We start from the raw sequence: 560,580 nt of genomic DNA on the forward strand, positions 1-560,580 counted from the left end.
TTTTTTTTTTTTTTTTTTTTTTCGCTCGCCTGTGTGCGACGAATTACCCGTTTGAGTTGGTCGTACAACTCTTCTGAAGGACCCCCCCCCCAGCAGGGGAAACTGAAAAAAAAAAAAAAAAAAAAAAAAAAAAAATGTAGCACATTGCTGACTGATTTATTTTCTAAACAAAATTTTAAAGCAATCCACTCTGTGGCATTATCAGGGGAGGCCACCATGCGCTTATTCATCACTCACTGCTGAGCGTGGCGGTGAAAAACTTCTCTCCCAGGTTGCACCGCAAGTGAGAAGAACTGTCTATCCAACTGTGTGCCCCGCTCACCGTCCTTTGTCCTCCATCTTTTGTCGTCCATTTTTTATTGTCCATTTTTTGTCGTCCATTTTTTATCGTCCATTTTTTATCGTCCATTTTTTATCGTCCATTATTCGTCTTCCAATATTCGTCATCCATCTTCTGTCGTCCATTTTTTATCGTCCATTGTTTTTCTTGTATGCCGCAGCAACATGTGGGAGGAGGTGCACACCTGCGCGCCGAGGGACTGCTCAACGGTGAGCATTAAACAAGAAAAAAAAAAAAAAAAAAAAAAAATTATTAAAATGAGTAAAAATATAATGATGCGAAGAAATAAATAAAGAAAAATATTATGAAGCAGAACAAAGTATATCTGTTTCATTGGGTCCCCTTTGTTTAGTTACTCCCCACACATTTTTTTTTTTTTTTTTTTTTTTTTTTCCGTTTTGTCTTTTCCCATTTTTGCGGAACGTTTTTTTCTCCTCTGCAGAAAAAGCGGGGCGTTCTTTTGGCGCCCTGCGGAAAGCGGCACAGCGGTCAAACGGTGTAGCAGCAAAAGCACGTTGCAATAAAACCACGTTGCAATAAAACCACGTTGCAATAAAACCACGTTGCAATAAAACAACGTTGCATTAGAACGACTTGGCTGGCAAAGCACATCACCCCCGCACCATTCGACATGAGAGCGCAGAGCGAAGAGGCCGAGCTGAAACGGCTACTGGACAGACTGAAAAATCAGGGGATGTTCGACGAGGTGCAAAAAAACACAGTGGACAAGAATATAGTGAAAAAAATAGCAATCCTGTACGACATTTTCAGGCGAATAAACGAGGGGAATGGAACCCTCATCGGAAATAGCAACTCCGACTTCGTATACACGAGTGACATTAAGTATGCATTAAAATACGACGACTTCGTTCGGGTGAGGTTTCACATCATCCCCGTGGAAAGAAAAAAAGGAATCCTCCGCTTAGGAGAACAGGAAAAAAATTACCACTTCATTGAAAATATGAACCACATCGTAAGTAACATATACAACCCCTCCAGTTATGATCAGTTCATAAATAATCGTATCAAGGAAGATACGGAAAAATTGAACTCCATGATCAAGTGCCTCAACGAAATTGAGTCGGCCTATATTTACAGGTACCGCAGTGACAACAACATTAAAATAACATTTGAAATATTTTGCCATAATTTTTATACCTTTCTATCATATGATTATAAAAAGAAATCATGCATACAAAACTTTTGCAAAAAATATTCCCAGGTGGAAGTTAGTAACCAATTCCAGTTGTCCACACCTCAGAATATTATTCACATAAATTCCATGGGAACTGTGATGCACCCCTCCGTTGATCAGTATGAAAGAGATACTTTGGAGAAACTCAAGCCCTTCATTTTCGAATCGTTTGAAATGGTGAAGGAGCTACACACCATGGGTCATAGGAGCAATCGTCCTTTTGGGGGGGCTCAACTGGACAACGATTTTTTCGTTAAAAATACCCATTATGAGGATGACATGAGGCACCTCATTCGCATGGAGCGGGCAGCCAACGAGTATAGGCGTTTGCGTGCCGGCTTGGCAAAGCGGTGAGCATTCAAAACGCTCAACCGGTTAAGCGATTTCGTAGCATTGCCGATTATCTGCTTTACCACGCTAGCTGAACAGAGGAATAACCTCCGGGGAAGAGTTACAGGAGGAAAGTCAACAAACCAACCAACGATGCCGCCAAATGTGTAGCTAATTTTTTTTTTTTTTTTTTTTTTTTTTTTTTTTTTTTTTTTTTCAACGCGACAGTTCAATCGCCCGTGCAATAAACGCCCAACACTGTTTTTGCACTCCTCTTCCCCGACTTCAACTTCTTCTCCATCCCCGGGAGGCTCCAACGTGAGTCGTTTGAAAGGAAATCAGCCACATCGCTTAAGTCCCTCCTCTGTCCCAGCCATAACCCATTTTTCTGTTGTTACTGAAGTGGGAGTACACATAAATTATGCCCCCACAAGGTTGATGCCCCGGTGCGCAGTACATGGGCCTCATCTGAGAGATGACGACATAGCCAAGCCAGTGGTCCACCCCCCTAAGCAAATATACCGGGCCATCGCGACACCCTTCACACGTATTTCTCCAAAAGATCACTCTCCATAGAAATGCATTCCAACGAACAGAGCACATCACACTACAGCAGAAGTGGGAGAACAACTTCACTCTTCTCCCACTGTTGACATGCTTCCAAAGTGTGCAGTTTATTATTTTATTTTTTTATATATATTTTTTTCTTGTTATTTTATTTGTTTAATTTATTTTATTTCGGGGGCCTTTTCCTAACAGCGGGAGAAACTTAGCAGAACGTAGGTATCTGCTACTGACCCTTCAGGATGGACCGCGCGCGGGGAGCCCTCTTCCAGGTGTCTGCTCGGCAGTGGGGCATGCTCTGGTTGGGCGGTGCACATTTTGCCATGCCCCCCATAGCTCCTCATCGCATGCGTAAGTATTGTGTTTCGTCCATCTCTCATGTCACAGTTGGGTGTGACCAATTGGGCCCGTGCCATGTCACACGTTCAACGTTTAACCATGTGAATATTCATCATGATTTGTTTTACTCCTTCCCATTACCCCCTTCCCATTACCCCCTTCCCATTATCCCCTTCCCATTACCCCCTTCCCCGTAACCTTCAGCGAGCCGAGACATGACGTACTACCCTTGCCGCAGACAGGAGGGACACAAAATAGTATGTTGAAAAAGAATATGTTGAAAAATAATATGTTGAAAAATAATATGTTGAAAAGTAGTATGTTGAAAAATAATATGTTGAAAAATAATATGTTGAAAAATAATATGTTGAAAAGTAGTATGTTGAAAAGTAGTATGTTGAAATATAGTATGTTGAAAAAAAGTTGCGGGGGCCAACACCTACACCCACATGCTACGTACCTGTTCACTCACATAGATCTACTTCCCCCCCCCTGCACTCAACCTCTCCACAGGAACTGATGTTAGGAAAGCACCGGAAGAGGAAAATCAACCCTCCCGTCTACCCAGTCCACCCAAACGAAGAAAAAAAAAAAAATCTTAACAACTTCATAACCTACAAGGACCTGAAAATACGATGGAGGAACACCTCAAAAAATTATAGGAAAAAAGTGACGATTGCCAGGAAGTGGAAGAATTTGCATTGCATCTTTCCGATGAACAAACATTCCTGCATTTTTATTTTTCACAAAAATTTGCCCTATACTCGTTTTAAAAGGAAGGAAGGGATTTGTGCTGAGGGGAGGAGCTATGCGTCCCCGCAGGGGAATAGTGCCACCGAGGATGGGGCCGTCAAACAGGTAATACAAATCAATGTGTAGATTTGTTCAAGTAGAGAAGAAGAAGTCGCGCCCACGTGCATGTACCAACATGTCTACATAGGTACACAATTATGTACCACTGTTCATGTAATTTTTTTTTTTTTTTTTTTTTTTTTTTTTTTTTTTTACCCCATCAGATATGTGATAATCGTGACGGAGCTGTTCCAAGTGTAGCTGCCACTGCGCAAAGTGCAAAAATGAATGGCACGGTAACCAGGGGGAGGAAGGCCAGAAATAGGAGTACGATACATATGCGCCAATTAGAGGGGGAGGCATGTAAGGTAGAGGAAGATCCAAGTCAACAGAATCATTCCTACGAGGTGGATTCGATCCCCCAAGAAGATTCAACAGTCGAGTTGAACTACCACGAGGTACCCCCCCCAGATGTGCAGCACCTGCTCCGCAAAGGAACAGAAGATCTCTTCTGCATTTTTAAGTCAAATTTTACAAGTGAGCATAAAGTAACAATTGGAGATATTGTACAGACAGAAAAAATACATCGAAGGAAAGCAGGCGATGTCGTATACTTTGGAACAGTTCTCCTTGTGGGTTCCAAAGATTTTACAATAATTGGGAAACCCACTGTGCCCTACTGCAGAGTGAAAGCCACAATAGAGCAGATAACTCTAAGCAAAGAAATCTTAAGCTTCCGATATAAAAAAGTTAGGAGGTCAAGTAGGTTCCTTAGAATCAAACACTGGATCACTATCCTAAAAATAGAAGATATTATTATCGACACAAAGCAGCCTATTAAGGATGAGCGGAGAAAACCCCTACAAATTTTGGACTTGTGGGCAAATAGATGGCTGTACGAAAGGGAATTGAATTTTATTAAGTTTAATGAAAATGGCACTGCTCCTTTGGCCGAACAGATTTATGATATAATTGAACACCAACCTAATACTTTACATCGCCGGGGACTTACCGACTGCTACCGATTTTACCCTGACCCCAAAACCCCGCAGAGGTATTAGGGATTCGCCAGTATAGCAGCGGAGGGTGCAGGCATAAAATTGTGTGACAAAATGCCCTTGCCGTTTCTCCTCCCGCAAGGGTGTGACAAGTGCGCTGATGTGATAAGCACGACGATGTGACCATTTGGGTGAGTGTATCAAGTATTATATCCATTGCGTGGTTGTATTTTCCGCGCCATTTTTTTTTTTTTTTTTTTTTTTCCGTCGCGCAATGCAGCTTCCACTTTTTTTTCTTTTTTTTTTTTCTCCCCGGGGTGCAATTATGTATACTCCGCCACCCAACCGGATGAAACACTCCCGATGAGGAATCTCTTTCCGCGAAATTTCCCCGCAGAAAAGGTCTCAATTGTTGCTTCAACTACGTTTAGTTCGCGTCCCACAGAAAAAAAAAAAAAAAAAAAAAAAGGAAAAAAAAAAAAAATACCAACAACCTGAATTGCATTTTGAGCACCATTCCGAATAACAATCCCAATCATATCCAACTGCACGATGTGAATGCAGAGAAACACCGAGCGGAACACTTGTGATAACCCCCTTCCCATTTGCATATAGGCCTCTACGGCGTAGCACACGTGGCGCATACTATGGGGGTGAAGTTCGAGTTCTTTAGATTTTTCAAGCTGAACTACTACGCCTTTTACGTAAAGAAGGAAAAGCTTTACACCTTCCTGCATACCACCACGGCATATTCCCTCGTGGGCGTGACCATTTATCTGGGTTAGATTTCCAACTCTACTGAGTTGCCAAAGGGCAGCTGTGATAATATACCCGCCTCAGTGTAGCCGCCATATTGTATTGGTTGGTCCACTCTCATACGCACTTTCCTCCCCCGCAGGATACTCCTTCTTTCACATGTGGAACGACGCAGTACATTACTCGTACAAGCACTACATGAGGAAGGAAGTAAGTGCGAGTGAAGCGTCAACAAAGCGCTGTTGCGTGCATTCCGAAAAGAAGTGGGAAGTGTGTGAATGCCACCGTAGTTTCCATTAACGCCTGCTAACAACAGGCCATATATTCATAAATATATGTTTAATTTCTTTTTTTTTCATCTACCTGTCGAAGAAACAACGCAAAGAACTGTACGACAAAATTAGGATGGCTCGGGAGAATGGTCTAATCCCGAAGAGCGAAGTAGATCTCTCCAGTTAATCAGCAGATTGGACAAGCGTCTAGCCAATATAAAAAACCACGATAAGTAGCCAATCAAATTAGTTAGCCAAAAAAAAAAAAAAAAAAAAAAAAAAAAAAAAGTTCACACATTTTGTGCGTGTCAAAAGGAACACTCTTCTAAGAAAAACAACCCATGAAGAGAGAACCCGTTAAAGGGGTTAAGGCGAATCTACACCACTATTTTGTACCACCCCCAGGGGATGCTTCCCCCAATAGTACAATCACATTTGTCGGATAAGTAAAACCAAGCAGGTTGCTCACACAGAAAATATTACCTGAACAGGTCAGCTTATTTGCATGAACAAGTAGAATAAAAAAAAAAAAAAAAAAAAAAAAAAAAAAAAGCGTATACAGCATTCCCCTCTCGTTATCAGGGATCTTATACAGTTGCACACAATCAAGCCAACGGAACAGGTTGACCCTTCCAAACAGATAGATACCACATAGAAGAATCACCTATCTGTGAAAAGACACAAAGAAGAAGAATAAACGTACCTTTACTTAAACGTGAAAATGAAGAGAAAAACACAAAACATATGGTGTCTGATTCTTCCCCTTTTTTACGCCCTCCTGCCGACACAAATTGAAAGCAGTTGTTGTCATAGCGCCAAAAGCAAAGATGGCTATCCAATGCCTATGTATTTTTCCAACAATATAAATATAAAGTTTTTATTTGATTTTTTGCAAGTAAAGGATGAGTACGAATTTGTCCTCTGCAACATTGTTTGTATTTTGTTGGGCTTCCTATGTGTGTACGTTAAAGTGTTGAAGAAAAAAGCTTTTATGAAAGATTCGAATGCATTGAAGACACGGATGGGCATGTTAAGTACCCTCTTTTTTTCCAGAAGTGCTGTGTACGGGTGGTTGTCTTTTCTCAATTACACAATTGATTTTTTGTTGATGCTTATTGTTATGACATTCAACGTGTTCATCTTTTTAAGTACCATTTTTGGGGTGGCCTGTGGTTACCTTTTTTACGGCCACCGGTTAGCTCTGTGAAGAGTAATACACCCCACTGTAGTTTTTTTTTTTTTTTTTTTTTTTTTTCTTAACTTATTGTTAAACAACCTCAGTGCTCGACTCTTTATAAAAAACCCTATATTGTCATCCTTAAAAAGGGAAAATAGAAATTTCCCCTGGAGTGCGACTTCACCCCTGTTTTCGGAAAGAAGAAAAAAATATATATTAATTTGGAAATGAAGGGGAATACATTAATTGTGTAATTTCCCCGTGTACCGCACTTTTAACGAGCTCTTTTTTTTTTTTTTTTTTTTTTTTTTTTACCATTTTAACAAGAACGTAATTCCCTTTTTAAGCGTGAAGTAGGGCAAAACACATTCATCCGAAAAAGTGCATACCACACCACGTATCATGTTGTTGTATCTGATTTTTGCGCAAAAGGTTTTTTTACAGATTGCCTACTTGTTACTGTAATTTGGAACATAGTGTTCCCTTTTTTTTTTTTTTTTTTTTTTTTTTTGCAGATTTTGAATTTCCGTTGTTATTCTGCATTTCTAGGACGCGTCACATTTTTTGTTTTCATTGTACGTAAAGTTGGTTATTTTATTTTTTTTTTTTTTTCCAGGGGGAAGACAAATTTATATTGCTAGTGTTGTTCCGAGTTTTCCCCTCATTATTAAATTGTCATCTGGAATTATCCAGCTGTAGGGTGACACCGTTGCCTTGTCGCCACTGTTCCGCTTGAGAAAAAAAAATGGACTCAACAAATATTAAACAGGGGCTAAGCAACGAGAACAGCGACGCAACGCTGAAAACGGGAGGCGGTGCACACAGTGCCGAGATGAAAGGAGAAGTGACACCGACTGAAGGGCAGGCCGAACTGCACATGGGGGGGATGAACACGGATGTCGATACGGTTGAGGGTGGCACTGCTAAAGACGCGCGATCTGTGCAGAGACAAAAGGGATACAAAGGGGATACCCAAGGGGATACCCAAGGGGATACCCAAGGGGATTCCCAAGGAGGGGGCGATAGCAGAGAGGGTAACTTCAAAAAGGAGAAGGACCTCATGGATGGTCATTCAACCGACCGGAAGAAGAGCGAAGAACAGAGAGAGGACCCCACAATCAGAAGCGACGTTGAATTTCACAAGCTTTACGAAAGTGACGAAAACAATTTTGTATCCCCCCGACACAGCTCCACTAGCGAGTCCGTAAAAAAAGAGGAGCTAGACAAAGAAAAAAAAAAAAAAAAAAACAACAACATGATGCTTAACACAACAATGCTGCAGTCATATATCCACAGAAGCTACGACAAAGTATCGAGCGCTTTTATTAAAACTTCAAAATCACTCTTGAAGAAGACCAGCAACATTGCCTACTGGGAGGAAGCGGAAATGGCCCACAGATGGGAGGCACGTCCAAAAGGGGAAAGCTCCGACGGGTTCAATGAGGGAAGGAAAATTACAAGTGCCAGGGCAAGGCTCCTGAGAAATTTCCTTATTGAACCAAGAAATGGAATGGAAAGTAAAACAGCAATTACATCGAATTACCTCTCGGCCGATCATCAGCCAGACGGTGAGCGGGACGGTGAGCGGGACGGTGAGAGGGACGATGAGCGGGACGATGAGCAAGACGAAGATACCTTCTTCAGATTAAACTTCGACATAATAAATAAAACGTTAAGGGAAGATAATAAGTGGGGGGAGGAGAATAAGGAGCGAATGATGTGGAAGTGCAGAAACCTACTAAATAGCAATGATACGACTCAGCTGTACAACGAAATTGACAACCTTTACGAAGAGAGGATCCTTCTCGTTAAATTTATTAACTACTACATGGATATAAGTGAGAAGAATCAACGTGAACTTCACAAGATTCAGACATCTTACGAGATTCTTCTGACAGAGAATGAACAGCTCAGTCAGAACAACATTACGTTGAAGAAGCACATTGATTTGTTGCGCACCGGGGACACACCCGCGCAGGAGTGATACCGAAGCCGAAGTTACAATGAACGTGGCGAACGGAGGAGGCGGCTCGTCTAACCCAAGGAACGAATCTCCAGTTGGTCCTCCAAAACGGCATGTCAAACCTCCTTTGCGTCTACACCTATTGGTACATGCGCATACATGCACGCTTAACCCGTAGTGCAAGTGAACAACATATCCTAAACCATACAACCCTCCTACACAAACACAGTTAGTTGATTGCTTTACCTACTCTATCCTTATTGCCTATCTGCCTCCAACACATGTGCACACACAGAAACGGTTTGTTCAATTCGGAGCAAAATTTAACAATTTTTTTTTTTTTTTTTTTTTTTTTTTTTATCGACTTTGCGACGGGGGCAATTCCCCAACGGAGGAAAACACCATCGCATGAAAAAATTGCGCAGGTGATGTACGTCATTCGAAACGGTGAAATGCACTACAAGTGACAATCCCCCCCTTTGCAGTTCGTCTACATAATAATGTGAAAAAATCGGGGAAATTTACGAAGAAAAAAAAATTAAGGGGGAAATAGGTACCTGCGCCCAGGATCCCACATATGCAGGATGTACCATCCCACGAAAAAACGCACAATTAATTTAAAAGTAATTGCTTCATGTAAAAAGACGCAGAAATGGATCAACAGAAAAATTTAAAAATGAAAAGATATTTAAACATCTTACTTATTTTTGTTTTTGCAAAATTAAAGAAAATAAAAAATGGCTAGACACTTTATTGCAGCTTTGCGCATCACAACATTCCTCGACTCATCTTCTTGTCATACCTGTGCGAGGAGGGGAAAGAAAAAAAAAAAGGAACACGTTGGTGAGGATCACTAGGTCATTCATATTAGGGTGGTGGATATCTCCCGAAAAATCTCCTCAGTTCGGAGGGCTAATTAGGAGATGTTGCACTTTTCCATTTCTCCTTCTTACTGTCGTCTGTGGGACTTCCCCTTGTTGGTCGTCTTCTTCATGTAGTATCGCTTGGTCCTGTTTGCTACGAGGGAGTAGGAGGAAATAAGGGCAAGGATAGTTATAGCGCACAGAAACCGGTGCACTGAAGAAGCAGATTTTTTTTTTTTTTTTTTATTACCTCCATCAGAACATCCGTCTCCCTTGGGCACATCCTCTGCACCGTCAGGAATCCTAGCGCCATGGTATTGCCTGGGTGGTCTGCCTCTCCTAAAGGTTCGTTCTCCCCGATTGGTATGCCCGCGGGGGTCACCAGCACCACGCCCACCGTCAGGACCACGTCGACCACCAAAACCGCCTCGATAAGAAAACCCCCCCCTATCAGTAAGACCACCCCGATCGGTAACACCACGTGGGGGAATCCCGTCACTGCCGCCGCTCCCATGTTCATCATTCTTCCTGTAAGACTTGCGGGGTAACACCTCATTATGAAAATCTTCCAACGAGCCATCTTCTGGGAATTCATCAGAACTACTGGACCTATCGAGCAGATCAAAAATTTTGTTTTTATTTTCTTCGTCCAAGTTATCATTGGTGTATCTGCCTTTGGTACTTTTCCTTCTGTGGAATTTTTCCATCCGCGTGCGTTCCCGAAGCACGTCCAGAATGTTCCTCTGCCTATGCTTTGTAGTCGCGCGTGGTTTGTCGCACTCAACGCGGTTGACCCAACGTACAGATCTCCGTCCATCATCCCCTCTTCGATCATCCCCACTCAGGCTACGACTACTCAGGCTACGGCTACTTAGGTTACCACTGCTTATGCCATCGCCACCTGTGTCATCGCTACCTGTGTCGTCGCCACCTGTGTCGTCGCCACCTGTGTCGTCGCTACCTGTGCCATCGCTACCTGTGCCATCGCTACCTATGTTCTGGATACTCGTTCCGGCTCCCATGCCTGTCGAGAGGATCTCCTCCACAGCCTTGCAAACGTCGAAGTTGTTCCTCCGCAGAACCTTCAGTACAACACCTTCGACCTTCAAATTCGTAATCTCCATGACGCGCTCGATCTCGTCCCGATATTTTTTCAGGCACATTTTCTTCACACCCTTTTTACCATTCACCTTTAGAAGTTCGTTTAGGTAGAAATAAAAATGTATATCAAGTGTATCCTTCAGGACAAGTGTTTGAAGAAATGTCCAGTTGCATAGATGCATGTCGTTTCGTAAAAAATACAACAGATTCATTTCTTCACTTTTTTGTTTTAACATATCGATAATAATGGAGACCACTACCAATTTGTTCTTTTCGTTCCCATGCAGAAGGATGTACTTGATCATCATGGTTAGTACTTGCGCGAAGAGGTGTCGCAGGTAGAGCAAGTCCTTGCGGATGGGCTCCTTGAGGCTGTCTTCGTACAGGTGATGAATCTGATATAACGAGGGGGGAAGATGAAACAAGTGAATTAGTGATGATAAGGATACATGTGCGGGGATGACGTTATCGCATGTTGGTATATAATGCATTGTCCAATTGAAGATGCCTCCTCTCCCCTTTGCCTACCATTTCGAAGTAAGTCTGCACCACCAAGTGGAGGAAGGAACTGCCACTGCAACCCTCCTCCCCTTTAAGAATCTCCGGCGCAGAAGTGGACAGAGAGAACGACCCCACGTCCACCCCCCGATAAAACATCAACCTCAAGAGGATTAAATCATTCGTCTGCTTATTTTCGTTACGATCGAAATAATTAAAAGGATGAAAAAATTTTATGAAACAGAACACAGCAACTATGAACTCGTTAATCTTGAATATGAGGTTCTGTACATTTCCCCTGTTATGTGCATAACGTCCAACCTGATCCTTCACAGACTTCACCTCCTCGTACAGGAATGAGAAATATTTATTTATGCTGAAGAAATTTATTTTGTTTAATCTGTATGCCTCCTTTAGCAAAATTTCTATTTCCTTTTTTCTCCTTTTCGATCGATGGAACATCATGATGATATCCATAAAAACGTGTATTTTTATGAAGGTAGATTTTATAGTACTCATTTCCCGCCTATCCCTGTTCAGGTAAATTCTGAACAATTTCATGTACAGTTTGAAAATGTGTCTATCGAATGGTAAGTACTCCTTCTCCTTTTGCTCCTCCGGTCGATCAAACGGCAAGTCGTAACTTCTATTCTGATTTAATAAATGTGAAAAGAAAAAGGAAGTCAAGGACCCGTTTCTCTTCACTGTCGCGATGATGTACTCATCGCTCTGTCGTAACAGATGGTCGAAGCATCTCTCCACAAACTGAAAATACAGTTGACGCTTTTCCTCCTCCACGCCTTTCGTTTCTACGTAGAGAAAGGGCTCCCTGAAATGGCCCTTCTGTTCCATTCTAAAGGGGGGATAAAAGCCAAAGAAAAAAAAAAAAAAAAAAAAAAAAAAAAAAAAAAAGGGGACCAAAATACTTAACAAGTATTGTCCAAAAGTATGGTTAGGAAAAAAAACCCGCAACTATTTCTGCCAAATGGCACGACACCAGACAATTATGATTAGATAGCCATGCCTCGGGTGCTCCTCCCGTTTAAATCCTTTATAAGGAGCTCGACTTGTCGTGCTCTCTCTTCAACTTGCTGGAGTTCATAACTTCGTCCAGTACGTTCATATTTGACACCTGCGGGTTATCTTTCGAACGATTTTTTATAAAGTAATCACACTCTAGATATCTCTGTGTGCAATTCCAGATGCACTTTTTGTTCGTGTTGCTCAGGCTTTTTTCTGAAAAAGGGTAAAACGGGAAAGATAATGTTACGTGGGGGAGTTGTCTTCTGTTCGGCTATATCAGGGTGTATTGGTATGTATTGTCACATTTTACCACTCTTTTTTTTATTTATTTTTTTTTTTAGTCTTACCTGGGTAGCTCACGCATTTATCGAAGCAGTAGGACGATATCTTGCAGGTCTCCTTGAAGGAGCTTATTATCTGCTCGATGAGGGGTGGGAGAAGGAGTACACGTTAAAGGGTGAATGGTTGAGGAAGGGTTCTTTTATAAACCTTTGGAAAGCGTCGTCCACTGGGGGGAAAACATCACTGTGATAAATCACGCACATCTATAGGTATTTTGACAACACTCACGTGTTCCATCGTGCGTCTATGCGGGGCACACCGACGTCGACATCACCAAAAAAAATGGTAGACATACCTTGTTTAGGGTGTTCAGTTGGGATAGAAAATTATTAACGTTGCCATCATCCTTGGTATCGTTATCCATTGTTTGGTAAAGGGGGGTGGTATGCACGGACGATGTAGTGTATTCTTCACTTTTGGTAGACCCGTTCTTCTCTTCCCCGTGTAATATCTTCTTATGTCTTCACAAGTTGTTGTAGGAAGCCCACGTTCACCTCCTTCAACCCGCGTGTACGTCTCGTTTCCTTTTTTAAATGCACTCCTTTACAAGAGATTGCTCGATTAAGGAACACGAAAAAATGGTAAAAAGGGTAAAACGACGTCTCGATGTTTTCTCACCATTTCAGGGCATGTGGTGCGAATGCGCACGATAGGCCATCTGTGTATGTTGCCTCGAGGGAGAGGTCCTTTACTAAGAAAGCGCGTGATACATAAAATACATGTATACACAGCGTGGTATCACCAAATTGATAAAGGCAGGAAAATGCAAAAAAAAAAAAAAAAAAAAAAAGAAAAAAAAGAAAAAAAAGAAAATAGAAAAAGAAAAAGAAAAAGAAAAGAAAAAGAACGTTTTGTAAAAAATAATGTTGTGAAAATTTTTTCAATTCTATTGTTCTTTATTAAGAATAATGACGTTCCCGTTTCGCACCCGTGACATTTGCCTCTTTCAAGTGGAATTCGTCCTTTTTTTTTTTTTTTTTTTTTTTTTTTTTTTTTAATTGGAGGCACTTTTAAGCGACAAGGAGAATTTTGCTTTTTTTATATGACTTGATTTTTTTTCCTACTTGAGAAATGAAAAATCATGGGAATGTACAACTGTCGATCGAACTGGCCATTCCCCCTCGCCCTTTTTCCTTTTCGCGATCCCCCCAGGAAAAAAAAAACTGGTAGGAAGTTCGTAAGTCAACACTATCGGGGGGAAAAATGAACGCGAACAATAGGCAACTAGTCAAGGATATCTACAAAATAGGTACTGTGTGCAACTGTGCGAATGTTGCGTTGTACGACATTTGCGCATGTTGGGATAGGCAACAGTTTGCAACGTGTGAAAGATGACCGAGGGAATATTTCAGAGACCACCCAACTGGTTAGGTCACTCCGATCACACAGCTGTACTCACCACGATCCTTCCGTTTTCTTCCCACGGCGTGTAGGACTAGACCACAAGGACTTCATTAACATAGAGAAACTGGAAGAAATATATGAAAAGAAAAAAAATGTAAAGCTACGGAGAAGCGAAATTGTGTACGCCCTGAACATCCTCGAAAATGCAAGAGCCTGCGCCATAAAAAATGAAAACAACACTATCATAACGAGGATGCGAAGTGAAGAAGTTACCAAGAAATTGAAAGAGCTGAGCGACATTGATTTTCTAATTTTTACCAAAGTGGAAAATAGCCAAAATAATGGAATTTGGACAGCTGACCTCAGGAAGCAAACCAAACTTCTAGTAAGATATATATATCCTACATACATATATAGTATATATATATATATTTCTTTTTCTTGCTTTTTACCTGACCTGGTCATAATTTTGGGAAAAAAAAAAAAAAAAAAAAAAAAAAAAAAAAAAAAACGCCTAGCCTCGTTTTCTGAACGGGACAGCTTGTGTGAACTACACCCTTTAGTTGTTCAAAATAGATCGCCCATGTTGTTCACACGCATGTAACGGGGGAGGACACACGCCCTCATTTTTATTCTGTTTCCTTTTTTTTTTTTTAAGATTCACCAAGTTCAGAAGGGCGTCAAACTCCTGTGCGAGTGTAAACTGATCAAGCAGGTGAGGCAGGAAAAAAAAAAAAAAAAAAAAAAAAAAAAAATATGAACCGTTCAGGCAAATTAGCGTATTTTTTATTTTTTTTTTTCCCCCTCTCGTTCAGGTAAATAACATTCACGTGAAAAATCGAAAAATGTACATATTGTACGATTTAGAAGCCTCAGAAAAGGTAATCGAATAGAGTGTGCATAGGAGGGGGTCCAACTAATCACCCGAAAAAACCCTATACATAACAACACAAGGAGTCCAACACGACCGTTTTTGGCCTTCTCTCTGTCACTATGCTCTTGGCTATCATTCTTTTCTGCCTCCATCCTACTTCACGGCGCAGGTCATAGGAGGATCCTTTTACACCGACGGGGAATTCAACAAAAAGGTGGTAGACTACATACGGGAGAACATTTGCTTTTACCTCTACAACAACAACAACTCGAATGTCCTGTCAGTCATTAATTACATAAAAAACCTGAACAGCAGCATCGGCTATTTCTCTGACAATGATATATATAGAGTAATAAAAACTTTGCTGTATGAGGAGCGAATAAAAATTTACAAAAATGGTAATGACGAGGAGATTATTTATTATTACAATAATGAGAAGAAAAACTACTTTAGCAACTTCCCCTGCTTCTCCTGTGACATTTTTAATAAGTGTAACTCGGACACGAAAACAGCCATTAATCCGAAGAACTGTGTCTACTTGAATTTTTACCTTAACCTGGAGGTAATTCGCGAATTTATGGCGACCGATTACCATGCTTCCATCACAAGGAGGGGAAATGTCGTTATCTCAGCGAGGTGATAAGGCGCCTCGTGTATCAGCCGACCCATGTTGACAGCTCCACAGGGTTACACATCCTTCTTCTTTCCCATTTCCTGCCCTTCCTACAGAATGAATAGCACCATCCCTTGGGAGAAGAAGAGATAAACGCGAGTTAAGCACCCGTCAGAGGATCAAGACAGGAATGCTTTGTCCCCTTTTTTGTACTCTTCTTCTTTTTTTTTTTTTTTTTTTTTTTTTTTTGTATGCTCTCTTTCGCCATATACATAACATATGCAGCGAAACGAAGCGTGGGTTAGTTTATATGTATTAAATTCTCTTTAAATTTGTTATACGATTGTCAATCTGTTTTTTTTTTTTTTTTTTTTTTTTTTTCTGTCCATTTTTGAAGACCCATCGTATAGGTGTGTCCTTTTTTTTTTTTTTTTTTTTTTTTTTCGAACTTGCGAGTGCATTTGTCAAATTGGAAGAAAAGACACCTCTGTACTTTATTAAATTTTTTTTTTTTTTTTTATTTCCAAACGAGTGGTGAATGAAGGGAGCAATTTAATCAATTGCGAATGAATTATTAACATAGGTACAAGCATAAGCAATGTTCCTAATGTAGTGTACCGCTTAACGTGGCATTGTGCATTTCCGCCCTCAACGGGTGACACCTTTGAAGGGGACAAAAAAAAAAAAGAACAACCCGCACCAGTATGAGTGGAAGAACAAAAAGGGGAAAGGATTACACCCGGATAAAGGAGCAAAAAATAGTGCAGTATGATTCGTAAAAGTGGAACCTTTTTTTTTCTTTTTTTTTTTTTTCTTTTACTACTGAGTAGTGATTCCATTTCATACGTTCCTCAACCTGCTCAGGAAAGAATGCGAAATAACGAGGAGTGACTGCGAGGAGTTTATTCGGCTCGTCAAAAGGTAAGGCGTTGACAGAAGGTTAAAAAATAAAAAAATAAAAAAATAAAATGGAAATGTCTTCCTAATTTGTACGGTGCATGCGACGTCACCCGTAGTGACAGTAGCGGATCAGATGGAAAAAAATCTAGTAGGACAAAAAAAAAAAAAAAAAAAAAAAAAAAAAAAAAAGAATACTTGATTGAAAATTTCCAGACCACTCCTCACCCTAACGTACAATTTCTTACCGCAAAAGGTTCGGCAAATCATTCACAGAAAAGGACTTAGCTGACTACTGCCGTTTAAATAACATCCCGATAAGCGAGTAAGCTCTGTGGAAATCTCCTCAGCGTCTTATTATATTTCAACTTCTGTCATAAGCGGATGCACTTTTGTTTGCTGATACCTTTAAAATGAACGCGCATTTATTCTACGAGCTTCTTGCACCCCTCGCAGACACACCATAGAATGCATGTTCGAGGAGTTCTTTCTGAACAAAAAAAATGAGAGGGAGTAAGTTCACGGGGAAGAAGTTATCCGTGTGGTTCCGCTTTGTTAACTCATTTTGTGAACGCTTTGTATGAACACTTTGTATGAACACTTTGTATGAACACTTTGTATGAACACTTTGTATGAACGCTTTGTATGAACGCATTGTATGAACGCTTTGTATGAACACTTTGTATGAACGCTTTGTATGAACACTTTGTATGAACGCTTTGTATGAACACTTTGTATGAACGCTTTGTATGAACACTTTGTATGAACGCTTTGTATGAACACTTTGTATGAACACTTTGTATGAACGCATTTTGTTAATATACCCCACTGCAGGAGCCGCGAAATCACCGCCGACGATCTGATATCCTTGACATCCAAAAAAACGAACAGATGCTTCTACGTGCCAGTTGTCGTATACATAGGTGATGCCACAGTGGGCACAACGAAAAACTGGGGATACAGTGAACCAAAGGAAGTTACTCCCTCTGTAGCCTGCGCAAGATCCACCTTCCACTTGTCTCCCCCCACAGGAAAGTGTAACCATATACGGAGCTACGAAGAAGGGCTCATAAAGGAAAAGGAAAAAAAAAAAAAAAATGAAAAAATCGAAAGAGACAATTTGAGAAGACAAATCCAAAGAGACAAGAAAAATAGGGAGAGAAATGAACGGATGAATTACGTTTGGGAAGATGAACTTTTCGGGAGATCCAAATGTTGCAATGAAGCCATGTCGATAGATCACGAGGGGAAACTCACCCTGGAGAGCACCAATGTGAAGGGAAGAAATAGTGACAGCGGGGAGGGGGGTCAAATTAGGGGATCCAACCCGGAAGGGGTCCAAAATGATGAACTTCTCAACGGAGAACCGAGACCCAGAGAAACGAACTGTCAAAACACAGAAGAGCCGCATGAACAGGTAGATTGTCCAAAGGAAGTCGAAGCAACTGAAAAAAAAAAAGGCAACCAAAGCATCCACAACAATGATAATAGAAATAACAGTGAGAAAATGAAAAAGGCCACGCCCGGACGAAAAGGAAAAAGCGCACCAGGAAGGAAGAGCACCGGCGCTCAACAGGAAAAGAAAACGAGTGAGATACCCCTCACGGAGGAATCAAAGCAACTCCCTCCGCAGGAGCAAAAGGCGAACAGGAAAATTTACTACGATTCCCTAATGCAGCGAGTGATAAATAATATAGAAAAAAAAAAGGAGAAAAAAAAAAAACACCTCACAACATTCAACTTTGTTACTTACTACAAACTGCATGAGCTGATATATATTTCTTTTCTGGTGGACAAGTATCAAGGCTACTACCAAGGTAGGCTAGGGAGGGGGAGGGAGATGATTACCAAAACAAAGATATAAGGGATAGCACCCTATGTGTCTGTGCCACTACATGTGTAAATGTGTGTGTCCCACTTGGTAATGCCTTTCCCTCCCGACAGGCAAAGAAGAGAGCGACTTGATCGAAATTTATATTGAGGAGCGGAAGAAAATCGATCGAAGTAAATGTAACAGAGAAGATGCCCCAGGAGAGACCACCATAAAAAGTGGCGAAGAAAATGTGCAAGGAAAAATCCACTCAACTGTAGAAGACATGAAAAAGATTACCCTCGAGGATGTTGTACAGAAATACAAAGGTGACAGGGAGAAGGAGGAAAAAAAAAAAAAAAAATTAAAAAAAAAAACACATAAGTATATACATAGTAAGCAGCTAGCCAATTATCAATTTGTCGGAAAAAATATAAAAGAAATAATGAACTGTGTTTTGTACAACTTAAACATATTTTTCAACGACAAACTATTAGATGTCGAGCGTGTGATGGAAGAGTACAGCACCGTGGTGCGCAACATTTGTGAGGACACACAAACCAGCCATGGAAATGTCTGCACACAGGTCGTTATACCAATTGATGCGGATAAAACGCAGAAAGAAATTCTCAATGGGAAAAACACCCTTTCTGAGGAGATAATCCAAGGGAATCAGAAGGTTTCCCTTATTGGTGAATCACCCCCGTTAAACGAAAGGGGCGAAGCAACAGTTATTATAAATTCGCCTACATGTGATAGTCTCTCCCGCTTGAAGAACAAGAAGAAATGGGTCCCAAATGTGGAAGTCGCTACTTTTGATGAACTAAGCGGAACAGGGGGGGAGGTGAAAAAGGAGATCACCAAAGGGGATGATAACCCAAAGTGCGCAGAGGGAGTAGCGGGCACAGGTGGAGACAAAGACGAAAAGGAAGGCAAAGCAGAGGGGGGAAATAAAAACATAATAAGAGGGCATAAGGGATGGCGCAAGAAACGAATGCACACTTTTAAGAGGCCCTCTGGTACATACCACTCCGAAAATGATGAAGAAGTGGATGCGGTGGCCGACGTCCAACTTGATAACGAAGAAACTGCATCCGATTATAACATAAGTTACGAGAATTTAAAATACAGCAAGGAAGAAATAAAGCAAACAAATTTCATTTACCATTTAACTCATGATATAAACAAAATTGAAACATTCAGAAGGAAATATTTTTACGACTTTTTTTTTATGTACATGGTAAGGAAGCTCTTCTGGAATGTGCTTTGTTTGTATTACTTGCACTGGAAGGAACGGCTAGCAGAGGATGCATCAATGCGGAGTGGGTCACCAGTGGATGCCTCCCCGTATGAATCAATGAAGAGCCACCCAAGCAGCCCAGGCCTGGATGATGACAACCTAATCCTGTACGAAAGCGATGTCAGCGTTAACAACACGAAGAAGAACAAGGCCATGCTCTACAACACTAACCAGAAGCTGTGCTACAACCTGGACCCCCTATTTAAATTAATTCGTAACGAAAAATTGCTCATTTACCTTCGATATGATCAAAATAAAAGAGTCAAATGTAAGAATAAAACTGAGTACGTGTACAGAGAAATATGGCAGTACCTTATTTTAACGAATTTAAAGAAGAAGTCGGAAGATGGGGCATATGGCCCTTTCAGTGAATTCGTCCTCTTTCACCAGGACTGAAAAAGGGGAAAAAAAATAAAAAATACGCTAATTTGCCTGAACGGTTCATATTTTTTTTTTTTTTTTTTTTTTTTTTTTTTTCTCCAAATGGCTAGTCGAAATGTTTTTTCCCAAAATGGGGATTTTTTTTCTCACTCGTATTTTGTATGTAGCAGCGTGTGAGAATGTATTTTCCCCACTTACGAGGGTGGGTGGGATGAGCGATAATGCCCTCTCTTGGAAAATGAAGAGAGCGTCCTTAGCACATGCAACGGCAACCTCGTACATATGTCTCGCCCATGCACGGTAGGCCATTCCGCCGTAAATTTTCCCTTCTCCTCCTGGTGGGTTTTAAAGGAAAATGCCAATATTAGTTTTGCCTCTCACCCTTGATGGGGCGTGCGCGCCAATTTGTGTCAGTTGATCTGGGGCGCAGAATTTTTTTTCATCCCAAGCCTAATATTCCCGTAGCACGCATACAAGAGAACATATAGGCATATATTTTATGCATAACAAATAAACGTTATTACGATATACCACATAAAAATGATGCATTTTTTTTTTTTTTCTTCCTTTTCTTTTTGGTACCCCGGTTGGACTTTTTCTCCGTCGGGGCAACATTTTCATAGGGATTATATAAATGCATCGCCAACTGTTGGAGAATGCACGCCTCTATACCACGATACCGCCCGCACTTATATTTCGTCACATTCTTGCTGCTTCTTCACCACATCACGGTTGACAAAAAAATCGGGGGCACCCTGACCCCTGTGTCAATCGCTTTGCAGCACGTATTTTCCCCACAGAAAAAATGACTCTCCACAGAGGGGAAGAGTCCATTCCTGAGGAAGCGAAAAAAAACCACTTACATCGCTTAGCAAAAGAGGAGGGGAGGGCCTTACTATTTCGGGAAGGCGAAGTGCATTAGTATCTTCGCGCACAACTTTTTTTTCCCGCAAAATGACTCCAAAAAAAAAAAAAGGAGGAAAAAAAGAAGAATATGTGGTACCCCCACTTTTCACGATTGATTGAATGAAAAAAAAAAAAAAAAAAAAAAAAAAAAAAGGAAAAAAGGAAAAAACATTTTAACCATTAACAACAAAAATAAAAAACATCAACTTGGCAACTATTTTGAGGAAACCTCATTTTCGCCAGTAACTTCTTTAACCTACCCGTAAAAAAGTACTTCATCATCTTAAATCCACCTTTCGCAAAAGTAAGCATTTGTTCACCTCCAAAAAAATGAAATGAGATTATACCATGTGAAATGCGCGTCATCCGCTGAGATGAAAAAGTGACCTGCCCGCTGAGAGGCCACTTTTATAGTGACCGAGGCTTGTCAAAAACTCGCCTGTTATATTTGGCGCTGCATTCCGTTCTATGTTTTCTTCTGCGCTTACACGTAGTTTCATTATTCCCCTTCCCACCACCCCCCTCTACACGTATTTCTTTCTTCCCAACTCTGCCCCTTTCTTTGCAGTGCCCCCTAAGGAGAGAAAAACGAAAGAGCAAATTGCGGCTGCCGCAGCGGCATCGGGAAGAAGCAAGAAAAAGGTAATGACTCCCCCTGCGCAGTGACCAATGCATGGGCACTGGGCATATGAGGTGCGGCTACGTGCTCACCGTTATCCGTTTGATGGAATTCCCCTTGGATATCCACGGTTCACGGGGTGATCGAGCAAAATGTTTCTCCGCCACCCCTTCCACTTTGCCCTTGTCACTTCGCTCTACTCACTTTTCTCCACCCAACTTACCTGCGCAGAAATGGGGAAAGGGAAAGAACAAGGAAAAACTGAACCACGCCGTGTTCATTGACAAAGCTTTGCAGTCAAAAATCCTGGAGAGTAAAAACCTGAAGGTCATCACCCCCTCCACCATTTCAGAAAAATACAAAGTCAACTTAAGTGTCGCCAGGTCCGTCATAAAATATCTATCGGAGCAAAATTTAATTAAGGAGGTTTGTATTCAGAGCCATAGTCAGAAACTATACACAAAGGTTGCATAGGAGAGGTTGATTAACGGAGAGGGGTAGTCTTGCCTCACCTGTCGGTTGTCCCTAAGGTGTGTGTGCATGTATGTATGCGTACGCGTATGCGTCGCTTACGGTTACCCCTGTAGTTGCACTTATGGTTATGCCTGTAGTTACGCAGAATGAACAGGTGTCCCAAACAACGGTAGAACTTTTTTTTTTTTTTTTTTTTTTTTTTTCTCCCTCATGTAACTTTCCCACCAAGTTTTTTATTCTATTGCACGCTTGACTCTTACCAAAGGGAAGGAACACCCCCTAAAAGGGAAAACACCCCAGATCATAAAACATACTGAAATATTTGGAGAGGTTATATGTGGCAAGGAACCTTCTCCCTGAACGAACCGAAGAGAGGGCCTCCCCCCCCCCCCCTTCCTACTCGGCATAGATAATACGATTTTGGCAAAACCAATCCTGCTCTTTTTCTCTCCCCCAGTTTGTGCCCCCACATGAATGGAACAAAATGATGACACAAAAAAAAAACTAAATAAAAGGTGACGCAATTTTGAAAAAGTGAATAAAAGATTTCTTCTTTTTATTCATTTTTTTTTTCAACTTTGCAAACGCATATGATCCGCATAACCTAGTCATAGTTACTCTGATTGTTTCGTCTGTGGCGCACAACGGTTTAGTGACCAGTCTTCAGGAGGAGAGGAAATGGACAGGAAAAAAAAAAAAAAAAAAAAAAAAAAAAAAAAAAAAAAAATTGCCGAACGCGACCGACATTGCCAATGTCGCATCCCTCCCCATTGGAGGATTCAAAAAAGGGATCATCATCACGCTGTTGCGGAAAGGTGTCTTCACAGTTTTACCTTTGCCAGACGTGAGGTGTACAAATGGGGGGGCTAATTCTCGTAATGCGTTTAAAATGGAGAAGCCCTGCTAAGATTCCCCGCAGTAGGTGGGAGATTGTTACAGGGAGTTGGGCTCCTCATAGGGGTATGTATGCGTCGAGTTTAAAAAAAAGGCAACCACGTATACAACCACAACAACCACTACACAACCAAGTACGCAACCAACACAACCAGCACAACCAAGTGCACGGAGATGTAGACAAGCAAACGAACCGTCATGCGCACGGCTAAATGTCGCCGAAGAAAAAAATGCCAATTTCCAGCCAACTCTGGGTGGAATAAATAATCTTTTCCCCCTCATCGTACAGATCGTTCAATTCCCCCGTACGTTCGTCGTCGGTCAAAGTCGAAATTTTGTTCGCGCTGCAATTGATGGTAGATTCCACATCGGTTGTGGCATCATTGCTCATGATAGCGCTGCCATTCGTGCTCTTAGTCAGTCCACCCTTCCTGCGCGCCAAAAACTCAATCTTGGCCGCTGCACACACGAGAGGCTTAATAATAATATTATGTTTCTCGCAGAAACTTATCAATAACTCGTTGTGACCAACGAGGATGGCGATATCTGAGTGGAGCATAGCATCTAGGTCTATGAGGCTGTCTCCAATGAAGGCGGATAGCTTGTGGTTAATGTTGTGAAGAATGGAACACACCCTTGTCTTGATTAATGTCTTGTCATAAAAAGAGCAGAGCGAAACCCTCTCAATCTCATCGGGAGATGTTTCACCATGAGGCTTTTCTCCTTGAAACATCTCACCCTGACCATCATTACCATTCTTCCTGGGCTGATACTCACTATGCTTAATTTTCAGTCGATTGTATTCGAATGCCCCCGTGTACTTTCGCTGAGCCTTGTCATATGTGTGTGTCTTGGAGTAGTAAACATGGAAGTACTTCTTAAACGTGTCGTAGTAGTCATCCTCGTTTTGAAAAACTCTCCTCTCTTCAGTGTGCCGTGGTGGAGGCACAGGGGAGAAGATACTTCCCTCTCCCCCCTTCAGCTTCAACAAATTGTTCCTTATAGTGTACAGGCAAATTTGCTTCTTCAAATTCAGTGTGATAATGTCGAAGTAGAAGGAGTCTCTGTTGTCCATCTTATAATTCAGTAGATGTAGGAAAACCTCCAAAAAGTAATCACTCAGTTCGAAGCGCTCGTAATGCTCACTGATAAGGTTGTTTAACACATCTACATCGACGCCTTTAAATACATCATAATAAGACAACAACATAGAATAAGTTACGTGAACCTTGTCCACTTGGTTCATGTAATAGTAGTATGACTGCGAATAGACGTGTTCTTTTTTTTCTTGATCCTTCTTTAACTCCTCTAATATTTCTAACTCCTTTATAACGAACCATTGTCCTAATTTATGTATGTACTGAATCTTCTCCTGTGTTGTAGGTTCTGGTTTGTTTTTCATTTTTTCTAAAGAGAAATTATCGAAAAAGTAAATGTCTTCCTCTGTGAGGGTGTCATTTCCTTTCGGGACACTCTGCTTAAAATAGTGTTTCTGCAAAATTTTAAAAAATGCTGAATAGGAATCTTTCTTTATTATTGTCTTGTCGAAATCAATACCGATGTAGAAGAACTGGTGGATACAAGGTAATATGGGGGGGTTTCTTTCTACATGGTTCACGTTACAGTTAGATATGGAGTCTTTGCTCTTTTCATCCTTCCCTTTAGTAGGGTTGTCAATTTGCTTCACACCGCTAGCAGCGAAGAATTCGCTCTGCAAAGCAGTTGCGTTTTTTAGTGAATTCAAATTATGGAGGATATCATCCCATGTGTAATTTCTACTCCCCTTCTGTGCCAATATCTCCCTCGATAGGAGAAATAACATTTTCTCGTTCAACTCCATGAAGTCTCCCTTGGCATACTGCTCGATGTACATTCGGTACATAGCAAAACGTTGCAAATGGTTGTTCAAGTTGCTTTCTGAAAATTCTTTTGGCATCCCTTTGACAGGGAGATGTTGTCCCACCTTAGCCCTACTAACAGATAGAGAGCTAAGATAGAAAACGTTCGAAAACACATAAATGAAGGCATATATCCCGTATAGCTTCTTTATGAGGGTGTCATGTCGACTTGTACCCTCGCCACTCTTCCCAAAGTGCTCATCCAAAAAGGGAAAATACTTCACTAAGCTATTAAGCAGATCGTGATTTTCTTCACCTACCACGAGTTGCACCTTTGTAATTTCTTTGTCCATCCCCTGCAAAGTACACAACTCTCTGTATACATCTAGAAGGATATCTCTGCATTGTTGAAGCAACTGGGCCAGGTTCTTATTTTCATTCTCCACCAAGAGAATCTCCACTTGCTTTATGCACTCAGCTAAAACACATAAATTGGCAGATAAAAAATTAAAAAAAAGGTTCTTCTCCAAAGAACTGTAAGTCAAGGATCGAACAAAATAGTTATGGACGCATTTCAGAAAATTAGGTTCGCATGTTTTCCTAACCAAGTAGGCATAGTAAAAGGACAAGAGATTCTCCCTGTCAGTTATTGCTTTTTTCAATTCGGGTTCTTGTATTCCTGAAAAATCAACAGGAGTGTATTTTAGAATCTCCTTGTAATGCTCACTGTGATCATAACAATTGATAACGTTTCTGTAGTAGCTCTGTTCAAACACAGTTTTCCTTCTTAAATTATTCATCTTTTTCCTAACGTAGTTGATGTGGCTATCAAGACTGTTCCTTTCAGTTGTTTTCTTTTCAGTCGCCACTAGGTTCTGTTCCTCCCCCTTGGGGGTGCCATCATTCAGCTTCTTTAAGTCCAAAAATATTTTCACCTCCTTCTCTAACTCCCTTTCTCGGTTTATTCGCACCTTCTCCAGGAGGAGCTTGATGTCCTTCATTTTTGGTTCTTGTCGTGTGAGTAACGGAGGAAAGCAGTTCACAGGGGATGGAACGCAGTTATTCTTCCCGTGGGATGAGGGGTAGTTACTCTTTTCGGGCGGGGGTTACTGTATGAGGCCACAAGTAGATCTTCCAGTTTCTTCGCAATTTATCTTCTCATTACTACATCACTTCACGACCACCACTGTCTGCGTCCTTAACAACGCACAGGGATCTATTCGCTCTTCTCCCTTAAGGTGGTGATTCCTGTTGACATGCGTTTCGGGTTCTATATAAAAATGCCAGGGCAATGCAGAGCGTGCGAACGTACCTGCAGCGCGTGGTCTATGGACAAACGATCATTCCTTCATTCGTAAACGGGGAGAAAAGCACAACCGGTGGAAGGACCATCCGTATGAATTATAATTTCCACGATTACAGTTAAAAAAAAAAAAACACCCCTCTGCTCCAATCAAATATATTTGTAAATCCCTCCTGGCAATGCTACGCAGCTGAGTCACTGCATCCCTCCCGGCTACTCCCTCCAGGCGCGGGACACAGAGAATCAACTGCTCGCGATGTAAACATGAAAAAAAATGTTATTCGTACATTCACGTGGCTATTTCTCCTCCTTCTCAGGAGATCCAATTGTGTATGTACGCCTACACGTACGGTAACGCGTGTGGTATTTTTTTCTTCTCTTGGATTAAACAAATCTCCATAAAAAAAATGGGGCGCCGCGGTTAACCCGCTATGCAGTTTACGCGGTTATGCATTTTACGCGGTTATGCAGTTACCCGGTTATGCAGTTTACGCGGTTATGCAGTTACCCGGTTATACTCTGTTCCGCGATGGCGCTTCCCTTGGTGTCGAGGATGAACAAGTTGCAAGGCGCAGGCGGGGGGTAGAAGTACTGCACGGAAGAAGGAGGTGCACGCAATTGTGCTCCTAGTCAAAAAAAAAACGCATGTACCAGTGGCAATCTCCCCGCACTTCTTGGCGCCCCTTTTCTCATACATAACTGTACATATATGCAGTTATGTAATTTTATATGTGTTCATAATTCCGCCGCGAGAATTAACTACTTATACGAAGGTGTTTTTTCTCTTTTTTATTTTATTTCCCCTTCCCCTTAGAGATACAAGCAAACGCGCTGGTGTTACTAACCTGCATACACTTGTTCACTGCGCCCTGCATGAAAAAACAGAAAAAAAAAAAAAACAAATACCAAAATTTTCAGTGTCCTTTTTTTTTTTTTTTTTTTTTTTCTGTTTTTTCATGCAGAGCGATCAGACAAGCGCCATTAAGGGGAAGGAGGGGCCCAGCAATGTGGCCACATGAATTTCCACAAAGAGGGAAAAGTGACAGACCAACATACATGTGACCACTAAACAGGTTGTGCAAAACGGAAAAAAGGATAGCGCATTCATCCCACCATGGCTCCACTGCATTCCTAACTGTGTATGTGCTCCCTTATTTTGAATAACAGTCTTTCCTACCCATCCATTACGGCTGCACCCACCGCGTCTGCTAACACACCTACGCAACTACCTATGCAACTACCTTGGTAAAGACCTTAGTAAAGACCTTAGTAAGGACCTTAGTAAGGACCTCCGTATCCACCTCCACAAGCGCTTACCCCAAGTGAAAGAAATCACAATGTCGAAAACGACGATTGTGTTTTACAACATAATTAATGACAAGGAGGACAAGAACTCGCAAAACGTTTTTTACATCCCCAAACCGATAAATTCGATAACCTTACAAGACATACGAAATGGGTTTCCCTTGGTTGGTACTTACCACTTCAGGTACATGCTCCCACCATTGATATTTACACAGATTAGAGAGAAATGCATATGTATGTCATCTACTGTTCAGGTGATTATACAGCTCCTTCCCACCGTTCCTCCCTCACCAACTTTTTTTTTTGCAGATTTAAAATAATCCATAACAACAACCCTGCTTGGGTAGACATTAGTGAAGAATCCTCGCCAATCCCCAGTTTGAATTCCTGTATCTACGCGAAGGTAAATTTCCCTGTTCCCTCCGCAATTTTCATGAGAAAAATGGAATGGCACAAGTGTACTGATTGCAAAGTGCAGTAGACGGTATCGCTAAACCCTGAACATATAGGGTGGTCATCCCAACGGTTTGGCAAAATGCAATTGAGAGAGAAAATTTTTTTTTTTTTTTTTTTTTTTTTCTTTTCTCCCCTCAAGTGTAACTACGCTTTGCAACATTGCAACATCGCAACTTCGCAACTTCGCAACTTTGCAACTTTGCAACTTTGCACATCCTTTACATGTCTCCCTTTTACACAACTGCTTGACTCGCCACACAGGTTTTACGCCTCAGCTGGATGGATCACAAGCAGACAAAGAAAGCTCATGACAGAAAACTTCTCGAAGAAGGTGTACCGAAATTGTGCAAAAATGAAAAAAATATCTTCGACATAAAAGAAAACAAACGAGATGATCATGTACAGATGAGTAAGACCAAGGGTAACATCGATATGCTACTATTTGAAAGCACTCCCAACAAGACTATGCACGTGGACGTGGGCAATCGGAAAGGTAAGGACAGTGAGCACGACCACAACTGAGTTGTTCCACCGAGCGGAGGGTACCTTCCCCCTGCATGGCCTTCCTCCTAGGAAGTGTGTGCAAGTGGGCGTACAGGTGGGCGTACAGGTGGGCGTACAGGTGGGCGTACAAATAGCTATACAAATGGACATACCAATGCGTGTTCAAATTCATGCACGTGTGAAGTGGTTAAGCTGGATCCATACGAACACAGACAGAAGCTCTTATTGGGTTATGTTACCACCTCCTTTTTTACCATTCCTGCAGATGGCGCCAAGGACCAAAATTACCTCGACTTGATGTTCAATTAGGCCTTTTGCGCCGGGGTGTTTTTTCCCCTCCTGACGCAACTGTATTCCTTTATGTAGCCATCCAACAGCATGTTAACTGTTTTTACCACCCGCTCAATCCTCTACTCACTGCGCTACCAACCTTTTTTTTTTTTTTCCGCCCTCCAAGTATGTGTAACTAAGCATGTAAACAAATGAATTCGCCTCTATGTGCAATCTCATACCAATTAATAACTTAACCTGATAATTTTTTTTTTTTTTTTTTTTTTTTTTTTTTTTTTTTTGCGCAAATGTTTATGTACATGTTCATACGAATGTGTGCTTGCGCGTTCGAGTTAAAACATCCTTCGTTGCTACATAACAATTTTTGCGTGTAAGGGAAAAGGGAAAAAAAAAAAAAAAAAAAGAATAAGGATAAGCTAGAAAGCGAACAGTTGAACATGTAACTGTGCTACATATGCTAAACATGCCACGGGAGTCTAAACAAAACGGCAATGATTAACAGCGTATTTTCTACGAAAGCCAAGGCATGTACTACGTGTGCGAAAGGAAACTGAAATAGTGGCGCTTGTGGCAGTCCAGGCACTGTTCCAAGTCGACAAAGGAAATTTCCGTGCCGACGGGAGGCTACCCTTTTGACAGTTGCCACTAAGCTTCCCATCAGTGTTCTCACCTTTACACAGGAGCATTTTTTTTTTTTTTTTTTTTTTTTTTTTTTTTTTTTCGCGTTTTAATAGTGTAGTAACTTCTTTTTTTTTTGTGTGTGTTTTTTTCCTCATTTTCACACGTCCAAACTTTCTTTACCACCCAGTCCGGACATACAGTCCGGTTCAGTGCTCAACGCAAAATGCCCCCATGCATGCCTTGAATTAACCTATTATAATTATATGTACCTTCTTCCAAGTGGGAATTAGTTTCTTGCTCCCCCCCCTGTTCATTCTGCTACCACACTCTGCACACACCCAGTTCGATAATGCGGGCATTTTGAGAAAGCCCAATTTGCTCTTTCATTGTATGTTTTAATTCGCATGATCAGTATATATGTGGACCTTAAACACGTATGCTTGTTCGTAGGTATGTTTTTTTTTTTTTTTTTTTCTCTCTGCACTCAAATTAAGTGATCTCCTACTACGCCCCAGAGTGTCCATTCTCCCACCAGCTGTCATTTCTTAGGACATATTCTTTTATTTGTGAGTATTCTGTAACGGGAGTCACCTGGTGCGTAGGGTAAAGTGACATACACTTTTCTTTCCTTCCCACCGAGCGAACATGAATGCGCTCATTCTAGTCGGGGGGTACGGCACGAGGTTAAGACCGCTCACCCTGACAACCCCCAAACCATTAATCAGCTTCTGCAACAAGCCAATACTAGAACACCAAATCTTTAATTTGGCACGATGTGGAATCAGAGAAATAATTTTGGCCATAGCTTATAAGCCCACAGACATAACGAACTTTGTGGATAACCTTGAAAAGAAATACAACGTTAAAATTATTTACTCTATTGAAGAGGAGCCCTTGGGCACGGGTGGGCCAATAAAATTGGCAGAGAAGTATTTGAGCAAGTACGACGATTTTTTTGTGTTCAACTCGGACATTATTTGCTCCTTCCCCCTTCTGGAGATGATGAGCTTTCACAAGCAGAGCAATGCGCCACTGACGATTTTGGTAAATCAAGAGAGGGGCGCAGTTCCTGTGCGTTTGCTGTGCGTTACTTGTCTATTTCTGAATTGATTGCAAAAAAGGGGTGTCGATTTATGTCCACACGTGGTGTGTGCATCACATATGTCTACAATTTCACCTGCATTGTTCAGGCAAAAAACTGTTTTTTTTTTTTTTTTTTTTTTTTTTTCCTTTTTCCCCCCCTTGTGCAGGTGAAAGAAGTGGAAGACCCCAGAGCGTTCGGAGTTGTCATAACGGAAGAAAACAGAATTACCAAATTTGAGGAGAAGCCGCAAGTCCCTAAGTCGAGCTTAATAAATGCAGGAATTTACATAATGAACAGAAAAGTTTTAAATCGCATTCCGATGAGGAATACATCGCTAGAGAAGGAAATATTTCCTCAGCTAGCCAATGAAAACATGTTGTATTTCTACGTATTAAATAAATTTTGGGCTGACATTGGGAAACCAATGGACTTCCTCAAGGGACAGGCGTTGTATATGGAGGACTTGAAGGAGAACAGGGGAAAAGGAATAGAAGAGAAAAGGGAAATAGACAAGGAAATAGATACTGCAAAGGTAAGCGCGACAAAACCCTTCAAGGAGGAGTCTATCCTGCGCGACCACTTCCTCATATGCTACGGCATAACGGACAAGGAAAATGGCGAAAAGAATGACAACAAGAAAAATCTATTTATAACATTTGAAAATATAAAGGAGCTGGAAGAATTCGCACATAGGAAAAGCCACCTCTTCGATGAAATCCTTGTGCACACAAAAGTCGAGGGAAATGTGTTGATTTCATCCAAGACGATCATAGAAAAAAATTGCGTCTTGGGAGATAATGTCGTTCTTGGAGAAAATGTCACCATTGGAGAGGGATGTCGTATCAAGAATTCTTGCGTCATGAGTAACTCCACCGTCAGTTCGTATTCCTACATTGAGAACTCCATCATTGGCTCCAAGTCGAGGGTTGGGAGGTGGTCGCGCATCGAAGGGCTGTGCGTGCTGGGCGAGAATGTCATTTTGAATCCAGAAATTTTTGTCAACAATGCCTTCATCTTACCCTTCAAGGAGGTCAGCAGTTCCATATATGAGAAGGGCGCGATTATCATGTAATGTGAAGGGCAGGAGCGGTAGGAGTCGCTGTGAGGGAAGAGAGAGAAGCAGAATATGGTGCTTGAACAGAGGTGGAGGAGGAAGGGTAAGCGAAAGGACGCAGTCCTAGTGTGAAGCTGCGCCCTTTTGCAAATCTACCACTTTTTTTCCATGTGTTAAAATTACGGGATAAATTTTTTTGTTTAGTTTTTTCTTTTTTTTTTTTTTTTTTTTTTTTTTTTTTTTTTTGTATCCTCCCCATCGTGCGTGAACGGTTCATCATTCGTTTGCGCGGTTCGCCACACTTGTGTGTGTGTACGTGTATGTCTTTTTTTTTTTTTTTTTTTTTTTTTTGCACCAAAGGGGGGAGTAAATTGCCTTTATAAACCTTATCTAAAGTGTAAAACATGTACAACATGGATTGCACGATGCCAATGGATCGAACAACTTGAACTTCCCACTGAATGGCCAAAATGCGCTTAACCGTTTAACAGCGTAACGGCGAACCGATCGTTCTTGTCCCCGTAATGTGCGAAAGAAAATGAAGGACTACCTAGAGGGGTGCAACAAATACTTGAAGTACGACAACTGTATACTTGTAGAGCATGAGGATGAAGAAAGCAAATGCGCAAAAGGAGAGAACTTCGTGAAAGATAAGAACATAGTCCGCGTCATACAAGAAATCCGAAAAAATTTGCGATCAAATGTGCTATACAAAAATGACAGAAAAAATGTTCTCTTCAATGAGCCCCTATATAATGTGTTTCCACTGAAGTGTCTAAAGGATAAGAAGATGGACCAAATTTCCTACGTGTGCAGAGTGACAAGCGAGGAAGACGCAAATTTTTGTTTGAAAAAAATACAGGACATCGTTTCGAAGATGTATGTGAAGAATATGCTAATCGACAAGGATTTTCTCGAAGATCTATTGTCCGTTTTTATGGAGCTCTGCAGACAGGTAAGTCTATATCTCTGCCTCATTCCCTCGTCATAATTCGAATTGGGCGAATGGCTATAGGGTAAATGTGGTGATATCCGTGTACCTTCCGCAACATGTGCAGGTTTCCGTAGCGTGCTTCCAAAGAGGATCCCTTCTCAGACAGTTATTTAATTACAACGTCATGCTCCTTTTCCACTACCAAAAATTAGTCAGGTGAGTTGGCTTTCCGCGAAGTTGTACATGTACCAGACCCCTCGTGGTGCTCTCCAGAAATATATCCAATGTGTTCTCCACGTGCTCGCCATTGCAGTGCATCTCCTTCTCCCCCATTTTAGATCATCTCTGTCTTTTAATTTAAAGAAGGAAATAAAAAGGAGAAACACGATGAGCGAGCTGCGCAAAGAAATAGACATTAAAAAGGAAACCATCAATTCTTTGAAGAGCGAAATTTTGGAGACAGATCAGCTGATCGGGGAGGAAAGGAAAAACGCGGAGCGAGAGATTTCCGAGGTATCGCAGTTGAGGAGAAGCCTCTACCTGTGCAGTGCTCTCTCCCCCCTTTTCTATTTCCCCATGCCTTACAACCCACGTATCATCTACCATGCCTTACAACCCACGTATCATCTACCATGCCTTACAACCCACGTATCATCTACCATGTACCACGTATCATCCACCATGTACCACGTATCATCCACCATGTACCACGTATCATCCACCATGTACCACGTATCATCTACCATGTACCACTTGTCGAACCTTGTACCCCCTCTCCCAGGTGAACATAAATTATCAGAACAAAATAGACAAGCTTAAAAAGAACAACCAGAGGAAGCGCGACGAGTTTACGCGACTTCTCCAGCTCTAAAGGGAAAAAAAAAAAAAAAAAAAAAAACGGTTTTTCATCCGAGGAGACACGCTTTTTCTCATATTAGGTGTGTACCGATTTACGTTACATCGTTGTCTTCATTTCATTTCGTTTCTTTTTTTAACTAAAAAGTCGAAGTATAAACAATTTGAAAAAAAAAAAAAAACTAAGAAAAAAGTAAAGCACCAAAATTGGGATTTATCATAAAAAAAAAAAAAAAAAAAAAAAAAAAAAAAAAAAAAACGAAGTGAAGTGAAGACTAAAGTAAAAACCAAGTAAAGGAGAAGTGAACGAATTAAACCAACGCTAGGGTTAATAAACTGGACAAATATACAAAGCAGGAAAATCTTAAAAAAAAGAAAAAAAAAATTAATAAAAGTGAAAAATCTTAAAGCTGCTAAATTTAAAAAAAAAGGGAAAAACTAAAAAGAAAAAAATTTTCTTCTATGTGAAAAACTAAATGCTACAACTGAGGATCATCTTTTTAATGAAGTAAGCATAACTATACATTAGGAATGATCAAAAATAAAAAAAAAGAAAAAGAAAAAAAGGAAACTGTCCAAAAGGGAACATGTTGTATTTCCTATAACTTTTCAAATTGACTATCAGAACAATGTACACATACAGATACACATGTGTGCATAACATAGGTATGGGCCTTCTTAAATGAAGAACTCCAGGGAGAGTATAGCCAGTATGGCTAGAAGTATTCTGCTCATGCCCTGGAAGAAGGATCCTCCATCATTACCCTTTTTCTCTGTGTCAGGACCCAATGGCGTTATGTCCGAGTCGCCTTTCACCACTGTCTCTCCTGTGGGTTTCTCCGTTGCCTCCTTTTCGCCGTCGCTGTCTTCTCCTTTGACTGGGACATCATTCTGTTCCTCCTTTGCAGGGCCTGTCACTTCTCCTGTGGTTGTATCATTATGACCTTCATCCCCGGAGGTAGAATCTGTGGAGCCCCCATCTGATTTTCCATCCTTTGGTGCACTATCCACCATTTTTGACGCTGACTGTTCCTCCGATTCATCGTCGTCATCATCATCCTCATCATCGTCTTCGTCGTCATCTGTTTTTTTTTTAGCTTCTTCCTTATCTCCATCCTTGCCAACTTTATCAGAGCCATCTTCTTTTTTACTTTCCGCATTTACATCGTCGGCTTCTTCACTTTTTGCCTCTTCGTCTGGAGTTTTCTTTCCATCCTCCTTACCGCTCTCGTGTCCTTCATCAGGGTAATCTACATCATCTTTGTTTTTTTTATTTTTTTCCTCTTCTTCCTTCTCATCATCCAAATTGCTTCTCTTTACCTCTTTTTCGTTTTCTTTTTCTTTTTCTTTTTCTTTTTCTTTTTCTTTTTCTTTTTCTTTCATTTTCGCTTCATCAGCCTCCGGCGCATCTTTGTTGCTTGTCGCGTCGTCCTTCTCACTTGGTCCTTGCCCCTCCTTGTACACGTCAAAGAAGGAGGCCTGGTTACCAAACACCTCTTCGGTGCTATCCTTGCCACTGCTGAGCACAGAGACCTTCTTCAACACCTTGTTGCTTTCGTTAAGCAGGTGGTGAAGATTGTACTCCTTGGCCTTATCATTAAGAGCAATATACTTTTCTGTCTTTTCATCTATTTCAAGTTCCTTCTCGTACGCCTGTTGATACCCCAGGTGTAGCAACACATGAAGCTTCTCCAGGATTCGCTTGTTCTTCGTCCAAACAGGGGGGCCATGATCCGCTCCACCGACCTCTTCACCGACCACCTCACCGACCGCCTCACCGACACCCAGTTCGGAGGAACTACCATCTGCGGGCGCGTCTGCCTGAACGCTCAACTTGTCCAGATACGTAACTATTTCCTCAACGGGATCGCTGATCTTCTTCCCTTTGAGGCCCTCGAAATTATTTTTCAGCACATTACTGAGCATCTCCTGGTTCAGTGGGTTCTTGTAGCAGTAGGACTTGATACAGCTAGCTAAATTCTTAAAAATTATATTTTTTTCATAATGCAACTTTTTCAAATTTTCCATAAGTCCATTCCTCATGTCGATGATAATCTTCTTCCTGTTGTGGTCATCAAGGTTATCAATTTCAACTAAGTCCTTGTATTCCTTCTTGGGAGCACTTTCCGTGTCATTTTCCTTGGTTTTGCTAAACTCCAGTGGCTTGACGGTTGGATTGTACTTAAAGAAGATATCGGCTGAAATCATTCCATTACCATGAGCGAAATCATCATAAGTTAATACGGGATCTACATCTTCGTCAAAGAGATCCTTCGCCTCTTTATCCTTTGCCTTATTATAAATGGAGAGATATTTCTTCCTTAACCTGCTTATGGTTTTCTCGACTTGATTAAGCTTTTCCATTTCTTCCTTCAACAGATTGGCTAGATTATCCTGAACAACTGTTACATTAACATCTTCCATTTTATTAATGTCTAATGTATCTAACAGGTAGATGTAATAGAGATCTTGGTCTGAACTTCTCTTCATTTCATTGTACCTGTCTTCTATTAGATCCTTCATCTCGGTTGGATCATACTTTTCGTGAAAAATTTTGGATACTTCCTCTCCTAATAATTTAAAAATAGCATTTTTCTTCACTATCTGTTCGTTCATTTCTGATAAAAGGATAGTCTTCGATTTTTTTACTTTGTCTGTGAAGCTTTCATTTCCGTTCATTATGAGGTCTACTTCATCATTTATTTTTTTCAGCTCATCATCTTCATTTGACGCTTCGGATTCGTTATCTCCATCTGCAATTTCCCCCTCTTGATTTCCCTCCAAATACTTTTCATCTTTTCCTTCTTCTGCTTCATCTATGTCATCATCACTTTTTTGATTTTGATTGGTTTCCTCAGGTAATTCTTCTCCCTCCTTTGTACATACAACACTCAGGGATACGTAGGAGTTGTTAATGTAGCACTGGTCCTTCTCATTAAGGGTATCCTTTTGTAACATATACGGATTGATAATGCACTCCTGGTTCTTATCGCATTGCCTTTTCAAAACTTCAGTCATATCTTTTAAATTAATTTTACAAAAAGGGGAATGCAAAATTGCGCTTTTGACATGTAGGTGTCCATCCTTACAGGTAATTGGTTCTTCATTTTTATTCTTAATAAAAAAAAAATATTGAATGTAGTTCTCGTCTAGGGTGAACGAATTGCTCAAGAGACAGGTCGTCGATGTCTTAATCTCGTTATTCTCTGACTCAACACACTCCTCCACTTCTATTTCGTTTGGGTTTCGCAGGTTCTGGGCTTTTATGCTCGCTACGTAGTCGAAGTAATACTTGCACTTGGCGTTGCCCATACATTTGGCCTCCACCTCATCTATGCAACTCCTATGGATGATACGATTCTGCGCGTTCATGCACTTCACTTCGCAGTGCAGGATGTAGAGGCTTCCCTCAGAGCACCTGTAGATAGTGTAAAGGTTGTATCAGCATTATGCGTATTTGCAGGGTGGTGTGTATTTTTTCCGCTGAAAGTACACTCGTTGTACACTCAGCCAAAACACAAACCATCCGTTTGGACTTACTTTAATGAATTCTGCTCTCCGAATTTAATGATATCGTTATTTACGTAGCATCTCGCTCGTGATGTCAGACATAGCACCAGCAGGGCCAGGGGGATGCGGCACAGGCGAGGGAGCTTCATTTTATATATTCTCAAGGAAAAGTAGGTGGCAAATTGGAACCAGAAAGGTACGCAAAAAAGAGGCAAACTAATGATTAAATAGACCAAATGGAGCAACGCTTAACCGAGGTTTGTGGTAGGTACGCGTGCTCTGGTACATAATTGCGGAGCCCTGGTGCAACCCCCCCGCTCGAACACAAATGTATGCAGGTGCACAAGGGTCTGTGTACACACGACCATTAATAAATGGCTCGAAATAATAATTTAATTAGAATGAACGGGCTAGGCCACTCTCACAGAAAGGGGGGGGAGGGGCAAATGGTATGAAGAACAAGTGGTAGTAGAAGATGCAGGATAGAAAAAAGGAAGAAAAGAGAGAAACAAAAGGATGAGAAAAACAAACACATAAACGAATATTAACACGAAAAATGAAGCCAAAAATAAAAGGCAGGTGAAAGAAAAAAACAAACAAACGTCGGGGCTGATCAAAAAAAAAAAAAAAAAAAAAAAAAAAAAACGACACAAGGAGTGTGCAAATTATTTTTAACAGTTGCTGCACAGGTGTTCACCGGAGTGCGCGTTGTACCAATGGCATAAATCAAAGTGGTTGCCTACTTCAGATCAACTCAAAAAAAATAAATAAATAAATAAAAAATAATAAAAGAAAAAAGAAAAAAAAAGGGAAACATCAAAGCGTACGGCTTGGACGTGGAGGGGTGAAGAAATAACAGAAAGAATAAGAAAGGGAAGAAAAAAAAAAAAACCTTTCTACTAATCAGAGGTACAAAAATATGTAGATGCACATGTAGTTGTGTGCATGTAAAAAAATATCCTCACGATGCCCACGTATGGAGATGCTCTCCTCGCGTGAGCCGATCAAAGTGAGACTTACACAAATAATCAGGGGTTACTACGAACCGTAAAATGATAACTCCCCCCAAGGACGGGCGGCGTACTCATATAATATACATGCCCTTTGTAATTACGTTAGAATTTCTGTCATCCTGAGCGCAGCTGCTTGAGGGGGTTCTTATCACATCCTTCGCAAACTCCCCAAACTTCAAAACGTAATATTGGCTCACAGTAGTAGGGTCATAATCCCGCGTATTACCAATGATGCTATTTGATAGCTGCGAAGAGACTAAAAAAAAAAAAAAAAACAAACAGAAACAAAAACAAAAAAAAAAAAAAAAAAAAAACTTATATTTGCCTCTTTACTTTTTTGTTGCGTCACCGTTTATTGCGCCATTGCTCATTTTCTATTTTTTTTTTTTTTTTTTTTTCGTGCATCTTTCCGTAACGCTACTGCTCACTTCTGCGCTTTTTTTTTTTTTTTTTTTTTTTTTTTTTAAATCCAAACAAGATCGTATGATGATGTGGCTTTCCCTATATGCGCATTCAGATGTTAGCGCGGCGCAATTAAAAAAAAAAAAAAAAAAAAAAAAAAAAAAAGGGGAAAAAAAGCAATAAGGCCACAGAAAGTGGCCCAACAGTATCTGTGGGCCTGCTACTATATATCGAAGGAATCCCATGGCGGACTTCCTCTATAAGTGGCCTTAAAAGGAACACCCTCCAAAATATCTGCTCTGCGTTGGAAGAAGAAAGAAAATTGGCAGTGGCCCAGAAAAGCGAGGAAGCAAAACCAACGAACGGAGATTAAAGGAAGCTGCCAAATTAATGCAAGACGACGAGACGGGAAAAACAAAAAAAAAAAAAAGAAAAAAAAAAAGAACAGTTCGTCGCGCAAATAGATATTTCCTTTCGTGCAATATCTCTTTGCAAGCAGAACGCAAATGGCCACTTTCGTTAAAGGGGAAAAACAGTTTTCCCGCTGTTTGCTATTCCCCTGATTTCCAACAATGTGATATATTTACGTTTAACTCCTTCCACAGAACGGGGGTAATGAATCGAAAAGGGAAAGAAAGAAAAAAAAAAAAAAAATGCGCGATCCAGCTCTCTACATGCACTTGGTCTTAGTGCGTCTACGGTTATGCTCGCATTTCTTTTTCCCTTTTTTTTTTTTTTTTTTTATAATTTCGCACCCTCGCCACACTGACCATATGCCTGACAAAGGGAAGCTCGAATGGGCCACTTGCACCATGCCAATTTTACCGGCATCGTGTTGGTGGCGCGTGTATTACTGGACACATGAGGGGAGAAGGTTATTTGCCCCCCTCCCAGTTTATTTTGCCATACGGATACACAGATCAGTGGCAGCGCGGTCTAACTAGTACATCCAAAAGGGATGGGGGGGAGGATGAACATTCACAGATGAATGGCCATTCCAAAGCGACAACCTTCTTCTCGAACCACTACCCATTTATTACGATATTAACCAAAGTGAAACGTATGTACACATAAAGAGAAGATCAATTCGATTGGGGGCATCACCCACTGTACTTGTTCTCCACCTTGGAAATAAGGTTACCTCTCTTTCTGTACCTCACCAAAATAAATTTCACGACATACTATGTCAATCCTCAACGATAGGTAAAAGGAGATTTCCCTAACGAACTTCACCATTTCGTGTTTGCGTTCCTCAAAAAAGGCGGAGGGTATCACTAGCTGACTAACCCTTCACCGGGAGTTTTATTCGATTCACCTGGAGGATTTTCTTCCCCCAGAACTGCAACACGCTTCTTTTGTAAGCCTTGCGTAAAGGCATAGATGTGTTCTGGTTTTCCGCAAGTGGGGGAACTTTCATTTGGATGGAATGCAGAAACGAAATGGAAAATGTGAAAAAGAAGGATCTCCTTAATTCTTTTTGAATGAATCTAAGTTAGCCATCCCTTCGATTAAGCGCATTATGTGTAAAAAAAAAAAATAAAAAATAATAAAAAATAAAAATAGCTAGCTAGCTGTATGAACCGTTCAGGTGAAAAAAAAAAAAAAAAAAAAAAAAAAAAAATACATATATTTCTTATCATTACAAGCGGGAGTGACAAAACGGGTTAGCTCCGCCGCACATATGTTTCGTTCCAACAGGAGAGGCCTCCTGAGAGCAGCGACGGGTAAGTGTATAGATAGGCTCTAAAGTAGCCGAACAGATAACCATCCTGATGAATGTTCTCTTTAACGGTTGATTCTAGGCCTAGGTGTAGGTGAGAAGGAAACTGACTTACACTATCCACCACGGCTATTTGAAAGGGTGCATGTATCCCTTAAGGAGGCAAAGATGAACGCAATGATGCATAAGCCTGGGGGAGGAAATAGCTCACCAGGGAACCATAAGTCGGATGAAGGAAAAGCATCACATGTTGGAAATCAATCAGAAGGATGGAAACAGTATAAGTATGAGTTTGTGGAATGCCTGTTGAACAAGAGTAATGAGCTTAACACTTGCGCGCTGGACATAGGAGGAACTTTGATAAAGGTTGCTTACCTAAGTGACCACTACATAAGTGATGAACGACCTGGCACGCGGAAGAATACCGAATTCTTAAGTATCAAGATTAGAGAAGGCCAAAATTTGTATGTACACTTTTTCAATATAAATGAACTTAATGAGGCGTTAACCTTTTTAAATGAAAATGGATTGGTGAGACAAAAAATATTTTTAACAGGTGGGGGGGCTCACAAGTTCTACTTTTACATAATTAACCAGATCATCAAACATGAAATTATTTCTCGGGGGATTGTCTCAGAGGAGTGTCCTCTGTGGGTTTCCAAGAGGTACCACTGCGAAAAGTTACGTACTCTGTCGGTGCAGCTGCAATTAAGGGGGAGTACTCATCCTGATGACCATAGCCACGAAGGGGTTCCCTTCGACAAATCCCTGTTGGACTCTTTCCCCACCTGCGAAACCGTTCGCGTATATTTGGTGCACCCAAACGGGGAAGAACAACCGAAGGGAGGTTCTATTTCCACACAGATAAATTACGAGCAGGTGGATAAAGCGAGGGATGAGGAATATAATTGCCCCGAAAAATTGTTCCAAGGGGATTTAATTCTACAGTGCAGTAGGAAAGACGAAATGCACTGCGTAATGAATGGGCTATACAAACTATTTGGTGTAAAAAAGAGTATCGTAAGATACGATTTATTTTTAAAAACGCAAGTTCCTGTTCAAGTGAAATGTCCCTATGAGCCATTCATTATTGCAAACATAGGATCGGGTATTTCCATTCTATTGTCCAATGGATTAAATAAGTATAAGAGGATCGGTGGAACAGCCATAGGGGGGGGGACCCTCCTGGGGCTGGCTCAAATTATTTTAGGGAAGGTATCGTTTGAAGAGCTTATTAACTTTGCAGCACCCTGGGAGGGGATATCCTCTCGATGGTTACAACCTCCCCAGTTCGATCTACACCTGAGGCATATGCGAAAAGACGCAGCGGGCACTGGTGCTCCTGCACATGGAGAAGACGCGTTGACAGCGAGCTTCGGATTCATGGGCAATATTGTAAAAACAAAAAATGCTGAAGACACGAAATCACTTGGACAGGCTGTAGCCAGGAGCCTCATCAACATGGTATCGTACAATATAGGCTACTTGGTTCATCTCCTTGCACGTATCCACGGTGTGCGAAGGTAAGACATTTCCCTTTTTTTTTTTTTTTTTTTTTTTTTTTTATTGTTATCTTAAAGATGGTGGTGGTGGTTACCATTGCGTTTTGTCCATAAGGTTGCTCCAAACTGGATTGAATCCCTCAATCAGCATTCATACATTGCTAATGGAGCAATATGTATTGTAAAACTGCAAATAATTTTATTTCACACCGACCTTGATTGTTATTTATTTTATTTTTTTTTTTTCTCTCCCCACTGTCTCTTCCTCGCAGAATATTATTTTCGGGAAAATACATAAGTAACCACGATTGTATCATGGAATCTCTTACCTTGGGGGTGTACTACTATTATATGTACTTCCATACCAACGGGGGGGGAGGAAACGATAGTTTTATGGGCAAGCCAATTGAAGAGGGAAGTGCTATTAGTGGAATACATAGCTCCTACGGGAAAAGTGGAACTCGTGTGAAACCCTCCTATCAGCAGTATCCTTTTCGGAAATTGGTAAGTTTTACCAAAGGGTAGGGGTATCAACTGATGGTTTGTGTCTGCTTGGTATACCTTCTTGAAGGGATCCTACGCGGGGTGTAATTTTCTCCTTCTGCGATTCTACATGCAGTCCGTTCCGCACACATATCCGATGCTGCCCGCGTGACTGCAATTTTTTTCACCTCACTTTGCACTTTTCCACCTGCTCACTTTTGCCCTTTTCACTTTCCCAATTTGCACATTGCACATTTTCGATTTGCACTTTTTTTTTTTTTTTTTTTTTTTTTTTTGAAGGAACGCAACTACGAAGAAGCTGCTCGCAGGGACACACTCCCCGAAGTTTTGTTCCTCAAGCACGACGGGTTTTTAGGAGCCATCGGGTGCTTTTTCTCCTAATCCAGCTCGCCCTCCGTTGGCGTTATTTTTGCGCATGACCTGTCCCGTCATTGGATCATCATTAGATCATCATTGGCTCCTCCCTTGTGTGATCGCTTTTTTTGGCACCCTTTTTTGTCCCCACTCCCCCCCCCCTTGGAGAAGACGAGTAGCCCGCCGCAACACCTTTCAAGGACCACAGGTTCACAGCAAAAGTGTGTGTGCTCAATGGCTACCTCCCATCGGGCCATGTGGACACCAGGAAAGAAAGCGCTGTCTTCACCGGCGCGGGGATGTACCCTTTTGGGAGTAGCCATCTGTGAAGCACGGAGAAAACATGATCAGCCCGACAGCGCTCTTCCTGTGCGTCTACCACATCGCCTTGGCAGTGTTGGGCTCCGTGTTTTTCGAAAACTTCTTGTTCAAGGACTTTGACAACAGTTTCAGTATCGTCAAAATAATTTTCTGTTGTTCCTTCGTGTTGTGTCTCTCCCTCCTATCCATGTTGCTCTTTGAAATTCTGGGCTTCCTCACGACAACATTGAAGCTCTTCATCTGGTACATAGACATCACCTCCTTGGTTTTGTTCATTTACTTGATTATCCCCATCAGTCTTATTTATACATATGTTACGTACGAAGATGAAGAGGCGGCAAATGGCCTTTTCAAGTTTAATTATTTTTACAATGCATTGACAAAAATGAAAAATAAAAAAAATATTTTACCTGAACATGTTAAGGCAAATTTTATGAGAAGATTACTTTACGTAAGTGAAGACTTAATGAAACGAATGGAAAACTACAACAGAAAAATCAGAAATAAAAACAAGCAGAAGATTTTTCAATTCATTATTGGTTGCTTGATCATATTACCACTTATCTGGTTCACTTTTTATAAAATTTCCATGATCACATTGAAAAATAATAACGATATATACGATGAGTCTTCAGACTTATATAACATTGGCAATGTTTTACAGGAAAAGTTCAATCTTATCAACAAGGAGTTTTCAGAAGACTATGATACAAATAATGAGAAAAATAAAAATTCTTTTTTTTTTAAAATCATGAAAAATTTACTAATTTATATGTCTGTTACTGGCATGACGTTGGTCAGTGCACTTTCTGCCTTCACCAGTTTGTACTCTCCCTACACCAACATCAGCCTCTTTTTCTTTTTTGTCACCGTTAAAAAGGTTAAAATTATCGAAAATAAAATTAAGTTCGTAACAAATGAGTTGTCCTTGAAGAAAAAGCTCCTTGTTTTGTATGACCACCCGCATTTAATGCAGACATTCTATTGCAGAAATACGGAGGAATCTTCCACCCTCGATGGGTCCCTCGCCAGAGGGGGAAGCCTCATCAGTGATCGCATCGGAAGTGCTGCTTTTGGTTTGGATATCCCCGCGGACCAGGGTGCTACCTCTTCCCTCCACTCATTGGACGGGAGCTTCCACCACAGCGCCACGGGACATACAGACTCGTGCAGCGGAAATGGTACAAGCACCCGTAGTAGGAATAGTGCGAATATGGATGGGGGGCTATCCGACCAGTTGGCCACCATAATGTGTGACGATTTGGTGGAGACCTCAACGGGGGAGGAGCCCCTCGGGGACAACCTTCACCAAATACGCAAGAGCACAGGGCACGACGAAGTCGAGTACATCGGATGTAAACCCTTTAAAAAGTGCAACCTCTACCTTGCTTCACACAAATCAATCTACAAGGACATATACGAGACTTTCATGAAAAAGGAAAATGACTTTGACTTGGGAGGGACGCTTCCTGGCGGGGATGACGACGAAGAGACCTGCATAGGGGAGGATATCCGGAAGGACCTGCCAACCTTTGGGGGGGAAGACAACCTGCCAAACTCGTCAAATTTGTCAAATTTGTCGAAGCGTTATAGCGCGCGCGAAATGGCAACCCTACACATGGGACAGTCCAGCCCCCGTTCCCCTTCAAGGGGGGAACAAACGGCAGCTGGAAGCCACACGCATAGAGAAAATGAAGAATGTAGTGACTACCATCCCAGGGAACAAGAACCTAACAGCATTTTTAGCACTGCACAGATGAACAAAATGGGAAGTGCCAGCTCCTTGTACAAGAGAAGTATCAAATTGGGGAACTCCATAGGGGAGAGGAAACATGTCTATTATACGGGACACTTCCTCTTCTTCAAAACAACTGAGGGGGATGAGAAGCATCTGCATTCGAGGCAGGACGAGGGGGAGAACGAAATGGTGGATTTGCAAATGCGAAGGGAAGTGGGTCCAGAAGCGACGGCCTCCGCGGGGGAGGAAAAGAAGAAGAAGAAGCAAAAAGAACAGACAAAGCAGACGAAGGGGGCGGCCTTCCTATCTCGGTTGAGGGGTATCTGCTCAGTTCGACGATTTTTCCAGCAAAGCGAGATGCTGACGCAGGGGGATACGATGCAAGATATTGCAAATGCTGATAAGGGCGCTAACCATGACGGCAGGGCCCCCAAGCAAAGGAGGCACATCTCCGAGTTTCTCTCCACGAGTATCGAACGGTCATACAGAACGCTGAAGAGCGTGAAGGATTTCTTCAAGCGAAATAAAGCAAACGCAAAAAAAAAAAAAAAAAAAGAAATCCTTATGCAGGATATTAAGTCACTAGAATATATGGCCAAAAATCTATACTTCCTCCTGGATGACGTCATAAAGGAACAGATCAGAATAAATCAAAGTTCTTCCTTCACTGGTATGTTACTCTACCTCCTGGGGATACTCATGTCAATATTATGCGTATATAAAATTACAAAAACCTGTTATATCATTTACATGGTAGAAATTTACTACAGATTTATCTGTACATACAGCAGTGGACATGTTCTCATGTTATTTTATGCAAAAAATATTAACATCGATTTTATCAATGACCTCAAGAAAGTTCTTCACATTGTTCACATCAACATAAATCTAGAAAATTACGTCGTCTCCATAACATCAGTTTTATTATTATGCTTTATTTTTACAAATCTTAAATCCTTTATGGAGAGAATAATTAAGCTGCGATATTCTGCCAAATCTTCCCTTTATTCAAATCTAGCCATTTTGCTCATGTGTGAAATTATGGACTTGTATTTTTCTGCTTACTGCATCCAGCTCTTTGATTACCTCCCTGCCAAGGAGAAGATGAAAATGCTTTACATTTTTTTTAATAACAATCTCTTGGATTTGTTCAAGCTTAAGTATCACTTTGATTTCGTCTACGTTATTTCTCTCTTCATTTCGCTCTTCCTCATTCGCCTCCACCATCAACACCGCTCCAGCCAGTTCCGCGAAATATGACACCCCTGTGGTACATCCTTGCGACAGAGCTATGCGATGTCGTCAGGGTGATATGCGTCTGCTTGCCCTTAAGACAAACTAACCAAGCGGATGTGCCTACTCGCGCTTCTCCAATGCACCCAAAAAAAAAGTGCTACAGAATATTCTCCTCCAACAGGGGTAGCCAAATTCGTAACCGTATCTTTTTTTTTTCTTTTTTACCTGAACGGTTCAGGCAGCCAGGTATTTATTTATTTATTTATTTATTTATTATTTTTTTTTTTTTTTTTTTTTTTTTCACCTGAACGGTTCATACAGCTAGCTAGCTATTTTTATTTTTTACCCCCATGAGATTTTCCATTTGGTATTTTTTTTAAATTCAAATTGGCGTTTTGTTAGGCGGTATGTGAAGTCACCCTTACCGTATAGCAATTTCTGTGGGGGGGGGGGGGGGGGGGGTTCCCTCCTGATGACACTCCCCCTAGGGATCTAAATTTTGCTGCGTGAAGAGGCCATACTGAGCAACGTAATCGGCCCAGGTCTTTTTCTGCCTAAGCAGGGAAGTCACAATTTCGACCAGATCTGAGAGGTCGATCCTGACCTGCAGCATGGAGTCTCGCTCACGAAGTGTGACTGTCTTATCCTTCAGTGTCTGGAAGTCGATGGTGACTGCAAAAGGGATTCCGATTTCGTCTGTCCGAGCGTACTTCTTTCCAATAGAGACACTAGAGTTATCAATTTTGGAGGAAATGCTAAATTCATTTAGTATCATTTGAACCTGCTTCACGAAAGGAATGAACGTTTTATGATTCGATATGGTTAACACGGAACATTTTATAGGTGCCAGTGTATAAGGTAGAGACAAGTAGTGTCTTTCCTCCTTGTCATCTGTAAAGGTGCGGGTTCTAAATGAATGCTCGATAATGCAAAAAATGAGTCGACCAATACCAAAGGAAGGCTCAATCACATTTGGAATAAAATTCCTTTCCTGCACTTTCTTTTTATATTTATCAAACTTGATCATATCTCTGGTTAATTCGAATGACATGGGGGTGGACGAAGCACCACTACCTTCTATGTTCACAACGTAGGAGTTCTTCCTGTTCAACTCCTCATCGATGGATAACAATTCCTCCTTTGTTCTCTCATTCAGCCATTGGTAGATAACATTTTGTTGGCTCTTAAACTTCATTCCCATCTTTGCCTTGTTTGGAGATATTTTTATATGTTCTTCCTCCACGGGGGTATCATACTTTTCGCAGGCATATAAGTTTGCTCCTGTAACCTTCATGTGATTCTTCAAGTCATATGCAGATCTGTCGGCGTGTCCCACCACCTCGATAAATCCGTAGGATGTCAAAATCTCTGCGTCCCAACAGTCATTCGCATAGTGAGCCATCTCAGTTGGTAGGTGTTGTCGAAAACGTAGACCATCTTTGTTAATGCCGCACTTTAGAAGGAATAGATAGGTCCTTGCAAGGAAGTACGCCAAGGCTTCATTAGCAATAATACCCTTGGTGACTGCTTCTTCTATCTCCATGTAGACTACACGACTGTGTTCTCCACTGGCCAGTTGTTCCTCTCGTGGGTACAGGGGAAGGATTAAATGTTTGAACAGGTGGTATTTTTCGTGGCATTTCTTTTCAGGGTTTACAAAGTATTCAATTTCTGCCATCTCAAACTCACGTACACGAAGAAGTCCATTTCTTGGAGATATTTCATTTCGAAAACCGAGTCCGATTTGCGCCCCTGCGAAGGGCATCTTTCCTCCGTTGTACTCTAGCAACTTTTTAAAATTTACAAAAATTCCTTGTGCAGTTTCTGGCCTCAGAAATGCAATGTTGTTCAGATGATTTGTTTCTGCATGTGTAGATGATTCATTTGATTTACCCCTCTGTGCATTGTTATTCTCTACGTCTTCCTTCGGGCCTATTCTTGTCTGAAACATGAGATTGAAGGGGAAGGGACCTACAAAGTCATTCTTGCCAGGAGACTTTATGTCGTACTGCTTCATAATGCCTTTTATTTCTTGCTCGTTCATTCCATCAAGTCTCCTTACGACAGCCATCATTTGTTCGGCATCATCCATTTGGTTATCCCTTTTATCCATCGACCCCTCATCCTGTTCTATCCTCTTCACCGTATTGTTTGGCTTCTTCTTCCCCTCCTCGACCCTATTTGTTAAGTACTCCGCTATATATTTATCCGCCCGATAAAAGTCCCCCGTAACCGCATCCCTGATCATAAGATCTGTGAATCGATCCACATGTCCAGATGTTTTCAAAACAGTGTAGGGGGTTATGCACGTTGCGGAGATTTCCAGCATCTCATCGTAAAAAATGAAATGATATCTCCATAGATTCTCTAGTTCTGATTTTAGGAGACAGCCAGAAGGACCGTAATCGATTAGCCCTGAAGAACCTCCATATATCTCAAAGGAGTTTGTGTAAAAGAGCTTCCTTTTGGCTAGGTTATCTATCTTTGTTCTGTTATTCACCAAATTTAGTGACTCACTCGGAACACTATACAGGAATTTCAATTTTCGTTTCTTCTCTTCCAACGACTTCTCATTCTCATCGTATTCCTTCTTAAACACTTCATCATTTATTCCTCTGATACATTCGTTCCTCTCGACAAGGGTTGATATTTCTTGGCTGCACCTTTCGATTTGCTCCTCTATAGGGGTAACTTCTGCGGCGCCTGAGCCGCTTGCTTCAACGTGACTTTGCTTCATACTTTCCAACGGAGCGCTCCTTAGGTGGGCACTCACCTTTCTGCTTACGAGGGAGTAGTACCTCGTTTTTCTCTCCCTAGGTACTAGTCTGTGTACGATGTATGTCGCCCTAGTAGGCCTCTTCGCGCGAACGGTACTGAGGGTCGCCCTCGGTAGTTTCGAGTTCACTCTGCTAAGAACGTCACTGCGCGCCTTCACTTGCAGGGGTACCAAAATTAGCAGCGTCCCCAGCAGTCTCATGTACCTTCCCTTCGTGCGCAGTCGTTGTGGGGTGAAACCAAAGCGATTGCCGAGATTGCCGCGATTGCCGCGATTGCCGCGATTGCCGCGATTGTCGCGATTTCCACGCAGTTGTCAAGCGTTTGCCGAAAGGTTCATGCAACTAGCAGGGGGTAGTAGAACGACTGGCAAATCTTCTCAGGGTGATCTCCGCACAGCATGAAAAAAAAAAAAAAAAAAAAAAAAAGAAACAGGCAAATGGAAAGGGATAATAATAGCCTCAAAAATAACGTCAAAAAGTGTGGGCAAATTTGCGAAGGTATGCAAATATATTTCGAGGCAATTTCCGGACGACGCGTGCAAGGTCAGCTGCCCAAATGTGGTCCCCATGCTGCAGCCAAGTAGTATCCATCTTAGCACTCCCATCCATCACGTGTAGCGGGTGACGCACCATCCAATTGGCAGATCTGCGAAAAGCGAGAAATAGCTTTCCTTCGTTATATGGCATCATTTAAAAAAAAAAAAAAAAAAAAAAAAAAAAAAAAATTTTTTTTTTTTTTCCCCACTCAACATTAGCTACATGAATAAATATGTACACTTGGGCACATCTTCATGTGAACGCATTCAGCGGAATGTCTTCTGTGACTCAACGTTTTTTCTGTTCAGGTTCATATCCTGCGTACATTATAATTAGAAAAAATTTTACCCATCCTGCTGGGAGGAGCTACTTCCCGCTCTGTTCCTTTTAAGAGCATATTTGGCAAAGCATATCAGTATCATGGCGGTGCGTCCACTGTTCACAAACTGGGGGTCCATACATGGCACACACCCCGACTGAGAGAAGATCACTGATGAGAACCCCCCCTCCCCTTCACCCTGAGCAACAACATATGGTAGGGGACCGCCTATATGTGGCCAACAACTTCACCTGGGTCGTTCCCTCTCCCAAGTTACCTCTCGTCCGAGGTAAGGACATAGAGAAAAGTTCATCCCACCGTTGTCAAAACTATATGTAGGGAAGCTGCTTGGGTTTTCCAACCTGGCATTTACACACACAGGAAAATTAGCATCTAAACGGAGGGGCTCTGTTTAACATGAGCATATTAAAGCGGAGGACCCCCCTGGGGGGCGAGTGAATAATCGACTTCCATTCTCCGACGAACTTAATATTTTAAGTTTTCTCATCATAAAAAAAAAAAAAAAAAAAAAAAAAAAAGAACAAAAAAAGAAAAAAAGAAAAAGTGATAATTATAATTATTTCGGACGTTGGTTTCATCCCCCAAAGGATTACACGTAGATACGGATGTGTGTGTACATGAGCACATTTATTATGTTATACCCATTTGCACCCATGAGTTCATGCACACATTATTTCGTACACACATGGGCGACTCACTTGTACGCATTGAGCAGATCATCAATTTCAAGCATGTTGTTGTAGGAAAACTTCCTAATCACGTTTTCCCCCTTCTGCTTTAGAATATCCTCGATGTTGGTCTTCCCATCCTGGAACCACCCCAGCTGGTCAGAAATTAAGTGGAGGTTCTCACAGGACGGGCAACGAATAATAACCACTCCGTTCTGGTATGCCTGCTTGGAAAACTTTTTCGCACTTTTCTTTTCGCATATTTTGCATGTAAACATGAGAACCATATACTCCTTCCTGATGTTATCACTTCCCTGTTCTGTTGCAACTTCATTTTTTATCGCATCGATGCTTGTTATTTTTGAGTCATCACCTGGAACGTCGTTACCATGTTCATTTAGTTTGATAATATTTGTAGCGGCTCCGTTCACATGGCCACTTTTCTCTTCAAGTGTTTTCCCGTTACATGCATTTTCATCATCTGATTTTTCTCTACACAAATTCGATACCACTGTGTCTGCCTCGTTCTGAAAGTTATATGCATCTCCCTTCCCCTTCTCTCCCCCTTTATTCACTGTCCCCAAATACACCTTCCTAAATGACGCGCTGTTGTTACAGTGACAGCCCTCATATAGGTTGTTCCTTCGGAGTGTGGACAACACAGATATGTTTTTAATTTTTTCCCCACAGATTTTTCCTCTGGGTGGAAAATAACCGGTAAGCGCATTGGTTGAAATTCTGCTCGTTGTGATTTGCGCCCTTCGTGTTGTGAAGCGAGTTATCACGTGTGCAACACCCTGTGCCATTGCATGCCCCACCGTGTGCCCCATCCTTTGCACCACCCTTTATACTATTTTTGTTGGGCACTTATTGTCTGCCGATTAAAAACACTTGTGACAGCACAAAGGGGGGAGGGAACCTTTCACTTTGGCTATCTTATGATATATTTTCTCATTTGCAGGCCTAAGTGCCCATGCGCCCGTATAGATGAAGAATTTTTTATTTTATAATATATATATATATATTTGTTTGTTGTTGTTTTCCCTGATGTTGCGCCTACGTTACGCCCACGTTGTGCAGTTGTCATTGCCGAGATGTTTGTGACACTACGCTGTGCCACAAGGGTGAGCAATTAGCGGTGAACGCCTGGGCGATAGCCCACTGCGCAGGAATGCTCCTGTATTGGGAGGACAACACTACTCTGGCGACTTGTTCGTGAAACCGTCAGGGCAACGGGTCGAACATCTTCGCGCTGCACGGGATGCGCAGCAACATGCGTAGAAACATGCGTGGAAATATGGGCGGAAATATGCGCGGAGTGAAAATAGCGAGGTACGGAAAAAAAAAAAAAAAAAAAAAAAAAAAAAACAAATTAACAAATTAACAAATTGACAAATTGACAAATTATCAATTTAACAAAATGACGAAAACAAATTGAGGCGAAAAAATGGGACAGTTCCGACATCCCACGCATGCATGTTTTCAGGAAAGCACGAAAAGTGAAAAATAATTTTTGCTGGACGGAGAGGGAAACCTTGCTCAGCAGGTTTAATGCACATCGAACGGGCGGGTCTGCCCAAGTTGGCTACAAAGTACCCCCAAGAAGAACGCAAGTCACTGGCAATTCCGAGAAGGGAGACTTCCTTGGCTAACACAGGCATAGCTCCCCTGGGAAGAAGGGAAGAACGCTATCCAGACGAAGGAACAAGGTTATCCCAGCCAAGGAAGAACGCTATCCAGACGAAAGAACAAGGTTATCCAGGCCAAGGAAGAACGCTATCCAGACGAAGGAACTGCTTTCACCTTTCCCAATGGACGCACCAAAGATTACCCGTGGCAGCGCCCAGTTGTTGGACGAAAGCAAAAGCGAGGGGAACGAACTGTTCCGGAGGAAGAAGTATGAAGAAGCTCTGGGCGTTTACCTGGGCGCTGTTGCGAAACTCTGCGGTGAGCCACTAGATTCTACGAACGTTAGAAGATTGGTTCAGTTTTTTCGAGAAAATGGAGGGAAAAAGGAGGTAGACATACCCGAGGGTAAGAGTGCAGATTCCCCCCACCTGAACCAACACGTCAAAGATCTCTTCACAAAGATATGCCACAATGTGTCCTTATGTTACTACTTCCTGGACCGACCGGAAGAGGCAATTGATTACTCCTCGTATGTAAGCGATATGGATAGCAAACACTACAAGAGCTACCACACCTTGGGTCTGTGCTACGAGAAGTTAAAAAATTACAAAAAGTGTATGGAGTCTTTTGAGCGTTGCAAGCTTGTCCTCTTGAAGGAAGGAAGTAACTGCAGTTCCGGAAACTCTTCTCCCCTTGTGAGTGCTGATGTGAAAAACGAAGTGAACCGAATTAACGAAAAGCTCAAGAGGCTAATCAGAGAAATGGAAGAAGCCAAACAACAGAAAGAGGGACTAGGCATCACCATCGATATGGCCAAAAAAACAATTCTCGATGATGCCAGCACGGAAGAGGAAAAAATTAAAATGATCCACAGCATTTGTAAGCATAAAATACATACCCTCTTGAGGGAAAATATTTTTTACTTCTTCTCCCAACTGTTAAATCATGGAGAAAACTCTCTATCCATTGAGAAGGCGTGTCTACATGTCATCTATAAACTAGTATCAAAAATGGAGAGAGATACAGAGGAAATTTCAAGGAACACCAAGGTTTGCATCAACAAGGTAAGTGACATGAAGCTGGAATATTACTATGATCTCCATTTTGTGAAAACGATTTTGTCCTTACATGAGTCCTTCGACGAACAGTGGATAAATAGCTATGTAAAGGAAAAGATGAAAAAAATGGAAACCCTCAAATTCGATAAGAAGAAAGATACCTACAAACTTGTGAAGGACATCCTCATCTTTATCATCCACATTGTTAAGTACATCCATGTAGTGACAAATGATAAAATTATAAGAATCATCAACACATATTTTCTCTCTAACGACGACGTAGACATAGCTACCAGTGCACTAGACGCAATAATTTTCCTCTGCAAAAAAAAAAAATTCTTTATACAGAAGAGAAATACAAAGGAGGGAAAAAATTCAATCACCCTTTTAAACACCTTATTGGAAGATTCAAACATAGATGTCAAACATTATCTGATTGATACCCACTTTGGAGACATCTGTAAGCATCCCCTCTGTGCAAATCTCGAAATTAAAACAACTATTCAGCAGTGCATTAGTATGCATGAAAATTTTCCCAGTGACGTGGAGTACGCCTTGATACTTATCCTATCCCTGTTGTATGATAAAAACAGACCCAGTGAAAAGGATACCGAAATGAATGATCTCATATATGAGTGCATAGATTTGTATTTCAAACCACAAGATATTGGAGTGGAGTGGTTTCTGTCTGTTAAATGTCTCTTTCTCGTGGACAAGAATATTGTTCTGAATTACCTAATCGGAAAAAATCAATACCTCTATGATATACTTACCTTTATTAACCAATCCGTGGGAAGGAAGCCAAAGAAAGATATCTCCCTTTTTATAGATGTTCTACTTCTACTTCTAAATATTTCAGAGCTTCGTTTCATGCTGAACACTTACATTGATGTGTACATTAACATTTTGAAGACCTTCCCCTATGACGAGAATTTTCTAAAGTTCCTCGTGGGTTCTTTCAAACTATATATGCACAGTAAAGAATTCAAGGAGGAAATTGTCAAGAGAGTCGATTTGTTTTCCTACGCTAAGGAGTTGTTGAAGCGCTTCCTATTGCGAAGCGAAGGACAGAAGAACAAGATATCCTCGGATGGTGGCCCCACCCAGAAGGACTCTCCAACCTCTTTGCAGAAGCGGGAGTTTCTTGAGTCAACGGAGCAGTCTTCACACAACGGAAGGAAGAACTGCGAATTGGTGAGCAAGATGATGAAGAAGCAAACGAAGATTTCCTCAAATGGCAATACAGACTATGACACACACGCGCTGAAGGATCTCATCGAAATGGTCTTCTACCTCAGCCTGCACATTGAATTTAAGAAGCAGCTCCTGGAGCAAGACAATCAGTACATCCTGTTCTTCCTGATCAAAGTCGGAGATGAAATTAACCAGAAGAAACTAGACAATACGTACAAGTACTTATACTGCAACACAATCAACAATTTAATATTAACAAGAAAAGATGAACAGGTCAGGCGAAGAGAAATTAACAAAGCCAATTTATCCAACTTTGATTCTGAACAAATTGAAGCATTAGAACAATTTTACGAAAAGTTACCAACAGCAGCCAAACCTAAGACCGACCCTCTGTATGACTATGGAGATGAAGATACGAGTAATCAGTTAATTAAATTATTGATGTATAATGAGAACTATGTATTGAAGGTAAAAGAAAATGCTGATGAGGAAATTATCCTACCAAAAGGGGGCAAGTACAAAAATGGGGCAATTGTTAACACCATATATAATTTTATTAATACCAATTTTTTTACTATCAACATAGCAGAAGCTGTGTGTGATATCATTTGCAAATTTGTTAAGGATACAAAAAATATTGGCCTTGTTCTTGTAAACAATGGATTGAAGGCACTACTCCTCGCGTCCAAACATATTGCTAATAGGAAAAACTGCGCCTTAGCTCTGAGCGAAATTTTCATTTACACCAACCCCAAGTTGGTTCATTTTTACGAGGCATATGATTCATTGCCATTGCTGATTCAACAATTGGATATCGAAGAAGAACTCCTGGTGTTCAAGTCCTTAATGGCCATAACGAATATATTGACCATTGACGAGAACGTAGCCATCAAGGCCATGCAACTGAATTTGTGGAACAAATGCTTCGACATCCTCGTATCTGAAAATGTCTCCATAAGGTCCGCCAGCTTAGAGTGCATATGCAACTTATGTTCTCAGCCATATGTCCATCAGTATGTGTATGATAAGTATAAAAAAATTGCCGGGGGGAATGGAAAAGATGAACAAATCAATTTCGTAGACATACAAATAATGTTTTCTTTTACCATGGAGAAGGAAAATTACAAGGCTGTTTATGCTGCTACTGGGGCACTTGGCATGTTGTCCTCTGATTTGCGCCTCCCTGTATTTTTAATACGCACAAAAGGTTTCCACCACGTTTTTAATGCGTTGAAAGAAACGGACGATGAGCAAATTTTACTCCGCATTTTAACCTTTTTCAACAACGTGATACTGGGAGAAAATGTCCCATCGGATGATGTGAAAAGGGTGAGAGATGCCGTTCGGGACAAGACGGGTCTGGATGGCGAAAATGCGCAAATTGCGCAGTTTATTCTACAGTGAGATTGTCTCCAAGTGTCGCGATCAGCAGATGACCGTTTCTCCGCCCATCAGGGTTGCTATCGTCCCTATTTTTTTTCTTCTTTTTTTTTTTTTTTTTTTTTTTGTACGCACGTGTGTGTGAATATGGACCTGCGGGAAAGCCAAAACCATTGGTCAGCCTCACTGCATATAGCTTGTAGCACGACTCGCGTGTTCACATTGCGTGTGCGGATGGTCAACGTACGCGCCTTCCTGCTTATGTGTCCAACAAACCGAGCAACTTTGCGAACAATTTTTAGTTACCTCTAAAGCTATTTATAAATTAGGAAAAAGCTACCCCCCAGGCAACCCCACCTGTTCGAGATTCCCAAGTAGCTAACTTCTTATCTCCTTCCCACTCGTGGTAGTTCTTAGTCGTGATGGAAAAAAAAAAAAAAGAAAAGAAAAGAAAGCTGTCCATAGATCGTCAGCATTTTTTTAATTTCCCAAATTTTGTTAAATTAGCTATAAAAAAAAAAAAAAAAAAAAAAAAAAAATGGAGGGGATTACAACTGTAGCTAGCCATTTAACTGTTTCGAAAAAGAAAAAAAAATATGAACCGTTCATAAAATTTTTGTTCTATACCTCTTTTTTTTTTTTTTTTTTTTTTTTTTTTTCGCAAGAATGTGCATAATGTTTTTTTCTATCGTAAGTAACTGTTCAGAAAGCTTTGCACACGCTCTGCGACACCTTGCCACTACAGCTGTTTTTTGCAAGCCATTTGGCTAGCACGCTTATTTCCGCATTTTGCCCCTTCATTTGTTCCTATCTTCCACCATTTTGCTAGTTCTTCCATGCCAATTTGTCTACCTGTGCGCATCAACTACAAACATTTTTCCAGTTGGAGTTCCCCAATTACTTCAAAACATTTTTCTCCCAATTTTCCCATAAAAGAATGCATTTGTTGTTATTGTTAATTTTCTCGTATGCAACAGAATGTGAACACTTGTGTATGCTCGGAAAATATTGAAAATTCTCAACGTGAGCCACTTTTCCTTTTAACCCGTTGTTCATTCGGCACTTGTGTGAGAGGGAGTAAGTTTACCCGTACGACTTAAGACAAACTCCGCGAATGTTATGTTTCTGTAAACGCGGGAAAGGAGGAAACTGTTAGCCTGTGTAGTAACAGTTGTTGTTTTCTTTTTTTTTTCCTCATTTTTTGCGCCGACCTTGTATCACCCTTGCCATATGGTAACGCGCAATTCAAAGCACAGTTTGTGGTTGCACTTCGCCCGCAACTTTAATTTACCTTTTTTAAATTGCAGTTTTCAAACACCACAGGGGGAACAAAAAATTTGAGGTCCAGCGTACATACATGTGTATGCGCATGCATGAGTATATATGTACATACAACCCGCATGGTTGATTCTGCACTTGTTCCGACCTGAAGAAAAAACAAAAAGAACGAAGCCTGTTTCCCTCTTGTTCTACCACATACATTTGTATACGCATCCAAGAAAATGAATGCGAGTTATTAATTATCGAATTAAAAATCGCTCCATGAGTTTTAAATCCGTCGAGCGAGTGGCACGAATGAATTGTGTACATACAGATTGCACCCTTTTAAGTACAGCGGCTCAGTCTTCTGCCGTTTACATTTCTCATGTGACACAGGAGCTTCGTGTAGTTTGTCCTGCTTTGGTGCGTATTATTATTCACCAAAGAGGGGGAGAAATTTTCTTCCATTTTTTACGACCCTCCTTTTTTCTTCATCCTGCTACCATTTTCCCCCTCCTTCACGCTCGTCTAGTTTTCATTTATAGAACTAACACTGTGCCTACTTATATTTTTATAAAAACCGCTTGCTCAGTATGTTGTATATGTAAAAGCTATAAATCAGATTTGAAGTTTCTACTGAACTGTTTACAGTTATGCACATGTTGTTCCTCATGAGAAATGCTAGTTTTGTCCTTTCTTAACTGCCTCCATTTCGTGCATTCTTTTTTCTTTGAAAGTTAAGAGATAGTTTGTGTATGCATATTGTAAAGTGTTTTATGGAAAAAAAAAAAAAAAAAAAAAAAGAAAGGAGAGCGAGGATTGTTACTGTACGTTTGAATTTCCCCACGTAGTGGTTGTCGTTTGTGCCATCCTTTTTTACACACCATTTTGTACTGCGCATGCATGTGCATACATACATGCGTACATTCCTGTTTATTGTTTTGTTTGGCTCGAACTGTAGAAGAGTTTTTTTTTTTTAGAGGCTAATACAAGTCAGCACTTTCAAGCGAAGTTGTCCATGTTTTTTTTTTTTTTTTTTTTTTTTTTTCCCTTATATATGTTAAGGCGATAAGTGCGCTCATGCATAGTGCGCCGGGATTCTTTTAAATATTACACGCACATATACACAAATTATAAAGGAGAAAAGATCCTCGTAGTTGTGCCTGGGGTAATGAGAGTGGTGCATAATTTGAGCAGCCAGTCATCTGCACTATTCAGTTGTTTCGTTCTTGTCATATCGTATCATATTGTGAGAATCGAAGTAGAGAGGGAGATTATCCCACTCATAAAAATAAGTGTGTGACTCCGAGGAAGAGAATACACACGGTATATTATAAAAATACATCTAAGTTAGTTACATCTAGAGAAGAACGGCAGAGGGGCTACCTGAGTAGGAGAAGTAATACCGACCCGTGGGTTATTCGCTCTATGAATTATTTGGAAAAGCATCCAACGAGGATGAAGAAGACAACTAAAAGGATCAACCAGAATACCATTATACCGCTGAAGCATCAAATGACAAAGGATGTGGACACTATTAGTGAAGCCATCAAAGGTAAGAGTAAAGAAAATGAAAAAGCAGGGATAGGAAAAAACAGTGAGCCAAACGATGAAGTAGAGAATTTCGACTACATTAAAAGTTACCTAACGGAAGTATTCGAACGGACAAAAACTAACGACTCGGTATCGTCAAAAGAGGATAGTAATATGGAGGATACCCACAGAAAAAGTAGAGAACATGGTGAAAACACTTCCCTCTTACACACAGAAAATAACAGCTTGAACGTTGAATGCGATTTGGACAACACGTACGAGTTTGAGACGATGGAGAGTGGGAGTTACCCAAATGGGGATGTACAGTTGGTAGAAGCAATAGGTGAGGTAGAGATGGCGCAGGATGTGGGAGTGGCCTCCGCAGGAGCATCTTTTAGCGGTGGAAGCTACGCACACCCCTTGAGGTTGAAGAAGGCACTCACTAGCGTGGACGAACAGAACTACAACATATTCGGAAGCAAGTCACTGTTCAACCATTTCGGAACCTTTAACAGGAGTGGCAACCCGGGAGTCTGGTTGACGGATAAAGAAGAAATATATAATGCTCCAAATGGGGAATGCAGGAAGATGGCCGAGGGGAATGTTGATCTTCTCATAGATGATGTTGTTAGGGGGAGTTGTCTAATAGAGCCGGGCGAAAACTTCGACCAGTTGGAGGAGGAAGCATTTAATATAGGTAGATGTTCAGAGGAGCAGGAAAGCAACGGTGTTAATGTGGAGCAACTGTTAGCGGAGGTGGGAGGTAGTAACGGACACGTGGACGGGTTAGAGACAGTCCAAAGGGAAAATCCACAAGAGATGAACAGTAATTTGTTCCAACTACTCAGTAGCAGCAATAGGGAGTTTGTTTGTAACTATATTAGGAGGTATCAAGAGATGGGAGAACGCGGCGAAGAGGGAGGTGTTGTCGAAGGGGCAGACGGAGAAGGACACATGGAAGGGCGAAATTCCCCTCCTGTTGATGGCTACGTGAAGGGGAAAAGCGTGTGTTTCGATCTCCCCACCACGGAGCATAGCATCATGTTGAACGATCACGACATCGGGACGTATGTGCAGAGCGACGGGGGGAACGAAGTAGACATTGGCTACAAATTGGAAAGTTCAAGATTAAAGGAGGAGAATATTTGTCCGTCGGGGAAAGGAACAGTCGAAATAATGGGTAACAACATAAATCAGGATAACCTAGTGAAGCACGACCTGGGCGGGATTGCCCACCTTGATCATAAGAATGTGGGGGGGTTTAAGAAGCACGGTTATGAGCACAACGATTCGAATGTCCCAAGTTTTTTTTTCATCCCCGAATGGGTTCGAAGCGATCAGGGAGAAACATGCATGAAAGGGACAAATCTCGACAAGGGAAATATTGAAAGGAAGAGAAGTATCTCCACTTTGCCTAACCACGTGGCACCTACAGATGAATGGGATGAAAAGACTCCTTCCGTTTCACCCCATATTAAGAAATGTACCACATCAGAACTATACAATAATTTATTGGAACTACTAAATGATGGATCTCAAAATGTTAAGGTGGATAGCATGAACCAGGAAATAGGGATGCACCTAGGGGGAGAGTTTGTTAGGGACGAAGCTGCCACGTACTACGATGGAGATATTCTCAAGCATGTGACACATGGGGGAGAGAGAGATTCCCATGTGGATGATCAGCAAAGTGGTGGTAATCATGCATTTATACGTCGAGCCAATTACGAGGTGGTCGAGAAATATGCAAAGGGGTTAAATGGGGTGGACAATGCTGAAAATATGAGCAAAGTGGAAAGAGGAATTACCATGGGGAATATCAACAGTGGGGCCTTACCAGTGAAGAGCTACTTAAAATATCAGACTACACCCTTTTCTATTTCACATGATAATGAACGGGATAGTTTCCAAAATAGAGGACAATCTACATATGGATCACCACCGCCCATAGTCACTAAAAAAAAAAATGTAATGTTCGAAGCGTTGAAGAATAAGATAGGGTTTCTTCTAGACAACGAAGATGACGACGTTTTTTTGAGTGAATATATTAAGGATGCTATAGATGACTATAACCGTAGCAAATGGGGAAGGGGCGCTAACGGTAGGGAAAGCATGCAAGCGGGTCGTTCGTCATTTGGGGAGGGTAAGGAATTAGTCTATAACCCAGTCAGGGGAGAGTCTGATATTGCCACTGAGACGGAAATACAAAATGGTATCCTTAAGAGTGAGACGATTAACTACAATTACAGTAGACCAACTGAGCATCTGAGCGAAGTGGACCTCCGTGATCAGAATCACAGTACAGTCAATTTGCATCTGGGAAGGGCTCACACAGACACGTATAATGAGGGATATTCACATGTGGATCGCATCAGAGGTGAATCTCCACCTCAAGGTGCAGGGTTGGAAATAATCCGTGAGGATCAATGGAGAGCGAAGAATTTCAATCGTGGCAGGGCTCACGTGAAGAACAGAACACACAAGAGCAACGTGGCCAGTCTGAAGTTGTTCCTACAGAACAGTATAATGGCTAACAACATCAGCAATTATAGCAGCGGCAATATCAGCGGATATACAGTCGGGCAACGTAGTAGTCTTGACAAGGGTATCCTCAGTGATGATTCTGCGTCTGGACCAAATGGGGATGACATGAAAGGGGGGTGGAATGGTGGGCCAGTTGTGTCTGACGTCCCGATGAAAACACTAGAAGAGAGAAAATCTCCAAACGTGGGTTCATCCCAATTGGGGGATTATTCCATCGAACGGGGAGATGCTATTCGTGGACATCTAAGAAAAGCTAACAAGGAAGAAGAGAGGGAAGAGCAACTTAAAAAAATATACGAAAATTTATTTTTTCTCAGTAGAAGGAATAATAGAAACCTTCCTTTCAGTAGTGTGTCTAGGGTGGAGCAGGAAGGGACGACAGCACAGGATGCCTCTACGGATGGTTACGTTTTACCATTACACGGGGAAAATAGCTCGATGAAAATCCACACAAGTGCCCACAGTGACGACAGCTTCGATGCCTTGTCTCAGAAGGGGGGGGATACCTCTTTCCTGAAAAGGGACCTGGCAAATCTGAAGGCGCATGGGACATTTGGTATCAGCGGCCGGGGGAATGACGCTCTCAGCGGTGTTGTGGGGTCCTTTGAAAAGGGGCATTTCGTAGACGAGGTGGGGTCGAACTGGTCTAACAGGAATTTTATGGGAAAGGACAAGGGCATCGGAGAGGGGAAAAAGAGGGAGGGCATCCTATTTGGAGGAAGGAGGGGAGATCCATCTTTGAGCAGAAGAGGAAAGGATGCGTTCGAAGAGGAGGGAGCTAATAATTCCTTGTGGAATAGGAACCTTGTCTCTGGCTCGTCGGCCATGCGCGCCACTTACAGCGCCTTCGTTAACCGTGTGAATGGAGGCGGTAGCGAGGTGGTCCATCGGGGCAGATACGCCCTCCTCCCCTCTCCCGGCAGCAGCATCCTAAGCGGAATCGATAGAAATAGTAACGATAGAAACGGAAACGGTCGAATGGATCGAGCGAAATCACAGGACAGGCGAGGGATATCCAACACGAGGGGAAAGAAGAAGTACATAGAAGCACGCAATCAACTATCCGTACCAGCCTTAAAGGCATATCTATCGAAAGAGGATAAGCAGGACTTGGAGCGTTTACTAGAGTCCCTTTACGCCGACAGGATAATTCCGCTGGTCATCAATTTAAAAGGGAGGGCAGACGAATATAACTTCAATGATGTGCTAAAAAATAATATCATAAATGCGTATGGACTATTCCCTGATAAGTACACGGTGAAGGAACACCATCCATCCTCCTCCGCTTCTTCTTCTTCGGCTCCCCATTCTGATGACAACTGTTTGGTTCATTTTTTACACAGAAAAGTAGACGATGATTATTTTTTCTCCATTAACGATACAGTAGACAGATACGATCCGAAGTTATGGAATGAATTTGAGAAATATTTGCTCGAAATAGCTAGCTCGGATGATCCCCAATTGTATTCATTTACAGGGGGAAGGTATGGCATGGCAAAGGAGCTGCAAAGAAGGAAACTTCCATTTTTCCAGGGGCTCTACTTAGGCCACCTGTGTCACATTGTTCACATCAGTGCCACTAGGAAAATCATTGCCTACGAAAATAACTTTATAAAGCCTATTTCTCAGTGTAGGAAGTATGAGGATGCGAAGATGGGTATAGTAAACACCCGAGGGGGTAATGCAAAAAATTACATTGCCTCCATGGACGAGTTAAAGTTCTATCTGGGTGCAATTCTCAAGTCACACAAGAGGGGCATTAACATCTCTACGTTGAAGGCCAAAATGCTGAGCAGCTATAACAAGCGCTTGTGTGAAAGCGTTTTCCACTGCGTAAAGCTGGTGGAGTTGTTACAAATGGAAGAACTGAAAGACATCTGCGTGGTGGATATGGAGTCCCGCGTGTTGCACGCTGTGCCTGCACCGTGAGGAGGAGCCAAACGTATAATCTATGAATGCGCATATGCCCCTGTCCCCCTTTCACCTAATTATAGACACTACCTCATTTTTTTTTTTTTTTTTTTTTTTTTTTTTTTTTTTTTTTTTTTTTTTCTTTTTTCTTTTTGCACGATGTGTCATCTACCAACTTGAACCGCGTAAGTGAAGCACCGGGGTTACCTCTAGGTTAGTCATCTGGGTGGTTAATCCGGGGACGATACATCACACACAGATGATTCAGTTAACCACCCCACGTAGCAAGCACTGACCCAAATGGAAGATTGTGTGCTCGTCTGATAATAATATTTTTCTTTCCTTTTTGACGTTACAACGGTGAATGCATCGAGTTCGCTGTTTTGTCCAGAAGGTGTGTGTGTGTGTGTGTGCATTGTGGGAAGTTTAAACGAAGACGGGAGCTCCAAAACGAGTTCGTGCGCATAACCACATGGGTGTGCACATGAGTGTATCCCCTCGGATTAATATTTCCTTTTTTATCCTTTTGAGTTGGCTCCAATGGGGAAAACATACACAGTTCAGGGGTTAATAAAATTACTATTACTATTACTATTACTATTTTTTATTTTTTTAAGCTTCTTCTAGGGGCAGGTCGCATTTTCCCGTGGAGGTTTGGCTATAGCACAACGGTGACCTCCTTTTCCGCACGTGCAGTGATTGGTTACTTTGTGCATAGTTGTTTTGTCGCCCCACCAGCGTATTATTTCCCCCGAACTCAGTTATTTCGCTGCAGGTGGTTTTCGTGGCGTTCAATATTTTCGAACCTGTGCAACATCACCCTTTTACCCTTTCCCTTGCTTTTTTTTTTTTTTTTTTTTTCTGCTGTATTTGCCTCCACGTGTGCCGCTTCTTCCGTTGCCACTTTCTCCGATTGTGCGTGAATTTCGGCGCTGGTAGTGGGTCTATCGTGTGAATACTTGTGAACCCTCTTTAGAATTTTCTCCACCAGTGTGGAAGGGTTCCTTCACACTGTATAGAAGCGTAGTGTTATTTAAAGGGGGGAAAATAAATAAATAAAAAGGAGAGAAAAAGTGGGACAGTGAAATGCCCTTTCGTTTTATCCACCGTAACTGAATACTTCTCATATAATGTCATGCCCCTTTCCCCCTTAACAAATATCTATCATATAGGTTATAAAATAAGCACAGGTATTTTTTTTTTTTTTTGTGTTTGCATATGCGCACGTATCCAGCGCTCCCAGTGAAAAAAGAAAAAAAAAAAAAAAAAAAAAAATGAATAATTGTTTAAACACCCCTGCCCCCCTTTTTTTTTTACGAAGTGATATTGTACAGTTTCCTCTTTTTTTTTTTTTAACCGAAAGAGGAAAAAAAAAAAAAAAAATAGGAGAAGTTATTGTTTTCTGAGGCTTCAAGTTTTATTTTGTTTTATTGTGTGTTTTTTTTTTTTTTTTTTTTTTTTTTCTCTGGGAACGGCTAAATTGTCCCTCTCTTCTATTTGTACCTTTTGCGCGACCAGCCCGCTTTGTGCGATCTGCTTCTTTTGCGCAATCTGCCGTTTGGTCCTCTTTTTTTTTTTTTTTTTTTTTTTTTTGTTTTTGTATGAACCTTACCGATACATAGCCAATCATCAATTGGGGTGTCCCCGCGTGTACTCACATGCATTTTATCTACTTGTGGTGGGGGCATATACCTAATACGCACACGTTTTCTCCCCTGAGCAACCTTACGCTCCCGCTTCTTACCACACCTATGCGTACGTAGCGTCCAAGCCCACGAATCTTCCCATATAAAAGAAAAAGAGAGTCCATTTATGAGTATCACTGTAGAATAGGAAAATCTTATAATGTTCGCTCCTCATAAGAGCCAGGAGATTAGTCAAATCTACGAACGAAACAATGAAGCGACACTCTATATAGGTAGGATGTCGGGGTAGCCAACTGTCCCGTTCACATTTCCTCATGTATTCAATTAACGCATATATATACTAATGTGTGCACTGTGTCCGCTCTCTCCCACCCCCGCCTGCAGCCAACTTAGACGCCCAAGTGGACGAAGAAATCCTGTGCGAGCTTTTTATGCAATGCGGTAACGTCAAGAATGTACACATACCACGGGATAAGATCAATGGGTTTCATGCAGGTAGGAGGTGTACCCTTGTGGGTGAAGCGCGCATCGTGTTGTATACATCTCCTGTTTGTACTTCACTCACTTATGTTTCATCACACACACATACACATACACACATATACACCTCAGGTTATGGCTTCGTGGAGTATGAATACGAATACGAGTGTGAGTACGCAGGGAAGGTGTTGAACATGACGAAACTATTCGGAAAGCCCCTGCGGTGCAACAAGGCGTCTCAAGATAAGAAATCCTTTGACGTAGGAGCGAATCTATTTATAGGAAACCTAGATGCAGAGGTGGATGAGAAAATGCTCTTCGATATTTTCTCCTCCTTTGGGCAAGTAGTAACCGTCAGGATAATTAGAAACGAAGATGATACATCTAGAGGACACGGATTTATCTCATACGATAACTTCGAATCCAGTGATATGGCCATCGAAAATATGAATAACCAATTTATATGCAACAAGAAGGTTCATATATCCTATGCATTTAAAAAGGATTCTAAAGGGGAGAGGCATGGAACAGCAGCTGAAAGATTCATTGCGGCTAATAAGGCTCTAAGTTTATTTTCAGGAAATGAAAACTCAAATAATCTAATGCCACATAATTTATCTAATGGAGAAAATACAACTAATACGAGGCGTGGTAAGAATAATGGTTCATTAAATGGAGAGAACAATCAATTTCTACGACCACCCTTAACATCTTCGAATGCTATCAACCCCCCATCGAGCAATTCCTTGCCGCCTGTTATGAATTCGTACTTTCCAGGAAATATGCCGCCCCCCATGGGGTCCAGTTTTCCCAATCAACCGATGAACATCAATAGCGCCATGCGCCCTAATGGCTCGTTCATGATGCCACAGAAAATCGGCAATCGGATGATGGGTAGTATGCCTCCCAACATGCCACCCATGAATATGCCTCCAGGAATGCCCCCCAACATGCCACCCATAAATATACCCCCGAATATGCCTCCTCCAAATATGCCTCTCAACATGCCACCCATGAATATACCCCCAAATATGCCTCCTCCAAATATCCCTCTCAACATGCCCATGAACATGCCACCTAACATGCCCCTCAACATGCCGATGAATATGCCCCCCAATTTCCCCCCCAACTTCCCACCGAATTTCCCTCCTTCCTTTGCCCCGAATTTTCCACCCAACATGCCCCCGAACTTTCCACCGAATTTCCCCCCCAATTTACCTCCCACGCCCCCGACCAACATGCAACTCAGCGGCTCCTTAAACGCATCATCAACTGCGGAACCGAATCCGAGTGGCCCAAATGAGCAAAATGAAGTTGCGGGCACTTAGCCCCAGGAGGCAAGGAGAAACGTGAAGAGGTGCATATTTTTACCAGACAAACGGAACAGTCTCATTTTATTACTGTGCCTTTTACACTGCGTTTTTGTAATGTACTTTTTTTTTTTTTTTTTTTTTTTTTTTTTTTTTTTTTCTGCCATCTTTGGAAGAGAGATAGGGACGTCCAGGGGCGCTCTTTCCTTGTCCCCCCCCTCCATTTGAAATGCACATGCGCCTACAGGGGAAAGGAGCATTTCCCCCTTTTTTTCTTTTTTTTTTTTTCTTTTTTTCATATAATATGCGCATTTTGCCCCTTTTAAACGACTTCCACTACTTCCATTTTATTTACTTTTCTGTTCATTTATTCTGCTACTCATTTTTTTTAACCAAGCGAATTATTACATAATTTTAAAAAGGATGTTTGAATCAAAAGACTCCTTAAGAATAACGGGAGCGTGCTTTCCTTTGATTGGGACAAGAGATTTAGGTTGTATTCTGATGATTTGTCGCTCCACCTGCTCATCTTCCTCTGCCGAGTAGTCTCTACCAAACAGCCCCTAAAGAGTAGTCTCTACGAAACAGTCCCTAAGGAATAGTTTCTACCTTGTGGAGCGGTAGTTTCGCCCCACCCCCGGCAGAGTGTAAGGCACGGCCAAAATTCCATATCCTTCCCCCGCTACTTCCCTCCTGAGTCGAAATAGTCCTCTTTCCAGGCGGCAACACTAATTGTGCTCTAGGAAACACGACAATTTTTTTTCTTTTTTTAAAATGAAAAAGCACCACGCGGAGAAATGTCAATGAGAGATATGCCAAGTTAACTGTGCAAATGATACATTGAATTGGAAAAAAAAAAAAAAAAAAAAAAAAAAAATACGCAAGGTGGAGGAACTCCGCTCCTCTAAAAATATACCCTGCTCTCGTTGCACGCTTCCAATGCCCATTCCCGGTGTAATTGAAGTAGCATTCGAAGGAGGGCCTAGTGTTCGCAATGGGCAACAGTAAGCAGCGAGGCTAAGGCATGCATGCAATAATGTGGGCCATGTACATGGACCCACGACATGCACTGTGGATAACACTCTAATTATTCCTCGAAGAGAACAACCTCCAAGCGAGCAAAACTCTACGTGGAACATTAAGGCAATTTGTGAGTATCTCCTTAGTTCTTCTACGGTGCAACGCTGTATGCGTGTAGTCTCCCATCCAGGCGCTTGATCGAACTGGTTCACGCAGGTGAGAAAGGGAGGAAGGTCATCAAGGAGAGGCCCCTCAAAGGAAACTCCTTATCAAAGTAAAATCTTTATCAAAGAAAACTCCTTATCAAAGGAGCCCATCCTTCACAAGTAGAATGATCACCCGGAAGAAAATATCCAAGACCAGGGGGAGGAGGAACCTCTTCCAACTCTACCTGAGTATGCAGGAGGAGAAATGTCAGAGTGAGGGGAGAGACCAAGACGATGTCTATGTGGATTCTCCACACGGGATTCATTCAAACCACCAAACTGCTGTCCACTCAAGAGAAAACGCCCACATTATGCACCTAGAAAAACAAGTCAAAATAAAATTGGAAGAGCAATCTAGCTTACTCTCCATCAAGGGGATTGACAGAGTGGATATCCAACAGAAGAAAGGAAAACATTCAATCATATGTATTCATTATATAAAAAACATGTGCATGAAAAATTTGTTTTGTAATTATTTACATCAATTAATTTATGCAAAAATACCAGCCTGTAAAAATTTCCTGAAAAATAATTACTGCGCTGATAAGGTACGAGGTTCTTGTATGTTTCGACATACCCAGGACAATGTCAACTCAGGAGGTTTTGGAGAAAGTAAGGATGAGCATCTGGATGATGTATTGAAGTTATTGTATGATAAAAATATTTGTGTGAACTATTTGTTGGGCTTTTGTAACCTAGGTTATAACTGCAAGAGGGTGCACAAATGTAAAAGTAGGAAATTCATTAACCTTATAAGTATCCTTCCGAAGTTTTATTTGGATAATATTTTAGTCAACCATAGTTTGTATGGGCAACTCTATAGCAACCAAAGAAAGCTTTCCTCAGATATGAACAAATTGAAGGATGCCTTAATTATCCTTAGTGGAGAGAAGTACCAAGAAAAGACACCTTTGTCTGCAACATCGAGTAATCTAAAAAACGATAAGGAAATATTTCCGACAGATGATACATCTTTGAGGAATTCAGATCATCAGCACCTACAGCAACACCAACGGGGAATCAACAGTGATACGCAGAGATACCGCGGTGGAGGTTTATCTCTTCAAAAAGACGACCAGAACGATAGACCTGAGGGAGGTGGGAGTTATCCAAATGGTTCAAATGCACAGAGCAACGCCAGGTATTACCATTCCAAAGTGGGGGGGAGTGGTGGTACTGACAATTTTGAAGATTATGTCCACCCTGGTGATAAAATCACAATGGCTAGTCGAGACAACGAAAAGGGATTCACAAACAACAGGGTGGGTACAAACGCTGAGAAGAGGAACCAAGAAAATGTGATGACCATCCCAAATATATACGACATAAACAATAATATTATCCCAAGTGAAAAAATAAAAATTTTTATAATCAAGTGTAATCAAATTTCCCACTTGTACTTATCCATTTTGTATGGAGTATGGGCCACGGGAAAAAACAACACAAGGAAATTTATCAACCTCTTTAAGGAAAATTACACCATCGTATTTCTTTTTTCCGTTAATGAAAGTGGAGGGTTTCAAGGTTATGCAAAGATGGTAACTGTACCGATTAAAAATCTGTATGAAAATTTATGGGGACCCATATCAAATAGATTGGGGGGAAATTTTCGCATCCAGTGGATAAAAATTGCCAAAATTGATTTTGATGCATTTAGGAATATGAGGAATCCGTGTAACGATAATTTGCCTCTGAAAAAAAGTAGAGATGGAACTGAGTTGCCTCTAAATTTGGCCTCCATCATATGCAATAGGATCTATGCTTTACCAAGTGAAGACTTCCTCGCAGGCACCATTTATGAGTACAAGCGCAGGATAAACCATGCCGCCTTTTTTCTGAATTTGCACAAACAGGGTTTGCTCAACAGCAACACCGTTTGGGACATGCGCATATATTGCCTCAACAAGCAATCCGACTGCGAACGGATTACCTTCATCGATGGCACGGAACAAGCCATTGGGTAGGAGCCAATCCGCGGTCAAACTACAACGCGACAACGATGCGCTTTTCCTTCGAGGAAGAGTAACATCACACGCGCGAAAAACAATTTGTTCCTTATGAAGAGTAAAAGAAATAAATCTTTGCGCGTGATAACCGTGCGCATTCCCCATTACTTTACTCCAAATGTAGGGATTATCATAAAAAATAAAAATAAAAATAAATAAATAAATAACAAAAGGAAATACAAAAAAGAGCAATTTTCCTTCCGACAGAGCAAAAAAAAAAAAAAAAAAAAGGATACTATATAAGAAACAAATTCAACTGAGTAGGTGTGTTTTCATATAGGACGGGGCGTGTTTAAAAAATAAAAAACGGGCACCGCTCTTGCCCGTCCTCTTACTGCAAAAATGTTTTCAATAAAACGTCAACCATTTTTTTTGTGCGTCACATAGCGAAGGGATAAGAAGCCAGTTGGAAAGAAATTGCTTATTCCATGAGAGAACAATCGATATTTGGAAAAAGAAGAGAAAACTTCCCAAGTCGTTGTTTAGGGACTTATAAGTATACCATTATCAATTTTTAATGATAAAGGGAAAAAAAAAAAAAAAAAAAAAGGTTACCTTCTTAAGTGAAAGGGAGAGCAAACCTTACCACAAATCCTGCAGACGAACAAACGTACCCATTTATACATTTACACGGAAATGTATTTGCGTGTAAAAATTCCCTTTCCAGCTAGCGAAAACGTGTTCTTATGAAAACGACGCCCCTCGGATCCCTGCTAATTTTAAATAGGTATTGTAGCAATTTTGAACGAAAAAATTTGTATAATATTATTTTCCCCTTTGCCCATTTCAAGCCCTTACTTTTTTTTTTTTTTTTTTTTTTTTTTTTCACCTCTCTACATACCTCGCAAGTCAGTTCCTTTTAATGTTCTTCACTTCATCCTTATGTATAGTAATGTATGTACCATTACGTGTGGCATCTCACTTTTTTTTTTCCGGTTCACTGTATTGTCACTCTTTACACCTTTTTTTTTTTCGCGTGACAGCGTGTACGTACCTCCCTGTGCGAAATTTTCCACCCCTACATGAAAACTGTTCACCATTACCCACGTGTAACTTCATAATTGCAACGTAGAAGCGTGGCAACGTGGCAACGTGTCGACGTGGCAATTGCTTAACCTCTTAACTTTGCAACTTGCCTCCCCCCCCCTTGACAAAATATGCGCCAACTCAGTTATTTTCACTTTCTTTTGTTTTTCGCCCTTTTGAACCGGTCGATAAAATTAACAAGGAGCTTCAGCTTCTACCACAACTTGGAGCACTCGAGCGCCCCCACGTACCTGAAGAAGAAACCCAACATGGTTTACGACCTCATAGTCATTGGAGGCGGAAGTGGTGGCATGGCCGCGGCTAGGCGAGCAGCCAGGTGGGTTCTCACAGAGGCGAAGCCCTCGTAAACAAACGAAAGGGTTCACTTCCGTTTGCATACACGTTATAATATTCGCCAACATATTTATCATAATGAAAATTTCCACGCACACACTTGTACACACACTTATATACACACTTATACACACACTCACATTCCAGGAACAAGGCGAAAGTTGCGCTCGTGGAAAAATCCTACTTGGGAGGCACCTGCGTGAATGTGGGCTGCGTGCCAAAGAAGGTAGAGGCTGTGAAAACCGGTGGAGATGAATCTTCCCTCTGTTTCAGATCTACCCAAATGTGGGGATAGCATTTATCTGTAGTGGAGAGCAAATGTGCTACTAGGTAGTATACATCCTTCCCCCATTTCTCATGGCCCTTTTTTTTTTGTCATTTCGGTTTTCCTTTTCCTCCCCGTCCCACCAGATAATGTTTAATGCTGCGTCCATTCACGACATCCTAGAAAATTCGAGGCACTACGGATTCGATACACAGTTCTCCTTCAACCTGCCGCTCTTGGTGGAAAGGAGAGACAAGTACATACGCAGGTTGAACGATATATATCGGCAAAATTTGAAGAAGGACAACGTGGAGTATTTTGAAGGCAAGGCCAGTCTGTTAAGCGAAAATAAAGTTTTAATAAAAAAGGTAAAACAACAAGGCCATCATTATGATGATCAGGAGGATGATGAAGAACATTATTATGAAGAAGATGATGAGGGTGATGATGAGGGTCAAGTGATCGAAGGGAAGAATATTCTCATAGCAGTAGGTAATAAACCAATCTTCCCAAATGTGAAAGGAATAGAAAATACTATTTCAAGTGATGATTTTTTTAAAATAAAGGAAGCCAAAAGAATAGGAATCGTAGGTAGCGGTTACATAGCAGTGGAACTCATTAACGTTGTTAAAAGGTTAGGAATGGAGTCGTACATTTTTGCAAGAGGAAATAGACTCCTCCGAAAATTTGATGAAACAATTATTAACGAATTAGAAAACGATATGAAAAAAAACAACATCAATATTATTACCCATGCTAATGTAGAAGAAATTGAAAAAGTGAAAGAAAAAAATTTAACCATTTATTTATCAGATGGTAGAAAATATGAACACTTCGATTATGTGATTTACTGTGTTGGTAGATCTCCAAATACAGAGGATCTAAATTTACAGGCACTCAATATAAAGACAGAAAAAAATTATATTATTGTAGATGATAATCAAAGGACAAATGTCAAACATATTTATGCTGTGGGCGATTGTTGTATGGTGAAAAAGAAACAAGAAATTGAAGATTTGAATTTATTGAAACTTTACAATGAAGAAGTATACTTAAAGAAGAAGGAGAACACCTCTGGCGATCAATATTATAATGTGCAGTTAACCCCAGTGGCTATTAATGCAGGAAGGTTGCTAGCCGATAGACTGTTCCTTAAGAGATCCAGAATAACCAATTATAAGTTGATACCTTCTGTTATCTTTTCTCATCCCCCAATTGGAACTATCGGATATTCAGAACAAGAAGCTATTGATATATATGGTAAGGAGAATGTGAAAATTTACGAATCCAGATTTACAAACTTGTTTTTCTCTGTTTATGATATGGACCCTGCACAGAAGGAGAAAACTTACCTCAAGTTGGTTTGCGTTGGTAAGGAGGAGTTAATTAAGGGCCTTCATATTGTCGGACTCAATGCAGACGAAATTGTACAAGGATTTGCTGTTGCCTTGAAGATGAATGCCACGAAGAAAGATTTCGACGAGACCATACCTATACACCCCACAGCTGCAGAGGAGTTCGTCACCATGCATCCCTGGATGAAGTGAGTTCCCTCTGGTAATAAGAAGGGCCATCCCTCTTTCCCAATTTGGCTGCTTCGCTGGTGCGATATACCTTTTTGGTTCACCATTTTGTGTGCACTTCCAATAATTAATAGATTCTTTGCATTGCGAACCTTCCCCTCATCTTTTTTTTAACTCGTTAAATCGATCAATCTGTGAGCAGGGCACCACTGCGAAATAAGTCGCCAGTGTTTTTTTGCCCATCGCTACACCACTTTCCACATGGAATATTTAAAAAAAAAAATTTTTCTTTTTTTTTTTTTTTTTTTTTTTTTTTTCCTTTTCGTTCGACGTAAAAGGGTTAAAAACGCGCTTAAAAAGGCATTTAAAAAAAAGCTGTAAAAATGGCCATACACAAATGTGTGCAGAAGAAGAAAAAAAAAAAAAAAATGGCTCCTATATATACATGCGTGGTAAACATTTTCCTGGTGCAAGGGTGTCCTTCCAACCATGGCATGAACACATCGCTGATGTGGGCGAGCAAATTTGTTAGACCCCTTTCAAAAGGGGTGCCCATCCAGAATCCGACCAGGTGTACAAGTAGAAAGGTGGCAAGGAGCCTTAAAAAGTTAAAGCCTCCAATTGGTGTCGTCTCCCTATATCTTACGGTTTGGCATTCTTGTAGTATAAGTACGACTTGGCAATGGCATGGCTGCACAAATTGTTGATGTTATCATTTAGCAAATTATTGCTCATGGTTAAGACGTAGGGGAAAAGTAAGGAGGGCTGTGGGATATTTTTAAAAATATTCTGCATGTTAATATCTTCTTCGTTTGTTTCTTGATTTTCATGCTCAATTTTATTTTTCTCTTTTTCAAGTTTTTTCTTTTCTTGGTAAATTTTTTGTGTCTGCAGTTGCTTGAAGACGTCCTTCTTATATTTTATCATTTTGTCTTGTTCCGTTTTTAGCAACTCAAGAGATTTGCACGTATCGTGGATGTAGCTCTCCAGAGAATCCACTTCCTGTGTATTTAAGTAATCCATAGAGGAAACAAAATTCTTGTTTTTATTTTTAAGTACCTTTAAAAAAAGGGAATTTAAAATCGAATTTTTTATGCGAATGGGTATTTTCTGCAAAATGGTTTTACTGTTCAGTTCCTTCTTCTTCAACTCAACATTCAAAATATCATTAAACTGATTAAATGTGCCATTTTTTATTTGATTCCTTATTTCAAAAACCACATCGACATCTATTTTATATGCAGAGAAGATTAATTTTCCATATTTTTCACTAAAGCAAAGGACAAAGGAGTTTTTGTTAATTAGGGAACACAACAAGAGTGTGGCCAACACATCTTTCTTTTTGATATCGCAAATGTTGATGTAAAATCCAAAGGGCGTTGTATCGAAATTTAATTCTGCCATAATATTAACATAATCATCATAATATGTGTTTACATCACTTATATATTTTTCTCCCTCTTCTTCATATTTATTTTTATTAAAATATAGGGCTAAATTATTTAGCAATTCGGTTTGTCTTTGTTTTGCAAGCTGATACTTGTTTGTGATTTTGGAGATTTTGTCTATGCATATATCTTCAATGTTGCACACACAAAATGATTGATTAACTTCTACAACGTTTAATTTTTTGGGATCGTTTTTTTTATTTTTTTTCCTGTCCTTTGCTGTATCTTTTCTTTTTTTACCATCGTCGTCATCCTCCTCATCATCATCATCATCGTAATCGTCCTCATCATCGTCATTGTCTTCGTCGTCATTTTTCCTTTTATTACCCGTTCCATCTTCTCCTTCTTCGTTATTTCCAGTTTTACCCTTTTTTTTTTTTTTTTTTTTTTTTTTTTCTTCACCATTTTTTATGTAATATCCTAGCAACTCTCCTCTCAGATCTTTGTTTTTGGCTATCTGACTGATGACCACACTGTTTAGCACAATTTCAAAGTCATCTCCTTCTGTCGAGCTATCACTGTCAATGTCTTTTTCTTCCTGTGCGTTTTCGATTTTCTCCTTTAACTGTTCCAGCTTCTCCGCTTCTGCTTCCTTCTTCTCCTTGGCCTCCGTTTGGGCCCTCATGTGGGGGGGTACGTACTTCATTGTGCCGACACGTGATGCTGAGTGGTGCGTGCAGACGATTACCTAACTCCGGCTATTTTGCAAAAGGGAAGGGAAAATGCCGTTTGTCTATGAGTGCGGCAAAAGTGTACCTGCGCGCCAAGTGAAGAGGCGTAAGGTGTTTTCTCCTGCTCTTCCTTGAGGTACGGGAAAAAAAACTCAAATGTCGCACCCAGAATAGTCAAAACTGCAATTTAGAAAAAAAAAAAAAAAAAAGCAATACAACTAAAAGCAACACAGCAAAACAGAACAATAATATAACTTATCAAGAAAATGGTAGCGAAACAAACTTTTAATTTTTTTGTACTCAAAAAAAAAAAAAAAAAAAAAAAAAGGATGAATTAATGGGCTGAAAATTTAATTCCGGTGAGCATGACACATGCTGATGCAAACCCCTACGTGCATACGCATCTACATCGGCACATCCCTACGCGAGCACAAGGAGGGGCAAACTATGTAACAACGCGTCAGATGTCCACGAAAATCAGTAGGGTAATGCAAAAATTGTTGTTTTAGCAGAACCAAGCAGGGGTGTAAATTTTTCTTTTTCTTTTTCTTTTTTACGCGGGGTGGGAGGATGAATTTCCCTTTCTATGAACCCTCGGCCAAGGCTGATATTGCTGTTCTGTTATTGGGTTACTAATTTAACGAAAATGCAAAAGAATAAAATTAGGCAAAAATGTACCATCAAAATATAGGATGGGGAGTATATGTGAACATACATAATACGCTGGGGGTGTTGGTCAATTTAGGGTATTCAGCGCTGTGACATTACATTTAACCATGTCAATAAAAAAATCGTATGAAAAGAAGGGGGGGGGGGAAGAAAAAAATTTTAAAGTGTACGTTATATATAATGCGACATATTTATGTATTTCATTTTATGTAATTTTATATTTGGTATCTACATATCCTTCTGCGTTTTTTTTCTTTTTTTTTCTTCCTTTTCGTAGTTGAAGGGTTACTTTCTCCTTATGTTGGTAAAAATGGCCTACGCTGAAACGCGTGGTTTTTGCTTATGCTTGTGCTTAATACGCAGGGAAATGTATGCAAATGCGTACCGCGCATAAATACATATGTATTTTTATTATGTACATTTATTTTCCCTCCGTGAAGTGATGATTGGGGAGTAAGAACGCGCGCGAAAGAAAAAAATGAAGTGAGAGTAAGAATGAAATGGGAAGAAAACATTATCTGATAAGAAAAAAAAAAAAGATGAAAAGGAAAACCGAAATGAAAAAAAGGGGGCGCAACGGCATAAAGTAAAAAAAAAAAAAAAAGAAAAAAAAAAAAAACAGGTTACAGTCAGGTTCAGCATACAATGCGCGCTATGCGAAAATTTAGCCGAGAAAATGGCGTGCGAACAAGTGACACCGGAAGTGGCAAACAGGCACCGCGTGGTCTTTCGCCTGGCCGCTTTTCTTTGCCGCTTCCCTTCTGCAGTGGAAAGGCTGCCCCTCTTTTATAGTTCGTATCGTTGACGCAATACTTGGTGCAGGAAAAAATAATCACGGGATTGTGAAATCAAAAAGAGGAGGGGGCAAGCTGTTTTCCCTTGCGCACGCACGCACGTAAAGTTGGTGGATGGCACGTACATATGTATGTACGCACTTATGGGCGTATGCGCGCATACCGAGGTGGGCCTTCCTTCACACACGATTAGCATGCGTTTTTTTCCACCCTCTTGGGCCAAAACACCCCACTTGTTAGACTTTCTCCTCTCCGTTTTTTTTTTTTTTTTTTTTTTTTTTTAAACTAACCACTTTTTTCGCATAAAGTTGGGAAATCTACATTAGTTTTCTATCCGTTTAGAAATGATCAATTTTTTTTTTTTTTTTTTTCCGCTGTTTGAAATATGAACAATTGGAAAAAGGGAGCGTTGTAAAAGGGGCAAGTTAAATCGGTAAAGCGGAAAATTTGTGGAGAAGCGAAATTGCGAAACGGTTAAGTTGCCAAAATGGTGAAACAGAAAATACCCCATTAGGTGACACGCATGAATTAATTTTCCCGAAGGTTTGGATTTGGTTCACACAATGTGAAATTTTGGTGATTTTTTTTTTTTTTTTTTTTTTTTTTTCCTCTCATCTACATGTGTGGTTTGATTTCACCTCACATGTTTTTCTTTTTCGTATTTTGTACCATTGTGTCGACGTGAGGTACCACGCAGTTTAACCTGACGTCGTCGCGTTTTTCGAGTTCCTCTCCAATGGAGCAGTCTGCAGGTATAATCTTTCTCGATGGCAGACGCAGTGCGAATGTCAACCCAACGGCAACATTAGCCACCACCCCCAGTGTATATACAAAAGCGATTGCTTGATGATACCTCCACGCCCTACTTTGTTCACTTGTGTGAGACCATATCCCCATTACACTCACTGCTGCTGTCATTCACTTCCTCCCTTGGTAGAGTTACATCCGAGGGATTTGTCAAGGAGGACCAGTGAAGCATTTTCTTCGTCAAAGCAGGGGTATGTACTTAAGGGTGTGCACGCCTGGATGGCTCGTCGACGGTTGCGCGGTGTAATATCTGAGTGCTTACACAACGCGACATGTCGACAACTTGGTATCCTGTCATGCAAACATAAATAACAATTCAATCTGTTGACCGCTTAATGTGCACTTATTTTATTCTATTATTATTATTATTAATTTATTTTATTTTTTTTTTTTTCACTTGTCCCCCCAACGTCGATGTACCCCTTCACGCATGCCCCTCTTGGAAATATCAGCAGCGAAGAGGTTAGCGAAGAGGTCAACGAAGAGGTCAGCGAAGAGGTCAGCGAAGAGGTTAGCTTCGAGGAGCTAAAAAAAAAAGTCAAGGATTTGGAGCTGCAGCTCGAGTACGAAATAAATCGACACGAGGCTGAGGTGCAGGAGAAGTAAGAGGAAAAAAAAAAAAAAAAAAAAAAAAAAAAAAAAGAAAAAGAAAAAGAAAAAGAAAAAGAAAAAAGAAAAAGAAAAAGGCGAAAAAAATGTGCCAAAAAGGCACAACAACTGTTGTGATGACGTGTAAAAGGCAACCCCTTTCGACTCGCTCGAATTTGTGCAAACCCGCACATGTCTATGAATTACCAAGAACAACCACGCGGCCTCATTCACAATGACCCCCTGGCACAGAATAATCTGGGCACATAGGCCCTGATATCTCCTACTCACCTCCTCGTTCTTCCCACCAAATGAGCAGAGAGGAAAACATAAAATCACTGGAAGAAAAAATAAACGAGTTAGAGAATTCGAGAAAAGAAGCCGAGGAAAAGGATGAAGCGGTCCTAAACATGAGCGAACAGCTCCTTATTTTATCGAACAAGTATGATGTCTTGGTGAAGGAGTCGAAGCTACAGGAAGAGGAACTGAAACATTTAAAAAATAAAAAAAAATACAGAAACGATAAAACGAATGAGTTTATAATTACACTAAAAAAACAAAATGAAGATTTTAAAAAGGACAATGAAACTCTAACGAACAAATATTCCGATTTGCTTACGGAAAATAGTGGCCTTAAATGCTCCTACAAAATGCTACAAGAACAACTGCAGGAGAGTCAAAAGAATTTGGAATTGTTAAAGATGCATAATACAAAGGTGAGTTATGCATTTCGGATGGAAAGTGATATTTGTAACGTGAGCTCCTACACGATGTTCTCCTTCATCGACAGGTTCATGAGGTTGTTCGATTTGTTAACCTGCACCCCACACAGGGGATACGTCAATACATGATCTTCTCTCCACACACACATATAATACACTCTACAGGAGTTTGACGAGAAAAGCGCCCTTCAAATTTTAAATCTCGGAACGGTTAGAAATTTTTTTTTTTTAACATGTGAATGATTCATACCTTTTCCAAATTTCAACATCATCTTATTTTTAAAAAACTCAACCTTCTTATACTATGGGTTTACTATATTTAAGGGGGGGGGGAGTTGAGGGAGGTTGTCCTGCTCATCTGCATATGTGTGTGTTTTAACCTTTCCTACGTGATGAATCCACTAAGTGTGTTCTTTCTCCGTACTGTTATTCTCTTCATTTTACTTTTACCCCTTCCCTTCTGCACTCATCCCGTTCGTCCAATTTTCAGGGCCTACTGAACAAGAGCATCTTCAACAAAGGTACCATCGCGTGTTGCATTTTTCTCTTTAAGCTCAGTTGGGCTTCCCACTTTTCACTCTCCTAATTTTCCTTACAGATGGAAAAGAAGCCAATCCACTCAAACTAGAAATAGAATACAAAGATATGATAATAAAAAAATTGCTTCGGAAGAGGATGACGCAGGAGATGATGAAGGGAATGGACCAAAGCAACAATGGGAGCTGTAATGGGAAGGAAAGTACAGTGGGAAAGGATTCCGACAAAAAGGGGAAGGAGTGTGCAAATGAGGGGGATTCCCCAAACAATAATACCTTTAATCACAATGGGGAGCAACTAATTACATTCGAGGTTAGTCTTTAAGAAAAGTGCGGTGAATTGTCTTTCCTTTACATCAAATCATATTTCGTCCTATTTCTATTACATCGCCATGGATTTACCTCTGTCCATCTTACATTGTTTCTTTATCCTTATAAATCCTTCACTTGTGTGCAGAAAAAACTGGAGGAACTATACCAAAAGTGTTTGGAATCACAGAGCGACAATGACCAATTGAAGGTGGGGAGAGAAGAAACAACGGGAAACGGCGTGAACACCGACATCGACATTGCTATAGCTGTGTCTGCACTAGCTCGGCTTTTTACATCCCGCATGGTCACCTCGCGTTAATACCACATGTGTATATCCCCCTTCGCAGAACAAAATTAAAAAGTTGACTGATCATATAGATGAGCTGAAAAAGGAAAACGCGGATTTGATAGGAATAATCGTAAGTGATTTTGCCTCCCCCCCCCCTCGGTTTTTCTTGCCAATCACATGTATCGAATAAATATAAAAATGAACCCTCATTTTTGCATGTCAATAAAATACTTGTTCATATTTCTTTATACCCACCTCCCCTCCCCCCCCTTTCCGCTATACCTCCTTGTCCTCTCAAAATTAGGATACTCTTAGAGAGTACATCAACAAAGCCTACCGCGAGGATGTGAATGTTCACCAGTAAGTCTTTCCTCGCAATGACATTTGCCACTGTACAGAGGAATTGTCCCCCATCTGCATTGTTCCGTTTAAGCACTTCATAGATATTTCTCTTCCTCCCAAATGTGCAGATTTGACGATTTGATAAACAACCTCCTTAAGGAGAACTCAACCCTGAATGACGAACTGTCCAAGCAGAAAAGGAAGTAATGACCCCCTGGGAGGAAAAAAAATGAAAAAAAAAAAAAAAACATAACAAACGTACATTTGAACATAGTAACAGCACCTGTGTGGTGAATACATCAATCAGTGTGCCACACGTGAAGGTGCCCCATCTAATCGATTCGTTATTCCCCTTTTGTGCTAACAATAAAACTCCCTCACAGGAACATGGTGGACACCTACTTCTTCAATAAAGAACTGCAACTGATACAAAGCGACAAATTTAAAATTATAGAAAAATTTGATGAGGCCAATGTGAATAATTTCCCCCACATATACCAACCGCTACACGTCACTCTTAATGAATCTCCACATGAATACCATCAAAAATTCCCTGAAAAACGGGAAGCAGGAAAATATCACGGGGATATTGCTAATCCTAACAAGGAGAAAGATGAGAGAAAAAATGGAAAAAACTCTCACCTGGTAAAGTCCAACAATCCGGTAATCACAGATGAGTTGGTTCACACATACATGAAGGATTATATGATGAATGTTCAGAAAAGGACATGATGGCTAGACTGTCTAGACTTATTTCAGGGGGAGGGGGGGGAGGGTTATCTGACAGAGCGGTTAGGCGAAGAAGCAATGGAACATCTGATTTATCCTCCCTCGATTATAATGCACCGCGTCAAAATCTGTACCTGCACATGTGAACACTTCTCCATAATTTAGCAGTTACAAAGAGGAGGATGCACTGTGCGAATTATTATATTTTTTTTTTTTTGTTTCTTTTTTGGTTCTTTTTTGGTTTCTATTTCGGTCCTTTTTTTGTGTGTGTGTGCGTTTAGGTAGCTCGCCGAGCCAGCTTTACTTCCTCAAATCAGCCAAGGATATTAAAAAAAAAAAAAAAAAAAAAAAAAAAAATTATCGAGGTGTTCCAACTTTCTTTGGCTATTTCCTCATCTCAGTCGTACAACCGTGTTAGGCACGAAAAGGGCCACATCCTTTTTTTCTTTTTTTTGTCTTATCGTGCCCCATGCCTTGTCGTATAAGCGGCACTCTTTTGTACGTTTATGTTTGTGTTATTGTTCATGGGTGTGTTCATACGTGTGTGTACTTCTCTGTGACGTTCACCTTTGCGCGCGCAGTATTCATTTATTTTTATTTTTTTTTTTTTACCCCCCTGAGCGAACAATCCTTAAAAAGGTAAAAAGCTCGAACTTGCTTTTAGCGCCCCTTTTCGGTGTGCGCCCAAAACTCACACAGTTAAGTGACGTCCATCGCCATTTTAAATTTCCCCTTTGGAACTAATCGGCTGAATTTAAATCCGCCTTGCGCGGGGAAAGCAAATTCGTATAACATAACAGTACGGTGAGTCAGCCAATCTGAGGGAGTTCCCTTTTTTCCCGCGTTCCTTCCCTTTTGCAAATATAATCACAGCATATTAACAAATGCAAGAGAAAATTGACTGAAACAAATGCAAGAGAAAATTGACTGAAACGAATGCAAGAAAAAATTGACTGAAACAAATGCTCAAATAAGTCCCAATAGTACAGTCCTTTCCAGCCGTTAACCCTGAACATTGAACACTGATAAAATCCCAGACGAACATGGACTTGGACCAAGTTGAAGAAAGGATAAAAAAACTTGAAGAAAATATTGCCAAATTCGAGGAGCAGGAATTACGCAACATAGAAAATATAAAAAATGAAATAAAACTTCTTGACACACATGTGAGTGAAATGAACAAAAAAAAAAACAGCAAAAAATTGCTACACGCGAACAAATGCTTTGCACAAAAATTATTGCAAAAAAAGGAAAATTGTAACAAAAAAAAAAAATATATGAAAGATATAAAAAGGGATGTTCTTTTTCAAATAAAATTAGTAAAGGACGAAAACAACGCAAAAAAAAAAAATGAAAACTTGTTGCACAAACATTTTAACTTCCAACACTTAAAAGAATTCACAGACCAAGTGAAGCAAAACTTTTTAATGTTAAATGTTCGGAGAGAATATTCCATAAAGTCTATCTTTGAAGAAATTAGCAAAATTAAAAATAAATCCATTGCATATTTGAATAAATTCTTAATCATACAAAAAGAAATTAACTCCCTTCTGCAGACGATAAATAATAATGCCTTGACTGATATTTTCGTCCTGGCCAAAAATTCCTTGCTATTTCAGAAGGAAGTGGCGAATATGTTTCAGCGTTTTTACCACCAGGTGGAAAATTCCATCACCGGGCTGTAACTGGCGAGGGGCACAGAGGGGGTACTTGCATACGTTCCCAATGTGGGCATTCGCACTGTGTGTATATTTATCCTGTCTGGATTGCGAGATGCGATTTTCCGTAACTCTTCTTTAATCCCCTTTTTGGAATGTGCTTACACTTCCCGCTACGGAAAAAGTAGACGGCCTTGCATCCCTGCCGAATGAGGCCCTCTTACATAATCGTCAGCTTCTTTTAATTCTTAAATGATTTACTCTAGGGGCGCAGAAGAGACGCCTTCCTTAAAGGAATCCCCCTCTTCACAACGCTCCAAAACGGATACCTTCTCCAGGTTGGAAACTACACCTTGAAGCGAGGGTGGACGCGATTCGTGCAGCTAGCCAAAACGAACACACTGTATAGATGTTGCCATGTTCCTTTCCGCTGGTCCGGTTCGCTACATTTACTACCTCATTCCGTTTTTGTTTACGTTGCATTGGAAACCAGTGCAATAGCATAGGAGCAGAAAGGAATTTTTTTTTTTTTTTTTTTTTTTTTTCATATATTTGAAGACTCAGCTGCGTGTTTGTTCACTTCGTAAATGCAATTTTAACGCATTCTTACAATCCGTTAAAAATATAACTTCCTTTAACTGCTCTCTGAACGTGCGGGTAGGAGGTCCAACAAGGACGTTGCAACGTTTGGCGTAAAGTGTGAAAAAGAAAAATTGCATTGAAATGTGTGGCAACGGGTGATACAGACTGTCGTCAAGTACTGTGGCGCGTTAGAAGGACGAAAAAAAAAAAAAAAAAAAAGATTTACATATGTATGCCGACCCTTTGGGCACTTATAAGAAAATGTGCAAAATTTTCCTATCCTTCTTTTTTCGTGCTAAACATTGCATCGACAGCATATACGTTTTTCCTGCCTGTGCGTTATGACAGTTTGCTTTGTAGGGTGAATTTCTACGTGGAAGAGGGGCACCAATCCCCCTTTAACGAACTCTAAGTTGCCCTGTGAGTGGTGAAAACATTCACAGAAAGGATTGTTAAAGTACCGCCATTTTACGCTTCGAACTTTGTACTTCGGGCAAAGGCATAATGGCATACGCATAGAATGCTCGAGGGCGAGTTTTGTATTGCAAAGCACGTGTAGTTACGGTAGAAGTTGAGGCACGTACAAACTATAGGCGCGGTGGTAATGGTGGAGGTGTATCTATAACTTGTACACATATATCTTCCTACCACCAGTGCGCCACCGTTACCAATTGTACGCCTCTAAGGAAGGGAAAAAAACTAATAACAAACTTGCAGCCACATTGTATTTTATCCTACACCGATGGTATATATATATTTTTTTCTTTTTTGTTTGTTTCAAAAATGGAAGTTACCTGAACTATTTCATTGCACGCCTTTTTTCCCTTTCTAGTAGATATAGGTATATACTTCAGATGGTAAAGTTGCAGAAAAAAAAAAAAAAAAAAAACCAACCGGCAAGGGCGACCAAAGGAATAATGAATTCAAGTCAACCCCAAATGTGCAAACATAGAGCACCTGTCAATGGATTAACGGGGTTTAAACGAAACTTAAACGTTTCTCCTTTAAAGTGAAGATATATATAAACGCCGTCTGGCCTATATGCTTTAATGCTATGTATAGGAAAGGCCAATTTTTTATTTTCACCTCCGAGGAGCCATTTCTATGCGCAAAACTTTGCATACCCAACTGGGTTTATTTCCTTTCTATGCTTTATTTCTTTTATCCAATTGGAGCTTCAAAAAAAAAAAAAAAAAAAAAAAAAAAAAAAGAGGGCGAAAAGACTACGCTTCGTTTTTTTTTATACCGTACGTTGTTAACCACTCTTGCTGCGTTCGCCCACCTCGGAATCCCGCGTAGAGCAAATTTGCCCCACCCCCACCCCTAGTTTTCTTTTCCATGTACATGCGCAGAGGGAAAAGAAAAAGGTAACCAAAAAAAAAATAATAAGTACGGGAAAAAAGCACGGAAAAATAGGTATGGAAAAAAAAATCACAGAAAAATAGGTATGGAAAAAAAAATCACAGAAAAATAGGTATGGAAAAAAAAATCACAGAAAAATAGGTATGGAAAAAAAAGCACGGAAAAATAAGGTATGGAAAAATTCCGCAAAAGATTCCCATACAGTACAGCGAAAAAATCGAACGAAAAAAAAAAAAAAAAAAAAAAGAAAAAAATTTCCACTTTCGTATTTTCATTATTTTGAATGCTTTTCAGTTCACCATTTCCAGCTTTCTCATTGTTTTGGGAATTTTGAATGTTTTATCCCCCAGTTTTGCATTTTTAAAAAAGCCTAACCTCTGTTTGATTATGCCCGAAGGGGGAGAGCATGGACATACATCCCTCTAAACAAATTCATTTTGAATTGTCATTTTTTTTTTTATTTTTTTTTGGCTTAGTCCGCTTGCGTACAGATATGTACATATTTGTTTAGAGCCCTATTTGTGTGTTCCCCCCCAGGAGGCACGAGGTGCTTACATGAAATGCAGCGCAAGCATACCGCCCTCCTTACCTCGATTGTGCATACTGCGTATGCGACCCTCTCCCTTACATCATACGTGCACAACGCCAAGCTCTCATTTTGTTGCTCAGTTTATGGAGGTATATTTTCAAACTGGAAAACGGGGTAATAAACCTAAAAGGGGAAAAACCCCATAAGGTGACGAGAAATAGCCATTTGGGAGGAAAATTTTATTTCTTATATAATTTTTTTTTTTTTTTTTTTTTTTTTATTTTGATTTGTTAACCATATAGAGTTAATCCGTTCTAAGAAGGAATTCACCTTTTTGGAAACCTTGCAGGTATGCTAACACTGTTTGCGTATTAAGCGCACAGGAGCTGCCCCTTTCCCCGTAACGCGTGTACACCTATACGTGCATGCACATGTGTACGCATGAACAAGCGTGTGTACATGTACAGGCAGACATACCTTATGCATATGTCACACACACACACGCGCAATAGTGCACATACTAACCTGCGAACAACGCACCGCGTGCCACCAAGTGAATAAACAGTGGATGAGCCAACCGAACGAAAAAGTACCAGTCACGCGACCATCAGGAAAAATGAAAAACTACAACGCTAACAGCTCTAGGAGCAAAATGAAGGGGGAAAAGGGCGCTACCCAAGGTGCCAGTCATGGTGCCAGCCATGGTACCAGCCATGGTACCAGCCATGGGGGTGGGTATAATGGCGGATACGCCGGGGGGTATAGTGCAGGTCACGGCTACAACAGTGGCTATTACCCGAATACCAGTTCGTCTTACCACAAAAAAAAAAACAGCGCCAAGTACGGAAAAGGTGCATATGATAATGAGTACACAAAGGAGAGAGATAAAAAGAAGAAGAATTTCGATGGGAGGCCACACAAAAGCGAACAATCGAGTGGTGGTCACGGAAACAGGGGCAACACGAATAGGGGTTCCTCAAGTAGGGGTGGCCCCAATAGAGGCGTAGACAATAGCCCCCACGTAGGAGGTGCACAGACGCATGAAGATCTTTCGGCCTTTAATCTGAACAAAAATGATAGCATCTTCGAAGATGTAGATAGAATCAACAGCATCACGTTTGGCCACAACGACAACCCTGAAGGGGATTTCTCGTACATCATGAATAACAACCTAATTGAAAATGAAAAAAAATTATTTAAGTTAAACAAATTAGATAATAAAAATGTGGACTCTTCCCAATTTCTCCACCTACAAGGAAGGGACTTCATCGATAGTGCCTCCGCTCATTTTATCAAACAGGAAGATGAGCGAGATCCCTTCCTTACCTACAAGGAGGAGCAGCAAAAGCATCAAGTGGGGCTTCACCTGATTAAAGAAGAAAAAATGCCTTCAAATGAGGTAGGCCATGGTAGCAATCACATGAATTATGTTAGCCTCCCCTCCAATAGCAAGGAAAAAGGAAACCAAGAAAGTGATGATCTTTTCCAGTTTGACAACAAAATGTGTAACCTAACCAAATTTATTAATAAAAATATTTTCTACGCAAATGAAAATGATAATGTAAAAGGAGATTTTATGAATGACGATGAGTCCATGGAGAGTGCAGACCCATTCAGTTTTATCGACACTCCTGAGGAGAATAAACAGTTAGTACAAAGCAATATCTTAAACCAGGGAGCTATTAAAAATCCCTCCAATGATACAGAACACATGCAGAGGAAATTGTATCAACAGGAGGAACACCAAAATAACGACCAAGCAGAAAATGAATTCGAGCGGAAGGCAAATATCGACTCGTACAAACTTAGCGAGAATGATTTCTCCAACATATATCTCATGAACAATTTTGAACAGATCCATGATAAGAGCACTTTGGTTGAAAATTTTGAAACAGATTATTTGCAAATTTTGGAGAGAAAAAATGTGAAAAAGGGAAACGGTAATAATAACGTCATGGAGGATCCCCTAATGGGGGATGGCTTAGAGGAAGCGATAGGAATGGAGAGTCTCCCATGGGCACCAGACCAATCGGAGCAGGCCAGAATATTAAAACACAGATTGATGAACAATTCGGAGAGGGATTTCTCCATCAGAGGCATGAACGAACTGATGTTGGATAACAGAAATGAAGTGGACGAAAATTTGCAATTTTTGAATAGCCTCAGAAATATGCGTGGTCACTTGGGAGAGGAAGAAGGAGGGTTCAGGATGCCCGGAATGCCAGGCATGTCCGCAATGCCAGGCATGTCTGCAATGCCAGGCATATCTGCAATGCCCAGTATGCGTGATTTGAAAGGACACCCCCCGGTTATGGATGCCACATACACTAATGATGTGCACCTCAAGGAGGAGCAGCTTCACCAACTAAGTCAGATAGAGCAGTTGAGGTTATCAGCGGAGAAGAACTACCTCGACCCCTCGGGGAAGATACCAACCGACCTGTCGAGTCTAACCAATTTATATCCCTTCAAGGAAAACGAAGTAAACGATGAATTCCTGCTAAGCATGAACGGAGAGCAATCATTGTATCCTTCGAAGCAGGATGAGTATTACATGAAAAGTGATAAAATTAACGACCATTTTGTGAATGACCTGAGGCATTACAAAGAAGATTATAAAAAAGAGCAGTTCATTTTTCCTGAACAGGAAGATCACTCAAGTGAATTTCTCTTCCAAATTGGTCCCAACAAGGGTATCCATTTGGGGGGGATACACATAGGGGATGATATGAGACCACCTCAACAGGAAGGAATAAAATTTGAGGATCGATTAATCAACGGCGAAATTATCCCCCCCCCGGAGGAGTACGTACTGAGGAATAATCTTGAAGAAGGAAATTATTACGCCAATTTAAATGAAAAAATAGAGAACGTAAAGGAAGTGGAGGAAGATTTATTATTCTTTAATCAAGACGAGGACTTAAAACAAGACATAACCAATGACTTAAACGCGCTGAAAATATTGAATAATTACTATTTGGATGACAAGGCTAATGATTTCCTGTTAATGGAAAAGAATAAAAATTCTCCGCTCGGCGACCAGTTGAACTTCTCTGGGGGTGTAGTCTACCAGGCTGACCAGTACCCAGGGAAGGAAATATCACCAAATGGACGCATAGCGCGCGATCGACAACAGGGTAATAAATCCGGTGGACAAAAAGTGAAAGGGGTACCCAACTATGCGAAGGATAATCATCGCAGTCGCCACGGCAATCATTTGGAGAAAGGGAACAACATATTATCCAGCAAGAACATTACCAATATGCATGTAGGAATGTTACGAGATAGACTCCAGAGAAGCACATCGTCCGGTGGGTACATAGATAAATATGATCCAAAAAAATATTTTTACAAAAATGACAGAATGAAAAATAATAGCAACAATAAGATGTACCAAATGAGTTACTCTCTGACGTATGAAGGTACAAGTGGGAAGGGACATGGTCATGCCCTGAGAAATGTGATGAGTAGTGAGATCTACCGACGCTCAAATGAGAAGAATGGATCCATATGCGAAAGCTTCATAATTCGTTTGAAAAAACAACACATGCTAAAATTAACGAACTTTCTAAAGATGAGTTACAAAAAAACGAATCCGAATGATCTAAATGACGACCTGTACAATTATTATAGATTTTTGAACAAAATAAATGGAAATATTAAACAGAATAATTATTTTTTCAAATATCGAAATCTCATGAAGAAAAGTGACAAGGATAAATTACTCAGGATTCAACTATCCTATATGATTATAAACCCCTCCATACAGAAGAATAGTGGCAAATGGAACTTCAAAAGTGAAGCAAGAAATGATGGCCAAGGGAATCCAACCCTGAAGGATGATCATGAAATTCATAATGACGGAACAGATCAAGGAGATCACAGAGGTGCAAAGCGCATCACAAGTGAAGATCATAGCGATGGTGATAATGACAGCGTGGACAGTGGTGATAGCGAAATTATAAACCTTCCAAGTGCAGTGGACACCATAAGAACCAACTGTCTACCAAACGGTGAAAATTTTACCATGCTTTACACCAATGACCAGGAGGAGAAATTGTACAATCTACTACATGAGGGTAATTTTGACATGCACAGTGAAAATATACTTAGCATTGATCTGAACAAAATTTTAAACATAACCACCAGCAGTGCAACGGAAATAAACGCTGTAGATTCAAAGGCTGAAAATGAAGGGGACACAGAAGGGCCAAATAACGCCCTTAATGATAACACAGGTGTTGAGGGTGCCCAAGCAGTTCATCGAAAAGTGGGAGATAAAGAAGAAATAAAATGTGAAGTCTCCAAAGAAGATAGCGAAAAGAAAGGAGATAGTATCAGCGGGCCTGACAACAAAACTGGAGGTCAAATAGACATACCTAAGTATGATAACGCAAACAAACTAGGTAGATTCGTTTTCGCCACGGTGCATGAACCGAGAAATTTAATAACCCTAATGAAGAATGATCCTCTATTTGATAGCTATGATGAGGTGGTGGAGAAATTTAAAAATATCATAATTAGTGAGGTAGCCTTGGAGCAGGGACCAAAGGGGGAAGGCAAAGAAGATGCGCCTTCACCAATTAACAAGTTCACCTCGAAGGGTGTAAAAAAAAATAACAAAAAAAGAGAAGATAACCCCCCCACGCAGGATCAAACAGCTTCTGCAACTACCAAGCTTCTCATGCACGACGCCGTCACTAAGAAAATGTTGGAGATGTTGTGGGACCTCTATATAGACATAAGAAACATTTACAAAGACATAGACAAGTGCCCCTATACACACATAGAAACAATATCCAAATATAATGAAGAGATTAAAAAGAAAAAAAATACCCTCTTCAATTTTATCCTTTTGAAGAAAACCAACGATGAGCCAACCATCTGCAGTTCCCTGATGAGTAGTCATAACAACATGTTCTTGATGAAGAACATAAGCAACGTAGACATTACTGTTAACAAGCATCTTTACCTATACCTAACCAACTCACTCTACAGAAACATCAATAGGAACTCAGAATTCCTGATTTACCCGACTGTCGCAGATTTGCTTATCAATTTATCCTTTGACAAGGACCATGTGGCGAGGTACGTGAAGCGAGGGTTGACAACACATTGCGCTGATAAAGAGGCAAGTGATGTGCAGCCTTCCCTCGACGGTAGCGGCACTACATCAGATAGAAACCGTAGCAACATTAGCAGCATTAGCAACATTAGCAACATTAGCAACATCTTTGAGCATCGCTTTGCCTACAAGGACAACCTCGCGGAGCTGGGGAACTCCACCCAGTTTGGCAAAGTCATCCCCTTCAACAGAACCTACTGCTACTACAATTTTGGAGGCTACAACGAGTGGGACATCCTTGCCTCCGACAGTGCTGCGAACAATCGTACTGATGGTACAGAAAATGGCGGTTCCGTGGAGGCCCCCAAGGAAAAGAAGAAAAAATCCTTCTTCTTCTTCAAGGAGAAGCAGAGTAAAAAAAGTGCAAATGACCAAACGAGTGAAGAAAAAGAAAACACAGCCCCTCCGACTTCCACAAACTGCATGAGAGTACACAACGAGATAACAAAACTCGACGTGAATGCAAACCAAATGAGTGAGGAGCTACAAAAATTGAAGAGTATAAACTGCTTATTTGTTAGTAGCATATTGAAAAAAAAAGGGGCATGCATATATAGGAAGATATTAAAAATTGTAAAAAAGAAAAAGAGAATGACCATCATTTATACCCTCTTTAGTAACTACCTTCTTCTCCTTTTCCTCTTTGCCCATGCGGATTATTGTTTCGAAAATATGGTCCATTATGAGGAGTTCTTAAAATTGCAGCTTCTCCATATGAATGCTAATATAAACACACTCAATAAGTTTATTAAGAATGAGAAAATGCAAAATATATTTTTCATGAATGAACACGAAGCTCACTTGGGAAATAGCGGCATCCACAAGTTTATTAATATTAGATGTAAACTTTACAGTAGTAACATTTATTCATCACTATATATCTACCTGTTGGATGTATCTCTCTCCTATTTGTTTACTCCTGGCATTGGTATTGCCTACGTGCAGAGCATCTTGGCTCTCCTCCTCTTTTACAACTACGTACACTTGTACATAACGAAGCTTCTCTTTTACAAGGTGAGCACTGAGCGCAGCGTCCACTTCATCAACGTTGTAGCGTCACTTCCTATGTTTCACCACCCCATGCGCAAGTACAATTCCGTCCATTACTGACCTTTCATCCCCCCCACCCCCACCCCTTTTTAGAGTGGAGCCGCCCTCTTAACCATTTTCCTTGTCAAAATTATCCCCTACGTTAAGGAGTTTGATAGGTTTGTTTGCTTGCTACTTACGTTACTTTTTTTTTTTTTTTTTTTTTTTTTTTTTTTTTTTTTTTTTCATCCCATTTTGGAATGCGCGCAAAAGTGGAAGAACCCCCGTATGTGCGAAAGGCCTATGGATGGGATCCAGCATAACATAGCTACCCAATATCATGTATTTGTTTTCCTTTCCTTTTTCCCCCCTACCCACCACCGCAGGAATCTCATAATATGCTTTCTCTACTCTGTGCTACACAGCGTATTCTACATCCTGTGCAACATCTTCACGCACCGCCTGGAGGAGGAGAGACGGACATACAAGGGACCCGAATCGGAGTTGCACTTAAAAATATTAATGAGCATGTCCAACGAAATTAGCTTTTACAAAATTGTGTACAAGAGTGTGTGCAGTTATTCTCACCAGGATAGCTTTTTGGAGGAGGAGATCACCAGCATGTTAGAGTAAGTAGCCACTTGGAAGAATCGTGGGCCTTTTTAGGGATATATATACCCAGCGTTCCTAACCCCACATTGTTATTAATCCTGTGCTCTCCACCATCCTACCCACATTGTATGTTAATATCATGTCACCACTTCACCTCACGTCTCTGTGTTTTTCCCCTCCCTCCCTTTTTTTTTTCTTACCACAGAGATTTAGGAAAGGATCCCATCGTAAAGGTCATAATGAATTACATACAAAAATGAGAGACAACCAAATGATTTTTCAGGAGAGGCTCCAATTTGGTTAAGGTCACTTACGTCAGCGTAGTGATGCTGTGGGGATGATTTGATATTTCTTTTTGTTTTTTAGTTTGTTTAGTGTTTAACAGATTAAGGGGGATAGACATCGCCCCCCCCCTCTTCCCCTTGCATTTTTTATCAATATCGTAACATTGTCGTCATACCTATTTTGTTATTCCGTTTTTTGGGGGTCCCATTTATTCAATACACGAGAGGTGTACACATTGGTTGAGTCAAACCAGAATAAAAAATTGAGGTGGAGTAAATCTACCCATTCGTTGTAGAATCCTCCCGACAAAATCGTTATTTTTTTAAGTTTTTTTTTTTTTTTTTTTTTTTTTTTAATTTTTTAAGTGTAAGTTTTTTAAACTTGTAAATTTTGCTATATAAGCGCGTATTTGTATCATCTCATGCATGAACGAAAAAAAAAAAAAGAAAAAGGCACATTCGCATGGAGTACATTTCTGTAGGAAACTCATGTAGAGTGCGTGGGACGTTTTTCCGAGCTGGCGAGTATTCACTGTGCCCGCGAGATTTATGTGTGTACGTGTGTGAACTCCTCCCTTGCCATGCTGGAGGGGGGAAAAGGTACCACTCAAAGTAGGAAAAGCAAAAGCGTACATAAATTTGGTAAAAAGGAAAAATGCGAAAAAAAAAAAAATTATAAATATATAGAGAGAGGGGGTGGAGAATTTTTTTTAAAGCAAGGGGAGGATAAAATGGACGCCGCGCTTGCGACAAATGAAGGCGGACCAATATGAACGGACCGGGAATGAACAAACGAACGGGGAGGAGAACCATGAACGTTTAACACCTCTTTTCCATACCACACCCCCCAAAAAAAAGGAAATTAAAAAAAAAAAAATTATATAAAAAAAAAACTTAGTAGACGCTCTCCTTCCTATTACTAATATAATTTTTAATGTTAGGTAAGTTGCTAATAAATTCGTTATGAGCCTTCAGTAGAGGAAAATTTTTTAAACTGTTTGGATACTTTGTTTCGATGTCATCATATAAATTGAAAACAGCCAAATCGGCATACGTTAAATTATCGCCAACGAAATAATGGCACTTGTTTTTTTTCAAAATGTTCTCAAAGTATCCTGACCATTTTGGCAATTCCTCATTAAGAAAGGTAGTCTCATTCTGCTTAAACAAATTTGTGTTGTTAAATTTATAATGTATGTCTTGTACTCCACAGAAAATCATGTCTGCGTAAAATTCATCCAGATCAGTATCCCCACCTATTTTGTACTTCTTTGATAGGTACCTTACTATGGCCTGACTTTGAGCAAATATTATGTTGTCCATTTCTAGTATGGGCACTTGCTCAAAGGGGGTTTTCTTTTCCTTTTTGAAATTCTTAAACTCGATGAAGGCGTCTCCTTTTTCGCCAAACCGTTTGTCCGTGTACTTGATTCCCAGGTAGGCGAAGATCAACCGAATCAGTTCAGCTTTGCCCCTGCGATGGGGGGAGGGTAGGTTAAACAGCGCATTTTAAAAAAAAAAAAATGTTAAGGGGAAGTCACTTTGCGGTTTCCAAAGCAGACATGCCGTGAAATATTCCCATTATACCGTTATCATTATGTGTGCAGGATGCCTTTTCCCCCCTATTTCTTACCTCGCGTCGAAATAATATAAGACTATCTCCTCCGCCATTTTGATATGCAACGAAAGACTCGTGGGTCCCTTTCAAATTTTCAAAATGGAAATGTGCAACGTTTGTAATATGGGCAGGTGTAGTTGCGATGTGCACATATGCTTCATCCCTTCTTCCACTGCTACTACTGCGAGCGGTCTGCAAAAATGTAATATCTGTCTCGACTGATCAGGAAAGGGCTGCGTCGGTTAAAGCGTCCCCGTTGCTTTATAAGAACGCAGGGGAAGGGAGAGAAATGTCTCTGTGAAAGGTACCTCACTTCACTGTTTATTTGGGTCACCCCCCATTTATTCCCTTTTTCCTCCCTTGCCTTAAGCCAATGAGTATTACCAGCACTTTTGGAGCGAAATTAAAAATATTGAACAAAAAAAAAAAAATAAATAAATAAAAAAAATTATGTATGGCAAATGGGGCCGGGTGAAACAAAACCACTATGTAGCTGGTCACGGCATTCGTATATCTCGCTTTTTTCCGACGGCACAACTTTCAAAGACCCCCCCCCTAGCGATTTTTGGACTATAAACAAATAGCAAAAGAAATAAAATAAAAAAAAAATAAAATGAGCAAATAATTGTGCGTAACACACGCCTTGGGAAATAGCAACGTGCTGATGCCGCAAAATAAAGAGAATTTTTAATTGGCGGAGGGGGAAAGGCAAAAACTGAAGAAACGGAGGAAATTTCGCAGTCAATTTTCTACCAAAAGAGCTACTTCTTTTGAAAGAGGAGGGATACTGTGGAATGCAATAAAACTGTGTCGCAGTGGTGAAGTGTGAAGAAGTTGCGAATTAATATGGGGATGAAGTAACAAAGGTAGGGGGAGAAAATATGAGGCCTATAACGTACTCTTCAAATCACTCCAAAGATTAACTTATGTTGATGCATATGCAATGGGATAAAAACGTTTGTATCGATGTTTGAATGATTCTTCGCGTCGGCCTTATGTGCCCTTTAGCCGAAAAACAATCTGTACAGAAAGAAAAAAAAAAAAAAAAGGGAGCGCTTAAAAAATGGATAATCCTCTGGTCGTATACTGGATGATGGATGCTCATGTATGTGCATATTCGTATGGATACATTTGGAGGAAAAAAAAAAAAAAAGAAAAAAAAGAAAAACAGATTGTTCTTAATGCTAGGTTTTTCCTTTTTTTTTTTTTTTTTTTTTTTTTACTTTTTTGTAGCTCTGTAATGTAAAAAGCTCACAAAAACACTCAACTCGGTTTTATACTTACACTCGACATCTTTTGCACAGTGAAGTTCCTACTTCACCGTTTAGCAGTTTCGCCATACATACACTCAATGTTGTGTTTGCATAAACGTGCCTACATATGAGTATATATATGTGCATACTTATAACAATGTGGGGCAGTCACGCAACCTGAGCCACACCTCTTTGTTGCCCACTCGTCCATTTGATCTTTTAATTGTTCCAGTATTACCATTTCACGTCTCTTTCCCTTTTCGACTTGTTCAAAAAATTAGGATACATCAAAAGGGTGGAAAAAAAAAAAAAAAAAAAAAAAAAAAAAAAACTTGCCTTCGTAGAAAGGCTACTATGGGCAATTAATCTTTGGGGGGTTGTTCTACAAAGAATTTGAAAATTTTATGAGCCCCAACTAACCCATGTGTATTTGCTCGTCGGTGTATAAAAAAAGTTTATTCGTGGTGTGTACCGGACGAACGGCCGAGTGAAATTATTCTCCCCGGCGGAAGCAGCGAAGGCTTGTTCGCATGCTTGTGTGTTCGCCTCGAAAAATATACAAAAGGGTGCCACCCTGTACCGGCATGTGTGCATACAAGTACATATGTATATATTTATGCTGACATGCACGGTAGCGCTGTTTGATTTAGCCCATCGACTCTACACTTGAATTCCGCGACTTGTACCTTTTTTAAAAAAAAAAAAAAAAAAAAAAAAACGCCAAAATATTTGAGGAATTGTCAAATGAACTTTTTCTCTTCCCTTCTGTTTCTCCCGCTGTGGCATCGAAGCGTAAAGTAAAAATAACTTTTCATACCCCTTCGCCATATACGTTTGCCATTTCCTCTCACTGTATCATTTTCGAAGCGTAAAATCGGAACGATATTGAGAAAAAAAAAAAAAAAAAAAGGAAAAAGAAAAAGAGCAAGCAAAAACGCGCACGGGGGGTAACACGCTGTGGGGAAAAATCCTAGGTGTAGCACCCATAGCATCCTTGACAATCATTGCAATCGTCGCCGCCTCAGCAATTCCAGGGGAGGACTATGTATCTATAACTATCTAAAAGCGAAGAGTGTGAAAAAAAAAAAAAAAAAAAAAAAAAAAAAAACACTTGCAGGAGAACCCCACGGAGAAGAGAAAACAGCCCAAGTGGAAAATTAGTGACTAATCCAACCTCAGAATCAACGAAAGAGGGACGTAGAACAACAAACAAAACGAGACTTGAAATTTTCCCAGGGGAAGAGAAACCAAAATAAAGCAAAAAGGTACAGAGCTTCAGCAAAAGAGAAGCCAACCTATCGCTACCTTCAACAGCATCAGGGAAGTCTCTTCATGACCGTTTTTCTCGCATCCCTAGAATGATAAAGATATTTCTTCTTTTTATCTTCCAAGTGATTGCAGTGTTTGTACAAAATGTGAATGCGGTAAGGGGGAGGGAGAGATAATCCGCTGCGTCCCAGGTGTGCGGCGCAGTTGGCATAGACATATGAGAGTACACACCCCTGTATGCATCCTTAATGCACGTAGATCTTGCCAATTGGCCTGCACCTACACCTCGTGGCACACTTCACATGTCATCATAATTGCCCTTTACCCGAACCCCGTAGGTTAATCCAAAAAATTCGTTCACCATAAGTCACGTGAATGCGCCCGTAGGATGGCACTCTAATAGACAGAGGAAGTATGGAAATTGCAAATTTTACCAATGCGGAGGGAGGAGTGTATCCATGTAGCATCACGCGGGATTATTCCCTCGCGTGTGCACTGTTTCGTCTACTTATGTACATCCATTTGAATACACGAGTTGGACCGTGCGTTGACCCACTTACCCCACCAACGCTTTTTGAGCACCGCTTCATCACCGCATAACTATTTCCTCATCGCAGATTTGCCTATGTAGACCTTCGGAGAAACAAAAGTGAAGAGGGGAGGAGGAACGCCCTGGGTACGCAGGGAGGGAGCCGACAGTGCCCCTTGCGGAAGGTGAGCTTCGCAGGCTTGATGGGCTTCTCCGGGTTGTCCATCCCGCTGTTCCTAGCAACCTACATGATATACAGCAAAATCAAAGGTGACAACAGAAATTTAACGGAAGCAGAAAAAATTATGGGAAAGTTCCTGTACAAGCATGAAAACAATTTAATACAAGGAAATAATTATGAGGAAGAAAAATCATACAATCTATTTTACTTAATCCATGCAATATATAACAATATTCGAACGCTAATAAATTTTTACATGAACGTAAAAAAGGTTAGTACAAAGGATACTTCAAATGAATACACCATTTTATTTTTCCATTCCTACAATGTGGACAGATTTTTGCACACAAGAAATATTAAGACATATGCTGAAAGGTTGAAGGAAATTTACCAAGACATTAATAAAAAAAAAAATGTCAACATTGTCTATGTGCCGCTGGACAGTAAACTTCTTTTTAACATTAAACACTTTAGCAATATGAACAACTGGTACAGTATATTATTTCACGATAAAAAACAAATTTTAAAAATGATAAAAAATTATAATATTATGAATATCCCCACGATGGTATTGTTGGATAAAAATATGAACATTATTAATGACAATATTAATTATTTGCTTCTTCACCAAAAGAAAGATTTTCCGTACAGAGATGTTAATCATTTGACGTATATTAATTGGCTATATGATAAAAATAATCGAAAGTACGATTTTAAAAAATTAAATTCAGATTATGTACTTTTTTATTTTAACAATGAGAAGGAAAACAAGGGGGACCTCCAGTCCCTCCTCAAGATAAAGAAAAAACTGGCCGCAAAAAATATTAACGTGGATATCATTTTTGTGAAGGACATGGAAATGATGAAGGGGAATACCACCTCGAAGGGAGATGGCATGGTGAGTCAAAAAGAAGCTGAGAAGGTAGGCCCACTGGCTGGTGAAAAAACGGAGGGAAATATTCCTAATGAAAAAATTGGTAACGAGAAGGATACACACGAGTCAAGCAAAAAGGAAGGACAGTCCGCACTCTCTGAGGCTGAAAAACAGGGAATGAAGGGAAACACTACTGACCAAAGCAGCCAAGGGCGTGGTACAAACGACCAGATGGAAAACTACGTCGACGATGTGTACTACCTGGGAGAACAAGAAAATAACGCCATTTACAAACTGCTCCTTTACGACATGTTCGACGTGACATTCAAACCTGTTTGCATTCTCGTAAACAAAAAGGGAAATATTATAAGCAAGTATATCCACGTGGAGAAGAAGGAAGATGAAATAGCTAGCTTTATACAAAATAATTACAAAAGTTTACACGAAAAGGCGAATGAAAAAAACTACATGTACAAATATGAAAATGTTAGCAACTTAAATAACTTAAACGTCTTCTCTCCAATCTTCATCCTGTTCAGTGACAAACTCAACCTCGATTTACTACACCAGTACAATGACTTGATTGGTCAATATAATAAAAACAGAAAGGGGAAGAAAATTAATTTTTACTTCCTGGTTACCGACGATAAAAAGTACGAAGCCTTAAAGAAGCTCTGCGCAGTCGATAACACAACCCAGGCGGTCATTTTGGATTTGTTTAACCAGAAGATGTTCAAGGACAAGGTGAACAAACTGGGTGTCATTGAAAATTTGGGTGGCAAGAGCGTCATTAACAAGGACAAGTTCTTTAGCTTTGTGAACAGTTACTATGGCGACGACTTGTACGCCTCTCCTATTGTGTTGACTAGGGGAGTTTAGCCCTCCGGACAGGAAGTAGCTAAGGAATATTGTCACTGCACAATTGTATGTGTGTACTGTTAGGGGGGGGAGGTCTTCATCGGAACTCCTTTTCTCACTCACTGTACAGACAACCCTAAGGTGTATCAAATGGGCCATTCCATCACCCATAAGTTGTCAATTCTTTTTTCCCCATTATAGCAAATTGTTGCAAAAATGGGATTGTCTCATTAGTCCCGTGTGGGACAGCATTATGGCTACGTTTGTATTTTACATTTTTTTTTTTTACCCTCTTTCTTTTTATGTATCCCCATGAGAAAACGTTAATGTTTATGATAACATTCGTATTATTTATTTATTTTATTATTATATTTTTTTTTTACCGCCTGGTTTATTAATCTTCCTTTGTCGTACGCAGCGGTGTGTATATTTGCATACTTATATGCGTACTGGTCTGTACAGCATGGAGAAATATTTTTAAAGACACTTTTTTTTTTTTTTTTTTTTTTTTTTAAATGCCTCCATTTTGCGTTTTCTCGTGTATCCATTTATAATTAAGAATGTTCATTTTTTTTTTCCCCTTTTGAATTAATTTCGCGTAAGAATAAAATGTTTTTTTGTTAAATTTTTAATTGACACATTTAATAATTTTTTCATTTCCCCCATGACGAAAAAAAGATTGCATCCTTCATAATGGCATGCCATTCACAAATAGGAGTTTCTTTTACGTGCGCATACACACACGTATAATTTTTACTTACACAAAATTGTACGCTTGCGAGGAGATTTGCTTTGGGAAAGGTTTTTTCCCCCATCACCCTCAACGAGTGAGTTATATATGACAGTATGTGTGGATGAAATACGACACATGTGCGCCAACTCGCCTCGCGTCAAATGGGATGTGAACAAAAAAAGAAAAAATTGCCAATCGGCACTTGTCTACATGAAACTGTCGCGCCCTACAAAGTCGTTTAAGTAGGCTATTAAAAAAGCATATTTTATAACCTGGGTAAAGGCATGTTCCAATGGGGAAAACGCCAAGTGGGGTTCCCCTGACCCCCCTTTGGTACCTCCGTCTTATAACCTGTGTTACCAACTCCCTTAGCACATCGCGCCATTACCTTCGTTTGCCACCCCCCTTCCGCCTCTTCTTCACCTTCATGTTATATACCTTTCTCTTCTTCTTGCTCCTTTTCCTGTTTGACGCAGCTGCCTGATTTTTCCGGGGGGCAACGGTCTGGTTCTTCCCCCCGCTGGGCGGAGTGGAAAATATTTTGTCCAGGTTTTCCATGTTAAGCAATCTGTCGTACTCATCTTTGGAAATTTTTTTTTTTTTTAATTTTTTGTACAAATTTTCTTCAAAGAATAGGGATTCAATTTCGTTTTCTTCCATGTCCCTTTGTTCATGTTTTCTCTGAACAATGGTTTTTCTTTTTTTTTGTTTTTTTTCTTGCTTCCGCTTGTTGGCTTTGCCTCCCTCCATGTTTGTCTGGCTTTCCGCTTTCTCATTGGCGGCGTGTTCCTCACTTCTTAACTGTTCCAAACGTGTCAGTTCCTCCTGCCGCTTTCTCTCCTTCTCTTCATTTTTGTATGGTATGTCGGAAGTGTTCAGGCCCACCCGTTTGAAATTCTTAATTTGGCCCTTCTCCTTAAATTTGGGGATTTTCACCAGCGCAAACGAGTGGCACAGGTGCCCGAGATTAAGCTTGTGGAAAGGGAAGAGAAAACTCAGTTGGTGGTTTTTGTAAAACTCAATGTACGACAGAAATGCCTTTGTCGAGAGTAAATATGTTTCTCTGTTCTCGATTATGAAAAAAATTATGTATTTTAAAAATATATTCACCATGTTGTTCAACAGAAGGATGTGATCATCCCTCTTGGGAGGATGTCCCTCCACATCCCCTCCCTTTACCTCCCTCCTTTGAACGCGTTTCCTCTGCATATTTCCATAAAATGAAAAATTTTTCTCATGGAAGGATTTCCCCATCTTTCCCTTCTCCATGTTTGCTACTTCCCGCACTTGTGTGTCCAATGCGTCTTCATTCCGCATCACTCGAGATTCCCAACTGAGCATATCGCTGAACATGGAAGTTTTCCTAAAATTGCTGATATTCACTTTTTTATTTTTTAAAAAATATATATATTCTTTCTCCTTCTTATTAAGAAGAATAATGTTTTTCCCTGTTTTGTCAAATCTTCCTGTTCTTCCACTCCTATGTATGTATGTCATATTTTTATTTGCCACATCGTAGTTGATAACCCAATGGATATCCACGTTAATTCCTCTGCTCATTATATCTGTGCACAGAATAATTTTTATCCTTCTCTTATTCTTATTTTCTTTTATTTTCTTATACGCACTTATCCTTTTTTTGTCTTTCATTTTCCGGTGGATTTTTAAAAGAATGAATTTTTTCTTCCCCATATATTTCTGAGTGTAATGAATCATTTTGCAGAAGAGCGCAAGGTCAGATGGGCTGAAGACATTTTTATGTTTGTTGTTGAGAGTTACGATATGGTTAAAAATTTCCTTCGGGGTTCTCTGGTCCGTATTCAGTACGTTCTTGAATACGTGAAAGAAGAAATCCACGCAGAAGCAGGTTGGCAAAAATACAATCACTGTCTCCCCCTCGCGCACCACGGTGCTCAAAAATTTGAACAGAAAGAAACTCTTGTCCAGGTTTCGCACCGTGATGTAGTAATTTTCGATTTTCTCTGGCATTTGAAACGTGTTCCCCGGGGTGCTACCAGTGCCCGCAGGGGTAGTGGAAGCAGTTGCATCAGTGCCCAGTGCGCTTGTAGTGGACGCAATCGGGCTTGGCCCCCCCACACACTTGATAAAGGATCTCCTCTTGTCAGAAAACAAGTTATAAAACTTCTCCTCCTGTAGACAGGTCGCGCTGCAAATACACGTGGCATAATCCTTTGATGCGATGCTCTTAACGACATCCTGGACATAGTTTAAAAAACTCTCTTCCAACAATTTATCCCCCTCATCCAATATCAAATATGCTAACTCGCTCGTGTCAAAGTGGCACTTGTGATCAACAAACAGAGTAGATAACTTCCCCGGGGTGGCCACAATGATTTGGGATCTGTTTTTTTTTTTCTTTTCATTTTTTATAATTTTTAAATCTTCTTCAATTTTTACAGCACCCCTAAACAACAGCGAGTTCACAAAGAAGACTTCCTTATCCAATTCGTCCACGTGTATGTTAAAAATTTTGGCAAAATATAATCTTATGAAAAAGAGAAATTTATTTACTACGTCGAATATTTGTATGCATAACTCCCTGGTGGGGGCTATAATAACTCCGTTCACGTGTATGTTCTGTTTACTCTTGTTCTCAGTCATGGTGCACCGAATGCATCTTTTTACAACGCCTTCAATCGATTCGCAGTGCATGTTCTTACCACGGGGTGGGTGCGGATCATCTTTGTTAACTCTCCTCCCTCCATTCCCAACGGCGGCATCTTTCTTGTAGGGGGTATCCTCCAAAGAGGTTCGGATATACTGAATAAACTTGGCTACATTTATGTCAACAGGGGGGATGCTCTTCTCTATGTTTACATTTTCAAATTTGTTGTAGATACAGTTGACTCTCTCCTCATCGTAACAATCGTCTTGTTCTTCTTCTTCCTTCGCCTCCTCACATGTGGACTTGAAAAGGAACTCTCTTCTTAAGGCCCCCAGTTTGGACTTCACCAAATTTTCTAGCATAGGAATAACGAAGCATAGCGTTTTTCCGCTACCCGTTTCGGAGTGTAGGAGGACATTTTCCTTCTTCCCAATGAGGGGAATGGCCTTTTCCTGTATGTTGGCACAGAAGAGGTACCTTTGAATCAGCAGAGAAAATAGTATAGATTCGTCTAGGTTCAACTGCGTGAAGGGCGTTTTCTGCGATCGTTTCTTCGTCAGTTCCAGCTCCCGTAAGAGAGAAGTAGCTCCTATGGGCTGCTTCCCCTCATTCTCGCTCATCTTGTCCATACTCATCACTTGGCACTACTTGCAAATTATACGTTGCTCATTCATATGGTGGCAAAAGAAAAAAATAAAAAATAAAATAAAACTGGAGAATTAGTCATTTTTTCTTTTAATGGCGAGCAACCTGTACACCCCGCCATTTACGCGTTTGTAATTTGTAACTTGTAATTTTTATAATTTGCGCGTTCTCCTTTTTTTCCTTCAAAAATTCCAAGGGGCTAAAAAAAAAACTGCCTCCCTTCATTTGGTTGGTCGTCCGCAAAATAATAACAGCGGTATGTATTTTTATAACAACTTATGAATTTTTTTTTTTTTTTTTTTTTTTTTTTTTTTTTTTTTTTCTTAAGTATTTCCTGCGGGGAACCGTTCTGCCAATTGCGCCTGGGAGGTAGAGAATATTTAGCTTGAAAAAAAAAAAAAAAAAAAAGTCCTAAATTATTTGTTCCTCTTTTTATTTGAACTTTTTCCTTTTTTTTTATTTTTTATTTTTATTTTTGCAAATTTGTGGACATTCCGCTCGTACCATTTGGCCATTTTTATTCATACAAAATGGAAAAGGCACAGTTTCTTAACATTTGGACGATGCTCAGTTGGGAAAAACAACGAAAAAAAAACAAAATAGGACAGTATATATTGATAAAAAAAAGGCTAAACACTAGAGTCCTATGCTAATTCTGAGAAGTTTATTCCCTCCATGTTTCTTTTTCTCGTCTCTGCAATCGTTCATACTTGTGGAAAATGCGTCGGAGGCGCAAAAAAAAAAAAAAAAAAAAAAATTGAGGAAACAACACCAGGGAACTGCTAGCCAAAGTCTAGAAGAATGGCCACCCCCACTTTCTACCTACTTTGCAACATCGCGTTGGCAAATCGGCGTACATGCATAGAAGTACATGTAACGGGCGAATGCTAGCTCCCCGTTTATTCATATTAACGGATTGACTAATATAGAAAGGGAGAAATTTCTTCCTCATTTATAGTGTTTATTCCCCAAGTACCTCCCGTATGATTATCCCAAAATAGAGCAAGAAATAGGAAGAAATAACAATTTCTATTTGGTAATTACTAAACGGTTAGGTACTAGATGGAATTCCCACTATGTACCCCTTCCACATGTGGACTTATCGCGCTGGTAGAAAGAAGGAGAATTCCTATGCCAAAATGAATGTCCCTTCCCATTAGCTCACCTTAGCTTTGCTATAGAAACAAAAATAGATGATTGCACAGGAACAAATAGAGGGCTGAAATATTTAATCAAAAGGGGGGATCAAGCGATTTTTCTTGACATTCGCTTGGAGCACAGCTTGTTAAATGATTGGTCCACTCTATTGCTACGCATTTTTTTTTTTTTCTTTTTTTTCCACTACACCTTGTAACCCCTAAAAATTCCGAAGCTTGCAAATTGCAATTTGGAACTGGAATATCGCTTTGGAATCTAACTCCAAAGTGGACGCGCTCCATTGAGTTTGAAAAAAAAAGGGGAAGTGTAACAGGACAGAATGGAACTGAGCAGTGCGAGGTTGGCCAAATAGAGCATAGTAACATTTTACATAAAAGAGTGGAGAAAGGTGAAAAGAAAAGCATCTTTCTTACGTTCACTATTTTCAGTAAATACTTGTCGTCACATCAAACGTCGTGTAGTTTCTTTTTTTTTTTTTTTTTTTTTTTTTTTTAAGTCCTAGTCACTTGCACATTATGTGGCAGAAGGAAGGTCAACCTGAATTAAGCTGCAGAAGTTTTGTGTGCATAATTTTCCAGCTCAGTTGCTAAAGGGAGGCTTTTTCTAAAAGACAATAATACATTAACAATTGGTACGGAAAGAAATTCCAACCGGGGGAACGGAATTTCCTTGCTGTGCGCACCGTTCAGCTAAGTTGGGAATAAATTGTCATTTAAAAAAAAAAAAATTGGAAAGAAGGGGTAGAAAAAGCAAACAAGTGAAGCAAAGCAAAGTAACAAACAGTACCTGGCGAAGCCCTACTTTGCTTTGCTTCTTTTAATACCAGCGCATTCGGCATCCCGCCTGTTGAGTTGGAAGTTGTTTTCTCAAACACCCACTCTGCGCAAACAATTCGCTTTCCATTAGTGAATTCCCCTTTTTTAATTTCCCGTCATCCCTCATCCTCGTCTCTGAAGTTTCAGCTTACACTTTCCGTAATACACATCGTATCAGCTCATGTAAAATACGTTCTGACAAATTGAGGGAAAAAAAAAAAAAAAAAAAAAAAAGAATTTTGTTACTCCATCTTTTAATAGCCTTTTTCTTCTCTTGCTTCCTTTGGTTTTATTATTCCTTTTCTTTTCTTTTCTTTTTTTTTTTTCCCTCAATTTGAGTCCAGTGTGCTGTACTTTTTTTATCATTTTAAATAACATATCATGTCATTTATTACCCACCCAAACTTATTCTTTTTCCCTTTTCATTTTTGTTGTGGATAATTTTTCCCATTTTGTGCCAAAGTTTCATTTAAGGTAACTTGATGATACATAACCATACGCGCATAAGGCGTAATATTTTTGTGCACACCCAGCTCTGTGTGTTTGCGGGAATCAATGGCACAAATAGCAAACCACAACCCCCATTTGACACCACTCATTTGAAAGGGCACTTACCCAGAGTGCGTTGACTTTTTCTTTTTAAGCACAGACATATGTGTGGATGCAAATACTATAAGTGTATGCATTTCGATTTATTTGTATGAGCCGTCTGGAGGTGTATTTCCTTCCGTGTGGCTTTTGAAGGTGCTCCCCATGGGCCCTGTTGCACGGGTGGTGGAGCATAAAAGGGACGAAAAGGAAAGGGAAATTGGAAAAGGGAAAAGTCGCATATGTTGAAGTGTTGAATCCAAACGAGGAAAAAAAAAATAAAATAAAAATAAAAAAAAACGCTGAAAGGTCTCGTAGGGCAATATTTTTCCTCAGCAAGGAAGGACGAGGAAAGTACAAATTTACGCACAAGAAAGGCGTTGTTTTAAAACGGAGGGATGTTACTTCCAGGGGAGGGAAGACGAACAAGTAACACCTGAGCAGCTAAGACATAGGAGCTACACCAAAGAAGACAACATAGAAGTCGCAACCATCGTGCGGACAAGATAAGCATGACGCTGAACATTGTCCAGGAAATCCAAAAACAAAATGAAAACCATGTCCAAAGTGAAGAAGGAAAGAAGGAAGAAATAGCCACTTATGACTATCCCTCCACAGAGAGAAGGAGAAGTATCAGACTGTTACAGCTCAGCGAAGACAAAGCCAAACTGATAGAGAAAAATGGTTATTCGGGATTAAAGGATGGTTCGAATGGAGGAGAAACCGCGGGGCGCAATGTGAGCTTAAGGACAATCCTAAAAGTTAAGCTTAAGGAAAAAGCACCAAGTAGAGACAGAGATAAATTGCAAAAGGGAGAGAAAGGGAACGCCCAGGCGGGCACTTACATCAAGAAGGGAAATGGTGTGAAGCAGAACAGATTGGTTAAGAAGGTCACGTTAAATGGAAACCAGGGGAAGACCATGTTAGGTGACAATCATAGGAATGCCTCAAAAGTGAATAAGAAAAAAATTGAAAAGGGCGTTGTCGTCGTGATGAATAAGAAAAAAAACGCATCGTTAAACAAGGGGAACACGAATTCGAAGGGAACAGGGCTAAAAGGAAATGCAAACAAGGGGAGAGCGCAGAAAAGCAAAGGTAACTCCCTCATGGTGTGCAAAATGAGAATAGGGAGTAATTTGCAGGGGAAGGAAAAGGAGAAAATGCAAGCGGGTAAAGTACCCAAGCGGAAAGGAAAAAAGGAAGCATCCCCCGTGAAGGACGACCTCCCAGACGAAAAGATAAAAAGCGGATCCGATTCCGACTACAAAGAGGAAATTTTTCTGCAGAAAAGACTGAAGATGAGTAAGGCAACCTACTCAAATGGGGCGAAGGACGCGAGCAAAAGGAGTCACCCAAATGAGAGTTCAAAAAAAAAAAAAAAAAAAATGGCGACCATTAAGAATAAGCAAATAAGGAAGTCAATAAACGAATTCATGAAAAATAGCACTCGCAATAACAGCAACTTTGTACCAAACAGTAAATACAATATATATAGTTATGGGAAAGGCAAAAACGTCTTTTACTCTTTGGAAAGAATTAATTACAGTAGTGGAGATAATCCGTGTGGAGAAGAAAATAAAAGAAAGCTAAATAGAATACCAGAAATTATAAATATAAAAAAGCAAAAATTTGTTATAGGTTCATCCAACAGAAAGTGCGACTTAGTTTTGAGGGGAAATATAGAAGGAGAACAATGCGAATTGGTGTGCAAATGTGTGGAGAAAAATATCAACCATTGTAGTGATATAAACAGGCAAATTAATAAATATAACTTATTTATTATTAACAAGTCGAAAAGCAAATCGACCCTGTTAAACAACTCGGTGGTGGACATTGATCAAGTCAAAGATGAAGATAGCCTTTTCCTGGGCATCGAAAATATGGACAAAAGAACAAACGCAAAATATATATACAAAATTAAGTACAATAAAATGGCTAACATTTTTAACATAAATAATTTGTGTATGTACAGTAAAGACAACTGCATACAAAAGACATTAATTACCAACGCGGAAAATGGGAAAGCTAGCAAAATTGTGTCAACCAATTTTTCACTAATCAATCAAAGTGAGGAACAGGAATCGAATATATCCATATTAATATTTTTAATTATTGAAATGCCTTCCATAGAAAATGAACCCGTACATTACATCGACAATTTGAACTCCTTCGCAAACCTTAACAGCACACCGAGGAAGATTAGTGTAGAGGATAATACCGTAGTAAGTAAAGCATCCACGTCAGTTAACAAAATGATCAAAGAGGATTCTCCAAATACCCAATTTAATGAAAGTATTAAAAAGATCAACAAAATTTGCCAAAGCAGAATTTCCCCTTTGTGCATAAAGGATTCCATTAAGAAGGAAGAAAAAGTAAAAGGCACGTTAAAATCGACTAATCACACGAAGGAACTTCCAGTGACACTGCTGAATGCATGTGTTGAGTTGTGCAAGGAGATAAGCAGAAGTGTCACGAAAGAACATGACGAGGGAAGTAACCACACTGTTCCTGCGGGTACTCCAGTTACGAAATATCCATCGTTAACACCCCCAAAGGGGGTAACACCTCCAAAAAATATGACACCACCCAAGGACATGGTAACACCAAGGACGATGACACCTCCGAAAGTAAGCTCCTCCCATTTTTTTCAAAGTGATCAGAAGAAAAGACCATACATGAACAACTTGTGCAACCTTTTTCGCTCCAGTTTTGTCACTCCTGGGCACGAGAGAAGCTCCACGGGTGAAACCACCAACCGGATTGCCCACTCCAACAGCGTCGTAGCAATGGTGAGGGAAAAAGTTAGCACCTCTGGAGATCGCCTCAGCGGAATGCAGTATCAGGGATCCCCAATTAACGGTGCCTCGAAAAGTTTAAATAAGGCCAGCATCTGCGAAAAGGCTCATTTGCAGGGCAACTCACAACATCACATTTCGCATGAGAGCAAATATAATCTGCACAAATCGGAAGGGGAAAATTTTCTGCAAGGTAACACAAACAGAGAAGAGCCTTCTAAGGAGGAAAAAATTAGCCAAACGGATTATACTAACTTAAAGTGCAACGCGGATGACCATGTTTCTTGCCCACCACCTATCGACCAACACACGCGGGTCTACTGCGAAGACGTAGAAATGATGCAGAACGTACAAATTGGGGAGAGAGTTCACGAAGAAGAATTGAATACCTCATTGAATGACAGCTTATTGATAACCCCTGGGAAAGGAGCCCAATTGATGGACAGCAATCAGATGACCTTCTATGACTGTAAAGATGAAAAGGTAGTGAAAGAAGCAGACCCTCTACCTGCGAAGCCAAATGAGAGTACCAAAATGGTCATGAAAGCATCCGAATCGAGTGAGTTCATAAAAAAAACGGAAAAGGAATTGTACTCTGTTTTGTATTCCAAAAGTAGTGAAAGTACAACAAGTAGTGCAAATACAGATTTTATTCTATGTCTGAAAAATGAACAAGGAGAAGAGAGGTATCTCAAAGTAATTGGAGAAATTAAAGTGAAGAGAAATGCCATTTTGTCAGACATAAAACATAACATAGATTTAAAACTGCTTGACAAATCCATTGAGCTTACAACTCTTAATAAATTAAACTATTTAAAATGTGAGTCTCTTTCTAAAGGGAAATATTCTATTCGTTTAAATGCCTTTTCCGATAAATTGGATGAAACAAAATTTGGTGAATTTTCAGCCCTGCACCTGGACTATATTGATAATGTAAATTTTTCCCATTTGGACACATTGGAACCACTTGAGCTGAAGAAAATGCTCTTTATAAAGTACGACGAATAATTCCACGTTGACATCGTTTCGTGAATTTTTTTATAAATTTCACTGTTCATGGGGGAGGGGGAGGAGAGAATGTTCCTGCACGTATGTGTGTGGGTGTGGCGAAAGGGGTAAAATTTTGTCGCCAATTTGTTCTTTCTAGACGACTTTTTAAAGTCTCATTTTTGTTCATTTTCTAAACGTCTTTTTAAAATATCATTTTGTTCTTATTTTAAACGGCTTTTTAATGTGTCCCCTTATTCCTTTTTTTTTTTTTTTTTTTTTTTTTTTACCCTTTTTTTGCATCTCCTCTTGACGTATTAATTTTGCTCCCTTTGTTGTGCACGTTTTTAAGTAATTTTTAAATGAGCCACATGTTTCTTTTTCATTTCGGTTACCCTCTCTCCCCTGTTTTTTTTTTCCCCCCCTCCTTATAACAAATAATTATTCCCTTTTTAGTGTTTTATTATTTTGCTTATTTTGAGTAGATGCTTATGCACGTGCATACATCATTCGTGCACGTGTGCCAACATTTTAATCTTTGCGAAATTTTATTTTTAATCGCCTCAGTTGCTTTTTTTCTTTTTTCTTTTAATTGCTTGTTTGGATTATTATTTAAAAAGGGAAGAAACACGAAAAGGGCGTCTGACACAGGAAAACAGAAAATTGGAACGCTGTTTTAACTGCCCTGCGCAAATAAGGAGTTCTGACCGCTGTTTCTGAGTGACCGCATAAAACATGCATATTTGTCCAAACGTGAGCAGAATAAATGGCCTTTCTTTTCTGATATCGGTAAATCGTAAAAATTGGGAAAAGAACAAAAGCATGAGTTGCTTTTTCTCTTTTTATAAATTAAAAGAATAAATCTCAAGCGATGCATGTTTAACTCGATCCTTAGCGGGGACGCGCAGAAAAACTAGAAGAATGGGGTTTTAATAAATTGCTATAAATAATTTGCCCCCATATCTTTTTACTTATATGCACGTTTCGTGCAACATAAAAAGAATATTATAATTGGAAGAAAAAAATAAAAATAAAGTGCCCCTCACTGTGATCAGTAGCAACACGTATTTTGCCTAAGCATAAATATGCGCGATTTGGGGCAAAATTTAATAATATAGAGTTTATGCCATTTTTGAAGATCATTTCTGTAAGTTCGTTTATTCAGGGCAATGCAGTGGTTACATATTTAAATTATAATAACATTAATATGTATATATATACGCAGAATATATACGCTTTTATATACATTTAAGTTTCCACTGGAGTTGCCCCTGTTTTGCTTTTCCCCCGCAAACGATAAGACGACCAGCTTGTAAATGTCGTAAGAGAAAAAAATAGCTAGCTTGGAAAAGAGTAAAAAAAAAAATATGAACATGTCAGGTAAAAATAGGGGGAAGCCAATTCCAAAGAACAAAATTTTTAACAAAAACTATGGAAACAAAGTGAAGAAGAACAGGAAAGGAAACCAGGGGAGGAACAATGATGGGAAGAACCACGTCGACGAGAGAGCCCAGTTGCAGAAAGATATCGATGAAAAGTTAGAAGCTCTTGTTGAGGAAAATAAAAGAAAACAATACGAAGAACAATGGAAAAGCCACTTTAGAAAAGGCGACCACACCTGTGATAACTCCCAAAACGGGGGAAATGAAGAAGATGAAAGCAACACTACTGGAAATAGCAACCACAATGATGATAAGAAGAAAGAAAAAAATAATAAGGTTTATAAAAATAATCTAACGATTATAGACAAAAATGTTCTGACAGAGCACGAGTTTAAGGCATTGCCAATAAGTAAAAGAACATTAAGAGCGCTAGACGAAAACAACTTCGTGCACATGACAAACATACAGGCAGTGTCTATCCCTATCGTTTTGCTAAATAAGCATATCTATGCACAGGCACAAACGGGAACTGGGAAAACGCTATGTTTCTGTGTCCCCCTCGTGGAGAAACTGTACAGAAATAGCATTGACAACTACAATCGAATCTTAGGAGGACTGATAATAACCCCAACGAGGGAGCTCGTGTTTCAAATTTTTGAAGTCCTAAATATGTTAAATAAATATCATAAGCTAAATATATGTTGCGCAATAGGCGGGAAGGATGAAGAGAGAGAGAAATCCATTTTTAGTTACGCAAACATTATTGTTTGCACAACGGGAAGATTACTATACCACTTGGAAAACAATTACTACTGTAACTTGGACTACTTGAGCACCCTTGTGATTGACGAAATTGATAAATTAATTGATAGCAGTTTTTACGACAATTTGAAGAATATTTTGCTGTACAAGCCGAAGGAAAATTGCCAAATTTGCCTGTTCTCAGCCACGATTTGCAAATTTTTAAGCATCATATTGAGAACCTTCAACATTAAGGACTACGAATACGTCAGCATTAACGACAACGACAAATATATCGAGAGTAACAACGTGAAACAGATCTACATCGAGTGTGACATTTATAGCAAAATAAATTATTTGTACACTTTCCTGTTTTCCAAAAAGAACAAGAAGATTATTGTTTTTTTCTCTACATGTAAGCAAGTTCGATTTATGTATGAAGTGTTCAGAAAAATAAAAGTTGGCGTAATGAAGTTTTTACAACTCCATGGAAAGCTAAAACAAACAAGCCGCTTAAACACGTACCATTTTTTTTCTAAAAAAAGAAACTTCGTCTGCTTATTCACCACCGATATTGCTTGCCGAGGTTTGGACTTTGCCTCTGTAGATTGGGTTATCCATTTTGATTTTCCAGAAAATGTGGAAACCTTCATTCACAGGTCAGGCAGAACGGGAAGATTCACCAATGTGGGAAACAGCCTAATCTTCCTAACCACAGAAATTGATAACAAGAAAATTTTCTTAAACGTACTAAAAGAAAATAACATAGAAATTAAGGAAAAATTTATCAAAAAAAATAAGCTATTTGATATTAACAATAAAATACACTCTCTAAATGCTGCCTTTGTCGATATAAAGTATTTGGCCAAAAAGGCTCTCATCATTTATCTGAGGCATTTATATATTGTCATGAAGTTCAAGGACATAAAGAAGCTGAACCTTAATCAGCTGGCATATTCATATGGACTCATCGAATTTTCCTCATCCATGATGGAGGAGTTGAACATAGATGAGCACCAGAAAGTCGAAGTGAAAAAAAAGAGGTCTCGTTTTGAGAAGTTTATGGAAATACTAAAAAGGAAAAAGTTGAAGGGGGGAAGTACACCTATGGAGGGGGAGAAAAATCAAGGTGATGTTCCTACACACGAACCTGATGGTAGACAGGACACGGATGACAACTCCCCACGAGATGCAGCGCAGCTACCAGATTTGGGTGCACAAGAGGAAGAAGATTTATTTATTAAAAAGGAGGCCCATATTGAGGAGGACTGCCCAGTTATGTTACCAACCCAAAAGCGAAAGAAGCGAGTGAAGGTAGCTAAAACGCTAAGCAAGAGTGTGCTCTATGATGACAACGGAAATGAAATCAATGACGACGGGGTGAAGTTAAAAATTTTGGTAAACGAATTGAATGAAGACACGAAAGACGATGTGCAAGGCACGGAGAGCGAACACGATAGTGACGATGACGGTGAAGGAAAAGATCAATACGAAGGCTGTGACAAGAACGCGGGTGCTACCCCTGGTGGAAATACGTACATTCAGTTGCTCAGAGAAAAAATCCAAAAGGAAAACGAGAAAAGAAGAATGAGCAAGCTAAGATATGAAGATGCAAGTGAACATCCGAATAACTCCGAGGAGTATTCAGACGACGCCACAGATTCACCCACCGGAGAAAGTGACGAATCGGGAAGTTCCCAGAGTGACGAACTTTCGGGTGAAAAGTTGGAGGGACGTAAAGATAATCATACTGTGAAAAGGAAAAAGGCCTTGCTGAATAAGGGAAAACTTAATGCTACTCCCGAGGAAAACGAAAATGGTAAGAAGCACACTGTGTCTTATACTTATTTATTTTTTCCCCTCTCTTATTATGAATATACATGTGTGTGTTCGCAAAATAGCAAAAGTTTTAGCTCCTCCCCCCAGCCTTGCATATTTTATTTTACTTTCTCACATATGAAAATTTCTCTTTGTTTTTTTTTTTCAGAAGACATATCCGACTTGGAAAGTAAAGTGATGCAGTTTTTATAGTCGAATTCGTCCCATGCCCGGACTATTTTTGTTTAATTCCCAACCACAGAAGTATTCATTTTTTTTTTTTTTTTTGTTCTTTTGCTAATCATAGCACCGTTCATTTTGAGAGGTGCTTTTAATGGTATATTTTTCTCCATGCAGTGATACCCTGCCTTTAGAGAGTCCAACTATGGACGTATTTATTATTATTTTTTTTTTTTGTCATTTAAAACTACTGCTGTAACTTCGCCATTTTAAAAATGGCAAGCGGTTTGCACACGGTGCACATAGAAAATAGGGACATGAATTCATACCTTTATCATTCCCCGTAAATGTAGAAAATAAAGAAAGTCTTTCCCACAAACTCCCATGGCTGTGGTTAATTTTTACGAATTAAGAAAAGCATCGCTTCGGTGCAGTGGAGAACATAAATTGAATCAGGGTGAGTAAGTTTACCCCCGAACCAATTGGTCAAGGGGCAATGTTTCATTTGGTTTATACTCCTAATGATATAAGGAAGTGGAGAATTGTTGCTAAGATGGATTACGGAATGAGCTGGAGGGAGGGTCCTAATTTGTAAATCATTACCTGCGTATATGTAAAATTGTGGGGATGCACAAATGGAGAGCAATAAGAGGAAATGAGAATTACTTTATGGACGAACTTGCAAATAGTTGGGCTTATTGGACAGGCTCAATAGGCTTTTGTTTCGTAACTGGCGTGTTCCTACAATTTGCAGTAGGAAACATAATCCTATAGTGAAGGAGCTAAATGCGCAAATGTCCCCTAAGTAAAGGCTTACAAAAGCGCATTTTTACAAAGTGGGAGAATTAGCTCTATTTACATACATATATACATATATATAATTTATCACAACAATTCCATAAAATTGTAAATGCCCAAAATAGGAGTTACTCTTCCGAAAGGCCACGCCCGGAAGAGGAAAGTCGAAGGAAAACGTAACAAATTGGAGAAAAAAAAAAAAAAATTCATTTATGCGGTGGAAGTGCTCATGTTAAATGGTATTTATTTATTTATTTATTTTTTTTTTGATGAATGAAAATTACAGTTTTGGCGGAATTTAATGAATTAACACGTTGAGCATTACTCTAGGCCCACACAAATATGCGTTCCACGCAATTTAGGTATCGTGTGAAAAAGGCTTCAATGCCACTGCAGCATTGGTATATAAGCATAATTTTTATTTTTCCCCCAAAGGGTCATGCTCTTCACAGGTAAAATATTAATGAACCGGGACGTTCCTTGTGGGCAGAAAAAATGCCCCGAAAATTGAGTGACCGAAATGGCCTTTTTTTAGTATGTACGTACATTATGAGTTTATATGACTTATGTCTGGCTGCATGCCTTCGGGTATGCAGCTGTAACTTATGAGACGCGCAAATTTATTTGCAAAAATCATGGGATGCTACAATGTGGAGAGGATATTCCAATGCCTAACGTCCGTTCCCGTCTATTGCAAGACACCAGTTACTGAATGTGTTCTGTTGGAAAGAGAACATATTGAAGTAATAATGAACTGCAAACCGCCTCAGGCTGGAAACAGAGCAGGGTCAGTGGTCGCTGGTGTACGGTGCGAAGATTACGGTTGAGCGGGCCAGGTGTCTGAATCTCTCTTGCAGGGTATGTGCACCATTGTTTTTTTGCGCAAGGGGAAAAAAAGAAGGAAAAAGGGAGGGGGTATTCATATTGCGCGTACTGGGATTTAAAACATTGGAAATATTGATACCACCCATAGCCTTTAGTAATGATGCATATATATATATATCATCATGGAGAATAAAAATATATACATGAGGGAGTATATAATTTTTATGGTAATATTGCATTATTATGCATTAGTTTTGATCATACTGAGTGGGGTTATATCTTTCCAACGAAACACCTTTCTACATTTGGGTACTACTGATGAATTACTTTCCCTGCTCAATGAACATACGAAGAGTGTTAAAAGGGATGCTAATTTTTTTCGTCAGGTATATTTATTCTCACATAGAAGGCTTCTTTCTTTTTCTTTTATTTCCCTAATTTCCATTTCAGAGCTGAGAATGAACAATAAATAGGCTAAATGACCCATCCATCACCCATCATATAAAATTTATTCATAAATGTGGAACTTTCCCCTTTGGTCAGTTTTACCCCTGCAATAGTGAATCTTACACAGTAAAGTTAAAAAAAGTGAAGTTTTTAGTGTTCAGTATAAACTGTTAAGTATAATATAACTCTTCTGCTACGCTAAATACTTAATGAAGATAAGTAAGGGCGCGCACGAGGGGAAACTAACTCTATACAGGAACAAGATGCAATAATATTGTTCCAAGTTAATAGCTATGTTTTTGCCCATATCGATGGCGCATTCTTTCAATATAAAAAATAGGCCCCCTGATGGAAAAAAAAAAAAATATGTATTCGAATAGTATACTCATAATATAAGAAATTCTGCGACCCTTAACATATAAATGGGTAAAAATGGCAAGGAACTGTAGTTTGGGAATTTTGTAACCCATAATATATTCCTCCCTTTATTAATGCTGAGCGATTAAAACCCGACAAGAAGAAAGAAAATAAATATTCCTCATCAGGGCCTTCTACTTATTTTTTTTATTTTTTAATGCTGTGCTCTTAAGTGTCGATAATGCTGCAAATAAAAAATTTTTGTAACCCAAAAAAAAATGACTCATCACTTAGTGTTCCCGAGCGGTCTCCCACCTCAGTACTGGCCAAGCCTTACAGTGCTTAACTTCAGAGTTCTGATGGGATCTGGTGTGGCCACTGTAGTGTGAACGAGTCGAAAGTATAAGGCACCAGGAGGGTCATATTGTTCCCAATCTCCCCCACTGAAGGTAATTGACTCACATGAGTATCGGTTATTCTTCACCCAAAGTGCATATAAATCTACGTATATAATATGGGACACATAAAGGCCATAATATACATATATTAATTGCGCACTTTTGCGTATGCATAGTTCTTATATCAACTGGAACGGCACTTAAAGAAAATGACAGTAATCAGTCCATTTCTTTCCCCCCCCAAGGAGGAAGGAACATTTTGTATATGCCAATTTAAATGCGTAAAGAATAATACTATTTGAGGCTGGTTTCGAGCATTGCGAATTTCAAGAAAAAAAAAAAAAAAAAAAAGCCGCAGCGCCAAAAATATAGAAAAAGATATAGAGATTCCCCTGAAACGGTTATCATAAGAACACAGTTTTGAAAAGGAGGAACTTCGAATTATGGGTACTTCTCATTATAACTACATATAAACCGTCCTGGTAGATACTATAACGGAATATCTTTCTTGAAAACCAATGGGGTCCTTTCCCCAAAAGGTTAGACTTCCTGAACACACTTAAAATCGTAAAATTTGAAAGGAACACTGTTGTAAAAATATGTCCCTATGTAAACGAATTCCCTTCCCGAACATAACCAACCCATGAGCAATTCGATTTTCCCCCCAAACATCGACTGAGCCAGATTAATAAGGAAAAGGAAACATTACGCAACTTAAAGTAAGGTTTTACAAATGGGGTAATAATGATTTATTTTATAAGCCAGGGGAAGAAAGAATTCTTTCAATTTCCCCCCCAATAAATTAGGTACATAAAAAGGGCACAATTGTTTCCACCATTTGAGGGCTATGGGAAAACAATTCAAGTAATTCTTTCCTTCCATTTATATATACCTTCATTTTTTGCTGTATTCTTATAAGTAAAATTCTAATCACCCTTATTATTTTATTATCCATAATATGAGAAGGTCACCTTTTATACTAAAATATAAATTATTTATTTTTCCATCATCCCATGGGTAAAAAGAGTAAATTTTTTGTAACCCAAAAAAAATGACTCATCACTTAGTGTTCCCGAGCGGTCTCCCACCTCAGTACTGGCCAAGCCTTACAGTGCTTAACTTCAGAGTTCTGATGGGATCTGGTGTGGCCACTGTAGTGTGAACGAGTCAGAAGTATAAGGCACCGTAGAAGTCATTATGCTTTCCCCCATCAAAGGTGATAGAATATCATTTAATGGGCACCTATTGATGGTGCATTTTACGGGTTAACATTTAATGAATTGCTTCTCACGAACCTTTCGCGGAGCCCGTCAATATTAATTTCTATTATGGCAAAATGAAAAAAAAAAAAAATAAAATAATAAATTCGAACCCGTTATAAAATGTATTTCGTAAGAAGTTTCTCCATAGCCCTTTTCTCCATTGACAGTTCCGATGGGATCCCAATGCACAGTTGAACCCATTTTTTCGTAAAAAATTGGGAGCCCTTCCCATGGGAAAATAATTTTTCACTAATGTGGCATAATAATTCCTCCATTTCTTTTTGAAATAGGGGAAGAAATAAAAATTACTCATATACCAATAAAAATGCTAATATATTGATATAGTATTCTTATGTCCTGCTTAATATTTATTTCCTTTTCTGAGGACCATAAAAAAAAATGACTCATCACTTAGTGTTCCCGAGCGGTCTCCCACCTCAGTACTGGCCAAGCCTTACAGTGCTTAACTTCAGAGTTCTGATGGGATCTGGTGTGGCCACTGTAGTGTGAACGAGTCAAAAGTATAAGGCACCGTGGAAGTCATTATGTTTTTCCCCTTAGTTTAGTCGAAGTCATAATTGCTCCTGCCCATGAGAATAATTCACTACTTATATTTTTATTTGCCGCAATTTTTTTCCCTATATTCTGTAGCTACATAATGGGTTAAAATCGCTCAATAAAATTGAGGTCATTTTTAGTGAAGAATATTTCCCGCCCCCCCCATATTTTTCAAATTCTTACGCAGAAAAAATTATCTCAAGTTTTTGCGTAAATATATTGCAAAAGTTTGGTAAATTTATTTTTAAGAAAGTTAACAAAAAAAAAATAAAATAAAATATACCTCTTATTATTATACAACTGGGCAAATTTATGCATATTTTCAGGGCAACTTTTGAGAAATCAATTTAAGCTTAAAATTAGGAGCAAATATAAAGTTGAATGAAGTTATGCAGTTAACATAAACTACGCCCTATGTTAACATATTTCTTCACCTAGGAATTTTCGTTCTTTGGTTATGTTAACGTTCAGTAAAGGATAGTTTTCCAAAATTGGCTATAAGTATCACTTCTTTCCTGGCAGTATCACCATTTTCTTTCTCATCCTTGGGTAGAACACTCAATGCTTTATTCCTATTCTGTGTATAGCGAAATATTGCATCTTGTTCATTTGGATGCAGTCAGTTATCTCCCACTTGTACGAAAAGGAAAAATATCAACAAGAGGAGCATAAAATACTACTCTACATAGCCACGAGGTGTGAGAAAAGACGACACCCAACTGCTAAGAAAACTGGGAGCACAACTCTTACCCGATGGCAGTAACCTCCTAATAGGTATTCTGCATTCCAATGCAATAGAGACAAGTTATATTGTACTCTTAATAACAACCGAAACACCATTCCTTCGGTGATATATGCTCAAATATTTGCAAATGCGTTTAACCATTCATTCCTACGTTATCCCTGCATATGCCCCTTCCCAATCTGGTCGGGACATACTGATCGAACAGGTACTGCGTCAAACAATCAAACCGGTTATGAATATTTACACAGAAGCTATGAACAAAATGTACCCTATTTTTTCTGCTTTCCATACTAATGGTGGGCTTTATTAAAAAACTATATTTTCCATGGAAAAAGGAAGAAATCCTTTTTTTTCTATTTTCTATACGGCATCCTATACTTGGTTGTATGCATAAACAGAGCTACCCTTTTCCACCGCCATCCTTGAACGGGTAAAACGTAGTTGTTGCAATTTGTAAGGAGGTAATATAAACTTCCAATCTTCTTCCTTCCATTGGGCTGTAATAAATAACCCATATTTTAAAAAATTAAGTAAATAAATAAAAAAAAAAAAAAAAATTCCAAACACGTATTACTTTGAGCAATAACATTTAATGCAATTATTTTATCGCTTTTTCTTTACTTTATTTTCCTCAAAAGCAAAAAACACTAGGGGCTACTCCGGGAATCGAACCCGGGACCTCTCCCACCCTAAGAGAGAATCATACCACTAGACTAAGTAGCCTCATTTTATTATATATTACTCTTTCGCCCTAAATCCCCTATATCCTTGAACATATAATAAAAAAAAAGAACAAAGAAAAAAATATTCTAATGCCTCATAACCTGAGCACGCTTTGAAAAAATCACAATTTAAATTACCACATAAGCGGATTCCAAAAATAAGGAAGTGAACATATCCTTGCATATTCATAGCACTATGCTCCTATGCAAGAGCATAGTGAAACGTAAAGAGAGCAGTTAACGTGGGGCAAAAAGGAATACATGTTACCGCATGAGAAGGATATACCACATATAATGATGGATGGCACTTCCCATTTGAGAATATCCCTCCCGTAGAAGGAGAAGCGATAAAGGGTAAACCTGAAATAACTTCTTTAATGCGGATGGGAATAACAACCGTGATAATGTGTAATGGAAACTTTTCTCTTTATACGAAAGGTTACTTTTCTCCTAATACATATTGCTGTGGCGCGCCATGCACCCTCCCCCTCTCGTCCGTCCATTTTGGGAGAGAGTAAAAACTGTCCCTACTTTTGCTTTCCCGTTCTCTCATCTTGCACCATAACAGTAGCTTACATTTCTGATCATTTCCGTTAAAACAGTTTTTACGACAAGGAATTAATGCAGCATGTAGCAACGTGTACTCTACACATTTGGAATTTCCATTAACTACCGACATACCTATATATGCGTGCTTGCCCGATGCTTACTCAAAATGGTGAGCAATTTATACACCCCGTAAGGACATATCTGCAAGCATATTAATCGAAGAAGATAAATTTAAAAGCGATTTCGTGGAGTTCATTCAGGGCGAGTTAACGACTTGTGCCTGATATACGTCCGTCGGTTCAATATGATAAGGAGGTAAGGAAAACTTTTTTTTTTCATTTTTCTCCAAAGGGAACATTTTAAAGAGAGAAAAATAAACTGTGTGAAATAGAGGAGAAAGTGGCACCACTTCTCCATTAAGAACAAAAAAAAAAAAAAAAAAAGGGTAACAAACGTAAAGCAGTATAGGCGGATTACTGCTTCGCTACGTAAACGAATAAACGTTCACAACAATGTTTCCACAGTCGGGCTCAGGAAAGTATCTTCTGCGCAAAATTTTCTAAGGATATAAAACTCTTATTGTCCGGATCAACAAACTTCTTAAAATTACTGCAGTCCTCATCAGATAAAACATTGCTCATTGTCATAACTAAAAAAATTATTGTATCTACGTTAAGATAGCCAGTGTTATCTTTGTCTAATTTTTTCAAAGTGTGTATTAATTTTTCGTGAGGGGTCACTTCTCCTAGCTCCTTCCTTGCTATTTTGGAGTACTCTTTTACGTTATAAATGATTTTGTTATTTTTATACAGCTTCCTATAATCGGTCGATATTCCGATGAGTCTTAGGGCATATACTAATTCGTTGAAGTTCATGTAGCCGTCGGCGTCCTGGTCCATTATATTGAACGACTCCCTAATTATGGTACCTGTCCTGCCCATGGTGACAAAGGGGAAAGGTAAATCTGGCGTAAAATGGTGTTCAGTTTACGCGGTGCACACGCGCAAATGCAAATAATATTTTATGATCCTAAAATAGAGGTAAAAATAAAGTAACTCGAGAGTCCTACTATCAAAATTAACAAAAAAACTGTGGCAATTGGTAGAAAACGTTACGGGTCGCCAAAAAAAAAGAAAGTCAAATTTGTTCTTTTCAACTTTTGTCAATAAACAGGATAAGTCTTCACACCAAAAATGTATTAGCTGTTGCGATGGGAAAAAAAAAAAATGGGAACTACACTCGGAAACAAATGGGTTGAAAAGAAACTGAGAAAATTCTTCCCATTCTCTTTAATATTGTCAAAATTTTTTTTTTTTTTTCTGGATAGTAAAATAGCTAGACAGATCGCAGCCAGGGTAGCTAATTTTACTTCACATATTTTTTTTTTTTTTTTTTCTACATCTCCTGAATTAACCCCTCCTCGCTCTGATCCTCTGGTTCCTGCATGAACGTTCAGAAAAAAAAAAAAAAAAAAAAAAAAAAAGCCATTATGTGAACAAAGCAGCCATTAAGTGAGCAAAATAGCCATTATTTGAAAAAGTAGCAACTGTTGTCCAAAAAATGTAGCTATTATTGCGAAAAAAAACTCCCAAAGAAGGAATAATCCATTTTTTCCTCACGGACAATTATAATATTCTCTCTATCAAACGAAATCGAGAAAACTGCTGTAATTCCACGAAAACAGCTGTGCATTACTTCTCAAAACAGAGTGCACTTTTTTTTTTTTTACGCATTTTCAAAATGGACGCCTTGGTCGATTTCCCCCCCCTACCTGATTTGCAACGTCCGCTACTGTAATGTTCATGTCTTTAAGTTTGCTCTCGCTGATGTTGTCGTTGCACACGTCGAAAATGCCCATAGAAATGTCTACACCGCGAAAGAGGGGAAATAACGTCTCGAAGGGAAATGTACATACAAGTTTACACATATGTACATGAATATTCAGCTTGTCTTTTGTTCTCAAAACTAAACGGATGTGACATAAATACATGGTGCTTACCCATGAAAACGCATGCTTCGTCGCTATTCTCACAGGACTGATCAAGTATGTCCTTGTCAATCCTCACGCTTTCTGTATCCATATTTCTTAAGTCCTCGTTCGATTTCTCCATCTTTGCCAAAAATTTCTTGTATTTCTCTAAGGAAGAACTGCTTATTAAATCCTTGTGGAAACGCGGTTTTTCCCTCTTTGTTTTTTCATCTGGGGGTGTGTCGGGCGGTTTGTTCAGATTTTCATCTTTGTCACTAAGTAAAAAAAGCTTATCCTTCGCGCCTTCTTTGAATTGGTCATCTAGTAAACTCTCCCTCGTTATTTTGGCTCCCCTTGTTTCCTTTTCATCATTTCTTTGATTTTCGTGCATATTTTAAAAAAACGATCAGATGGACGGGAACAATTCTGCGAGAGTTACGTGTAAAAGGAAAAGGAGAAAATTGTCCTTCATAAAGAACAGCAAGAACCAGTACCAATGCGTAGATTTTCCCCTATTCTGCGATGAAGGCCCTGTTTTTAAGTAATTTTATCAATATGTAATTTCACAGATCAGGGGAAGCCTTTTATAATAACCGCGGTTTATAAATACACATGCTGTTCGTTCAATTTGAAGAAGCATTAGCTGCAAAAATATACTTCATCGTAATAATGTTGGTAGGTTACCTTTTTTTTCATTTTTTTTTTTTTTTAAATTGTGAAAAAGTTGCTTTAAATGAAGGTTTCCCAGGAAAATGGCTGTGTTCCTGCTTTGTTTCACTTTTCTTTTCCGCGCAAGAATAGCTCTCATTTTTGCCATAAAAACGTACCCGTTGGTACACGTACAATAAGTGCACTTTAATACGTTCGCGTAGTCGAAAAAAAAAAAAAAAAAAGAAAAGAAAAAGGAAAGAATTCACTGGTGAATGAAAAAAAGGAAAATAGCGCCAAAAAAAAATTTCAGGTGCAAAATTTAAGGAAATAAATCTGCGTTGGAACATGCCCCCTTCGCGCAGCACATAAATCTCTGCAGTCAACGCGCACGTTCTCACACATCAGTGTGTTCTTACAGTTATGTAGAACAATGTGCGATCGGGAATGTAGGCAGATATAGTTTATATTCGCTCATGTGCAAATTTGCCATTGTGCGCATATAAAGATGGAACAAACATAAGTTAAGAACGAATACACGCAAAAGGAGCTCCTACTGAGGTGTAACAATGTGACAGTGTGACAATGTAACAACATACCAATACATTTCACTGAATCAGCTGGCATAACAACTTCGCGATTTCTTTGCATCTTTTGCTATAGTTTCTGTTTTCTATGTGATGAAAATGTATTAGGAGAAATTACATTTTTCTTTTTTTTCTTAATAGACGAATTTGCTCGGCCAAAATGTGAAATAAGTGCAAGTGGGGAATTGTCAACTGGTGGTTGTCGTTTGCACAAATGATGTCATGTGGTTTCCGTAAGTTCCTTCACAAATCATCATGATGAGGGGTTTTACTAAAATTAAAGAAATTACCTTTTGGCCTACGCCAATTGGGGAGCTTATCCTAAATAAACATGCCAATCTGCTGTGACAATGTACAAATATGTATGTGCTCGTTTGCATTTTTTCTTCGAACTGGCATATCAACCAATTAAACCATTGGCTCCTACGGAAGGCCAATAATAACCACCTCTCATGCATTGTGGCCTAATTTTTCAAGCTAACAGACGTTAGTGGATATCTCCTGTGTTCTGATATGCAGATCGAAAAGGGAAGCTTGCATTTTTTTTAACGACCTATTTAAGGGAAAGGGCAATTTTTTCTTTTAATTTTTTCTATATTTGCATGCTGAGTGGGCATGTGAGGAATATGCACCACATGCATATGCATATGTTAGGTAGAGGCTCTATGTGGACATGCAGTTTTTGAAAAATTACAATCGAATAAATCGACAACCAAATTTTCTAAGATAAAAGAAAAAAAAAAAAAAATGCTCTATATATGTATTCAATCATTCAGTTAATTGGATGAATAAGGGAAATGATAAATGATAAAACAAACATTCTGCAACAGGATATATATTTCAAACGATTATTATAAGTGGTTTCAGTTTCTCTTAAATGTCATATGCTATACGTTCATGTATGCTAAACAAGTATAGGCTTTCAAGGAGACACCTTCTACAGGTGCGTGCATACGCATGTGCATTGGGCCCATTTCTTTGTCGGCTGAAAGTTACGTAAGAATGAATGCCTATTTTTATGTTATTGAAAAGGAAGGTAAGAAATTGCACACTGTGTAGCTCTTATTTTTAAGATTTGATTCCCTCTATCTACATATTTGCGTTGAAAAAAAATTTATGTGTACAGTTATTGAATCTGCTTTGCAACACTGATTAGATTTGCGCTAAGGGTGCAACAGGGGGAAATTAAAAAAAAAAAAAAAAAATTCCCAAGACAGGTTATAATCGCGGCATCAGTTGTTCGGCCGGTTTGTCCTAAGCAAGGGGCTGCAAAAAAAAAAAAAAAAAAAAAAAAAAAAAAAAAAAAAAACCTACACAAACACTTACATATATAGATTTGTAAGATACCTTGGGACATATTTCCACAGTGCGGAAGGGCATGCCGAACTGATCACCCCCCGCGTCACCACGTTACGGCACCGACGACTCCTCCGGCGCGATCAAACTCCTAGAACAAAACATGAGGGTGGCCCATCTTTTTTCCTTGAGCCTGCTATTCCTCGCAGCGCATGATGTCCTGTGCAGCAAAAAAAAAGGAAAAATACTTGGGAGCTTTTCAAAGAATAGCAACATTGTGGAGTACCTCTCCTTCTTAGCCGAGGATGAATACAAAACACTGTTGCAAGAGGTGGACAATGAATTAGTGAACAAAATAAAAAACAAAGAAATAGTAACCAAGGAAAATATAACGGCAACCTTACAACTACTAGATAAGAAATATAAAGAAATTGACGATGGAGCTAAGAAGCGAGCAATAGCAAATGTCATTATTGATATTAGGGAGGCTCTTCAGAAAAATTTACCCCATGCGGAAAATAATAATGAAGATGTGGAGAACAAAAAAGAGCTAAACAAAAGCAACTTTTTACTTAAACTAGAAAATACTTACATCAAGAGAGACTTAGCCAATTTTAAAAAAATTACGGAAGACATATCCATAAGAAAATCCTACTTGGATAAAAAATTTAAAATGTGTGGTATATCGAGCGAACAATTCTTATATGGAGCCCCCGGAAAAATTAACCTATCAGATAGTAGCATAATGGAGATAGATTACCCTCTATTTATTAACATTGTAAATAATAATACATGTCAAGATGACCTATCCTCAAGTAGTACCTCCTTCCAATCGATTCAGCTTAACAAGTTTCTCGATCTGTACAAACCCGTTCTTGATTTCAACATGGACCTCCTAGAAACTGCACTCAAGCATGAAATGAAGGCCTACGAAGACTCAAAGAATGAAATATTCTTCCTCATCCGAGATCATTATAAAAATTATGGAGAAGTAAAGAAGTTCCTGTTGAACATTCCAATGAGCAAGCTTCCTGATTCTAAGCCAAATGATGAAATGAAAAAAGAAATAACAGAATATAACAGGATCTTTACCTACTCTGGGGGAGTTTCGGAGAGTAACAGAAAGCCAGGCGATGGGCACATCCTTGGTAGACATGCTAAGGAGCCTGTATACATTCAACCAAAGAGATATAAAAGGATTATAAAAATTCCTGTGAAAAGGAAAAAAAGTTTTATAAATGATAAAACACAAATTAACGTTAAATCGCCTGTTAACGTTGGCCAATTGTTCCTTAGGAAGAAAGAAAATTTTGAGCAAGCCAAAAAGAATATATATGAGTATCACATATTTTTAAACAAGAGTAAAGAAAAGGAAGACGAGATCGAAGCCGGCGCTGTTGCAGACGCCATTGCAAATTTTGATGCGGAGAATCTCCCCATTGAACACGTAACAGTGTCCAGCCCACACACAACCGATAGCAATATTTTAAAAAGAATAACAATTAGAAAGTTTTTTCATAAAGATTCCACGGGAGAAGAAGTAGGAGGAGATCAACCACTATCGTTAGAGCATGAAGGAAAAGGTACACTACCCTGTCCAGAAAACTCCCAGTACATTAGCGATGGCTGCTTTTATGTCATCCCACTAATCCACTTCAACTACCCATCAGGTAGTATGTACTGTACACCTTGTTCTAACTATGACAAAAGTACATATGAAAAGTGCGATTTTAGGGGGAATTTTATCAACCTCAATTATGGCAAAAATTGCCTTGTATGTATCCCCCCTAGTGCACTTAACAATTGCATCTGCAATGTGAATTCTATGAACGGCTCAGCTCCAGAAATCCTGATGAAACATCCGGAGGCAATTTTGCATCATCCGCCTGACCAGAATTGTATGTACAAGAACTTATGCACCAGTTGTGCCCAACCCAGTAGGAAATTATTTAGCTCTCTTCAGAAAAGCTATATTTGCCCGTACTGTAAATTAAGGAAATCGGTCAAGGGGGAGGATTGTACTGATGGGTATAGGACTAAGGTGGCACCCTGCACGAGTCAGAAGGGCATGTTCTACGGACAGGCTGTGACGAATTTTACCATCCTTGATGATGATGAAGACGAAGATTCCATCAGGAATGTAATTTCCTCTGGGAAAAAAGCGCATGATAAGAAGAAAACGTATACTGATGAGAAAGCATATGGTGAGAAAAGACGAAACCAACCACAATATCCCATTAAAGATGATCCGTCAAACCAAGGATATTTCAAAAAGATGTACAATATAGATGTGACTGCAAACGAGTACGACGAATTAAGACAAAGATCCCCCAATAGAGTGGTGCCCCTAAGCAGTGATTTCTTCGATAAAGGCAACTTAAAGGGGAGGGATGGGGCTTACGATGATGAAGATGACGACGAAGAAGAAGAGGAAGATGATGTGGAAGAGGATGAGGTGATAGAAGGGAAAAAAGGAAAGGAGAAAGGTGGAGAAAACGATGGGGTAAATGGACCAGAAGTAGACGGAGAAGATGATGAAGATGATGAGGGCGAAGACGAAGATGGAGTTAAAGGGAAGGAAAAATCATCGAGCAAGGAAAGAGACAATCAAAGGTATGACAAAAAATATCAGCAAAAGGATGACGAATCAGGTAAGGGAGAAGTAAAAGGGAAGGACAATTTTGATGTCACGGGTGAAGATATCGTAATGGACGAAGAGGACGGTGGCATCCCATATGACACCAATATTTACGATTTTGGAGAATTTTTGAAGAACGATAATCACATGAACTATTTTAAGGATCTGTATTACAGCACTGTGCATAATAAAGACAGTAATGAAAACAAGAAGGAAGAAAAAAGCTTCCTCCTAAACTTGAGGTTTTTATATAAGACCACATTTTTTAGTAGGAAGAGGACAATTGTAAGTGCCTTTTTGAAAACGCCTAATTTGGACGTTGAGTACAACAAAGGAAAAATCCTCTTTTTATTCAAAAATTTGTTTAGCAAAATTTTTAAAGATGTAGATTATAAAATTAAGGAATCGCTAGTGCAGATGATCCCGGTGGTTGAAAGTGATGAAGAGGAGGATGCAGAGTTAACCGGGTTCGATATGGATTTTGGAAAAGTCAAGGAGCATTATGCTGGGTCGATAAACATGTTTAGGCACTCCGTTTTTGACATACACCATATGGCTATTTATTTTATTGGGCCAGATGAAAAGTACATCCTGCTTGAGGATATCATCAGAGAGATACACGAGGAAAGGGAGGAGGAATTCTTCGATGGGGTTGTGAGACACTACGAAGAGGGGGACACCCATGTGGTGGAGGAAGTGTCAAACGAAGCCGTGCCAAACGAGGCGGTACCAAACGAGGCGGTATCAAACCAGGCGATATCAAACCAGGCAATGGACAGGACTGATCAAGCGAAACAGGCGAAAGAAGCAGAACAAGTAGGAACGGACATGGAGGAAGGAACACAGGGGGCAAAGGAGAACCAGAAGGGGAGTCTTCAGAAAGGTGAAGTTAACCAGGAGAAGCGTGAACCAGAGGAGGAAAGAGGCGAAACTGACCAAGGAAAACGCACAGCAGACGAAGAGAAAGAAAAGGCAAATCAAGAAGAAGGAGAAGAAAAACAAGAAAAAGGAAAAACAAAACAGGAAAAGCACAAGTCAGAGAAGGCAAAAAAAAAAGCAGACAAGCTGAAACTAAAGAAGGGAAAGCTGAACCAGGAGGAGGATAAGTTGAATACTAAAGTAGGGGATACGAAGCCCATATCGGGTGGAGAGATGCAAAGTGAAGAAACAAAAGCAGCAGACAAAGCGTCGAATAAAGCAACGGAGAAATCGGTAGATCAACCTGAAGACGTCGCACTCAGTGGAAAGGAAGCACAAAGAGAAAAGGGCCAACAAGAACACAATGCAGATTTTCTGAAAATCCTATCGAATTATGGAAATCTTCTCTCCAAGGAGGATATGAACGTGATCAAAGACAACTTAAATAATCTGGTTGTAGAGAAAAGGATGATAAACGGAGGAGAAATCATAGAAATTATTATAAAAAAAAAAGAGTCCAAGCAAGAAAAGGAAGAGGTGGACGATAGTAACGATAAGTATGAGTCCATTTCCATTGATGGAGATGAAGGAGTAGATACCATTAACGAAACGGTGAAGAAGTACATGGAAAAATATTTCAGCGTTCATAATATACCCATATACTATATAGAAAATGGGAAAATCTCAAAAAACACCATCCACGTTACATCAGATGTTAACTGCAATTTGGACATGCTGAAGATGAGCATCCTAGGAATCAGCAACATTACGGACAAGTCGATAGATCAGTTTAATTTTTTCCTTGTTCCGAAGGAAGTCGAATTTTACAACCCAAGCAAATTTCAGGAAATTCCACACTCCATCTGGAACGTGCAAGATTTGTACAACTATAGCAAATCGATAGGGCGAAAAATAGTGATTGCTTCGGTTGATGAAAATGATTTGGACAGTATAAGACCCAGAAGTTTCGACTATTTGTACGAGTCGAATAGAGACAGTGAGGAGCTCTCCGCGATGGAGGGGGAATTTGTGCAGGCGCTCGCCGAATCAGAACCGGGCGACGACACCGCAAGCGTGGAAAGTGGAATTATACTAAAGAAGGCGAATAAGCGTATCGTACCTGATGAAAATCCCCCAACAAGAAGTTACGAAGAAAATGAAATTGAGTACATAAACAAAGAAATAACAATCTTGGAAGATGAAGAATTGTACAGAAAGGGAAGTTATTACAGCTTCTTTGAAATTTACCTGGACAACCCCAATAGAAAAGTGAACGTTTACAACGCACCGATACAGAAGACATATAACTTGAATTTATTTGCAGTGGACCTTATGAACAGAATAGTGCACGTGCCATCTACATTTATAAATACCAATTCGTACAAGAAGGGTATGTCCATCCTGGACATATACACTTGCTTGGAATACTTCTCCTTTAACAGAAATACGAACGTTATTAGTTCCATTATTTACGATAAATCAGTCACCTTATATGAAATTTTGAAGTACCTGAATGAGAAGGACGAACATTTGCTCATTCGAAATAAGAGGACTGAAGAGTGTGAAGACGTGGACAATTTAGAAAATATAAAAATTCCTCAATCCATAAATTTGAAGGATTCCAAAATTATACATTTGGAAATACCAATTTTTTATCTGGACGAACAGTCCTACTTTTATCATGACAGATTAACTCTCATGAATGTACCGGAAAATATGACCGCATTGGATTTGTCAAATTTTGTGAAGAATATAATTAACTCTAAATTGAATTCCTTCAATATAAATGCTCTTAAAGATTTACAAATTTTTACCATCCGGGAGAAGAAGTGGGAAAATGTAGATGACACATTAACAGCGAGTGAATTAAAAATGAACCACAATGATTTGTATACGCTTTTTATTAGAAAGAAATTTTTGACGAAAAATAACTTCCAGACTTTAGCTAATTTGGAAATCGATTTAGCCGATAGTAATATCTACATAAAGAAGCTAGACATTTACATCAACTATAATTTTGGTCCGTATAGTTTGCACCATTTGTCACTGTATATTGACTCCAACAATTTGAAGAACCTGATACTTAGAAATACGAATGCATTCATATCAGACTCCTTTTTGCGCGAGTTTTTCTTTGTGTACAGCAGCAGGCACCCGGTGGGGGGTGGTTATAAGGTGGAGCACCCAGAACAGGACAGTGAACATTCGGTGGACTACCAACTGAGCAATGGTCAACTGAGCAATGGTCAACTGAGCAATGGTCAACTGAGCAATGGTCAACTGAGCAATGGCCAACTGAGCAATGGTCAACTGAGCAATGGTCAACTGAGAAATGGTCAACTGAGAAATGGCCACCTGAGTAGCGGAGATAACTCTGAAGTGTACATCGAAGATGAGGAGGAATCCAAAGGAGGGGATAAAAAAATAGCCTTCCTCTTCCTCCTCAACATGCTCAGCAGGTTCTACAAGATAAAATTCAGTGCGAGCAGAATGATGGAAACCGTCCTGGCGCAATTGTTGGAACTGAGTGGGAAAGACTCAAACGAAAATCCACTACTGGAAATGAAAAAATCGTCCAAGAAGACTAAAAATTTGGAACTCTACCTAGGAAATAACTCCAAGAAAATATCAGTAAAGAATGTACCCCTGTCCTTATTGGTGTGGAAATTTATCAACATACTGATGAGAGGATCGTTTAACATCCCAGTTGAAGAGAAAGAAAAGTTGTACAATTTATTTGTAATCGTACCGAAGGATAAGCACAAGGTGAAGAACCACGACTACTACTTTAGCTCCATCCCTGGATATACCATAGAAGAAATGCTAAAAATTATAGAAAAGGACAATCTACTTTTGATGAAGGCATACCCAGATCACCTCAATCACATTCGGAATAGCGAACATTTCGACTCGTATATGATATTCCCTCTTGATTCGCTACCATCAGTCATCGATTTTAACAACCCCGTTGGGTCTCTAAGCTTTTACGTTAACTACAAAAATGAAAAAAAAATTACACATATTATTAACGTGCCAGAAAAGATAACCACAGATAAACTGCTAAAGTCTATACTTCTAGATATGTACTCCAAATGGCAGAAATTGCCAAAGGATGAGAAGATTAAATTTTCGCTTTATGTGGACAACGATGAAATAACGGATGTAAAAAAGTACATCAATTCTGGGGAGGGCGCCCAGTTGCGCACCTTCATTTCACTAGGAAAAAAAAAAAATGACCAAAAAAAATCTAAAAAGAATTACGTCGACCTGGACAAAATAACAGAACTAGATGCCATAAACGTTTCCGATGCAGAATTGAAGACAGCTCAGCTGTACGATAAGACCTTGAGGGAAATTCTAGTAAAGGATTACATCGATTATAATAATATCTCCGTGAGTGGGTACACCCTCTCAATTTACGTGTACGATGGGGTGGCGTATAAACCGGTGGTTATTTTTAATGTCCCCTTGAGCGCAACGAACAAGGACATTATAAACTTCCTACTTATAAAGGCCAATCATATTAATACGAAAAAATTGGTAGACGAATTTCTGTTGCTGAATGAGGAGTCCTTCATTTTGATGAAGACAAAAACCATTGTGGAACAAAATGTCGTATTTATAGGTGAACTTACAGAACTAATAAATTTGGACCGAACCAAACTCTACGTAGTTCATAAACCCCTATTTAACGCACTAGATGATATATTCAGAAATGTGGCAGGCAGAAAGTATGACTTCAAGTCTGAAAAAAATACCGTGATAAACGTGAATGATGAAAAAGGTACCCTCACCTTTAACCTTATGTTTAACAAAAACAAAAAAAGAGTTCTAACTGTTCTGAACATTCCACACAATATGTACATTACAGAGTTCCTACGATTTGCCATTGGATACCAACGAAAGTGGATCTACAAGTATGTTAATTTTTACCTCATTAAGGGAAGCGAGAAATACGTTTTAAATGATTATAAGGATGTGATACGGTATGGAAGAACCATCAGCGAAATTTTCAAAATGTGTAAATCTGGAGACCCATGTACCCTTCACATTGAGATTATGTCCCATGACTCAGCCAACAAGGTGAAGAAGGAAAACCTAGATGGCAGAGACAGGGGAAGTATAGTCATAAAGGAATTAAGAAAAAAACTTGTGGCAGACGAAATTGACAATAAAAAACTAGATCTATCAGTTGTCTGCTTCGAGTACAATGCGGGACTTTACGAGAAGCATCTTTTTGGGGCTTCCAGAATTTGTAACATTCCTAAAAATTACACTGTGGCGGATGTACTGAATTACGTAAAGACCAAGTTGAAAGAAGAAACGAAGATGAAAAATGTGGATGACTTACAACTTAAAATAATATTTAACGAATCATATGTAACCATACCAGAGGAACTGAATATGGAGTATGTGATTAATTACTACTTTACTGATGCGCCCTCAATCGTTTCTATCTCGCAGAAGGATGAATTATTGAACCTCATCCATCTAACTCTCCATGATACCGTTATAGACATAAAGAATGACACCTTCGTGAAGAAGAGCATACCTTTGTATATAAAAAAGGGAAGACATTTGCAAAACGTGAAATTAAAAAATATTCCTTTTGGCATTACGGAGGACAACTTGATAACATACCTGCTAAATTATTTAACAAAAAATGCGGAAGTGATTAAATTTATGAAGGATAACACGTCAGTTTGTATCTACCCGAATTGTGATCCTGTGTATGTGCACTTGGAGAAGAAGCAGCTCTCCTTCGTTGCGTCTTTGTCGTACCATATCGCCATGAAAAAAATCATCTACTTGTCTACAGTAGAGTCTCATGAAAATTTCTACAGTCAATTGAGCCACTTCGAATTCAATTTTGAAAAGTCTCAATATTATAGCGAAACAAAGGCGAGTAGAAGCAGCAGCAGCAAGACAACCAAGAAGAATAATAACACCGATGTTTTAATGAACATTGATGTCAATATTCACTTCCCAAATTTACAGAAAACTGTTCGAGTAAAAAATTTCAACATGGACATGGAAATAGAAGACCTGTTGAGCAAAACTTTCCAATCTATAACGACGAAAAGTTACAAGTGGAATGATCTGTTCACCTTTGTTGGTAGTACATCTATGTATAACAATGATTCCCAGGGAAATGACAAAGAAGAAGGGAGCTACTTGGAAGATAAGAAGGCCAAGACATTTAAGGACCAACTATATGAAGAAGGAAATATCACCTTCATCTATAAGTCGGAACATAATGCAATACATGATTATTTAATCTCCAGAGTTATCTACATGCCCGCCATGATAAACTACCAAACAACATACATCTCTCTAAAAACGAGCATTAGTGGATTTCACAACAATACCACGACGTTGTATGGATTCCCAAATTATTTAACCCCCGCATTCACACTTACAATAGTGCAATACAATTTCTTCAAACTGATAGGAAAGACATACTTGGATCTCTTCGGGTGTTCCTACGATGATAGGTTTAACGATGAAGATCTATATGATCATACGCAAATCGCCTTGAAAAAGAGCGACCCCATTTTGAAGGATTCCCTCAAGGGAGAAAGCAAAAAGGAGAAAATGAGACTTATCATGAAGGTCAGAAGAAAGGATGCGAAATACATCGACACAATAAAAGATTTGACAACCTCCGAATTAAACATAGAATGCCAAAAGTTAGAAAATGAAGAAGACATGGAGGAATGTACCGATATGATATCAGCTCTCAACACATCCTCCATATTCTGGAGGAGTAGTGTCCTAGGTTTTATGGCAAATTCCGTGGTCATCCGGGATAACTACAACAACACCTTGATGCTTCCATATATCGACTTTAGAGTGAATGAAAAAATTCTTCTCCAAAATATTCTGTGTCACATTAACTTGTCACCTTACTTGTATAAGCTTTTCGAATTAACTCACATTGATAAAAAAGGAATCAGCTTTAAGAAAGGGCTAAAGAATAGCGTGCCACATATTCAGTGCTTACTATCATACGGGTTCAGCATTTACTTCGATCTGAATCACAACAACAAGCTCGATAATTATTACGGGTTCCAAATTGGGGGAGTAGAATCTTTTGACATAACCCAAGTACACTCCTTCCAAAATTTACATGAACAACATTTTGTGGAATTCTTTCTTCACAATTCGGATGGGACACATGTGTTTGTGAAAAATGTATATAGAGACATGACTGTGTCCACTCTCATCAATGAGTTGTCCAAGGCAAGACATCACATCCACGGTGTGAAGTATAACGAGGTGTCCTCGTTTTATAAGCTCATATACATCCTGGACCAAAAGGATATTTTCGAAATTAAGCCAGATGCCTCCATCGAAGATGTGTACGACATTGTGTTGAGGTACTCCAAATCAAATTTTGTCCTCAAAGTGGTTAAGAAGGATGGCCAGGGGTACAGGGATGGTAACGATGATCGCAGTAGTAGCCTTGCGGAGAGAGATATGCCCGAGATGCACCTCAGCTCTTACCCTTCCATCGTCGACCTGAGCCAAAACAACTTCCAAGTCGTCATGTATCTGCTGCTAAAGCCACTGGAAAACAACAACCTCTTCAGAGACCAAACCGCCCCCAAAATTATTATCAACAACGTCCCTTCCAGTACCTTCATTGTTTCCATCAAGGAGTACCTTCTCATTTTATTTAAGGACTACTTTGAGCGATTAGAACTTTCTCAAAATTTGCACAGCAGATTTTACGAATTTGAAATAAACCTAGTAATTGTCAGCATGAATCCTATCACCAGAAAGATACAAGAACTGAACGCGAACATTTTGAGCAATCTCACCGTGTCCAACTTTTACAGCATCTACTACAACGCCGGTTTGGTTCTACAACTTGACAAAGTGAAGATTTTCAAGCCCAACTTTTACAACGACTTTATTAAACACTTTTCCTCCGTCGTCATCGACTTTTCTTACGAGTCGCTCCAGAAGAGCTGATTCAATGGGTATCAAAAAGCTGCACAGGAGGGGACCGCACTATAATTTTACAAGAATGTGCGTTTTTGCCACCCCGGAAGCGTGCCTTTGTACGAACAACTTTTTAAGAACTCCCCCCTTATCGACTGTTGCGTTTCTGTAATTCTGTGGACACCCCAAAAATATATATCACCACATGGGGGGAATTGCCTCCCACGAGCGGCTACTCCACCCGCGGATCTACTCCACACATGTGAGAGACATCCAAAGAGCCCCTAACATTACGATAGTGATTCCTGAATAATTTAAGTGGGAGGGGGTGGAAAACATCTCACCATTACATGCTAAAAAAAATAAATAAATAAACACCTTTTAAAATGCCACTTTAACACGTTTTTTTTTTTTTTTTTTTAATAAACACATTTCGCACATTTTCGGGAAAACAGCCCCACGCTGCATCCATAATGGGGACAAATTATTCGGCGGATTCTCCGGCTCCCCGTTGTCCACAAGATGTTGTGGGGATAAAAGCTTTGGCACGTTCGTACTTAGTATGTTGACCAGTTGACACCTTTACCTTGACATTTGCCTGTGTCCTCTGGAAGAGCGATGCAAAATCGCCACACCGTTCAAGGGCAAATAAACTTCCGTTTCTCGTTCCGTGCAGACAGTGGGAATGACACTGTGTAAAGGTTTCCAACTCGCACATGCATTTTCGAAACAAAATTTGTGAAAAAAATATATTTTTTTTTTTAAATGGAGAAAAATGCGTGAATTTCTGCTGCGTGAAAAAAAAAAAAAAAAAAAAAAAAAATATATTGCCAATCGTTGTAGCAAATGCCAATGGATGACATTCCACATTTCACCTTTTTAATTAAAAAAAAATATATATACATATATATATATATATATATATATATATATATATATATAACTCAAAATAAAACTGCAGGATATATAGCACGAATCATTATAGGGATCCGCTCCACTTTCGGAGACTTAAAATTCCTCTTGCCCAGCACCATTGCAAGAAGGAAATTAAAAAAAAAAAAAAACGTGTATGCCAACTTATGCATTTATATGCATGCCGAGCGCACGAGCAGATTTATCGCCAAGTCGGAAGTGTGACACTCCGCTTGCCAACAGAGAATAGCAGTTTTCTACGTCTTCATGGGGTAACTACCTCCCTTTGCCGTGATATGCCTCTTTTATCTTAGCCAGTCAGTAGATTGGTCAGCCAACCTATTGGTCAACGGGGGGAGCAGTCCACGTGGTGAACAGTCCACTCGGATAATAAACAATCGGCATATTAGCCAAGGAGGCAAACACCCCCTTTGGCCACACAAATTTGAAGAAGCCTTCCCAGCCAAATGATTACATAGCATATCACAAAATAAATACGAAAAAGGAAAGAAAAAAATCTTCCAAGTTTTTTTCGTCCCCACTTCCTTTTCACAATCATCTTATTAACTATGGTAAAAAATTTTAACATTAAAACGTGTAAGCAACATGTATATACTACATTTCAAAAAAAAAAAGAAAGTGAAGAATAAAATTGTCTTTATCCTCCCTTCTGCAGTGGAGTTTTACGAATTTTAATAATTTCCTGGGAAGAGACTTTTTAAACATATCCGAACCCTTCACGGAAGAATACACTTGCTATCCTGTGTCATTCATTGGAAAAGATGACATGGAAAATGGAAACAAAAGTAACGGCTATTTTGTCCTGATTTTGCTTGTCAATCAATTCTGCTACATGGACACTGTCAGCTCAACCGACATTGTTAAGCACACCTCATGTGTATACATGATAAACGGATTATGTTACATGTTAAGAATGATTAATCGTGTGAGGAGCACGTTTAATTTCTTCGCCATGTGGGGCAACTCCTACACATCCCAGTAATACATCTTCCCTTTTTTTTTTTTTTTTTTTTTTTTTTTTTTTTTTTTTCTACCCCAAGTTATACTTCCACAGACGGCTCTAAATGCCCTAGCTAGGAGGCACATTTCATGGCCAATGCTTTTCGAAGTTTCTAACCCGTATACGGTAAGAATTCTTCCTTCCTCAAGGGGTCTGCTTCAAATGAAGCTAATTGAATGATGACCCCAAAGTGTAACAGAAGGGAGCTTCCTAAAACGAAACACCTGTTTTGAAAGTTACTCACGGATAACCAAACGTATCTACTACAAATTGCATTACAGGAAAAGCGCACACACAGTGGAGTTCTGGAGTTTATTTCAGATGAAGGGACATGTCACATGCCATACTGGGTAAGGGGTGGTAGACTAGCGCGAAAGGGCAACAACCGCCTAGGGAAAACAATGCGCATGAGAACGACGGACACGCGAGTGTGCAAATTTAATAGAGCACACATGAATGGTGTACCCATGTAGATTCTTGTTTATGGAATTTCTTCCATACCCTTCCTTCACAGATGATGCAACAACTGTGCCTGAAGGAAGGAGACATCGTGAGAGTCACCAGCGTTAGCCTACCCAAAGGCACTTTTGTTAAACTGAAGCCGTGCTCGACGGATTTTATGGAACTCTCCAATCACAGAGCTGTGTACAGTTACATAAGTTCAGGGTTAAGGGGGGTACCTCACCCACCCACCCCCTGGCCAACAAGAAAATATGTGTGTTGCTACATTTACAGTATCTGTTTGTGTATGATTGATTAGGCCAATATATGCAAAACGGTTTCCTTTTCTTTTTTTTTTTTTGTATCCATTCAGCCTTGAAACGGCACTGAGGAATTACGCCACCCTGACCATTGGCGACAATATCGTAATTCACTACTTGGGAAAGACATACGAGATAAAGATTGTGGTACAGTTTCTTTTTTTTTTTTTCGAAGCGGCCCGGAATGGTCCAAAGATGTATTTGTAGACGGAGCACTTTTTAGCAATCTATTCGGTGTGTCGCATCTACATATACACAACAATTTTTACTCTCCCCCCCCCTTTGGTACACAGGACTTGAAACCCGCCTTCGCTTGCACTATTATCGAAACGGACGTTGAGGTTGAATTTGAGGAGCCAGTGAACTACAACCAAAGTAATTACATTTGCACGTACCAACGTCTGCATTTATTTCTTCATCCATTTTAAGGTAATCAGTGCTACATACTTTCTACGTGCACTCACATCACAGGTGTGCAATATGTAGAGGAGCCCGTATCCGTGGAAGAAAGCGTAAATGGAAAAAATTAAAAAAAAAATAAAAATAAATAAACTATGAAGGGGAGACATGCCACTGTTATATGGAATCCATTTAGTATTAAATGGATCTACATACGTCAATTTCGTGTAGCCCTTTGGGCCCCCTCCCCTTGGCCAACACGCAAATTCGTGTGTACTTGTGCAAACATCACAAATGGGCTCTTAACCCTCTTTAGAAATTCAAAGGAAAGGGACAAAGGACGGATGGGAAAGTCTGCAAAACCAGTAAGAAGGATAAAGTCAAGCAGAAGGTTGTTGAAAATATAGAACCGTGGAAGGATAAGCTAGTTGGAGGAGTCAGGGTAATCCTTCAAACCATCGTTCAATAATACTTCTTTCCACGTAGATGAAATCCACATATAAGTGAAGTGCTAAAATGTGTTATCAAATGATCTCCCTTTTTAGACCAAGTGTGCCGAGTATGAAGATCTGCTAAGGAAGGGTCGTATCCCTGGAATAATCGGAAAATTCCAAGAGCGAAAAAACTAAGGATAGTCAAGGGCAGTGGACTTTTTTTTATACGTTTTGGCTCCTGTTCGGTTTGGCCCCATTTGTTTACCACGCTGAATGGAGCTTCTTCTCTTCATAAGGCATAATTCGAATTCGTGTAAATTTGTATACTTCATTATATATATATTTTTTTTTTTAACGTCACTTCTGCACATGCACAAATATTTTTTGTTAAAATGTGTTTCATGTATGATTAGCAACCTGCGACAAAAACAAAAAAAAAAAAAAAAAAAAAAAAATGCCAAAGGGGAAAAACTACCCAAAACGACCCGAAAAATGAAGGCCATTTTCGAAAAAAAAAAAAATTTTAAGTCACTTCATCCAATATGAATATCGAAAGCAATTGCTTCAAAACTTCTCGCAAATATATATATAGAGAAAAAATTGCATTGGTGTGATCGCGCCGTATCCATAAATGTATGCAGTAAGTGTAAACATTTGTGTGATTAGTTTTGGAAGAGTAGAACGCACGTGATAATGATAGCTTAACCCAATCAGCGTGATTTGGAATCAAGGGGAAAAAAAAATAAATAAATAAAATAAACCTTTGCGGCCCGCACTGAACGCGACAGGGATCCTCTACTCCATCAACAGTAAATCGTGAGAAGAACTAAATTGCATGAAAGAACGAGCAGTCAAACAGGTTATGTGACGGCATACCGCACCAAGCGCTAAAGAAGCAAAAAAGGAAGAACAAGGTTAATACCCCCACCATCCACAACAAGAGATTGCCCAACACGTTGTACGCATTACTTCAGAAAGGGGCCAATCAAAAATTGTGTGGAACCACCCAAAAACATCGCAATTATATCACATCGTAGCGCATCGTAGGGAAGCGCCATTTCCAATAGACCGACCAATTATACACCAAAATAAAAATAAGGCAACCGTTTAAAATGAACAAAAAATGTGAAGAGATAAAATTGAACTACTACACATGCTTGAATAGCAGCAAGAGGGATCCCGGCAGGTGCAGGGACGTGGAAGCCGAGCTCAGGGAATGCTCAAAAACGTAAGCGCGCGTAAATAAATATATGAGTATATGTTCGTATATATTATTATATTTATGCATACGGGAGCGGGGGAATCTTCTCTTTCGGACAAAGTTCAAAAGTAGAAGACCTCTTGATCGTTTTCCGTAAAGGGAATAGGAAAGTTTAAAAAAAAAAAAAGAGAGAGGGAGACGTCGAGAAGGAGAAACGGCGAGCATAAACGTTGCCCTCTCCATTCTTGAAGAGTGGCTTGCTAAGCGTAATGAACAGATAATCGTGTATCCCACCTTTTATGCACATATCATATGGTCTAGTGTGCCAACCTACCTCAAACGATAATTCATCATGCTTCTCTTCGTTACGTTCACCATAGGACAGGGGAGTCCTACTGTATAGACGAGATTAACAACCTTATGGATTGCTCCAGGTATGTTTACGCTCCACACAGTATGGGATTTATTCATATGAGAAAACCATGCTGTGACAGCCGTATGACGCGTAGTAGAATTTTCCGAATGAGCATTTCGTTTGTTCCACCACGATGTGTAAAACGGGACAAGTTACATCAAATACTTATTAATTCGTTTTGTTGATCCTCAATTTATTAGGAACCCTGACCCCACAGCTTGCGCGAAGGAGTTTTTCCTTTTCCGCGAGTGCAACCGACCGGATGGACCACACATGCTGATACAGGTTTATTGAAAAGCGCAAAAGGAGACAAAGAGGAAGTGCGGACGATCGCACACATGTCCACGTGCATGCATAGATATGTGTGCACCCTACACATGCGTACTCATCTGTATCTTCCCCTCCATCCCTCCTCCACCAACAGGACGGAAAATACGTAATTGCGAAGGAACACCTGGACAAGTACAACGTTAGCAGCGCAACCATAGCGCCAGTGGACGCCCCAGAAAGGATCAACTCCAACACAGCGGCATTTCTGGAAAAAATGAAAGAAACTTTACACTTAAAAAATTTTAAGGAAAAATTTGTTGCATACAAGTGGTGAATGTGTGGAAGCGCGGTTATCATAGGAAGAGGATTTTTTTATCCCTCCAGCATATTTTTTTTTTTTTTTTCTTGTTTTTTTAAAAATATAAGGGAGGCACAAGTGTTGTGTACTCCCCAATTTCGCACAGAATAATCCCACGTGATGGTATGTATGATGCATAGGTGGACGACTCACACGAATCTCTGCATTCCCGTGGAAGCCCGCCAAGTGGAAATGTCTCAACATTTGTTTAAATTTTGACACTTATACGGTATGGAAGAGTTTTATACCGACAACTGCATTGTTTGCGTCGTCAGATTAAAACGCTTCAAATGAGGTGGATAGGAAAAAAATAAAAATAAAAATAAAATAAAATAACTTTATAGTAACTTGGGCATAATTTATATAGTCCCACTGTTATGCGTTTTTTTTTTTTTTTTTTTTTTTTTCCCCTCCAAACAACAGTGTAAGTTTACGCAGTGGAGTGAATTCTCCTTTTTGAATAAAATAAAAAGGGGTGTGTACTCCTGTGGAGAATGCCCACACCCTGACTTCTTAAAAGGTTCTGTTCAATATACCCATGTAAGGCAATCACTACGGTGGCTTTATTTATATGCATGGAACACACTAAGATGGGCTGAAAATTGCCACCACCACCCACATTACAGCTTAAACTTCTTGCTGATGATGCCCTCGACGCCGTCCCGCTTTATAACCGCGTAATGCTCGTTGAAAACTTTGGACTTCATCCAGTTGACAATTTGGTATTCGGAGAATTTATTCTGCATAGCTGTTTTCATAAAAATTTGTAGAGGCAGGAAAACATTGTTCGGGTTCAAAATTTCCGTTTCATTTTCTGTTCCCGACTCGGCATCATTTCGGAAGGCCTTGGCAGATGCATTCTTTAGGTTTTCTCGTTGGATGGTCTGCTGTATGGTTCTTCTAACCAATTCGCAAAGGACTTCATGGCCACCTCTGAAGAGAGCTCGGTACCTAGCGAATTCCTTACTTAACTGTTTCGCGACAGCGAACCTTTGACAGGACACATAAGATTCAAGCAAAGTTGCAATTGCGTAATCTACATCTTTGGAGACAATTTGTTGAGACAATCTCATTTTTGCATTTGCCTCAGCAATACGAATAATACTTTCGATATGTCTTAAGGTTAATGGATACCCTCCGGATGCGCTAGCCTTTTGTCTAACTCGGCTATAAAAATTGGAAAGCTTTGCACTAATTTCTGCATAGGGCACATCTGACAAGCTCGGTTTACAGTTGGTCCTGGCATAAATGATATATTTCTGAAGTAGGTCCTGTGGAATTGGTTCATACGCAGAAGATGAAACAATCACATTTTTTAAATTTTCAATTCGTTTTTGATAATTTTGTGTGTTCTCCAATTTCGGATGACTCAACTGATGGTTCGTGACGACATACTCGGCTAGGTAAAAATCCTCGTCCACATTTGGAATATCTCTCAAAACGGTAATCAAGTCAAATCTACTTAAAATGGGGTCTGAAAGATCAACATTTTCTTTAAATGTCAATGTCGGGTCGTATCTACCATATATCGGATTTGCAGCAGCTATGACAGCGCATCTCGCTCTTAAGGTAGTCACAATACCAGCTTTGGAAATGGAGATGGATTGTTGTTCCATGGCTTCATGAATACTGACCCTATCCTTATCTGTCATTTTGTCAAATTCATCAATGATGCAGATTCCTTCATCCGCAAGTACTAATGCTCCTCCTTCTAATGTCCACTCGTTAGTTGTGTAGTCCTTTCTCACTCCGGCAGTTAAACCAACAGCGGAAGCTCCCTTACCAGTCGTGTAAACAGTTCTTAGATTAGTCTTATGAACATATTGCAAAACTTGTGACTTCCCTAACCCTGGGTCTCCTAAAAGGAGCACATTGATATCTCCTCTGATGGTATGCCCCCCTTTGAAATTGTTTAGAATATCTTTATTTTGAATTCCAAAGTTGCTATTGTCACTACTTTTTGCATTACTTTTATCTCCCCCCTTTTGAACTCCTCCAAATAATGCATAGGCAATGGACGTTTTGATATCTTTGTGTCCCCAAATAGCTGGTGCTATTGACGTGATGATTCTTTCCCTTATGTTTGGATCTTTGGACAATTTCAAAATATCCTTAATATCATCTTCTGTTAATTCGCTCAGTTGAATATCCTCTTTTCTCTCTATATTATTTGCTTCAATTTCTGTTTGCAAAATCGGGAATCCGTACTTTATGTTCAGTCCTATGTCGTACTTGGTTTTGTATATTCCTAGCACTTCTACTTCTTCTCCTGGTTTTACTTTATCTACTAAATCCCCTGTGACTATGACTTCCCTCTGTCTGGGTGCCCTACCGGCTGGAACAGAACTGGGTGATTCTTGCAGCGTAATTTTCTGAAAATCTGTATAAGCCGTTTTTATTCTGTCCACTGAGAAAGTGGCCGACTGGCAGTGTGGGCACCGTCTAGGAAGTACTGGTTTCTTCCCATCAGCAAAATAAATGGGCACTTCTGATAAGGTAGTATCACAAGAATTACACTTCAGGTACATGACTCTCAGTTTGGGTAATACGTAACCCCTCTTTATACATACCCCTGTGACTTTAATTAATGTGTTCAACTCAGTGCACCTTAAATTTCTCAACTGAGTAGAATATGGCCAGTCTTTCAGAACGACTTTACACAATCTTCCTTTGTACAGCTTTGGAGAAATTCTATAAGCCTCCACCATGAGGCATTCATGTAGTACTTCCAGTATTTGTTCTGGCTTAAATTCTATCCACTGTACTAAATTTTCACAATGGAATTGAATCAGATGCTTCGCTGATACGATCAGAGTGTGCTTATCATTTAAAATCATTTTTTCTATTTTGTCAATATAATACTGATGGGAGTTGTTCATACCTTCTTCTTCATTTCCTTCTGACTGGATAGATTGGTCCAAATTTATGCCCATGGAATCTTTTAAAGAGAACTTATGCAGAAAGTAGCGGAAACATGTATCTGCTGCTTGCTGATATCTTTCATCAAATATAACATCCTTTGGATTTACAGAGAGACATATTTTGGCACTTTCCAAATTTGACAAATCAGGAATATCTGTCTCCTCTGCTGAGAGATGCATATTTTCTCTCCTTTTTGCAACTTTTTCTGCAACTTTGTCAAAGATGTCTTCCTCCTCATCATCTCCTTCTAGCTGATCTTCTAGTGTCTTCCAAAATTTATTCTTTTCATATTTTCCTTCCTGCTTCCTTTGCATTTGTATGTGCCTTTCTGCTGCTCTTCTCGCTTTCAAGTTGTCTTCATAGTCCAATTCGTCATCGATAAAATCATCATCATACTCGTCATTGTCTAACCCCAAATTTCGGAGTTTTTGCATTTCCTTCTTTTCGTCATCTACGCCAAATATGAACCCTTCATCCTCTTCAAACAGACTCTCTCCTTCCAACTCCGCTTGTCTCTCTTCCTCGTTTAATCTACCTTCATCGTCCAACAGGTCTTCCTCGTCAATGTCGTACTTGTTCGACTCTAAGTCTTCCTCCAATTTTTTCTCCTTGTCCTGCTGTGTTTAGGTGATGAGGGGGGGGAGAAGAAAAGCATGACAGTAGGTAGCCAGTGGCGAGTTAAGTTACATGTGCAGTTCCCCTTTGATGAGAGCCATAAATATGCACACAGGGGGAAGATACAAAAAGAAAAAAAAAAATGGTGCACTAACATGTGCTATCGTTTGTGCCACTTTCCACGCCTATTAAGCATCTCTTGTATTACCTCCATTGTTGTGTGGAAAGGGTGGATCTTTTTTTATTTAAAAGGGAACCTCAAATGGGGGTGGGTGCAAAGCATCTACTTTTCTTCTATTCCTGCGATTGAAGGGTGTACACTTGTAGCATGCACACCACACAATTGTCACGTTCTCTGACTTTTAGGCTTTTTTCCCCTGCAATAATTTATTGTAATTCGCGCTTGCCTAGCAAGTTTGTTGCCTATCCCTGCAACTTTACACTGCTCAATATCAGCTCGTTGTGCTTTTGTTGGCACTCGCTCGCTTATGTATGTTTAGTGGTGTATATTTACAATTTTGCGCTATTATTTTTTTTTTTCCTCTTCCCCTTGAAAAAAAAGTGATATTTTTTTTTTTTTTTTTTTTTTTTTTTTTTTTTTGCATACGCTCATGCGATATAGCGGTTTTCCCCGCTAGACGTTGCCTTGAAAAGGGATTTGTAAATTTTGTGCAAAATAAATGTGTAATACGTCACAATGAACTGCGCGGATTGCCTCATCATGGATTATTTACCGATTGTTTTAAGATGAACCTTTTTGCTTTCTCCTCACCTTTTTTAAGTGCACATTGGAAATTTCTTTCTGAGTTTCTTCCGAATTCTTGAAAACTTTTTATTGCTAATTTGTTCTTTGGGAGTATGCCAAAAAATAATAACCCATGCCAAGGCAAACAAATGCACGTGTCTTAAGATGGCCTCTTTAATACTCCACAAAAGGTTCGTCCCTTCGATTCCAATCAGCAGCACATCTCCCGCCCAAGCAGGCACATACGTACGTGCGTACCGCTGTGTTCGGGAAATGTTACTTTACACCTTTTTATAGCGACCTCAGCTGCAGGAAAGCACGAAAGAACGAGAGAAAATAAAAAAAAAAATTTGATCAATTTAGTAGGGCAAACATATTCTTTCTCCTTTGGGGGGAAAAAAAATAAGCTGAAGAGTCACTTCCTTTTGGCGTGCTTCCCACCGCTTTGTTATTTTCCTTTGCGTGAGCATTTGAAAAAGTGCCAAAAATTTGAACAGTGCAATTTTTTGTATCCCAAATGGGTTAATTTATTCGTAAAAGGTATAAAAAGGGAGTATACACATTTTGCAGGTAAATCATCATACACAAGTGCTGTTCGCTTTTTTTATATTTCCTGACCCAAGGGGAAGGAGGGGCCATAGGAAAGCGTAAAAAGGGGAGAAAAACGTAAACGCGCATAAGGAAATATGGGAATACGCACGTGGGGATGAAAAACATGGGAATACTCACGCGATCATAGGAAAACCTCCTGAGTTAACACATAAAAAAAAAAACACTTCGGGGGAATAAGCAACATGGCAACGTGGCACATGTAATTCATTAAAAGATAATTGAAAAAAAAAAACGATATTTTAATTAAAATGATTAAAAAAAACAGAAAAAAAAAAAAAAATTAATGGGAAAAAATAATAGCAATTCTCTGGGGGGGAAAAAATAACAATCTTTTACAGGAACAACTTAAACAATTAAAGGGCGCTTAATTAAGTCATTTTGGTGTAAAGCGTCTGGCCTTTTCGTAACGACTTCGATTTTCACATCAAGTCGAAACAATTCGCGAACAGCACGTGGCCACTTCAACAACGGGAAGTTTTCTGCTGGGTCCACGTCTACTTACATGACATTCGTTTAATCATTGTCCAGTCAATTCCACTGCTTGCTGCCGATAACTGATCGCAAAAATAAAAAATAAAAAATGGAAAATTAAAATGTTTCAGCATATTTTAAATTACGCTTCGTCACATTTTTTTCACAACACTATTATATACTATGAGACAAAAGACATGGTATGCGCTCTTTTTATCACTCTCATATTCTGATATACCTGAACAGTTAATGCAAAGTTGGCAAAGGACATTGTGATCCCCAACTAGCAGATATACCTTGTCCATCATGTGCCTGGCAAAAAGGGATGTGTATGTAATTTAAAATCATGCCATGTAAGTGAAAAAGAAGAAAAAGAAAAAAAAAAAAAATAGCAATATAAATAAATTGCTACAAATTGATATGGATGATCGAAATTAATTTTCCTACCATCCGCAACTGCCCGTGCTGAAAATTCGTGGCTCCAGTTTTAATTTTATGTTATCCGATATGTTGCAAAGTAGGGACTCGGAATTGTCTAGGAAATAATCCTTCGTCATTACGTTGGCTGGTTGTAAGGGGAAAGGGACGGGGGATAAACGAGCACAAAGGTGTGCACATGTACGTATACATATATGTATATATGTGGTGCTCTGAAAATAGCACTACGAATTTGAAGCAAAAAAAAAAAAAAAAAATGTGAGTCTATCCGCAAGTAAGAGGAAGGGAGGACGGAAGGATGGGGCAACTTTCGTTTAACACTTAAGAACATTGAGCTAAAATCAACTGGTCCCAATTTAGTACCTTGTTTTTTCCTAGCGGAAAGGGGCTCGTCATTTTTTTTCCTCTTTTTAGATGAACTTTTATCATTGCTGTCTGATTCTGCACTAGACGATTTATCATCATTCATGTTTTCCTTTTTAACAATCTCTCCCTTCGTCTTGTTCTAGAAAAAGGGGTTCGTGGGTTCAGAAATGGGTAAGTAGTTCTTTATTCGCTTAAATGATACAAAATGAGCGAGATATAATTCGATGATGAAGGTGCGCACAAATAATGCGATATTGAGGTTCACTAAAAAGCCCATGTATATGCAGTATTCGAGGTGTATCTTCAGACTTACCTGGCTATTGCGTCTTTTTCTCGAATTGCAGTTTTCCCCATTCTGATCAGCTTTGTCATTCGTTTCTACGCTGTTCGCGTTTGCATCCTTAGAGCGCAATTCTTCATTTTTTTTCCTATTTTCCTCTTCCAGGAGATTTGTCAACACCTTGGCAACAATGTCGTTAATCTCTTTCTTCCTTTCGTACAGGGAATTCTCCTCCAAGTTAAAAATTTCTTCTAGCTTTTTTCGGACGTATCTTCTGCTTATTTGGGTAGCCGATTCTATTGAAACAAAGGATCTGCAGAAGGCGAGAGGGGGGGGGGGGGATTTTATTTCTCCAAAAATGTAAAGAAGTAAACGAAAACACTGTTGCAATTTTGTGAACTTGTGTGGAAAAAAAAAAAAAAACTGCCACGTAAAGACAAAACAAAAACAGGTGTAATCCATTCATTTGGAGTGAACAGAAGATTGTCTTTCCTATTCTCATATTTTATATTACCTTGTCGCCTTTTCCAGCTCCTCCGCGGATATGTCTTCAACACCCATTTTGAAAGAATTCAACCAAATGACCCCCAAAAAAAGAAAGGAGAAATTTTTAACCTTTTACACAATATTAAAAAAAATGTTCTACGTATATAGGCACGCAAAAATGGTACTGTTCCAATGTGATATCTCACAACTGAATTGAATAATTTTAAATTATTCAACTTAAATAAAAATGAGGAAAGATATGGCATATGCGAAAAGGCAAAAATAAAACAATAAAAAAAAAAATAAAAATAAAATGATAGAATATATTACGAACATTTAAAAATAAGGGGGGGGGGAAAAAAAAAAAAGCTTTTAAAAATAAGTGGGATGATCGGAAAGGGCATAAATTCGGAAAAATAATTGTTGCCTCGTGCAGAATGGGAAAATTTTTAGAGCGCATAAAAGAGGCAAATGAATTTCTTTCAGTTAGCCTGAGTCAGTGGCGTAGCTGCTTTTTCTGGTTACCGTGTTCCTCGCATTTGTTGCGTCCGTGTTTACCCTCCTTCCCTGTGGTGTATAGATGCTTATTCGATGCCACACAATCGCGTGGTACGCCTTTTCCGCTAAAATTGACTTACTTGTAAGAAGCCACATAAATTAAATTTCAGTTTTCCTACTACTGCGTTTGGTCATTCGTAAAATATATGTTCATAAAATTAAGGGTGATAAAATTGAGAAAAATTCATTCCAAGCTTAAAAATATTCCTTCGTCAAGGATTTTCCAACTGAGGTTTTTAGCAATTCGAAACTTTTTCACAAGGGAACAATATCACATTTAGTATACGCAAAAGGAAGAGCAGAGATGGTTTTTCTTTAAAGGGGCGAATTGAATGGTATATGTGTAGGACCCTTTTATACATTCTTAAAAATAAATGTGAAATGCTGTAAACTGCAATTTTGGAGCGTTCCCATGTGTAGTGTACGTGCTTTTGAGTATCACCTTATATAAATGTAACGTCACAGCGTATGAAAGGATTTTCATTTTTTTTATTTTCTCTATTGGCACACATTGCATATAAAAGTTCTTACCACACATGAGTATTTTTAAAGTTGTCAATCCTACGGAAATGTGTAAAAGATAAATAACAATCTTGTTGTGTTTTATTTATTCATTTATTCCCCCCCCCTGAGTGTAATAAAGTGAAAAAGTTCTTAAGAGAGAAAAAAAAAAAAAAAAACACACCCATGGAGTGTACAGTACATATATCTCCATTTTGCACTTAATCTTATGGGATCAAATTTTACACATAAGGAAAATGTTAAATCAGTCAATTATATAAATATGTACCGTGTAGCATATGATTAAAAAAACCGCAACATGTTGCGAATACCTTTTCTTATGCTTGTTTTGTTTTGTAGAGAATAAAATGTACGCGCAGAATGGAAATGTTTACACACACTTTTTCCATTTTTCACTTTTCTAAAATGGTCCTTTTCCTGCAAAACACCATTGTTAAGGAAAAATGCGCTAACAGTTAAGTAGAAGTGTTACCCATTTTTTTTCTTTTTATGGACTGTTAACAATCAATAAAGTGTGCCTCCAATTTGGTATGAAAAAAATCTAACAATGGGGAAAATATATTTAAAAAAATACCAAGTATGGATAATCAGGCAAATGTATCACCATTCATGCAGGATGATACCCCTGCCATCACCAGCCTTTACACCCATTGCAGGAACAATTGATATGTGAAACTGCGTGGAACTCTTTTTTATACACTTTTGCGTTTTTTAAAAGAATGACCTGAGGCTTTTCTTGTGCATACAAAATTTGTAAATATTGTCTTTCACGAGTGTATAATTTGAGGAAGTGCCTAACATTTGATAATTTTTTTTTTTTTTACACATTAAAGCAAAGGGGACGTGGCTCAGTCCTTGCCTGAGGGGGAGATTTAGTCGATGATTGTGCATTTCTCTCCTGCAATCTCACGAATTTGCGCTTTTTCGTTATACAATTTTTCTTTTTTTTGCACGTGTACCTTTTTTCCCCCTTTGAAAAAAGTGTAATATCTCAGCTAGCCAAAATGCTCCCCGCTGCACATTACATTTCGAAAAAAAAAAAAAAAAAAATTGCACTTAATATGCTGTGAACGTATATGAGAACGTGAAGAAATAAGCCGAAGCTTTGCCGCGGCTTTTTTTTTCTTCTTTCCCTTGGGGAGAAAAAATGGTAAAAGAAAAATAGCAAGAAGGGTCGATAAATAGCCGAAGCAGACAACACATATCACTGCGCACAAGGATTAATGCGAGCATACAATGCACTATTTTATTTGAACATAAAATAATTCATACATTTGAATACGTTGTTATCGAAAAATTGGGGCACACAATAGTGAAGCCTACGTGGACGGAAGAATTTAAAGCATGACCTTTTTTGGTTTTTATTTCCACGCAGAATTGCTTGTCTACACGTTTTGAAATTTTCGTGAAAAGTCAAAAAGTAAAATTGGGACTGATACATACCCGCTTGCACATCGAGAGGATAAAAAAAAAAAAAAGGTAACGTCAAACAAGCGCACAGAGATACACCTGTCAATTTAACGCGCTCAGGGCACTTGATAAAGGTGAACGTTACGAGTGAGGCTCACGAATCACCACTAAAGATAGAGCGCTTACAGTCTTATGCGAAAAATGGAAATGGCGTTTACCTATTTGCCACATCGGAAATGCATGCAGTTAATTTTTCCTTGCAACATTAGCAGTTGCAGGCATTTTTTTTTTTTTTTATCATCTCATAGGAAAGCACATGTTTGTAATAAGTCTTAACAAACATCAAAATAGTCAGCAATTCCTTGTATTTTTTTTTTTTTCTTTTTTTTTTTTTTTTACAGTGACAATTAAGCTGCTACAGTAGAAAGGATGCAAGTGTATTTTTGCCGTGAGACGAACGAAAAAAGCCAAAGTATAATGTGGTATAAACAATAAGCAATTCGAATGGTGCGCTCGTCAGTTCACAGAACTATAGGGGACAGTTCTCAGTATTTTTAAACTTCTCCTTTGGTCAACTGTAAAACTGTTGCAAAGGGAAAGGAACGCAAAAAAACGTGCGAACAAGTGAAACCACGTAATTTGTGGACTGATGTATACATGACACAGGTACACTCAACCTTGTTCGTTTTGGAATCATCCTGTTTGTACATGGTGTACCACGCATAACATTACCCGTGGCACTACTTCCGAAAGAACACTTGTAACATTTTATGCACCTCTTGGAAGAAGAGCGTAGAAGTGTTGGATTAGTAATAATGTAACGCAGGTTGTAACGCTTTTCCGTGTGCACATCGATGAGCGAAATATCGTTCTGGAGAAGGCGAAAGATGAGAAGCAACGTTAAACGACAAATCTGAGCAGATAAAGAGAACCGAAAAACTGAACCACAAATAGGTTAAGAAAAACAGTTGCCCAAACGTGACAAAAAGAACAAAGAACTAGTTAAACATAAAGTAAACACATAATAGGAGTATAGGAACCGCACAGAGCGAAAAAGGATGTGGAGTCTAAACGCGGTTTTATTTTGTCAATAATTTACAGGCATAGACAAAAGCGGCTTGCAGAAAATTTAATCCTACTCTTACATAACCATTAGCCCTCTTACATTGTTAAGAATTTAGCATTCATGCCTTAATTTGTCACTTCAAAGCATTTTTAAGGCAACATGGAAATGCTTAAATATCCACTTTAAGCATTTAAATCCGCTTCATTTTCTTTTTTTTTTTTTTTTCAACATTTCACCAATTTTTTGAAATACTTTTTTTTACTATTATATTACTTTTTATTATATATATATATATATTTTTTTTCGTAGCCCTTTTTTTTCATAACCCTTCTTTTCTTTGCCCAAAATTTCTTCCAATTTTTTTTTCTTAACACTTTTTTTTTTTTTTTTTTCAAATAATTACGCCTTTTGTGAGTTCCTTACCATTATATTCTTCACTCCATAAAAGAATTATATGATGCGTGGGAATGTAATGAATGTAATTTTTCTTCCTTAAATTTTACTCCAAAAGTGAGCATATATACATACGCGCATATGTATACGTGTACGCAGGCATATGCTTATAACATATGTATACATATAATAATGCCATCTTTATGTACATGTACGCATTATACCTATTTATGCAAACACCCACCCCCCATATGCAATCAGTACAATTTTGCATACTCGTATGATGCAACGTATGATGCAGTGTATGCTGTAGCGTATGATGGATGCAGCACATTTTATGCCTAACTTATGCCTGCCATCTTAACACCTACGTACGCATAAATGCTCATCCAAAAAACGGAAATTACTTAATTTTTAAAAGAATGCCAAATTTTATACCATCAAAAGGTATAAAAAACTTAACTAAATAAAGAAAATTAGCTTAAAAAAAAAAAAAAAAAAGAGCGAGGGATATGTGAATAGGGGAAATAACCCTTTGAACAAAGTTAACAAATAAAAAAAGGAAAAAGAAACAGCAAAAAATCAAACAGAAAAAAAAATGTTCAATCAAACAAAAAGAAGAAACACACAAAGTTAAAAGATAATCAGCTAATGTATTAATTAGGAAAGGTAAAACGGATATATATCCAAACACCATGAATAATGCCCAAGACATAGTCAATTTGAATGTACAGGTTGTGAATAGATATAGGCAGTTCAGGACTAATGGCGATAATAGGTGCCTTCTTCAGCATGGCACGTACCCTGTTCATGAGGTTAAAAGGGCCCCTAGGGGGGGGGTGTCCCAGAAAAGAAGCACCTGTGTAATAATGTCTCATTCGGATAGGACTTTAAATTTTGTCAAGCGGCTTGCCAACTTGGCAAAACATGAAGATGCTCGTGCAGATCATGTAGATCACACAAATCACGCTAATCACGCATATCGCACAGGTGGCACAAATTATAGAGATACTACCGTATGTCGCGCGCGACCCCCAGACCTGCAAATGTTGCACCGCATAACGACCCTGGTCTGCTTAAAAATATACCTCTCCCTTTATATGTATATAAGCAATTTGAGAAAACTGTCCCTTCTGCTATTGTGCGAATGCTCGGAGTATGTGGCCAACAAGTGCAAACAGTACATTTTAAATAAAGCAAGCGGAAAATGTAAAGCCATTTTTAGGCATACCATACGGACAGAAGAGGGAGAGGAAAAAAAAAAAAAAAAAGACACACAGGTCTATACTGGAAACTTACAACTATCGGAAGAAAAGAGACACATGAGTGACTGCCATAGAATTGAAAATAATAAAAACGCAAAAGTGGGGAGGAAAAATGATTACCACCCCTATTTTGCTCCAAAGAAATCCTATATAGATAAATTTGCCTGTGTTGAAAAGTCAGCTTTTACGTTAGCGAGAAAGGTGACTACTCCAAACAGGAAAGATGGAGAACGCAGAAGAATACGTTACCTTGGCTGTGTTAGCCATATGTACACGGATAAAAGTCGGAAAAAATGTGTAGGAAAAAACGCCTGCACCAATAGGCGAAGTGATAATGATGATACCTACGCAGCCAATGTAACAAGCAGAAGCCGCGCAGTTAGAAGGGGACGAAACCAAGGGGTTATCCCCCTTCTAGCAAGCAGCAAAGGAACGCATACAAAAAGGAATATATTTAAAAAGAATAATAAAAAAAATATATTTGACAAGCAAACCTGGTTTAATGCTTTTAAGAGGGGTAGTACCATTTACCCAAATGGGATTTATACCCTTGTCAAAAATGGAGAATGCCTCAAAGTAGAGGTAAATGGAAAAAATAAAAACTATATTAGTGAATCATCTGACAAACTCGAAGAACCACTTGATGTTGTTACGTATACCCCGTTCAACCATTTAAGTGAAGGCGTCTTCGCCGAAGAGGATACAAGAGGGTACACCTCTATTTTTATGCAGCGTATGGTGCAAAAAATGTTAAAGATATACGTCATGCTGCCGACTCTCCCTCGCTTTACCGAAACGGTAATCCATATTCACAAGCCCGTAACCCATTGCGCAGTTCTTATGAAAGAATCCTGCGATTGGGGTGAAACCTTTTTGATTACCCCTTTTAATGTTTTAAAAATAATTGTTAAAAAGTTAAGGAGACATTGTTTTTATGTCGCATTCGATTTATGTTGTAAGACAAGTGTCGCATCAGAATCTGATAGAAAAAGGGAATATATTCTATGGGTTACTAAAAGATTAACACTTAACTACCCGAACGTGTTAGAATTTAACTCAAGAATATTACGAGATATATTTTTAACTTTACTAGAGGTGGAAGAAGATTGTCAAGCAACACGTTTCAAATTTGTTCATCCCCCATTTTGGAGCAAGCCCTTAGTTTTCTCGCCCTATACCACATCCGATAATAAAATTGATCCCTTATTGTTCCTTCCAATTCTGTCCCCGCCTTTGAACAGAAAATGTTTTAAGAACTCAGGAAAGCGTGCCCACCACATTTTAAAAAAAAGAAGAAATTGCACTAGCAATTTTGGACGCGCATATATCAGTAACAGCCAGTTATGTGCAAAAGAATTTTGCAAAAAAAAATATTCATCCCTTTCTCGAAATCAGAAAATGAAATTTCGCCCAAATGTGCTCATGATGGGAAAGCACAGAGGGAGGGGAGTTTCGAAACAAAAGTTTAAACGTTGCAGAGGACAAGTACTTTCCGTAATGGCGGAGAGACCGCTCAATAATGTGCTCATGTCACCTAAGCACAGGATGAGCGTGGCGACCAAAAGGGCTAATGAGGCAACTAAACGGGAGAACGAAGCTACCAAGCGATCGAGTGGAAAGGAAAACCTAATCGAAATGACCGTCTCGAGGGCTAAGGAAATGCTGCCCATATCGGAACCCTTCCTTGAGCGTAAACGTCGCTTTAATTTTATCGAAAACAAAATGAAGGTATCCCTTTTGTTACTCAAACGTTATGATATTTTTCCCGCCAAATATGTGCACGTGAAAATGCAACATGTGGATATGAGGGGGGCAAATTGCAGCAGGCGTGGCTACGGGGATGGGGGTAATTCCGCAATGAGAAAATGCCCGGGAGAAAGTGACAACAAGGGGAGAGCAGACGATAATGGGAAAGGAGAAAAAGGCAACAAACGTGGTGACAGTGGCCAAAGCGGCAAACGTGGTAACGGTGGCCAAAGCAGCAAACGCGGTGATAGCAGCCAAGGCAGCAAAAGTGGGGGCAGCGGTGGTCGAAGCAGCGGCAGCGGTGATCGAGGAAGGGGGAACGGAGACGAGAACAATGACGAAAAAAACAACAAGAAGAGGCACATTGATGATAAGTGTGAGAAGAAGGACGAGGAGAATGAGAACGACAAGAAGGACAGCGGTATCAATGAGGATAATGCTAAGAGTGAAGGGGGCAATGGGGGAGGTGGTACAGGAAACGGGAACGGCAAAGCCGATTCGAGTGAAGGCGCGAAGAGAGGATCCAACGTATCCTCAAACGGAGCCTCAAATGGAAGCTCAAACGGAACATCCAATGTCAATGCAAACGTTAAGAAGAGGAGGAGCGAAAAGGGGAAGAGCAGAAGCAAAAACAAGGTGGACAGCGCAGGCGGCGGGCCGCCGAACCAACCCACCGAGGTGAAGGATGACATTGTATCGGTGAATAACGAGCTCCCCCCGTTGAACAACGAAAAGAAAGAAGTGGTTAAGCGTAGAAAGGGAAACAGAACAGGCAAGAAAAATGGAGCTAATGAAAAAAATGATAAATACTCACTTAACCTTCTAATAGCAGAAAATGCTTATAAAATTGTAAAAAATGGGAGAATGTACAAACCAACGGAACCAGTCAACAGTTTCCATACCCACCATAATTTTATGCTTCGAGAAATGATGTGGATGAGTATAGACTATTATGAAGAAAAAAGGTGGAAGAAAAATGTTTCCAAAAGATTTAGTTATCAAATGAATAATCATTTTGAAGACAGAAAAAAAAATGACAAATATTTTATCTCTTCGCAGATATCAAATGACATTAAAATGTTTTGGTTTTTTGTTCTAAACGAGGTGAGACCTGATTTAGTCCCCGTGGATGTGGAACATAAGGTGAAAAATAAAAATTTGCTCAAGAGAGATTTTTTTAAATCCGTTCGGAAGAATTTAAAAATGGATGGAAATAATTCTTCCACTTTTTTTGAAGCCAACCCCTTACCTTCTACCAGTGATGAACAGTTGTCTAGTCATGCTGTCGAAAAAGGTGAACAACAGGATGACAAGTGTGGCGATGACCCGAGTGGCTCCAGCCCCAGTGGCATTCTAAGCATGGCACGCAGCATGTTTTCGTTCAATTTTATGAATAAAGAGGAGGCAACGGACGAAGGTAACATCGGCAAAGAAAGCGCCGACGCAGGTAACACCGACAAAGAAAAGGTCGACGCAGAGGAACCTCCCAGTTTCGCCAGTCCTAGGGAAAACCCAAGTGATGAGCAGTGTGCCCCCCCAACAAGTGATCAGGACAAACAGCAGCCACCACCAACCATCACCCCGATGGATGAAAAACGCATAGAGGCGTACCAAAATTACGAAGAACGTCTTATACTTTTTGAGGAAAATGTAAGCAGGGAATTGTTAAACAAGCACGAGCACCAAAGCAGGAGGGAGGTTGACTTTTGTGATAATTTTAGGATGGAGGAGGAAGAGGAGGAGGAGTACACGTACCGAAGTGCATACCATTATAATGACGATTATGTGGACTACTATTCCTGCAGTACAGACTACCTTGACTTGAGTAACCGCCTGTATATTTACTGCTTGCTATTCATGAGCATTTCATTAATGGAAGTGAATGAAAAAATTTTTTATAACAATGAAAATTTAATTAATGATGACGAGTACCGTACGTACTCCGATGATGAAGATGGGGCTACGGTCCCATTTGGAGGAAAGGGCAAACTGATGTTAAGACAGAACGAAGCTAGTGATGAAGCGGAATGCGCCAAACATGAGAAGAAAAGAAGAAGAAAAAAAAGGAGTGATAGCAACAATTACGATGACGTCGCCGATGAGGGCGAGCAGCTGGAGATGGATGAGGCTAAATTGGAGGATGAGGAGACTCAAGCGAATAACCCAGAAAAACAAAACACAAAGATCAAGCTCGAAATTGTAAAAAAGGAAAACAAAAGCGAAATGGGAGAATACGATGAGGAAGTCTATAGGGAGTATGCCAGGAATCACAACGAGTATCAGCATATGGATGATGTAGAAGACATCGATGATATAAGAAGGGTAAACAGCTACACCGATCATATGTACCACATGGATTATTACGATGAGATGAGACATATGAATAGCGACACGTTAACTGTGGCCACTACTCCCCTCAACAGCGTAGACGTCAACGAGCTCCTCGTCATTCCATATTCAGCTGCCGACAGAATAATAACTAAAGAAACAGGTAGTAATACTGCATCAGAACAAAACATGAGCGAATATCTAAACGAGGTCAAACAGAAAAATGTAAGTGTATATATGAATAACATGGAGTTATGGGGGGGAAGAACATACCCATTCGAATTAGAATATATTAACAACACAAATAACGACATTCGTTTGCCACTAGTGAGTTTGTCGGAGTATGACGAATTCACTTTTTTTATGTATCTCTTTTATTTGAAAAACTCTCCATATATTTTAAAAAAAGAAATGATCAAGGAAAAGAGAAAACGAAAAAGAGACTTGTCAGATGTTGCCTCGGCGAAGAAAAGAACACCAAAGCGTAGGCTGAACAAAGCAGAAAATGATAAAACAGTGGAGACCGTACCAGAGAACGAAAAGTGTAAAACAAACGAACAGCCGATAACAAATGCGGAAGTAGAAAACATGCCATCCTTGAATGAGGTCAATGGTGCAGATGAAAATGACCACCATTTTGATTTTTCCAAAAAGGATGACCACGGAAAGGTGGATGTTAAGAAGGCAGGGGTGAAGGATGATGATTCCCTTAACAATAATCATCTTCCTGAAGAGGGACAACATTCAATAGTAAGAGAAATTAAGGAAGGATCCACCCTCAGGGAGGGAAAAGAAAAACAAAATTTAAAAACGTGGGCTGATACAAAAGAAGTGTGGACCAATGACGAAGTAAATTTTCTTCTCATCCTTACAAAGACCTATATGAATTATGTGAATACCGACTTGACGCAGATGGGGGGATATAAAAATGAGGAACAATACCCTGTCGGGGGAACTGCTGAAAACCCGTCTGTGAAGAATCATTTGGAAGAGGCATCCATTGAAGAGACCTCCAGTAATGTTATGCATTTGCGAGATGCCCCAAGTGGAGAGAATACTACTGCAGAACAGGCTGGAAGTAGCCCCGCCGAAATGCTAAATGGGAAAGCAAGTAATAACAATAGTAGCAGTAGCAGCATCTGTGGGGGAGGCGACCAAGTGGATCTTTCGCGAAAAACTCAGGGGAACACCCAGAACGGGAATATTCTCACGTCCCATAAGGAACATAACAAGGCGAGGGGTGCAGAAAAGACAATGTCACAACTGGACAGGATACCCCTAAGTGCGAATTACATTTACTCCATAAACTGGAACATCATATCCCTAGCGCTCACCTCGTACAACAAAATTAATCACGTTTACGAAATGGCGAGAACAGCGGAGGAGTGTAAGGACAAGTTCTTTTCTCTTTTTCGGGGCAACAGCTACATGGATGTCAACTCCACTAGTCTGCATGAGGAAAATTATTTACCTAACAGAAAAATGTTAAAGAAGGGTTCAAAGCGGTTAAGGTTTTTGTCCATATTTCCTCCCCAAAATGCAAACAGCTTGATAGGCTCGTTTAACAAATATATGAGTGAAAAGATTGAGATGCAGAGGCAGAGGGAGGAGGGGGACAGCAGTGGTAGCTGGGGCAGTGACGCCAAAGGAAGCGGCAGCATGGGAAATGGTAGCATTGGAAGTGACCCAGGCAAAGCATTAGCGTGTGCACACCAATTGGAGGAAAAACAAAGCGCAGGTGGAAAGCCCCACAAAAGCAACGATCCTCAAAATGACCAACCTAACCGTGATGAGGAAGAATCAGAGGGGGGGAATTCCAATGGGGAGGAATCTACCTTCTTCGATCAACCAAGGAAAAGCGAACTGTTAAGTGGAATATTGCAGGAACTTTCAAAAGGAAGCGCCCTTGTAAAAGATAATGAAAATATGAGCAGCAAGCCGAGCAACAGTTGCACCACCGAAGAGAATACTTCTTACAGGATGAATGAGTCGGGGGAGGAATCAAATCACACCAACCTTCTGTTTGGAAATACAAATCAATGTTCCCATTTGATAAAAAAGGAGAATCTTTTTAATAATTTATTATCTCACATTTCTAGAAACTGCGACGAAACTTCCGGTGAAGATACCGACTGTGGGAGGGACAGCTTTTTCAGTTCCAGTGATGTCGATGATTCTACGACACTAAAGTTGGATGAACTGTCTTCCATAAAATCGGACCATTTGAAAAATATTATAGTAAAGAGGAAACGCCCCTTAGGAGGGGATAAGGATGATGAGGACCCGGGGTATGACCAAAGTGGGGATAGCGAAGTGGACGCTACAAATGGGGGGCCATCATATGAACCCCCCGAAGTAGAAACTCAGAAGGAACAAATGTTAGAAGGGAAGGAGGAGCAAATGCGCAGTTCGAACTGCTTGGACGGGAATGAAAATGTTTCATCGGTAGAGAGCCACAGGAAAAGTGAAGAAGATGGAAATAAATTTCAGGAATGTGAGAACCATGAAAAAAAGAACACTGCATTTCCCAAAGGGGCACATGAACCGATTCAAGGGGGGGAGGAACGAATGGTATGCAATGGAGGAGACCAGTCATTTCCTAACGACATGGACAACAGTATGGATGATATGTGCACATCAAACTTAGGCAATCACTCGGTTACTTCAAACGTGGGGATATTAACAACAAGCAATGAAAAACAAACAGAAGGAAAAAACGAATCGGCGAATTTTGCCAGCCTAAAGAAATGGCTCAACTCCATTTGTAGCAACAAAAGAAACGTGAATGAATTTTTAGCTCTACTAAAAAATGACTACCTCGTTAAAAATAAAAATTTTCATAAAATCATTCAGAATTTTTTAAACAGAATAAAACCTGTTATAGGGTACTATGACAATTTGTTGGATTCACTAAACAACGAAAGTAGCTGTGAAATATCAAATAATCAACCCATGATGAATAATGGCTTCTATGCAGAGAAAATAGATAAAGAGTTTGTAAAATTTATTAAAAAAATAATCGAATATGATAAAAGCAGAAAGAATAAAAGTATAAAAAAATTAAATAATTCATCAGAAAGTAGTGAAATCTATAAGCTGAACGAATTCTTTATTTACTCTCCAAATGAATCATACAACACGGTTAACGATTTTGCACAGCAAATATTGAACTATGTTCCATACGTCGATGACAAAAAAAAAATTAATATTAAGAAAATTAAAAAAAAATTCCAGTGCAAAAATTTAATTTCACAAGTTCTGCTAGCTGATTACATTTTGGATAAATTGAAGAATTTTCCAGTAAACAGTTCTTTGCCGTCTACTCTAAATGGTAAGGCAGTAGACAGTTTGCTTTCCGAGGCGAGGTTAAAGGCCTACACGAAATTTATCAATGATAATTTGCAAGAATGTGAGGATGTTGTTAAGATGGAGAAGTGTTTTGCCCAGACGTATGAGGAGGAGGAGAAGAAGGAAGAGTTTGTGCTTAACAGGGAAGGAGGATTACTCAGCGGGAATAGTGGAACAAATGTTAAAGTGAAAAGTGAGAATGATCATTTGAGTGATGGTATCAATGAGAATGAGAGTGGTCTACCGATGAATAAACAATCGGTGGAGAAGACTGGCCCAATGGAACACTCCCTTCCAGAGCATAATGCCTCGCTGGTTAATAAGAATGGAAAACTTTTCGACCAAGATGGAAGTGAAAAGGATACCAACGGTGCAGGCGTGGCGAATCCTATTCCCCCATCCATAAAAATGGATGATACAATCGGCGCGTTTAACATTGATAATCATGATGATAACCATAATGCACTGTTGCATAGTGGTGTGTACGACGATGGGAACGTGGCATCCACAGGGGTGAGCAAAGGAGAGCTCGATAGAGGTAACAACCACAGCATTATACATAAGAAGAGCAGCATGGACAGCGGGAATGTAGACTCACCCCTTCATGATAAAGGAACAATTAACGAACCAGGAAAGGAAAATGACAACATCAGAATGAACCAGCAAATGTGTGAAACTGCGAGTGGCCACTTGGCTAATTCTGCAGTTTTTAACGAGACCCTCGTATGTCAAACGGTAAAGGATAATGAGCTCAAAAATGAAGCGGCCAAAAGTATCAATCCGCCAAGTGAGACCGGTATTCAAGGCGATCCGAACGGTGGTAATTTTTGTAACAATGGCAAGAGTAGTGGGAAGAATGGCACAAAGAACGGGGGGAGGAGCAGCGCAAAGGGCGGTGGAAAGAGCGGCGGAAAAGGCAGTGGTAAAGGGGGCGGAAGGGCAAATGCCAAAGGAATCAACAAAGAAAACGCCAAGGAAAATGCAAAAAATGTTGCTAGTGACAATTTTCCCGAAGCTAACGAACCGAACGGGATTATAGACGAGGGGAAGATGAAGAAACCATCCATTTCATACACAAACTCTTTCAGTTTTTCCCCCAAAGAAGCTAACAACATGGACCAACAAATGCAGAATTTCAGCAAAAATGAATTCTTCCTAAGTAGCAGGCATAAATCTTTACCCATAAAAAATATGGCCAAGACAAATAAAATAAGAAAGTACGGAACGTCGATAAGTGTATCCAATTTTTCTAGAGAGTTATGTAAAAATAATAGCATCCTAAATTATTTACCAAATGGCCATAATTACCATGCCAATAATGCACTAGAAAAAATGCCCATGAAAAATGGTTTACCTGTGAATAACTTGCATGTAGGAGACCAAGGCGCAGCATGTGCCCCCCTGGAAGGAGATGCCAGTGTAGACAGTAAGAATCGACAACCACATGAACAGGCACCTAATATGCATAACAGTCCAATGAATGACATGAGGGTGCCTGTTCCTCTTCACATGACAAATGGACAGCACATACTAAGCCATGACACAACGAATTTCCCAAACAAGAAGCAGAAATTGATAAACACGAAATATAATGGTACCCCCAGTAAAAATGCCACACTGGAAAATTTGAACAAGTGTTTTGTCAACCATACCGGCTCTCCACTGAATGCCATCCAGGATTACTACGCGCTTAACCAATCTCCTGCAAAGTGGAACAAAGGCTTACCCAACGCAGAAGGCACAAAACCGAATGCTTCTCCGTTTTCGTATCAGCAGATGCAGAATTGGGGAGATCCTCAATTAGTCAACAAGGGGGACGCCTCACCTGTTATCAGTACAAACCTACAGGTGCCTATCGCAAGTGCGGGCGTCGCGCATAGCCCCTCCAGGAATAGCAGTGGGATGAACAATAACTCCAAGGGAAGCAGAACCCCCAAGAACAGCAGCGGTGTTAGCGCAGTTAGCAACGGTTTCAGCAACGGTTTCAACAACGGTGGGATGCCCCTGTTCACTCGGCCAAACGGCGAAGAGGAAAAATTCGCGTCGCCTATGCACGTCCCCTCGCAAAGCGCCAAGTACATATCGTCCAACAGTAACAATGTGCAGATGGGGCCAATCACGCAGCTATCGCCAACATCGCATATTTCACCAATTCCGAAGCTTTCACAAAATTCGCATAATTCCCCAATTTTGCACAGCAAGCCTCCCATGTACGAGGCCCCAGAAATGTGCGCAAAGAATGTGCCGACAAGCAACCTACCGAACAACCTACCGAACAACCTACCGAACAACATATCGAACAACCTACCGAACAACCTACCGAACAACCTACCGAACAACATATCGAACAACCTACCGAACAACCTACCGAACAACCTGCCGCACAGCCTGCCGAACAGCCTGCCGAAGAGTAGCTCCAGTTCGCGTCAAATAGAAGTTACGTCCAGTGGGTCATGCAAGAAGATGCAGCAGATTCCAATGAACAACAGTGCCTTAAACTCAGAAAAAAAAATGTACTCTATGTATAAAGAAAATCAAGCAAGAGGAGGGGTAGTAGGTTCAGCTTCATTACAGGGACCATCACATTCCCCATCAATAAGTAGAATAAACGATGATGCACTTTCCATCAAGTCGGCAACCCCAAGTAACTACTCATCAGGGTATGGAACGAGCCAACCGGTAATGCAAGAAGCGGATGCAAAGTCAAGAATTCTACACGAACAAATGATGAACAATCAAGATATGTTAATTTCTGAACAAAAAATATTTCTCGATGTAAACAACAAAGGTAATACCATTGGAAATTATAACTATACTACTATGACAAGGTACCCAAGCAACAGCATTCAAAATGTGAATCCACTAAATAGTGAAAATAATAACAGATCAAATTTAGGAAGTAATTATAGCTATGCGAATTTTCCAAATATGAACCTTAATTTTGTACCCTCCAATGTGATGCACAGCCAGAGTAATACTTCACCAAACAGTGGAAGAAGGCCATTGCAACACCACTCTGTACATTCAATGTCAAGCTTGGTAAATATGAATAGCAACAAATTAGACAATACTGAACCCTTGAATTTTTCGAATGATTCGTTTAATAAAAATATGAGTTGTTCAAATTTGAGTAGTGTAAAAAGCGATGGCAATGATGAAAAGAGGAACCTCTCCTCTGGTGCCTTAAAAAACGGTGCAGATGGCAATTCACACATATTTCAGGGCATGCTGCAGGGGAAGCACCAAAGTGACATGCAGGGCGCCCCCCCCGAGAATCACAAAGCGCAACCGAGTTACGTGAATAGTAGCACAGGTGGTGGTGGCGCCATTAATAATCCTCTGAGTAGCAACAATAACAACCTCAGTAACGGTAGCGCCCGCTATGAAGACCCCGGCTCCCTATCTCCCCTGCAACAAACTCACATGCATATGAAGGATCCCCCAAATAATTACATTCTTAGCGCAAACGAAAGAGACCAGAACAGCCGAACAACAACCGTGGGTCCCCAAGGATCGAATGCCCAGGGATTCAGCCAGCCAAGTCAATCAAATCAGTCTAGTCAACCAATGCAGGCGAATCAACCAAGTCTGTCCAGTCAACCTGGGCAATCGAACCAGCAGAATATGAATTTGAACAACATGAATGGCCAAACCACCGTCAAGTACCACAGCGCAAACTTGCCAAGTAGGAAACAAGGCGGAGGCGTCAATTCCTATGTTAACCAGATGAACTTCATTCTCCAGGTTCTGAATCAGTTAAATGCGAACTCAAAAGGAAGTACTTCTCCAAACGGGAATCATCAGGGCGCTGGAAATCCCTCTATTGAGCAGTCCCCCCCGAATCAGCCAGGCATGACTCAACCGAGCGTGACGGCACCTATTTTTGGCCACGCAAGCAGCAGTGTCGCTTCACCAAATGGGAACAGGAGCCAGAATGTATCCCCATACCATTCGCCAAATATGAAAGGGAAAAACGTCAAGCCAACATTTAGCGATAGTAATGTAAATAACCTGAATATGATAAATATGAGCACCAAGGGAAATTTGCCAAAAAACATGATTCAGAAAATAGGCCCAAAAAGTATGTTCCCATCGCAAGATCTGATTCAGCAAAAGTTACTACAACAGAAACAGGAGTTACTGCAGCAGGAATTATTTCAGAAAGCATATAATGAGAAGGAAAATCAGACAAGTCCATCCAAAGGAGCATTTCAGGAAATGCATAAGCAGCAGTGCCCACCTGACAACCTAATGCCGAATGAGCAAGTGAGACAACAGAAGTTGCTTCAGAAGATCCAGCAGGAGCAAATACAGAAGCAGCTTCAGCAGCTGCATTCCCAACAGCAATTTCAGGTTCACCATATGCAGCAGCAGGTGCAATCGCATAAGGTACCCTCACCACTGAAGGCGCAGCAGGTAAAGCAACACTTGCATGCACAACAAATGAGCCCCCAACATATAACCACACAACATATAAACGCGCAACATATAAACGCGCAACATATAAACGCGCAACATATAACCGCACAACAGCTACACCCACAACAGCTGCAGCAAATTCAAATGCAAAAGCTTCAGTACCAGCAGCAGGAATTGAAGAAGCATATGGAGCAGCTGCAGCAAAAGATCCCCCTGCCGCAGCAGAAATTCCACCAAGTATATAACATGAAGCAAAATGTGTTGTTAAATGAAGAGAATGAGAAGAAGAAAAAACAGAGGCAAATTAGTTTACCCCTAAATTCACGCGTACCAAATATGCACAATTTGGAGCAACTGAATAAAGGCGAAGAACCTCCCTTGAAGGAAAATTTGAATAGCAGCATGGGCGGTAGCGTCAGTGGCAGTGTCAGCGGAGGTATGAGCGGCGCGATGGGAAACATGGGTGGAAGTAACATGGGCACCAACTTGAGCGAAAGTGCCATGTACATGATAAATAGGAAAATGTCAAATAACCTGAACAAGCTGAACAACGCGGACCACTATTTTACGTACGACGCATTTCAGCAGTCGATGTCCCAGAGCAAAATTGACGTAAAAGACATGAGGACGCATGACGGGAAAAATATAAATGAACATAACATGTTGTTAAACCCAGCCCAAGCAAGAGACATGTGTAGCAATAATATGCCCCCTCGCGTTGTGCCTAACAGTATTCCTCCATATATCTCTTCGAATTCTCCATTTAAAATAAATCATCATAATAAAAACAACATGAACAATAATCAGCAGCAGTAGAGGGGGAAATATATATGAACTTTTGCGAAACGCTTTTTGCTGAGTAGGAATGAGAAGCGCGCTCTTTAAGGAGCATGTTATTGTATGCCCATTCGATCGGATGGATATACTTCTGTAGATGCTTGTACATACTGAACGGCTTAGGGAAGAGAATAATGACCCTTTGGTGTATAGTATATGCTCAATTAGTGCTAACGATTGGATGGAGGACGCAATGTACAGGATAATGTGTTGTGTGCAGAGGGAAAGGGCCCCTTAACGATTTGTACTTGCACACACGTATGCGCACACATTTATATCATATGTGGTAGCTTAATTTTACCCTTTTCTTACGCATGATCCAGCACATGAAGCTATCAAATGAATGGGGTACCACGCCATGTGCCAGAACAGAAGAAAAAAAAAGACTGAACCTCGAATTGAGGGCGCCGAAAAAAAAAGGGGGCATTTTTTTTATTTTAAAATTTTGAACAAGGAGAAGAGAAGAGCAAAGTATATTATAAACATTTTTTTTTTTTAATGTAGCCATTATCTTTAAATTTTGTTTGACTATTGTGGCAAAAAAAATAAAATAATAAAAAAAAAAAATACCTGTGTAGCAAAACCATTTGCCCCAATTGTGTATTGTTTCCGAACATTTGTGCCCTTATCAAAAACTGGATGTCATTTTTGTCGTCTCTTCCTTTCTCTACGTGTATGTGTATTATGTATTTATATGTGTATGAGTTCATGTGTACATTTACCTGTAGCAGCCGTGTCGTTTTTCGCCCCCTTAGGTACGGGGATTCACAGAGCTGTCTACACCTGTAACGTGTTTAGAAAAGAAAGAGCTTATGAATTAATGAAGCCATATGAGAGGCTTTCTCCTTTCCTTTGTTCTATTTTTTCCCCCCTACCAATTTTGATGCTATTTAAAGCGTACTTTTATTTTTTAATTCACATTTTTTATTTCCCCTTTTATTAATTTTTTCCCTTTTTTTTTTTTTTTTTTTTGTTTTTTAAATAAAAAATTTTGATGACGAAGCGATTCGTCGTGTGTTTTTAAAATCATTATGAATGGAAAAGGAAAACAGACGCGTTCAAGCGGAAAAGAAAAAAAGACGAGAAAGGTGCGTCACACAAGTGGATATAAATGCATGGGCGCACATAATGCATATGTATCATTATGCCCGAATGCATATAGGTATAAACGATTACAGAAAAAAAAAAAAAACTACAATCCGCTTGGCACTTGTGTCTGTCATTCTAATCTATATACACGCTACGCAAATTGGGGCGAACATTTCCCCTTAAAAATTTGCCTTTTTGTGTGTATTTCCAATAAGCTATAAAAAAAAAAATGAAGATGAGATATGCTCCATGGTGTAGAACTCACAGCGTAACCGCAGATAGATATATAGACTTATTCATATATGTATGTTTATACATGCGTGCAAACCTGTTCTATCAATTAATATTTCATGTTGCGCATATTTTACTCTACTGTTTTACGAAGATCGCCTTTACACGGGCGCACCACGATGTTGCATTTATTGTAAGAAACAAAAAGCGGCGTTGTTTCACCATATGAGCAAGGCATACTTCATTTTTACCGTTTCAACCGCATATGTTTATATATAGTTACATATATATTTTGGGATCATTTGAATTTTTTGGGGGAGTGAATGCTGTTTCGCGGTGACTGACATATGGGGGATGATCGTGGGACACTCCAGAGTAATTATTTGTGCACTGAAAAAAAAAGAGAAGTCCTATTACATATGCATTTTCTTTTTCCAGTAAAAATTGAAAAAATAATAACTGCATTTTTAAAGGGTGCGCCCAAAATAGGCTGAAGATTGAAAAAATGAAATTTAACCCATTAGTAAGTTGCGAAGTTGCTATTTAAGTTGTCACATTATATGTCGCTTCTGTTTGTCCCTTTTTTTTTTTATGTCGCTATTTTATAGCCGCCACTGCTGCGAGTCACCACGACCAAACGACGAACAAAAAACATGCGCCAATTTTTTGCAAGAAAAAAGGAAAAAAAAAAAAAAATTTGGTAAAACCACAGATTTTAGTTGTGATGAACAGAGGAGAGGCATCAAATGAGAGGCTTCTGCTATTCGTTAATATAAAAAAAAAAAAAAAAAAACGCAATAAAACAACACGACTGAGGTATACCCAACACTGTAGCGCGAGAAGCATGATCGAGGGGAAAATAATGCGAGCATGTTACAAAGGAAAGCTGGTATAGTTATGCGCCCCTGCTGATACTTGAAGGGCAAACAGTTGACTTCTCTTTTTTGCATTAAATAGAAAGGAAGTATCCCTTGTTTTGTAAATACAGGGTAAGGAACTGTGGAGGATCCATATGCGCATATAGGATCCGCCGACAATCTGCCCACAATTCGCGTACAGTAAAAGTACAACCCGCTTAGGAAGACCCTGAACCGTCAACACAATTGTGAAGGCGTTGGCATGAATCATATGCGCACGCAGAACGCAGCACCATCCTCGTTAAAATATCAGCAACCGTAATATAATACAAAACAAAATGGAGGATGTAGGGGGGAAGGCCAACTGCCAAATCGAACCAGAGAGAAAAGAAGCAGTGATAGATACATCAAATTGGCCACTTCTACTAAAGAATTATGATAAACTGAACGTTCGAAGTTCCCACTTCACGCCGCTACCAATGGGAAATTCTCCCTACTCTCGTAATTTAGAAGAATATCTAAAATATGGAATCATCAATTTGGATAAGCCCAGTAACCCCTCCTCGCATGAAGTAGTTTCTTGGATAAGAAAAATTCTAAGGTGTGAAAAAACAGGACACAGTGGTACCTTAGACCCTAAGGTGACGGGTGTATTACTAGTGTGCCTAAACAGAGCAACCAGGTTGGTAAAATCGCAGCAAGAATCTGGAAAGGAGTACGTATGTGTATGTAAATTTCATTCCAAGCCGAAGAGTCTTGAAGAAGTGAAGCTAGTGCTAAATAACTTCCATGGGGCTATTTTTCAGAGGCCTCCATTAATCTGTGCAGTAAAAAGACAATTAAGAGTTCGAACCATTTATGATTCAAAATTGTTAGATTTTGACGACGCAAATAATGTATGTGTATTTTGGGTGAAGTGTCAAGCAGGAACTTACATAAGAACCTTGTGCGAACATATAGGTTTGCTCCTAGGTGTAGGAGCCCACATGCAAGAATTGAGAAGAGTAAAATCAGGAAATATGACAGAGTACGACAACATGTGTACTTTACATGATATTTTGGATGCCCAACATGTATATGATACAACTGGGGATGAAAGTTACTTGAGGAAAATTATCACCCCCTTGGAGAAGCTCCTCATAAACTTCCCCAGAATAGTTATAAAGGACAGTGCAGTAAATGCCATATGTTATGGTGCTAAATTAACTATCCCTGGCGTTTTAAGATTTGATAATAATATCGATGTGAACTCCGAAGTTGTGTTAATGACAACCAAAGGGGAAGCAGTTGCCTTGGCCATTGCTCAGATGACGTCTAGTGTTATTGCCACCGTTGACCATGGTGTTGTTTCTCTCACCAAAAGAGTTATTATGGATAGAGACACGTACGATGTGAAGTGGGGTTATGGTACGAGATCTATGGAAAAAAAAAAATTAATCCTTGCAGGTCTACTTGATAAGTACGGAAAGCCCAATGAAAAAACACCCCTAAGTTGGATCAAAAGTGAAGGTTATGTTCCCAAACTGGTTGGCGACACAGCCATTTATACGCTCAACACGGATGACGGTAACAACAATGAGGTGCCAGAAAATGGGAAGAATGTAGTCGGTGAAAATAATAACCCCGTGGGGGGAAGTTCCGCTTTCAATTTAAGCGAAGGCGAAAATAAAAAAAAGAAGGACGGTGAAGGAGCGGAAGAAAATGACAACAACGCGGGTGAGCAGTCCGACTCGGGGGTGGTCAAAAAGAAGAGAAAAAAAAATTGAGTCCACATGACTGAAAGATCAAATATGTAACTTTGTCCAGGGGGCATACATGTTCGTGTGTCCCTAGAGAGGCGTAACCCGACTTCACGCGTTCCCGAGGGGGAACCAAATTTTTCAGTAATGCCACCACTGGGATAGCTAGGAGTTTCCTACAAATGACGCATGGGCACCTGTGTATATAAAAATACATGCATATTTTTATGTGTACCTTTGCGACAATTTTTTATGTGTACATGTTTTTATAGTGATGAAATGCTTAACTGCTGACTCGCTGCTCCTATTTCATTGCGTTTTGTCCCTTACTATGTCGCCCCTACTTTTAGCGTTTCTTCTTTTTAAAGTATGCTCCTTTTCGTTGAACCTTTAAGACACACAAAAGAAAAAAAAAAAAAAAAAAAAAAAACTCCATTTTGAATTTAAAACATTTGAACCGTAAATGTGGCAGACAACACACAAAGGTGACCCTTTCGCCCTGCTGCAAAAGGTCATTAAAAAATCGTCCGCAATTTTGACCCTTAAAGGTTTGGTTCAAACTGCATCTTTTTACACAGCCATTTTGCCAAAAGAGGTAAGATATTACTCATTATCTATTAGAAATAGAATAAGTAAAAAAAATATCAGATTTAACCTACACTCGGCTGCTCACTCCTCGAGTGCCTACATTTTACCATATGACCCCTTTTTTTGCGTTGATGAGAGGGAAGCTACTCCCCAGCCGCAGTGCAGACTTGATTAAAAACTTTTAAAAATTTTCCACACGTGTTCTGAAAAAAATTCACACAAAATGTGCAGTTCAAGAGTGAAACGAAAAAATTGTGCAAAATATGCCATTCCTTTAAAAGGGGCTTACGCAAAAAGGACAAAAAAAAAAAAAAGAACGGAGTTTTACTGCCAATTTAAAAGCGCATTGTTCGTTCTGCCATGATCGCTGCATGGTTACCCACGGTGCAAAGTCTGACATGCAAAGGTACATATGTCTGTTTATATACACTTGTGGATGTAACGAAGCAGAAAAATAGGGAGACACCTATTTACCATCCCACGGGCCTGTCTCTCCTCCATCCTCTAATGTGCCAGCATAACGAGGTATTCCTTTTTTTTCAGCTAATACATAGCTACACTTTTCAAAAGCTGCATTAAAACGGAAGCATGAACGACAGCACTATATTCATGCTTCAATTGGATATTTATATGGATATGCAAAGGGATACTCATTGTGTTGATTCTCCATCGAACTCTATGCCATAGGTTCATGCAAAACGGAGGAGAGGATTGCCCTCTTCACAAATTCATCTTGCCTCATCTTGGAACTTCCTCATGTGTGTGCATTTTTTTTTTTCTCTCTCTCTTCTTTTCAGTACCCTCTGCCCCTTCTTCATGCCTCCTCTGCAAACGGTGCTCTTTCCCCTTCTTAGTTCTACTCATCCCCTTATCTTTAGCCTTGCCACTGTGCTTGTTGTGATCTCCCTTTTTTCTATCCCCCTCTTGATTGTCCCTGCTTCGCTGTGTTGCTTCCCCGTCCAGTGGTGGTGTTTCCTCGGCAGATTGTACGAAGCTGACTTCGCCCTTTTTCTTACCCCATGGATCTTCCACCGGACTGTCCCCCTCGTCAAATCCTTGTATGGTTACCTTTTTCTTTGCGCCTCTCCCTAAGGAAACATTCCCAATATTGGGGTTGCTGCTAATTTTCGCAATTTCCGCGGGGACGAGTTCAATGTTCAGGTGTAATTTCTTATAGTTCGCTTTAGCTCTGTTTAAAAATTGATCAAAGTAGGGAGTTAACAATCTATGGAATTCAACATCAACAAGAGATAACAAAATTGTTTGCGTGTCTAAAACGACATTCGCAGTTCGTCTGATATTTTTTATTAGGGCCATTTCTCCAAAGTAATCTGCTCTTCGAAGGGTCGACAGAATAAGTCTGTTCTTATTAATTTCGGAATTTTTTTCAACAGTTGCTAGACCTTTACATATGATGTAAAACTTATCATCATGTGTGTTCTCCTTTATGATTGTATGGTTAGGCTGATAATGTTCAACCTTCATTGCGTAGGAAAGATTGTGGAGTGTTTCCTCTGGGAAGTATCTCAAAATAGGTACATTTTTAAGTAAGGCAAAAATATGTAAGCAGTTTTGTTTTCTTTCTTCTAGCATGTCTTTTAAGTTATCTCTATAGGATGATCTGTCTAGGATCCAGACGACAGAATTATCGGAGGTTATTTTTACTTGATAATCTGCCGGTGTTCCTTCAATAGCTTCATAACAGCCATAGAGCTCATAATTTTCAATCTCTCTAATGACAGTTTCAATTCCAAAAATGTTCTGGCTAATTATGTTGGCAGTCCCTTGGTAGAGGAATATAATAGGCGCATCATAATCCCCTTGGTTGGTTAGCACATCTCCCGAATTCATAACCTTCCGATTCATTAATGTGGAAAAGAATATTCTCTGGTCCATTGTTAAGTATTTAAAATGTATATCAGACTGCAACAATTTTACCAACTCTTGACATTCCTTAGAACAGGATTTATGATGACATTTATTGATTATTATTGGTTCTTCGTAATTTATTTTAAAAGTTGTTTCCAAAACTTGGGTACTCATTTTTGTTATGTCTTCTTCATTGCCTTGGAAAAAGTGAACCACCTGATTTAGTAGCGACTTTTTCTCATTGTAAGTTATGTAGGCTTGTTCCACGGAAACTTCTCCATTCAGAATGCTAAATACAATTTCTAGGGGAATCTGCTCCTCATTCATTATGTTAATCTCATCCCATATATTTTTTATATTACTTTTGCTGATTCCTACGCTATCACACACTAATTCAAAGTTGGAAAAGCTACAAAGACTATCATCCTGTGTGTTGAACTGAGGAACTATCTTCTTAAACGCTAACAAACTGCTTCCATAAACTTCGCACAGACGTAAGTTTAGTGAGTACATGTCGATTTGCTTATCTTTGTACATACTTATGTAAAACTGTGTTAATGTTAAGATGCTCTTTTCATCACAGAGGTACTTGAACAAACTTTCCATATTGTCTCTGCCTTCGAATAACTCCTCCAAATGTTGGGACATGATAAAATTTACAAAGTCGTTGTATTTTATATATCCAGTGTTGAACTTGTCTATACATTCGTAAAAATGAAAAATGGAATTGTATTCTGAGCAGATAACCCCCAGGAGCTTCTTCACCATTTTGTCTATCTTCAGTTCGGAAGAGTTAGCTGGACTCATTTTTTTTTTTAAAATGCTCGATGATTTATGTTGAATGGAGTTTGCTTCCTTATTATCTTTCGTTTGGTTCTGTTTTTCCTTCTCTTTTGATTCAGGGTTTACGCTTATCATTTTTGTCTCATCCTCTTTCTCCGATGCGCCTCCCTCTTCCTGATCACCCCTCGTATTGCTGCTAGGTTGAGCAAGGATTATTTCTTTCTTTGCGACATTTCCGGGGATTAATATTCCCTTTTTCTTCATCAAGGCTTTGATTTTTCTCTCTTCCTTCTGCTTTATCCGTTCGAAGACTTTCAATTCTTTCTGCTTAATTTCTTCCATTTTTTGCCTCTTCTCTTCCTTAATTTTTTTAATCTTGTCTTCGTTGTTCACAATGCTTAGGCTGCGCTTGGTGGAGAGGTTTTGGGATGTGGCGTGTTCAACATCGTTTTCACTTTCCGCAAGGGGGTCATCATCCATGTCTTCGTTCTTTGCATCATCTGCGTTGTTTTCGTCATTTGCATTATATGCGTTATGGTCTTTTAGCTTTCCCCGTCCTTTCCTCTTGTTGCGCTTCTCCCTCTTTAGCTTGGCATTTATCTCCTTCTCGAAACTGAACATCTCGTTGCTATCATCCGAAATGCTACTGAGGGAGCTCCCCAGTTCGGGGATCTTCATCGACACAGAGTGAAATTCTTCATTAATCTCACCATTACCATACATGGACTTGAGCCACGGCGGTAGGGTGTAATTTTTCGTGTATCTTATGTCTGCTTCCTGCAACAGTTCATTAAATATTATTCCAAAGTGTTCAATAAAGGAAAGCTTGTCAATGGCTAGTAGGTAGCAATTTGTGTGAGCTTCACAGGTGGCAGTTCTTAGCTGATTATTTATAATAGATAATTCTCCAAAGTAGTCATACTTGTACAAGTACACTGATTTTTTCCTTCCATTTGTAAGTGTAGATCGGTCCTCCTGTTGGTTATCCGTACTGTGTACATTGTTCATTTGATTAACAACATCTTCCACCTCTTTGTCGTCCACTTTAACGGAAACAATTCCCTTTTTGATTATGTAAAAATGGTCAGGGTGGTCGTTATTCCTTATTATGACTGCTCCTTTTCTGAAGAATTTAAAATTGAAATGTTTGGCACCATTGTACATCTGGTCGTCATTTAACTTCTGAACTACACTTACCTTCTTTAGGATTCTTATTACTTTTATTACAAATTCGTCGTCCTTCTTCATCATCATCACGCGGTTGTTTATACTCTCTGTTAGCTCATCCGTGTGGTTAATATCACTTTTTTTATTCAGCGTGTCGATAAAGGGGGCAAGGAATTGCTCATACAAGGATGCCTCTAACGTGTACAGTTCTGTATCCACGGAAGCCACCGCAATGAAAGAAGACTTTGTCCTATCCATAATTAACTGATGACCAAAGTATTGATTCTTCTTCACGGTGGATATTTCCTCATACACATTTTTGTACTGATTAAATTGTTGTACGGATATTTCTCCTTCTTTAACAAAGTAAAATTTGTCGAAGAAATCTCCTTCCAATATTATGTGTTTCCCCTTAGGACATTTTTCCCATTTCAGATGCTTAAGAAATGCTTTTTTATCCTTCATTTTGTTTAGTACATCTTTTAATACCTTAACTTTCATCAAGTGGGATTCCATTTCTTCCACAAAATATTTCTGTTCTGTGTTGAAAAATTTCAGCAGAATTTTATCCAAGTCACTGTAGAATGAGCCGATGTTGCTTTGGTTGATGTATTCCACGTCCAGCGTGATGTTGTCTGCTGACAAGGCTACTGAGGAGAACTTTCTACTTAGGGTACCAATTGTGGAGAGCTGCTTTGTGTATATCCTCGAACTTGATTTTTTGATATCAATTGGAATTTCCCCTCCATCCGAGGGTACCTTCTGCAGGATGTTTGCTCCTTTGGGGTGATTCCCTCCATTGTTGTCTTCCTCAAAAGGAGTTCCTTCCGCTCCTATGTTTCCACTTGAGTAATTCTTAATGATGTGCTGAATACCCTCCGTGTAATGGGTTCGGAAATATTCCACGAATTCTTTCACAATTTCTTTATTCAAGAGGGAAAGAAAATACTCCTTCGAAATACAATAGCAGTGAGCTACATCCGACTCCACCACCGCGTCACACGTTCTCAGAGTATTAAATATGAGAGATACTTCCCCAAAAAATGAGCATCTAGAAATGACCTTCACAGGGGTGCTCATCACACCATTACAGTAAAAATGTATTTCCCCTTCTTTCAGTATGTAAAAGTGAGTAGGATCATCATGTTGTCTTATGATAACTTTTTTTTTTTTATATTTACATTTTTGAACATTCATGGATAGGCTATTTTTTATGGCATCTGGGAAATTTTTTAAAATTGGTATATCATTGATAATCGTCATAAATTCTTCCGAAACTTCTCTTTTCTGTTCCACTAGATTTATGAAGTCCTTCGTGTATAGCTCCTTATTTACCTCAATCAAGGCTACATTTGTGTGTGCCGTGTAGGAGTGCATGTTGACCCTGTCAATCACGTTGATGCTGTTTATGAAGGAGTTAGCCTTTGTGGTGTGTCTTAAAATTCCATTCAACAGGATAAAGATGGTGTTGTTTTGGTAGAAATTGCCCGTTGCTTCCCCTTTGGATATTTCCTCTTTTTCTCCAATTTTTACATCTCTCCCCATTAGGGAGATAAAATCGTAGCCCTTTTTAAAACATTCTTTTTTTAAATTTTGTATGAAATTTTTTTTTTCATTTTTGTCCAAAAAATTAAACGGGGTGACATGATTCAACACTTGTACCAGAACCTCTATTTCGTCAATCGTCAGCGGCTGTGTTGAATCCTTTTCGTTTAAGTTGCTTAGTAAGCAAGGGCAGATAGTTCCCCCGAGTCTGTTCTTGTAGTTGCACATGGGGTCCACTTCCTTCTCTTCCTTGGTGTTTATTAGTTTGTTTTTAATTCCTTTGATGCCTTCTTCCGTTTCGTGACTCTCTATGGTTATTTTCCCGTTTAAAAATCCGCAAAATATTTTGTAGTCCAACTTTTCATACTCCAGAAAGGGGGCGAAGCTCTTCCACAGGGTTAAGCAGTGGTTCACATGTATCCCTATGTTGTACATCAGGCACATGAAGGTTTTTTTGCTTATTGGGGGAACTGTTCCTTCCTCCTGTAGTGAGTCAGCTTTGTCTTCTCCATCCAATTTCGTTACTTTTCCCACCTTGGCTGATTTTTCCTGTTTCCCCTTCTTTGCCTCTCGTTCGTGGAAAAAAACCCGGTCGCAGTGCTTGTACCTGTACCTGTTTCGCATGAACAATTGGAAGGAATCAAGCTGCAGGTCCGAATCGAGGTCTGATTTCTCGTCTTTATCGCTCTGGGTGCTACTCGTGTCATCTGTATCCCTCTCGTTATTGCATGTCTCGTGGTTGATTATCAATCCCTTTTTCACTGATCCGTAAATCTCCACAATCCTCCTTTTTATTTTAGAAAAGGGGCATTCAGACCCCTCGAAGTAAAAGTAAAGATCCTTCAGCTCGATGGCAAAATTAAAATCGTCCAGGGAAAAATACTCCTTGTACTGGGACAAATTTTGATTAACATAATTGTATCCATCATCCGGGATTAATCTGTTTTCTGCATTTTCCTTAACAAGTGGATTTGTACCAACAGAGGTGTTTGCCCCCGGTGACTCTTTCCTGTTATTATCATTTTGCCCAGTTGGACCCGTCTTCTGAGGGTCATTTTCTTCTCCCCCCTTCTTCTCCCCACAAAATTCTAACGTCTGTAATACCTTGTTTTTATTCGTGTAGTACACATAAAAGAGGATAGAGTAATACAACGAGATCACATCCTCCTGGGTGTAAGAGTGCACCCTCATTTTCTCATTTTCGGAAAAGAAATAAATAAACTCGTTCACACTGATGTACAACTTATTTTTTTTCTCCACAGATTTGAAAAACTCATTTACGTTATCAAAAGATTCGCTAATATGAATATAAATTAAATTTTTTTTCTGCATGGAAATGAAGTTGTATTTGTGTAACTCCTCTTTCATGTCTCTTTCCACCTCCAGATAACGAAATATGTGCCTCAAATAAATGTATCTCTTCCCTTTGTAGTTTTTGTCCATACGGTTAAAATGGTATGTGCATGTATCCTTCGATATTCCCACAATATCACAGAAGTTAACAAAAGAAACGTCGAATATTTTGTCAAAGTTGCTAATGTCTTCATCCTGGAAAAGGTTAATTAGGTTTATCACTCCACCTTCCAACAGACGATTTTTGAAACTTTCGTAATTTTCATTATTCAGAAAGAGAATCTTATGATATAGTGTTTTTAGAGAAGAGCTATTGCTGTTGTTGCATATGTACTCGTTAATGTGTTTTAATTCCACTTCGGTTAGGTGTCCTTGCATGTGTGAACCTTCTTTTCTCACTTCCCCCTTGACACTAGACTTATCCGCTTCGAAGTAGTTTTTTAAAAGGTACTCTAATATATCTCCTGCCATTACCTTCGCGTTGAAAACCTTATTTTTGTAATCTCTCACTAGGTTAATCTTGCTATGCACAATTAGATTCATGAAAAAGGTGTATACGTTCTTATCGTGCAGATGAAGCATTTGTCTGAACGCCTGAATTTTTACATTAGCATATTTGCTGTTGTCGAAGAGATCATGTTCAGAGTATTCGCTACCGGATTCGAGAAAGTTCTCATTGTAGAAGGGTTTAGGGGGTGGTTTCTCTCTCTTGTCCGTTGCTCGGATACTGTGCATGATTTCTTCGTCTGGGGGAGACGCACCCTGATCAACGTTTGGAGGGATTTCACTCTGATCAACATTTGGGGGAAGTTCATTTTGGTCGGAGTCTCTATTAGGTTCATCTAAAACATCATCCTTTCGTAGCTCCCCTTCATGGCTATCTTTTCCCGGTCCACTTTCGAATTCCTCCTTTTGCGCATCCTCCTCCGGGTGTATTAATTCTGACACGCCTACACCCCTCATGGTGTTTACTCTCTTAATTTCGTCTAGGGGGACCGATCCGCCAACGATAGTCTTCTGCTTAACGCTTAGTCTTGCTGGAACCTGCGCCGTGGCACCTACGTGATTTTCCCATTCACCCCGATTGACAACCCTTTCTGGATTATCTTCTCCCCCGATGTGATCCTCCTTCTCCGGTTCAATTGATAAATTAGAAAATTGGCTCTTCTTCTCGTCTTCCTCATCAACTGAGTTGGAAGTATCTGATTTGACGTGGTCGAAACTAAATTCTTCAAGATCACTTGCTCCTCCTTCACCTTTGTTTATTTCCCCTTCGATTGGTTCTACATCCAATGACTTACTCGATTTCATGGACTCTACTATACGTTGGCTGCTATCCTTTTTACTAAAATTCGATGCTCTTCTCTCCTTTTGAGGGGACTCCTCGATAAGACTGCTTTGATCCCTTTCATCCATCGAATTGGTAGAAGTAAACAAATCTTCTATACTTTTACTGGTCATATTTTCCTGTATTTTATTTTTATTTATATTTTTAATAGTATTTATTAACGCCTCTAGGGAGGAGTCATGTCTCCTGGGATGCTCTTCAGGCATGTAGAATTTTTCTGACATTTGGTCATTTTTTTTTAAATTTTCTCTTCCCATTTTTTCCTCTTGGCTATTATCACTACTGGGTTCGATATGGATGTTGCTCTTGTCATGGTTCTCCTCCTCGCCCGCTTGTTTCTCAGTGTGGGGTGGATCTCTGTCCACATTGCTCGCTCGTTCTTCTTCCCTTTGTTTATCTTTCTCCATTTCCCTCTGCTTTCTTTTCTCCATTTTTCTTTGCTTCTTTTTCTCCATTTTTCTGTGCTTTTCTTTTTCCATTTTTCTTTGCTTTTCTTTTTCCATTTTTCTCTGTCTCACCATTTCTGCTTCTATTTTCCTTTGCTTCTCCTCCACTGCTTTTATTTCCCGCTGTTTTCTTCCTTTGGCTTCCCTCTGTTTTTCCCTTTTAGCATCTCCCTTCTTCCTTCCTGCGGCTTCGATCGGCTCCACACGGGGGCGATAACTCCTCAGGGTGCTCTCCTCAGAATGGTGACTACCCCTCCTTCCATGATCCTCTAGTGTAACGTCATGATACTGAGTATTGTCCTCCTCCACATAAGCACTTCCCCTTTTTTTGTTGGATTCATCGTTATGGGAGACTTTCCCCTTCTGGCATGATTTAATGATCCTCCTTTCTCCATCGCCAGGAGTCCCCCTATAACTGCACTGTGCAGTGTCACAATTTTGCAAATGCAGAATATGCTTGTTAAAAAAATTAATGAATTTTTCTTTGCTTATCTGTTTTTTACAAACACCTTTATTTTGTACGAAATACTCGTAGATGTGTTTGTATTTTACGAACTGATAACTGATTTTTCGCTTAATGTAGAGGTTCAATTGGTCAATATTTCTGTTCCCACTGGGGAGGTCATCCTTGAGGTGGGTGTTCCTATGATTGTCACTTGTGTGTAATGTCTTTTCCTTACTTCTTAACCATTTACGCAGTGCCTCCTTGTATTCCATACGATTTAAGTACATTTCATTCCTCAATTTGCTGCTGTCCTTTCGTTTTTGGCTAGCCAGTTGGCGTCTTCCCGATTGTAGCATTCCATCCAATTCCTTCTTCCTCATGCTTATTAATTTTTTTATTCTAAAGTAGTATACTTCATTTTGCATGTCATTTTCTAGCTCGGCCAGAATGGCATCGTCTTCGTATTGTCTGCAAATCTGTTCAAATCTCCTCTTCTAATTAAAAAAAAAAAAAAGGGGAGGAATTTGTATTAAATGTATAGTGTTCACGTTTTAAAGTTTGAGGCGGGGGAAAGACTGTCTCGTAATATCAAGAATAAAAAAGTGGCATTTCACGGGGAGCGTTGATATTCCTCCAATACGTAACTGCGTAGACAAGTGCAACTGACAATCTACGAACACACACTGGGATATTCACCAAAATTGTGACGCTTCGAAGGAGGGTAGATCAGTTGCAAAACACACTTCTCCCCTAAAGGAGCCGAAAAAAGAAAAAAAAAAAGGAAAAAAAAGGCACAATAGAAAATACGAAATGTGCAACATGTATGCTATTAGATAAGTACGCGCATGCATGATACTCCTCATCAGAAGGCATTTTATGGAAATACTCCTCTCCTCAGTTGAGCCACTCACGTGGGCTATTTGCTCCTATGCAGAAGAGCCGACTTATGCATGCATAAATTTATTTTTATCCGGAGAAACACATAAATACGGACACTTTAATCTTCATAAGCAATTATGCAACATTTTAACATACACAGAGAAGGGCACCTTTTTTTTTTTTTTTCTTTCAGAATTGACCACATCGATTTGAAAAATTAAGACAAATGACACCCCCATTAGTGTTAGATCAGCATCATATTTTGTGTGAAAAAAAAAAAAAGAAAAAAAGGTCTCAAAAAAAAACGAAAATGTGAGTGTAACTTTTTCGGTGAATACAAACAGGGGTGAGGGAAAATCGTCCCAATTATGTGTAAGAATGGCAGGATGAGGTGCATACATGTGGAAATATTGCAGTGGCCCCACATGCAATGAAAACGCAAGTAGAGGTGTAACACATATGAACACTTTTGGGCACCACTTGGAGATGGGCGAAAAACGAATAGTCCAAGTACCCTTTTTATGTAAATAATGTAGAAGCGCAAATATTTAAGGAGGGCTCACCAAGCGATAAAACAGCGATGATAGCAATTGCTCTACCGTTTAGCCCCCCCCCCCCCCTCCATTTTGCTAATGAATACTGAATATGCCATACGAATTCTAACGTTCATACATGTGAGCATACCTGGAAGCAACGGGCGTCCTGGTTCAGCTCCCTAATCCGGTTCCACGATTGGGTCAATCTTTTCTCATTATGGTCAATTTTGGAGCTATTAATTTTAAACAAGCGATAAAAATTTGGTGTACTCAAATCAGACAGATAGTTGTAATATTCTGGGTGTTCCCTCCTTGAAAGTTCGTCTTCTTCCTGATTATTTCTATGATCATAGAACATTTTCCACGGGACTGAACTCCCGTTTTCACTAAAATGGTGGATCGAATCATTGCATTGATGCAAATTATAGTAGTTCATATTTTGGTCTTTGTTCAATTTGAGCAGTTCACTTAGGTGATCCTTTAATTTTTCCCTCATGTCATACATGTACGTTCGGTAAATAAGAGATTTCTTCTTTTCACTTGATAACTGTTGTTTCAGATCTGCATTTGTACTTTGCGAGCGGCGTAATTTATGGAACATCATTTTTGTACTATTATTTTTGTACAACTCGAGGTTATCCCTTATCGAAGGATCTAAATTGAAGGAAGCGGAATCGTAGAAGAAGTTAAACTTTTCCACTAAAAAAGGATCATTCAAAATGAAGGTTTCTATTTGTAAAATTTTTTCTTTTAAAAAATCATTCTGCATTATTAATTCTGCTTTTTCCACTTCCATCAGATTCATCTTCTTTTGGAACATAAGTGGTTCATCATATTTAAAATTTTTATTAAGCATGGATAAAATATCTTCCAGAATTCTTGTACACTTGAGAATTTTATTTATTTTTTGTTCAAACGTCATGTAGTTTACCTGAGATGGTTGTGTGTTCCCGTCTATTTCATTTCTCCTCCCCAAGATGTTTCGTCCTTCATCTTGATGTGGCCATAGTTGATTGGGGCTTTGACTTAGAAATGCATTTTCTATTTTCACCTTTCTGTTTTCCCCATTTGTGTGTGGTTCATGTTTGTGCATGTTTAGCAGGGTGTTGTTCATTTGTGCGTTATTTTCATTCAGGGAGAGGTTTTCCCGAAGCATTTGTTCATATTTGTATTTTATAAACTCGTTTTCGTCACTCAGTTTGTGCATTTCATTCATGCACATGGCATGCGTCCCGTGCGTCTGGATCGGCTCATGAGTTCTATGCACCCTGCGAGTCCCTTTTTCATTTTTGTAAAAATCGAAAGCATCCCTTTCGTTGCATTTTTTAATTAGTTGCTCATTTTTTTTTTTCAAAAAGTAATTTTCTTGCTTGATGAAATTATTTATGTTGACTAGTCGCACGACATACTTTTTTAACGAGCTGTGTATCAGAGAGACGTCATTTATATCTTCTCGTGCCCCCGCCAGATCAACCTTGCAGTTGTTTCTGTCCAGACATTCCTTCAGGTAATCGTGGATGTTTTCTATTGCTCTCGATTCCAGGTCATCCATATTTTCCTTCCTCATATGGGATTATACACTGCGCAAAGTTGTGCTGTATGAGTCTATTTCCAGATTGGGAAAACGTTTCGGTTTGCTTGCTAAGCTTTGTTCTGCCAACCCTGGCTACTCCGATATGCGCACTTCCGTTCGTACATCATGAGGACGTCCTCTATAAAGTGGTCTTTTCTGTTCAGTTAGAATACACACGATTTTTTTTTTTTTTTTTTTTTTCCTCACACCTTGCTTACATTTCGAATCAGTTCCCCCCTGGGCGCATTTAAAAAAAAATTTTCTTGTAGAACAATTTTGCAGGAAAAAAATGAAATGTGTAAAATTACACTTTTGGGAAAATTACACAAGTCAGCATAAATTCTGCCACACTCGTGAAACATTAATTTTTTTTTTTAAAAGAAGACTGAGTGAGCATCGTCAGTAATGTTAACAAATTCCTTGGTACATTTGACGTGTTCACGGCGTTTATAGCATTTACACTGATCAGATGTTTATAATGTTTAAAAGGGGAAAAAAAAAAAAAAAGAAAAAGCGGACCAAATTAAACCACAATAACATAATGTACGTACAAATTTTGACAGTGTACGTGTACCCTTCGGATGAATAAAAAAAAAAAAAGATTGTCCATTCGTCCGTTCAATTTCCCCCTTCGTGTCACTGTGCATGTCTATAGAAAAAAAGAAAAAAAAAACGTTGACTCTGAGAGGAGGGGTGTACCCCTCCGTTAAATGCATTGCCGCCGAATATGCGCGCACGCAGAAATGATCAACTGGGGCAAAATGGTTAGCGCCAAATTGTCTGCGATAAATTCTGACAAAATGGATGACGTGAGCCGGCCGAGCGAGTGAGTCAACGTCCTCGTGTTTCGTTTCACTGCCAAGGAGGAAGTTCCTCCCCACCTACTATAAGTTCCCATTGTAACCCTCAAAAAATGAACGATTTATTTTCGCGCTCACAAATATACTACTTCTCGGAAGGTGACTAAACGCTTTCCAGGGAGAACGGGTTGCCAAAACTGCACAAAGAAGCTTGCCACTGAGGAATAAATTCTGTGAAACCCTATGCATCCACAGAAGCGCTTGGAAAAACCATTAGAAGCATCACTTTATGAGGAAATTTGGACAAAAGGGAAAAATATTAATTGTGATGAAATTGGCAAAGGAAGTTCAATATGGAGTGAAACTGCGCCATGTCACAAATTAATATAATTTATGTTAATGTTACCCGTAGGGTGGAAGAAGAAAAAAAGAAGAAAAAAAAGAAAAAAAGAAAAAAAATTGCTGCTAAAATAGGATCCCCAAAGGGTTAAACAAATTTACAAAAAAAATAATCAACCGTATGTGGAGGAACTTAAAAAAAAAGGGGTTACCCTTTCGAAAGAACAGTGTTGCTTCTTTTATGTTGTTGTCTTTTCTGTACTCATTAATCATCCCCATGTTAAGCAAACTAATTGAAATTGCACACTCTTCCAGTGAGTTGAGGGCGCACGAGTGTGACTTCAAATTTATGAATAGAGAATAAAGAAGTATCACAAAAGAACCAGTCCCGAATCGTCCGTATCGTAATTTAATTCTGTGGAAGGGAATTGCAATGAGAGGGTTATATGAAGAACATACCGATATATACATATACATACGTATGTATATATATGTATATACATGTGCCGTGATTCACCGAGTGAACCCTCCCATAGCCTATTATCTGAAGAATTACCACTCCTGAAGGTGTACTGTGGCTCCTCATCGTAAACTTCAAATATGCTTGGATCAATAAGTTTCAAATTTTTTGTTAAATTGAAATAGTCGTCCTTACACTGCGCTCAGAAAAAGGGGGGAAAAGAAAGAAAAAATTATGTAGTAGATATACTTCTTAATAACTCCTGTTGGCTTGGTTGTTATAGAAAATCTCTTTCATTTCTATTCCGCGTGTATTCAGACATGTAGGGCGCATGAGTAAAATTCACTCATAGGATTACTTCCACAACGAATATCATCGACAAGGACGAATTCAAATACTCCCAGGGGAGAAACTTTATCTTCTGTGTGAAAAATTCTGTATCGTAATTTTCATTTAAGTCTGTGAAGGCCTTTTGGCATTTTATATGAGGGTCAAGATAAAACAGGCCGTTCTCATTTGCAGCATAAAAGTAGTGAGCACTGGTATGTGCATTGCCACTACTTATACCTTGAAACTGCTTTAGGCCGAAACAGGAGAGTACAGACTGTTTATATTTCACTATGTTAAAAGAATCAGTCCCTAGTTTTAGACAAACCCATATAATGACTAGTATTTTCTCCTTAATTTGAAAAAATTTTAACACTTGATTATTGTAAATTACGCCCGTGTCAAAGGCGACTGAGAAAAAAGCATGCCTTTTTTTTCGCTTTACAAAAAAGTATTCCTTCTTGTTGATGACTTGATCGGCAGAGTCAATCTCTCTCTCCAGAATGGTCTCACTTTTTCCACAGACGTGATCACCTCTTGTTAAGCGGCCTGCACGATTTATCGAAATTTTATTTTTTCTTTTTCTCACAAAACGAACCTTCTTTCTGTTAATGAGGTTGGATATGACAACTGCGCTGCTGGTGGGTCCAAGCCACTCATACACAAAATGCTCCATGTTTTTTTGGCTAACATTTTTATACTTCATGGTTTCGTAAATGATGTTCTGAATGGAGTACTTGGCGATTTCCATGTCTCTGAACTGTAACAGTACAGAGTATGCGAGCGAGTTGTTCACGTTCATGTGTCGAACGGCACTCATGTGTGGGGGTTGCGATGAGTCGGCTTCAACTTTGTCCGCATTGTCAATGTTCATGCGAGGTGCCTTTTCTCCCCCACTGCTTAGGAACATTTCGTAATTCTTAAAATAGCGATATATGTTTTGTTCTCTTCTTGGGGAGGCATTACTCATCCATTCGGAGGCGCATAAGGAGGTGCATAACCCTACGGATTTTACCTCTGTGTCATTAACAATCTCTACTTTTTTGCATTCACAAATTTGGAACTTCTTTGTAGGGGGGAAATTACTACAAGTGCTCATCGTGGAGTTGTTATCATAAAAGTATGGTGCGTCTGATTTTCCATCCGTTATAAAATAATCGGCCTCTTTCATCTGTTCATTGTAGCAATTTCGTCCAGCTATCTTCTCAACATGGTAACTTACGTTGCAGGTATTTATATTTCCCTCACCTTCGCTACTAATGGGTCCCTTCCCACCCCTCACGTGTTGCTCATTTGACATTTTTTTTAGACAATTTCTATAAAATGCGTAATCACTCATATTGTGAAAGAAGGCATATTTTTTGGAGACTTTGTACTTGATGAGTATGTTCGCTAGCACCATTTGGACAACCCGTATCATACATCCCCACCCGGTATCGCTCATGTATATCGATATTGTGTCGTCTCCCTTTGTATGTTTGGTTCTCCTCCTATTTGTAAAATTCCCACATTTATTTTTACTATCTTGGGTTTGCACAAGGGGAATGTTCTCCCTGTCCGAATGGAAAATTTTCAATTTTTTGCCTTGTTTCTTTTCGTTCATTTTCTTGCTAACCTTATCATACCTCACGGCTGCTTCGTTCCTTGCTACAATTTTGGAGTCCTCATCCGATGAGCCATTTAACGAATGATTGTGTGCACAGGGGCATTTACACTCCGGCTGATTAACTACAGGGAGGGTGCCATTTATGGTGGATATTCCGCTGTTGTTATGGTTATCCGCTTCTTCATCAAAGATGAGGGAATCTGTACTTCCTTTCCCCCCATTTGTTCTATTAACATCGGAATTACTTCCATAGTTTTCTAAGTACAGAACAGTTTTGTTGCTATCGTTTGTACTATCGAAAGAGGTGCCCCTATTATTTTCGTCCTCCGAAGCCATTCCGAATAAATCGTTTTTCTCATCAAATAGATTACCATTCGTGTATTTGTAATCGTCTCTGTTGAAATGGGATCTACGAATTGACATGGAATGACTGTCAAAATTCATGTAGAAATATTCCATTTCGTCCAAGTATATTTTTTTGAAAAAATGTTCAGGGAGGTTTGTGAAATTTATGACTTTTTCTTTGTAGTACTTTCTCCTCCTCTTCATCCTCCTGTTGGTCTTTTTTTTCTCCCTCATTTGGTCGTCTTTTCCTTTTTCGCCTTCCGTCGCTTGCTCTGCCTTTTCGCTAAGATTGTTGGAATGTGCCCCTGCGCTGTCTGTGCTACCGGTCATTGATTCTTTGTTACAGTTCGGGGGGGCCATCTCGACACTACTGCGGCTGGGGAAACTTCCACTGGAGGAGCTCCCACTGGAGAAGCAATTTCTATCGCTAATCTTTAAGCGGAAATTCGATCTGTACGTGAAGAGCACCTTCGATTTGCACAAAATTAAAAAAAGCTTAAACGATTCCACATCTTTAAGGTTAAAACGTTTACCGCACATGTAGGCCGTGTTTGACAAGTTGCGCAAATTCAGAGGTAGGTAGTTAAAAATGGAAACCGTGACAAGCATCTTAAAATATCTCCTAAGGGACAAATTGTACTTGATGTTGTTAAAGTAATTTACTAGTTTATATTTCGATGTGCTCGGGTGTGGATGGGCCTCTTCCGTATCCTTCTTTATCGCCCTAGTTGCGTTATTTTTGCATCTTCTATGACTTCTTTTCTTCTTAAAAAGGATATGTGCTTCGTTGTTCTTATTGCTACTGTTCTTGGTGTTTTCACCTACTTCTTTTGATGCCACTTCGCTGGGATTTATATGTCTATCGTGACTGCAGCACCTTTGGGACGAATTTTCGGGAATGCCATTTTCACCTTGTTGCGGCGAACTTGCTTTTTTTCCCATTTTATCGTAACGTGCGGCAGAAGGAAGGTTGGGAAAGTGGAAAACGAAGAACACTGCATAGTGTCATCCGTGCTGGACAGACAACTTCACCGCTTCAGCACGTTGCCCTTTTTGTACACAAGCGAAGGCGAACAGGCAGGCGCAGAACTGGGACATCCCGGAAGGAAGAGGAAAGGGGAGAAACTGGGAAAATGATGACAAAAATGACGAGCAGGGAATGAAAAGGAGAACGCGTTGCTAGGAATTATCATTTTATGCTTCTCCTCCTATGGAGGAAACAGAGTAGACAGTTAAAATGCATAATCACGCAGGCGTACAATTTCGCGGGGCCAATTTTACAAATATGTGGCTACATTTTTTTTTTTTTGTTGGCTCTTTTGTGGGTCACAGAGATCAGTCTTCATAGTATTATTACCCTTGTATTTCGCCCGTGCGCAGAACATTGTGCACGCTTTACCATTTTCCATTTTCCCTTGTCGCAAATGATCAAAACACACTTCCCATTGGCGATCGCGGAAGTTATGTATTACTCAAGGAAGGGGGACTCACATTTTTTCTTTTTTTTAATAGATTTATATCAAAATTAAAATCGATTCAGCTGAAAGCATATTTACACATTGTATAACCCCAGGTACGATGAAACATTTTGTAAGTTTTTCTTTTTACACGTTTGTGCCTAAGTACCGCAGCAGTGTGCGGCGGGCACAATGGCGGTGGAGATGAACCCCCCCTTCGGCGTGCTGCTAATTCGTTAACATTCGTGGGAAATTTAGGGACCATCAGAAAGGGACCCAGGCAAAAAAAAAAAAAAAAGAAGGAAAAGAAAAATTTAGAACGTAACAAAAAAAAAAAGAAAAAAGTAGTGTCCACCATGCGACCCAAATTGCATAGGTAATTTTATTTTTTTCCTTTTCTTTAAACTTTTTTTTTTTTTTTTTTAGATGTTTTTTTTTTTTCATTTTTTTTAAGGGTTAAAGTGTTGTGAAATGTGCAATGATTATTGTACCGTACGGTCCACAGTATTGTTCTTGCTGGAATAGGGAGTTCATTACAAAATTTCCCGTATTGTACGATAAAGAGCAATGTAAAATTCATACAGGGAAAGATGCCGCAATTCCTCATATGTCGCAGTACACTTCACCCTGCTGTTCTTTCATTAGCACTCATAACATAAATCTGTAGCGGGCTCACGCACCATCCCATATACACTTCATTAAATATTCTGTACGCATGATCCTTTAAAGTGTAAAATAGGGCTTGATGAAACATTCAAGCACTCAATAATGCATACTAAGAATACGTGGGCGTCATATATATCTGCGCTCGGACAGTTATATTCACATTTGTTCCATTAGAACTCACGGTTTTACATTTATTTGTGTACTGAAAAATATGGACAGTAAACTTAGTACATATATATATATACTCCTTATCGCAACCCTCATTTAGAATGTAGCATAGGAGCTCCAAAGTTGTGCGACACCGTTTAACCGTACCATGGAACTCTTCTCTGCAATATTGTCCCAGTACACAATACTGTTGCCCATGGGGCATTCGTTAGAACTGCGGGGGCCATTGGGTCCGAATAGTCCACGTAGACCATGTGGTGCATATAGCTCGTGGAACTATATATATGTCCATCTGGAGCAATGTCGCAGCCGTCCAAGAAGAAATCATAGTTTACCGTTAGATAAGTTCTGTGTTGTATTATATCGCCCGCAGATTTAGGGCATAACCTTCAAGTGGACTGCGCGCCAATGTAACCTCCTGTACAAATAGTACATAATGGTGGCAACCATGGTGCGCAGTTCTGACAACCGTAGTATGGAGGTTTGTCTGTATTTTCCTCAAGCAGCGCCATACCCAATGAGGAGGTAACACTCCTGGCGTGGAGTGCGGCCGATATGGCGAAGCTATTCCGCTCGTGGTGTCGTTTATTACACCCGGTATTTGTGCGGAAAAGTAAAAGAGAAAATAGAATTTTCCACTCTATATAAGCAATATGAGTATTGCATTACTAATATGGGAGGTACTGACATATCTATTTGGACAGTCTCGGGCGGGTCTGTCCGTTACATAAGTTCCCGTTCCCATTTCTTTCCCACATTCTATATCCTTCGATGTTTTATATATAGAAAGAAAGTGCTCAAACTGCCCAGGCACTTCCATAGGTAATACAAGTATAAATGATATGCATACACCTGCTAAGTAGATGCGGGTATAAATAATTTGAAGCAAGCAGGAAATGTAAGAAGGGTCCCACTTAATTAGTTCAGGGAATTATATTAAACAGAAAAGTAAAGAAAAAAAAAAAAAGAAGAACGGGAAGGTTCATGATTAAGGGTACGGGAGTGAGGTTCCATAGTTCAGGAATAAGGTTGCAAGGTGTATGACTCTGGGAGCAGAATGTAGGCGTAAACTTTTAGGGTACACCAATCCAGTTTAAAGTTCACGCTTTAGGATTCAGGGGTTTCGTGTTCAGGTTTTAAGTTTAGGGTTTAGGGTTCAGGCTTCAGGATTTAAGGAATATTTTCTTATTTAATATATATATTCATCATAATTTTCTTAGTGATTTATTTATTTGCAAAATCAATGTAAAGGCTACATATAAAATCCTAAACCCTGATACATAGACCCCGAGAACACGAAATGCCTGAATCCTTAGAACCTTCTAATTTTTTTTTTTTTTCCAGAGATTAAGTGTTCTTTCTTCTTTCTTTTCCTCTTAGAACCTTACTTCATCTTTCCCCCTGAACAAACCTTCTTTCCTTTTTCCCCCCTTTAAGAACATTCCTTCCTTCTCCTCCCCATAAAGCTTCTTTCATTTTCCTCTTCGAAAACTTTCTCTTCCTTCCCCCTAAACCTTCCTTCCTCCTAAAACGTTCTTTCATTTCCTTATTAGACCTTCTTTCCTGACCTCCCTGAACCTTCTTTCTCCTTCCCCCTAAACCTTCTTTTCCTTTTCCCCATTAAAACTTCTTCCTTTTCCCCATTAAACCTTACTTCCTTCCTTCCCCCTAAACCTTCTTTCTCCTTTCTTTTCCCTCTTTAAAACCCTTTTCCTTTTTTCCTTCCTTAAACTTTTCTTTCTTCTTTCCCCTCCCTTAAAATTGCCTTCTTCTTCCTTTTCCCTCTTTAAAACTTCTTCCTTTTTTCCTCCCTTAAAATCTTCCTCTTTCCCTATAAATGTTCTTTTCCTTTCCTGCCTAAGAAACCTTTTTTCCTTTTCTTCCCTTTGAAAACCTTCTCTTTTCCTCACCTTCTCCTCTATGAAAGAAATTAAAAAAAAGAAAAGAAAAGAGGAACCTCTCTCCTTCCCTCCTTTCCCTTAAGAACGTTAAAACAATCAGGCCGCACTGTTGTCGTTCTAATAACCGAGGAAAGAACCTTCTTTTTCCTTCTCTTTGAAACCTTCTTTTCATTTCCTTAGGAAACCTTCTTTTTACTTCCTTTTAACCTTCTTTTTCTTTTCTTTTCTTCTTTCTTTTTATTAACAAGCTGCCTGGCTGGAAGGAAAAAAAAGAGAAAAGAAGAAAGGAAAAAGAAAAAGAAAAAAAGAAAAGAAGGTTAAACGTGGAAGGAAAAGGAAGATATTTAGAGTGAGTTTGGGCGAGCGGGTAAACGGGTAAACGGGTAACCGGTAACAGGTAAACCGATAAACGGGTAACCGGTAACAGGAAGTAACCGGTAACGCGGTAACCTATAACCTGTAACTGGAAGGAGAAAAAAAAAAAAAAAAGGAAGTAGTCGTAGTTTGAAGGAGTAGTTTCCAAGGAGTAGTTCCAAAAGAAGTAGTTTGAAGGAGTAGTTTGAAGGAGTAGTTTCCAAGGGAAGTAGTTTGAAGGAGTAGTTTGAAGGAGTAGTTTGAAGGAGTAGTTTGAAGGAGTAGTTTGAAGGAGTAGTTTGAAGGAGTAGTTTGAAGGAGTAGTTTGAAGGAGTAGTTTGAAGGAGTAGTTTGAAGGAGTAGTTTGAAGGAGTAGTTTGAAGGAGTAGTTCCAGAAGAAAGTAGTTTCCAAAAGGAGTAGTTTCAAAAGGAGTAGTTTCCAAAAAGAAGTAGATCAAGAGTAAAGAAAAGAAGAAAAGAAAAGGAAAGAAAATATATATATATATATATATATATATATATGTATGTATGTCAAATTGAAAGGATATATATAGGAATATTTTTTCCAAAAAAAAAAAAAAAAAAAAAGTGGGGGTGGAGGAGGAGGAAGAATATATATGTAATGGTGTTTTTTTTTAATTCTTAATTATATATATTATATATATATATTTTTTAGTTCTATGTATAATATATACATATATATAATATATATATATATATATTTTTCAGTTCCATATTATATATATATATATATATATGTAATATATACATGTATATAATTTTTTGGACGGAGACATACAAGAATGGCAGCATTAGCAGTGAACGATGGATTGTTTGCAGCATGGCTGAAGGAGGTGGCAGCAAAGGCGACGCCTCAGGGGCAGGGTTCCGTAACGGCAGACGACATTAAAGTAAGTGAATACATATACATATACACCTGTATGTATGTATATATGTATGTATACATATATATACATATACATATGTATATATGTATATGTATATGTATGTGTATTGTATATATGTATGTGTTCCCCCTTCCCATTTGTTCCTGCAGGAGGCAATGAAGAAGGATTTAGTGGGAACGTGGAATACATTAGCCCATTGGCTCGTAGGCAGGAAGGAATCACGTGAAGTATCCCTCCACTGTGCGAGCGCGGGAAGCATAGGGGGATGGGGGGGGAATACTGTGCCAGGTCAGTATGTGCAGGAATTATGTAAAGGAATAGTCGAAATAAAATATTTCATGAGTGGAGTGGAAACGAAGAAATGGTGGGGAACGACCGATAAACCAGCAGAAATTGCGCCCCTCACGGATGCTGAATCTTATGCACGCTGTACCGTTGGGACAGTCGCCTTAAGCCAGATCTACGGAGGTCATTGTCACGTGGACGAAGTTATTGAGCACTTAACGGACAAAGTGGAAGGGAAGTTACGGAAACACAGTGGCGCTATCGCACACTTGAATAAATGTAAAAACATTGACCGAACCGCCTTAATGCTTGGTAAAACACTTCTCCAGGAAGGAATCGAAGAGAGCGCGAAAGCAGAGAGGGCGAAGGAGAAGCCCGAGAACTGGAGGATCTATTGGCCATGGAAACATTGGGAACATGTATGTAATCAGGGGAAGAGTGGCGAGGATGAGGCGGGGGAGGCGAAGAGGAAAGAACTGAAGAAACAGAATGCACAACGTATGGCAGAATTCGCGCAACTAACCGAAAAGAAGAACAACGTTGGTGGTATGTCGATAGCAGAAGTATTAACCAATGAAAACTTAAAATTAGAGCCGACCACATTAGCAGATGCACTTAATAATATAATAGAGAACGGCAGCGTGGACACTAACGAAATAGACAAGGTTGTACAGGAGCTGAAGAAGGTGTCTGGGGAAAAAATAGGTTAGTTTATAAGGGGGGAGGGTTGGAAGTAAAAGAAAAAAAAAAAAAGAAAGTTCAACTGTTCACCAACAAGGAGGAACGTGGAGAGAAAGGAAATGAAAGAAAAAGGGTGGAGAAGAAAGAAAAGAGAAAGGGTCTAAGGGAATGTATGGTAGAGGGGGGAAAAGGGAAGGAGAAGGGGAAGGGAAGGGGAAATCCCTTTCCCTTCTCCTTCCCCTTCTCTTTCCCCTTCCCTTACACTTTTATTTCCCCTTCCCTTTCCTTTTTCTTTCCCTTCATTTTTTTTACATGCTTCTTTCCTTTCTTTTTTTTCCCTTTCCTTCTTCCCACAGCTCAGGAATGCATAGAAGACAGCAAAAAAACATTTTGCGATCGCCTAAAATGTGCAAAGAATCATTGGGAATGGACTAACCGGCAGCGGGGCAAGAGCAGCAACGTAAGAAAGCAACTATATACATACAACTATATGTACATATGTATATACGCACATATATGTGTAAACATATACATATATATACATGTATATGTATACGTATGTATACATATGTATGTATATATACATATGTATATATGCATATGCATTTATGCATATGCATATATATATATATATATATATATATATATATATATATATATATATATATATATATATATATATATTACTTAACTTATAGAAAGACTTTTGGGACAATAAGGTAAAGGAATTGTGGGATGAATTAGCAGGGGAAATGAAGAAGACAAATGGCGAAGCCAAAGACGGAAAAGCAAATGGTTGTGAAGGATTGGATAATCCGTCTGACAAGACGGCATGCAATTATTTGCATGCCGGCTTAGAAGCACTGTACAACGGTACGTCGTCGTCGACGGCAGTCGGCGACATCTTATCTACGAAACACCCATCGTTTAGACAAACGATGGGTTGTTTATTACTTCATTCATATGCAAAACACATGAAAGAAAAAGCAACTTGTCTTATTGATGAAGGAATAAATAAGGCATTCCAACTGGGAGAGACTCTTAGTAAGAGAAATACTAATTGCACTGGTAATGGCAAAACTTGCATTCCATGCAAATGGGCAGATAATGCCCAATTGGACAACTGCATCGTGCAGACTGCAGAAGACCAAACGGGCACTGCAAGGGACAAACTGGAAAACATCTTCAAGAAAGACGAGGGCTCCAACATTAGTACAATGCTAACTGAAATAAATAAAATGGAGACTATATGCAACCGTCTCCAATGTATAGCATCCCACTTAAATTCCTCTACCGGACAAAAACAAAATGCGGTAAGTATATTTCATCTGCGGTATGGGGGGAAACAACTGTACCTATGTACTTACATATACATATGCATGTGTACATGTATATACATGTATACATATACACATGTATATATTCGTACATGTGTATACATATATATACTTACATATATATGTGTATGTACGTACGTATATATATATATATATATTTATTCCACCTGCAGCAGAACTTCTGGACAAAGACTGGTGATGTTGGCAAACTGTGGACAGAATTGTCCAACGCCATGACGAATAATGGAAACAACGCAGGTGATTGTGGAACAATAGAAGAAGGCAGTGGCACTGCCACCCCTAGGCAAGCAACTGACCCTGAAAGGAAGGCATGCCAATATCTTACAGCAGGTTTCACCAAACTGAAGAGCATTGCAACACCTGGGAACACTGAGTACCCAACCCTGCATAAAGACCGATCGTTTGTCCAAACAGTGGGTTGTTTCTTACTTCATTCTTATGCAAAACAAATGAAAGACAAAGCGAATTGTTTAGTGGAATCAGGAATAAAAAAAGCTTTTGAGACTGTCGGCCAAAATTTAAATGGGTTAAAATGCAAATGGGATGATGGCGACTATGACAATTGCAAAATTAACACAACTGGAAGCACAGACCCAACGCCAGTAAAGGACAAATTAAAAACAGTACTACCTCCGGACGGTGACAAAACCGTAACTGACACCCTAAAGGAAATAAACATAACAGAGTCTTTATGTGACAAACTCCAATGTGCTGCAGGGAAGTGGTTCCAAAAACAAAACCAAAACAAGCAAGCAGGGAGTACTAATAATAAGCAAACATGGGTAAGTATTACTACCAACATCCAACCTACCACCACAATACAACACTTAGGGGATAGGAAGGAATAAAAAAAAAAACCTCATATTCCGCGTTTAGAAGGGAGGTGTGACGGTGTTAGAACTTAGATTCCGCGTTTAGGAGAAAGGTGTTAGGGTGTTAAAACTTAGATTCCGGGTTTAGGAAGAAGGTTGTAAGGGTGCTAGAACTTAGATTCCGGGTTTAGGAAGAAGGTGTCAGGGTGCAAGAACGTAGATTCCGGGTTTAGTACAAAGGTGTAAGGGTGTTAGAATTCGGATTCCGCGTTCAGGAGGGAGGCGTCAGGGTGTCAGGACTTACATTGCAGATTTAGGAGGAAGTTGTCGGGGTGTTATAACTTAGATTCCGGGTATAGGAGTAAGGTGTCAGGGTGTTAGGACTTAGGTTCCGGGTTTAGGAGGAAGATGTCAGGGTGTTAGGACTTAGATTACGGTTTTAGGACAATGGTGTCAGGGTGTTAGAATATGGTTGTTTTGGGGGTGTTAGAATATGGTTGTTTTGGGGGTGTTAGAATATGGTTGTTTTTGGGGGTGTTAGAATATGGTTGTTTTGGGGGTGTTAGAATATGGTTGTTTTGGGGGTGTTAGAATATGGTTGTTTTGGGGGTGTTAGAATATGGTTGTTTTGGGGGTGTTAGAATAAGGTTGCAGGGGTATTAGAATAAGGTTGTTGGGGTGTTAGAATAAGGTTGCAGGGGTATTAGAATAAGGTTGCGGTGGCGCTGGAATAAAGGTTGTTGGGTTGTCAGAATGATGTTGTTGGGGTGTTGGAATGATGTTGCTGGGGTATTGGAATGATGTTGTTTGGGGTGTTGGAATGATGTTGTTGGGGTGTTAGAATAAAGGTTGTGGGGGTGTTAGAATATGGTTGTTTTGGGGGTGTTAGAATATGGTTGTTTTGGGGGTGTTAGAATAAGGTTGCAGGGGTATTAGAATAAGGTTGTTGGGGTGTTAGAATAAGGTTGCAGGGGTATTAGAATAAGGTTGCGGTGGCGCTGGAATAAAGGTTGTTGGGTTGTCAGAATGATGTTGTTGGGGTTTTGGAATGATGTTGTTTGGGGTGTTGGAATGATGTTGTTTGTGGTGTTGGAATGATGTTGTTGTGGTGTTGGAATGATGTTGTTTGTGGTGTTGGAATGATGTTGTTTGTGGTGTTGGAATGATGTTGTTGTGGTGTTGGAATGATGTTGTTGGGGTGTTGGAATGATGTTGTTGGAGTGTTGGAATGATGTTGTGGGGGTTTTGGAATGATGTTGTTGTGGTGTTGGAATGATGTTGTTTGGGGTGTTGGAATGATGTTGTTGTGGTGTTGGAATGATGTTGTTTGGGGTGCTGGAATGATGTTGTTTGGGGTGTTGGAATGATGTTGTTGTGGTGTTGGAATGATGTTGTTGGGGTGTTGGAATGATGTTGTAGGGGTATTGGAATAACGTTGTAAGGATGTCAGAATAAGGTTTTAGGGTATAAGAGTAAGGTTCCAAGGTTCAGGATTCAGGTTCCGGGGTTAGCTTTAGCTACTTTAGGGGGGGAGAGGAAAAACTCCTCGAAGACAGAGATCGGATAATACGCACTAACCGGATACTATACACCAACCGGATACTCCACCTACCGGATACTACACCAACAGAATACTACAACAACCTACTAACTGCATATATATAACTTTTTCCTTTTTTTTTATAGTGTGGCTTCTGGAAGGAGGGCGTCGGAGGCGCCCTGAAGACGATGTTCGAACAAATCGCTCAGAATGGAGCGGACAAATCAAAGAACAATACTGGTATATGCAAAGATTTTGGTGACGGTAATGATGATAGTGTTGAAAGAAGGGCATGTAATCATATCACAGCAGGTTTAGAACACATTAAAAACATTTCGAGTGGTAGTGGTAATGGTAATGACCAACTGCTCCATCGAGCAGTTGGTTGCATTGCTCTTAATATGTACGCAACTAAAATAAGAGATGCAACGGAGTCAAGTTGTCCCATTGGTGAGGAGAAAATAAATAAAATGTTTGAAGATTGGAATCAAAAGTATAATAATAATTCGTGTAAAGGTAGCGGTAATAACAATGGTTGTTTTGAATGCAAGAGGGATGCGAATTTTAGTGGTTGCCACCTGAGCGTCTCAGACGCTCTGGTGGATGAAAAAAATACAAATTGCAATGATAATGACAAAAGAAAAAATGTCCAAACTCAAATGAACATATTCCTCAACGAAGACAACCAACCCCAATCCCAATCCCAATCCATCTCCCAAGTGAAGTCCACCTTATCTACTATCACGGACATTACGAAATCTCCTTTCTGTACTCAACTCCAATGTGCAGCAAAACAATACCAAGCAAAAAAAAAAAATGGAACACCACTATCTTCGGTAAGGGTGGACAACAACATCATATATACATATATACATATGTACATATGTATATATATATAATACCACCACCCCCTTATACAGGACAACTTTTGGAAGGAGCAGACTGGCGAGGTCCATAGCCTGTGGCAAGAATTGGCAGACGCCATGAAGGCAAATACGAACAACGAAGATCAATGTAATACCATGGATAACGGCACTGGCGCCCCTGCCAATGGCAGATCTGCCACTGAACCTGAAAAGAAGGCATGCAATTATTTGCATGCCGGTCTTAAATATTTAAAGGAAAATTCAACATCCAACGGCAAAATACTGTCTGAGGACCCACTGTTGAAACAAACAGTGGGTTGTATCCTTCTTAAAGAATATGCAAAAAAAATGAAGGAAGACTCAAAATGTGTTATCGATTCCGGTTTAAAGAAGGCTTTCGAGACTGCTGGCCAAAATTTAATTGGGGGACAATGCAAATTGGATGACAACTATGACAACTGCAACATTACCACAACTGGCAGCACAAGTCCTATGCCAGTGAAGGACAAATTAAAAGAAGTTCAGCCCAAAATTAGCACCACCGCAAAAGAGAACCTACCGGAAATAAATGAAATGACCACTTTATGCGATTATATTAGATGCGCCGGACCCAAATGGTTCAGAAATCACAACCCAGTAGGGAATAGTGGTGCGAAGAAGGATTGGGTAAGTATTACTACAACTAACACAACACTGAGAGGGTAGAAGGAATAGAAGGAAAAAAAGAAACAAAAAAATTCAGATTTCGGGTTTAAGAATAAAGGTTTTATGGGTGTTAGAATAAAGGTTGTGGGGGTGTTGGAATGATGTTGTTGGGGTGTCAGAATAAGGTTTCAGGGTTTAGGAGTAAGGTTCCGGGGTTAGCTTTAGTTACTTTAGGGCGGGAAAGGAAGAACTCCTCGCAGACAGTGACGGGATACGACAACAACCGGATACTACACCAACCGGATACTACGCCAACCGGATACTACACCAACCGGATGCTACACCAACCGGATGCTACACCAACCGGATACTACACGAACCGGATACTACACGAACCGGATACTACACGAACCGGATACTACACGAACCGGATACTGCACGAACCGGATACTACACCAACCGGATACTACACCAACCGGATACTACACAAACTGGAAACTACACAACCTACTAACTACATATATATAACCTTTTCTTTTTCTTTTACAGTGTGACTTTTGGGATAAGGACGGCGTCAGACCAGAACTGGTGAAGATGTTCGAGAAGATCGATTCCGATGGAAAGACCACTACTAATGGTATATGCACCACTTTTGGTGATGGTAATGAACATAGTGTTGAAAGAAAAGCATGTAATCATATCACGGCAGGATTAAAATATATTGACCAAGTTGAGGGTACTCTGACGGGTCATGAGGTTGATGACAAGTTTTTTAAACAATCTATGATGTGCGCAGCACTTAATCTTTACGCTGATAGAATAAAAAATGAAACGGAAAATGTTTGTCCCATTGATGAGACAAGAATAAAACAAATGTTTAATGATTGGAATGAACAGAATAATAAAAATTCTTCGCCTTTGCCTCGGACTCCATGTAATAGTGCTAATACTAATGAATGTTTTGTTTGCACAAGGCAAAACTCAGACTTTAATAATTGCAACCTCCTCCTTGATCAAGACCTCATTGGAACACCATCACAATCACAAAATGGACAAAATTGCAATGATAACGATGAAAATAAAGACGTCCCCAAAAAAATGACCAAACTCCTCCAAACTGAACCCAAAATGGACGAAACATTAATGAACATAAATGAAATGAAATCTTCTTTCTGTACTCAAGTCCAATGCGCCGCAAAGAAATGGAAATCAGCAAAGAACAAAATCACAAATGGAAAGGCAAGTGGACAGAGCACCGATGTGAAGTGGGTAAGGGCGGTAGACAATTACATATATATATATATATATATATACGTGAACATAAATGCATATATATATATATATGTATATGTATATATATATGTATATGTATATATATATGTATGTGCATGTGTATATGTATGTATATATGTATATGTATATATATGTATATATGTATATATATATGTATACACATATGTGTATACATATGTGTATACATATACATATATATTTTTTTTTTCTCTCTTTTCTTCTTTTATGATCAGAGTGAAATGGAAACAAGCATTAAGGATGCATTAACGAAACTTCTAGAACATATGATGCAACCTTCGGAGCAGAAGGACGTTGACAAATATTGCAGTGACAAGGACGCTGAATGGTATAAACTTGGCCATAAAGAAAGCAAAACAAATAAAGCAGCTTGTTTACTTTTTGCTTCAGGATTAAAGCACATTTATGGCCGTCCCAACGGCCAAAAGAAGGATAGGTTTAAGGGCCCATCGTTTGAACAAACGATGGGTTGTTTATTTCTTAAAGAATATTCAAAACAATTGAAAGACTTGGCAAATGAGAAGAAAAGAGGACATAGTTGGGTACATCCTCTTTGTGACATAGATAAGGGCATAAAACATGCTTTTAGCAAAAGTAATACCATTATGGAAGAATCACCTCAATGCAAAGGTACTAATGTTCCTAATTCTTGTTTTGTGTGCACAGAAGAAGGAGGTTATGATGATTGCAAAATTGGCGATGACAAAATAGAGGACAATGTTAAACCACTACTCCAAAAGGAACAAACCCATATGCAACAAACTTTGGAGAATACAGTCTGTCCCATCCTTCTTACGGATCTCCTTACCCCTTTTGTTCCTTTGGCTCCTGTCTCTATTGGCCTTTCTGCTATGGCTTATTACCTTTGGAAGGTAAGATTAAAAAAAAAAAAAAAATTAATGGGAAAAAAAATTTTTTTTAATGGTTAAAAGGAAAAAAAAAAGTTTTTAATGGACAAAATTAATTATTAAAAGGAAAAAAAAAATTTTTTTAATGATTAAAAGAAAAAAAAATTAATGGGAAAAAAATTTTTTTAATGGTTAAAAAAAAAAATTTTAATGGACAAAATTAATTGTTAAAAGGAAAAAAAAAATTTTTAATGGTTAAAAGGAAAAGAAAAATTTTTTTAATGGTTAAAAGGAAAAAAAAAAATTTTTAATGGTTTAAATAAAATAAAATAAATGTGTAAAAATAACATTTCACAATCTTCAGTAAAAATATATCTTCCCATTTTTTTTTTTTTTTTTTTTTTCTGTAGTATTTTGGTCCTCTTGGTAGAGGACCACGTTTCAGAAGATCTCCTGCTGAAATTCCTGGTCCATCAGTACAGGAACAAGTCCTCGATCATGTGGAAGAAGCCGGTTCACATGAATATCGATTGGTGAAGAAACGAAAACCTCGTTCTGCTGCAACGAGAACAGAACGTTCTGGTCACGCGAATCGTCGCGCGATTATTGAAATTCATTTTGAAGTGTTGGATGAATGTCAAAAAGGGGACACACAATTGAACCAGAAGGATTTTCTGGAACTTTTGGTTCAAGAATTCATGGGATCCGAATTTATGAAAGAAGAACAGGTTCCTAAGGAGGAGGTTCTTATGGAAGATGTTCCTTTGGAACGTGTTTCTATTGAAGAGGTTCTAAGTTCAGGTTCCGGGTTACTGGTTTAAGGTTCAGTGTTCATGGTCTCAGGTTCACGGTTTAGGTTTAGGTTTCATTGTTTAGGGTTTAGGGTTCAGGGTTCAGGGTTTATGTTTTAGGGTTTAGGGTTTATGTTTTAGGGTTTAGGGTTTAGGTTCAGGGTTCAGGGTTTAGGGTTCAGTGTTTAGGGTTCAGTGTTTAGGGTTCAGTGTTTAGGGTTCAGTGTTTAGGGTTCAGTGTTTAGGGTTCAGTGTTTAGGGTTCAGTGTTTAGGGTTCAGTGTTTAGGGTTCATGGGTTTAGGGTTTAGGGTTTAGGGTTCAGTGTTTAGGGTTCACAGTTTAGGGTTTAGGATTCACGGTTCAGGGTTTAGTGTTCAGGGTTTTGTGTTCAGGGTTTAGTGTTCATGGTTTAGGGTTCACAGTTTAGGGTTTACAGTTTAGGGTTCACAGTTTAGGGTTCACCGTTTAGGGTTCAGGGTTTAGTGTTCAAGGTTTAGGGTTCGTTTAGGGTTCACAATTTAGGGTTCACAATTTAGGGTTCACAGTTTAGGGTTTACAGTTTAGGGTTTATGGTCTCAGGTTCACGGTTCATGGTTTAGGACTGGAGTAAATATGTGATAAGGAGAATATTGATTTGATACGCCCCTTGTCTTTTTTTTTTTTATGTGATAAATAGACATAAGGAGTTTGAATATTCATGTTATTTCTTATTCTTTTTAAACTTCTTTTATTATTTTTTTTTTGTCCTTTTTTTTTTTTTTTCTTTTTTTTTTCTTCTGTATTGTTTGAATGTGCTCATATGTTCAATGTATAATGAATATGAGATCCTAGAAAAAAAAGAAAAAAAAAGAAAAAAAAATGTTCATTAAAAATTTTTTGGTTAAAAAATTTTTGTTTTAATAATTTTTTATAATCTTCACTATTCTTCCATCCTCTTCCACTCTAAAGTCCAATTGTGAACCATTCGTAAAAAGTTTGTGCTTCCTCCACAGTATGCAACAGTTCGTGCAGTTGTTCTCGGAATAAGTTGGACGGATTTTTGTGAAGGTATGTTCTGGCGGAGATTAATCCTCCTTTTTTATGTCATACACAATCTTCTTTAGGTGAAATTTCACATATGAAGAGGTCTAAAATTACAATGTCCTCCTCACATGGAAGGAAGAAGAAAATTGCCTCATTCCTTTTCATTCTATTTTTTTTATTCGATTTTAAGTATAATATTAGACGAAAAAAAAAAATTAAATATGCCCTAATATAAAACTTGTCACAGAGAAAATTGCAAAAAAAAAAAAAGATTTAAATGAAAAAAAAAAGTTAATATGCAGTCGTATACAGAACAGGAAATAAGGCATACACAGTAATATTACGCATATATAGTAATATTACGCATATATAGTAATATTACGCATAGACAGTAATATTACGCATAGACAGTAATATTACGCATACACACACGTGGAGACGTCAGCATACGTATCAGCATAACAACTGAGACTGCGTGACGCTTCAAAGGAAAGAACGTCATTCAAAGAAAAAATGCATCCACGAAAATGTGCACAGGGGGTTAAAGTTGAAGTTTAATTATGAGATTGGGTTTTTCTTTCTAGGGAGTGTGTGGCATCGGGAGCGTCGATTTACACCTCCTGCACAGCTTTCCCTCTAACGTTTCTTTACCCTTGAGCACTGTCCTCTTGACTTTTTTTTCAAAACATTAAAAATTGAATAATAGGAACCGGAAAAACAATATAAGTTTTAAAAAGTTAATTAAATTATGGGGAGAAGGGAGCCTCCTTACACACGAACATATGTGAGAATTAACACATGAACATGAAGGCGAATATCGCACATGCATATATGGGGCTCATGCACAAAACAAAAATACTAAAAAGATTACTTAAAAAGGTTCTAAAAAATAACAGAACTGGGTTATGCGCGTCCCAGACATGCTTGCGCAACTGATTGGAACAACTTCTTTATCTCTGTTGCAGCGTGGACAAATGGACATTCCCAAAAGTGGAATCTGCAGAAGGGGGAAAAGGGAAAGAGGCACAAAGGGTTAGAACCGTGGTGCGCTGGACAAATGCAGGTCTTCGTCGAGGAATACACGTTGTGCATACGGTGTACACACACCGTTGGCTCAGTGGCTCATTGTCTTTACTTGGCATTTTTTATCAACTCGATAAAGGTTATCAGCAATCCCCAGGGGTGAGGCCTATGCGCAAGGATGCGTTCCAGGAGCACTCGAATTATCTGCTCTTGAATGACAACATCGTTCGAATGATAAAACAGAAATAAAATGACGCAAGAAAAATAGTGGGTGTGGGAATTGGGGTACCTAATATGATTGACGATATTTGATAGGAGCAAGTACCTCCCTTCCATGTCCAACTCTTTGCATAAGAACAGGAACAGCGTGTAGGCCAAATTGTTCTTCACAACAATAACGTTCCTTCGCTTCTTCCCTTTTTGGGAAGTTGCATCTCCACCGATGTCATTGTCATTATCGCCATCATAGCTACCAGAAATTTTCTTTTCTTTATTTTTCCCTTCATTGTTCTCCCTCATAAGATCTACATATTTTTTGGACAAGTTGGGTTCCACCTGATCTCCATGTATCTTCTGTTCTTTATTCCGTTTCGTAATAGAAACAATAATTTTTTTTTCTTTTCTTTTCTTCACAGGGCAATGTAGAACAATTTCTTGCAGTAAATCGTTTTTATCATCAGACACGTTGCCATTGTTATCTTCACATTTCAGTAACAGTACAGGGTCGCAGTTATTGCTAAATCTGAACATATTATTTACCTTCGCTTTACAAATAGTCGTTCCTACGTACATAATGAGGGAGTTTAAAACGTCCACATCATACTTAACAGAGTACTGGTATGTCTTCCTTTTCGAAAAAAATAATTTGTTCTTAATATGCAGGAGTAGAGTAAAATCACGATTGGTGAAATATTCATCAATTATATTTTTTAACTTCCTTTTAAACAGAGGGAATATGATATTTGTCAAAATTTTCGGCACTAACTTAATTTCTTGTAACGAGTCAATTTTTACATCTGACATGAACGGGTCAGGCAATTTTATATTTCTTGGGAAGGCAGACAAAACAAGGTTTCGTAACTGGATACAATTGAGTGGAAATAAACTACAGAAAGTAACATAATAGCAGGATAAAAAATCTGGAAAATAATGTAGCAACACCAGTAGGATTCTTACTGTTCCTATGTACAAGGATTCTATCGCTTTTGATATCTTCACCTTTTTTAAAAAAAAATTCATAAATCTGAACAAGGAAACTAACAACCCTTTGTATGCTTCCCAACCACAAATCTTTGCCAACATTTTTGGCATAAAATATTTAGATGATATGAGCTCGACCCAAGAGAAACAAAATGATGGAACTCTCAACGGGGACAACAAGGAAAAGCAATTTGCAAAACAATCCATATAAATATATATGTCATTTGCATAAACACAACTTTCGTGTATATCGACCAACAAACAGTGTAGTAGCCTAAAGTAGGGTCTCTGATTAAATGTCTTCTTCTCAGTTTCGCACTTTTTGTGTATGACTCTGCATATGACATGGAGGGCCCTCTGCAAGATGACTGGCGAGAACTGTTCTTGGTCTACTAGTTTGCTCATGGTTACGACCATTTTGCACCAGGCATCCACGTAGTTGTAATTTAGTAAGTCGCTTGTTTTGTGCGTTTCTCTTAACTCTGCGTCGTTTGTTTTATCCTGCACGAAATTTTCATTGGGCTGTTCTTTTTCCTCATCGTTCGTCGTTATCCGATTGCAATGGTCATTATTTCCGGTAAGTTCACCTTTTTGTAGCGTTTCCTCCGGCGATTCCTTCGTATGTAATTGTCGCTCGTTCGTTTTGCTCACTTCTGTTACATACGTCTTGAGTAGAACGTTTCCCTCGAAGAGTTGTTCCTTCTTAATGCCTGCACCGCCCTCATTTATGGTGTCACCCAGTGTGATATCGTGTGGCTCCTTCTTCAAATTCTGCACAGCTATGCTAACCGAAATGTTAATCGAATGAGAAAGAAACTCATCCGTACAGTGGTCCATGCAGAGGAAGCCAAGGGTCCACAATTTCACAAAATATTTTGCACACTTTGAAATATGTTGCTGCTTGATTATCTCTAGCATGGGGTTCCAAATACTCATCTTCAAAATGTTCAAATAGTTCTTATATAAAATGTACCACTCCGCAAAAAGGTACGCAATAAATAACCCCCTTTCTTCTTTCACTACAGGAGGGGCGGGCAAAAATTTACACCTAACTGGTTCATACAACAAGTCGCGTACGTAGTAATACTGCATGTACTTTTCTGGGGGATTATCATTCAAGTTGCTCTCTTTGACGCTGGGGACGTAATTTACTAAGCTGTTTTCATGTCTCTCGGGGATGTTCAAATTTGTATCCTTCTGTAATTCTGAGTGCATGGTAAAGTAGGAGGCGGATAAGGCGCTTAGGGCAGACGCGCTTGACATGGATGAGACGACGGAGGAGCTACACGAAGATGTGTCATCGTAGTGGTTTGTTTTCTCTTCCTCTTCGCCCTGCCTGCTTGGTGAAAATGAATTAGAGGAAGACGAAGAATAATCTGACATTTCTGATTTGTTCGATTCAAAAGAGTACAATGAGGAAGAGCTAAAATGTTTCTTCTCTTGGGTTTCATTTGAGTCTTGTACGGTACTATCCTCGAGGTTCCTAGCATTTCCATCCCCCCTTTTAATATTGCTATGATTTATACTTGGCGCAGATGCATTTTCTACATCATGATTGATGTGTTGTTTCTTGTTATCGCTGTCCGTGTCCTCTCCATTCACATTCTCACTTCCACCCTTCTCGCAGTTTTCCTCTTTGCCCAAACCATTGCTCACAATTTCCTTCCTAATAATTTTTTCCGTGTTGATATTTTTATTTTCTAGGTTCAGTCTTTCCAACAAATACATGGTGCACTCATCTACGTTATTATTATCATACTGTATTTTTACGTTCGCTATAAAGAAGGTATTTCCAACGTTAGTTGGGTTGACACTGTTCTCCGTGGAAGTGACGGATAATTTATTCGCGCACTCGTTATTGTTGTTTTCGTGGATCACTGAACTGGGCATCGTCTGCTTTTCCTTTTCTTCTAGAACTTGTTCCTTCTGTTGATCAGGTCTGTTTGGTGCTCCCTCGTCTTTTTCACCACTACTCTGTTTTGGGATGTATTCCCCATTCGCTTCGGCGTCCGATGGCTGTATCTTCTCCTTCTCTTTCACTTTCCCAGGTGCACCAACTTTGCACGTGCGATCTGCACTTTTCTCTTTCCCTCCCTTCGTCGGGAATATGTACTCCGTCAGATTGATACGCGTCTTTATGAACTCCTCCTGTTCCTGTTCCTGTGGTTGCTTTGCCTGCTTCTTCAAACCCTTAAGCCCCTCAAACATTTGCTTCAATTCCCTTTTGGTGTTTTGCAGAAGGACCTCCTCCGTAGACGGAAAATAGGCATGTGGATTATCACTACACAACATTTTATTTATCACGCTTAGCTTCTTAATGGTCCTCTTAACATGATCCACAGTCAAATACTTCTTCTTAATAACTAAATAGTTTATGAGCTCTGTGCAAAAAGCAACAAAATGGAGGTTGTTACTATATCTGGACATTTTACATAACATACTGTTTAATTCCTTATGATGAATGATGTTGTAACGGATGAATGGGGCAATGTGGTTTACGTGGCACGTCTGGCTATCTTCTATATAGGAGGTAATTAGCTTCTTTAGTTCTTTGTTATTTCTGCACATTTTCTCCAATATGCATAGGAGTACCTCCAGATGGAGGAAAAGTTCGTTGATTTTCCACGGCTTAGTGTAAGCAGATATGTCCTCCCGTACCTTTCCATTCGTTTTTTTTTCACAGGCAGCGTCATCCTTAACGTGAAGGCTACCGGTAATAGTGCCACTGCAACTTCCACTACTTATATCGTTAGTAGTGCTCTCGCCTTCTTTCCCATTGTGAATCAGCAAATTGGGTGTTTCCTCCTTTGCAGTCTGCTCGCCCTGGATTAGGACAAGGGTTTTTCTTATGGCCTCCTGAATAATCTTAAACAGTTTTGTGCCTATAATTTTGTAGGCCTCATTTTTATCTACAGCAGATTCACATATCAAAATAAGTAACTTGCAAAGAACAAAGATTTCGTGATCAGTCGAAAGGTAAGTTAGTACCAAGAGGGACTGGGTAACTGCGCTTGTTAATTTTTCGAACTTATAGTATGGCGTTTTCACATTACAGTAGCATCCTATGTTTGGCATTGATGGCATGGCGGGGGGGAAGACTTTGATATACCTCACAAAATCTTGAATATTTACCATGATAATTTCGAAAAGGGATATTATTTCTTTTACACTCATTTTGTTCGTACTTTCACTTAAAAATATGTTCGATATGAAGAAGAGGAACTTTTGCTTGAACGACATATTCATGTTTTTTATTTTCTTCAAATACAGGATGGCGCCATCTCTGCGTTGTCCGCTCTGGCCGTTCTTACCACTAACATCATTACCGCTAGCTTTGTTATCACCAACAGGGGTGGTGGTCCCCTTCTTTTCCGTTTCCACTCTCTGCATCACCATCGCGGCGTTTCGGTTCCCCACATCCTCTGTGCCATTCACATTCCTGTACATTAGAGGGTCCATTTTGGAGTTACTTTCCTTGTTGCCCTGTTCGGGAGGATAGAAATCTGAGTTCCTCACGTTATATCCGAAATTTCCATTTTTCAGATTTCTTACAAAGTCCGTCTTGATAGAATCGCCACTGAGTTCTTCCATGTAGTGATCATGCTTGGCAAAGTTCTTAAAGGCTTCTTCTTCATGGGGAATTCTCATTGCTTTTGTGTTTCCGTTGAGGTTGCTAATAATGTCTGCCATGTTACAGGCGTAGTCTCCGTGTGTGAATTGGGGCGTAACAAACGCGGGGGCAGAAGTGGCAGTGACGGGAGAGGAAGCGGCAAAGATGGTCGAAGAAGTAGGATAATAAATCGGCGGAGAAACACCAAAGTTAGGAGAAGAAGCTGCAAATGGGGCCCCCGAAATTGCATACACAGACGGAGATGCAACACCGGATGAGAGTACACACTCGCCACTTCTGTCCTCGTAGTTGTTATGTTGTCCGTACTCTACGTTCATATCCATATCGTTGAAGTTCTTCCCAAGGTAATTATTCCCCAGAGTGATACCCGAGATGTTACAATTTTCAACGTTCACATACCTATTATTTGTATTAAAATTATAATCATTATTATTGCAGTTATAATTATTTTCAGATTTAAATATATACATAGGGTTAGAGGTGTTGTTAGCACCGCAGGCGTTGTCAGCACTGTTAATATTATTAATGCCGCCGGCATTGCTAACAACGTTAATATTGTTAACCTGGTTAACCGCGTTAATACTCTTAGTACTATCAATATTGTTAACAGTACTAACACTATTAGCGCTGTGAGCCCAATTAACCCTATTAGCACTGTCAACACCACTGACGCCACTAACGCTATTAACACCACTGACACCCTTGGAAATGCTAACAGGAGGAACATTCATAACATGATTCATATTATTCATCTCGTTCATCTCATTCACATTATTCATGTTATTATTATTATTCATATTATTACCTAAGTGAAAATTTGCACTATCCTTCGATCCGTTACTTTTTCCGTGCGCATACTTTGCTCCGTTTCCTGCGTAAACCGTATTCGCCGGAGTTCCACTTTTATGAGGTGGCACTCCAGTGATGCAGTTCTCGCTATTCTCCCCGTCGTCTGCACTTCTTTCGTTATAGTACTTCTCGTCGAGGTATCTATTTGCCTTGTCTCCGTCCTCTTTCGTGTCCTCCTTTCGGTTGGTCTTGAGTGGGCCGTTCTTACCATACTCTCCATTCTGCTCCTTTTGATATCTGATCAGTTCTTCGTTCCTACCATCCACCGAATTCGAAATATACTTTCTGTTACTGTAGAAGGGGTTCTCCCCGGTCGCATCGTTGGGTGCGTTTTCGTTGTTTTCCCTATTTTGATAGCTGTGGTAATTGCCACCATTTTGGTAATTGCCACCATTTTGGTAATTGCCACCATTTTGGTAATTGCCACCATTTTGGTAATTACCGCCATTTTGGTAATTGCCGCCATTTTGATAGTTGCCGCCATTTTGATAGTTGCCGCCATTTTGGTACCTCACACCTCCCACATAACCCGGTGGCGCATTTTCACCTTCACTGGATCCCCCCTCATGATCAACGCCCCCAGGGGAATATAACTTCTGTTGCAAGTTGGACAAAATTTTCAAATTCATAAAATTCTTATATACTTGAATATGCTTCAGGGTTATATTTTGCGCCTTCAAAAACATGGGTAGAGCGTTGTAGTATTTATTGTTGGCATTTTCCTTAATGTTTAATTTATGAATACGTGCATATTTTCTGGAGGCATAAATAGGCTTCATAATTTCCTCAATTTCTATGGATGATTTTTCAATAGCCACTTGTTCTATTATTGAATATATTAAATTTATATTTTCATTAATTAATGCTTTTATAACATCTTCTACAATTGTGGTAGTAATTTCTGGGGGGCAGTTCTGATCAAAAATGTGTCTCAAATTTTGTACTAAAATATTCCTTAATGGTTTTTTGCACGATACTAAAACAAGGGAGGAAGAAATACTGGTGGCCATAAGTAGGGATGCCTTATGCATAATTGTCTCTTTCGATTCGTTCACAAAATCCTTCTTCACTAATTCTCTCGTAGTTATACAGCCAATAAGGACAAATCGATCAACAATAGAGGTGATTATTTCCTTGATGGCTGAGTCAAAGGCATAATAAATTAGCGTCCTACATTTTTGGCTTAATTTAACCGCTGCAACAATGTTCGTTGATATTATTATATTTTTCTTCAAGATGCTTAATATTTCTTCGTTTAACATTTCGTTAAATTTGTTGTTATTTACGTTTTCTTGGTACATGGGTGTACTCTGCATTTTTTGGTTCATGTCGTTCGTCACGCCATATGCAGAGGGGGGTGCTGCATTCTTGTTTCCTCCGTCAGTACTACCGATGTTGCCCATGGTTAGTACATTGGCCTTTCCATTACTTCCGTTTCTGCCCTTGGACATGCCGACATTCACGTTCGCAACTCCACTGACCGTGTTCACCCCGACCTGCTCGCTCGCCTTGAACTTGTCCAACAACGGTAGTGGAAGCGGGGGCGCAGGAATAGCGCTACCATTCTTCACACTAGAGGGTAGTTCACCAAAATTGTTCTTCAGGTTCAACGTACTCGATGGTGATGACACGAAGCACTCCCTCTTGGGATTTTCATAAATTTCATTTTTCGAGGGCATTTTCCCGCTCTTCAAATCTATGCTTCTGTATGGTCCATCATTTTTGCCGTTTACGGGAAGTTTATTTTTACCCATCAGATAGTTTACAACTTTGTACGAATTGTCCTTAAATTCTCCATCATTCATTTTGTCCTTCTTCTTAGAAGAAAGTTTTAAATCCTTCAATAATGCCTCCTCATTGATATTGTTTCCGTTGCCTTTGGCTCCTAACCCTTCGCTATTTAAATGGTGTGGAAAATCGCCGCTCCTGTTTGCAGCACTGATACCGATGGTTCCACTAACGCCGCCTGCTCCAACGGGACCGCCATTCTCCCCTACATACATAATATTGTTAAATTTGCTGGGGTCACCACCACCTCCATTCATATAGTTAAAAACTGATATGGATTGACTTTCCTTGGTGTTGCTACTTACGGATAATTTTTTCATCGCGTTATTATTCTTTCCTATCATTTCGTTATTCATGTTATTTTTTGTCATCATTATGAATCCATTTTCTACCCCTTTTTGGAAGCCTCTGGAGGGCAAAGGTTGGGTCAAATTGGAGCTCATAAATCTGCTTCTATTTCCACTACCCGGTCCTCTGTTGTTCAGGAGCATCATATCTACTGAAGAGTTGAATGGCATGTTGGCGGTGTCGTTTTTACTTCCTCCGTTGAGAGCCCCCAGATTGTTCATGATTACGGAATTGTTATTATTGTTGTTGTTGTTGGCGGTGTTGCCGCTGAGGTTAGTGGCGTCCATGAGGGAGCATATCTCCATAGCGTTACTCACTTCCATCATATCTTCACCCTTCCTACTTCTAATTAATAAATTTGAACTGCCATTTCTATGATTGACAAAATCGTTTGTGCTGTTGTTATTGTTAGTCATGTTGGTCATGATGGAGGAAGTGGTATTATAATTATTCATAGCATTGAATCTGGGGTCCTTACCAAGTACGAATGCATCTGCTCCATCGGCTGTGCCTGTCTCTAGTGGCCTACTACTCCTCTCATTATTTCTCACTATTCCATCATTAACGCTACCACCTCCCCCATTTTGGTGCACGAAATTTTCTCCGTAAAAATTGCCACATGCATTATATGACGACTTGTTAAACATATGCGCGTGCACTGGGGTTAGATATCCCGGAGAGTGGCTACTACTCTCACCCAAGTAATTCATACCCATGGTGCTGTTTTCGCTGAAACTATTCCGAACATATAGGTCATTGGTATTTATGGGCAAATTACGACACTTGATAATGTTGCACTTGTTGTAATAATCAAACACATTAATCTTAAAATAATTAAACAACAATTCTATTTCGAAAATTAAGATGGTCTTGAGGGACTGCGCTTCGTGTAATTCACCAAGTAGATTTAAAATGGCAACGGTCCATGGATTGGGCGGCTTAAAAATCTTAGAATTTTTAATACTCTCTAAAATTTTACAAACAGCTGGAAAGGTAACTATCAAGTAGCCATTATCGTAGGAATACAAAATCAACTGCTTAATGTTAATATGTTTTGACATGAGTGGTTTGTTCCTACCTATTGTTATTATTCCTATCCAGGCCCCTAAATTTTTTAATAGCAATCTATAGGTTGAGGAATCCTTTGTTATTTCGATAAAATTTAATAAGGTGTTAAAAATTTCACACGACAGATGAGTAATGTGTTCAAATATTTTCTCCATTCTTATGGCACTGAGCAGGTGTAAATAGATCAACATATCTTCTGATGTTTTTTTTTTTATAATAAATTTTAACAAGTTAAAAAAGAAAACGTCTCTTCTTATGATTATGTCTTCCTCAATTTTCTTCTCTTCGTATCGATCGTTAATTCCGGTCATATATTTCTTATCATCATTTTCTTCTTCATCACTACTATCGACGTAAAATTCCATATCCGTGCTTTCGCTCATGTAGGCATTTTCCTCCAATGCGTTGTCATTACTCGTTTTGGCAAATGCGCTCAGATTAAGGTCCTCCTCATTATACCCACAATTGGAAGATTCATTTTTCCTCTGATCAATTGCACCCTCTCCGCTTTTGTCGTCTTCTTCATCATGATCGTTTATGGTACCTTCGTCGATTTTATTTGCGCTGTTTTTTGTATTCTCCATGTTGGCGTTGCTCTTATGGGCGGTATCCTTCAAGTCATTTTTTTTCTTCTTATTCGTGTTGACAGTTTCTTCCGGTGGGTCTTCTTTACCCTTCTTGCTATTCTTTCCTTCTTTTTCCGCCAAGCTACTCTTATCCTCCTGCGCGGGGGGCTGCTCAATGCCCTTATTTTGACATTTAATTTCGTCTTGCGCGTTAGTGTTGCCTTCTGCAGCCTTATCCTGGCCCTCTTTTTTATTCTTCGGGTCGCTCTTATCACTCACGCTGTTCGGACCATTCGAACTGCTTGCAATGTTCGCGTCGATGGATTGGGATTCTGTAGGGCTGGTGCCCTTCTCACACTTGTCGTTATTCTTCTTATTCTTTTTTTTCTTCTTCGGCTCGGATTCCTTCTTCGATTCACTTCCCTCGTTCACCTCGTTGACTTGGTTCGCTTCCCCCACCTCACCGCCGCTGCTGCAACTGTTGTTCTTCCTCTTATCCATGGCATCATTGGCGGGTGTGCTTTTTTCCCGAGCTTCATGTTGCCCCAAGTGACTACCTTCCAACTTGGTCTCTTTATCGGACAGCCCATCCGCATTCCCCTGCATGTTGTCACCACCACTGTTTGTGTTGTCATATTGGTCAGTGGTATTCCTCTCCCTACTTGGTATCTTTTCTTCGTTGAAGGAGGCTTTCCTGATTTGTATCAAGCGTTTGAGCTGCTTGCCTTTAACTGGAATACTGTCCGGATTAATATCTTTTAAAATTTTAGCTATCTTACACATATATTTCTTGGTAATGATTTCTTCAATGAGATGTTTTTTATTTTGATAAATTTCATTAAAAGCAATATTTAACAAGTTCAGTGTGTTGGCTTCATTATAATTTAGACTATCTTCTAAATTTTCGTTCATTTGTTTGTCATTTGTTATGCCGTCCTTCATCGATAGGTCCATTTTGTTACTCTCTGTATCTATTTTTAGGTCCTCCTGGTTGTAATGCATCCACTCATTCTTAACCATGTGCTTAAAATTATCATTTTCGTGTTTACTTAATTCGTTCATATTCATTTTCAGGTAGCCATTTTGCATCATCTTATCTTCTTCATATTTTTCTGCCAAACTTCTATTTAGAAAATAGCCGTTATTTTTTTTCTCTTCGTGAAATTTGTTCCCATTTTGGCTGACGCTCAAGTTGCCAGTCATATGTAAATACATTTTTTCCTTATGTTCATTGTAGAAAAGGTCACTGCTGTTTTGCATCATCCCACTGTTTCCGTAATTTATGTAGTGCTCTTTCATATTTCCTACGTCCATGTGGGTGGCCCCGGTTCCCGGTCCTGTTCTCATACCCTGCATGTTGTAGTTCCCTTCATATACACTGTTATTACTAGGGTTGTACAGGGTGTTACTGCCTGTGTTGGCGTTTATGCCGTTTGTGCTTTCTAGGCTATTTTCCACGTGAAGGTATTTGGGGTTATTATCGTCTATGTTTCCTCCGCCGGCCAAATTGAAATTGTTGTTGCACATGTGAAGAAATTCGTTGTTGTTCAGATTGAAGAAGGCCCCAGCATTATTGTGCAGATCGCCAAAGTTGCTCATGTCGTTTGGGTTGCCCATTCCATTAATTCCACCACCTATTCCATTTAAGGTATACATACCGTTTATGCCCGTTGGTCCGTTCGGCCCCCCTGGCATACTCATTCCGTTCATTCCACCGGACACGCCCATTCCATTCACTTGGTTAAACATTCTCATCTCCATATTGCTCGTGTTGCAACTGTTCATGTTATCATCGATGCTCATAAAGCTGTCATTATTATCAAAAGGATTTCCACAACCTGGGAATACTTTGTTATTCACATTATTGGGTAAGTCATTCATTCTGCCCACAGACGAAGCGGTGTTGTATTTAGATCTATTCTTTGATTTGCCGGATATAGCGTTTGCATAGGAGAGGGCATTATTTTGATGGTTCTCCACACTTCCTCCGGGATAAGCAGCAGTATTATTCGTATTATTCGTATGATTGGTATGATTGGTATGATTGGTAATATTTCCGCTAGTCACATTATTACTTGCACTGTTGCTGTTCTTCCCATTATTACCTTTACTCATCATAGAATCCTTTACATTTTTCTTTTTCTTGTCCCCTCTTCCGATGTTGTTATCCTTCGTGTTGCAGTCATTTCTTCTATCAGCGTTATTATTTTTTGCATTTCCTCCTCTGCCATTTTTGTTGCCATCCTTGCTGTTGTTTTCCTCATCCTCCTTATTGCTTTCGTTGTCGTCATCCTTATGACCACCCTTTCGCCCATCTTTTCGACCATCCCTATGACCATCTTTATCATCATCCTTGCCGCTATCCCGATTGTTGTTCCCACTTCGATTCCCGCTAGTATTCCCATTCCCGTTACTCCTATTATTACCATGGTTGTTATTGTTGTTGTTACAACTGTTATTATTACCGTTGCTGCTATTGCCATTACTGCTAGTGTTGTTGTTTCCGCTGTTACTACCTCCGTTCCCGTTGCTGCTGGCATTTCCCCTATAACTGTTAGCATCCTTGCTCTTCCCATCTGCTGCTTTGTTCGTGCCCTTGTTGTTGTCTTCCTTTCTCCTGTGTCGGCTCTTATTCGAGTTACTTATCTGCAGCTTCCTTTCCTCAAGTTGGGATATCTGAACCTTTGGAAATTTAATGATGCCCTTGACCCCTTCAACCACATCAATGTGATCAGTGGCTATCGGGGGAGTGATCCTTCTGCGTATCACTGGATCAATACTTCTTAATCGAAGGGGAATACCATTTCTGTCCTTCCAGTTTACATTTTTTCTTATGTTGGTGATACCAATCGGGCGATTGACACTAGTTACGTTGGTGACACTGGTGATGTTACTTTCGTCATTTACTCTACTTACACTGTCGTTACTACCCCGTGATATTCTCGAAGGGGGTTCACAGCTATCCGTCTGACCTACGTCAGTATCGCTCTCGCAAAAAAAGTTATTTACATCCTCTGCTGCATGTGCGTGATTGCTGAACATAATGTCTGTGTGATCAGCACCGCTATCCACACTGTATTCATCACATTCGTTATTCCTTGCATCACTTATTATTCTTCCGCTAGATCCACTCAATAAGTGCCTAGCTTGCTTTCGCACGAATGGATTTAAATGTTCCTCGTAAACAGAACTTGCGGAAGTAACAACTGTCAAGGAAATATTTTCACCGTTGGCTAACCTCTTATCTCCCTCCTTCTGTACACAGGGCGAATAATTAACCTTGTCATTCTTATTGTTCTGCTCCACACGAATAACTCCATTTGGTTTGCACCAACTGTTACGCTGTGTTAGATCATTATGGTTGACACGACTCCGCGAATCGTTTTTTTCACTGAGAGGTTCATTCCGTTTGAATGATAGGGCGGTACTCTTACGCCTATTCCGCCCTGCACCCTTTATCCCATTCTTTAACTCATTTTTTATTCTTTTCCTGTTGGCATTATTCCTCGAATGGCTTTCACTTGTGGAACTTTTAAATTTACCAATATGAGTGGACACTCGATTTGTATAATTGCGGAGGGTTACTGCACTACCACTCCTGCAGCATCCATCATTGCCACTGGTGTCCGTCGGGTGGTACACACTCACATCTCTACTTGTGCAGATGTGGTTGCCAGTTTTGGCTCCTTCACTTTCTTCCTCATTATCCCCATTTGTTGAGTTATCATCGTAAGCCAAAGTGGCCTTGTTCACATGTCCACAATTCCTTTTTCCACAAGCATTTTTTTTCTTGTTAATAAAACAAATGTGTTGTTTTATACTCATAAAATGGGTACCTTTGTCATGATAATCCATTCTCATGTTTTAATGGTACAAAGGGTTCATATTTAACATAGAACATCCGAGCAGGGTTGTCACAAGCTCATCGGATGGTTGCACATATGCATGTAGAACTCTACACGTGCACAAATGTACACATGGATACATGCCAGGGCTGCGTGCCCTCCCTTTCTCTGTTTTTCAGAAACCACAATTCCTGCGTTAAGGAACAATGTGACAAATTCAAAATGGGCTACTCTTCTAAAAATTGTAGGGGCATCCAAGAGTTCATGCGACGAAAAACAGAGGAGTTAATAAAAATGCCTTGCTTTCGAACAGCTCAAGCAGATTAAAAACATATGCCTCGATGATGCAACAGTTACATCCACGTGCATATACGCCCTCAACGTTAGTAAAATAGTAATGTACAATTTGTTGCACTGTAGTTGTTAAAAAAAGTGTGAAATGCACGATGTTATGTGGAGGCCAAAATACCGCTATGTGCCGTAAAACAACGATTAACAACACGTCATGATGCTAAATGCTGTTATGTAGTGATGGAAAAAAAAACCCAAAAGAGGGGAAATGAACAAAGGGGGAATATACATATATATGTAAAAAAAAAAGTGGAATGCAGGGATCGAATGAAAAAGTGCAACGCGCAAAATATGACAGAAAGTGAACTGTGAAAAAGGGCGCGCACGCGAAAATGAAGTTACAAAAATGTAACAGGAAAAAAAAATAAAACGCAGAAAAACGAATAAACATGAAAAGAATGGAAAAAGAAGAATAAGAAAAATGGAGGAAAATAGAGAAAAATGGAGAAAACTGAAACATGAAAAAGGTAAACCTAAAAATACGTAAATAAATAGGCGCAAACATGTTATTTATATTAAAATTGGAAGTTTCGCACGATTACTAACGTGTATAAACAGTCACAGCGCGTACAGTATATAGTGCAGCGTACATACTATACCCATGCGAGTGACCAACTGGGGTTACGTTAATTACGGGCGTATGCATATACTTCTAGTCATTTTACGCTATCCGAAAAGGAAGAAAAAAAAAAAAAAAAAAGGAAAGAAATGAAAACATTGCGTCGTGCATGCGAGGTTTTTACATACAGCATGTACGTACATATACATGTTACTATACTACTGTACGTATTTTTATTATATTTGTGAGTCATGCATATTGTATGCTTGGAACAAAAAGAAAAAAGGTGCGTTTGCTTAGGCCGTGAATGCAGCGCAGGAAGCTATGGGTACACGACCATGTGGAAATACGAAATAGAAAAAAAGGCAAATGTCAAAATATTATGCAGATATATCATCCAAATATACAAATTCCAGCAATGCAGCATGCACCATGGCCTTATACAAATACCCCCCTATACATTATACAGCATTCGCGCCCTCGCGTACATCCGTCATGCGCCTAAGCCCTTGTATACCCTTTAATTTCGCATACCCCTCTTGGGCATTCTTTACTTGCCCGCCCGCCGGGAAACCCTTTGAACGCCCCCCCCCCTTTTGCCTGTATTATGCATACGTACATAACAATATGACGGGCTATTAAATAAGCATACACGGTGGTAGCATACATGCATAGCAACACAGTGCATTTGCAAGGGCCAATACTCCAAATGTATGCCCCCCTAACGCAAAATTTGCATTTCCATTGGTGAACGCATGGAACTCAGTCAACCCTTAGGGGAAATTAAAAAGAAGTGGTAAAACGGAAGCGACAAAGGAAGTGGTTTCACCGGGCCAGAGAATTTTTACGTTCTCCATTTTTTTATTCCGATTACGAAGGAAATGTACAGTCCCTCCACATGCGTTTTAAATGCCCTTTTCGCAAAAACAAACTTTCTACAAAATGTACGTTATGTGAAGCAAACCGAAAGGTACAGAACGATGGGGGGTTGAAGAAAAAAAAAAAAAAAGCGTGGATAACAATCAATATAGCAGTAGGAAAAAAAAATAAATAAATAAAATAAAATAACGAATGAATAAAAATGGTGAAAAATAAAAAGGAAAAAATAAAAGGAAAGGATTAAGAGTAAGAAACGGGGAAAAAAAGGAACATGTTAAAGATGCGAAGAGGAGAGGCGCGTGGGAAGAAAATTTTGGAGGGAGGCTTTCGACATGTATTGAAAATTTACATAATGTTGAAATGTCCACATAGATTTTTTTTTTTTTTCATAAGTACAGTTAAATGTGGGAAAAGGAAAGAACATATTTGCATGAAGGAAAAGAACACCAAAAGTTATATACATTATGTATTCATGTATGTATTTATTTGGATAGATGTTATTCGCCCTTTTTACACAACGCTCTCTAAATCTGCTCATTCGAAAAATCCTTGTCGAGGGTTACACAACGTAGATCCGCAAATTCACTTTAAGATCTTCTTTCCCCGCACATGCATTTATACGTATGGTTCATCTTTTTTACGTCTTACTGAAAAGGGCGTCACTCTATTTTGCAATATGGACGGAATGGGGAAAATAGAAAAAAAAAAAAAAAAAAAATTCGCAAACGTTGTAGTAGTCGGTGTGTACATAAACGAGTATGGTTCGTCTGTTAATCTTTTTTACTAATTTATACTCCCACATGTACAATTATCAACTTGTGAGGAGTGGTAGGGACGGTTCTAAGGTGCTAAGTTGATGCTCACCTTGTCACGGTGGCTAAAATGGAATTCACCTCCTTTGTAAGCCACAAGTGTTGGATAATGCACCATTGATTCGACTGTGGTTACTATTCTGTTGTTATTATATTATATTACATTTTTTTTTTTTTTTTGTCTGCTGGAGCCATCATGCTCATGGCCCCCGTGCACACACGCGCAGGTGACCTGTACATACAGCAAAAGTTATGCAGTCTACGTAAACGAACACATATAGGCGTACTTCCCGTGCAACGGGTTAGTACATCCAGACGATATGCAATTCCGACGGGTGGAAAACAAATTGTAAAAAAGAAAAAAAAAAAAAAAAGGAAAAATTTATACAGCACTTAACGGGAGGCAGTGATTGCTCCTTCCTAAGGTGCAAAAAAGCTACATTTGTATAAAGATTTTTTTTTTCACACATGGACAGATTATTCCCCCGCGGCGTTACTTTCACCCATTAGGGGTCATCAAAGGTTTGGGCAAATGACACCAGCGTGAGAAACGAATGTGTTATAAAACGATCAAGTAAAAACATGGCAAAAGGGTGGAACGCGCCAAAAAGCACATTCCATTATGCCCCATTGAGAGTGTACTTATAAGCCATTTAAAGCTATATATGTGTGATGCATACATGATGACACATATGTGGAGTGGCTAGAAATCACCTCAAACCGTTATGTCAGTTCCTGTTTCTTTTTGCTTCCAAATTAAGTCTCTTCCGTGGAATCAGATAGGAAAACATTCAAAAATTCGAAGCCATATTTTCTTATTTTATTTTCCCCGAATCCGATCAAATTTAAATTTTTGATGTCGTCAATGGAATTGGGGCGATGCAACAGAAGTAGTTTTAAATTTTTTGTGCTAATTACTTTTTCTGGATCTGTAATATTATTGCACTTGGACAATTTAACTCTGCATTCTAGTAGACTTTTTAGCAATTTGCCATCTTTGCTACTAGAAGGTTCTTCTGATGAATTCTCCACCTTTGTCTTTCTTTTTCGTTTAATGCATTTGCTTTCGTAGGAGGGTGGCGATGTAATGCTTACTATGTCAGTTTCTCCCATATTTGATGCGCTCCTATTACTTGATGTGTCGTCCATGCTGAACAGACAATAATCATTCTGTAGGTTGCTATCTCTCACGGAGTTATCGTCATATGCCTGATCAGGAGAGTGCTTATACATATTGCTATGTTCTTCATACCTGTAATTCACACGGATCTCATCATTAGCGTGTTTGTCCCCGTTGCGATACTCCTGATGATACACTGTGGTATGATAATCAGGTTCATCACACAAATTTCCCTTGTTCACCAAAACCTTGTTATGTAAAGCATCCTTCGGCACTCTGCTGAATTGGTCATACATATACTTCTCCTTCTTGACCTTCCCATTGGTCATTTGGTTTTCTGCCGCATCGGCGTTATAGTCTAGGTGTCTCATCTCGTCACTGTCATGATGATCCAAAGTGTCTACAAATTTTAACAACTCGTTGAGACTTAAGTAGGAGTTGGGCGGGCAGGAGCATCGAACTTTTTTGTCATTTAAATAATTTTTAATGTTCACATTATTTGGCGCGCTGTAATATTTGTATGGGATGTTGTTATCCTCTAGCGATTTTATCTGCTTATGCAGGTTATTTATTACTTTTCCCCTTTTCATTTTGAGAAGAGGCGACATGGGGACGCCGGAGGTGGGTGGGTGGGGGGGCTAGTGAAGCTTCTCAAACATCAGACGAAGTGGCAACCCCCACCACCAAATAGCTTTACCCCCTGAACAGAAAATGGCTAAGAAAAAGGGGCCAAGAAAACAATGGTTAACGCGCAAACATGTTCTCACATTGTGCAAATGGGAGGGGGGGGAAAACGAACGCATAGGCATCTATCCAGTTGCATTTCAAAAGGGAAGAAGAAGAAAAAAAAAAAAAAAAAAAACTTAAAAATGGGCAATATTACTAAACAGGCGCCAAAAATCGCCCAATGTGTACAAACAGTTTGCAAAACGTGCGAAGATTTTCACCCTAAGGGACAGCACGGATTGCCCATTTTTTTGGAATTGCAATACACAACTTTTTATTATCCTTCCAAATTTTATCTTCCATAATGAGTGACACAAATGGGTAAAAAAAAAAAAAAAAAAAAAAAAAAAAAAAAAAAAATTGCCAAACATGCATTATGGGCAGTATGACACTTTAGAAATTCGTTCTAAAATTTTAACTCTCGTTATCTCATCGTATTTTCCCGCCCCCTTATGATCTTACACTTCCCTTTTGCACATGCAACCGATGGGTGAATCAGTCGAGTACAACTGAGCTTATGCTACTTCCTCGTTATTTGCTGAATCGTTTTTCCCCCCATTGAAAGAAATCTTCATATCGAAATCGTGCACTTTAAAAATGGAAGAAAAAAAGACATATCATAGGTATGCCATAAAAATCCTAGCTCAGCACACCATACGAAATTAGCAGGAAAGTTCTCAATTTCTCTATTCGCCTAAAAACGCTCCTGTTTTGTCTCTTCATATAGAAGGATATATGCATACACGGTGAAACATTTTCTCCTTTTAAATTTTGTACTCTAAAAAAGGTAAAAAAAAAAAAAAAAAAAATACCTTTCCGTTTTATATTTCCAAAAAATATGCTCCTCGCCGATCACGAGTTGCGAAAATTTATTATATACTTTTAACATGTGAAAATGGGGGGTACTATATTATATATATAGCCCATACGTGCGAACGCGCTTGTTGCAAAAGTTAGGAAAGCAAGAGTAATGGTAGATGCAATGCCATTAAACTAAACTAAATCATTTCAGCTTTTTTCTGTTTTGTGGGGATTACACCCCCATTTCACCATAAAAGTGAATTTTTACAGCACAGAATGAATGAAGGTTTTGAGTCCTGCCTCATCCGACACTCCATCAACCCATGAGGATTAAAAAAGTTTGCAATATTCTTATAAGTACCTATGAACTAGTAAACTCATTCACTTGTGCTTTATCATTAGCCAGGTACATGCGCAGATGGAATAATTTTCCTTCGTTTTTTTTTTTTTTTAGCCCTCCTTAGATTAGTAGCAGTTACTACGCTTCAAAATTAGCTAAAGGGATTCTAACAACGCGCCTTTTATAACGTTTAAAGTGGAAAAAAGAAGTATGGGTAAACTGACGAACAAGTAGGCGGATGCACATGTAGACAGACACACATATAAGCAAATATACATCTAAGCGGGCGCACATCTAGGCGTATATGCAGTGGCAGACGCCATGCATCACCATTCAGTAGAACGACTTTTTGGACCGCTTTACTATAAGTTCCGCTGAGGCTCTCTTAGTGGGTGAACTCGGTTGTTCCGAAAATTCGTTATTGTACACATAATTCTTGTTGTCTTCATAGTTCTCCTCTTGGGTGTGTCTCCCCCTATTGTCATTATACGCCGAATACGAATAATAATATTTATCAAATGGTTCAGATGAGTTCAAGTTATTTTCGTTATGCATAATCCCATTCCCTGCGCTATCATATCTGTAATTACTAGCATATGTATTGTAATTTTCGTTCCCGTTATGGGTACCCCCATCCTGATAATCATAATAGTTGCGCGATTCTTCACCCATGTAGCGCCCGCTCAAATTCGTTTCGTTTTTAGAATAATCCCTTTTATAATATTCACCATTTGCCCCGCTTCCTGTGCCAGTGGCCCTTGGATTCGTTTGGTCAGCTGAGTACATTTCTCTTTGTTCCGTTTTACAGGAATCCACATCTGATGTATAACCATCGAAGGCATCTTCCCCCGCGTAAAAATTAGAACCATTATTTAACACTCTCTGAAAAGTAGGGTATGGAACTCCTTGTGCAATTTGTTTATCTGGTTTGTAACAAAATTGTGGAACGTCATACGGCAAAGGGACATTGATATAGACATCCTTCGGTGGGCCAACTGGTGTAGGCACATAAATTGGCACCTCTATTTGCACATCTTCAACTTCAGGCACCTCGTAAATTTTTTCTATTACTTTTGTGTACGGCTTGTGAACAATATGTTCCTGTTCAATATCGATGTACTCTACTGGGCCTGGTACATGTCTTATTTTTTCGATTTCTCTTATTTTTAATTTTGGGACAATTCTGACCTGTTCCACTGGGATGTCTACCACCTTTACGGAATCTACAAACCTGGTTACTTCTCTCACTTCCGGAACTTCGACAATCTTCGGTGCCTTGCGAAAAACAGGAACTTCTGCGTGCCTTTGAAAATGATGTACTCTGCATCTACGTGCACCAAAAAGTGGAGACGCGCGAAGGTGTCTTCTTCTAATTACTGGGTTGGAGTGGCATAACTCGCCCACACTACCGGCGTAAAACGGAGACCCCATTTGTATGTTATAACCATCACCTGGGTAGCTAATTCTTCGGGGGGAATTTACGCACAAATTTTCACCCTTTAATACCATCGATGTGTTATTTGATATACTAGCGATTAGACACCGTTTGACAATTTTCCAAAAGTGTTAGCATGTCATGAGAAAATCGTATGCTATGTTTCACAAGAAATGCGTCATATGCAGCGTGACACACGTCATATGCTTTTGACGCTTTTTTTGCCAAAATATGGACTTTCGCTACAGCAGTACAAACTCAAAGGGACGCGCATTAGTCAGCGCATGCATAAAGGTTAAGGCGTCTTCATAAACTATGCGTAAATGATGGAATGAGGGAGTTATTTGTTTTTTTTTTTTTTAAAGGCTGTTTTTGCGTTTGTGCAGTATTTTTCCTTATGACAAAAAATTGAAATAGAAAGGACAACAAAAAAAAAAAGGGGGAAAAAAAAGTCAAGAAGATGTTCAACTTAAGGAGTGTAATAAATGCAGGTACTGCATAATACCATTTTAAACGTAAGATGCAAACAAGAGTGTTTCTTATCTGTATCGAATAGGACCAAAAGAATGTAGGGGGAAGTTACAAAAAAAAAAAAAAAAAAAAAAGACAAAATTCTGGGAATTTTTACTTAAAGAATGGCTGTGTAGGGAATTTCCCTTCTCAACACTTAGGCAAAAATAGAGAACGTGATAGAGCAGGAAAAGAAAAGAAAAAAAAGACGGTTAAAATAAAGGTGTAAAAAAAAAGAAGTTAAAACGAGGAGCTAAACACGAAAAGGTGAACAGGGCGCGGTGATCTTAAGAAAAAAATTACTGTCTTTAATTTTTCGTGTATAAGGAATAGTGTTTTCGTACCATTTTCACGCAAACGTGTATGTATATTTATCTGTGCATATTTTACCTGAACTGTTAAGAATTTTTTTTTTTTTTTTTTTTTTTTTTTTATAATTGTTAGCAAAATGGTTAGCACTCCGTGAGTGTATGCAACGCTTTATGCAATTTTTTTTTTTTTTTTTAATAAAAATTATGAACAGGCAACAACATATTTGATGAAAAAAGAAAAGAAAAATAGCTGTTTTGGAGCTTAGATAACTAATGTAGATAAAACATTTTAATCACATTTCATTTGCCAGATTAGCTCTAAAATTTACTCGAAGTTCTGCCTGTTGCAGTGGGAAAAAAGCGCAAGGAGCAAATTTGTTCTTTAAAAAGGAGATCAAGTTTGTGGAAGCTTTTCTCTTTTTTGCTTTTTCCCACCACGAATAGATCTCTTTTTACGTGCTCCACAAATGATTCATTCTTCACTTGCCGAGAATTACGTGGAGAAGGGGACAATCATATTCGAAATGGAAAAAGGTGTTTCAAGTCTTTTGGGGGGGGAAAAGACGTGAATGCATTTCATAAGGTTATATTGCGAAAAGGTACTTGCAAGTGTAAGGCAAATTTAAAACGTTTTAAAAACATCTTCCGAAAAGGTCTATGTGCCAGGGATGGGCGCCTCTCCCGGAACCTTCCATAGTTCATTCATGAGAGAGGCACGTTTACATTCATACTTTTGGAAATAATTCCATGCGAGAAAGAGAAAAATTCATTGCATGGTTTTAAATTTGTCCTTTCTGTTCGCCATGCGTGCAAAATTATCTGGTTACTTTAAAAACTGTCCTGCAAAACGAATTGTGATTCATTTCACAGGGTTCATACGTTACATTTTTTTTTTTTTAGCATCCCTTTCGTACGTGTATACACCCCTTTTGCGGTGGACATTCACGCAAATAGTTACACTTGTGCTATTTTGCACATGTGCGTGCAAATTCGTTCCCCTTTCTAGCAACTACCTGCAAACTACAATTGAAATATTTGCATAGTTTTGCGTCTTTAAACGGTTTGCAAAAATGGTGCATGTGTTATAAACGGGGGATAAATACAAGTCTTACGTTACATAAAAAGGGGTTTTTACCAAAGGGGTTAAATTAAAAAAAAAAAAAAGAAATTCATTAAATAGTCAAAATTATACACAGTTCTGCATTTTTTCTATTTCCCCTTAACATCTACACAGTTTCTTAACGTAGCACGTAGTAAATAAAAACTTTTGTGTTACTTTTGTACTTTCCCTGGTGAAAAAATTTGGAATGGATGGAAAAGGAAATATAAAATGGCGTCCCAAAGAAATACGTACATATACTTCCAAAAAGCCTGATTTTGTTTCACAATGTGTGCTGAGATAGAAGAGCAGCAAAAACAGGTACGCCCAAAAAATAGCATATGATATATGTATTTAATTAGCCTTTACAAAATTCATGTAAAAAGTGAAGATAGAAAAATAAATGCACAACATGGGAACGCTTTTTTTTTTATTTTTTTTTTATTTCATTTTTTCATCACAGTGTTGACCCCCTCCAATCATTTCCCAAACGTGTGATGCGAAGTTCTTTTTCTTCTTCCTCTCAGCTAAATGATACATTCAACATGATGAATAAGCGTAATTAATGGCCCCCCTTGTGTTAACATTTTTGTTAAATTTTTTCTTCGCTCGCGAATGAACGTATGTACACGTAAGTTGTGTACATGTATGTTCGTAACCTTCGTGCAATTCGAGCAAACACCCCCGTGAGTACATTTTTGGCTGGAATTATACACAGAGACTCTAACCCCCTGCAACTGCATTTTCGATGAGAATTTCACAAAATGGAAACTAAGAATACCACCCAAACATCCAGTCTGAGTGAACAAAATGAGGCTAAGTCAACGTACGAACAAATTGAAAAAGATAGGGTCCAACTGGTATCCAAGATAGAAGAGTTATACCAAGATGTCGTCGAACACAAGTACGATAAGCATGTTTTGAATTAATGTAAAGTTGCACAATAATTTTGCACTGACCAGGCATTCCCTTTATAATTTTTTATCTTTTCATTTTATATATTTTTATTATATATTTCTTTCTCTCTTCCCCTTTTGTGTAATAACTGCAAAGACTCGTACTGGAAGCCTTGGAGAATGTCCCTTCCGACAGACGGTGCTACAGAATGGTTGGAGAAATACTGGTCGAAAGAACTGTTGGTGAAATTAAACCAGCTTTGGTAGATCATAAAAATAAGGTATATGCAGTTTTACAAGAAGATATTTCACAGCTTGTGTCTTTATCTTCACCCCCAAATAAAACTGTTACAATTTTTTTTTTTTTTTTTTTTTTTTTTTTGTCCATTTAGTTGTAGAGCAAAGTTTACGACTTGGCTCAACCACACACGTGGGTGAGAGACCCTACTTCTTTACCACTTCTGCATCGCTTCTTCAACACTTTCGCAGGTAGAACAAATTATAGCCGAGTGCCAGAAGAAGTTGGACGAAAAAAACTCCGAACTTACACAATTTGTGAAAAAGTAATTTTTCTTGTTTTCTTTTCTTTTTTTTTTTTTTTTTTTGTACATTTTGTGGTTACTCTTTGATGCTTGTTATTCCCACCCCCCTCGGTGTAAATTATCATGATGTTCACACTACTTTGAAAAAAAAAAAATAAAAACTCCTTTTCTCAGTGCAAAGACGGCCATAACACCAGCCGACCTTTCTTCGAAGAAGCCTCAAGATAGCAGTGGAAGTTTTAGCGACAAGGACAAAAAGGCGGAAGGGATTATGTTTTAATAGCTCGAACAAATTACCCTCTACATGTGTATTATAAGTTTATCACCTTTTTTTTTTTTTGCAATTTTTTTTTTTTATTTGTTTAGTAGCCTGCCAAACTGGCACCATATAAAGGTTTCATTTTTTATTAGTGTGCACGTACATGTATATATGCATACTTCCATGTATAATATGCATTTGTTTTTGATAAGATGCATATTCATTTTGTGTAAGTTAGTTTTTTTTTTTTAACATGGCGAACTCAATGCTTTCCAATTAACACCCCATGTGTGCACGTGCATGAGATAACAATGTGCGGAAAATTACAAAAATCACTTACACCGGAGAGCCGTGTAAAAATTCGCAAAGCTCACAAACAAAGACGCATGTTTGGTTTGAGAAATTCCACAAAGCGTAACACAAAAAATAAAAAAGAATAAAAAAAAACATGGCACTCCTGCCTATGTGCATATATTATTCCCCAGAGTGTGCATGCCCAATTCAATGTGGCTTAATTATCGGAAATGGTAGCACATTTTTGATCGATGAAGAATTAGTCAGCAGCATGCACAAGCGATCTATGCCTATTCCTAGGCCTCCCGTTGGGGGCAAACCGTGCGCCAAGGCGGTTACATAATCGTAGTCGATTTCGTGATGGTCATTTTCCATATGTTGCATTTTTGATTTAATTTGTTCTGGTCCTTTGGGAAATTCCTGACCAGAGGGAATATTGCCATGGTTTGGGTCCCCTCTATTATCATCTGAACGAGCATCATCCGGAGGAGTAAACCCATCTGTATAGTGAATACTGCGGTCTTCACGCTTTTTATGCTTTAAAGTATATTGAGAAATGAACTTCCTTTCCTGCATTAGAGGGTTGGCCTCCTCGGAGTAGCCATTCGCTATTTCCATCTTCCCTATGTACGTTTCAAACCGTTCGGACAGCCTTTTATTTTTGCTTAACGTTTTGGCTAGAGGAGATGTTTCTGCAGGGAGGTGATATATATGAATAGGGTGCTTATCTAAAAATGGTTCCACCTTCCGTTTGAAAACCTCCTCAGTAACGAGGCCCCAATTTAAGTATTCCTTCCCTTGATCAAATGTTACGTTTAATTTCTTTGCTTCATTATAAGCTTCATCGAACGACAAGTTGAGAAAGTCCACACACGTATAATCTTTTAGTATTTTCATGAAGGAGATTTTTTTCCATTTATTTTCATACAGCAAACTCTTATCATCACTCGAACGGAGAGAAATTTTCTTCGACACACTTTTTATTAACTTTTCAACAAATGTAATCATATATTTATAATTAGAGTAGGCTTTATAAATTTCCAAAAGTGTAAACTCAGGGTTGTGAATGGTACTTAGGCCTTCATTGCGGAAGCATTTGCTGAATTCGAAAATTTGTTCTGAAATTCCACTTATGATTAATTTTTTCAAATAGAGCTCAGGTGCTATTCTTAAATAGAGAACTAAATTCAAGGAGTTTAATAAGGTTTCAAATGGTTTAGCTGAGGCACCTCCAGCGATGGACTGTAATATTGGGGTATCTACCTCGGTATATTTTTTTTTTAGCAGGAATTTTCTAATTTCTTGTATGACATAAAATCTTGTAAGGATTTTTTCCTTTTCTTCCTTGTTGATTAAAAAGTCGAGGTACCTTTTTCTGTACTTATATTCAACATCTTTCATTCCTTTATATTTGTCTGGCAAGGGATGCAAGGATTTAGCTAGCAGGAAAATTTCTTCTGCGTGTAATGTTATTTCTCCCCTTTGGGATTTTCTAACAAATCCTTTGATGGCTATGAAATCACCTACTTCGATAATTTTTCTCACTCTTATTGAGTTTTCCTTGTGGGGAATCTCTCCTTCTTTGCCCAAGGGGAATTGGCTTTCCCCTTCATGTGTAGCATTACCATCACCGTGACTGCAGCTAATCCTATTTTGCTCTGCATCTGGACAAGTATTCTTCTTCCCCTGTTCATTCTCCCCTTGGCTCTCTAGACAATCATTCCTCTTTCCCTTCCATTTGCTTGCTCCCTTAAGCGCCAAATGTGCATCGACATATATTTGTACAGTGCCACCATCATCCTGTACATTCAGGAACATTCCATCGTTCCTTTTGACTGTTACTCGACCGTATATGACATACCTTTCCTTGTCGTCCTTTTCTCCATTTTCTAAATGCTCATACTTTCTCTTCAACTCGTCTATCTTTATCGTTCTTTTTATGAAGGACGATGGGTACGCATCAATTTTTAGAAAATTGGATAGGTGGTTTAGCTTCTTTACTCTTTCAGAAAATTCCTTCCCATAGTTTTGCAGGACGAACACCTTTTTTCTGTTCCGAAAGCCACTCCTTTTTCTCCCTATCGTAAGAACCCCCTTTGCTTCGCTACTGCCATATCTGAAGCAGCTTGCGCGATTACAAATGAGAAAGAAGGACCATACGAATGACCATAGTAGTAGTACTAGCAGGTGCGGAGTTGTTCTCCCCTTTTTCATTTTTTTTTTTCTTTCCTTCAAAAGGTCAATATTCCCCCTCCTCTGCTTTGCCTCTTCATTGTCACCACTCACTTCGTTCTCATCGTCGTGTTGTTTTCCGCCGATCGGCGCAATTAGCGGCTTTCGCTCGTTCGTTCGCCTGCTTGGTTTGAAGCTCGTAGCACTGATTCAATATTTATTCTTTTTTTTTTTTTTTTTTTTTTTTTTTTTTTTTTAATCCTTCAGAACTGCGCCAAAGGCGTGCGTTCCGCGACCCCATTTAATGATCTACACGTGTACATACATGTAGGCAAAGATTGAGAGGAGATGCCATTAAACATTCGCAACATTGCCAACATGATACAAGACATGCGTAAAATGGTCTCCACACGGAAAAACAAAAAAAAACGGAAAAGTTTTTACATTTTCATCTGGCACATGTGATTTGTTAACCTTTTGTGTGTACGAAAATTGTAGAGCAAGACTCCTCTTTTTGTAACTTATACAACATTGTAAAAACAAAATGAATGTCGTGAAGAAGATTCTTATACTTCACCTTCTATTTGTGTGTCAGCAGGTATTCCATGGGATACAGAAGATGACGCACGTGTGCAGACAGTGATAAATAAGGAAGGCACATATGTTGTACTACACACCAATGGGGAGAATTTAAAATAGCACCTTAGCGTTTTCATTCCCCTTGTTGTGTGTGTACTGATTATGGGATGGAGAAGACAACGGGTCTCCTCTTCGCCGCAGTGCACTACTCTTCCATGTACAATTGCGAAAGGATTGCTTTTTCCTTTTTTTTTTTTTTTTTTTTCCATTTTAACATTATGCAGATACTATTCGCCCGGTTGAGCATGGCAAGGAAGGAAGAAATGAACCCTTTGAATTTTATGCCCAGCAGTTCTTTACTGTACCCTTTGGATTTCCAACAAAATTGGCAGGCGTCGGAGCCCATCCCCCTTGAGATTCACTACGACGTCCCGTAAAAACATGCACCCATGTGAATACGTATATATGTAGCCATATGCACATTCGGAAATTGACCAGGCATGCAAACCTTCTCCAATTAACCTCCTAATGTTATTATGATAGCCATATGAACCTTGTGAATCGTTTCCTTTCTTTCTTCCCGCCGCACCATCAACAAATTAGGGCATATGGATACAAAGATTTACTCATGGCACTTGAGTACCAAAACGATTTGGAACATTATGACAAAGAAAGGGTAACAAAAGGGGATGAATCGAAAAGTGAATTCATCCATATGTGCATAAATTAATACATGGGGGGGGGGGAGGGAGGATAATTTCTTTAATGCTTTATGAGGAATATTTCTGTATCTAGATCAACTGTATTGGACAAAAAAATGGATACCTTATTTTTACCTTCTTAAAGGGGGAAGTAAAAAGGAGGATCATAGAAGAACAAAAGAGGCTGGAAGAGAACCTCTGGCGGAAAATACAACTCCTCAAGATGAAGGAAAAGTGATAAACATGAGGAAGTCTACGGAAAAAGATAGAAACCGCACACCTCCAATAGTAACATTCGCTCGAATATTTCATCATCCATATTTTTCACATTCTTTTCTTCTTGCAGGAATTTGCAGAACAGGAACTTCTTGAGGGCTCGCAAAGATCAGATATAACACAGCCTTTTCCTTTGCAGAGCGTGGTAACCCCTTTTTTCTACCCTTCCTTTTATCCTTCTTTTTGCGAAATTTTCTTGTCTGTTGTCTTGTTCGGCTGTGTTACATTCCGCTCTCCTTTACCCCCTGTTACTAACTACCTAAAAGTAAACTCTCAAAGAGGTTTTAACTGTATGATTTCTTATCCCCCAAATTGGGGCTCCGCAGAAGGGTGGGAAAATTAGACGTACAAAATTGAATATTTCCAAATATATTACATTAGCGTTTTTGAAAGGGGACTAAAATTGGTGAATACGAAAAAAAAAAAAAAAAAAAAAAAAAAAAAAAAAAAAAAGGGGGGGAAAGCATTTATATCGTTCCACTTGTTTCCCTTTTCTTTAACTCCTTTCCTTTTCAAATCGGAATAGGCACACAAGTGCATGAAATGAAGAAAGAGGCAAAAATACTTCCAACCCTGTGATGTTTTATATAAAAGGTGTAAAAAAAAACAGTGTGCCACATCATTTGAAGTTTACACGTTGTGCGTACTGCCCCTTTTGTGCATAACGAGGTGGTAGACTTTTTCAAAGGTACTTCATTATCAGGTGGTCGATTTTCGCTTTTTTTTATAACAGAATACATGTCCCCTGGGTAAGGAAAAAAAAAAAAAAAAAAAAAAACTTTGAGAATTTTTTCCTTTACATAAAGGTGGACTTCTTCCTGTATATTTTTAACAGAAATAAATTAAAAAAAAAAAAAAAAAAAATTGCACATACACACATTGGTTAGGGTTTGGTTGAATAGACTATGCTGCGTTTTAAGTCGCTTGCATATTTTTTTGTTCTACGTTCTGCTCGTTCCTGCAACGGTAGTGTCGTTCTTGTTGCTCAATGGTGCACAGGCATTTGGGGGGGGGAGTACCTATATATATCTGCATACCCCAGTACCTACCCCCCCTTTTATGCGCAGGACTTTTTTTTTTTTTTTCTTTCCTTTCCCGTATAATAGGTGTGCACTCAACGCATTGATGATGTGCATGCAGGACCACCGAGGGTGCACATGTTCAAGTGTATAGATACCGCTCTTACAGCATAACGATAGTTTTCACAAAAAAATTCATTTATGCCTAGGATGGGCACAAATAAAAATAAGACAACTGTGAATGGATATGTTTGTTAATTCTTTCTTTTCTACTTTTTATTTTTTCCTTAATGTACAACGATGTGGTGATAAGAATGTGCAACATTTTTACGCCTTTTTTTTTTTTTTTTTTTTTCAACCATAGTGTTCTCGTCCCTACTACAAAAAAAAAAAAAAAAAAAAAAAAAAAAAATGTACCTTTTCTGCGCTTGCGTAAGTATGCACACAGGCAAAAAGAAGAAGAAAAAAAAAAAAAAATTCTTGTACGTCTATTATACATTCCTACATACATTCGCACGCTGCTTCAACGTGCTCCGGGAGAAGAAAATGAAAGGACTCGCACATGCTGAGGCAACACATGGAGGAAGTAGAAAGTGTTGCATCCCAGCGCTCCTGGTGGATAAACAGAACGTCCAGGTAGTGCAGCAGAAGGGAAAAGGGTAAATCCCGCTAGGAATAAATAACGTTAGGGTGTGTGGTAAGTCGGAACGTGGAACAGCACACGAAGTGGTAGAAATAAGATAGAACAAGGAAGAACGAAAAAAAAAAAAAAAAAAAAAAAGTAGAACAGAATAAAAAAAACAAAAGCAGTATTAAAAAGTTAAAATGTAACCACATAAAATAAAAAACAACATAAATGAAATACACCAATAAGAAACACAAATTCACTTACAATCTACAATGACGAAATATACTCACATGAAAAAATTATTTACTCACTACTTAAGCCTTTTTTTTTTTTTTTTTTTTGTTCTGTCTTCTTAGCCTATTTGACATGTACATGCCCTTGTGTACCTTTGCTTACTTCAACTGAATGACAGCTGAACAAAGCTGCCATGTGGAAGAATGATCTACACCTAAAGAATATTGAAAAGGAGTTCAAAAAATGTTGTAAAAGAATTCAAAAAATAATCTAAACACATTGTTAAAAAAAAAAAAAATCACTTCATTGCCATTTTTATCCTTCCATTTCCAATAACAACGCCAACAGTGTACCCCCTAACGAACCCGAGCAATCACTCTGCGTTCAGCTAAAAAAATTTCTACAGAGAATACTGCCGAAGGAGTGAAACAAATAAACCAGACAATTTCTTCACATTTACGTTATATCACACTGCAATGCACTAAGAAATTGCCTGGAAAAAAAAAAAAAAAAACATTTTCAAAGGGGATAAATCAATTGCTGATTCGAAAAGGGAGTTACATAACCAGATGTGACAAATAACCTACTGAGACAAGTCAAGATTCAGATATTTGACATCCAAGTTACAGCGGAATGCTGAAACAGGGAGAGGATAACACTCCAAAAATAAAAGTTTCTTAATAAATCTAAAGGTTGTGATTCACTAATGCCTTTTTCATTTTTCCCCCTCCCTTCCCTTCCCTTCCCGTCTTTCTCCCCCCTTTCTTTTCCATTCCCCTTTATGAAAAGAAAGAATACTGCTCCACAAAATAGCATACTCAAATTGGAGATGAAGAACAAAGTCGCACCAGAGTTGATCAGCGCCCCCAACCGCTCTCCACTTCGCACACCCGCAAGGAGCGCATGTAATGAGACGAATTACCCGAGGGAAGAAGACATATTTCTTCGTAGCAAGCCTATGGATTTGATCTATCATTCGGCTAATCCTAAGGCATTAAATGGTAGTCACTCATCAAAACAGCTAACCATGAACACAACGGAGATGGAAAAGGAGAACCATGACTTGGTGGTTACTCACATTTTGCAAAATGTGGAAAATGAAAGTATCACCGCTAGTGGTATGTCACCAGAGGTAGGATCCAAAGGTAGACAAAATAACACAAGTGATGAGAAGAGCATTAGTGAGATGGGAAGAGAACCTGTCTTCGGAAGGAAGGATTCGCTAGATATCAGATTCCGTCAAGGGCATTTCCCCCCCAGGAACAACCATTACGAGGGTCCAAATCATCCTCACTGGAGCTCCAAAATGGATGGTACGCCATATGACAGGGAGAAACGAATGGCACTACCAACGCAGTACGAAATGTGGAATTCACTACAGCCTTTACACCAAAGGAGGGAGGAGAAAATCTCAAATGAAGGATCCAGCACCCTCCCGTCCAGGCTTATAAAAACAGAATGGACTGCAAATCATGTGGGTGTTAAAGAAAACATCTGCCAAAAAGAAAGAACCCATCAGAAAGAAATAAATAAACAAAAAGAAAGAATTCACGATGCTGATATCAGCTCGGCTGCTGAAGGAAAGAAGGACTTTGTTAAGATAACGAAAGAGGTGTACGGAAGTAATAATTCCTCCTCCATAGATCAAAGCGGTGCACTGGAGAGGAACCACATGAATGAAATTGAAAGAGGAAAAAATGGAACCCGAGGTATCAGCGGAAGTAGCACCAAAAGGCACCGAGAACATTTGGCAGATGTGCCACATTTTGGAATAATATCTGATGGAGGCAACCATGATGACGACTATAATGATCACGAAGATGAAGTCGACTTGAGCACTGGCAATGTGATGAAATCAAATGACCCGAAGAAAAGTACGCAGCTACGAAGTCGTGTTAATGAAGGTGCACTGAAAAAGACAAACGCCTCAACAAATCAGGATGACTCCCAAAGTGAACTGAACAAATTTAACAACACCGAACAGAGTCTAAGTGACATAATTAGAGCATTCCAGTTGAAGATAACCCAAAATAAGGGTGTTCCATCGGGTAATATACCTGGTGTAGACAACCTGGATGATAATTACGCAGGGAATCCTAAAGCTGCTCCAAAGAAAGAAATGACCACACGTTTATACAACTGCACTAATGTTAATAACATAAAGGTGGCTGAAGGATGCATCAAGCGTTATGAAGTGCCACCTCAGGGTAACGAACAAAAGATAGAAAAACTCCGGGAGGTGAAAGAAGGAGCCACCTTAAAAATGAGCCACAATAGACAGATGGTGAACCCATCCAAAAGGGTTCTAAAGGATCCATTCAGCAAAACCAAAAGGAGCAAATCGGATGATAATACGTTTCTCCTATGCAATAACAGCGGCGTGACAGATTCTATGAACAAATATGGGTACGCTGATCAGGGTGAAAACAAATTGGGATATACAGAAAATATCGCAGAAGAACAAATGGATTACTATCTGCCCAGGGAAACAAATGTTACCGAATTTCATGGAGGGGGAGGAAATAATTATTGCCTATTGAATAATCAAAACGATGAAAATACCAATGGCTCCTACTCTGTACATGAAGGGGGGGCATACGGGAAGGTCCAGTTCACCCCGGCAAAATACGCCCTTATAAATAGGGAAAAATATAATCCAAGTATAGAAAGTCTAAAAAATGAGCAAATGACTAACAGTCAAGAGAACCTTACCTATCCTCTCATGTCTGATTTTATGCAACCATTTGTGGGGAGCAAAGGAGAGCTAGAAAATGAGGACTCCAAATGTGGCTCCTTTATAGAGAGGAAAAGCTACACGGATGAAGAATTCGTTCACAAGAAGGATAAGCTTAGTAGAAGTATCAACTATATTAGGCAAATTAAGAAGGCCAATGAGAAAACAAAGTACGCGAATTCGTTGGAAGAAAAGGTGAAGAAGACAAGACAGGTGGAAGAGCCTGCTAGGAAGGAAGAGGACGCATATTTCGTGTCCCCTCGTTTTGGTTCACTCAGCCAGGAAGAGGCGGAAGAAGAAAGAGAAGTGAACCGAGTGATCAAATCAACATCCTGGTCTGAGAGAAAAAACAAAAGAGGGAACCCTCTGATTTTTTCTAAGAGCCATTTACGGGAAGAGTTATTAAATAACGCAAAAAAACAGGGTAACTATAAAACTGGAAAGACTGGCTATGCAAAGTGGGCGCTGAAAAGCGGACGCGACGGTTTGCCACAGAAAATAACCAAAAAGGTGGAAACGCCACCAAAGGATAGACTAGTCGAGTTGGTGAAAAACGTAGACTTAGCCGAAGCGCACCTAAATGGTGAGAAGATAGAAACCCCCAATCGGGTTAATCGTCCAAACCGTCCAAACCGTCCTAATCGCCCCAATTTTTCGAACCTGTCCAACCTTTCCACCCTTTCCAACCTCTCCGATTCGCTAAAATTGATTGATCTAAAGCGAAAGGGGGAAATTTGCAAAAGTGGAGGAAGCGGCCGGACGAGCGCCAAAAAGGAAGACACCCCCATGAATAACAACCATGTGAAGCACGACCTTTTGAAGGAAGAAAAGTACACAAAAAAACAGACAAACACAGCATTACGCAGATGCCCCAAAATAGGAAACAAGAAAAATGACACCAACAAAGGACTTAAGATAAAATCTCCTTTTATTTCTAAGCACAATAATATTCCTATGTATGCAGTACAAATGCGTAACGAGCCACTTAAGTCGACGAAAATTGTCAAGGAGGAACGACAACAGAGGCACCACAACGGAAGTCAACAATATGTAAATTTAAGCAGAACAGGAAAAATTATCCTAGAGAGGAAAAAAATGAAGAATAAAGATAAGACTATCGTTTATCAAAAGGGATCGTCTAAAAAGGATACAGATCGGAATATTCAAGTAGACTTAATCGAAAAGGAAGACAAGAATAAAATTTACACTATCCCATCTTGTCATAGCTCCAGTTCCTATGATCACCCCCCTATTCGCTCCCTCAACAATTCTAACTTCAGCTGTGATTCGCACGCGACAGAAAATATCAGCACCTTCACTCACATACGAAAACAGAATTTGGCGAAAATGAAGGAAATGATATCTCGAGAAAGGGAATCTGTGCGGAGGAGCTCTATCGTTCCTTACCACAAAAATAATGGACGAGGTGGTAAGAATTCCAAATGGGAGGTCAAGGGGGTAGGGAAAAAGGAATCAAAATGCGAATCCAGAAGGGAAGGAAAAAAGGAAACCCCAAAAGAATCGGTCCCAAAAAGAAACACATTGTGCAGGATGAAGGACATAATGGGAGGTAACATGAAAGACGACTCCGTGGGGACACAAATGGTGGAATCCCTCAAAGATGATGATTACAACATAAATTCCCGAAAATCAATTTTATCAAAAAAGAACCAAAAGGAAAAATATCCCCTCGATATAGAAGTATCATACAAATGTAAAAGCATTTACATAAAAATCAACGTAGACTCAAATAATGAAGAGCTACTAAAACACACACAACACAAGTTACCGAAAAGAAGTCTAGAGTTTAAGTTATTCACAACCAAGTTTGTCGATGGGTTCATTAAATCAACCGAATCTAAAATTTATAAGTCATCTAGTATTATTTTGCAGAATGCAGAGACTGATGTTTTTTATAACATCACTATTCATGTGTATAGCAGTGTCGTGTCTAGTCTATGGCTATATGGATCCGCTTCATTTTATCTAACCAAATACAATGTTGAACGTTTTAAATTGAAAACGCCTTCCTCTGTTACGTTTAACAAAGATGGGGATGTCAGAAATGGGATGTTAAATGCGGAAAAAAGTGCACCGAAAGAGGTGCCATCAAGACAATTGGCCAGGGAAAAGAAAGGTGACTCGAACAGTACCTCGAGAAACATTCCTGAGAGGGGCAAAAATGGCGAACCCCTTTTTTTTACAAACTCGGAGGGACAAAACACACACGATTATCTGTTAGAAGAGGAGGGGAAAGACATCTCCCTGGATGATCATTCTTCTACCTCCTTCGACGATGATATCTCTTCTGACGGAAGCGACGTCGTAATGGAAAATGTTAATATTGGCATTAATTTAGGAGGGGCCCCGAACTTGGCACATGAACATAGCAGTGGCCACAGTAACCATAATGTTGATGACCAGCAGATTCCTCAAATGTTTGAGTCAAACAAAATAAATGACTCTACTCGAAATGAAGGTGGAGTGAATAGCTCTACCTATGACGAACTACTTCTAAATGTTAGCCAAATTAACAAAAATAAAATAAAGAAGGAATTCCAAACTGTTCGGCCCGATATGGGTGATGCTCGAACATCTCCAGTAGAGGAGAAGGACAGGTCTAGCGATGATGAAGAAGATAAGCATCAACATTATGATAGGGGCTCATCACATGAAGAAAAAGACCAAAGTGAGCAACCCACTGAAAGTGAACTTCCGCCAGTGGAGGAACCCAATGCTAGTTACATAACAGCAACCGTTAAAGAGGAGGATCACATTTTAGAAAAATACCACAATATTAATAACTACTTAGAGGAAAATAGCGAAGGTAATTTAAAATATACAAAATTCTTGATAGAAAAAGGGACACATAATATAATGCCAGATTCGAATAGACTCTTTTCAAATCCTTCACTAGTTAAGGAAGATACAACTTGTCGTTCTTTTATACTTCCAAGCACACGCTCCTTTAACGTTTCATACGAGAATGGTAACAGTAGTGTAGAATCTCAAAAGGAGAATGGACTACCTAATGGTGGTTCACCCTTCAAGGGAGAAAAAAATAATTTCAAAACAAATTTTTTCAGAAACTGCAAATCTGGCGACGCGACAAATATTTTAACTGAAGACAATGGATCCTCTAAGGTGGAGGAACGTCTTCCCATGTTGAGCGATCAAAAAGAAAAGCTAGCACAGATAGGTAGGGTAATAAGTGAGAAATGGACAAAGGAGAAAAACGAAAAATGTATGACCACTGTTCATGAAGTAGAAGGCATTAATAAGGAGAATAATCCACGCATGATTAGGAGCCACCACTTCGGGGGTTTAACCCGTGTAAATTTCCCTCCAAACGGAAAAGAGTCAAAGGGAGACAATTCTAGAAGGCACGTTCATAACAGCTTCGTACAGATCCCTTCCATGGAAAAATGGAAAAAAGAAAATGGTTTGAAGAACGACTCACATCTATCAAGTGGAGATCCACACTTAGCCGAGAAAAAATTCAATTCTACATCAAACCTAGTCTTCTCAAGTGGTACATTCCTGCACACAAACGAAAACAAGGACGCAGAAGGTTTGGAAGTAACGCAGGGAAAAGATGAACAAAATGAAGTAAACGTGTTGAGTGAAATTAGAAATGCCAACAAGAGCAATGATGAGGACTCCCCTCATTTGGATGGGCCCTCGGTATCTGCCGAAGTCCAAGTAGAAATAAAGGAATGCGCAAGTGAATCGAAGGAACATGTACCCATTTTGGGGAACACCCCTTCACATGATAAGGGAGAAGAACTCTCCAAGGAAAATTTTCGAACTGACAAAGAATCCACATTTAGGGACGAGGTTGCCAAATGGAGTCTGCTAAATAGACCCGATGCTAAACAGACGGCCGACTCGAATTGCAACAGATGGATTTTGCAAAAAAATGGAAATGTAGCGAATAAAGCGAGTGCTCCTATTGGACTGAACACGCAAAATACCATCCCGAATGGTAAATTGATTCACAAATTCGGTTCATGGTTTACCAAAGGTTCTTACCCACCAGAGAGCAAGTACACTATACCAGGGGAATGTCCTTACAAAACACACCAGGGTAGAAGCGCCGCCATGTATAATCCGGTGTGTGGTGTCGTGCCAGACAAGGTAGCAAAATTGCCGAGCACAAACATACCTGTGCAATTACACACACGTGCAGAGGACGGCAAAATGAAATACGCACAGCCTCCCTATTTTAACAAAACCAACGGGATGGTAAATTTACCTAACGGGGGTTACTTACTCCAGGATAACAATACATTGAGGCATAACTTAGGCAGAGATTTTGCAAATAAATTTGTGCACATTGTGAAGGAGCGTTCGCCAAGTTGTTTGCGAAGTGGTGTTCCAAGTGGCCTTCTGAGCGGCACTACCAACGGGATGGAAAAGAAAATGCACAACTCAGAGGATCTAATGTACAGAAGCAACAACTACAGAAATATCAGATGCGCTCAAGGGGCTGTGGACGTTCCACCTCTATACAACACCGATAAGTCTGCCACCAGTAAAGGTCGGTATATGAACCCTTCCCTCTACGCCTTGAGACAGAACTACAATGGAATGAACTGTCCCAAGGCACCCACACAAATGGCTACCAACCCAAATGCCGAAACATATGGAAAAGAATTTGCATCAAGAATTCCCCCTTGTGATGAGAGTATCACTAAGGATACACCGCATGGTGGTATAAACCTACCTCTTAGAAAAAGCAACATTGATGAGGAGGGCTTACCAATTCTGAGGGCACTCCCCCACAATGGGGAACCCCAAACAGGCGCAAATAATTACCCCCCAAATGGAGGCAATGCCCCCCATAAAGACCTTAACAATGCGGGAGATAACAGCTCTTACAAGAAAGAAACCTCTCCTACTTTCCAGACATATTTCAATGAGGAAATAACAGACCGTCTCCATGGGGCGGTTCTACCTGGGCAAGGGGGACCCAGTAACGATCAGAAAAACATCAACTCCATCAACTGCGGTCGCCAGAATATCAACCCGATCACCAACAGTCGCCAAAACATCAACCCCATCAGCAGCCTCCCCAATGGCGCCTACAACCCAACAAACAAACTCCATGCAAACATGCATGGAAACATCGACATCCATTTACCCCAGAAGGATTCATCAAATAACGGGCCATCACTATACAAGCCCATTGTGGGAGCCAACATGCCCAGAATAAACAATAACATTAAAATGTTCTCCTTTAATGAGGAAGGCATAGCAGCTCACCTAGAAAATCATAAGAGGAACATAAATCAGGGGAAGAGCCCTCTTTATCCTTATATGCAACAAAATATACACACCTATGGTGGTATAAGAATACCAAACAGTATTGATCAGTCCAAGAATGGATACTATCTACCGAATTGTAATTCTCCTAATGAGGTACAAATGAAAGAAGCATGCCTAAATCAGCATGGAGTAAATTATCAAACTGTTTTAAAAAAAGAAAAGGAGGATTATTTTGGAAGAACAGTGCCAAAACCCCTTATGTGTAACTATGCACCATTTGGGGGGAATACATATGCTGCACAAAATGGTAACTTGGAAAAAGAGCACCTCAAAAAATGTAGGCTTCTATATACACAAGGAGTGCCAAATGTAGCAACAGGAAATAATTTTCCCACTTTTAAAACGAATCAACAGAAGTTAAGTGGTGCTGCAGGATCTCCTTCCCGTGGCAACTTCAACCTTGTTGGATTTGCGCCACACCATGTTGATAAGAACGTGCAGAAGGAAGGAGGTGCATATGCCCCATGGGGTGACGCCCGTCGGGTGGTGGTACCTGGAAGAACGGGACAACTTCCCTCCCCCTACGCTCATTGGCCACAGTGTACACCCCATAACACGGTTCACATGTTTCCTCCAAGCGGGAATCCCAGTATCCCCCCAATAAATATGCACAGACAGAAGGAGAACCCCAGTGGCTATCACTCCCAAGGACCATGTCTCATGAAGCAGAATCCCCCAAGAGAAAAACAGAAAGTTCAAACTGAATATCCTGTCAGCAATTTAGCCAAGCAGCCGAACCAAGACGGGGCCAAATTAGCAAGCTCGCTTTCGTCGCCCAACAAGGTAAAGGGGAACACACAACGAGCAGTGACTTTCCTTGACGACCCCCTGATAATAAAAAAGGGCGCCCATCATAATGGCACGCATCCAAATAAATTCCTTCACGAAAGTGCCTCTCACGTGACTTCGAAGCACGACTTAACGAATGGTGAAAAAGTTTGTTCGAGTGGGAACGTAGATATTCCCCACCAGCCAAACCAGTCCATAGAATGGGATAAATCTGAAGAAGCGCGCAAATTCGACCTAAAGTACAACGAAATAAATTTCAAAAGCATACAGTGTATAGAACAGACAAATAATCAATTCGCGGATCACATATATAACATGGCCAAAGGTTCCAAGACAGCATGTTCTGCAAGGGAATATACTTACACAGATAATATGTCTGTAAAAAGAGAAAATTCATTCGGAAAAAACAGGAAATTTTCTCCCTTCTTTGGATTACGTAATAGTGGTAATCATTCGAACACAGAGGAACACACAGAGAATACACAAAAGAAGAGTACAATGACAAAAGCCTTTCAGTTGAGTATTCAGCTGGGAGAACGTGAATGGGGGCAAATTAAATTCACTTGTGAGGATATCCTTGATGATAAGATTAATAAATTTATTGAAAGTAATAATTTAAAGAAAATCTTTTTATCTCCTTTGCGGGAAAAATTAAAGTACATGTTGGATAATGATGTACCCAAGTGGAGCATGAGCATTACTGAAATATTGTGAGGGTATCTCTGCTCTAGTGCAATTATGTAGCGAATATCAGAGTATGCACGTTCGTAGAAGCGATAACTGTAGTTACATGCGCGTATGAGAACCTGTTTTTCTTGCTCTCTCCTCCACAGGTTGACATTTTTGTCTTACCCCCTTTTTTTGGAAAACATACACATAATGTTTTGAATATTCGCATCCGTTATTAAAGTCGGAATATTTTTTTTATGGCTTTTTTTTTTTTTTTTTTTTTTTTTGTATTCTACCTGAATTGTTTCTCCTTTTTCTCTCAGTGTGACCAATCTCTCCCCCATGTGAAGGTAGCTAATACGACGTGTTGTCTGTGTCCACTACACAACATACGTAGAAAAGACCCCTCCCCCCCTTTCCCTTTGCGTTATTTTCGTTACTCTCTCTGCTCCTCACAAATAGAGCGCTTATTCGTAACATTCACATTGTTTTAGTTACACAAAAAAGCATATTTACAACTTTGAAAAAAAGACAAACAGAGGAAAGAGAAAAAACTTATATTTTTTTAAAAAAGTTGTAGCATAATCCGGGTACCCTCATCCCCCCCACGGTATGCTTCAACTGGCATTTTCCCCTACCATGTGTAAATTTCTTTAGCACATTGACTTTTCACATTGCATGGATGACTATCCTTTTCCTTTCCGGTGAGATTATACTTGGTCGGTTGCCTTATTTCGTTTTCCTCTACATTGCAAAATTTTGATAGCGGTTGTAGGAACCTCCGCTCATTTTTATGCTCCCTGGGTCAGGCGTCCCACATGCCGTATGAAAGGACCCATTTTTTACGGTGAGCTATTTTCATCAGTGGGGTTAGTTTTCTACTGGATTTTGTGTTTACATGAAAAGGTGCAGAACGATATGCACACACAGCAGGTATGCGCATTTGCGATAAATCATTCACGTACGGGCATGTGAAGAACGGGAAAATAAACACATGTGTACTTTCGTGTATGATTTTAACGATATGCAGCACATTCATCAAGGCCGCCACGAGTGCAGTGAAGGATGCACTCGTCGTGATATCGTTGGTATTAATTTGGAGGGCGCTCATAAAGGGGGTTGTAAAAATGGATAGATGGTGGCGGAGCAACTATTAAAAGCAACCGTCAATATGTCACTTAACGTCTTGCTTAATGTGCCACTTAAAATGGAGAGAAGAGGAGTGGGCATGTGTTATATCACGCGGAGCAATCTTCCATTGCCTAGATTCCCCCCTCTCCTAGAAGCAACCCTGCTCGATGTAGGACTCCGCAACCTTCAAAAAACCAGCAATGTTTGCTCCCGCTTGCAAGTCGTACTTATCCTTTGTATACTTGAAGGCATTTTCCGAACATGCTACGAAAATATTTTTCATAATTTCTTGGAGCTTCTGATCTACGTCTTCCATGGTCCATTTGGTGAACTGAAAATTCTGCGCCATTTCAAGTCCACTAATGGCTACGCCCCCAGCATTGGCAGCCTTAGAAGGACAGAAAATAATTTTATTTGACTTAAAATAATTAATGGCTTCTACAGTGGATGGCATATTTGCTCCTTCACCGATTAGAAGACATCCATTTTTATGTAATTTCTTGGCATCCTCAAGATTTATTTCATTCTGGGTAGCACAAGGGAAAGCCAAAGTACATGGAACACTCCAAGGTGTCTCATTTGGGAAATAAGTGGCTGTTGAAGAATGCTTCAAATAATCTTTGATTCTTCCTTTTTTCACTTCCTTCAAATCTATAATAAAATTCAGATCGCTATTTGTGAATCCGTTTGGTTCCAATATGTACCCGTCACTGTCACTTAGGGTTAATACCTTTACATTGAGTTGTAACAATTTCTGAACACAGTAGAGGGCTACATTTCCGCTTCCACTAACTACTGCTGTTTGTTTTTCTATTGGAATGTTTAGCGATTTTAAAACCTCCAAAACGAAATAGACTAATCCGTATCCTGTCGCTTCCGTTCTTAAGTTGGATCCTCCCCATTTGACGTTCTTTCCTGTTAAAGTACCATTAAAATTATTCGCTATCTTTTTATACTGGCCGAATAGGTAGCCAATTTCTCTTCCTCCAACACCGATATCCCCTGCAGGCACATCTGTGTTCGGACCAATGTGCCTGTACAGCTCATTCATAAATCCTTGGCAGAACTTCATAATTTCGCTATCTGATTTCCCCTTGGGGTCAAAATCGGAACCACCTTTTCCCCCTCCCATGGAAAGACCCGTTAAAGAATTTTTAAAAATTTGCTCAAACCCTAAGAATTTCACAATGGATAAATTTACAGTAGGGTGGAAACGAAGTCCTCCTTTGTATGGTCCGAGGACGGAACTGTATTGAACTCTGAAGCATCTGTTTTTGCGTTGGATGCCATTATCGTCCATCCAGCACACACGAAACTGGACAACACGTTCAGGCTCTGATAGCATTTCAATGATGGGCAAATATTTCGGTTCTTCCATAAAGAGCGGTTTGAGCGAGTAGAGGATTTCGTGAAAAGCCTGCAAGAATTCTTCCTGATTAGCATCTAATTTCTTTACCCTCTCGTACACTTTGTTCATTTCCTCCTCAATCAGGGCTTCGTAGTTCGCCGCACTTTTGTCCACCACCACGAACCTCCCTGTCGAGTCGCGTTCCTTTTGCATCTTGTCCAGGGGGAGGAGAAATGGGAATAAAAATCACCTAAATTTTGTTCGAAATTCGGACAAACAGGCCAAGCGATTTTGTAGGAAAAAAACTGCTCGGTTAACTGTTTTATCGAAGAAGCGCAGTTATATCGAGTGATTGAGAATGAGCGGAGGGACGAAAAAAAAATGGCAGCGATCAGAATTAAAAAAGGACTCGTGCGCAAAAAGGTTAAGATGGGGCAACCACTGTGAATGGTTTGGACTTTATTAAATGTTAAAAAAAAAAAAAAAAAAAAAAAAAAAGAAAAATTCGAAAGGGAGGAATTGTATTGAAGCGGGATTGGTTGGAAGGGCGAAAATATCACTGCAAGAAATAAATATTTTGGAAGAAAAAAAAAAAAATAATAAAATAAAATAAAATAATGAGCGATGAATGATTAAGGATGAACAGAACAATAATATACTGCATGCAAAAGTGCCACGTCAGCTTGGCCCCATTTTTCTTGTGTCGATATTACCGGTCGAACTGTTTCGCAGATGGAGGTACTTGTCTGTTGCGCAATTATTTTGGCACTTCAAATTTTGAGCTGTCCTTCCAAGTATGTGCCCTTTTAAATTTTTCACATGGGAGTAGGTATGTACATACATGCGTGCGTAACGTCTGTAATATATGTAGTTTTTTTTTTTTTTTTTTTTTTTTTTTTTTTTTTTTTTTTTTTTCTTAAAAAAGTGTTTTTATTCACAAACTTTGCGGTAAGCATGCAAACGCTGTAGAATGAGTCGGGTGCAATTGCGCGCTTTACAAATGGATGCTTAAAAAGGGCGCACTTACGAATAACCTCTTATGCATAGCCACTTAGATAATGTATACCCGCTAAGTGCGAAGTTGAGGATGTAACCAGGTGGCAGCGTAATGACGCAAGTTATAACCGAGTTTACTGGCGTAAAAAATCTGGCGCCTGTATTTTAATTCGACGTTGTATTTGGGGGGCTGTATATATAATTTGGAATAACTCAAATGTACACATATATTTGGTTCTTTAAATACAATGGCTTCAAGAAGGAATACATCTTTATATAGAAAAATGCAAGTTTAAAGAAAGGGCAAGTTAATTTTGATGGGCATTTGTTAAAATGTGGATTGCACGTTTTCATTTCGCTCGTCTTAGAACTTTTAAGTGCTTTTTCTTCATTTGCGCGTGAGCAACGGATGAAATAATCAGGCAGAATGTGAAGCAATCATGTAATGTGTTTTTAGGCATATGCCTTTATTATTATTATTGTTATTTTATTTTATTTTTTTTTTTTTTTCAAAATTCCTTTTGCGTCAATTTTATTTTAGCGCGTCTGTGCGTTTTTGCGCTGCTATGTAAAATTCGTTTGAAGGTTATTCCTTTTTGTAGTACAGTACAATGTATTGCATTTTTTGTACAATTTAATTTTTTTTTTTGTTTTTTTTTTTTTTTTTTTTTTGGTAATCCTTTTAACGTTGGAAGAATTCCCCATTCATGAGGGTAATTTTCATTGCTCACGTGCGTGAATCCCAACAGAGACACAGCTCGATCCTCCGTCCAGTTCGGCCCGGAAAAAGCGTCACATCATTTCTTAAATTTCTTAATTTTCGCAAAGTATTTTAATTCTTTCTTGTTCCTATTTATAATAAAGCAGAAAGAACAACCCAAGAGGGGGGAGATTTCTTTTAAACAAAAAAATGGATTAGGGTTGCACGGCTGTATCAACACATTGGCGGGTGAAGTGTGTCATAACGTTTCGCGTCACCAAAAGTATTTTGAGTCAATTTATCATCTGTTGGAAAAAAAAAAAAAAAAAAAAAAAAAATGATATCGAAAAGTGTATCTACAACGATTGGTAAGTGGTGAACAACCGTCTGTTCCTGTCGGCGTGTAGGCCATTTTATTTTGTTTCGCTTTGCTCGCTATATTTGTTTATATTAATATTTTTCCTTTTCTTTTGTTCTTTATTTTTATTTTTTATTCCGCGTCTCAACCGCTTTTTTTGATAGACTTCCGGTTAGACGAAAGGGTAAAATCAACTTCCTCTTATTTTCGTGTGAATGAGCGCACGTAAAAAAAAAAATTATCCCTCTTAAAAACAAATAAACTTCTCCTTCACCACGAAGGGAGACACATTCCAAGTGTTAATATGAATTTTTAAAGTACAGCACTGCTATATATTTGGTTTGCCAAACAATGATCCCCAATGTGTGCAACAATGAATATGCTAAACAAAGACACCATTTTGTTAAAAACGAAAAAATTAAAAAATCTATGTGAGAATGAGGGTAAGGGCATGGCCTTCTTTGCTTGCGGGTGTACATGCATGTATGGAATTCTCCACTTGTGTCCTAACTAGACGAAGACGTCATTCTCCTTTTTTTTTTTTTTTTTTTTTTTTTTTTTTTTCCTTCCCCCTATGATAGAAAATATAAACAGTCAACATTTAAAGTCCCTCATAGAAATATTAGAATACTTCTTCGAAACATACAATGATTTTTTTTTATCGTCCGTCGTATGGGAAGTGGTTGATAAAATAAGTAATTTTTTCATTATGGTTGTTTGTAGTGTGCTAACCTGAGGCACTTCCCTTTTTGTTTTTCCTCTATTCAATTCATCGCCTGTTGTTTTGGAGAAAATGAGAACATGTAGTCACTACATGTGAACACATTCAGATGTACCAAATTGTGTGTATGTATCCACCCACTATAAGACGAGACTAAGCACACTTGGTTCAAGTGTAAATTTGCTTTCTCACATTTCCCTCTCTCGTAGTCATACTTGAAAACACCATTGAAGAAAAAAAAAACATCGATGTGGACTTAAGAACCTCCATCAAATTCTGCGAATTTATTTTCAACAAATTAATCGCCTACACAAATTATGAATGTGAGAACCTGAAGTACTTGTTCAGTTTCAGTTTTTTGAGGCGCCACCTCTGCTCCGTGTTAAGTTCGTTTCTAAACTGTAGCAGTTCGTCTTTCCGGCGGAAAGTGGAGTCTTCCTTCACGACAGAGCTGTAAGATTACTAGGCGCATATAAATAAGTGTACATGTGCGTTCCCCTTGGCGTAAGGGCTTCGAACAAAATGTACCTCAACACCAACTTCTACGTGTTACATGTCACGGTGCATGGATAGATCTATCTGTCCCCGCATCACATAAATTATGATCCTGAGATACAAGGAGAATTCTTTGTGGGTTAATGTGCCTTCTCCCATGCGCATGTACCAGTACACCTTCGTGCCTACCTCATCACATGGGACAATAATATTCCAGTTCTTCCTCTTTACGAACCATACCAATACAACTTATTTCACTCCCTCCCCCTCCCTAACTCTACGTCAGATTAACCCTAACAAAGCAAATCTTCGAAAAGATAAAAGTGGAAAATGATCTGGAGCTGAAGGTCTGTTATACGGAATTTTTATGGAGATCCTTCAGAAGGATCGACTTTGCTACCTTCAACATCAAAGGGTTACATGCAAATATAAAGACTTTAGAAAAGTTGAAATATTTTAAGATTTTTAAATTTGATGAGGAGTGTATAAATTGGCTCAAGGAGGAAAATTACATGGACACAAAGATCGTCATTGATGATGGTTAAGAAGCTTGTTTCTTCTGTGGGAATTCTCACGTTTGGATTCCTCCTTGGCGTATCGATATATTTACTCCGCATAAAATATCATTTTTCTTTCTCTTCCCACTTTACCTTTCATCCTTTTTTCCACCCTTTCTTTTTAGGACTCTTCACCATAAGAGGAAATAAAAAATACGTGAACAAAGACTTCATCCTCTGCTACTTGGGAAAATGCTCCATATTTTTGTACTATGTACTGTCCACAAGCCGCCAAGCAGAAAAAAGCAGAACAGCCCTAACGGAGCAGAGATAGCTTACCCGCATGAGTAGACACGTTCATATATACCTGAGCATATATGCATGCACATACACATGGGAATATTTTCCCTCCGTATTTGCTACCTCAGGACAATCCTGAAGAAGATGAAAAATGCAAAATAGAGGTCCCGTACTACCACATCACTTCAGTGCACTTTGACGGAAAACATGTATTTACCCTGGACTGCAAAGCTATAATTGACCAGACGAACATATTCAGCCTTTGGTAATGGCAATTTTGCCACTTCTTCGCATCTGCACCACGCTACCACGCAACCAACACAACCAACACAACCAACACAACCAACACATACTAACATAACCAACCTACTAACATAACCAACATACTAACATAACCAACATACTAACACAACCACAACTACAACCAACATACTGACACAACGAACCTACTAACATAACAAACATACTAACACAACCAACATACAACCAACATACAACCAACATACAACCTACTAACACAACCACTACAACACAACCACTACAACACAACCACTACAACACAACCACAACACAACCACAACACAACCACAACACAACCAACACAACCAACATACAACCACAACACAACCAACAACACAACCACAACACAACCACCAACACAACCAACACAACCAACACAACCACAACACAACTAAAACAACACAACATACTGACACAACCAACCTACTAATACAACCAACATTACTAACACAACCAACCTACTAATACAACCAACATTACTAACACAACCAACATACTAACATAACCAACCTACTAACATAACCAACATACTAACATAACCAACATACTAACACAACCAACAACAACAACACAACCACAACACAACCAACACAACCACGCAACCATTTCACCGCCTAACCGCTCAGGGGGCAAGATATAAGGGATGCCGTCGACTACGAAAGCATCAACAAGTTCACCCTATCGCTAGATATCAAGAAAAATTCGAAGGAAGTGAAGAACTTCCTAGATAAGTAAGTAAATCATGGAGGGGGAAAAAAAAAAATAACAAACTGTGCAAACACGCACAGGTAGATGTTCTCATGTATATACACAAGCATGATCCTATGTGTGAAATTTTCTTCTGCTCCTTTTTCTACCCACCCTGCTGATTACATAAGAATATCTGTGAAACTGAAAAAAGAAGCGAAAAAAAGCAAGAAGGAAGAACACCAGAAGAGGAGGCGCCATGATAAGGAGGAGAAGGAAGACAGTGATGGAACAACTGTTACTAGCGTAATGCGAAAAAAGGGATAGAAAAAGAATTATAATTAACCAAAAGGTGAAGTAACGAAGGCATACATAAATCATCCTTTCTCTCTTTCTTTCCTTCCCTTTTAGGAAAACAACGCAAAGGAAGAACTGGACGACCACCTATTCTTATCTAATTCATCTAACACGGACCAAGACATAAAGTAGGGAGATGAACGTTCCATTGAAGCTCCCATTATATATGACTCTACTGACATTTGTGCAAATGAAGAGGAATAAAAAAGAATAAAAGTTCCATAGGCATTCCTGATAACACATCATTTCAAATGTGCATAATTCATCTGTATAATTCACCCCAAGTGATAATCTGTACTAACAAATTATTTAACCCTTTCAGCGACAAACAGGCTAGACATATTGCGAGGAATGGAGTAAAACCGTCAAAGGGTGAAGGTTAGCGAGAAGGATATGCGCAAATTTTAAATCTACTGTGGGATGCAAAATTGTGGTGTATTCTGTTCTACCCGAGGTAATTTCCTCAAGGAAGGAAAGAACCCCCAAATGTTATAAACACTTTCACCAATACTTGTTACCACTGTTTCATGCATCAGAGAAGAAGAGAAATAAAAAAACAAGAAAAAAGGAGGCAAAGGACTACAAACTAAAATATGAGATGTCGTCAGATGAGAAGAATTATACCAGGAGGTACAAAACTGAAAGTGACTTGAAGAAAAAAACGGAAAGTGAAAGTCCTCTTGAGCATTACAACTTGGGTGCAAACATTTCGCAGGTGCGCCAGCAAATAAATGGAAAAAAAAAAAAAAAAAAAAAAAAAAAAAAAAATTGGCTTCCTTTTCCTTAATGAATGGAATTATTCTGCTTACTTGACCTGTTGGACATGTGCCAACATACGCATAATGACACAATGTATATGTGACGTACATGATTCTGCGAATATTTTCTTCAAAAACGTTGCCCCCTTCCCGCTGTGCAGACCCACATTGGAAGAAAAAATGCCCAAGAAAGGGACAGCGACACCGATGTGATAATCCAGAAAATTATTTCCCGCCATAACGAAAACAAGGAAATTTTTAAAAAGGCGCTGAAGCAGGGATTTTCCGATGCTGTCAAAGAAATAGACAGCAACATTAAAGCGCTGGTGGAGGTACGTACCGTAAAATTAGCGGCGGGCCAAATGGGCCAAATGAAAAATTGGCAAAAGGATGGAGCAACGGGATGCGCCACATAAAACTGGGCCAAGTTGCTAATTGGCAAAAATGCCAAAACATAAAGTTACAAAAAAAAAAAAAAAAAAAACTTTTCAATGCAGAAACAAAAAAGTAGGCGGCACGAATTTCACAAAAAATATGAAAAGAAAAAAAAGAACATGATAACCGTTATGGAGAAGGAAATAAGCATGCTGACCAGGGAGATAAACGTAACAATCTGCCTAACCGAGCGGACATGTGGGCTCCCTCAACATATGTTATCCACACGCATATGCACATGGTCACTTCCATCACGAAAATATACACATATACGCACATACATATTCGGCCCACAAAATAGGCTTTAACCGAGTCCTTGAAGAAAATTGGCGTGAACAAAAGTGAAGTGCTAAAGCTGTATGAAGAGGGCAAGTTCATCTTACCATCCAGCGAATTGCTACAAAAAAGCCAAGCAATTATCAAGGTATGTATTATTCATACGTTTTGTAAACTCATGCTTCGACAGACATAACATGGTCGACATCCCTTTTCAAGAGTGCTCTATTGGGTAGGTGCATGTACGTGTACTCATATGTTTGACGGGAATTTTTCTATTGCCACTTTTTATAGAGAGTAAAGGAAAATTTGCAAAAAATGAATAGTGATATACTTGGAAAGGAGAAGGAGTACAACAAGCGAAAGAAGTTATGTTTTAAGGCCTTGGCTACGGCGTATGAATAGCTGACATGGGAAGATGATACTTCCTCGGACGTACCATTCTGGAGCTTCTACATTTGCGCAGTTGTCCAATTTGTTGGATTCATTTTAGGGTGGCGCCTTTAAATGGGTGCTTCTTATGTATATGCCTTTACACGCTTATGAATTATGTGCAGATATTAGGGTATTTCTTCCAACATTAATTATTCCTGTACTTCTTTTTCTTTTTCTCCTCCTCCTCCTCCTCTTAAATCTTTCCGGCTCACAAGATGATGCTATGTCCCGGCTGTAACGTAACAAAGTTAATTTTTTCCTTCCGCTCATGTTCGTACTGAGCCAACCGACTCGACAGCTCCGTGGTAGCTTCGTTGTAGTTTTCTCCGCCTAAGCAGAAAACGTCCATGCCCACGCCCAGAGATGCTTTGCTCTTCAAATCGAGGTGACTCTAAATGGAGGTGGCGCAAATTGGGGAGAAAAATATATACATATATATATGTGGACATATTTCAAATGCATATTTACAAGTGGTGTGCTGCATAAGAACAGCGGGTGACTACTCACCTGTATGGCCTGCTCAGGGGACATGTGAAAGGGGGCATATAGCTCTTTGGGCTTGTAAATTCCAATGGGCAAAATAGATAAATCGATGTTTTCCCTTCTTAAAATAGTATTAACATAACTCTTGATTTGCAAGAAATGGTTGGAATACGCAGAGTGGCCACTATAGAAAATGGTGGCCTTGGTTTTATTATCATGGATTAAGAAGGATCCTGGAAGGTACACATTTTTGTCGACAACGTATCTGTGGCTATTTGTTACAGTGGGTAAATAGTAAAAAGACAAATTTTCAAATTCAATTTTGTTAAACCAATTTAGGGGATATACTACGGGAAAGTTTCTTTTAAATAAATATCTTCGAATATTCATACCACCAATAACTATGCTATTATCTCTAAGTACAATTTTTTTCAGGGTACTCTTGTCCATGGTGTCAAAACGGTTGTTGCTTAGCAGGATGAAGTCAATGCTTGGTAGGTGTTCGAAGCTTATTCCTGCCTTTATTGTTCTTTTTACACCCATTAGGTTGAAAAGACCAATTCTGGTAGACAATACTGGATCTACTAAAATATTAAAATTGGCGGTTTGAATTAAGATGCTCATGTGTCCAATGTATATAACGTTGAATTTTTTATCCTTCAATTGTTCTTTTTTTTTTATTTCTAGGGGTGTCACGTAGGAAATTCCTTCTGGCCATATGGCGTTCGTCTCTCCCATCTCGTCATCATTTTTATTCTTTCCATTGTTGCCAGTTCGATTGCCTACATCGTGGCTGCTTTCACATGCAGAACCGAACTTGTCTGCTACCGCCTTGGTGCTGATATTTTTTGACCTGTTTTTCTCTATCACATTTTTGCCCCTCAGTAGTGTTTGCAACAGGGGAGAATAAACATAGCGGTCGAAATAAAAGAAAAAGAAAGCCGCCTTTTTTTTTAAAGTCAAATTTGAAGTTAAGACATTGTTGTGGGTGTAATAGGGTAAAAGTATGTTTATTAGTTTTTTCATTTGACCTTTTTTTTTTTTTTTTTTTTTTTTTCCTGAGGTGTTCGTGCGGGAGTTCTTTTAAATAATTACATCTTCATGTGGTTGATGCATAACGTGTAAGGCGTACCACGCGTGTGTTTCTCGTTCTACTATTGACAGATTTGTGGTGCAAAGCAAAGGAGATACTCTCCGCTGGACGATTTATTTTTCTTTTTCGAGGCACGTGGCGCTTAAGCAATGAGCGCATCTTCCTGTGTGTCCTCTATGCAAGCCGGTATATTCGGCAATTGTATTACAGGAACGATGTTAAATATGTGCTAAAGAGGGATTCTTTTTTTTTTTTTCCTCTTTTCAGCTTTTCAAACTTATGTTGTATTGCAAAGCTATTTGTATGTATAACCCTAGATGGTAATTTTCCTCATGTGGCTGAGTTCTTTTTTTTTTATATGTTGCAACATTTTGCTAGCTACTTTTCTTTCCCTTTTGTAAAATTAAAGAAAATGTAGAAGAGGATAAAAGGTTAGTCCCTCTAAGCGTGCCACAAAATATTTAGTGAAAAATTCCCCTCTTTTTTAAATAACAAATTTGAAGATGTTAAAACTGGGGTAAGTTTAATACTAACCTGACCAAGCACCGTAAGAACATGTACACCAAGCGGATTTTTTTTTTTTTTTTATTCGCATTATTGTAAGGTGAAAAGGGAAATACTTTTTTTCTTTGTAGAGGTTATAAAAGCGCAACGAGCAAATTAGAGCATCCTTCCATATTTAACAAAATGTGAAGATTCAAAAAAAGAAAAGAAAAATGGATCCACACTTAAGAAAAATGTATGTACAATTTGGATTTGTTCGCAGATCTACTGTTCCATTGTGGCACACCTCACATAAGCGCTACGTAAAAAAAAAAAAAAAAAAAAAAATAAGTGAAAAAAAGAAAAAGTGAAATACAAATATGAAAAGCTATAAGGGAAAAAATAAAGTGCACCTTAACAAATACTACTAAAGGAGGACCCACCCTTAAAGGACATGTTCGCATCAGCGTAACGATACAACCGTGTGTGAAAGAGCAACAATAGGTATATATTCAAACGTGGGTGAAACATTCCTCCCCATACACAGAGGTGTATAAATTGGATGTACACATTATTTGGAAATGGGTCTCACTATGAAGTGGTGAAAAAGTCTACTCGATGTGAAATTTCCTATTTGAAGGATTTTATGGCGCTACATCTAGGAATGAAAATGTACACATATTCTGCTTTTAAACGTTTTTACCTTTTTCCCCTTTTGTTCCTCGATGCCTTGGTGAGGGACTCATCTTGGCGATGCCGGTTTTGCATCCTTGAAGTTTAATGGTTTACACTTCCTTCATTATTCATTGTTCCTTCTTATTTTTTCTTCCTTCCACCCTTTCTTTTTTTTTCTTTTTTTTTTCCCCCCCCTTGTGAACAAGAACTCCTATAAAATATCACATCCGCAAAGAAATAACAAAATCGGGGGAAATATAATATAGGCTCAGCATTATTTCTGTGTGCACTTGTATGCATTGAAGTTGCATATTGTAGAATAAAGGCGGAGGGAAAAAAATAAAAGGATAAATGATTACCAAGTGATATGCTTGCAAATTCGAATGTGCGCGGCGTCGCTAACGAGTTTCCACAAGCACCTTGGCTCGTTTAGCCTTTTACCATTGCAACATTTCCACATTTCAACACTTAACTGTTTTTTTTTTTTTTTTTTTTTTTTTTTTTTTCGTGTCCATTCCTTCTTTCCACACCCCGTGTTTTATTCAAAATATGCAAAGCGGAAACGATGAAATAAAGACACGTTTTTAAATATAGTTGTGGTAACATTTCGCGGCGATCTGTTTTTTACTCCCCCCCTCCCTGTTGCTTGTGCATAGCACGCATGTCCTCGTGTGTGCACATATTTTTATTTGTATTTAGTTTCATCTACGTTGCGTAAAGGCGCCTATACAGCTATAGCTGCACGTCAGTATTCCCAAATCTTAGAGCTCTTCCAACGTGATAGTTAGCAAATTAAAACAAACGTCAAACGATGAGACAGTATGACAGTTTAAGCGTGAGGAGGGCGAAGAAAAGTGAGAGCATCGGTAGTTACAACAAGAAAGTCACATCGCTGAGCAGATTTTCAAGTCGAGAAAATAAAACAAAAGGTTTCAAAATAGACAAATGGGACGATGAAGATAATCTGCAACAGTGTGAAAAACGGCTTCTACACAAAGCAGTTAGTGATAAGAAAAAGATACCAACTCTTTTGAGAAGAGTCCAGACAAAGCCACATGCTAGTGCCGCAAGACCTACCACACTTCCCACGAATGAAGAACGGTGTGGCAACATGAGCAAGGCTAGCCCCAAGGGGTGTAACGTGTATAGAGCTCAAACCATGACAAGAAATATGGGTCGTAGCAGTAACGTGAGACGAATCGAAATTTCAGAAACTGCGGGGGTTTTCACCAAATTAAGTCAGAGGAAGAAAGGCACGTTGAAAAAAAGTACAAAGTATGAAGTTCAAGATGATAAAAATAACAGCAGTAAGCAAGCAGCACAAATGAGGTGTGAAAATTCCAGGGGAACTTACCATACGGAGGTAAATAACAAAACCCAGTGTAGTCAAAAATACGCGCCCGATGTATTAACCACAAATATAAGGAGCGCAAAAGGGATAATTTTTCAAAACGCACAGATTCCCATATGGGCAAGTAAAACAAATGAACGTGACAAAATAAATTGCACACGAATTAAGAGAGATAAAAGTATGCCTTCCAAATTTGCGTCATTCGGCGAAGGGATGGAGAAGGCCGCTGTGAAAAGCAGCGATTCAAAATATTTAGAAGCACTTTTTAGACCTTCCAATTTGGCTAGCTTATCTTATCCAGCAGAGGAGCACTTTGGCAAACATGGCTTGTCAAGCAATAGTGATGCAAATGGGAGAGGAAATGCAAGGGAAAAGCATGAACGAAGAGGTAACCATGTGGAGGGGGCCTCCCCAAACAAGATGACTAGTCATTTTTCACATCAACATCATCCGCAAAATGACAATTTTACGGAAAATTCAGAGAATCATATAAAGAGGGAAGACAATCATTGTTCCAATTGGAAGGATAAAAGTGGATACATTCCAATGTGGGACATAAATAGCCACAAAATTATTAGCACAGATTTTTTGCTTAAGGCCAAAGGTAGGCGTTCCCTTACAGAAAAAAAAAAAAATAACCAAAACACACAGAAGGATATTATTGCACATGAGAATCTTGCCAGTTTGGTTAGCGAAAAGGAGAATGGCAAGTTCAGTCTGTATAAAGCCAATACAGCCGATTTGGGTATGATGAAAAAATCCCCTCGAAGGGAAATCCTTACCAATGCGTTATGCCCTAATGAGACAACCCCTTTAGATGAATCAATTAAGAATGTCCAAAATTCTGAAGAGGAAAGAATAACCCCCCAAAAGAACAGCACCTTTTCGAATGCCCTAAGTAGCACAAATTACGATATTGGCAGTTACAACCAAAATTCTAATTATAATGAAACGAGCCTCTGCGAAAATAGGTCTTTGACAGATATCATGTTTAGGGGGGAAATCAGAAACCAAGGGAAACTGAGCACAGATGATGGTGGTAGAGGTCCATTAAAAGGCATATACAAATTGGAAGAATCAACCACGGTTGATAACACAAATGGTCTAAAGAATGTTAACTGTATAGAACACCCCCAATGGGTGAATCTCCCATATATACAGAAAAAGAGCTCAACTAATAACGGAAATATTATTCATGCTAATGGAAGTACCAAAATTTTGATTTCCACCAAGAGTAGTAATCCCCCCTTCACATGTAACAACCTCACACATGATATTTCGAATCATAAGTTGCCTAGAAGGAACGGCAATATGCATCTACGCAGTGTAACGAACACGAACGAGTATTTTAAGAAGAGTTCCGGGGATGTCGATAAATGCAGTAGGGATAATCTAAATATATCGAAATGGCAAAGAGGTCATATGTGGACAAATATTAGTAACCGACAGAAAGGGGATGAAACAAAAGCCCACCACTCTGTCCGGGGTGACCAAATTAGGAGCAATCTCAAATCCGAATTGGTCAGTCATGATGTTAGACCGTCCATGTTAGCAACGCACAGAGATTTACATGTCAATTCGGCATGCCAGCCTGGTGAATCGCCATGTCAGCCTAGTGAATCGCCATGTTTGAGTGACAACAGTGCTGGATTTCCCAATTTGAATAGGCCAAATTTGAACAAGTCCAATTTGAGTAGGCCCAATTTTTTGAATCCCTCCTTCACTCATTCTCATCGAAGTCAACAGAATCAACACAAATTTGTAAGTACCACTCCACACCTCTTCCATCCTTCCAAAATGATGTTAAAAGAAAACCATCCCATTTGTACTACAAAGATGATTAAGGCAACAACAAATGGACCCTCCCAAATTAGGCGCGCTGATGAAGTTAGTCAAGACACCTACAGTGTGTTAACGGGGCCTATTAATACGGTTCGAAATAATTACCAGGCATTTAAAAAAATATATATAGATCACAGTGCGAGCGAAATAAAACATGTGAATGGATATGTTTTGAGGGAGAGGGACCCTAATGTAGACTCCGGCATGTCAACATGCATATCGCAGGGTAATGCCAACACAATGGAAAAAATGGCAAAATGTGATCAACAACTCTCTAGTATGAAAAATGAAAAAAATTTAAGCGAAATTTCAGGGAGGGAAATTGTGCTCCCAATGAAGGGTTATTTTCCCAAGCACATCTTAGCGGATATAGAGGGGAAAAGTCGCGAATTGAGTGGACACCTTTACATGGAAGGTCTTCCTACCAAACCCACTCTCGTGAATGACCCCTCCGTGGAGGGTAATAATGTCAACCACAACGAGGCCATGTTTCACATTCGCAATCACCCAAGTGGGGATGTGAAGAGAGACATGTGTAAAAAAAACCAAGTCGGTAATAGTAACTCCTTCACTCCTAAAGACAACCATCATTCTGAGGATAAGACCAAGCGGATAGACTTGGAAGTTCATCTTAATAATACTGTTAACAAATTTGCAACGAAAAACAGGCAGGGACATATGAGTCATGGGGAAAATGTGAATACCGTTAAGCAGATACGACCACAGGAACAGCTAACAAGTGACCCATTCTGTAGGACTCCACATGGAAACAAATTCATCAGTGGGAGTAGCACCAGGTTGATGCCAAATAATCAAGTGCGCCACATGAGCAATGTGTTCTTCCCGTCTCCACCATTCAGTGAAATGTGCAAAGGCCCATTGGGCAATGAAGTCACTTTGTCCATCTCTGGTGTAGAAAAAAATGGTACAGTAGCTGGGGGTAGTTTTGAGAGAAAAGCGGAAAAGGGGTCCATTCCAAGTGGACTACCTCCAAGGAGCACATTTAAATCAGCCCCAGAAAAATATTTAAATAACGCCCACACCATTCTAAATAGGAAAGAAGTTAATGATATTACCATCTCCTTGTTGAGTAATGGTACTGATCAAAGCTCCATGCAAAATCACCCCCTTGCGAAGACGCAAAACAGGGCAAGGGAATATCTGCCCGAAGGAGCAACTCTTCCATACCAGACGGAAACAACGCTAACCCATTTGAATGCCACAAAGGAGATCCCCAACAGAAATGAATTGCCCGTTTGCAAATCAATTAGCAACAGTGATATATACAACTACTTAAGGAACAAGGACCCAAAAACTCTAACCCATTTCCACCGCACAGTATCCTACAGAAATCAGAGCTTGAGGAAGGAGAAGTCCCTGACGGTTCTGTCGCAGAAGGGCGGTATGAATACGGTTACCGATTCGAGTGCAAAGTCGAAAATGTTTTATGGCGGTAAAATGTTGGACGGCGGTAAAATGTTGGACGGCGCGAAAATGTTGGACGGTGTGAAAATGATGGGCGGTGTGAAAATGATGGGCGGTGTGAAAACGAGGGAGCAGTTCTTAGACGCTGCGTTCGAAGCAGACTCAAAGCACACCGTAAAAAAGGCAGTCGTGATTGGCTGCAACTACATGCGGGAGGCAGAAGGGGAAAGGCTATACGGGGCAGTTAACGACGCATATATTTTCAGCAGAGTTTTAGTTAAGTACTTCGATTTTAAACCCGAAAATGTTCTGCTACTAACGGATAGTTTACCTTCAAATGCATACATATATGAAGATTTTGATATAAATAAAAAAAAGTACATAAGACAGGGAGATAGCCAGAACAAAGCAAATGAGGAAGAAAGGAAACAAAAAAAAAATTTATTTCATTTGTTTAATACGAACAACATAGGTAGTTATGAAAAACATAATTCAGAAATAGATAAGTGCAATTCTTGTAAAAATTTTGCTATTAAAAATGTGGATTTTTCATCAGAAGGTATTAGCTTTCATTTGTGGCCAACAAGGATAAACATTTTAAAGGCTGTAAATTGGTTAGTCAGAGATTCCGTTCCACTGGGTTCATACGTTTTTTACTTTGCGGGGAAGAGTGTGCAAGTAGATAACATGAGTGGATGGGAGGGTGAAGGTTACGACGAAGCTTTTCTTTGTTCAGACCCCTTTAACCGCATCCTAGAACAGAACGTATTGACAGCTATTCAATTGAAAGATTTGTTGTTAAGTATAAATGCCAATGCCCAAATGACTATCGTCCTGGATTGCTCAGGATGCCAAACCATTTTAGACCCAGCTGGAACAGAAAATTCTCTCTCTTATATAAAAGGTTGTAAGCAGAAAGGTATATGGCCAATTACAAATCCAACCAATAAGGTACATAAGGCTATTTACGATGTGACAATACTGAATAATTCTAGTATGAAAAAATATTTTTGCAAATCAAGGTACCATCAATTGATAGAAGTAGAATCCACGGCTGCTATGATTGACCCCCTCCTTCAATCCATTTCTTCTTTGCCCATTGCGCCCAAGGCTTACTGCTTCTGTGGAGCTACATGGGAACAAATTTCCATAGAGGGATTATTCCCCCCTATGGAGTTCGCTCGGGTTACACAGATTAAGGGGATGGATACATTTGTCCATTCGGAGGGGAAGAGGAAGGGTTGCAAGAAAAAAGGCGGTAGAAAGGGAGAAAGGGGTGGCGAACCCCCCCGGAAGGGGGATGAAAATTCAGCCAAGAAAAGTGTCTACGAAAAAAATTTCAGCTTCTCCCTAAATATGGTGAAGATGTTTTTTAACAGTAGTAGCGCGGGAGGTAGAAGCGGTAAGGAACATGCACAGGACGCGACTTCCCTTGATGTGCGGCAAAAAAACGGGCGCATGGAGGGATGTGATAGTGGGGCTGGAACGGAGGAGCATGCGTGTGGCAAAGCGGGCGAGCACATGGACCACGGCAATCACAGCGACTATTCCGAGGATACTTTGGGCGAAGCAGAAGGAAGCGATGTGGAAGAAGAAAATGACGACTACTCGCTCGTCAGCCACGGAGTATTTACTTATTGCCTAGTTGAAGCCATCATCGAGTTTAAAGAATCGCAATTGAAGAATAACATTTCGGAAAGGAAAAATCAACCCCTCCTTCCAATGACGTTAAAAAATTTAATAATCCTTGTCCAAAAAAAAGTAGAAAATGTAAAAAATGAAAAATTAAAAAAATTAAATCAAAAACCAGAATTCACTATCCACCCAGGAGCTAATGCTAACAGTAAAAATTATTTTATCCATTATTGCAAAAATATACAATTCCAAAATTATAAATTTAATTTTATAAATTCTGATTTGTTTCCTTTTTTAAATGTTAAAAAAGCGTGGGAAGAAATCAACAGGAGCAGCACCGTCAAAAGTAGGAAGTCTCTGTCCGTCACCACTACTCTCATTAATTCCGCATCTTCCAAATATTTTTCCGACACAAATGGGCAGATTAAAAATTGCTACTCAATGAGGTATTAAAAAAAATGTGTGCGTGTGTGCGTGTATGTGTGTGTGTATGTATGTATGTATGTATGTGGAGGGGGGTAGTGCACGACCATGCGTGTGTGTTCATATATCCACTTTGGAGGTACTTTTTCATTACCATTTGCATTTCTTTTGATGACGCATCAACGAATCCTCACCGTACGAGATGATGATTGCTCCGGTTGGAGTGGCCCATCCGTGTTGGTCCCCATAGGTAGATCCTACCTTTTGATCATTTTCAATTCCGCCTTTTCCAAGACAAACGACGAGTGCATATGCCACATCCTTTTGTCGACTTCTTAACAATTTTTTCAGTCCTTTCAAATGAGCAAGTCCGTATCCATGGGCAGCCCTTTGAAATATGCACAAAACGCTGTTGCGGAAAAATCGCATTATTTGAGAATAGCGGGGGGCTCTCTACTGTAGGCGTAAACAAGGCGCAGAAAACAGGTTGGCAAAATATCCTTAGTCGAATAGAGAGAAGCAATTTAGGCCCCATTTAGACCCATTATGTGTAAAGATATAATTACCCACATGGAAGTGAAATTAGACGCATCATTCGACATTACTTGTGTATGCGCGACTTCTTTGCGCATGGTTTATCCCCAGATGACGAAGGGTAGCCATCAGTGTAACGATTCAACGGGGAGGAGTAAAATGGGAAAAAAGAATGACCCTGTTGATAAAAGGAAACCTCTTTTTTAATTTTTTTTTTTTTTTTTTTGCACTTTGCTATTTAATCCATTTGGTTATTTGGCCAATTCATTTGATTGCGAGACCCTCTCCACGGTCTATGCGCACACAACATCTGTGCAGCATGGTGATACCAGTAGATTGGTTTCCCAAAATTTCCCCCAAAAGGGTTCATCAAAAATGGGGATACGTCGAAAGAACAAATAGGTGCATTCCCCACATGGAGTCAACACTCGTACAATTACAACGTTGTATTTTCCCCTTCACAAAAACAATCTTATGAAAAATGTACGTATTTGTAAGCAGAACCTTTTTTGTTAAGGGAATACACGTGGAAGGATAGAATGGGTTACTCACACGGGGGTGGGCAAGCATTGTGTGAAAGCAGCTCACCACACAGATAGAAGGAGAAATTATACAAACAACGTTACATATATATATATGAGCGTAAATGGCATGTGCCCACACAAAGAGGTAATATTTTGCAAAGTAATAAATTCGCATAGATCATCATGTCCAGGTGGTAATCAAAATTTTCAACTTGTTTTGTTGCCCCCCCTTTTTAATTTACACAAATAATGGCGTGTGCCTATACCTTTTTTGGAGTATGAACATGGCGCAAGTGTGTTTCGCTAATCGAAGAAAAACACGTCTAGTTAATCATGGATAGGGGGGGAGAAGGGCAAATCGCCCTTATGAAAAAAAAAAAAAAATAATTTTTGGAAGTTTCCCGTCAGGGGTTGCTCTTTATCAGTTTTGCGCTAACAGTCAGCTAAAAAGTTAAACTTGAAGAAACGTACTTTTTGTATTTTTCCCAGATTATATTCACGTGCCTAGCACATTTTGCATAAGTTATTAGTTAATATTTTTTCTTTTCTTAAAAGTTTATTCCTTTTTTTTTTTTTTTTTTTTTGTTGAACTACCATTTTTAAGTGAACGACCTCGCTGCGGTGGGGAGACGATATGTGCGAAAAGGCATCATACTGAAAAAAAAAGGCTAACACGAATATAGTTTAAAAAAAAAAAAAAAATATATTTATTGGCCAAAAGGGGGGGGTTCCTTATGCTAGCTCTATCACAAATAGGCACAAAACTCTATTTCTTGTTAAAAATGTAGTGTAAAAAAAAAAAGAAAAATGCGCAAGTAGTGAAAGATACTCCCTTGGTAAGAAGAAAACATGAGGGGTGTTCCCAAAAAAAAAAAAATGCTCACATGTTATAATACCCCACTTGTGAAACCCATCGGCTTAAGCTACGTACATTTTGCGTCTACGCAGTAGTTGAGCATAAAGAGTAATACCAAGTGCATATATCATATGTACAGTGATTGCGCGCGTAGCATAGTTCACTCGATGTAGCGCTGACGTACTCCCAGGGAATTGGCCAAGTCCCGTCCAGTAAGGAAGCTTTACGAACGCAATATTTGTTCGGTACATTCCCTCTCCATCTTCACACTGGATACAAAGTTGGTCTTTTTATAGCAACGCAAATATACGTAATAACCTGTTTGAGTAGACTTCAACGTATGGAAAGAAGAACTGCAAAGTAATTGAGAAGCCTACTATAGAGACTATTTTGAGGGGGGGGGCAAAAAAAAAAAAAAAAGCGGTGAGAAATCCACATAAAGAGTAGTAATACGGAAGAGGGACTCAAACTTGAAGAGTAGTCTATTCTATTAAAAGGGAGAGGCACATCTAGTTGTAGAGGGCGCAGTATCATCCCCCTCCCTCCTTTAAGTGCCCCTGGGAAGTGCCCACCGCAGTTATAATACACCCTCCACGGGGAAGGCACGAAATATTTCCAAAAAAGAGAAAAAGAAGAAAAGTATCAAAAAACCTTGTAAGTAGAAACAAGCAAAAATGCAGATGGATAGGAAAACACAAATCATCGACTACGATGGAAACATGATAGCGGATCTGAAAGAATGGATGATTAGGAATAAGCTAGCTAATCTTGGGTTCAACTATAATGTGGTGGCAATTTTAGGTAGCCAAAGTAGTGGGAAAAGTACTCTCCTTAATAATTTATTTAAAACATCATTTGATGTAATGAACACAAAACTGGGTCATAGTCAGACAACCCAGGGGTTATGGTTAAGTTTCGATACTTTTGAGGAGAGTCCAGTTTCCCCTTTGGAGAAAGGTAATAGCACCACTCCAATAAATCCCACATTAATTCTAGACGTTGAGGGAAACGACTCGAAAGAAAGGGGAGATAATCGCCTGACCTTTGAGCATAGATCAGCGTTGTTCTCCTTAGCCTTGGCGGACTGCTTAATTGTGAATCTGTGGTACCACTCGTTAGGGAATTTCACAGCGTCGAATTATGGTCTCTTAAAAACAGTGATGGAAGTGAATCTGGAATTATTTCAGCAAGATAAAAACTGTCCAAAAACGATTTTGCTATTTACAGTGAGAGACTGGTTCGAAGAATTCGCATCGATAGACATTGTGAAGAATAAAATCGTTGAAGAATACTTAAACAAAATATGGGCTGAAATGAAGAAACCACCAAGTGCAAAAAAGGCAAATATAAATAATTATTTCATAGTGGAAGTTGTAGGATTATCACATGCAATTATTAAAAAAACAGAATTTTTAAATGATGTAGAAAATTTAAGGAAAAAATGGATCAACGAATTAAGACCGTTACAATATTCAAGGAATATTCCTTCAGATGGTTTTGCGCATTATTGTAATAACATTTGGAATACAATCGTGAAGCAATCTCAACTGGATATTCCATCACAGAAGGAAATGTTAGCTACATTTCGATGTCAAGAAATTAAAAATAACGTTATTAGTAACACTTCCAAAATGATAAAGGAAAAGTTAACTGCATCATCATCTCAGCCTACTAGTGCCTCTATTGATGAGTTTAAATCTTGGGCTGAAAAAGACATCGTGGAAAAAAGCCTCGATGAATATTTTGTAGATGCTTCCAGGTATACAGAAAGCATATGCCTAAAGACTTCGGAGGAATTATTGGAGAGTTTGTTCATACAACTACAAACCATTGTGGATAATAATTTAAATTTTACGCAGAGAGTACTGTCTGCCAAATTTGCAAATGAACTTAATACCATGTACAGTGTGTGCACTTCCGACAAGAACGTTTTCCTCTTCAGTAAGGAGTCCAATCTACAAGTACACAAAGATGGAAACGGTAGTAATTCCTCCAAGGAGGATAAGAAGGATGAAAATACTAGTCAAGATAAATGCATTCGCTTATGGTCCAGTTTTCTGTCCAATGCGGATAAGCTCGAATACATTACTTTCTGTAACTTCTTTGAGAGTTATCAAAAATGCAACATTGAAATTAGGAAAAAAAATAAAATCCACGAATTTAATTATAAACCTTCATTGAACATACTTTTAACATCCATCTGCAAAGACATGAATAGAATTCGAAATACACAATTCACCGTCCTGCTAGAGCGCACCAGGGCCACCATCAAAAGTAGGTTCAAAAATATGGATAATCTACTTATCACGACGAAGAACCCGGAGGAGTACTGGAATCACACGCTCAAAATTGTTAAGGCACTGCAGGAAAGTATAAATAACAACCTAACCAAATGCTTCATAAACCTGAAAGGGGGAGGCCCGGGGAGTAGCGTCGCTGGCATTTCAAATGAACTGTTTGACCATGATGAAGATAATACATTCCACGTGGATAGCCCATCGGAAGGACACAGATCGATAAGTGACAATCGTACAGCCCATGAGAACAAGCATTATGTAGATGAAAATCTCCTGAACTACAAAAAAATAGATATAATTAAAAATAAAGGCAAGTACATCAGTAGTGTAAGCGAAGAAATAGACAAACAGATAAAAAACAAAAAAGCCATTTCAGAATTGAACAATTACTACCTGGATGAAATAATGGATGTACTTAAAAGTAAGCTAGACGAAATATCGGATAATTTATCCTCCATCATAATTCAAAGATTTGAATCTGTTTTCAATTACGATGATGCTGAACAACCAAGACACTGGCGCGAGATTTCCATGGCCGAATTGAAAAAAATTTTCCGAGAATCAAAAAATTATGCTTTTCTAATTATTGATATTCTACAGAAAAATATTAAGGTAGAACTCATTGATGATTACTTACCAAATAATTTTATAAAGGATGAAGTTATCGAGAAGGGGAAAAACAAGGCCAAGAGGAAGATCCAAGAAATATGCAGGGATGCTCAGTATATCCAAGAGACGGGTGGTAAAATGAGTTTAAAAAATGTGCCTCTTTTTTTTTGGGTAATTCTGTTAATCCTAGGATGGAATGAACTTTTGTTTTTTATTCGCTTCTTTTTTCGCCTGAATATTATTTTGCCTCTATTTTTGGCCGCCGCCGTCATTCTGTCGACTCTCTTTTTCAATGGCAATATGGAGGTGCTTTCCACCATCAATAAGGTGGTCTTTTTTCTGGCCAAGAGTTCGTTTGGTTTCTACCGGCAATTGCAGACGATGGGAGAAAAAGTCGCACAGGTTCCCACGGCGGACTAACGCGTGGAGCGGACAAGTTGTTGGTGTGCCAAGAGGATTTTACATGGGTGTCATGGATGTGCTTTTTCTTTTTTTTTTTTTTTCCATTTTTTTTTTTTTTTTATTTTTTTTGTTAAACAGCATCGTTTCGCATCTTCCTGAATTTTTGGCGAAGTTGTTTTACGCTGAAAAGTGTGGTGCATGTGTAGGGTTTCTTTTCCTCCGTCATCCTAAACCCTTGAACCCTGTCTTTTTATAACTTTTTAAGTTTCGAGGGTTCGAAGAGCACGCCGCTTCGTTCGCAGCACACGCAGTGAAGTGCAATATATCAAGCGAAGGGCGAATTTCCCTCCAGGCCAATTCTGAAAAAGCCAAATGGACACACCCACATCGCCTACAAAGGTAAGACATCCCAGGCACGTGGACAAAGGGTTATTACACCCCCCCCTAAGTGCCTAGGTTGAACAAATGAGCAAAAATTTAAATTCACCATGGCAGCATACGGGAATGCCGCAAAAAGTGGCAACCGCCCATGTCTTCAAAAATCTGGAGAAAAATTAAAGAGCCAATTTAAAAAAGGAATGAAAAATAATTTTAAAAATAGTTTCAAATGTGAAACAAAAAGTTGCAAATTAGAACAAAAAAAAAAAAAAAAAAAAAAAAAAAAATTATAAAAATCGTCCAAATGGTAAATGAGATAAGTATCCACCGTTAAAATGAAGTGCCAAAAGGTTTTAGAAGAGCAGTGCATAGAGCCTGAGGTATTCATTATTGCGCGGTTATATTTTGCCGCCACATTTTGATGCCAAATTTTTTTTTTTCCATTTTAAGAAAACAATTTTGCTTTCTTAAACACAGAACCGAGGAGGCATGCATGTCCTTCTTCGCGTTCATCTTAAGGCTCCTTGTTGATGGTCCCATTTTCCTGCATCACTCTGTTCATGAATGAGCCCACCTCCTTGGATATCTAAAAGAAGGGAGATCGTGTGAGGTGGAACGTTTCCACATGAAAGGGTTTTTTAAGTAGCTCCATTTAAGTCGCGCATATGTATGTACGCACTATTAAATGCCCATTACAGCTGTAGAGCAACAAATAAAGTGTAGAAGTTCCATCCCCTGAGGAGAAGCACTCCCCTTCTAGTTGCTCATTTTTACCTTCATAATGATGTTGTAAAAATTAAAGACACAACCCGATACGTGTTTGTAATTCTCCTGGGACATATAAGACTTGGTGTATGGAAGGAATATAACTGTGAACCGTAAGATTAAGTAGATTGAGATTGCTAGGTATACAAGTTTGAGAATGGGCTTGATAATTCCATCCCATAGGACCATGCTGGCGAGGTATCTGTGTTGGGAATGGTACACATGAACGGTTGGATGCAAGGTGAGTTGGTTATCTATGTGTGGTACGAATGTGCGGTAGGATAGAAATGATCTGGTTAGCTATGCGTGGTTCACATGAAGGGCAGACTGGTTAGTGGTTTTTCCATTCACTACTATGGATTGGAGAACAGCTGAGATAATTCCCCTGATGAGGGAAACCCACTTCCACGTACATTATGTACATCCATTCCAGAATGGTAAATATCGCGGAGGAGAGCAAAATAAATCCGAGAAAATTATTCTTCTCATCAAACATAGAATATAGATGGATGCTTATGGGTACTAAGTCGGAGGATTTCCTAAACCAGTTGAGATGGAATAATGACTCTGCGAAAAGGTATAAGGTATGTATATGCGTATGGGATTTCGTAAAAAAAAAAAAAAAAAAAAAAAAGGTTTCCATTAAAGGTTCAACAGCAGGGCGTGTACTCAGCTGTCTACATTCATATATATGCACATACGTAAAAATCAGCGCAAGGCTGAATTCGATCAGGTGTTGGAGTGCTTACTAATTGGCCTGGGCAAAACGGGACAGGGAGCCTTCTTCACATAAACCTTTTTTACATTGTCTACTTTGAGTTCATTTCTTATTTCTAACTTGATTGGCCTTTTCTCCTTCTTTCGATAATACAGCATATTATACACCTCGTCTTCTGTGCTGGAATAGATATTATAACACCCATTCCATACGATGTGGCAGAATATCAGGTAAGAAATGAAGAAGCAGTAGGTCGCTATTCTTAGGAAATCCATTTTGTAAACCACGCAGAGTCCTGTGCTTCATCCAAATGTCTTTTTTGTTTCTCCGTTTTTATGGTTTGTTTTCCGTTTTCTCGTCCTTCTTCGATTTCTTCTATCACTTATTTTACTTCTTTTTTGTTAATCGGACGAAGATGAATTTTTCATTTTTTCTTACCTCCAATGTTCCTCTGGGCCTGCATAATCGACGCGGACATGAGACTGCCAAGGAACATATCAAATGAAAGACATACCGGGAAAAAAAAAAAAAAAAAAAAAAAAAAATCCTCATTTTAGTGCCATACCAAATTTACCCATTTAAATTTTAATTCACATAGGTCTTTAAATGGTGAATAAAATGGCAGGAAAAGTAATTTCTACAAATTTGCTTTTTTTTTTTTTGGAATGTGCGATTGGCCCTTACCATTTTGTACGTACATATATATATTTCGCACTTGCATATTGGTATTGTTTTTTTTTTTTTTTTTTTTTTCGAACCTTTTATCGGAGATGTAGAGGTGTTTTTTCTCACTATTTAGGGTGTTCCATATTTTTCTACATGGACACCCCTGGCTTAACGTCTCATAATTTTCTCAGCACCCTCACTGAGTTGCGCCTTTTAGCTTGATTAAAAATCCAACGGGATACACTCCCCCTCTTCCCCCTTTCCCCGAATGGACCAACTTACAGACAAGAATATTCCAACCATCTCAACAGGTATGTCTGTTTAATTTTTACAGGGCATTCTCCAAATGAAGGGGAATTTGCGCATGGTGATAAGCAGAACGGAAGGAGAAATTCATGAACCACCACGAGTACCATACACTGCAAGTAGTGGCATAGGTTATCATTAAACTGTTTTTCTTCTTTTCTTACATAATAAAGAAATTGGGGGAAATAAACAAAGAAATGGTTAGCTATAGTTGCACTATTTAAGAATTTTTTTTCCTACTTTTATATGAAAACCTTTTGCCCTTATCTGGGCTCTTACATAAATGCCTAGAGGGAGGACATAAGCCTGTGCAGGGACTTACGCATGAGTGAAAGCATGGCCATACCTACGTCTATGAAGGTGCATGTGTGTTCACCTTTCGTGTGTTCTGTTTATATTTATTTTTATTTTTATTTGCGAAGTTATACGACACATTTGGAGGTAAACAAAATTCTGTTCCGTCCTCAACTTTGTTAACAGCTGCTGCATTCACAAGGGGATTTGATTTTCAGGAGATCCGCACAGATTTGAATGTCAATAGAGGGTACTGTGAACTATCGCGGGGGGAGGGCCAGTTGATAAATAAAACCGCGCTTTCGCATCACCCCTATTTTCATGTGCATAATTTTCCCGGGCCATTTTGTATACAACGCGTAAAGGAGAATATACACTCGACGCATGCATTGCTTTTATATAGGGGTTCTTTCGGCAGTTCGTGCGTTTTTAATTATTTTCCCTCTCGTGCCTCGCCGTACTGCAAATTTTGTTCTGTTTTCATGCCTGCAGAAAATGAACACGTACCTCCATCATCGTATTATTCGTTCCTACTATTGCTTCTTAACCGTTTAGTGCATCATTTTCTTCCATTTTTTTTTCCCCCCCCAATAATTTTTAGCTCACAGAGCGTTGAACCAGTTAAATACTTTTCCTTCACTTGATTTGTACCTCTTAAAGGTGTAAGCAGAAGCGGAAGTTAAAATTTTGCTTTTTTTTTTTTTTTTTTTTTTTTTTTTTTTTCCCAATGGGGAGAAGGCGCCTCGACAAAAATATAAACGACGCGGCCACCGTGAACAGCGGCAAAAACGTGAAAAAAGCGACCATCGGAAAAAACGCAAAGAGCGGAAAAAAGAGGAAAAGGAAAAAGAACTCCGACAGCGAAGACGACGATGACATTGAGATCACCAACACGAACGTCAATTTGAGCCGAAATGTCGAGGTGTCGTGTAAATTCAAACAGAGGGAAAAGGTTGACATCAACTTGATCCTGGCCCAGGACGAGGAGGACGCATCCAAGTAGGAAATGAGCGAAGTGTCTGTCCCATATGGCTATTGCCTATGAGAATACACATGTGCGTATGTTTATCTGTTTATTTAATGCCTGCGGGGAGAACTCTAAATGTTCCATTGGATAGGACAAGTCCAGTTTCGCTTGCTCGTATGTATACATATATATAGAAAAAGAGTTCGTTCGAGTAAGGAGCATTACTTGATCACCCAAAATGGTAGAACTCTGTCTTACCCATGTAGGATTTCCTCCCCGCAACTTTATTGCATTTTTTTTTTTCCTCCTGTTTGGTTTATTGACCACGTTAATCACCCCATTTCACTTCCCCCTTATTTTTTTCCCAAGAACGAAAACTTACTGCTGGACCAAGGTCAATGGAGGCCAAAGTTCCTTGGCAAGAAGAAAATTTTGCATCGTTTGCGGTTTCGAAGGAAAATACAAATGTTTGAAATGCTACGAACACAAGCCAGTGTCTTTCATCAGGTACTACTGTTCTTTGAACTGTAAGAAGGTTCATGATGAGTTTTCATGTTGTAAGAGTAAGATGTTGGACACGTGGTAGGAGGGTCCCTGCGTAACTGTGTGGGTGGAAACCCGGTTAAGGATGCCAAGGCGTTGCAGCACATTTATGCAGAATATTCTCGCGTTTGTTTTTTTTTTTTTTTTGTTGTTGTTTTTTTTTTCATTACGATAGCATTGTCATAGTTTTGCAACGCCTTTCATTTCGCAAGCAATGACATACTTTGCTATTCCCCCACCCGACCGATATAAGCCGCATTTTTACGTGGTCTCACTTTTTTTTATCATTTCATTTTGTGCTTTTTATTTATACGTTTTCGCTTTTATTTTATACGTTTTTGCTTTTTTTTTTTTTTGTTTAAATTTACTCAAAAAAAAAAAAAAAAAAAAAAAAAAATTTAACAAAACGAATGAAAATGGAGTGCCCCGATGGGCAGCTTCCTTGGCGGATGGGCACGTGCCAATTTTATTTTTTCTGTAAAGGTTTTTGCATCACTTGGCGTACCATTTTTTCCTCTTCATTTTTACACCTGCTCATGGACGTTGTCCACATTGTCGTAACCGTCGCTATCGACGCTGTCGCAGCTGTCTGCGTCATCTTCATCGTTGAGAAGAATATTGGCCGCCTGTGTGTTGCCCACATTGGAAATGTTAAAAAAGTGAATTCCCTTTTCGTTAAACTTGAGGAGCAATTTTAAAAAATCATTTTCATCCAAACTGACACTCCTACATTCAGTCATATCCAGCTCCTTCAGTGTATCAAGGCAATATTTTTTAAAAGGAAAATTAACGGGTACGATTTTGTTAAAGGTACAGAAATTCTTGTAATTATGTTCGAGCATATTTAAAACTGCATTTCTTTTAAAAATGGCATGAAGAGTTTTTCGTTTTCTGCTAAAACATATTCTTAACAAATTATCCCACTCATCAAAATTGACAAAAAAATTATTTTCCTTTGGAATAAGCTTCAAAATTACACTATCAACTTTTGGGGGCGGATTAAAACTACTTCGATCAACATTGCATATTTTAATAACCTTACAGAATAGCTTGACATTTACTGTCAATCTGCTGTAATTGCTATCCCCTACATTGGCTAGCATTCTTTCGGCAAATTCTTTTTGAAACATTAACACTGCACATTTGAATAATGGTCTGTGTGCAATTAATTTGAAAACAAGTGGACTCGATATTTTATATGGAATGTTAGCTGTACATATATCAAATCTCGGAAAAACTGTTTTAATGGCATCCCCTTCGTAAACTTCTAAGTTATTATACCCTTCATATAGGCATCTTTTTTTCACTTCACTTACCATTCTCGCGTCGATATCTATGGTGATAACCTTTTTCGCTATTGGTAATAATTTCACTGTCAGATTTCCTGTACCGCATCCTATTTCAAGCACCACATCGGAGCTCTTTATTTTGGCAGCCAATAAAATTTTATCTAATATACCGGGATTCTTGAGCAAGTGCTGTCCGTGCTTCTTGTACAGTATCATGTTCATTTTGTTTCCGCTTTTTGCCTTGGACGTGCTGATGTTCCTGCTACTGTTCCTGTTACCGTTTGCCCCTTGGGTGTTGTTTTTCTTTTTCCCTATGGCGTCACTCACATTTTTCAGTATGCTCAGGGGCTTGTTGACCACCCCTTGGTGGTACCCGCGCTTGGGCTTCATCTTCGCCGCGCTGCTAGTGGAGAGGGCGTTTTGGAGATTGCGCAGAAGGGCCAAGCCGCTTGCTCGCATGGCTTCGGCGGGGGCGCGCCTACTCGGTTGGTTCTTCCGATTCGGTTGACTCTACTTGCGTCACTTCCGCTCGTTCGTCTGGTTCTGCCGCTCCCCCCGCGCTAAAGGGACGAAAATGAAAATTTTCTCATCGCAGCGTCTTCAAAAGTTTTATTTTATTTTATTTTATTTTATATTTCTTCTTTCCAAAAAGGAAAAGAATTTCTTAAAAAAAAAATAGCCACTTTAAAATTTATGAAAAAATAAATTGAGGAAAAAATATAAACTTTTTCTATTTCGCCTTTCTTCCCTTTTAAAAAAAAAAAAAAAATTCCTATCCGTTCCAGGTAATTTCCAAACAGAAAAAAAATGAGGTGCCTAACACGACATGGCGACGTCGTTACTCTCAAGTTGCCAGCGCGTTTATATACATGCTTATATTCTTGCGCAGCCTCGGGTTAAGGGAAATCCATCTGCAGAATATATAAAGGAAACAATGAGCGCGCTGCAAAAAAAAAAAACTTAATATAGAAGAATTAGCCCAGGAGAAATTTACCTCGTATCCAAAGTTGCAAAACTGCGACGAGGCGAAATTAATTTTTTTTTTTTTTTTCCCTTGCTGCGAACATTCCCATCCATCCTTCAGCGGAAGATTATGTTGCAGTGAATTCTGTCCCTATGAAAGTTGCATACCCTTCGTGGTATACGACTTGTTTGTAAAAATTATTATTTTTTATTCTTACGAATAAAAAATTAGTAAAAAAGAAAATATGGCAAAAAGAAAAGGTGAACGGGGAAGGTCCGTTTTGTTCACATTCACATGGTGAATTTAACTGGAAAACATACCAGACGGGATCGAAGCAGATCGAAGCCTTTGGCGATGCGTATTTTTGTGACTATCTCCGCGTAGAAGTAACCCACTGCGTTTCCACAAAATGTTTCTTTAAAAGTAACACTATATTTATCAGAAGAGGTATTGTTTATAGCCCCTTTAAATTTCCTCCCTCGTGGAGTAGGAAATCACAGAAAAGGGACGTAAGGTGGAGAGCAAAGTGTGTGTGGGGGGAGAATAAAAATACCCGTGACATGCATAACTCCCTATGCTAACGTAACCTGGAGTGCATTATTTTTTAAATCAAACTATGGGCACACCTTTGTAATCCGCCTTGTGGTGAGCATAAACACGAATCGCTATGATTGGGGGGTAGGATGCCTGAGCGTAGATGTAGCACGTAACATTTTTTGCTTAAATGGTATACCTCTACATGTGCGGGGATCATCTCCGTTAAGCACTTCTCTGAATACGTACAACTCCATGCAATAAATAATAGGACAGACTCACACTACTTCCCAACCATTTAGTTGAAGCAAAAATTTCACTTAAAACTTCATTTGTCTTTTTCTTTTTGAAATATTTTAATCATGTTGCTATTTTAAAGAAAGGGCTGTGTAGAACTGTTCGAAGATCATTTTTTTTTTTTTTTTTTTGTTTTAATGGCACTTTTAATCTTCCTATTCGTTTAACAGTCTTACACATAAATAACGAATGAGCATGCACTTTTTTTATTGTCCTCTCACTCAACCGCTTTACGTACATCTTATCCCCTTATCATATGGAAAAATGGTACGAAAGCCTCGTGTAGTAAATTTCCCTTTTCCTATCGTTTAGATGGACGCTTTGGTTGAAAGCCTCGCTTTCAATTTTATGCGTTAAAAAAATAAGCACGCAGTGCACATGTATATGGGATTGTCTCAATACTATTGTGTATAACCAAGCAGAGTATGTGTGTACATATGCCTATTACCCCATGTAGATAATTTTTGTATGCGGCCTTTTTGCGCGCTGCTCGTTGATGTTTCGCACGGGGGCTTTGCGTGTTCCCTTTTCACTTTTATTTCTGTAATCGGTTGTTTTTCTAAATATGGTATTTCTACTTTGTTACTTTAAGCTGGAAATTTTTTAGTCATATTGACTCTTTTTTTTTTCTCTCTTTTTTTTTTTTTCTGTTCGTTCCCCTGGGTTCCTTTTTTTCAGGTTAGTATCCTTATTAAACGCGAAAAAAAAGACTGTCCCCTCGTCTGCATTTTCCCAAAAGATGCGAATGAGAGCCGAGTGGCACACCCGTCCATTCCTCCTAATTTCCCTTATGTACTCAAACGTATAAATGGGCAATTACATATGCAACCTGCCCTTAAGGAATATGCTTCTTATTTTACCATTTCCTCGTTTTCTGACGGGCCACTGCTGTGCGCCCTTTGGATTATTTCTATCCATCGCAGGGATTCAAACATATGTTTTTATTTTTTTTTTATTCCTTTTGACTCATAATGCTATGACGCCATGGTGCAGGAAAGAAAACTACTTTTTCTCTTTTTTCATTGTCGTTGAACAATTTCTTAAAGCATGCATAATTATGTGTGCAACTGGGCGTCTGTAATATTTGCATTCTTCTTCTTTTCCATGCAGCGGTAATTGCCATGTGAATTTTTCATTTGGCTGAGGCGCACGTGTTGATGTGCATACGTAGGACCGCACAAATGGGTAAACGCTGTGTGTGACTGAAGGTGTGCATTTAAGGGGAATTCATATGGATCTATATCAGTACATGTATTTATGTATGTTTATGTATGTTTATGTATGTTTATGTATGTTTATGTATGTTTACGTATACTTAGGTATGTTTACGTATATTTAGGTATGTGTACTTTTCCACGCGTACGCGTAGACGAAACGGCGCCCCTCGCCCGGACGCCTGAGCAAACACACATGTACATGTATGTACACATTGATCGGTGGCCCTAGTTCTTGGACGAAGCAGATTTATGCAGTTATTTCCCACCTACTTTTAAACGTTTTTCCTAACTCTTCCTATCGCTTTAAAGAGGGATTAAATTGGTATTATTATTTTATTTTTTTTTTTTTTAGGTGATGCGCTTCCTGTCTTATAGAATGAACTCCTACAAATTTTACTTTATGACATTTTTTTTTTTTTTTTTTTTTTTTTTTTTTTTTGCTTTTTTGTTTTTTTTTTGCTTTTTTGTTTTTTTTTTGCTTTTTTGTTTTTTTTTTGCTTTTTTGTTTTTTTTTTGCTTTTGAGGAGGGGGGAAAATTTTTACAGGACGTTTTGATACATTAAAAATTATGTGGTGTATTTTTGATAATTTTTTCACTTGAGTTTTCCACTTTCATATTTTCACGTTTACTGTTAATTTTGCTTTTTTTGTTCCAACAGCTTATCACCCCTTTTATTCGCACAAGAATTTACCACTTTAACGAGTTTACAAAGTTCTTTTGTTCAATAACGTGCAGGGGTAATGTAACGCAGTTGAATGTGGCAGTACACATAACTATGTGGGCATCGTGCGTGTACTTCAAGCTTGATTTATTTATCTTTTTTTTTTTCCCCTTTTATTTTTTTTTCCTTTTCCTTCTAACACATTCATCCTTTTAACACTTCCCTTTTTAACCCTTTCTTTATTCCTGCCTTTCTTCCCTGCCCTTTTTTTTCCTACTTTTTTTTTTTTTTTCCTGCCTTTTTTTTGTGTTGTGTGAAAATTTGGAAAACACGTGTACAATTCGTGTTTTAATTCAGTGCCAAGGACAATTGTAAATACATGCATATGAGCCAGAGAACTGACGCGCATGCAGTGTATCTGAACGGATACCGCATGTTCGCCCATTCGTGTGTACATTTCTATGTGTATTTGCAAGTGTATACATACATGTATTTAATTATACATATATGTTTTATTTGTTGATTTTTTTTTTTTTGCTCTACTCACCCCTTTTTGCTTTTTAACCGTCCTCAAGCAAAAAGGGAAATATACTTGCACACTCGTAATTATGGAAGCATAGGGCTTGAGTAGGATAAGGGTTAACCCCCCCCAAATATGTACACACCATAAAGCAAATGATCATTTGTATATGTGTGACAGGTTTATATTTTCCTCCAGTTTGCTGAAAATATATGCGAGATGTTAGATGACGAGAACACCTACAATTCTACCGTTACCCCCCTTCCTCTTTAGCCCTCCTAGAATTTGCAGACAGCTCATGCACGTGTGCTACATGTCATACGAACCGCCTGATTAGTTCGTGGTAAATCGCGCATATCACTGAGCGGGGGCGATCGAAAAAAAGGGAAAGGAAGGAGCAAGGGAAAGAGAAAAAATAAGTGAATGAAAAAGAGAACCAAAACAAAAACTCGTTGAATGTGAAACGCAAGCGCACACGCAAGTTTGCAACCATCGACATTTTTCAAACATAATAGCAAAAGACATACAAAACAGAAGTAGGAACATTCGCTCACTACGCGTCACATTTTTTAATTCGCATTAAATTTGCAATGTAACATTTTGTTTCCAAAAAAAAAAAAAAAAAAAAAACCTTCAAAAAGGAAAAGAGTCTAAATTCGCGCCACCAGACGGGTAGCATAACGCACTTTCTTAAATCTAAGGAACTACATCTATTTTTTTAAGCATCGGTTTGAATTTCCCTGAGCCCATATGCGGCGCAAGTTTGCATGTTTGAATGTGTATATGTATATGCATGTATTTGCGCGCGCCCCTCAGCGCTCCTCGCGTGTGTAATTTTTTTTTTTTTGTTTTGTATTCATAATCCACTTGGAGTGAGTTCCCCCTAGACATTTCATCTCTCCTTAGATTCACCATAAACGTGGATATAATCGTATCGAAAATTCCATAGATAAATAGACCTAACTGCCTTTTTTACCCATTGAATGTGCGTTTGAACCAACTCCTACTTCACTAAGGCCAAGCAATTTTTTTTTTTTTTTCTGATCCCCCCTTTTCGATTGCATATAATTATGACACAGTTGGTGTGCTCAACTTGGAGCGTATTTTAAGTTTAAAGTATTGGTACCCTAGTAGAGCGTCATTTCCTTCAATTTTGTGCACCACGTGAAGACAAGGGAAGAGCAAAACATACGTGTTGAAGCCAAACGTGCCTTGGACGGTGTGACTCCTTTACCGCTTCGGTACGAACACCAGTAAGAGACAACCCAAGGGGGAGCCTCTTCAGGGCACCTAGCCAAAAGGAAAAAAAAGAAAAAAGAAAAAACAAAACAAAACAACGAAAGGCAATAAAAAGTAGGAGAAAATGCACCTATTCAGGCTCGTAGATTTCAACTACTCCGTGGGCTTAGATGTACTGAAAAGTTTTGACATAGTTAATTACCTAATAGTAGTCATTGTACTGCTAGCAGTAGTGCTAGCCATATTCAATGAAGACGCATCGACGGGATCGCCAAGATTATCATGGGTATTAGGAGAGTTCCTACCAATTCAGCAGTCGATATTTTCATTAAACGCCAATGCAGAGAAGAAATTATTTAAGAAGAAAAATAGCAAGACATATGCATTTATCACCTTTATTTGTAATTTATTCATCAAGCTGAAATGCGCTATCACGGAAGGAACATTCTTACATTTGCTAATAGGGTTCTACAAAAATGGAATCAACAAATTAGTACTATACAAAAATCTGGCTATCTTAAAAAGCAAATCGGAATCCAAAAGGCACTTTTATTATCTGATTCTGAAGGATAAGTATAAGCTACCAATTGAGAAAGGTGAAAATGAAATGAAGAGCTATTTAGATGCAAAAAGGGAACTTGTTCGAATGAATAAATGGGCCTTTATGTGGAAGGTATCTGGTGTAAAGAACGAATACATCACATGTGAAAATGCCAAAGTGAGACCCATATCATCTTACTCTTATCTAGACTTTATAAGAGAACCGCTCGTACAGAATTCTGCCATTAAGGCAGCCATGGAGTGGTCAACAGGAAATCATGGCCCGAGATTACTAGGGGGGAATAATGAAATTTTAAGAGATTTAGAAAAAAAGGTGGGACAATTTTTTGGTAGAAATGATTCTATTTTAGCTGTTTGTGGATTCTTAGCTTGCATGTCAGGTATCGCAGCTGTTGCTACGCCAAGTGATCTCGTCCTTTATGATAGCCGAACACATGCGTGTGTAAAAATAGGAATTCAAATAAGTGGTGCCAAGGCATACACCTTTAAACACAACAATTATAACAATCTAGAAATCCTCCTTCTAAAACATAGAAGCAAATATAGAACCTGTTGGGTGTGTATAGAATCTGTTTACTCTATGGATGGTGATATTCCTCATTTGCCATCCTTTAAGAAATTGTGCAATAAATATAATGCCAAGTTATTTGTTGATGAAGCACACGGATTAGGTGTACTAGGAAAAACAGGGAGAGGATTAGAAGAGCATTTTAACATGCCAGGATCTGTAGATTTAATAGTTGGAACATTTAGTAAATCCATCGGTTCTGTTGGGGGATATATTGTCGCATCTGATGAGGTCATAGAATTTATGGATATACATTGTATAGGCAATGTTTTTTCAGCCCCACTACCTTCATACTGTGCAGGTGGTGCATTAAAAGCCTTCGAATTGATAGACACACAACCTTGGAGAATTGAGAAGCTTAAATTCAACACCAAATATTTAAGGAATGGATTAAGAACAGGTATGGGTCTATGGCCAAAGGATTATCCAGATAGTAATAAATACGTCATCGAAGGGGATGATGAGACGAGTGTCATTCCAGTAATTTTTCCAAATGATCCAGACAGATTATTAAAAATTTGTAATGTTCTTTTTCAAAAGAAATGGATGATTTCGGCTGTTACGTACCCTGCTTGTCCATTGAAGCTACCCAGATTTAGGGTTACTGCTACTTCTGCATATTCCGTGGAGTACATGAACGACTTTATACGAGATTTGATTAGTGCAACCATCAGTGTGGAGCCCTCTCCCTTTGATAGAGGCCTTTTGTGATAGCCTCCTTTTCACGGCGAAGAGTTCCATCAGGGTTGCGTTGTTTTGGTGTTTCAGGTAAGGGGTTCACTCTCGTTTGTGAGAGTATGCTTCGTTATACCTCCGTCATGCAGGTGGCTACAACGCCATTCATGCGATGTTTCACGTCGTTGTACCGTTTTGTTCCATGTTGTATAAGGAGACCTACAAAGCGCTGTACGATCCTATATGTCATGTCAACTTCTCTCTCATTTGAATTTTTTTTTTCATTTTTTTTTTTTTTTTTTTTTTTTTTTTTTTGCCCAAGTTTGCATTTCGAATTCGTTTCTTAAAATAAGATTAAATTACCTCAGTTTTCTTACTGACCTCTTCCCCGCCTGTTTTAACATTTTTCATTTTATCAAAATTTATAAACGCATTAAATGATTAACAATATTAAAGAAAAAATATAAATCGCATTTTTTTCTGTTACAAAATGGGACATTACTTCTACACAGTGAAGGGAACAGCTAATTTGTAGTATTATAAAAGTGCACATTTGTGAGAACTTAGGGGCAGGGGATAACTCAAAAGAGTTGCGGTGTCGCTGTGGTGTTCTGTCCGTGGGTAGTATTATCACACGAAAATGTGAGAAGAAAAAGAGGCATTCATGTGAACTAGGAGAATATACTCCTGGTGCAAACATTTCTCCCTGTCTGTACTATTCCTTTTGTATCACCGTTGAGAAATTCTCTCACAAAGGAAAAGCCATTTTTCAGCATCAACAATTTTTCCTACTGGTTGCGAATTCGCATGAAAATATAATGTATGCAAGGGAGAGTGTTTAAAAATCAAAAAAAATTCTTTCTCCTAGTAACTCACATGTGCATACGCACAACCGATGAAGGCTTCTCACATTTTTTCTCAAAATTTAAGAACCCTATATATATTTCCTGAGAAAGGTAGTCACATCCTTTCGCACATGACAATATCTATGTGTCCACATGTAGAAGCTCGAGAGGTATACACTGCTCTTAATGGCTGCTCTCCCTTTCCCTTTATATACTTGCGATGCGAGCTGTGGCACTCCGATTGGGCCTTTTTGCGCTATTTCAAAATGTATGATAGAATGTAATGATGTAAACATGATTAAGCGTTCCAAGTGGGCTGTATATATTTGAGCATTTCACACATTTTTACGTGGCTTGAAAAAAATGTGTTGGTACATTCGGCCAGTGAACTTGTCCAATGCCGCGTAGCTTGGTCATTCGCTGTGTCATTTTCGTTGAGGGGAATTGCGCGAAAAAACAAAAAGTAAATGTTGGTCTTTTCGCCGTATGGCGATCCTCCCAGTGGTAGTGACAGTACGTGGATGCGCCTTTCATTTGCCATCCCAAGTCGAAGTAAGATTTACCAGCTCATTCCAGATGGTGCAAAAAAAAAAAAAAAAAAAAAAAAAAAAAAAAATAGCAAAATTGAGGGAGGAAAAAAAAAAAAAAAAAAACTGACATATTTAACACAGGTAATGAGGCTGCGTCAAGATAAAACGTGAAGTATTTTGTAAACCTATGGGAGTTATTCCCACGCGGAAAGAATCCAGCGAGAAAAATAATATTGCGTTCGATATGGCAAATAAGCGTATGGTTGGGAATGCTATGCCATTACGCTAGTCTCTGCGCATCCGCGAAGCGTAAGGCAGTGTATATCTCCCTCCGCGCAATTCCACTGGTCTCTTCCCTCGTCCATTTCACTACCTAAAAGAACAGAATTGCAACTTTCTCACCTTTGCGTATAAGTGCCTCTTTTATCACAACTTCCAGCAAACCACAGCACAGTCACTCCTCCACAAGTGTCCCCTTTGCAAATGTGTATGGATGAATAGCTGAATTACTTCTCCACCCCACGTGCAGAAAATCGGTCTTTGAGAAGATGCCTCTCCTCCCAAGTCTGCTCTTCACGTGGAAAGAAGTCCATATGAAGGCAGACTCTTTAAAAAAAGCGAAAAAAAGCGAAAAAAAGCGAAAAAAAGCGAAAAAAAGCGAAAAAAAGCGAAAAAAAGCTAATAATGCGAAACTTCGGCATTTTCCCTGATGGAGATGCAAAATGAATCGCATAACATATGACCCTTGCTAGATTTTACGAAAAAAAAAAAAAATAATAAAATAATAAAATAAAAGTAACGCATGGGTAGAAGGAGAACCCACAGCAGCAGTAGCTTCCTTTGCGGGGGAGGGTGTGGATATCAGGTGGAAACGAATGGTGCACAAAAGAAGTACCTCCAAAGTGTAGACCCCAAGCACGCAGATGAAAAGCTACGGACTGAAGGAAAGTTTGACGAGGAAAATTTTTTGGACGATAAAAGACAAATCAATAGCCGCAGGTGCAACAAAATGGCACTACCCCGAGGAAGCAGGGATGATAACAAAATGGAAAGCAAGCAAATGTTATACCTTTCCAAACCTAGGAATGAATATGATAATAATTCATCCAAGAAAAAGTGGTCAGAGAAAGAAATAGAGGAACTGATATTTAAATATAAGAAGAATAACAGTTATGAATCTGCGCAGAAAAAAAAACATTTTGATAAAAGGCACACTCAGCACTATATGAGAACAAATTACGATTCGAATTTTTATCGTGATGATGTACTATTTCGCTCGGAAAATGATCCTAGAGGTGTGTATTTCGACAGAGGCCTATCCGCTGGGACTATGGAAGCTACCACCGCGCCCACCACCCGAGCAGATGGGGACAAGGTGGATAATTATGTTGGTCTATCCCCTTCAAGTAGAAGAAGACAGAACTTGAGAGAATCCCCCGATGGAAGCTATTACCACCGAGTAAGTGAGCACACAGATTACTGTAAAAGGGATAGCATTATCAGTGATTTATCCTGTGCGAGTGAATTTTTGCCGTCCACATGCAAAGGGGACAACGATAGGGAGGAGGGTGTGAAACACAGGGGAAGACGCACTACATGGAGGGATTCCCATAGGTGCATCTCTTTCAATAGCGATGATAATCGCGGAGAGTATTCCAAATGTTACAAAAAACGGTTAAGTGAAAATGTAGTCGAAGATAATCGCAGAAATAGCATGGATCATATGAATCAGTCAGGCAAATTAAAAGATGTAGGAAATAAGAACGGAGAGGAAATTGACTTGACGGAAGAATATTCTGACGAAGAATCGAAGGAAAAAAAAATGTGCCGTAATTACTCAAAAGGTGAAGAAAATTTATATACGACTTTTCTTCATTTAACGAACAAGTATGAAAAAATAAAAAATAAAAAAGTTGAAAATGATAAGGAAGACTTTAACGTAGATGAAGAAGATATGAGGTCGAGAATCATGTCCTGCAAGGGGGATCATCTAAGACAGAATAAACTAATTAGAGATTCCCTACCAAGTGACAATACTTCTTCGAGCCATTTTTACAAAAACAGAGAATCCAATTTTGATAAGAACAGAGAATTATTCGATACAGACAGAAAAAAAAAAAAATATGCAAATATAGTCGATATAGAAAATTACGTAAAAGGGTACAATGCAAAGAGAAGCAGATTTTCAAGGAGGGATTCTAATTATAAGGGAGAAAGAGTGTTCAAGGGTGTGCCCTGTTATGATGATATTCTCAAGCACAGTTCAGATGATTTCTGTAGCGATGGAGTTTATCCCATAGGAAAAGGATCCAAAGATGGTATACAAGGTAGCAGCTCGTGTTATCCTGAAGGGGGAAAAATAAACAAGTCGTTAAGGGGCAGTTCAGTCAAGCCATTTAACCCTCCCCATACGCTAGATGAAGAATCCTTCAGAGGAGTTGTTACAAGGAAGGGAAAAAATATCCCTACATATGTACGTTCAGGTGAAAAGGCAAATCATTTTAATATAGACGATATGAAAATATATTCGAACCGTTTCAAAAATATGCAGCTAAATGATAGACCCCGCTCGCATGATTCCAATGATTGCTCCACCTTATATAATTATGCAAACATCGCCAAAAGGAGAACTACAGATTATTGCGACAGTGATGCCCATTTAAACAGCTCACCGAGAGCTTATTATACCTCTGCTGTTAACGATGCCTGTGGAAAAGGCAGAGACAGATTTTCATCCCTTCTCAGTAGCATTCAAACAAAAAACAAGTCCCAAAATGATGATCCCAAATTTTCTCATTTTAAATCTACTACGTTGAGGGATTCTTACGTAGAGGGGGATTACGAGACATGCCCGCTTTATTCGTACACCACGAAAAATACGCACCTTGAAAAGTCGTATAAGGAAGGAAATTTGCCACCTCCTCGAGGGAAATTACCAAGTAGAAGAAGCAGGAAAGTGGAAGATGATTCACCGGTGTCTAAGCGTAACATGCCTGATGTGGTGGAAGTCGAAAATATCAGTTATCCTGATGAACATTTTCACGTTAGCAGTAGAGGAGACCACCACAGTCGGAGTCATTATCCCCCAATTGACTTCAGTGGGAACACTAACGATGGGTCGTACGGAGGGAAATGTCGTACGGGCGAACTCCCCACAGATACACAAAAACAATGCTTGCGTAACTCGTGGCCGGAAAAAAAACAGATAAAGAATCTCCTAACTTACCTTTCTGACCAAGGGGGAGAAGAAAGGAGCAAGTTCTTAAGAAGCATAGGAAAGAAATACCTCCTCACCCAAGGGGAAGATTTACTAAATAGTATTCTGAAGTTGAAAAAAATGAAATCATCAAGACAAGTTCGGCACGATGCGGATCAAGGGGGGTATGAGAACCATAGATCCAAGAAGCGATATGAGAAGGAACGGGATGTGAATAATCACAGTTGGAAGTGCGACCCCTATGGGCAGAGTAGTAAAGCCAATGTAGGTGAGACAGTTTCGTTTCAGTATTTGAAGAATCGTTCCTACACGAGGCCCATGCATGTGCGCGACTTTGATGTGGGTCATACCCAGGCTGCCAATTGCACCAATGGTGTGGATGACCGCGAAGATTTCGATTTGTGTGACCACGGGTATAGTGGCGAATACGGTGAAGAGGACATCGAAGAGCATACGGAAAAGGAGGAACGGAACCCAAGGTCCCAGGGCTCTTCCTACTGTCGCGACGTATTATTCCTTCTCTTCCTTTACCTCTTAAAAATTTTATACTATTTAGTCAGATACCTTCTGCGTTTTGCACTGCTCCTCATGGTGTATTTTTACCATGCGATGCGCACAAAATCTCTTTCAACGATATTCATTTCAGTCGTAGTTGCGGTTCCTCTATTTTTGTTCCTTCTTTCGGTGCTTATATTATCTTACAGAAGCGTGAACATGGAATTCTTCGATCGGGACATTTGAAGTGAGCGCAGAAGAGCACATGGGGTCAGTAAAGTTTTTCTCCTTGGACACATACATACCGTTGTGTAATGTGTCTCGTCGTGGTGTTTACGCCACCGCAGTGATTTTTTCTTGAAGCAAATATGCGCATGTGTAATCCACTGTGTCACCCTGGATTGGTCTGCGCTTATATTCCGTTAGAGGTCGTATCCATCACCTTTTGTATTGTAACTGAAAGGTCTTTTTTTTATTTTTTATTTTTTGTCGATTTTGCATCCTACATAGAATTTCTCCATCGGAGGAATTTTCACCCCGTTTGTTCTGATTTGTATGAGCAACTGTGTGTATTTCTTTATATATTTTTTTTCGTTTCCATATTATAAAAGTTCATCCTGTTAAATGATGCGTTATCAAGTTAAATGGCTCTTCAACGCACATCGTCCTTACACACTATCATATGTGCACGCTGTGCTTGTGTAGATATCTGTAGGAAGGCACACCTTTACAAGCTTCCTTTTTTTGGAAAATAAAAAAAAATATATTATTTTCATTCGTTTTGGGTTTATAACCCCACCCCACTGATGTTCCTTTTTTTTTTTTATCGTACAGCAAGCGTTATGCATACTGTTCCGCATTATTCTTGCCTTTTTTTTTTTTTTTTTTTTTTCGCGCTTTTGTTTTTTTTTTTTTTTTTTTTTTTTGTTTCTATTGTTACTTTCTTGTGTTTCTAACTTAGGTTGACAAAATTTAAGCAACACATGGTGAGGAAAAAATTTCACCGGTTTCTACCGCATTGATTTATCTGGAGCATTTGAACATTGTGGAAGGAAGCGCGTTCATCACGGTTGAACAGGTTAAGGCGCGCTGAAGGTGAAGAAGCCATCTTCAGCGTTGTGAAAAAAAATGGCGAACTCCTAGTGTACCCCTTTTTTTAAGCAACTCGATATTTTTTGTTTTAAAAAGTATGGGGGGGCTAAAATTTCTTTCCCTCAAATGTGTGAAGCGCCAATTTGTAGAAGAAACATTTTGCCAAGCAGAGAGGCGGGGGACGGTGGTGTCCTTTCGTCATTTTTTTTTTTTTTTTTTTTTTTGGTAAAGCATATATACCCTTTATGTACCTCTCTTTTCAGCACAACTTAAAATACAATTGTGAAATGTTTGCGTTATATGCCAACATAAAATTATAGCTCACAGTTCTGTAGGTAGTGATCCTCCTCCCCAACTAATCCTTCAAAAGCAAACATGCTGCGGAATACGGGGAAAGTATCCACGGCCGCGTCAGAGAAGGCAAAGGAGAAAAACAAGATTTATAACAGACGAATAGATAAGGAAATAGAAAATTTGAAGCAATCAAAACTCTTCGATGATAATAATGTATACATAACGGTTAGCCAAGAGAAGGAGGAGGTGCAAAACAATAATCATGTTGTCTTCGGGCATAGTTTGGACAACACAGAGAAAAATACATATTTGCTCCTACTAGAAACCTTTAGTGATGAATATTTCCAAAGTGATAATTTTTTTGTCAGGAATTTTATGAGTCATATAAAAATTGTAAAAGAGAAGATAACAGATGGGGATTTCCCCAAAACTGTTGATGGGAATAGCAACACCTTCCTCCTGACGGAAGTGTACAAATACGGAGAATATAAAAATACTCTGTGTCCATTTTTTGGCCTATACGAGACGCTATGTTTGGAGAGCATCTTCGAAAGCTTCCAAAATTTTTTAAGCGAAATTTGTTTTTTTAGGCAAATATTTGAAACGTTTAAAAATGGCTTCATGAGGGAGCAGCGCATGTTCGGGGGGATGAGCGAGGAAGACAGGGAAGAGGAGAATTTTCCATGGGAAGGGCGTGAAAGCAGTGAATTTTCCTTCTTCACCAATACCTTCTTCGAAATTATATACAAAGATTTCACTACACATTTGCAAACCATTCAAAGGGAGATCATAACAAAATTACAGGAGGATGAAAAATACCAAGAGATATCCTTTTATGAAAATTTTTCTGAGTTTTTTTATAAATACTACAGAATAAAAGAAAGTGTTGTGTTTTCATTTTTCGTTTTTGAGGACTACCCATTTAGTAAGCCATACGTCAACATAGAAAATCTACCCTTTTGTTTCTATAAAAAAAAAACGCACAAAAAATTGAAGGGAGATAAATATAATCAGAAAAACATACTTAACATTTTACTTCACCAGAAAAACGAAGGGTGGATCCCAAAAATTACCATAGGAAATTTATTCGAAGAATGCCAAAAGCTTGTTCATGTAATTTTTTTTTTTTACCAATACAAAGTTTACCTTTTTTTTTATTACCTGATGAAGCATAAAATATTTGTTAACTTTTTCAAAAGCAACTTTAAGGTGAACTTAGAGACTTACCCTCTTGTCTATGCCTACGTAGCTGCAGTAGACAGAAGGCTAGTTGCACAAAAAACAAAAAGAAAAAAAAATTATTCGAATTTGATGTACAGCATTGATAATTGCGAATACATTAATCAAGATTTCTTTTTGTATAAATTTTTTTACAATTATAAAAAGATAAAGAGCAAATTGGCCAGTCCTCTTTTCGATGATGAAGACAAGACCACTGCCCTTACTGGGAACTTAATGCAGATAAAAAAAAAACGATATAAGTATTATATATATTTATTTTTCCTTCTTTTCCTTTTTTTCCTCCCTCTATTTATTAAAAATGTTTTTATATACCAGACGGAGGAAATTCAGTATTATCTCCAGAATGCGGGGAACACTCATTTTATGCACTTTGAAAATGTGCCTATTGAGAGGCAAGGGTTGGGAAATCATCCTCTGTTCTGGATTTACATGGCAGGAATAAGCAGGGTAACCTCCGCATGGATGGGTGACGGTGTAAAAAAGGGCCATCCCGGTCAGGGGGCACATATAGTACGTGAAAAGGCGGATACGGAGGAAGCGAGCAAACAAGGGGATAACTTCATCAGAAGCAGTGACAGGAGGGAGGAGAGCCAAGAAGCAAGTGTGCAAAATTCTACAGAGAGTACACCACACGACAGGGGAAAAAGTAATGGTTTGAGCGAAAATGTTAAGAATACGCAGAACGAGGGGAAGTATGATGTGTCAGCAAAGGGTCTCTCCACCGTGTTGCTAGCCATTTCCGAGTTTGTCTTCTTCACCCTGGGGATCATCTACAATTTGCGTCTACTTAAAAAAAGGATTGAACACAACAATTTGGTGTTAAACATTTGCTCGGCCATGCTTATCCTATACAGCCCAATTTTTATTTCCAAGAATACCAACTACGTAACGACTCTATCCCTCGGTTTACTCTTCTGGGCCATCAATTTTATTTTACACAAAAGAATGTTCATGTCCATTTGTGTGTATTTTATAGCCATATACTTTGACCTGCGTAATTTGTTTTTTTTCGTCCCCTTTCTGTTTATCTATGTTTATATAAGTAGCATCTATGTAAGGAGAAAGGGCAACAAGGTGAAGAGTTCACTAAAAAATTGGTGTCACGTTTGCATGTATGTGGTCCTTTACATTTTATCATATGGTGTGATAACATATTTTTTATTTTACATTTTTTCTGCTGATCAAATTGGATGGGTGGGCACCGCTAAACGCTGTGTACATTTTCTCGGTGCCCATTTGGAACGCACAGGAGAGGCCTTTGTGGGAAGAAGCCATCTCGCGTCGTCCATTCGAGCAGCAACAAAAGGGAATGGAAATACATATACTGGAAATTTTGTGGACGGAGGGGACATGCACATAATTTATAATTCACATCGAGTACAAATATTTTTCCTGTCCCTTATCCCTCACATTTTGAGCGCCCTCATTAATTACCTTCTTGTTATGAATACCATTGCTAAGTTGTATGTCTCCCTAGCAGCTTCATGTATCATCTTTTTCTTTACCTCCTGGGGGGACATAAATTCTTGCTATTATTTACTAACTGTGTTGTATATTTTACAGTTCCTTTTTATCAACGTTGTTCGGAGCTCAAGCCTAATGTTCAATGCTCTCATTTCATCCTCCATAATTTTAACCAGTGATAATTTTAACGTATACTTATTTTGTCTATCCATCCTTTATTTTGTTCTTCATATTTATTTAATGTTTCCTTGGGTAAATCTCCTTCCCAATGTTAATTATCATTTTCGTGTTTGCTTGCATTTGGTAAGTGAAGTGTGGATGTACATTGTGTGTAAGATGCATTATTTGTATGAGACCAGTATAAAAGATATTGCCCTTTCTTTTGTGGTCATTCTCTTCCCGAACCACTCATCTGCTATGACGCCACTGCATGAGAAGAACACTCGGTACATCATTCAGCGGAAGGAAATCCAACGGAAGATTATTTTTTGTTTGTGCTCCCATTTGTCTCTCGACTTTTTGCACCTCCCCTTGACGTGCTTCTCCCTGGCGCTTTTTCTTCTGCTTGGCTTTCTGCGGGTAAGCGCAGTCAGCTACACACCCGCTTCACACTCCATCATTTTCACACCCCACTATTACCCCATTTAACCATTTAACCATTTAACCATTTAACCATTTAACCATTCAACCATTTAACCATTCAACCATTTAACCATTTTGCCACGTCGTCACGTTGCCATTTTGCCATTTTGTCGCCCCCCCTGCAGCTATACTCTCCCCAGAGGTCCCTCCGAATTGCCCTCTTCACATTGAATTGTTTAGTAGTGACCACCTTGCTAGCTATACTTCTGGTAAGAATAAAAACGGAAACCCACGTCGCCCCTGCCAGAAGGGGGTATCGGTAACACGCAACGGAGAGCACTTCCTGTTGGCACATCGCTCTTACAACCAGATGTGTACTCTCCACGTGCGAGATAACTCTGCAATGAGACGCCTTTTTTTGCTTTGCCCGATGCGGAAATTGGACAGTCACAGGGGTATTCGCTGGATATATGTTTGTATACATTTTCTCTTTTTTACCATTCTGCTTGCCTCCCCCAGTTATTCTACACAAAGCGGAAGAAGTTCAGAAAACTCGACTTCCTGAGCACCCCACACTCAGCACGCAAGAGGGCATTCCCGCAGGAGCGACCCAAGAAATTGTGAAGACAAGCTTGTACGCGCAGAGGTATGAGCGCCGTGGGCCTGGGCTTAATGGCAATCATGGGAAAGACACTTTTGTTGCGCGTTTGTTTCGGAATTTTTTTTTTTTTTTTTTTTTTTTTTTTTAATTTTTTCCTAATGCTCACAAGCGTGCTACTCTTCTCGGGGCTATCCCCCCCAAGGAAGGTTAAGATCTGTAGATTCGCAACTTTGCAACATCACAACTTTTCAACGGTACATTTGACAAAATTTCTTTTTAGTGAACTTACAAAAATGTAAAGGGGGAAAAGTTCAGTGGGTGGTGAGTGAATATGGGTCTGTGAGAAGCACCCAAAAAGGTAGAAGGGGGGAAAATTAAAAATTGCTACGTTGGGATGAGCAAAAATGTAGTGAATCAAGGCTGTTCCGTGTGACCATGAGAGCACACGCATACACACATGCCTATGGATATGCAAACATATAGGTAGGTATATAGGCATATGCTCGTGAGAACACACTTCTTTAATTATAATAATCACAAAAGAGCAAAAGGGAGTAAAAATAAATAGTGAGCACCTAAGCAAAAAGGGGCACAACACATGCACAGAATTTGGTGATGCAAAAATGTGGCCATTCGTGCAAGCGTGTAATGCTTGCTTAGACACAGATACAAAATTAAAGAAAAGGGATTCTTAACAAAAAAAAAAAAAAAGAAAAATGGAAAAAGAAAAAAAGAAAAAAAGAAAAAGAAAAAGGGATATGATAGGGTTGGATAAGGTTAAGGTAAATGACAGTAAACGAGCACGAATGGGACGGGTAACGACATGTGGAGAGAATAAGGAAGATTTATCACACAGGCGTATACACTTCCCACACTCGATCCACTTGGTCCTCATGTGCACACAAACGGCTGGCGTGATTCTTGCGCAAGCGTATTTACACGCTCGCCTGCATAGACAATTGACATATATTTTGCCACGGGAAAAAAGGTACCCTTGGCGGATGGGGTTGCGGAGGTTTCCGTTCTACCCTCCACGGGCGCATGGGCATATACATATATACATAAATGTAAACATATGCGTATGTGCGTGTACCTATGCTTGTAGCCTTACCCATCGGAAGTGCAACTCATGGGTGCAGAAAATTGGGCAGACAAAACACCACAGGTACAACACGCACACAGACAAGCACGTCCAACAGACTGGCTAGATATGGACTCATTCATTTTCTCTATTGTTTGATATACTTATTACCTTCGTTGAAGTAGTGGTGGTTATTTTCGTTAGGGTAGTTGCCATACATGGGGTCATAGTAGTACGTATTTCCCCCATTCATATAAGTGTTATTCATGTACATATCATGGAGGTATCCGTCATTCATATAATTTGGGGTGTTCATATAATTGGGGTTGTTCATATAATTCGGGTTGTTTACATATCCAGGGTTGTTGTTCATGCAGTTCTGGTGGTTCATGTTGTTATGATTGTTAAGGTAGTTGGGGGTGTTCATGCAGTTTGGGTTGTTAAGGTAGGTCGGGTCGCTGACGTAATTGGCATCGTTCATGTAACTCGAACCGTTCATATAGTTCGGGCAATTCTGTGTGCCCAAGTAGTTCCTGTTTCGCACGTAGTTTGTATCATTAATGTAGTTGGGGGTGTTCATGTAGTTCTGGTTTCCTATGTTGTAGTTCGGGTCGCTCAGGTAATTCTGGTTGGCCATGTATCCGTTTGTCATGTAGCTACTACCCATGTAGTGGTTGTTCATGGGGTGGTTCATGTAACGATTGTCACCAAAGAAAGCTGGGTTATCTCCCATGTAGTTGGCGCCACCAGGGGGGTAAAAACCTTCCGGGTAGTAGAAATTTCCGCTCCCGTTGCAGTTACCATTGACATTGCCATTTGAAACACAATTACCATCGTATCCGTACGCGCCTCCATATCCTGGATTGGCATTATTTGGAAAATTACCATTATAGTTTTTCTCTCCATTTGTATATCCATCGTAGCGTTTTTCATTTGATTGAAATTTCTTGTTCACATCATGCGGGCCTGTGACATTCTTTCTGCCTTCTCCGAACGGTACCTGAGTGTTGCTAACCATATTGGTACTACTATGCTCGTCATGGCACTTCTTATAATTGAAGGTTTTCCCGTTGGAGAATTCATTTCCCCCCCCTGTTGAAGTCACTCCTCCTCTATGCTGAGTTGCGTTATTAACAAAATCTTCTTTTTTTTTCTTTTTCATATTTGTATATGTCCCCTTGTGTGCGTATTGCTTCGACACTGCATTGTTCGACACTGCATTGTTCGACACTGCATTGTTCGACACTGCATTGTTCGAAACGGCATTGTTCGAGACGCCACTGTTTGTGAATGCATTCATCGTGTTCGCACCGTTCGGGTCGTTCGTATTAATATTGTTGCTACTGTATTCATTGTTCGTGTCATAACTTTGTTGGTTTCTATTTTTTTGGGGGGGGAATGCATTTCCATAAGGTGTAAAATTGTTATTCGCCTTTTTGCTCTTATCCAGGGATGGAGTGGATGTTATAGTTACCTTTCCGTTTGTGCTTGACTCAGTCTTGTTTTCGTCCTTCTCATGGTTAGGGTTTTTTTCATCCGTCGTTTCCCACTTGTGACTGGGTTTCGTGTTCTTCGGTTCGCATTTGTTCGGCTCGGAGAACTTGGCTTCATCACCGTCCTGGACGATCACCTTATTATTTTCATCACCATGCACAATGCCATGGTTAATTTGATCTTCCTTAATCTCCTTATCACCCCTTCTATGATCCTGGAATTTTCCACCGTTGTTTTGTTCCTTGCCCTTGGGGGCCTTGATTCTGCCCCCGTCTTCGGTAAGCACCAATTTTGTATCATCACGAGGAATCCTACCGTTACTTAACAGATTTGTAGCATCCTTTTCACTGATGGAGTTGGGGTTGATATGGTCCACCATGCCACTTACACTGCTACTGCCATCATGAGCTCGGGTTCTCCTGTCCGTTACCTTACCAATGTAGCTCTTTCCATACTTTGTGTCATTTCCGTATTTCCCTTGCTTGAAAATCTTCCCATTTGACATATATTTCTCCCACTCCTTCTTACTCTCTTTGTAATACCTATTATTATTATGATCATCCCACTTCCTTTCGTTTTTTTCATTTTCATAATAGAACTTATCATCGGCCTTGTCCTGTTTTCCCTTTTCTCTATAACTATCTGTGGGATCATAAGTTCTCATACTGCTCTCTTTTTTTTTTTTTATATAACTTCCCCTTCCTGTATCGTTTTCCTTCGCATGTTCGTCATGGCTGCTTTGGTATTTAACGCCAGCTTCTTTCTCATCCATAACTCCTTTTCCTGGGGGTAAATATCTGGATGATTTATCTGCAGTGTTTTCCTTATTGGCATACTTCTCATTCTTCTTCGCAGTTTCGTCCTCCCCAATATGTTGTGCACTATTTTCCCTCTTCATTTCGCTTTTCCTTTCGCTTTTCCTTTCGCTCTTCAATTCACTTTTCATTTCACTTTTCCTCTCGCTCTTCAATTCGCTTTTCATTTCATTTTTCCTTTCGCTCTTCAATTCGCTTTTCATTTCACTTTTTATTTCGCTCTTTTTCTTAAATTCCTCTGTGTTACTGCTGGTACTTTTTATATACTTCCCGGAGGACCTGTACTTGTATTCATTTTTCTCCCTCTCTATCGAGGTTCTGTTATCCCTAAGATAAGCCCTACCACCAGGGTTGTAGTTCCTAGCACGGGTGTGTTCATCATTGTGTGGTTTATCTGCGCCTTTTCTCTCACTGTCATTATATGCGTGGCGGTAGTTTCTGCTATAATTGCCAATTCCGGCGTGGCCATTACTGTTACTGTAACTGTTGGAGCAGTTGTTCCTGGAGACAACATTGGAGGGGGCATTAGCGCCTGAGGGGGATCTGGCATATTTGTTCTTCGTGGCATACGCATTCCTTGCGTAGTCTGCGTTGCCACTATTTGCATGTGCGTATGAACTGGCGTTGTTGTAATTATCATCATACATGTAGTTCCTCCTATCATTGTATTTCTTTTTTAAACTAGATTGGGAGGCATAGCTTTCGTCCTTCGAATAGACGAATCGTGATCCTTGGTATTTGCTCGATGCTCCTCGGTCGTTCATTATTTGGTTATTATTACTGTTGCTGTAACTCATCTTGGATTTGTAGGGCGCTACGTATTTCCTTCCTTCAGAGCTGTTTTGAGGTGCCTTTGCGAATTCTTTTTTTTCCTTCCCGTCCGTTTTTTTTATGCTTAGAGGATTGCTTTGGGTTTGACTTGGCTCCTCCTTCCCCTTCGCCTTCTCCTCCTCCCCGTCCTCCTTATTATTAGCGATGAGAATATCCTCCCTCTTGTCTTCCCTCATGCCATCGTTTTCGTGTGCACCCCTGTTCACTACCTTCTGTGCCTTAACTTCATCTTGACGACCTTTTCGTTGTCCTTCCTTATTGCTCTTTGACGACGCTTCACCCCGTTCACCTGCATCATTGGTTGCAGGTGCTCCATCTTGGGCATGCACATCAACGACTTTGGCTACTCCATCAGCCTCGTCATCAACTGGCTTGCTATTTTCACTTGGATTCATCTCGTCCTTTTCATTTTTGCATCTCTTGGAGAGCATCTGTTTCTTCGTTATCTTTTCGGAATTGTTCATCTGTCCATAAGCGACCGATGCGGGGGAGGCCTCCTCATCTGGGGGTGCGCCCAAAATGGGCTGCGCACGGCCACCACGATCATCACGTTGGCCGCGATCATCACGTTGGCCGCGATCATCACGTTGGCCGCGATCATCACGTTGGCCGCGATCATCACGTTGGCCGCGATCATCACGTTGGCCGCGATCATCACGTTGGCCGCGATCATCACGTTGGCCGCGATCATCACGTTGGCCGCGATCATCACGTTGGCCACGATCACCGCGATCACCAGGTTGGCCGCGATCTTCACGTTGGCCACGATCAGCACCACCTCCCCCTGCGTCTTCTTCAGTCCTTCCTAAATCACCCTTCTCGATGAACTTATCCACCTTGGCTTTATCATCACACAAATCCAATTGCTTCTTCTCATATATGCCGTTTGTTCTGTTGTCCCATTTCCCATTTGGTACTTTCCCTTTGGTGGATTCACTATGGTACTTACTACTGTAGTTAAAAACCTTGGAATTTTTCCCCCGGCTACTTTCATAGTAGTAATTATCCTTGCTACTATTTTTATAGGATAAGGAATAGCTGTTCTTTTCCTGTTTGTTGTTTTTGGATCCATAATACCTATTACTGTACATGCCATTACTATACATACCATTACTATACATGCCATTGCTATATATTCCATTGCTGTATTTTTTGTTGTGATTCCTTTCCTTCCCATAATATTCATCGTATTTATAATCATAAAAAAGATCGTGCTTCCACCTTTTTTCATCAATGTATGAAATTTTACTGTTTCCTGTTTTTTTTCTCTCATTGCCTTTTTTCTTGCCTTTACTATCATTATTTTCAAATCTGTTATCGTGTAGGAAATATCTTGATTCCTTTGGGACATAACATGGGTCTTCTCTCATTTTGTCCTTCACAGACATGGCTTTACTTTGTGCCCTTCCGGATGGAAGTTTGCCCGATGGAGATTTTATTTCGGGTGCCTTTAAATTACTATCATCGTCATTGGTGTGGGTGGCCGCTTCCAAATCGTCCACACCGTCCACATCGTCTGTACCTTTCGCACCGTGCGCATTGGTTACATTTTCCTGATCCTTCCCCCTTGGGTGGTCCGCTCGGCTTGTCTTCCCTCCCTGTTGGCCATCCTCAACTGTACGAGAATTTGTTTTATCCTTCCTGTGTTTATTATCGTCATCCTCTTCTTCCTCCTCCTCATTGTAATTTTTACTTGATTGCCTTGACACTTTTTTTTCATTTCTGTGGTTGTTGTTACTATCACTTATGTATGATTTGTATTCATCAAAGACGTTAACTTCTTCTTCGAGAATGAATTCATTTCTCATATTCTTCACGTCCATTTTTTTTTTTTTTTTTTTTTTTTTTTTTTGTGCAGGTTGCCGAGGATACGCGTACCTACATATATATTTCCTTCTACATATACACTTGCAAATGTGCGTTCAGCCTGTCCCTCCTCTTTACAACTTTTCAATTTGCTAAATAAACTAAGTTTGCACACACATGTATGCTCATGTGTGAACACAACTTCTTTTCGTCTTTACGCCTGAGCGATTTTAAACTATGAGCTTGTGCAATGTGGAGTTACACGCGATGTATGAGGCGTACACGGGTGTTGTGCCTTTTTGCACGTTCCGTTTTTATGTTAACGTTTGCTACTTTTTTTTTTCTTTTTTTCTTTTCCCTCCACTCAATGCTTGACGTTTTAAAAAAAAAACCGTTAAAAACACCAATTTTGTCTATTCACAATTATATGTGCGGATGCAAGAATGGGCAAATTGCAATGATGGAGTTGAGTAACTAACAATTATGTACACATGCCGGCACAAGTTTTAGCGTGCATACCTTCGCAAGAATCTTTCTGTCAAATTTCCTGCACTGGTACGCTCGCACATTGTAACACCGAATAGCACGCGCGTTCGAACTTTTACATAATTTTATTAACTTCCTACTTCCTACGTATACGACTGCAGTAGGCTGAGGACATATTTAGACGATTATACAATTGAAAATGCTAAGTGGACAAAAGGTGCAGAGTCTGCCTTAGAATTATTTCAAAGGTGTACTTGTGTACGGATGAACAGGGATGATCGTACACATTGTACGACCATAAACACGGGCGTGAAAACAACGCACAAGCCCGAGAGGTGCTAAAAAAAAAAAAAAAAAAAAAAAAAAAAAAAAAGAAGCGGCCAGGGAAACGTACGCACATGCAGGGGTAAATAAAAAAAAATAAAATAAAAATAAACGTACAAGTTAAATGTATTAGCAAGATTTAGTGAGCGCCTACGTGGAGGCTTATGCCAAATTTAAACGAACTACGTGAGCTAGTTGTCATGCTATATATATGCAAATAAGGAAGTGTCCGCCTGCAGGAAATGTACAAGGTGGTACATAACACGAGAGCGCGGATGTATAAAAATTCGAACGCGTGAAAGTAAACAAAAATGGAAGTAAACAAGGGGCAAATAAAAAAAGGGGAAAGAAAAGGAAAATACCCTTTTTTTTTTTTTTTTTTTAAATTTGTTACGAATGAGAAATGCGAAAAAAAAAAAAAATGCCTCACGTGATTGGGCTTCTAAAATGTAAATCCAAATGAGAAAAAGATTAGAGGGAATTTACGCAGGGGAGTGTATATGTATGCATGTTGGCACGTGAAATGTGGTAAATAAACGAATAGGAAAAAATATATATGAAATGTACATGTAGTATATATATGTATGCATGTGCTTACGAATGTATGTGTAAAATCAATTAAGTAAGAAGGAACGCCTTGTTTGGCTTTGTTTAATATTGTTTATAATTAAAAAAATTTCTTCCGCGCGGGTTTAAAAAAAATACAGCGAATGTGCATATTTTATTAAGGCTTTGAGGATTGGCTTAACCCTGCCGCAGGATAATAGCATATTTTTTTTTATAATTTGTAAGATAATGCTTTAAACGAAAGGGCGTGAAAAAAAAAAAAAAAAAAAAAAATGACGTGCTATTAGCGACGCGCCCAGATAATTTGTGCATAAACATACGAGAAGCAAAATTGCATAATGATGAATAATGAGCAATGCGTAGCGCGTGACATGAATAAAGTGCCAAGCTTCGCCCGCCAGAAGGTAATAAAATAAAATTTTAATTACATAAAATGGAACTTTCTTTTTCTTTAAACACAACTACAATTGTATTTTTGTTCATTTTGTAAAAAAAAAAAAAAAAAATGCTTTAATTCGGAGAAGGGGCTAAGAAATATCAAGAATTAATCATGTACACCAGAAAAAAAGGGGAAAAAGCAAAGGGCCGTATTTTTTTCTATTATTGGGAAAAAAACCTTAAGGGCGCTCACTTGCCTTCGACATACACCGCACGGGCGAAACGAGCAACACGTGGAACATTCCTACGCACATGTATGTTTACACCCGCATGGACGGTAATACATGCATGCAAGCTTGTGTACGACTGTGTACTTCACGTATGCTTGCCGACATGCATACGAACGGACGAGTTGAGGGCACGTTTATACACACTCCCACAGGAACTTCACAGTCACAGCATGCGAACGCGTGTATAAACGTGTAGCGTATGTGAAAAATGCCAAAAGGACCAACACACATATATAACGCCAGTTCGGAAAAAAAAAAAAAAAAAGGTGAATAATAAAACTCTTGTTTTGACAATACGATCGTTCAGCCAGTGAATTTCAAAGGTATTATGAAAAAAAAAAAAAAAAAAAAGGTTTCCGCGTGTAAGGATTGGAAATAGGAATGATAAAAAGAGTGAAAAATATATCACCGTTAAAACTGAATTTATAAAATTAAAAAAAAAAAAATGAACATTTTCAATTTAAGGACCAAAAAAAAAAAAAAAAGAAGGAAAAAGTAAGGTGAAAAAAAAAAAAAAAAAACACACAACAGAGATGTTAAAAGAAGGGGGTGTAAAGTCGTGTTGGGCTAAGATATAAAAAGTGTGAACACGCTGGGTGCGAACAGAGCAAAATGCAAAGAAGCATAATGAAAAGAAAAAAAAAAAAAAAAAAATGAAAAAAATGGCGAAAAGTACGAAAATTGAATATGGCTCTACGCATACATTCTCTGATTAGGTGTTCGCCCCGTTAGAGGAAACGATGTATGCCTCTCTTTTGTCGCGTATCATAATAAGGAGGTGTAAAAATATTTGCGGCAAATGTCGCGTGCCGCATGCCGCTACTAAGGCATCAGGGGTGCCTCCACTGGAGACCCACATGGTTTCGCAACGCAATGTTTTCTCGTTCTCCCATGTTATGAAGACTCCGCCTATGTAAAGTTGAGAAGTGATCCATATCAATGCACTGGAGAGTCTCCCGCAGTGCGATGCTTTACACAGGAGATCCTTACATAGCACGATTTGGTTTTACTTCTTTTTATTTACGTTCTACGTTTTCTTTGATAATTCCCTACCCACAAACGCATATGAATGATCCGTATGCCTACTACTGCATCATTGTGTGTGCTGTGCCCCATATGCCGGTTCGTTTCCCGAATAGCCTTCATTACACCCTTACGTTCTGCCCGTTTAGAATCGTTATGGAAATAAAATGTTAACACACTTGATTGAATAAAGGAGTAATGAATTGCCGCATGTAGAGCATAACCGGAGGAATATTTTTACACCCCGTTCAAATATAACATCCCTTTCTTTGTTTGCACACGAGATACTATATATGCCCGTGCATGGTCATTTAAAAATTATTTTATTTCTTTTTTTTTCCCATTTTTTGGAGGGAAAATTCCCATCGTTTCTTATTTTAAAGTGGAGCCCAAATTGATGACTTTACGGTGATATTTCTCTATTCACATAGAGTGTGTACGTCAGGTGAGTTATTATCCTATCCTCGTGGCAGACCAGCGCACACATAGGAACGTTTGAATGAAAATCCATCGATATTTACATTGCGGAGAAGAAATATAACAATTCTTGTGTGCCTCCTCATGATGCCGCCATTCCAATTAGAAGCTTAGTAGCCCATACGGGGATGAACCTCGAAATGGATACACACGAGGAGGGTCACTCTGTACAACAAAGCAGAAAATAAAAAAGTGTAGTTACAAAATTGCCGTAGACGTGGATTTTCATATGAAACAATGCATTTTATAATATGTGTGTTGATTTTTAATAATGTAAGAACATATATTCTGTTGATTATTATGAAAAGGGTGGTGAGGGAAGAAAGAGGAAATAAGAGGTATGGATACAGATAAGTATACATAGACGCGTGCGCATGTGTAAATATGCGCACACAATATATCTCTAGTTATACACTGCAAAGTGGAATGACGCTTGGTGAAAAGGCATATATGGGATGTGTCACCTGTACCAAATAAGACTAAAAATGGTGTACACGCATCCACGTATGAAGGTATGTGAGAGAATATTCTACAGGCCCGAGGGTTGACGCCCGCTCTGTTCGTGAGTATTGGCGGGCGTGAATAAGGGCAAGTGCGAATGGTACATTGTGAACGATGCGATATTTATATGCTACATGCGAACCGACGCTAAAAAAAAAAAAAGGGGGAAAAGGCACTTTTGTGCGTGATAACCCGCAATTTGATTACAAGTCCATCTAAATATAATTCTGATTCTGTTTTCCTTCACTGCCCCTTACGCGTCGCATTTCACCTGCATAGTCCGCAGCTGCATGTAGACCGACTCCAACCTCTGCAACAATAAAACATGCGCCCCATGCACCGCCGCAACAGTTCCCATAATTCTCACTTTGCGATCGGCAGTCCCCGGTATTAACTCGCCCTTTCTGCTTATCCTAATTTGCGCTCCTGTACTGTTCATGATGTTAGTGAGTCTAGATCCATTCTTGCCGATAACTGATCCAATAAATTCATCAGGAATTTGAATTGAAATTTCGCAAGGTAAGTTAAACAAGTCGCGACTATGCCTCATGAGAGAATTCATCATATTAACATCCATGTACTGTTCGTGCTGGAAAACACCATACTGTTGTGGTACCACATACCCATTTAATGGTACTTGATTTACAAAATTTTGAGACAAAGAGGATCTACCATTCATGTTTGTATCTTTATTATATATAACGTTTAATAGGTCTTTTAAATTAGGATCATTCTGAATTGAGTTTGTAACTTTTATAGCTGTATCGCTAATGGATTCAAATGGTCCTATGATAGATATTATCCGTTCGTTTAATCCATCCTCTCGGCTCGAGATCTGAATCTTAGCCCCCGTTGAATCTTGAAGTTGTTTAATCTGTTGACCCCCCTTTCCTATAATTGCACTGGCTGCTGATTTGGGAATTACAATTCTACAAGTGTACTTTGGAACTGTATTCATATTTTGCTTGTCTTGAAAACTCTGTACCGTTATTTGGCGTATTTTATCTAGAATTATTAATAGGGCGTTATTTATTTGCTCCTGTTTTCCACATAGAACGAGGACTCTCTCTTGTGTATTTGGGAAATAGGAATTGGTCGGTGACAGCTTCAGACTGCATCCGGTTTTGTTTTCTATGCTAGTTATTATGGATCCGTTTTTTCCTATCACTGATCCTGCAACGAGGTTGTTCACAAGCATTTTGACGAAACACAATTGGTTCGTCCCCTTGTTCTTCTCGACCTGATTATTTTCTTCCATTCTCGATTGAACAGTAGACAGTTAAAGGTTCTTATTGGGTGTGGTTATTAGTTTGGGGCGTTTCCTACTGGATGGCTATGCTTGTCTTGCTATATCACCGTTCGGTATCGTCCAATAATGATAAATTGATATCTGCGTTGTGAGACTGTTTTCTCCCTGTGCAGATTCACAAATATGCCTTCAGCACTATACTGCTTGGCAAAGGGTGCGAATTCGCTCTCCCTGATGCGCACACCAGGAAAGGAGACAAATTTCCCCTTGTAGGCAACGATGAATTTACAAATGAAAATAAAATAAATAGGAGAGTAGGGAATTTTTTTTTTTTTTTTTTTTTTTTTTTTTTTTTTAACTAGATCATTGGTGACGTGGGGTGGCGATCCTGAGGGACACGCAACGAAATTTATTAAGTCGCGAATGGGCGGGTAAAATGCACACTTTATTATGAAAGTAACGGCTGGCGCAGATACTGCACAAACGCCAATGTGGGTTTGGCCGCAAAGGCAAGTTGTCTCAGGGTGTGAGGGTAGCTTGCTCTATGGGACGTGTAAGAAACTGCAGTTGCAATTTAAGGTAGGCGATAAAACAAAGGCTTATTTTATTATTATTATTATTTTTTTTTTTCCCCCTTATGAATTTTAAAGGGCCAAAAAAAAAAAAAAAAAAAATAATAATAATAATAAAATGCGCAGTTGGGAGAGGAAAGAGAAACACAGATGAACAGAAAAAATGAAACGTAAAAAATGAAGACATAAAAAAGGAAACATAAAAAATGGAGGACGCCAAAACAGCAGCGTCTCAAAGGGTAGCGAACAACAGAGTAGAGCTGCAAAGTAGCAGGTGAGCGAAACAGAAAAATAAACTGCAGGCGCAACTCCCTCAATTGACCTTCATGGAACAAAAGGTGCGCTCACGTATGCATATGCAATTATATATTTTGAATACGTGCATTTTTTTTTTTTTTTTTTTTTTTTTTCCCATGCGTCCGATTGGACTGTCACGATGTGTGTTGACGATGAAGGAAACTAAAAATGACGAGGGATATAAAAAAAAAAAAAAAGAATAAATAAAATGAGAAATAGAAAAAATTTCAGCGATAAGTATAATTTTCTGCTGTGTAATTTTTCGAATATGAATAGGTGGAAAGCACTCTTTGCAAATGATTGATGGACCAGTTAGGAGATACGAAGTGGGCACTGGTCGAGTCCATGAAGAATTGTATATGCGTTATATGAATAGGTTGAACGTAAAATCCTTGGGGGAAGGGGAAGTTAAAGTAAAAAATAAAATAATAAAAAATTATAACTAATGAATAAAAACGAATGAATGAAAAAAAATGAATGAAAACGAATGAATGAAAAAAAATGAATGAAAAAGTATGAATGAAAGAGAATGAATGAAAGAGAATGAATGAAAGAGAATGAATGAAAGAGAATGAATGAAAGAGAATGAATGAAAGAGAATGAATGAAAGAGAATGAATGAAAGAGAATGAATGAAAGAGAATGAATGAAAAGGAATGAATAAAAAGGAATGAATGAAAAGGAATAAATAAAAAGGAATGAATGAAAAGGAATAAATAAAAAGGAATGAATGAAAAGGAATAAATAAAAAGGAATGAATAAAAAGGAATGAATAAAAAGGAATGAATAAAAAGAGGAATGAATGAAAAAGAATGAATGAAAAAGAATGAATGAAAAAATATACGTGACTTAAAAAAAAGGCTAGAATATGGGGACTTGAAGGTAGTTGGATGGAGGGGAGAAAAATGAATACATGTGCGAGTTCATACGTATATATGTGTGCATGACCACATGGGAGTGTAACGACTTTGGCGCGTACACGTATGTGTGTAAATGTGCACTGGTGCTCATATGCACATGTGTAAGGTGTACGGTAATTTGTAATGTACGCTCAGCATTCGCTCCTGTAGGGGTGCATGATAATTAATCGTTGGCACAGGCGAGTACGTAAGCATTACGTGTACGACTGCTGAGCGAGGAACACATCTACGTACATGTAAATATACACGTATGTTGGCATGTATGATGTACACACTTTATGTGTAGAACTTTTCTATGCGCTATATGTACGTCAAGTATTCATAATGATGGCGCCGGGCAGTCCTCATTCCCGTAATATTCATCATAAACACACTTGTCCCTCCTTCGCTGATAAAGCAGCCGTAGGTATATATACACGCTCTTAAGGTGAACAGTAAAACTCGACTTTATTATTCTCAGTTAATCAGAAAAAATAAATACACAAACTTAAAAATTCCCATAGGAATATGTATGTTACAGATGTATATATTACATTATGTAGGATAAGAATATGTTAGTGATTCAAACTTATTTTAGCAATTGTTTAAAAAGAAAAAAAAAAAGTTCCTTCATGTAAGCGTAGGTACTATATATATTGGCATAAGAAATTCATGTGATGTAGATTTTTAATTCCTTTTTAAGCATGGTTTTTCATTGCGTTACGTTTTGTTTTGCTTGCTTTCATTATGTTTCACTATTTAGTACGCTTCCTTTTTTTTTTTTTTTCTTCTTTTCCTTTGTTGCTCTTTGCGTGTTTTCATCTTTATCGTTTTGATGTGCATTTCGAGGGGGGAAGATGTAGGCGCCGTGGCGCGAAAAGGGATGCCAAATGGGACGCAAAAATGGCGCAAATTGGTACGCGAAAAAATGCGCTCAAAATGGGGCGAAAAAGGGAGGGTATTCACAAAAATTATTGCACAACAATAATCGAAAAAACCATCCCCCAAGTGATCCCCCCCAAAGTAGGGGGGCAAAAATTTTAACCCGTTTTCACGACACTTTTATGAACCCTAACAGTTCGTAGCCCCCTTCAATGCATACATCTTTGATGCGTTTTCATTTAACACACCTTTTATCATATTATACACCTTCTCCTTTTTGCATGAATTCTATATTAGTGGAAAATCCTCCTCATCAGAAGAACCCCTTCGCGAGAAGAACTCATCCGTGCTTTATTCTTTTTTTTTTTTTTTTTTTTTTTTTTTTTCTTTCATTTTGTATGGCACATATTTTAATTCCCCACTTCTATATTTGTCTATGATGAGAAGAGGTATGGCGAGGTGATGAGGCATATAGGCTTTTTAAGAATATCAACTGATGTACTTTTTTTCAAATTTGCATCGGCCCCTACCGTACGCATATGTATGTATATATATGTATGTATATATATGCATGCGAATACTTTTTTTTTTTCTTTTTTTTTTTTTTTTTTTTTTTTTTCTTCCATTATACTTTTTAATTTGGAGAGCCCAAAAAAAAGAACACATAAAAGTTCGTGTAATTTTTATTTAGATGTTAAGCGTTTTGCGGTGCTGCTGGGCGTGCACATATGTATTACATACATATATATTTATTTTATCCTTTATTTTTTTTTTTTTCTCTTTTCACCTTTTTTCCTATTTTTTAATTTTTTAATTTTTTTCGTTTTCCCCCTCGTGCGCCCAGTTTCACTACGGGCACGTACACATGTACTCTCCGCATAGGGGATGCACACATTAGTTACAAATTCCTTAGAGTTCGTGACTGCTCCATAAGCAGACGTATAATTGCCTATGCGCGCGGGATACACTGGACCCTTCTTGGCCCCAAATTTCACATGCGTTGAAGTACAAAGAGGAGTTTAATTAAATGGATGTACTATATAAATGGACCCCACCGATGTCCTATGTGTTTTCCCGCAAAACCCCTAGTGATACTAATTTGGCCACCAGCTTGATCGACCATCTGATTGGTTCTCTCATTGCCAAGTAGTTTTTCTGAGGCATTTGGTTATCTTTCCATTTCTACATTTATGTTTCCCTCTATTAATCCTCCCCTTAAAATTATGCGTCGACCCTTCCGCGGTTATCAAAATTGTTAATTTGCGTGAAGAAATTTGAAGTTTTCTATTTTTTTTCAATTGGTCCATTTGTGATGGGATTATTTAGACCATCTGCCATTGGGGGTGTAATGCAAAGGAGCGTTCCCCATTTTCTGTAACCTCCTTCTAAAGAGCAGGTAACTCATTTGTTTCCATGGGCCGATTGTCTTTTTCCTTTTTTACACCACATGGAAACAATCGAATGGATCGCAAGAAAGGAAGTGAAAATAATCTTATCTTTTTAATCCCTTCGCCAGGTTGTGATATTCTCCCTTTCAACACAATTTTTATGTTCTTTTTAAAATAACAAATGGAAAGGGAGCGAAGATCGCTTAGTTTGCCCCTTATTTGAAGGGCACCTGTTCACGGAGAGATATTCCACCATTTAGTTCGATCGCGCGTTTATCTCCTTAAAGTTGTTACAGGAAAAGTCTTCCTCCTTTTTATAACCCACATTTCGATTAAATTTTTTCAAAAAAAAATATAATAAAAATTTCAATAAAATTGAAAAGAACCATTTTTGTTATCTACAAATTGATAATAACAGAAAAATGAAAATTTTACTTTTACAAATTATAAGTTTTTTCTTTTTTTTTTTTTTAAAGCATTTTGCACATATATGAACCAAAAAAAAAAAAAAAAAAAAAAAAAAAAAACGGGATGAAAAAATAACAGGAGTGAAGGGGAAAATCCATTAATGGGCTAAATACGTAAACATATAAAATAAGGGAAGGTACGACAAAACATTTTAAAATAAATTAATAAACTCATTTCACCGCGGAATCAAACTTGTTCAACATGATGTCGCAAATATTGGACAAGTCGTCTAGGGCATCCTTCAGAATGTTTACGGCCGGTTCGCCTGAAAATGGTAAATTCAAAGAGAGGTATGGGAATAAGAAAAGTAGAAAAAATGGAGAAAGCATATCATGAGGAATAGAAGAAACGAAGTGCATATTAAAATACATACACACGTACACCCATTTTGCGAAACGGCAGGGGACCCTGCACGCGAACATTTCTCCCATTTTTACCCGTTGTCTGAATCCTCAGATTAATTTCCGCTTGAGTAGGATGCGGCACGGTGTACCCCGCGAATTCCACTCCCTCCTTTTGCAGCAAAATGCAGCGTAAACAGTTGCCTGTGTTAGGAAAAAAAAAAAAAATATATATATATATATCAAAATGTGCCTTAAAGGGTATACTTTAAAAAGTAGCAAAAAGAGGAAGCGAATAAGAAAAAAAAAAAAAAAAAAAAAAAAAAAAAAAAAAATGGAAAATCCACTTGGCATATATGTGCTTATACGGGTGGGCCCCATTCGCCGGTCTGGTAAATGTTTGATATACCACTAGGAGAAATCTATTGATTAAATTATCTCCCACACATAGTTCTCCATTACCACAATTTCTGCTAAACATTTTGCACCAAACCGAGCATGTGCCGTATGGAACAAGTATAAGCCACTATTATAGAAGCAGTTATTTATGTACAGGGAGGCGTTCGCTTTGGTAACGCATCATTTAGACGCTTCGTCGGCAAGAACTGGAAAAAAAATTCTGTCCTCCATATGATGCGAAACCCGTCAGGAGTCTTTTTCAATTTTTTTTTTTTTTTTTTTTTTTTTTGATGATTTACCTAAAGTATGGTCCTCATTCTCGAAGCAAAATGTTGCATGCGTCAAAGTTCTCATATGTTCGTAATAATTTTTTTCTTCCATTTTGTATTTGAGGGGAGTCAGGAGTTGCTCCAAAGTTTGGAAGGACTATTCATGGAAACGCATTCAACGAACTCGTCATGGGATGAGAATTCGTACCAAACTTGTTATGAAAAAAGAAAAAAAAAAAAAAAAAAAGGGAATGTTTATGCTGCTGTTTTTTTCTCCCAACGAGGGGGTAGCTACTTAAAACGTAGTTAATTACCGTCGCGCCGTGGAGAAAAAAAAAAAAAAAAATAATAATAAAATATATATATAATATATATATATATTTAAATAAAGCAAATTAACATGCAAAAAATGAGGTGCTAAAAATTTATGGGGGCCGAAGTGGAAAACGTGGTGGAAAGGAAGCATTACATGTTAGAAAGATGCGAGGTAGGCTTATGGCGCAGCAGAGGATGCAAAAAGTTGGTGGAATCGACGCGGGAAAAGGCATAAAAAAAAAGTGCGCAACAATATACGCAACAATGTACGCAAAAAAAAAAAAAATTTTTCTCCCCTCAAACAGCCAATTTGTGAAGAAAAAAAATAAAATTACGTTAATGCAGGATTGCATTTCTCTCTTACCTTTCCACAATTCAATGGAGTTTAAAAGATATTTCACAACGTAGGCAAAAAAAAAAATAAACTTACGTCATGTGGATAATTTCTTTGGCGTATCAAACGTAACGTTGTAAAGCGACGTTTTTGATGCATGAACAGACGCCTTTAGCAACCCTACTTCTTCTTTGGACAAAACGTGCACCCTATTTGTACACGCTGACCAACCGAATTTGTTGTAAGTTCTCTCCTTTTAGCTGCACGAACATGTTCTGGAATTTTTTTTTAAAATTGCTGTATAACCCTGCGAGGGCGTCGCGCATGAATTCGTCTAACGACTGCGGGTGGGAAAGGTTTGGGGGGGGAAACGAATCAGATAGCGTAAAAAAAAAAAAAAAAAAAAAAAAAAAAGGGGAAGTCAGAAAAGTGCCAAAGAAGGGAGGACACACATATGCAAGTAGCTGCGCGCGCACGTTTTGCTTGGTTGCTCTGCATGGCTCCATGCCTAACCTGCAGCCCCTTCTGATACTTGCAAAAAAAAACAGTCGCGTAAATCACGTCTTTTTCGTCGCTCGAGTTGGTTCGTATTACGGATTTTATCTTTTCCCCATGGAGACTAAATGAGGGGGGGGGGAGAAAAAATGAAAAAAAAAAAAATGTGTCATCGGCGCGAATAAAAATGTTCCCAAGAAAATATGTGAACAATATACGAATAGGCAAATAAGCCAAATTAGCAGGCGGGGGGCGTGATCTTCCCGTCCAGTTCACCCTCTTCTGCTTATTCACCATTTCCCTTCCCTCACCTGGTCGTTATGAAATACAAGTGAATGTCAGAGGTGTCCATATACGTGGGAACAAAATGCTCTGGCTTATCGAACAATATATCCTTTTTAGTTAAGTAGAAAGAGTCCCACAGATAGTCAACGGAGTAACTTTCCCCGTTGAGCGTAATAGCAAATCGTAGACCCTTCCGCATGATGAAAATATGAGCAGGGTAAAAGATAAATAAGCCCAATAACTTCTTAACCCTCGGTTGCATGGTAGAAAAAAATATATTATAAATATCAGAGGGTGCAAGGTACACTTCTATCGATTCGCTCACGTTGGACAAATGCCTTAGCACCTCTTTTGCGGTCTTGTCATTCATTGTAATTGGCCCTTTTACACTAACAGAAGTAACGAAGGTTTTTTTTCCATTCATGTATACATTTTTGGAAACTTTAACTTTGACAAAATAACCTATCATGTAAGACTTGATCAAAAAATGACTACCGCAATGGATCGGGTGCTCTCTAAAGTCGGTGTGCGATCCTATATTTTTCGAGAGGAACCATTCAATAAGGGTAAAATCATCGTAAGATAGATTTTCTTTTTTTTTTAAATCTCCTTTTTGCATTGAATTTAATTCTCTCACTTTTATAACATCTCCGTCTTCCATATCTCCCAGGATGATTATCGGGTTATGCACTTCTCCTAAATGTAATGTTTCTTTTTCCAACTGCTTCAGTTTCTTCCTATCCAAAATGAGGCCTTCTTCAGAAAGGTCCCTATTTCTGTACAGATTATTATTAATATCGTCCAGCAACGATTGAATGTTACTTTTGTTTTCATTGCTCAGTATATTATTATCGTAGATATATTTTTCCTCAATTTCTTCTGTGTTTATTTTATTATATTTTATTGTCCCATATTCTACTACGTCCAATCCGTATAACATTTTTATGTTGTGGATGAAGGCAGCTTTTTCCTCATTATTTTTCAGCTCAAATGTGCATAAAGTGAATTTATTATCTTCTGTATATTCGTCATTTACTTTTAAAAAAATGTCTATGGTGTTAATAGAGCTCTCAATAACTTGGATGTCCTTAATTAATATTTCCTTAATAATGGTGTTTCTGCGTTCCCCCACAATTACTATTTTACACTGAGGTTCATTTTTTAGTTCCAATAGGAGGGGGATAAAAGTATTGTTAATTTTATAATTTACTGAAAAGGTACAATTTCGCAATAAACATTTACTTGGTTTATACCTCTTTGCTCTATTTTTCGTCTTCAAAAATTCCAGAACGTTTTTTTTATTTTCACGACATTTGGGGGCCATTCCATTGGGTGTACCAGCTAATTCATGTTTTTTCCTCACATTTCCACTGCCCCTACGATTGGCCTTTTCACTATCACCCTTTTGTTCGGTACGCTGGCGAGATGAGCACGAAGAGGTGCCTTCGGAGGAGACTGCGTTTCCCATTGTGATAGACTCGCTCAAGGAGTTTGTCTTTTGACATTATATGTAGAAGGAGGTGACCATGAATAAAACGCATTTTCCCTAACGAAAAATGGCGAACGGAAGGTACGCTTGTGCAAACATATTCGCCAAATATTTGCGTATCGTTGTTGGACCCATGGCACATCAAAATGATGGACAAAAGGGTAGTGACATAGCGCTTGGGGGGAATTACACCAAATGGTGTGTAGTGGTTTCAAATGTGTGCATATATATATATATTTTTTTTTTTTCTGTTTCTCTTATCTGCGTTGTCAACCCATTTTTCCGAGCAGGATGCGCAAATTGAATGCAGACACATCCGGGCAAATTAAAACAACTATGTCATGTCTGTGAAAAAAATTAAAAGACCCATTTTCAGATAATCGAGAAGATGTTTATTCCAAATTTGAAACGATTTTAAAAAGGTTTACTTGCGAAATGTACAAAAAAAAAAAAAAAAAATTTCCTTTTTACGACAGCTAAAAAGTGTATTAACAGGTCAGACGATTTTGACGCGCGGGAAATTTAATTACATAAAAATGGCTGGAAAAAAAAAAAAAAAAAAAAAAAAAAAAAAACATGAAACGGCTGACACAATGGCTGTTCGGCAAAATCGTGAAAAGTGTAAAATTGATATTCATCCCCATCCAGCAGTTTCAAAAAATGGCTACGTGAATTTGCAATGTTCTGAGCATATGGACGAGTGAAAATGGTGTACAAATATACGTATGTATATATACATGCACATATACACACTCCTCCAAGTGGGGGCTGCAGAATCCCATTTGAGAACATTTCGTGCGTCTACAGGACTTTCCAAAGTGTTGTGCGCGGAAATGCATTCGATACAGCCATGCGTAGGACGAACTATTTTTTTGACGCTTTTTCTGAACCACGCAGGGGGGTTACAAAAGAGGGATAAACAGAAACAAAACGTCGTGGCGTACGGGTGAGCCACTTTTTACGCCTTTTTCAACAGAAGTAATTCATTTAAGAAAAAAAAAAGAAAAACTTGCATGATCATTCTTCAAATGGGACAAGTAGTCAGACATTGGGCTATATTTCGACAGATCACCTCGATAGTACACCACACGCCTCGAAACCATTTAGAAGTGGGAAAAACCGTTAGAGACTATTTCACCCTTTCGCAACTGTGCGTCCCAGCATTAAAGAAATAAGCAAAGGAGGGTGGCCAAGAAAATATAAACCAAGCAGAAATTTAAGCGCAACGGTTTTCCTAGCGATCAGGCTAAAGTATGCGATACATTGTTGCGCATTCTCTGAAAGGAAAGGGGTCACAAAACAACATGAATAAAATTCTATTTGGCATTACCCCTTTGTGTGTACGACCTCCTTCATTTTTATTGGTAAAGTGAATATTTCACACATTTTTTTTTTGCAACTTTGTAAGCCTGCTTTGCGGTTTTACACTCACCGCAAAAGGAATGTGCAAAAGGGAAATTATAGCAGGTGGATTTTTTTTTTTTTTTTTTTTTTTTTTTTCTTTACAAATCGGTTAGCAATTTCGTTAGAATTACTTTTTCTTCATAACTCACCGCTTTGTAAAATAAGAAGAAAGATGGAAGGAACTTCTGTGCAAATGAGTTCATAGCAAGAGACATACATTACGAGGTGGCACTTCAGGAAGATTCACTTTTGATTTATCTTCTACTGAGTAATAAAAATGGGAAAATTAAGATAAGGGTAACACATAGCACAGGGCTGTGGGGGACACATGTTTTCAGATGCGTCCCAGCCCCTCTTTCCATCCCCTTCTCAATTGAGAAATGCTCACTAATCCTTCATAGCGTACAACTTTTTCTGCCTAAGTTCCGAGTTTTCTTGAATCACGCGTGCGTTCTCCTGTCGCCACTATAAAATAAGAAGGGGCTCCATATTTGAAGAGATTACGTAAAGAAAAAAAGAGGAGAACTAGCAAAAAGGCACTCAAAAAAAATTAACAGTTATAACTTTTTTTTTTTTCTCCCTTTTTAAATATTCTTTAGTTGGGATAGTATCTCCAAATTTTTTTCACTTTTTTTTTTTCTTCTGTGCGAATTTGTCAATTTGTGATTTTCTTTTTTTTTTTTTTTTTTTTGATAGTCTATTTATGTGTCTAATATATATTTTTTTTTTTGATATCTTCATTTGAATACTCCCCAATTTGTCGCCACGACGATTAATATTTTCTTTTTTTTTTTTATCAAAAATTATTTCAAGATTTATTGCTTTTGTCATCCCCATTTGAGAGCCCGTCCAAATGAATAAAATAAAAGTGCAAAAAACGATTGACAGTTTTTTCCATGTTAAAAGAAAAAAAAGCATAATTGCGAGTAATGAGGGTGGGACGAATAATTCGTCCGATTCCGTTACCAGTACTTGCGTTGAGGAGTTAGACGGGGCGGATGATAATGGTGCCAAGAAAAGGAAGATAGACGACGCTGTGGGGGTTGAAACAACGCTCGATGATGTCTCCACGGTTAAGGGGGAAGTAAATACGGAGTACAAAACTAGCTTGAAGGAAACGATAAATGTGGGGGAGGTGGCAACTGCTAATAAAGCGACAAGCGCGGCAGACATAGTTACAGTGAAGAAAACAGGCGCTGCAGAAGCAGCCACCTATCCGTACGCCGAAGAAATAAAGAACCTAATGCACGCAGAATGGTACGAACACTTAAAAGACGAGTTACGAAAAAGTTATTTTCAAAAAATGTATCTGAAGATAAAGGAAGAGAGAAAAACGAAAGTGATATACCCCCCAGCTCGGTTAGTGTTTAATGCATTCTTAAAAACTCCCCTATCAAATATAAAAGTAGTGATTGTAGGCCAGGACCCCTACCATCAGAAGGGCCAAGCCATGGGATTGTGCTTCTCTGTACCCATTGGTGTTAAAATACCACCAAGTCTCAAAAATATTTTAAAAGAAATAAAACAGACTAGTAATCATGGAGATTTAATTAGTTGGGCAGAGCAAGGAGTATTCTTACTAAACACATCTCTAACTGTCGAGGAGAACAAACCCGCTTCACACAAAAATTACGGATGGGAAACCTTCACCGATAGAGTCATAAATATCATAAATGAGAAAAAAGAGAAAATAATCTTCATGCTATGGGGCAACTTTGCCATAAAGAAATGCTCCAAAATAGATACAAAGAAGCATTTTATTTTAAAGGCGGGACACCCATCTCCCTTAAGTGTGAGGCACTTTGTCAACTGTGACCATTTTAACAAGTGCAATGAGATTCTCACGCGGAATGGCATGGCGCCAATAAAATGGGAGTTGCCCCAGTGAGGGGAAAAAAGAAAAAAAAAAAAAAAAAAAAAAAAAAAAATATAGGAAAAAAGAACAAATAATGAAAAAGTGCTACCTCTTCTGCGCAAGAAAGTCCAGCTCATGTGGAGCGCTTTTCCGCAAATCTGTAATCTTCCCCCGTTTTCGTGCCGACCACGGGATTCTTTTCATTTCGAACAATTTTGTAGGAACAGTTATTTATTTATTATTATTTTTTTTTTTTTTTTCTCCATTTTAACTTGCTTCATGTCGTTACAAAGGCTCCTTGAAAACACACAATGACGCGCGTGTGATAAGCTAAAACCAACTGTACACCGACGTGACATGTTGTAGAAGTATTTTATTTCCGCTTACAGACGAGAAGTTCCAACGTTTATACAAAATATAAGTGCTTCATTGGAAACATTGTTACGGTGAAGTAATGTACATGTCGCGAGTGATTCACTCCCCCTTCAATGAGGAGTGAAGTAGGGTGTGTGCGTGATGGGTAATTGTGGGGGGGATCTACCCCTGCCTGTACGATGCGCCCCATGAATTGTTTGCTCAAATGTAGAAGAGAAATCAGCAGAACAGGTCGACAACAGTTCCGGTCCATAAAGCTGCGCGGAAAGAATGATACACAACTGCTTAGCACAATCGTTGGGGGGAAGGAAGTGGAGTGTTTCTCCCTGTTAAATAAACCGCTTTTTCCGGGCCTCTCGTACGTTTTAAACGCGGATAGAAACCTTGTGAGGAGTTTCGAAAAATGCAAAAAAAAGAGTGCACACATAGGGCTTTTTCTTTTAAAAAATATGGAACATGAGCAAGTAGGAGGATTCTTTAATGACACACAGTTTATGAAGGATATTCGCATCGGCGGAAAAACCATTTTGAAGAAAGACATAGCCTTCATTAACGATGTGCGGGATGTGTACGACTGCGGATCGGTAGGATTTATCCGAGAGGTCCTCTACAATGATGATCAGCCCAGAAACGACACGGAGGGAAAAAGCATCTCCACGGAGGGAAAAAGCATCTCCCCGGAGGGAAAAAGCAACTCCCCGGAGGAAATGCCCCACAGGAGTAGCTCAATGAATAGTAGAGAAAGAGTAGCCTGTGTGGATGACTCCCATGATGGGATGGGACGAAATGAAAGGAGAGGCCCCCTATTGGACCAATCAAAAGACATGTATCGAGTTGTCATTGAAATTGCAGATAAGGTGAAAATTGTAAAGTGGATCAATGGAAACACAGCCCAGGTAGATATAATGAAGCGGCACATATCCAATGCACGAAATAGCAAACAAATAAAGGCTTACCAAATGGAGATCATAGAAAGAATAAAAGAAATTATACAATTAAATAGTGCATGTAGTGTGGAATATAATTTATTGTTAAAATATTATGACGTGAAAAATGTATATAGTTTGGTAAACCTGGTAGGCAGCATAACCATGGGAAAGAGAAGTTCCCTTCAGGATCTACTGGAAAAAAGTGATATAGAGGACCAGCTAGCTATTTGCTTGGATCTACTAAATGAAGATATTCTTTTGTTAAAAATGAAGAAAGAATTATCCACAAATTTGAAGAACAAATTTAATGAAGAAAAAGAGAAGCTAATGATAAGGGAGTGCATCTCCAACTTGAAAAAAAAAATAGGAGAAAAAACAGACCATGAAATTTTATGCGATAAATTTTTTGCGAAATTTCAATTGAAAAAAAGTCATATGGATAAGGAAGCTTCAGATACTATCCTACGTGAACTAAACAAATTTTCCCTGTACAACGAACACTGCAATGATTATGCGTCCACGTATCAGTACCTCAACACGGTGTTGAGCATTCCCTTTGGTAAGTATGCCTCTCTATGTGAAGATATAAGTGGATGCGAAAGGATATTAACACAAAGTCACTATGGATTACACCAAGTGAAGAAATACATTCTAGAATATGTAGGGCTGTACATACTAAACAAAAATGTGAAGCCGAAAATACTTACTCTTGTTGGTTATCCAGGCATTGGCAAAACGTCTATCTGTAAATCTATCAGTTCGGCGTTACAACTACCCCACTATGTAATAAACATGAACAACATTACCAACATGAATGAACTCATTGGGCACAGAAGAACCTACGTGAATAGCTACGAAGGTAAAATTATACAAGCTCTCATCTCAACGGAAGTAATGAACCCCTTAATCGTCTTGGATGAACTGGACAAAATTTCCTTTTCAAATGCCAACATATATACTACACTCCTAAACCTTTTTGATAGTTCACAGAATAAGGGGTATAAAGACGTGTACGTCAATTTTCCTATTAATCTGGAGAAAGCCTTTTTTGTTTGCACTGCTAACTCTGTTGAGGACATTCCAGAGACTTTGCTGGACCGAATGGAAATCGTAAATGTGTATCCCTACACCAATGAGGAAAAGGTTTCTATTTTTAATAAGTATTTGAAAAAAAAAATTCAGGAAGAAACGAAAGTTACCGACCTACATCTGCACATATCGGAAGAACTGCTCCTTCATGTTATCCAGAATTATACGAACGAGAATGGCATACGGCAGTTTTACTCTATTCTTTATAATGTCTACAAGAGGAGAGCTTTCATGCTTCTAAAGGGGATTACGGGGAGGGTCAATTTGGGGGTTCATAATTTGCACGTCTTCCATGACTTTGTAAGTCTCGATTGTCTCCGGCAGAGAGGAGGCGTTCAATCCATTCCCTGCACTCACGAGGGCATGATCAAGTCTCTCGCCTTCACGGAGAATGGTGGGCAGGTGGTCACTATAGAGGTGGTTGGTCTGTCCGAGAGAAACTCCCATGTGGCAGGATCTTCTGACCTGTACTGCAATGAGGTCATCACAAAAAATAACACTCCGATGGAAGAACTCCTCCGCTTTCGTTCCAACTGTAATATAAACCAATTCTCCATGTCGGATGAGAGGATGAATGCACCAGCGCTTTTGAGCTCCTCCCGATTAGGGAAAAACGTTGCAGAAGATATGTGCCCCCACGGAATGGCCACAACCCCCACTTCGTCAGATAGGGTGGAGCCCCCTTTCATTGATGATAACAACCCACCTTTTGTGATAAAGAAGGCAACCGAAGGTACCCATAGGATAAAATCGTTGGAGAGAAGTCAACCGTCAGAGTCTTATCAGAATTACCAAATGGTTATAACCGGGAACGTGGGTAAAATGATGCAAGAGAGCATCCTCATTGCGAATACTTTTGCCACCCATGTACTGAGGAAGGTAGTTCCAAATTTTCAGAATCAATACTTACACATCAATTTGAGTGAGTGTGATGTGAAGAAAGATGGGCCCAGTGCAGGTGTCAATTTGGTTACTTCCATTTTATCCTACTACTTAAAAACGGCAGTCAGTAGTTCCGTATGCATGACTGGGGAGATAACTCTTAAGGGTCATGTGGTAAAGATTGGAGGGCTCGTTGAAAAAATTATCATTGCAAGAAATTTCGGAATACACACCTTAATCATTCCCAAGGACAATGCAGAGGAGTACGAGTTGCTCCCAAGTGATGTGAAAGGAAATATGCGGGTGTTATATGTGCACCACTATTACCAGATCTTTAATTTCCTCTTCCCCATGTTTGGCCCCTTAATACCATAGACATTCTCACAAAACAAAGCGCACATTGTTGGAAGAGCGACGATTGTGATTGTGCCGAGCATCCCCCCCCATGTGGCTTCGATCATGAATAACTCCTAGAACGTTCATCCTTCCTCGGTCCACATCCCCCTCTGCATAGCGGCAGATATACAAATATCAAGATATGACCCTTTTGGAAGGACGCCCATTTCCCATGTGGGTGCGCAGTTTGTAGAAATGAACCCTCAAAAGTAGAAACAACATTCCTACGTTCTCACGCATACCCAGTTGTGGACACCCTTAATGGTTAATCATCAGGAGCAAAAAATTTTTTTTTTCGCACACTAGGGGATACATATGTGCACATGTAAACTTACAGGCTGGGTTGATTCTCCCCTGTGCGGCGCCCCAAATGGGAAAGCTTTTTCTTCCCTTTCAATTTGTGGAAGGATTTTCGTCATACCAGTTCTCAAAAAGAAATCGTAGCTGCGTCAAAATATGTTACATGGTCTCATGAAATTTTCCTCTTCTTTTGGGGTATCCCAAAATGGGGGTTACTCTGCTTCGTCATACAGTGTTATGAATTATTTTATTTTATTTTATTATATTATATTTTTTATTTTTTTATTTTTTTTTTTTTTTTTGCCCAATGGGCACATAGCACGTATGCACAAAGGGGGTATATTCACCTTCGCGCTTGCATACCCACGTGGAGGTGGAACTTTATAAAGCGTTCTTCAGCCACATTTATGTTTCTCATTTTTTTTAATTAAAAAACGAGGGTACCAATCACCAACTTTTTTCGTGTTAAACCCTTTTTTTTTTTTTTTTTTTTTGTCCCATTTTGTTGTCGTAATTTTTCAACTTCTGGCTCATGGATCGGATTGCGGATGGCATGGTGTGCTGCTCACACGTGAATATCGTCCCCATGTGGTTATAAACTTGGCACCTCTGTTATGCGGCTTCAATAAGGTGCGCACAAAGAACAATTTTGAAGCAATACTGCCACTGGGTGGGGAAAACAATCCCATTAGTGCAATGCATTCATAAATGTTAGCTGCACATAAAAAGGAAATACTTAAAAATGAAAAAAAAAAAAAATTCCCTTACTGAGGATACAACAAAAAATTTATACCGAACGACGAAAGGAACAACAAAGTGGAAGCAAGAATATACTTCCCTTCTTTTTTTTTTTTTTTTTTTTTTTTTTTCATTTTTAAGTATTCCCTTGATATGATAACAAAAAAAAAAAAAGAAAGAGAAAGATATAGAGAGTGAGAAAAGAAAAGAGAAAAAAAACAACAAGAAGGCTAAGCTAGAAGCGTAGGCCACATAGGAAAAAAAAAAAAAAAAAAAAAAAAAAAAAAAGGACGACTTTTAGAAGAACAAAATGGGAAAGAATTCCAGGCTAGAAAATTGGCTACAGTACAGAGTCAGAGTCACCGTAAGTGACACGAGGTACTTCGTCGGCACCTTCCTCTCCTATGATAGGCACATGAACATAGTTTTAGTCGATGCGGAAGAATTCAGAAGGGTGAAAAGTCAGGAGAATTCATCCAAGGTAGGTTTTGAGAGCCTTTACATGTTTATTACGTGAAAAAAAGGGGAAAAAGAAAAGAGAGAGAGAATAGGAAAAGGGCACATAAAGACCAACCTCCTTTAGCTCTCCCCCCCCCGTTCGTCCCTCCGTAGTTGCGTTGTACGTATGTTCTCATGTCTTCCATTAATTGGGAGTGACCTCGTCTAGGCTACGACCATGCATGCTAAATTGCGAACACAACAATTATTACGTTTACTCCCTCCCTAATTTGATGCATGTCTATTACACACCGCATGTTTTTGCAACAACCTTCGCGCATGCATTCTGATGTGAGCAAATTTTCTGTCCTACATCACTATACACTTTTTTTCACACCACGATCTCGCAGGAAATAAAAAGAGTAATAGGCTTGATCCTCATTCGAGGGGAAAACATTGTCTCCTTTACAGCAGAACGAGCACCTGTGAATAAAAAATCGACGGCAAACGTTCTGAACAAAGGAATGGCCACAGGTAGAGGAATCCCGATGAATAATTACGTGCCACTTCAAAACAATTTCAATCCTAATATGCCTAACCCCATAAGTAATATGCCAACGGGAATGGTCCTCAACGCTGGGACATCCAAAAATTTAGCCCCAGGAATCAACCCAAATTTTAGGGGTTCCAATATGCCCATGGGAAGTCAACGACCAATGATGCCCATGAACATACCTATGAATCAACCGCTAGGGAATGTAGGAAATGACCAACAGAGATTGATGCCGCAAATACCAAGTCAGTTACCATTCCCCCCTCCCAATGTGAACTCCCCACCAGAGTAGGGATTTTAGACATGCTTGGGACAGACGATATGATGCAGAGAATTTGTTTTTAAGTTATGTTCATTTCGCAAACAGTACGTGCTAACACGCATATATGTAAAGGTGTGTTCATGTGATAATTCTTTGTGTAAGCGAGGGTGACGGGAAGGAACACTACCCAAAGACCCAACTTGCAATTACGAAAAGAAGACAAAGTGGTGGCAGGTACTACGTAGGAGAACTGAGGAAAAAGGAGTATCATTCTGCTCATTTCGTGGTATGTAAAATTAACGATTGCTTGAGGACCCTAAATGTATATTCGGGGGTAAATTCCAAATAATTAATATTTTTCCACCAGAACCATCTAACCCTTGTTATTTGTTACAATATGAAAAGTGCATTTTTCTTGTGACATCTTTACAAGAAACCTTTTAGCATTTTCAGATTGTGTGTTCGTAAGGGGACACAGTTGCACAGCGGCGCTGTAGCCCAACAGCGCATTCTCATGTTATGGATATATTTATAAGTACCTTTTTTTTTTTTTTTTTTTTTTTTTTTTTTTTTTTTTTTTTTTTTTTTTATTTGTTCTGCGTTCTTGTCGCATGCTTCGACACGTCGCCGTACCGACATTTCAACCTCATACCTCTCACTTCCCTTTGTTCAGCGTAGCATCGTTGAAGTGATGGTAATCCTCCATCTTTTTTACATATAAGCGAAATTGCGCGTTTATTCCATGCAACACGTTTTGTTGTTGTCAATTTTGCTTCGGCACAATTTTTTTTTTTTTTTTTTTTTTTTTTTTTTTAAATTATGAATCCCTTTCAAAACATTTTTGATTGCCTTTATAAAATTACTTACAAATTGTGAAAGTATAATGTGAACGAACGGATTTACCCCCCCAGTGATGGTGGCAATTCGTGAGAAAGAATGGGGCCAAGCTTTAATCGTACCACAAGAATGAGCTATACACACACATGTTTGAAGTCTCCTCTTTGACCTGCTAATGGTGTACACAAAACGTACATTTTTAACATGCGTACTAGGACATACAGCGGGGGCGTGGTTCCCATTGATTATTTTCGTGATGATTATATTTAAGCTATTTATGTATATATAATGAAGATGGGGGGGAAAAGTTTTCCTTGACTTGAATTTTTCCTTTTTTCCTTGCATGCAGCGAAAGAGCAATATAGTTCTGGTTGTGTCCTGTCCCCTTCCCTCTCATTGGTACCACTTGACATTATCACAAGACATGGTCATCGTCTTTGTACGCATCTTTATGTAAATTCAAAAGGGGGACCACTAATTGTGAAGAGGAATGAAAAGGAGTATTATTATATGCTCCCAACAGAAATTGTCATCGCTTATCACGACAATAAAAGCTTTTTCCCCATTGAGACCACGACGAATTTATTTTATGTTGATACAGTAATTTGGTTCCTCTGCTATACTGCGCAGCATGGAATATTTTTCTTGCATTCGCATCCAGCACAGCCACGTTCGCTTTATTTTCACATGCAGTTGGTATGGTAAAAAAAAAAAAAAAAAAAAAAAAAATTGTTGTCAAAAATGTGAATAAAATTGCAAAATGATATAGAGGAAGCAGTTAATTTAGAGGACCACAAAAATTATAAATTTTAAAAGGGTTTCCTAAATAGGTCATTGTACGAACAAGGTTTCTTTTAAGAAGAGTTAAACTATGATGAAAAGCAATATAGCCGATGTTGTGAAAAAGAAATGAAGGAGAAAAATGTTAGTGCCCCCTGTTATGTGCCACGATTTTTTCTTTTTTTTTTTTTTTTTTAAAATAAAACATTGCCATCCTGGATAGGGTTATTTGTTCGCTACATGGGATGTTATATCATTTTTATAAAAAATCAATAAACACATGAATATAAGAACAAAACCAGAGAGGTAAAAAAAAAAAAAAAAAAAAACAAAAACAAAACAAAAACAAAACAAAAACAAAACAAAAACAAAAACAACCGCAATGTGTATACAAAAAGAGTGAAAAAAGAAAATAATAATAATAAGCAAAATTGTTTAATTCGATTGTATTACAAGTTTTTATCTTTTTTTTTTTTTTTTTTTTTTTTTTTTTACGACTGATTGCGAAAAAAAATAGGTTTTAAAAAAAAAAGTCGCAAGCATTTATTTTGCATTTATAAAAAAATTATTGCCATCTGAAGGAAGTATATAGAGGCAGCACATGTATATACATGTACAATTTATGCTTGAAAGATCGGCGGACGGTTAAGGAAAAAAAAAAAAAAAAAAAAAAAAAAAAAAGGCATACAAAATATATACTCCCGTGCGTTTGTGTATGAATACATTGATGCCTTTTTTTTTTTGAGAAAGCTACGAAGAAGGGAAAAAAAAAAAAATAGAAAGGCTAAAAACGGCACCTTTTTTTTTTTTTTTTCCAACCCGTTCTGATTCTTAACCCGCCATTCCATTAACTCACCTTTTTTTTTACTTCTTTTTTTTCGTGACCCTCAAATATAAAAAAAAGAAAAATGTGTTCTTAAGTTGGGGCACTTTTTATATCTATGTTATGTTTATACCGTTACAGCGTTGCCGAATTTCCTTTGCATAGGTTTACTTGCAATTTTGTGAACAAATTGCGAGAAAAAAAAAAAAAAAAAAAAAAGAGAAAAATTGAACCATTTAAGGTTTTAAATAGCCTTCCCATCTTGTTAAAGTAAAAATTTGAATTTATTTTTATCATAAGTTTTGTAACCTCTGAGTTGCGCTAGGGGGTAGCGTAAACCCAGGTGCACGCATGTATGTGGTAGGAGACAACGAGACCCCTACTACATAGACACTCCCCAACCAACGCCACCAGCCTTTGCACAGCCACCCATTTGCACTTCCAGTATCATACCCCTCGAATCGATGAATAAAAGACAATGATAAAACGTGGAGATTAAAAACAGCGAAGAACACTTTTTTCATTTCCCTAAAGGATTCACCTGCCCGACCAGTCAAACGGTGAAGGGACAGATGCTTGTGTGCGGTGTGTATATACGAATGGATAAACGTACCAATTACCTTGAACAGGAATCGGTTGGAGGACCACGAGGTTGGCGCACCAATCAGCCTACCTACCATTCGGCGTTTGCATTCATATATACTTATCAGAAATGAAATTATGATCCCCCCTTATGGGAAAATACACGTTTCTCTGTCAAACGAGTATGTTGAATTTTACGAAGAAAAAAGTTTAAAGGACACACACAAATGTACAGCAAAAGAAAATGGCATAAAGGTATCATGTGAAGAGGAGGAGTCAACCACCGTTGGGTGCACACGAGATGACATATTTATGGATGGACATACAGATGAGAAGGATTCTGGGGAAACGAATCATCAGCGTGGATACCACCATTCCCTTTTAAGTAAACACCATTTGAGAGATGGTAAAGGGGGTGACACATCACAGGAGTTAACTTCCTCCGGTGTAAGGAACACCGAAGTGGAGAAAGGAAAGCTCCACGTAGAGCCGACAACAGCGTTGCTTGTGCCTCCTGTACAAGACGGAGGAGGTAAGGGATCCTTGAGAGGAGGTGACGGCGGTGTTGCCATGGTCGACAGTATACGTTCTGGTCGTTCCAGCCATGGCGAAGGCTCCTCGAATCAAGTAAAATGCAAAAGCAGGAGGGCACTCCCCTCGACTGTTCGACTAAAAGGATTCAAGAAAATTTGTAACAGAACATTCAATAAGTATTACTTTATCGGAAAGCCTTTTAGGAGGTATGTGAAAATTAGAAAAAGTGCTTCACAGGAAAAAGTGAAAAAAAACGCTAGTAGAAAAGTTAGTACAGATGGGATAGTTATATCGAAGAAAAAAGGAGCACAGGCATGTCATGGGCCGGGGGACTTTTCTGTTAAGAGGCAGGACATGGTATCCTCGGAGAGCGCCAAGACGGGAAGCGAAGTTACAATGGGCGAGAAGGCACATACTGAGGGTAACATAATTCCAGTGAAAAAATGCGTCCATCAGGTACTGCTGCCCTCCCCAAAGGTTCGCATTGTAAATAGAGGGAACGTCATCCTGTCCAAAATGACAACAAAGGAAAACAACTCCAAAAAAAAGGTCGAAAAGGTGGAAAAGGTAAAAAAAATAAAAATCGTAAAAAAAATAGTAAAGGAAGGAAAGCCCATTGATCTTAAAAGGAAAAACGGAGTTGATGAGGATGCAGGTCAGCACATCGGCGAAGACAATTGCCATACGCATGAAACCTCGACGGTGTCCATTCAGAAGACTAAATTCCATGTGCATACGGAGAAGTGCGAAACGATGGGGAAAGGGGTAGTTAACGGAAAAGAAGAAATTACAAATGGAAGTTGTTCATCCAGAATTGAAGCCAACTCCTTGCTAGAGTACACGGAGGGCAGTCCCAAAAAGAAGAAGAAGAAGAAAAGGAAGAAAAAGAAGAAAAATAAGGGCACCCCTGAGGGGGGCTGTACCATCGGCGGTGGGGGACACACCTTTGGTGAAGGAAGCCCAGGTGATACACATTTAACGGGGAAATTCTCGGTGGAAGGTAAACCGAACGGAAATGCAGCGATGCGTGAAGAAAATTTTCCTGAGAGGGTACAGCACAAGATGCTTGATTCTTTGCAAAAAACGCAAATAGATAGTGGACAACATAGCAAAGAGGGTGTGACTACGGCAACTCCCAATGGAGTCACTGTACATAATGAAGAGAAGTGGGACAACAAAAGTGTAAGAGAGATAGCAGAACGAAAAGGCGAGATGATAAAGAAAGGGGAGGAGCGAAATACGTCCGTGGAGGAGCGTGAAGTGGGTTTGATGGTGGGGCCAACTGGTAGAGAGAAAGAGGGTGGGAAGCGAAAAAAAAAAAAAAAAAAAAGTGAAAGTGAAAGTGTCAGTGTTAGTCCCATTGGCAATGGCAATGACAATGGCAATGGCTATGGCAGTGGCAACCGGAGTGAGGACGGCGGAGCAGGAAGGCAGAAGGAACTCAAACCAGGTGAACTGAACATGAGCGAATATCTAATACTTAAGGAAATAAAAATCAAGCAGAGCAACGAAGTGGTACAGTTAAACTTGGATTCGTCCTTCTTTGTATCGAAAGGGGCAGGCTTGTATAACTATGGACAGAATATCTGCTTCTTTAACAGCATAATTCAGACCATTGTGAGAATCCCCTACATTTGCAAAGATCTATTAAACAAATTGCATTCCTTAAATTGTGAAAAAAAAAAAGTCAGCGTCTTTTGCTTCTATTGCTTATTCGAACAATTCGCCTGCAATATTATATCAAAAAAATGCGGAATAAAAAATATGCTCATCCCTTATATAAAAAAGTACATATGTAATAACTACATTGTTGGTTATCAGGAAGATGTTCATGAATACTTGCGTTACTTCCTTTGCTCCCTGGAAAGGTCTTCCTTCTCCTCTTCCATATATATACAGAAAATGTTCACAGGGGTAACAAAGAACATAACGATATGCACAAAATGCAACAATGTGTCATTAAAATATGAACAGTATTATGAGCTTTCCTTGGATATCAGTTCATCCAACAATTTAGAAGAGGCACTTAAGAAATATCTATCGAAAGAAACCCTGATGGGTGATAATGGCTACTATTGTGATAACTGCAGAAAAAAAAAAAAGGCCACGAAACAATGTGTTATTAATAAACTCCCAAGAGTACTGACGATACAAATTAAAAGATTTTTTATGAATTCTAAATTTAACGTTGTAAAAAACCACAAGCATATTTCCTATCCTTTGTATCTGGACATGAAGGGCTATGTTAACAACTACGATTTGTTTCAAAATGATTTCAATAATAATGTGATATCGCTGTACGAGAAGGTTAACTCTTCCACAGGGGGAATTAGTCACCAAGGAAGCGGCGTAGCGAGTGACACACGAAATGGTGCAGGAAGTGACCAGCGAAACGGTGCAGGAAGTGACCAGCGAAACGGTGCAGGAAGTGACCAGCGAAACGGTGTAGGAAGTGACCAGCGAAATGGCGCATCCAGTAACATGCATGGTGATAACCAAAGTGCCCCCCAGGGAGGGCGTCCCAATCCACACGTTCTCAACCAAATCGCGCACATCTTCGCCGAACTCAAGAGGGAAGTGTGCAAAAGGAAAATAAAAAATCAGCTCACCTCTTCCGATCTCCGAAGCATCATCATGGAAACAAAAAAACGAATCATAAAAGAATTGAACAAAATAAAATTCTCCAAATTTTACAACGACATTCTTTTGAGCATATCCAAGGATATCGACACGCTGTATTGTCACATGCGGGCCAACGCAAATAGCAAGCACTTTAGTTTGAAGGGTGCCCTCTTCAACTTCAAGGTGGAATACCTCAGTGGGCAGGAACGACACCTACCATCTCACAGCGAATCATGTACCACTGAAAATGGCAACCGAAGCGAAACAAACAGGTTTGGCGAAAGAAGAGAGCACTCAGCGCGCGAAGCACACAATGGAAAGAATCACTCCAATCAAAGGAACGCAAGTTATTTCTCATACGAATTAACAGGGCTAATTAAGCACATCGGCTCTGGAACAGAATATGGACACTACGTAGCGCTGACCAAGTCGAACAACAACATTTACCTGCTCTGTGATGACAATAACATTTCATACATCAACAAGAAGGACATTCTAAACTGTGTAAAGAATGCATACGTTTTTATATACACGTGTATCCATCCGCGTTTTATCGATTTCTATAATAAGTATGTAGATGTCTTGGAAAAAAAAAAGTTTAACATCAACTTGCCAGTATTTGAAAAGCGAGTCGAATTTAAGGAGCGCATAACGATGCCCAAGCAGAAGTTCATCAGTAGGTCGCTTCATTTTTGAGAGCTTCTCTTTTCACTCCATCCCCGAGATGGGTACATCTATAAGTGATAAGACAGAAACAATTTCTGGAAGTGAATGTGTGGAAACATTACGGAAAACACTTCCCAGGAAATTCCCTTCCTGAGCAGCCAAAATATCACATTACAAGGTAGATAATTAGAAGAGCAAACGAAGTGATTAACCGGTGCCATGGTAATGAAGTCAGTTGCACTACCATGTGCATATTAGATAGGAAAAGGTGAAAAAAAAAATCCTCATGGACACACAGATTGTTGACAAGCAACCCAATTCCCCCTCCCTTTTCCTTACCCTACCCCTGAGTGAAATCTCCCAATTGGGGCACAACAACAAAAAAAAATTTCCGTCGAATTTTCATCTTTTCATACCCTCCCCCCCTCTCATCCCAAAGGACGGCCAAGTTGCATCCTCTCCATCTGCGCATGTGCGTATTGTGGTCCACCTTCGCCTACTCCCCAAGTAGCAAAGCCTTTTTGTTACGTTCGGGAATGGGAATTGTTTTTTCCCCGTTTGATTATAAATTTTTTTCATGCTTTTTCGGGAATGTGTGCAGCTGCACTTATCCCCTTTTGCATCTCGTAATTAGCACCTCTCTCACCTAGCAGCTCCTATCTACTTCACCCTTTATCGATTTTTTTTTTTTTTTTTTTTGTTTCTACGTAATTTCCTAATTTGTTAATCCTATTCATCATATCCTTATTTGAAAAATTGAACCCACCCACCCTCCTTCCTTTTTATTATTGTGCTTTTTAAATAATATAATTATTATGTATATTAGAAATACACATTCTTAATTTAGTACGCATATTCTGTTCTGATGCGTCTAGGTCCACTGAGTTCCTTTGCGCGTGGAAAAAAAAAAAAATCCCCTGGTAGGTGGTTCAAACGAGGGATATGTCTATTCTAATCCCTTCCGCATGAAATGTGCAAGCATTTTTGCTATAATCCAATTCAGCGTGATAACCTCAGGAGGGAAGTGAACTGAGTATTTTCGCAATACTTTTTTTTTTTTTTTTTTTGCACTGAATGGGGTTATCGTGTTGGTGGCATTCTATGTGAAGATGTTCTTCATTTGCAAATTCCTATCCATAAGCGTGACGTTAAAAGGAAAAGAGGCAACTTGGCATAATGCGGGGGAATAACTTCTTCCACAAAGGTGCGACTATCGTGGGTTCTTGGTATTCCCTTTTCCTCTGATACAGAGAGAATGCAGTAAACACAATTGGATAAAAAGTTCATAGCGCGTTTATTTTGGAGGCGAGTGAACAAAAAAAAAAATAATAAAATAAAATAAGCACGCACGAGCGCACGACCTGAAACAGACATATATTATTACATATGTGTGGGAGCCGCCAAGACTCATCGCTTGCCCTGACGGTTGCGCGAAATTTCCTTGATGAGGGAGTCAATAGTTATATTGTCCAGAATACTCTGAATAACTTTGTTCAGCGTGGAGATGTCGTTGGGTATGTTTTTATCGAATCGAATTTTCTGCGCAATCCACCCTCCTTCGATTTTCTCCTCCATCCCATTTTCATTCTTAAAAATGGAAAAAATATTCTTCGCAACATAGTAGCATTCGATAATATAATGAGAAATCTTGTTGTTGAGCGCTAAGGTTAGTAGCTCCTTGTACACATCCCCATACTCTGCCAAATATGTTCGATAGGAAGTTCTCACTCCCCTGATGGAAATAAAAAGCTCAAACCTTTGGGGGGAGTTGTGTTGATCATATATGGTCTCAATTCCAAAGTCGACGGTGTTTAAATTTAGTGGTTTCCATTTTAGCAACTCAAAGAAGTTGCCAGTTCTGTAAGGATAATTCAGAGGGGTAAATATAATTCCATCAGAAGGGTGAGGCAGTTTCTTAATTGTTTGAATAAGTTCCTTAATTTGGGAGATGGGGTAGAAATCTTTTAAGTAAATTTCAAAGGGGAGATTTTCTTCCTCAGGAAGACTACCTTCATCGGAGGGGATTGTCTCATCTGATTCGTCACACACATTTCCATCGGTAGGTGTACCAGCATGTTGAGCGTTTATGTAGGCCTCCTTCTTATGCATAGAATGTTCATCTAGCCCAAAGGGAGTAGCACTTCCTGGAGGAGGGGGGGTATCATTATTATCCCTCCAGTGATCAGTACATGTGTCCTTATCGCCCCTTTGGTCCACACTTCTTTTTAGGTTCTGTTTATCACTGCTATTTTCGTTCACATTTTTGTTATCATTTTTGTTATCATTTTGGTTACCATTTATACTTTGCCAATTGTTCATGTTTCCGTCATCCGATTCTAATGTAGAGCGCGATGGACGAATGGGCCCTTCTGTCCGCTTCCCTTGGTTGGTATATCTCCTGTACTTTTTTAACGGACGAATTACAAAGTTGTAAACATTAGTCAGTCGCTCCAAGTAGTTCAAAGCTGTTATATCTCTCCTATGGATATATAGCCCATCATATATCAAATATACAATTTTATTTTCTTCGACTCCTTTTTTTTCATTAAAAATTGTGTCCTCGACCAATTCTCCATCGAGTAATGTCAACTGTTGCTTGGCTTGCAAATCATCATGTGTAGGAATGTGCATATCATTTTTGAAGATATCATAATTTCTATCAATTAGGAAAGTGGTATTCGAAGCAATAAATAAAAAGTACCTCACTCCGTCGGTCTTTTCGCATATTAAATAATCTTTGCTAAACAAATTCCTGATGTTGTGCTTTGTTAGCGATACTGGATTGCCTCCTGGAAATCCCTTGCGCTTCCATTTTAGCATGTCGTTTATTTTCGATCGAATTTTCTCCTTTAGGAATTCATTTTCTATTTTTTCCCCCGGGTGGTAAATATCTGTGATCATTATGGGGGGGGGAGGGCAACGGAAAAGCGGAAAAAAAGAAAAAAAGAAAGGTCAAAAAAATGTCAAAAAAATGTGAAAAAACGAAAAAAAAACGAAACAAAAGGTAACCAATTAGGCTACTTCATATATAAGTTTCCAAGCTTCCAAAAGTTTGTCAATTTATTCCTTTTTTTTTTTTTTAATTTTTTTCATATCTCTATGTAATTTCGCTCCACACAGGGAACCCCATTTGGTATTCGTCCCATCTAATCGATTGATGGATTCGTTTTCTTTACGTCGCACTTTTTTTTTTTTTTTTTTTTTTTTTTTTTTTAAGGGGGGAGGATACTATATCATTCCTTTTGACCTAATAATTGGCTACACGGATACTATTGGGAAAATCCCCTTCTTTTGACAACTTAACCCCAAATAGTTGAACCCTCTTAGAGATGTATTTTTGAGTGGCTAATAAAAATTATTCGCACAAAGATCCAGTGTATTTGTGTACTGTTTTGTTTGTTCCTTCGTTGTATTGGTGTTTGATGGTTTCCTTTCAAGGATGGTCTCCTTGACATAGCGTCGTGCTAGTTGCCCCTCCGCTTGTATGCGCACTCCTGTTGCGGGATTCATACAACTTGCCCAACGGAAGGTCGATCATTGTGAGATCATTGCAGTGTGCACATAACAAGTCAACTTCAAGGTATGCAAATGACCGGTGTTCCTTCCATCGTGCCATCTTTTTTCAAAGTACAGGAGTTGCTTTAGGACAAGATTATCACCACAGATTGAGGGGTCAATAAATTAAAGTTGTGCATTTCTTAATTTAACTGGTTCATTTTTTTTTTTTTTTTTTTTTTTTTTTTTTTTTGCGCTGTTTTCCCCTTTATGAACACATGGAAAATTATAGATTAAAAGGAAACGTATGACCATCCCCCTTTTTCTTTGCAATACAACATGTTCACTCTGCTAGAAGGTGGTGTGTATTGCCCTGCGCGGGACGCGAACAAGTGTAGAGATTTGAGCGGAAAAAGTTAATTTCCTTCTCATCCCGCTCCTGCGGCAGACTGTGACTGAGGCGGCAGAGTATTTACGAGCACGGTTAAGAATATGCGCATGCGTAACTCCGTTGGACAGAATGCACTTCGCGCGTTTGCAAAGCCACAAATGATGCTTGCGGGGGAGAACAAAATGAAAGCACAAAAGTGAGCGCGATAAAAGGAGGAGACAACCCCCAAAAAAATATACTCATGTATATATGTGCACATATGTATATATCTGCACATGTGTACACATGAGCACAGAAAAAGCAAAACGGAGAAAAACCAGAGATGGAGCACCAACTCTTTATTTTTTCTGTTCCATTCGATCAAGCGTTTTCCATCCCAAGGAGAAGGCGCGAAAAAAAAGGGAAATAAAAAAACAGAACAGTGGGGAAAAAAGTACACGGAAAAGTGTCAAAAAAAAAAAAAAAAAAAAAAAAAAAAAAAAAATTAAAAAAAAATAAAATAAAATAACCCTTTTGTGTAATCCGAATTGGGTGTTTTATTTGCCAAATCATCCTTTTCGTTATTCTCCCCTTTATCATTTTTTCCCATTTTTGCACATGTTAAGTATTTACGTTTTTATAAGCTTTAGCCAAGGCATATTTCATTCGGATGGTTAATTTCCCCCCATGAGGGTATACAATTTCCGTATTCGCATTCCGTACCATACGCGGCCTGCGTATGTAACCATATGTGTACCCATGTAAACACGCTGAGATGTTTTCCAGTGTGCTTACGCGTACGCCTTGCTCTTATCTGTTCCTTCAAACAGTTGCATAGGCTTGATTACTCTGCGCGGCTGTGTCGCTCATGTAATGGTTAACCAATTTGAAAATTTTGTGAATGACACAGGGAGGGGGGGGTTTTTTTTTTTTTTTTTTTTTTTTTTTTAAACCCTTCCATCAGCTTGCGTCTTGTTGTGCGTGTCCCCTTATCATTATCCTCATCGTTATTTTTATCTGTACCAGTTCGATGACGAATGTTCCGGCGTCCACCAGTCGCTCCTTTTTTTTTTAAAAACCTGTCATGCGCGACGGCTTGTGATCGTTACATGATGTATGGGTATGTTCCCGCGAACTTTATTCATCACCATAATGCGTACTCCCTTCAGTACTTACTTTGTGTTCGATTTTTTCTGTACCTTCATCATTTGTATGTGCGTAAATTGAAATTACAACATCCCTTCTGGGGTTCCATTTCTCCGCAGTTTGATGCAATTTTGTAAAACTTTACATTTGTATATTCTTGTCCAATATATAATGGATTCATAAATGGGTTTACAAAACCGTAAAGATCGTGTTGACATGAACATGCTTTTTACTGGAAATGACATCATCCACTTGGAAGTTGGCCTGCTGTCCTTATATATTCCAGACACTCCATATTTAGTCCAACAGAGATTTGTATATCCAGGCTCACCCCTCCTTATCATTATTTTTGTTTTTGTGCTTATTGTGGAATCTTCGAGGAACCGTTTTCGGTTCACCATTTTTTTTTGATTTACATTTTTTTGTTTAGTTTATAAAAGCCACTTGTACAATGTGTGGCACTATAACAGCTTTCTATTCATTTATATTTTTTTTTTTTTGTACATTTTAAAATAATAGAAAGTGAATGAGGTCTATGCCTCTTATTCGGTGTGCGCGCGGGCGAAGAGACATAACAACGAAGGATAGCTACAAAACGACCTGCTACCCCAATTCCGGTAAATGTAAAGGAGTAAGGTTTTTCGTCATCTTGGCCCTAAGAATGCTTTTAACTCCATTTTAGAAAATATTATTGAAAAAAAAAAAAAAAAAAAAAAAAAAGTGCCAAATAACGTTGAGCGAAAATGAACCAATATGATCAGTGGAATCGAAGGATTCGGGTAAGCTTAAGCAAATGGTGCCCATAAAGAAAAGGCAAAAAAAAAAAAAAAAAAAACAGTAGACATGTGTAGAGTGATGTTCAAATTTAGGATGTATGTGTGTTATGCATTCTGAATGTTTCACAGATTTGTTCTGCATCCCTTCATTGCCAGAAACAATTGCACACAGATGAAATTCACGCAGTTTTCACATTTTTAAACTTAATTTGTCTTTCTTCCCCCCTCTCTGATGACAGACGATTTGGTATTGCAGTAGTCTATATGTGGAGTACAAAAATGCCCTGAGGAAATCGAGGAAGATGCCGGTCGAGAAGAAGACCGAGTACTGGGAGAAGAAGCATGAGGAGTTTGCCACCAAGATGTTGAACAATATATACGAATTGAGAGGTTCGTACAGACAACTACACCTGTTCGATTATTTCGTTGCACAGTGTTTTTTATGTTCACGTAGAGAAGCCTTATTTATGATTCAGCCGGATGTGTAGCATCTCCCTGCGTATCTTCCCTATTGACTAAGATTTCTAAAAATAGATCTAATATATATATATATATACATACATATTTTTACCCCTTACGCAGGATGGTGGGTGAAGGTAGGGCAATTCCTAAGCACGCAGGAGAACATTATGCCTGTGGCATACATCGAAAAGTTCACCAAACTCCAGGACATGATGCCTACTTCCTCCTTCGACAAAATAGAAGTCATTTTAAAAAAGGAATTGGGTAAGAATTATCACCTGCTTTGTATATATTCGCAGTTCTGGAATTCGGTCACATTTGGATCTCCTCAAAGGGGAAAGCGAAAATGTAAAAATTTCTTCTATATAAGAGAACATATTATTTTACCTCTCCTCAGGAAATATCTATGACATATTTGAGTACATCGAGAAGGAGCCCCTGGCGAGCGCATCGATAGGACAAGTACATAGAGCGAAATTGAAGAAGCATGAACATGATGTAGTCCAGGATAATGTTTCAAAAAATAACGATTACAATGTTATTATAAAAATTCAACATGAAGGAATTGATCAATTCCTTTCGTCCGATATAAATACCTTGAAGAAAGTATCTTGGGCATTTGGTCTAATAGACAAGAATTTTTATTTCACAGATTTTATTGATGAATGGCAAGACTCGGCTTCCAGAGAATTAAACTACAAGTACGAATTGTACCATCAATTACTGGCTTATAATACATTTAAAAAATCTGGTATTCCTCTGAAAATCCCACAAATATATTGCGCCTACACAACCTCCAAAGTTCTCGTCATGGAATACATCAAAGGGTTTAAGATAACAGATACGAATTCGATAAAGAAATATAAAGTGGACGCATACGACTTGGTTTATAAAATTATCGACTATTTTGCTTATCAAATTCATAACGATGGTTTTTTTCATGGAGATCCTCATCCAGGAAATATTCTCGTTATGATGCAAGAGAAGGGACGCAGGCGGAAGGGTAGAAGGCGCTCTAAAAAAGGGCCAAGTGAAATTGTGGAGAACCCAGTAGAGGGGGATGCACAGGCCATTCCAGAAGCACCTTTTCCCAGGGATGGCAAGAAGGGAAATATTTTTAGCGGAACAGCGAACACGCCCAACACGTCTAACTTCTCTAGCATTTCTAACGCGTTTAAGACACCCAACCAGTCGAACGCGCGAAACGGATCCAACTCGTCTAGCGCTTCCATGGAGGAGTTCATAGATGCGAGGTACAATATCGATAGGATGAAATACGGATCGATGAACTCCAAGAACCCCCTTTATAAATCCTTCAGTTTTGTGGACTATTCGAACAGGAGAAATCATGAAATCTCAGACCAGGTTTTGAAGGAAGACTACAATTTTATCCTTAATGAAAATATGAGCGAAGGATTAAGTACCATCCAGAAGAGCATATCCAAGTCGGAGGAGTGCGTGTCTTATGGGAACTCTCAAAGGGAGGATTACTTGTTGGTAACAAGTGCGACGAGTCCAGGAGAGGAATGTTCAACTAAGTTGGTTGATAATGAGAATAACTCGCTGCGCACCCAGGGGAATTTATTCGAGGGGGGTGAAGTCTCACCAGGGGAGGAAGTCGACAAGAAACGGGCGGAGATGCATGACAAACTTACCCCTTTGCAAGGTAAAGAAGTTGCCTTACAAGCTAAAGCATCGGAGGTGCGCCGAAAATCCGCAGGAAGACAAAGAAGGACCAAACGCGCCTACTCCTTCGTGCCCGTGATTATTGACTGGGGGTTGATTAAACAACTGGACGGCGTGATGAAGTTGGCCTTTTGCAAACTAGTGTACAGCATTAGCTGCATGAATGTATTGAACATCATCGAGGCGTTTGAGGACATGGGTTTCTGTTTTAAGGAGGATTTCACGTACGACCCTGAAATATACATTGAAAATTTAAAGCGTTTTTTTTTGAAAAAGTTGGAGGAGTCTAGCAACAAAATGAGCGAAAGTGGTGGCATCAGCGGGGCTGGAGGAGGAGCAGATCAGGAACATCCAAATGGTCCAGACGAAATAGGGAAGAATAAAAATTTAGATGTTCTCAAAAACATAGACAAGAAGGATGTCCTCGATCAGAATCCAATTAGTGATGTCCCAAAGGATATAATTTTTTTCATGAGAGTGGCTTCCCTTCTCCATGGATTATGTACTCAAATGAATGTCAACATTAATTACCTGAGCATATTTTCAAGACGAGCTAAAGAAGCCCTCGAAAAAGTATACAAACCGATTCATCACTCGATTTATACCATCCCTATTGATAAAACTCCTAATTCATTTCTTGAGAAGAGAATACATAATTTGCTTAAGAAGCTCTACGAGGAGAAGAAAATTTTGGGATGCCAAGTAGCCATTATACACAAGAAAAAAATAGTTGTGGATACATGTGTAGGGGTTACTAGCACAACCGACAAAAGACCCATAACGAGGCACTCCCTATTCAATGGCTACTCCTTAAACAAAGCCGTTCTCACCATCGCTCTGATACATCTCATGTCCAATATGGTAAATGAACAGTACTCCTCGGAGAACGCCCTTTTAAATTTGAGCAAGAAAAATAATACCAAGGAAAATAAACAGGAGGAGGAGGGAATATCTAATTTGAGTGAGATGCGTAAGGAAAATGAGGAAGCGGTCGTTGCAGAGGAGGAAGACAAATTGCAAGAGGACCAGAACACAGCAGTGGTGCAAAACAATGGTATTAATGAAGTTCTAAGCGATATTAAAAAAATCGAAAATGATTATTTTTCACCCATTAAGAAGGTGAACGTGCAGTTGGAAGAGGTACGTATCCCGGATGGGATGGCGGTTTCGGGAAGTGCGCGTGGTCAGGCGGTGGGTGTTGGGGGTCTCTCCGCCACGGCTATGACCAATTATAGTAGCATCTACGGCATGAAAAATAATACGAGTCGATACTGCAGTAGTTATGATCACAGCTTCAGCAGCGATGAAGAGACTGCCAAGGAAGTGAGGGAGAAGGAAGAGAAGACAGCGCAATGCGACCATGAACACGATTCTCAACTTTCATCAAAACGCAACAATCCAACCATCCCCCCTTTGGAGACACGTAACGGAGTCTACGATGGGTACAACCGGGAATTGTGCAAACAAATAATAAATGATATAGAAGCCAAACAAATAAAAAATTTCAAAAATACTATCAACGACTATATATGCAACTATTGGGATGGATTCATTTGCAAAAATAAAAAGAGCATCACGATAAAGGATGTGTTGACGTTGAAATGTTTCATTAAAAAACCATTTCAAGATAAAATAACATTAAGTAAATTTATAGACTACAGTGAAATGATAAAAATGATAGAGAGCTCTCGAAATTGTCACGTGAAAAGGAATTCGAAGAAGAATGGATTCTACCTCTACCTAATAGACACCTACATTATCTCTGAACTCATTCACAACATTTCTGGACTCAAGTATTATGAGTATATTTACAAGTATATTATTAAGCCGCTAAATTTGAAAGAAGAAATGTACATACCCATTCCTTCGCATATCTTGAAAAAACACCAAGAGGAAATGAAGAAGAGCAAATCTACCAGCGACTCCTCTTTGGCAAATGAGAAAGGGAAGAAAAATAACTATAAGGAAAATAAGGCAAATCTAATGAAGGAATCATCAAACCCGCTCAGAAGCAATGAACTAAATTTAAACTCATTTATATCAAAGAAGAAAAATAAAAAGTTAAACAGCACTTCAAATTTTGGGAATGAATTTTACCAAGGCAAGAATATTACCCCATCGAACAACAACTATAATAATAGGCTTTTCCAGAATAACGCTCTTACGAACAAACCGTGGAACAGAAAATTTAAGTCTCCATTGGAAGCAGTGCATATTAAGAGGCGCTCTATAAGTGTCGACGTGTACTATTCTTCTAGGAGGAAAAATCCTGGTGCGGAGGTCAGCACTTCCAAGGGGGGAAAGAACGTGGGTGGCGCAGTCAAGGGTAAGGTGGTACCTGGTGAGACGATTAGCGAAAAGGTGACTAACGAGGAAGCGGTTAATAGGGAGGCTGATAATAGGGAAGTGGTTAGCAGGGAGGTGGTGAGCGGTGAAGACAAACCCGCGGAAGGAGAAGCCAAGGGAAATGGCACCAAAACGGATGAATCAACCCCAATGAACATCCTTTTGAACAATAAAAAGATAGCCGAGTTGGGAGGGTGCAAGAAATTCGAGCCCACCAGCATGCTAGAAAGCATCCTAAAAGAAAAAGAACCAATCAGCCTGAAAAACAAGTTGCTAAATCATGTAGACAATCTCAAAGTCAAAACGAAGAAAATTAACGACTCGATTAAAAATATGTACGAAAATAATGAAAACACATTTTTAAAAAATCTCTTCATCACTCCATTGAAGAAAGCTGAGAATGAAAACAGCCCTCTTACATATGACTACCGCAGCGTTCAGCTTAGCTACATGTACGATAAAAAGTTGGGGAGTTATGCTAAAAAAAAAAATTATCAAAATTACCCATACGGCACGCACAATTATTATTACAATGAATTTGCTCGAGAAGACATAAAACAAAATAAAATGGAAAAAAAATGGAATATAAAAAATATTAACAAAATTACATCCAACTTTCGATTCACAGAAAAAAATAAAAAAGATTTTCTCTTTGTTCGGTCAAATGACGAGAAAAACAAGCGTTCGCATAGCTGCACAAATTATAAACTAGTCCAATACAACATAAACGGACCGGCACATCGTGATGAGGATGGAAATAAATTATCCACTTCGAACAACCCGAATGGTATGGTTTTTAAGTACCAAAATAATACCAATGAATTACTATTCGATTACAATGTTCATTTTTTTAATATGGTACCTGAAGAAAGCAATACAAATAAAGACCCCAATGATTCCAGCAGTACATCTTACAACTTAGAGGAAAGAAGTCGCTTCTACAAGTTAACGTTCGACAAAAATATCAGAAAACTTCTCGAAAACGTAGACGCCCGAAGTAGCGGCGATGAGTCTGCCAACAGTGTATTGAAGGAGAAGTACAATAAATATCAGAGGCGCGACAAAAAATACCGGAAGTTGTTTCAATATATAAAAGATTTGAGAATGAGCATACGTCATAGGGAGAGGCAAATGAAAGAAGCCAACAGCACTTTTCTGCGCAGTGATCAGGTGGAAATGGGCGATAGTGCCATCAGAGTAGGAAGAACAGGCATCACGGAGAAGACCTCATTCAGCATGAGGAATGGAAGCTCTGTGAAAAACGAAAGCTCCGTGAAGAACGACAGCTTCATGAGAAATGAAAACTCTGTTAAGAATGAGAGCACATTGAAAAGCGGAAACAGCTTCAAAAGGGAAGGCGCACCCCCAGAAATGAATCAAGACTTCCTGAAGAGTGCCATAAAAAAGGATGAAGAGCTTCTAAAAAAACTAATCGAGTACAAGTATGCCATCCTGAAGAGGCAAAGAAACAACATTCTGAAAAGAAAAAACAAAAAGAACATTTACACGAATGAATACTCCGATGAGATCGAGATGTTTAGTGATAGCGAAGGAGATTCACGTGGATGCACAAGGAGACAGAACAAGAAGCGTAAAGGCTTTCGGAAAGACAACGCAAGAGACAAAGAGGAGAACCAAGAACCAGGCGGAACCACAGCCTCTCCTAACAGCAGTGCATGTGAAATGGAGGAGAGAAAACTCATAGACGAGAAAAAGCACAGACTGGAAACCTACTTAATCATGAACAAATTATATAAAAAAAACAACAAGGGCCTCATATCCGAAGAGAACCACACTATCAGTAAGAAGACGGATGTATATTGGCGCTTGGCATATTCCAGAAGAGACATCGACTTCATCGGCAACCTTGCCAACGAGGACGTGAATAGCAAGTTCGATTCTATTTTGAAGTCAAACATGAAGACAAAGAAAAACGGATGCGGTGATACGGATGGAGGGAAGGCCAGCAGCGTGGAGGGTTCCTCTGCTGTGAACAGTGCTAGTGGTATGAAAAGTGCCAACATGCCAAATGTGGTTAACCATGCCGGGGTAATCGGCCCTACCAATGTCGCTAATTCCTCCAGTGCCGCCACCACGGGCTACAACTTCAATCTGGAAAACAAACTGAAAACCTACTTGGAGAATTTTAATGCCAAGAAGTACAACGAATACATTTCACTATTTCAGCTAGCCCAGGAGAAGCCCTACGTCGTAGACCCCCTAATTTATGATTCCAAAAAAATCCTGGACAAATTTATTCCCATTAATGGACGATTTACGGCCAGAGCTATGTGCAAAATAATGGCCTTTGCGAATAATAAGTTTTTTTTTCCTTCTTATATTATGAACAAAGTGAGGAAAACTTATGCACTCGATGAAAGCATAGAATCTATGATCCTGACGGGGGGGATGAGCAGGAAATGGGGCATGGGATTTCAGCTCTTCGAATGCGAATACGCAGAAGCTATCAATGAAGATTTTTACCTGCGCAAGGGTAGGAGGCACAAGAGGAAAAGCAGAAAGGGGGGAAGGGGCGAAGGAGTAGGAATCTCGGGTAGAAATGGAAATATAGACAGAACTGCAAAATCTGGCAAGGGAGGAAAAAATAGCAAAATGCATAACGACAAGATCCCCTCGTCCAAGCCTAAGCGAATTGTCGGGTACGGACAGTCCGATTTCAGTGGATGCATCGCGATTTCTTTTCCCGAAATTGATCTCTCTCTCACGATTCTCCTTACCGATATTTTTAAGGGGGCAGCGGTAAGGATTATGATTTGGGGTGCAAACCCAACTCTCCACGAGCAGTCACTGTGGTAGACGCACTGAGGAGGTGCACCTACTGGGCAGCGCCCGCTGAACACTGCGGAGAAGATCGAACCACTTTCCACTTTTTTTTTAACATGCTTATACATATATATATTAATTTTTTTTTTTTTTTCCCGCCCCCTCTCTTCTACAGGTTGCCCATATTATCCTGGAGTATGTTCTCAAGCTGTACGGCATAAAGCCCAAGTGGAAGCTGCCAGTGAAGGTGTCCGAACTGATAAAGGTTTTGTAGGAGGGGCCAGAACAGAACACAGGAGAGCAGCCATGGTGGTCCCTCGGATATTATTTTTCACCCACGCGTGAGCGTCATTTGTTAATATTGCGATTTGCACAGCGTCGCGGCTTTTCCTCATTGTCCATCACTCCTATGTAGCGATGTCCAACTGTTTCCAAAATGTCAAATATTCATCATAAAAGTTCATTCGTTATATATATATATATGTGTGTATGGATTTTTTTTCCCTTATTTGTACTAATTAAAACAATGAATCATCGTGTGCCACCTTAGACCAGTCAACGTGCACAGGTACATGCCTGCACTGGAGAAGATAATCTCCGAGGGCATGACGATTAATTTCATCTGCCGTTAAAGGTAAAACTATAATCATCACACATGGTTTTCTTTTTGCTGTAAAAAGGTGTGTCATATGTTAATAAGCACATAAAAAAAATATGGTGTCCTTTTTTTCCACTTCTCTTATGCACACGTCGGAGTTACGTATTGCGGTGAGGTCCACACACACAACAACATTATCACTCTTGTAAAATCATTTGTGGAGCTAAAGTGCAATGTTAATCTTAAGGTTAAAATGGTGAGGAATCAGTATACAAGAGAATATTGTTATATCATTCCTTCCCGTTGTAAATTATATTAACGACCACTCTTCCTTCGTTACTCGGAGTATTCCCGATTGCTGGTATAACTCTATAATAAGGTTGCTTCTTACACGTTTTAACTTAACAATTTTGCTTCTCCCCTAGACCGCATAATGATGTAATAATTTAATTTTTTTTTGTTTTTTTGTACAGCTATAGCAAAGGTACTTTTTGTAAAATGCCTCACCACACATCGCTTAAAATGTCTACAGTACCATTTATATATATATTATTTCATTTTATTATTTTAAAGTTTTTTTTTTTTTTTTTTTTTTTTTTTTTAATTTAAAATGTCTTTTTTTTATTAAGTACATGAATAATTCATATTAATAATTTAAATATAAGGAAATATGTTCATGTACAAATGGGGACGCGCCCATAAGAAAGCGTGGGTATATTTGCTTTAAAGATGGACAAGCATATATTTATATATGTACGCATCAGCAGGGGGTCATTCACATTTTAAATGCGCAGGCGACGATTTATAAAATTGTGGAAGACATACGTGATGTGCTGCTCTGTACGCTGAGGCATTGGTGCGCGCGAATACACAGATAAATATATACATATATACATCTAGTATATATATGTATATTGTGTGTATCATATTGATCTACACCCTTCCCTGTGCGAAGCCTGGCCGAAGGAGGTAAGCTATACGATATACGAGCGATATGCGCAAAGGATATCCTTGCAGAAATTTTTTGGATGTTCAAAAAAAAAAAAAAAAAAATTTAAACTATGTAAACAATTTTGAAAAAATATATACTTATTATATAGGCGTATAGACGCGTTGTTAGTTGTGTGTAGGTGTTATTCGTGCGTTTGCGCATTGGAGCGCAGACGGGAGTGTGTGTGCATAAGTGCATGGGGCAATTGTGCAAAAACAATCTCTTAAACAAATTTGAATTAAAAAAAAAAAAATTGGGTAAACTAAATTAAAACATATATATCAAAATTTTATGTGGCATATTAATAAGTTTATATTTTACAATTAAAATGCTGAGAACTCCATATGGTTACTTCCTTCAGTTAGCAGCCTTTTTTTTTTCGACTGGCTTTAAAATCTGCGAGGGAAAAGGATAGGAGCGGGTGTGGGGATGTGCATGCACGAGGGGGTAATGCATATAAAGGGCACGAGAAAGGTGAAAGCGAGAAAACGCTGCTTTGGTTTATTCCTCATTTCGATTCTCTCTCTTTCAATTTTGTTCCTACTTGAAATGAACACATCAATGTTTCGTCCACACTCATCATGGCACCGGCATTATCAAATTCTCCGCAATAGTTGGGAGCAGAAAACAACGTAACTAGCTGTCTTTTGGCGAAAAATTCGTAACCATCTTCCACCACCTGTAGGGGCAATGCAAGGACAACATGAGGGAAAATGCATGCGAGTTTTTTTGCAGCATCTGGGGAGGAAAATCGAGTTCACCAAGAAAACGTAAATTATAGCGCACGTCTGCAAAGGGCGCATACGTAATTACATATACACCACATTGTGCTGACTCCACTTTACCTGATGTGCTCTGCATATCAAGTCCAATTCATGTTTCCTTAAAAAATTGTGAACTACATCTTGGCCAAAAGTGAAGGAAACTCCTCGATCGTTTTCTCCCCACCCGTTTATTTCCTTCTCCGGGTCAGACCATAATAAATCACATAGGAGGCCTATACAAGAAAAAAAAAAAAAAAAACAGGAAATGTTGGAATATGAGTACAAGTATAAACAAAAATACACGAACGTAAGTAACGTGCACATGCGCATATACACATGGTTGTGCTTGTAGAGCAGAGGGCCAGAACAGCTTCGTGCAAAAGGAAACGCGGAATGGCCCCAAATGAACAACTCAGCGCACACGTTTTTAAAGAGCCAAAATGTTCTGCTCCTTTATCGCAAATGAAGAAAAAAAATTCTGAACAGGCAATATATTTTCTCCAAAAATTGCACACACACACACAAAAAAAAAAAAAAAAAAAAAAAAAGGAAAATGAAAAAAGCTAGCAATTACGATTGTGTTTTCAATCATGATGACAATGCATTCCATTTGCAACTCCTTAGTAAGTTCGTAACCACTGGCCCATCTGTCTATGTTAGGTTTACCATTGTCGGGGACATCCGTTGGCCTCGTTATCTTCCTAATCTGTTCCATATTATTTAATTCAGGCGATAGTCCGCCATGCATACAAAAAATTTTTTCGTCAATTATTGCCGCAACGGGGAGACAGTTGAAGCAATCAATAAATGTTTTCCACAATTTTACACTGTATCTTCGTTTACATTCATCGTAAAATCCGTATATTCTGTTTATGGAGGCACACTCGTGATTTCCTCTTAGTAGAAAAAAGTTCTCGGGATATTTTATTTTGTACGCTAGTAGTAAGCAAATGGTTTCTAGGCTTTGTTTACCTCTATCCACGTAATCTCCTAAAAAATAGGGGGCGAAGGAAATAAGAAAATGGGGGTAGACAAAAATGTGCACGCGTGTGTGTAAAAGAATCCCAATAAGCTACAGGTTGGTAAAGCCTTTTATGCAGAATTTCTCATTTCGGAAGAAAAAATTTAACGTGTACGCAGTAACAAGTGAGACACTGTTAGGAATTATTTCCTAGAGAAATGGACAATTCTCCATGTGCATGTTGCTTGGCATAAGAAAAATGGAGTATTGGCGATTGCGTGTATGCCCTTATGCGCTATCTTTCGACCACTGCATTGCTCAATCGATCCATTCCTCAATAGGTTCACGGCCTCATCGAAAATCTTACCCAAAAATAAATAATTGGCATCCGGCGGGAAGCCGCCATACTCGAAGAGCCTTAACAAGTCATAAAACTGGCCGTGAATGTCTCCACATATTTTTATGGGTGCCTCGAGCTCCAGTAATATAGGTTGGTTAAGAAAAATTTCTCTGCTGGAAAGGCATAATATTTTTATCTCATTTTCTGTCAAGTTAACATTTTTCCCTGGTCTGGTGCCTCGAACTTCTATTAGCTTTGATATTACATTATCTATATCTATTTCTAATGCCATAATAAATGTTTACTTATGCGAAATTGAATTTATCTCCTTGGAATGACGAACTGGCACTTCTCCTTACAATATTTTCTGTTAATCATGAAGAATGTAGTTTTTTTTTTTTTTTTTTTTTTTTTTTTTCTCTCTCTCTTTTTATTATGGGGTTAAAATGTACGACGAGATGGGACAAAAAATATATGCATTTCTTTAGGGCAAGAGGAGAGGATGGGAGGGGGGGGGATAAAATAAAAAAAAAAAAAAAACAAACAAATACGTGCAAATAAACGTGAGGATTACCTTACGGCTGAACGTGCAATTTTGCGTGCTGATAGGTGTGTATATATGCGCGTGCATAAGTGCTTACACATGTGGGTGCATAAGCATTTACACAAATGCGTACATATACTGCATACACATGGGCGCACATTCATGTATATGACATGCATAGGTGTATAATGCTTCGTGTATCATGCTACGCGGCGCTTTCGCAAAATGCAATAAATATAATTATCCTGGAAACGTATCCCAAAAATACTTCTTTACATTATTCGGTACATGAGAAGGGGCATTTAATTTTTTGAAAAGGTACAAAAGTATTTTGAATTAATTATTAGGACTTTTAAAAAAATTACCCTTTGTGTTATCCTGGTAGAATGAGAGGTAAAAAAAAGAAAAGAGGACTACGTTTTTATAACTGTCTTATAACTACTGCTACTGCTGATGCTGAGACTGCTACTATGACTACTCCTGTGATTGCTGTTGCGACGATAACGATAGCTTTTCTTCCCTCTCACAGCCTTCCCAATTTACTGAAAGCATATTTTCTCTTATATTCCACGCAAACAGCAATACACATATTTTTCTTTCACATTTGCGTGAGTGTTGACGAATGTATGTGTTTTGTTGCGATAGCCCATTCGACTCCTACTATTGTGTCACTTTATTAGCCCTTTTATTCGATCTTTTATTCGTCCTTTTCTTCGTTATCTCTTACGTTTCTTCCTTTTCTTCGTTTTTTTCCTTTTTTCCTCAATTTCCTTGTGCCTCCACGCTTTGCCTTAAATTGTAAGCGAATTATTATTGCACAGTTTAATACTCCAATATATCGCGTTTTTGGCTTTTACTTCCAGCATACCCCTTTTTTTCTTTCACCCCAGCTTCTATGATTCTTATTTTTAATTCTATATATTTGCCTTTGGTTTTGTTTTCTTCCCCTATTCTATTTTTTCTTCTTACGTAAAATAAATCTTATTCATGTAATGTATGCATAACACCCCTATTGTTTTTTTTTTTTCTTTTTTTCTTTTTTTCTTTTTTTCTTTTTTTTCCTTGCTTTTTAAAGAGCTCTACTCTTCGCAAATGATTTTTTCTTCACCCTTCGCAATTTTTTTCTTAATGCTTTGTTAAATTTCAGTCGTTTTTTTATGGTATTTTTATTATTATTTTTTTATCTAAATTAAATGGTTTAAAAGATTGTTAATTTGCACCTACGAAGAGAAGATATATCAATATGTTAAATTTTAATTTGAATGAAAAGGTTAAACGTTATGTGTCAAAAAAAAAAAAAAAAAAAAAAAAAAAAAAAAAAAAAAAAATGAACATATATGAAGAGCATATGTGCACATATTTGTACATGCGTAGGGAATGTATGTTTGTTTATACTGTACGTATGTTAGGCGTGTGCACGTCGTCCGTTTGTGCATTTGTGAAGTTTACACGTTTATACATTTGTGCGTGTTGCCTGCGACTAAGTGAACATTCGAGGCGTAAACGGGCGAATCGCATCTCCACGGGTAAATTATGCCAGCGTACAGGCTGCTTGGCCGAAACACGTACATATGCGAAGAAAAAAGGTAAAAAGTGAAACGTAAAAAGGTGGATGAACAAGCGAAAGGAAAAGAGGCGTAAAATTAACTGCAATAGTGTATATTATATATGTATAATGTTCTTTTATTTTTATATGTACACGTATTTTCTTGCAATTTTGCCCTTATTGTTTAGTTGGGAAAAATTTTGCTTTCTTTTCTACGTTTTTTTTATTTGTACAGTTGCCGCATCCACCCATGATGTATACATCGCTTTGTACGCTCACATAAAGTGAAACAGACTGCGAATGCGGAAATGGCGTTACACAGCCGCATATACATGGGGCATCCCCATGGAGTGAAACTGTTACACAGAATAAAAATAAATCAAAAATGGGATAAGTAAAAAAACAGAGAGACGCAATTTCCTGCTGCATGAAGTTAAACAGTTGCCTTATACATGTGTTATGAAATGTTGTGTTGCATCTGTGAAACGGGGGCACACCCCGTAATAAAGCGTAATACAGGGTAGTATATCGTAGTACAGAGTAGTAGTGCGGTCTGCTCTGTACTCCTGCGAAAATTTTTGCTTGGTGCGACATGCCATATAACAACCAACCCGTATACATGCACACCTGGTGACAATGGCGCCTGGTTAACAAAATTTACACACCCAGAGAAGTATGCAACTTCAACGAACAGTTCGCGGCAAACGGAAAATGCATACAGTACATGTACCTTTTACATGTGCTAGTTGGCAAAAAAAAAAAAAAAATTAAAGGTTTCCCATTCAGCAAACCAAAACTGGAAAAAAAGCTGCACTGGAAGCGTCCAAAACAATTTTATCATCTTTGTGTACCACTACAACGCGGGAACGCTTGTAAAATAAATTTATTTTTTGCCATGGACTATTAAAAGGCGATCGCTTTTCCCTACGCAGTGTATGTTTTTTCCTGCACTTTTACCTCTTCGCAGTTTTGCCTTGCCATCCCGAAAACAGTTTGAAAAGGTAAAATTATGAGGTCAGTATGAATGCACACCTTTGCTGTTCAGGATCTGGTATACATAATAAGCAACCATCTATGTAACAAACACATAAGCGTAATGGGACATCGCAACTGTGCATGCGAAGAAGAAACTGTTGTTCTGTATTGACATGACATACACGTGTTTAGTTTGCACTTGTAGCGTATGATTGACACGCTTACGTATGTGCAACTATACGTACACGCCGGCACCTTTATGTACATATGTGCGTGAATGTAGCAGACGACATAGCTTGGCACAAGTTTACCACTAAACCTGGAAGATACACTTTACCTGCGGTTCACACACAATTTTTATTTTGCCACGAACGGGACATCATCTTACGGATCGTATGTTCCTCTTGTCAGTCACATCTTATTGCCAATTTTTAAAAACGTCGTTCACTCCAATGTCTACACTTAAGCGTTCCTTATATATCATTAAGTGCATGTAACAAAAAAATAAAATATATCGTACATGTCATTTTGGACTTCAAAAAAAAAAAAAAAAAAAAAAAAATGTCTTCCTCGAAAGAACAATTACAACTTTGTCTTGGCAATTTGTGGCCACCATTTAGGACACCTTTTTAGGCAAATCATGGTTTGCAGAAAAAAGAAAAAGAATGTTTAAAATATGAAAAACGGTCCAACCGTCTCACTATTACAAAAAAATGCATTTTCGAGTAGGTAGCTAAAATGAAGCAACCAAGATGGTTCATTTTGATGAGAGAAAATTAAGCACGTCATGGGGTTAAATAAACAACGTGTGGACAGCATTATGCACATCGTAATAACAGGGGTATTTTATTATTTTTTTTTAATTTTTATGCATAGATAACACTATCGCATGGTGAATAACTTTTAGAGATTGAAAACTTCATAGAAGGTTTTGCGACGAACGTTGTGTAGCCATAAATCCCTTGGCACAAATTCACAACGTTAAGAATATAACAAAAATCATGCACTGTTATAAACGTGTGTGTGGAGGCATTCCCCCTTTGAATAAGTCAATTTATTTGCGTATTTTGTACTCCCTTAAATTTCCCAATTGGGTTTCATTCCCGTTTCGATGTGGTGTGTCAGGTGCCCTGTATATGAGATGAGACATTCCGCAAAAAATGTGCAACGGAAAGTTACAACATTGATGAAGTGACCAGGTGGTGGAATGTGGGTACGTCGATTGAACACACAAAGAGGTGTACATATGCAGATATTTTGCGCGCATGTTATTATGTTATCGAAGATGTCGGCGAATGGGGAGTTTACCCAAAAGGGTTATGGGAGTAACGTAATGGAAAAATGGACGTTATGCCCACTTTGTTGTCCTGTCATGGTGCGTCGAGCCAAATGGAGCTTCACAATTACGCAGGTTTTAGTTTACAACGTGGATGAAGTACGCATATATATATATATATATATATATTCTTCCTCTAAAGTAGATTCTTTGCAACAATTTAAGTATTTTTTTTTTTTCCTGGTTGGTCTCTCAAGAATGTTACATTTTTATGAATCTTTCACTTTCTTAAATTAGCTATTCGACGCTAGAAAGGGGAAGGATCATAAAAAGTTGGTGGCAAAAAAAAAAAAAAAAAAAAGAGAAGGGTTTATAGTAATAATAGAATTATAAAGAATGTATGTATTTATATATGCACATGGGGTGACTGATTACACTTTCCAGTGGAACAAGACAGAGAAAGTAGCAACACCCTTTTCCCCATGGCAAAATGGGTGCATAAACACTCAGAAAAAATGCAAAAACATATGTAGTACACGTGAAAAGAACAAAAAGAAAAATTAGGACTCAATAACTGTGTTTATGTCCTTGTATATTTTATCTAATGGTCCCTTTTCCCTAATAAATTTGCAGCTGACTCCATCTGATATTATTCTTCCTTTTTTCTTATATTCCTGATATTGATCTTTAGAAAAGTTCGTGAATCCCCATTTGTTGCTAACAAAAACTTTTTGTCTACCTGGGAATTTATATTTGGCCCTTCTCAATGCCTCACATGCTTTTGCAATAAAATTTTCTTTAGTTCTTATGGAGAGGAGAACTTGTCCAATGTCAACCCTTGCAACAACACCGTTGGGTTTTCCAAAGGCACCTCTCATACCTGTTTGTAGCCTATCAGCACCAGCGCACGACAACATTTTATTTATTCTGAGCACATGGAAGGGGTGGACTCGTACTCTTAAGTGGAAGTTATCCTTACCGCAATTCGTAATCATATATTTGTTTGCACTAATACGTGCTGCTTCCAATGCCTCTGAGGATATTTGCTCATATTCGTATGACACCAGGTGAACAACTCCACTGAATTCATTTACGTCTGCCTTCTTCCTTCCCATGTCGTAAATTCTTATCTTGGGATCTGGTACACCTCTGCAGTATCTACTTTTGGGGTATGGTTTGTTTTTGCAGTAACGGTAGCATCTCGCTGGTCTTCTTCCCATCTGGTTCGTAGGAAAATTAACATGGGGGAAAGAAAAAAAAAAAAAAAAATGTGATTACAACACAGTGAAGAAATTGTAGTTGCATTCCACTTAGCTTGTAATAACAACTTGCGCGTTGATGATAAGCGTGTTTGTGGGAAAACTTCCCCGCGCAGTATCAAAAACTTTCCTTCCCCTTAACAATTGCACGATATTGCCATACGCTCAGTGTAACCACGTACATACTTCCGCAAGTATATACTCGTGATTGTATATTTTCTTTTTTCCAAACAAGCAAATGCCTGTTCACTACGCGTAAGTGAAGCGTTTGCTTCGGGAGGGGAAGGTTTCCATGTACATGCTGCGCAAGTAAGGTACATATGGATATGTACGCTTACGGCGTGTTAACAATAATCTTTCAACAATTTTTTTCCTTTTAGCTCGTATTACCTTGTCGAAGGATATGATACACTTAGAGATTTCTGGCAAGTATTCAGTGGAAAGGTCCGCTAGGCTAATTCGTTGCTTAGGGATTTACAAAAATGCTGTTCGCCCGTTGGGTTTTCTTATATTTGTTCGAACGTTTCGTTGGCGTACTTTGTTCGTATTTTTTTTTTTTTTTTTTTTTTTGTTGTTTCTTTTTGTTTACTCAATTTATTCATATATATGTATTCGTATGTTCCTGCGGTAATAAAAGTGTTACATCACTGAAGTGTTAATGCAGTAACGAAAAAAAAAAAAAAATAATAAAATACTGTAACTTACGACGAAATAGAGGAAAAATTGTAGAAGAAAAAATTATAAAAAAGCAAAGAATAAAAAAAGAAAAAAAAAAAGGAGTGAAAAGTGAAACGGAAACGAAAATATGCAAGCGTATGCAAATGCGAGGCGAACAAATGGCAATATATTCAACAAAGCCAAAGGAACTAAACCCCAAACGAACGAAATGAACGAAGTACGCAGAAAGTTAGAGGTGAAAATTAAAAATTCTTCCTCGTCGGGCCATACGTGCGGGGAGATCACGTGGTGAATTGGTTCAAGCGAGAAACTGCAAACCCCAGTAATCTCCCTACAGTTCCATATAAAAGTATGCACAGCGTTATGTATATAATTATGGGGGCATAAACAAATATTGGTGGAAAAAAAATGCCCCTTTTTTTTCTTTTTTTTTTTTTTTTTTTTTTTGTCGCAAAGTTCCCCGTTTTTTAAATCCTGTGTTATGAGGGCTATATATGCGTAAAACACCTGACTTACTGCGCGTGCACCGGTAAAGCAAGCTTTTTCTTTTTTTTCTTTTCGCCTATAAAAGTAACCAGTGTGGAAAAGGGCTGGTTCCAACCATTCTTCTTTTTGACAATTTTTTCCCCCCCCACGCACTGCTTATTATTTTATCTCATCCGTTTTGTTTTCTGCAAAAGTGAAGAGATGATAAGTATATTATTACTTTGCACAAGTTGGTTAAGGAGAAAAAATTATCCACAAAATTTATGTTTTTTTTTTTTTTTTTTTTTTTTTTTTTCCCCTTTCTCCTTTCTTTTTCACGTTATACAACAATATGGCAGATTTTTTGTGACCTCTTTGGAATGAACAATCTTAAAGTGCACAGGATACGCAGGTCCCCGTGACCCCCTTTAGTTCCTTCTCCCACAGAAAGGAAATTTTAAAAAAATCAATCGGTCTCCAATTCCTTTTGTTCTCGTGCGTAGGTAAAGTGCACAAATGCAGGTAGTATTACATATATTTCTACGTGAAGTTCTCAATTTTATGTTGCCTTAATCCGTACAACGCCAACAGAGGGTTAACGCCGTGAAATGTTGTCGCACAGGAGCAAATGGCCTTGCTTGCTAGAACATGCGCCGCAGCAACCTGAAGGAGGTTTGTGCGAATCAACTTTTTGCCTATGCAATTAATACCTTTTTTGAGGGAGAAAAAAAAAGTAGCATCCCTCGGAAATGGGAGGAGTTATAAACAGGCTGGATGTATAAGCACCAACATGAGCATAAACACTTTTTCTTCTTTTATTTTTTTAACATATCGACAAAAACAGCGGTAGTGCATGAGGGAGCTTAAGTGATAACCTTATTTTATTTTTCACATGCAAACTAAATTTACTACTTAAAGAGAATATTCCAAAATTTCTGTTACCTCCACAGCCTTTTGCAACTTTCTGGCGAAATGTGTATTCCCCTGCATGAGGGTTTCACGACTTGTTTACGCATTGTTGTCGGAAGTAAAATGCATTGGCTATATTTCGCACACGGCGTAACGTCCAACAGTAGTGTGTTACTCTACCTTTAATATAACAAAAATGAAAATGCTGATTTGTTGGCAAGTGGAACCTTTTTTTTTTTTTTTTTTTTTTTTTTTTTTGTCTCACTATTCTCACAAGTGGTATTTATAGACGAACGACTTCATGCCAGTCTTTACCTGGAAAGTTTGTGTAATTCTGCGCACGTTGAAGGGTTCACAGCAATGAGGTAGATCAAACGAATAGGTACACAATAACGTATTGCGAAGTATTTGTAGATATGTGCGTAAAATTTTGTGCATATATTACACATAATAATGTTGATTGTTTTGCTTTGAAACAATCTTATGCCGATTTATGAGACCCCGCAGGATAAACTGCAAATGAGAAATTCACAGCTGTGTTGATCCAATTACGCAATTATATCTACTTATACGTGCGTCACATAGATAATTGCCTGCTTAGCAAATTGGTCCACTCGCCTAAGCCGCGTGTGTGCGTAGCAGTGCATATAACTTTGCTTTTCTAAACAGTTAATAAAGTACCTCCCTTCGCAAGGGGATCTCCCCATTTGGAATGGGAGAAGCCTTATCGTGACCGAATAAAAAGCAGAACTTGGAAGGTGAGCCCCCAATAAGGTGCTATTTCCAAGTTGATCAAAAAATATATTTACATGAACGATGCAAATAGCCTGAATTCGCCAAGAAAAAAGAAAAGGAAAAAGAAAAAGAAAGAAAGTAACAAATTCGAATGATCTACATGATGTTGTTTACTCTCTGTGTGTTTCCCCTTATGCGAAAGTGCAAATATATTTTCCTACGTATTATGAACAGCTACTGTGCTAATGTATTTTGTGGGTGGCGGCAAAGTTTTTATTGGTTCGCCAATTTGGAGGTTTGCACCCGAGGAATTGGAATTTTATTGTGATAAGGTATTCATATCGTGATACACCTAAAGGGGCGCGTCTTCTACTTGGAGACAAAAATGCTGAATGTACAGAGTTACTATCATCTTACTCTACATTTGCCAATTATGGCGAAATTGGCACTTTTTTAGTTTGTGCATGAGGACAGGTAGACACGCACAGGAAAACGCGCAAATGTGTGCAAAGCATGCAACGCATGGGATGTGGTCATTCGAATTGGTCGTGAATTCCCTTAACGATTAAGAGGAAGGGGCAACACAGATGAGGCATTTTCCCTCTTTCTAAAATGGTAATCCACAACATGATTATAGCTGGGAGATGTCGCCATTAAAGAGACACGATTGCTCCTCAGAAATGGCACACATTTATAAGTTTGCCTCTATTTAAAGGAATGAAAAGGAGGGTGTCCATGCTCACAAGGAAGGATACACATGAACACGCATAATCGCTCATGCAGAGCGTGACTTGGTGTACTACTTCGTTCGTATCGCATACACCTTTCGCCCTTATCGGCATTGCCCAATGGAAAGATACTTTTTTTTTTTTTTTTTCCTATTTCAAAGATAAAATTTGTAAACAACTATCAGATGCAGTAGAATTCCTACGTGCGAGGTTCGTTCAGCGCTTCTTACCAACAGAAAGGGTGTCGCCCATAAGGCAAATGTTTCAATGCTCCCTATTTTCCTTCATTCATAGCAGGCCAATAACGCGCTTACCTCTAGTTAGGGCAAAATTCTGGTGAGCCCTCAAGGGGAAAATCTTTTCATTACGTAACATTTTTAACCCTCTATTACATTTCTGCATGTACCTTCTTAAAAGCGTAGTGCACACATCTTGTTTGGATTTTCATAGCGATCGTGACAGACAGAAAAACAAGTGATACACGTCGGGTGGATCGATTTGGTGATTTACACATTATACAGGGATGGATGCACCTTCTTTTCCTTCCGTGTGCTGACGACGTGTACTCCTTTTGTCTTTCCCTCAATCCCCAATGTAATTATCGGTAGGTGATACATGTTAACAGGAATAAACAATGTGGAGAGCTCTTCCATTCGTGCGCCCGATTGGTATAGTACATGCAGCTGCGCAAGGGGGGAATTGCCTCAGTCCACCGAATGGTACATAGTGTTTATATATGTATATTTATGTGCTTAACCTGATCGGACACCAACCTGCGTAATATGCTACCTTGTACGGGAGAGCAGGTCATACCTATATAAAGGAATTTTATATTATCATCAACATGCAGCATACGTACCTTTGGCGCTTTCCAAACCCAAGCGCTCTACATACTAATGCATAAGAAAATAGAAAGTTCTTTCTGAAGTATTTTTCTTTTTTAAAAGTGGGAAGTACGTATGGGTGCCAATGGAGGTACAGTTAATTTTTTGCCTTTAAGCATTTTTGCTTCTTTTTTTTTTTTTTCTTCAAAATCTTGGCATGTTTTGTTGCCTTTTTTTTTTTTTTGTGTTTCACTTGTGCGTCTCTTTCATCATTTCTTTATGATTTTCCATAATTTTTTTTTTTTTTTTGCTCCCTTGCTGTCCCATTTATAATTGCCTTTTTTTTTTCTTTTTTTTTTTTCCCCTATTAATTTTTGTCGAGCGGATGGATCAAAGTTTGGTCCATTTCGCCCCGGCCCCCTTTTCGTCCTTCCACGCACAAAATTAAGGCTGGAAAAAAGAAATGTACAATTTTCTGCGACTGTTTTTTTTTTTTTTTTTTTTTCCTTTTCCTTTTTTTGGGTTTATCAATATAAGTTTGTCGGTTCGTAGGTAAATGCATATGGAATAATTCCCATTCCTCATTCCTTCGCCAGGACATAACTTATTTTTCATTTGGTCCATATAATGGATGCTGAACAAGTGTATATAAATGTGGCATATTATAATATGAAATATTTTTTTCTTTTTTCTTTTTTTTTTTTTTTTTTTTTTTGCGCACGAAAAATTATAAACCTGAGCGCATAATATATAAAAAATATATCAATACTTATATATATACGTACCCATTTTTTAAAAAAAAAGAAAATTGAGCGAGGCAAACGCGTGACACTTTACAATAACTATTCGTGAATTAATTTTACGAAAATGTAAATTTATGAAACTGCAAAGTATGGGCATTCGTTAGTCGTATTTGAAGAAGAAAGAGGAAGCGAACCAAACGCAGTAACGCGAAAAACGCAAAACACAAATGCAATAACACGCAGAAAAAGCAGTGACGCGAAAAGAGCGAAGCACTCACGAAACAGTTTAGGCTAACCGAACCAAATTTGAAGAAGAAAAAGAAAAAAAAATTGATTTATATGTACTTTTACAAAATAATTAATCGTTCCAAAATAACTCTAGAAATGGTAGGAGCGTTTCAACAGTAAAAGAATTTATTGGCCAGTTTCTCGTCACAAGAATTTTATTTGTTTGGTGATTTCATTTTGGAGTGAAGTAATCTTTCATGCCTTTTGTTTTTCGCTTTTCCTTTTTTTTTGTAAACGAGCATCTCTGAAGATATGCCTTTGCGTGCAAGAGCAGAATTGCATTATACCATAAGCGGTGAAGCTTGTCGGCAAGCAGCGCCCGATGTGCCAGCGTGTACAGGTTAAGAGAGCAATTCGCACAAACGTGCATAATACGTATACATAATAACAGGATGAATGCCTGACCCATTCAACCGCGTGTTATACGCACATCCAGAAGCGCATACGATTTATCAACTTTCATGTGCTCTGTACAACGTCCTTACGCAGTGGAATATTAGAGTTGTTCTTTTGTTTTTATCGTTTCCTTTTTTGTGTCCTTCCTTCCCTCACAGAACAAACGTATGCATTTATACATGTGCATGCTTTATGTATCTGTAAATGCCCCCTCGTTCCACATGACGCATACGTGCCAATAGTGTGCGCATAGCAGTCGCAGCAAACGAGCCTGTTTGTATATCGCTTTTGTTTTACGTAACTGAATTTTGCTGGGCGCGTTGTTTCTGACCGGGAGGATTTTTACCAGTTGTATATTTTTTTTTTTTTTTTTTTGTTCTTTGTTATTTATTTTATTTTTTTTTTTTATCGTGTCTGTAAATATAAGCAAATGAGTAGTCATATGTATAGGCATATGTTTAAGCATATACATAAGCGTACGTATATGTGAGACAGGAAGGTTCAGCTTTCTTTTTTTTTTTTTCTTTAAGCCAACACATACACACACAAAGCACAGTCAGGAGATAAAAATGTCAGCGGCCGCCATAGGAGTCGAAAACAGATATTTAATGAAAAATAAAAAAAACAACAACAGCACATGTGATAATATTAATGTAGACGTAAATCATATTATAAAAGATATATACGGATTTAAGCATGGCAGAAAGAGAAGTGTCCAGTTTATTAACGACGACACGTTATTGAATAACCAGGATATGAAGAAAATCATAAAGAGAATAAAAATCCAAGACAGCTATGGAAATAGCAGTACCGGTAAACATGGACAATGTGACCATGAGAATAAACAGGAGGAAGATTCATTGATGCTACCTCCAGAGGATGCCACTTGCAGCAATAGTGAAGATGCTGTTAAGATTGGCTCCGGGACCGATTCGGATAGAGGATCGGATAGCGGCTTGGATAATAGCCTCCACCATAGCAGAAGGCAAGACTGCACTAGTAACAACCACATGCGAAACGGCGACAAGCGTAGGTGCCCCCAAGAATATGACTACATGTGCGAAAACAATCACTTTGTAAAAAGACAGGCCAGTAGCAACAATATAGCTGGAATCAATTCCACAACGGAATCGTTAGCCCACCAGGAAGAAAACAGAAAAATTTTGTCCAAGCAGTTCGAACTCTGTATCGATAACGTCCTCGAGCATATTCGCTCGTGTAATGAAATTAATCAAGCTAAGAAAATTATGATTCCCCTTCTAAGTGAATTTATACTAAACAATTTTATGTGTCTGGATGATCATGAGAGGATTCAAAATGGATACAAAATAAATATCGACACTTTGCAGAAGGAGAAAAAAGTTCTAATAAGTGCTGTAAAAACGCAGTATCAAAAAATTATACAATTACAAAAATTGGTAGATAGCCAAAAATGTGAAATTAAAAAAAAAAGCGATGAGCTTAATCAGATAAAAGCCAAGGTGCATCAGTACTTCTACGACATTAACAATCCTAACAAGAGAATTTTTTCTATATTGTCCCCAGACGTGTACTAGGTTAATACGCACGTGCATGGAATGAGGGAATAGTTCCTACATATAACAGTACTTGATAGTTTACTAGGGTTAACTGCTTTCACCACACTTTTGTATACCTCTCTGTATGTCTTCCCCCCGAAGTACATAAACAGCGCACTTTCATTCCATACAGTAATCCTAATAATATAATTCGTGAGTGATGTACTGATTTCCCATAAGCACGTTAACAGTAAAAATGCAGTTGCCCATTTATATGCCAAGACGGATAATGGAGAAGTTAACCAGTTTACTTTTTTTTTTTTTTTTTTTTTTTTTTTTTTTATATAATTTGCACCCCTGGTGTTGGTAAATCTCACTACCAATATTCCCGTATGATCCTTAGCCACGAATAACTTTACCAGTTGACAGGAAGATTGTCCACACTAATAATTTTTTTTTCTCATTTTTGATGTACGCACACGTGAGGGAGAAATTTGCATTCTTTTCCAGGACCCCAAGGGAGAGACAAAAAAAAAAAAAAAGAAGAAAAAAAATTATATGCATTTCACCAGGACACTTTTTTTTTTTTTTTTTTTTTTATGTTGTTCCTTTTTATTTACATTGCACATGAGCAGTAGCAATTCGTACATCGTTCCGAAAAAGGAGGAGGCAGAAATGCATATAAAATTATTTTACACATCATGCTGCATGTGTGGGAGAAGGACACTTCCCTATATGCGGCGGTTCATCCTTCGGCGGATTAGTTTTCGAAGCATGATCATTATCACCATACTGAAGTCGTGAGATTACAGTTGCCTCCCCAAATATACGAAGATACACTGTGCGAAGAAAATGCGCCAGCTCGAGGACATTCTTTCCCCTCCACTTCTGGACGCGAGTAAAGTATATATTAAGCAGAGATGGTGCACCCACGTGTGTGAGCATATGCCTACACCTGGTTGCAAAAAAAAAAAAAAAAAAAAAAACGCCCAATTTTTGCGTCTAATATTTTTACTGAATTTTTTTAATTGTTAAATATACACTTTTATTCCAAGTTTTTTTTATGGAATGTTTTTTTTTTTTTTTTTTTTTCAAAAGTTGAAAACGTAGTTGTAGCAATGTTAAAATTAATATTTTTATTCCCCCCAAATGTATTTTCTTTTTACTTTTTTGTCGCCTTCATCCTGTGTGCATAGCGTGAACTATTTGTTTTGTAGTATGGGGGGTGGTCGCACAAGTATGCTTTTCCCCTCTTTGTGGCAAATGCACGAGCAGGAGCATTTCCTCGCTGAAGCGGAACTTGTTAAGCAAACGAAAAGGAAAATTAAAGCAAAATTGTGCCATGTGGCAGGCGTTAGAGACAAAACAAAACAAAGCGAAACATTTTCAACTTAACAAAAAAGTGGACATGGAGGAAAGACAAAAATAGTTAAGGAGGCATATATCCCTAGGTGATGGATCATATATCGGTGAACGATCAAAATTAGTAAGGAATGGAAGAGCACATGAGAGAAAAGGGAAAATCAAAAGGGAATTAAAAAAGGTGCCACAGGGAGCGATATCCACATGCGGTCTTCGCAGGTGGGCATAGGCATAATATAACGTGACGTGCCTTATGCAGACTCCAATTTTTTCCCACTGTGCTTTTGTTCCACTTCTTGGTAAGGTCTCTTCGAAAAGCTAATACACCCGCCTCTTACTCATGAGCAGCATTCCGAGATCGACATTTTTTTTCCGTTTTGGTTTTCGCCTCATTCTATATTTGGCTATATACGCTCCAGCAAAATCGTGTTGGCGTTTTATCTCCTGCAGATTGATAGGTAAATTTATAAGCGGGTTAAAACTCTTGTCCTGAAATTCATCTTCATTCTCGTTACAGAGGCTGCTACTGTTAACTGAATTCTGCTCCTCCGTTGTTCTGCTGTTGTTACTGGGAAGGTCACTGCCCGCTGGGAAGTTCCCACTGGGGAATGGTTGCCTCTGATATGACGCTCCATTAGAGGCACAAACAGAGGATGAGGACTCACTATTGTTGGTAACTCCATTTGTTGCTCTGTTATACGACCTTGTGTTCTTATCGCTTGAGATGTGGGACATACCTACGTTCGACATAGTAGTGGCTGCCCCGTTCGAGGCTCCCGCACTGATGGGTAATGCCACTCCCCCACTTGGTGTGACGGCTGGCCATTTGTTCTGTTTGTCTACACCCACCGAGGCACCACCATTGGTTGGGTAGTATCCATGGCTATCGCCTTCTCCTTTATTACACTTTCCCCCACCGGCATGTTCCTCATCCTTATTCGTATTGCTATCCTTTTGATTCCTAATAATTGTATCAATTACATTTTTTATGTTAGTGTTAATGATTAAGGTATCTGAATTTATAAGCTTCTGACAGTTTGGACACTTCATCATTTGGGATCTACCATCTCCATTCTGTTGGTACCCCAATGAGGACATCTGGGAAGAGGAGTAATCATTTTTCCTTTTTCTGTTATACCTGTACAGGCAGCTTTTGCAATATGTTTCCCCACAGCAAGGTAGAGTTGTTGGGGAAATGTACAATTTTTTGCACAGGAGGCATTTGTACAGATTGGAGATTTTGTCTTCCTCCTCGTTAGGGTAACTGCTAGTCCCGGTATGATGGGTACTACTGCTAAGGTTCCCGTTAGGGTTAGCACTTGGATTCCCCCTGCCATCTCCACCACGATCACCATCCATGTCAACATTCCTATTATCATTGCTATTCACGCCAAGGTAAATATTAATCTTATCATCAACACTGCGATATAGGTATGCACTCCCACTGACATCTTCAACGTCTTTCATCACTCCATAGCTTCCATCTTTAAGAATATAAATCTGATCATACTTATTAATGTCTTCTGCTTTAATTTTAGTTAAGAAGTTCGTGGGAATTCCTGTGGGTACTTTTATCTTTTTGTTATTGTTAAAAGAACTCATGGGGCAATTCTTAATGCTATGCCCTTTTTTCCCGCACATATGGCAGATGTAATCTGGAGAAACATACTTTGTACTTGTATCTTGGTTGCTCATATTGCTGTAACCATTTTTTTCCTTCTGTTGACCTCTCGAGTTTGTATAAGTACTATGACTCATTGCACTGCCATAGCCACTATTCTGTGGGGCGCCCCTCATTTTGTAGTACTTACTATATGTACCTACCACTCCATTTTGGAAGTGCTGTTCTCCTCCTCTGGGAGCGGAAGACACTGAATTGTATGCATTTAAATTCTTCGAAATGGAAGAAGCGGAAGCTGAGGAAGGGGATGGTACTTTTTTAAATTTATTGTTCATATAAAACTGGGAAACACTGTTTTTGTCCCTTTTATAATAATTTAACATTCTAGATTTGGAAAAATCTGGGCGTTGATTGTAAGGGTTATTTTTTTCCATCACTTCTTGGATCTTCATGTCTTCATCATCCTCATTATTCTCTTTCGTACTTACAGCATTTCTGTTGTAGACATTCCATGGCTGTTTACTGCTGTATGGGTAGTTTGCGGTTCGGCTCATCTTGGGCGCTCTGTTTAACTCGGGGCTACTTGGTTTACCCTCGTGCGTCCCTGCGCCTCGGTGGCTTCCGCCTATTCCACCACTATCGTATGCGCTTCCAACCGTGGGAGTGCTTCTTCCCTTATTATCATGCACTTCACTTTGTCTTCCATCGGAGAAGGGCGTAGTTCCCCTCCTGTTGTCCTGCACACTTTTGTTCCTTTCCAAATAGGCATGATTACTTTTCTGTAGCAGCTCCTTAACCACATCTATATTGCTCCGCTGGATTTCCACGAGCATCTCATTTTGTATGCTTTCATATTCACTCAGCACTCTGTTGTTGTGGTAAAGCAGAACATCCAAGCTGTTTTGTAGGTTCAAGTTGGTTGCCTCGAGGATCTTCTTCTTTATCGTGTTGTAACTGCACGGGAGGGAGATTCTTAAAATGTTTGCATTTCCCTTGCTCCCCCGAAAATTCCAATAGATGAAGGTGTCGATCATTTTGCTTCACAGTGGTAGAGTCTTAAAGCGTCTCGAGGGGCCAATTAGCGTCCACGTTAGCGATCACTAGTTGACTGTGGGGTACAGGTCCATCAGGCGCGCTGGCGGGTTCTTTCCCCAAAGTAATTCTGCTTCTAACTCTTTGCAAGGTTAGTACTGAAGGATGCCTCGATTGGTTGGTACCCCTTGAAAAAACATTTCATCTGCATATGTATTACCAGAACGAGGTGCACAGAGGAAAAAAAGAAAAATACCTGCGCTTGGGGGGAGGTAACCACAAAGTAAGCACACTAAAGTAGAAACATGAAGACACATACAACTAACGTACTAACACACAGAACTGTTGTAATGGAGAAAAAAAAAAAAAAAAAAAAAAAAGAGAGAGGAAGTTTTGTAGATCTATTACTGTGTATTCAATTTTTTTTTTTTTTCTCCTTTAAAAGTTTACAATAAGTTCATTTTTTATTTTTTCCCTTTTTGCTCATCTGTAAAGTTTTCACGTTTTGTTTAGAGCAACAGGAAATTTATTCTATATTGATAGATTCGCTGCGTGCTCATTATTTTGTTGTTCTGAGGAGGTTTTTTTCTACTACGCTGTTGCTGGGCGTTGCAGAGAAACTCCTGATGGTTACGCGTTTGGATGTCTTAGTACAAATGTGCACACATATGTATATACACTTATGTATATATATATACATGAATGTAGGCGTTTTTTCCTTTTTCTTTTCTTTTTTCTTTTTTTTTCCTTTCAGCTTCCTCTCGTTTCGCTATGTGATTGGCAAAAGGACAGAACTTCTGATCGTGAGGGCACTGAATATTCATGCGGTCCGATTTCTTATTCCTTTTTTGACTTGCAATGGGCGAATATGTTTTTCGAAAAAAATGTGCACACGCATAGGATGCAGAGCTATGCGCATGTGGGCATATGTACATATGCCTGGAACGCGCACGCAATAATGTAAAAAGGAAACATCAAAAACAACCACGTGAAATGTGAAGCACGAGCACTCTGTAATAAGGAAAGGAGAAAAGAAAAAAAAAAAAAAAAGAAGAGAACAAACTGAACGGGAAACTCACGAAAGAAAAAATGGAACTCTTAAAATATCCAGTTGCTGGGGAAAGTGTTCAAAAAATTGCCTTTCTTCTGTTACACATGTGTCCTTCAGTTATACATGTGTTCTAATATGGACACATACGGAAATGGGCGCAGGGGGAGGTAGGCAGTAACACTCATGTGTACACAAATATGTACACATACGTGTATGCCTCCCTGCCTACTTAGGTTAACTCATCTCCCCTTTTGCAGCAAATCCTACTTTGTCCACCATAAGAAGATGGAATGTTCTTTTCCCAATTTTATAATGACGTTTCGAGAATTCACAAATGAGCGTATAGCAGTTTTTCTTAGCAGTCACATGAAAAATGTCATTCAGCTGGAACATGCCAAATGGGCATGTTTGTACATATATGCGCACAGTTAGGTAAGCTTACATCTGCGCGCGCACACATATATATATATATAGGTAATCCTACATAAGAGCGAAGTACACCATTAGCAGCACCTTACAGTGCGGACTAACGAAGGAAGAAAAAAGGGGAAAAGGTAATTTCGTGTTAATCTACTATTATATATATGCTTTATTTGTATAGTGTATATATACATGTTCATGGCCCAATGTGTACAGTAATTTTTTATTCTAAATGGAGTTTCATTTGAACAGAGCCTGAAGTTTTGATGTGTACAATAGCACTTTGGATAATGGACGGTTCCTCAGCCTGTAAAGGGGAAATGGGAGTTGAAATATGAAGGAAAGAACAGCACCTAAGTGTGATGTATTCACATCTGCACGTACATAGATGGAGCGCTTTCTTCTAAGCAGTTCGGGTTCCATTTGAAGCAGACATAAGGTGCACATATAATGCGTATGACGGCGTGGGGGGAAGGCCTTTGAACGTTTGAACATGATCATCCGTACGTTCCTTATATATATGTTGTTTGCACATGCAGAGTATTATATGTCGTGGGAGGGTCCCTGCCACACGCATATATTCAACGCGTGGCACCAAATGTGCGACCCGCCTCCATCCTTAATGTGAGGAGTATCTTTATACGGAACAGGGAAACCTACATTTGGCAATCCAGGAAGATGCGGGTTTTCTTTCTCCTACTTATTCCGTGTACAAGGACGAATGCGGGAGGAAGAACATAAGAGAGGAACACAAAAAAAAAAAAAAAGAAAAAAAAAAAAGGGGAAAGAAACAATTATGTAAAGTAATTGGAGAAACTTCCGATTAATGGCCAAGGCCTGGAGCGGAATTTTTTTTTTTTTTTTTTTTTTTTTTTTTGATTTGATTAATTTTGCTTTACTTTGCGAGCTTTTATTTTTCATTTTAATTTATTTTTCTTTTTCTTTTTTTTTTTATTTTTTTTGAACTCTTCTGATGAACGCTTTGCTGCGCAGAACGTTTAATGCACGTTTCGCGGAGGCTGAAGGAGGCATTTAGCTCCTTCAATGCATATTCAAGTACTTATCAAAATATACAGTGAACAAAATGAATACCGAAGGAAGTGGCCGAACGTAGAATTCTTAAGTAGAGGAGTAATCTCTGATTAATAAAGAAGTGGGAGCTCCCTTTAATCTCAATTAAAAGGAAAAATATGCTCAATCATTTAATCATTTGTTAATCGTTCCATAGGGGCACCAACCATAAGTGCTGCAGTTTGTTACCTTCTGTAAAAGAAGGGAGGAAGGAAAAGGGAAAGAAAAATGTTCAAATGAAATTTAGCACATGAAAGAAGAAGAATCATAATGTAATATTCCCTTTTCCTTTTAGTATGTAAGTACACCTTGACTGATAAGGTAAGCGTAAGCACCTAGTTAATATATGAAGGAAAGAGCCCTACGCTAGTGCGGTACCAAACCCGCGAATGTTTGTACGCGCACGTAAAAGTGTACCTATGTGTATTTATTGTATGTGTATACGTAGAGACTACAGTTATTTTCATCATTTCACATGGAACCCTTTTTTTTGTGTTCACTAATGAACGAAACAGCTTACACATTGTCGAGCATAAAGTTGTGGCCGCACTCCTTGTTTTCCCTTTCTTCGCGCACAATTTAAATAATGAAAGAGTGCCAGCGCTGTGCGTGCCTTACAGATTTATCGGAAATTATGGAAGGATCCTTCCTGTTTACGATGGAAATCTGCCTTATGGAAAGGGAACTATCATGTTTCTCTCATTTTTGTTGAGCCTCTTTATACTGCTTTGGAATAAGCTTTGCAATTTTCGAAGGGGGCACCGGTGTTCGCGGGACGAACCCGTCCTGTGAAGTGGAAATTATGGTTTGTTATAGGGAAAGTGAAAAAGGGAAGGAAAGGGAGGAATAGTTATGCACACGGAATGGACAGATCTTTCCATTTGGTGTCTTCTCGGAAAGGCGAAATGATTATAGGTCGGGTCTAATCACTTCTCGTTGTGTAAGCATCCGAGGCGGGTAATTTTGTTTACAGAGTTTTACAAGTAAAAAGGGGAATTATCGAACTTGTAATTTTACTATAAGACCTGTGTATACCGTCTTTGGAGTTATAGCGCTTATAAGGGAATTAAATGGAGTTATGTATTTCGTTCTTAAGCAAGTAGGAAGAGTTACCGAGTTATATGAATCCTCCTGAAGGTGGCAGGGGAATTATGAATACAATAGTATTGGAACCCGTGGGCTCTGTATGAAGAAATAGATCATTTTTGTGTGTATTATTTAAAATTCAGTGGAACTAAGATTTATAAGATATATCTCTATTGGTTTACCACATTTTCTAACGTATTATAGGAAATGAAAAATATCTTTCTATTACATTTAAATAATTGTGTATGAACTTGTTTCATATATGAGCTTTCTTACTTTTTAGAACGAACCATATTTTCTGCTTAATTATTCAAACTGTTATTATATATTTTATTTATTATATAAGATGAGCAGGAAACGTCTTATTTATATATTGCGGGGGAAAAAAAAAAGAAGGATGGAAAAGGAGGAGTTTGTATATTTTATGTTATGGGGAAAAAATTAGAAGCACGTGTTCTTTATAGCAGGGTTCAATTTGGAAAACTTCTCAAATGCCCATAATTAGAACTTTAAAACAGAGGGGAAAGAAGAATTATTAAAATAGAAAAAAATTATGAAGACAAAATTTGTGTTTACACAAAAAAAAAAAAAAATTAAATGAACATTTTTTTTATCTTCACTAAAAAAAAAAAAAAGTTGCAAACAAAATAAGAAATAAATGTGGAAGAAAGAATCTTCTTTTTCTTCTTCTTTTCTTTTTTTTTTCCAAGAACAAATAAAAAGGAAAAAACGAACAAAATAATAATGTTCTTAAAAAAAAAGAAGAATGTTTTTTTTTTTTTTTTTTCTATAAACAAAAGGTGTCCTTTTACCCCAAAAAAAAAAAAAGAAAAATTTTTTGCAAACAAAATAAGAAATAAATATGGAAGATAGAATCTTTCTTTTTTTTCTTCTTTTTTTTTTTCAAGAAAATATAAAAAGGAAAAAAAGGAAAAGAAGGAAAAAAAAAAAGGACAAAAGGTGTGAAATCAATATCCTTCATCTTAAACTGTGAACCCTAAACTGTAAACCCTAAACTGTAAACCCTAAACTGTGAACCTTGAACTGTGAACCCTAAACTGTAAACCCTGAACTGTGAACCCTAAACTGTGAAGCCTAAACCGTGAACCCTGAAACCATAAAACCTGAACACTGAACCTGGGACCATGAACCCTGAACCCTAAACCCAAACCCTAAACCCTAAAACCCTAAACACTGAACCTTAAACCAGTAACCCGGAACCTAAACTTGGAACACGTTCCATTGGAACATTTTGCATAGGAACATTTTCCATAAGAACTTCTTCCTTAGGAACCTGTTCTTCTTCCATTAATTCGCTTCCCATAAACTCCCGAACTAAAAGTTCCAGAAAATCCTTCTGGTTCAATTGTGTGTCCCCTTTTTGACATTCGTCCAACACTTCAAAATGAATTTCAATAATCGTGCGGCGATTCACGGGACCAGAACGTTTCGTTCTCGCTGGAACAGAACGAGGTTTTCGTTCCTTCACCAATCGATATTCATGTGGACCAGCTTCTTCCACATGATCGAGGAGTTGTTCCTGTACTGATGGACCAGGAATATCAGCAGGAGATCTTCTAAAACGTGCTCCTCCTTTACCAAGAGGACCAAAATACTACAAAAAAAAAAAAAAAAAAAAAAAAAAAATGAGAGGATATTTTTGCTAAGAAGATTGTGAAATGTTCTTTTTACACATTTCTTTTTTTTCTTTTTTTTTTTTTTTTTTACCATTAAAAAAAATATTTTTTTTTCCTTTTAACCATGAAAAAAAAATTTTTTCCTTTTAACCATTAAAAAACATTTTTTTTTTCCTTTTAACCATTAAAAAAAATTTTTTTTTCCTATTAATCATTAGAAAAAAATTTTTTCCTTTTAACCATTAAAAAACATTTTTTTTTTCCTTTTAACCATTAAAAAAAATTTTTTTTTCCTATTAACCATTAAAAAAATTTTTTTTTCCATTAAATTTGTCCATTAAAATTTTTTTTTTCATTAATTTTTTTCTTTTTTTTTTTTTTATTCTTTTACCTTCCAAAGGTAATAAGCCATAGCAGAAAGGCCAATAGAGACAGGAGCCAAAGGAAGAAAAGGGGTAAGGATATCCGTAAGAAGGATGGGACAAAGTGTATTCGCTAATGTTTCTTCCATATGTTTTTGGTTTCGGTCATTGTCTTTGAGCATTGGTTCCACTTTGGTTTTTACATTGTCAGTGCCAATTAAGCAAGTTCCATAATCTTGGTCAATTTTGCATTCAAAACAAGAAATACTATTAGGACCCTTGTCACATTCAGGTAATACACTCTTCATAATGTCTTTACTTTGTTCAAAAGCGCGATCTATGCCTTTATCTACACTACAAAGAGGATGTACCTTATGCTTTTTTTCATTTTCTGCCAATACTTTTAATTGTTTTGCATATTCTTTAAGAAATAAACAACCCATCGTTTGTTCAAACGATGGGCCCTTAACAGGGCCGCTACCGCGGCCATTACCATAGGTATAAATGTGCTTTAATCCAGCAGCAAAAAGCAAACATGCTGCTTTATTTGTTTGTTTTTCTTTATTGCGTAAAGTATTCCATTTAGCGTCGTTGTCATTGCAATATTTGGAAAGGTCCGATTTAGTCTGACCTTCCGTCATTTGTTGTAGAAGTTTCGATAATTCACCCTTGGCGTCATCTTTGATTTGGTCCTGATGATAAAGGAATGAGGGAAGGAGGAGAAAAAAGAATATACATATGTATACATATACATATATATACATATACATATACATATATACATATACATATATATACATATACATATACACATACATATACATATATATACATATACATATACATATATACATATACATATATATACATATATATATATATATATATATATATATATATATATATATATATATATGTATATGTATATGTATATGTATATATATATATATATGTATATGTATATGTATATGTATATATGTATGTAGTTGTTATTGATGTTGGTTCCAACTTACCCAATTAGGTGTGGCCATTCCACCTGACAGTCCATTTTTGGTTTTGTCTTTATTGTAATGTTGTTTAATGGCACATTGGAGTTCAGTACAGAAAATGTCCTTACTATTTATTTTGTCTAGTGTTTCGTCCATTTTGGTTTCACTTTTCTTCTGTTCGAGGAGTTCGGTCATTTTATCCCCTACTTTGTCATTGGAATTGTTGCCAATTTGGCAATTGTGAAAATCTTTTTCCTCTCTGTTGCAAACAAAACAAGAATTAGAACCATTAGTACCAGGTGGGCATGAAGCTGTTCCAATCCCCATAATGTTACTACTTTTCCTAAAAGCGTAGGTTATTGCCTCTTCCATTTTTTTTTTATCTAGGGGACATTGTTTTGTTGATTTTTCTATTAATTGATCAGCATAAAGATTAAGTGCTGCGCACATCATAGTTTGTTTAAGTGGTACAACATCCATGTTGTTTGGGTTTTTGTCTTTAATATCAGAAATGTGTTTTAAACCTGAAGCAAAAAGCTTACAAGCTTTTTGCTTTGCAGTTATTTCTCCTTTTGTGTCCTTTGGCGACGAAGAACTGACGTCCTTGCAGTATTGGTCAAAAGTTGAATCATCATTCTTCTTAGACATTTCTTCAAGAAGTTTCTTTAATTCATCGTTAACTACACTCTCTATATCATTCTGATAATAAAAGAAGAAAAGAAAGAGAAAAAAAAATATATGTATATGTATACACATATGTATACACATATGTGTATACATATACATATATACATATATACATACATATATACATATATACATACATATATACATATATATATATATGCATATACATACATATAAGTATATGGATGTATTAATAATTCTTCCTTTTTTACACAATCGTTATTTTTTTTTTTTTTTTTCTCTTTGTATGTAGTAGGTTCGTTGGTGGTAGTATGTTGGTTGTGTCAGTATGTTGGTTATGTTAGTACGTTGGTTATGTCAGTATGTTGGTTGTATTGGTATGTTGGTTTTATGTTAGTATGTTGTGTTGTGTTAGTACGTTGGTTATGTCAGTATGTTGGTTGTGTTAGTATGTTCGTTGTGTTAGTATGTTAGTTGTGTTAGTATGTTTGGTTATGTTAGTAGGTTGGTTGTGTTAGTATGTTAGTTATGTTAGTATGTTGGTTGTGTTAGTATGTTAGTTGTGTTAGTATGTTGTGTTGTGGTTGTGTTGTGGTTGTGTTGTGGTTGTGTTGTTGTAGTAGTGTTGTGTTAGTATGTTGTGTTGTGTTAGTATGTTGTGGTTGTGTTGGTTGTCCGTTGGTTATGTTAGTATGTGTTGGTTATGTTAGTATGTTGGTTGTATGTTGGTTGTGTTAGTATGTTAGTTATGTCAGTATGTTGGTTGTGTTAGTATGTTGGTTATGTTAGTATGTTGGTTATGTTAGTATGTTGTGTTGTGTTAGTATGTTGGTTGTGTTAGTATGTTGGTTATGTTAGTATGTTGGTTAGTGGTAGGTCATGTAGTATCACATCCCTGTCTGCGAGGAGTCTTTCCTCTCCCCCCCTAAAGTAGCTAAAGCTAACCCCTGAACCTTACTCCTAAACCCTGAAACCTTATTCCTATACCCTGAAACCTTATTCTAACACCCTTACTACCTTATTCTAACACCGCTAAGACCCTATTCTGACACCCCTAAGACCCTATTATGGCACCCCTAAGACCCTATTTTGACACCCCTAATACCCTATTCTGACACCCCTAAGACCCTATTCTGACACCCCTAAGACCCTATTGTGACACCCCTAAGACCCTATTGTGACACCCCTAAGACCCTATTCTGACACCCCTAAGACCCTATTCTGACACCCCTAAGACCCTATTCTGACACCCCTAAGACCCTATTCTGACACCCCAACAACCTTATTCTGACACCCCAAGAACCTTATTCTAACACCCCTACAACCTTATTTTAGCACCCTTACCACCTTATTCTAACACCCCCACAACGTTATTCCAACACCACAGCAACCTTATTCTAATAGCACTACAACATCATTCCAACACCCCAAACAACATCATTCCAACACCCCCCAACAACATCATTGCAACACCCCCAACAACATCATTGCAACACCCCAACAATCTTCATTCCAACACCCCAAACAACATCATTCCAACACCCCAAACAACCTTAACTCCAACACCCCAAACAACCTTCACTCCAACATCCCAAACAACCTTCACTCCAACAACCCCAACAACCTTCATTTCTAAACCAGGTATCTGAATTTCCTTTCTCTATTGTGTTTTTATTGCACCTTCTTTTTTTTTCATCAAATTTTCATTATACATATATATATGCGTATACATATATGCATACATATATATACATATATATATATATACATATATACATATAAATATACATATATATATACATATACATCTATACATATATATACATATACATACATATATATACATATATATATATATACATATGGATATATACATATATATGTACATATATACGACTATATATGTGCATACATATATACATTTACATATATACATATATATACATATACATTTACATATATATATGCGTATATATATATGTATATGTATATATGTATATGTATATATGTATATGTATATATGTATATGTATATATGTATATATGTAGTTGTCTACCGCCCTTACCCAAGATGGTGTTTCCTTTTTGCCTTTTGTCGCCAGATTCCATTTCTTTGCAGCACATTGGAGTTGAGTACAGAAATGATTCATTTTATTTATTTCATTTAATGTTGTTTTCATTTTGATGGTGCTAGAGTCGTCGAGAAGACCATCCATTTTATTCTTCACTTCAGTTGCCTTAGTATTGCAATTTCCATTTGGTTGTGATTTCGTATCCACCAGAGCGTCTGCGACGCTCAGGTGGCAACCCTCAGAAAACTTTTCTTCCCTTTGACATTTAAAACAACCATAAACTCCACTCTTACACGAAGTCGAAGACGAGGACAAAGACGAAAATCTATTAAATGCATTCCAATTAGTAAACATTTTTTTTATTCTTTCCTCATCAATGGGACATTTATCTTGAGATTTTTGTTTTATTTGATCAGCGTAAAGGTTAAGAGCTGCGCACATCATACTTCGTTTAAAAAACTTATCATCATCTGTAATACCGTTCTGAGTAACCTGAACTCGGTTAATGTAGTCTAAACCTGCTGCGATATGATTACATGCTTTTCTTTCAACACTATCATCATTATCATCACCAAATGCTTTGCATACAGGATTAGTGTTGTTCTTTCCATTCTGAGCGATGTTGTTGAACATATCCTCCAGTTTCGGTTTGACGCCTTTATCCCAAAATTCACACTGTAAAAAAAAGAAAAGAAAAGGTTATATATGTAATGGGTTGTTGTAGTATCCGGTTGTTGTAGTATCCGGTTGTTGTAGTATCCGGTTGTTGTAGTATCCGGTTGTTGTAGTATCCGGTTGTTGTAGTATCCGGTTGTTGTAGTATCCGGTTGTTGTAGTATTCGATTGTTGTAGTATCCGGTTGTTGTAGTATCCGGTTGTTGTAGTATCCGGTTGTTGTAGTATCCGGTTGGTGTAGTATCCGGTTGGTGTATAGTATCCGGTTGTTGTAGTATCCGGTTGTTGTAGTATCCGGTTGTTGTAGTATCCGGTTGTTGTAGTATCCGGTTGATGTAGTATCAGGTTGGTGTAGTATCCGGTTGGTGTAGTATCCGGTTAGTGTGTAGTATCCAGTTGGTGTAGTATCCGGTTGGTGTAGTATTCAGTTGCTGCGCCATCCAGTTGGTGTAGTATCCGGTTTTTGTCTGCGAGGAGTTTTTCCTTTCCCCCCCCTAAAGTAGCAAAAGCTAACCCCGAAACCTAAGTCCCAAAACCCTAAAACCTTATTCCTATACCCTAAAACCTTACTCTTATACCCTCAAACTTTATTCTAACATCCCAACAACCTTCTTCCTATACCCTAGACCTCATTCCAATACCCCTAAAACCTTATTCTAGCACCCCTAAAACCTTACAACAACACCCCAACAACATTATTCTAACACCTCTAAGACCTTACTCCTGAACCCGAATTCTGACATCTAACACCCCTAAGACCTTACTCCTAAACCCGGAATCTTACTTCGAACACTCCTACAACCATACTCCTACACCTTGGAACCTTATTCTGACACCCTACAACATTCTTCATATACCCAGAATCTCATTCCAACACCCCTGAAACCTTCTTCCTGTACCTCTAAAACCTTTATTCCTAAACCCGGAATCTGAATATTTTTTTTTTTGTTTTTTTTTTTTCCTTTTATTCCTTCTACCCCCTAAGTGTTGTGTTGGTGGTATGTTGGTTATGGTAGTAATACTTACCCAATCCTTCTTCGTACCACCAGTAACGCTACTGTGGTTCTTGAACCATTTGGGTGCGGCACATTTAATGTAATCGCATAAGTTCTTCATTTCATTTATTTTCTTTAGGGTCTCAGTGGAGGTTTCGTTAATTTTGGGTTGTATTTTCTCTAATTTCTGATGTACCTTCTCTTTGGTGGAGCCATTTGTGCCAGTTGTGGTAATTTGGCAACTGTCATATTTCTCTTCTTCCCATTGGCAAAGGACACATTGTCCCGTGCCATTGGTACCATTACAATTAGCACCTTGTTTAATTAGATCATCACCAAGCTTAAATGCCTTTTTTATTCCTGATTCCACTAAACATTTCGCTTCGTCTTTCATTTGTTTTGCATAAGAATGAAGTAAGAAACAACCCACTGTTTGTCTCAACAGTGGGTTGTCCTTCAGGGTGATGGTTCCTGACGACGACGTCGTCGACGGCGTCGACGACGTCCCATCATTGCTGTACAGTTTGGTTAAACCGGCATGCAAATAATTGCATGCCGTCTGTTCGGAATGAGTTCCTTGCCTATTATCATCTCCCATTGTATTACATTTACCTCCATTAGTGCCTTCGCCCTTTGTCTCTGTCATTGCTGTGGACAATTCTGTCCACAGGTCCTTGACCTCCTTGTTCCAGAAATCGTCCTGTATAGGTGGTGACAAAATATACATATGTATATGTATATACGTATACATACGTATATGTATAAGTATACATTCTTCTTCTTTTTTCTTTTTCTCTTTTGTGTTGGTGTGTGTAGTATCCGGTTTATCCTCCCCTGCCATCCGGTTCATACCATCCGGTTATTACCATCCGGTTGGTGTAGTATCCGGTCCCTGTCGGCGAGGAGTTTTTCCCTTCCCCCCCTGAAGCAGCTAAAGCTAACCCCTGAACCTTACTCCTAAACCCTGAAACCTTACTCCTATACCCTAGAACCTTTACTCCTATACCCTAAAACCTTATTCTAACACCCTTACCACCTTATTCTAATACCCCTACAACCTTATTCTAATACCCATATAACCTTATTCTAACCCCCCCACAACCTTATTCTAACACCCCTAAAACCTTATCCTAATACCCATAAAACCTTATTCCAACACCCTTGAAACCTTCCTTCTGAACCCGGAATCTCAAAATTTATTTATTTTTTTTTTTTTTAAATTCTTTTCTTTTTATTCCTTTTCCTTCTCTTTGTATTCCTTTTCTTTTTATTTCTTTCCACCTTCTCTTTTATTGCATTTATATTATACTTACCGCATTGTTGGATGCCTGAACTCGAGGAGCTAGACATTGTAAACGGAGACATAAAGAAGAAGACGCATTTCCATGTGTTCTAGTTATGTCCATGAGGGCGGCCTCGACTTCGTTCTTCTTCCCTCCTGTGAGTAATGCTTCCAATGTGGGCTTCACTTTGTCAGTGGCATTGCCAGTGCCAATGGGGCAGGAGTCAAGTTTGTTATAGTCGTCGTCGCTCCATTTACAAAGAATGCAGGGTTTATCATTCTTGCAATTATCTGTTTTAATTTTGTCTACTACGCCGAAAGCCTTCGTTATGCCCGGTTGTATGTCGCAAATGGGGCTGTGTTCCTTCATTTTCTGTACGACAGCGTTTAACATTAAACAAGAAACTAATTGATGGAATTCTTGGTTATCATAAGGGTTTTTATCCTCACCCTTCCCCGGATTGGCCGTATCATTATATTCAAGCTGAATATTCGATATGTGATGTAATCCTGCTGCAACAAGTTTGCAAGCAGTCTTGTTTGCGACGCCATGGGCGTCGCTTCCGCTCCATGTGTTGCCGTCTTTGTCTGCGTTGCAGTAGGTGTCAGCATTATCCTGCTTTGTCCTATCTTTCATGTCATTTAGGAGTGCTTCTAACACTTTTTCAAAGTCAACCTTCATCTTTTCCTAAACATAAAACAGGATATATATATACATATACAAATACATATATATATATATACATATATATACATATATACATAAGTGCATACATACATATATATACATACATATATATACATACATATATACATACGTACATACATACATATATATGCATACATATATGTATATATGTATATGTTGTCGTTGTTATGGATGTTGTTATGGATGTTGTTATGGATGTTGTTATGGATGTTGTTGTTGTTATGGATGTTATGGATGTTATGGATGTTGATGTTGTTGTTGATGTTGTTGATGTTGTTGATGTTGTTATGGATGTTATTATGGATGTTGTTATGGTTTCCATTCCACCATGAGCACAACAGACCAAAAGCACGACAACACATTCCTTACCCAGGTAACCTTTCCGCTTGGGGACTTGTTATTCCTTCCTTCCCATTTCTTCACAATACACCCTAAGCGTTCACATAAGTTCGTTTCTTCACACGGTTTACCTATATACATATATTAAGAAGAAAGGAAAGAATAAAAAATTTATTCTTTGTTTGTTCGTTAGTGATTGCGACTGCTGCGTTTTGGTTGTGTTAGTATGTTGGTTATGTTAGTATGTTGGTTATGTTAGTATGTGTTGGTTGTGTTAGTATGTTGGTTGTGTCAGTATGTTGGTTATGTCAGTATGTTGTTTGTGTTAGTATGTTGCTTGTGTTAGTATGTTGTGTTGTGTTAGTATGTTGGTTTGTGTTGGTTGTATGTTGGTTATGTCAGTATGTTGGTTGTGTTGTGGTTGTGTTGGTTATGTTAGTATGTTGGTTATGTTCGTATGTTGGTTGTGTTAGTATGTTGTTGTTTGTTGGTTGTGTTTAGTAGGTTGGTTATGTTAGTATGTTGGTTGTGTTAGTAGGTTGGTTATGTTAGTATGTTGGTTGTATGTTAGTATGTTGGTTATGTTAGTATGTTGTGTTAGTATGTTGTGTTAGTATGTTGTGTTAGTATGTTGTGTTAGTATGTTGTGTTAGTATGTTGTGTTAGTATGTTGTGTTAGTATGTTGTGGTTGTGTTCAGTATGTTGGTTATGTTAGTATGTTGGTTTGTGTTAGTAGGTTAGTTGTGTTAGTATGTTGGTACCAACACAACCAACATTTCGTAGTGTTGGTTGTGGTACCAACACAATTGTAGTGTTGGTGGTACCATTAGTACCAATATTTGGTAGTGGTGGTGTCTACTTACATATGGTCTTGGTTAGAGAAGACGTCCTTAAGGAACTAGTACTAAGAAGAACACTATCTTTCAACTTGGGGTCAATTTCCTCATGTAACTTCTCTTCCTTCGAACCGACAGTGCTATTCTCTTTTATTGTGCAACTCTTATAAGTTTTAAACCTCTCACACTTAAAACATTTATCATCCTTGCAATTGCCACTTGCAGTCATAATATTACCGCTCTCATCAAATGCCTTCCTTATCCCTGCCTCAACACTTTTCTCATCTTTGCACGGCAATTCTAGTAGTCTCTCTGCAATGGCATTCAATAGAACACAACGCATCGTTCTTTGGAACGATGCATCAACAGAGTTGTTGCCCTTATCCTCGATGTCGTAGAGGTTTTTTAATCCTGCTGCTATAAGGAGGCAAGCCTCCTTTCCATCCTTATCGTCCTTCATAGTGCAATATTTACTGAGATTTGTGTCCTTCCTCATATTTTCCGATGTTGCGGTAGCAAGTTCGGTGATTTGACTTGTGACTCTACTCCGTACCCTATCCTATAAGTATATATATATATATATATATATATATATATATGCATATGCATAAATGCATATGCATATATACATATGTATGAATACATACATATGTATGCACATACATACGTACATGCACTTATATACGTACGTATATCTACATATGTACATGTATGCAAACGTATATGTATGTACATATATATTCGCATACATATATACATATATATATATATATATATATATATGGTTATTCCCTTACCCAGTCCGTTGATGTGAGACGTTCGCCATTGCTTTTATTCTGCTTTAGCCATCTTTCGGATATACATTGAAAGCGATCGCATAAAGACATTGTATTTATTTTTGTTAGCATATCCCTTATTTTTCCGTCTGCGTCATCCTGGACAATTTTTTCCACTCTCTTCTTTGCATTATCCCCTGTGCCAGTTGTGCCACCATTTATGGGAATGTTCTGAAGGCAATCTTCCCAACTGTTGTCTTCCTTCTGCCATTTGCATGGAATACACGTTCCATTACTGTTACTAGTGCAACTACCAGCATTTTCGAAAGCTTTCTTTATACCATCATCAATAAGACAAGTTGCTTTTTCTTTCATGTGTTTTGCATAAGCGTGAAGTAAAAAACAACCCATCGTTTGTCTAAACGATGGGTTGTTCTTTAAGACGTCGTCGCCTGACGGCGACGGCGTCGACATATCCTTGTACAGTTCTTTAAAGCCGGCATGCAAATAATTGCATGCCGCCTTTTCAGACGGATTTGGCAACTGTTTACATTCCGTCTGCTCATTTGTGCCATTATCTATCATTGCTTGTGCTAATTCATCCCACAGTGCCTTCACTGCGCCATTGTTCTCCCAGAATGTGTTCTATATAAGTAGTAATATATATATATATATATATATATATATATATATATATGCATATGCATAAATGCATATGCATATATACATATGTATACATACATACGTATATATACATACGTATACGTATACATGTATATATGTATACACATATGTGTATACATATATGTCTACATACATATGTACATACGTACATACATATGTATATGTAAGTATATATATGTATGTGTATGTGCACATATATACATATGTATATGTATGTATATGCGTCTACATATATGTCGTATGTATGTTTATGTGTGTACGTATATGTATATATGTACATATGTATATATACGTATATACATACGTATATGCGTACGCATATGTATACACATATGTGTATATATATACACATACATACATACGTATGTATATATATATATATATATATATATATATATATATATATATATATATATATATATATATAGATATATGTATTTGTGTACACATATATGTATACGTATGTGAGTTTACATATGTCTGTGTATGTATATGTCGTCTTCTCTTTTCCACTCCCTTCTTTCCTTCCCCTTTTCCTTCCCTTTCCTTCTTTCCCTTTCATTCCTTCCTTCCTCTTTCTTTCTTTCCCTTTATTTCCTTCCCCCTTTTCTTTCCTCACTTACCGTAGCTGACAGTTGTCCTGTTTGTGGTTGTGATCCTCCTGGTGGTCCTCCTGGTGATGGTGTTGTTGGTGATGGTGGTGGTGGCAGTTTCTTCAAGTAGTCATCAATACATTTTAAGCGATTGCATAGAACATTGGTTTTGCCGCTGTTGTCAGTCTGCGCTTTCTCGATACAATCATTAGCTTTTTCTAATGGATCGACTAATACTTCTAATGGATTTGATACACCAGCTTGAAGTAAATCCATAATACTATCACTCTTACAAGTTCTTGCTCTTCGTTTGGCCCTTTCCTTTTGTTTATCCTCATCCTTATCTGGCCTAGACCATGCTATTATGTGCTTGAAGTCCTTAATACTGCCCTTCCCCGAATCCTGTTTTGCTTTATTTAACCAATCTTGTACGTGGGACCCAATGGAGCCTTCCTCATTTCCAATATCTTCCAATTTGACCCAAGGACATATGGCATTCCCATTTTTATCTTTACCTTCACTACCCCCTTTTTTCATAACTTCAGAGATAATTTTCATGAACTCCTCCACTTTATACTTAGGTAAAAGGATTCTTAACAGAACTTCATAACCTATTACACACCTTAAATATTTCTCCCAATCTTTCTCCTGCGTGCTATTACTTCTTTCCTTAGTCCCATCCTTCTCTAAATTGCCCATCCAATTAACTACTTGCACTAATGTTTTGCATACTTTCTTCATGTTATCCGTTTGCCCCCCCGCTTTCTTCTCTTCCCCCGGGGCCCACAGGTTTGCACATGCAGCTGAGACACTGCCTTGCCCGGTGTACATCGCATCCAAGTGGGACTTCATCCCATCCAACATTGTCGTCACTTCATCCTTCAAATTAGGCTAAAAATAAAAATAAAAAAAAAGTAAAAATAAAAGGACCTAAAGAAAAAAGAATAAAATATAACAACAGCAATAACGGCAAACAATGATAATAGCTTTAATTACCGGAAGGGCTACGGATTGGACAACTTGTCCAGGAGTCCCAGTATGCGCGGACGGAGCTGAATTTTGCCGTTGCCATTCTTGTCTTAATTCTTGTAACTTCTCTTCCCACCTAGCCTTCAATGGTTCCCTTATAGCTTCACTTGCCCTTATTTCCTCGGGGGATTGGGCGGGACACGCATCAGCTGTTGCTGCTGCTGTTCCGGCCACCATGATGGTCGTCTGCTTCTTCTACAATTTGTACATATATATTATATATTATAAAATTAAGAAGGACAAAAAATGAAATGAAATGAACTGGTAGAAAAATGAATTGGAAAATAAATGAACATGACTATTATTGGAAAAAAAAATGTTGAATCATTCCTTCCTTCTTTCTTGCTTCTTTCTTTTCCCCTAAGAAGGATCCTTTTCATCTCCTTCCCTTAACAAGGACTATTCTCTATCTCCTTCCCTTAACAAGGACTATTCTCTATCTCCTTCCCTCTAAGAAGAGATTATTTTGTCCCCTTCTACTTTCTCCTTATCCTTCCCCTCTAAGAACAGATTATTTTGCCCTACTACTCCTTACTTTCCCTAACAGGAGATTATTTTCTCTCCTTTCTCCTTAAGAAGGGATTATTTTGCCCCTTACTACTCCCTTCCTCCAAGAGGAGATTATTTTGTCCCTTCCTTAATCTTTCTCTCTCCCTTCCTCTAAGAAGAGATTATTTTGCCCCACTTTCCCTTCCCTTAAGAAGAGATTATTTTGTCCCACTTTTATTTTCTTCCTTACCTTCCTCTAAGAAGAGATTATTTTGTCCCACTTTTATTTTCTTCCTTACCTTCCTCTAAGAAGAGATTATTTTGTCCTTCCCTTTCTCCTTACTTTCCCCCCTAAAAAGAGATTATTTTGCCCTTACTACTTCTTACCTTCCTTCCTCTAAAAAGAGATTACCTAAACCCTGAATCTTAAACCCTAAACCCTAAACGCTGAACCCTTCTCACCTTCCTCTAAGAAGAGATTATATTGCCCTACTGTTCCTTACCTTCCTGTAGGAAGAGATTATTTTGCCCCCCCTCCTTTATTTTCTTCCCCCCTTCCTCTAAGAAGAGATTATTTCGACCCCTTCTCCTTCTCCTTACCTTTCCTCTAAGAAGAGATTATTTTGCCTTACTACTCCCTACCTGTAGGAAGATATTATTTTGTCCCCTACTAATCTTTACCTTCCCCTCTAAGAAGAGATTACTCCTTACCTTCCTTCCTCTAAGAAGAGATTATTCTGCCTTCCTTTCTCCTTATCCTTCCTCTAAGAAGAAATTATTTGGCTCCCTTCCTTCCTTTCTCCTTACCTTCCCCTCTAAGAAGAGATTATTTTGCCCTACTACTCCTTACGATCCCTGTAAGAAGAGATTACTTTGCCCTACTACACCTTACCTTCCCCTCTAAGAAGAAGAATTATTTTGCTCTACTACTCTTTACCTTTAAGAAGAGATTATTTTGCCCCCTCTTATTTTTTCCTTCCACTAAGAAAAGATTACTTTACCCCTTTCCTTCCCCTAAGAAGGGATTATTTTGCCTTCCTTAATCCTCACCTTCCCCTCAAAGAATAGATTATTTTCCCCTACTACTACTTAGCGTCCTCTACGAAGAGATTATATTGCCCTTACAACACCTTACTTTCCCCTCTATGACGAGATTATTTTGCCTTACTACTCCTTACCTTCCCCTCTAAGAAGAGATTACCTAAACCCTGAACCCTTCTTACCTTCCCCTCTAAGAAGAGATTACTTTATCCCTTACTACTTCTTACCTTTCTTCCTCTAAGAAGAGATTATTTTGCCTCACTACTCCTTCTCCTTACCTTCCCTCTAAAAAGTGATTATTTTGCCTTACTGCTCTTTACCTTTAAGAAGAGATTATTTTGCCCCCTCTTATTTTTTCCTTCCACTAAGAAAAGATTACTTTACCCCTTTCCTTCCCCTAAGAAGGGATTATTTTGCCCTACTACTCCTTACTCCTCACCTTCCTCTAAGAAGAGATTACCTAAACCCTTCCTTAATCCTTACCTTCCTCTAAGAAGAGATTATTTTGCCCTACTACAACTTACCTTCCCCTCTAAGAAGAAATTATTTTGTCCCCCTTCTATATTTTCTTCTCCCTCCCCTAAGAAGAGATTATTTTGTCCCCCTTCAATTTTCTCCTTACCTTCCCTTAAGAAGAGATTATTTTGCCCTACTACAACTTACTCCTTACCTTTCTGTAGGAAGATATTATTTTGTCCCCCCTTTCTATTTTTCTTCCTCTAAGAAGGGATTATTTTGTCCTCCCTCTTTTTTTTTTCTTTCTTCCTTCCTCTAAAAAGGACTACTTCGCTTTCTTCCTTCCTGTAGGAAGAGATTATTTTGCCTTTACTACTCCTTATCCTTACCTTCCTGTAGGAAGAGATTATTTTGCCTTAATACTCCTTACCGTCCTCTAAGAAGGGATTATGCTGCTCCCTTCCTTTTTATTTTCTTTCTTCCTTCCCCTAAGAAGATATTACTTCGAGCCCTTCTATTTTCCTTCCTCCAAAAAGAGATTACTTCGACCCCTTCTATTTTTTCCTTCCTCTAAGAAGAAGAATTATTTTGCCCTCACTACTCCTTACCTTCCCCTCTGTAAGGAGAGATTATATTGGCCTACTACTCCTTCCCCTAAGAAGGATTGTTCTCTTTTTTCCTTCCTCTAAGAAGAGATTATTTTGCTCCCTTCCCTTTTCTTCCTTACCTTCCCCTCTAAGAAGGGATTATTTCGCTCCCTTCCTTTTTTCTTACTTTCCACTAAGAATAGATTATTTTGTCCCCCCCTTTTAATTTTCTTCTCCTTCCTTCCTATAAAAATAGATTATTTTGTCCCTTCCTTAATCCTTACCTTCCTCTACGAAGAGATTATTTTGCCGTTACTACTACTTACCGTTCTCTAAGAAGAGATTATTGTGTCCCACTTTTTTTTCCTCCTTCCTCTAAGCACGACACTTTTTATACCCTTCCCTTAAGACGAGATTATTTTGTCCCACTACTACTTACCTTAATCTAAGAAGAGATTACCTAAACCCTGAACCCTACTTACCTCCCTCTAAAAAGAGATTACCTAAACCCGGAACCCTCCTTACCTCCCTTTAAAAAGGGATTATTTTACCTTTCTCCCTTCCTCTAAGAAGAGATTATGTAAACCCTGAACGCTAAACCCTAAACCGTAAACACTGAACCCTTCTTACCTCCCTCTAAGAAGAAATTATTTTGCCTTACTACTCTTTACTCCTTACCTTCCCCTCTAAGAAGAGATTATTTTGTCCCTTACTACTCCTTCCCTTAAGGGAAAAAAAATGGTAGAAACATATTTTTTTCTATATATACAAAAGTGTATATATTTATATACAATATATATATATATATATATATATATATATATATATATATATATATATATATATATATATATATATATGAATAATAAATGTTGGTGATGGTGTAAACCTTTTATATATATTTATATACAATATATATATGAATAATAATGTTGTTGGTGGTATAAACCTTTTATATATATTTATATACAATATATATATGAATAATAATGTTGTTGGTGGTATAAACCTTTTATATATATTTATACACAATATATATATAAATAATAAATGTTGGTGGTGGTGTAAACCTTTTATATATATTTATATACGATATATATATATGAATAATAAATGTTGGTGATGGTGTAAACCTTTTATATATATTTATATACAATACATATATATGAATAATAAATGTTGGTGATGGTGTAAACCTTTTATATATATTTATATACAATACATATATATGAATAATAAATGTTGGTGATGGTGTAAACCTTTTATATATTTCTGTATACAATATATATGAATAATAAATGTTGTTGGTGGTGTAAACCTTTTATATATATTTATATACAATATATATGAATAATAAATGTTGTTGGTGGTATAAACCTTTTATATATATTTATATACAATATATATGAATAATAAATGTTGGTGATGGTGTAAACCTTTTATATATATTTATATACAATATATATGAATAATAATGTTGGTGATGGTGTAAACCTTTTATATATATTAATATACAATATATATGAATAATAAACGTTGTTGGTGGTATAAACCTTTTATATATATTTATATACAATATATATGAATAATAAATGTTGGTGGTGGTGGTATAAACCTTCTATATATATTTATATACAAAATATATATAAATAATAAATGTTGGTGGTGGTGTAAACCTTTTACATATATTTATATACAATATATATGAATAATAAATGTTGGTGGTGGTGGTGTAAACCTTTTATATATATTTATATACAATATATATATATGAATAATAAATGTTGGTGGTGATGGTATAAACCTTTTATATATATTTATATACAATATATATGAATAATAAATGTTGTTGGTGGTGTAAACCTTTTATATATATTTATATACAATACATATATATGAATAATAATAAATGTTGGTGGTGGTGTGAACCTTTCCCCGGAGGAGAGTGCCAGTGGGTCGGGTTTGGCGTGTTTCTTTTCTATATCTATGAACTTCCAACTCCCCAAGGATTCGTTTCCGGAGGAATCGAACCGTTGAATGTTCACATCAAGATCCACATGCCTTGCCGCTGAGCAGATATCACTGAAAATATATGTGATATATTTTTTATTATGAACCATCCTTATATTTTCTCTATGCCCCAAGAAGGACACGGTTATCCATAAGGAAAAAAAAAAAAAAAAAAATTTTTAACGAAAAAAAAAAAAAAACTTTTAACGAAAAAAAAAAAAAATTTAACGAGAATAACACGGTTATCAAATAGAAAAAAAACAAATCAAATCAAATCAAATCAAATCAAAACAAATCAAATCAAATCAAAACAAATCAAAACAAATCAAATCAAAACAAATTAAAACAAATCAAATCAAATCAAAACAAATCAAATCAAAACAAATCAAATCAAATCAAATCAAAACAAATCAAAACAAATCAAATTTAAAATGCATTTCCTGGTGCATGGAGAAGATAAATGTCGCATGTAAAAAAAAAAATTTGTATAAAATGTTAAGGGAAATTTTTATGTTCCATGATTTTCCCCCTCATGAAATGACATAAATTCATTTCATAGAAGAAACTCCTGCATTTAACATGCGGAATATATTCCCACAAGTACAAATGCAAAAAAAAAAAATAAATAACAATGATGGAAAATGTACATTGGAGAATATGAAGCCAATTGCGATGGCACACCAAAAAATGTACGTTCATTCTCCCCTAACTTTATCCATACACACACACACACACACCCTACATTCCCCTGTAGGATACACAAAAAGAATTCATCATAACGACGCGTTAACTTACATTAATAGCAAAGGCTGTAAAAAGAAAAACAAAGGTTGTAAAAAGGGGGACCATTAAAAAACAAAGAAAAACAAAGAAAAAAATTTTATAAAATCAAAAATAAGTTAATGCTAATTCTCCTACTGGTCATTATACTTTCCTACCCATTACTTTTGCTGAGCCCTGTCCAAATTGTTAGTTCCTTAGTTACCATGTACACAGATAACGCTACCGCATTGCGAATTCTAGATTATCTAATTTTGGGCTTCATTTATTTGTGCATATTTTTGGCCTTCTGCTATTCGAAAAAGGCAAGAAAATGTATTAAGGAAGAGCTTAAATTATAGAAATACCCCTAGGGGGGAACTGCAAGAATAAATAATTTAAGCAGTCTAAGGAATAGAGGATAGGAAAGGAAAGAAGCCTTTAAGGACAAGGATGTGCAATACGTAATTAATTTTTTTTTTTTTTTTCTATTTTTGTTTAATAGTATGATTTAATTCAATTTAATTTTTCTGTTATATAATTTTTTTTTTTAATAAAATATATTTTTTTTTCCTTTTTATTTTTTTTTCTGCGATAGAATTCTTCCTTCTCAATATTTTCGTACAGATTAGTGCACCCACTTATAAACTTCCATTTCCCTAATTTTTGATAAAGTTCCTTCATGAGTTTTCCTAAACCATGAACATTCCACCCTCCATGCTGCACTTTATCACCTATCCAATAATACAGAGAATGACAGCGTGCATCATTTGATGAAGTGACATCCCTCCATTTATTATGTGCATAGCACCAAGCTTTTACAACGGCCTCTGCAGGGTTTTCAACAGTAGTATGTTTGCTTATGGTGCTCTTTATACTTGGAACGATACTACTATTACCGCAATCATCGGAACCCGTATCAAATTCTACATACAGCTTCAACGTCGCCTTCACTACGTTTAAATGTTCATCCTACAAATATACATATATACATGTATACATATATACATATATATCAATGTACACATATATGTATATGCATGTAACATGGATGCATGTCTACATATATGTTTGAAGGATGAAAATTATTTCCAATATATGTTCTAAGGATGGAATTTTTTTTACCGTTAATTCCTTTGTACTAGTAACCGTCTCTAATTCCCCCTGCCCCTCCACCTGTGGCTGCTGAAACTTCTTCTCCGCAGTAGTTAATTGAACTAGTAGCTCTGATGGATTGGTATTATTACCATTGCAAACTCGTTGGTATAAAGTACAATATTCCTTTAGGCTTGTCCCACCTGATGAGGTGATGGGGCATTGCTTTTTCAAAATAGCGCATGCCCCATTAGCATCCTGCAAATATGTTTTATATTTTTCAAAACATGCTCTGTCTACTTTCTCCTGTGATATTTTTTCCTTTATGTGGTTGTGATCTTGTGTATAGTCGAATAATTTTTTGAGGTGATCGAAAATGGTTTTGTCCTCAACAATCTTGTATGTATTAGTACATTCCCACCCATTGCTGTGTTCCTTCAATGTATCATATAATGCTGAAATAGCTTTCTGGAAAGAGGTATGTGTGGTCCCCCCATAGTTAATCAAGTTACCTATGTAATAGTACAGGAAATCGCAACCCATATTAGAAAATGGCGATTCCTTCTCTTCCTTCTTTCCTTTTGCATAACAATAGGCACCAACAATTGCAGTCTTATTTGTATAACCCCCCACATACCCGCTTATTCCGCTCCATATTCCCTCCCCGGAGTTGCAATAAGATTTACTTACGTTCTTTATTAGTTCTCTCCACATCCCCTCCGAAGGCAAATTATCCGAACAATGTTGGTCAGCATTCTATACACAAGAAGGTGAAGAATTCGTAGAGGGTAGTCATAAACATACATAATTTCATACTCCCAAAAATTCATTGCACCCTGTGGACGACATACTATATAATGTAGAACTACCCATGTTAAGGAGGATTGGAAGACCCCAAAGAAGGAATGAAAATGTATAGGAAGAGGAAGTGGGGCGCCTTAGATTCTGTATAATGGAGTTACCTGAAGTTTACACACGGACTTATTCCTACAAAATATAAGTTACAGGAACTTGCACAACTGGTACTGTGCCCTTCCTCATTTTCCCCTGTATCCCTAACACACATGAATATACATTAATTTTGCAGTATGCCTGGAGGCCCCTTAAGTACCCTCCTGGAGAATATTGTACGTAGGACTATTCGTTCAGTACTCATACACATAGTGGTGTTCCCCAATTATAGTACAATTCAGTAGTAGCAGGGAACTTGCCCGAATTATATGAGCGCCCTAGTTCCTATGTTCCCATAACACACATCATGTGCCACTTCCCCATTTAATACAGCTCTTCCATTTCCCTAAGACAGATATCTACCTTTTCACATGAGAATTGTTGTTATTACAAATAGACATCAAATAAAGACGCATAAAACTATTATGCGTAATACATTTTTTTTTTTTTTTAACACAAGTGAAACAGAAAAATGTGAGAATCAATAAATCAAAATTAAAACATCATAAGAAAATAGCGTAATATAACAAACAAACAAGTTCTATGTGTACTTTTTACAGTGTCACACCGAAAAAAAAAAAAAAAAAAAAAAAAGAGAAGAGAAGAAAAAATAATAGAAGAAAGGAAAGTGTGATCTTAGGAGGAAAGAAAAAGACAAATTGAAAAGGATATAATATATGTACTCATCTCCAGAACAATAGGAATTCCCCCTCTATATATATATATATATATATATATATATATATATATATATATATATATATGTTACGGGTTGCACAAGGGGAAAAAAAAAAGAAAAAAAAAAAAAAAAAAAGGGGGGCGGAGGGGGGACTTACTGTACGGCGAATTTTGTACGAATATTGGTGAACACAAAAAAAAATTCTGTACATAAACAGTAGAAACGTAACGCACAGAACCTCGAATATTATCTAATAAAGGGGGAGCATCACATATTATTCGGATTCATATGAAACAAATGAGCAAGGGAAAGGAAAAGAAAAGTAATAAAATGAAAGAAAAAAAAGAGAGCCTACATGCAAAGCATACAACACATAATTTATATATTAAAAAAAAAAAAAAAAAAAAAAGAAGAAGAAAGAAAAATAGTAATTTGACTTTGCCGTTAAAGGAGCTAGTGCCCCACGTCTTGTACGTGCCAAACTCCCTTGGGAGTCATCTTCTCACTGTTTATTCGTATCGAACTCATTTTCCCGTTTCCTATATTATTCTTCGGACGTTATCACATAACCACAATGATTAATTTTGCGCATACATCTCTGAAATAGAGGAATAAAGAAAAAAAAAAAAAAAAAAAGGAAGAGGTGGTGGGTGTGTGGAGGGGGTACATATAAGCATCCCGCGTCCAGAATGATAATAATAGTACTAATATATCCATACATATACGAACAAATGGAACAAAACATCTTGTCCATTCAACAGGCCACTTAAATGGAGGCACGAACGACGTGAAGACGTGCGCATAGTATTCCCATTCAAATAAGATTTGCATTACCTTTTTCTCCATATAATACCCTAATACGAAGAAAATACCAAAAATTAAAATTCCATATTTCATTATTTCGGTGTAATCTATGGGGCATATATCGCGCGATACGTGCGCACAAATATTTAAACCATTCCCCACTGCTCCTAATAAACGCGTCCTTACAAGGGCAGATTGTTGTGCTTGCATATTGAAAGAATAATACTTTGATTTTTAAAATGAATGCTCTGAATTCTTGAATTTTTTTTCATAACTGCATCATCCCTGTAATCCTGAATAGACCAAAAAGGAAAAAAAAAAAAAAAAAAGAGGAATATATGAGTAAATAAGGAAAACACTTTGTTTGCGTGAAAAATCACACGGACATGGGGTCACAGCATATGTACTACATGTGGAAACACCAAAGAAGGAAATACAGTTGATGTGGGGTGGGGAGGAGGTGCTCACTTGGAATTTCAGCGGAATGATGAAGGAAGAACAATGCGCATAAACCAATTAATAACAAAATATAGGCATGCACAGAGAAGCAACAGGTAAATGAAAATGACTTACTCGTACTTCCGTGTCCGAGCAGACCGAGAGGTTCGCACTTTCCCCTATATACCGTTCTGTATATTAGAACAAGTATCACAGGGATCTTACTATTTCCTCCACCCTTGATGTGGTAATTCCAATACTTTAATAAATATTTGAATTTACTGTTCCCACAACTTGATATTGCATTAAAGGTTTTAACTATGTAACTTCGCTGCAAAGAATTAAGGAAGCATTAACAGAATTCTGTAATTCCTTTAAATTATGCTACTTCTCACGATGTTCCGAATTTAATTTTTCCCTAACTGTTCTTCTACTTAAAATTTTTTCTACTTAAAATTTTTTCTACATAAAATTTTTTTTACTTAAAATTTTTTTTACTTAAGAATTCTTTTACTTAAAATTTCTTTTGCTGATTTTCTTTTTAATTTTTGACCTTATTATTTTTCATTTAATTTTTTTTTTTTTTTTTTGCCCCCTATTTTATTGAAATTATTACGCCGCTGTTCCCAAGGAGCATTCTCTTTCCTCGTGCATAATGCGGTTAATAAAATTCTTTTCTTTTCCCCCCCCCACATTCTGTATGCAGCAGGAAAAGTAAAAAAAAAAAAAAAAAAAATGTAAAGATTGGTCAACACTGTAATAACTCCCCCTTGTGCAAGTATAGACTTCAAGTGCGAATGAGAACATTGCGAGGAATTCTTTTTTTTTGTTTCTTTGTTTTTTCTCTGTTCTTTTTGTTCTTTTTTTTTTTTTTTTTTCTTTTTTTGTAGTAGTAGAGTGGTGATGGTGGTGGGGCTTAATAAATAGTTATTCAATTTGTATACCAGTGCAATAACAACCCCCACCCCCGACCCTTATTTTTGAGCAATATTTATTATCCAGTGTGGGATATTATATAATGTTAAGTGCAAGATTAATGACAATGAACCCATATGCTATTCTAATATTGTTAGTACTAAAGATAAAAGTGGAATACATGGGAAATATATGAATTCATACCTACAGAGGAAGGAAATATACTTAAAGAAGAAAAAAAAAAAAAAAAAAAAGAACTACCGGATTATTTGCATTACATGTAAATATTGCCCCTATAATAATTATGGAGTAGTGAAGCCCCTTGCCAGACCATTTGGGTAAATACGGAAATTACCCATATAGAATTTCTCTCATATGGTAAAGAATGTTAAATGTATATAATAGTACTAGTAGGGAAATGTAGACTGCAACCTAATTCATTGAGCACAACTCCAAATATTTTCACCGGAAGGATTTTCCATATGAAGTATTCAAGGTAGACGTAGGATCCCTGTATTATAGGGCCAAAGTGCATTTTATACAATTATTAATATTCCCAATTTCCATACTGCAGTACCCTATTATAGCGGCAAGTGGAGGAAAGTAATGCCATGGAGGGATTTCCAGAACAATTGAAGACCATATCGGTCACTGTTTGGAATGCATATAAAGATTTGTGGAAAAAAATATGCAAATTCATTAGAAATAATCTTCAGTTAAATAAGGGCGAATGTGAGGATGAGGACGCACCCATTGTATTTGCCGTTGTTTTATTTATAGTACTATGCAGCCTACTCTTTTACATGTGCTATGAGGTAAACGTACATACATACATATATATATATATATATATATATATGTATACATACTCTTAATTCATACACCGAAAAAAAATAAAAAAAAATAAAATAAAGAAAGAAAGAAAACTGCTGAACATTCTATGTATATTGCACTTTTGAATAATATAGCATTAAGCACATTATATATATGTATTTATATTCATGTGTTCATACATCTCCTCCTTTTCATTCTATTAGTGTCGACGTAATAGAGCCTTGCGCAGAAGGAGAGAGCAAGAGCCTATTATATACAACATAGACTATGAACAATTTATGATGGGACCAGGTAGAGAGATGATGCTAGCCCAGGGTTACCAATAACAGATGATCTACCCATAGGAGTGGACCACCAACACAACCAACACAACCAACACATACTAACACAACCAACATAACCAACACATACTAACACAACCAACACATACTAACACAAAACCAACATACTAACACAACACAACCAACATACTAACATAACCAACCTACTAACATAACCAACATACTAACACAACCAACACAACCAACACAACCAACATACAACCACAACACAACCAACAACACAACCACAACACAACCACCAACACAACCAACACAACCAACACAACCAACATACAACCACAACACAACTAAAACAACACAACATACTGACACAACCAACCTACTAATACAACCAACATTACTAACACAACCAACCTACTAATACAACCAACATTACTAACACAACCAACATACTAACATAACCAACCTACTAACATAACCAACATACTAACATAACCAACATACTAACACAACCAACAACAACAACACAACCACAACACAACCACAACACAACCACAACACAACAACCAACAGCACAACAACCAACAGCACAACAACCAACAGCACAACAACCACAACAACGACATGGAAGAAGGCAAAATCACAAAATATTCGTTATGGAAGTATATAATACCGTCGCCGCATGTAACATTGCAATGTGTAAGCACATATTGCAGAATGTAATGTAACACATTAAATGAGCATATACATTTATATGTGATGTAACACATTAAATCGAATGTTCCTGTCTGGAGGAAGTAGGGAAAATTATCACGTACAGTTCATACAGTATAGGAGAAAAGTTATATTTTTCCTTTTTTTTTCCTTTTTCTTTAAAAAGTTACTTTGTACACTTTTATTTGATCTTTTTTTTTTTTTTATTTTATTATTTTTCTGTACTAAATTGTTTATGTTCAATGTATAATGAATATGAGATCCTATAGAGAAAGAAAAAAAAAAAGAAGAAAAAGAAAAAAAGATTCTTCCTTCCATCTTTATTTCTTATTTTGTTTGCAACTTCCTTTTTACTGAACATCTAAAGTGTTCATTGAATTTTTTTTGTTACATAATTTTTGTTTTAATAATTTTTTTCTATTTTAATAATTCTTTACTCTTCTTCCATTCTAAAGTTCAATTATGGACCATTTGTAAAAATGTTTAGCGTTCTTCTACACTTTTTTCCGCGGAACCGTAATATAATCCGCGTGTGCTTGCGATCTGTTCGCAAAATAGGTTCCTCGCGAAAGATGTCTTCACGAAGGTGTTCTCGGGAATAAGTTGGCCGAATTTTTGTGAAGGTGTGTTCTGGCGGAGATTAATCCTCCTTTTTTATACCATACACAATCTTCTTTAGGTGCAGTTTCACATATTAAAATGGAAAATTGCAATGTCTTCACATGAGAAGAGGTCTAAAATTGCAATGTCCTCCTCACATGGAAGGAAGAAGAAAATTGCCTCATCCCTTCTCATTCTATTTTTTTTATTCGACTTTAAATATAATATTAGACGAAAAAAAAAATTTTGTCCAAAAAAAAAAAGAAGAAATTGTCCAAACAAAAAAGGGGCTACATTATCGAATTTGTTGCCACAGGAAAAAGGGCTGCCAATTGGGGTAATATGTTACTATATGTTTTATTAGCATACCGCATGTGAGCCCTTTCATTCCATGGGGACGAAAATGAAGGAGTATGTAGAAAAAGGAACATACACGCACATGCGCATATATCCACATGCATACCCCCAACTTCCTTGTCCTTAATATAATGCCGTATATTGTGCATAACCATTTACACATTAAATGCATCGACGTAAGGATAGCTAATTCTCTTGATAAGGAAAAGCAGCTTGCCCTTTCGTTTTCCCCCCCCCCCTTCCCTTTTGGCGCAACAAATAGTTCAGATATGTTCCACTTAGGAACTGTAAAAGGAGCGGGGGGGGATATGTGCTCGCAATTTGTGCAGTTACTGGATGTAAACAGGTGGGTTATTTTACACTTTTTCGGCTATGCACCGCTGACAATGGGAAAAAAAAATAAATAAACAAAAGAAAAGCGCCTCCCTCTGTGTTCGCATAAATATGACACAGGGACGAAATAAACGCGCTTAATCAAGTACACATAATATGTATATACGTATAAGCACACTAAAAAGTAAAGGTTCATATTTTTTTCCCAATTCCCCTACTATTGTTTTGAATTTCACAATTATTATTTTTATTACCTTCGTCCTGTTTTTTACCCAAGCAAGCGTTAATACCCTATTTTTATTTTTGCCCCCTTCGGGAATAATACTTGGTTGACCAGATATGGACTTACGATCATCCCGATAAACAAAAAATAACTCGAAAATGGATTCAGCGGTAATGGAGGCTGTCCCCCAGGGACTTGGGAGTTTATTGTATTCGTACGGATATGTACGCGATTGTATTTAGTACTCCTCACACAAGAAGATAAGCACATATATAAAAAAAAAAAATAATCGTATTGCGCCTGCTAAAATTTTGTTCCTTCCCTCTTCATGTCCCCCGTTCTGTTAAACTGTACATGTGTGCACGACAGGGGGAAAGAACACTAAATGTGTTACCATGATTTAATTATTCCTTTCCCTTCTTGCCTGTAGAAAATTCACTTAGAAATAAATGCGGGGAAGTGTATCTATGATGGCAAGACAGTGAAGCCTGATAACCGAAAGGGCAAACTTGTCCTCTATAAGGTAAAGGAAAAATTGCTCCATGCCTTTCGACAGTATATTGTCGTTCCATTTATGAATCACGGGGAGGAGTGATAAAAGTGATGTTCCCTCATCCTCCCCTCTACTGTCTGTTAATATGCGCTTGTATTAATTGCCCAATTTAATTATTTGCTCTTTCCTTTTTCTTCCTTTTTTCCTCCCATGAACTGCGAAACCATTGCTATCGTTAAAAAATGGAAAATAGATATGCGACAATCTGTACAACTTCCAGTGGATCAACAGGGAAAATAACAAAGTGGAGGTATTTTTTCGATGCCAAAGTAGATAACCCCAAAATAATGCACACACTTCTTACCTGAACATATTGAATGACACAGCACATTCCATCACCCCCTATATGAGCACATTAATCCTCTGTGTCTTCCCATCCAATTGTATTTAGGATAATTTGATTTTAACCAAAAGCATATCCCTGGAGAGAGTTGAGCAGTGCAAAACTGGGCGGGTATATCTTCTGAGGAATAAATTGCGAGGTAAGAAAAAATTATAAAATACCCAAATGTGTTAGCCTTCTAAATGGGGAAAGATTCTAAACACATGCTTGAGCTGTTTCTCTTTTCTTAGTTGAAAGAATGATAAGGGGAAAAAGAAAAAAATCGCAAAATATAGAGAAATTGAGCGTTGCAGACGACTGGGTTCGCTTTTATGGGATTATTATAGCACACACACATATATATATATATATAAATTTATGTCCATTTTTTTCTTTTCCTTCCCTCTAGGAGAGGTGTCCTTCTATTGGATGCAAGACTATGACGATTCGAAGGACGAAGTAAGTTAAAGAATTTATTGCTAAGGGAAAAGGATGCATTATTCTTTCTTTCCTTATGACCTAATTGGTATAGTTGGCTAGTTAGCGAGTTGGCTGGGTGCCCCTATCTTGCTGCATAAGGGCACCTCTTTTTTACCGCATGGACTTCATTTTCCAATCATACCTTTACTGTTCAGGTGTTCGTGAAGAAATTCAACTCCATCATAGCAAACGAATTGTCCAAGGGTGAGATATGTTCTGTAAAAATTAGGGGAGGCACCTACAAGTGTGTACCTACAGAAAGACTTAGATACATAACTAACAATGCACCCTGATATTCCCCCTCCCTTTTTTCGCACCCCTTTACCTTTCATTTTAATGCAGATATTGGGAGCAAAAGGAGGTATAACCCAAATGAGTACTCGTCTGGGTTATCGGACTTGCTATTTGCGCATAATAGAAATTTGCAGGGCGCGGACTCGAAGAACGGTGAACTATCACAAAGGGGCAAAGAAATATGCTCCAGATGCTTCTTTATTTTTTTTTCATCTAATTAGTATGTCTCCATTTGTATACTTGTGTGTGAAATGAAAATTGACACTTCTCTTCTTCTTCCTTCTTTTTTTCTCTGTATTTGTAGCGGTCTCCTTTAAGGACTTCTTTGTGAGCGAAAATTTCTCTAAGCTGCTTGAAATACCGGAAGCCTACGAGGAACTGAAAATGTTATAAGTCATCAAGAGAGAGATAAAGAAACGAATGCGCTGCATTTTTATGTGGTTCATATACCCCCTACTGTAGGGACCATGCAGCCTATGGATGAGCTTTTCTGGCGTTGTCACTTTGTTGTTGAATTGTGACTCTTCCCTACATATTCTCATCTGGTGAACATTTTTTCCGTAATGCACTTAGGCATATGCCGTCTGGGTATCAGAACAAGTACGACATCATGGACTTAATAAATAGTAGAGCTCTGAATCCCAACTTGAAGTCGCTTGACATGTCCCTACAGTCCCACCTGAATTTCATCTTGATGTCTTTGAGTGAGTCACATGTGCACATACTCCGCATGAATGTACAATTAAATATGCACACATTCGTATGTGCCAAAGGCGGGCGCACCCTTGTCGTGTCGCTACCAATTTGGCGCCCACTTTTTTCTTCCATTTTTTTTCATTTTATTATTTTATTTTATTGTAATCCATTTTTTCACTCATTCTGGCCCCCGCAGACTTACCCTCACCAGAAGGCAACATCAGCGACCGTAAGGCAAAACATAAGAAACCCTGGAGAGTCTCACTTTTCCTTTTTTAATCTCGTTCTTCGATGACATCCTCCGTGCCTGTCCCGCTCTTGGGGTAGCCCTTATATGAAGTTTTTCCTTCTTTTTTCCTTCCTTGCAAAATTGCAGCAATGGAGTATTTAGTTGAAGCGTTGGAAAATAAATATAAAAAGGAAGAAAACAACTGATGCGTGTAGCAGGGTCGCACACACAGAGAGTAATAGGGAAAAGCAAGTTGATGTCTCTTTCCAAAAACTGTGCATAAAGAACAAAAACATGGCATTTGAAGAAATCCTCAGGGAGGGGCAATATACGTCAAAAGAAAAAAAAGAAGCATATTAAATAGCAGCAAAATTGGGAGAAACGAAATAGCGAAAAGGGGGAGTTAACAGGGAAAAAAATTAAAAAGTAAAATTCGTGCATCGTTGACATGCCATATGTGCACAGTCAAAACGAACAGGTCGAACAGGTCACACGTCGAACAGGTCACACGTCGAACAGGTCACACGTCTTCATATCACTTGGATACCAAATGAGATATCAGACCAATAAAGTACAACAGAGATGAAAATAAGATTCCCTTGGACGCGTTGCTCTGTTCGAAGTCTTTCTGTAAAGTGGAGAAAAAGGAAAAATGTAAAAATGGGGATGAGTGTCCATAGTGAGGGGAAATATTTTACACGCACATGCATGGTTCATTGCAAAACCAGGGAGGATTTTTTTTTTTTCTCTCTCATCCTCCCATGTGCGAATTTACACAACTTGCGCGTTCGCCTAATCCTACCTCCTCGGTGTTTTTCTCCATAACGCTTTCCGTGTACAGCCTAGACCAGTCGAAACGACGGCAGAGTGACTTTTTGGGAATTTTCAGCTCAACGTCTTCTGTGCTCGTTTCGACTACGTTATATAGTAGCTTGTAGAACATATCACTTTTGTCGCATTTCTTGTCATATGTTTCTTCATCCTCCAGTTCTTCAATATTGGCAAGGTCGCTGTAGGGGTCCTTTTCCCTCCAGGAGAAGTTGTTCGCCTTGTTCACTTTACCTGCAAGGGAGAGAGAAGATAAAGATATAAATGAACAGAAGGGAAAGCAAACGGTAAGAGAAAGGTACTCATCGAAATAATCGCATTCTGCCCAACGAACACATTTACATGTGTCTCCTTCGGCGCATATGGCTGTTCACCGTGTGGGGAAACATGCACGCTTGATGATTCCCCGTACCATCTACCAAACGAGCACAAAAGATGACCACGTCGTCCATGTTCTTTATGGTTTTCTGGCTGTTCTCAAAGACATATTCGCAAAAGGTAGATACGTATAGATCGGTGTCTTCATCGATAAAGTAAACATCGAGCAGTAGAATGGCATTCATCACAAGGGGGACTAGCACCCTCAGAGAATGGATCCTCTCGAAAGGAGTGTAGTGACAAAAAATGGGAAGAAACGAAAGAAAGTGTGTACTCTCGGGACTAAATCTGAACACCAGCTCTATGCAAAAGTTCAGAGCAATATACAAGCAAATTAAAATTCGATACTTCTCATTGTCTTTTCCATAGGTATACAAAAAGCCAAAGATAAATGAAATGGCAAATTGAAATATGGCTATGATAATTATTTCTACGTAAAAAAAGTTGGTAATTTCACTTCCAGCAAAATCTCCAAATCTGTCATATATGTACTTTTTCTTTTCATTTGACAGTATTTCGTATGCTTCTCTTATTTTATTAAACCTTTCGAATGAATCCGCTTCTTTGTTTTTGTCTGGATGGTACACTCGGGATAACCTTCTGAATGATTGCTGAATGTCTGTCTTCGATGCGTACGCGTTTAACTGTAGAACTTCATACAAATTTTGGTTTGTTTTTCTCAGTTCGTATATGCCGACACAGAAGAGAAGCAACAGCGCAATATACACTCCATACTCCCTCTTTCCCTTGTTCCACGACCTATTCGGTCCTATTAGCCACTTGGTCAGTGGCGCGATAATGATCATGTGGATGATTATCTCCTCCATTTTGAGGTGGGCGGGTCGCGCTTGTTCTTCGGTTGAGGACCGCCACGCCAAAATCGTGCAATACTACAATACGGTTGCACCGTTTGACAGCTCAACAGGGGTCAGCACTTCGGAAACGGATGGTGATCAAGCAACTAGGTCGAAATGCACATCCACGGGGGATCCCAATGGGGTATATACCATTGAGGAAACTAAGAATGCCGCGAAAAGAGGGCAACAAGAATCACACAACTCGGTTGGTGCGAAAAGTATACATCAATGTATTTTTCTATTCCGCAAAACCTGCGCAAATAACTCAATGGCTTATACAAACATGTATATACACACACGTATAACCTTACACGCGTCTGTAAGTCCTCAATGTGGAAGAGTCTTCTTCATTAAAAACTCCTTCCACCTGGAAGATTATTTTAGGCAAACGTGTCACGTTCGTATGTTGCTACACGTACAAATAGAGCTCCGGAAATACTAATAACGAAGCACGAGGGCTGTGAAGGAGGTGCAGGCGAAATATGCAATTAGGCGTTCGTTAAGGCGGTCGCCTGCTCATGGTGTGCGTGCCATACCAAACGAACACTGGAGAAGGAGAAGCTAGGCGGAAATCGCACTAGTAGGAATACTTATGGAGATCCTATTGGGGCAGTGGAAATCTGGTCCTGCGCGAGTGGCCACGCAAGCGTCCAGCATAAAATGTTTGCGCAAAAAGTACGGGCATACTGTCCATACAAATATTTTCACGTATGTTCATATAACAATACTCTCCCCTCAGAGCATATGCCAAAACATCAATTCTGTGAATACAACAAAAAAAAAAAAAAAAAAAAAAAAAAGATATCGCAGAAAATACTGCAATAGATAACTAAGCTACATAAATGTACATCATGCAGGAAAAGTTACAACTCTAAAAATTGACAAATGCTAATTAACTCCAATTTTGATGGATCTTCCTTTCACTCATATTCACTTTGTTCATTTTTATCCATAAGAAATGTGGAGGTAGCCAAAATGGAAAAAAAAAAAAAAAAAAAAAAAAAAAACGCTACATTTGTGTAACGCATGTAATCGCAAAATTATCTATAAAAATGGAACAAACACATTAACGGATAAGCAAAATGCGCCAAGCATTACTGCCGCACGATTTCTTCAAATCAGAAATCGCCAAATGAACAATGCGCAATTAAAACATAAAATGTTAATCCTGAAACGTAAGTCGTACAGGCATTATAAATACACATGCATACATGCGTGTGATTACGCAGAATTGTGGAAGAGTTCCCAGAATGCTTGCATTTCTCCTAAACTGAGTAACAGTGCGCACCGCATCAAATTTTCCCGGTGGAGAAAAAGACCAAATGCAGACTTGTATTTTGTTTTAAAATTAAAACAAGATGAAATGCTCTGACAATGGAGGTGGTAGCTGACCGAGCGGAAAAACTACGTCATAGTAGAAGATGGAAGGGGAAGAAGCTTTTCAAAGGGTATAAGCCACGTATGTTGGTGAAACTATAAAACTGTTTTTATGAACGCCCGTGATGCCTTTTTCGTCCAAAACGTCAAAGGTTTTTTCAAAATTGTTCAAATTGATTTCAAACCGCGTGCGCACTGACAGGTGTGCTTTCTTACGCGGTATACTTTGACATATGCTGTTGGTTTCTCCATGTTGTGAGCCTGTCTCACAGTTAATGAAAAGAGTGCTAACTTTTCATTTGGAGTGAAAAAAAAAAAAAAAAAACTATCCGTTGGCATTTCACAACGCGTGACGGGAACAATTATACACAAAAAAATATCATGAAAAAATTAGTACAAATGAAAAGGTATACGTCTGGAAGACACTGGTTAACCCCTCTTTTTTCTGTCACTGTGCACTACTGATATCGAATGCTAATTTTGCTTTTTCGTAGCTGAATGCGCCGACGAATGATCTCCCGCATGGATAGGTTTTTCTCACTCGAATCCCCAATCCCAGCATTGTAATTGGTCCACACGTTCCCCAAGTTGGCGTAGTAATCCATGGGGTATATGTCTCTATATTTAACTGCTTGCAAGAAAACATAAGCTTCATAACTATTTAAGAGAGGTTTGGAGTTATAATTCCCCCAGTCGATGGACAACCTTGGACAACCTATTTGAATAAAGACGTCGACATTTTTGAACAAGGCTAATTTTTCATTAAATATTTCTGACAATAAAAGGATAAAAAAATATATATTTTTTTGCTTGACAAGATTTAAAATGTTTTGTAAAATGTTCACGTTTCCCTGTCTTCCCAAAGTACTTAAAATAATGCACACACTTTTGCAGTTGGTGCTTTTTTTTATTTCATTTTTTCGTATTTGGTGAAAAAGGGAGTAGTTATATTTTTCCGCTGTTATTACTTTGTTAAATGGATTATATCTGTAGAAGGTGAAATCAGGGTTGTGTATCATCAAGCTTTCCAAATGAAACCTCCCATCTGCTATGAAGACAATTTTGACTTGATTTTTTTGTAAAAATCTTTTGCACTCGTTTATGATGAATTGTTCGCTGTGATGGTTGTCATTGTCATCTTTTGGGGGGATATCCCCAGATGGGTATTTCTCCCCTTGTGCTTCCCCGCCTAGTGAATTGCCATTTTGACTGGGCTCCACCTCCTTCTCCACATCCACCTCTCGTTCCCCTTTCGTCACAACGTGCTCATGGAGAAAGCGATACAAATTGGGGGATGTACACCCGAGTACCTCTCCCTTGGTTAAGGGAAGAACTTGTGGGATGGGCAAGAAAAGGTCAAAGTAATTTTCTTTCTTTAAAATATCATGCACATTGTGTACAAGGCAAGAAAATTGTATTGTGCCAAGAAGTAAAACAATGTCCCTCTTTTTGAAATTCTTTTTTATTGTCTGTACCAAATGGGAAGAGTTTAATTTTATATCCACAAAGACGTAAATGCATCGTACTTTCGTTACAGTCAAGGGAACCAAACAGGAATGCCCATAGTGAATGATCAAATCACACTTCAGCTTCTCACTTGTGTAATCATCAATACAACATCCACCATAGGTCACATCCCCCAAGATAATAACGTCTTCTACACAGTCACAAAAAAAATATAAAATTTCAGAAATGTACAATCCCCAAATCAACAAGCCCTCAGGTAATTGTAGCACGATGTTCTTAAACTTCTCCCTTAGGATAATGTCAATGCATTTATATATTTCGAAATTGTAATTTTCTGGGAAGCACTTTTTGATAGCCTTCTGCAACAGCTCATTGTTCAATATAAATTTCGGGATGGCGCAGTGGATTTTCTTTTTCTCCTTGTTTTCTTCCAAAGTTTTGCTTCTCTCGCTAATTTGATTCATCTTTTTTGTGTAGGAAGCGATAATGCGTACACGCGCGGAGTAGAATATTCGGAAAAGGCAGAATCCTCAAATGGGATTAAATTTCCACTTATTATATGATGCATATACGCATGGTACAACTATTTCGGGATGCCTGCAAGGTTGCCATATCTAAAAGAGAAAATACCGCTGTTGCGTTTTACAAATTTTCGACGATGCGTCCTTCCGGGGGTTATACCAGAAATGTCCATGCATCAGCACATGTTTCTTACGTGGGTCAGGTCACATATATGACCATTCGCATTAGAAGGAAAAAAGTTCCACAAGGAGGGGATGAAGGAAAAAAATAAACACGGAAAAAAAAAAAAAGAAATGTAATTTTTCTTTTTCTCTCTAGCGGTCCGACCAAAATATTAAAAAAGAAAAAGAAAAAAAAAAACTTCTCCCTTTTTTCCGTTGTATAAAAAGGGACCTTACAACGACCTGCATTTTTTTTCGCAATTTCGCCCTGCCTTGCCGCTTCAGGGGCATGCACACGGATAAACTTCCCGTTGTAGCTTTATCCGACTATGTACTTGCATGCATCTATTTGCGAGCGTAGTTGCAACGTGGAAACTTCTTCATCACTCCCTTGAAGTTAAGTTATTTTTTCCGATATTGGGCACACCCTGTGAGGGTTTACTCCTCTGGCCTTAACATAATAACATCGTTACCTGGTAAACCGATTGGTAGTTTTTTTTTTTTTTTGTGTGTGTTTTTCTCTTTCATTTAGCTATTCCTTTTTTTATTCCACGTCCCGAACGATTCTTATTCGCTCCAGTTGTGTTCCATAACTGTTCATAAAATCTCAACTTTCTGCAGCGCAAGGGGAAATTATTTATTATTTTTTTTTTTCTTAACATAATCACATTTCTGTGGCGATTGTTCCAAATTGGAATCATTCCTACCACATCGAAATGGTTGCGGTGTGCTTCGGCGCAACGCGTTGGAGTAGAGTTCTCTACGACAGGGTCCTGTCCGCTCGTGCGTCAGTTCTGTGATCAGTCCAGAGATAGTTCCTGCTTAGTTCCCCTCAAGCTTTTCCATTCCGGTGTGCGAAACTTTTCCCTGACATATTATGATCGATTATTATGTGTAAAAAAAAAAAACCTTGCGCTCATATCAAGAATCGTGCATGCACAATTTTTTAAGATATAACTAGAATGGCGCGAAAAAAAAATTAAAAAATCCTAAATGAAGTCCGTGAGGGGAAAAACCCTCAAACGGTTATTCTCCCGGCGTGAATGTAACGTCCGAGGGCAATTTCACAAAGCACCTTTTAAAACCTCTTAACCTTAGTGGGCACAAAAAAAAAAAAAAAAAAAAAAAATCACCTGTGCAATGTATGGCGGCAACCTTGGGCAACCTTCCCAGTTGTGTACGTCAGAAAAAGGCTAACTTTCTAATTGTGTACCATGTGTGAAAAGAAATTTACATGAAATTGAACGAAATGGAACGTAATAGAACAACGCTAAAAGAAGAAAACCAAAATAAAGTGAAACGAAAAAGAACGGAAAAAAAAAAAAAAGTAACCATTGACTCGTGACTCCACGACCGTTAACAACAACAGCTGGCGCAAAGACAACAAAAGGAAACCGAGCCCCTCCCTTAATCCTAATTTCCAATGGATAACAAGAAACATACAGATTTTCCCATGGAACACAACCTAAGCGTGTAACTGGCAATATTTTCTAAAGTTTCTCTGGAGTTTTGAAATTTATGAATTCCACAGGGAACATATTTTACCACTTGCCTATGTTTCTAATTTTACATTTTTTTTTTTTTTTTTTTTAAGCAGCCCATGTGTGTATGAGCAACATCAGTTAGATGGTGCCCCATCATGCTTCGCCAAAAGGAAGGGAAAGCTTTTTCTCTTGGCCCGAGGTTAGTACATCTTCGGTTACGTAGCAATATATCCAAGTATGAAAGAAAACGCTGTTTTTCCAATCTATGTCCAAAAAGAGGCATTTGTTCTATTCCTTAATATTATTCCTTTTTTGTGTTTCCCCACACATACACACACTCCTCCATGTGCACCCACTGAAGAACCCCTCGAAGACACCATAAATCGCGCATGCATGGACACTCTACACATAGCAGAAAGGGTCAAAGGGGAAATTATCAACGAACGTAAGGAAAAAAAACAAATGGAATTTTTCTAAAGAAGGGACACGTGGTGCATGCTATTCATAGATCCATATGACATCATGCGGCATGCAACGTGCTAACGAGCAGGATGAGTAATTTCATCCCCACTCCCTCAAAACCCCCCCCCTTGTGTAGAGTTCCACTTGATTCTTGTCCTGTACACGCAAATACTGAAGGCAAAGAAGGCGCAGAACAAAGTTAACCGAGGTTAAAAGGAAAAGAAACAAAATAGCCTTTTGGTGGGACACCTTATTCAAACCTTTGTATGTGCATGTTGAAAAATGTGGGCACCATAATTTGTGATCATATTTCTTCATTTTCTTTTTTTTTCCCTTTCAGGCATCGATGAGAAGGTCGAAAAGGCCGTTTCTGCGGCGATTGAATTATATACCTTTATAGTAATATCCCCCCCCCAAAAAAAAAAAAAAAAAAAAAAGGAAAAATGAACGGGGCAACATAATCATAGGGAACGTTGCGTATGTATGTCCACACATATGCATAACGATGGTTACTTATCCTCTTTGGTGCACGGTTTGATTGCTTTCCCCTTTTTACTTTTTATCCCTCCAGGAGAAGCAAGGCGAAAATAAGAACAAAAAATACCTGCAGAAAGTATTCTCCATTTGCGACACACTGTCTAAATTGTTAATGAAATACAACCAGGATATCGTGGCTAATCAGCCGGGGAAGGAAATACCCATGCCAAGGGATGGTGACGTATACGAGGCTTCTGGCGAAGACACACTAGTACGTTAAAAGAAGCAGAAAAAAAAAAAAGGAGAGAAGTAAAATGGACAATTTGATTCATGGGCCACTACACAATATGCATGAATAAGTGACAGTCACGATAAGTTGTGCGAACGGGGGGCAAAGAGGTGACTCCAGATTCGTTTATTTTATTTTTTCATTTTATTTTTTTCTTTTTCCTTTCGAATGCGCATAGACCGAGGATGAAGAACCCCATGAAGGAAAAGCTACAGTGACAGGTATATATTTGAAAAGGCTAAAAGTGCTTATGCTTGGGAAGATAACTAGAAGGGGTAGCGAAAATATCCTTTCTACAAGTTCTTTCTCCAAAAGGAGACAAAGCGGCATGACTGGTTTTCATTTGAGCGTTTGTACATATGAAAATGTTCCATTGTTTGACTGATTTTTTTATTCCCCCACCTGTCTGCTACAGAAAAGGAGCCGCAATGTAAAGAAACGAGTGGAATACGAGATGGTACAAAAAATACAAAAGGTGAACAAACTGTGAAAGCAGGGAAAGACGAATGTCTACATTTGGAAAGACTCCACCCCGATGATGACACATACTTAGAAAACGATTTTTCAACGCGAAACTGCATCCGATGTCTGCACATGGCTGAAGAATTAAACGAGACAGAATACTACGACCCACATAGGAAGATAAAGCCATTCAGATTTTTCCAATTAGGAGATACAAAATTGGCATTACAAGATAGAAAAAAATTGAAGAAAAAATTTAACCGCATTTGTCAGAGTAAATCATACTTATTGAAACAAAGAAGAAGCAATACCTCCTCTCGAGATGAATCTCTGTCAAAGGGAGGAATGAACCATTTAAGTAATTTGGAACGTATACTCCTAGGAATAAATAGAACGGTCACCACCTTTGGCACCGATAACAATGGAAATATAAATGCCATCATTGAGTTCTTTACACCATACGGGGTGAAGGAAAAAAATGTTATCAACATGAATGAATACGATTATTTCTTTTGCACTAGCAGTGACGAGTCGGTGGTGCAAAGCAGCACAAACGGACAACCACAAAAAGGAAGAACCCAAAAAGGTAAGCCCCTTTCGAACAGAAATAACGTCTTTTACGTAGGAAATAAGAAAGTCATACTGAATAAGAAAAAGAAAGAAAAAATAATTTTCCAAATGGATCCCAATGGTATCTTAACAAAGGAAATTTTCAAAAAAGGAAAAAAAAATGAAAATATTTTTATAAAATCTTTTAAGGAGAACGAATGGTCAGATGATCATGTCGACTTCTGCTACCTGAATGAACAGAAAAAAAAAGAAAAAATTGTCATCACGAAAACGAGAGATGGGATACGGAAACGTATATTTAGGGACCACGAGCTGAATGGTGGACAGGAATCTTTCGACTTTTACAGAAGAGGCATATTCAGCATTAGAGATGTTCATCTCTACGACGATGCGGAGGCTATGGCGTTTCGCATTCTCAAAGAAAAGCATAAAGTGGACCAAATAAACAGCGAAAAAGAAAAATTGGTGAAAGAAAAGAAGAATTTTAATGTCGCACAGATCGCCAAGGTTACCCCAACATATAGCACCCCTGTCCACACTAATGAATGGTCACTGGAAAAAGGAGAAGCCTGCTCTGGGAGTAGCAAAGAATATTCCCTGGAGAGCATTTTTACCAAGCTGAAAAAGAGAAAGGAAAGATACCTCAAGGCTATCTACCTGTGCACTGATAAGGAGACGGGTCCGATTAGGAAATCGCAAAAATTGAGACGAATCAAAATGCACCTTAATGGGGGGGAGATGAAGAAGCAGCCAATGGGAAAGAGGCTCACGGGGAAGGTACCCATCGCCGAAAGGGAGAAAGCAGTCCATCCGGTCTCCCCAGAGATGGATCCTCCCATATTGGAAACCCGAATAGGAAAAGTAAAGAATGGCAAAATGTTGCACAGAGGGTGGGCGGATGCACCGCTTCAAAATTGTACTGGCCCATCTGAAAAAAAAAGGGAAATGGACAGAGACGAAAAGGCCAAAGGGGGTGAAAAATCGAAATTCGTTGAGAAGGCAAAAAGAGGTGAAAAATCCAAAAAGGATAAACAACCACTACGCGGCCGCCTGAGCACGAAGAATGGAGGCCACCCAATAAGGGTCCCTGGCGAGCGCACCGACCAAGGGAAGCACGTACAGGATGAATCACCCAAGGAATCCAAGAACATTAAGGTAGGTGAAAGCACCATGATCTATAGCAAAAATGAAAATGCATATATGAACATATACAATGAAGTAAAAGAAAACAACAAAACTGTGGCGGTCGGAACATACTCAATGGCCAAGTTAGCATCCATTATAGAGAGGAGTCACGCAGAGGGAGATAATCCTGAGACACATGATCACAAAAAAACGAACAAGAAAATTGAAGAATTCGTCTTTGATGAAAATTTAAAAGAGATAAGCATTACCTCGCATAGTGTGAGTAGAAAGAGCTCCAAAAATTGCATTAAATATCATGTACCCCAGGGGGAAGTGGCCCAGAAGGAAAGTAGCCACATTTTTAACGGGGCAAATGAACGCAGGGAAGGCTCTGGAAAAGAATCCCAAGGACCAGAAAATGTAAAACCAAATGATTACTCAAACTATAATGGAGAGGATCTGATCAAGGCAATCCCAACAGGGTTCAGTAAAGAAGACGCACCGTTGGATGGGGAAACCGTACCAACAAAATTACCAACAAAATTACGAACATACGGGTTACCCAACCATCCTGATGGTACAACTGATAATAATATTTTCAAAAAGAGTTACAATTCATTGAGTGAACTGTCTAAGATTCCCTCCGCGGAAATTTCAGAAAATACTATGGGGAATTTGCGCGACCATGTAAGGCGTCAACTAAGCGACTCGCAGGGCGAAGAGTTGAGCCATCAGCTGAGTCGCCAACTGAGTAGTCAAACGAGCCACCAACTGAGCAGTCAAATGAGCCACCAACTGAGCAGTCAAATGAGCCACCAACTGAGCAGTCAAATGAGCCACCAGATAAGAATCGAAGAAAAGGAACACTCTTTAAAAAATAGACAATCCGAAGTGAGAAGCGGATTAAAATCAGACGCTGAGGAATCAAAGGAGGAAGAAAGCATCGCCAACGCAGCTGCTATTGCAGTGGAGACGGAAGATAACGTTCCTAAAGGGGGTTTGCAAGAAGTGAATGGACCCCTGGAGGAAGAAAAAGAGAAAAGGCAGCAGTATCTCAGCAAGGGATTCCCGGCATACGCTCACGTAGTGTTATGTAAGGTGCAAGAAAAATATTCACGTTGCGTGAGGAGAGAAAAGGAGCTACGTACTAGAACAATGTAACTAGAGGAATGGACGGAGTTAGTACGCGCGCACATCCGTAAATATGCCAGTTCCTTTTCATTCCCACGCCCTTATCCTCATTTCCCCTTTTCAGCCGAATCAAATGTCATTACGAGAAAGTGTACCGTGTTTTTTGACTATGCGACTAAAAAGCTCAGCATACTAAGAAACAAAAAATTGTTTAATATAGATGTGGATAAGTTGTATGTACAGGAAATACCCACCTATGAAGTTGACGTAGGTGTGATCGAATTGTTATTTCCGAAAAAGAGATCCAGGGTGCTGCTACTGGAGTCTCGCGATCTTGTTGGGTTACAAAACTTGGGGAATGAAATTGGCTGGATCAGCACTCCGAATGGTAAGGCAGAGCGCAGGGCGGCGATCCCTGTGAACCATGAACCTAATGCCCCATGGAATACTTCACATTCAACTCTTAATACACTATGCGGAAAAGGCAATAGAAAGGTGTCTTTAGTACATTCGGGAGCGTCCTAAGAGGACAGATTCTCATGATGTACAACTTAATCAATCCACTGTTTTTATCTTCCTATTCTCATTGCATGGATAGACCTTTTTTTTTTTTTTTTTTGTTCTTAAAAGAAAGGATTAACCCTTTACTCACCTCTTTTCCTTTTTACAAAATTTCCAAAGATCGTTTAGATTTGCATCGGGGAGGCTCTTCGTTGGACGCGCAAAGGGTAAGAATGGAAAATCACCTCATGAGGGTGTGTACCGAAGAATGTTCTGAGAGATCCTCGATGTGAAATTGTGCCCCCTTTTGCTATAACGCTTGAGTCGTTTTCCCCTTTTGCAGCCCGCGCCACAGAATATGGAAGGACGAAAAAAGGACATAACATACAAGCTGAATAACCAGAGTAAGGAAAGTCCTAAGGGGTTGGTCTTAGCTGACAAGGCGAACTTCTTTTAGGAGCCTCAAAAAAGAAAAAAAAAAAAAAGGCCTCTTATTATGGTACACCAGTTTGTACACATCACGGATATTATTTCTTTCCCTTCCTTTTTTTCCTTTTTTTTTTTTTTTTTTTTTTTTTTCCCCCTTGTTAGTCACAAAAAAAAAGATAAGCTTCTTCGACAAAATAAAGTTGAACAATTTTTTGGGCAAGAAAAAATGACGCACAAGTTGGGGCAAAATGTATTCCTTTTCCCACCTAATTGGGGGGGGGAGGAGGATGAAAAAATGACCAAACAAATGTTATAAGGGCAGATTACTGATTCGCCTATTCTTGAATTCTTACGTAGAAATGATGAAGACCACTTCCCTCAACATTGATAACCAAATAATATTTCCCACCCTATTCAGAGGGTAACAAAAGGAATTTTATACGCCCCACTTGAGCGTAATATTTTTTTCAGTCCATAATTTATTCCACGTGATAGAAATGATCCGATAGAATACTTATAACGTCCTCCACCAATTTTAGGAGGGAGTTAATATTATGGTGTCTGTCTTCATTGTATGTTGGGGCATATGACCCATTTTCTTCTACCTGTATTTTTGCAAAAATTTGCTCAAAATAGGTAACAAAATTGGTAATAATTTTTTTTACGAGAATTAATTTTTTCAAATAATCTTTTTTATTGTTCCTTGTTTGTTGGTCAAGTATTTTTTTTAAAATATTTTTTTCATTAATTAAATGTGTGTAAATTGTGAAGAAGTTTATTTCTTCTTTTTGCAATTTTTTCAATTTTTTTAATTCATCTGGCAATTTATTTTTATGTGCTAAATTCGTTGTTTGTCTTTCATTTTTTTCTTTTTTCCGATATTTCATTTGTTCCTTGATTTCTTCCGATATTGTAGGGGCCACATCGCTCCCGTTAATCATTATCGTCGCGTCTTTTTTTTTGTCATCTCCTTGCATTATGTAGTTTTTGAATTTTATCTCCTTTTTGCAATTTTGACACGGGCGGGCTAGCGCATTCGGGTGCTCCTCTTCATCAATACGGTTGCTTTAGTTGGGAGTGATTGGGGAAGAGGGGACAATGGTTATGCGTAGAGGTGACAATGGTGCACAGCATTGTTTACAGAGACCGACACTGATGCGTGAATAAAAGAGTAGCTTGAAGGTGTTCCTCTTAAAAACGACCTTCAACTATACAGTGCAGTATACCTCTTGGGCACGCCATGAGGAATCCTCCGTCGAGGATTTTTCCGTAGGAAGAAACAAACTTGTTCAAGGTTTTCCCTTCTCAACTTGGATCCATAAAACTTAAGCTGCTCATTTAGGTAATTTTTCATTCTTTTTTCAACAGATGCACAATTTTGAACAAAATCAATAGTGCCTTTCGGATCAGAGTTTCGTGTACTCTCCTTATCGACATATATTCGGACATTAGGGCTTCCCTTTTGTCTCTTTTGCTTCGACATTATGTCGTATCCTACGCCTACTTGTTTTGATTTATTCTGTTTCTCATTATGTTGATCAGCATGTAGCTCATGATTAATCCTACTTTTGTAGCTCCTCTTCATTATGTGCTCTCTGTAGTTAATCCCTTTTTCTCTCCCTCCTCTTGCCATTTTTCCTTTGAGTAAATCGCCTAAAGGCTGAATAGAATTTTCATTTAGTTTTTCCTCCACTGGTACTTGGGACATTTTGTCTAATTTATTCTTTTCACTTATCCTTAAGGGTAACTTTCCATTGGCAGAATTTCTCATTGGGGTTGTTAGGAGGATATCTGCCGCTTCGTTATCTTTACTGGAACTGTAGGGTAACATCACTTGATCCTTGCATCTTCGAGGAATGTTCGTCTGGTTCTCATTATTACCAAACCATCTTCCATTATTCATATTGCGTTTCTCCTCTTCTGCAAATTTTACACAACTCGTGTGATAAACATTGTTTTGACGATCGTTCCTATTCATCCCATCGAACCTGGACAACATGCTTGCCTTCTTATTTAGGTTTCTTCTCTTGGTATCTGCTAATTTTTCAATGTCTGACTTAATGCGCCTGGTGTTGTAGCTCCCCTTGTTGTGTTGCGCAAAGGGGATTCCCCTGCCAACACTATCGCTCCGACCATCACATGTATGAGGTGAATTATCCATATATAATGTACCGTCGCTGAAAAAAGAAACCTTATGTCGATTTTTTTTTCTTTTTTTATGAGTTTTTAATTTTCCATAAATTGGGATAGACCCCTTTTCCCAGCATATATACTCCCCAAGTGCACCGTGAATATATGTATGCACCTTTTTAGACGTGCCCTTAAGAAGTATAAATGTCTGCTGCTTGTTTCCACTGCAGTCTGCGAAGAAGTTTGATTTGCACATGTCCTGTTTTCTTCGTCTTTGTAGCAACTCTTCCTCTGTATATTGTGACCCACCTGTAAGTTCATCCCAGCTATTTTTGAGATGATATTTTGTTTTGTCAAATTCTCTTTCTAGATCTTCCTTTGTTACTTTTGGTGCGTTATAAATTGATTTGGAATTCATCTTGCAGTGCTCCTTTTTGTCGCCTTTGTGTAAGCAGTTTTAATTTTGTCTCTTTCGCAGTTTGGCATGGGAAATGTTACCATTCTCTAATATGCTCTTTCTTTCTTTTCTTTTCTTTTTTTCAGTTCCGTGTTGGACAGGATACACATTTGGCTTTCCCTTTTTCAGATTTTTCTTTCTTTTTGGCGCCCCACAAAAGGGAGTATAGCACTTAGTGAACTAACCAAGCTGTTCGCTACTCCTACATTGAAAGAATAATGCTATTGCAGGAACTTCATCACAGTGTTGCTCACTCATTCGGTGCCCCATCAGTTGGACGTTCTTCCTTTCCAGAGAATACACAAAAGGAAAGTACACCGAATGGCACAAAGGAACTACAGGTAAGGTAAGCCAAGAAGGACATAAACACATATATATATATGCACATTTATAATTGATAAAATTAGGTGAACCCACAATTAACAACTGCACAAAAAACGTAAAAACTGTGCAAAAAAAAAAAAAAAAAAAAAAAAAAAAAAAAAAAAAAATTAGGCAAAACGGACAAAATGACATCAGCAATTTTTTTCAAATTTTACATCTCCCAAAGTAAAACAAAACGTAAACCGATTTAAGAAAAAAAAAAAAAAAAAAAAAAAAAAAAACACTCCAGGATAAGTGTAATCAATCCCACTTTTCCTTTTCCATTTAATCCTTTTTAAAAATTCTAACACGTTGCATATTTCTGCGTGTGGAAAAGCAGATGGGAATGAATTCCCCTTGTGAGTATTTCTGTTTTTGTGACAAGTAAATTTAGAAGCTTCTTTGCCCATCCCTATCCTTTAATTCCACAGCTGTCATCTCAAAACGGCCAACTTCATAATGACGACGTAGAAGCCCCACTTTTAGTTACCCACGGAAAGTGGAAATCATTCCCCCCCTCCCCTGTCATGGGAAACATTCATATAGTATTTACTGTTCTTTAAAATAAACTTGATTTTTATTTTTTTTTTTTACAAATTGTGGAAAAAAAAAAAAAAAAAAATCAGGTTTATATTTCCTCACCCAGGTAGAATTAGCACAAGTCCTCATTTATATATTCTGCCATAGTTGAACACATTGCCCTAGCTGAAGTGACTTCCCCCTCCATGTGCACATAAGTTCAAAAGTATAGAGCTGTCAGATTATGCACACTCCCTTTGGAAGCATGTCCTTCGCAAACAACACTACGCGATGATAATGGGATACCTTATAAGGATGGACCAGAACAAGTTTACATAAATAGGCACACCTTACGACATTTCTCTTTGAGAAGCACGGGGAGGAAAAAAAAAAAAAAAAAAAAAAAAAAAAACAGCTAAAAATATAAGTTGGGACGTACTCATGTAATATAACGTGTGTGAACAAGGAACGTCTAAAATGCGAAGGGCGAAGTGGGAAGCAGTTGCATGTGCACTGGTTGCTTTGCTTAACCTAAGGAAGTGCATGGGGATTAGGCACAAAGTAAGAAACGTCGTTCTGTTAAAGGATGGAGAAGCAGATACAGTAAAACCCCTTTTTCTGTTGAATAGAATACAAAATAGAAAGTTGCAAAAAAGAAATAATGTAACCCTACATATGGACAACACGAACGAAGACACTAGTAGGTTGTCTTTGCTAAAAAATTTAGATGACGAATCAAAAGTTGTTACCCAGTCTCCAGAATGGAATGAAAAAATGCCCTTAATGGAAATAACCAATTTGCATGCAATGGAAGTAGAAGGGGGAAAGGAAATACTAAAGGGAATAAATCTTACTATTTATTTAGGTGAAAAACATACCATTATGGGAAGAAATGGCTCTGGAAAATCGACGCTAGCCAAAGTAATAGCTGGTCATCCCTATTATAAAGTTACAAGCGGTAGTATAAAGTTTAAGGGACTCAATTTAGATGAATTACCTGTTAATGTGAGATCACTATGCGGCATATTTTTAGCCTTTCAATACCCTGTCGAATTACCAATGGTGAAAAATAATGAATTTTTGCGAGCTGCTTTGAATAGCCATAGGAGACAAAGAAACGAACCCGAAATCAGTGCCACCGAATTTGACCTCTTAATGATTGAAGAAATAAAAAAAGTGGGACTCAGCCCGGAATTTTTAGATAGACCTGTTAATTATGGTTTCAGTGGGGGTGAAAAAAAAAGAAATGAAATTTTACAAATGCTAATATTGAAGCCTTCCTTTTGTATCCTAGATGAAACGGACTCCGGTTTAGACGTAGACTCTTTCAAATTAACATCCAATGTTATTACGAATTTTTCCAATGAGAAGAATTCCTTCTTAATTGTTACTCATTATAAGAAACTACTGGAATTACTCAGGCCAAATTTTATCCATATCATGCACCAAGGGAAGATTATAGAAAGTGGGGACTACTCTCTCGTGGATAAAATAGAAACTAAAGGATATGCACAGTTTCTCAAGGATTCGTGAGAAATGTGATTTAATAGGAAACAAGGGGGCCGCGAACCGCGCTTGCTCATTAATTTTTTTTTTTTTTTCTTTCTTTGTAAAAAGATCCAGAAAGATCTATTTTAAATGTAGCGCCCTTTTCTGTATTTCCAACTTGTGTGTATTACACAATTAGGCGAGCACCACATCGTTGCTCCCATTTTTTGGACTAATTTAATGTATGCACATTATTATTCGTGCGGAGATAGTTGCCTGTTTGACACATGGACTCGACTAAACGTTATTTGGTCCAAGTGATGAGGATTCCCCTTTTTATTCCCATTTAAATGCGAGCTTGGCGGCTCTTTGCAACTCATTTGTGTCTTCATATAATAGATTATTTTTTGTGTTTTCCAATGAATTCTTCATCATTTTGTGGAAACTCATTGTTTCAGGATTCTGAAATGGTTGGCATCTGCCTACCCTACTCGTTTATTTGTCCGCCCCTTTTAAACTCTCCACCAGGAGCACTTCTAAAAGTGTGAACTGTTCGAAGAATGAATGAATGGTTTGAAAAATCGCCTGAACGGGTCATACGTAAAATGCCTATTCGGCAAAAAAAAAAAAAAAAAAAAAAAAAAAAAAAAAAAAATTAAAAGAAAATTGAAAAAGCTAGTTTATTTTGCACACACACACGAAAGCGATAAGTAGTGCGTTGCCACTTCTTCCGTTCAAGAAAAAAGAAGAGAGTGCCTCCTGCGCTTCGGAAAAGAGTAGCGGGTGAATTTGCCTAAATTGTAACTACACAGTGATGGTTGCGATGTGCTGCTGCATTCTTACTATCATGCGTTGAGGCAAAATGTGGTTTTCATCGTTGGCATAAAATTGGCTCACTTGTGGCTTGAGTCCTTTATCATTTTATGTTCCCTCTTTTTATTTTACTCTCTTTGTTCCCGCTTTCTGTTCCATCTTTTTTTCGCCCATTTAGTTGATCAGCTTGCTTATCTGTGCACTATATGTAGAAAAGAGGATTGTCAAAAAAAAAAAAAAAAAAAAAAAACAATTACATTATGGATTCCAAGCTAAGGGAATACGAATCACATTAAGAGGTTCGCGCAGAGGCATACGTGTAGGCATACACGCGTATATGCCTATATCCATACATGGTAGTAGATGAGCATAAGCGTAGAACAGTCACGACGGCTCTTAACCTCGGGGGGAAAAGGAAAAATGTATTGTAGGGGAGGGTGCTGCGGAAGTAAGAAACAAAGCTCGAAAAAACAAAAATATGTTTGTATATCATGTGAATAACAGCACGATTATACTAATTCTGTTATGCACATTCCTGTGTCACGCCAAGACTGAAAATGTGAAGAATGCAAAATGCCAAGGAATAAGTAGTGTAGGACGTTTTAATTATGGGCAAGCGAAAAGATCGAGATGGCAAGACGCGGGGCACTCGAAAGGTAGTTTGAAGATAGGGGGAGAAGATAGAAGATATAAACTACTGGAAATCCCCACAGGCGGTCCACCACAACAGGTAACCCCTCTCTTCTTAAATGGTTGCTACAAACGCATTGGTTGTAGTTCTCTTCACAAGAAGAGGAAGAACTTTTCCCTTTATAAAAAGAAAAAAGATAAAGGTGGAGCAGCAAATGTTAAGAAAAAAGAAAAGAAAGTATTCACAGAAGAAGAAATAGAAGAACTTCGTCGAAGAGCCAAAGAAAAACTACAACCTAAAAAAGGGGACGCTGATGGGATCTCTGGTGGTAAGACAAAAAAGGGGGGGAAAGGGAAAAAAAACACAGAACAAGTTAAGGGTGATAAGAAAAGCAGCAAAGAAGAATTACAAAAGTTGGATGATACAGAAGATTCAGATACGAAACAAGGGAATCTAACCGATTACATAAAGAGTAAAGAAGATTTTGACAAAATAGTAGACCTAACGAAAGATTTGATAAACGAAAAAGAGGTACAATATATACACAAAATAAGCGACTGTGATGAGGAGTTGTTAACATATGATAAGAGGGAAAAAAATATTCAGCTGAATTTTGAGGACACCCTATTCGACGAGGGCAACTACATGCACAATTACGTCAACAACATTAGCAAGTTTCGCTTTGACATTTACAACCTTCATAACAAGAACGAATTTGACAGAATCACCAAATATTTGAATTATCAGTACATAGAGGAAGTGCCCGTGGAAATTCCTACGGAACGCAGCTACAACATTGGTCTAAAAAAATATTTTTACGAGGTTGTATGCGACTTGGTGGGAAAATATCGCGACAAGTTTGAGAGTGAGCCGTACACGGGTGGCGAGGAACAGTCGGGGGAAGACCAGACGAACGGAGAGCAAATTTCCAGCTCTCGCTTGTCTATGCAGAAGGGCAAAATAAATCAGCACGGTGATGATACAGGAGGGGAAGAAGACAACGAAACCTTGAATAATTTCCTGAAAGAAAACAAACAGGAAGAAAACAAAACGACAACCATGGATAAGATAGAAAACATGGCCAGCGTAATCCAGCCAACTCATGAAGACATTATGAATAAATATATGTCTCACGATTTGTATAATTTGTTATGCGACATTAAAGACGAATATGACTACATGTTTGAAAATGGAGGTTTGGAGAAATTTTCCTTTGATCAAAACAGAAAAACACATAAGGAGAAGCTAATATTTTCCGGGAAAAAAAAAAGAGCGGTAGCTATGGTTTTTCTCCAAAGGGGAAACAACAATTTGATAATAAATAACAGGGATGGATATCAGTACCTGCAATACCAAATTTTTAACATAAATAAAATATTCAGCCCCTTACTGCATCTGTGCATGCACAGACATTTCAACGTCGTCGCCAGGGTCGTTGGGGGGGGGTTGTCTGGGCAGAGTGTAGCCATCTTCCATGCCCTCGTCAAATACATTGTGTACAACTTGTCGCTAAAAATAAAGCCTTATTTCCGCTCCTTCAAGTTTATGACCGTGGACAGTAGAAAGGTGGAGAGGAAGAAGTACGGACTGAAGAAGGCCAGGAAGAAGAAGCAGTACAGTAAGCGTTAAGCATGGTGACATGTTGAGAGGGGTGCAAAATGTCGTCTTTCCTCCCCCCCCATTTGGAGCAATAATATTTGTCCTCAGTTTGGGTGCACTCACAAAGAGGTGAAGAGATACATATGTACATATATACTTCTCCACTGGACTCGTATCCGACGTAGCCGTGTGAACTCCTGCCCTTGTGAGAAAACATTATGGTGGGCCCACTTCAACTCAGAGCCCGCAAATGGATGTCGCAAGAAGGGGGACTGGTTATCCCCTTCCGGGGCATGGAGTGCCGGGCGAACACATATATAAGTAACCAAGTAAGCGCGCACCATGGTAGTCATGTGTGTCGTATGTGCATAAATTCTTTTTTTCTTTTTCTTTTTTTTTTCCATATTTGGTCTCTACATCGTGAAGCTCTTACCTCATATGTACGTGTGAACTTTTTTTTTTTTTTTTAAGTGCATGTAATGAGGAGCTCATTTGATTTGGGAGCCTTCCCCAAAAAACAATTTCGTAAAAGCAAAGTGGTGTAACCGTTTGAGGTACATTGGAAGGGGGAAAAAGAAAAAAAAAAAAAAAAAAAAGCGGAAAACTGTCTATTCAGAAAAAGGCAACAAAGTCGTTTTTTCACTAATGTTATGAGGAAATTTACCCAATTGGATGGAGTGCATATTTGCTCTTATGAGAAGTGGTGCCATAGTTCGTGCCATATGCAAAAGGGCAGGCACATGTGCAACGTGCATGCGCATGCGCGCGGTTTGTTAAGTACCTCCGTGCAGAAGACATTCACACTTGCAATGAGAAACAAGTGGTGCAAGTAGGTCTGTGTGCCATCTTTAGTTTCCCATACACTTTCGCAAAAGAAATGGGTTGGAAATGTGTTGCAGCTGCGCTACAAATCATGATACATAAGCGTGTCACAAGAACGTTAAAATTTTTTTATTTTACATTATTTTTTAGATTACCAAATTTTTTCCAAAAAAAAAGAGTCCAAAAATTTTGTACACTTCATGATTACACGTACGTGTAAATACATTTCTACCTTCATATATCGAAACGTAAGAATTAAGGAAAATTGTTTAACGCAACACATATTTAATTGCAGTGAAATGTTGAGTGAGTCCCCATAATTCTTTCAAGGAGATCGACTGAAGTGAACATTTATCGACATATCTAAGAAAAACAGTAACTCCCCCCAGAAAAAAAAAAAAAATAAAGAGCAAAGAAAAATCTGTTTTTTAAGCCAATTCATCGAGAAAAAAGAACAAAATGGAGTTCGTCAAAAATATTTTTCAAGAACTATTGAAGAAGAAGGACCAACTTATGCAATTTTCAAAATTGTCCGTATTGTTAAGCGACCCCTTTACCTTCTTTTTTATGTATGTCAATAAAAAGGATGACCTGATTATGTGCTTTGACGTATATGAATGATGGAATGTGTGTTGTGTACGCATGGGTTCCACATGTGTGTGTATACATTTGTAATGTCCATCTCTCTCGGATGCAACTAGCACAGCATCGTGTGTTTAATGCGTCGACGTAAAAGTGTGAGGAATCCACTTTTCTTGAATTAAGTGCCTTTTTAACCGTCTGCCTACCCCCTTCCGTCTTCCCCAGGTGCATATTTCTGTTTTTCCTCACGAGCATAATGACATACCTGTACTGCTTTTGCAAGGGCTATGAAAAGAGAAAGGTAAGTGTAGCTGTTTATATAAAGCGCGAGCACGGGAGCAACCAGTAAAGTAGAAAATCGCCAATCGGCATTATCCTCAAGGGGAGTTTAAACTAGTATGAATAAAGGAACAATATATTACTTTTTTTTTTTTTTTTTTTTTTTTTTTTTTTTTTTTTTATGCAGAGTCCCAGGGTACACACAATGTCCAAAAAGGTCAAGTAAATTTCACTTTGACGTTACCAAAAGGATTTTATGTTGTATGGAAGTGTGAAAAAGTGCAGGGGGAGGTATTCCAGACGAAGTGCATATACATGTACATATACGAAAAGACTGAGAGAAAAAAATTGACAAAATGGAAGGATGAATGGAATGTGCGCACACAGAGAAAGTTAAAGATGATTCCTACAAGGAGGAGAAAATATATGTATAACACAGTACATTTAAGGGGTACACATAAAAACGAAATGGAGCTGGAACACAGGCATTATATTAACGAGAATTCGCAGAAATATGTATACACACGCGGGTGACACATTGATGAAATTCAACGTGCACGCATATACACATATTGTTGCCCTTACAAGACGCAAGGGGAAAAAGCTTTTTTTTTTCTTTTTTTTTTTTTTGTAACACATAGAGCGAAAATCCTCTTTCGCTATTCATGTGAAAAAATAAGATTGAGCAAAGACATTAGGGGGGATGTACATAACGATGGAATGGAAGGTGGCAAATTTTTTTGTACGTATATGTGCGTTCATCTGTGCGACCCGCCGAGAGTTTATTTGTGTGTCCATATGTATGAATTTATATATACCCATTTTTTATGCCTATTCATTTGTGCACGAATTTGCTTATTTACTGCACCCCCGTTCGACATTTTATTCCCCACGTGGTTCTTCTCCCCCTTCATGGTTCATCACACAAAACAGTATGAAATAACGCCCTAACTATTTTTTTTAAAAATAAAATTTAACAGCGTTCGTCGTGACATATATGTGGGCCAAAAAAAAAAAAAAAAAGGCGATTTGGGCACATATTTCCCACAGGAAGACACACAAAAGGGAAAAAATCGAATGGGGGAAGCTAAGTCTTTTGAGAGAAAACATAAAGGCGCGCAAAATGGGCGCAAGGGCGAACCGAAAGGGAACTTTAAATTGCCTAAGCACGACGTCGCATTTCTCCTACCTGGGAATGGCAGTACCAACACAACATCGCAATGCAAGCTTTGTGAAATTAAAATGCGTGCACGCGCAAAAATAACATGTGTGGTGTAGCTCGCGATAGGAGATATATGCGCCACAATGGCAAGTACAGTCGAGCGCGCTACCCGAAATTTCTAGCACAGCGAAGAATTCTGTACATTTCCCCATTTATCACCTTTATCGTAATGTTTTTTAAGTCAAAAAATTTATTCCGATCGCGTGTCCACACAGCTTCACTTCATCAGGTATTTTTCCTTTTTTTTTTTTTCTTTTCTTTTTTTTCTTTTTTTTTTTTTTTTTTTTTTTTTTAAGCGGTGACTAAAGGGCACACATAGAAGACAATTGTCTTTCGCTGTACTCCAGTACGTACTTTTCCCGCAGGAATTATATATTTTTTATATTATTTATTTTTTTTTTCCCTTAAGCGTGAAAGCATTTATTTTGTGAAAGAAAAATATATGTACGCAGTAAATTATTAGGAAAAAATTGAATGCTTAATATATCGTTGAGGGAAGTAACATAAATGTAGAGAGGCACACATGGGGGAAAAGAAACAAGAAAAAAAAAAGCGGAAAATAAGGAAAATAAAAATTTTTCGAAAATAATAAAAAAAAAAAAGTAACATTATATAGAATAAGTAAAATAAACACACCCGTTTCGCCGCTGCAGCTCTTCCAGACTTCAAAGCAGATTATCAAGGGGAGTCTCCCTTCTCCTATTTGTTTTGTGATTCCTGCCTTCGATAAGCGCATATAATAGATACGTGGTTACCTCCACATATATTTCCACACGGAAGTACCCACGCAAGCCACTTCTCCACATGCTTATGTGTGTGAGACCCATTTTTCCGTGCCCCCCAAACCCACTGTTAAGCAAAGCATACATCCAAAATTGCTTTCCACAAAATGAGCAAGGCGTCTGATAATAATAAAAATTTGGAGGATCAAAGGTTACCAAATAAATGAGAAAAGCGTACTTGGGGAGTATGACACTACACAATGACACACCTGCCTACGCCAGGATTACGGGACCCGTCTTCTCCTGCTATAACTCCCCCCAACGGCTAAAAATACACGACGGAAGAGAGCTTTCCAACAATTCATAAAAACACCCAATTCATGTGAACGTAAAAAATAAAGGGAAGAAAATTCCTCGTTCTTTTCGCAAAAGCTCTTCTTCCTTTTCCTTTCCTTTAGAACAAACTTCGATGAAAAGGATAAAAAAAAATTGTTCTTGTATGGTTACGAACAACAACTGCTTTATGGTACTCACGACGATAGATAAAATGGAAAGAAAAAACAGTTTTACAAATGGAAAGATAAAAAAAAAAAAAAAAAAAATCACGTCAATTTTGACAAATGCAAAAATGTTTCTTCTTCCTACATTCAGCCACATATACATGTCGCTACATAAGCATGCCCTCATATGTGTGTACTTCCTTCGCACGCATACATTAGCGACGCGCATAAAAACACACACTTTAACATCTCCTTCCCCCCCCCCCCCCCCCTAAAAATCCCAACTCAGGACGAATTAATTGGAAACTGGCCGAAAAAAAGAAAATAACTAAATACCCCATAAACACTATGAAAAATTTGTGGAACCACAGCATAGCTAACTGGTCTCTCTCTCTTTCTCTTTATTTCTTTCTTTTCTTTTTTATTTCTTTTTTTTTTGCAAATGAGCATTAGTCTAGCGAAAAGCAGTATTATAGATAGGCATAGTTGTTTATACCCCTGCGTGTACCAAGCCGATTGCGCAAGCGTGCATATCTTTATGGACTATTTTTTTTGTGCACTTAAAAAAAAAAAATAAAATAATAATAAAATGAAAAATAAAGCACACAAAGTACCAAACATGTAAATAAGGGAACAACACAAATATAGCATCAATAGATATGTGGACAAAGGGAAAAGAATTGTGCTACGCAGTGCGATGAGGAGTGTCGTGGCATTTTGTGAAATGTTCACGTAGAACAATTTGAGCTCTGTAGCAGTCCTAGCTATGTAGGCACAGAAATGGGCTTGTTCGCAGACACGGCAATATGTAGCAAAATTTACGCGGTGGCAGGGTTATAGGCTTCCCTGCGTTATGCAATTTTCTGCAACTTTTTGCAATTTTTTGGCAAGCAATTTTTTTTTTTTTTTTTTTTTTTTCAAACTTTTGTCACTCTTTCCACTTACTGCGCGATTGTTCCATTTCCCCATTTTCCTTTTTTTTTTTTTTTTTTTTTTTTTTTGCGCCCTCCCCCCTTAGCTTGCCTGAGTTTATAGAGAACTATTCCAAAGACGTGGAAAAGCTGAACGAAATGAAAAAAAAAAAAAAATTAAACATTGCACAGAAAATAAATAAAAAAAAAAAGGTGACTCCAGCTAAAGTACAATTCACGAAACAACATTCAAATATTTCCATGAACCGAGTGATTAAAGGAGTCAGTTTAGATTACAAGAAATTAAATACCCACACGTTTAAAAATAAGAAAGTTGTAACGTCCATTTTGAAGAAAAAAACGATAAACAAAACCATTGGAAAACAAAAGAAAACACCAGAAATGAAAAACAAAAATGCGCAATTAATCAAACAGAAAACGAAAAAGGCAATCAACATGAAGAAGGCACCCAACACAACGAAACCAAAGGAAGATACCAAAAGCGACAAAATCAAGAAGGACGATAAGACAAAGAAGAACGGAAAGGTTAGTAAAATCGAAAAGGAAAAGAAAGAAGAAAAAGCCAAAAAGAACGTCAAAAAGGATGCCAAAGCTGCAGACGGAAAGGCGCAAAAGGGTGACAAGTCCAAGACGGATGACAAGAAGGAAAAAGCGAAAAGTGAGAAGGCTGTCATAAAAAAAATCGAAAAAAGTAACAAGGACAAGGGGAAGGACAAAAAGGCAGAGAAGGTAGAGAAGTCGGAGAAGAAGCCTGAGAAGAAGGAAGAAAAGAAAGCAGAAAAGAAAGACGAAAAGAAAGTGGAAAAGAAGGAAGAAAAGAAAGGGGACAACAAGGTGGACAAGAAGCCCGGCAAGAAGGAAGATAAAAAGACTGACAAGAAGGAAGAGAAAAAGGTAGAGAAAAAAGACGATAAGAAGGTAGAGAAGAAAGCAGAGAAGAAGGACGACAAAAAGGCAGAAAAAAAGGCCGACAAGAAAGAAGACAAGAAAGAGGACAAAAAAGAAGACAAGAAAGATGACAAGAAAAACGACAAAAAGGACGATAAGAAGGTTAAGAAAAATATTTTGAAAACGCAAAAAACGAAGAAGTAGTACCTCAAATGGCGAACGAGGTCCCTTGAGTTATACTGTGATACCCGTACAGGAAGGAAAAGCGGAAAATAAATGACCAAAGTGCTGTTACCTTGTGGATGCGCAGAGCGATGGAGAAGCCTGCGTAGACCCGCTTGCCAAGCAAAGCAACGCGAGCTTAACACACGAGGCAGAGTAGATCCCTAAGAAGTTACCTACAGTGGCGCAGTCTTGTCCAAACGGGTAGGACAACACAGCGGAAAACGCACACAGACGTCGCGTAGGTGTAAATGTATACGCAGAGGCAGACATGTACACTATCATGTCGACGCCGACTCGGCGTAATTCCTTTTAAAAACAGAGACCCCCAAAGATGACCCTCCATTTTACTTTTTTTTTCGAAAATCACGCAAGACTCACTTCTTAACATATATATATATTTTTTTTTAATGAATAAAAAAATTGTTTTTCAAAAGGAAAGCACGTGGGAAAAAATGTACATGCGCGTCAACCTGTGTTCATGGAAATACGTCCATCGAGTTCGAGCGCATCTGTGTGTCTGTCTGTGCTTAATCGTGTCAACATGTAGCCCCAAAAAATTTTCCACGTTCACATCATTTAAAAAGAACGTTTTAGAAAATGTTCATTAAAGTTGAATGTGGACGAAAACAATGCACACACATATTTAAAACTTATTAAAAAAAAAAAAAAGAAACTTCACGCTTGAAGGTCCATCACCGAGAAGGCCGCCGCGATAAGCGGGAGCCCAGTTTGAGAAGAACGCTGTGAATGAATCGAAGGTGAGAACAATAAGTGTGCATGATTCTCTTTTTCCCAACCGGGTGGAGGCACAAATTCAACATTTTGACAATCCTGATATAGGTGAGGTTTCTTTTTTTTCGCATTTTCAAATACAGTTTTATGACGTAGAGAGATAAGGAAATTAAATGTTGAATGTTGTGATCGAAAAGGAGCAAAATGGTGTGGACATTTTTTGTAAATTTTGTAAATTGCTTTTTTCGCCACATTAATGTGTCCTTCTTCGTATAATTCAGATCGAAAAAGGAATTCAATTCGTCCACTTCTCTATTAAAAAGTTTTTTCATTTTGTCTATGCCTTGATAGGTTAGGTAAAATTGCCAGAACTTAAAGGAGAGAAAATATTTTTGCATGATGTAGACGTAGTTGTATACATCTTCATCTAATTTGTTGTGGGTTGATATAGGGGTATCAAAATAGTGGAAAAGTCCATTTTTAAGTACTAAGTGGTTTGGTTTCTTCGGCAGGGGAATAAAGAAGCAAATAATTTTATTGCAACTGAGGTGCAAATTCCTTTTACACAAATTGTAGAATGTTTTGTAGTTGATAAAATTCTTACTGAATGGGTAGGTCACCTCATCAATTTCGACGGTGATGCAATTTTTGCTATCGATATATTTACTGCTGCCGAATTTTTTCTCCAGACTTTTTGTGCACATGCTTTTTAAGCTACTAGAAGATTCTAGACTGATTTCTAAAATGCGTTTTACAAAAATTAGGATTTTATTATTATGTGTTTGGTTTGAATTATTGCAGCATTTGATTACCCTATTTTGATAATACAACTCATCCATTTTTTTTAGCAAGGCATATTTTTTATTTTGATGGATTAATGAAATGACTAGAAAATAGAGATCCAGAAATTCACTTCGTCTTTGGATATCTTTAATGTTTCTTTTTATATAGTCTATTACCCCTTTGGAGGGTTCTTTTTCGTTATCTTTTGATGTTTTTTTTTTAGTTGGAAAAATGAAATTTTGTGGACTCCCCTGCTTCGAGCTATTCAACGGGCTGTAATAGTTGCTACAGGCTTTGAACATGAGGCTATTCACGCGCGTGAAATTCCTCAATAGGGATATGTTTGAGAGGGATACCTTGGAGCTCAGAGGGCCTAATGAATTTATGTGTGCGTTTTTCTTCCTCTCCTTGTTCTCCGCGATGATGTCTTTCGCTTCTCTCGCCGCGTCTTGCATCACCACATGGTACTCCTTTTTATAGCACTCAAATCTGGGAACAGCCGTCAAGAAGCAGCCAAGAAGCATCCAAGAAGTGGTGAATTTGCATATCCACGCTTCATGCAATGTCACACAGAAACTCACACACATAACACTAGCGATCTCTTTCGCCTACCTCCTTTTTATCATTCTCCAGATATTCTTAAACGTGTTTACAGAGTGCCGTTGCTTGAAGTCCTTTCTGTCAAATTCCTTCCATTTGACAAATCCTTTGAGAGTAAAATTGGGTATGCAAAATTGTCTTTGCCATCGGAGGCAGGAGCACTCTTTCATGTGTGAATACACCTGGAACGTGGGTTTGCCTGATTCTTCGCTTAACTCTCAGCGCCTTTGGTTTGTTCTACCCAGTTTGGCTCTCTGTATAACCGTATACCAACTTATCCCGGTAGCATTTCCTGATGAGTGTTTCGATGTCCTCTTTGGACAAGGACCTGCCACGTTGGAAAGTTGAATAAGTAATTGGACGTAACATCGCCATACGATTCATCAAAAAGAAAAAAAAAAAAAAAAAAAAAAAAAAAAGACAAAGTAGAACAGGATATAGTAACTACATGATATGCGTAGATACTCCAGGGGATAATTCTTTTTGGCATTACTCCAGTGAGTTCTTATTCTTCTTCCTTGAAGCATCCATTTTTGCGCAGACCTAACGTAGAGCAAATAGGAAATGAGCGGATTAACACATAAATGTAGCTACATCTAAAAGGGGAGAGAATAAAATAAATATAAAATGAAAGGGAAGCGAGTCACACCAGATCATTTTACCGCATCAGTTGTGCAGCGTCCTTTGTAGTTAGCCTTACGTATTGAAGGAACACAGAGAAAGGGATAGAATCTACCGGAGTACCAAACTTGGAGTTTTCTTTTTTTAATACTATTTTTGTCGTTGCCACACACTTTGGAAGGGAAATAAGAACAATCGAGTTTCGAGAGTGACAAAATTATTTTATCTGGTACCAGATAAGCATGTGCCCGATATGCCCAGGCGAGAACTTGCAAAAAGAAAAGAGAAACTACAATAATCTTCTTAAAATGATATTCCTTCTTTTAAACTTGGAGATCTAAATTGCAACCGAGGTTCCTCTCATGGAAGCTACCCAAAATGAAATTGTCCTATCACATATCAGCAGTGCATTTCGTGTAATTGTTCGCATCAAAATGCTTTTCCCACTCATGCGGCATTCTATGCTTTGTAGAAAGAGAATTAAAAATAGGGGAAGGATAGAATTGCCTATCTTTCTACTCCAATGATGCACCTTTTTTGCGCTATGTTGTGTGGACCCCCTTGGTTTGTCTTCTTGGAGAGTTTACCCTACAAGGGGATCGCAGTCAAATCAGGGTTAATTTGTGCATATCCAAGTTCTGCTCTTAATCCATTCGATGGTAAATATAGGGTTTACAGGCGCGAGGCCAATTTTACCACGTATTATATGAAAACTTGCCCCATTTTGTGTGTGTCTGCGGGGGAAAGTCCCTTTTTATCTACACTTACATTTTGGATCAACTTAACGATTCAGACTGCCTTGACTGAAGAGCTGCCTTCCCAGTATATAATTCATAATGTTTCGAAGAAGGCATATATGTAGGATAAAAGAAAAAAAAAAAAAAAAAAAAAAAAAAAAAGACAACCTGGAGTTTTTTTCCCGGTGTAGAATAGAGTGCACAGCCAAAGTGGAATCCTCAATTGTGCAAACTAAAAATAAGTAGTGGAACAGCGGAATAAGTTATAAAAGCATACATTGCAGTTTATCCCTTTTGTGTTCTTCCTAATCAGGAGCAAAATAGATAACATGGGATCTCTCTCCACATGTGAGTATGCATTTGCGAAGCACCTCAGTGCGTGTTATTGTTATCTTCTCGATCGCGTTTCTATGGGTCTACTCTTATTCTTTCGCGGAAAAAGAAGAGCGAAAGGATCGCACCTTTTTTCGTTAATTTCAGTTTAAAAAAATAAATATAAATAAATATTCTCGATTTAATCAGACGCGTTATAAGCTAGTTTGGAAAGAAGCCACACAGGCATATGCATATCGAGGAACATGCATCTCTACAGGTACGCACATCAGGACAGACATATGTATCAGCAGCTATAAATGGATAGCAAGCGTTTTATCCATATATATAGTTTCAGCTACATATTCCTGCGTCCATTACGCTCTCCTGTGCCTTCGACAGAGAGACACACACACAGGAAGGGTGAGATTGAAACGCCCACTAGGTGGAGCAGAAGGTAGTGTAAATTTTGATAGCGTTGAAATGAAATGTAAGAAAGTGGATTAGTAAAAAGGAGAAAGGCAAAGCTTGGTTTAATACAAATTAGGCACAAGCCCCCCATAAGCGGGTAGTAGTGTATGTGGGCGAACGACAACTCACCGTACATACGTACATACATACATACATACATACATACGTACATACGTACATATATATATTATTTCTTTTTTGAAGATTTTAAGAAATTTTGTAAAATATTCTCCCTTGGAGGCGCCTTGAAATAAAGTTCACCGTTTGGATGTCACCACAAAGAAGTGGATTTAAAAGAGCATAGAAGGACCACTTTTTGCTGTCTAGTAAAGAATTTTTTTTTTTTTTTTCCTTCTTCCTCCTATCTGAAAGAACTGACATATTATTTTTTTTTTTTTTTCGCACGCTCTACCTGTGCAGACAAAGGAACCATAGTCGGCTAGTCTTCCAGGGTCACGCATTCCCTTGCTACTTCGAATGTGTGCCTCTTATTTTTTTTCTGGAAGCAAAACAAGTACACACAACCGTGAATTGTCATAAGAGAAAACAAAGAAATTTGCTTGCTATTTTTTTTTCCCCTCCCTCAAGGGAATAGTAATACCTATTATCCTTTTCACCTTTTTTTGAGGGCGAATATTTGATTCTACATGTACCTGTTTCCACTTGGGGTGTCTGCAAAATAACCCCCGCGTATTCTCTTTTTTCGAGAACCTTTAACTTGTTCAAAATTGGAAGTTTGCGTCTCGGCTCTTTTGTCTTTCAGAGTGTCCCGTGAAAGGGCATGCGGAGAAGAAGAAATATCGAGAAAAAGAGGAGGATAATTAGTGGCTCATATTAGCGGTGCAAATTATCGACGAAGAATTTAGCCCCAAATTAATACCCCAAACTGACTGCACAAACAGAAAGCGAACGAACAACATGGTCATCAAGGGCGGCGCGAAGAAAAAAGCAAAGGTGAAGGCCTATGACATTGAAGAGTCAAAGAGGATATTCCTATACGCCTATGAACACCAACTGAAAAATGAAAAGGTTAATTGGAAAAAGGCACAAGAATCCAGAGTGACCAGTCACAGTGCAAGCTCGATGCGGAGCCATTACGTGAACTGTATAAAACATGAGGTGTCTTTGTACCTGGAGATGTACGCAGAGGAAGTTGCTAAGGTATTTAACAAAGTGAAAAAGTGGAAGAAGGAAGAAAAAAAAAAAAAAATGTTGCTTTTACAGAGCACCACACTGGTGAAGCAACGGTCAAATATTTCTCTAGACAGAGTAACCAAGGGGAAAAGCACAAACTATAACAAATTTAATTCTCTCATAATTAGTAAAGCCTTCTCCATGAAGGGTAACCATACTGCCAATAGCAAGCAGAACTCCTCCATTAACAGAAGAAAGGGGACCAATGCAAATACCAAGAAGAGAAAAAAAGACACCAGCCTTTGCTCTAGCGTTAATGCTAGCGCGAGTGATAGTGGGACGAAGAACCAACCGGGAGTATCAAAAAACGGCCTCAAGAAGAAAAAAATAAAAAAAGTAAAATTTGCACAAAAAGATACCCTTGCAGTCAAGGATAAAAAAATAGACAAAAGTGTGGTTAAAAATGTGGTCAAAAATATGGTCAAAAATATGGTCAAAAATAAGGCCAAAAATAAGGCCAAAAATGTGGCCAAAAGTGTAACCAAAAGTGTAACAAAAAGTGTAACCAAAATTGCGCCCCCAAATAACGCAATCGTTAGGAGCAATGTAGAAAGAACAAATAACCCCCCCAACAATTCGTTCAATACAGATATGAGTGATAAAACGGATAAAAGAAAAAGCGAAAAGGAACGGGGGAAGAACACGCGAGTGTCAAAAAATGAACAAATGGGAGCAAAGCACATATCCCAAGGGAGCAGCGAGAGTAAACATGCTATGAAAAAGGTAAAGGAAGAGAACGACGTACAAATAAGTGTAGACGGAACGGTTCGTGACGAACGAGGGAGTAACACATTGAACGAAGTGAGCCATATAAAAATACCTTGTGGAGAACACTCGCCCCAGAAGTACCATCTCGAGTCAAGATCTGCAAAAAGACACAGCGACAAAAATTCTCCCCTTCAAAGCAGAGCAAAAAGGGGGAAACACCACGCAGCAAATTGCAACGCGAAGGAATTCAACAGGATAAACAAGCCATACGATAATAAAATATCAAGTGGAAACGTTAAGGAAGGGAAAAAAAGTTCTATCGGCTCTATTTTTGGGTACCTTTACGATAAAATATTCCGCTGAAATGGGAGCAGATATTCGGATTGACTCAGTTCCCTCCCAATGGTAGCCTTCTGAGCGGTCATCTATCATAAATTATTCAAAATAAACGGGGAGAAAACCCCCATTCAATGGATTCCCCTCGTAACAAAATGAAGTATTAATCGATACTGAAATATTTCAGTTACGGTTACATCGTACACCAGAATAATGTATCTGTCGATTTGAAAAGGAGAAAAGACACAGAATATATAATAAAAAAAGACGATTTTTTTTTTTTTTTTTTTTTTTTGTGTGCCCTTCGCATAATTTTCAAGTTGACTGTGTCTGCGGTTAATGTCATCCTCCATCTTCGCAGCAGCCTGGGATGCACACATACTTATAGCTATGTATATGTCGATACATAAGTACGCATGTACATGTATCCACCGCATTGCATCCCATTTAATACCCTTCCGTTTCACTTATTAATACGTTGTGTTTGTTTCTTTATCAAATTGACTTTTTTTACTCTTACTTATGTGACAAGGGATGATTTTAAAAAAAGGGGAAAAGGTGGTATCTATTTTTTGTTTCCCTTGTAAATTTCCTTTTGCCTCCCTATGCCTTTCATCATGAGTAAATGGAATCCGTGAAGTCATCCCTGCATGTTATCACATAAATGTATGACACAGAACGTGTAGAAGCTCCCTAAATTTTTTTGAAAAAAAAAAAAAAAAAAACTTCTCCCTTCCAATCTCTTATTCGCTTTTTTAAAAAACGTAAAAATTGGGCGTAAATTTAAGTTATTACACCGTTGGAGAGGAAAAATAAAACAGGAGTTAACGGACTGTAATGAACCGACTGGGGTGGAAAGGATGAAGTGTGGCGATGCTTTAACCAATATGGGTACCCTCGACGTGGACACCCTGGTCCACCCGCAACATTTGCCAACTGTGTTATATTTTGCTTCACGTGGGGTCTCCTTCTGAGTCATGTAAGTTCAGTATGCCTATGCACTGGCCCATTGGGAAGAGGGAGAAAGGGAGGGTTCTCACTACGGAAGGCATATGTTCGTACGTATTTGTAAAGTGTGCATTCAAGCGTGTATGCACACATGTACATATGTACACATGATACACACACGCCTAGGTGAGAGCGGGGGTTGGTGGGAGACCGGTTTGAGCCCAACAAAAAAGGTGAGGCTAAGTCGTATTAATTAAAAAAAAAAGGGGGTGATAAATAGCGGCCGCGGAATTGGCGGTTCCAACAAAGGCATCCACACAACAAGTGCAAGTGCAAGTGCAACTGCCATGGTGGAGAAAACATAAAGGGGCATAACGCAAATTGGTACATTAAAAATGTGTAAAAAAAAAAAAAAAAAAAAAAAAAATTTCGGAGACATTAAAGCAAATGTAGATGAAATTTCCTTTAATGTTTAATAAATGAGCTACGTACAACTCGCACAGGAATGCAACATCACAGTTTATTTAATATCCATGCAACGTAGAAAAAAATGAGCAAAAAAAAAAAAAAAAAAGGAAAAAAAACTACGGCCAGAAGAAGTGTTGCAAAGCAGGAAGCCGCAACACCCCGCTTCATGTATAAACCAGTTCTCTTCTCACTGGACAGTTACCCCCTTCGATTTTTCTCCTCATTTTCGTACATTACCATTTTGCTAGTAGACCAAATGAGTACTTTTTCATATGGATAATTTAAAAAAAAAAAAAAATTGCGCGATAAAACACAAACAGATTTCTCGTTGTGTAACAAAAAAAAAAAAAGAAAAAAAAAGAAAAATTGATTTAACGGGATAAGAAGAATTCCAGTTTTTTTTCTTTTTCCTTTTTTTTTTCCATCTCAAATACAGATAAAGCAAAGTAGCTACTACACCTTATCGTCGTGAAACATCCACCTCATGTTTTTTGGAGAAACTTTGGTCCCAGCAGAACAGTAGAGCATGTCATCGATTGGCTTCCTCTTTTTCGTGCAGCTTGAAAGCATCGAAATGATGGAGAGGCATATGGAATTAACTGACAAGACCGGAGACCAGTGGTCATATAAAATTGACAAGCAAATATGCCCATTGCTGTAAATGTGTGGATGGATTGGCGGTTCTCCTATGAATATCACTTCTGGGCTTTCTGCGAGGAGGGAAAAATGGTTTCGTGGTTAACACGTGGTATTGTTCACATATGATATGTAACGATATGTGTCTGCGTGTATGTTAGAGGGGGGTAGACAAAAACTGGTAAAATACTGTCCATATGCACACAAAGGTGTTATAACGCCAGATGTGTTAACCCCCTCTGTAACGAGCTCTTTCTCCATTTGCGCACCTATTGGATACTTCTCGGTAAACTTAAATTGCATTTTAAAGGTTTCATTTGAGTACAAGGTATTTTCTGCACCCTTAATTTGTATGATCCATTTATCGGAATATTCTTGTATTAATTTAATTGTGTTTTCATTTTCATTTAGCAGTTCCAATCTTTCCTTTTCAAGTCTTCTCTTTGAGAGACTTCCTAACTTGAGCTCATGGGGATTATTTTTTATCCTTTCTTCACTGTTGTTTCGATTGGAAGAGAGAGTGTGACCGTTTAGGGTATTGCGAAATTCCTTCACGTGGCTTGACTCCCTCTGCTGAAACGCAGATTCCGACTTGTGTGACACATATGCGTTGTCCCTCACGTAGCCTTGGATTTCGCTGAGGTTCCTTCGGGGAAGGGTGATGGTGGCACATGTTTAGTGTTATTACGTTTGATTATCACTCCTTTTGGATACGTGCCAAAAGAATGGACACACCCAAGCATGACAGTGGATAAAGGCGCTGCAACAAAATAGGAGGATCAGTTCTTAACTTTTCATACCTTGTCAGCGTGTGGTCATTCGCCACGGGAAAGAACCATTTTTCCTCATCCTTTAAAGCGAAAAAAATGAAAAAGTAAAAGATAGTGGTCCGTTTGGGTGTTTTCGCCCCACGGTAGAGGTAGTTTTACATGTATCAGTTGATCGGTTGATCGGTTGATCACTAGGCCTTCTCATATTGCGGGCGCCTTTACCTCCTCGAAGCCAAGGCACCTCAGGACAGTATCCGATCCATTGAAATGTAACAACTGTTATATAGTCGGGAAGGGGGTTAAAAAGACGCATAAAAATGTAAGCAGGGATGCTAAGTATATAATCACATATGTACATATATGCTTGCAATGTCAAAGAAATAGGAACTTCGTCAATGCACTATTTCCCTAAGGTACCTTATTAATAAACGTTTTGTTGTCCTTTTTTAAGGATCTAAACTTTGCCCTGGAGGGATTTTCAATAATTCTGTAGGGAAAGGGGCAAACGTGAATGAGGGGTGTGTGTCCACGGATAAGCTACACGCACGGGGATAAAAACAAACGTTGTTCCCTGCGAACGTGTCTAACAGATTGGGGGAATGTTTCACATTTGGTAATCTGCACACATCTGCTCAAGTGCACATTTCTTTTACTTTTGAAGTATGTGAATCAATACGTTGAGTATTTCCCTCTTTTGGTCATTCTGTACATCAAAATTAAGAAAATAGAAAAAAATACAAAAATGAAATGAAATAATTGGGGGAGACACCCACATGAAGGGCATACACAACATGTATAATCATGTAACACTTCTGGGGGAAAAGCAATCGAAGCAGTTTTCTCCTCTTATGCAACGTATGGACGGCATGGAATATGAGCAAGTGGGCTAAGTACAATGGAGGGAGATAAACAAATTTGTAAAAAAAAAAAAAAAAACCTTTTAACTTTTCCCGAAATATGAAAAGAATAGTGTAAAAGAAAAAATCTACAGATTTACGAACATGTTGGACAAACATACCAACACATTTTTGTAGAAGTGTGTAAAGTCAATATTACGTAAAATTCATAACTGCTAAAGTTCTTTTTTTTTTCTCTTATAATTTTTTTTTTTTTTTTTTTTTTTTTTTCCTGTATTACATTTATATTTGTGAAAACATTAGATATGGCCTCTTTCAATGTTATCATTTTTTAATTTTGCTACAGTTGTGGAGTGGGGTATAATAAATCGTATTTTTTAAAAAAAAAAAAAACTCTTATTATTAATTATTTTCACGTTATTTTGCGTTTTCCTCGTAATGTGAACAATTTCCTGTATTTCATCTTGTTCCTTTGGCAAAACAAGCCAAGATGTATATTCTTTGCGTAGGGCTACTGCTGCAACGCCTGTTATGTTACTCTGACAGTGCGCTTATTGCCCTTGCTACTCCTTTGTTGCTTGCACGGCTATTCTGCTATGCGCTATTGTTTGCTCCTTTTTAATCGCTAAGCAGAAGGGATAAAAACACGCAAGAGGCATCGCCACGTGTGGTATTCCTTAAAAAGGTATTAAAAAAGAAAAAAAAAAAAATGGAAGGAGCAACAAGAGGGGGCACGGAGAATGGAACAAGGGGAGCCTCGAAGGGTAATCATTCCATATATTTACATATAACTGCAAGCAGAAAAAATGGGATACGCAGTTCCGTAACTTTGCAATGAGCTTGAAAAAATCAACTGCACTTCGCTTCCTTTTAGTTTCATCATTTCGGTGTTTCCCATACGCTATTTGTTTGCTAATTTGCCAATCTGGAAAATTGCTAGTTTACATTTTTCTTTTTTAAGATTTTGTTGAGAAATTAAAATGGAAAAAAATGGCCAGTTGGAAAGAAATAAAAAATAACGTGCAAAAGGTTATATACATTCATTCATACATTTGTACAAGTGGCAAGGCGACGGGATATATGCCCCTGGACATGAGTTTCAAAATGAAAGTGTTAAGGAGACCGCCAAACAGATATTTAACGAATATGCGCGAAGAGAAAGGAAAAACTCAGTGTAAGAATGCTAAAGGAGAGGAAAAAATTCCCCTACAACTGAGCAAGCAGGGGAAAAAGGAAAGTATATAAAACACCGTGCCATTTGGAACAACACACTTGTTATTACAAAATGGTTTACGCATGTATGCAAATATGTACATAAGTATATATGTACATAAGTATATATGTACATACGTATATATGCGTGTTAAGTTAGGGGGGAAGGGGACACAGCATCGCTTGGCGCAAATGCGTAGTCTGTTAACTAGTTCGAATTGCGTGTGTAAGTTTCTAATGCATATGGAAAATAGTTTTAATGCCAACGAGGAGTGAATAACGATAGAACTGATGAAAAATATGTCTGTTTTGCCATACCTGCGTGTCGCGACAAAGGGCTCGTGCTAGTCGCAGTACAAGTAACCATTCCCGCGTTGTGTTCGTTCTCCGTTTTTTTCAGTTAAGCGCTGTTTTCCCTGTGTGCCTCTTATTTGCCCTCCACAGTGACAGTTAATTCGCTCCCATAATGAACACTTGTGTCGAAAATGCGCAAGAACAACTGGGTGTACAAAGGGAGGATTCAAAAAAGGTACAAGTCTGTGTGTACACATTGGGTGGAATGAGTAAAAAAAGAAGGAAAAAAAAAAAAAAAAGTTGCTTTATGACTTATATCTATTCTTTTTCCTTTCACATATGCATGCACATGTCCGTAAGAAGTTTAAACTCCCGCAAAGTTCTTCCATCCTTAATTTTGCAACTATTTTCCCTGAACAGTATAAAGGAAAAAAAAAAAAAAAAAAAAAAAAGAGAACCTAAGAAGAATGTTCTTTTACTTTATCTTATTTTAAGGTCTGATTTGAAATGTTAATCCTCGAGCCCCCCCCCTCATCTGCAATTTCGCAAACATCAACTATTGGGTAAAACACGAAAATGTAGAACAATTGATGGAGGGATAAAGTGAGAAAAGAAAAAAGTATGGCCTTGTTAAGATTTGAAGGGTGAATCAACCCTAGTTTGTACTACAAACGCGTACATGGCACATTTCTGCCTTTTCAGCGATATTCCGAAAGGTAAATCCCGTTTTAAGGCAAACAATTTCACGTAAAATGATGGCGCTATTCCGTTGCAATAAATTGTATCGTAAAAATTGATGTGAGAGAAAAATACAAAAATGAAATAATTCCTAAATGATGTGGAGGCCACGGATAAAAATATTTTATATCGGCAAATGTGCTTGGGAGTACTCTTGAAAAGTTAAAGAATGTATGAAAAGTAAATCCCTTTTCCATTCCGCTACATCTTTTTTTTTTTTTGACACGCAACATCCCTCCATGTAAATCCGCATAATATGGTATGTCATACGAGGGTATTCAAAATTATCCGAATCCTTCCAAGATCAACTACCCCCCCTTTTTTTTTTCGTTCAATTGACCAGGCATTAATTACTAATGCAAACACGCAGCATAAACAAACAAGTATTGCTTCGATGAGCTGGAACCGCATGCTAATTTGTTTATTCCTACGCTTTCTTCTAACTGAGGTTTTTTCCTTCCTCGACTTAAGTAACATTCGTTGCGCACTCACATTACATAATTTAGGGGGAAATAACTAGATGCCCAATTTGTGTACACGCAAGGGTACATATACACGTACATACGTGGATAACTTCTGATTTGCTTACATAGACGTTGTCGCGTTTAACCATTTTTGGAACACGAGAAATCAGGCTAGCCGAGCATTAAACAATGAACGATGATAATGTAAGAACGGAACAGATGTAAACATGGATGACTGCCTCCTGAAAGACGCGCAACTGTATATGATCGTTCGTGAAGCAGTCGTGCACATGTGGGGTATACAGGGGTGTAGGATGCCACATGGCATAGCATCACAGATACTTCACTTATCTCTTATTTCTTATGTACGATTCATCTGCTATTTCTTATTCCCTCCCCCCCCCCCCAACTGTAGAAGGAATTTTCCGGAAGAGATATTTATCAGCTAATAAAAAATGCAAAGGACAAAATAAAAATTGATTACAAGTTTTGGTACACGCAGCCCGTGCCAAAAATAAATGACGAGTTTAACGAATCGGTAGGACGCCAAGCTCCTTGTGCATCACCACCCCATGTATATGGAATACCTTTTAAAATGCACACATAGTATTTGCCTTGTGTGGTTGTCATACTCCTTTTATGCACCATTATTTTGTTCATTAAATTGTATACATATAGTTTGCACAACTGCGCAATCCGTCCTATTTGGATAAAATTTTCACCCCACATTGGCACCTCCTCTTCAGGTGAATGAGCCATTTATAAGTGACAATAAAGTGGAGGATGTCAGAAAAGTAAGAGCATTTTTATGTGTCCTTCTAAAGTTGTATATATGGAGGTTTTTTCTCCTGACCCCTATAATGGGGTGCATATTTTCTTTGAAGAAAAATTATCCCATTTTTTGTGGCTAAGATTAACGGAATAATCTGTTTATAATTTATTCCCTTTATCTATCTATACGTTTTTTTTTTTTTTTTTTTTTTTTTTTTTTTTTTTCGCCCCGCAGGATGAGTACAAACTTCCGCCAGGGTACTCCTGGTACGTGTGTGATGTAAAGGATGAAAAAGACCGAAGTGAAATTTATACGCTCTTAACAGACAATTACGTAGAAGACGATGACAACATCTTCCGGTTTAACTACTCAGCGGAGTTTTTACTGTGGGCTCTGACATCACCAAATTATTTGAAATCATGGCACATTGGTGTAAAATACGATGCGTCGAATAAGCTTATCGGATTCATAAGTGCCATTCCTACGGATATATGCATTCATAAGAGAACGATAAAAATGGCCGAAGTAAATTTCTTATGCGTCCATAAAACCTTGAGATCAAAAAGGCTAGCTCCAGTCCTAATTAAAGAAATTACAAGGAGGATAAATTTAGAAAACATATGGCAAGCCATTTACACAGCCGGAGTTTATTTACCCAAGCCAGTAAGTGACGCAAGATATTATCACAGATCAATAAATGTAAAAAAATTAATTGAAATAGGTTTCTCTTCCTTGAACTCCAGATTAACGATGAGTAGGGCTATTAAACTTTATCGAGTTGATGATACATTGAATTTAAAAAATATGAGATTAATGAAGAAGAAAGATATCGAAGGAGTGCACAAATTGTTGAGTAGCTACTTGGAGCAGTTTAATTTATATGCTGTTTTTACGAAAGAAGAAATTGCCCACTGGTTTCTTCCCATCGAGAATGTTATTTATACTTATGTAAATGAAGAGGCTGGAAAAATTAAGGACATGATTTCTTTTTATTCCTTACCCTCCCAAATTTTGGGCAATGATAAATATAGCACTTTGAATGCTGCTTACTCCTTTTACAACGTGACCACAACAACTACATTCAAAAACTTAATGCAAGATGCCATTCTCTTGGCGAAAAGGAACAACTTTGATGTGTTTAACGCGCTCGAAGTGATGCAGAATAAATCCGTCTTTGAGGACTTGAAATTCGGCGAGGGCGATGGATCACTCAAATATTACCTGTACAACTGGAAGTGTGCATCCTTCGCGCCTGCACATGTCGGTATTGTGCTACTATGACGCGGAGAGTATTGACCTACACAATGACATACCACGGCAAATTGTCATGACATCATTGTGCCGCTGTGAAGTATCCAAAACCTTGTGCTCACATGGATATTGGAAAATTTTGCTCAGTCTGGTATAATTTTATGCGTCTTATCTTAAAAGGGGGTGCTTGTGCTGATTTTCCCACTTGGGCGAAAATGTTAGGTGCGCAAGAGGATGGGGGGAGGAGCCTCTGTAGCCACAATTGGGTATATGAAAGTTCTCCCGGAGGAACAAAAACAAATTGAGAACATGTTAAGTTTAAAAAGGTTGTAGACGGAGTAAAGGCATAAAAGTACACAATGAAAATGGGAAGAAAAAAAAAAAAAAAAAAAAAGGGGGAAATACCTTAATGCGGGATAGCTCCCTTTTATCTAATAGGATGTTTTTTTAAAAAAAGTGATTGCTAATGGTGTGTGCAGAAGCGAGGAGGGATCGTTTTCGTTCTCTCGCCTTTTCCCAACGTATCACATTCCTCTTCTTCTCCTTTATTTCTTTTCCTTTTTTTTTTTTTTTTTTTTTTTTTTTTTTTTTTTTTTCCTTCCAGTTATCCTTTTTTTTGTTCGTTGTACTTTTTATAGAAATTTATAAGCTTGTCGGATGTTTGCGGTTTAATTTTTTTTAAGACTTTGACAAAATGCTCTTTCCTGAGACCAACCAAGGAACTTCTGGTGAAGGATCCCCTCTGGATTTGTTTTTCATTTCTGCAGTTTTTCAGGGTCTCTCGTAATGCACATATTGATGCTTCTCTGCAAATATTTACAATTTCGGCACCGCTATACTTTTTTGTTTTCTTAGCCAAAAATTGACATAGCTCTGTGAAATTATTATTATTATTGTTATGAGGGAGGGGTTCCCTTTGGTGTTCCTCCTTCATATGACCGCCGTTGTTTTTCCCCTCTGAAAAATGTTCTTCATTTATTGTTTTGGAATTTTCCCCACCTTTTTCACATATGGGAAGATCGATCCGATTTGGCGCTTTCTCTTCCTTCTCCAGCAGGCCATTCGTGGGGGTACAGGAGTCCAAGTTACAATCAACATAATGTTTTTCGTTCTTCATTTGTACTTTTTCCACCATGCCCAATGTAGCGGTGTGTGTGGAAGTATTGCGATGCGATTCTATTGCACTTCCCTCTGATAGAATATCTCCCTTCAACGGGGTAGACTTTCCATCGCAGCGGCTTGTTTCTTCGTTGATAACCCGCACGCAGGAATTACTTGGAGGGTCATTTTCCCCCCGTCCATTTATCATATTATTAATTTTGTAAAATTTTAGAGTCTTCCTAAGAATAGATAATCTGGATTTATAATTTGGGAGGGGAACATAAATAATTCTATCAAATCGTCCCGGTCTTAACAAAGCGGGATCGATAAGATCGGGTCTGTTTGTGGCTGCCAAAATTATTACATCGACTCGGTTATAAATTCCATCTATTTCGTTTAGTAGCTGACATAAGACCCTGTTGGTGACGAAATTTTGATTCAAATTTCTGTTCACCGCGATGGAGTCAATTTCATCAAAGAAGATTACACAGGGATTGTTCTCCCGAGCCTTCTTAAATATATTTCTAATTGTCTTTTCAGATTCTCCAACATATTTAGAGAAAATTTCAGGTCCCTTAACACTGATGAAATTCATGTTTATTTCGCTAGCTATGGCTTTTGCGAACAGAGTTTTGGAACACCCAGGGGGCCCATATAGTAATATACCCTTGGGACTCTGTATGTTATATTTTTCGTACACATGTTTGTATTTTTTGGGGTATATTAAGCACTCCTTAATGCATCTTTTCACAAATTGATAGCCCCCTATATCTTTGATTCTTGTCTTGGGGATATCTACGTAGAGTTCTTTCATGCCGGAGGGCTTCACGTATTTTAGCCCCTTTAGCAGGTGTTTGTATTTGAGAAGGTGTTCTGGTTCTTCAGGTTTGGGGGCAGGAGAGAATCCTCCAACTGCGTCATCTTGCACCGTTTCCTTGATTCCCTTTGATTCCTTGTCATATTGTCCTTTTTCTTCCCCCCCTTTCTTCACTTCTTTTCCCTCTTCTTCGACCACATCCCCGTTGTTCGATCCTTGTAAGGTCTTCCTAAGGGCCCTGCGAGACACAAGACGATTCTCCCTCAAATAAATGTACATGGAAACGTTGATTAAAGCGTTAATATCGGAGCATGTGAAGGACTGGCACATGTCTGCAATTTCTTTCATTTGCTTTACACTTATATTGTGATGGACTCTGCTTAGCTTATTCTTAAAAATGGAAATTCGGTCCTTGAGGTTGGGAACATTTATCTCGATGTCTTTGTCAAACCTTCCACTTCTCCTCAAGGCTAAGTCCATTTGATTAATGTAGTTTGTTGCCCCTATCAAAATTGTGTGTGTGTTCTTTTTTATTCCATCCATATTATTAAGCAAAGTAGAAGTATACAAATTTATGTTTGCATTTTCTCTCTTTTCACAAAGAACTTCAATTTCGTCAATGAACACAATGGAACATTTGTTTTCTTCCTTGTACCTCTTGTAGCACCTTAGAAAAAGTTCGTTAATCTTCGACCCACTATTGTTGTTATCGATTAGGTCGGTACTTCTTAGGATTTCCATTTCTGGTAGGATTATGTCGTCCTTGAAATGGTCATGAGTTAACTCCCCACTTTCGTTGAGACAGCCCGTTTGTGTCTTTGTACATTGCTCTGGTGTGCCCTCCTTTTTTGATCTAATTAGATGATTCATTTTTTTTTTTAATTTCATGTGTGATAATTTCTTTCTCAATTGTAGTAACTCCTCCTTGATTGCCAAAGCGATGAAGGTCTTCCCACACCCCGGAGGTCCATGCAGTAAGATGCCTCTGTTTATATCGATGTGGAATTCATCATATATATTTTTATATATCAGTGGCAATAAAATGTAGTAATAAATTTCGTCCTTAATTTTTTGGTATCCCCCTATTTTTTTTAGTCCCTTCTTTTTCCGGCTTTCTGTATTTTTTGGGTAATTTTTCTCTTTTCCGTTTTTGTTTTTTTTTTTGGTGCTATCACGGGGGGATGCATCTCCCTTGGGCCTTCCTTCGGTTCCGTTTTCCCCGTTCTGGACACCCCTTACGCTATCATCACTGTTGTCACCACTGTTGCGAACACTATTGGCATCACTGCTTGAACTCTCCGATCCAAGTGCATTCGCCCTCTCTACGACAATCTTGCTACTCTGACTTACATAGGGGACACGAAAACCCTTACCGAGGGGAGCCACATCCCAGTTTTGCTTCTCCTTCATTTGGACGACCAAGTCTGTGACGGTCAAACGCGTATGTACACCCAGTACACAAATTTTGAGGCAATTTCCTGGAAATAAGCAAGTATTTAACAAGGACAGATTTATGTACCTCTCCATGTTCTTACTTTTCAGGTTATTCCAAAAGGTTTGCAACATATAGCTACTATGTTCATCATGATAATAGTCCTTCAAATTTTCATAGGATTCGTTAATTATTTCCTGCACTCCAAGTTTGATTTGTTTGATTGGGGTGTATAGCTCTGCCTTCCTTATTTCAACGCTCACATTTTGATGCTTTTTCTGCGTTTCCTTCTTTCTCCCAGATTTGCCTACCCCACTGACATGTTCCTTTTCGTCCCCATCCTCCTCCTCACGTTCGCTCGATACGCCAATTTTCAAACTGCTCAACAAAAATGTATTCGCAAAGACGTCATTCCATTTTATCTGTTTTTTCAAGTTCAACTCAGAACATCCCTTCACGCAGCAACAGACATATGCCTTCCTTCCTCCCTTCGTGCGGCACAAAACAACGTTATCATTTTCATTTAGCTTTAACTGTTTAAGGAGCTCGCGGGAACAGTGCAGGTTGAAATTACTTGCTATGTTTACCCTTTCTTCTTCTTCATCGTGCGTGAAAAAATTCAGGTTCACATGATAGGTGTCCATCAGGATGCACATACACAGATCTGCCTCTGCCTTCACCTGTATTTTTGAGCAACTTGAGGGGCTCACCCTAATTATTTCGCTTTCGAGAAATTTACAACTCCCATACGTCGAATGTGTTCCGCTGTATGTATCGTATGCGAAAGCTACCCGATTTTAGGAAGGAACAAAATGATTTCCCCCTAACAAGCAATGGGAAAAAAATAGGCACAAAATTGGCGAAGTTATTACTTAAAAGTGTTGAAAAAAAAAAAAAAAAAAAAAAAATTGGCACGTTATAATTCCCGTTCCCAAGGGCGTGTTGGAGAAGCTCCTTTGTGCATCTAACAGGTGTTCTCCGCCTTATCGTCACGTCGATTTAGTTTTTTTTTTTTTTTTTTTTTTTTTTTTTTGCCCCTACATTTCTCGCACTGTTTTGCTGAACGTATGAATTATTACCCTCTTTGGGAACAAATAAAAAAGCTGAGGAAACCGTAATTTGCATAAGTGAAAATTACGTTTCTGTTGCAAAAAGTAAGGAAAAGGAAAAGAGGCTCACCAGATTGGTCAGAATCGCGAGAAATAGAACAAAAACGGTTAAGCCGATCTGAAGAACTGCCAACCGGAATTGATTCGAGAATAAATAATATTTTACAAATCAAGCGGGCCTTTCTACCCCCCATTGGATGCTACACAAACAAACGTGTACATAAGGATTTACAAAAATGCTTGTAAGTACTCCTTCTTGGGTCTCTGCATAGTTAGATAAAACGTGGGAGTGAGAATATCACGAACAGTTTTGTCCTAAGGGTGAAAAAAGAAAAGTACCGACAGAGATATTCACTCTGGGAATAAGGAGCAATTGACAAGATAAGGACTTGGAAGACGCAGTTCTGCATCATACAGTGTATTCGTGCCGCGCATATATATATATACATGTATATATGTAGATGTATATATATATATACATGTATATATGTAGATGTATATATATATATACATGTATATATGTAGATGTATATATATATATATGCCTGTACTCAATTTTGTACCATCAACTGATCCGTTTCCCCCGAACACTGCAAACTTATTTGTTGTAACCTCTTTAAGCCACCCCCAGCATGATGAATCAAGGGGCATTTAAGGAAGTCAATAAAATCAGAAATGAAAGCGACGATGGAGAGAGCAGCGATGAGAAAAGCGGAATCGATGACGCCAAGTCATCCGTGTTTGTCAAGTCTAACAAAATTCCCGAAAACACAGATGTGGTAGAAGGAATGAATTTTGAAAAAGAAATAAATTTGCACGAATTTGTAAACCAGTACAAGTACATGGGATTTCAGGCCACCAACTTGGGCATAGGTATTGACGAGGTAAACAAAATGATTCATTTTAAATATGCAGAGGAGGGTGATGGGACGGAGGATGATCAGGGTCTGGACAGCGATAGCAAACATGAAGCCTTGCCAAAAAAAAAAAAATGCCTAATATGGTTATCCTTCACCTCAAACATGATATCTAGCGGTCTTCGTGAAATATTCGTGTACCTCGCAAAGAAAAAGTTCATAGACGTCGTGGTGACGACGGCTGGGGGAGTGGAGGAAGACATTATCAAATGTTTTTCCAAAACCTACTTGGGCGATTTTAACCTCAACGGAAAAAAATTAAGGAAAAAAGGGTGGAACAGAATAGGAAATTTAATTGTTCCGAATGATAATTACTGCAAATTTGAGGACTGGCTCCAGCCCATACTGAATAAAATGTTGCACGAACAAAACAGAAAAAATGAAGAGCTCTTTTTAAAAAAGTTGGATAAGCAGAGGAGACGAAGAGAGCAAGAAGAAAAAAAGGCGTCATCATCCCATCCATCATCAAATCTCCCTTGTGACAGCTCCGATGAAGACGAATCTGATTTGTTTTACTTGAGCCCCTCCGAATTCATAAAGAAATTGGGGGAGGAAATAAACGATGAAAATTCCCTCATATATTGGTGCCATAAAAATGACATCCCCGTATTCTGCCCCGGCTTAACAGATGGATCCCTGGGGGATAATTTATTTTTTCACAATTATGGGAATAAAATAAAAAATAATCTGATTTTAGACATTGTGAAGGATATTAAGAAGATTAATTCTTTGGCGCTAAATTGTAAAAAGTCTGGGATTATAATTTTGGGTGGGGGTCTACCCAAGCATCACGTTTGTAATGCCAATTTGATGAGAAATGGAGCCGATTTTGCAGTGTATGTAAACACAGCTAATGAATACGACGGCAGTGATAGTGGCGCAAATACTACGGAAGCTTTATCGTGGGGCAAGATTAAGGCGGGTCACACAAACAACCATGTGAAAGTTTTTGGCGATGCTACGATTCTGTTTCCCCTGATGGTTCTCAATACGTTCTACTTGCACGATCGACGGGGGAAGCAACGAGAGGGGGAGGCTGGAACTCATATAAGCACATAATAATGCAGAACATTTATGTGAAGGGAAAAGGTTGAAAAATGGGCAAATAAAAAATTAAGTTAAAAAAAAAAAAAAAAAAAAAAAGATCGAACCGACTTGCAACTTTGCATTCCGTATTTTTGGTGCAAATTAAAGGGGCTAGTGGAATTGTGCAGCTTAGTGGGGTTGCTTCACACCGTTGTGCAATTTTGTTTTGTTTCCCATTTTTCCTTTTTTTTTTGTGCGCACGTTTGCTGTCCCTCCCTTTTAAGCATAACTTAGCGCTTGGCGACACAAACTTGTTGCATATACTATTTGTATTAAACTACTTATTAGTGTAAGTTTTCCTTAATTAAAGCACAAATTTGTGGTCATATAAAAATATATTTAAAAAAAAAAAAAAAAAGTTGCTTGAATGGAGGCCCGGTGTGCATGTAATATGCATGCACTCGTTTATGGAGTGACAAATAGAATTTTCTCCTTAGGTATGTCTATTTTTTGCGTGCACTCCTCTTCCCCCCTCATGGCTGGTGTGGAAATGTGTAAATATGTGCATAAGTCTCCTTCTCAAGTATGCTGGGGTGGGGGCCTTTGCGAACGGACACCCCTGTAAGGCTCAGGGGCGACATGAGCGTACATAATTTTAAGAGCACATGAGCATAGACCCCTCCCCATTTGCGTGAGAAAAAAAAAAAAATAAATAAAATAATAATAATAATAATAATAAAATAACAAACTGATTTTAAAAAAAAATGAAATATGCTAAAACAAATGCACTTAGAGAATCACCAAAAATTTAATCTTTAAACAAATACGTTTCAAAAATGAAAATAAATATGATAATATTATTTGAGGAATTTCAAACTACGTAGGATTCAAATGGAGACTTGGCAGAGCAAAAAGGGGTGAAGGGTTGTCTGGTATGCATGGACCAAGGGTTTTTTTTACATGCTCCCGTGTGTATGTAAAGGCCACTGGGCAACATAAAACATATAGGACGAAATTAGCATTGTGAAGAAGAATATGGATGTATAAAAGCACAGTTGCATAAGCGTGTGTCATATAAATATATAAAATAAACTTAATGTGTTTCAAATGGAGGTAATAAATTAAGCGCTTCTATCCCCATAGGCATGTACCGCGTGCAGACATTTTCGCAGATGGTCTAGAGGTGCGTTCTTTAAGAATGCGTGATATAAAATGTTTGATATGCTAAGGAACGTATGATACATTAATTTCTACTACTGGTGGGGAGCATGTCGGTTGTTATCTAATTATGCTGCACTGGAATGTTCGTCATTACACGTGGGGATATATGCCTCAATTTTCTTGTGCGCATTTGGTATGCCTGCATGCGCGCGGTAAAGCATATATTGCTTCCCTTGCTTGATTAGAAGCACTTCCTGTGAACAATGCTAGGTCCAGCGTCCTCGTACTCCTCCTTGGTTATCCACATTTGCTGAAAGGTGGACAAGGAGGACAAAATAGACCCTCCTATCCACACGGAATACTTCCTCTCAGGTGGTGCAATAACTTTAATTTTCATGGAAGACGGAGCTAAGTTTGTCATTTCTTTTGTCAATCTTTCCCCAATATTATTATACATAGTAGTTCCACCACTTAGAACAATATTACTGTACAGTTCTTTTCTTATATCAATGTCACATTTCATTATACTTTGGTAAGCTGTGATGTGTAATCCTGGGCATTCTCTCCCTATTAGCGTTGGGTTAAATAAAGCTTCTGGGCATCGGAACCTTTCGCTACCTACGGTTATTAAATTTCCATCTGGTAATTCATATATTTCTTCTATCTGGTCGGAATGTTCTTCTGATTTTTTTAATTCCTCATCATAATCCAGTGCAATGTAGCATAATTTTTCTTTTATGTCTCGAACAATTTCTCTCTCTGCCGTTGTTGTGAATGTGTGTCCCCTTTCTGTGAACAGCTTCATCATGTGGTAGGTCAAATCTCGGCCCGCCATGTCGATTCTGTTAATTGCATGCGGAAGGACATATCCCTCGTAAATTGGAACGGTGTGGCTCACTCCATCCCCACTGTCCAGTACAATTCCTGCAGTGATGTGTGATTTATTAGTGGTGTTAAGAAGGGTTCAGTGGGTTATAAATGGGGGGGGAAAAATATGTATACAGTTTCCTGCATCCATGTTACGGTCACGACTTACCCGTTGTCCTCCCAGATGCATACAGGGACAGAATGGCCTGAATGCTAACATACATAGCCGGAACGTCAAAAGACTCAAACATAATTTGTGTCATGCGCTCCCTATTCGTCTTCGGGTTCAAGGGTGCCTCTGTCAGCAGCACTGGATGCTCTTCAGGAGAAACTCTTAATTCGTTATAAAATGTATGGTGCCATATTTTTTCCATATCATCCCAGTTGGTCACTATTCCATGTTCAATTGGATACTTTAGGGTTAGTATTCCCCTTTTGTTTTGAGCCTCATCGCCTACGTAACATTCTTTCTGTTCCATGCCTACCATTATGTTTGGCATTTTGGGCCTTCCCACAATTGACGGAAATACACACTTAGGTGCATCATCACCTGCCAATCCCGACTTCACCATTCCACTTCCATTGTCAACTACTAGGGCTACGGCTTCTTCTGACATCTGCCAAAGGTGGAAATGATTGGATGGGGTTGCAAAAAGGTTATGGAGACAAGTATTCCGTGTAAAGGCTTCGGATTTACATATGTGCACATGTGTATGTATGTCTACAGTCCCATCCATATAGGTTCACATATATGTATTTTCTTCCCACTCTCCCCCTCCTAGCTGCACCACGTTATCCACTGGGACAATGAGGTAGAAAGAATTTATCGAGTAAGTCCATAAGCAGAGGGGAAAGAAGAAAGTGGTGCTCTCATATGCCTTACTGTTTTGATTTTACACTGGGGAGAAATTGCTTTGGTTCTTGTGGGTTATTCTTCTATGAATTATGATTGCCTGGAAATGTAAAATATGGGAGTGCGCTAAATTGGGATGGCTTTTCATATGCGCACGTTTTCGCTCATATGACAGTGCATCGCGCGGGCGTACAATCATACGCCTTCATAAGCATACACACCCTTGCTCATACGCACTTCAAGTACCTCTCTACATATGCTATAACATCTATAGGCATATACACCTTCTACATATACATATTTAAAATAGAAAATGATTTTCAAATTTTATTTATCATTTCTCAGTGGCCCTTTTTGCATGAGTATGAATTTTTTTTTTTTTTTTTTTTTTTTATCCTCTCACCGTTTTACTTTTTTATTCCTATGTACCTTGTTTCGGCTACTTATGGCAGAAATGAGGCGATGTTACTCTGTGGTGCTGTTATGTATGTTTGTATGTTTGTATGTTTGTATGTTTGTGTTTTTGTGTTTTCTTTTTTCTTTTCTTTTCTTTTTTTTTTTTTTTTTTTTTCGTTAAAGTGTTCAGGGGAAAGAATCACGCTGATTCATGTAAATCGCTAGTTTTCGCGGAATGTGCATAATATGGAAGCGCACATGTACATAGGCAGAACGCGTGTACGTGGGTAGTAGGCGTGTAATTATGCATGTAGAAACTCGCCCTTATGCGTTATGCATATATTTTCTACAGTTCACACAGTTTGTTAAAACCGCTTCCACCAGGAGGTAAATAATATTTTTAAATACCAAAAGCTGTCATAGAACCATTAAGCGTTAATTTTTAAAAAGCTTAACAGAGAAGAAGTTGATTCTTATTTTCTCAAAGTGGGAATATCTCCTTGCGCGTTGAGATAAGTAAAATGTATTTTTTTTTTTTTTTTTTTAAACACTCGCGACATCGTGTATTTATTGGGTCGATCCATATGCACTAGTTTTTTTGCGCTGTTTTTTTTTTTTTTTTTTCTTTTTAAATGAGAAAGGGGAATAGTAAGAGAAATGACTGTTCAATATTGTGGTTAAATTTATAGACCATGTACTAGCAGTATGGATGAGGTGCTTCTTGTGAATAAGATAAGGTAAAGGAAAAATGCGTTGGAGTTGGGAAATTGGCGGAAATGTGCCGAGGTGGCATATGTACGTAAAGGAAAAAAGGTGATAGGAGTAATGCAATCCTTTTCACCCGTGGAGGATACTAAAAGCGCATGTCGAAAGGAACGCGAAAGGGTAATTTTGACAAAAAACGGGAAACACACACAGATGTTATATGTACACGCACCAACTGGTCCAGTAGCATGTCACTTTCGAATACACTGGAGATGAGAAATCACATGTGTAGAGAAAAATTTATGGATGGCATGGAAATGTTAAAAAGGAGTTTTTCTGAAATAGAGCCTGCGGTATATATAGAATGTTCCATATTGCTTAAAGCTACAAAAGACAAATTAAAAGTGCCCCCATTAAATCGCAATATGCTTTCTTTTCTTTTTTTTTTTCCCAAAAGGGTTAGTCATTTTGTTATTGCACAAATGGGTAAAACATATAAGCATAAGAGAGTACGTACGTAATGATGGCCCCCACGTGAGTCATTTTTACTGCTATTTCACAGGTGTACATAAAAGATGAGCATTTATAGGCAAAGCACCTTTCCGTACTGCTTACATCGAATTGGCATACCCCCACATGTAAATGTTGCCCTTAAGTATATTTTATGTATTTGTGCATGTACGGGTTGTATACACAAATGCATCAACGCGAACACATGAAGCAAGTGCTACATGGGGATAATACACACTTTGCACCTGTTACCGCGTGTTATGCGGTGTTATGCGGTGTTATGCGGTGTTATGCTGTGTTAACTTTTCCCCCTTTTCCGATGTTTAAAAAAAACACCGTAATGTTACACACGCCCAGGGCGAAACACTCCCCATTGACATACCCTTATACATAAAGATGCCTCTTTTGCTTCACTCCCCCAACAGACCAACATGGTGAAAACCCTTCGTACAGTTCCGTTTTGTATGAGGTTATTCCCCCTAACCATTTTGTCAATACTACTTCCTTAATTTAAAGAAAAAAAGGATTTGAAATTTTTTTTTTTTTTTTTTTTTTTCATTTTTATGATTTTGAGTGTATACCAGTTCAGCAGTTAGGAAACAAACACTGCATAGTTAACTTTCCCTTTTTTTTTCTGTCACACATTGGAGCTTTTATATCATATGGAAAATGTGAACAGTTGAAAGGTCTCTTTTCAACGAGAGGCTTGGGCTCTGTTAAAAGTTAAAAAAAAATATAAAAGAACATCACAATGAGTCTCATATGTAGGTAAAAATATGTTCTCCATCTTTAGGTTCCACGAAAAATAGTTTTTTTTTTTTTTTTTTTTTTGGGAGGCTCCTCGCACACCCATTTTTAATACAACAAAATAGTGACCGCAGAGTGGAAAAATGATTAGGAGGTGAAATATGTCATAAGTCCATATTTTCCTTTAGAGGAATATTTTGAAGTACTTTTCAGGTGGAAGGCACTGCAGAATTGTACATTTTTGTTTGTCTGTTTCTTCGTTTAATTGATCTATAATGGGATTTTGAATTCTGGGATGAGTTCACTAGCTCATCGTTTATGGTCAGCTCATTGCGCATCTCGATTGACCCTTTGAACGTGCTAAATGTGGCATCCACCTAATTTGTTCTTAATATAGCTACAGTGATGTGTAACAACTCTCGGTAGTAAAATAATTCAGGCAATTTCATTTTCGTCAAGTGCACAAAAGGTACATAAGAAGAATTGCGCTTCGGTTTAGCCTAGCACGTAATGCATAGCATATTTTATTGTAAAAAGGGGGTTGAGCTTCCTAATAAAATGCCAAGGAAAGGTAAAAAAAAGGAAGAAAAAAAAAAAAAAAAAAAAAAAATAGATAGCAAGATTTTTTTTTTTCTTCTTTTTATAATCCCTCGCATAGGCACTAGTGATACTTTCACACATGGTTAAGCATTAAGCAGCCCAACTGTGTGTGGCCATTCTGTTTTTCTGCCAATGATCTGGCGAAAGGGGAAGATTGCAAAATTGCAAAGGGGCTCATCTGGGCAGATAGGAAGAAGAAAATAATATAATAGTAAAGTAATAAGGTAAAAAAGTAATAATATAATAAACACAAAACTATCTTGCTTATCAGAAAGGGGAAGACGAGGACCCAACCTTCTAAACATAATGCACAGAATGGGACATAGGTAGATCCCCACTGAGCCCTCTAATGAATATTTTGAAAGGAGCAAAATGAGCATGGAGGAAAGTTTATCGGATAGGTATTTCAGCTTTCGAAGCAACTTAAAGCAGAGAAACACGTCTCAGAAATTTTTTGAGTGGATCCTGAACTACCCCCTGTTCAGCGGTGAGTCTAGTGGCATAGGAGATGAGGAGACTGTAGATCGTTAGGGAGGTAGCGGTCCCTAGTGCAATAGTGCCTCTGTATACAACCGTACGAGCGTGCGAACTTATTTGCCTTCTTCTTTCCCCCCCCCCCTCCCATTTGGACTCCAAGAAATTCGAAATAGCAATCTGTCTAATCGCTTCAGCAGCCTGTGCGTAAATGAAGGGGGAAATTTTTACCCGAAACAAACGCAGGTAGAAGTGAAAAGGAGACGATCGAAGAAGAAGGACTCAAGCATACCCATCAGTGAACCCAATGAACTAACCACGAATTTGATTAAAAATGGAATAAGACAAAAAGGTAATGAATGAAATTAATTTTAACGAGTAAATACCCACGCAGTTAATGAAAATGTACAATTTAAAAAAGTAAACCAATTTGCATGTTACACTGTGACTGTTCTTCCAAAGTTAGCGAGAGTGGTGCGAAGTGGAGGCACCTTCCTCCGTACACCAGTTATAATACTCACGTTTAAAACATCTTAGTAATAATGGCAGCCTTTTCGAGCCTTCCCACTTCGCAAATTTCACCCCCCCCTTTATATTCCTTTCACAATTGACATATTACAAAATCTGCACACTGAAAAGCTGCTGAACTTGGATACCATTTATAACTTTTTTTTTTTTTTTAATCCTACCCTTCCCCCTTCCTGTCCTTTCAGATTATAGCCTCATTTTGAAGAACAAGTTTTACGCGAAGATAATTAGAAGGAGCGAAAAAATTTACAAAACATACAACGATGATATTAAGGAAGAAAGAAAGAAAAAAAAAATATTTGAAAAGGTTAAGGAGAAATATTTAAAAAAAAGAGAAAACAGCGGAATGTATATCCCACCTATAATTCCTGTGAATTATTCTGCAAGGAAAAAAAAAAAAAAAATTCTGGACGAAGAATTTAATCCTTTCTTTACCTTCTTCGAAAGGGACATTAACAAAAATGTGTACCACGATAGTATCAATTTTTCTCTAAAGACGATCATCCATCTTAATCGGTATTTTTACAAAGTAATAACAAATCAGCTGCGCTACTACCGGATTAAGAATGATTTATACGTTCCCATCGTCAACATGCTGAATGAGATTTCCAAATATTACCACAGTTATGACTACGACATTTTGACAAACGTGAAGGTAAGTTGGGTTGAGGCAAAATCGTTTAAAAAGTTTTCTTTCCTTAGGATATGTGCCCCTATATAGTTAGAATGCACAACCATTTGAAACCAAATGCGTATGAATTATTATGTGCCTACGTCTAAGGAGAACTTCCCGCACGTACTTGCATCACGGCACATCCCTTTTCTTCTTCACCCCCCCCGCTCGATGTAGGTAAAATATTTCCCCTATAAGAGCTTCTCAAACAGTTTCTACATCAACGGGTTGGTGTTCAGCAATTGCTCTATATACTTTGACGATGTGGAGATAAAGAACCCGAAAATATTGCTCCTAGACGCCGAGAGAAAAAACAATTACGAAATCCTGGAACAGTCTTACAACAACAAGTACAATTACACTTATTTCATTTTGAAAAAATTAAGCAACCGAAATTTGAACATTATTTTAATTCATGGGGAAATAGACTTTTACACGAAGAAATTGCTAATGAGTAAAAAGATATATTTTTTTACTAGCATTAAGAAGAAGAATTTATGGCGGCTGTCCAACATGTTGCGTACGAAGGTTCTAAATTATGACGACTTTGTAAACTTCGACCACAACAGTTATGTAGTCAAGGCAAATTATTTTAAAATTGAAAAATATCGAAAAAATGTGAAGAATATTTTTCTCTGTTGTAGCGGCAATTTTTTGACCATCTGCATATTTGGGAAGAGGGAAATCGTCCACGAGCCTGAACAGAAGGTTGGATCTGTGCCCGAAAATAGCACATCCAAGGATACCGGTGTCACCTTTTCCAACATGGACAACCTAATAGAGAGATGCGCACCGAAGAACGCAATAACGTCTCCGAGGGGAGATCTTTTCTACACGCTGCTTAAGAAAGAAACCAAGAAACAAAATATACTTGAGAATTTCCTTCAAGTGTATTACAAGAACAAGAGTGATGATTATATTGTTAATTATTTTTTCCAAAATAAGGAAAAAAAAATAAGTCTGATCGATAGGGAAACAAGTGGAAACGAGAAAGAGGCACTAATAGATCATATAAAAAATATAATTATAATTAAGAAGGTAAAAAAATTGGTAAGGTTCTGTGTGTTCTTGACCTACCATGTATATAAACAGCTGTATTTGAATAACTACATGGGGAGAATGCTACAGAGCATGCCAACAGGAAATATACAGATAAATGCAATTTTCGACAATTTCTACAAGAAACTGAATCAATCCATCTTATCCTCTTCCATTTTTTTTTTCTACAATGATACAAAGAAGAAGATAAAAAAGACACCAATAAACTTCATGTCGAATTTGTTTCATTTAGTAAATGTTAATAACCCACTGACGAGAGAACGGATGAAAATTTTGCACATGTTGATAAAGACAAATAAAATTATTAAGGACCAAATATACAACAATTACGAACATTGTTTCTTGAACACTGGAAAAAATAAAATAATAGATATAGTGAACTATTTTTTTTTTAACAACTTCATGAAAAATTGGGAAAGCAATTATAACTATATGTATTATTATTTAAAAATTATTAATAGTTCTTATTTGTACAGCAATTGGAAGAGTCTAATCACAAATGAGGAGGATTTTTTGAACGACTCAAATTTATTGTCTCATCCTGTATTTTTTAAGGACCAAATTGTGATGGAGAAAAAGGTGAATCAAAAGGCCGAAGAAATTATTGCCCAGAATATCCTTTTCTATTGTTACCACTTGGAGGTAGCGAAGAATATAGAAATGATAACTTATTTTATATGTCCAAATTATATGTTCATTAATAACTTGTACAACTGTGTGAACATGTACCATTTTGACAATCAGAATCATAGCGTGAAGAAGCTCTTCTACAATTTTTTCTTTAACCATAAGTACATATGCGACCTGTCGTTGCGCCAATTCGTTTGCGCCATCCACGAGCTGGCCTACAGTTTGTAAGTGCACATGGGGAGAGATGGAAAAAGAGGGAGAGAATGGACATGTTGAGTGAGGGGCATTCTTCTAAATGTGCCACATGGTTATGCTGACCTCCCGGCACACACACTCATACAACACGCATACAATACTTGTGGAACACCTATTCATGTCTTCCTTCGAACCCACAGGAATTGCCCCTTCGACGCATGCGGGAACGAACTCGGCCACCACCAAATATGCATCCAAATATTCCTGAAGAGAATCCTAATAATATTTAAGAAGGAAAGCAGCGATAGAGAGGAGGACGACGAAGTAAGCATGAAAATCATTTGCAACAAGTGTAACTTTCTTCAGGGTAAAATTCTCAAGACTAACTTTTCCTTCAGCGAATTTCTCTTAAGCATTGTAAACGCGGATAGTTACGTGAACATTCAATGCAACCACAGTGGGAAAAACAACACCTATGAGTTGAGTTACAAAAATTTGAACGTTTGCTTTCTCCTGCATGATAACGACATTTACAAAAGTATCAAACTACACAGAGGTGGCTTAAAGGAGGTTAGGAAAGGGACTAGCAAAGGGGTCCATTCATCAACTAGAAGTAGTAAAGGTTGCAGGGCACGTTGCTGTTTACGAGGGAATGCGCAGAAGAAATGTGCGAGAATCTCCAGCACGGAACGGAGAGTTAAGAGATATATCAAGGAGAACATACAAAATGTCATTCGCAGTAGCGTATTCTACTACTATCCCTGCAAATGCGTAACGAGAAAGAATAAGTGTAAATTTGAAGGAGGAAAAAAAAAGACAAAAGAACAAGTATACACAAATTTTAACCTCTACAATATCATAGAAAATTTTCCCTTTGTTACAAGCTCTATGCTTCCCATGTACTGCTCACTAAAGTACTTAATCTACAACTGCGTAATACAGTACTATAGATCTAAAAATAAGCACCTTTATGGAAAGCCTTCCTCTAAGAAGAGGAAGAAGGAGAAGTTTAAAAATCCCGTTTCGCCGCTGTACTTTACAAATAAGTGTAAAAAATGTAAACACATAAAAATTGCCAACTTCTGCGCGCTAGGATTTTTCAATGTCTTATTCATAATTAAGAGGATTTTCTTTAACTTTTACATCGCTGTGAATTTTCTCATCGGTCTGATCAGTAAAAATATTTTTATTAAGGCGAACGAAATTGTGTACTGCGTGAATAACACTGCATACTTCATAGAGGATAATTTTTTGATTATAAAAGGGGAGGTGGAAAGCGGCAAAGAGGACGAAGAAGGTCAGCCATTAGATGAACGCAAATTTGAGGAATCAATCCAGAACGGCAATAGAGGTAATGAACCGCTTATCAAGCAAAAAGACGACCTGTTGAGTAGCGTGATGACCCAACTGATGTGCGGGAGTGAGATGAAGGGTACACAAGAAGGGGATGTGTATGGCCCTGTACACACAATGCGTTCATCGCATGACCCAGATGGGGATGTCAAGCATATCACAAAGGAGCAAGCGATCAACGGAAAACAAGTATACTTGAGTAAATCAGAAAGGATGGTTAGCTGCGATTCGAAACAGACTAGCAGCGACCGCGCATATATATTAAAGGATATCAACAGAATAAAAGAAAATTTAATAAAACAGTTCTTCATATTTAGAATGTTTAAAAGCAAAATGGTGCAAAAGAAAAAACACCTAATAAAATTGTTCAGGCGTTTTTACACGTACGCAATTGTGCATTTGATGGAGAAGGAGTTCTCGTTGGATATAGAATTGTTTTTCTCCATGTACATTATGAAATTAGAGAAAATTAACTTAAGAATAAAGGGGGATATCGAAAGGATGACCAAGTTGGTTAGCAATAGGAAATTACAATACTTGCGTTACGTTTCACAGGGCACCAGGGACGATATCTGTGTGCGGAGACAATTGATGAAATGTTCTAAGGAGACGATAGAGGATATGAAGCTCAGCCCGGAGAACAGCGAAGAGACGTGCTCCATGAAGCTGCCTTATTTGCGGCCCAGCAGACAACGTCATTCTCAACGGAGTCGGCAACGCGGACTGAGCAAAGTGGAACTCATGAAAAGATGGAGGAAATCCAAAAGGGATAATGCCTTGGCAAACAGCATCAACAGTAGGAGAAGAAAGAAGAGCGAAATGTCGAATTTTGAAAATCTCCAAAGTTTGAATGAAGACAAATCGGAGTTAGGCAACTACTTCCACTTCGTGCGGGAGTATGACGTAGAAAAGTTATACGCGAAGGAGTCCTACTACATTTATAACATCGAGAATTATAGGAAGAGAAAATATTTAGACGACTTGAACAAGGAAGAATACCAGCATTCGAACAAGAAGCTATTTTATTTGCACATATCTAAAATAGTCGACTCCGTAAAGGGTTATAGAAGTAAGAGGAAAAAAACGGGGGGTATAGAAAAGGAACAAAAAACAAGTACGGTCTTTTTGTTAAATCCGAGTGACACGTCGAACTCGATCTTCCATGCGCTCATATCGGATGAGTACAAGTTGAAGTTGGCCGAAATTTACGACAAAGAGAGGGAAATGCTTCTAACGGAGAAGAAACAACACACGTTGGAAAAACAAATTAAAGATGCCAAGAATGAAATAGCGCAGCTGTGGAGTGAGTTCAAACCAAATGGGAACAAAGGAAGGGTCACACAGAAGAAAACGCTTTGTGGAAAGAAGAAATCTCAAAGGGGAAGACATTCCGCCGTTGTACATCATGAGGATATAAAGAAATATTTAAAGAAAAACAGAAGAAGGATGACCAACCGAAATTTAAGAAATGACATGATAAACCAATTTTTGAGTTGCAAAAATGATGATGTTATCGTTGTTCCGATAAACGAAAACATTTCCGTGTACATATATTTCCCGCTACAGTTTTATTACCTGAGGAAATACCTGTGTAAAAGAGAAACAACATTTTTAAGATCACTCATAAAGAGCAACTGCATCAACTTTGATCATAAAAAAAGACACTTCGTAAAAACGTACGACGATAAGTACATCATTAAGGAGATAAATAAATATGAATTTAAATCTTTCATTACGAGATATAAAGAATTTTTTCAACATTTTTCGGACATATTTTTTCAAGGAAAAAAATCACTCTTATGCTTCATGTTTGGACTGTACCAAATAGAAGTTAAGAGGAGGAGAAGGAAAACTGTTAAAGCGTACATCATTTTGGAAAATGTAAAAATTGAAAATAGAAACTCGAAAATTTTAATTTTTGATATTAAAGGGGCAAGGAAAAAAAAAAATTTACAAAAACTCATCAAGCAGAATAAGAAGAGTTCCTCCTTCTTCGAACAAAATGATGCCTTCTCGTACAACTCCATCAAAACGACGGAGAAAAAGGATGTGTCGGATGGTAATTCCTCCGGCATATCGGAAAATTTGGGCCATTTTACAAGGTACATTCGCAGGGAAAAGAAGATTATCTTTAAGGGCGCACCGGTGCCTCCCCAACGGACAAACGGATGGACAAACGGATGGACAAACGGATGGACAAATGGATGGACGAATGGACGGACGAATGGACGGACGGATGGATGGACGGATGGATGGACGGATGGATGGACGAATGGACGGACGGATGGACGGACGAATATGTTTTATAACAAGGCGGAGTACCTGCAGGACTTCTCCGCGGAAAGGACACACACAGTGGAAGGGGCGCAAGGAGGAGAAAACTATTCCAAACAAGATGGTGCACACGACATGGAAGGTCTTCAAAGTAGTATGCAAAATTCGGTACCCAATGGAGAAGTTAAAGGAAGGAAAAATCTTATAACCCGTGGCAGAAAAGAGGAAGAAGGGAATAAGAAACATAGGACAAGAAACCGATTAAGAAGCGAAAGTAACGAAGAAAGGGTTAGCAAGGTGTATAGAAAACTTAGGCAAAAAATGCTATGTGGGTTGTTGCGGCAATATCTGCTTAAATCAGGTAAGAAGATCCATATGAACAATAGACTGAATACAAATTTCTCACAAGTGGGTAAGGAAAAAAAAAGTGATCACAACAATTGGCGCGTCTTCCTAAATGATATAGTACACCATACAAGGACGTTCTTATCTTTAAATAACAAAATGACCAAGCTACGGAAGAGGAGAAATAAGCGTAGTGGAAAAGGAAGCAAAAGGATCAGAACAAAATATTTGTACAGCACGAAGGCGTTACTGCATTTTTTGGCAAGAAAAAAGGAATGCATTTTGAATAGAGATAATTTGAGCAAACACAAATTAAGAGGAGAAGTGATGTGCACCCCTCAGGTTACCCCCTCACGGGAAGGAAGCTACAGCTTCTTACATAAAGAAGTGTCAAATAGTAAAAATATGGAGAGCATAAATTCGATGGAAAAATATAATAATTTCACAATAGATAACTACAATTGCTTGAAAAATTATACTGTCCTATTTGATGATAATTTTAAAGACTTCATCAAATATAAGGTGATAAATTTGGAATACTGTGATTATAAGGATCTGATGGATTCCTTAAGAGAAGATACCGACTTCTTGTCAGGGCAGGATATCATGGATTACTCCCTTCTTATACATATAGACGTAGCAAATTTTGTTATAATTTTTAAAATTATTGATTATTTAAGACCATATACATGGGACAAATCGGTGGAAAATTTTAGCAAAAGTGTGCTATACTTGACCAAGGGATACAGACCAACTATTATACACTCCGAATATTATAAGAAGAGATTCATAAGTAACATTAAAAAATACATTTTTTATTACCTTCCAATATATTCTCTTAAGAAACAAATTGTCTTTAAAATCGCAGAGAGGAAGAGCTCCTTTTCTGTATTCACCTTAAGCCAAAGCCACCCGTTCAAAGTTCATTTTTTTTACCAACTTTTTCATTTAATAATAAGGTACTATAATAATTACTATATTTATATGAAATATTTTAATGTTGATCAGACGTCTTTGCATAAGTATTCATTTGTAAATATTTTCTCGAGCAAAAATTTGCTTACTTTTTTAAGCTACTATCAAAAGGAATGTTACTTACAAAAATTGGAAGAAAAGAAAATGGAAATTTCCCAATTGTGTGACGATTTTTACCTGCAAAGTATATTATATGAGGACGATTTTTCAACACCAAATACTTCCTCAAGTCCTCTGAAGAGCGAAATTACACTACGTAATGGAAATTTAAATAGAGAAATAATGTCGTTCTATTTTGATAGCAACAAAGTAAATAGCAATTCGTCTTATATGAACGGAGATGTGTCCACTACCAAAATGAGAGAGGAAAACGCTCATCTCTATAGCCTTGTTTTTCCATACTGTACTTGGGATTATCGTGGGGACACTCGGAATGGCAGTGTTCTCACATGGAGGGGAGTTCGAAGCGACCAGATGGGTGATATCAAGTGCGACAGACGCTGCGACGATGATGGATGGGACATTCCTTCCATCCGCGAAGCGGACAATCCATCGCGAACAAACAATCCTGCGAATGCGCATGCGGATGCAGAGGAAACCCACGGGCAGGGGAAGCACCCCGCCAACGGTATGACGAATATGCAGAACTTTTTCAGCCATAGTGACTCCTTTGACGAACAAGAGTACGAAAAATTGAAAAAACAATTTTATAAAAAAATTTCCCATTTTCAAATAAAAATTTTGAAGAAGTTGCAAAAAAATAAATTTAAAATAGGAAGCATTTCTCACCTCGTCCAAAACAACGTATACATACTCATGACTGACACGAATATGCATTACACGAACATGAACTATCTTGACGTTTTTAACATTTATAACATATGTGAGAAAGGTTTTCGTTCAGGAAGGAAGCGGTCCAAATGGCACAAAAGGGAAGACATCCTTTTGTATGTTCCGTCCTACTTTCTCTTCGCGCTGAACAAGAACTGAGTTATTTGGCATATAAATGTATTGCGCGATGGAAGGGGTGTTTAGGAAAAAAACTGCGACAAATGCCTCATAAATAGGAGAAGCGTCTTTTTAGCTCTTGGGAAACAGTTTGGTTCTCCTTTTTTTTTTTTTTTTTTTTTTTTTGTGTGTGTGTGTGTACATTTGATTGCGTGTGTGGCTTTCCTTTGTTTTGTTTCCCCATTTTGACTGATTTATTCTCCTCTGCATTTTCCATATTTGTATGTCTTTTTGTTTGTATGTGCATTTGTTTGTTTATTTTTTTTATTTTATTTTTTCCTTTTGTTCCAAAATTAATGGTCCGAATTTGTTCCGTTTCGGCGAAAACCTATAAAGCACAGCCGATCGAACCTTTGTATAGAACTCTGCTAAGATGAGACTCTTGGTTAGTACTGCTTCTTTGAATATAAGGAAAACAGTTATATTTCGTCCCCTTGTAATTGTGGCAACACACGAGTGTATACTTTATCCGTTTGAACGTAACGAACACATGATTTGTGAATGTTAAGAACGACCCCCTCGAACCTTCACGTGTAGCTATATTTTGTGAATACACTATTCGGAGTCACTATGTTTGAGCGAATAATGCAATAGAACAGACGAATACTTACATGGGCGAATAACTCAAATGAGGGATGTGACATGGCGCTTTATTTTCCACGTAGTGTGGATAATGATAAAATAATACCGAGGGAATTCTCTTAAGTGGTTTCTTTTGTGAGACACTTTTGGGGGAAGTCACAGTCTCATTACATGCCTCCTTTGCAATACATCAAACGTTCTTCTTCACCACCGGGATAATGCAAACCGTGTGTAAGATGAAGCGCCTTAGAGGACAGAACATTTTGTTAATTGTTCCGAACAGAGACGGTAGGGACGAACACAAGCAGGATCTTTCTAAATGTGTTTATTTTTTGACCACTATAAATTTATAATAATACAAAGAACTGCACTGTTGTGTACACAAATGAGGCAGGTGGACGTCGAGGAACAGTACCCCTTAACCTTTGGTATGAGTGTGTAGTTGTTGGGGGTGGGAAAAAGCAAGTAACCCCACGAATATATTTTCAAAGGGGAATTTCCAAAATGAGGTAGACAGAAAAACACATTTTTGCGGAAATGGCACGGTAGGTTGAACATAAGTGCAGTTTCCCCCCCCCCCCCCTCCTACACTCCACAGCGGTTCTGTTACGACAGGTTAAACTGATACATTCACCAAAGGGGGAGAGAGAAAAAAAAAAAAAAAAAAAAAAAAAAAAAAGGGGGGGGGACCGTACACTTCTACTCAGAGTAGCCCTTATATTCGTTTAGATGGTTTTATGTTAGTTTAAACATTGTGGAAACAGCATTTTTCCCTCCTTCATTTGAATATATTTTTTTTTCTCGATACGAGGCAAATCTTCAGTTTTCCTTTTAACACAGGGCAAAGGTGCCGACATATTTTACCCTACCTATGCCCTCGCCCAGTAAAATAGGCCAACATGAAACTTAAAAAACCACTTTACAATTGTGACAAATTATACACCCTTGTTATTTGAATGAGTTTGTTAAAAAAAAAAAAAAAACTTAAGCAGCGTAGTTGAAAAAGGTCCACCGGGCCTTTACGCACAGTTAGGGGGGTCCTTCCCCTTAACGCTACACGCACGAGGGTGAATGAAAAAGTAAAAGCGCACAATCTGGTGCGACAAACAGGTACGTCAAACAGGTACGTCAAACAGGTACGTCAAACTGGTACAAAATGGTACGCACAGAATGATATGCGTAGTTTTGCGGAATTATGCGTACGCCAGAATAATAAGGGACCCTTTAGCCCTTCCTGTACTCCCCTACGCACACACATGCGGGAGAAGTATCCACGGACCTACGGCAATATTATTTATTCAGTATTACATTTACACTTATTTACATTATATACGTATTAGCCTTGGAAAAAAAAAAAAAAAAAAAAAACACTTCAAAGCAATCATCTCTACACTTTTCCATTTTGAGAACTTTCCCATAACACTTTAATTGTATTTGGAAATTGTATTAAAAAATTAACTGCGCCGTGATGAAGTTTACGTATCGAATATACTAAGTATGCATTCCCGTTCATTACGTGTGCTCTTTTATTTTTTTATTTATTATTTTTTTTTTTTTTTTATGGCCATTTCAAACTGCGCCTTTTAAATAAAAAAATTGTAACGAAAAACACCTCCGAAATAATGAGCACTTCGAAACTGGCAGAAAAAACAAACATCGATTAAATTACCCCACCTATTTGATACAAAACAGTTTATGCCAAAAATCCAATTTTCTTTATTTTTTGCTTCGAAAAGGAATAACATTATCTGTATCATATGTATTGTACATACATATATATTAAACCATGAACTTAATGAAACTTTTAACATCATTTAAATCAGAAAATCAGTTTTTTTAACTTTTCTCCACTGGGTCATTTTTAATACCATCCCAACACGTTTAAGAACTTTTTTTTTTTTTTTTTTTTTTTTTTTAAATCATTTTTCCCCCCCTTGTAAAAAATGGATATGCTAAATCCTCAGTTCGAAGAGATTGGGAAGGAGTTTGTGAACCACTACTTCCAGTTATTCAACACGGGAAGGTTAGCCTGTCGAACTGAGCGATAAAGGCGCTAAGCGCATGGAAAAGGGAGAACAAATAAAATAAAGAAAATAAAAAGGATAAAAAGGATGAAGAAACTGTGAAGAGATAGATCCGCGCAATCATTCAATGCATCCCACATATATATACATGTAAACGCATGCACTCTTTTCCCCCGCCACCTCCCGCAGGAATGAATTGGCTGCACTTTACAAAGACATCAGCATGATGAGCTTCGAAAATGATCAATGCAGAGGGACCAGTCAGATAATTGAGCGATTGAATAAACTTCCACCCACCGTTGTCCACAAATGTCTAAGTCTAGATATTCAACCGACCCCCAATAACGGGATCCTAATTTTAGTATGTGGCGACATCATCATTGAGGAAAATAAGCCAATCAAATTTGTTAGGACCTTCCACCTTTTTCCCTTACCCAGTGGAGGATATTTCAGTAATTTTTTTCACCATCACGCCGATAACATTTGCGTGATGATAAGCTGTGTCTCCAACAGACCTACTATACATGCTGTGTTAACAACGCGACATGTGTTGCAAATGTTACAGTTTTGCAAGTTTGTTTGCACACTAATCTTTATAACGCATTTTCCTATTCCCACCTTTTCCCCGCAGTTTTTAATGATTTATTCAGATTTTGCATTGGTTAATCGATAATGCAAACGGAGTAGCGGACGAGATCCAATGCCATCACGAAGTTGAGATAAAGGAAAGCCTTGCCAAGCCATTTTTGCGAGATTAGCCTATTTAGCGCGCTTTCGTTTATCGTCTCCTTTATGCCTTATCCTTCGTCCCCCTTTTTTTTTTTTTTTTTTTTTTTTTTTGGAAGAAACAAATTTAATAATTAAGTACGAGTTGTTCATTTTAATAACCACTCATTCACTAGTGTATTTTACCATTGTTTTTTGCACCCCCATTGCGCTTTCCACATTTATTGTTTAAGAAAATGATATAGGTCTTATGAACAAGAAAAGGAAAAAAAAAAAAACACACACACACACAAACACGTAAACATATAAACGAACACAAAATTTTTTACTTTATAAATAACACCCATTTTACTTCGAGTCCTGAAGTGGGTAGGTCACATATGTATATGCCTATGCTTATGTAGCCCGCGTTTTACACATATGTTACTCTGCATAGCGAATTAGGAATTACAAGTGGGGTATCACTTGAAGGACTGTAATTACTGAGGAGGGAAAAATAATCCCATGGAGATACGCCCATTTAGTGATGGGACGAACGAACAACAACCTTTTTTTTGATTTTTTAATAAGACATGTAAAAAAAGGGATGATATTTTTGAATTTATTTTGTACGTCCCGTGGTGGGTTATAGAAACCAATTAATCGAAAAAAAGATTCTCCGAAAGTGCTTCGTCGTAAGCCAAAAATGTATTTATATTTGTAAGCATAACTGTAACGTACTTTTTTTTTTTTTTTTTTTTTTTTTTTTTTAGAAGCTTTTTCTCAGTTATAGTGACATGCGGCATCCGCTTAGCATCCTCAACAGTATATATACGAGCATTTACTTACACATACATGTAGAGGGAGTCCTTAATGTTTTGCATTATCCTCATGGAATCCACCAATTTTGTTTATTTAATTTTTTGTGCAGAAGTGACAGATACAATGAAAAGGTTGAAAAAAAAAATAAATAAATAAATAGTTCGCTTCTCACTAACCACATTTCCATTTTAGTGGAAACGCAATTATTTTCACTTGCTTTCATATAGTCTTTGGCTTTTTCGCTATTGCATTTTTTAAATTCTAAAGAAGCTCAAAGGACCGTTTATAAAATACCAGTATATGTGGTCTATTCATGGGGGAATATTTTTTTTTCCTTTTTAGACAGAAGATAAGTGCGGTATGTGTAGGGGGGGACCATGTCTAACTGTGCCAAGGTATCGGTTCTGCAAATTTTTCCGGCATCACATTTGAACTGGGGCTAATTGACCGAATGGGAGAAAAAAAAAAAAAATGGTAACAGAAAAATTATAAGAGAGAAACGAGGTCAAAAGAAACATTTCCCCTTTTTCACAAAGCATGTTCCTTAATGTGCCACTCATGTTATAAACCAAGTTGGCCATTTTTATTTCCCAAAAGGGTAGATCCCATTAGGGGAATTTTTTTCCAAATTTTTTTTTTTTTTCTTTTTTTTTTTTTTTTTTTTTTTTTGCACACATTGTCCCCCTGTTGGAAATACTCTCCTGCGCGTTTTAAACAAATGTATCAGAAAAGTAGGCAGGAAATACCCCCACCCAATTTTGTAGTCAATGAAAGAGAAGAATTTTTAAATATATTTAATTATAAGAATGTCAAGTGCTTCAGGTCCTGTAACTACATCTACATTGGGCAATTTAAAAGTAGGCATTTCGTAGTCGTTATATGAACAACGTTGACTATTTCTGTTCTGAATAAAAATGAATATTTCCTATGGTGTGTTCTAGGATAGTCACATGGCCGGATTAAAAAGAAGAAAAATAATTTAATAAAATAATAGCCACCTTGGTGTGTTCATGAAGTGGGAAAGAAGGGGAATTTGTTGCCTCTTTCTTCATCACATTTAATCCTGTGTCCTAAGGTAGGTGCACCCTTATAGTCTCCCATTTTATGTTCCCCCACTCTTCCAACCACTGTATAGAGGAGAACGACCCGCATGGAAGAAGAGAAAACGACCATGATTTGGTGTGCAAAAAAGATGAAGATATTAAAAAAATCGAAACGAAAGAATTCACATCGGTTAGGGAAAAATTAGACAAAAAAAAGAAAAAAAAATGCAGTAAATATATAAAAGATGGCTATGGAATTTTAATAACGTTAAGGAGGAACACCTTTGGTCAGGAAGTAATTGTAAACAAGTTCATTGGTAAATGGGAAAATAATAAAAAAAACGGATTGGGATTTAATTTATATTTAAATAGGAATGTCTATTACGGGTATTATGAGGATAATAAAAAAAATGGATGGGGCCACTTCGAATGGAGAGACACTCAGTCATATTATGAAGGGAACTGGGTTAACAACCAAATGAATGGCAAAGGTACATATAAAAGTAAAACATTTTTATTCGATGGAGATTTTTATAGTAATAAATTTCTGAACTCGTCTGGGGAATGGATAGATGTGATAGCCATGGAAGAGGAAAAAAAAAGTGTGAGCCTTCTCAGCAGATATGTAATTAGTGGTGACGACATGGTCTATTTAGTTTGCCTCCCTTTTGATTTCTTAAAAAATAATTTAAAAAAAATTGCAGACCTTATTAAGTACAAATATAACAAGGTTCCTTTTTTCATGTGTTCCAAGGGCTTTATCGAAATGAACAGAAGTTTTAACTTGTCTAAATTTATATTCTTAAGTTATTATTTTGGTTGTGACAATCCATTTTTCGAGGAGAGCAATTATCAGTTTCTCTTCGACGGTGTACAAAATGAGGAGGGAAAAAGAAGCGAGGGGGGGGATTCAAAAGTAGGCCTGAAGGATTCGAATTTGAAGTCATCCCGAAGTGGCACCCCTTCGAATTCTGCTGAAGAAGTAGAAGGTGACAGCAGTTCAGGGGAGTCTAGTTGTTTCAGCGATTCTAAAAAGTCGGATGAATCTTCCAGCTCTGGAGCGACTAGTTCTTCGGATTTGTCAAGCGGGGAGAACGGAGGGAGCCAAGGGAGTGATAAAGATGGAATGCCCCCATCTAACTCCTCCAATTGGTCAAACGGGCGTGCTCATTCCAACCACTCCAACGCGTCTGCCTCTTCGCAGCTCTCCAGCTTGTCTGCCATCACCAACAGCTGGTGCAGTTCAAAGTGGACGGGCGAGCCCCATGACGATTTATACCACTCAAAAAGTGAATCCCTGAATAATGTCGATATGATCAGAAATGAAAGCAAAGGCAGTAACGAGAGTGACTTGAAGGAGTATATAAAGAATGCGAATAAATCGAAGGACCTTAAGGAGGAAACCTTAGCAGAAGCGCCACCCAAGTTTAGTAACAACTGCAAAAATGGAATGGAGCTAAACTCAGACAGATGCAATGAAGATATCTGCTACGAGATGGAAGAAAGGAAAAAGAACGAAATGTATCAACTGATGAAGAAGTACGTTAATATTTATGCTAATTCGGAAGACACTTCCAGTGAGTATTCGATAAGGTCCAGCGAAACCGAAAGCTCCGATGAAGGGGGAGGTTTCCTCAAAGTGGAAAGTAAGCAGCATTTTGATCAAACGAAGCATGTTCAGAACGAACAATCAGGAGGTATTAAACATACAGATGGGAAGGAAACAGTGGGAGAAAATGCGAACCAAGAAGTAAATAACCCATCGTCAGGTGAAAATAATACGTGTGACTTGAACCCCTCGGAAAGTGGTGCCCACCTTAATATGCGAAAAAAAAAAATCGAGAAGGAATTAGAAAAGATAAAAATAGACACCAAATTTTTGGAAAAACTAAAAAATTGCAATTTGACATGCATACACAAGATAAAGCATAAAATGGCAACGTCCATGATGCTCAAGTATCCATTCATTTTTAGCTTAAGCATAAGTGAAGACAAGAACAAGTATAAAACTATAACTGAGGAATTCCTTTTAGAGAGTTGCACAATCCCTACGATGTGGTAAAAATAAGAAGCTTCATTCGTTAGTGTGTTTCTATAAAGTCCATTTTATATGTTCGTAGTAGGAGGACCTGTTCACATGTATTCATTATATGACGATACTTTTTCATTTTTTTCCTCAGGTTATTACAGAATTATTTTGGAGCCACAGAAAATAAATTACCAGAAAAAATTTTTTTCCCTCCCTTTTTCGATTTTTACAATTCAAATATGAACATGTCTATGCGCCCCCATTTTCAGAATCCCCAACATAATGACGAAGTGGACAATTTTAATGGTAGCGAAATTTCGCCGTTGAATTTTTTCCTCATCACAGATTTGTTAGTAGGGCACACAAAAGATATCAATCATTTAAAAGCTTTAGTGAGGGACAAATTTATCAATGTTTCATTTTTGAGTAACTTATTTTTTGTCATCCTTGAATAGGAAAACACCCATTTTGTGAATTTATCAACTGCAAAAACATGAAGAGGGAGTTTTCCCCCTCAGATGCGCGTGCATTTCTAGGTGGACCCATGCATAAAGGGGATCAACCTATGCGCATACCTTATATACATACACCATGCGTGATAATTCCTTTTAAGCTGAAAATAAATTGAAAAGTTAAAATTAACCATAGTGTGTCGTACAAGGTGTGTGCAGTAAAGAGATCGTGAAAAGTAAAGGCGGGTAAGTTCATTCATTCGATCAACTAGCTACCTAAAGAACTGCCACTTTAAGCGCAAAAGGGGAAAGTACTCTAAGAATTGTCACCTTTCCACCGGTATGTGTTCTTCCTTCCCCTTGAGTGCCCCCTCTGTGTGAAGCACATCCATTTTTTCAATTATAAATTCTGCTTAAGAGGAAAACTAAACGGTGAGAATGTGCCATGGGTTATATGTTTACTTGCAGTGGTACGGCTAAACCGTCTTGCAATTATGAAAAGAATAAAAAAAAAAAAAATAAATAAATACGTAGTAACAAAAACGGAGTGGAACATACCACACATGACATACGCCACGACAAAAGTGATACCACGGATGCATCAGAATGATAGGTAAAACGATCAAATGTAAAGCGCGTCTAATTGGCTAAGCCGCAAGCGCCTTTCAGCTTCAAGTTTCATGATATAATCCCAACACTCCCTACTTATTTCATTGCAACCCTCAGAAAAGGCCCAAATTCGAGACATGCAAATCCATGAGTTTAAAACGAACTGATTCACATCTTTGCTCGTCTGTCGCAGAGACACAAAAGAGTCTGTGATGTATGTCGTTACATCTGAATGTATTTTTGCGGGGTGGCTTTTCGAGAGAATATAATTTATATACCTTCTAAATTGCATTAGTTCATCTTCCTTGGGGTAGTAATTTTCGCAAGTGTTGATGAATTCGGCGGAGAAAGCCGAAATAGCGGAGAAGTTCTTCTCAGGTTCGTTTTCCTTGTAAGGTTTTTTCGCGTCTCCATGTGCACCTTCTTCTTTCGTCCCTTCGGTCTTCTCTTGGCCCTTCTCTTCAGTTTTTCCTTCTTTTTCCACCTCATCCATTTTTCTCAAGCCGGATTGCTCCACTTTTCCCGCCGAAATGACACCACTTTGGCCTACACCCCCGTGACCCTTTCCCCTTTGATGACACACAGGAATGTGAATATCCACATAATTTACATACATAGACTTTTTCCTGGACAAAATTAAAACGTTATTTTGCGTTTCGAAGGTAATGTCTGTGTTAAAGATGAATGGGATTTCCTGTGATGTAATTAGCCTTTCTATACAGAGAAAATTTTTAGTACTAATGGTGTTACATTTCCCTTCATCTAACACGCATTCATCAAAAGCCAAGTAGGTATTATTTGCTAGTTGCAGTTTTCCCTTTTTTAATTCTCCATTCTGGTGATTCATTACCGATACTAAATATTGGCTGCTTAATTTTTCTAGACAGAGAGGAATATACCTATACAGTGGAACTAAATTTTTCATCATCTTATTTATTTGGATAGCGTGTCTCGGGTACGACTTATTTTGCACCTCTTTATATTCATCCATCATCTTTGAACAGTTTTCTCCCTTTTGAAGGGGTTCCTTCGGTGAGACCTTTTTTTCCTTTTCTTCCTTTTCTTCCTTTTCACCTTCACTGATTTTCTGCTTCTCCTCCATGGTGGTCTCCGTGGGGGATGCGCACCTTTCACCATCTGTCGATATGTTAAAAACGTTTAGACTTATCTTCCCCAGTTTGAGTTTGTTCTCCTCAATATAACTGCCACACAAGTAAAAGAAGAAATAATGAGCAAGGAGCAAATCATGGGAGAATATGTTGGAGATATACATGAGGAGATGCCTCCTGAGCTCACCGACGGTGCTGAAAGGACCACTCTGTAAAATGTTGCACAATTCATTTTTGAATAATATGCAGCTACTCAAAGGATTAAATCTCTTGACTTTGATGTACCGAAAAGCATGAATACAGGGATATTTTAAAAAATTCTGATCATAATAAAAATAAAAGTTCAAATTTTTTTCACAATTTTCAAAGTGCTTTATTTGATGTTTGCGATATATTCCAATTACTTCAATTACATCATTCAGTTTTAGAAAATCCTTCTCATTTTTTCCGTTGTACTGGCTGTTATCGTCGTATATTTTTATGATACACCTGAGTTTGTTCTTCTTTTCGGGGTCACGGCGGGGTCTCTTCGGTGCACCACTGACGATGGTGTCCATTGGCAAACCAGTTGTGTGGTCAGTTGCGTGGTTAGTTGTCTGGTCAGTTGCGCGGTTAGTTGTCTGGTCAGTTGCGCGGTCAGTTGTGTGGTCAGTTGCGTGGTTAATTGTCTGGTTAGTTGCGTGACCAGCCGTGGCCCACTCCTCGGGCTCAAACTCACTACTGCAGATGGTTTCCCGCGAGAGACGCACATCATCGGTGGAGAAGCCGCCACCTTCAGCATTGCCCTCCTCATCAGTGGAGCAATTCGAAATGGCTGTACACTTCCCCGCCCAAACATTGCCACCTTTCACGCTTTCGTTTTTTAAAAAATTTTCGCAATTGTCGTAGTACGAAGAATACTCACACAGTTCTTTCACCCAGGTACTTTTATTTCCCGGGACATTGGTGCAGAGAAATAAATATCTTTTCCAATATTTTTTAAAATTGTTATCACTTTCGTAGAACGGTATGTCTTCACTCTGGTTGTTCAACACAGTGTGATCTTTTTTTTTCTCATCATAATTTTTGGGACATGTTTCTTGGTCTACCTGGTTGGTGCTCGTTCCTGCTGTGATGGGGGTTGATTTATTCTTCACCTGAGGATTAGTTTCATCAGTAGGGTTCATCCCTCCTGTATGGTGTGTGTCCTTGGTCCCCCTTTCATCATCCCCCATCTTGCAGTATTGCTCATAATTTAGCTCGTAATATTCTCCAACGTTCTTCTTTTCGTTGTCCTCCATGATTTCCCACTTGTCATCCGTATCGATGTAATCCCTATATTTTGAGCTCTTCAAAACAATTTCTCCGTTTTTCTTATTTCTTAATTTGTAAATACCTACGTAACTTTCTGGAGAAATTATCTGCTGCACCATGCATGTCCATCTGACTAGGGTGGCGTCCTTAAGGTTTTCTATATTATCGACCGTGTTTAAGCACACGCACTCTTCAACCACATCGTTGCAAGTGAAGAGGCTTTCCTTTGCCAAAGTTGACTTACTCAAATTGAGACCCCCCTCATTACCACAGTTTGATTTTTGCGCAGACGACGCGTCTTCCTGATTGCCCTGTTCCACATGTTCCTTTGTACTACTTGGGGTTTTCCCCTTTTTCTCGTGCCCATTTCCCAATTCGATGTACTTGTTCACCACAATTCCCTCATCCCAGTAGGAGTCCACCTCCTGCGCTCCATGAATTTTTATATAATTCGCGAAACAGTCGTCGATTTGGGTGAGTACGTTCATTTTGGATGTATGACAAGAAGGGGTTCAGGCGGCGGATGGACTGAAACGTAGAGTGCGTGCGTGTGTGTGTGTGTGTATGTATGTATGTATGTATGTATGTATGTTGAAGATTCGACAAAAGTGGTGCTTCACTGCATTTCTGCAAAGAAGCGGGTTGCCATATAACCCTTCTTAAGTTGGCTTTGTACTTGCCACTTAATCATTCATATGTTGCAGCGTGCTTTGCTCTGCAGAACTACCTGCATTGACGAATTCTTCGTTAGCGGTTTCATTTAACGCATCAATTAATAGCGCTTTCTGTATAGGTGTGAGGACCCTTACTTTGAAAGGCCTCCAACTGTGTAAGCACAAGGTACGCGTAAGGTCAGACTTGTATGTGTACTTTATATATATGCATCTTTGTGACCCTTTTTACCTTCGCCACTGCTCAGCCCACGGAGCGCCGATTTTATTTCCTCTCTATCACGTAGAATGAACTGAAAAAAAAAAAAAAAAAAAAGGTCGTGCAATTTCGGAAATTTCTTTCCCCTTTTTCATACTTTACTTTATCTATTCTCCAGAAATGTTTAACGTATCTACTGTGGGTTACATAAAAGGCTTCACACGGCAGGGAGTCACCAAATGGAGAGTTATCCTCAGACATATATTCTTTTCAATTTGTGCATTTTTTTTTTTTTTTTTTTTTTCTTGCACATAAAAGTAAGTGCTTTATTTTCTCCCTACGATGGGAATGTAAATCTTGTTAGCACTAAGTTTTAGCTTCTTTTTTTTTCTTTTTCTTTTTTTTTTCTCTTCTTCCCAAATGAAGAAGTTTATTTAGGGTGAGGGTTGAAAAAAGCTACATAAAGGCAAAAAAAGAAGAAAGAAAAAAAAAAGTTTCGCATCAATAACGCCTGTAACCAATTCGATGATGTAATTCGAGTTTGTATTTCATGGTTGGTACTCCTTTGCGTGTTAGCATTTATTTTATTTTATTTTTCCTTGCTCACCCCCTAGCGATGAAAACCTCCAATGGGGGGAATTTCCCTCGTCTGTTTTTGCTCTTCCCCCAAATAATTTGTGCCATGGGAAAGAGAGCATAACTGAAGGGGAACCTACATACTGCCAGCTCGTGTGAGAGGCAAACGTGCCTTTTCCACAGACCCGCAAATGGGCACAGGGTGGTCACGCCCCTTCCTACCAATTGCATTGAAACTGTGCATTTTTTGTCCACTCCTTTAATTTGCACAACTTTAATAACCAACAGAGGAGCAACATTATTTTGAGAATTCATCAAAATTGAGAAGCTGCTCTAGATATGCACGGAAATTTAAAGCGGAAATGTAAACAAGTCGGGACATCCCCCTGTTCGAGGTGGTGAATTTACGAATGGGGGGAGAGGCCTGAAAACGCAGACAAAAGAAATTATTGAAATTGTGCACTTGAAAACGAAAACTTAGAAATGGAAACGTAAAGAAGCAAACATAAAAACGCAAAATTAGAAACGCTAACGCTAACGCTAACGCAAACGCAAACGTAAACGCAAACTTAAATATTTGCCTTTGGTAATGACATAGGGGAAAAACCCTTTTATAAGGAAACTTTGACGGAAAGGCGTACATTGCACGTAGGACTTGCAGCCAAAGGGTAAATGTCTATTTGGGGTTGTCCCAGTTGGTAAAGAAATTGACCATGGCTTGGTTGTTCTACCCCCTCCCTCGTTACCCCTATGCGCGATATCTACAAATCATCTGGAACATTATTGAGGATGTCCTTTAAATACTCCGCTAATCTGTACCCAGCCAAAACCATCTGGCGGTTGAGAATATCCTTTAGTTGCTTCACAAAGGTTTTGTTAACGGGAAATATTTTGCCTTTAGATAAATCATCTACAGGTAATTTTTTGTAAATATATTCAATAGCCAAGTCGTAGGCCTCATGCACAATGGTGTCTATGTATCCAATTTTGTCTTTGGGAATTCTGAGCTGGGATCTAAATTCGCCAGGAGGGAAAGAATTCATCAATTTGATAGCATCTTTCTTAATTTTCTGTACATTTGCACTGGGCCACTTTTTCCTTCTAGTGTTAAAGATACTATCACATAAGTAATGTATATTACTATTCATCCCTCCATAAGATACAGTAATGTTATTTCCTCCCTTGTCTCCATTAAGTAAATGCCCATTAAAGAAGTTAAGTGTATGTAGTGGTTGGTGAATATCACCAAATAAATGGATAAAATACTTTAAGTAGAAATTATATGAATAGTAAGAACCATACTTGGCCTTCTTCTTAATGCTCACCAAAGTCCTATAAATGTGTTTTGAAATTCCTGCTACGTTGTGTTTCCCTATATGGCCATATAAATGCTTGGGAGGTAAATTCACCATCATGGGGTTGTAAGGCGTTCTTATATAATGCCAATCGTTAAAGATATTTAGAATTTCATTTCTTTCAAATGGGAATGAATGATGGGATCTCCTGAGGTCCGATGCTTTTATGTGGTCTGGCCATGTTGCTGCACTTATGATGTTATCAAAATTCTTATCATGGCTATTTTTCAAGATTCTATCTAGGGTTGCCTTTTCATTGTCGTTTAAATTCTCGTATGCAATGTACGCTATGAGCATGTGTGGTTCATCTGACCAGGAGGCAACTCTTTCGATAAAGGCAAATGCAAAGAATAGCAGTGCATGTATTGGGTTCCTCATGGCGATCACGTGTAGCTGCGCATGCATATATGTGTATATTGCACATGCGAGAGTGCAAGTGTTGTTATTCCTTATCGAGGTAATGTTTCGACCTACACGCGAGCATCAAAAGGGGAAACAGACGGAGTGAGCAATGCGCGAGAATATATGCACGGTGGACAGGTACAACTCACATGGATGTATTAATTTTTAAAAGTTTTAAATTCAAAATATACTTAAAGCAGAAATGGAGGCGTCATTACGAAGGTTGCATCACAACAAAGTGTGCATGGATAAAAAAAAAAAAAAAAAAAAAAAAACTCTTACTTAGTGTTGCCAATAGATAAGAAGGCAATGTACGTCTAAACAGACAAGTGGCTAAAAGAGAAAATGTGTGACAAGGTCAAATTGTAGAGGCGGTGACGAAACTTATTCCTAAACTTAAAGCATAAAAGTTTTTCAGAGAGAAAAAGAGGGAACATTCTTCATCTCTACTTTAGTACATGAGAGTAATGAACACATTTGAGCTGTTCCGATGCGAGGGGTTGTTACACGACATGCAGCCCCAACGTGAGGATTAATAACGGGAGTGGTTAAAAATAGGTGCACCAATATGTATCTATGTACTTACGTGTAATCAAACGTGGTTGCGAAGGACGGGGCAAAATGAACACGGGGGGGGGAGGGGATTCTCCGCCTAGTCAAAGACCAGCTAGGGGTCACTACAATTGTAAGATCATCATTTTGCAAGTTATTCTACGCGTTACAATTATTTCAAAAGGGTTTGATACAAATGCACGCGTAAGCGGTTAAAAAAAAGAAAAACAGAGAAGGAGAATAGTTTTTATTTGCTAAAAAGAAAATTAAAAATAAATTAAGGAAACGCAGTAGAGGTATGCAAAGAGGGGCAAATTACGTAGAAGCAAGATAACTACTCTGAATGAGCGAAACTCCGCAAAAGGTGTACCCCAGTGTCATAGACAGAACTTTTTGAACATCCAAAAAACGGTTGATTAAACATTTGTAATGTTTCAATTTTGATGTATACCAGCCATGCGTTGTTTCTTCATACCACTATAACTATCTTATTGTTAAAAAAGATGAATGTCCTTTTTTCGCTATTTTTAAATGTGCCTTCTAACTAGCGATTAAGTATTATTATGGTGTTTACTGGGTCAGCAAAAATGTATGCACATGTGGATGAACATATGCACGCAGGAGTATGCAGGATTATGCAGGAGTAACGCACATTCGCACTGCACCGATAAATTAGACAGAATGAAAATGTTATTTTTGCCTAGTAATATGTTTAAATTAGGAACGTTTCGCGGGAAAATGCTGACCGTGGGGGCGCGCTCAGGTGGAAGTTATTCAAGCGAAACGTTTTCATTAGTGTACCGGTATAATGGGGAAATAAAATTGGGTTGGAAAAAAAAGCATACAACATATACGTATGTATATACATATATACACACATTTATATAATGAGAGTAATGCGAACCAATGAAACAGCTTTGCACTTGAAGCACTTTAACCAAAAAATGCGAAAATGCAAGTTTAAAAATTGCGACACAACAAATTGTATGGCCTCTTGCGTGTCTGAAGGAAAAAAAAAAAAAAAAAAAAAAAAAATTCCTTTTCCCCTGCAGTGGTGTACACGCATACATACAAATGTGTGCACCTGTGTACGCCAAAATTCGATCTATGTACATCCCATAAATGTATGCAAAGTGTATATCCTTTTTGCCATCCTTATTTCGCTCTTCAATATGATATTAAGACACGACGAAATTTAATTATGGTTGATGATACGAAAATGGAAGAGCTCCTTTGGGTGTTTAATTTTAAGCTGTTTTTCAGGGTCACAGAACTGCTTCTCTTTGTTCTAATTTTTCCTTTATTGTTTTATTTATTATTACTTTTTCCCCTCTTGCGTAACAAATACTTGCAGAAAGGAAGAGAGGAAACGGAAACGTTTTTCAGATGTGCAATGTTGGGTAAAGTACAAGTGTATTCATAAAAATTTTTAATTAAAAAAAGGTGATTCTTTTTTTATGCATATATTGTGCACTCTTTTGAAAGAATTTAAATCGTATTTCGCGGCAAGTGGTACTTCATCCGCAAAACAGCTGTATGCAATAAATGATGGAATCTCCTGAAGGGGGTACGTACATGTTAGAAGTAAAACCGGTTGTGAACTTATCCCTGCATACGATATAACGATCGTGCAGAAGCTGAACAGAAAATATAATCAATAATCGTGGGTGCAAGGGAAAAAAAAAATTGGCAAAAATGTTAAACGGTGAATATGTGTACATGGACTGAAAAACTTTTCCTGCATAATCCTTTAAACTATAGGACTAGCAAAAATGGAGGGGGTGTATCGACAGGGGGAATATCCTTCCCAACTGACGAGAGACGCATTCAGCAAGTGGCAAAAAATTTGCACATGTACCCAACTGTCAATGTACCAAGTATAACGCGCATAATAAGGGCGTACGTCGGGCACCCATTACATACACTTTCTTCTATTTATTACACTTATTCACCTTCACAAGATCATCCGGTACGTTTTCAATCATAATTTTTAAGTATCGCCTCAGACGATAACCTCCTAGAGCTATTTGCTCATTCAACATTTTCTTTAATTTATCGACAGCAGAATTGTCTAAAACGTAGGGAGTTTTGCTATTAAGGGTATCATGTGGGAAGTTAGAATAAATATCATTCACCGCCTTGGTGTAACTATCATTAACGATAAAGTCTAGATATTCTAAATCGCTTAAATCATTTTTTAATCTGTCTCCAAAGTACTCAGGGGGGTACATCTTCATCAAGGCATTTCCTTCTTCCAGCATTTCTTTCATCCCAGAGGTGGGCCATCTTCTACTCCTGGTATGAAAAACGCAATCACATAGGTAGTGCAATTTTTCCACATTATTATTATACTTTATATTGATTAATGTTGCTCCGTTATCTCCTTCGGGAAAATGTTTATTGAAAAATTCGACAACGTGTAATGGCTCATGTATATCCCCGAAAATGTGGATAAAGTATCTTAAGTTAAAATTGTAAGAAAAAAATGTCCCATGATTTTCTTGCTTGTTCATATTTTTTAATGAAGTAAAAATGCTCTTCAATACACTTAATGCGTTATCCGTCTTTTGGTAATATTTCTTACGGTACTCATTCAAGGGAATATTCGTTGGATTGTATGGATTGCTTGTGTAGTGCCATTTGTTCATTAGCTCCAGTCCTCCTATTCTCCTAACTTTAGTAGTGTAGTGATAATCAATTGGCTTTATGTGATCAGCCCATACTGCTGCTGTCACGGGGTCATTGAAATCATTGTCTTCTTTGTAATTTTTAAAAATTGTTTGAAGCACAAACTTTTCATCATCAGTGAGCCCTTCGTAGGCGATGGCACTTATGAGCAAGTGCCCTTCGTCTGACCAGCAGGAAATTCCATGGGCGAACAGTAAGGTGGATAGGAAGAAGAAAATTACTCGCACAGCTGGAAACATGTTTTATGTGTATGTAGGATGAAAATATATGTTCAAAAGGTTAGCCTCCTAAATGGAGCAAGTGAAAATTCCTTTGCGTGGATCCTTGTTCATGCAAATGAAATGGGAGGAACCAATATCGGAGTTCCAATCTGGATAATACCACTTGTGCGTGTGTGCTTCGGTCATACAAAATGGAAATCCCCTTTTTGGAATATGCTCACAGTAGCGCACTAACGTGTGAATGAACAGGTGAGCACAAAATTAATGACTAAACGGGTTCATGTGCTACGGTAGGGTTTTCTCAATCCGCATATACTACCCCGTTAAAGGAATACCAAGATAAGAAAAAATAGTAAATAGCAACAAAGCCAAGCGGAGGAAAAGCTATATATCTGACAACTCAACGGTGATCAAAAGATCGGCTAATTTATAGGCCAATACGATTTCCTAAAAAAAGGAGAAATGGCGATAAAAAAAAAAAAAAAAAAAAAAAAAAAATAGGATATACTTATACAAGTTAAGTGACAACAACAATGTTGAGCGTACAACATGGGGCTAACTCAACGGGCGATGAAAGAGGCATAAACTATACATGTATAATTAAACGTAGAAGAGATTTTAAAAAGATGGCTAAGTCATAATGCTTCTACAATATTGCGTTATACCGTGGGTATGTAAAATAAAAAGGAGTGGTAAAGCAAAGTGATGCCTACTCATTACGCTTTTAAAATGCGGTGCTTATCCTTTCTTTTTAGAAAAAAAAATAATAATAAATGAATGAATTATTTGCCGCCATTTGTACGATTTTAAATGTAGCAAGTTGGGGGGAGTTCATACCGCATCATGGGTTAGATGCAAAGGATGGAGGGAGTGCATATCTGCGATTTGGCGATTTGGCGATTTGGCGATTTGGCAATTTAGCAATTTGACGAATCGGTGAAGAAAAAAAATGGCGGCAAGGCGGCGCAGTATATAAACAGGGGTAGATACCAACAATGCGAATTACCCAAAAGGAACGATCCAGCCGTAACCCCCCCCAAAGCACGGCGTAACTGCATAACGCCGCGCAGAAAAGTAACCCCAATAAAAGTGTGAATCAGGCTTGGGGATGTAGGGACCACGGAAAAAAAAAAAAAAAAAAAAAAAAAAGTTGATAAATTAGGATTTTATACCGTGCACATTCTTACAACACTGAAATGGGGAAAAATGAATTTATTCTCCTTTCCTACCTTGAATATTTCATTACACATTTTTATGAAGGCGCTCAACTGTTGCAAAGCGCATTTTGTAGCTAGCACACTCTCGCCAAGTAACAATATATTAATAACGAACATAGAGGTAAATAAACATTTCCGTCCCGAAAAGAGAGTCCCTCATGTTGAAAGAAGTTTGGTAGGACTTCCCCCCTGCAAGGGAATTAGAAGAAAGGGGAAATGTTTCCATTACCTGAGAATACATGCCATAGGGGGCGAATCCCAATTTGGCAAAAAGCCCAACCCATTAGTACGTCCAAAAAGGAGAATATTTCCCAATGTGCGTAATTTAGAGAGTAGGGGTGCGAAGGACATGCAAAATGGTGATGGGGTGAGTACTGAGACTGACATAAAGACTGGACAAAATGATCTTCAGAGAACCGATGGGACGAAAGAAAAGATGAATGATAACCAGAAGGAATGTGTGATAAACGCAGAATTGCTAAAAAATATAAAAGAAAACGAAAATAGAGATGATACAGTGAGTACCCCATCATGCGAAAATGAAAAGGAAAATTTCAATTTTTTGGAACATTTCACATCGGAAGATGACAATTCGTTAGTGAGTAATTTAAAACCAGAAGAAAGCAAAGAACTCATAGATAGCGATTATTTTAAGAGGATGATGGATGATTTGAATTTAACAGAGGAAGAAATTATGAAGCAACTTAAAAGAAGCGAAAAGAATGTTTCGAGCTTGATTAATAAAAATTTATCTTTGGAGCAAATTGAAAAAAATGCAAAAAATGAAGAGGCACAAAACGAAAAACTCTTTGATACCTACATGAACAGCAACAGCTCCAAAGTTGGCAATTTTATTAACTTTAAAAAAATTGGGAAAAAATATAAAGAGGTTATTTCTCATGTTATAGCCATTTTTTTGAGTAAAGGAAAAAAATTTACAGAAATGATCAAACTGATAGAAGAGAAAAACGAAATTAATATGTGTATTTCTCTTTTGGAAGAAAATGTTCTTTTCAAAAATTTAAGTAAAGATGTCTTAACAGAAATTGTTAACAAGTCCATTTTATTTGGACACTTGAATGAGAAGTTTTCAAACGACGCTGAGAATTTTGAGTGGAGTAAAAAGATCGAAAGCTGCATTATGCACTCAATATGTAATCCTAATTTTAAAGTAAAGCTTATTACGTACTCAAATAATAGTATTAGTGTGACTGTTGTCAGTTCCAAAAGTGTCCATATAGATTCGGATGAGCATGATGAAATTGAGGGTTCCATAAAAAATGCCCTGGAAGAGTATGAACGGGCTAATGGCCTGGACATTTTCTCCTCTTTCAACATCCTCGTACACTTTAGTTAACTCCGTGCGCAGTGCGACGTTCAGTAGGTCACAGTTATATGTCTTCGCGTCTACTCGACAGGGATACATGCATCTCTATTTGGTCAGTGCAAATGTAAGCAATTACCGCTTGGAGATAGTTTCCCTTTGTTAAAAAGAACAGATCTCTACTTTTTTTTTTAAGTCAAATGTTAATACGCGATTTCCCCAGAGCAACCGTGGCAGTTATTCCTTTTAAGGGAACGAAAAAACAGTGCGCAAACAGCTTTTTCGCGTCTCTTACTTCCACTGCTTCTTCACGTTTTACAAATTCGCGCGTGCAGAAGCTGTTTCACACGGTCGATCTGCTCCTCCCCGTAGTAGGACCAACAAACGATCCACCTGGTTATTCTGCCGGTGTACGATTCAAAAATTCGATACTGTGCTATATGCACCGGGAAAGAACACCTCTCAACCTTTTGCAAACGCAGGTGATGATCAAAATGCATGTCATTCCCTGTAAGGCCATCCAAAAAATTGACTTGTTGTTTGTTATCCACAGTGTATAATCGCATAGACTTTATTATTTCCTTTTTTATTAATTTCACATTTTTAAATTTGGACACCAAGGTGGTGAACCAGACTACATTATAAAAATAGAAGCTACTTTCCTTAATCATATTTAGGATAAAACCGTATTCTCCCCCGATATGGTCAATAGGTATGTCACTTTTTCTTCCACTTCTTTGAAGACCATCACCCACTTCTTCTTTGATCCCACTGAAATATTCCTCCTCACTATTGTTGGACACACTGAAGGGATAGATGGTATCCATATTATTACCCTTCGCCCCCGGAGATTTTTCCATATCTGCTTCGATCTGCTCAGTACGCATTGTTTTATCCTCTCTGACATAGCCAAACCGATCGTCCACCTTCTGCGACTCCGCAGATGGAACTTGTTCAGTGTCAAAATATACCACTTCGTTGACGTGGGCACCGATCTTTCGAAAGGGGTTTCTGTTAACTTCATTCAAGGAACTGTAAAATGGAGGGTTACAAATAGAGAAAAAAAAAAAGTCTGAATTATTTACAACGTTATGAAATATTTTCCTGGCATCCTTTTGATACTTCAACATTACCATGTTTTCTTTGTTATTTAGTAAAACGTTTAAATAGCACAGTTTTAAGGAATCTAAATTTACATCTACTCCTACGAAGGACCAATTGTATATGCAATTCCCCAATAGTGGGTATATGCAGTTTGACCCCACCCCAATGTCTAATACTTTTATTTGGTTGCCTCGTAGAAGGGTGTCCTTCTCCCCGTTATTGATCTGCAGCGACTGGGGTGCATACTTGTCTACATGTTCCATGGTCACTTCGCGAATTCGTTGGCTAGTCTTTTCACCAGGAGGATCACCAAGTTTGGCCCCTTCGGAGGCACTTTCTTCTGGGGGAACCTTAGGCAAAGCAGTCAAGTCGGCTATATAGTGCATGTAATTAGCTCTACCAGGAATGTTCGGGCAAAGGAAGTTTCCCTTAACCCCACTGTTTTCCTCTACGGAGGCACCTTCATTCATCAACACACATTCTTCCTTTTCACTTCCCAAATTTAGTAGCATATGGTTGTACTCATTATACATGATCAAAAGGGTATTCTTAAACTGGGCTATATCATTGACTTGAACAGTAACGTTGTCGCCATCCTCTCCATTCGATTCTACATTTATATGTTCCAATGTCCTATCCAGTTCTTTGCATTGTACATATGGCAAATAAAAATTGAGACCGTAGTACTCCTTCAGGGTAGCTTTACTGAGGAAGTAAATAGCTAGAGATTTTTCAAAATTATAAAATAATTTCCCACTATTGTTTTTGCGTAAAAATATGTTTAGAAAAGTATGTTTTTTGCTTAATTCTTCAAAATTGGTGAACGAGCTATTTTGTAAATTTCTTTCATGCATCATTTTGGCTTCCCTACCTTTTTGTTGGGAATTGCCACTTTGCCTTCTGTGTGTGAGGTTATAATTTGCCTCACCTCTTTGGCCTTCATCTCCCCCTCTCCGATGGGATCCCTTTTGAATTTTTCTATTTCTTACCATTCTGGCGGATCAAATAATATGCATCTTTCTTTACCTATCGTGCAGAGGCGCATGTGGTGTGGGCTTCTTACTGGAGTGTTTTACCGCGGCATTTGCTCGTGCGCGTGGGTAGTGATATGGACGATCGGACAAATAACACAGAGTTTAGAACGAAATATTAGGTGATATGAACGCGGCGATTAACAAACTAAAAACTGTGTAAAGCTTCCAAGGGGGATGAATCTCCAAAAATAGAGAAATCCATTACAAAAAAAAAAAAAAAAAAAAAAAAAAAAAAAAAAAAAAAACGTGTACAACGTGACACCCCCAAATGGCACGCACATGTCCCGTTCGATCATTTGTAACTATGTGAACCCTATTTCTAATCCTCTTCCAGGGAAAACTCGTATGAGTAATTGCTTATGATAATCCTATCGCCCTCCCTGGCACCCACATTTTTCAGCTTAACATTTAAGTTTAGTTCATGTAATATTTTGGCAAAAATTTTTGATGTGTCACTTTTGGAAAAATTAAAAATGTTGGCTTGATTTTCGATATATTTTCCCTTAACAATAAAAACATTTTCTTTATATTTGTATATTTCAAATTGAGATGGCCTAAAATTATCACTATTTTCAATTTTTGCAATATCGATTGGCTCAGGTAAGCTTTTTAAAAATTCACTTATGCTGTTTTCATCATTGATGTTTGAAACTATTTCATTTATCGCTTCTACTGCATTTTCCCCCGTTAATGCAGAGATGCAAAATATTTTTTCTATTTTTAAATTTTCCCTTAAATGGTTTATTATTTTACTGACATTATCTTTTTCCTCTTTATATATGTCAATTTTGTTCAGTAGCACCACTTCCTTTTTGCCTTTAAAAATGGGATCAAATTGCACCAAAACGTCTTTTATATTTTTATAAGTTTCGAGTAGGACATCAATGTTGCTGTTTATGTCAAACATATAAATTAATATTTTGCAATGTTTCAGGTGCTCCAAGTATTTGTACGATATGTTTGATTCTTTCTTGTCCAAGTTTTTTATGATTCCCGGGAAGTCGATAACTGTGTAGTTGTTTTTTCCGATGTTCTTTTCACCATCCCCATGTGTTGTATCGTCTGTCGAAACAGTTTCTCTTTCCAGTAAGTCATCTGCCTCTTGGTGATTACTCTCCCAAATGGCTTTATCTTCTTCCTTTCCACCAACAAGCTGGTTTTCCTCCAAAAGGTCTCCCTCTCCCCCGTCCTTCTCATTAACCATGTTGTACCCTTCTCCATCCTTCTGTTCCTCCTCCCCTTGCTCGCGCTTAAATATTCCCAAGTTTGGAAATTTGGACGTGTAGCTATAGTTGGCAATTTTTACATTCGCGTTGGTTATCCTATTCAGCAGCGTACTCTTCCCCACATTGGGGTAGCCAATAATCCCAAAATCGGTAAAGAATATTTTTTTCAGGAAAATTTTTTTTTCCTTTGTTTTTTCGCCAAATTGGCAGACAAATGGGATTTTCAGGCTTTTAGTTCTGTAGGAGTAATTCCCCTTTCCACCTTTCCCCCCCAAAGCGATTAGCACTTTCTGTCCATTTAAATGAATAAAATTGAGAAACTTCTTCTCTTCATCGTATATAATTGTATTCACAGGTATATTTATGCATTCGTCTTTTCCATTTTCCCCACTTTGATTATTGTTTAATCCTTTTCCACCATTTCCAGCATAGTAAAAGGATTTTAATTTAAGGCTTAGAAAATTATCAATTTTTTTATCTCCAATTAGGTACACATTGCCGCCTTTCCCCCCCCGGCCACCAGAAGCGTACTTTTTATTTTTCTTCTGCGAAAATGTTGTAAAACAACATATGCCATCTCCTCCATTTCCTCCCTTAACATTAATTACACACCGGTCATGGAATTGGTTTTTCTTTATCTGCTTTTTCATGCAGTGTAGCTTATTTACTGTGCGACTTGGATACTTCTTACCCTCTTTGCACTTTATGCTGCTGTTGACAAAGAGGGTGTTATTCTGCCTTCCACACTTGGAAGGGAAACTGTACAAAACAGCCCTCTTGTGGAATATCAAAAGGAGCAGAATGATAAATCCAATATGCATATTCCTTTTGAGTGTCCTAATTTCATCCCTACTAAATGAGGCAGGAATGGAAACGTGTGTCGAGGATCCTTATATGTTTGATGCTCGTGGGACCGTTTCATGGTGGAAAAGGAAGAAAATGACAGTTCGATCTGCATACATATATATATGTTTTTTTCTTCTCCAATTTGGTGACGGAAAGAAGAGGATCCCCACTGGAAATGGATGTGCCTGGCCGGATGACCTACTTAAAAGTAGGCATCCCGCTAACGTTCACAAGGGGAAGTATATACATACGTATATATATATATATATATATATATGTGCGTTTTATTTTATTTTTTTTTTTTTCTTATTGGGTCACAGCGGCACAACGTATGAGAGAAACCCTTTCGGCAAAAAATCGGAGCATTCAAATTAAGTTTTCTCAATTGTGTTTTAAAAGGGGGGAATAACCCCGATGTGTTATGGGTATCTCCTTCACCAGTCAGCATCAAACGTATAAAGTGGCTTCATTAAATTCTTTCGAAGAGTGACAAATGCATAGGTAAAAAATTACAATTTTTATGCGTTATAATAACAAAGGCCGCGGAAGAAATACAAAAAATAAACGCAGCAACTGACCGCTGCCAGTGTGTTTTGGAATTAAATTGGGGAGCGGGATGGGCAAAAAAAAAAGCACATTTGGGAAAAACAAAATGTTCGCATGAATAACAACTGTGTGCAACGGATATATGACCACACAGGTGTGCGCTGATTTTTTCCTTAACCAAAAATTTGTAAAAAAAAAAAAATAATAATAAATGGGCAGGCAGGTTCATAAACGAGCAAAAGAGAAACAAACAAATGGACCAATGACCAAACAAATGGATGAACGACCAAACAAATGGATGAACGACCAAACAAATGGATGAATGACCAAACAAATGGATGAATACGCGAATTGCCACAAAACCCAGTTACTCCTTTTTCACCCCCAGAAAGGCGAAAAACTTCTCAGCATACCTTATCTTAAAGTTGGGGTACACGCGCACGATGTTATCTGCCTCATCAAATATGTACTTCTTTAAAATTCCTTTAAAAACAGAAATTGTGGAACTCGGCAAATGCCCGTTCTCCGTGGTCTGCATTATGTGACACCACAATTCACTGTTGCTAGTAAAATCATCGGACTTGTCATGTAGCGAAATTAAAATGAAAACGGTTTTCAAGAAAAAGAAAAGGTTACAATGCTGCTGTTTTTTTTTCCCTCCCATTTCGTGTGGATCCATTTCGATAAATTTAAAAATGTGAAAATTCAACAACTTCTCTTTAAACAAAAAAGTAAATAACTTGCTTAAAAAAAGGACTTGCTTTAAATCGTAATTATTGATATTCTTCAAGTAATTTATAAAAACTGTTTTTAAGCTGAATAAAAATATTCTACTTTTAACATTGGAAATATTTCTTAACATCTTTGCATAGGCAACTTTGTATTTTTTTTCATACAACAGGGTTTGAATAATTGTTTGGATGACATGAGGGATATTTTTCTTCTTCTTTAAAATTAAGGATAAGTTGTGCACACACTCATTTACGTCCAGACTGTTTTTTATAATTAAGAAAATTTTTTTCGGTAGAATTCCCTGAATTTTATATTTCTTTAAAAGTTTACCAAAGTAGGATTCGTTAAAATATTCTTCTTCATCCCCCGCCATTAAATAATTTAGCTTACAAAATTTGTTCTTCACAAATTTAGTTTCTTCTTCGCCGAGAGGGTCATTGTCCCTGTTACATGTCTTATTTTCGCTCTCGACTAGTGCACCATTTGTATAAATATCATTTTTTTCCATTTCTTCGTTTTCTCTGCTTTTCCTCCTTTTAGCGCCTTTTTTTCCTCCCTGTGTGTTGGCACATTCGGCACTTTTAAAAAATTTTAAGAATGAAAAAGAGACCATTCTCCCCTTGAAGTTATATTTCTTTTCAAACTCATTTAAGACGCTAAAGAGGAATTCAAATTTATTTAAAAAGTGAAATTTCATTGTGCCATTTTTTAAATCATCAATATCTTTGATCAAAAATCGTAGTTTGCTCTTTTCGATGCAAATATCATTCTGCACAATATAATTGTCGATCTGTTTTTTTAAATACTCCGTTATATAATTCAAGTGACTACCATCTTCACTTTTTAGCTTCATTCCGCAAATTTTCAAAATGATAATTATATTGTCCACGCTGCTAATGCTTATATCCTCACACAGCAAGTTAATGATATCAGTTATGCAGTCGAAATCGAGGTAACTGAGGGCATAAAAAAGGCAAAAGCTCTTCAGTATGTTTCTTAGAATTATTTTAAAATTTTGGTATTTCTCCTGTTCCTCTTGGCTAACTAAATGATTACTTTTCGCATTGTTTGTACTCCCCTGTGCGGGGATACCATATTGGTTTTCTTCACTTGAACCAGTTGGCGGCGCACTCTGTCCATTTTTACTACCATTCTCGTTGCTATCATGCAGGTTGTCATGGTTGCGGTTCACGACACCACTGAGCTCATTTTCTCTTTCTACTTTTCTCATCAAATCACGATTGTCCTCGCAGAGTTGTTTAAGAGTTCTGGTCAGGGCTTTTAAGAAATCTTTCAGCAAATTCTGGTATACCAAATTGTTCAACACACAAATTATCACCACGCATATGCATATGTGAATATCGGTAGCATTTACATGGTTAAAATGGTTGCGTGTTATTTTCGTGATAGAATCATTAAACATAACCTTTAGTTTCAAGTCATCCAGATCGTGAAAATATTTGCACAGATCTTGAATAATGGATTTTATATTAAATTCGGATGTCTTGTTCAGAGAAACCATGAGAAATTTCTCTATCTTTTTCGCTTCTTCTGGATAATTCAGTGCCTTTTTCTTTTTCTTTTTTTCCGCTTTGGGTTTTTTTTTCCTTTCGCTCACCTTTCCCCTGGGGGGATGCACCCCCCCTGCGTTTTCTGCGTCTTCTTCTTCTCCGCTTTCCGATATCTCTGTGTGAGTCTTCTTTTTTGACAACTTCTTTTTCTTCACTTTTTTCTTCTCTTTTTTCTCTGTGTCTTCCTCGCTTGGTGCATCATCTTGATCTTCACTTAGAACCCTCTCTTCCTCAGAGGATCTTCCCACAGTGTCATCCTCCTCCCGTAGGGCATTGTTACCCTTTTTTTTACATTTCTTTTTATAACTTTTCTGAAATTCGCCAAATATTATGTCAGTCAATTTTAGCAAATTCGAGTCAAAGCCATCCTTCTCCAACTGTTTAAAAATTTTTTCCTCATTATTTTTCCCATCATCCTTGTTGTTAATTTTTAACTTCTTCGACAAGTACGATAATAACTGATTATCCTTTTCTTGTTCAGCAGAAATATCATACTTGATTTTGCTATTCAATATTTTTTTCTGTTTCTTGGGTGGGGCGTTTAAATTGTTGCCCTCGCTGTAATTTCTTTTTCTCTTGCTATTTCCTTTGTCCTGTTTTGTTGGCCTCACTTCCAGCGATTCATCCGGGTTATTGATTGTGGGGATATTTCTTCCTCGTGAATTTTTTTTCCTTTTGGAGAAAAGGAGTTTCTTTTCCTTTTTCTGTATCCTGGCCAATTTTCTCAGTTCCCTCCTGTTCCGAATGTTGCCTGTAAATTATGGGATGGCATGTGCATATTAGTGGATATCCAGGTGAACGTTGGTACAAACAAATAGGTTGGTTATTTGCATAAGCAGAAAGATGGTGTGAAGGAATCCTAATGAGGACACAATCCCCATGCGGAGGTACAAATGGGGGATGGGAGGGGGGGGGGGGCCTGCTGATATAAATAGAAAAGGGGATTAATTTACAGCCCCCAAAGCATAGCTTATGCAGATATATATTTATACCTCTATTCAGGTACAATGGCATATTTTTCCAAAGATGGGCTTAAACAATTGTATGTCCTGAAATTAAGATATTGGTGGGGAGGGGATTATGCCACCACAACCAACCACTTGGTCATCCGCTTGGTTAGAAATCCCAAACGGCAGGTACGCATATGCAAAATGAAGCTCTGCGCAGAGATATTATTTTCTTCTACGTTATAAAATATTCTATAGGGTTATCCTTCCATTTTGTACAACTTCAACTTTAACTTCAATATCGAGTTAGAACACCAACTTTTGTGCTATACCTGCGTATTGCGCTTATGTATATTATCTTCTACAGAATTGGAATATTTTGCAGAATTTAAAAGATTTTTTTTCTAACCCACCAGAGTAAGCACGATGTTTTTGTTTTGTTTTTCCTACGTGCCTCCAGTGACAGGTGATTTGCCAACAATAGTAGCATAAAAAGCATGCAGCGCGGGTAATTAATGGTAAACTACAAAAGGGGAAGTCCAAATTGCGAAAACGCCAAAGCACGCGGTAAATTATGGCGCTAATATTTTTTTCATTTAAACTATTCAAAATGCTTAAATAAAAAACTGTAGTAAAATATGTTTAAAAGGTTAAAAAATTAAGTTTCTTTTTTTTTTTTTTTTTTTTCCTTTTGCGGAACCACAGCAACCCCGATAGGGGGGTATTCTATTATGTAGGGGGAATGACTGAGAGAAAAAAGCGCAACGTGCATATGTACACAAATAAATGTGAAAGTGCGAACACGATTGTGCAAATAGATACATATATATACAATGCGTGGAGTGAATTATATGCATAATTTACAAAGCTGTGTATGTATATATGCGAAATATTTTGTGCCTTCGCAAAATATGTGGCAATTTTTTTTTGTGAATTAATTTGAGAACAAAGGGGAGATAGGAATATAGAGTTCAATTTTTCTTAGCCGGAATTGATATGTGTTTTTGCGTATACAGATATGCATGAGGGTACGTGCCTTTGAGCCTGCATGTGCACCTGTGAAGCGGCCGGGGCGTACACCAATCTGTATGTGGGATGTAGTTTTGCATAATACATGTGTAATTGTAGCAAAGGCTAAAGGCACATTCGTGTGAACCCTCGTTCGAAGCTCTTTGATGGTCATCACGCATGGGTCCTTTTAACAGCAGTGTCCATTATCAATGCAAAATTACGTATCATGTAATTCTTCAGTCTGCTTAAAATGGAAGTAACATATGGCTGTAGAACCACCCTGTTTAACTAACACCCTCCTCCCGAACACCAAGTGCATTTCTTCTATGAAAGCATGAGTGAAAGGGAACAGTGACTGTCACAAAAATTGGCAAAGCTAAATGAGTTTTCCGCTTTTTCCATTTCTTCCCTCTTCTGTTTTTTAGTTGTTTTTCCCCCTTTGAGGGGCTAAGAAAATGCCAATAGTTGCTAAAGGCATATGCAGCAGAGCGCCAAATTAGCACAAAGCTAATGGCTGCATGCTGCGTACTAGCATGAATATATGCCACGTAAGGCAAATCAGCTAACACAGCGTGCCCCTTTTGTTTGTATTTCGTGACAAATGCGTTTTCACATGTGGGAAGTGGCTTATATCAGCTGACACAAACTTCATATGCTTATGTGCATAGTTGTGTGTCTATGCGTATGTCTAAACTTATAAGAAGGGACATGTGCACATGCAGATGATCCTAATTTTTTTTTTTTTTTTTTTTTTTTTCTTCCTTTGGGGAGGAGGGGGGGGATATCACTACTACCAAAGTAAAATGATTTCGATGAGAAGATGGTTCGATGTCAATTATTCCTTTTCTACTTAATCCTTATCCATTATGTGTTAGCAGTTCGAAATAAAAGTAGGCCGAAAGCGGATTTTTACTTGAAGACGAATTGCGAATTGGTGAAGAGGCGAAAGAATGGCTCGAAGGCATATTTCAAGAGGAAGGTTCGGGATGAGGATTTAGGTTTGAGGTCATTCTATGACCAGTTGAGAGGGGGGAGAAGTAATTGTAGCAGTGCCGGTAACCATGATAACCACGTTGATCGACGCAACAGCGGCGCGCTGCGTGCCACGAGCACGTTCGTATCCAAGTACTACAAAATAAATATAAACGATGTGTACAGCTACCTGAATAGGAAGAAGTATGAGTACATAGAGACAGACGTGAAGATAACGCTCAAGTACTGTCCATTTTGCCCTCCACACAAGTATAAATATGATAATATGTACAAGCATGAAATTTTTAAAAACACCGGAAATAGTTATTGCCACAGGTGTGGATATAAAGGGAGCTTCTACGATTTCAAACTAAAAATGGGAGACCTCGTAACAAGCAATTTCGAAAGTACTGTTGTGAACAATACGACCTATGAGGAGGAAAAAATAACCTTCAACGATGTTAAGGTGTATAATATGAATTTGTTGTACTCCAAGGAGGCAGAAGGGGCAAGGAAATATTTAGTCGAAGAAAGGAAGCTAAATTTAGAGACGTTAAAAAAGTATTATATAGGATTTTCTATCATGGAATTTCAGTCGTTAGAAAATTCAGGAAAATTTGAAAAACACGAATGCTTAATTTTCCCCTTTATAAAAAAAGCCAATGATATGAATTCGATAGGGTTAAATGGAAATAGAAACAACACCAATGAAAAAGATTCCTACGAAATTGTCCGCATAAAGGTAAGAAGCTTAAGGGATAAAGGATACATGAGATTATACCCCAAGAATGTGAAAGACGAAATGAAATTATTCTTTTTTGGAGACCATTTGGTTAGTAATTCTGAAGAGATTGTCCTGACGGAAGGGGAGATAGATGCCATGACTGTAAATCAGGAGACGAATTATGCCGCCATTTCTTTGCCTAATGGTTCCAAATCTCTTCCCATATATTTGTTGCCATATTTGGAAAGATTCAAAAAAATACACCTGTGGCTGGATTTCGACAAGGCCGGAAAATCTAGCGTCTTTAATTTTGTTAATAAAATTGGCCTAGGGAGAACGAACGTAATAAACGATACGAATGTGCAATATCTGGATGAACAGGTGTTCGAGAGGAAGAGGAAAAATATGTTAACTAAGGGAGGTCTCCTCTTACCCCTAATGATTGGCGATAACGCCATTGGCGTAGCGGAGCAGAAGCAGGATGCTATTAAAGAAAATACGCAAAGTGGTGAAAAAAATGGGAATACTGAGTGTATAGCGGGTGGAAATGAACCCAACACAGCTGTAGATCCCATATCAGGTACAAAGAAATCAGATTTGCAAATAACAGAAAAGGCGAAAAGTGAAGGTGATGGGAAAAACAATTCCATTTGTGGTGACACGGGAAATAAGCAAGAGGAGGCGCAAAAAAAAGTAAATGAAGAATCCAAAGTAAGAGCATTCCACTTTGTACAGAACAACATCATGTACATACCAAACAACATCGTTGTAAAGGATGCCAATGACTGTCTAAGACATAACATAGATATACGATTTTTTATAGAAAATAGCGAAAAGGTAAAACATAGCCAAATATTAAACTTCAATGATTTAAGGCAAAACATTTTGGAAGAATTAAAATATCCGGATAGAATAAATGGAATAAAGAGTAAAACCATTCCATCTTTGAATAAATTTCTATATGGCCTACGTATGGGAGAATTATCCATATGGACAGGTCCAACAGGGGTAGGAAAAACTACTCTCCTGTCTCAACTTTCGCTAGATTATTGCATCCAGGGGGTATCTACCTTATGGGGGTCCTTTGAAATTAATAATATAAAATTAGGAAAAGTAATGTTAAATCAATTTTGTGGAAAAAACTTAGAAAAAAATATTGAATTATTTGATCTATATGCAGATAAGTTTGAATTATTACCGTTAAAATTTCTGAAGTTTCATGGAAGTACAAATATTGATCAAGTCCTGGATGCCATGGATTATGCAGTTTATGCCTACGATGTGAAGCATATAATTATTGATAATTTACAATTCATGCTAAATATAAATAAATTTTCTGATATTTATGAACTACAAAATATTGCAATAGATAAATTTCGATCCTTCAGTACAAATAAGAATGTCCACATCACTTTGGTTGTTCACCCAAGGAAGGAGGACAACAACCTTCTGTCCATAGCTTCCGTGTTTGGTAGTGTCAAATCTACGCAGGAAGCTGATAACGTGTTTATCATACAGAGACAAGTATCTAAAACAAATGAAACTGTTTTTTTCATAGACATTAAAAAAAACAGATTTAAGGGATGCTTGGGTAGAATCCCTTACTTGTACAATAAAGAAAATATGACCATCAAGGAGATGTCCATTGGCTACTTAAATGATGCCATTCCCAGCAGCGGCTATGGGACCAAGGTTACCACCCCTCCTTCTAATTTTGTGCCGAACGTTGGGCCCCTTCGTGGTGGCCTGGATTTCACGCTGTGCGATGAGTATGACTATATGAAGCAGTTGTCCGAAGAGTACGAATCCAAACACGCAATGCGCAAGTACCGCGTTGGCGCTGATGGTAGGGTTAGCGGTGTCGGGAGTGCAAGTACAAATAACCCTAACGCTTCTTCCTCCGTACACCGCGCTCCAAATGAATGTAGGAACGATAGCGGCGCGACTGACTCTTTACGCAATAACCAAAATAATGATAACAAGTCAGTCAACCAAGTAGGCGATGCAGAGGATGACCCCACAAGTAATAATCGCGTAGTTAATACAAACGACAAAAGCGAAGAAGGAAGAATAAAAAAAAACATGCTCAAGGGTGATGACCAAGGACGCACAACAACCCCTGTAGGAAAAACTACAAAAAGTGATAAACCAAGTGGTGATATCATCCATGTGCAAAATTCACCAAACACAAAAAGGGAGAAGCAGGAGGCAGCCCCAGATGTGCCCAAACAAAATGTATCATCCTACCGATTGAGCAGTGAAGGGATAACAAAACTATGCGAAGAAATAAAAGACAACAAAAATGAAATGCTAAAAGATAGAGAGATAACCATATCAATGAGGAACTGTGTTATAAATAAAGATTCAACGATAAAAGACATTCGAAATTTTATAAAGACAAACAAGTTAAATATAAAAACGGCTGGAAAGAATCTAAAAAAGGTAGACGTTTTTATAGCCATTTTGCAAAGTATTCCGAAGGAGTACATAACGATTAAGTACGGAGGAGGGGATGTAGAAAAGGATAATCCAGATAAAAACAGTGTGGGAAATAGAACTGGTGAAAATGTGAAACGGACCAAAGTGCATAGCACGCTCGCAGAAAATCATAACGGTGTGATAACGGGGGGTAATCCTTCCGGCGCATTACCAGTTGGGGGGCCCACCAAGAACAATTTCAACATTGTTTCGTCTGTTAAGGAATCCTCTGCGAGCGGCCATAACATTGGGCATAGTTTACGTGGTTATGTAAGTCACCCCGGAAAGGAGGATGCCCTGTCGGGAGAGAAGCAGTACAGTGAAGAAATAAAATCGATATACGGGGAGGAAGTTACAAAAAGGTACATACAAGATAATATAATCAACGTAGACGACAACATTGTTAAGCGGAGTGGCATGTTCAAATTGGAAGGAGACAACAAAATGGTAAGTAACGAAAAATTGGAGTATTACGAACCGGTGAAAAAATTCGATGACGATATTGAGTCGAGATTTTTTCTCATAAATGACAATAATTACAATGAAAAGATTAATAATATTTACAAAAACGTAACGCACTGCGGATTAGACATTGAGACAACCGGACTGGAAGTTTTTGACGAGAAAATTCGCCTCATTCAGATCGCCGTGGAGAATTACCCAGTGATCATTTACGATATGTTTAACATAACGAAGGAAAGCATCTTGACTGGGTTGAGGGAAATCCTAAAAAACGAAAAAGTGGTGAAAATTATACAAAACGGAAAATTTGATGCCAAATTCTTAATGCACAACAATTTCCAAGTGGATAACATATTCGACACGTATATAGCTAGCAAACTTTTAGATAAAAATAAAAATATGTACGGATTTAAGCTGAACAATATTGTAGAGAAATATTTAAATGTAACCCTAGACAAGCAACAGCAAAATAGTGTGTGGAATAATTCTTTGTTGAATAATAATCAACTGTTTTACGCAGCCAGAGATTCCAGCTGTTTACTGAAATTGTACAAAAAATTAAAATCTGAAATTTGTAAGGAAAATATGGAAACGGTGAATGATATTGAAAATAAGTGCATTTTGCCTATTTGTGATATGGAGCTTAATGGTATCACGGTGGACCTGGAAAGTTTGAAGAAAAGTACGAATGAAATTTTGAGCGAATTAAATACAGAAACAAGCAAATTGAAGGCAGAGCTGAAAGACGAAGAAATTAACATTAACTCACAGCAACAGGTACTAAAAGCATTACAAAATAACAACGTGAGGGATATTTCAAATAAGCTTATCGAAAATACATCCGATTCAAACTTGAAAAATTTCCTCAACCATAAGGAAGTAGTCCTATTAAGAAATTACAGAAGATTGTACAAGCTGTACTCCGCCTTTTACTTAAAGTTACCACAACACATAAACAAAAAAACGAACAAAATACACACGACATTTAATCAGTTAAAAACTTTCTCAGGTAGATTTAGCAGTGAAAAACCAAACTTACAGCAAATTCCAAGGCAAAAAAATATAAGGGAAATTTTTATTCCTCAAAAAGACAACATATTTATAATCGCCGACTTTAAGCAAATTGAGCTAAAAATAGCTGCCGAAATTACCAATGACGATATTATGCTCAAAGCGTACAATAACAATATCGATCTGCACACACTCACAGCTAGTATTATCACGAAGAAGCCCATAGCGGATGTAAATAAGGAAGACAGACATATTGCCAAGGCCATAAACTTTGGGTTAATTTACGGAATGAATTATGTGAATCTGAAAAATTATGCAAACACATATTACAACTTAAATATGAACCTAGATCAATGCCTTTATTTTTACAACTCCTTTTTTGAGCATTATAAGGGCATATATAGATGGCATAATCAAATAAAACAAATCAGAGGTTTAGAGTATTCCACTCTTTCCAACAGGAAAGTCATATTCCCCTATTTTTCTTTCACCAAGGCTTTGAATTACCCAGTACAGGGCACCTGCGCTGATATTTTAAAATTGTCCTTAGTTGAGCTATATAAAAATTTGAAACCTATCCATGGGAAAATCATCCTCTGTGTACATGATGAAATTATTATCGAGGTTGACAAGAAATATCAGGAGGATGCTTTAAAAATCCTCGTGGAATCGATGGAAAATTCCGCTTCGTTTTTTTTGAAAAAAGTCAAGTGCGAGGTTTCCGTGAAGATTGCGCAGAACTGGGGCTCCAAGGAGTAGACCATGTTGTTCATGCTAGCCAAGTAAGGCAGAGGGGGAGGAGTTGTCAAAAGTTGTCTATTCAGGCGTGTACCCCTCCCCCCCCCATGTTTGCACATAATTTTTGGAACCGTGTACATCTTGCAAAGCATATGCTCAACGGGTGTTCCCTTTTGAGAACCGCTTTGCAAGATGTACACGAAATAGACAGTGTCCACAAAAACAGCACAACGAATGAAATACAAAATTGAATACAGCTGCGGAGGTCCGCGCCCCTAGTTTGTACATACCTACGGAGGATGCACTTTTATATAACGAACAAACGAAAGTTTTATACAAAAAAAAAAAAAAAATGGTAAAAAGGAGGAAAATGAATAGGACCATATACATCAAATAAAGCACGTATATCAAAAAAGTACTACGCCAAAATGGAACTACCTCAAAACTGCCACATGGCTATGACTCCTATGGATCCCATTTTGCCGATGATTCACCCCCTTTTGGTAATCCTTTAGAAACATTTTTACGAAAAAAAAAAAAAAAAAAAAAAAAAAAAAATCACCTCAACGTACGGCTTGATAAGAGGAAGTCGATCCAAATTGTCACATGTTTTTTTTTTCCTTGTAGGCATTGTTTAACGCTTGGAAGATCATCTCTGCTCTTAGCTGCACATAGGGGGAAAGAATAGGGAGAACAACATGAAAGTGGCATAGAAGCTATGTGGGTGCAGATTTACACGGATCAAGCGTAACTATGTATGCCTCCATGCACGTGTGTGCATCTGCTTGTATATGGAAACACAGTTCCTTCTCATAACACCCCCCTCTGGAACCCATATACATGCACATATACACATGTACGTATATTTGTACTCTTTCATCAATTTTGTGAATACTCCGGCGCAATTATGAGGCGTTTTCTCTTTTTTCAGTCTTAGCTGTCTTTTTATTCATCCGCTGTATCACGCGTTCGTGTTTTTTTTTTTTTTTTTTTTTTATTAACTGCTACCCGCTTTGTTTGAGTATAGTTCTTAACTATGCCTGTCAAGTGGCTACCCTTTTTCATTTGCCACTCCTTTCCATTGGCCGCATTTTTTTTAGCCGTCTTACACTTCTTGAACGCTTCAGCATCCCATTTTTTTAAGTTGCTCAAATTCTGACGCTACCTTTTATTTATTTTTTTTTTTTTTTTCCAGTCGATTAGGTGGCACTGCGAACTGGCAACCACAGCGTCACATGTGCTCAGCGTGAGGAAAGGCTCCCGTTTGCACATACAAACACACACATATATATGTACATATGTAGGTTCTTACCACTCGCTCCACAGGTTTTCCCCTGTGCTTGTCTGGGTGGCACAGGAGTATAGCACTTTTGTACGCCTTCTTCACCATGGTCGAATTGGATATTAACTCCGACATGGGCACTTGTCTCCATTCAGAGTCATCCCACAAGACTTCATTTAATGTGCTTAGCATGACCTTTACATCTTTGTATGATCCATCCAAATTCTTGGACCACTTAACAATTTGTTTTTTAATATGTTCAGATAGGATCACCTTTTCTTTAAATTTCGCTTCTTCCTGGGTGCGGAAATCTTTTAGTTCCTGCAGTCGATTACTGACATTCGCTTTGATGACATCTTGCCGTTCTTTTTTGTCCACGTCCGGACTATTATATGGGCCACTGTTAGCTCCGTTGTTTTCCCTTCCCATGGGCATGTCTTCATACCCCCCTTGGACATTACTTCTGCCAGATAGCAGCAAATTTGTGGTGGAAGTGTAACTGTTTTTTTGCAAAATATATTCACTCGCTTTATTCTTACTTGCTTCCTTTTTAATACTTTGAAAAAAATTGTCATCTTCTCTCTTTCTGTTAGCGTTATTTTGGTGTTGCTTATGTTGAGGCATCTCGGAGGGATAACCCTTTTTGTATGTCGCTTCACTTTGAGGGTCATTTCGGACATACTCATTATGAACAAAATTTTCCGCCTCATCCTCCAGATGATGTGTGTGCTTATTGTTACTGTGGCTACTGGGGATGTTGTCCGTATGATTTGAGGGATGCCGATTTTTCAAATGGTTAGAAGGTGATGTTTCATTCATATGTTCGTCGAAATAATGGTCTTTTTCTTCTTCCTCTTCTTCTTCTTCTTCATTATCTGTGCTATTCCTTTTGTCATTTTCTTCTTCCCCTAGTACAATGTAGGAACAGGGGTTGGTATCGTTCAGGGTGTAAATAGGGCGATTTGATTCACAGCACTGAAAATTTTTAAAATAAATATCGGTGTACTCCCTATATTCTTCATTATTAATAAATAACACCTTTACAACAATTTTTGAATTGTAGAATGGTATGTAGGCCTCTTCATTGGTTATGTCTACCCATAGGTGACTGAACTGGTCTTGTCTTAATATATTTTTTATTTCATTTTCGTCAGAAATTATATTTTTCTCTTTGTTTTGCTCATTTGTATCTTCCTTCATCAAAGGTGCGTGGTTTACTATACCCTCGTTAATAACATCAATTAAATCTACCACGGGGATTTTAAAGCGAAAAATAACGTTATCCTTAAAGGGGAAAAATTCTTTAAACTCCTTTAATTTTATTTTTCCGCAAATTTTAAATGGCAGGAAAAATATGTTTGTGTCGTATGGCTGTTTTTCATTTTCGCCTATAACAATATATGTGATGTAATTACATTCTGTGCTTACGCTTTTTTTTCTTAGCTTGTTGTTTACAAAGTTTACACCTCCAATGGCTATTTGTTGCAAATTGGAAGCTATCGAGAAGAGATCCATCTGGGCGTTCTTTCATTCTACGCATTATTCATCCATCCGTCGCGGTATATGTCTTTGCGTTCCAGCACGCGTCTCCCGGTTACTATACATATGGCTTCTCTTTTTACCACATAGCCTTCCCTTTTCTTGTGTGCCCTTTCCTGTATCCCCTGAATACCTTTTGAATTTCCCTTGATATGCCTTCTTTTTTCCCTCTTGGTCACAATTTTTTTTTAATTGCTATTTCTTCTTGTTTGTCCTTAAATTTTTTTTTCTTCTTTCTTTTCTTCCGCTTCGCTTTACTTTGCCTTTTTTTTTTTTTTTTTTTTTTTTTTTTCTCTTATCCGCTTTCCTTTCTTCGATTTGTTTGTTCCCCCGGCTCCGCCTTTCTTATCATTTTAATTCTTCATAAGAGAGTAGCAGATTGAGGAAAGTAATCCTGAATAAATATTTTTTCTTCTATAAATTTTGCAAATATTCCTTTTTTTTTATCAAAAAAAAAAAAAAAAAAAAAAAAAATGATAATTTTTTTTTTGGTGCATTCGCCAAATTGAATTGAAGTATATGCCCCAATTTTATGTAAAAATACGTGCCACTATTTGTGAGTTCTTTACCAAAGAATGAAGCTCTGTCGCATTGCATTAGAAGAAACAACCGAATGGATACGTGGAAAGATACACAAATGGTCCAAGCATGGCGAACGTTGTGTAAAGGTTTAAACCTTCGACGGGTGCAATTAAGTTATAATAACGAGAGGCTAACGGCAGTTCCATCAACCGAGCATGTGATGCGTGTGCGTAGGTATACGGACAGGTAGATATATCTACATACACGTAGCTACATGTCACCACCATTTCCACAGTGATGAGAAACCGTTGCCGACAGGGCGATTGTGGTGTGTACAAAAATTGTTGCAAAGGTGTAGCATTATGGCTCGTGCGTGAGGCGAAAAAAAAAAAAAAAGAAGAAAAACGCAAACGTGAAGGAGCGCTTATGTGTGTATAAATAATAGTGAAGGGGAGAAATTATTAAACTTCAAGCGTTCTGCAATTACTCATTTTCACAATGTTTGCAATAGGATGGTTACGAGATAATTCGGGGGGATGTACGAGAAGGTTAAGAACAGATAGACGGAAGGCTCAATCTTACAAAACTTGGTGGTTACTTTTTCCATGACAAGGAGCGATGGTTTGGACATGTCCCCATGCAAATGTGTCTTTGTAAGTACCTTTTTTGTCCGTGAATACACATGTTAGGCTTTTTTTCCCTCCGTTTTTTAGATCCTTCATCAGGATCTGTATACCAACGGGGACTTATAAAGGACCTCTCCTCTGTTATGTGAAGAGTGGACGGTAACGATATCAGCAGAATCGACGTTGTGCAAGTTAAGCACTCAAATTAGTGGCAAAAAAATATATATATGCCACGCGCTCTACCAAGATTTTATATTTAAATATTCCTCGCAGGGAAAGAAAAATATACATTTTTTCTTTGACACATTTTCATGACATCCAATTTTTGCATACCATTGCACTTTTCTTAAAGTCGTTATGGCTACCCTCTTTGTTCTTAAGGGAAAACTTCAGGTGGTGTGTGTCTCCATTTCGCTTTTTCGATTAATCACGTTATCCCCGTTTAATCCCACAATACGTAAAGACGTGCAAATGTGTACATATTGTACATATGGTAGGAAAATGGCACATCACTTTTCTAATGAAGCATCTATGGGGGCGTTTTCCTGATGACCTTCTCATGGGAAAATTTTTGTTGCGTACGAATTCAACTTAGCGTTTGTGCTGCATTTTTTTAAAAATGAAAGCAGCCAGTGTTTAGCTTAATTCACGTATTTGTAGGTGCATGGTAATTTGTCGCTATTTTTTGTACGTAGTAGACGTACGTGGAATAACACCTGAACACAATTTCCCACGCCGCATAGGACACTTTTGGTTTGGTACAACATGTTCCTTTTTCTTCGTTGTTTTAATAACATGCACCGCTTTAGTGAGAAACACGTTAGAAGCACACATGCATATGCGTGTTGCACAAAAAATTTGGAAAAATACGAAAACAAAAAAATGAATGACATGGAAAAAAGAAATATCTTTTGGGGAATATCATTTAGCCAATAAAATGTTTCCAGGTGAAAAAAAAAGAAAAAAAAAAAGAAGAAACTTCTTATAATTTGAAAATGTAGGGAATCGGCGAAGTTTTAAAACGCGTAAAAGTAGTCACAAATTGGCGAATGGACATATGTTGGTGAAGGTAGTACATGCGTCTACCGCACGTTGTATACATGTGACGTGGAACCCTTGCATAAATACGTGGTACTACATAGCTTCTACATGCTTATATGCGCTTGTGCTCCACGCTCAACGTTAAAAAAACACATAGATGTGAAAAGTGATGTAATAAAAAAAAAAAAGAAAGAAAGAAAAAGAATAACAAAAAGGAAAGCCTGCTTTTTCCATACGTCTTAAAATTTTTTTTACGTTTGGCAATTTTGTAATCCCATCCTTTGTTATATCATCTGTGGACCTGATTTTATTTTCTCCACCATATGACAAACATTTTTGTCCTTTTTTTATCCCACCTTTTTTTTTTTTTTTTTTTTTTTCATTTTGCCTAAAGCGGTAAGGAAAAAAGTTGCAGCAGCGGTGGTGAAACATGTGTCGCCGTGTAGGTAAATAATTTGGCGTGCCAAAAAGTATGCATAAGCACAAATACCCTTTTATTTATGTACTGTTATAATATATGCACTATGCTTTAAGTTTACAAGAGTAAATTTTATGCGTACAAGGAAGTGTATTTTGTACTTTTGTATGCATACCGCATTATATAATGGCGCAGTTTAAATAGCCATATAAAATTGATGCGCTACGCAAATTTACATGTTACTGCCGTTAAAATTTACATTTTTTTTTTTTTTTTTTTTTTTTTTTTTTTCCTTAAATGTTCCCATTTATGTATAAGATTATTTTATTTAATTTATTTTATTTTTTTTTTTGCCGACGCATCAAATTATCTGTTTAGGTTAGGTAATTGTTTTTTCTTTTATTTCACCTTTCCATTTTTTCACGTTTTTTTTTTTTTTTTTTTTTTTTTTTTTTTCCATAAATTTTTAATATTCAATTATATATATATATGTATACGTTGTGAACAGGCAGAATATGCATAGCCTCCCCCCCCCTATCATCTTGTTGTGAAGTAAAACTTTTTTGAAAATGGATAATTGGTGAAATTTTTTTTTTAAGAGTAACGTTTTGAACGAGTTTTAAAATATGTAAGTGTGACGTGGAGGTACCATATGTATGTGCGATTTGTATGTACGCCATGTATAATAACAACCTGTGCGCGCGATCTGTACACATGCTGCGTGTATATCTTTGCGCGCAATTTCATGTGTCATACGCGTCATGAGTAAGAAAATTAAATGATCCAAATAGGGGAGCACAATTTCACCTAGAGCCATATATCCCGTGCGCCACACCTGTGCGCTTCATGTATGCAGTTTTAACACGCTTATATACGTGTTGCACTATTGTATGTGTTCTGTGTACTACGCTTGTGTCCATTTTCATGCGTACAGTGTAGTATATGTATACACAACCAGGACAGTCTAATATGTGTGCTGCAATGTGCCGTATGTAGGAATGTATGTGTATATGCGTACTCAATGTTTGGGAGAAAGGTGTCCGAGGGTAGAACAAACAAGGAGAGGCAACACATGACGGCTTTGTGTAAATTCCAAGGCGTAGTTGTTGTATTGGGAAGTGTTTTTTTTTCCCCTTATTTGTCATTTGTTATTTTTCCACTTTGTTACACTGCCGCTTTGTTACTTTGCCTCTTCGCCACCTTACCCTTCCTTTACACCTTTTTCTCCCCTTTTTTGGTATTTTAATTTTTTTTAATTTTTTGCGTAACAAGACTACACGGTGTATATACCCTCGTTACGTGAACTTTTTTTTTTTTTTTGTGACTTTTAACAAGCGCAAAAAGGGCAAGTATATAATTAGGAAGCGCAGAGGTGTCAAGCAACATTCTTATATACACATACCGATCGTTGACGTAAGGACAAAATGGAAAACAACAAATCTGGAGAAAATGCAAAAGCCTTTATGGAGTCAAAGGACAAGGGTAAAAAGGATAGCGATGATAATGACGACGATGATAAAAAGGGGAAAGACGATAAGGACAAGCAGAACGTCCATCATAAAAGTAAAGGTGGAACTACCCACAGGAAGAAAGATGGCAAAGACAATAATACAAAACGTAGCGGTAACGACAACGATAGGGTTCAGACGAATAGCAGAGGCAAACATAGTGATAAAAACGGCGTCACTAAAGGGGGTGGCGGTGCGGAAGATTCCAAGGTGAATAATGATTCTGCCCCTCCGATAGATTCGAACCTCCCGAAAAATCCCAACGTTACGAATAAGATAGAACGAAAAAGTAATAGCATGTCGCTGAGTGATACCAGCGCAAGGCGCTCGAAAGACAAGGGAGACAGGACACAGCAAAAACACAAACATAAACATGGAAATGCGGAAAGTGCGGAGAGGAGAAGAAGAGATGCAAAAAGTGTAAAATATGTGAAGGACGCCGAAAATGCGAAGCACGAACAGGGGGGGGATGAAGTAGAAGATGATAAAACGGATGGCGAGACGGACGAGGACGAGGAATCAGCGGACGACTCGCTGACCGAAGAAGAAAGCGATAGTGATGATGACGAAGAAAAAAGAAAAAATAATGACCCCAGTAAGGCCCAATATAAAAAAATTGAAAAGCATCCAACATGTGAACTACTCAATCTAGACAGAAGCAACACAATCCAATTTTACAATTTACTAAATGGTAAAAATAAAGAAAAAGATTATAACAGTAGCAGTTCAAGGAAGGAAAGATATCGAAGTAGCAATTTGAAGAAAGAAAAAAAGTTAAAAATGAGTCATACATATGAAGAATTCCTATGGGATCATCATGATTATACTTCTTTAAAAGTAAATTATAAAATTACCAAAAAAAGTCATTACGATAAAACGAAAAAAAGACCACACCTTCCCATATTTATAAGTGAAAATAAAGAACGTACTTTAAATAAGAGTAGTATCTGTACAGATAATGCGAAGTTTTTAAATTTCCTAAATGATAATGAAAAAAATGCTTATTATTATAAGAATCGAAAACGATACGAGAGTAGACGAAGAAAGCAAAAAAAAACCAATATAAAAATAAAAGAAAAAAATCAACCGAAAGAAACGTTAGACAATTATATAATAAATGTGAAGGAGAAAAATAGATATCATGAAATGATGTCCAGCGAAAATGTAGATAAAGTCAAAGTGCCGCTGGAGCATTATCCTTCTGGCCTAAAAACCGATGAAGCGTACTTAAGCGAATTACAAGATACTGAACAGAAGGGACAAATGAAAGACCAAGAACGCCAAAAGAATTACGCAAGTACCGTTGAAGAGGAAAAAAAAATTATAAAAGAAAAAAGAAAAATTAAATGTTCCATATGTTGTAATCGAAGATTTTTTATATTCCAAAAAAAAACGTTAAGAAAAAGAAAGGAAAAAATTATAATTTTTTTAAATCATAATTATTCTGCATGTGAGAATGGACAATTTAATGACCATTTTTACAAAACCATTCATAAAAATGATTTGGAAAATTTAGAAGAAGAACGAATTTACATTGACAATAATAAGGAAAATACAATCAAGAAAATTATTTATAGAATATTTCCACAGTTTTCTATTTTCAGCTTAATCCTCTACGTTACTTTTATTCAATGGGTAATATTTATTCTGCTTATATCCATCAAATCTGATTTTACCTTAACCCCATCAAGTAAGGGCATTCTTCCAAAGGGAAAATGCGATCCCCCCCCTTTTTCCATACTTCTCCTATTTTCTGCGGAGTGCGTTCTTCCAATCAGTATGCGCAAATGTGTCTATGTTTACATCACCCAGAATTTATAATAATTTTTTTTTTTCGTTCTTTCCCCTCCCCCCCCCCCCTCTTGCAGATGATTCGTTAAAAAATTTTGGAAGCAATTTCCCACACAATATTTTCAAGAAGGCCGAATTTTATCGCCTTTTCACATCGTTATTTTTACATTCCAATTTTAACCACATTTGTGCAAATACATATGTTCAGTTAACCGTCGGATTCTTGTTAGAATATCTGTATGGTACATATGTTGTTTTTTTAGTATACGTGTTTACGGGTAAGTGCGTGTGACGAATTGTAGCAAACTTTGGTGCTGGAAATGGGGAGTTCCCTCACACTCGTTGAGTGTGGACGAGCGTATATTTATATGATTATATGTTCATATGCTTAGTGAACCACATTTTGTGCAATTTACCTTTTGTTCCTTCCCTTCTTTGCAGGCATTTATGGAATAATTTTATCCTCCCCATTAACGTACTGCTACTCGACCACCGAAAGCAGTAGCAGCTCCTCAGGAATTATTGGAATTTTTTTTTCAGAAATTTTAATGATGACAAATTTTAATGTGGATAAAATTAGCATTAGTGTGCATTTATTTTGTTTTTTTCTCCTCCTCTTATTTCTTAAATTTTCTTTAAACACCGTCAGTATTAATATATACAGCCACTTTTTTGGTTTCCTTGGAGGTAAGCATTTTCTGGGCCGTCTACCACGTTGAGCTGTGTATGTTTAGCTCCCACGTTGGCAGTACACCACGCCAGCAGATGCACAACGTTTAACATTTCCCCTGACGTACTTCCCCCCTCGTGCAGGCTTTCTAATCGGCATAATTTTAAAACGTAACCAACTCAAGTACTTTCTGAAAAATAATTTGCTAATTCAAATATTGTCCCTGGTCTTCCTGATAGTAAGTTTAGCGGCTGCTATTTTTATATCAACATATGTCGTGCAGAATTGTCCAAAATAATTTTTTCGAACAAATTAATTTTCGATCATCATAATTAACAAGAATGTAAAACTCCAAAAGTGAAAAAAAAAAAAAATAATAATAAAATAAAATAATGGAGCAACAAAATGGAGCAAAATGGCTGCAAAAATGAATTTTAAGAAAACGTGTCAAGAAGGAGGATATAAGACATGGATAGTAAGCGACAGCTTTTATGTGTGAGCAATTTTTCTGTAAATCCTTTTTTATGGAGACCCCTTATCCCCCTTCCTTCTTGTTTTTCTTTTTATCATAAGTGGGCCAATTTTTTTAAATGCCATATTATTTTTTAATTGACCCTTTCGATTTAATTTTTCTTTTTTTTGCCCTCAGTGTGTACATTTATATGTATATGTGTATACATATATATATTTGCACATGTTGAGGTAAATATTTTTTTGTTCTCCCTTTTTTTTTTTTTTTTTTTTTTTGTTGTTGCTGAAAGGAAAAGATATTTTTGTCTTTGTTATTATTTTTTTTTTTTTCTCTCTCACCATTAGATTAAAAAATTAACAATGTTCCTTTTTCATGCCTTTGTGAATAAAATATGCTTTAATGTAAACTCCTTATTTGTATCTTTGGTATTTAAAATAATGATTATTTATCAACATTTTTTTTTTTTAACATTGCCATCGTTGGCAAGGAAATACCTAACCGTGACAGAGGTGCAATGGGGACCACATAATTCATATGCCCCCTTTTTGTTTGCTTATTCAATACTTCCGTCTTTTACTACACTGTTAACTGGACGTAATGGCGTTGTAAAGAATTACGCATTCACAGAATCAATCTAACTTCTTCCCTTTGTGTCAACAGAATGAATCAGTTTCCATTGTTAACAAAATGTGATGTAACATAATTTTTTTTTAAATGGATACCCTTACGATGAAGTTGTACCGTTTTTTTTTTTTTTTTTTTTTTTTTTCCCCTTATATGCCCTTTATCGAATGAAAAAGCTTGTTTGTTTTTCCGCAAGTTGGAACGAATTACGTGAAGCATTCTTGGAGCCCACACACAACATGACTGATAAATAATGCAACACATCTATAAGTAAGCCAACCTGACTACAGACAACTGTCTTGCCAAATGCGTTTAACAAATAAATGAAATGTGCGAAACATTAATTAAAAGGAGTGATGCATAATGTGGGTGTAGTAACTGTATTCTGTAGCATTTTTGTACACATTTCTTTATCTTTATTTTTTTCCCTTTTAAATGGAGGGTTTGGATCTTTTTGCGGGATGCTCAGATACGAGTGGAGGTATGAGGGACTGCCCCCTTCTTACACTACTGTGGCAAAGTGGGACATTTTAATTTGTCTAACAAGGTACACGTAAATATATTTTACACGAGTAAGTAAGAGGCACAAAGGACAACATGCCCACGCGGCTGATTTTCCTCTGTGAGGCGAATGCAGCGTTGGCAACAAATTTTATTGCCCACCTTTCGTCAATTCGTGCGCCTAATGGATGCACATATTGATAATAAATATATGCATATTTCTAACCCGTTTGTGGATGAGCGACATGAGGTGAATGGTAAAAAAAATGAACTAACACAACTATCGTTCGGTTAATATATGAATATATAGTATATACATTTGTGTATACACACCCAGGGAGATCCATTAAGTAAATGGCATTTACATTCCACATACATGGGTACTGTTAATCGTATGTGTTTTGATTTTTTTTTTTTTTTATCATGGGAAAGACTCCCTCCTGCAGAATTGTTTTCTTAACATGCATACTTCTGAATGGATATTTTTTGCAACTTGGCGGTAGGTTATTGTTTTTTTTTTTTTTTTTCATCTTTGATTGCAGAATGTATTTTCGCTAGCTCGTGAGCAGCTTTGGGCCAATTTTATGCTAATTTTTTTTTTTTTTTTTTTTTTTTTTTTCTTCCCATTTTGGCGTAACGCTTATTCACTGTTTTTGCTAAGATATAGTCGCTTCGTTTATTATTTTTTGGTACCTGCTTAAACGTTTTCCTTAGCTATTTTTAAGTTCCTGTGTGACATGGCATTGTTTGGCATAACATGCTCTGCTGTGATGAGATACGGTACCGAATGTCACTATATATGGCGCTGCTTTATTTTTATTTTATTTTATTTTATCTTCTTTTATCTTCTTTTTTTGTTTTCCTCTGAAGAGGCAAGGCCTTCATTACAACCTTTTTATATAATGTGAAAAAAGTTACCCTCATGACTATGCGTATTTTTCGGTTACCTTAGAAAATTGGATCTCCCCCCCCCCCTTAACAGTATATATATGCATGCATTTCGCAGTTGACATTTGATTTGGAGCTTCCCGCATTCCACAGAAGCACCTGTGCAATTATGAGTTTTGTTCTAACATGGAAATGTAATATGCAAAAGTTCACTTTTGAAAGACAATATTTTCGTACGATATAAAATTTTGTGGAATTTACTTTTTTTTTTCGTTCGATGCTAGTAAGGAAGCTAGCCGCGCAAGCGTCCTAAACTAAGCAAACGGGGGGGTTTATAAATGTATACACACGTACATTTACGCACATACATACGTGCCAAGGGATCGATACTTGACTGTACGAAGTAACAACAGGTGATACATGAACAGGGCGTAGGGACAGTTATATATCTATCGAGTGCTTCAAGGTGGGGTGGACGCACACGAAGACAGTTATCAGAGCCGCAGACAAATTATCTACGTATCATCCCCCACTCCCCCTGCGGCACGTGCAGACTGACATATGTAAGCACAGAAACAAAGTAACAACCACCCATGAACCAATTTTGCACATAATATTTAGTAAATAAAATGTTTATTATAAAAAGTAATATAATTAGTGATAACACGTTGGATGCGAACGCAAAAAAAGAGCACACCAAAATAAACAAATTTTTAATTATATTGATTGTCATACTCAATGTGTTAAGCCTTATCTTTACGCTGATCCTAGCTGTTAAATTTTACCTCTGGTAATGAACAATGGAGCTGACTGCGTAAAGAGGAGGCCTTCCGGTGCATGTATACGCGCTGATATAATCTTGCGCAAAGGTGGTTATCCACAGATATTCATATAGCACCAGAAGTAAAGCTTTCACATATCAGCACTGCCTTTCTTCTTCCCCTTTACAGTTCCTATAATGTAACGGCGTTCCTGCTGCTGCTAACACAAACTTGCCTGTGGACCTACTTGGCCATCCTGAACGTTTACGATCAAAAGTTTATTTTTTCTTTGTCTTCATTTTTGGGATTTCATTTATACACACAAGTAAGTAGGAAGAAGTGTCTTTAGCCAAGGTGTGAACAAGTGGGTCGCAAGAATGTGGGCCTACACCATGGTGTGTCATCACCTGTCAGCTTCCACAAATATATATATATATATATATATGATGTATATATGTTTGTGTTGTATGTTTTGTTTTTCTCCCCCGCGTATATACCCCTCTGCAGTGCTACCAAAACTATGACAAATTATTCCTGTCGGACGAAATCCAAGAATACCACTTCATGTCGGTTGCCCTTTCGCACCTTCCTTTTCTTTACATTTGCTATAACATTGTCATATTTCAGTATGACAGTGTCTTTATAAAAAGTAATGCCGAGGAGTGGAGTGTCACGTGCCTCATGCAAAGCGAAAACACCCTGCGCCGATTTGAACTCGCAGACAAATGACAAAACGGATAGATGTGTAGACATCCAGATAATTGTATTTGCACCCTTTCGCCCACTATGAGGGGACAAGGAGACACCTACTCGCCCATTCTAGCATCGCCGTAACTACCATAAAGCACCTCTTATTTTTTCCCACTCCCCTGTAGGCACGCTAGACTACACCTATAATGACAGTTCCTTAATAGTCCTGAATTTTTTTAGGGGAATATTTTGCTCCTTGTCGATAGCAATAATTTTTATAATCTCCATGATTTTGAACATACAGAACACCTTCAGAACTTACCCCCTGCTTAAGCTATCGAACAACAAAACTAAGAAGTATCTGCGTAAGGCTTCTCCACTTCCACACGCGGGTGTAAATAAGCGTGATCTTGCTTATATATGTGCGTTCGCATCGTGTCAATGTTTTCTATGCGTTTATTTGCCTTTCTTTTGCACACCCTTCCTGTACGCACTTCCCCTCATCACCACACACACTCACATCGCAGTATCCGTGTTCCTATTTTACCTGATCGACTCACAAATAAGGATAGTCACATTTCTCTTCATCATCGAGACGTATGAAGTTAACCCGTTCAAAATATTCGTTTTTATATTCTCCCAGGTTAGCAACACTTTTACGAAAGGTTCTTCAGCGCAGGGGGGCGCAATGCTTGTCTGAGCAATTCACCAATTCAGCAGTAGTGCATGATTTTAGTAATATATATAGGTAAATGTATTTTTTTTTTTTTTTTTTTTTTTTTTTTTTTTTTTTTTGCTCCCCTGCAGATTATGACCATATGCGTGTGCATTGCCTTCGATACACACATTTTTAAAAACATAATTATTGGCATCTCCTCAATTTTGGTGTCTCCCCTGTCTATTATATTGCACTCGACGAACAGGTTAGAAGAGGACGCGATGCAAAGCGAACAAATGTGGCATTTTCCTGACTTTATATATATATATATATATATATATATATATATATATATATATATATATATATATATATATATATATATATTTATTTTATTTTTTCTTTAATACAGAAATTACAGTAACGAGAGGGTGGTGCGACTCAGCAAGTTACTAATCAATTTTCGATTTTTCGAGTTTTTTTTAATACTTTTTTATGGGTCATTATATTATGACGATGAGGAGATAGGAAACACCTTTATACTATATATACAGTAAGTCGGCACCAACGAGGTGACTGTAAAGGTTGCACTGCGCTGCAACGCAGAACTTTACATTGTTTTTTTTTGTCCGCTTTGTCTTACCTTGCGCGGATTCTTATTTTCGCCCCCTCCCCTCCGTTACAGGCTGATTAACCTCATATTGCTATTCTTTCTCTTAATAATATATAAAAAAGTGCTATCTTACAAGAGGAAGTTTGACGAAAACGTGGACGAACTCAATGTAGATTTATACAACAATATAAATGACAACTAGATTAGTCCATCGGTATGCGCATAAATATATTTATCTGTTTATGCTAAGTCGTGTACCTGTCTTTTGTTTTAAGTAACATTTTTGAATACATCAAACCGCCAGCGGTGAGCTCTTATAGGCATTTTTTTTTTTTTAAAACATATCATGTAATTAATGACATTATTTTTTAAACAATATTGTGTATACATTTAGTTGTTGCTCTTTTTTTTTTTTTTTTTTTTTTGTCCCTAATTTTTTTTATCGATATAACAACAACTTTGTCGCATTTAAAATAGCCAAAACGACGTCATCGTCAATGTTTTTACCTGTAAAGGAGGGGAGAAAAAATGTCAAAGGAAAAAAGTGCAAATGAACTAACACTTTTTAGTTTCCCCTCTTCTGTTCCTTTTTCGCACTCCATTTTTTAAAATTACATTTGAATTTGCTAAAAGATGAGGTGTGGAAAATATCATCCCTATCGTTGTCCTTAACATTCTTTTTATACGTTTCTAGATATTCTTCCAAATTCTCTATGACGTTTTTATTTGCTACAGTGGGAAGGGTGTGTGTAGAATAGGCTACGTTGAAGTTTACGTAGTGATGAGCGTAGCGGTCACGGCAATGCTCTTTCCATTTTGCCGCTCACACTGAAAGTATGTTATGGCTTGTGAGTATTACCACCGCTTTGGTAGGGACCCCTGGTTTTATACCCCTCTGAGAGGAAGGCCTATCGAACGGAAAAGGAGTAGTGTCCAGGTGCAAAAGTGCAAAAGTGCAAAAGTGCAAAAGTGCAAAATGGGGTTGCCTAGCAGAATTCCTGCGTACGACTAATCACCTCGTATGCAAGGGAGGATATGCAGTGAAACGTGCCGAGGTCGAGGTCCTTCTTGGTTACAACATTCAGAATGATCTTCAAAATCTGAAAGAAAAAAAAAGGAGTGCGTAATTATATACAAATATATATATATATATATATATATATATATATGTACATACAACACATACATTAATACACATATATATTGCTGAGGATTTGTCGAAGCACACCCTGCGTTTAAGTACCCTTTCGCCGTAGACCTTCAAGTCAAACCACAGGGGCTTTATTTTAACTGTCTGCCGAGAGGAGACACAAAAAAATCAATCGATGAACACAATCAGAAGCGTTTTCCCAATTAATGGGGACACATTTCTGCGGTGTATTCAGGTATCAACATATCCGATTAGTCTAAGCTGTTGAAAAAAAATAAAAAAAAAATTGTTGTGCAAGCTGAGGAGGGTACTCACTATAAGGAGAAAAAACAACTTGTGGATAATAATTTTCTGATCCCTATTTAAGCGCAATATAAATCTTAAGAAGAAGGGCCGGAATGAATAAATGAAGTTAAAGCAAAATGATTTGGTTTGTAAATTCAAAGTGGAGGAAAGTAGCAGGACGTTGAATATGGCGAAGAGCAAATCGTTTATGGTTTCATTCCACTCCTGATAAGGGGGTGAGAAAAAGAAGGGGAAAGGATGCGTCAGTAGGGAGGTAATATAACGTGGAAATTTTTTTTGAGGAAAAAAAAAATAAAGTCGTAACACTTGTGGGCATTCCCAGGAGCCCAATAATTGTTAGAGGAGCATGTGTAAATGTTGAGGCGCCCGCTCGGTTTGCCCCTCTCAAGGCATTAATAACCGATAGAAGTGTAAAATTTATCTAACGCTTAAATAGGAGCTATTAATAAGGGTGATGAAGAATCCTAGGGCTTCATCTTCCACCAGTAGAACGTCCTGCCAAAGGGGGGAATAGCATGTCAAGCAGTGTACCAGAAGTAGACATGTTGGAGGTGAAGCCGATCAGCCAATCAGCTGGTCACATGGACAGGCGCCTTAACTGCGTACTCTGAAGCGATGTAAGTAAAAACAGAAAGGGTCAAGTGCAGTTCAGAAAAGTAGACGATTCAAAAATTACGTTGGTTAAAAGCAAGCATAGCAAGAGAGAGAGGGAAGAGACTCTGATCATCGCATCTGCACTGTTGATTAGGGGAAAAAATAAACTCCGTCTAATGACATATTTTTCTCGTCCAGCACTGCAATCTGTGTGTGCAGCTAATTTGTCATCAGGGGGGATTATTTCGTCGGCACATTTGTCAAATGATGTTGAGACAGTCATCAGTAAGAAGGAACTTTTTTGTGGCGTTTCGGGCAAAGGCAAAATGAGCAGAGATAATATGAAGAAAGATAAACTCACAAAATAGTTATTGCTAAACTGAATGCAATAGAGGAGGAGCTCTATCAGAGCTATGGAGGAAGACAACACATTGATATTTTGAATTTGTTTATATTTCCTACAGAATAAAATTAAATTTATAATAAAATAGAAGAAGAATTTTTCAAATTTGAGATCTGCATGGAGTGCCTCATCATCTCCTTCCTTTGTACTTGCGGCTTTCTTTGCAGTGTTCCTTTCTTCCTTCAGCTTTTCAAAATAACTGGCTAGGGAAGCCTTAACATAACAGGTCAATTTCTGCAACAAAGTGATTATATTAAAAATGTCCATCTGTGCATATGCTTCAAGGTTTTCGAAAAATATAAAAAAAAAACAGAATATATCTTCAATTTCGTCCTCCGTATTTACAACTGTGTGCATGTGCCTGATGACTGCATTCATTATTTTGTATAGGCTCATAGTTTTGTGGTGATCTGCGGAATATTTCCTTAACTTAATTATCAAATAGTATACGTATATGGCTAGATTATTTTCGATGGTATTCATTTCTACATTTTCGAAAATTTTTTTTACCAAATCCTGAGGGGATGCGCAGGGGGCGAACATAATGTAGCGACCATGTGGAGGGGGCAACACATTGTAAGACAATCCTTGGTGAAAGAAGGCATGGTGGATCTACTACTCAAGGTAGAACCCCCTGCAATATGCATGCACATGTCAGCACATGGGTATATTTTGAATCACGTCGCTGGGGTTCTTTTTTTTTTTCGCTTCCCTCCCCCCTCCGAAGTGTGTAACTTACCCCATTTTTCGAAATGGACAAATAAAATCTCTGATCCTGCCGATCCTGTTCATCACGTTGGTCTCTAAGGTGCACTTGCCCCGACTGGTTGGACGTGTACAGGGAGAGTTCCAATTTTATTACGTGAATGATGAATGAGAAGTAGTTGCTATAAGTGGCGTTGCTAATTTTTAAGGAGAAAATGCAGTCAAAGACCAAGTAAATATTTTTAATCTTTTTGATATCCAGCCATGCGGACAAGTTAATTTTATGCATCTCCTTTCGGATACACTTGAAAACGAATGCTATTTTTTCCTTGGTTATAAAATAGTAGGAATAGGACAGAGACATGAATAGGAATAGCGGGTTAATATTTACCTCGTAATTGTTAAATGAAAAAATTTGTTCCACATAATTGTCCTCCCTGGTGACGGCTAACTTTTTCTCAATAAATTTCCTATCATACGTTACACAGAGATACAATATGTAGATGACCGTTTCGATGATTCTTCCATTGTCGTTAAAATTGAAGTGTAGAACTTTGCTTAAATAAAAGTTATGCTTGCTGATTATTTCGATCAAAATATCCTTAAGGTTTTCCCGTTCTTTGGGCATTCCGTCCTCTTCATGCAGAAGCATCTCCAGGATTCTGTGACACTCGGGGTCTGCGCCAAGGGGGAGAAGGTAGTGAGGCGTGAAGACCCCTGGAACGGTGATGCCGTTCCGCAAGCAATTCGATAAACGATTAAAAAACCGATTAGCAAATAGAACTCAATTGCCGGGAACTCCCCCCTACCATAATTCTTGCCGGAGATGTACTGAAAAAATAGGGTGAATGGCTTGTTCCTCATCAACACTTTCCTTATTTTCCTTTTGTACATTTCAAAGATTAGTGCGCCTGAATCCTCTGTGTCATTCGTTACACATTTATCGTTGCGTCGAGACAGTCCGACTTCTTCACAATTAGTTACACTGTGTGATTCTCTTATATGGGAGGACGAAATTTCATCCACGTGGTTTAAAACACCAGATAATAAGTGAAAGAAGGGGGTGAAGAAAGAAGAGAAAAACAAACTGGTGCTTACATTCCGAAAAAGCTTTTTTCTTATACATATATTTTCAAAGATAAAAATGCAGGAAAGGTATAAAAATTTAATAAAATAAATCATGTCCTTATCGAAAGGGTGATTACATTCCTTGAGAGTCTTTTTAAAAAAAGTGTGCAAATCGATAAATAAGTAGAGTATTAATTTTACGAAAGTTAATACTTGTAAATCACTTCCATTGTCTGTGTCCCCTTGCTCATCAATTATTTTTAGGTTGCTTATAAATTTTTCATTTTTTTTTAGCATATATATTAACGAGAAGAGCAATTTCATGACAGCTACAGAAACATTGTATAGGTAATCATTTTGCTCGTTAAAAATAAGTTCTACGTAAATATCTATCTTCTTGGTGTTTACCATCTTCATTATTTTTAAAGCTGTTTTGAGGACCCTAAATAGGGCTGAAATGTTGGTTATGTAAACTTTGTTCATTTCATTTTTTGATTCTTCCTTTTGGATCCTTTCTTCCTCAGGTGGATCAGTATCATTTGGCTTTTCTCCCTTTAGGTTATTTCCCAAAATGGGGGGTTCCTTATTTATGTTTTTAATGTGGGTATAGGCAACGAGGGAGTGTCGGGTTTCCACTTCATCTACAATACCATCCCGAGTGGTGCGTTTCTGTTTAGTCAATCTATCCAGCACATGAGGTTGTTCTTTCATATGAAATGAAGACAACACTTCCTTGGTTGTCAAAGAAACGATATGATTGTTACCCTTTTTATCGACCTGGCACTGTTTCACATTTAAGCTCTCTTTCTCAATTCCCTCTTCTTTTTCGAATAAAAAATCTTCAAAAAAGGCTACGATTTCTTTGATACTGGTAGGAACAGTATCAGGGGATGATGCTACCACTAGGAAGGGAACTATATTTACAATTTTAAAGACGTGAAAAATATTCAAGGAAGAGTGGGATACATCGATGAGCATATTAAGAGCCTTTAAGAAGTGAAAGAAGTTGGAATAATCATCACTAATCTGGTTGTACGCACTGTACCTTTTATTCACGTATTTCAAAATAATATCTATTAGGACATCAATCATATAATGGGCATGGGTATGAGCAAAAAGAGAATTGTGAATAAAAAAGGTAACGATAAATTTCAACGCCTTTTCTCTTAAGCATTCATATTTTGTGTTTGAAAGAAAATCAAAGACCCATTCTATGAGGGATGTGTTGGACAAAATGATATTCACAATCTCTTTGTCGATACTGCAGAATTTGTAAAAGATTTCTAAGCACTTCATTTGAGTATCTTTGCAAAAATTGTTTAGTAGTGTTTCTTGTAAGTTATTACACAGGGTGATGAAATTTTGCATGTTTTCCTTCCTCTTCGGTATCTTCAAGGGTGTATTGTTGCTGCACTTTTGAGAATCTGCTTCGTATCTTTCTTCTACGCACATGGGGTCTTTTTCGTTTTCTGTGTCCGAACCGGTGTTGGACGTTTTGGAGAATATACTCGGGCTGCTTCTCACTCGGGAATGCTTTATTTCTTCATATTTCCCCTTTCCTCTTGGATATATCGGAAGAAACCCTTTTGTGCCTCCCTCTGAACCATAATTCCCTCCGACAAACTGTTTTCTTAGTTGGAGCCTTTCGCCGGATTCAAAATGTGGAAGATCCTCCAAAGATGCACGTTCTTCAAACTGCTCTAACATATTCAACCCCTCTCCTGCTTCAATCCATGCTGAACCCTCTCCGGCCGTGCTACCACTGTCACAGTAATTCATAGCGGGCCCGCTACTACCGTTGCTAACCCTGCTACCGCTCTGTGTGCCGGAATTCATACCATCGTAGTAACGCAGCTTGGAGAGTTGTTTTCCATCTTCCCTCACCGCTGTTTCGTACGATACTAGGTCTTGATCCTCACTGCGTTCTCTTCCAAAGGAATTGCAATAATATGCACTACCTTTTTTGTAATTGGAGCCCTCCACATAATCATTCATGTCGGTGAACTTTTGCCCATACTCTTCCCATTCCACTAATGTCTTAATCCCCTGTGATGATTTGAATCCCGACTTGTTTTCTTCCTTTTCTTGAACAAACAATGCATTGAAATTTTCTTCTTCGGATGATGTATCATGAGAAAGGGGCTCACTGTTGTAGGGACTCCCCGGTCCTAAATACTCATCCGCCTGACCACACTCATATACACTTGTGTTGTTCCTTCTACTTCCGCAAGAAGTTTTCAACCGGGGGTTCCCCCCTTGCACATGCGCTGGATTCACATTTTCTAATTCGGCTTGGGCTTCTTTATCGTATTTTTCGTTATATTTTTTTTCACTGCTTTTGCGTTGGAAAATATTCCCACCCTCCTGATCACATTGTTTACTTTCGTTTTGACTCTGTTCAAGACCATTTTCATCCGGATGATTCTGGCTACGCTTATAAAATTGCTCAGATGTGTCAGTTTGGAAAGGCTCAAAATGGCCGTCATTTTTCCCGTATAGTTCTTTGTTGGAATAGAGGTGGTCACGGAGAGTATTATTGCTTTGGCTGGCCCAGCTGATGCTGCTTCCGCTGCGGGTGTCGGTAATGCTGCGATGTGGGTTGTGATATTGGCGACTACGTTGTTTGCTATTTTTGTTACGATCTCGGCTACCGCACCTACCTTGGGCATTCGAACAGGGGGTGTTGGTGCGTATATGGGGCACAAGGGGGGGTTGGCTATTTTTCTTGCTTTCCCGTACGAATTTATTTGGGGTACCAAAAATTATGGTATTAAAAAAATAACTTATGTCATTATAATTTTTTGTAATTATATAAATGAATTCTATGTAGTAGTTACACAAGTGTGTGTTTTTATTGGTGCACTTAAAATGTTGGATAAGATTCGAGAAAAAGTTTTTCAGCAATTCTTTGTTAATTTGCCAAAGAGAATTGTCACCCCACAGTTTATAAATGATTTGTAGCGTAAGCAGAAGCACTTCGTCCTGGCTGCGATTAACGTTGCCGTTACCATCACGGTGGTTGTCATCGCGGCGGTTGTCACTGCTGGAATCCCCGTGTGTGCCATCTCCATTCGCGGAGCTACCATCGCAGCTGCTCCCCCCATTTGGGCAAATGCTCGAGCCCTCTAAGGGAGAGCAATCCTTGCCCTTTTTTTCCTTTTTCAAATGATCAAGGATAGAATAATTCTGTACAAACAACTTTATAAATTCCTCAATGACTGCAGATTCGTTCTTCAATGTAGTGTGTATAATTGCCACACCATCCATTAATTTTTTTAACAATTTAAAAATATAAAAATACTTTTTCTCATTGGTAGAGAATTTTTTTAACCTCACAAGTACACAGGTATAAATTGCATCCTTAAAAATGTTACAGAGATCTTCAGAACAGGTGCTTAAAAATTCTTTGCATGCATTGGTGGCCAAAGTGATTAGTTCGTCGTTGGCTGCATGAGCATAACAATTTATATTTCCACCACTTTCTCCGTTGTAGTTTTTACTTCCTTTGCTTTTTCGTACCCTGTAGAAGCTTCTACTCAGTTGCCAATCACCACAGGGGTCACCCTTTTCACCATCGCTGCCATTGTGGTCCACGCTCTTTTCCGAGGTACCCTCCAAATAGCTAAACGTATTTGACAGAAACAAAGTGTGATCTATAAGGAAAAAAGAAAAGTGGTACCGAAAGTCTTGGCAATTCTTTATGGAGTATATTTCATTTACACTTTTAAACAGAGCATATTTTTTATATAAGGGTGATTTCTTGAAAAATATTTTGTTCATGCATTGAACGCATAGGACATTTTTCTGCTTGTCGACAAACACTTTGTCATGATTTTCTATGTCATGTTCGTCCGTTCTCATCAATAAAACCTCCTTGAATATTATGTTCAGTTTTATTTCCATTATGTGGGGTAGAGTCTTCTCTTTTCTTTGTTCAGCACATACAGCACGTGGAAGAGCGCGCTTTTTTCCCGATTTGTTCTGCTATCGTTGCAGAGTTTTTTTCACTGTGCACAATGAAAGTGCACACATTGATTGCCAAAAGGGTAACCAGAAGAGGGTAGAAGGGTACATCAAATTGGAAAGGAAAAAAAAAAAAAATAATAAATGTTACTTTCTTTTTAACCCATATGAGAAAAACGTGAGCAAACATCTCCTTAAAATGGTGTTGCTTATAGGCGCACTAATTGGTTAATTGGTATTTTAAAAAAATGTTTTTTTATTTTTCTCAAAGAAGTTAGAGGGATTAATTTTCTATTACACAAATAAGAATAAAAATGGAATGGCAATAGAATTGCAATGAGAAGGAGTCATATTCACATAACAACGGAAAGCGATTCGGAAGATGAATAATGATTTAATTACTTCATTATTGCTTTTTTTTTTTTTTTTTTCTGCTTTTTTTCATAAAAAATAAACACATGTCTATAAAGCATTTAATTAGGTTTACAAATGAATGCTCAGCATGCCAACGTACACATATACGTACATGCGTGTGTACATACAGGTGTGCCTCCAGAAAGGTACACATATTCGTGTATCACATGGACAGAGATAAATCTACATATTTGTTAACACAAATTGGTAAAAAAAAAAAAAAAGGAAAAAGAAACAATGTTGAAAAGTTTCAAACAATTTTCAAATAAGATACAAAAAAAAAAAAAAAAAAGAAAAAAAAAAAAAAAATTGCCGTTACTTTTTAATTTTCTGCTCCGACTGTAACACAATTCACATATCAACATGAAAATGCGCCACGTCAAAGTCTATTTCGACGTATTCCTCCAGAGTAATGGGGGGGAGATTTTTATACTTTCTCTTGACATTATAGACATGAAAATCACTTCTGCAGTGTAGCTTGTAGTTGCTTTTTTCAATTTTCGTCAAGCAACTTGTGCACATGATTACGCTTTCGCTTTTGGGCTTGTCACTTGGCTGTTCCTTGCTTTTCTGTTGTATGGCATTTGGAGTGTCTTCGTTTTTGCTGCTATTGCAGCTGTTGTAGTTTCCTCTGTCCTGGATAACTTTGTCCTTATCGTTCCTGCTAGTGCACTTGTTGGTTTGGCTGGGTTCGGTACTGCACATTTCCCCCGCATTCTCCGTATTTGTAGCTTTCTGATTCACTTCTTCCTCTCGGCGACTGTTGCCTTTTGCTTTTCCTCTTCTACGATTGCCTTTGCTGCATGTACCACCGTTTAGGTTATCACCCCCCGTTTGATGGTCATCCTTGTCTTTAGATGTCTTCCCCATTGCGTCATTCGCATCCACCTTCGTAGCAGTCACTGAATTTTCCGCATTGTTGTTCTTCTTCTTATTCGAGGTGGCTATCTTAACGTTATTATTTAGAATTTTGCTGGAACAGCTTTTCTTATATTTTTTGGTAAAAGCATCCACACATCTATATACACATGGGTAGCATAAAAATACAATTTTATGCATTTCCGTATTTTTTTCCTTCCTTTCTTTTTCGTGTTTATTCTTTTTTTGTTTCGTTTTTACTTTAATATCATCTGTAAGAGGATCTACTTCTGCCTTTTCATCTTTCTGTGGGCAAAATTCACCTGTTTTATTTTTTCTTTCATCCTCGTGGGTGGTGCTGTGTAACAAATCTTTTATTTCCTTTTTCGAAATACTTTCACTTTTTTCCTGTGCATTTATGTTATTTTGGCTAATTACGTAACTGGTCTCATCTTCCGCGTCATCCTCGTTTCTCCCTTTATTCGACTTAGGGGGGGGAGTGTCCTCTATAGGGGTATCTTTGTTATCGCTACTCTGGTGGGTGCTACATGCATCGTTGTTACGGTCTTCTCTATTGTTTGCATTATTGTCGCCAAGGTTTTTGTGGCTATACTTCTCCTCCTCTTCGTCTACAACTTTCACCCTGACGTTGTTGCCCGCACTATCCGCATCGAGTGAATCGCTCATTATTTTCGCCTTTTCTTCAAATTCTTCCTTCCCGGAATCGCTGACTGTGTCGTTTTCCTTTCTCTCTGTGATAATTCCACACGTGCCATTTCCTCCTACCTCATTTTTCGGTAGATGGACCACTTCATCATGCATGTGCCTACTTTCAGCATCTACATTATCCTCTCTTTTAAGGTTGTTGGTTATTTTTTCTTCTTCTATAATAACATTATTGCTATTAAGAAATTTTATTACGTCCTCTTTTATATAGTCATCACAAATTATTTGGATTCGCATGAATGCCCTTTGAATGACATCATCATATTCCTTACTTAACATGTCAAAGACTTTTAGCGCCTGCTTCTTTGCGCTGTCGTCTATGTTTATGCTGTAGCCAATATTTTTGACCATGCCTGTGTTGGAGGGGTGGCACATTTAGGGGAAGGCGCGGTTAGCAGTACCTCCCACATGTTCTCATGTACATATATATACATATATACATACATATATATACATATACATATATATAGACATATATACATATATATATATATACATATAGATAGATATATGTTTATGCGCACAGGTATTGCCCTGTAGAGACTTACTTTCTATCATATTGGTTGAGAGGGGATAACCCGTTTGGGGGTTCACACTCATTTCGTGCAGAATTTCGATCATGTCTTTGTAAATTTTATCCTTTATAATTGATCTCTCTTTGTTGCTTATTTGTAGGGTGCCTATAAATGAAGGAAGAAATTGTTTCACAAGGGAGTGTAACCTTTGGAAGGTCATATAAAGGCCACCTTATTAAAATGCAAAAACGAACATGGAGAAGAATCCCCCCTTTTTTACCTTTCTCTAAAATCGTTTTGCATATTTCATAATTGTCGTCCGAGTGGAAGCAAGAATTCAGTTCTGACTTTTTGGCTATTTCTCCCTTCGACACGTTGGTAAAAATTAAGTGTGACTGGAGCACGTCGTCTATGTTGAGCTCGATTCCTTCGGAGGGTGGGAGAAGGAAGAAGGGTGTGCAAAAAAAAAAAATATAGACGGAATGTGAAGCTCGTGCAGTACCTCAACTATATGAATATACAATGTGCGAGTAAAGGGAAGTCTTTTCTCTATTCCATTTTCATTTTCCCCCCCTCGTCTTGAAGGCAGAGCTTACCATTCCTCCAGTCGATTATCTTGTTCTTGTAACAAGCAATTTCGAACTTCTTTCCCTTGTGCTTATACTTCACTATTGCAACATTTGTGAACTTCACTTGGTTTATCGGCTGAAAGAGTGCCCCCATTGTTACATCATGTTTAGCGATACGGAGGTGAAGCGTTTTTCAGTGGGGATTTTGTAAGTGTAATTTGGTGTATTGCAGAGGGCGCCGCGAGTTTATACGTGTAGGTAAGCACGTACGTATGTATATAATCAGCGCGTCCACTTTCACAACCCCCCTTTTCGAGCGTAAGTCACCTTGCGCGTACGCAAATATATCCAGTTGTACACGCGTTACGGTGCTCCTCTGTCCATGCGTTCATACGCATGAGGAGGTTTCCACATAAAATCATAAGTTAATTTGTGTCGAGGCGACGAAGACGCAGTAATTTACGAATACATAAGGAAACTGCTGGGGGTCGGGTATGTCGATGTACTTTTTAAAAGCCGCTTTTTTTTTTTTTTTTTTCTTCCTCTTTGTTTAATATGCAAGTGTATTATATGGACGTAAGTATGATTCCGTACGCGCGCATGTAATTACAAATATGTACTACATCCATATGTACGTCCATACGTGCATACCTTTTCATCCCCTTGTAATGTTCTTTTCTTAAGGGAAAAAATATCTGGAAATATCAAGCCCAATTTTCCCTTTTACAGACAAATTTTAATTCATTTCCACTTTTTTTTTTTTTTTTTTTTTTCTTTATAATTATAACACCTTCCTTAATTTGTCATTCATATATATGTTTAACAAAAATGCACGATAATTCCGTATTTATTTTTTTAGGAAGGTTGAGGCATTTGGCCATTTTGTTTTTTTCCGTTATATATTGTTTCTTTATGGATAGTGGTTCGTTTTGCTTTTTTTTTTTTTTTTTTTTTCTCATGCGCAAATGTGAATACGTTATTTCCCTTTGTTTCAAGAGAACGTTGCGCATGCGCATATGTATATATATACCGAAGATATAATTATTTAAGCATACATGACATGAACTTGCTTATGCCTTCGCCCCCCGTGCATCAAGCGTGTTTTTCCGTGCCTACATGCTTTACAAACATGTATACTCTGTTGCTTTTCCTCTACGTGCCTGATCGTTATTTTGCCTCCCTTTTCCGCGGCAAAATTGGAACCCCCCCCCAAAAAAAAAAAAAAAAAAAAATCCAGCATAGAAGTGAATTCAATCTTTTTTCGGCATTTATTTGGCACGCCGCGGGCATCAATATCACGTGTACACATAACTACATGTAATCACGTATGTATATATATATGTGCACATATTTTTTTCAAGTTGCGAAAAGAGAGGTATCACCTTTCATTGTTACAGAAATTATGAATTTTCCCATTTGTGTGCACTGGACAATAGGGGGAAAGACGGCATAGTGACTCATGAGTTACGAATGCATATTGTAGGTATAGCAAATGGCGCGCAAAAAATTAATAAACTTGTATAAAATAAACGTGAAAAAAACCTAACTGGAAAAATAACAAAAAAAAAAAAAAAAAAAAAAAAAAAAAAGCATTGCTCGTATGCTCAGCATTAAGTTAACAGCAGTAATTCCATACGAATCCGACCTAACGCTTTAAGAATTAATTTTCATAAGAATTATGTGCGCAAAGGGGGGGAATATCCATGAGTACTGACGTACGGACACATATGCGCGCATGTAGATACATACTACCGAACAGATCAACCGCGCAAAGAGTAATAACAATTAAAAAAATTACCAAGTAGACTTAAAAACTTGTAACACAAATATGGGCAATCCCATTCTTACCATTCTTCGTGTAAACACACATCAACACTGGGAATACGAATAGGAAGACGGAATGGAAAAAAAGGGAGAATAAAAAAAAAAAAAAAAAAAAAAAAAAAATAGTGACGAATTTATTCGAAAGTACCTAACGGGTGGTAACACACTAAGCAAAAATTATCATCAAAAGGGGGGCAATAAAATATGGTAACAAAAACGAGAATACATGATAAGTAATGTCTACAGCAACAACATATATGGGCATCTCCTACGTGTAAAGGGGTGAATGTACGCTCCATAAAAGTTAGTGATAAAAGTACCCATACTTAATTCGACATTTAACACAATCGTGTATTAACTTAATTCTTACAAAAGGAGGAACTCGTGTTTTGCTTCAAAAAATGTGAAAAGATTTATTTGTAATATCTTGTTCCACATCCACACACATTGAGCCATAAGCTTTCACCGTACTTTGACTGCTTAGCCTGCATAAATAGGGCACATGTGAATATGTGCATATGAAAGGGAGTTCCATGAACATACGTACAAAGGGTGCAGCGCGTATGTGTTTGTACACATATGGGACTCGTGAATTCGCTCCCATTTTTTGTAGTATTTCTCTGAATAAACTCATTTCGAGTTCAAACAGATCTGATAATACCATATCGTCTTTCATTCTCATGGTATTCTTCTTCACGATTATGGGGGGATGGGGAGAAAAAAAAAAAAAAAAAAAAAAAGTCAAAATGATGAGGCGAAATTATACTGGAGGGCATAAACTGGTGACACAGTCACTGTCCAATACACCGTTTATTTTCTTTATCCTTTGCTGAATACGCATTTCACGCTTTTCTCTTAACTGATTTACATTTTCGATGGCTCCATACTTCAGAAGTAATTGATAGGCTAAAAGGGGGAGAAAATTAATAAGTCGGCGTAAGTGGGGATAAAATATGTGCGATGTTTAAGTGTAAGTGGATAGTGTTGGCATATACGAGGGGGAAATAAAACTGTGTAGTATGTACAAGTGGACGAATAAAAAGGTGGGGTTATATATGTACAACTGTTACAACTGGCTCCCTAATTTTGGGGGCACCTTTCGAGTTATAGACACATTTGTCTAGGGCAGTTTCGTCAAAATCGTCTTTTATATTTATTCCCAGATCTCCACCCTTTTTTAATATCGCTTCAATCCAATCCAGTGGCACCTTGAGAAAATGAAAAGAAAATACATCATGCGTGGAAATTGCTTCTCAAGCTATTTATCCACCCAACGCACACTATACAAGAGCGCAAAATATAAAGTTGTGCAGTTGTACATGTAGACAGGTGTCAATATGGAAAGATGCACGCGTGTACTTTCCTACCTTCTTCTCGCAAGCAATCATCAGAGCGGTCTGGTTGTTCCTACTGAGGGCATTAATATCCAACCCCCGCCTAGCTAGCAAGTACCCAACGATGGTTTTCTTGTTCAGAAGGATTGCCATTTGCAATAAGGTGAAAACAGGTTCGTTCGGGCTGAGGGGGCACAGAAAAATAAAATTACACAAATATGCGTTGGTACATGTGCATTGATGTTCGTGGCCTTTGAGGAGGTATTGTATATTCACATGATCAAATATATTTTGTGAGGAGCCCCTTTTTTATAACTGCCCTTGTGGAAAATTCCCACCTTTCCTTAAAATTAGCTATTTGCACATTCCAGTACGGTTTCAGCTTCTTTACATCTTCTATGGTCATTTCTACAGATAATTGAATAGTAATAAAAAAAAAGAATTTAAGGGGGAACATTTAAAATAGGACAAAAAAAAAAAAAAAAAAAAAAAAAAGTGTGGTGAAAAGCACACTTCTTTATGCCTTCTCAACCTGATACAGCATCTTCGTTAATGAGTATACTTTCATAGTTAAACATAATTTTTGGAGAATCAATAGGAAAAAAAAAATAATAATAATAAAATAAGTTATCTCTCCTTGTTCAGCAGAAAGGGAACCTTGTTAAGGGGAGAAAGAGCGAAAAAAAAAAAAAAAAAAAAGTGTACGGCTACAGAAAGAAATAGATAGTCGAAAAGCGAAAAATTCGCGTAATATTCCTCCTGGTTAAACATGCAGACAAATCATTTTACAGTGCGACAAATGGCATTTCTATCCTCTATCGTCAGTGCCCCTTTCATAACTAAATTTCGAAGGCTACTGTTTCTGGTGTGCATAAATGGGGACAGATACACAGACATATGTCCAAATGTATATGTATGGATACTGGATCATCCTCCAATATATGTACATTTGCACATGCACGCGGAGGTAAATAACGCAGATGAAAAGCGGCAAAATAGGGGGAGCTATAATTTTACAACGTAAAGCATTCTCTTTAAAGGGACGAGCGTTGCGCTTAGAAGCGGAAATGTACGGGCACAAAAGTACATCATGGCTTTATTGCACATTTTGCCGCGCGTGTAGGCATATACACATGTGTGTAGATGCTTATATACGTGTGTACGTACGCACATGTCTGTGCACAATTAGACAAAAAAAAAAAAAAAAAAAGAATGAAGTGGGCAATCGCGTGAAATTTTTTTTTTTTTTTTTTTTTTTTTCACTATTGCGTGCATTCAAAAGGGCAACGGGAATGAACACTGTTTAGTTCCTCCTTTCAGGTGAATTCACTCCTCATTAGAGTTTTGTGAGTTTCTTTTTTTGTCACCTCTGCTGTCATTTTTGTTGTCATTTTTTTTTTTTTTTTTGCAGTGTGTGTACGCAACTAAAATTTCCCTCCCCGAAAAGGGAGAAAAAAATTAAAATCGCCGCCACGTACGCCTGCATAATAATCACCGCGTCTGGTTTGCCGTAGGCGTAAAGCACGGTACGTTTAAAAAAAATAAATAGTTCAAAATGAAATTTAAAATAAGGAGCAAAACGTGAAAGCGAGATAGAGTTGCACTGAACAAACATGTACTTTAACATACAATATTGCTGTTCCACAAGTTTATGCTCCTTTCTTCAATACGACAGTATTATTTTTATTATTATTATATTTTTTTTTTTTTACCTTTATAAGACTTTTCAAGTTGTAATTTGACATATGATACCACTGGACATGTAAGTTCTGTTCCTTAGTGAACGAATTATCATACGAGTTACACTTTGCATCGTAACGTATACCTCGCAACGTTTCACGTTATATGTTCGTTTTGGTGAAGGAGATTGTACAAGGGAAAATTTTTCCTCACACATTTGACAATTTGGGAAAATCTCATTGCGTAAAGAAAGGGTATGTTATATCATTCCAAGTGTGGATATTTATTTCCTTTTTTCACATTTTTTTAAAAAACAACAACAAAAAAAAAAAAAAAAAAAAAAAAAAAAAAAAAAAAAAAACTTTGCTGAGTTCGTTCAGTGTTTGTGCCTTTCTTCATTTACTCCTCCCTTTTTTGGTAATTTCCTCTCCATGAAGAAAACGCGTATACGTAGGAATGTTCATTTTTTTTTTTTTACACATAAATGAGCACACGTATAAAGGGACAAGTCCCACTGACATAGACCAACTATTAGCAATGCGAGGGTTAAAAATATATTCCACCACGTTCGGTGATTAAACCTTTGTATATACATGTCTTCACATCCATATATTAATCACTTCACAGAAGGATTTGCCATTTTATGATCAATTTTGCGTTTACCATTAAATGGGAGGGGAAAGCATAATAATTACCGGTTGGGGATAGGAAGAAATGCAAAACCTTAAATTATTTTTGAAACATTTCAGGTTTTTACATGCTAGATATAGACACTCTCATCCATATGGGGGGTGTATGTACTTATGATAATACCCCCCGAGGAATAATGGTCTTTACCTATTTAGCGTCACTGCTCCGTCTAAACGGGGTGTCATCATTATCAACCATTTTACCCATGGGCACGTATGTATAAGCATATATGAACATATTTGCATGAATTCATAACTTGGCATCTTAGCGGTTGGTTCTCGCGCAAAGGTAAACATTTCACACACCCTGTAAAAATCAAGAATTTAAGGGGAAAAAAAAAAAGAAAAATTTAGAAAATTATTCCCTAGTCTCTGTCACTTAACTGCTTCGTTATGTTAGCGCATGACCTACGTGCAAAGGGCGTAAAAAATGTAAAAGGAAACGGAATGATAAGCAATGAAGCGAAGTGAAACGAAATAGCGGAAACAAACGGCGCGTTTATGCCATGCTCACAGAAGAACGTAGATATGCACGGGGAGCTTGTCACACCATTAATGGTGAAACGCTTGAACATGTAATATATTTATCAGTTCTGTTCGTATTGCTTTTTCAGCACTTCGTTACTGGAAAGATAAGAAAAAACTCTCAAGTAAAAAAAATTAAGCTAATTAAAAAAAAAAAAAAGGGTTGACAATGCTTACATGCTTGAGATGTGCAGATTTTTGCAATCGACCAAGGGAAACACTGACAGGCACAAGAAAGGCACATAATACATGAGAGTATATACATGCCCGCGTGCATATTTCACATGGCACGTATTCACAGAATGAAGGAAACATATTTCTCACCTCAGTTCTTTGCTCTTACACGCGTACAAAAAAGTATGAATGATAAGGTACACTTTTAACATTTTTGCAATATTCTAGATTTTTATTTTGTTAGTCGATTATGGAAGCAATATTTCCTTTTTCTCTTACAAGAACAAGCTTATGTATACCATTTTATTTTTTTACTTTTTCCCAAGAACATTTTTTTTTTTTTTTTTTTTTTTTTTCTTGCCTCATTCTTCCCCCTTCTTCCATACAATGTGATTAAGAAGCACTATGTATAATGATACAAAGAGAAACAAAAAAATATATACAAAAGAACTCTTCTGTTTGTTCTAGATCAGTATTTATGAAGTGTATTTCGAAAAGAGGAAGAACGTAAGGCGTATGTTATGAAACAAGCGAAAGTGGAAAGTAAAGGCGAAGAAACGGAAAAAAAAAAAAAAAAAAGAAAAAGAAAGAAAACATTGTAAGAAAATTTTTTCTTTTTACAAACCTCTGTACAATCCTTGATGTCACACACCATCGCAAATATGTCCATAGCATATTTCTTTTTTGTCGTTTTTTTTCTGTTGAATAATGTGTCATGTATAAATTTACAAATAGGAAGCCAAAAATATACGCTGAGTTCAAATAAAATAAAAAAAGATATATTAGACTTTTACAACACCTTGAGTCTTTTGAAGTCGGACAAGTACTTAAAAGACAACATCAGAAAAATAAATTTATACACCAAATTAAGAAAGAGATTGTACAAGGATAGGTTAAGCGTTTACGCAAATATCAGCATTAAGGAGAAAAGCGAAGATGTACCTGTTAAAATCGTAGTTAATGAAAAGGAAAGTAAAGAGGGGGAGGAGGAGAAGAGTGGGAAGAGCGCTGGCAACAGCATAACAGATCACCAAGAAATTTTCACCAATTTTTTAAATTTCAATAAAAATAATTTTTTTTGTGTGGACGAATTAGGACTTGACGTGAACATTCCTCTGTTAAAAAATAGCAATGTGGGCGCAAACATTGTGTACCAACTCCCAAAGGTGGTATACATAAATGCATACGCAAATGCATACAACACGATCATTAAGGGGGAATTCAACACGATCGATATTTTAAAAAGGGTTAGCTTTTTCCAATTCTTTGATAATTTTTATGTGAATGCAAATTACGACTTCAAAAATGAGAAGGCACTTGTAAATTTGGAGAGCAAGCTGTACGAATACTACAATAAATATGGTGACAACATAAGCTTTAACAACAAAATAATAATTGAGCGTAACAACAAGAATGACTACGACGGCTCGGTGTGCCTTTCCCTGAAGTACAACAACAACGTTTTTACGCCCATTTTTAATTTCAAGGACAAGTAATGCTGAGCGGGGAATTGGGCTCACGTGCGATGATGTCTGCACGTTCGTGTGTACATACATTGTTATTTCCTTGTGCATATTTTTGCATAGTCGCACATATAATTTTTTTTACCTCCACTCCCTCTTCAGATCGTACGAGTACATATATGACAACCTCAGCCCGAACAGGAAGTTCAGTGTAAAGATCGACAAAGACAGGAACGTCCACGTCAACTTTTTATCCTTTGACAAGGTGAATGACTCGAATAAATACTTTCTATTTTTTAACTTTGTATTTTCAAATCCTATGCAGTCAATAATAACGTTAAAGCGCGAATTTATTTTTTAAAATGTTTGCCAAGCTGGCATGTATTACATGGCTGTATACACAAACCATTCATTTGAATTTGCAAGTATGTAAGTGAGGAAGTTTTATGAGGCTCCTCAACAGGGAGTAAGACGATTTATGCAGATATATAATGTCGTAAAGAGATGTACACATACAGATCTGTGTACAATTCCAGGACCATTGCGGAAGAATCCTATGTTGGATTAAAAAGATGAGAAAACAAAAAGGCACTACAAACTGTTATTTATTTATTTATTTTTTTTTTAATGACCCAATGTTACGCACACAAATATGGAAATAAGCATATGAATGTGTGCGCGTTTGTGGCTACCCCCCTTTTAAACAAACAAGTGTGCACGCGGTTTATATGTAAAGATATGCATAGGTCAGTTTAGTGAATTAAAAAGTTCTTCACCTTTACTATTTATGGGCCTTCTTTTGCTCCATCTATGTTTGTGTTAAATGTGTTAATTTTTGAAGGAATGCAAATGTGATTTTACTTATACATGTAGGCTAATCCTTTTTCGTTTTATATATATATATGCAGCTGTTGTGTCTTCTGTCCACCTTATGAGTAACATTTTATTCCAAGTTGTGCCAACAAAATGAGAATTTTTATGAATCTCTCAAGTTCCTTTTTTTTAATTTTTTTTATATTTCGTTTTTTAGTTTACATTTTCAACACGCTTTAGCGCATGTCAACTGGCACATGGCATTTGGGGGGGTTGGCGCATATACATATATACATGCAAAAATATTCCTATGTGCACTCGCATTTTATATAATGCCCTGTGCAAGTGTCACCTTATATTAACACATTATACACCATCAACACTTCAGAGTTATACTTGTATAAGATCACATATATGTACCTTTTTTTTTTTTTTTTTTTTTTTTTTTGCAAAAGCGCACTTGCACTGACATGTACAACAGGGGCGGAGCGCCCATTTGTGGCATTTTTTCCTAGATTTAATTATTTCACAAAAAAGGGGAAAAAATATATATATATAATCTTTCTTTAATTTTTAAATTTAAATCAGTGCACAATAAACTATGCACCTGTGTTTTATGTGTTTAACAAATTTTTGGAGTATCTCACATTAATACATATACATACGCACGCACATGTGCATACACATGTCATTCCTTTCGAGTTGATATATATATATAGATATATATATTTAAGAAGCTTTGGAAATTTTCACAAGAATCATTTGGTATGGATATTAAAAATTAAAAAAGAAAAGTTTAAACAAAAATAAGGCGCTCCCTGGGGAAAAAGGGGGTGTACACACAGGGATAGGACGCATATATATATATATATTATGCATATGTATACACAAATGCTCTTCCATGTCAATAAATAGTCAATCTTCGGTTCGCTTAAATTGGCTCCTGGAGCTCGAGGGGTTTTCCCTTGTTGATCTGTCCCCATCCAATTAAACGCCAGTGCTTGTCGACTCTCCTACTTAGGGCTATTTTGTCCCCAATTTTTGTACATACGGGACCAGTTAACTCTAACTTGGCTAGTTCAGATTTAATACCTGTAACTCTGCACCCGATGGAGGTGGACCCAATATTAATCATTAAGAATTCTCCATTTTTTAATTTTGCCACCTTTGTATTTTTTTCTCCATCCTGAGATTTCACCCCTAATAGTCTTCTGAGCAAATAGTAGGAAATTTCGATCTCTGCAAAACAATCTGGTAATTTATTTAAATGGCCAATAACCTGACCGACTAATCGATCAGCTCTGGTTAAAATAGGATCAATTCGTGTCCCAACTCCAATTAATCCACCAGGGACAGCATATTTCAAATTATTATTTTCAGCAAACATGGACAATATTTGCGATATGATAGGTCTGCAGGTAATTTCTCCCTTTTCGTCTTTGGAAATAATACCGGGTCTAATTTCGATTTTATCTCCTACTTTTAACACACCATGTAGAATACTTCCTCCTGCAACACCGCCTTGTAATGTTTCAATATCTTCTCCGGGTTTGTTAACATCGAATGATCGAATAACAATCATATGTGGGGATGATATGAAATCCCTCTTTGGTATACTTATTTGTGTAACTATGTACTCACATACTACATCGATGTTGTACTTTAAAACTGCACTGATAGGGATGATCGGGGCACTATCAGCAGCCGTGCCAGAAACGAAGTTCCTAATTTCTTCCTGCTGTTTTAAGGCTTGTTCTTCCTTAATTAATTCTACCTTATTTTGTAAAATTAAAATATGCTTTAACCTCATAATTTCGACAGCAGCTAAATGTTCAGATGTCTGTGGTTGTGGACAAGACTCATTCCCTGCAACCAGTAATAGAGCTGCATCCATAACTGCGGCGCCGTTTAACATGGTTGCCATTAAAATATCATGTCCTGGACAATCAACAAAGGAGACATGCCTTAGTAATTTCATTTTATGATTACAATTTTCACGAGGACACATTGGATCATCTTCCTTGCTACTTTCGTATGATTTGTAACATTCTGGGGGTAAACAATCTGGGTTAGTACATTTATATATTTTTGCATTCGCATATCCCAATTTTATGGTAATATTTCTTTCCTTCTCGTGTTTGAATCTGACTGTGTGCACCCCCGATATGGCATGAACAAGTGTTGACTTTCCATGGGCCACATGCCCTATCGTACCAAGGTTGATCGTGGCTTGCCTGCTTATAACATCTTCGCTCAGGGGGGTTAGTTTGGTTACGTCTAGCGTTTCTAAGTTCTGCTCGGCCAATTTATCCTTCTCATTAATATTCATTTTAGGTTCGCAGGGAGGGGAAAAAAAAAAAAAAAAAAAAAAAAAGAGGCGAACTTGGGAAAAAAGGACACCGTGGGCAAGCGGCAGTACGACACGTACACTGTAATTGGGTGATTTATCCAAAATCGGTGAACAGGTGCACAAAAATAGAAACACGTAGTTGTGCTTAGTGTGAAGGGGGCTGGTGGACGAAGCAAATATATGGTTACTACTAAAATCAGGTCGATGTTAAACAAATTTGAACAAATGACAAGATATAGCTCATAGTTTTAAATGTTGAACACATAACCTTCCGTATTTAAATATATGTATATATATTTATATATGCGTAGGTATACGACATAAAAAGAAAGCTTGGGCTTCGTCCCCGGGGAGCTACTTAATTCTTCCCTGCGTGTTTCGCGTGGATTCCTTCACTTTTGAATGGGGGTAGTGGAAATAAAACGAGAGCTTCTTCCTGAATATATATATATGTACGTATATGCGTACCTTTCGCGCGCGATAATTTCGTCGCGTTTGTTTGTAATATTGAGCTGGAGCAACAAAGGTTGTATTATAATACGCATGAAGGTATGTAAGCCTGAGGGGATGTACACAAATACATGCGCCCACAGGAGTGTATATGAGAGCAAAGTTCTCCTATATATATAATTATGACGCGCGTCATATGAGTGATAATTCTTAGTACAAAGGACGTTTCTGTATACACGTATATGCATGGATGTATATACGCACGTGTATGTAGGTATTCAAAACATTCATGCCTTTAACCAAAAATATATATATGTACGTTCTCGGTCATGATATCACAATACAGCTATTATATAACTTGGCATTAGTAAAAAAATATAATTTTTTTTTTTTTTTCCCTTAAAAATGGAGAAAATTCATGAATTATTAATTTACACTCATCTACTTTTTTCCCCTTAAAAAAAAAAAAAAAAAAGAAGGAATTGTTGCTCTATTCATTGGATGGACGTTTTTTTAAAAAAAAAAAATTACCTCTTTTTATTATATTTTCGTTCGAAGTGGGAGCACTAGTTTGAAAGCCTCACGCTCCCAAGCGGCATATGCGGGTGGCCTTACATTCATATAAAAGTGACACGTTACATAAGCGCATACGTAACAATACGTAATAATACAAGGCGCGTGGAATAATACCTTCGTGCATAGTTACCATTGCAAGGCGTACCCCCCCCCCCCCCTTGTTACATGACCATCCTTTCCCCCCCCTTTTTTTCCTTTTGCGGCGCTTTTTTTTTTTTTTTTTTTTTTTCGCGCATAATATTCTGCCTTCCATTATGTATAACACCGCTATAGCACGTGTACCATGCTCAAGTTAAAAAGTCATATACAATTACGTTGTTTTTCCGTAACCCTTTAAATGTTTATCCATTAAATTTTATTTTATTCTTTATTTTTACTTAATTTTTACTTTATTTTATTTATTATTATTTTTTTTTCGTATACGCTAGTGTGGCAATTTGCTTCAATATACAAATTGCCAAATTGCCAATTTTCCAAATAGTGGATTTCTTCGATTTTTAACGTCGCAGGGGTTCCAGCAATTTTTTTCATGTGTTGCTCGTCAGGTAGCATTGGGCATAGGCAGCATATAGAGGCAACCACAGAAAGGATATACGTGCATTTATAGTATACGGATAAACCTGTTTATATATCTAGGCATATGAATGCATGTATATACCCTTGGACCGCGACAGGGGCAAAGGCTTAAGTCATTTTATTTTATATCGTCTGTGCGCCTATTTTGTGCTCACACATGTTCTCTATTTTTGGTGGTCATTATTTATTTGTTCATTCGTTGGTTTATTTCGGTTATATTATTTTTCTTTTTTCCCCTTCATTTTTATAAACATAGGTGGTTTACGTATGTGCAGTGCAGACACAGTAACGTGGCCCTTGTTTTTTTCTATCCGAAAAATTGAAAGAGGAGAATTTTATTTCATACGAAACGTAGATGGAAAGAGACTACTGAATATTTTTTTTTTTCCGAAAATTTGACATAACGACTTTTGCCTTACCGTTCTACATTAGTGGGAATACAATTTCCACTTTGTTTGCTTGTTTCTCCATTTTTAAGGTTGTTTGTTCTGCCATAAAACCAAGTTGATATATGATCTGTAAAAAATATCTCCAATTAAGTTGACTCATTATGCACTACATAATTTACACACGGAAGTGCTCACTTAGTACTTACAAAAATTCAATTCCTTAAACCCTTTTGCACATGCAAAGGTATATGTCCAGCCAAAGGGCACAGAAAAAGGCGCCCTCGTGTTGGGCAATTTTGCATCAAAAAAAAAATAAAATAAAAAGAAAAACAAAAGCGTGGTAATGTCCTTGTTTAATTTTTTCTTTTTTTACAATTTCTGCATATGGGAAAGTGCTATAAGACGGAGAATGCATATATATTTGTACCTTGTCCCAATACCTAGCAGCGGGAAGGAATGAACAAAACTGTTCTAATGGATACACAAGTATGGCAAAAAAGGAAAAAAAATTCCTAAGCGTAATTCCCCCCTAGGCGTGCAGGCAGATATATATGATGTGTGTGTGTACACGCTGTTCTGCTCCTCCCTCGATAGCGCTTTACCGTTGCTGCAACGTTGCCATAAACATAGAAATAATTTTACAATACCTTTTTTTGTAATTGAAAAAAAAAAAAAAAAAAAAAAAAAAGCGGCTCATATTAGCAAATTTTATATTTCGCGAAAATGTGCCATCACTTTTAAATACTTTGAGGAAGCTATAACATAATACTTTTTTTTTTTTTTTTTTTTTTTTTCCTTTACCCTTCCACTGTCCCGATTTTACAATAAATTTTTTTTCGTACATCCACCGAAAGGAGAATGCATTTCCATAATGTGGAACGTCGTCCCGTGTAAATCTTAAATGATGAGTTCATCGGATAAGAATAGAATGCGCTTTCCCATTTTGGGATTGTTAAAAATTTTCTGAAAGGTACTTCGGTGCGAAAAGCACTTCACTGCGTGTAACGGTGAACGCAGGAAATAGATTAAGGAGGACCACAAAATAGGGAAGGAAGAAAAGTCGGCTTTATCTCCACATGTGAAGAATCGCAAAGCGCATTTGTTTCGGTCCCTAAGGGATAAGAAATAAATAGCAAAGAGACGATACTTTGCTTTTTCTGTTGCTTCTCCATTTTATTTTCTTTTTGTTTCCACATTTTTACAAAATGAATAAAATCGCAAAAGTAAAAAATTACATTTGCAGCAGGGTTACTTTTCGAGATATGATTCTCTCAGCTATGAAGGTTAGTAGAAAGGCGCCTTCCCTAGACAAGCAATGGGGACAAAACAGAATTTTTTTATCTAACTTACATTGTGCAAATAAGAAGCACACGGGGGGAAATTACACCTTTTCAATATTTTTGAATGACAACATTTTAATTGGTAATAAAGCATTCCTCAGTGAAGAAGCCTCACCCGAAAACACCTCCAAGCAGACGCTGCTTTTTTGGAATAGAAGCCCGGGTGCTAGGTACCCCAAAAAGGTATGCATCACTTTTGCCCCATTAGGCTGTCCCCAATTTTTCTTATGCTAAAGTTGCACGTCCTTTGTACCCTTTTTTCAGGCCCCTGTATTTTTATAAATATATATATTTATATATATATATATATATTTTTTTTTTTTTGTTCCCCTTGTACATACCGGCTTGTTCCTACTGAGCGTCTTATCAAATGGTACCCCTTGGCAACACCTTCCCCCACGATTCTACTTCCCTTAGGCGAACAACGGAGCCCGTCCAGATTGCCGTTCGGTCAGAAAAATTAGGAAGAGATTAAAGACGGGAAAGTAGACATTTCTATAAAAGGAAATCAGCGCTTATGAGTCACGTAGCTGAGCTAAATAGCTAGCTAGTGAGGCATGCGCCCATTCAAAGCACCGAATCGATTTGTCATCTGGAGGAGCTATCCCAATTCTGATATTAATTCCCGCAGTTTTTAATGTTCCTTTGGAAGGGGGTGCACGAAAGTACGCATTATGTATATAAGCTTGCACAACTGTACAAGCAGAGAATTCGGAACCAACGCCAATGGTGAACTTGATCCATCTGCAAAAAAAGAAAAGGACAATGAAAATTAGAATATAATTTTTTTTGCGTATATATCCATTTGTTCTGCTTTCCTACCACCGAATAGTTTAACATCGAACTTTAGTTTGTCACATGGCAATGACGCTGATGTGTTTCATTGAAATCGGCACAACGCATTTTTCGCCAAAAAAAGAAATTTTTTTTTCCAAATTATTGGAATAATTTCTTCCAAAATTACACAAAAAAGGTAGCAAGCCAACTAATTTGTGATGCAAACTTCTTTTCTAAACTTTGCAGTAGACACAAAAATAGTTAACACACCCTTGGTTAAGTGTAGATAATATTTTCTTATTTTCTCCCTCCCTTCTTTTTTTGGAGCTTTCCCGAATGGGCTAACAAAAATAAGACTTACACACGGAAATGCATCAGTCACGTCTACAGAAAGGAATCCAATTCAGTGCTGAGCTGATTTTCCATTAAAGCAGAATGAAGCTATTCCTGAAAGAAGCACTATTTTTTTTTGTTAATAAAGAGGGCGTCTTTATGGAAGAGCGCAAATGTGTGAGCGCCTACTTGTGGGGGGCACGCCTAACCATCACATACGAGACCACTGGAGAGGAAATTAAAATTTAAAAAATTTCATAGACAGAGTTCTTTAAAGAAAGGATATAAACATGAACACAGATGAATGTCCAATTCGATTTTTTTCTTCCTTATTTTATGGTTTCATGAACGGTGCGAAGTGTTCCGTGTGTGACACTCTGCGGGCGATCCGCCTATGAACTGGAAAGTACTGTGAGGAAAGAAACAAACGGCCAAGTTACAGTGAAAAATTCAAAATTCAAAATTCAAAAAATAAAAAATAAAGCATACACAGGGAGGGAAAAAATTAAAGCGTAAAAAATGAAGAACAAAAAAGATACATTCACTTGTGGAATGGGCAAAAAAAAAAAAATATATATATATATTTGTATGGGCAAACGAAAGGGGAATGACATCCCGCCTGAGAGGCAGTAAACTTCCTATGGAGGACAATCAAATAATTAAAAAGAGCAAAAATGCCATCCCGCATGGACAGCGCTCCTCTCCAAGTTGGAAGTACAGATGTCATAATGTCCCAGTCGAATTGCTTGAAAAGTACAACATGCTAAAAACCGTTGAGCAGGAAATGCCTACTCCAATCTCTTGTAGAGCAAATAGTTCTTTTTGTAGTGACTCTTGTAGCGTGTCTTTATGAGGTAAATATAATCATCACGCATTTCCTTGAAGTACTTTTTAATTTCCGACTTGTATATACTGATAAGTTTGGCAGTCAACTTGGAATTGGGCCCATTGTCCTTTGGTATTTTGAGGTCTTCATTTGTGAGTGAAAATAAATCTAACTTCATTTGAGCAATCTTTTTTGATAGTTCTTTTTTCTTTGCCTCGAAGAAACTGTTAATGACACTAACCATAGGTAGTCTTTCCAGTTGGTTAAGAGCAAAAGCTTTGATACTAGGATCGTACTCATTCTGAACATAATCCGTTCGTTTGATTTTTTTATTCTCTTTTGGTAGTATGGACTCGAAGTGCATACTGGAAAGCATGGGAGTTCTTGGCATTAATTTAAATAAATTCTTCATCTGTTCGTGTATGCCCGACATTACTGCATTGTAAATTATTATGTTTTTAAAGCACGACCCGTAAAGTCGAGTATATTCCATAATATAGGTAGTCATTGTTTGGTAGGCGGATAGGATATGATATCGGGAAACAAATCTATCACAAACAGTTTTGAATGCAAAAAAGGTGTAGTTTCTTTTAATGTTGTACATATTTTCAAAAATCCATGTGAGTTTTTCGAAAAGGGCATCTGGTTCTTTCTGGATTTCATTAAATCTTTTGTTAATTAATTTTTTGCTTTTGTAAGATAAGCCATTTTGAAGCAAATATAATTTAGACTTGACATTTTTCAACACAATTTTTATATCTTGTGATGAATCCAAATCATCATAAATTAAAGATTCCAGGTGACAATTAATAGATTCTTCCATATATTTTGTAAATTTCTCATCATATGCAACAGGGTCTTCTCCCATAAGCTGCATGATTTCTTTTTTTTTGAGAAAATTTTCCAAGGTTTTTGGATTTAATAGGCAGAAATTGATATTTTCTAAAGTGTTCATATCATTTTGTGCCAACTTGTAATCATCAGCGAGTGTAATATAATCTAAATCAGGTTGATATTTTATCAAATCATTCTCAAGTTCGTACAACCTGACATGATACTCACCAATAGAACCAATGACATTTCCAAATTTTGTTTTATTGTCTGGTAGTTCGAAATCGAATAATCCGAAATTTTTAAGGCATTCATTATTATGGTCTAAGATCCTGTTAGTAATAGATTCCTTTTCATTATTTCTATCTAATTCCTGTCGTAAGCGTTCAATACTGTCAAAGAAGAAGACACTGTTTGGACAGGTGTGAAGTATGGTCTGTGGGTATGGTTCATATTTATGAGTTATGCCTAAATCCTTCATGATTCTTTCTTTCTGTATCAACATTCCGGGAAGATAGGTATCCAATAATATTTCCTTTTTCATGGGTTGGATTGGTTTTTTAAATGGGTTCAAATTACTCAGGAATTCTGTAAATCCACCTCTAATTTTGGTATCTGTATGATCCTCCTTTAAAAAATCCACTTCATCATTAGACTTCTTTTCATCCACATCGCTTTCTGCCAGCATCTTTAATCGTTCTTCTTTTCTCTTATTTTGAATTTCCTTATGTTCCTCTTCCAGAGCTTTTTCTTCTTCATCCTTCACTTTTATGTACTCATTTTTCAATGTGTCAATTTCTTTAGTCAACTTATCCATAGGGTGACTATCTGCAAATTCATACATTTCCCTTACGAACTCTCTGCTCCCCATATTGGATGACATTCCACTGTCGTAGGCCGAATAGTCTGAATATACGCTCTTTGGAGATTTGCTTCCCGACTTTACTGAGCCACCAGACTTCCCTTCCGATGAGCCAGAATCCGATCCTCCGGAGTTTGATTTAGCCTTAGTCGATTTTGCCTGTTGGTTATCTTGGGACATGAAGTTCCAATCTCCCTTAGACCCTAAAAAAATGGAAGGAGTGGCGAATTGTAAAAATGGAGAAGGAATGAAATATAAAAAATTGGGAAGGATTCGTGAAGACGAGTTTTTCTCCCTTAGCACATCTTCTGAGGGAGGCAAAAACGCGAGCTCCTCAAGGACTCCCTTCCTCGTCAACAGAACCAGTCGAACATGAAACAACACACGAACGGTTTGCTCATTTAATTACCTCTTCCTGATCCAGTAGAGGAGCTATCTCCGTCCACGCTACCCCCACTTTTGACGGATTTACTTTCCATGAAGGATATATCTGACACATTTTTAGTCCACGTTTTTAAAAAGTTTTCATCGTCTAATTTCATCCACGAATTGATATCGTCAGCGTTAAACTCTTCGGCATCGTTGTGGTTGTCTATTCTCCTTTCCCCATTTATATGTATTCCGGAGGAAACATTTTGGTACAGTGCGTAAAAAAGCACCAGCAGAGAACTTGCGTACGTTATCATTTTTTTCAAGCTGCGCTGTGATTACTTTTTTAGTTGGAAATTGTTTATGCGGATGGCATAGAAGGTGTATATAGGTGTGTAACTTTTTGCGCGCACGTGGGGGTGCGCATGTGTGTGCGTTTATGTCGCGCAAAATCTAAAGAATAAAGATTAATCCCAATTGACACTGACGTGTCGAAGATGGTTGTCAGCGGTCGCGGATGATCGCAATTCAGCAGCACTTGTCACGACGGGCCATGGCACCCCCGAAAATTGGGTTAAACACAAAATCGTAGAGAAGACAAAATTTATGAAGGGAAAAGTTAAAGCGAAAATTAATCAGAAACAAAATAAAAATGTTGGGAACGTCTGTAACTATTTCGTTCTAAAAAAACACACAGATGAATGAATTATTTGGAAGAATAATTCTTTCGTAAAAAATTGGACAACTTTTTAAATGTTACAAATGAACAATTTATTATTATTATTATTATTATTTTTTTTTTTTTTTTTTTTTTTTTTTTCAATTTAAATAATTTTGTCCAAAAAAGCATATGTTAACAATTTATGGTAATTTTATTTTAATTATTTTAACTTTTCGAAAAATACACACAACGTATTTTTACACATGAGCGTTGCATAGCGGCACAATTCAGCAGTGCATGTGATTGCTGTTTTATCATGACATCACGTTTCTGCTTTTCAGTGCATTTCGCATGTGGCGCAGCGTTCATTTGTTAATTTGCCATTTTGTCGAACATTTCTCCTTTTTTCCGTTTTTAAACGTGAAAAATTGCCATGGTATTATTTTTTAAAGCACCGCAGATAGAAAAGAGCAAACGCAAACGACTCGGTCTGCTTGGCATAAACAACACTGCTTTGGTCGGCGTCTTTTTTTTTTTTTTTTTTCCTTTGCAGAACAAATTGCCATATTGCGGGATCGTTATGGAAACGTGTTCACTCATGTGCACATTTACGCATTTATTCATTTAAACATTTACACATTTAAGCATTCTATAATAATCTTTGTTTTTTTTTTTTTTGTTTTTTTTTTTTGTTTTTTTTTGTTCGCGTCTACATTCTGGTGCTCAGCAGTGCATATGTCCTGCGCAAAGAGAAAAAAATGTTTCCCCTGAAAACTGTAACTTTAGCACACAGAGTCGGAATAGAAGAATTTTTTTTTTTTTTTCTGAAAATAGCAAAGTGGGGAGATTTTTCTTTTTTCTCCTTGCTAAGAATTTTGTAAAGTTAATTTTTAAAACGGTCAGTATTAATAGTGAACGCGCAAACAAATGAAATAATCAGTATATGGTGACAAGGGGGAAGCTATCTTGAAAAGCGTTTACTCTGCCTGTGAATTACACTCACTGTGCGAACATCCCCGATGACGCATTAACTCCATTTCACTCTTCCGTTACGTTGGGAGTGGAACAGTTTGTCTTACATTCTTTCCCCGTGGCCGAAAATGTATCAGTTGGGTCAAAGGAAAAAGAAAGAAAAAAAAGAACAAAAAAAAAAACAAAAAAAAAACAAAAAAAAAAAATAACATCCAAGGGCTGATGTATGGCATATATGTACACATTTTTCCTCCCCCAGTTGTCCCAGAATGACAAATGTTTCTTTTACCAAATTAACTACCTACGCGTCGTAACTGCGCTTCGGAAAACTTGTGTGAAAATTTCTTGAAACGCGCGTTTTAGCAACGTTCTCGCAACTATTTGTAGCTCCGTCAACTTTGGAGGGGGGAGAACATTCACCAACAGACGCAGCTAAAAATGAAATATATACTTATATGCACATTATACACACGTGTATCTATCCCTTCCTCGTATTAATGAATTTATTTTTTTTATCAAAAAGGGCTTATTATGTTAGGACATAAAATTTTATTAACCAGGAACACATTCCAGTATGTTTGTACGATCCACATTTTTCAGTTTTCATTTTATTATTGATAAACAGATCGCCGTTTAGGAAAATGTTTACCTTTGCGCACATGGCAAAGATATTCCCTTGTTGGAATTTCATTGGGGATTTTTTTTTTTTTTTTTTTGTTTAAAAGACGAAGCAAAATAAATAAATAAAATAAAAAAAAGGTAACTAACCCATTTGGGGAAAATGGTACATAGCCACGTATCAATAAATCACATTAATTGTGGAAAAAAGTAGAAACAATATTTTGTGCCCCTAAGGATGAGCCACACATTGATGCCTACGCAATTCTCCAGCAGATCAGCATGCCCAGAATATATATTTTTCCCCTGTATTTTTGCAGTATACATTTTAAGCGCATTCGTACGTATACCTACTTATGCGTAGATACGTAACAGACATGGTGCGTGCATATAGGGATGTGTTTGTACACGGACGTGAGTATGGATTGTGTATAAGGATCCTTTTCTTCTTCTTGTTTTTTTTTTTTTTTTTTTTTTTTGGCCCTTTGACCATTTTGCTATACTATTTTTTGGAGAAAATATAAGTTTCCTTTTTCACGGCCCACAACCCTCCTGTGGTGAAGCGCACTATGAGAAAAAAATAAAAAAGGAAGCCAAAATTTGTTACCCCTAAAACGTATATTCCACGTTGGAAAAAAGAAAAAAAAAAGAGAAATATGGAAGCAATGCTTAACTTTTTTTATTTCTACGTAATTACGCCTATATAAATGTTCATAACTATTTCCAATCTGTTCGCAATTGTTCTCACTTTTTCGTTGATTTCAAACTGTTCCTTCTTCTTTTTTTTTTTTTCTTTTTTTTCTACATGTGTATGACAAATAAGCCTACTTAAGCGTACACAAAATTGTTTAGTTCGCATGCTGCGAAAATTGCATCTTTCTACACGGGTGTATTGTTGTGCCTTCCCAAAGGAAAAAGAACTGGAAAGGGGAGGTAACTCATGAAAACGCCAAACAGTGGATACACGGAACGAACTATTGGACAAGTAAAAAAACAAAAACAAAAAAAAAAAAAGGAAACATATTGACGATTGCACCTGAAGGGATTACCTCCTAATTTATGAGGAAACCTCGTCATGTATTTAAATTTTTCGATAGCAAAAACTTCTGCATACATTTTTTTGGTAATATTTATTTAAATTAAAAAGAAAAAGCTACATTTGGGGGAATGCCCTTGTTCGTTTTTGTCGTGCTCATGTGATCCTTTCTGAAAATATTATTCACCGTTTGGGAAGTTGCTCTGTACACGTTAATTGCGTACATTTCTTAACGCGCTCAAGGGCGGTCTGTTCAGGAGACCTTCCACTGCGAGATCGTACCACTTGGTGTGACTTGGCTAAATTGGGCGATACTCGGCGAAACCTCCCTCATACGTTCGCCTCCCCCTTTTTCTCAATATCGAAGATGTTTGATTGAGAAAACGAAAGGGTGAACAGGCGAAGCATAGAATATAGGAAAAAAAAAAAAAAAAAAAAAAAAGCAGGAATGATCGCCACGCATAGGGGTATATAGCTACATGTAGGGACGCGAGCGTAATCTTAGGGCAATGCTCCCGATGGGAAAGACATATAGGGGGCGAAGTTGCACGCCCTGGAAAAACGTAAAAACGTTAAAGAACTGTGACGTGAATTTGTTATTTTGTCACGACTTGTCGAAAAGCGTCAAGCACAAATTTGTTTACTTTGCATTGAACTTGCTATGTGTGAGTAAGAAATACGAACTAGTGTTTATAGCGTATGGCCAATATATCTACGTGTATGAATTGAAAAATTTTCTGGAAAATAACATAAACATCAACGTGGACGTAAGCCCCAATATTGCACTTGGGCAAAGGAAAGAAAATGGCAGAGACAATACTATTTCCAGTTTCTACAAACAAGAAATAAGCCAAAATGACAACAGTTTTAAAAACATAAATAAAATAAAGTATGTCCACGATGAAGTGAAAAATGATTTGACTTTAAAATCGATGAGCATTCCTGCTCCGATACTTATCCTGTCCCCACACGTGTATTCTAAAGGATACGTAAATATCAAATGTGAAGAAAAAGACAACACAGATAAGTGCATTCTAATATCTGTGGGATGGTCTGAAGATACCAATGTTTATTATGTAGAGAAAATAGTTGAATGTATTAATATAAAGAAAAAATTAAAACATATTTTAGAGAAAAAGTTGTTTGACTTGAAGAGATATGAAGAGAACGAGACAAAGGAGGCCATCTTTTTTAACGATACGAATGCTCAATGTGGCGACTCAGCTCTTCCAACCATGTTTATGGATTCCTATCGCTTTTTAAATAAATTAAAAATTGATGAAAATGATTTTATTCTAAGTTTAATACACAAGAATCAGCATCCAAATGGATATTCCAAAGAACTCATAGAAATGTTTGAATTGTCCAAATGCATTAACAGTTTTGATCATATAAGAAATAAAACCAAACAAAGAAGAAGCGCCCGTCTATACAAAATGCAGTTAAAAAAGGAGAGAAGAATTAACAGAAGAAAAAAGAATCTTAACAACCGGGAGTTAAACCGGCACGTAACGGCTAATCTAAAAAATCCTCTCTTAAAAACGAAGAAAATAAATGTCTGCAAGAAAGAGTTCTATAGAAAATGTGTCTTCGAAAGGGAGTCCCTCGGAGGGGTATCAGGAGCAACGTTAGGAGGAGCAGATGAGGGGCGCAATAGGGGCACCTTAACTGTGTACAAAAAGAAACCATTCAAAAAGGGGCCATACAGAATGAAATGCATATGCATATTGAGGTGTCCAAGGGAGGGGTCTATGACAGATCCGAAGAGTGGTAATACGCAGAATGCAAACACACGCAGTAATAATAAGGGGAAAAGGAAAAAATTTAAAATTAGTGAAATTTATAGCAGCCTTGAAAGCGCCGAGGAGGATGCTTACGATACGGAAGACGGAAGGGAAGATGGATTCCTACACCCGAATGACAACCTCCTGATGAAGAAAAAAAAATTAGGAAGAAAATTCAAAAACAATCATCAAGTTAATTATTTACTAGGCGATGATGCGAAAGAAATTGAAGAGCTCAACTTTTATAAAAAAATGAGGAACAATGTGTACATGGGTTACAACCAAAGAAATAACCACATGGGTCTGAATGAACAGAATGAATATATTAACGCGGTTAGAGACGAGAGTGAATTTGTAAATACATATATTAAATCATCCAGTGATGAGGAATGCACGGCACATTTGTCGTCCAAAATGAGAATTACCAGTTGTAGGAGGAAAGAAAGCGGCCCGAAGTTTTACCGTCATGGTGATTTGCGCATGACACTGAGGAGGGGCCTCCATATGGCCCAACTAATGTCGAAAAGGAATATCAAGAAAGTGGAAAGGAATAAAAAAAGGGTAAGAGATGACGATAATACGGACACGCGCAGTTTCAGCAACGTGGGACACTGTGAAGGCGGTGAGATAGGGAGTTTGTCGCCAAATGCACCCCACAGGGGAAGAGCGAAAATAGTTATTAAAAGAAGAAAAAAATATCATGGAAATACGAAAAAAACGCAAATAGAACGATTAAGGAGGAACATCCAAAAGTATAATTTGCATGTAGAGAAATTAAACATATTGAAAAAGGAAAGAAAAAAATTTGTAAACTTCTGCAAATTGTACATAACGCATGAGCATTACGAAGAATTTAGCAATAAGTTAGAGAACTTCCTAGACCCAAGTGTCGATATCAAGTACAATAAAATTTGGCAGCAGTTTAACATCTTCAGCTTTAATCTTTTCAATGTAGATTACAATGATAAAATTTTGAAGTCCTCACATATATACGTACAACCAGACATCGTTTTTAGCAACAAAACTTACATTAAGTCAGACACATCGACGTGGGCCATTTCGTTTAACTTTACGAAAAATTTACTAGCCATTGGATCGAACACGCACAATATAAACCTTTACAATTTGAATAACTTTTACTATTTTAGGAGGAGGTATGATTATGATGATGCTCTTAACTTTTTTAAGAATGCATTTGTGCATAAGAAGATTAAGGTAAACCGCCTGTTCGTCAACGATGAGAAGGACCCATTTTATTTCGATAGCACGGATGGGGAAGACCACGACGATAACATTGGAAAAAAGAGAAAAAGTAAGAAAAGGCATAAGAAAAGAAAAAGGAGAAAGGATAGCACGGAAGGAAAAGTGCACATAAAGGAAAACAAAAAAAAGAATAATCCTTTCTCTCATTACCACCAGAGTAGGGAGGGAAATTGCTATAATTTCCTTCGTTTGGATCATTGTGGGGAGAGCGAAGAATCGTCCACCTCGGTGAGCATAAGTAGACAGATGAACAGAAAGGGGGGAAAGCGAAATCAGCCAAAGGATTCCCCCTCATCGAAACTGAAGAAGAAAAAGAAGGAAAAAAAAAACAAAAAAAAAAACGACTCAGTAACTTCTCGTAATGAATATATTGACCGTAAGAAACGCACCAGCAGTGGAACGCCTCCTCCAAACCATGTCTGGGAGGAGAAAGCAGGACAAAAAGGGGGTAGTATAACGGACGGAGAAGAGGAATTCATTCGTTTTTTTTCCAGTGAAGATGTCCCCTTTGTCCAACGGAAGGACGATTCCTTGTTGCATTTGCAGAATAGTGAAGACACCAGTGCATGTGCCGCAGATAAAGTGGGGAGGAATTACAATAACCCAGATGGGAAGAATAAGGGTGATCCATATATGATACCAACAACGCATCAATCGAAGGATCCAATGAGGGGCTTCTTCCCAAAGAAGAACAATAGTTACGTCACAAAGATTAGCGCGAAAGACCATTTTAAGGAGGCCAATTTGCACAAAGTAGTTTCTTCCATTTTGCACAGAAGGAGCTATATTCCGATAGACCTGGCCCAGGTTTTCCTCAACAGAAAGGAGAATCTGAAAAAAATGCTTCTAACCTTATCATACAATTTCCCAAGCGATGCAATCATTTTGTTTTTAAAGCAAGCTTCCATCGGGGCGGAGATCTATCACATGAAGTGGAACATTCATAACAACATTGCATTGACGGTTCATAAGATGAAGAAAATTTATGCCAGAAGATTGGGCTCCACGTACTGTCTGAATTTGAAGCTGTTTCACCCCAAAATGGTGATAATCAACAATAATAGATATTTGAAAAATTGGTACATAAAATTTCTGCGCAGGAGCATGCCGAGGTCGGGTGTCAGGGTAGCGGAAATATTCAACAGAATGTCGAAGAGAAGGAAGAAATGGAGAAGGAACTGTGCGAGGGTTGACCACGGGGAGAAACGACACAATTATTTGGACATTCTCAAGGATCGAGAAGTGGGGGAAAGGCATCTACATGGAGGGAGATCAGTTGAAGGACCGCTCACTCAACACACCCGGAGCGAAGACATCGAAGCGGCTAAGGGTACACCGGGGGAGGAAAGTACAACCAGCGAAGATGAGCTCGGGGTTCACAACGTCATTTACAGAAAGGTAAAAAGTTGCAACATGTCAAAGGTAGAAAGGATCTATGTACTGGGTGATAGACCTAGCACTTTGGAGGAAGGCGAAAATGGTAGAATGGTAGACACAAACGTTGATGTGAAGAAGGATAAAGTAATAAAATGTTACAAGCATATGTACAGCTACAAAAAGGCCAATAATGTTTTAAAAAATATTAGCAGAAGATTCAGAAAGTTCATCAAAGAGAGGCACAATTTTAGGTTTTCCCCTACGAAACGCCTCTTTTCAAATGAGAACTCTATCTTCGTGGTTCTAGATAAGAGGAGAAACAAAGGGGAACTGCACTGTTATGATAAATTTGCGGGGAAATATGTGGACGAATTAAAAATGGTCGTGAAGAGTATCCAGAGGCACTCGGCACCGGGGTTGTTTTTAAAGCCCCAGGAGGGCATTACTCCCACAGATGCAGCAACAGAAGAAGCGGGCACAATGTTTGTAGCGAAGGGAAGAACCGAAGGACCCAAATCTTCCAACGGAGAGGGAACCTCCACGATCGAACAACCAACGATGGAGGAAGAGGATAATTTTGATTTTTACAAGAAAACGGTACTAGTGGTTTGCGAGCTGAAGGACCACAATAATAACACGCTAGACATTATACACCTGACGAATGATCCGATGGGAAACGGTGTGGGTTTTTTGCAGGAGGGGCAACCTGGACCGGTGAGGAAAGGTTGCAGTGATTACTACTCCGTGCGGTTTGATGAAGGTGGCGGAGTGAATAGGAAAAAGGAGAGAACGGAAAGAAACGACGATCCCATAAGTAGTAGCGATGAAAGTAGCAGAAGTGGTAGTAACGCACCCTCTAGTAATGCAAAAAAGACAGAAAAGAAGAAAAGGAAAAAGAAAAAAAAACAAAAAAGGTGCTTAAGAAACATTATGGAAGGTAAAACCCACATGAATGGAATAGTAAATTACACCGTTCAAATGGAAATGGATAATCTATATAGAAGCTACCGTCTGAATGATGATAGAAAGGATGAAATGAAGGTGAAAAGTGTCATGAATAATTTGCTACTAAATGTGGAAGCAGAATCAGGTTCGAACTCATCGGAGTCAGCTAATATATCAGAAGGTAGCATAAACAGTAGAGGAATAAATTTCCCTGCATATATAAATATCAACACAACTAGCCAAAATACAATGAATTTTAACCGATTCATTAATGGAGATTTGTTGTCAACATCCCGGAGTCGACTCATAGGGAATGGATACAATTCAGATGTTTCAAACAATGGTCTTCTTATTCGTGCATTACAGAATTATAGGATGGTGAGGAATAATTTTTTGCGCAACATGAGGAATAACATACGAAACAGTCGATCTAATCGACCCAGTCGAGCAAATCGACTTAGCGCTAGGAATGTACAAAGCGTGAGAGATGACATTATGAATGAAAACACGCACGCAGTTATAAGTAACATGGTGAATGCAGCCCAAAATATATTGAACATAAACAATAGCATTGGGATTATAACCGGTAGACCTCCTCTTGCCATTCGAGGGAGGGGAGGTTATTACATGTCTAGGACAGCCCCACCTCAGACATCTATCTTGCGCAATAATGAGCACTTGCCCAATTTAGAGAACCCCAATACAGTCGATCCAGATTCCTTTGTAGCCGCCCCAAATGAGGATAGCGAATTGGGGGATAGGTCCAATTTGGAAGATTCACAAGTGGATAACGAAACATCATCGGCAGGTGCTCATTCTCCAAGAGAGGACATAGAAGAAACAGGAAGAGAAGGAAGGGAAACACAAATTAACTCCTACGCAAGTATAATAATTAGAAACCTGTTGTCACCTAACCCAGATAGAATTGAAGAAACTGGAGATGCTTGGAGGTTTCGAATAAACACAAGCAATCTCAATAATATATATTTAATATCTAGAACAAGTCCGAATAATAGAACATCCTCTTTATATAATAACGGGGATGGTAGAAACTCCCGAAATTCGACGGAAATTCGACAACAAAATGAACACCCTTTCCTCAACATGCTATACAATAACATTTTAAATATGACGGAGTCGAACAGGAACAACTCTTCCTCATTGGACTCCAACATGGGGAATTGGACTTCAAACTTAATGAATAATTTGCAAAATGACATGCACAATATAAATGAAGAATATAATCCCAGGAGAAATTTGAGAAGTACTTTTTTTAATCAACTAAATTCCTTTAGCGGGGAATCATCCCCCACTATTTTAGACTTAATGAACACAAAAAAATCGGAAAGTGTAAAAATAGAGGGAAAAGAAGGAACCCTGCAGTGTAGGCGTTTTAGGGAAATCCCTTTTGGAGTTAAATATACCTCCATGAATGAGAAATACGATGCCATTGTTCGGTACGTATATACACTTCCTAAAAGTGCTGATGAAATTATGTTGACTCATGGTTCGGGATCAGATTCTTTTTTCGACTTTGTCATTGTGTATGAAGGTGTGTGCGAGGAGAACGAGAGACTGGACCGCGATGATCCTGCGCAGGGGGGAGATGAAGATGGGATCAAGCCGCCTTGGGGCATGGATGGTTTGCAGGAAGTGGATCCTAATGTGGAGGATGCACTGGCAGCGGGATCAGATCAAGTGCATGCGGCATTAGAGGAAGAAAGATCGGAGGAAGAGACGGATGAAATGACGCAGGAGGAGGACAACGATGACAACGGCGACGACGAGGAAGAGGGGGAAGCAGACGAATCAGCGGATGAATCGGCAGAAGAATCGGCAGAAGAATCGGCAGACGAAACGGCAGAGGGAGTGATGGAAGAAGCTACGAGTGACTTGGCAAATGGCCAAATGGACCATCACGACAACGCGGAAGGTTCGGCAAATGAAGAGCCCCTGGAAGGAAGCCACACCAGCACTTCACACACGAATGAATCTTCACAATGGCCCATCCTGGAACACAGTTTGGGCAAAGATAGCATTACGGGTCATGTTCATCCCGGAAGTATGGCAATCGAATGTATAGAGAGAGACACGCCATGGAAGGAAGAAGAAGAAGATTCCCAAAAAATATCCAACAGGTGCAATCACGGCGTAACAGATGTGAAGCGAAATCTGAGTTCCGCGTCCACATTAGACATCGAAAACTCATCATACGATTCATATTATTCTTCATCCAGTAACACGGCTAGCGATTTTACGAACATATCAGAATACCTAGTGGATGAATGTTCTGAATGCGAAAATGCAGATCTCTGTTTTGAGGGAAGCAACATAATCAATTTCAACGCAGCTTATCGATTCTTGAAGTATGAGAGCTCCAAGCTATACATAAACAATTGCAGCGTCAGCATAGAGAAGAATAGGGAAGGTCGTTTGTCCAAATATTATTTAAAGCGAGAGGTTGGGCATCCTGCCAGTCAAAGCGATTACCAGGGTGATAGGGGACAAAATGGACGCACGCAAATTGTTCCAATAGGCATCAACGATTTTGAAAATAGTTCTTCATATGTCAGCAAGAAGAAAGGGGCAATATGGGATGAAGAGGAATATGCACCGTTGTGGATGAAGAAGTGTGAAAAAGATACTTCCACCTGGAAGGAAAAATCATGTAAAGACAAAATTATCATTACATCTAAGTGGTTACATAAAATTCTACTTCAACAAAATTACTACCTGAATGAGGAGAAAAGGGAAAAATTGGAAATGATTTTGAAGGGAAAGAAAACGATGGAGGGTGAAATGAAAAGGGGAGAAAAGGATGACACGCCTGAGCAAACAAACCAAGCAACACAGAAAAAGAAGAAGAAAAAAAAGCACGCCCAGCAGGACGAACGAGTCAAAGAAAAAATCGAATATTTGAATCTATCTGGAGAAGACGAAAAAAACGATTCAGACAAAAATAGTGTAGTTCAGAAGGATCGCTTCTTTAACACATTTTTAAGGTATTATTATTCCACTATTAAGAAAGGCAAAGGGGGAAAAAAAAAAAAGAAGAAAAAAAAAAAATACACTGGGTGTGGCAGTCAGATTGAGAGGAAATATTATGACTACAACGTCAGCGCACTTGTACAATACAAAGCAGAAGAAGTAAGAAACAGTATCTACAATGATAAAAATGCTAATTATATCTTCAAAAAATTACCTAATAATGTTATTACGAGAAAATTTTGCAATAAAGTAAGAATGAGTCCTTCCTATGACGAACCAAATCGAATAAACGAAGTTCTCTGGACCTTCTCAAATGTGACATTCTATTCAGCAGACTGGTATGACATAATGTATAAATTATTTTTCGAATTGTCTTCCAGATTTTACGAAATTATTATAAAGCACCATAAGCATAATATCCCATGTGTGAAATTTTCACCGGACGACAACTTCCTCTTGTCCTGCTCGGTCGACAGAACCATGGTTCTTTGGAACCCCTTCAATGTGAAGAATTATGATTTGGATAGAAACTACAACATTTATGACCACGTGTTTCCACCTAGGAAGGATAGGAAAAGCAGGGCGCACCACCATAACATGAGCATTGTTCGCGAAAACATCAGGAGAAAATCGAAAAGGCGAAACAATTACAACCGCATGCCCCTCAGTCTGGTTGCCAACGCAACAGTCCAAATAAACTATGGAAGGAAAAGAAGCGCCTTCGAAAAAGTATTTCATGAAAGCAAAATGTACAAAGCGATTAGGGAAAAGGAACTATTATCAAACATGAAAAAAAATAATATTCTGTGCAAACGGGAAATGAAACATATGGGATGGAGTTGTGATTTCCTTTTGAAGAAGAATATTTCCAAATGTGATATTCTTACGGACCTATTCTACAAAGAAAAATTTTTCGTGGGGCACAGACCTAGTTTTAACTATGGTGCTTATTTCCCCTCTGGGAACGTACATATGGATAATTTCTGCCCCTTCTTCCAGAAGTATTCTTTTTTCCAATTATTTAGTTGTTCCATTTTAAGTGCGCAGGGAATCAGGGAAGGAAGCCATTTACACTTTCTACGTTCTTACTTGTACAAAAGGAATATGAAAAGAACGAAGTATGTTCAAACAAATAACATCGAAACCATTGTGGAAATGATGACTAACAAGAATTTTAAAAGAACGTCTTTCTCCAAGAAACAGATTAAGCAAATTTATTCTACCATGAAATATGTTTGTAGGAATTTGCTAAAATCGTACATTGTTGTTTATCCCTTGAGGTATGAGGAGAGAAAATGCGACTTGGGAAGTGTGAAATTGACAAGGCGTCGTTTAAAACGAGATGTGTGTGTTTTAACAGACTACGAATATGGCGACTATGCCAACATAATTACCTCCGCGTGGAATGACGAACATGCGATGCCAGGGTGTGCGGAGGATCTCTATATTAAGCCATCCCGTAAGATGAAAGACAAAACGAAAAGAAAATATTATACTCGCAGACAGAACAAAAGAAAAAGTAAAAAACAGAAAGAAGAATCTTCGCTCATCGAATCCGAATCGAACAACGAATCGGATGATACGTGGGAAACGGACCAACATTCCTCCTCCTCGTGCGTAGAACCAGATAAAAAAAACTGGAAGTGCGCAAACTCAAGTGATTACGATGAAGACAATGACGAGCTCGATGCAGATTACAAAAAAATGAAGAAACATAAAAAATCCTTGTTTTATAAATACATACGTGGCATAAGGAATGATTTTAGCTTTCACTTTTTATCAGGTAAAAGAAAAAGCTGTGAAGATAATCCAAAAAAATGGATCCCACTTTTTGAAAAGCTAATACATCAGTACGCAGATTTGAAATTCTGCAAAAGTATGTACCGACACGTGAAATGCAAAGTTCTATCTGACTGCATCGCCAAGTTTGAGGCGTCCAAGCCAAGGCTGTATTTCAACTTCCACATCACGGCAAATTATCAGGAGTCGAAAATTCTGAACGAACTTTTGCAGAACTATGCCGTGTACTTCGGATCCATGGGTAGTACAGACGGAACGAGTGGTGAAACGAATCCAAATTTTCAGGCCTACTTAACGCTAATCAAGAGGAAGGGCACGCTGCGCTGGGGAAGCTGGAAGAAGCAGGGTGAGACGGAGGAGGATACGCCGGAAATGCACTCCAAAAATGTCGGATATACAATTATACTGAAAAACAACGTTTCGAATTTCCACAATGTGATAAATAACATAGTGAATATTTCGCATAACAACAGGATTATTAACCATCACAAGTACTTTCGTGAAAATAATATGTACAAGACCGATCGGGGGGGTACCTTCCACAAGGTGCACACAGGAGAGGAGGGAATGGAGGATGGTAGGGAGGAAGAATGTAGAGAAAGTGCTAAGTATGACGCGACCTATGAACCGAGAAAAAAACGTCTAGAAAACTTTTTCGACGATTTAGAAAGTGACACCACGCATTTCTGCTCCTCCGATTCGCTCAACTCAGATAGAAATTCTGGAAAACGGAAAAAAGGGAAAATGAATCGACCTAAAATGAAGAGAAATGAACGAGGCGGTGATAGAAATGGTTGTGCGCCGAGGAAGAAAGACCTGGAGGATGTACTCAGGAGGGAAGACAAAGTGTACAACATATGCTTCCTTCACTCAAGAAATGACAACTATCAAATTAAATATTTTGAAAATATAAATGTTTTGCAGAATATGTATAGATACTGTGGCAGGGGGTTACTAGTGGTAAACATAAAGTACGTAACGGATGAGAACCCTGAAGACGCAAACTACAACGGGGAAAGGAATCCAATGGTAGATGACCAAAATAAATGCGGAAGCGTCATATTCCAGACCGACATACATATATGCAGTGAGAAGAAGCCAAAAAGGAGGAAAAAGGACGAAGTCGAAAAAGAAGTACATTACAAGAAGGCAAAAACTATCATTTTTATCATACGAGTGAATTTACATGAGCTGAGAAATTACCAAATGAGGAAAATAATTTTCGAAGAAAAATATGTTAAGAGTACATATTACATTAACCTCCAGGTGATGAAAATATTTTATCAAATAGCTTTAAAAAATTGTAAATTATTACACAAATCTGAAAATGAGGAACATGATAAAAAAGTGAATGCTGAGAAAAAAAGGATTTTGAAATCCTTTTATGCGAAGGAAAAGTATTCGTTCCTTGTGTATTTGACGAAAAACCTATTCCAGAAAAGAAAAAAATATCCTTTAACACCAAGACGTATATGCAAGTACATTGTGTTGATAAGAAATATCATTTTGGACACTCGCTTGTTTGACCATTATGAAAATTGTAATAGTGATTTGCCACAAGTGCAAGCAGATTATCGTTTTCTGTACTCGCTGAATTTGGACCTTCCCAAGAGAACAACATTATTCAAGCTGTTCTTCCTCTTGTTGCCAAAAGGAAAAAGAGACACACTTATGCTGAACATAGCTTTGTTAAGATTTTTGTATTCTCATTTGAGTAGGGGGTGGGAGAAAAGGAGCACGCATTTCACCTATGGTGAAAAGAGCGTAAGAAGGGAAAAAATAAAAAAAAAAAACTGCGCTTGTGTGAAAAAAACTGAAGCAAAGTTTCATTCAGTAGTTGATAGGGAAGAGAAAAAACAACTCAGTCATTACATAGTTATATGTGCAGATAAATATAATCTATATTTGTCAAAAATTAAATTTACAAAAATTACCAAAAATTTTTTCAACACCAGATTTGTGCCCATATTAGAATTATCCAAACCAGTCGAACCGAAATTGCCTTCCGCATACAAATCTTCTCGCATTAATTTATTGAAAATCATATATGACAAGTCGTGTATTGTGCTGGCCAACCAGTACAGCAATCTTATTTTTGTCTACTTTGCGCATAAGTGTGTTTACACAAATTCATACTTCCTCATCCCCTACTTTACCATTCCGCTGTATACGGAACGTATAGGAAGAGTGCTTCTCCCGGTGAGTTAGAAGAAAAATAGGGGGAGCATAGAACGAGGGGTTCTACCAGCGTGAACGGGTCATCGCTCCCTCCCGTTCAACCAAGGGAAGTTCATTCCCTTTACACTTTTCTCCTATTTTCCGTCATATACACATATATATATATTCTTTTTTTCTCACCTTCTGCAGAATTTTAGAAAGGACGCCTGTATCGGAGAAAAGAAGCGCCTTGTGAACAACGTAAATTACAACTTTCGAAAAATCTTGGCAGATAATTACGTGGATATGGACGAGGAGCTCAACTTCTTCATCGCGGGCTTAGATGTCATCTACCTAAAAGGAAAAAAGAACAATTTCGAGTTAACCATCTTTGCAATTTTACTCAACAATATTTTATTTTGTTACAAATTGAATTTCCAGTACTATTAATTTGTCTACACATTTTTTTTTTTTTTTTTCTTTTTTTTTTTTGTACACAACTTTGTCGGCAAATAATTTGGACATTCCTTGCGTGTCGCGTGTGACATGATTTATTTCGTTGTTGGTAGTTTCGGGACAGAATTTTTTTTTTTTTTTTTTTTTTTTTTCTAGCAAAGTGAACAACCGCTTTGTCCAAATGTCAAGTTAACCTTAATGACAGTGTTAATGACAGTTTGATTTCATTATTATTATTTTTTTTCCCGTCTCTCCCCCCCTTTTAACAGGGCTTTAAAAGTCAAATGTTCGCATGATAGTGTGCATGCGAAGGGGGCCTTCCCTTTGCACTTAATGAGAAGGCACATATGTATTCTCTTTTTTTTGTTAACCGCTAAATCATGATTAAGCATGCTTTGTGTGGTGGCATGATTAGCTATTTTAACCAATAACTTTCCAAAACAGTTATTATTTTATTTTTCGATGAATGCTATCTACAGGGTGGAGGTTGTTTTGAAGTCCGTCCTTATCAGGAGAGGCATTTTTTTCTGCTCCAAATATATACTCCTGTAACTAACTTAAAATAAAGGAAAATCGCTTGAGCATTTAAGGGGTGACCTGCCACACATACCCCGCTTCCAAGTTTTGCTTTGATGAGTGGCATTTCCATTTTTGACAAACGCACCTATACCCGTACAGGCTACGGGCGGGGAAGAGTTAAATTTCTTCAAATGATTGTAAAAGAAAAAGTGTTCGTTGGTTTATTCTAAATTTACATTTTCAAAAACAGGAAAATTCCACCACATGCTGTATCGCGTTATTTAAACATGCAAGTGGATGCCAAATGATGAAAATAGAGAAGCGTGGAGGGGAAATGCAAAATTGAAAGAATTGACATGGGAGGGGAGGGCGAAAAAAAAAAAAAAAAAAAAAAATGTAACATAATAAAATAAAGCAAAGAAAAAACATAGAAAAACAATGAAGCATGTGAGAAGTGGCTAAGTGTAAGGGACCCACGCTCGTAAAAACAAACTGTAGGGTATCCCTCTTATAAATGGTGACGCGGCAAAATGGGTAAAACAAAAATTATGCTTTTTCACCATCTTCGGATAACTCGTTCTCCCTCGTAAGATTTATCACTTTCGAATCGTCCTCCCTTTTTTCCAAAATTAACAAACGCGGATCGTCGTGGTACTTTGTAATAATACGCGTTATTAACATTTTTTTGTTTTTTTTTTCAGAATGTGCACCACGGATTGCATTATATATTGCGCACACCTACGTATACCTACATATAGTATGGTGTACAATACTACATGGGAGGGTTAACCAGAAGAACACACAAAATGTAAGCATCTTCTTTAAGTGATGATTTCTTTGTCACTTGGCATGTGTTTCAGCTTCGTTTTCATCATCATGAGGGGTGGGGTGGGGCGCCACTATTCCCATTTGACATAATAATCACCAAAGGAGATAAACAAATATATATAAATATGTGTAAATATATAATTTTATGTATGTGTGAATCTATCGGTATAGACTCCCCGAACATAACTTATTTCCGTACTTGTCTAGGCGCTCCTTCAATTTCCCCTTGGATGCTAAAATAAAGGCCAGGAATAAGGGGTTCGCCTTAAACGGACGAGAAGTAAATTCGGGGTGGAATTGCACACCGACGTAAAAGTTTAATTTCTTCATTTCACAGATCTCCATTCTGACACTGTCAATGTCTTTTGCCACAAAACTTAGACCAACAGATTCTAACAGTGGAACATATTTTGGATTTATTTCGAACCTATGTCTATGTCTTTCGAATATGTACATCGCTTCATCATACGCTTTGTACGTGAGGGAATCTTTATCAATCACTTTGGATTGTTTCACCCCTAAACGCATGGTACCTCCCTTATTGTCATCCCCTTTGAATTCGTTCATGGAGATGATAACATTGTTGTTATCTATCTCATCTATACTTTTGTAATAATCTTCTATGCCCATTAATTTTATTTTCTCCAGTAATTCTGGGTCGGCCATCTTATTCGGAATATCTTCTATGTACTTTTGCGTAGCTAACAAGTCCGCAATGTCAGAGGGCCCTTCCCCTTGGTCACACGGCGAGGAAGAATGGCCATTCATCATATCAACGTGGGAATTGGCAGAATACTCTTTTTTCGCCTTACCCATTTTGCTATTTGGACCATCGATTCCACTATGATCATTTTCGCCCCCTTCGATGGCCTCCAATCCGATACTATTGGAATTTTCTTCATTCGTGGAGCATGCCGATATTGCATGCTTCTTCTGCGAGTGAGTTTCACTATCGTTGTCTTCATTGTGGGGCAAATTGCTCTGCGGGATATTTTTAGTACCGTCCAGATTAGGGCGAACTTGTGGATTCTCCTTTTTCATTTCGAAGCAGACATCATCCGTGTGGGATCTACCCTTGCGGGATTCCCTTGAACCACTGAAAATATCTTTTTCGGCCACCTTCGTAAACTCGTTCTCGCCCCCAGAGTTGTCCGTTGCGCATTTGTTAAACTCCCGTTTCTTCTTGTTAATCATTTTATCATCCGAATTGTTGTGAACGTCAACTAGATCTTCGAATTCTTCTGAACTTGCGTATTTATTTAGATACTGCCTAGCAACATCGATAACTGCTGTCTGCATGCCAAGGCAAATTCCCAAGTAAGGTACATTATGCATTCTGCAATACTTGGATGAGAGATATTTTCCTTCAATACCTCTGGTTCCAAAGCCTCCGGGGACTAGTATACCATCCACGGATCGGAGAATATCCCATGCACGCTCGTATTTCATTTTTCTCTTCTTATCGTAATCTTCATCGGAAGTTGTATCATCAACGAAGAGATGTTTCTGTGTGGTATTATTTTCCGAACAAGTGTCGTATGCATATTTTCTGGCTTTTCTTTTCAGATCGATATTTTTTTTTTTGCTTTTTTTTTTCAAAGACAAATGGCTACTGTTGATATATTTGATAATTAACTTGAATCCACATTCTATGCACGCATGCACGAGAGAAGAAATGATGGATAAATAGGTGTCATTCGAAGCTGTGTATTTTCCTACAATACCGATAACGACAGATTCGTTTGAAGATTCGTATCTATCTGACAAATGTTTCCAGGTACTGAAGGAGTACGGGCTTATTTGCAATTTGTTTTTCAAGACAGTATTTTGAAGGTTAAGTTTTTTTAAAACATTGGCAGAGAAATTCTGTTGCTCAAGTATTAGAGGAACTTTATACAGATTCGACGTGTCATGTAAAGATATGACATGTTCATTTTTCACTTGCGAAAAAAGAGAAATTTTCTGGATGGCTTCCTCCGTTAGGGGTTCTTCACATCTACAAAATATGAAATCTGGTTTCAGTCCAGCTTCCCTCAATATTTTAACACTATGTTGTGTTGGTTTGGTTTTCTGTTCTCTCAAAGTACCCATAATTGGTACGTAGGATAAATGACATAGACATACATCATCTGAATTTAAATTATTTATTAACTGTTGAAGTGCCTCCAAGTAGACAGCCGACTCAATATCTCCAACTGTTCCACCTACTTCTATCATACAAATGCATGGCACAGTATTCGGTGTTGATGAAGCTGTAATGTTGTATTCTTTTTTCATTCTTTTTATATTGTCATCTATAACTCCTTTGATCCAATTTTGAATAGCATCTGTTACATGGGGTACAACCTGAACAGTCTTCCCCAAATATTCTCCTTTCCTTTCTTTTTTTATAACTTCTTCGTACACCTTTCCCGAGGTTATATTATTTTTATACGACAATTTTATGTTTAGAAAACGCTCGTAGTTTCCTAAATCTAAGTCAACTTCTCCGCCATCTTCCAGTACGTATACTTCTCCATGTTCATATGGAGACATGGTTCCGGCGTCTATATTTAAGTAAGGATCTATTTTTATCGTCGTCAGTAGAATATTTTTCGTTAACAATAGAACGCCCATGCTGCTCATGGCTGTTCCTTTTCCCAGCCCGCTCATATTTCCCCCAGTCACAATAATATACTTTGTGATAGTATTTACATCTTCTGTTGAATCCATTTTAAATGCTTTCAAGAAAGGGGAAAAAAAAAAAATATAGAAGCGACTTTTGGGGATGTGGGTCCTGGGTACTGGATTCCTTTAGGTACGTTCAAATGAACCTATCTATTCGTGCTCCTATTGGTTGTTGTGAATATGTAAACCCACTTTTACACGTTTTTATATGTGGAGTTAAACCACGTGCTTTGCAAATTTACACGTAGACGTCAGAAGGGTTTATTCTTCCTACTTGTCCAATACATTCAGTTGTTCGTATGTATACTTTCTATTTCAATCTTTACCACACAATGGGAGAAGTAGCGCTTAGGCTTGTGGAAAAGTGGCCAATACGGCTATGCACAGGTACATACATTCATATATATATATATGTACTGTACATACGAGGGTGGCATATGCATGTTAATGATATATGTGCCCCAGTGGAAGAGTCATGCATTTTTTAAAATCCGCGGTTAATACACCATGAATATGAAATACAGCGAGCCACGTTAGCAAATACCTCGGCGGGAAAAGATAAAAGTAGAGCATCACATTGCAATGCTGAATGTTGTCCGCAATCTAAATGTGCACTATAGGCAAGCAGGTAGGAGACTGTATCACTATACAGAAATCTGCCTCAATTGGAGGAGGTGACTTTTCGCAGGAATCGACAAACAACTTGGCCCAAAGGGGAACCCCCTATAAGGTTCTCGTCCAATAGGTTTGAAGATGCCTGTTCTCTCGCACGGCGAAAACGCAAGGGTAAATGCAAAACGTATAAATTAAAAATTGATAATTGAAAAATGTAAATTCGGTCGGGAACATTAAAAATTGGAATTAATGAGTGAAGGTTAAAAAAGAGAGTTTTAAAAATTAAGGTGAATTACTCCAAACAAGTTTATTCTTATGGAGAAAAACGTCAGTTCATAACACATACGCGGCATACATTTGTACAGAATACATATATACGTATGTAATAGGAAGGGCGTCCCTTTCTATGCTTCTGAAAAAAGAGAAAACAATGACTTGGGTTCAAAAATTGTAACATATGACATGAACATATTTTTACGTAAACATTTTTCGCCCACAAAGTACGCATCAGCCGCGGAGTTCGAATATTTTATTTTATTTTATTTTATTTTATTTTTTTTTTTTATTTTTTTTTTTTGCTTTATTTAAAACTTCGAATGGGTAAACATTCACGCATTTAATGACGTCATTTTTTAACAGCAGTTTTTATGCGTATGATGCAAGTCGCCGTCCACGGTATTCCAAATCATGGTGAAAAAAAAAAAAAAAATTTAAGCAGATGTTAGTAGGGTAAAAATTGGCGTGAAGCGCGAAGGAATGGTAGGCGTTAAAGCCAAGGGAAATTTTATAATAATGATGATAGAATGACAGAATGATGAAATTTTTTAGCATATAAATGGAAAGTCCCATGGCATAGTGTATATATATATATATAGGTGCATTTATAAATTATTTTTGGGTATATATTTTGGCAGGGCGCTAGAAAAGATGCGCAACATCCGCACTATGTGATGTTAAGGGGAACGACTTAGAGGGGGAAGGCAATACCCGTTGTGAATGTTACGTTACGTTGCCATGTAATTGTAGCAGTATTTAAGTACTGTACAGTATACACATAGGTACGTTGCTGCAAAAACACTTTCATTTATTTCCACTAGGCGCTAAAATTCGTAGAGGAAGTTGCCTCTACTTTAGGTTGATGGATGGGTGTTTCTTTAAGTATGTAAAATTATGCCAAACAAATAAGCATTATCTTCCCATATTTTTATTTTAATTAATTGGCATATGCATCATATCGCTGCACTGTGCTGTCAACTTGGATGCATTACAGCTTTAAAATTATTTTTTAAAACAGTAAGGCTTACGTCCTGTGTAACATTTTGATGCTAAAAAGGGATGGTAAACTCGTATTTATCATTTTTTAAAAATTTTGTAAAAAGTACCAAAGGAAAGACTTATATCATTTGGTAAAATTGTTCTTCATTCCTTTCTCTTTTTTTTTTTTTTTTTTTTTTTTTCTTTTTAATCTTAACTATTCCGCAAGACGCAGGAAAATATGGGATTTTCTCTTTAAGTATGAAGTTTAAATCCTTATTTATGTTCATCCCCTATGGGGAATAAAAAAGGACGGCAAATATAACGAAAAAAAAAAAAAAAAAAAAAAAAGAATAGAATGTAATTTTTAAAAATAATTTAAGGGAGGAATGGCCTTACGATATGGGAAAAGAAAAAGGGGAAAAAACAAAATGCTCATATTCTTCGTTCTCCTCCGTACACTTTTCACATTTTATATGCGAATGGCAGGTGCACAATATTACGCCTGGACAGTAGGCATTTTTGCAGTTAACCATAGATGAGGAGGGAAGTACAAATAGAAAGTGCTGAAATGGGTACTCCGATGGGGTTATTCCTTGGATTGGCGCTACAAAATTGGTACCCACAAATGGGCAGGACACCCTACATGACAATGCTAAAATGGATCATCGTTCTAATCTGATGGGGAGCCACGAAGCGTCTTTTGCTCCATTTAACTTTTTGGAAACGCCTCTGTTGGGTTGTCGCATTTAAAAAAAAAAAAAAAAAAAAGGAACGAACAAGATACGTCGAATGGCTCGGAGCATTGATACCCACCACAAGTAAAAAAGGCGTCCATGCTTTATTTTAGCCGAGCTCCAAAAATGAAGAGAAGCATCAGGGGTACGAAACAGAGTAGGTGCTTCTTCTGTTGTCTCGATTTGCTACTATGTTTTGTTTGGACTTGTCTATTACACCACAAATTCGCGTTAAACGGCACAAATGTATACTAGTCGTGCATATAGCATATACCTATAATGCGTATAATTCGCTCGTACAGTTCACTGCAAAAAGTAGAGCAGGTGCTGAACCAACTCACTGTACTTCTCATGTATAACGAGGTGACAGCATTCTGGTAAAATAATCATTTTTACATTCTGCACATATTTCTTTTTTTTTTCCAAAAATTTTACAGTATAAGAATAGGGAGTCAGTTTATCTTCCTTTCTGTAAATGGGGGGGAGGGAAAGAAAAGGGGTATACATGAGAAAGGAAAGAGAGTTTTTTTGCTATGAATATTTTTATTATTTCTATGGAAGGTACCAAATTGACATATGAAAGGCGCAATTTTGCTAACAATGACGGGCGAAAGGGTGCACACATTTTCTTCTTTTCTCATTTGAGAAGGAAATTGATTCTTACACAGCATAGATATCGATGTAGGCGCATGTAACTCCGCATAGGGGGTATATAAGGTCGTGTAGGAGTTCACACGAATACCTACCCGTAGATGAAAAGGATGTCCACGTTCGTTTTTAACAAAGCAGCGTATTGCTTCTTCGAATTTTGGATTTTTATTCCGGTTAAGACCTTTAGAAATGTCTCAATGAACTTTTCATGCTACAGTTATGTGGAAAATGCGGATAAGGAAAAAAAAAAAAAAAAAAAAAAAAAAAAAAAGAAATGATTCACATAGAATTGTTCCTTGTCAAGTAGGAATGACATACGTGTTCCAATTTTTAGGTACATGGTTTGACCGCCCCCTTAAGACTACTTATAAATACGCAACGGCCAACTACCAAAACGTGCTGTGTGAATTTATTCATAAGTAAGAATTTGCACGTTTGTAAAAAGGGACAATTTCTCTACCCCACTATCGTTCTTTTTTTTTTTTTTTTTTGCTACTTACATTTTCCCGGAGTATTGCGTACCGTTTCATCGCATCTTCTACGTTATTCTCGAAGTTGTAATATTCGTTCTGATTTTTTTTAAACAAGAATTATGCACATTTAATTAAGGAGGGATATGCGAATGGAAGGGGGTCTTTGTAGGCGCGCGCAGGAAGCGCTTTAAGTCTTTTGTAACCTTTACCGTGTCCTCGGAGATCATCAAATGGCTGTATTTCTTGGCAAGTCTCAGGCAAATACGTATGTTGTACTTTAGTAGGAAGCTGTAAAGGGGAGAGGAGAAGGAAGACAAGCGGGGCGTACATAAATGGATCCCATGAAAACTCATGGGGGTCATTCCTGCGTGTTAGCCTTTGCATTGGCCGCCTCTCCGACATGCATACACATAAAGGAAGATGACCCTACATTAAGAATCGATGCCTCGGTTTGGCTAGCCCAGCTGCACTGATTAAGCAGAATTTTTTTATGTGTATTTTATTCTCTGCAGATAGGTGTGCTACGTGTTACGGGTGGTGATGGTGGTAAAGAGTGAGAGTGTTTAAATAAGGTCGTATCTGCATGTAGACAAATTCTCGTTCGTTGCATAACACTGAAGTAACCTCTTGGAAGAACTCAAGAAGTTAAAAAAAAAAAAAAAAAAAAAAAAAAAAAAAAAAAATTACTAGCTATGATACACCCCATGGAAAAGGCGACAATAATGAAGGTTGAATCTAAAATATTTTTGTTCCTTAAAACGTCATAAATTTGTTCTGTGTATAACCGCTCCGTAAATTTGTTCAGATTCTTCGAGAGGACGCTATTTCCATGGCCGTAGAAATCTGTGTAGGGTTCAAGGGCGAGGGTGAGAAAGGGACACACATGGTTAATCTGTGCAGCCCGCGGGAGGGTGCGCACACAGGAAGTTACTCCAAAAAAAAGTCATGCAAAAATATTCGCGCCGAGAATGTAGGGTCAAGAATGTCGCACTTTTGCACGATATGGTTGAGAGCTCTAACCAAGCGATATAAACGCATGGTTAAGGTGAACCAAAGAATTCATCAACTTCTCGTACTGGTGTGTGCCCCCATTTAGCCCATGCAGAAGAAGAACAATTGGCTTTTCATTGTTGCTATCGGAATTGGTATCTCGGTCTAAGGAGGACGTGGACCTGTTACTTATCGTGTTTTCACTCGATGGTAAGTTCTTTGAGTATACTATAAAGGTGCGACCCTTCGTGCAACTAACATATTCGTATGCGATTTTGCTTGATGAAATCATCGATTATTCCGACAAGACAATTTTATATAAAAAAAAAGACTCAACTTTTGCGCTTTGTGTAGCTTTTCTGTATGGCAAAAATTTTTTTACAAGAAAAAATAATGAACGGTGATTCATACAAGATGTTGCCTTATACACACTTAAGTACACACGTGGTTAAGCATTAATGCGTGTGTAATTAGAATACGGGAAAGCATTTTATTGCAAGGAATACCACAATCATTGTTATCATATGGATAATCTACAAAACGAGTTACACATTAAAGGAAGACCAATTGGGGATTACATTTCAGTATACATTTAGCGAATTTATTTTTAAAACAATTTTTTTTTTTTTTTTTTTTTTTTTTGAGGGGGGGGGGGTGGGAGGAGGGGTGGAACTTAAGAATGTTGCATATGTATGACAGTAGTCTGTGCACATGAATTTTTTTTAATGAATCACCGGGGTACGTTCGTTTGATCTTCAAATTATTTCTTTTCGCATTTGTGCATAAGGGTCAGTCATATTTTCTTTACTTTTGCTCAGTCAAGGCGTGCGCCGTGCGCTACATTATGATGTTCCGCGTCGGGAAGTTTTTTTTTTTTTTTTTTTTTTTTTTTTCACAGTGAGCTTATTACTATATTTTGCATCATTGTAACATTGTGCTGTTTTCCCTTTTCGCCCCCCTTTCTTCCAAAAACACTTCAACACAACGTGACCAATTTTTTTGTAACGTCAAAAGGGGAGAGTAAAGTGACATACTAAGAACTTGCCAATTTTAACTTGTAACGGGTGATGTGAAGGGTATGATGGACAGGAAGGAAGCACACTCGTTCCTACAAAGGCACCGTTCCTTACATGCATTATATTTCTTTCTGTTCGTGGAACGCGGAAAAGTAACACAAGCGAATTTGTGAAAGGCACACAAAATAAAAAGGCAATTGTTTCTCCTCCTTACATTTTTAAAGAGCATAGAAAAGGATAAAGTGACTTCACTTGATGCAATCCAGGTGAACGGAAAATACCACTTTTCAATACGGGCACACAAGAGTGAATCGTTTTAGATATATACAAAATGCTACAAGCACAGGTATATAAATGTGTATTAACTTTTCCCACCAAGGGGCACATGCAACACGTGTATATTACACCGTGTATTTTACAACATGCACCTTTTCTGCTTTATGCGATTTCTTGGAAACGACGCAAAATGGAAAGGAACGAAGTCGATTTTTGCCAAATGTGCCCTTACCCCTTTTGGTGAGTCATCCAATTAAAGGGAGGAGCGTGAAAATGCTGCTTGATATAATATTCATAAAAATGGTTCCGAACTTTTGCAAAAAAAAAAAAAAAAAAAAAAAAAATATATTAAATTCATATTAACACTATTTCCGGTTCATTGGCTTATTAGGGTTACGATATAAATGTGACTATCCCTTCCTCTTTAACCATAAA

General features: G+C 38.3%; 119 protein-coding genes and 6 non-coding genes across 125 annotated transcripts; 67 read left to right on the forward strand and 58 right to left on the reverse strand.

The window, feature by feature from the left end:
- Positions 1 to 971: 971 nt before the first annotated feature.
- On the forward strand, positions 972 to 1,889 carry PKNH_1335800 (conserved Plasmodium protein, unknown function; the record flags this gene model as incomplete). Its single annotated transcript, XM_002260753.1, has 1 exon — positions 972 to 1,889. The coding sequence occupies one exon, from the start codon at positions 972 to 974 to the stop codon at positions 1,887 to 1,889; it is 918 nt and encodes a 305-aa protein (XP_002260789.1).
- A 1,398-nt stretch (positions 1,890 to 3,287) lies between these two features.
- PKNH_1335900 (ribosomal protein L21, mitochondrial, putative) lies at positions 3,288 to 4,621 on the forward strand (the record flags this gene model as incomplete). The annotated part of the gene is made up of 2 exons (XM_039113551.1): positions 3,288 to 3,626; positions 3,785 to 4,621. The coding sequence occupies 2 exons, from the start codon at positions 3,288 to 3,290 to the stop codon at positions 4,619 to 4,621; spliced, it is 1,176 nt and encodes a 391-aa protein (XP_038969928.1).
- Positions 4,622 to 5,205: 584 nt separating this feature from the next.
- Positions 5,206 to 5,773, forward strand: PKNH_1336000 (cytochrome c oxidase assembly protein COX14, putative; the record flags this gene model as incomplete). Its single annotated transcript, XM_002260755.1, has 3 exons — positions 5,206 to 5,338; positions 5,457 to 5,524; positions 5,687 to 5,773. 3 exons carry the CDS (start codon positions 5,206 to 5,208, stop codon positions 5,771 to 5,773), a joined length of 288 nt encoding a protein of 95 aa, XP_002260791.1.
- Positions 5,774 to 6,307: 534 nt separating this feature from the next.
- PKNH_1336100 (copper transporter, putative) lies at positions 6,308 to 6,793 on the forward strand (the record flags this gene model as incomplete). The annotated part of the gene is made up of 1 exon (XM_002260756.1): positions 6,308 to 6,793. One exon carries the CDS (start codon positions 6,308 to 6,310, stop codon positions 6,791 to 6,793), a length of 486 nt encoding a protein of 161 aa, XP_002260792.1.
- A 715-nt stretch (positions 6,794 to 7,508) lies between these two features.
- PKNH_1336200 (conserved Plasmodium protein, unknown function) lies at positions 7,509 to 8,747 on the forward strand (the record flags this gene model as incomplete). Its single annotated transcript, XM_002260757.1, has 1 exon — positions 7,509 to 8,747. The coding sequence occupies one exon, from the start codon at positions 7,509 to 7,511 to the stop codon at positions 8,745 to 8,747; it is 1,239 nt and encodes a 412-aa protein (XP_002260793.1).
- A 747-nt stretch (positions 8,748 to 9,494) lies between these two features.
- Positions 9,495 to 12,040, reverse strand: PKNH_1336300 (conserved Plasmodium protein, unknown function; the record flags this gene model as incomplete). Its single annotated transcript, XM_039113552.1, has 4 exons — positions 9,495 to 9,528; positions 9,680 to 9,743; positions 9,840 to 11,085; positions 11,219 to 12,040. The coding sequence occupies 4 exons, from the start codon at positions 12,038 to 12,040 to the stop codon at positions 9,495 to 9,497; spliced, it is 2,166 nt and encodes a 721-aa protein (XP_038969929.1).
- Positions 12,041 to 12,239: 199 nt separating this feature from the next.
- On the reverse strand, positions 12,240 to 12,917 carry PKNH_1336400 (mitochondrial import inner membrane translocase subunit TIM8, putative; the record flags this gene model as incomplete). Its single annotated transcript, XM_039113553.1, has 3 exons — positions 12,240 to 12,424; positions 12,559 to 12,628; positions 12,849 to 12,917. 3 exons carry the CDS (start codon positions 12,915 to 12,917, stop codon positions 12,240 to 12,242), a joined length of 324 nt encoding a protein of 107 aa, XP_038969930.1.
- Positions 12,918 to 13,756: 839 nt separating this feature from the next.
- On the forward strand, positions 13,757 to 15,509 carry PKNH_1336500 (DNA-directed RNA polymerase III subunit RPC6, putative; the record flags this gene model as incomplete). Its single annotated transcript, XM_039113554.1, has 6 exons — positions 13,757 to 13,802; positions 13,987 to 14,282; positions 14,556 to 14,612; positions 14,713 to 14,778; positions 14,941 to 15,333; positions 15,501 to 15,509. The coding sequence occupies 6 exons, from the start codon at positions 13,757 to 13,759 to the stop codon at positions 15,507 to 15,509; spliced, it is 867 nt and encodes a 288-aa protein (XP_038969931.1).
- Positions 15,510 to 16,088: 579 nt separating this feature from the next.
- PKNH_1336600 (conserved Plasmodium protein, unknown function) lies at positions 16,089 to 19,787 on the forward strand (the record flags this gene model as incomplete). The annotated part of the gene is made up of 7 exons (XM_039113556.1): positions 16,089 to 16,150; positions 16,249 to 16,305; positions 16,538 to 16,606; positions 16,738 to 16,794; positions 17,116 to 17,204; positions 17,313 to 18,098; positions 18,226 to 19,787. 7 exons carry the CDS (start codon positions 16,089 to 16,091, stop codon positions 19,785 to 19,787), a joined length of 2,682 nt encoding a protein of 893 aa, XP_038969932.1.
- Positions 19,788 to 20,981: 1,194 nt separating this feature from the next.
- On the forward strand, positions 20,982 to 21,771 carry PKNH_1336700 (40S ribosomal protein S25, putative; the record flags this gene model as incomplete). The annotated part of the gene is made up of 3 exons (XM_002260762.2): position 20,982; positions 21,247 to 21,320; positions 21,529 to 21,771. Coding segments are annotated over 3 exons (318 nt in total).
- A 497-nt stretch (positions 21,772 to 22,268) lies between these two features.
- Positions 22,269 to 22,382, forward strand: PKNH_1336800. The gene has a single exon (XR_005506403.1). It is a non-coding gene; the product is annotated as a C/D small nucleolar RNA (small nucleolar RNA).
- A 491-nt stretch (positions 22,383 to 22,873) lies between these two features.
- Positions 22,874 to 25,504, reverse strand: PKNH_1336900 (conserved Plasmodium protein, unknown function; the record flags this gene model as incomplete). The annotated part of the gene is made up of 1 exon (XM_002260763.1): positions 22,874 to 25,504. One exon carries the CDS (start codon positions 25,502 to 25,504, stop codon positions 22,874 to 22,876), a length of 2,631 nt encoding a protein of 876 aa, XP_002260799.1.
- Positions 25,505 to 27,143: 1,639 nt separating this feature from the next.
- On the forward strand, positions 27,144 to 28,380 carry PKNH_1337000 (DIX domain-containing protein, putative; the record flags this gene model as incomplete). Its single annotated transcript, XM_002260764.1, has 4 exons — positions 27,144 to 27,295; positions 27,421 to 27,514; positions 27,829 to 28,060; positions 28,337 to 28,380. The coding sequence occupies 4 exons, from the start codon at positions 27,144 to 27,146 to the stop codon at positions 28,378 to 28,380; spliced, it is 522 nt and encodes a 173-aa protein (XP_002260800.1).
- A 1,248-nt stretch (positions 28,381 to 29,628) lies between these two features.
- On the forward strand, positions 29,629 to 31,139 carry PKNH_1337100 (mannose-1-phosphate guanyltransferase, putative; the record flags this gene model as incomplete). The annotated part of the gene is made up of 2 exons (XM_002260765.1): positions 29,629 to 30,027; positions 30,234 to 31,139. 2 exons carry the CDS (start codon positions 29,629 to 29,631, stop codon positions 31,137 to 31,139), a joined length of 1,305 nt encoding a protein of 434 aa, XP_002260801.1.
- A 520-nt stretch (positions 31,140 to 31,659) lies between these two features.
- On the forward strand, positions 31,660 to 32,926 carry PKNH_1337200 (dynein light chain, putative; the record flags this gene model as incomplete). Its single annotated transcript, XM_002260766.1, has 4 exons — positions 31,660 to 32,076; positions 32,180 to 32,271; positions 32,394 to 32,568; positions 32,837 to 32,926. The coding sequence occupies 4 exons, from the start codon at positions 31,660 to 31,662 to the stop codon at positions 32,924 to 32,926; spliced, it is 774 nt and encodes a 257-aa protein (XP_002260802.1).
- Positions 32,927 to 33,588: 662 nt separating this feature from the next.
- PKNH_1337300 (surface protein P113, putative) lies at positions 33,589 to 36,569 on the reverse strand (the record flags this gene model as incomplete). The annotated part of the gene is made up of 2 exons (XM_002260767.1): positions 33,589 to 36,328; positions 36,451 to 36,569. 2 exons carry the CDS (start codon positions 36,567 to 36,569, stop codon positions 33,589 to 33,591), a joined length of 2,859 nt encoding a protein of 952 aa, XP_002260803.1.
- Positions 36,570 to 39,723: 3,154 nt separating this feature from the next.
- On the forward strand, positions 39,724 to 41,942 carry PKNH_1337400 (pantothenate kinase 1, putative; the record flags this gene model as incomplete). The annotated part of the gene is made up of 3 exons (XM_002260768.2): positions 39,724 to 41,078; positions 41,330 to 41,561; positions 41,841 to 41,942. The coding sequence occupies 3 exons, from the start codon at positions 39,724 to 39,726 to the stop codon at positions 41,940 to 41,942; spliced, it is 1,689 nt and encodes a 562-aa protein (XP_002260804.2).
- Positions 41,943 to 42,258: 316 nt separating this feature from the next.
- On the forward strand, positions 42,259 to 45,234 carry PKNH_1337500 (protein GPR89, putative; the record flags this gene model as incomplete). Its single annotated transcript, XM_002260769.1, has 1 exon — positions 42,259 to 45,234. One exon carries the CDS (start codon positions 42,259 to 42,261, stop codon positions 45,232 to 45,234), a length of 2,976 nt encoding a protein of 991 aa, XP_002260805.1.
- Positions 45,235 to 45,694: 460 nt separating this feature from the next.
- Positions 45,695 to 48,187, reverse strand: PKNH_1337600 (glycine--tRNA ligase, putative; the record flags this gene model as incomplete). The annotated part of the gene is made up of 1 exon (XM_002260770.1): positions 45,695 to 48,187. One exon carries the CDS (start codon positions 48,185 to 48,187, stop codon positions 45,695 to 45,697), a length of 2,493 nt encoding a protein of 830 aa, XP_002260806.1.
- Positions 48,188 to 49,558: 1,371 nt separating this feature from the next.
- On the reverse strand, positions 49,559 to 50,362 carry PKNH_1337700 (uncharacterized protein; the record flags this gene model as incomplete). The annotated part of the gene is made up of 1 exon (XM_002260771.1): positions 49,559 to 50,362. One exon carries the CDS (start codon positions 50,360 to 50,362, stop codon positions 49,559 to 49,561), a length of 804 nt encoding a protein of 267 aa, XP_002260807.1.
- A 981-nt stretch (positions 50,363 to 51,343) lies between these two features.
- On the forward strand, positions 51,344 to 54,817 carry PKNH_1337800 (myosin-specific chaperone UNC, putative; the record flags this gene model as incomplete). Its single annotated transcript, XM_002260772.1, has 1 exon — positions 51,344 to 54,817. One exon carries the CDS (start codon positions 51,344 to 51,346, stop codon positions 54,815 to 54,817), a length of 3,474 nt encoding a protein of 1,157 aa, XP_002260808.1.
- Positions 54,818 to 57,481: 2,664 nt separating this feature from the next.
- Positions 57,482 to 62,059, forward strand: PKNH_1337900 (conserved Plasmodium protein, unknown function; the record flags this gene model as incomplete). Its single annotated transcript, XM_002260773.1, has 1 exon — positions 57,482 to 62,059. The coding sequence occupies one exon, from the start codon at positions 57,482 to 57,484 to the stop codon at positions 62,057 to 62,059; it is 4,578 nt and encodes a 1,525-aa protein (XP_002260809.1).
- Positions 62,060 to 63,886: 1,827 nt separating this feature from the next.
- PKNH_1338000 (splicing factor 3B subunit 4, putative) lies at positions 63,887 to 65,495 on the forward strand (the record flags this gene model as incomplete). The annotated part of the gene is made up of 3 exons (XM_039113557.1): positions 63,887 to 63,959; positions 64,072 to 64,182; positions 64,300 to 65,495. The coding sequence occupies 3 exons, from the start codon at positions 63,887 to 63,889 to the stop codon at positions 65,493 to 65,495; spliced, it is 1,380 nt and encodes a 459-aa protein (XP_038969933.1).
- A 1,333-nt stretch (positions 65,496 to 66,828) lies between these two features.
- Positions 66,829 to 68,667, forward strand: PKNH_1338100 (YTH domain-containing protein 1, putative; the record flags this gene model as incomplete). The annotated part of the gene is made up of 1 exon (XM_002260775.1): positions 66,829 to 68,667. The coding sequence occupies one exon, from the start codon at positions 66,829 to 66,831 to the stop codon at positions 68,665 to 68,667; it is 1,839 nt and encodes a 612-aa protein (XP_002260811.1).
- A 1,199-nt stretch (positions 68,668 to 69,866) lies between these two features.
- On the forward strand, positions 69,867 to 71,901 carry PKNH_1338200 (glutathione reductase, putative; the record flags this gene model as incomplete). The annotated part of the gene is made up of 3 exons (XM_002260776.1): positions 69,867 to 70,072; positions 70,237 to 70,315; positions 70,501 to 71,901. The coding sequence occupies 3 exons, from the start codon at positions 69,867 to 69,869 to the stop codon at positions 71,899 to 71,901; spliced, it is 1,686 nt and encodes a 561-aa protein (XP_002260812.1).
- Positions 71,902 to 72,519: 618 nt separating this feature from the next.
- Positions 72,520 to 73,971, reverse strand: PKNH_1338300 (eukaryotic translation initiation factor 3 subunit H, putative; the record flags this gene model as incomplete). The annotated part of the gene is made up of 1 exon (XM_002260777.1): positions 72,520 to 73,971. The coding sequence occupies one exon, from the start codon at positions 73,969 to 73,971 to the stop codon at positions 72,520 to 72,522; it is 1,452 nt and encodes a 483-aa protein (XP_002260813.1).
- A 2,224-nt stretch (positions 73,972 to 76,195) lies between these two features.
- On the forward strand, positions 76,196 to 79,787 carry PKNH_1338400 (conserved Plasmodium protein, unknown function; the record flags this gene model as incomplete). Its single annotated transcript, XM_002260778.2, has 12 exons — positions 76,196 to 76,211; positions 76,397 to 76,457; positions 76,719 to 76,868; positions 77,174 to 77,570; positions 77,742 to 77,786; positions 78,067 to 78,097; positions 78,175 to 78,425; positions 78,570 to 78,632; positions 78,772 to 78,843; positions 79,018 to 79,073; positions 79,184 to 79,258; positions 79,439 to 79,787. The coding sequence occupies 12 exons, from the start codon at positions 76,196 to 76,198 to the stop codon at positions 79,785 to 79,787; spliced, it is 1,566 nt and encodes a 521-aa protein (XP_002260814.2).
- Positions 79,788 to 80,827: 1,040 nt separating this feature from the next.
- Positions 80,828 to 81,469, forward strand: PKNH_1338500 (conserved Plasmodium protein, unknown function; the record flags this gene model as incomplete). Its single annotated transcript, XM_002260779.1, has 1 exon — positions 80,828 to 81,469. The coding sequence occupies one exon, from the start codon at positions 80,828 to 80,830 to the stop codon at positions 81,467 to 81,469; it is 642 nt and encodes a 213-aa protein (XP_002260815.1).
- Positions 81,470 to 84,531: 3,062 nt separating this feature from the next.
- Positions 84,532 to 90,941, forward strand: PKNH_1338600 (conserved Plasmodium protein, unknown function; the record flags this gene model as incomplete). The annotated part of the gene is made up of 4 exons (XM_002260780.1): positions 84,532 to 90,054; positions 90,184 to 90,248; positions 90,456 to 90,698; positions 90,887 to 90,941. 4 exons carry the CDS (start codon positions 84,532 to 84,534, stop codon positions 90,939 to 90,941), a joined length of 5,886 nt encoding a protein of 1,961 aa, XP_002260816.1.
- A 918-nt stretch (positions 90,942 to 91,859) lies between these two features.
- PKNH_1338700 (glutathione S-transferase, putative) lies at positions 91,860 to 92,636 on the reverse strand (the record flags this gene model as incomplete). The annotated part of the gene is made up of 2 exons (XM_002260781.1): positions 91,860 to 92,439; positions 92,599 to 92,636. 2 exons carry the CDS (start codon positions 92,634 to 92,636, stop codon positions 91,860 to 91,862), a joined length of 618 nt encoding a protein of 205 aa, XP_002260817.1.
- A 2,558-nt stretch (positions 92,637 to 95,194) lies between these two features.
- On the forward strand, positions 95,195 to 97,568 carry PKNH_1338800 (thioredoxin-like protein, putative; the record flags this gene model as incomplete). The annotated part of the gene is made up of 3 exons (XM_002260782.2): positions 95,195 to 95,260; positions 95,444 to 95,517; positions 95,723 to 97,568. 3 exons carry the CDS (start codon positions 95,195 to 95,197, stop codon positions 97,566 to 97,568), a joined length of 1,986 nt encoding a protein of 661 aa, XP_002260818.2.
- Positions 97,569 to 98,664: 1,096 nt separating this feature from the next.
- PKNH_1338900 (ATP-dependent rRNA helicase SPB4, putative) lies at positions 98,665 to 101,526 on the reverse strand (the record flags this gene model as incomplete). The annotated part of the gene is made up of 1 exon (XM_002260783.1): positions 98,665 to 101,526. The coding sequence occupies one exon, from the start codon at positions 101,524 to 101,526 to the stop codon at positions 98,665 to 98,667; it is 2,862 nt and encodes a 953-aa protein (XP_002260819.1).
- Positions 101,527 to 104,624: 3,098 nt separating this feature from the next.
- On the forward strand, positions 104,625 to 107,915 carry PKNH_1339000 (conserved Plasmodium protein, unknown function; the record flags this gene model as incomplete). Its single annotated transcript, XM_002260784.1, has 1 exon — positions 104,625 to 107,915. One exon carries the CDS (start codon positions 104,625 to 104,627, stop codon positions 107,913 to 107,915), a length of 3,291 nt encoding a protein of 1,096 aa, XP_002260820.1.
- A 1,346-nt stretch (positions 107,916 to 109,261) lies between these two features.
- Positions 109,262 to 112,048, forward strand: PKNH_1339100 (ATP-dependent RNA helicase DBP4, putative; the record flags this gene model as incomplete). The annotated part of the gene is made up of 2 exons (XM_039113558.1): positions 109,262 to 111,836; positions 112,005 to 112,048. The coding sequence occupies 2 exons, from the start codon at positions 109,262 to 109,264 to the stop codon at positions 112,046 to 112,048; spliced, it is 2,619 nt and encodes an 872-aa protein (XP_038969934.1).
- A 1,333-nt stretch (positions 112,049 to 113,381) lies between these two features.
- On the forward strand, positions 113,382 to 113,683 carry PKNH_1339200. Its single transcript, XR_005506404.1, has one exon. It is a non-coding gene; the product is annotated as a signal recognition particle RNA (non-coding RNA).
- A 1,037-nt stretch (positions 113,684 to 114,720) lies between these two features.
- Positions 114,721 to 114,839, reverse strand: PKNH_1339300. The gene has a single exon (XR_005506405.1). It is a non-coding gene; the product is annotated as a 5S ribosomal RNA (ribosomal RNA).
- A 1,052-nt stretch (positions 114,840 to 115,891) lies between these two features.
- On the reverse strand, positions 115,892 to 116,010 carry PKNH_1339400. The gene has a single exon (XR_005506406.1). It is a non-coding gene; the product is annotated as a 5S ribosomal RNA (ribosomal RNA).
- Positions 116,011 to 116,501: 491 nt separating this feature from the next.
- Positions 116,502 to 116,620, reverse strand: PKNH_1339500. The gene has a single exon (XR_005506407.1). It is a non-coding gene; the product is annotated as a 5S ribosomal RNA (ribosomal RNA).
- A 1,436-nt stretch (positions 116,621 to 118,056) lies between these two features.
- On the reverse strand, positions 118,057 to 118,128 carry PKNH_1339600. Its single transcript has one exon. It is a non-coding gene; the product is annotated as a tRNA-Pro (tRNA).
- Positions 118,129 to 119,206: 1,078 nt separating this feature from the next.
- On the reverse strand, positions 119,207 to 119,617 carry PKNH_1339700 (calmodulin, putative; the record flags this gene model as incomplete). Its single annotated transcript, XM_039113559.1, has 1 exon — positions 119,207 to 119,617. The coding sequence occupies one exon, from the start codon at positions 119,615 to 119,617 to the stop codon at positions 119,207 to 119,209; it is 411 nt and encodes a 136-aa protein (XP_038969935.1).
- Positions 119,618 to 120,071: 454 nt separating this feature from the next.
- Positions 120,072 to 121,036, reverse strand: PKNH_1339800 (conserved Plasmodium protein, unknown function; the record flags this gene model as incomplete). Its single annotated transcript, XM_039113560.1, has 3 exons — positions 120,072 to 120,116; positions 120,448 to 120,542; positions 120,676 to 121,036. The coding sequence occupies 3 exons, from the start codon at positions 121,034 to 121,036 to the stop codon at positions 120,072 to 120,074; spliced, it is 501 nt and encodes a 166-aa protein (XP_038969936.1).
- Positions 121,037 to 123,339: 2,303 nt separating this feature from the next.
- On the forward strand, positions 123,340 to 133,710 carry PKNH_1339900 (liver specific protein 1, putative; the record flags this gene model as incomplete). The annotated part of the gene is made up of 1 exon (XM_039113561.1): positions 123,340 to 133,710. One exon carries the CDS (start codon positions 123,340 to 123,342, stop codon positions 133,708 to 133,710), a length of 10,371 nt encoding a protein of 3,456 aa, XP_038969937.1.
- A 1,451-nt stretch (positions 133,711 to 135,161) lies between these two features.
- Positions 135,162 to 137,402, forward strand: PKNH_1340000 (ubiquitin fusion degradation protein 1, putative; the record flags this gene model as incomplete). Its single annotated transcript, XM_039113562.1, has 10 exons — positions 135,162 to 135,164; positions 135,269 to 135,398; positions 135,654 to 135,739; positions 135,895 to 135,963; positions 136,128 to 136,258; positions 136,428 to 136,521; positions 136,668 to 136,749; positions 136,846 to 136,886; positions 137,090 to 137,215; positions 137,319 to 137,402. 10 exons carry the CDS (start codon positions 135,162 to 135,164, stop codon positions 137,400 to 137,402), a joined length of 846 nt encoding a protein of 281 aa, XP_038969938.1.
- Positions 137,403 to 138,319: 917 nt separating this feature from the next.
- PKNH_1340100 (ATP synthase-associated protein, putative) lies at positions 138,320 to 139,427 on the forward strand (the record flags this gene model as incomplete). Its single annotated transcript, XM_039113563.1, has 4 exons — positions 138,320 to 138,435; positions 138,789 to 138,842; positions 139,024 to 139,108; positions 139,248 to 139,427. 4 exons carry the CDS (start codon positions 138,320 to 138,322, stop codon positions 139,425 to 139,427), a joined length of 435 nt encoding a protein of 144 aa, XP_038969939.1.
- Positions 139,428 to 140,071: 644 nt separating this feature from the next.
- Positions 140,072 to 143,202, reverse strand: PKNH_1340200 (DNA replication licensing factor MCM2, putative; the record flags this gene model as incomplete). Its single annotated transcript, XM_039113564.1, has 2 exons — positions 140,072 to 142,987; positions 143,197 to 143,202. The coding sequence occupies 2 exons, from the start codon at positions 143,200 to 143,202 to the stop codon at positions 140,072 to 140,074; spliced, it is 2,922 nt and encodes a 973-aa protein (XP_038969940.1).
- A 1,671-nt stretch (positions 143,203 to 144,873) lies between these two features.
- Positions 144,874 to 146,461, reverse strand: PKNH_1340300 (conserved protein, unknown function; the record flags this gene model as incomplete). The annotated part of the gene is made up of 6 exons (XM_039113565.1): positions 144,874 to 144,899; positions 145,055 to 145,128; positions 145,264 to 145,381; positions 145,618 to 145,759; positions 145,934 to 146,213; positions 146,415 to 146,461. The coding sequence occupies 6 exons, from the start codon at positions 146,459 to 146,461 to the stop codon at positions 144,874 to 144,876; spliced, it is 687 nt and encodes a 228-aa protein (XP_038969941.1).
- A 4,569-nt stretch (positions 146,462 to 151,030) lies between these two features.
- PKNH_1340400 (uncharacterized protein) lies at positions 151,031 to 164,257 on the forward strand (the record flags this gene model as incomplete). The annotated part of the gene is made up of 1 exon (XM_002260786.2): positions 151,031 to 164,257. One exon carries the CDS (start codon positions 151,031 to 151,033, stop codon positions 164,255 to 164,257), a length of 13,227 nt encoding a protein of 4,408 aa, XP_002260822.2.
- Positions 164,258 to 166,793: 2,536 nt separating this feature from the next.
- On the forward strand, positions 166,794 to 168,221 carry PKNH_1340500 (H/ACA ribonucleoprotein complex subunit 4, putative; the record flags this gene model as incomplete). The annotated part of the gene is made up of 1 exon (XM_002260787.1): positions 166,794 to 168,221. The coding sequence occupies one exon, from the start codon at positions 166,794 to 166,796 to the stop codon at positions 168,219 to 168,221; it is 1,428 nt and encodes a 475-aa protein (XP_002260823.1).
- A 1,299-nt stretch (positions 168,222 to 169,520) lies between these two features.
- On the reverse strand, positions 169,521 to 180,720 carry PKNH_1340600 (rap guanine nucleotide exchange factor, putative; the record flags this gene model as incomplete). The annotated part of the gene is made up of 2 exons (XM_039113566.1): positions 169,521 to 178,232; positions 179,302 to 180,720. The coding sequence occupies 2 exons, from the start codon at positions 180,718 to 180,720 to the stop codon at positions 169,521 to 169,523; spliced, it is 10,131 nt and encodes a 3,376-aa protein (XP_038969942.1).
- A 1,516-nt stretch (positions 180,721 to 182,236) lies between these two features.
- On the reverse strand, positions 182,237 to 185,545 carry PKNH_1340700 (cysteine protease ATG4, putative; the record flags this gene model as incomplete). Its single annotated transcript, XM_002260789.1, has 3 exons — positions 182,237 to 182,280; positions 182,422 to 182,521; positions 182,684 to 185,545. 3 exons carry the CDS (start codon positions 185,543 to 185,545, stop codon positions 182,237 to 182,239), a joined length of 3,006 nt encoding a protein of 1,001 aa, XP_002260825.1.
- A 4,407-nt stretch (positions 185,546 to 189,952) lies between these two features.
- PKNH_1340800 (SICAvar, type I) lies at positions 189,953 to 199,224 on the forward strand (the record flags this gene model as incomplete). The annotated part of the gene is made up of 10 exons (XM_039113567.1): positions 189,953 to 190,060; positions 190,207 to 191,047; positions 191,380 to 191,483; positions 191,722 to 192,336; positions 192,534 to 193,163; positions 194,880 to 195,569; positions 195,654 to 196,265; positions 196,794 to 197,513; positions 197,771 to 198,427; positions 198,814 to 199,224. The coding sequence occupies 10 exons, from the start codon at positions 189,953 to 189,955 to the stop codon at positions 199,222 to 199,224; spliced, it is 5,388 nt and encodes a 1,795-aa protein (XP_038969943.1).
- Positions 199,225 to 201,121: 1,897 nt separating this feature from the next.
- Positions 201,122 to 214,552, reverse strand: PKNH_1340900 (NOT family protein, putative; the record flags this gene model as incomplete). The annotated part of the gene is made up of 2 exons (XM_039113568.1): positions 201,122 to 201,215; positions 201,354 to 214,552. The coding sequence occupies 2 exons, from the start codon at positions 214,550 to 214,552 to the stop codon at positions 201,122 to 201,124; spliced, it is 13,293 nt and encodes a 4,430-aa protein (XP_038969944.1).
- Positions 214,553 to 217,893: 3,341 nt separating this feature from the next.
- PKNH_1341000 (conserved Plasmodium protein, unknown function) lies at positions 217,894 to 218,847 on the reverse strand (the record flags this gene model as incomplete). The annotated part of the gene is made up of 1 exon (XM_039113569.1): positions 217,894 to 218,847. One exon carries the CDS (start codon positions 218,845 to 218,847, stop codon positions 217,894 to 217,896), a length of 954 nt encoding a protein of 317 aa, XP_038969945.1.
- A 1,610-nt stretch (positions 218,848 to 220,457) lies between these two features.
- On the reverse strand, positions 220,458 to 221,633 carry PKNH_1341100 (inner membrane complex protein 1l, putative; the record flags this gene model as incomplete). The annotated part of the gene is made up of 1 exon (XM_039113570.1): positions 220,458 to 221,633. The coding sequence occupies one exon, from the start codon at positions 221,631 to 221,633 to the stop codon at positions 220,458 to 220,460; it is 1,176 nt and encodes a 391-aa protein (XP_038969946.1).
- A 2,610-nt stretch (positions 221,634 to 224,243) lies between these two features.
- On the forward strand, positions 224,244 to 225,197 carry PKNH_1341200 (prefoldin subunit 2, putative; the record flags this gene model as incomplete). Its single annotated transcript, XM_039113571.1, has 4 exons — positions 224,244 to 224,383; positions 224,533 to 224,656; positions 224,865 to 224,938; positions 225,092 to 225,197. The coding sequence occupies 4 exons, from the start codon at positions 224,244 to 224,246 to the stop codon at positions 225,195 to 225,197; spliced, it is 444 nt and encodes a 147-aa protein (XP_038969947.1).
- Positions 225,198 to 225,677: 480 nt separating this feature from the next.
- Positions 225,678 to 227,684, reverse strand: PKNH_1341300 (lysine--tRNA ligase, putative; the record flags this gene model as incomplete). The annotated part of the gene is made up of 1 exon (XM_039113572.1): positions 225,678 to 227,684. The coding sequence occupies one exon, from the start codon at positions 227,682 to 227,684 to the stop codon at positions 225,678 to 225,680; it is 2,007 nt and encodes a 668-aa protein (XP_038969948.1).
- A 502-nt stretch (positions 227,685 to 228,186) lies between these two features.
- On the forward strand, positions 228,187 to 229,317 carry PKNH_1341400 (conserved protein, unknown function; the record flags this gene model as incomplete). Its single annotated transcript, XM_039113573.1, has 5 exons — positions 228,187 to 228,240; positions 228,506 to 228,654; positions 228,825 to 228,897; positions 229,068 to 229,156; positions 229,269 to 229,317. The coding sequence occupies 5 exons, from the start codon at positions 228,187 to 228,189 to the stop codon at positions 229,315 to 229,317; spliced, it is 414 nt and encodes a 137-aa protein (XP_038969949.1).
- Positions 229,318 to 231,908: 2,591 nt separating this feature from the next.
- On the forward strand, positions 231,909 to 240,644 carry PKNH_1341500 (conserved Plasmodium protein, unknown function; the record flags this gene model as incomplete). Its single annotated transcript, XM_002260790.1, has 1 exon — positions 231,909 to 240,644. One exon carries the CDS (start codon positions 231,909 to 231,911, stop codon positions 240,642 to 240,644), a length of 8,736 nt encoding a protein of 2,911 aa, XP_002260826.1.
- Positions 240,645 to 241,878: 1,234 nt separating this feature from the next.
- PKNH_1341600 (NADP-specific glutamate dehydrogenase, putative) lies at positions 241,879 to 243,291 on the reverse strand (the record flags this gene model as incomplete). Its single annotated transcript, XM_002260791.1, has 1 exon — positions 241,879 to 243,291. One exon carries the CDS (start codon positions 243,289 to 243,291, stop codon positions 241,879 to 241,881), a length of 1,413 nt encoding a protein of 470 aa, XP_002260827.1.
- A 2,202-nt stretch (positions 243,292 to 245,493) lies between these two features.
- PKNH_1341700 (conserved protein, unknown function) lies at positions 245,494 to 250,363 on the forward strand (the record flags this gene model as incomplete). The annotated part of the gene is made up of 15 exons (XM_039113574.1): positions 245,494 to 245,575; positions 245,714 to 245,827; positions 246,063 to 246,306; positions 246,635 to 246,888; positions 247,031 to 247,119; positions 247,274 to 247,410; positions 248,072 to 248,176; positions 248,324 to 248,438; positions 248,544 to 248,617; positions 248,812 to 248,867; positions 249,026 to 249,204; positions 249,409 to 249,579; positions 249,745 to 249,852; positions 249,984 to 250,106; positions 250,253 to 250,363. 15 exons carry the CDS (start codon positions 245,494 to 245,496, stop codon positions 250,361 to 250,363), a joined length of 1,962 nt encoding a protein of 653 aa, XP_038969950.1.
- Positions 250,364 to 250,601: 238 nt separating this feature from the next.
- Positions 250,602 to 251,902, reverse strand: PKNH_1341800 (N-acyl-phosphatidylethanolamine-hydrolyzing phospholipase D, putative; the record flags this gene model as incomplete). Its single annotated transcript, XM_039113575.1, has 2 exons — positions 250,602 to 250,784; positions 250,901 to 251,902. The coding sequence occupies 2 exons, from the start codon at positions 251,900 to 251,902 to the stop codon at positions 250,602 to 250,604; spliced, it is 1,185 nt and encodes a 394-aa protein (XP_038969951.1).
- Positions 251,903 to 253,938: 2,036 nt separating this feature from the next.
- On the forward strand, positions 253,939 to 259,833 carry PKNH_1341900 (metacaspase-3, putative; the record flags this gene model as incomplete). Its single annotated transcript, XM_002260794.1, has 1 exon — positions 253,939 to 259,833. The coding sequence occupies one exon, from the start codon at positions 253,939 to 253,941 to the stop codon at positions 259,831 to 259,833; it is 5,895 nt and encodes a 1,964-aa protein (XP_002260830.1).
- A 2,558-nt stretch (positions 259,834 to 262,391) lies between these two features.
- PKNH_1342000 (protein SEY1, putative) lies at positions 262,392 to 265,043 on the forward strand (the record flags this gene model as incomplete). Its single annotated transcript, XM_002260795.1, has 1 exon — positions 262,392 to 265,043. The coding sequence occupies one exon, from the start codon at positions 262,392 to 262,394 to the stop codon at positions 265,041 to 265,043; it is 2,652 nt and encodes an 883-aa protein (XP_002260831.1).
- Positions 265,044 to 265,917: 874 nt separating this feature from the next.
- Positions 265,918 to 267,161, reverse strand: PKNH_1342100 (conserved Plasmodium protein, unknown function; the record flags this gene model as incomplete). Its single annotated transcript, XM_002260796.1, has 4 exons — positions 265,918 to 265,989; positions 266,178 to 266,370; positions 266,582 to 266,735; positions 266,918 to 267,161. The coding sequence occupies 4 exons, from the start codon at positions 267,159 to 267,161 to the stop codon at positions 265,918 to 265,920; spliced, it is 663 nt and encodes a 220-aa protein (XP_002260832.1).
- Positions 267,162 to 268,879: 1,718 nt separating this feature from the next.
- PKNH_1342200 (zinc finger protein, putative) lies at positions 268,880 to 269,705 on the forward strand (the record flags this gene model as incomplete). The annotated part of the gene is made up of 2 exons (XM_002260797.1): positions 268,880 to 269,151; positions 269,489 to 269,705. The coding sequence occupies 2 exons, from the start codon at positions 268,880 to 268,882 to the stop codon at positions 269,703 to 269,705; spliced, it is 489 nt and encodes a 162-aa protein (XP_002260833.1).
- Positions 269,706 to 270,186: 481 nt separating this feature from the next.
- Positions 270,187 to 271,341, reverse strand: PKNH_1342300 (ribosomal RNA small subunit methyltransferase A1, putative; the record flags this gene model as incomplete). The annotated part of the gene is made up of 1 exon (XM_002260798.1): positions 270,187 to 271,341. The coding sequence occupies one exon, from the start codon at positions 271,339 to 271,341 to the stop codon at positions 270,187 to 270,189; it is 1,155 nt and encodes a 384-aa protein (XP_002260834.1).
- Positions 271,342 to 276,508: 5,167 nt separating this feature from the next.
- On the forward strand, positions 276,509 to 278,224 carry PKNH_1342400 (serine palmitoyltransferase, putative; the record flags this gene model as incomplete). Its single annotated transcript, XM_002260799.1, has 1 exon — positions 276,509 to 278,224. The coding sequence occupies one exon, from the start codon at positions 276,509 to 276,511 to the stop codon at positions 278,222 to 278,224; it is 1,716 nt and encodes a 571-aa protein (XP_002260835.1).
- Positions 278,225 to 280,365: 2,141 nt separating this feature from the next.
- PKNH_1342500 (conserved Plasmodium protein, unknown function) lies at positions 280,366 to 283,521 on the forward strand (the record flags this gene model as incomplete). Its single annotated transcript, XM_002260800.1, has 1 exon — positions 280,366 to 283,521. The coding sequence occupies one exon, from the start codon at positions 280,366 to 280,368 to the stop codon at positions 283,519 to 283,521; it is 3,156 nt and encodes a 1,051-aa protein (XP_002260836.1).
- A 1,221-nt stretch (positions 283,522 to 284,742) lies between these two features.
- On the forward strand, positions 284,743 to 288,573 carry PKNH_1342600 (conserved Plasmodium protein, unknown function; the record flags this gene model as incomplete). Its single annotated transcript, XM_039113576.1, has 3 exons — positions 284,743 to 287,946; positions 288,135 to 288,218; positions 288,469 to 288,573. 3 exons carry the CDS (start codon positions 284,743 to 284,745, stop codon positions 288,571 to 288,573), a joined length of 3,393 nt encoding a protein of 1,130 aa, XP_038969952.1.
- Positions 288,574 to 289,779: 1,206 nt separating this feature from the next.
- Positions 289,780 to 294,594, reverse strand: PKNH_1342700 (conserved Plasmodium protein, unknown function; the record flags this gene model as incomplete). Its single annotated transcript, XM_002260802.1, has 1 exon — positions 289,780 to 294,594. The coding sequence occupies one exon, from the start codon at positions 294,592 to 294,594 to the stop codon at positions 289,780 to 289,782; it is 4,815 nt and encodes a 1,604-aa protein (XP_002260838.1).
- A 4,282-nt stretch (positions 294,595 to 298,876) lies between these two features.
- Positions 298,877 to 299,881, reverse strand: PKNH_1342800 (RNA-binding protein Nova-1, putative; the record flags this gene model as incomplete). The annotated part of the gene is made up of 1 exon (XM_002260803.1): positions 298,877 to 299,881. The coding sequence occupies one exon, from the start codon at positions 299,879 to 299,881 to the stop codon at positions 298,877 to 298,879; it is 1,005 nt and encodes a 334-aa protein (XP_002260839.1).
- A 4,666-nt stretch (positions 299,882 to 304,547) lies between these two features.
- PKNH_1342900 (DNA-directed RNA polymerases I and III subunit RPAC2, putative) lies at positions 304,548 to 305,498 on the reverse strand (the record flags this gene model as incomplete). Its single annotated transcript, XM_002260804.1, has 3 exons — positions 304,548 to 304,642; positions 304,815 to 304,922; positions 305,417 to 305,498. 3 exons carry the CDS (start codon positions 305,496 to 305,498, stop codon positions 304,548 to 304,550), a joined length of 285 nt encoding a protein of 94 aa, XP_002260840.1.
- Positions 305,499 to 306,244: 746 nt separating this feature from the next.
- Positions 306,245 to 308,283, reverse strand: PKNH_1343000 (conserved protein, unknown function; the record flags this gene model as incomplete). Its single annotated transcript, XM_039113577.1, has 3 exons — positions 306,245 to 306,376; positions 306,549 to 306,654; positions 306,842 to 308,283. 3 exons carry the CDS (start codon positions 308,281 to 308,283, stop codon positions 306,245 to 306,247), a joined length of 1,680 nt encoding a protein of 559 aa, XP_038969953.1.
- A 2,278-nt stretch (positions 308,284 to 310,561) lies between these two features.
- PKNH_1343100 (uracil-DNA glycosylase, putative) lies at positions 310,562 to 311,596 on the forward strand (the record flags this gene model as incomplete). Its single annotated transcript, XM_002260806.2, has 1 exon — positions 310,562 to 311,596. The coding sequence occupies one exon, from the start codon at positions 310,562 to 310,564 to the stop codon at positions 311,594 to 311,596; it is 1,035 nt and encodes a 344-aa protein (XP_002260842.1).
- Positions 311,597 to 312,117: 521 nt separating this feature from the next.
- Positions 312,118 to 315,213, forward strand: PKNH_1343200 (ATP-dependent protease, putative; the record flags this gene model as incomplete). The annotated part of the gene is made up of 1 exon (XM_002260807.1): positions 312,118 to 315,213. The coding sequence occupies one exon, from the start codon at positions 312,118 to 312,120 to the stop codon at positions 315,211 to 315,213; it is 3,096 nt and encodes a 1,031-aa protein (XP_002260843.1).
- A 1,369-nt stretch (positions 315,214 to 316,582) lies between these two features.
- PKNH_1343300 (small nuclear ribonucleoprotein-associated protein B, putative) lies at positions 316,583 to 317,555 on the forward strand (the record flags this gene model as incomplete). Its single annotated transcript, XM_002260808.1, has 2 exons — positions 316,583 to 316,753; positions 317,121 to 317,555. 2 exons carry the CDS (start codon positions 316,583 to 316,585, stop codon positions 317,553 to 317,555), a joined length of 606 nt encoding a protein of 201 aa, XP_002260844.1.
- A 3,130-nt stretch (positions 317,556 to 320,685) lies between these two features.
- PKNH_1343400 (ubiquitin carboxyl-terminal hydrolase, putative) lies at positions 320,686 to 324,399 on the forward strand (the record flags this gene model as incomplete). The annotated part of the gene is made up of 1 exon (XM_002260809.1): positions 320,686 to 324,399. One exon carries the CDS (start codon positions 320,686 to 320,688, stop codon positions 324,397 to 324,399), a length of 3,714 nt encoding a protein of 1,237 aa, XP_002260845.1.
- Positions 324,400 to 325,776: 1,377 nt separating this feature from the next.
- On the reverse strand, positions 325,777 to 327,270 carry PKNH_1343500 (mRNA-capping enzyme subunit alpha, putative; the record flags this gene model as incomplete). The annotated part of the gene is made up of 1 exon (XM_002260810.1): positions 325,777 to 327,270. The coding sequence occupies one exon, from the start codon at positions 327,268 to 327,270 to the stop codon at positions 325,777 to 325,779; it is 1,494 nt and encodes a 497-aa protein (XP_002260846.1).
- A 2,853-nt stretch (positions 327,271 to 330,123) lies between these two features.
- On the forward strand, positions 330,124 to 337,708 carry PKNH_1343600 (atypical protein kinase, ABC-1 family, putative; the record flags this gene model as incomplete). Its single annotated transcript, XM_002260811.1, has 5 exons — positions 330,124 to 330,159; positions 330,396 to 330,546; positions 330,739 to 330,882; positions 331,016 to 337,410; positions 337,610 to 337,708. The coding sequence occupies 5 exons, from the start codon at positions 330,124 to 330,126 to the stop codon at positions 337,706 to 337,708; spliced, it is 6,825 nt and encodes a 2,274-aa protein (XP_002260847.1).
- Positions 337,709 to 339,380: 1,672 nt separating this feature from the next.
- Positions 339,381 to 341,380, reverse strand: PKNH_1343700 (serine/threonine protein phosphatase PP1, putative; the record flags this gene model as incomplete). The annotated part of the gene is made up of 5 exons (XM_002260812.1): positions 339,381 to 339,419; positions 339,568 to 339,702; positions 339,869 to 340,020; positions 340,454 to 340,777; positions 341,116 to 341,380. The coding sequence occupies 5 exons, from the start codon at positions 341,378 to 341,380 to the stop codon at positions 339,381 to 339,383; spliced, it is 915 nt and encodes a 304-aa protein (XP_002260848.1).
- A 4,609-nt stretch (positions 341,381 to 345,989) lies between these two features.
- PKNH_1343800 (60S ribosomal protein L10, putative) lies at positions 345,990 to 346,649 on the reverse strand (the record flags this gene model as incomplete). Its single annotated transcript, XM_002260813.1, has 1 exon — positions 345,990 to 346,649. One exon carries the CDS (start codon positions 346,647 to 346,649, stop codon positions 345,990 to 345,992), a length of 660 nt encoding a protein of 219 aa, XP_002260849.1.
- Positions 346,650 to 353,023: 6,374 nt separating this feature from the next.
- On the forward strand, positions 353,024 to 354,010 carry PKNH_1343900 (conserved Plasmodium protein, unknown function; the record flags this gene model as incomplete). The annotated part of the gene is made up of 1 exon (XM_002260814.1): positions 353,024 to 354,010. The coding sequence occupies one exon, from the start codon at positions 353,024 to 353,026 to the stop codon at positions 354,008 to 354,010; it is 987 nt and encodes a 328-aa protein (XP_002260850.1).
- A 1,641-nt stretch (positions 354,011 to 355,651) lies between these two features.
- On the reverse strand, positions 355,652 to 357,988 carry PKNH_1344000 (zinc finger protein, putative; the record flags this gene model as incomplete). Its single annotated transcript, XM_039113579.1, has 1 exon — positions 355,652 to 357,988. One exon carries the CDS (start codon positions 357,986 to 357,988, stop codon positions 355,652 to 355,654), a length of 2,337 nt encoding a protein of 778 aa, XP_038969954.1.
- Positions 357,989 to 362,815: 4,827 nt separating this feature from the next.
- On the reverse strand, positions 362,816 to 375,417 carry PKNH_1344100 (SICAvar, type I; the record flags this gene model as incomplete). The annotated part of the gene is made up of 11 exons (XM_039113580.1): positions 362,816 to 363,229; positions 363,643 to 364,305; positions 364,627 to 365,301; positions 367,316 to 367,996; positions 369,023 to 369,691; positions 370,305 to 370,961; positions 371,352 to 371,452; positions 372,186 to 372,717; positions 372,956 to 373,579; positions 374,242 to 375,102; positions 375,208 to 375,417. 11 exons carry the CDS (start codon positions 375,415 to 375,417, stop codon positions 362,816 to 362,818), a joined length of 6,087 nt encoding a protein of 2,028 aa, XP_038969955.1.
- Positions 375,418 to 381,098: 5,681 nt separating this feature from the next.
- Positions 381,099 to 382,718, reverse strand: PKNH_1344200 (KIR-like protein; the record flags this gene model as incomplete). The annotated part of the gene is made up of 3 exons (XM_002260819.2): positions 381,099 to 381,554; positions 381,708 to 382,433; positions 382,683 to 382,718. 3 exons carry the CDS (start codon positions 382,716 to 382,718, stop codon positions 381,099 to 381,101), a joined length of 1,218 nt encoding a protein of 405 aa, XP_002260855.2.
- Positions 382,719 to 388,964: 6,246 nt separating this feature from the next.
- On the forward strand, positions 388,965 to 391,586 carry PKNH_1344300 (26S proteasome regulatory subunit RPN13, putative; the record flags this gene model as incomplete). The annotated part of the gene is made up of 11 exons (XM_039113582.1): positions 388,965 to 388,976; positions 389,237 to 389,329; positions 389,553 to 389,609; positions 389,751 to 389,841; positions 390,091 to 390,140; positions 390,317 to 390,365; positions 390,504 to 390,608; positions 390,760 to 390,841; positions 391,029 to 391,159; positions 391,348 to 391,380; positions 391,528 to 391,586. The coding sequence occupies 11 exons, from the start codon at positions 388,965 to 388,967 to the stop codon at positions 391,584 to 391,586; spliced, it is 762 nt and encodes a 253-aa protein (XP_038969956.1).
- Positions 391,587 to 391,915: 329 nt separating this feature from the next.
- On the reverse strand, positions 391,916 to 393,413 carry PKNH_1344400 (DnaJ protein, putative; the record flags this gene model as incomplete). The annotated part of the gene is made up of 3 exons (XM_002260822.1): positions 391,916 to 392,008; positions 392,183 to 392,442; positions 392,621 to 393,413. The coding sequence occupies 3 exons, from the start codon at positions 393,411 to 393,413 to the stop codon at positions 391,916 to 391,918; spliced, it is 1,146 nt and encodes a 381-aa protein (XP_002260858.1).
- Positions 393,414 to 395,278: 1,865 nt separating this feature from the next.
- Positions 395,279 to 396,751, reverse strand: PKNH_1344500 (diphthamide biosynthesis protein 1, putative; the record flags this gene model as incomplete). Its single annotated transcript, XM_002260823.1, has 1 exon — positions 395,279 to 396,751. The coding sequence occupies one exon, from the start codon at positions 396,749 to 396,751 to the stop codon at positions 395,279 to 395,281; it is 1,473 nt and encodes a 490-aa protein (XP_002260859.1).
- Positions 396,752 to 398,393: 1,642 nt separating this feature from the next.
- PKNH_1344600 (conserved Plasmodium protein, unknown function) lies at positions 398,394 to 404,130 on the forward strand (the record flags this gene model as incomplete). The annotated part of the gene is made up of 12 exons (XM_039113583.1): positions 398,394 to 398,443; positions 398,565 to 398,653; positions 398,816 to 398,899; positions 399,053 to 399,124; positions 399,257 to 399,315; positions 399,488 to 399,664; positions 399,861 to 399,903; positions 400,098 to 402,932; positions 403,095 to 403,358; positions 403,652 to 403,698; positions 403,815 to 403,875; positions 404,063 to 404,130. The coding sequence occupies 12 exons, from the start codon at positions 398,394 to 398,396 to the stop codon at positions 404,128 to 404,130; spliced, it is 3,849 nt and encodes a 1,282-aa protein (XP_038969957.1).
- Positions 404,131 to 404,379: 249 nt separating this feature from the next.
- PKNH_1344700 (conserved Plasmodium protein, unknown function) lies at positions 404,380 to 406,448 on the reverse strand (the record flags this gene model as incomplete). Its single annotated transcript, XM_002260825.1, has 2 exons — positions 404,380 to 404,965; positions 405,127 to 406,448. 2 exons carry the CDS (start codon positions 406,446 to 406,448, stop codon positions 404,380 to 404,382), a joined length of 1,908 nt encoding a protein of 635 aa, XP_002260861.1.
- A 1,464-nt stretch (positions 406,449 to 407,912) lies between these two features.
- PKNH_1344800 (ABC transporter I family member 1, putative) lies at positions 407,913 to 408,902 on the forward strand (the record flags this gene model as incomplete). The annotated part of the gene is made up of 1 exon (XM_002260826.1): positions 407,913 to 408,902. The coding sequence occupies one exon, from the start codon at positions 407,913 to 407,915 to the stop codon at positions 408,900 to 408,902; it is 990 nt and encodes a 329-aa protein (XP_002260862.1).
- Positions 408,903 to 410,148: 1,246 nt separating this feature from the next.
- PKNH_1344900 (30S ribosomal protein S9, putative) lies at positions 410,149 to 411,930 on the forward strand (the record flags this gene model as incomplete). Its single annotated transcript, XM_002260827.1, has 1 exon — positions 410,149 to 411,930. One exon carries the CDS (start codon positions 410,149 to 410,151, stop codon positions 411,928 to 411,930), a length of 1,782 nt encoding a protein of 593 aa, XP_002260863.1.
- A 1,251-nt stretch (positions 411,931 to 413,181) lies between these two features.
- PKNH_1345000 (conserved Plasmodium protein, unknown function) lies at positions 413,182 to 413,809 on the forward strand (the record flags this gene model as incomplete). Its single annotated transcript, XM_039113584.1, has 3 exons — positions 413,182 to 413,291; positions 413,530 to 413,605; positions 413,771 to 413,809. The coding sequence occupies 3 exons, from the start codon at positions 413,182 to 413,184 to the stop codon at positions 413,807 to 413,809; spliced, it is 225 nt and encodes a 74-aa protein (XP_038969958.1).
- A 1,885-nt stretch (positions 413,810 to 415,694) lies between these two features.
- On the forward strand, positions 415,695 to 418,051 carry PKNH_1345100 (conserved Plasmodium protein, unknown function; the record flags this gene model as incomplete). Its single annotated transcript, XM_002260829.1, has 4 exons — positions 415,695 to 415,738; positions 415,986 to 416,053; positions 416,317 to 416,410; positions 417,046 to 418,051. 4 exons carry the CDS (start codon positions 415,695 to 415,697, stop codon positions 418,049 to 418,051), a joined length of 1,212 nt encoding a protein of 403 aa, XP_002260865.1.
- A 713-nt stretch (positions 418,052 to 418,764) lies between these two features.
- On the reverse strand, positions 418,765 to 420,718 carry PKNH_1345200 (conserved Plasmodium protein, unknown function; the record flags this gene model as incomplete). Its single annotated transcript, XM_002260830.2, has 4 exons — positions 418,765 to 420,076; positions 420,200 to 420,293; positions 420,451 to 420,515; positions 420,681 to 420,718. 4 exons carry the CDS (start codon positions 420,716 to 420,718, stop codon positions 418,765 to 418,767), a joined length of 1,509 nt encoding a protein of 502 aa, XP_002260866.2.
- A 2,528-nt stretch (positions 420,719 to 423,246) lies between these two features.
- PKNH_1345300 (conserved Plasmodium protein, unknown function) lies at positions 423,247 to 424,593 on the forward strand (the record flags this gene model as incomplete). Its single annotated transcript, XM_002260831.1, has 1 exon — positions 423,247 to 424,593. One exon carries the CDS (start codon positions 423,247 to 423,249, stop codon positions 424,591 to 424,593), a length of 1,347 nt encoding a protein of 448 aa, XP_002260867.1.
- A 1,842-nt stretch (positions 424,594 to 426,435) lies between these two features.
- On the reverse strand, positions 426,436 to 428,573 carry PKNH_1345400 (ubiquitin-conjugating enzyme E2, putative; the record flags this gene model as incomplete). The annotated part of the gene is made up of 7 exons (XM_002260832.1): positions 426,436 to 426,692; positions 426,888 to 427,264; positions 427,419 to 427,468; positions 427,611 to 427,664; positions 427,806 to 427,875; positions 428,042 to 428,091; positions 428,526 to 428,573. 7 exons carry the CDS (start codon positions 428,571 to 428,573, stop codon positions 426,436 to 426,438), a joined length of 906 nt encoding a protein of 301 aa, XP_002260868.1.
- Positions 428,574 to 431,142: 2,569 nt separating this feature from the next.
- On the forward strand, positions 431,143 to 433,006 carry PKNH_1345500 (glycylpeptide N-tetradecanoyltransferase, putative; the record flags this gene model as incomplete). Its single annotated transcript, XM_002260833.1, has 4 exons — positions 431,143 to 431,157; positions 431,369 to 431,491; positions 431,700 to 431,747; positions 431,960 to 433,006. 4 exons carry the CDS (start codon positions 431,143 to 431,145, stop codon positions 433,004 to 433,006), a joined length of 1,233 nt encoding a protein of 410 aa, XP_002260869.1.
- Positions 433,007 to 433,580: 574 nt separating this feature from the next.
- PKNH_1345600 (AAA family ATPase, putative) lies at positions 433,581 to 436,982 on the reverse strand (the record flags this gene model as incomplete). Its single annotated transcript, XM_002260834.1, has 1 exon — positions 433,581 to 436,982. The coding sequence occupies one exon, from the start codon at positions 436,980 to 436,982 to the stop codon at positions 433,581 to 433,583; it is 3,402 nt and encodes a 1,133-aa protein (XP_002260870.1).
- Positions 436,983 to 438,067: 1,085 nt separating this feature from the next.
- On the forward strand, positions 438,068 to 439,411 carry PKNH_1345700 (deoxyhypusine synthase, putative; the record flags this gene model as incomplete). Its single annotated transcript, XM_002260835.1, has 1 exon — positions 438,068 to 439,411. The coding sequence occupies one exon, from the start codon at positions 438,068 to 438,070 to the stop codon at positions 439,409 to 439,411; it is 1,344 nt and encodes a 447-aa protein (XP_002260871.1).
- Positions 439,412 to 440,780: 1,369 nt separating this feature from the next.
- PKNH_1345800 (actin II, putative) lies at positions 440,781 to 442,023 on the reverse strand (the record flags this gene model as incomplete). Its single annotated transcript, XM_002260836.1, has 2 exons — positions 440,781 to 441,463; positions 441,576 to 442,023. The coding sequence occupies 2 exons, from the start codon at positions 442,021 to 442,023 to the stop codon at positions 440,781 to 440,783; spliced, it is 1,131 nt and encodes a 376-aa protein (XP_002260872.1).
- A 3,566-nt stretch (positions 442,024 to 445,589) lies between these two features.
- Positions 445,590 to 454,713, forward strand: PKNH_1345900 (conserved Plasmodium protein, unknown function; the record flags this gene model as incomplete). Its single annotated transcript, XM_002260837.1, has 5 exons — positions 445,590 to 445,704; positions 445,855 to 446,043; positions 446,405 to 446,874; positions 447,070 to 448,805; positions 448,977 to 454,713. 5 exons carry the CDS (start codon positions 445,590 to 445,592, stop codon positions 454,711 to 454,713), a joined length of 8,247 nt encoding a protein of 2,748 aa, XP_002260873.1.
- Positions 454,714 to 457,256: 2,543 nt separating this feature from the next.
- PKNH_1346000 (nuclear transport factor 2, putative) lies at positions 457,257 to 458,003 on the forward strand (the record flags this gene model as incomplete). Its single annotated transcript, XM_002260838.2, has 3 exons — positions 457,257 to 457,336; positions 457,527 to 457,789; positions 457,969 to 458,003. The coding sequence occupies 3 exons, from the start codon at positions 457,257 to 457,259 to the stop codon at positions 458,001 to 458,003; spliced, it is 378 nt and encodes a 125-aa protein (XP_002260874.2).
- Positions 458,004 to 459,582: 1,579 nt separating this feature from the next.
- On the forward strand, positions 459,583 to 462,391 carry PKNH_1346100 (conserved Plasmodium protein, unknown function; the record flags this gene model as incomplete). The annotated part of the gene is made up of 3 exons (XM_002260839.1): positions 459,583 to 459,721; positions 460,000 to 461,965; positions 462,088 to 462,391. The coding sequence occupies 3 exons, from the start codon at positions 459,583 to 459,585 to the stop codon at positions 462,389 to 462,391; spliced, it is 2,409 nt and encodes an 802-aa protein (XP_002260875.1).
- A 619-nt stretch (positions 462,392 to 463,010) lies between these two features.
- Positions 463,011 to 465,887, reverse strand: PKNH_1346200 (mini-chromosome maintenance complex-binding protein, putative; the record flags this gene model as incomplete). The annotated part of the gene is made up of 1 exon (XM_002260840.1): positions 463,011 to 465,887. One exon carries the CDS (start codon positions 465,885 to 465,887, stop codon positions 463,011 to 463,013), a length of 2,877 nt encoding a protein of 958 aa, XP_002260876.1.
- Positions 465,888 to 467,606: 1,719 nt separating this feature from the next.
- PKNH_1346300 (p1/s1 nuclease, putative) lies at positions 467,607 to 468,605 on the reverse strand (the record flags this gene model as incomplete). The annotated part of the gene is made up of 1 exon (XM_002260841.1): positions 467,607 to 468,605. The coding sequence occupies one exon, from the start codon at positions 468,603 to 468,605 to the stop codon at positions 467,607 to 467,609; it is 999 nt and encodes a 332-aa protein (XP_002260877.1).
- A 2,480-nt stretch (positions 468,606 to 471,085) lies between these two features.
- PKNH_1346400 (p1/s1 nuclease, putative) lies at positions 471,086 to 472,081 on the reverse strand (the record flags this gene model as incomplete). Its single annotated transcript, XM_002260842.1, has 1 exon — positions 471,086 to 472,081. One exon carries the CDS (start codon positions 472,079 to 472,081, stop codon positions 471,086 to 471,088), a length of 996 nt encoding a protein of 331 aa, XP_002260878.1.
- Positions 472,082 to 473,269: 1,188 nt separating this feature from the next.
- Positions 473,270 to 474,637, forward strand: PKNH_1346500 (conserved Plasmodium protein, unknown function; the record flags this gene model as incomplete). Its single annotated transcript, XM_002260843.1, has 1 exon — positions 473,270 to 474,637. The coding sequence occupies one exon, from the start codon at positions 473,270 to 473,272 to the stop codon at positions 474,635 to 474,637; it is 1,368 nt and encodes a 455-aa protein (XP_002260879.1).
- Positions 474,638 to 474,912: 275 nt separating this feature from the next.
- PKNH_1346600 (methyltransferase, putative) lies at positions 474,913 to 476,565 on the reverse strand (the record flags this gene model as incomplete). Its single annotated transcript, XM_002260844.1, has 1 exon — positions 474,913 to 476,565. The coding sequence occupies one exon, from the start codon at positions 476,563 to 476,565 to the stop codon at positions 474,913 to 474,915; it is 1,653 nt and encodes a 550-aa protein (XP_002260880.1).
- Positions 476,566 to 477,061: 496 nt separating this feature from the next.
- PKNH_1346700 (GTP-binding protein Obg1, putative) lies at positions 477,062 to 478,789 on the reverse strand (the record flags this gene model as incomplete). The annotated part of the gene is made up of 1 exon (XM_002260845.1): positions 477,062 to 478,789. One exon carries the CDS (start codon positions 478,787 to 478,789, stop codon positions 477,062 to 477,064), a length of 1,728 nt encoding a protein of 575 aa, XP_002260881.1.
- A 938-nt stretch (positions 478,790 to 479,727) lies between these two features.
- Positions 479,728 to 482,677, reverse strand: PKNH_1346800 (conserved Plasmodium protein, unknown function; the record flags this gene model as incomplete). The annotated part of the gene is made up of 2 exons (XM_039113586.1): positions 479,728 to 482,414; positions 482,656 to 482,677. The coding sequence occupies 2 exons, from the start codon at positions 482,675 to 482,677 to the stop codon at positions 479,728 to 479,730; spliced, it is 2,709 nt and encodes a 902-aa protein (XP_038969959.1).
- Positions 482,678 to 484,441: 1,764 nt separating this feature from the next.
- Positions 484,442 to 490,027, forward strand: PKNH_1346900 (POM1-like protein; the record flags this gene model as incomplete). Its single annotated transcript, XM_002260847.1, has 1 exon — positions 484,442 to 490,027. The coding sequence occupies one exon, from the start codon at positions 484,442 to 484,444 to the stop codon at positions 490,025 to 490,027; it is 5,586 nt and encodes a 1,861-aa protein (XP_002260883.1).
- Positions 490,028 to 490,608: 581 nt separating this feature from the next.
- On the reverse strand, positions 490,609 to 492,803 carry PKNH_1347000 (uncharacterized protein; the record flags this gene model as incomplete). The annotated part of the gene is made up of 2 exons (XM_002260848.2): positions 490,609 to 490,671; positions 491,319 to 492,803. 2 exons carry the CDS (start codon positions 492,801 to 492,803, stop codon positions 490,609 to 490,611), a joined length of 1,548 nt encoding a protein of 515 aa, XP_002260884.2.
- Positions 492,804 to 496,858: 4,055 nt separating this feature from the next.
- Positions 496,859 to 499,701, forward strand: PKNH_1347100 (uncharacterized protein; the record flags this gene model as incomplete). Its single annotated transcript, XM_002260849.1, has 4 exons — positions 496,859 to 498,632; positions 498,811 to 499,011; positions 499,175 to 499,420; positions 499,547 to 499,701. 4 exons carry the CDS (start codon positions 496,859 to 496,861, stop codon positions 499,699 to 499,701), a joined length of 2,376 nt encoding a protein of 791 aa, XP_002260885.1.
- Positions 499,702 to 502,517: 2,816 nt separating this feature from the next.
- Positions 502,518 to 504,812, forward strand: PKNH_1347200 (conserved Plasmodium protein, unknown function; the record flags this gene model as incomplete). Its single annotated transcript, XM_002260850.2, has 8 exons — positions 502,518 to 502,678; positions 502,839 to 502,974; positions 503,157 to 503,298; positions 503,525 to 503,704; positions 503,867 to 503,982; positions 504,147 to 504,262; positions 504,410 to 504,550; positions 504,683 to 504,812. The coding sequence occupies 8 exons, from the start codon at positions 502,518 to 502,520 to the stop codon at positions 504,810 to 504,812; spliced, it is 1,122 nt and encodes a 373-aa protein (XP_002260886.2).
- A 237-nt stretch (positions 504,813 to 505,049) lies between these two features.
- On the reverse strand, positions 505,050 to 512,739 carry PKNH_1347300 (conserved Plasmodium protein, unknown function; the record flags this gene model as incomplete). The annotated part of the gene is made up of 10 exons (XM_039113587.1): positions 505,050 to 505,117; positions 505,226 to 505,339; positions 505,470 to 505,518; positions 505,627 to 505,710; positions 505,854 to 505,904; positions 506,076 to 506,270; positions 506,493 to 506,561; positions 506,743 to 507,579; positions 507,803 to 508,446; positions 508,578 to 512,739. 10 exons carry the CDS (start codon positions 512,737 to 512,739, stop codon positions 505,050 to 505,052), a joined length of 6,273 nt encoding a protein of 2,090 aa, XP_038969960.1.
- Positions 512,740 to 513,564: 825 nt separating this feature from the next.
- Positions 513,565 to 516,035, reverse strand: PKNH_1347400 (ribosome maturation protein SBDS, putative; the record flags this gene model as incomplete). Its single annotated transcript, XM_002260853.1, has 4 exons — positions 513,565 to 515,150; positions 515,346 to 515,477; positions 515,593 to 515,739; positions 515,909 to 516,035. The coding sequence occupies 4 exons, from the start codon at positions 516,033 to 516,035 to the stop codon at positions 513,565 to 513,567; spliced, it is 1,992 nt and encodes a 663-aa protein (XP_002260889.1).
- Positions 516,036 to 518,118: 2,083 nt separating this feature from the next.
- Positions 518,119 to 519,617, reverse strand: PKNH_1347500 (ankyrin-repeat protein, putative; the record flags this gene model as incomplete). Its single annotated transcript, XM_039113588.1, has 7 exons — positions 518,119 to 518,190; positions 518,367 to 518,396; positions 518,574 to 518,611; positions 518,802 to 518,913; positions 519,073 to 519,223; positions 519,378 to 519,447; positions 519,572 to 519,617. 7 exons carry the CDS (start codon positions 519,615 to 519,617, stop codon positions 518,119 to 518,121), a joined length of 519 nt encoding a protein of 172 aa, XP_038969961.1.
- Positions 519,618 to 522,769: 3,152 nt separating this feature from the next.
- Positions 522,770 to 523,931, forward strand: PKNH_1347600 (conserved protein, unknown function; the record flags this gene model as incomplete). Its single annotated transcript, XM_002260855.1, has 2 exons — positions 522,770 to 523,599; positions 523,733 to 523,931. 2 exons carry the CDS (start codon positions 522,770 to 522,772, stop codon positions 523,929 to 523,931), a joined length of 1,029 nt encoding a protein of 342 aa, XP_002260891.1.
- A 1,383-nt stretch (positions 523,932 to 525,314) lies between these two features.
- On the reverse strand, positions 525,315 to 526,712 carry PKNH_1347700 (eukaryotic translation initiation factor 2 subunit gamma, putative; the record flags this gene model as incomplete). The annotated part of the gene is made up of 1 exon (XM_002260856.1): positions 525,315 to 526,712. The coding sequence occupies one exon, from the start codon at positions 526,710 to 526,712 to the stop codon at positions 525,315 to 525,317; it is 1,398 nt and encodes a 465-aa protein (XP_002260892.1).
- Positions 526,713 to 529,929: 3,217 nt separating this feature from the next.
- On the forward strand, positions 529,930 to 530,553 carry PKNH_1347800 (conserved Plasmodium protein, unknown function; the record flags this gene model as incomplete). The annotated part of the gene is made up of 2 exons (XM_002260857.1): positions 529,930 to 530,247; positions 530,482 to 530,553. The coding sequence occupies 2 exons, from the start codon at positions 529,930 to 529,932 to the stop codon at positions 530,551 to 530,553; spliced, it is 390 nt and encodes a 129-aa protein (XP_002260893.1).
- A 1,409-nt stretch (positions 530,554 to 531,962) lies between these two features.
- On the reverse strand, positions 531,963 to 533,873 carry PKNH_1347900 (rhoptry-associated protein 1; the record flags this gene model as incomplete). The annotated part of the gene is made up of 1 exon (XM_002260858.2): positions 531,963 to 533,873. The coding sequence occupies one exon, from the start codon at positions 533,871 to 533,873 to the stop codon at positions 531,963 to 531,965; it is 1,911 nt and encodes a 636-aa protein (XP_002260894.2).
- Positions 533,874 to 537,858: 3,985 nt separating this feature from the next.
- Positions 537,859 to 550,113, forward strand: PKNH_1348000 (WD repeat-containing protein, putative; the record flags this gene model as incomplete). The annotated part of the gene is made up of 2 exons (XM_002260859.1): positions 537,859 to 549,705; positions 549,874 to 550,113. The coding sequence occupies 2 exons, from the start codon at positions 537,859 to 537,861 to the stop codon at positions 550,111 to 550,113; spliced, it is 12,087 nt and encodes a 4,028-aa protein (XP_002260895.1).
- Positions 550,114 to 551,625: 1,512 nt separating this feature from the next.
- On the reverse strand, positions 551,626 to 554,178 carry PKNH_1348100 (CTP synthase, putative; the record flags this gene model as incomplete). The annotated part of the gene is made up of 1 exon (XM_002260860.1): positions 551,626 to 554,178. One exon carries the CDS (start codon positions 554,176 to 554,178, stop codon positions 551,626 to 551,628), a length of 2,553 nt encoding a protein of 850 aa, XP_002260896.1.
- A 2,864-nt stretch (positions 554,179 to 557,042) lies between these two features.
- PKNH_1348200 (alpha/beta hydrolase, putative) lies at positions 557,043 to 559,145 on the reverse strand (the record flags this gene model as incomplete). The annotated part of the gene is made up of 7 exons (XM_002260861.1): positions 557,043 to 557,208; positions 557,486 to 557,601; positions 557,891 to 557,959; positions 558,067 to 558,151; positions 558,294 to 558,384; positions 558,551 to 558,706; positions 558,884 to 559,145. 7 exons carry the CDS (start codon positions 559,143 to 559,145, stop codon positions 557,043 to 557,045), a joined length of 945 nt encoding a protein of 314 aa, XP_002260897.1.
- Positions 559,146 to 560,580: the final 1,435 nt, after the last annotated feature.

This window comes from Plasmodium knowlesi (assembly GCF_000006355.2).
Source record: "Plasmodium knowlesi strain H genome assembly, chromosome: 13".
NCBI lineage: Eukaryota > Apicomplexa > Aconoidasida > Haemosporida > Plasmodiidae > Plasmodium > Plasmodium knowlesi.